Source organism: Rhinatrema bivittatum, chromosome 1, assembly GCF_901001135.1.
Source record: "Rhinatrema bivittatum chromosome 1, aRhiBiv1.1, whole genome shotgun sequence".
Lineage (NCBI taxonomy): Eukaryota > Metazoa > Chordata > Amphibia > Gymnophiona > Rhinatrematidae > Rhinatrema > Rhinatrema bivittatum.
Window position 1 is genome coordinate 521,154,888 of NC_042615.1, and position 576,716 is coordinate 521,731,603.

At 44.0% G+C, this 576,716-nt stretch overlaps 3 protein-coding genes across 7 annotated transcripts in view; 2 read left to right on the forward strand and 1 right to left on the reverse strand.

The window, feature by feature from the left end:
- The first annotated feature begins 23,747 nt into the window (after positions 1 to 23,747).
- Positions 23,748 to 86,034, forward strand: PTAR1 (protein prenyltransferase alpha subunit repeat containing 1). 4 transcript variants are annotated; one of them, XM_029612775.1, is made up of 7 exons: positions 23,748 to 23,918; positions 29,484 to 29,653; positions 44,793 to 44,859; positions 58,829 to 58,933; positions 71,293 to 71,506; positions 81,714 to 82,030; positions 83,480 to 86,034. In XM_029612775.1, the coding sequence occupies exons 1-7, from the start codon at positions 23,833 to 23,835 to the stop codon at positions 83,832 to 83,834; spliced, it is 1,314 nt and encodes a 437-aa protein (XP_029468635.1). In that variant the 5' UTR covers positions 23,748 to 23,832; the 3' UTR covers positions 83,835 to 86,034. The 4 variants fall into 4 exon arrangements, with proteins under 4 accessions (XP_029468635.1, XP_029468645.1, XP_029468617.1 ...); XM_029612785.1 differs by having other exon boundaries at positions 23,750 to 23,918; positions 81,732 to 82,030; XM_029612757.1 differs by lacking the exon at positions 23,748 to 23,918 and adding an exon at positions 25,027 to 25,154.
- An 88,021-nt stretch (positions 86,035 to 174,055) lies between these two features.
- Positions 174,056 to 443,402, forward strand: APBA1 (amyloid beta precursor protein binding family A member 1). Of its 2 annotated transcripts, XM_029612798.1 has the most exons (13): positions 174,056 to 174,193; positions 299,808 to 301,009; positions 353,569 to 353,670; positions 360,767 to 360,806; positions 368,365 to 368,510; positions 377,465 to 377,497; positions 380,124 to 380,210; positions 381,019 to 381,204; positions 390,955 to 391,134; positions 391,585 to 391,797; positions 425,607 to 425,726; positions 433,029 to 433,169; positions 440,420 to 443,402. In XM_029612798.1, exons 2-13 carry the CDS (start codon positions 299,855 to 299,857, stop codon positions 440,489 to 440,491), a joined length of 2,475 nt encoding a protein of 824 aa, XP_029468658.1. In that variant the 5' UTR covers positions 174,056 to 174,193; positions 299,808 to 299,854; the 3' UTR covers positions 440,492 to 443,402. The 2 variants fall into 2 exon arrangements, with proteins under 2 accessions (XP_029468658.1, XP_029468668.1); XM_029612808.1 differs by lacking the exon at positions 377,465 to 377,497.
- Positions 443,403 to 479,063: 35,661 nt separating this feature from the next.
- The window catches only part of FAM189A2 (family with sequence similarity 189 member A2), a 174,656-nt gene continuing 77,003 nt past the window's right edge, over positions 479,064 to 576,716 (reverse strand). The window contains exons 4-12 of the mRNA XM_029615947.1: positions 564,427 to 564,537; positions 554,442 to 554,570; positions 550,739 to 550,846; positions 547,093 to 547,226; positions 522,899 to 523,028; positions 511,500 to 511,578; positions 505,308 to 505,454; positions 494,117 to 494,406; positions 479,064 to 480,672 (exon numbers count right to left, since the gene is read on the reverse strand). Coding sequence (XP_029471807.1) covers positions 480,469 to 480,672; positions 494,117 to 494,406; positions 505,308 to 505,454; positions 511,500 to 511,578; positions 522,899 to 523,028; positions 547,093 to 547,226; positions 550,739 to 550,846; positions 554,442 to 554,570; positions 564,427 to 564,537 — 1,332 coding nt within the window. The 3' untranslated portion in view covers positions 479,064 to 480,468. The remainder of the gene's footprint in view (positions 480,673 to 494,116; positions 494,407 to 505,307; positions 505,455 to 511,499; positions 511,579 to 522,898; positions 523,029 to 547,092; positions 547,227 to 550,738; positions 550,847 to 554,441; positions 554,571 to 564,426; positions 564,538 to 576,716) is intronic.

Below are 576,716 nucleotides of genomic sequence, written 5' to 3' on the forward strand. Positions count from 1 at the left end.
TTAGGCATTCACTCCCGATGCAAAAAACAATGTGTGTCTCTGACGCACATTTAGCGATCAGCTATTAATGCCTGCCTGGAGCGGGCGTTAACATCTAAAACAAGTACAGAAAAGCAGAAAAAACTGCTTTTCTGTACTTCCTCCTACTTAATATCATTGCGATATTAAGTAGGAGGAAAAACAAAGAAAAAAGTTTAAAAACAAAAAAAAATACACTTGACAGTCGGGTGCAGGAAACGGACGCTCAACTGACAAGCATCCGTTTCCTGAACCCCCGGCATCGGTTTTCCTAACCAGCAGACGGCATGGTGCCCCCCTTTGGGGGCACGTTAAGAAAGCGGGCGCTGAACAGTCTACGCACATTTATTGCATCGGCCCCTGTGTCTGGCCCCTGCCTGCCCCTCCCCCCCTCCCCAGACTTTATTCCTTGCCTCTTCCTGCCCTCCTGCCTCAGCACCCGCTCCTCTCTGCAGCTTTCCCTCTCCTTTCCCAGCAGCAGCTCTCCTCTGTCGCTCCACCCTGGTGGTTCACAGGGTCAGGCGTCTGTCCTTTGGCAGCTGCCGGCACTGCAAGCAACTTCAAATTTCATGGGCTGCATTTCCTACCACTGATTGATTTTATTTATTTAGTGACTTTTATATCCCGCTGTTTCCACGGTATATTCAGTGCAGTTAACAATGTAAGCATTCATAATTAAAATACATAAACCAATTTCACACATTACATTAAAACATTCAGCAATACCAAAAGGTTAGATAAGTTAAAATAGTAGTTAAAAGCAATAATAGAAAGATGTGTTTTTACCTTCTAAATGGTTCCTGGTTCACAAGGGCTGGGGAGCGGCCGACTGTGGGCTTGCAGAAAAATCAAACACAAATTTCCTTAGGAATGGAATAAAAAGAGATCTCTTAAATGCCAGCTGATTTATCTCCATATGCCAGTATTACTGCTTTGAAGGAGACCCAATTGTAATACCTTGTAAGAGCTGGTTGCTGTTTTGCCCAAATCCTTTTACAGTGACAGTGAAGAAAGGAAATTTGACTGGCAGAAAATAATGATTGAACTTTAGCTATAAACAAAGAATATCCCCTTCATTCAGTGAAACAAGTAACTAAAATTGATTTACTTCCTATGATTAAATAAAGATTTTTAAATTCATTTTTAAAAGTGCTGTTTAACCTACATGGCTCACATAGTTTAGTTGTCAAATCTCAAATGTACTGAACATGAAAAACATTAATTGTGAAATAACATGTCCATGGCATTAGATATATTTTAAATGATGTACCAGTCAGATCATCAGCTTGTCTTTCTGAAAGCTGTTTTGATGTCTGTTTTTCCCCGTTTAAAATCCCAGCTGTAGCCTGACCTGCAGCTATGCCTCCTCTGGATGTGCTATGAGTAGCCCCCGCCATTGGCACCTGTCTGGTCTACATTACACAGTGGTTCTTCTCGAGCAAGGCATTGATGCAAATATTGATAGCAGAAGGGAAGCATTAAATTATGGTAATAATCTGCTAGCGGCGGCGACCAAAGAACAACCTAAAGGCAGCTGCATCCATTATTTGGAGTCTGCTGATCTAGGCCACATCTGTTGTCTTTTTCTTTTCTTTATGCTGGCTCTGCGGGTCGAGCCTAATGTTAGTGTACCATGGCTTCTGCCAATTTTATTTTAAAGTTCACTTTCTCCTGCTAAACTCAGCCAGGCCTAGATTTGTCAATAGGCACACTAGGCCTATGCCTAGGGCGGCAAAAATCTGTGGGTGGGGGCAGCTGGCTGGCTGAAGATTTATTGCCTTCCAATTCTTCTGAATCTCACTTAGCAGAGAGTAGCCCTCTGCTTCCTGATCCAGCCCCTCCCTTCCCAGGCAGCACGCAGGGAACAAAATGGGAGGCGGGGTGAGCCTGGAGCACAGAGAGCAAAGGGGGATCATTTTGGTAAGATTAAGAGGGGCTGAAAGGGGATCACTGGGGGTGAGAAGAGAGGCTGAGGGATGAGAGTGGATCAGATGGGGGGGGAAGGGGGCAGTGTTTGTGTGAGAGAGAAGGGATTGGTGCTGGTATATGCTGGTGTGTGTGCACCAGATTGAGCAGGATCAGGGCACACTGCAATTCAGGTTCTCTCTTTCTTGATCTCACATTATATCCCCCACATCCTGAAACCCACCCCACGACGTGCTCTATTCCCTTTCCCCAGCTCAGCATCTCCATCCCTCTCCCTCTTTTCCTCCCCATCTCAGATGCCTTTCTCCCTTTCCTCTACCTTCTCCATCTCCCATCCTCCCCATCCCTTTCTACCTCTCCTCTCCTCCCCATCCCTACTCCTCTTTCCTTCTCATATTCATCCTCATCCTTAGTCCTCTTTCCTTCTCATACTCCTCCCTCCTATCCCCAAGTCCTTTCACCTTCTCCTCACCACATTCTCAATCCTCCTTTCCTCTCCCCATCCCTGGTCCTCTCACTCTCTTCTTCTTTTTTCCATCCCCGAGATCTCATTCCTGTATCGATACTTAAGATCCCTTTTCCTTCCCCAATAAAAAAAAAATACATTATACAGGCACAAGCAAGGTTGGAAAGTTACTTAATTTTTATAATATGAAAGATGGAAATGTTGGCCAATGTGCTTCAGATTTTTCCAGCTTTTGCCACAGAATCTGTGCCTGAGCTGCTGCATCAAACTGTGGGACTGTGCCTCACACCTCCTGCTCCCTGTTGTCTGACCTTACCCAGGAGTGGAGGGGGTAGGAGGGTGGAAGAGCGGGCGCAACAGCAGCAACAGTGCCTAGGGGTGGCGAACTCCTAAATCCATCTCCGAACTCAGCATGTTTTATAAACGTCAGAATTATGTCCCCTGTAGGGCCAGTGCAAGGGAACCTTAGAACAACTCAAACCTTACACACCCCTTCTCTCCTCCTGAGACTTGGCTATTGGCGGCAGCTCCAGCACAGTGCTCACTTATTTGGTGACATTGGCCCTGGCACAGCACCCTCCCCGAAATCTCTGCCTTCACCCTCTGCCCAGCATCACTCTTTTTTGTCCCCTGTCCATGGTGCCCAACATCCACTCTCTTCCTGTCCAGCATCTATTCTCTCCCCCCCCCCCCCCCCCATGGTATTCTCCTCTCTCTCCTCCATGACTAACAAACCAGCATCAGCCCAATCTTTTTCCCCTCTTTCCACAATGCCAGCATCCTCTCTATCTCTCTCTACTTTCCCATCCATTGGTGGCCCTAGGCCCCTCTCTCTTTTTCCACCACAGCGGGACAGGCTCTGCAGGTGGCTGGTGGGACTTTGCTGTCCTCCCCTTCCCCCCCCCCCCCCAATCCAAGGTTTGGTGCTCTAGGCAACTGCCTAGTTTGCCTAATGAAAGTTCCAACCCTGGTCCCCTGGTTATGACAATGAGTTCCACAGATTAATATAAAACTTAATAAGGGAAATGTTCAAAGCCATTTTACCTGGGTAAATTGGCAGTCTCAACAATTGCCCTCCCTCCGTTTGGCTAAAAGTACTCAGATCTTCCATAATGCACGCACTTGCAGCTTGATTGTGAGGAGGCATTCCCAGAGGCATGTGGAGGTTGGGGGGAAATTGAAAATAACACACCTAGGCTAGATTTTCAAATCTGCACACATCATCTTTCGCTGACATTTCACCCCCACGAAAAAGCAGATGCACAGTTCACTGGTGCTTTGTATCTGTGGACAGGTTAAAAAAGGAAAGTACATGCATACTACTTTCCCATTGAAAATGAGGCACCCGCAGACTTTGCACCTAAGCAGGGAGTTTGAAAATTGGCCCCAGGATATATATATAGGGAAGGAAGTGACATCACAATCCATGACGACAGCTTACGAGAAGCTCCCTAGCAGTGTAAACAGCACAATATACATGCATCCATGATCGGATGTCAAAGAAAACATTGACAGAATGTACCCAAGCTTTTTGTTCGTTTGTCTGGGGTTGGGGGTTTGTTGTTTTTCTTTTTTACATATTTCTTTATTATTTTTAACCATTCACAAAACAAAACAGATACAGGGAATCCCGACAAGATTCTTAAATTATTGCAGAAGAAAATATTTTGGTTTATTTAGAGACGTAGACCCCTTTGGGGGGTGAGATTATTTCAGACTCAATTTTGTGGAGGGTTAGAGGCTCCTAATGTGAGAAAATACCATGTGGTTGCACAATTACGAGCGATATTTGATTGGCACAGAAAGGCTAAGATTAAACAATGGGTTCAGCTGGAGCAATTGTTTTTGGGCTGCATTCCTTTGAATGTCTATGTGTGGTTGCCTTTGCAAACTCGTAGACCTTATACTATGTGTTGCTCTTTTACTACACATATTTTGCGACCTTGGGACTAGTGGAAGGTTCAATTGATTGGGAAGAAGAGCTACTCTCTTCTAACACCAAATAGCCATAATAAAAACTTTCCTCCAGGGTTTCAATCTAATAGTTTCAAGACTTGGGAAACATTAGGAATTAGTCAGTTTGGTTAGCTGTGGGAACAAGGTACCTGTGGCACTGTGAGCAGTCTTAAGAGTAACCAGAGGACAGATTCAGGCTGGACTCTGGCAGAAACCTTGTATAAACTTCTTTATTTGTAACAAGAATACAAAACAAAAGCAACTCTGCTATTCTTTGCAATTTGACAATACAAAGGTAGTATTACACCTATCAATTCAGTAGCGTTTTCTCTCTAGCTTCCTTTTCTTCCCGGGCCTGGCTTGTTATGAACCTTAACAATATTTGATTGGTTTAACTGGTCTATTCTTTATATCATTTTAAATGGCCATATTCAACATCAAAAAGCTATGAATATATCATTAAATGTAGGACCCACACTCACAGAGTTTGTATATCAATCAAACTCAGAAAATTTTGGTAAAGGGTCACTTTATTTTAAATATCACTTTTTGTGAAAAGTTTTTTTTAATGTTTTAGATTTTCATTAAAATGCTGACAAACTGCAAAATGCAACTTCAACTTCTTATGTCAAAAATCACTGGAGCACACCTTTCATTGGCAAAAATTAAGTGAAAGTTCCGAACAAATCATATTAAGAGAATACTCATCTCAAAATGTCCCGAGTTGAATACAACACGATCGGGACCAGTTAAACCAATCAAATATTGTTTGTGCTGCCACTTGGAGGTTTTCTGGAATACATATTGTTTGGATATGGTCACAATCCAAAAACTATGCTCCAAGGTTCCCACTGTGTGTTGACATTTCAGACAAAATTCAGAAGGCACCAAATGACTTTTGAACGCTTGAGATTGGGAGTGAAAAGCTCTCAGTAGGAATTAAAACTGGGTTTCTTGCAATGTAACATTGATAGTAATATTGCGAGCCTTTGAAAGATAACTAGAGATATAGTGCCCCACTGCTATATGTAACTCTCAGTTCCAATTCAACACCACCCTCTCAAAACCAGGCTCCAGATGTGAATTTTGTAACATTTTATACCAAAAATAAATTGAATGGCAATCAGGGTCATCCAAATCAAACAATTCCAATTGAATTTCCCGCTGGTCACCCTGTAAATCTGTAAGATCCAAAGACCGGAGGTAATGGTATAATTGAAAATAAGAGACCCCTTGACCCGGGGAAATTTTAAAATTAGAACAAAGCTCAGTGTAGGGCAAAACAGAGCTGTTACGGTTGGGCGATAGCCAGGTGTGGTGAACACCACCTGCAGGGGTGACTCAGGACAGGAGAATAGGAGTCACAGCAGAATCTCTGGTAAGGCTGGTTAGAGTCTCTGGTGCCGGGTGCTGGCTGGAAGGAGTCTCTTGTGCTGGGTGCTGGCTGGAAGGAGACTCTGGTGCCGGGTGCGTGGGGTAAGGGTGAACTTCGGGGAAACATTGGAACAGCATGGGGGTACGCATGGATGTGAGTGCAGGTAGCGTGGTCTGTGAGTGCAGGTATGGATGGAATCAGGATAGTGTGCAGGTAAGTGTGAGACTGAATGAAGGTAAGTGTGAGCTGGATGAGAGAACCAGGGAGAGCAGGACAGATAATGACTGGACTATACAAACCAAGACAAGATTTACATTGAACAGGAAACACAAAAACCCAAAGGCAGCGAGGCAAGGAAGCAGGGGGAAGTAGGATAGCATCAGGAAGGGATTCAGAAACAGGGAACAAGGAAGCAGGCCAGGCAGAATGCTTACAGGACCGACTAAACATACATCCAAGGCCACAGAGCAAGACAGGTAAGCGAGAAGCCCGGAGGCACACAAAATAAGAAACAAGGGAGCCCAAGGGAACTCTATGCCAAAACACTGAGGCATGGGCTAGGCGGGGTTAAATAGGGAGTTCGAGACATGGAGCTGATAGGCAGGACTGGGCCAGCCAAGGGAGTGTGCTCACGAGGGGCCTCTGGTGGTGAGGAGGCTGCTCAGCAGCCATAGTCGTAACAAGAGCCTTCTTTAGTAAGAACGTGTGTTATAATTCGTACCCCTCTATGTACCCAATCTTGAAAGGGGAGAGAGTGGGAACCCGGACTAAAATCGGCATTCCCAAGAATAGGCAAAAAATGAGAGACTCAGTAATCAACCTTAGTAAACCTACAATACCAGTGCCATGTTTTTATAATGGGGGATATAAGAACACTACGCTGAAGATGGAGAGGCAAGGCTAAATGTGATCTGGTAAAACATAGCGCAATGCTTGGGAAGCCACCAAACAATTTCTATAGTCAAGGGAGTAAAGAAAGTCATCCCCATCAACCAATCCCTCACATGGTGCAAGTTGCATGCCCCATTAAAATGCCTCATATTTGCTAAACCCAACCCACCATGTTCCCGCCACCGCATTAACCAATTCAAACGCAACCTAGGCAGAGTCCTACACCACAAAATGTGACACATTTGCCTCTCAATCCAGCGAGTTCCCCCTTTGTCAACTAACAAGGCAACATTTGAAAAAAATAAAGCCATTTTGGAAGAATTGACATTTGGTATAAGTTCACACACCCCAACAAGGATAGAGGAAGATCCATCCAAGACTTTGGACATGTGAAGAAGCACTAACTTGAAATCTTCCTTCTACATCTTGGCCAAATCCCTATGCAATATAATCCCCAGGTACTTAAAAGAATCCAGGACCAATTGAAAAGGAAAACAGGTCCCACAAAGAGCCTGCACACCACTTGACATTGGCAAAGCTTCAGTCTTCTCGATATTAATCTTGAACCTTGCTAGAGCTCCATAAGTCAAACTCTTCTAAGAGAGCTGGTAAAGAGGTGTGCACATCCGTGATATGAACCAATATATCATTGGCAAAGGCCAAAAGCTTAAACATACACTCTGCACCCCTTCCCATGGATATGCCTCTAATAGCATCATTATTCTTAATCAATTTCAATAATGATTCTAAGGTAAGAAGAACTAATAGTGGGGAGAGTGGGCAACCTTGCCAGGTACCTCTTTGTAGTTCAAAACTCCCCAATGGGGTCCCATTCACCAATATAGATGCAGTCAGATTGCTGTAAAGCAACTGTCTAAGAAGATGAGAGAATTATAATGTATAGCAGTGAATGATGACAGACTTAATTGGCATCTCAGAGACATGGTGGCAGGAGGATAACCAATGGGACAGTGCTATACCGGGGTACAAATTATATCGCAATGACAGAGAGGAGCACCCGGGAGACGGTGTGGCGCTTTATGTCCGGGACGGCATAGAGTCCAACAGGATAAACATCCTGCATGAGACTAAAGGATCAGCTTTATCAGCCACCTTTTTCAACATATACCTTCTTCCCATTTGCCAACTACTAAAAGAATATGAAATCACACACTTCCTCTACGCTGATGACATTCAGCTCCTCATTCCCATACAAAATTCGATTGAAGACACCTACAAGAAAACCTCAGAACTACTTATTCTCAATCAAACATCTCCTAAATTCCCTGAAACTCATAATCAACTTTGACAAAACTGAAATACTACTCATGGATAAAAAACCCAATCCAACTCCGCCACCCCTGACAATACTTGACAAACAAATGATAACTATACTCCCTACCACCCACACCAGGAACCTCGGAGTTATCATTGATAAAGAACTTTCTTTCAAGAACCACATAGCAAATAAAACTAAAGAAGGATGCCACAGACTCCTAACCCTAAGACACCTGAAACCATTTCTCAACCCCTATGATTTCAGAACTGTACTTCAACTTATCTTCTCCACCTTCGACTATTGCAACTCCTTACTAATTGGAATACCTTTTTCATCCCTCAAACCACTCCAAATACTACAGAACTCAGCTTCCAGAGTCCTAACTGGAACAAAAACAAATGAACACATAACACCAATATTGACCTCACTTCACTGGCTCCCTATTACTGCACGTATTGCTTACAAATCAATGACCATAATCCACAAAATTCTAAACAATGATCATCAAGGTCTTAACTAACACCCTAAACATAATCCCTCAAAATCCTCCAAGAAACCTACGCTCTAATAACTCAGGCTATCTAAACATTCCCCCTATCAAAGATGCACATCTGGCAACCACAAGAGAAAGAGCCTTTTCAATTGCTTCACCTAAACTTTGGAACACCCTACCTAAATTCCTGAGAACCCAACACGACCTAAAAATATTCAAAAAGGACCTAAAAACACTAATGTTCTGCAAATTCTACACTGACCCTCAGATGTCTGATCATTCCAAATCTCAACTGAACTCTCAGTTATAAACCTCTTAATACATTCTCTTCACCCTGAACTGCATATCTCCTCTTCCAACCTAATAATGCTCTCTGGACTTGATTTGCTTATCTCTGATATTGTTCAAATTGTTTTTTATTGTTACACAACTGCTAAGAAAAATGTATATTTTTGTAAACCGTTATGATGGCTCTACCGAATGACAGTATATAAAACTCAACAAACAAATAAATAAATAAATAAATAAATGCACAATCAAATCTTTATGGGTAGAAATCCTTGTGTGTTGGGGAAGACTATAGTGATAGGAGTATACTACCGTCCACCTAGTCAAGATGGTGAGACGGACAGTGAAATGCTAAGAGAAATTAGGGAAGTTAACCAAATTGGTAGTGTGGTAATAATTACCCCAATATTGACTGGGTAAATGTATCATCGGGATGTGCTAGAGAGATAAAGTTCCTGTATGGAATAAATGACAGCTTTATGGCGCAATTGGTTCAGGAACCGATAAGAGAGGGAGCAATTTTAGATCTAATTCTCAGTGCAGCACAGGATTTGGTGAGAGAGGTAACTGGTGGGGCCGCTTGGCAATAGTGATGATAATATGATCAAATTTGAATTAATGACTGGAAGGGGGACAGTAAACAAATCCACGGCTCTCCTGCTATACTTTCAAAAGGGAAACTTTGATAAAATGAGAAAGATAGAAAAAAACTGAAAGGAGCAGCTACAAAGGTAAAAAGTGTGCAAGAGGTGTGGTCATTGTTAAAACATCCTAGAAGCACAGTCCAGATATATTCCACACATTAAGAAAGGTGGAAAGAAGGCAAAACGATCACCGGCATGGTTAAAAGGGGAGGTGAAAGAAGCTATTTTAGCCAAAAGATCTTCATTCAAAAATTGGAAGAAGGATCCAACAGAAGAAAATAGGATAATGCATAAAAGTTGGCAAGTTAAATGTAAGACATTGATAAGACAAGCTAAGAGAGAATTTGAAAAGAAGTTGGCCATAGAGGCAAAAACTCACAATAAAACTTTTTAAAATATATCCGAAGCAGAAAGCCTGTGAGGGAGTCAGTTAGACTGTTAAATGATCAAGGGGTTAAAGGGGCAATTAGAGAAGATAAGGCCATCGGAAAAGGTTAAATGATTTTTTTGCTTTGGTGTTTACTGAAGAGGATGTTGGGGAGATACCCATATCAGAGAAGGTTTTCATGGGTAATGATTCAGATGGACTGAACCAAATCACGGTGAATCTAGAAGATGTGGTAGGCCTGATTTACTGCTCTTCAGTTTGTCAATCACCTGGACCGGATGGTATACCCCCTAGGGTTCTGAAGGAACTAAAAAATGAAATTTCAGACCTATCATTAAAATCATCCATTGTACCTAAAGACTGGAGGGTGGCTAATGTAACCCCAATATTTAAAAATGGCTCCAGGGGCGATCCGGGAAACTACAGACCAGTTAGCCTGACTTCAGTGCCAGGAAAAATAGTGGAAAGTGTTCTAAATATCAAAATCACAGAATATCTAGAAAGACATGGTTTAATGGAACAAAGTCAGCATGGCTTTACCCAAGGCAAGTCTTGCCTCACAACTCTGCTTCACTTTTTTGAAGTAGTTAATAAACATGTGGATAAAGGTGAACCGGTAGATGTAGTATATTTGGATTTTCAGAAGGCGTTTGACAAACTTCCTCATGAGAGGCTTCTAGGAAAAGTAAAAAGTCATGGGATAGGTGGCAATGTCCTTTCGTGGATTACAAACTGGCTAAAAGACAGGAAACAGAGAGTAGGATTAAATGGACAATTTTCTCAGTGGAAGGGAGTGGGCAGTAGAGTGCCTCAGGGGTCTGTATTGGGACCCGTACTTTTCAATATATTTATAAATGATCTGGAAAGAAATAAGACAAGTGAGGTAATCAAATTTGCAGATGATACAAAATTGTTCAGAGTATTAAATCACAAGCAGATTGTGATAAATTGCAGGAAGACCTTGTGAGACTGGAAAATTGGGCATCCAAATTGCAGATGAAATTTAATGTGGAAAAATGCAAGGTGATGCATATAGGGAAAAATAACCCATGCTATAGTTACTCAATGTTAGGTTCCATATTAGGAGCTACCACCCAAGAAAGATCTAGGTGTCTTAGTGGATAACATATTGAAATCATCAGTTCAGTGTGCTGCAGCAGTCAAAAAAGCAAACAGAATGTTGGGAATTATTAGAAAGAGAATGGTGAATAAAACAGAAAAAATGTCATAATGCCTCTGTATCGCTCCATGGGGAGACCGCACCTTGAATACTGTGTACAATTCTGGTCGCCGCATCTCAAAAAAGATATAGTTGCGATGGAGAAGGTACAGAGAAGGGCGACCAAAATGATAGAGAGGATGGAACAGCTCCCCTATGAGGAAAGACTAAAGAGGTTAGGACTTTTCAGCTTCGAGAAGAGACGGCTGAGGGGAGATATGATAGAAAGGTCATGAAAGGTCTAGAACGGGTTCATGTGAATCAGTTATTTACTCTTTCGAATAATAGAAAGACTAGGGGGCACTCCATGAAGTTAGCATGGGGCACATTTAAAACTAATCTGGGAAAGTTCTTTTTCACTCAACACACAATTAAACTCTAGAATTTGTTGCCAGTTTAGATGGTTTAAAAAAGTTTGGATAAGTTATTGGAGGAGAAGTCCATTACCTGCTATTAAGTTGACTTAGAAAATAGCCACTGCTATTACTAGCAACAATAGCGTGGAATAGACTTAATTTTTGGGAACTTGCCAGGTTCTTATGGCCTGGATTGGCCACAGGATGCTGGACTTGATGGACTCTTGGTCTGACCCAGTATGGCATGTTCTTATGTAACACATTACGAAAATAACCATTGACACCCACTGCATTAAGCACCTCCTACATAAACTGACAATTCACTCTATCAAATGCTTTTTCGGCTTCAAAACTAAACAGAAGAGAAGGAAAACCCTCCCATTGACTATATTCCATGGAAGCCACCACTTTTCTTACATTAAACACCAAATTTCTTCCTTTTACAAACCCAACTTGGGCTTCACCAATCAGACACAGCAGAAAGCGAGAAAGCCTATCGGCCATGATTTTTGCCAACAATTTATTCTCAAAATTTAGAAATGAGATAGGTTGGTATGACCCAGGTAGTAGAGGATTGTGGCCCGGCAGTAGAGGATTGCGGCCCGGCAGTAGAGGATTGCGGCTGGCTTAGGTAAGACCACAATATACACCAAATTAGGTGACCAAGGGAAACAACCTTTTGCTATGAGTTCTTCATACTTTTCCCCCAAAGGTAACAATTTCTTATCTTCCATTAACTTAAAAAATTCCCCAGAAAACCTATCTGGTCTAGTGTCTTCAAAAGCGGAGCCTGCTGAATTACCTGTTGTATCTCTTCTAGGTAAATCGGGGCATTCAACTGATCCCTCTGGGAATCCTCCAACTTTGGTAAATTAGCCTTCTCTCAAATACTCTACGATGTCCCAACCCTCTACAGGAGAACTACTATTCAATTTCTCATAGAATAAACGAAGTATAGCACTGATGTCCTTAGTTGAGTTTTTAATCATACCCATATCCCCCTTCAAGGCCCTAATATATCTCTGGCCATCCCAGAGATCAGCTACCGTCTTACCAGTCTTATGGCCATATTGATAAAATCGCACTTTATAATCCAATAATGATTTCTGGGCACGCTTATATAACAGGGTATTTAAAGCAGTCTGGACTTCCAGAAAATGCCTTTTGTAGCAGGCGTCACCTGCGCCTCATAGGCACATTTCACCTTCTGTAGTTGAGTTTCCTGAAGCAGAACCTTCTGAGACAGAGCTTTTCTCTGACCAGCTACATAAGATATTATTTCACCTCGTAAACAGCTTTGGCCATTGCCCAGAAAAAAGCTGGTGTAGCCTTATGAACTTCATTATCCCATTCATACTCATCCCATTTAAATTAATGTATTCTTTAAGTCTAGAGTCCATGTACAGATATCTAGGAAACATCCACAACATAGGCATGGCAGTGGGACAGAACTCCTCTAGATGAAGCCACACCATAGCAGGGTTGGACACCTCTAGGAGCCCAATCTCAGCACACATAACTTTCAAAAAAGTAAGACCCGAAGTAAATAATCAATACATGAGTGGGAGCCATGCACCCTAGACACATGCGTATATTCCCTACCTCTAGGATGTAATGTACGCCATGCATTGAATAAATCTAAAGAAGTACAAACATAGAAAACTCCTTTGGTAGGGCAATCTCCCAGCGTGCCATGTCCTGATGATCTATCAAGCTTAGGGTCCTGCACGCAGTTAAAATCCCTTCTTAGCAAGAGAAACCCTTGAGATTTGTCAGCTAACAGCTTAACCAAGATGGAGAACAAAGAAGAATGCTTGTATGAATTCAGACTACAGACACTGCAGATGGTAACCATTTGACCAAAGAGCATACTGATCAATTTGAAATATCTACCATCAGGATCAGTGATCCTGATGGTAGATATTTCAAATTGATCGATTGGGTCAATTGAAAAGCAACATGTTTCCCCAATTAATATAGCTATTGCAGACTTCCTAGAGGAAGCCTGGGAAGAGTATTCCTCCCCAACCCACCCCTGTTGAAGCTTCTTATGCTCCGTTTCATCCAAGTGAGTTTCTTGTAGCAGTGTTATCTGCACATTTTGCCCACGCAAAGTTTGCAGTACTTTATACCATTTACACACTGACACCAGGCCAGAAACATTCCAAGTGGCCACCCTAATTAAAGACCTTTGCAGTCCATCAATTATCCAATAACTACAACAGAGCTTCCTGAAGCCATGTTTCCAAATTCCCAGCCCGGACCTCCCAGCCTAGGCCCAGGCCAACAATAAGGAGCCACCAAGATAAAATAAATAGGAAAGATAGCCTCCAGAATTAGATTTACCACACATATTGCCTCCAGTATTGTTTTAACTTCAGACCAGTATCTAACGACAGTATACACAGGTATGTCTACCTGCAAATAAAATTATGATTTAAAAGACTACTGTAATATCAATCATGGCATGAATCAAAGATCAGTGTGCCAATAAACATGGCCTCCATTGACTCAGATGTGATAACCATGGCTTTCACCAACTCAGATGGAGACCTAGTGGGAGAGGTGGCCCAATTGAATCTAGAACTCCATTAAACTGAGATAACATGAGCCAGGGGTTGTGACCTTGGGGAAATCACTTCACCCACTATTGCCTCAAATATAAACTGATGAGTGCATTTTCAAAAGAGTTACTTGTGTAAAATTAGCATATAAGCACATAAGTAGCTTGCATGCGTGTACATGCTATTCTATAAACATCAAAAGCAGGCCCGTATTTTTTGTTTCATGCGCACATTTACCTGCGCAAAAAAAGGGGGGGCAATCTGAGGAGGGGCCAAGAGGAATACACAGACGTTGCTATTATATAAGAGATTTACATGAATAAATTAGGCAACATATTTACCCCGTTTATTCCTGTTAATTATTGCAAATAATATTAGACTTGTATGTCTGTTTTTTGGGGTAGGAAGTCTGGGTGAACTGGGGGAGTTAGAGTGAAGTACTAGGAGGGCCTCAGTGGAGACAGAGGTGGGTGAACCGGAGGAGAAATTGGCAAACTGATAATCTCAATTACATATGCATATTTTAAAATAGACCTACTTCTGCATATAAATCTGTATTTTATGCCTGTCATATTTTCTTACGCATAAACTATATGTGCATATGTTTGTTTATTTATTTATTTAACAGTTTTTTATACCGACCTTCATAGTAAATAACCATATCGGATCGGTTTACATTTAACAGGGGGTATAACTGAAGGAAACAATTCGGTTAACAATAGATAACAATAGATATGAATAAGTCAAAGTTACAATCAACTGGAATCGAGAACTTGGAAGCTTATAATAAGCTGGAAGGAAGATAAAGGTAAGTAATAATAATAAATGAATACGATAGTGAAAACGGGTTAAAACTTGAAGGTGCTTTAACCTGGAGAAGCCAGGTTAAAGCACCCACTGCAAAATATTCACGCATAATGAAACTTACATGTGTATGTTGGGGGGGGGGGGGGGCAGATATACATGTGTTTTATAATCTGCGCAGATAGATACGCACCGATTATGAAATAATATAATAGAGCTCCGCATGCCCATGTAAGTGTTAAAATGGGGCCTCAAAGAGTTGTTTGAAAGTTATTCTTCTAGATTGTAAGCCTCTGGCCCTGTGGACAGGGCAAGTGAGATGGCTCTAAAACCTCAAAAAATGCTTTTAAATGGCAAATGTTATAAAATAGCCACGTCCCTAGACTTGGTCCAACATGCGCCTGCGTGCGGTTTGAAAGTTACTGTCCCTATTTGTCTGTTAATATTGAGCAAATTTGACAATTCCAATCAAAACACTTGGCCAGTGTCAGCACACAAGAGAGATCAATACTATTTTGCTTGGACTGAAATAATGAATCAGCTCCCAAAGAGATGTTTCATTTTTTAATTGCAATTTAAAAATACTTTAAAAAAAGGTTTTGACCAATGATTACAATTTGAATTATACGCCAAAGATATGAGTCACAAACACCATGTGCAACCGGTGCATTTTTACGGTGGTCCCACAGATTTAACCTTTGGATCCGGGTCAGTTTCCTTTAAATAGATTATCTTTTGGGATATTTCCCCCCAACATTTTCCTCTCCTTTTTTTATTTTTTCCCTTTTTCCCACTCTTTCTGGGTTTCTTCAATCTTTTCTTAGAGATAATGAAGATGAACAGATGGTTGCCTGGGGAACCAAGATTGCAGATGGAACACATAGATGGTTGCGGATGTGTGAGAAAATTCTACACAAATGGAGGTAACTAGAAACATAATGATAGGTGACAGCTGATTAAGACTATTATTACTTGGAGAGCAGAGAGAGGGTCACTGCCCTACATATATTCTCAGCATAAAAATCACCAGACAAATGTGCTTAGAATAGCAGCAGTAAGCACTAGGGGTTAAAATACCCCACGAAAGAGATGAATGCTGTTCACAGATAGAAGCCTTCAGTGTTAAGAGCAGAAATTTGTATTAATTTAATAAATAATTTAGAAGCAAATATAAAAGGATCTTGAGAGGCAGAAAATATTATTCATAGGTATGTTTAGCCTCAAATAACCAGACCAGAAGAAAATGTGTGTATACTGTGGAGGTACATCTTAACTGATCATCAGGGTGCTATACTTGTAGAAAGGATTAAGAGAAATCTAATGGGATATACATTTGTTATCAATGCCACCACCCTAAAATGGTCATCATATTACTCTTGCCAATGTCTATGCACCAATAAATAAATAACAGGATTTTTCTTTTTAATTCCTTCTGGAAAAAGCTGTCCTTTTACCACTGGGCCCATTTTACAGGGAAGTGATTTGTAATATAGCACTCAAGGAGCTTGTTGAGTTCGTGGACCCTTGAGCCGACTAGAGATGGAAGCGCACTGTGAGAAGGCCCACAGCGGAGGTCGTAGCCGGGAGGCGGAAGGAGTCGGGAGACCTAGCGAATCTTCACCACTGGAAGCCCGAGATCCCCCCGGGAGGAGCCCTTGAAGATCGGAGCCTCTTGGACTTGTGTGTGGTCTCCCGAAATGTTGTCCTGAAGTTGCGAAGCGGAGGAGTGGTAAGAGCCAGGAGACCAACAGGAACTTCACCACTTCAAGCCTGAGGTCCCCCCAGGAGGAGCCCGTGAGGACCCGAGTCGCTTGGACTTAGGTGAGGTCTCCCGGAAGGAAAGACGTGGAGCAGTCCGAAACAAGATAAGCAGCAGACAAGCAGTACGTGAACAAACCAGGGGTCGAGACAGGCAGCAAGCGGGATACGAGAGGACGAGCCGGAGTCAGGAGCCAGGAACAGGAGCAGGCAGGAAGGGCTGGAGCAGGAACCAGGGACACGCAGGAGCAGGAACGAAGAAGCAACTAGCAACCTCTGAGAAACAGAGAGAGAACCTTGTTGCAAGGCAAGATAAGGTTGGACTGCAGGGTTTAAATCCCTCTCCCGCGCTGGTCCCTTTAAATTTGGAGTCCTTGCACGTGCACTCGCTTAGAGGGGTGGGACCCGAAGAACGTTGGCGGCGTCTCCCTCGCCGAGGGAGAGCCGCAAGCAGGAGCCAGCCAGGCCCAAACAGGCCCCAGAGCGTCCCCGAGGTAGGAAGAGAGACTGGGGCACGGCCCGGGACCGCAACAGAGCTTGACTGCCCTCTCCATAAGAGTTGCAACCTAAAATCAAAAAGCACAGGGTGGCTGGAAGTCTGGACAGCAGCCTCACTAATTTTGGTAGCAGGTTTGGATTATTACATAGCTTGGTGGTAAGACACAGAAGGGAGGTCTGTATGTTGGATTAAGTAATGGGACTTGTAAGAACCAAACTGGAAGAAGACACCTGACATGGGCTCCCAGTGGAAGCTGTAGAGGCCAGCGATATAACGGAATTTAATCATGCTTGTGACATGTAAAGATGGAACAGGGTTAAGAGACTGGGTAAAAGACATGCGGGAGTACTGGTGTGGGTTTAAGTATTTAAATATGTATATGCCTATCTAGCCAAAGTGACAGAGATCCAGAAAGGACGACAACTGGGCAGAATGAGTGGGTAAATTGGACCATATCTGCCATCATCTACTGTGCTATATGGCCAAGGTAGACACAGAGCTAAGATGAAACCATTATTGGGAGATTTAGGCCACACAGATTTGGAGATATAATTGCACCCCAGAGATAGCGAGTTTCTTTACATTATTTGCATTCCTCCATGTAATCTATTCCTGTATTGATTATTTATTAACATCAAAATCGGCAGAGAATTGTCCCAATTTGAGATTGAGAATATTACCTCTAAGGATAGAATTAAAATAGAAACAAGGAAAAAAAAAATTGGCTGCTTAATGATGGTCTCCTAAAAAATGAAACCTTGAAGGAAGATATAAGAACATAAGAATATAAGAAATTGCCATGCTGGGTCAGAACAAGGGTCCATCAAGCCAGCATCCTGTTTCCAACAGAGGCCAAACCAGGCCACAAGAACCTGGCAAGTACCCAAACACTAAGAAGATCCCATGCTACTGATGCAATTAATAGCAGTGGCCATTCCCTAAGTCAACTTGATTAATACCAGTTAATGAACTTCTCCAAGAATTTATCCAAACCTTTTTTAAACACAGCTACACTAACGGGCCAATACAGAAAGAAGCGTGGGACAGCCGGCGAACGTCTGCTCTCCCAACGCACGCACAGGCCAGTGTCCTGGGCGCGCGATTCAGTATCAGCCCGCATGCAAATGAGGGCGCGCGGTAAAAGGAGGCACTAGGGACACTAGCGCGTCCCTAGCGTCGCCTTTTTGAGGGAAGCGGCAGCTGTCAAAGGGATTGACAGCCGACGCTCAATTTTACCAGCATCGGTTCTCGAACCCACTGAGCCACGGGTTCGGAAAATGGACGCCAGCAAAATTGAGCGTCCGTCTTCCAACCCGCAGGCAGATTTTTAATTTTTTTTTTTAATTTTTAATTTTCTTTTATTTTTGGGGCCTCCGACATAATATCGCTATATTAAGTCGGAGGGTGTACAGAAAAACAGTTTTTTCTGCTTTTCCAAAGGCAGGCGTTAATTTCTGAAAGTAAAATGTGCGGCTTCGCTGCACAGTTTGCTTTCTGTATCGCACCGAAAACGCACGGCCAACCCCCCCCCGAAACTAATAGCACCCGCAACATGCAAATGTATTTTGATGGACCTTAGTCATTCCCATGCGTTACAGAAAGCAAACTGTGCAGCGAAGCCCCACATTTTTTACTTTCAGAAATTAACGCCTGCCTTTGGAAAAGCAGAAAAAAAAACCTGCTTTTCTGTACACCCTCCGACTTAATATCATAGCGATATTAAGTCGGAGTCCCAAAAATGAAAAAAAATTTTAAAAAATGAAGTTACTGTATAAGAGATAAAAATAGCGCATCGAAAACACACGGGCTAACAGGACGCTCCACTGGAGCGCACTTTACTGTATCGGCCCGCTACTACACTAACCACATAGGGAAGATAATACACCCAATATATGCGTATACATGAGTGTGCAGAAATCCACTCCTGTATTTTATAATCTGTATGTACATGATATGCATAGATTATAAAATATGCACAAATGCACCCAGCAACCTGCACATGTAAAAAAAAACCAAAAAAAACCCATTCAAATACATATTGCACTTATCCAGATAAGTTCCCATTTATCTGCCTAAGTAGAGGTTTTTCCACTGCTTAGCCGGATTTGTCTTAAAAGTGCTCCTTATCCAGCTAAGTTAGACAGGTAAGTCTCAAATAGAGTTCTATTGAAGTCATATCCATCTGTCTTACTTACCCAGATAAGTAGCACTTTTCAGACTTATCCGGTTATGTGACTTATCCAGATAAGTGGTGTGCAACTACAATACCTGTGTATTTTTATTTCCAGCTATAAAAATATACACATAGAAATTTTACCCATGTGATTTACATGCATTTACCTCCTTAAGTTGGATTTTATGTTAAGTCGGGAGATTTTCTAACATGTGCATGGTAATGAAATTACTAGTTTACCAGTTTGCCCACTCCATCTGCAGGTCATCGAGACCAACCTGGCTCTTCAGCCTCAATGCTCCCCATGTCACCCAGACCCCCACCTAGTATTTCACTTTTAAAGATGTTTAGAGTCACTTACTCCTGATAAACAGTAGGGGGTAGATTTTCAAAAAACGCGAATAGGCGTACTTTTGCTAGCGCATCAGGCGCAAGCAAAAGTACGCTGGATTTTAGTAGATACTCGCGGAGCCGCGCATATCCACTAAAATCCTGGATCGGCGCGCGCAAGGCTATCGATTCTGTATAGCCGGTGCGCGCCGAGCCGCACAGCCTACCCCCGTTCCCTCCGAGGCCGCTCCGAAATCGGAGCAGCCTCGGAGGGAACTTCCTTTTGCCCTCCCCTCACCTTCCCCTCCCTAACCCACCCACCCGGCCCTGTCTAAGCCCCCCCCTTACCTTTGTCGGGGGATTTACGCCTCCCAGAGGGAGGCGTAAATCCCCGCGCGCCAGCGGGCCGCTAGCGCGCCGGGACGCGGCCACACCCCCAGGCCGCCCCGGGCCATAACCACGCCCCCGGGCCCGCCCCCGAAACGCTCCCGGCACGCCCCCTAAACGCCGCGACGACCGGGCCCGCCCCCGACACGCCCCCCTCGGAGAACCCCAGGGACTTACGCGAGTCCCGGGGTCTGCGCGCGCCGGTGAGCCTATGTAAAATAGGCTCACCGGCGCGCAGGGCCCTGCTCGCCTAAATCCGCCCGGATTTGGGCGGATTTAGGCGAGCAGGGCTCTTAAAATCCGCCCCTAGGTGTACCAAATCTACGTACTTAAATCTCTTATAGCAACTAACTTTTAAATGTTGACCCCGCCAAGAACGCCCCTTTTTCACATGCATGGATTTACTCGTGCACCCTTACTTACATCTTGTAAGTTTCTGAAATAGCGTACAAGTGTATATGCTATTTACATGCATAGGCTGATTTTTATGCATGTAGCATTTGAAAATTCACCTTTTAGGGATTAATTCAAGAATACTTTGAAATGCACAATAACGGCAAGGAGGGGCAAGCGATGGTATGGAATGATTTTGAAGTTGTGTTATAAAGACAAATGAAAAAGCAGCTAGAATAAAAATGGAAGAAAGTTGTTGAAGATTTGAGAAATAAAATTAGTAAATTAGAAACATGTATAGGCGCAAGATAGGAGCAGGCAGCTAGCAGCTGCTGTGCTTCCCCTGGGTGTCCCAACTGACTTTACTGCTCGCTTTGGCTTGTGCTATTTTCCTTCAGTAAGGGGTAATAGTGCGTCGAAAACGCGCGTCCACCCCCCCCCCCCCCCCCGAAACTAATAGCGCCCGCAACATGCAAATGCATGTTGATGGCCCTATTACGTATTCCCACGCGATTCAGTAAGTAAAATGTGCAGCCAAGCCACACATTTTACTTTCAGAAATTAGCGCCTACCCAAAGGTAGGCATTAATTTCTGCCGGCACTGGGAAAGTGCACAGAAAAGCAGTAAAAACTTTTCTGTACACCCTCCGACTTAATATCATGGTGATATTAAGTCGGAGGTTTCAAAAGTTAAAAATGAATTAAAAATAATTAAAAAAAAAAAAGTAAAAATCGGCCCGCGGATCAAAAACCGGACACTCAATTTTGCCGGCGTCCGGTTTCCAAACCCATGGCTGTCAGCGGGTTTGAGAACAGACGCCGGCAAAATTGAGCTTCGGCTGTCAAACTCGCTGACAGCCACCGCTCCAGTCAAAAAAGAGGCGCTAGGGACGCGCTAGTGTCCCTAACGCCTTTTTACCACGGGCCCTAATTTGAATAATTTGTTTTAGTGAATCGCGCAAACACAGCTGGTCCAGAGTGCAGATACTGAAATGGACAATGGTCTTTAAAATGAAGCATGTGAGGACAAACAAAGATATAAACATGTATTCTCTAGAAGAGGGAAAGGGGAGATGTGATAGAGAAATTTAAATACCTCCAAAAAATAAATTCACAGGAGTCAGGCTTCTTTCAACAGAAAGGAGGGGCAATATCAAGAGAGAGAGACACTATCTACAAGGCCTTCATATTAGTCAAGTATTTATATCTCAATAGGAGGGCCATCTAATAGTTAGAGGTGATGTGTTGGTGGTACTTTAGGGTTTAGGGGCCAGTTTCTCATGTAGAGTAAGATGTACGAACAGCACAGTACACCTTGGTGAAGATTTGATGTCATTTGGAGTGAGGAAAGTCTCACAAAAATGAAATTTTGTACTATGTTATCTCACCCTAGCTTGATGGTACCCTGTTATACAGTCTATCAAGCTAGGGTGAGAGAACATAGTAGAAATGGGGCTTACTAAGGGACTGACTCATAATATAGCACAATAGATGATAGCAGAAGACGACCCAGTGGTCCATCCAGTATGCCCAACACTTTTTTTTTTTTTGAAGGGTTGCAACTGCCACTCCATGCAAGTTACCCCCATGCCTTCTGTTAAGGGTAGTAACTGCTGCTCTGTGCAGGTGCCGCAGCCACAGCCCAATAGTGGCACCTAGTGGCCAGATTCAAGGTCGATGAATACCAGATTATGAAGACAGCGCTGGTCTGCGGCCTCTAGCTGATGACTGTCACTGTAATGGCCTTGGCTAAATAGAGAAAGGTAAAAAAGCCAGGTAATTATGAATGAATGCTCATGCTATTGCAGGCCAGCAGTGTTCAGATTCAATTGTGCTGGAAGCTCAAAAAGGAAGAAACTGCCGGATCAAAAGAAAATTAGGGAAAGCATGGAGAGACATGGCTTCAGGAATGCTTTACAGCATGGCAGAAGTTGATGGAGGGGGTTTTTACATTACATTGCCAGGATGTTTTGGGGTTTTTTTCACTTTTTGTAACATGTTCAAACCTTTATGGTGTGACTACAAAAGAAAAAAAAACCTCTGCTGGAAAAGAGAAGATGACAGGGTTGTTTGAAAATAAAACATTGACCTGACGTAGGTAGAAACAGCAGAATGCTAGTCATGCACCCAGGCACCCATTCTACCACACACACAAAGCTCCCACTCACGCACCCATTCTACCACACACAAAGCTGCCACTCACGCACCCAGGCATCCATTCTACCACACACACAAAGCTGTCACTCACGCACCCAGGCATCCATTCTACCACACACACACACAAAGCTGCCACTCACGCACCCAGGCATCCATTCTACCACACACACAAAGCTGTCACTCACGCACCCAGGCATCCATTCTACCACACACACACAAAGCTGCCACTCACGCACCCAGGCATCCATTCTACCACACACACAAAGCTGCCACTCACGCACCCAGGCACCCATTCTACCACACACACACACACACAAAGCTGCCACTCACGCACCCAGGCACCCATTCTACCACACACACAAAGCTGCCACTCACGCACCCATTCTACCACACACACACAGCTCCCACTCATGCACCCAGGCACCTATTCTACCACACACACAAAGCTCCCACTCATGCACCCAGGCACCCATTCTACCACACAGACACACACACAAAGCTCCCACTCATGCACCCAGGCACCCATTCTACCACACACACACACAGCTGCCACTCATGCACCCAGGCACCCATTCTACCACACACACACACAGCTACTACTCATGCACCCATTCTACCACACACACACACACAGCTGCCACTCATGCACCCAGGCACCCATTCTACCACACACACACACAGCTACTACTCATGCACCCATTCTACCACACACACACACACAGCTGCCACTCATGCACCCAGGCACCCATTCTACCACACACACACACAGCTACTACTCATGCACCCAGGCACCCATTCTACCACACACACACACAGCTACTACTCATGCACCCATTCTACCACACACACACACAGCTGCCACTCATGTACCCAGGCACCCATTCTACCACACACACACAAAGCTGCCACTCATGCACCCAGGCACCCATTCTATCACACACACACAAAGCTGCCACTCATGCACCCAGGCACCCATTCTACCACACACACACAAGCTCACATGGAGCCTCTTTTCATTGTTTGGCCCAATAAGCCTGGCCTCTGCTTCTCAGCCGCCTCTGGCGGCGTGCAACGTCTCTCCAGCCACCTCCCGCGGTGTGCAACGTCTCTCTACTCTTCAGCCGCCGGCAGCAGAGTGCAGCGTTTCTTCGTTCTTCGGCCCCGCCGCTGGCAGCGCGCAGGTCTCTCCATTCTTCAGCCCCTCCCCTCCCTTCCCTAGGGAGAAGGGAAGCACAAGCAGGGGCAGTGGAACAGCGGGAGCCGCGACACACCTGCCGGGGGATCGGGAGGAAGGAGTGGGCGAGGCCGAATCCGCCCTCAGGCTCCGCCTATCTCCCTCCTCCCCGCCCCGCCCCGCCCCGCCCCTCGTTCGAGCTGACCTCCGTCTGCCCCGGAAGTCGTCACGGGCTCGCGCGGCTGGCTGCCCTGCCTTTACGTCGCCTGCTGGGCCGGCTCGGGCCACGCAACGATGGCCGAGTGGAAAGAGGAGGTGGATGTGCTGGTGCAGCGCGTGGTGAGGGACATTAACAGCGCCTTCCAGAGGAACCCCAACATGTAAGCACCGGGCGGGGGACTTCACTGCAGGGCCCTGCAGCGCCCTGCAGCCTCCGAAGGAGCTCCCGGGAAACCCTTTTCTTGGGGGGTGGGGGGAAACTGCGCTGGGAGGGGCAGGGCAGAGAAGGGGAGTTCATTTTGTATATTTAATTAAAAAAAGAAAGAGGAGCGGAATCGGAGAATAGAAAAAGAAAGGTGTTATAATGATGGCAACTTGTAGGTAAACTTCTGGTGCGTGAATGTAAAAGATGGACAATGGACGTGATTTTGCTGTGAACAGGGATTGGGGGCGGGGGAGCCTTTAGACTTTGGGCTAATCCTGCGTGTTGGTCCTAGGGGAGTAAGGGGGTCAAGTGTGGAGTCTTGCCTTGGGCTGCTGAAACCCAGAGGAGGTAATGTGTGATTGGGCGAGGCACAGATGTGCACTAAACAGAAGATGGATCTCAGGACGATCTGATCTGACAGTAGCCTAATTCCGAGGAGCGCTAGAAAGGTATAATTTGTGGTCAGTTCGCCTTAGCTGCTGTCCGGTTTTGCCATGGAATCGGGTACACTGGTCCTGGAGTCACCAAGCACTGCTGATATTTTCATCCATTCTGCCCTAAAGAAACAGTCCCCGTCCCCCCCCCCATACCTGTTAGTGTGCTCCTACTGCTGCCTCCCCCTTGTTAATTTTATTTCCCTGTTTTTTTTCCAAAAGTCTTGAAGCATCCATCATAGTTGTCATTGCTGAAGCCTCCTGTCCTTTGCCTGCCACTGTCAGTTTGGGGGCATGGCCCTTTTCATTTAGTTAACACCACTGCAGAAGCATCCTGTCCACTGACTCCCTCACACTGCCTGGATGATGATAAACTTCCAACAGTGCTGACTGGAGCCCTGAAATGTATGTTGAAAAGACAAAATGTAAATAGTTTCCTTTCATAATATGCAAATTGACTACACCTGCCTCTGCTCACCCAATCTGACCTTTTTCTCTCTCCTCTCTAATCTTGTATCACTTCTTCCTGTACCACACTAGGAGAAACTGATGCAGGTTACAGAAGAGTAAGGAGAGAGTTGTGAGACACCTTGGAAAGGAGAATGAAGATGGAAGGGGAGGGAAAACTACAGGAAGGACTGGATGGTAGGGAGGAATGGAGAATGCAGACTGCAGAAGGGGGGAAATGGACAGACTGCAAGGGAGAAGATGAATAAGGGAAGGAAGGAAGCTAGGAGCAAAAAGGATCAAGTGAAAAGGTATGGCAGGGGATAGAAGAAAAGGAATGCACAGTAAATAGAAAAAATGAACAAGAATTAGGCATAAATGAGTTTGGGAAAGTACATTTATGAAACAAAATATGTACATTTTAACTTTTTAAATAAAAATTTGGATTTTTGTGCATATCACCAGATTACTGCAGAATCACTAAAATTATGCCGCATAATTTTCTAGTTTTGCCATAGGACTTGCTTCTCAATTGCTGCAGGAAACCAGGGACCTTGAGTCTAAATGCAGAATAAATGTCTCTCTGAAGCACAGGTTCTCACTCTTGTCCTCCAGGGCCATGGATGTCAAGTTTTTAGGGTAACCAAGCTATGCAAATTAGCCTTATTCTTAGACTCTATGTATACAGACACATCTGATGAATATTGCGGATGAAATCTAGATCTGTTGCAGCCCCTTAGAATATCTGCCCTGGAGTACTGTATAAAGTAATCTGATTGCCTTATTAGGCAACTTGAATACATGGAAATAAAGGTTAACAAATAAAATAGATATACAGTGTCCCCTTTTTATTGGATTAACTTATTACATGTCTTGACTAGCCTTTGACAGCTAATACTCCTTTTCTTTGCTCAGAACGTAATGAGCAAAAGATGTTCCCAGAAAATATACATGAATCATAAAAGGCATTCCAGCGATAAGAGAAAGGGGGTTGTGGGGGGAGGTTTGAGTGAGCAGAAGGTGAAAGTATAATTTTATGACTCATACAGGCCGATACAGTACAGGCGCGTAAAAAAAAGCGGCAGATCCGGACGCCTGTGCGTTTGCCGCGCACACATTTTAGTTCGCAAGCCGCTTAATTCAGTATTCAAATTAGACGCAAATCCAAGCGGTGGCAAAGGAGCGTCAAAAGCGCGCCTATGAAGCGGTAGGCATTCGCAATCCATTTTACTGTTCAGAGCGGTATACAGCGCCTATACAGTATCCCGGGTGCGCTGGCGCCATACCTGTCATTTCAAATGTCATTCCAGCTGGAAAGTGGATGGTTCTTTTCTACAGACCCCCGCATGGACACCGTGGCCGCTGCCCTGAGCATCCGGACGTCCTTGATCGGAGGCCCCCCCCCCCCCCCAACTTTCCACGTCCGGGCGCTTAAGGACGTGCAAGGACGTCCAGGTGTCTGTGAAGGTCAGGGCCTCCGAGCATGGACGCCCATGATCGGAGGCCCCGCTGCCTTCCAACGTCTACGGCCGCTGCCTTGAGCACCCGGCCAGACGTCCAAGGTTGTGGCTTCCATTCATGGACATTCCCTCTTCTTTCCAGGCGTCCATGATCGGAGGGGAGGCCCCGCTGCCTTCCAATGTTGATGGCCGCTGCCTTGAGCGCCTGGCCGGACGTCCAAGGTCGGGCCTCTGAGCATGGACGCCCGGAAAGAGACGGGGATGTCCATGGACAGAAGCCATGACCTTGGATGTCCATGGCCGCTGCCTTGAGTGCTTGGCCGGACGTCCAAGGTCGGGGCCTCCGAGCATGGACGTGCAAGGATGTCCGGGCGTTTGTGAAGGTCGGGGCCTCCGAGCATGGACGCCCGGAAACAGACGGGAACACTGCCTTCCAATGTCCATGGACGTTCCCACATCTTTCCGGGCGTCCATGATCAGAGGCCCCTCTGCCTTCCAACGTCCATGGCCGCTGCCTTGAGCGCCCGCCCGGGTGTCCAAGGTCGGGGCTTCCATTCATGGACGTTCCCGCCTATTTCCCTGTTGGCCTCTCCAATCTGCCTTGTAGAATTCGGTTGCCGAGCATTTCTGATTCTGCTTCTCAAAAGAATGAAAAAGATCGCCAGAGCCAATATATGCGTGTTGTCCATGACGCTGTCTGGTCCGAAGCTGACTGAACACCACACTAACGTCAGGGTAGGCGGTAAATATAGAGGTTAAAGACGCGGTAAATAAGCTTGTTTAAAAATGCGATAATTTGGGCGCGCATTACTGTATCGAGGGGAATAGCTAATCCGATCATTAACATATCATATACATGTAGCGGGTGGAAATGGATACGCGTCTTTTTCGGCAAGCGCTAAGGACGCGTAAAAGCCGATACTGAATCGCGCGTCCGTCTTACGCGCTCAAAACGTGCGTCCAAAGCGGGTTAAAAACCGCGCAACCACAGCTGCGCTTTACTGTATCGGCCTGATAATGAGATAAGCCTAAGTTTTTGAGCCCTTTCTTGTTGGTTCCAAAAAGTCTCATTTATTTTAAATTCAAAAGCCTTACATTCCTGGATTGTTTAAAATTTTCCTTCAGTATTCCTGATAATGCAAAAAAAAAATATGAAGAAGCTTGCTAAAGTTGTGAAACAGGTCCGATCATTTAAAGCATGAGTCAATTTACACAGACACGAGAGCAGTGAGTGTGAGAAGCACTTTTTGGAAGCAGACCACTGCATCCATGACTTTATGATCAGGATGTATTCTGTAGCATTGTGAAGCAGCACAGAGAAGGCCTAGCAGTTTGCACGCTCTGCACCAAAAATCCTAGGAGATGAAAGTTAAGGGCTTAAATATGCATCCTCTAGAGGGAGGGTTCTCAAGCTTTACCCTGCTGAGGCCCCCCTGTAGCTTTTTTGTGGTTTAAATAAATGCTTAAAGCCAGCAGCTGAGAGAAACTCCTTTTATTAAATGCAAGCGTACAATATAATGGAGAGAACAATAAGTATTAAAATTTTGTCTCTCAGCAGTGATTTTGAGTTTTATGAAAAGTGTTTACATTTTGTCAGTACTATTGTGAGTTTTTTATACTTCTACCAGTAATGGCTATTATACTGTTCTGCTTACAAGTTGGATCTGTTTGGTTAATCTTCTGATCTGAGAAATAAACAGTTTAAAAAAAAAATAAAAAAAAGAGATGGCAGAAACTAACTTACTACCTACCCTTTGTGGGAGAGGTGACTGCGCCACTGCCACCATTGACCAGATGACAGAGGGTGACATAGGTGATGTTGTACTAGAGCGAGTCCCGGGAGGGGAGGTGGAGAAACCACTCCAGTCTCCTAGTGGTTCTCTGAGAAGGTGCTGGTGGATCTGCAGACATAACATAAACCGATTTGATATGTCTATGCATGAATGTCGGTATAGAAAAAAAAGCTCAAATAAATAAATAACACCTCTGGGAGCACATAGCTAGGAGAGTCCAAGTCGAGATGAAAATATAATGCAACCAGACAGCAGTTTGTAAATGATTAAATTGGATGTTAGATATTAGAAATCATTCTTATTTTGTGCTAGTGGCTTTTTATTTAAAAAAATTGTTGTCGTGAGGAGGGCCTCCCCAGTGAAAAGTGTAAGAGGCTGGGGCTGTATGCCCTCAGGGGAGCATCTCAATCCAGCCAGTTTATGAGTAAGCCAGTTTAAATGCTGCTTTCTCTAGAGAGTTTCATACTCGCAGCTCTACATTTATAGCTCAGGAGCAGAGAGAGAGGGAGAGCACAGGTTTACAAGACATCTAAAGTGCTTTGGCTACATTATCTTTTTATCTCTATTCCAGAAGCTTTAGAAAGTACCCCCTATTCCTGCTGCCCCCACTTCCTTTCATTTGCTCCATCTGAATTAGGACATTGAATTGGCATGATCAAGAAATGTCATTGTTTCTCTTGCTCTCTTTTTTTTTTTTTTTTCATTTGAGGGGGTGGGGTTTGTCGAGTTTTCTTTCTGCTTCTTTTGGGGCTCCCGCTCAGTTGGAATAGGCTTTTAATCATTCACAGCTAGCTACCATTGCATTTTCCCCTGGTGGGGTTTTTTGGGGTTTTTTTTGCCATTTAGTTATTACAGTATTACATCAGTCCATAAACCATTAGTTTCCACAATAGTACACTAATGCAACATGGCAACTGTGGAAAAGTTGCAAATGCTAAGTCTAACCACAGATAGTATAGCACATTATTTATTCCTGCTTTAGTGACCAGTGTAGCTCAGCCAGTCTTCTGTCTTGGAGACACATCCATAGTTCCCTGCAGAATCTGACACCTTTGCATTGTTACACAGTGACTGCGACTCTTTGCTTCTCTTTCCCCCCCCCCCCCCCCCCCTCCCCCAGGACGCAATTGTTTGTTCTGCTGTTAGCTTGTTGGTAGGTGCATGGGCTTCAGGTATGCAGGTCACTAGAATAGGATACCCTGAAACATTTTAAGTGAAAGGAAACCATTTGCTTTAATTTGGGTCTTTCTGGCTCTTTGTATTATTGCAAAAAGAATGAAAAGCTCAAAATGCTGTGTAATGCTCATGGAGAAAAATGAAAAGGAATAGAGAAGGTTAAGAGTAGGTATCTTTTTTTTATATTTTAATATTTTTGTTTGCTTTTCAGAGATGAGATTGGACTGATACCATGCCCTGAGGCAAGGTATAACCGGAGCCCCATTGTGCTAGTTGAAAACAAACTGGGCGTAGAAAGTTGGTGCATCAAGTTCCTTTTACCCTATGTCCACAACAGACTCCTCCTCTACAGGCAGAGAAAGCAGTGGCTGAACAGGGACGGTAGGTTTTGCTGCTTCTGGCTGGGTAGACTGGGATATTTGTGATTCACAGTTATGTTCACACATTTATTCATTCTATATATTTATGTGTGTATGTATGTGTATATATATATATATATATATATATATGTACACACACATACCGATGTATTGGGATACAGGCTGACCTGAGAACCAGTAGAGACCTCTAGGAAAACTTTTATGTTTATTAAAATAAAAACCCCAAAACAAAGAGTGAAAATTCACAAAAGTACTGCTACTCAAAAATGTAGCACTCTTGTTAACCCTTCTTTTTTTTTTTTTTTTCTCACTTGCTCAGGTCTAGCTTTCCTTTTAGAGGATAAGGGAAAGAGAGGCCGGGGCTCACCTGGCAGCCTTTTAGTTTTCCCTACAGGATAATGTTCAGTTATTCACAATCTGCCTCATTGCATTGTGGGAAGATGACATGCAGAATCCTAATCACTGAGAGATCATCTCTCTGCCATATTGGGTCACCTCTGCGCCACACACAAGAATCACAGAGGCAAATGGCAAACGAACTTTGCATTGGGGTCTGTTGCAAGCGCTGAGAGTGCGTTTCAGATATGATATGGATTGTGGAGAAGGCAAAAATGAGCTGTTAGAAGTGCCTTGAATTCCTTTTCCCATTTTTGTTTAAAGAAATGGGGAAACCTCATTATCCAGTGAAAGCAGTTCTGAGACATAACTGAGGTACATCTGGTAATGATCTCAGTACCTTTCTTAGCCACTTGGTAAGGACAGCGGAGATCTGTATACCTTATAGGAAAAGACCCAGCTGCTGGACGTGGGATGCAGAAAGTAACTAGGAGCCTCCCAGGCAGAGAGACAGGAGTGTGCTTGGAAAGACTCAGGGAGTGAAGCAGGCAAGTCAGGATTCGATTATATTAACCTGATTGTTTCACGGAAGGTCATGTGATAGGCAGATAGGAGAAGACCGTGTAAAGAAAACAATACTGTCTTGTTATATCAGAAATCTACTGTGCTTTATCTGTTTATCATAGACACTTAGCATGACCACAACTAACTGTCAAACAGCTTGTGCTGATAGTTATAATCGGGCAGTCTGTGTAGGCAAAATGTGTACGCTAGGTTTTGTTTTCTAAATTTTATTTCAAAGATTTCTATGTCTCTTAGTATGACTTTAAAGTTAGTTATAGGGAAATGTATAATTTGCTGAAATTTACTGTATCCATTATCTCTCGTGTTTTGCTGTTTTAGGAGTTGTCTGCTATTCAGACTGCACAGTCATATTTTCAAAAGGACATGGAGGGGAGTCAAAGCAGTTCAGGAAAGAGCTACTAAAATACACAACCCTTTGTCAGGGCTTCCCAAACCTGTCCTGGGGACTCCACAGCCAATCAGGTTTTCAGGATATCTACAATGAATATACATGAGATTAATTTGCATACCATGGGGATTTAGTGTCTGCAAATTTCTCGTGCATATTCATTGTATATATCCTGAAAACCCGACATAAAGAGGTGCAAAAACACTCCAAATGTAGTTGCTGGAGAAAGGAAACGGTCAACTATTTAGCAGGCTTCAATAATGTAGAAGATGGCATTTCCACCCTTCCAGGAATCATGCCATAAAACTGGAGGGCAAGGAGGTTAAAAGGAAATACTTTACTGAGAGAGTGGTGAATTCCTGGAATATCAGACTAACATAGATTTTAGCAACCAAAATGGTGACAGAATTCAAGCATTCATGGAACTGATTCAGAAGGCATTGATGGGGGGAGAGGGATAGGGCAAAAGAAGTTGGGGGGGGCCTGGGTGTTGGTTTAGGAACGGAAACATATGCTTATCTCACTGGAGCAATAGAGGGCCAGAAAGGGAAAACTAGAAATCTAACTTGAAGAAAGTGGCAGCATGGTTGTCTTGAACTCCATGGGAGAGGTGGCAAGGTCAACTAGCATGGATTGCCAGTAGGGCCTTGAAATAATTGGGGCAGTAGGCTGAATTGTCTACATTTCCAAGCCAAGGGCATAAAGGATAAGGAGTAATTTCCTGCAGCTAGTCAAGCTTGTGTGGCTTAAAGCTGGGAGATACTGATTATTTAACTGGAGCAGTGTAGGCAGAGAAAATAGGGTGGACTAAATGGTCCTTATCTGCTACTTCTTTACCATCAAAACTGAAAGTGTCTGAAGCCCCAGCACTTAGGGCTTCAGAAGTGTTAAAGATATATTCCAGCTTCTGCAGGTTTCCACATTTGCATAAAGCCAGAGTGAACATGTCTGCAAAACAAATATCCTTGAATCAATATAAAATCAGATTCTTGGATTTTGTACCCATAGCTGTTCATGGTCTGATCTGGGCCAGAGTTAAATGCGTCAATGGTGTTTTGCGTTGCAGCACTTTTTACAAAAGGCCCTCTTGTAAACTGGAATAAAATAGAAGTATCTTGATAACTGGTATTTGGACTTTGTTTATATTTTATTAAGACAAGAAGAGAAAAAGCGAGTCGGTCGAGCATAACTTCGAGAGCATAGACTCAAGTTACTTGAAGGATGGCGAGCCAAGGTGTAGATGAAGAATGGATATAGAGACCTGAGGTTGGGGTAGGAAGAGCTTAGAAGTTTGGTTATAGTTGTGTGTCTTATCTGGTGAAGCTACATTAAAGAGCTAATTTTAAAAGCCCTACGTGCGGCAAATCCGGGAGATAAGCGTGTGACTGGGTCGCGCAGATTTTAAGAGGCCCGCAGTCACGCGCGTGTCACAAGTACGTGCATTGGAAAGGTTTTTGCAAAAAGGGGCGAGGCATGGGTGGGTCAGGACAGCGCCATTAAGTCAGTGTCGCGCACAAGCACACACTGGGATTCCACAACTGCGTAATTTGCTGCTGCTATGGACTGCAGGTAAGTAGTAAAATAAAATAGGGTAGTCAGAGGGGTTTTAGGGGTCGAGGCTAGTAGGGTAAAAGGGAGGCAGGTTAGGTAGGGGGTTTAAGAAGTCTGCTCCTTTATTGGGGCGAACTGGGAGGGAACAGGGAAATAGGCCCTAATGCGTCGCTGCGGCATGTTATAAAATCGTCACGTCCACGTGCGTGCGCCAGCAAACACACGCACATGTGTGCCTGCACACGGCTTTTAAAACTTACCTTTAAGGGTATAATGAAGCAGTCAGTGATGCAAAGATTACTTGTCAAAAGATGCGAGTTATATCTTGACGCAAAGGTGAGAATTAAAGGCAAAAGGTGTGGTTACGGTATCCTTGGAAAGTGTATAGAGTGAATATAATGAGGGCAAGTCATCGACTGACGGTGAAGGAGACTCCTGAAGGGACTGGTTAGAAAAATGTGAAGAGAATCGAAACAGGTCAAAATGGTAGATTCTTAAAGAATGGAGGGGGGGGGGGGGGGTGAGGTGATCAACAGTGTTGAAGGCTGCAGAGTGGTTAAGGAGGATAGTAATGCAGAGATACAGTGATCAGGGGGTTCATTAGGTGTTGAGGGCAGCCTCACCTTGAGGTTAGAAACCAAATGCTGATTAGGAAGTGATCAAAGAGGAAAGTAAAGCCTGCATCTGTTGATCTTAGAGCTAAGAGCAGCACGATAGAAGTAAGTAGTAAGGAAGTGGGAGAAGAGAAGTGAGCCACCATTTGCCAAATGAGAGTGCTAGGTGGAAGAGATGTGTGAGAAGTAGGTCAACAGTTGAGAGAATCACCAAGGAAAGGATTGAGGGGGACAGGTCCTAGGAGAGATTTCTTGTCATTCAATCCCTTTACGATCATGCTGTTGTCCTGAGATCTATGCACAGCTCATCTTCAAGAAACTGAAGGTGCCTGTGGAAGTGAAAAGTAGTGCTTATCTAACTTCCTTCCCTCTCGTGCAGACCCTTTTGGATTTGGACATGCAGATGTGCATTTGCATAATTAAATTCAAGACTGCAGCCAACATTGTGTCATGGTAGTGTTTCCTCCTCCAAAGAAACGCAGTGAAACCAGCAGAATTAATACATAGAAACATCACCCTGACGGCAGATAAAGACTATACAGCCCATCTACCTCTCCTCTTCAGTTATATAGTCCTTTTCTGTCCCTCAGAGATCCTCTGTGTTTTTCTCATGCTTTCTTGAATTATTATACTGTCTTTGTCTCCATCACCTCCATGGGGTGGCCATTCCAAGCATTCACCATCCTCTGCAACGAAATATTTCCACAGATTACGCATGAGTCTACCCTCTTTCACCCTCATCCCATGACACCCTCATTCCAGAGTCTCTTTTCCATTGAAAATGCCCGCATCCTGTGCATTTTTCCTCTGGAGATATTTGTATCCTTTTCATAACATTGAGATGTTGCACTTATTTTGTTTTTCAAAAAGAATACTTCCCAATTTGTGATCACAGCTTTTCTGAATTTCCATGAATTTCTCTCCGGTTAGCACATCGGGATCCTCATTCCTTGGGTCTTTTCTTGTCGGGCTGAGGAAGTTGGTAATTTCTTGCTGAACTGTCGGTGAGGGTAGAGAAACCGATGGGGAAAACCCACATTTTCCCTTTTCTTTTAGCAGGCACACTTTCGCAGGAAAATGTAAATTGACGGAGCTTCAAGAATCCCTGCTTCCCCCGCCACTCAGCGTGTCGCCATCTTGGGAGTCAGGCCAGGCGAATGTATTTGTATTTACTGTTCCAGGTCTCCAAATGGGTTTATTTTTATACATAGCAGAACCGTGGTCTGTAAGCCAGTAAAATTACCTGCTAACAAATTACTATTTCATAGTGTCTCATATATTCACTTAGCAATGTAAGCAAAGAGACCCTTGCAGCCCTCTTATCTAACACCAGTGTTTTAAGTACATACTCACAACGGTGTCAAAGAAGAACCCAAAAATAAACAAAGTACCCAAGGAAACTTTTTTTTTTTACTTGGAAAATGTTTTTATGAACTGTTATATAAATACATCTTCAATCAGAGATGATAGTCCAAAGAAATGAACCTCACTAGCTGGATCCCTGCTCTTAGAAGAAACAAATATACATGCTATCCTTCTTTATTAAGGGTGGTGTCACAGCTAATATGTACAAAGAAAAAAATATTAAGACAGATAGGAGGTAGATAACCAACGCGAGCTGAAGACAAAATCTATAACTCCCTACTCATAACTTCAGCAGAGGGCTAAATCGGGGACCAGGACCAGTCACTAGAGTTGCTTAAATCTTTCCAAATAAAGAAGATCATGAAAGATGAAAATTCTTTTTTATCTGTGGAAAAAATAAACCCAACAAAAATATGAGAAGATTATTAAAAGGCACTCATAAATGCGGTTTCACAAATCCAGAGTATATAACTTATACCATTAATTTTTAATCATGGCCGCATAGGTTTTCAGATTTTTTTTTTTCTTAACTTTTAGTAAATGTGAGTCCAAATGCTAAAACATTTTTTTTCTTGATTCAGTAATGAAGCAGCAACACAAAAAGCACTATTAGAATTTCATTTCTAAGAGCAGCACCACCACATTACATTATCAAAGTACATATACCTCAGACAGTGAAAAAAATCACTTCTCATATGTAAAAACTCATTTTAAAAGATCCGTAGTAATGTACAGAAAATGAAACGCCTGCTTCCAAGGCTTCCCCGTTACTGCTGCTTCTTCCGAGGGGAGCTTCACCAGAACACATGACACATCAAACACATGATCAGTTGTAACCAATGAAAATAAAGATTCAAAAATGGCACCAGAGTTCAAAAACTGTTCTACCAAACATATTCCTGCAAAATAGTTTCCCACTCCATATCATTATTTAATCTGTGCAGATGCAGTGTCGAGTTCAGAAATCCCACGCAATTCTTTTTCTGCCAAAATTCTGGCAAAATTGCCTCCTCTTTGATAAACGTTTACTTGATCGATGACGAACCAACTAAGGTCCTGGAAAGAGTGATTACATTTAAAAAAAAAAAAAAAGAGCAACTAAAGGAGTTATACCAGTAGTTAAACAGCTTCGATGTTCAATTAAATGAGGTGTTAACATATAAGAACATAAGAAAATGCCATACTGGGTCAGACCAAGGGTCCATCAAGCCCAGCATCCTGTTTCCAACTTGGCCAATCCAGGCCAAAAGAACCTGGCAAGTATCCAAAAACTAAGTCTATTCCATGTAACCATTGCTAATGGCAGTGGCTATTCTCTAAGTGAACTTAATAGCAGGTAATGGACTTCTCCTCCAAGAACTTATCCAATCCTTTTTTAAACACCGCTATACTAACTACACTAACCACATCCTCTGGTTTTTCCCATGTAAAGTAAAAGCAAAGGACATTGGATGACGTAAACAACATTTTGAGACAAACTGAAATATGCCTCAGCACATACTTGTGCTTAGTGTAAGGATCTACAGATGTGGTCCTGTCTTGCACCAAAATTGCACATTGAGCTCTTTCTGCATATTTTGCAGCCCATAGCTTCGTCATTCACAAGTGATTAAAAAGTCAAAGGACATTAAGTCAGTATGTACCACCGTATTTTTAAGTTACATCCACAAATGTAAATAGAATGCAACTGTAAAGTGTGCTTGTGCTGGCAAATAATCCTTTTAACACCAGCTTCATTAGAAGAAGAAGAAGGCTACTCGCCAACCTAGCCTAATCTTGACTAGGAGATTAGGACTCTTCAGCTTAGAGAAGAGAGGGCTGGGGGAAATATAAGAGGTCAATAAAATGAGTGGCATGGAACAAGTTAATCTGTTTAATCTTCCAAAAAGACTAGGGGGGGGGGGGGGGGGGGGGGGGGACACAAGGAAGTTACTAAGTGATACTTTTATAACTAATAAAATAATTTTTTTTACTTAACGAATAATTAAGCTCTGGAATTTGTTGCCAGAGGATGTGGTGTGGCTGCTTTAAAAAAAAAAAAAAAAAAGTTTGGATGAGTTTCTGGAGGAAAAGTCCATAAACAAGGTTGGAGTTGGGGAAATCCACTGCTTATCCCTGGGATAAGCAGCATGGAATCTGTCTACACCTTAGGATCCTGCCTTGGTCACTGGAAACGGACTATTGGGCTTGATGGACCTTTGGTCTGACCCAGTATGTTCTTGCTTCCTTATTGTGCCGTTCTGTATATACAGGCCTTCTGAACTGTGATGAGGTGCTGCTGTTTTTTACTCTGGAGCTGCCCTCTGTCAGGCTGTGCTGGGAGCCTTGGCATGAGGCTCAGGCAGACACAGCGCCCCTCCCATTGTGTTTTGGAATTCCTGGCTGTATCTGGTCTGTGTCTGACTTCATTCTTTTCTTTCTTTTGTGCAGAGATGGGTAGCCCCATCCCTTCCTTTACAGATGAAACTCACTGACCCTATTTGGTTTGCCAGAGGGCAGCAGTTGCAACAAAAAAAACCCCCTGCAGATTCTTCTATGTTGAGTCTCTTGAATGCTCTGCACCCTTATTTCTATATTTCTCTCCCATTTTTGTGTGTGCGGGGGGGGGGGGGGGGTGTTAACAGTGCAGATCTGTCCTTTCGGTTTAGTTAAGCCAAAAAAATGTTTGACTGCAGTCCTTTTGTGATTATATAGAGTCCTGCTATGTGAGGGCTGTGGGCTGTAACTTTGTGACTTTTGCAGCAACCTCTCTGCCTTTGATGGTACTTAAGCATTGTAGGGTATGTTCACCTTGGAGTGCAGCAAGCAAGTGCAAGGCGAACTCTGGAAATAGAGAAGAAAAAGGATGTGCCATCAGGGGTGACTGAAGGCAACCTGCTGCCTGAGGCGAGGAACAAGATGGTGCCCCCCCCCCCCCCCCCCCCCGATAGGCACAGATGATAGCACCCCAACCCCCCCTGCTCCTTAGGGGGGCAAAGGGTAAAGAAGTCAGGTGATTTGGGGAGAATAAGGGCAAATACCCCCTCCCGCAGATTGATATGGCTTAGTGGTGTTGGTTACAATTTCTCTCCCCCTCCACACAGCTGCATCTATAGAATAAAGACTTTTTTTTTTTTTTTAATTTTCTATCAATCATGTATCCCAGGATCACATCACCCACATAATTGAGTCAAAAAGTCTCCCATACAAATTTCAAATGTATCTAAATAACCAAGAAACAGAGCACGCCCCTAGGCTATGCATACCTTGGCCACCCATTAACTGTATCTGGCAACTTGGCTATAAGACAATACAAGAAAAACTCCCAAAGGCCCTATATGCAAATTTATTTTTTTTAATTGCTTGACAGCATTGCATCAACAATTTTAGAAAATGGATGCAAGATCTTACTCAGATGATATACATCACAAAATATACCCACAGGTGTCAGTTAACTACTGGAGACAAATACAAAATAGAGACTATATAGCATAAACAGAAATGTGCAGACAAAAACTGAACTGGAAACCACAACAAGCCAGATGATGTATGCAGTGCAGCATTACTATTCTTCATAAATCAAGCAATAAAAGCAAGAAATATAAATTATTAATCATAATAGTAGAATCATATCAATATATTTCAAAACAGCAGAAACATCAGGTAAAACCAACAATTAAAACTAATGCGGATGAAAAAGAATCTACATCCCTTGGATTTTTTTTACTTCCAGTCACCTGAGATGATTGTGAATAAGGGGAGGGGAAACACCAAACTTTATCCTGTCTGACAGACTTACACAAGTTTATTTTCTCACGCACTCCCTCACACACATTACGTGTGTGTGATGCACAGGCACACGCAAGCGCATACACACACATGTTAATTCTGTCTCACGTGCACACATACAGGTACACAAGCTCTTGCTCTCTCGCTCTCAGTGCCTCCCCATTTATTTGAATGTAAGAAATTGCCATGCTGGGTCAGACCAAGGGTCCATCAAACCCAGCATCCTGTTTCCAACAGTGGCCAATCCAGGCCATAAGAACCTGGCAAGTACCCAAAAACTAAGTCTATTCCATGTTACCATTGCTAGTAATAGCAGTGGCTATTCCCTAAGTAAACTTGATTAATAGCAGTTATTAATGGACTTCTCCTCCAAGAACTTATCCAAACCTTTTTTGAATCCAGCTGCACTAACTGCACTAACCACATCCTCTGGCAACAAATTCCAGAGCTTTATTGTGCGTTGAGTGAAAAAGAATTTTCTCCGATTAGTCTTAAATGTGCTACTTGCTAACTTCATGGAATGCCCCCTAGACCTTCTATTATTCGAAAGTGTAAATAATCGATTCTCATCTACTCGTTCAAGACCTCTCATGAGCTTAAAGGCCTGTATCATATCCCCCCTCAGCCGTCTCTTCTCCAAGCGGAAAACCCTAACCTCTTCAGCCTTTCCTCATAGGGGAGCTGTTCCATCCCCCTTATCATTTTGGTTGCCCTTCTCTGTCCCTTCTCCATCGCAACTATATCTTTTTTGAGATGCGGTGACCAAAATTGTACACAGTATTCAAGGTTCAGTCTCACCATGGAGTGATACAGAGGCATTATGACATTTTCCGTTTTATTAACCATTCCCTTCCTAATAATTCCCAACATTCTGTTTGCTTTTTTTGACTGCTGCAGCACACTGAGCCGACGATTTTAAAGTATTACCCACTATGATACCGAGATCTTTTTCCTGGGTGGTAGCTCCTAATATGAAACCTAACATCATGTAACTACAGCAAGGGTTATTTTTCCCTATATGCAACACCTTGCACTTGTCCACATTAAATTTCATCTGCCATTTGGATGCCCAATCTTCCAGTCTTGCAAGATCCTCCTGTAATGTATCACAATCCGCTTGTGATTTAACTACTCTAAATAATTTTGTATCATCCGCAAATTTGATAACCTCACTTGTCGTATTCCTTTCCAGATCATATATATATATATGTATGTATGTGTGTGTGTGTATGTATATATATATATATATATATATATATATATATATATATATATATATATATATGATCATATATTGAAAAGCACTGGTCCAAGTACAGATCCCTGAGGCACCCCACTGTTTACCCTTTTCCACTGAGAAAATTGACCATTTAATCCTACTCTTTCCTGTCTTTTAACCAGTTTGTAATCCACGAAAGGACATCGCCTCCTATCCTATGACTTTTTAGTTTTCGTAGAAGCCTCTCATGAGGGACTTTGTCAAACGCCTTCTGAAAATCCAAATACACTACATCTACCGGTTCACTTTTATTCACATGTTTATTAACCCAAAAATGAAGCAGATTTGTTAGGCAAGACTTCCCTTGGGTAAATCCATGTAGACTGTGTTCCATTAAACCATGTCTTTCTATATGCTCTACGATTTTGATCTTGAGAATAGTTTCCACTATTTTTCCCGGCATTGAAGTCAGGCTCACTGGTCTATAGTTACCCGGATCGCCCCTGGAACCTTTTTTAAATATTGGTGTTACATTGGGCACCCTCCAGTGTTCAGGTACAATGGATGATTTTAATGATAGGTTACAAATTGTAACTAATAGATCAGAAATTTCATTTGAGTTCCTTCAGTACCCTAGGATGCATACCATCCAGTCCAGGTGATTTGCTACTCTTTAGTTTGTCAATCTGGCATACTACATTTTCCAGGTTCACAGTGATTTCATTCAATTCGTCTGACTCATCACACCTGAAAACCATCTCCGGAACTGGTATCTCCCCAACATCCTCATTGGTAAACACGGAAGCAAAGAATTAATTTAGTCTTTCTGCAATGGCCTTATCTTCCCTAAGAGCCCCTTTAACCCCTCGGTCATCTAATGGTCCAACCGACTCCCTCACAGGTTTCTTGCTTTGGATATATTTTTAAAAGTTTTTTTTTTTTAATTTATACTTTATTAAAGATTTTAAACAATACAGTTGTAAAATCAAAAGAACAAATTTTGTATGCAGGAAAACAATATTTCCACAATCCCTTAACATTCTTATTTGCATCAAAATTCCTAGTCCACAACATGGGAGGAACTTGAAAAGAAAAAATAAACACAAATATTCTGTAACATCAAGTTACATACTGGGAGAATATTTTACTAAACAGCCTATATCTCAATCTTTTTCTTTATCTTCCAGAAAGGTTTCCAGGTGGGTGGGGTCTTGGAAGATAAATTTATTCTTATGAAGGACAACCACACATTTACAGGGAAATTTTAAAAAGAACGTGGCTCCCAGAGTTAATACTCTGGGCTTCATGTTCAGAAATTGTTTTCTCCTTAATTGTGTGTTCCGTGACACATCAGGGAATATCTGGACCCTTTGTCCGCAAAATGGAAGGGGAAGGAATGGACCTTGTCTAGCAGCACTCACCTAATTTAACATCTTTTTTGGAATCATCAGTGGATGATATTCCACAAAGAGCTACACTTTTGGTAACTTTGTGTAGAGAAAATGATAAAAGCTTAATAATGCAAAAATATTTTAAGAATTTTTAAAAGTTTTTATTATGAGTTTTTGCCTCTATGGCTAACTTCATTTCAAATTCTCTCTTCACCTGTCTTATCAATGTTTTACACTTAACTTGACAATGCTTATGTTTTATCCTATTTTCTTCAGATGGATCCTTCTTCCAATTTTTGAAGGATGGTTTTTTTTTGGCTAAAATAGCCTCTTTCACCTCACCTTTTAATCAGGACGGTAATCGTTTTGCCTTCCTTCCACCTTTCTTAATGCGCGGAATACATATGGGCTGCGCCTCTAGGATTGTATTTTTAAACAATGTCCATGCCTGTTGAACACTTTTAACCTCTGCAGCTGCACCTTTCAGTTTTTTCCTAATTATTTTCCTCATTTTATCAAAGTTTCCCTTTTGAAAGTTTAGTATTAGAGCTGCAGATTTACTTATTGTCCCCCTTCCAGTTATTTAGTTTAAATTTGATCATGTTATGATCACTGATGCCAAGTGGCCCCACCACCGTTACCTCTCTCACCAAATCCTGCGTTCCACTAAGAATTAAATCTAAAATAGCTCCCTTTCTTGTTGGTTCCTGAACCAATTGCTCCATGAAACAGTCATTTATTACATCCAGGAACTTTGTCTCTAGCAAGTCCTGATATTACATTTACCCAGTCAATATTGGGGTATTTGAAATCTCCCATTATTAGTGCATTGCCAAATTGGTTAGCTTCCCTGATTTCTCTTAGCATTTCATCATCTGTCTGACCATTTTGTCCAGGTGGACGGTAGTATACTCCTATCACTATACTCTTACCCAACACACATGGGATTTCTATTCATATAGATTCTACTGAACAATTAGTCTCTTGTATGATCTTTATCCTGTTGGACTCTATACCCTCCCGGACATAAAGTGCCACACCCCCACCAAGTTGATCCTCCCTATCATTGCGATATAATTTGTACCCTGATATAGCACTATCCCATTGGTTAACCTCCTTCCACCAAGTCTCTGTGGTGCCAATTATGTTTATCTTATCAGTCACTGCTATACACTAACTCTCCCATCTTACTTCTTAGACTTCTAGCATTGGCATACAGACATTTCAAAGTGTGTTTTTTGTTTGCATTAACAACCTGCTTTTCAGTTGTTTGGGATAATTTGGAAATCATTAGCTTTGGTGATTTTTTACATATAGGCATATGAACTATGTTTGCATTTAATGGAACCTCTCTATTAGTATCCCTGAAGGATACTAATGGAACAGAACTCTTCTGTTCCATTAGTATCCTTCAGGGATACATTTCTCCAAACCATGCCCTGCTGAGTGACTGTCTGCTTTCCCCCTTGTTCTAGTTTAAAAGCTGCTCTATCTCCTTTTTGAAAGTTAGTGCCAGCAGCTTGGTTCCACTCTGGTTAAGGTGGAGCCCATCCTTTCAGAAAAGTCTCCCCCCTTCCCCAAAAGTTTTCCCAGTTCCTTACAAAACTGAATCCCTCTTCCCTGCACCATCGTCTCATCCACACATTGAAACTCTGGAGCTCTGCCTTCCTCTGGGGACCTGCACGTGAAACAGGGAGCATTTCAGAGAATGCCACCCTGGAGGTTCTGGATTTCAGCTTCCTACCTAAAATCCTAAATTTGTCTTCCAGAACCTCTCTCCCACATTTTCCTATGTCGTTGGTGCTCACATGTAACACGACTGCCGGCTCCTCCCCAGCACTGTCTATAATCCTGTCTAGGTGACGCATGAGGTCTGCCACCTTTGCACCAGGCAGGCAAGTTACCAGACAGTCCTCACGTCCACCAGCCACCCTGCTATCGACATTTCTAATAATTGAATCACCAACTATGATGGCCAGCCTAACCCTTCCTTCCTGGGCAGTAGTACTGGGAGACTTGTCCTCAGTGCGAGAGGACAATACATCACCTGGAGAGCAGGTCCTTGCTACAGGATCACTTCCTGCTACACCAGGGTGATGTTCTCCTACTGGGAGACCTTTCTGATCAAAGGCAGCACTGGGGCTGCCAGACTGGATTTGGGACTTGGCTACTATGTCCCTGGAGGTCTCATCAATGTACCTCTCTGTCTGCCTCAGCTCTGCTACTCTAGCCTCCAGAGTTCAGACTCATTCCCTTAGAGCCAGGAGCTCCTTGCACCGAGTGCACACATACAATCTCTCACCGGTGGGTAAAAATTCATACATGTGGCACTCAATGCAAAAGACTGGAAAGCCCCCCTCTTGCTGCTGGACTGCTGCCTTCATCTTAATTCTATTGAGTTCCTAGTTAAGTTTAGGATACTAAGGGAGTTGGAATTAGAGTACTTTAAATTTACAGGTGAATCTACTAATTAATCAGCTAGTGTCCTACAAGGGGATGATTAAACTTTCAATAAGAGCTGGTACAATCCAACACTGCATCAAACTATATGAAACAATGGAGAAAATCAGTCATAAAAATTGAAGGAAGTGTAACGGGCAATGTGTTTTTTTTATGGATATTTGTGGCATCACGATGGCACAATTTCAGTATGCCCTTTTATAGAAGACGTTAACAATCTGAAACTTCCTTGCAAAGCAGCTTTTGTGTGTACATTTATATCTATGTATATATACATAACAGGTTGGTGGTGGACTGGTATCGTCCAGCAAGGCCATTGGAACCTAGAAAGCTCAAATGTTAAGGCAAACGCCTCTAGTTTTAGTAGGTTGGTAGTAAGATAGGGAGGAGAGGCAAGGGGCCTAGAGTTGGATTAAGTGTGGGAGCTTATATGTTCATTTATTTGTTAAACGTTTGACCAACCACAACAAACAAAAATGTTTTAGATGAGGAACAGCATAATATAGAATATAACAATTAAAAACCCATCCATAAAATAGACATCATAACATAAGCAGAGATAGGATGGTAGAAAACCTAAAAAGACAAAAATGGATTTTGTTAAGGAGTGATGTCTTATAAGTGGCCAAGCTTCTATGGCTGGCAGCTAGATTATTACTCCTGGGGGAATTATGTGCACAAAAACTTAAAATTCTGTAAACTTTATGTTGGTCAAAATAACACAATTTACATGACAGTCTAAGTAATTACATTTTAAATTATTACAGAAAAAAGTTATTACTTAGAGATGCAGCATTTTAAATATTTTGAGCAGAATTTCCCTAAAAATTCACTGTAAGAGTCCACTTCTTTTGACAGACCAACAAAAAGATATTCCAGCACGTGAGCTTTTGAGACCACACAGGCCTCTTCTTCCGATGTGCCTGGTACATTAAAGCATGGATATAGCACAGACGGCTGAAGAGTGAGTGTAGGGGAACAAGATTTTTAAGCACAGGGTTTATAGCCATAATAAGGGTACACCTTTTTTAAATATAAAAATGGCAATAAAATATTTTAGGACAAAAATCACTGGAAACCTAGAAATATGTCCCAAATAATATGCAGTAGAACCCAGAACGAGGCAAATTGATGTTTTGGGAAATGTTTTGAGATAATTGGACTTTAAAATGATTATTGTACAGGGTTAAGTCAGGATTCGGATGGGTTAGTTTGAGAGTTAGTGCTGGTTATTTGGGACTGTGAGGGACATGGAAACAGTGCAGTCCATCCCTGAGGAGGGAAGGAGCAGTTGCACTATTCTCCTGCCATGCCTCAGGCAGCCCTGGTTTTGTGGCCCACAGGTGACCTTGGTGTCTGCTCCCGATAGTGTACGGGGCAGCAGGGAAGGGAGTGGAGGCTTTCAGAACAGCTTCCCGCATGGCGACCTTCTTCTAACGTGGTATTTTGTCTTTTTTTTCCAGAGCTGATAGATATCACGTGTACGCTGCTGCTGCTGAACCCAGACTTCACCACAGCATGGAACGTAAGGTAGGTCTCAACCCCGGTGCATGGCACCTCGCTGAGCTCTGCCTATAGTCCTTAACCCTGAGACAGCAGCACACGGACGATATGAAATATTCTCGGTTCTCTTTCCCAGCTGCACACCTTTTCCCCTTTTCACAGTACTGTGTGCATAGCACAAGTGCAATGGTTTCTTTCCCCGGGGCTTCTGAAGCCCAAAGCATGGATGCGTGCATTAAAGATGGCACAGTGGCAGGATTGTACTGCAGACACGGTTGCAGAAGCGTGTAGAAGGCTGCAGCAACTGTTTGTGTGTGAGACCGGAGGTTGCAGATTGTCTGCAGAAAGCTGGATCACCTGAGCCGTTCAGCGCGTATGAAAAAGTGGAAGCTTGTGCGCTGAGAGGCAGCGCACAAGCTTGAGTGAATAGCTCTGTTACATGGGGCCGCTAGGCGAGACTGTGAAAAGGGAGAGAGGAAAACCAATTTCATGAGAATATGTGGGGGAGAAAAATATACCGTATTTTTCGCTCCATAAGACGCACTTTTTTTCCCCCAAAGGTGGGGGGAAAATGTATGTGCGTCTTATGGAGCGAATATAAAAAAAAACCCAAACAAAAATCTAACAAACACCCCCCCCCCCCCCCCGACTCCCCCAAGACCTGCCGACTTAATTTCCTACAACCCCCCCCCTCCTGACCCCCCCCCCCAAGACCTGACAAATTAATTTCCTGCAACCCCCCACCCTCCTGACCCCCCCAAGACCTGCCAAACGTCCCTGGTGGTCCAGCGAGGGTCCGGGAATGATCTCCTGGGCGTGGGCCGTCGGCTGCCAGTAAACAAAATGGCGCCGACGGCCCTATGCCCTCACTATGTCACTGAGACCGACCAATAGCAGCGGTCGGTCTCAGTGACATAGTGAGGGCATAGGGCCGTCGGCGCCATTTTGTTTACTGGCAGCCGACGGCCCACGCCCAGGAGATCATTCCCGGACCCCCGCTGGACCACCAGGGACGTTTGGCAGGTCTTGGGGGGGTCAGGAGGGTGGGGGGTTGCAGGAAATTAATTTGTCAGGTCTTGGGGGGGGGGGTCAAGAGGGGGGGGGGTTGTAGGAAATTAAGTCGGCAGGTCTTGGGGGAGTCGGGGGGGGGGGGGGTGTTTGTTAGATTTTTGTTTGGTTTTTTTTTTTATATTCGCTCCATAAGACGCACATACATTTTCCCCCCACCTTTGGGGGAAAAAAAGTGCGTCTTATGGAGCGAAAAATACGGTATATTTTTCTCCCCCACATATTCTCATGAAATTGGTTTTCCTCTCTCCCTTTTCACAGTCTCGCCTAGCGGCCCCATGTAACAGAGCTATTCACTCAAGCTTGTGCGCTGCCTCTCAGCGCACAAGCTTCCACTTTTTCATACGCGCTGAACGGCTCAGGTGATCCAGGCCAAACGTCCCCACCAGGGACGTTTGGCAGGTCTTGGGGGGGGTCAGGAGGGTGGGGGGTTGCAGGAAATTAATTCGGCAGGTCTTGGGGGGGTCAGGAGGGTGGGGGGTTGCAGGAAATTAATTCGGCAGGTCTTGGGGGGGTCAGGGGGGTGGAGGTTGTTAATTTAAAGGGTTGGGATGGGGGGGGGGGTTCCCACAGAAAGAAAAGTTTTCTGATCTGGGGAGTGGACCGAAATGGCCCTCCCCAGACCCGAAAACAAAATGGGGAGAAAAAAAAAAACTATGCACTCCCCTAATTTGCTCCATAAGACGCCCAGACGCAGAGCCGGTTTAGCACAATTTTTTTTTTTTTTAAATTTTCCCCCTCTGAATCCTAGGTGCGTCTTATGGTCAGGTGCGTCTTATGGAGCGAAAAATACGGTACTTACTTTTTTTTTTGTTTCAGTGAAATACTAGAATTGAGGGCCAGCAAACAAACTGTAGGTGATACCTCTTTATTGGAGTAACTCAGTACACCTATGATCTTTCTAGAGTTACCCTTCCTCCATCAAGTCAGTGAGAAAACAGCGCAGTGACAATGGGTTTCCTCATTTCTCTGGTGAAAGGAGGATAACTCTGGAAAGCTCCTTGCAAATGTACAGAATGTCTAATAAAAAGACATTGCCTGCTGCTTGCCTGTTGTGACCCTCAGTTCTACATATCTAATTGGATATGGCAACCACAGTACTAAAATGAAATTGTGAAATGAGAGGAAACTGGTTTTTATTGATTCGTTTTTCCTTTGGATTGTGCAAAAGCTTATGGATGCACACGTTACAGGTTTTTAAAGTTGTGCAATGGAAGCTGCGTCCTCTGGGAATCTACTTTGGATTAACTTTTTCACAGTTGAAGGCTGCCATTCTAAAGGCCAAAGGAATTTTATGGGGATTTGCAATAAAATTCTTTTTTTCCAGACTTCAACTGTTTTTCTGCTAGTGTGTGCCCAGGCAGACAGCACGCTTTTTTTTTTTTTCTTTTTAAATTCACAATAGCAAAGCTTTTCATTACGAGGAAACACGTTCGCCCATACTCCTTAAACTCTGGAAGTACACCACTTTTCAGTAATACTACTTTGGTTCAGGGAGTGAGGGATTTTTAGATTTATGGAGAATCATATATCTGACATAGATGGGTATTATACATTTCTGTCCTATTTGTCATGAAACATAAACTACAGTAGACTATTTTTTGATAGCCAAAATGCTTATATAGTTAGAGATTCAGGCAAAGAGAGAGGTATGTTATAGCAGTGTGTCTCTGTCCTGAAGATGTTTCGGCCTGCTGATGTCACAATTCCAGCCTCTCCCACTCAGCCAGAGGCCACGTCCATGCCATATGCTGAACTGTTTGAGCTTCCTGGAAGGTTAATTTTCTATGGTAACCCTTCTGCCAGTGAGAGGGAGGGTCAGATCGGCTGGGCCTGGGGGAGAAGTTAGAGCACTAGTTCCCAGATTGTAGTTGGCAGACCCCTTGTAGTCCACAGAAAAGAAAAATAGGGGAATCAGCAGTAGTAGCTGCAATTCACATGGATCAGGATATAAGCAGTGTTAGCAGCAATAAGGCAAGTTTAGAGGGGGAGAGAATGGTTGAGGTAGGTTAGTATGGATGAAACGAGGGAAAGAAAAAGATTGGTGGGATGATTTGAGGGATGGGACAGGCTGGGGTCTGTGAAAAGTTTGTAGGTTGAAAAGGAGTCTGAAAAATCAAGAGCTGGGAATTTCTAGTTTAGAAAGAATTGACTTGGGAGTGAGATGCGGAGAATAAGAGGAGATTGGTGGATGGGGGACAAATGAAAGTGGGAATTGCAAATGTTTTGCAGATCTCTACTAGAAATATTATAGTATCTGATTGTTCTGGAATCTCTTAAGTTGTGAGGCTGTAGGTCTTCTCAATACAATTTGACACTTTTTTAACTAGTATTCAAGACAATCTGCACTTAGCAGATCATTAAAGTAATTGTGAAATATTTTTGTATTTAATGATTCATGTAAGGTCTTTCCTACAATTATATGGGATGATTTTAAAGCAACTGTTTATTTAAGACCTTTATAAGCCATCTACACCACAGCACTAAGAGGCATACAGATTAAAACCATTCATAATAATATTAAAACAAAACAAATAGCAAGTAGAAACAAAATAAACAATCAAAGCTGTGTCAAAAGTGCAACTTGTGGTCTGTTAAACATCAACAGCGAATGCCAATTGGAACAGAAAGGTCTTAAGCATTTTCTTAAAGTTTTTGTACAATTTTTTTGTCTATTTATTTATTTATTTGTTTGTTTTTCTATACCGATCTTCCTACATTAGATGCAAATCAAACCGGTTTACAAAGAACAAAAACATGCCAAACGGCCTTACATGGAACAATGAACATTTAAGCAACTTTAAGTAATAGTCAAAGAGAAGAAAAACTAAATATACAATTTAAATTACATAGTAATCAAGGTAGATAAGAATTGGAATTTATAAGATATTGCTCCTTAACAAAGTCCATTTTTGTTGTCTTCTTTGGTTCTTTACCATCCTTTCTCTGCTTATGTTTTGATGTTTATTTTATGGATGGGCTTTTAATTATGTTTTATGATTTTGTGCTTGCTATGTACTATATTATGCCCTCAGGCAAAGAGTTCCATAGAGAAGGCCTTATCACATATTCTGCACGTATACCTGCACAGTTTGAAAAGTGAAATCAAATGCACAAAGAACTAATACATCACTTTCTTTGTATTTCTGAAGTTAGGATAATATAAAACCATTTGTAGTTAACAAGTGGGCAAATCTGTTTTATTTACAAAGAGCTGGATTTTATTATTCATTGTAATAAGTGATTACTTATCAGGACAAGACTGAACAGAGTGAGAACTCAAGCTGTTCATTTATCATATCTTATAAAGCTAATGAGATTGCCCAACAAATTAATGAATATATTGATGCATTTCTTAATACATTGGATTGGCCTTCATGAAATCTGGAGAAAGAAATTAAATTGGACTATAAAATTAGAGAAAAGGAAATTCAGAAAGCCATTGGGGGTAAGTGTATAACAGCCCACATAGATTTTAAAGTGGTTAACCACAAAAAAAACCCCGTAGTTTTTCTTTTAAAAAAATCTAATTCAATTGAGAAGCTGTCAGGTCTTTGTAAAGCAAATGGAATTTTTGTGTTGGTTTTACTTGTATGTATATGCTTGTGCTTTGTGCACAGAATTCAGAATATGATAGGAAAGGTGATGGAATTTGTATTTGAATATTGTGTGCAAAATGGTACAGTGGATCAGTCCGTGAGATAACTGCATGATCTCCAGGTACGTCCTAGTGTCAGAGAGAGATGGTTGAGATGTGTTGGGTTTTTTTTATGCGAGAAAATCTGTAGTTTTGCAGAAAAATGAGCCCATCTTATGACCCAGACGGGTCACTGTCAGAGACAGAATGCTGGGTTCGATGGATTTTGGTCTGACACAACATGGCATTTTTTTATGTTTTTAATAATATGCTTGCTATGAAAAAAAAGAAATTTAAAAAATGTGTTGTTTGGTGATGGCCAGTGTCACTAGTTTTTCCTGCAGCACTAGAAGCAGAGAGAAAACCAGGCTGGAGGCAGGGATCTCCTCCCTCTGCATTGTAATAGATGACATTCATCAAAGAGGAGGTTAAGTAGTGCTGTCCCAGTGGCAGCGCTACATGCTACCCTGAGGATGACCTGGATTTGATTTCCAGATCTCCTCCTCCTCCTGGGACTGGGGATGCTTGGTTTGGGGGAGGGGGAGGGAACAAGGAGTCCCGGGCATCAAACAGTGACACCTAATGGCTGGATTTAGAGCCCATGACTGCAAGTTTGGGGAAGAAACCCTGGCTGAGGACTCTTGCTGCAGTGACTGGGTGAGGTAAATTGAGAAGGAATATAAAATGGGAACAATCCCTTAGTACTTGCGAATGAAGACTGGATCCCAGACCAGTTTCCAGATGAGCCGTAAGCTCAAAGGACTGGTAAGCGGCGGAGAGTATTGCCACAGGGAGAAGAAGCTGTAACCTTATGCAGAGGAGTGAAGCAGACCCTGATGAAGGAAAGGCAGTGGGAAGGGAAGAGATGGTGTTGACGAGAAACTAAAGGAGGTAAGGAGAAATTTGAGTGTGAGGAAGCAGAGAGGTACTTAGGAGTGGCTGCTTGATGACTTAAGACACATACAGGTAAGGAGCAGATTCTTCCAGGTGGAGGGTGCCTGGAGCCATACAATGATCTGTTGGTTGCTGTTTGAGTCCAATTTCCCTGTTACTTTTGCTGTGAAGCAGAGAGAAATGTTGAAGTTGCATTAAGAGTTACAGGCTTATTGGTTAAGAGTAGTACCTGCTGCATCAGCAACTTAGCCCTATGCTTATTTGTTTTCCCAGACTGCAAAATTCAACATTCTTGTTGGTTGCTGGCTAAATCTAATTATCCTTTTCCTTTTCCCCCTCGGTTGAAGCAGAGAGCAATGATGGAGTTGCATCAACATTATGAAGGCTTATTGGTTAAGGGTAGTAACTGCCACACCAGCAAGCAGGTTACCTCCTTGCACTCATTTCTTCATTTCTATCCTCTAGCCTTTAGGGATCCATAGTGTTAATCCCATGCCCATTTGAAATCTTTCACTATTTTTGTCTCCTCCTCCTCTGGAAGGGCATTTCAGGCATCCAATACCCTCTCTGTGAAGAAATATGTCCTGATTTTGGTTCTGAGTCGTCCTCCCTAGAGTTTCATTTCATGACCCCTAGTTCTACTGATTTCTTTCCAGTGGAAAGGTTTTTGTTGTTGGTGGTTCATCATAAAACCTTTCAGGTATCTGAAGGTCTGGTTCATATCTTTCCTGCACGTCCTTTCCTCCAGGGTATACATATTTAGGTTCTTCAGCCTCTCATAAGTCATTTGATGGAGACCACCCACCATTTTGGTTGCCCTTCTCTGGACTGCCTCCATTCTATCTCTATCCCTTTTGAGATACGGTCTCCAGAACTGAACACAGTACTCCAAGTGAGGCCTCACCAAGGACCTGTACAAAGGGATTATCGCCTCCTTTTTCTTACTAGTTATTCCTCTATGCAGCCCAGCATTCTTCTAGCTTTAGCTATTGCCTTGTCACATTGCTTTGCTGTCTTCAGATCGCTAGACACTATCACCCCAAGGTCCCTCTCTTGTTGTGTGCACAACAGCCCTTCACCCCTTATCACATACAACTCTTTTGGATTACCGCACCCCAGAAGCATGACTACACTTCTTGGTATTGAATCCCAGCTGCCATATCTTCTCTCACTGTTCAATCTTCCTTAAATCACAACTCATTCTCTACTCCTTCCGGTGTGTCCACTCTGTTGCAGATCTTAGTATCATCCGCAAATAGACAAACTTTACCTTCTATCCCTTCCGCAATGTTGCTCACAAAGGTATTGAACAGAACTGGTCCCAGCACCAATCCTTGTGGCAATCCACTTAACATTACTGTCTCTTCAGAGTAGGTTCCATTTACCATCATATGCTGTCTTCTGTCCGTCAACCAGTGTTCAATCCACTCCAACACTTTGGTGCTCATTCCCAAGCTTCTCATTTTATTCAAAAGCCTCCTATGCGGGACTGTATCAAAAGCTTTGCTGAAATTCAAATAGATCATATCGAGCACCCTTGGTTGATCCAATTCTTTGTCACCAATCAAAAAAATCAATCAGATTTGTTTGACAGGACCTTCCCCTAGTGAATCCATGTCGTCTCGGGTCTAATAATCCTCCTGTCTGCAGATGTGAACTATTTGAGTTATTCTATTACATTTCGAGTTCTTTGGTTGTAGGCTTGTAAATATGGGTGAGGTGGGGGTCATTATCAAAACAAAAATATGTACTACTGTACTAGAGCAGAAAGCATATCTGGTTCTCAGTGGCTTGTGTTCCTTTTAGGAACCATCCATAGCTAATGCTAGTGAGATGAGCAGAACTGCAGCTATAATAACATGTCTAAAAGTAGGCAATTGCTAAGAAACACTTTTCTCCAAGGAAAGCAGGATGTAAGCTCTCACACATGGGTGACTACATTGGATGAAGCCTGATCCAGAACTTTGATGTCAAAGAATTATAGAGCTTTCAAACGTGCACTACTGAGCATGTGCAGCTGTAGTTATCATCCTGTCCCCTAGGAAGAGTGCCTTGGTCTCTTGTGCTTCCGTGGAGCCGTGTGATTGTGGGAGCAGTGTGGTCATGGTATTTAGCTTTGCTCTCTCTTCAGTTTTTTTTTTTTTCTAGAACTGCAGCTAATTTTCTATTTCTTTCACCTTACGGTAGTTTGTTTTTTTTGTTTTTTCCTTTATCTCTTCCTTTCAATTCTCTGCCAGCTGCATGGCAGGCCTTAGTTGCTGTGCAACCTGGCAGAGGATAATTCTATTCCTTAGTAAATACCTCACCTGCAGTTTAGTTTGTGTCATCTCCTTGTTTTGTCACCTTTGTGTCTTTTTGTGCCTTTGTCTGGTGCTGGCAGGACTGATGGATCACACACCTAGACTTCTTTCTATGTGGGCCACTGAGTCTGGCGATTTGCCTGAGTTCTGCCTAGGCAGGAGTTCTGTCGTTTCACCAATCAATCAGCATCGATGGAACATAAAATATACCATACTGGGTCAGACCAAAGGTCCATCAAGCCCAGCATCCTGTTTTCAAAAGTGGCCAATCCAAGTCACTAGTACCTGGCAAGTACCCAAACATTAGATAAATCACAAGCTACTATTGCTTATTAATTACCGTAATAGCAGTTTATGGATTTTTCCTCTAGGAACTTATCCAAACCTTTTTTAAACCCAGTAACACTAATTGCTGTAATCACATCCTCTGGCAATGAATTCCAAAGCTTAATTAGGAGTTGAGTGAAAGAATTTTCTTTGATTTGTTTTAAATAAGCTACTTGCTAACTTCGTGGAGTACCCCCTGGTCCTTGTATTATCTGAGAGAGTAAATAACTGATGTACATTAACTTGTTCAAGTCCTTTCATGGTTTTGTAGACTTCTGTCATATCCCCCCTCAGCCGTCTCTTCTCCAAACTAAACAGCCCTAACTTTTTTAGCCTTTCCTCATAGGCCAGCTGTTCCATGCCCTTTATTTTGGTTGCCTTTAAGTGCACTTTCTCGAGTGCAGCTATATCCTTTTTGAGATGCGGTGACCAGAATTGCACACAGTATTCAAGGTGCAGTTTTACCATGGAGCGATACAGAGGCATTATGACATCCTCCATTTTATTTGTCATTCCCTTGTTAATAATTCCTAACATTGTTTGCTTTTTTGATCACCACAGCACACTGAGCCAACGATTTTAATGTATTATCCACTATGAGGCCTAGATCTCTTTCCTGGGTGGTAACTCCTAAGATAGAACCTAACATTGTGTAACTACAGCAAGGGTTATTTTTCCCTATATGCATTACTTTGCACTTTATTTATAGCTTTTTTTTATGCCGGTATTAGTAGATACATCATACCGGTTTACATAACTGCAGGTTGAAATTACACTAAACAGGTGCAGGGTATGGTACTAGAAGGAACAAGAGCGATAGATTGGAGCTAGCAAACAAGAGCAAACAAGTGCAAAAAATAGGTAAACCAATATAAAAATGTAACAAGTGGCAAAGACCTGGTAAACAAAGTAACCAAACTTTATACTTGTCCATTTTACATTTCATCTGCCATTTGGAAGCCCAATCTTCCAGTCACGCAAGGTCCTCTTGCAATTCATCACAATCCGCTTAAGATTTAACTACTCTGCATGATTTTGTGTCATCCGCAAATTTGATAACCTCACTCGTCGAACCCCTTTCTAGGTCAATTATAAATATATTAAAAAGCACCGGTCCAAGTACAGAACCCTGAGGCACTGCATTGTTTACCTGGAGGCTCAAACAGTGTCAGGGATCAAGGACCGCACTGTTCCTGTGGGGAGAGAGCTCATCCTCCCTGCATTCTAAGATTCTAGTCTCCACAGGCAGGAGCCCTGTACAAAGTAGCCTCCCCTCATGCTTGCCAGTGATGGCAGTGCAGTATTCTTGTGAGAGCAGGAACCTGGGTAGGCAGCATTGCTGCTGCATCTTTGCTGCCATGCCCACTATCTGTTGCCGTTCACATCTGTATCAATACACCAATGGTCTGATGTGCTGTCAGGACAATGGCGCCAAGGTCACCTTGACACCATTGAGGTGTGTGGCCACCCTCTGTGCCATAAGGACCATTGACCATGGGTGCCATTGAGCATCCTGGCTGTTGGTGAGAGCCTTTCCACATTGTTGGGTGCAGTTGTGCACCGTAGACTTCATCGAGCGCCATGGGCCCTCGTTGCACCGGAGGAACAGCCATTGACTCAAGCGTCATCAAGTGCCATGGGCTTTGATGCAGCAGAGTAGCGCATAGACCTCGAACATCATCGAGGGCCTTAGATTGCATCAGTCAGGAATGCATTGGGCGCTGGGACTGCCATAGAGTGCTATGATCACCCTCCGCACCATCGAAGCTGCCCTCGATTCCATAGAGGTGTGTGGCCATCCTCTATTTCATCAATCGCCATGGAGGCCATCTGGTGTGTTGCCAGCGATGCCATTCGTGACTGCTCTCAAAGATATTAAGCACCATTGCTGCCAGGGGGGCACCAGGATGGCCATTGAGCACCCTGGTCATCCTCAAAGTTGTTGACTGTCAGGGCACAGGGGTCCTGAGAGCCCTCGAGTGCCACAGAAGTCTTCGGGCCTTGGACAGCCTTGGCACCGTTGAGCATCAGGATCACCATTGACCCAAGAAACACTTGAGCATCAAAGCATCCAGGGTGCACCATGGTCCAGTGCCCTCAAGGCTATTGAATGTTCTGGATGCCAATAAACCTCTTGTGGTATCAGGATGGGGCATCATGGTCTTCCATTGATGGCACACGGCCATTAGGTACCATAAATGCTAATGCTGTTAGGTGCTCCGAGCCGCTGTCCAGCACCAAAGGAGCAATGGGCGTAGGACATAAGGGGGGTGCCACTGGGCTTCGAACACCATTGGTACTGAGTGCTGTCAAGGCTATCTTCAGCCATGGGTGCTGACGATGGATGCCATTGAGTTCACAACATCGACTCCCTCGAGTGCATAGGTGAGTGAAGGCAAACAATTGATGGCACTGGTCGTCATCTGTTTCTTTGAGCACCAATGTGATGTCAATGCTGGGGGGTACCTAGTGGCACATTGATGCCACAGAGCCTCTGCCTTTGAGCACTGTGGGTGTCATTAGTACTGCTGGACCATAAACGCCTTCGGGCACGCTGGTCTCCATCAGTGCTGCCAACCCTCGACATTTTCTGTCCTTTGGTGTTAACAAGTCATTGGTGCCTTCGAGCGCCTCTGAGTTGTTGACATCCACAGGCACCTGGGGCTCCATCAGTGGGGCTATGGCCGGGTATGTTGAGCGCCTGTTGCATAGCCAAGCACCTTTGAAGCCCTGGGTGCGTCATCATTTGGTTCCCATAGATGTGATCTATCACTGGTGAGTGCCAAGAGTGCTATTGGCAACGCAGATGCAGTCTCCACTATGTGCATCAGTGAATGTAGTCTGATGCTGCAGGATTCCACCTCAGAGCACTATCTGTTACCATGGGCTTCCCTGATGCTGTTACACGACGGAAAGGGCAGTGAGTTATACATGACACCATTTCAAGGGCTGTGAACAGTCTCATGGAGCATTATCAGGTACAGAGGCCATAGAACACCACCCACTACCAAGGACCACCATAGTCTGAGCCAAGTGGTACTGGGGATGCCGTTGTCACATTGTACATGCTGACTCTGTTAGGAGTTAATGCAACAGTGGAGCTCATCATGCACGGTTGGGGTTGTCTACTCCAAGTGCCTCAAGCATTGGTAGGTGGCATTCTGTGTCGGAGCTCTATGCCAACCGTACCAGAGATAGTGGGACCACCTTCCTCACGACAAGGTGTCAGCTTCCTCATATGTTTTCCACCTTAGGGTGCTATGGGACATCAATGAGGAGGGCATCATCACACATCCTTCAATTGCTTTTGGCAATATGCAGCCACCAACTCTTAACAAGTGGTGATTAGTCCTTGCTGTGCTATGGGTTCTACCCACGAGTGTGGCGATAGGGTGCATATGTGCACCACTGTTTGCAGGACTGTGTACCACTGCACAAGGACTCGTCATTGTGCTTTTTTTTTTTTTTTTTTTTATTCTTCCAGTTGCCCTCTAGTGTATGGGTCTGCATGTTTCCCTCGTGGCGAGCACAACAGGTTGTGCATCTGAGCCACAAGACCAACCTAGGACTGTGTTCCAGGTCACACCATTATGAGCATTGAAACCAGGAGAGTAATGTCAGGAGTAGGAGGAGTTTGTCTTTTGACCCTTCCCATGTTAGCTTACATTTGAATCCCCTTCCTGGGAAGCCTCTGGGGCACAGTCTGTTGCCAAACTGGCACCTCGATTCTTTTAAATCTGTGCATCTCCTTGCAGGCTAGGACCAGCGGGCAATGGGGGATGGTAGCGGCAGTCATTTGGACTGTTTTTGCCGAGCTCCCTCCATTGGTTATTGTGGTGGCCTTCCCCGTCTGACTGGGTGGCTGCCAGCAGCCACTTTGGTTGCTTATGAATCTTGGCAGTCAGCAACTATGTCCCACTCTCACCTGGACAGTGGGAAAGTTTTTTGGGATCAGGATACCCCAGTTCCTATTGCTTCCTGTCCCTTTGGAAAGGGGAGATATAATTTGGGTTTCCAGAGGCAGTCCTTATGGGTTCTCCCTTGGGCGTCTGGTTGTCCACCCCTACAAGGGGTGGCTCTTGTTCTCCATTTCCCAGGAAAGGGATTTCACTGTTTGTGATTGGCGATCACTGATCGCTCTCTGTTCTCCACGGGATCCGAGAGCAGGTTGTGCGATCATGCTCTTTCCTAGGTCATTCTAAGGTGCAGCAGGTTTATTTCACGAGGGAGCTATTCTGGATTCAATCTCCCCGTTGTATTCATGAAATCCCCCCGCCTTCCCTGAGAGTTAGTTCTCCTTTTCTTAGATATATCATGGACTAAGGGATTCTGCCTAGGGGGCAGAGTGATAACTGCAGCTGCACGTGCTCAGTGGGCATGTTTGAAAGCTCTAGAATCTTTGAGATCAAAGTTCTAGACTTTGCTCCTTCCGATGATTTCACACATGTATGAGGACTGACATCCTGCTGTCCTTGGAGAACACCTGTTACAGGTAAGCAACTCTGCTTTCCTACCATACTGAAAGATGGTGGTGCACATGAACTTCTAAGGCCACACAAGCTTCTTTGGTCCCTCCTCCCATATTCTCTCCTTCTTACTATAGGGCTGAGCTTTCCTTAGAGGCGTATGATAGGGGATAGAACTGTTGCAAGCCGCCTTGGAGTTAGGAGTGAGAGTACTGCTGAGCTGGCTAATACTTCTGGTGTTATCTCGCTGCCACAAACCTATATTCCCATTGCCTTCCTCTCTTGGGGTCAAGGGTTAGTGACTCCCTGTAGCTGAGGGGAATACAGCACAGCTCCTTTCAGCTTGTGTCCAATGGAGCTGGTTGGCAGCTCCCTCTACTCAATGTAGCTCTCTGCAGTACCTCCTGCAACTCTTTTGCACCCCCACCTCCCCCAACACCTATGTTTCTCTTCCAGAAACCACAAGTATTATCACTGCATGGTTTCTAGCATGTTGTCTTAATAATATAGTAAATGATAGCAGACAAAGACCAAAGTAGTCCATCCAGTTTGCCCAGTTGTGATTCTTTTACTATGCGTTAATGAGCATACAAATTCTCACACTCAACTCGATATTAGCTACTATGTCCCAACTCTCTTACCTGACCTTTCAACCCCTTTCCTATTACTGCCTTCCATACCAGTCCTACACATGCTCAGAATCTGTTAAAGTACTGGCCTCTACCATCTCCAGAGGTAGGCTATTAACAGGCTTTATCATCTTTGTCCAGTGTTATTACAAGCCCAAAACTAAATCCAGCACCCAGGTCCCCTTCCATACCGAGCTTCCCAATAATCCATTCAGCCACCACAACCAGTGAAGCCATTGTCCAAAACAACCCAGCTTCCCATGCTTATTGAAGTTTGGTTTTTAACCATGCAGGTTATCCAGTGACTTCCTGGAAGCAGTCATACCACTGCTGTTAGGTTCATAACCACCCGCCGCTCTTTGCGGGTCAGCCCTTGGATATCCTCATGGTCTATGGTGCCACTAAGTCATGCTCTGCTACCACGTCACCTTTTTCAAGTAAGGCTCCTCTGTGTTTATTCCATAACACACTTTTAAGACTATTATTGTTTTAGCCTTCACCACCCATTCCGTGAGGTCAATCCATGCATTCACCATGATGTCTTTGAAAAAAGAATTTCCCAGTGTTAAATCTCTTGCAATGTTCCTTACTTAATTTTATAGAGCATGAAGTGCTAGATTTGTATATGTTTGAAATAAAACTGTTTTAACAGCCATCTTTCTTTCTCTCTAACAGGAAAGAACTAATACAAGCTAGAACTTTAAATCCAGTGAAAGATCTTCACCTGGGAAAACTGGCATTGACTAAGTTTCCCAAGAGCCCAGAGACATGGATTCACAGGTGTGACCATTTTGGGTTTGTTTGTTTATTTATTTTAATTATAGGAGTTAGAGCTATGGGTCTCATATTACATGGTGCACCTCAACAAGGGCATCTTGCCCAGTGCGGCAGGTGTGGTGTGGTAGGTGTACAGCATGGAGCGTCTTGCAGCTGAGGGAGGGAGGTCAGCATAATCAGGGAGCCTTACAAAAAGAGGAGCACAGTTATGGCTGCAGTGCATTGCAGCTGAGAGAGAGTGAAGCAGATGGCATATGTGAACCTCAAGTGTCAGATGGATTTGAAACAGGTCTTCAGGTGCCTGAGAAACAGAAGTAGCAGCACATCCTGAATGAGTTGGGTCAGTTGTTTTGCAGTAGGATGCAAGCAATGCTTTTTTTTTTTTTTTTTTTACTGCCATCACAGTTAAAAATCTGTAAGCATAGCCCAGCTGCATGCGACTTTGATCTATTCGCTTCTAATGATGGGGTTTTATGGCAGACATAGGACGGTGCACTAGCAATAAGTCTTCTCAGCTAAATGATAAAACGTTTGGAAAAAGGAATGACATGGAAAGGGCAATCCAGGCACCAGTCATAGGTGCCAGATGCATTTTTTTTTTTTTTTTTTTTGGGCTTGTGCTGAGCATTAAATGAAGACATGCACCTAATAAGTGACATGTCAGTTACCTGCGCCAGTGCTGCTTCAAATATTAATGTGGCCACGGTGCTGCTTATTTTCAGAATCTTACATTATAACGCCCTCCATAAGCGGACAAGTCCTTGGGGGGGGGGGGGTCATCGGATCAATTTATCCCATGGATGGCTCTTTTAAATACATGATTGCTGAACCGTGAACTTCTCTTTTCCCAGCGCAGCAGCACACGCCATCCTGTGCCGCCTTGCCAGTGGTCAACAGCGCTGCTTTGTGGGCGAGGGGTGAGACCCATACATGGAGCCTCTTGTACATTCAGTGTTTGTCTCTGCCGAGACTGTGAATTAAGATGCCAGCTATAATTGTGTGTTAAATGATGTGGGCTGTTTTGGCTGCCAGTACAGAGCATAGGAAGGAGGAGCAGTCTAGCAATTTGTACCTGGGACATAAGTTCACTTTTTTTTTTTTTTTTCCCTGCCATGGACACCCTTTGGTCCTGGGAGTCTCTTTTTGGATGGATTTTTAAAGGATCTCGCTATGGGGTTAGGTGGTGAGATCCAACATCGTGAAAATCTGGCCCTGCTGACTTGCTAAATCTAACTCCAGAACTGAGTGTGGAGGGAAGCATAATTAATTGGGGGGGGGGGGGGTTAGGAGGCATTAGCTGATTAGTGCTGAATTTTCGGTACTAGCTGACTATCAGGAAATTAATTATAGAGTTAGAGCACAGGAGATAGCTGGCTTAAATCTAGCTAGTTATGTTTTAGCCAGTTAGATTTAAGATAATTTTCAGTCGCTACCTAGCCAGCCACCCTGTGGCTAAAATGCATTTACCTTGGCCATCTAAGCTGGGTGTTTGATATCCTTTTGAATATTTACCCCTTCGCTGCTAATTGGGAATTACTTTCCATCACTGTGGACTTGGGTCAGATGCAAGCCAGCAACCAAGTGTTAAAGGCACTGTTTCTCTGTCTAATATAGATACATGCACTGACCTATCCCATCTGCCCCACTTATGAATATTTATGCCAGCATGTTTGACTTTTTGATAATGGCATTGGATATTTGTACGGTGGTAGAATATCTAAAATACTCGCTAAATAATTAACAGCCCTTACTTTGACTTTCTATGACCTTTCTGAAGAAGAGCATATAAACCTAAAAGATGCTTCTGCGTTCCCTTCTCCCTATGCCCACAACTAACCAGACCCTGGATGGGGTGGAGTTAAGATAGCAACATGAATGCCTGCAACACCGAACCTTTGTTTAGTGATCTGTTTCTTGCTACGGTTTTTTTTACAATGCCGGTGAAAAGAAGAGGGAAAGTGTTTTTTCTCCCCGAAGCTCAGACTTCCTCACCTTTCTAGTAGAGGCTGGATCATTTTGTTGTCTGTGGACCTGTGGCTGAGGGTTCGTTGATCCCTGTTGTTGAGACCAATGGAGGAGCACTGGACTCACCTGTGGAGGAGGCATCTCTGAGCCCTCTCTGAGCCTTCTTGATCAACTGCACCCACTGTTGGAGAGATGCGTGCTGGAGCGGGTGGCTGAAGGCGCACTGACTGATAATGTCACCATTACGGAATCAAGAGGGTGGCAGACTTGAGAATTCTCTGAATGTGAAGGGAGCAGTGACAGGAGATGACCCCAGATTTGTTTGTAGCTGGGGAACAGGCACAGCAGAGTCTACATAAGAAGGGAAGAGCTTTGTCATTGCAGAGCCTGGTGGGGAGACAGAATATGGAGATATCCTGAAGCTTGATGACAGTAGCTTTGAGTGAGTCCCAAGCTTTGTCTGTAAAGCCTCCTGCTGTAATACTGGAGTCTCTGTAGTCCGTGCTGGTTAAACTAGACCCTTTTGATAGTTAAATGTTCTTCTGAAATTAGTTCTTTAGCCTTAAAAGTGGAAACACTGGCTCATGGTCAGGAATAGTTGGGAAGAAATGAAAATTTTGAAAAAGCTGTGAATGCTGCAATAATTAATACAAGGTAGAGGTGATACATCAAAGTTGGTGTATGTTGAGAATTATAATAGTTAAATCTGAGTCTGTTAAATTTTCCTAAAGCCTCAGGACTGACACCCTGGGAGATCTAAAAAAAAAAAAAAAAAAAAAAAAAAAAAAACTTGATTGAAGTATTATATATTTCAGCTGATGTGGTTTCTCTTGCAAACACAATTTTTCTTCCTCGAGCTTCAAGAAGTTAAAGAGGAAGAGAAAAGTTCCCAATTCAGTTCCTGAGTCGGGTCCTCCACTTTCTGGGTCAGCTGGGGCATGGGATACTGCATCACAGCCTCAGTGGAGAGAGAATCACTTTTATTGCTTCAGGGTGACATCTAGTAGTCAGATTTAGGGCCTATGTTTGTGGATTTTCAGAAGGAGCCCCTGATACATGGCACTGACCCCCCCCCCCCCCCCCCCACCACCACCCTGCACCAGCAGGAGCTAGAGCTTTGCTTTAAAAAAAAAAAAAAAAAAGTGAAAATAAAAATTTTCCATCGAAAGCAGGTTGCATTAGCCATGCTTTCTTGGGTAACGTTATCAGACTGTGCACAGTTCGGAATCTTCTCCAAGTAGCATAGCTGTGATACTCTGCTCACGTGCAGCAGTTTCCGCACAATTCTTCCCTATGGTCTCCTTAGTCTTTTTCATCAGCATCAGAGTACAGACGTGAATCTTCTCTGCTCCTCAATTCTCTTCATTTCGCAACTTATGATACCCAAACAGTATTTTTCAGTGCTAATCATGTTGGATAAATGGTCTTCAGGCTTTTTAAGTATTGTCAGTGTGGACATAACTACTGTTATCTGTGCCTTGGCCTGGACCACAATCAATTGGCCTGCTCCCACTGTGGGAAGATGTCACCACAGGCCCAGCAACAGAGGGCCTCCAAAATTGCCAAACTATTAGAAATGGAGGTAAGATCTTCATCGGGTAGCTATGTGCCCTCTCCTTGATGCTCCATGCACTCCTTACCAAGTCTGGAGAAACATCGGCATGATAAACACAAGAGAATGTCGTCTGTTGAACCGGGTACAGTCACATCAAAACAGGCTAAATCCGCCGAGCCAAAAGCCCAGGTGTCAAAGGGCAGTGTTTTGGAGACTAAGCAGAAACATGCCAAGCCAGCTCATGCATCGTTGAGCCCACTTAAGATGGCGCCGCCAGCTACATCATCTCATTCAGCCAAAGTGGTGTCAAAGCTCCAAATGGCTCGACGCATCACAATGCAATGCGCATTGAAACAACGCACTGCAATATGCCGGTCGATCTGACTCGCACGTCTCTACCCGAGATGCCTATCAAGCATCACCACACAAAGCAAGAGTAAAACACTCTAAACAAGTGGGAAAGCCGGCTCCTAAACTGCTTAAACCCACTACTTCTTCCATTCATAGATATCAGGCACCCAGGGAAGCATCTCTATCCCGCGAACTATCAAAGAGACAAACCACTGGAGCCAGCAGACAGAGTGCAAGTAGAACCAATCTTGCAGACATGCTCTCAGGAACCAAGGTTTTTGTCAGGGAGACCTCCATCTTTAATTTCTTCAGGGTCCTCCCAAAGTGACCTGGAAGTCTGCTCAGGTTTATCCCAACTCTCAGCCAGGAAGCATAGGGAGCCATACTCCCAGGAGGAGTTATTTCCATGGAATAGAGCACCAATAGAAGAACCACTTCAATTCCTGCTACTCCACCCTCAGATATCCAGAGGGCAGCCATCCCCTCTCCAAGAGTCCACAGATGTCCCAGGGACTCTCCAGCACACTACAGGGTGCCCCTGCCTAGAGTTCCGTCTGTATCGCTGCATACTAAGTCCAAACAGGTTATGAAATAGATTGCCTCAATAATAACGGGCCTGATTTCTACCTGTTTTGCAACCTCCAGATGTCAATGTCCACACTGACATGGACAGCGAGAAGCCTAGACCCCAGTCTCCTCTGAGTACATAGCCCAGAGCCTTCAGTATTGGACTGAGACTCTCCAGTTCTGGTTGATGAATCAAGCATTCCACCCTCCCGCGCCCAGATTGCTCACCAACCTTGTTGCCATCATCATCTACCAGGCTACCATCTGAACTGCAGGAGCCTCTTGAGCAACTCCTCTCCACTGGAAGACTTAACATATTCCAAGTTTGTTGAGAAAATGGGGAGCACATTAAAAGTAGGCACACAAGATGCCAGAAACACACAAGGAAATGTTTGACATTCCATCTGAACCATCAGTGCTGCCTTCCTATGCAGTTTTGGATAAAGTATTGCTAAAATCCTGGGAGTCCCCACATTCAAACCTGCCAGTATCCAGGAAACTTGATCCAAAGTTTTGACTGAAAAAATCCAAATGCTATGGAAAGTTCTAACTCCCACATGCATTGGTTGTGGTGGAATCAGCCATGAAGAAAGCAAAGAAGACCAAACTTCATGCCAGCACACAACCGGGAAAGGATAACAGGTTCTTAGACAAATTTGTATGAAAAGTTTTCCAAAGCTCAATGCTAACATCTCGTATTGAACAACATCAATTCTACATGGTCCAGTAAATCTGAATGCCTCTAGCAAGTAAAACTCTTTGATTGGAGTTGGCTGATCGGATATCATCGCAACCTCTTCAGGACTTAGAGGATGATATGAAGCACCTGTTGAGATAAGTGTACGAAGCATTCACAAAATCTTCACCCTTCATCACTGCATGTCACACAGCATGGCTAAAAGCAAGCACAGTAAGGGAGGAAATTAATTGAAAAGTTAGCAGACCTTGCTTGTTTAGGAGACGATCTGTTTGGTGACAAGCTAAAAGAAACTGTCGCCCAGTTCAAAGAACAGAATGTGATGGTACAGTCACTGACAATACTGATAGACCAACCATCGGCTTTTGGGAGATATTACTCCCAATATATTAAAAAAAAAAACTTTCTTCTAGAAAAAAGCCTGTAAACAGTGTGGCCAATACCACCCAAGTATGTATAAACAGCTGCGCCCCCAACAACAACAATCTCTGCAAAGAGGGCACCAGCGAGAAGAGGCCACAAAAGCAGTCTACTTTAAAGAACCAACAGGGATTTTGAGTTCAACAGGCCACAGTCACTACTTCCATTTGGGGGCAAAGTTTCAGCACATGACACAGCATGGTCCCACATAACATCGAACTGCTGGGTGTTGAACAGCACCCGGTTCAAATACAACCTACATTTCAGCATTTTCCCAAAGCTCCTTCATCTAGCACCACCTGTTCAGGATCTTTCTCACATTCCGCAATTACATCTGGAAGCAAAGAAGCTGCTGGCACAAAATGCCATTCAACATGTTCCACCAGCATTCATTCGCAAGGGATTCTATTTCCAGTACTTCCTCGTCCCAAAACGATCAGGGGGATCTCCACCCAATCTTAGACCTCTGCCCACTGAACAAGACGTTTCGGAGGGAAAAAATTAAAGATGACAACTCTCAAGTCCATACTACCCCTAATAAAACTGAATGATTGGATGTGCTCACTCGGCCTCAAGGATGCATATTTACACATTCCAATGCACCCTTCATATTGGCAGTACCTGTTCTTCCAGATAGGAGCAAGCACTACCAATACAAGGTACTCCCCTTTGGATTCTCATCTGCTCCGAGAATCTTTATCAAGTGTCTGGCAGTGGCTGTGGCCTACCTTCATCGCAAAGGACTATGTATCTTTCCATATCTCGACGACTGGTTAATAGTGTTTCTGACAATGCAATTGTTTCGGGAGGATATACAAACAATAGCTGCCTAGAAGCTCTAGGCTTCTTAATCAGTTATGAGAATTTGATCCTCCAACTGACTCATTCAGTACAGTTCATTGGGGCAATAATAGACTCCACCTGCATGAGAACTTTTCTGCCCAAAGACAGACAACGATTGCGACTTCTGGCTCTGCAACTAAGACACCGGACCAAAACAAAGGTATGCAATATTCTGGTCCTGCTAAGCCATATATCAGCAGCCATCCATGTAGTGCTGCTAACCAGACTGGAAATTAGAAGACTGCAGTGGGGTCTAAAGACACAGTGGTCACAACGAAGTCAACCAGTGTCGGCCACAGTAACACGAGCTCCATGAAGCAGGACGTCCGCTGATAGCTGATACAGAAGTATTAAAGGGAGTGTGCCCCTGAGACCACTCCCTCACCAACTGATTCTTACCTCCAATGCATGCTGTATAATCAATCTCAAGGACAATGGTCAGCCTGAGAAACCAATTACTTGATCAGCCTATTGGAGCTCTGGGCAATTTGCAATGCACTACTAGTGTTTGCGCGCTTTCTGATAGGGAAAGCAATAATGATCCATACAGTAAATCAAGTCGCCATGTTTTACATAAACAAGCAAGAAGGATCAGATTCCTTAATCCTCTGCAAGGAAGTAACCCTAATATGGGATTGGGCGACTAAACATTCAATCACTCTTCAAGTGACCTACTTACCAGGTATAGCAAATATCCAGATGGACAAACTCAGCATAATATTTCACCCTCACTAATGGGACCTAGACCAAGAGGTAGCAGACGACATCTTTGCCCAATGGGGTCACCCAGCCATAGACCTGTTTGCAACAGAACAAACGCAAAACTACAAAGATTCTGCTCACTTCTACCGAGTCCAAGAAGGGAATTGCAAGACAAGTGTCTCCTGTCGTGGTCCATATGGCTACTGTAGGCCTTTCCACCAGTTCTGCTCATCGTGCAGAGTGTACAAAAATGCATGCAAGACAAAGCAGATGATATTCTCATAGCACCAGCTTTGCCAAGATAACCATGGTATGCTTATCTCGTACAACTCTCAATTTGACAACTTAAGACGGTTGGAAAGTCACCCAAATATACTGACTTAGGAAGAAGGGAGTGCTCCTCCAGTCACTCCATCTAATGGCATGGAGATTGAGCATGAGGTTTTAAAACCATTACTGCTCCCAGGGCACTACAAGTTGTCCTCTTCTCAAAAGTCCTCCATGTGTCGCAACTATGCCTTCAAGTGGAAATGTTACACAAACTGGTGCAGAACACATTCAATAAACCCTCTCGATTGCTCACCAGAGCTCTTACTGGACTACTTATACTATCTATCTCAGACAAGTCTGCAGACCATCAGTTCACTTCAGTGCCATTGCTGCATATTGCCCCAAGATTGGTAATCTTTCCATAGCAACACCCCTGTTGGTGTCTTGCTTCATGAAGGTCTTGCTTCATCTGTGTCCTCCAGTGCAAAAGCCTGCAATTCCTTGGAACTTCAACATAGTATTAACTGCTCTTATGAAAGAACCATTCAAACCCATGTGAACTATTAAAGTATCTCACATGAAAAATTCTATTCTTGGTAGAAGTTACTTCTGCTAGGAGAATTAGTGAGCTGCAAGCTCTGGTGCTCACTTCACCTTACCCTCAATTTTTCCATGACAAAGTGGTACTCTGACCACAACCACAATTCTTACCAAAGTGTTAACCACTTTTCACCTTAAGGAGTCAATCTCCCTACCAATCTTCTTTCCTGAAACACATCAAAATGAGAGGGAAAAAATGTTACACACCTTAGATTGTAAGCGAGCTTTGGTGTACCAGAAGGAAAGGACACAGAGCTACAGACGAGCTCAACAATTGTTTGTCTCCTACGACCCTAATAAGCAAGGAGTAGCAGTAGCCAAGAGGACTCTATCAAATTGGATAACAGATTGCATTCGATACTGTTATAGCAAAAACCCCCTACCTTTCTACAGGATGGTTAAAGCTCATCTGGTACAATCCACAGCATTTTTCTTGGCACATTTGAAGAATGTGCCCATCGCTGATATTTGTAAAGCCATCACCTTCACGGCTCACTGTTGCTTGGACAAACTATCAGACTCTGACAGTGCAGTAGGCAGAGTGGTGCTGAGTTCAGTAGAGACTACCACAGAGGTGGATGGGTTGCAAAAAAAAAAATTAACAAGCAAGGGACATCATGCTACCCGGCATGAAATATAGCAACCCTTAGTTTGGGACTCCCCCCAAGAAAGCATGGCTAATGCAGCCCTGCTTATCAATGGAAAAAAGTGAGTTTGCTTACTATAAACTATGTTTTCCATAGATAGGATGGATTAGCCATGCATACCTGCCTGCCTCAGTGGCAGTCTCTAAGAAATATACAGTCTTTGATATCAACTGAGAAGACCAGAGCAGGAGAATCGCGCGGGAACTGGCACACATAAGTAGAGCATCACAGCTCTGCTACTTGAAGAAGATTCCGAACTGTTCACTGTCAGACGTCACCCAAGAAAGCATAGCTAATCCATCCTGCTAACTATGGAAAACATTGTTTACGGTAAGCAGACTTGCTTTCATTTTGGGACAGAAAAAAGTGTGGCCTAAGCTCGAGATCAGAGAGGACATAATCTAGAAATAGGCAGATTAATATCTTGAAGGCTCTTAGTAGTTCTGCTATAATGAGTATTAAGTCCTGCAATTTACTGAAACAGCAGTCAGCCAAATGTATTTGTTACTATTTTTGCATTTATAAAGAGCTTCTATAGTTAGGAGCATTTATACAACAGATTACATGAAAGAACAGTGATTTTCTGTCTCAGGGAACTTACATTTTAAGTAGGTACCTGAGGCAATGGGATATAAACCGATGCATCCAAGGTCACAATGATTGCCTGTCTGCGCCAAAAACAAGATTTGAACCCTTGACTCCTGGTTCCCATCCCATTACTCTCGCTTCTGTTTAAATGAGCTTGTTCTGAAAGCTTACATCAAGAAAATTAAATGTTGACAGGAAAATATACCAAAAGGGTTAAAGCACAGTAAAATTACTGTAATAACTAAAGGAAAGAGAAGAAAAAAAGAACCTCTCAATGCTTCTAGTATTCAAGTCCAAATAATTATACACCAAGAAACATCACAAATTTTAAACATTGGTTACCACCTGGAATTCACACTAGTATAAAGTAGTACATTCCCCAGTAATATATTTCTAGCAAGCTCATTTGTAACAGAATCACCAACTGCTCTTCCCTCAACCAATTTCTGCAAATGCACAAGGTCAAAAAGAAAAAAATGATCACAAGTGCCATGCTGGGTTAGACCAAGTTCCATTGAACCCAGCATCCTGTCTCAAACAGTGGCCAGTCCGGGTCACACATTCCAGGCAGTTCCCTGGTAGTTGAACTCTGTTTCTTGTATCTCACACCCATCAAGGTCAAATGCTTTTTAGAGGACAAAAGGTTTTTGCCTTTGTCCTGGGTTGACTTACTCAAGTCAAACCCTAACCTTTTGATCGTAAAACAAAGAATCCCTATTACAGAAAAAGGACCACAAGACCCAGTCCCTATCAGGCTCCAAAATAAGAATAATCCTTACGTTCTGTTATTCATGCGGAGTTTCCAGTATCACTGTTAATTCTTTGACTCTGGATAGTCTAGGTTTATCCACAGATCCTTCAGCCAGAATCACACTCCTCTTGAAGGGAGGGAGATGATAGACTTTGGAAACTGGTGGAAAAGCTGCAGCTATTTACTTCAACACTTTTTTTTTTTTTTAATTCTCAACCTAAGTGGGAACACAGAACTGACTTGACAAATTAGTAAACTGCAAGTTCCTTCTTGTGTGATTTTTCCAGTCTCAGTTTTAATCCTAAGTGCAAGGTTGTCCTCAGTAAGAACAACATTAGTTACTTGCACAGTAGAGATTGCACTCACACCTATGCAAACATTTATCATGCTTAAGTCAAATTTTATCTTGAGAATTCATTTTTACAGAGCTCTGTAGTATATGCACACGGTTGTTACACATCCATAAATGGTGAGGTCCACATTCAGAAGCGTTTAACCAGCTACCTCAGAAGTTAAGCTAATAATTGGGGACTTATGCAGCTAAATTCTAGTTGGCTAATAAGATATCTTGCTAAATTTTAGCCAGCTAAGTTAGAGGCATTTCGGGGGCATAACTGGGAGGAGTTGTTAGCTGGCTATCTGTGCCTAACTGAATATTGGATAACTAAGTCTGGTTGGGCCAAAGAGGTGTCCTAAAGATAGCTGGCTATATTCAGTAGTGCATCTCTCTATTGATTATACCTCCAAAGTTAGCCAGATAAGTTTATCCGATTAATTGTGGTATCCAGACTTGTCTGAATATGAATCTTGGTGCCTCTGTATGAAAACATTGCACAGACTTCCTCCAACGACACATTTTGCAGAGGCTTGAATAGAGGAGCAAGATCAAATTTAACGAGCTGATGCTGGCAAAGCGCTTGGACTGTTAATTGCGACCAGCTCTTCGGACTGAGTACCTGAAGTAACTAATTCTCCCTTATCCATGTTTCCCTTATGTTCCATATCTGCTGTTTATCTGGGGTCGAAAAACCGTTCCAGAGGTGCTGCATATCCTTCCCTCAGGCTGAGCAGCTCCCTGCTCCTGAACCTTGCACGGTCTGCATTCCTGCCACTATCGCAGCATTTTTCATCTCTCACTGGCACCCCATCTGCATCCTTGCTGACCATGGCTGTAATTAGCAGAGGAGGAAATTCTTCCACTGGTGCTCAGGGAATCTTTAGGGCTATAATGAAACTGGTCTCTATCCCTTCTAAATACAGCTCTCCTGTCAAAGCACCCAGGGTTCCCAGCTATGCTGGCCATCAAACGAGTCAGTGGGACTAACTGTTGATGATGAAGCATCTGGGAAGGGTGGTTTTTTACCTTCCTCTTAACCATTGTGGTAGGTCGAGTTTCCGTGATCAGGCCTGCTTTTAAGTGGAGCTCCTCAGCATGCTGGCACCAGCTATCAGCCGTCATGGTTCCCATTCTTTGTGATTTCCTTGATGAAACAGTTTAGACTGGCTGTGTTTTTAGCACTTTTTATACTGCTGAGGGTTACAGCAGGGTGCAGGCTCTGCTAAAAGTATGACTAACCTTCTGCCCATCCCCCAGCAGCCTAGGTCTGTCATGCAAGCTTCTTCAGGGACACAGCATTTTGGTGTAACATTCGGTGGTTGCTCAGGAGCAAGTGTATCAAATGTGGTTTTCATACTATAGGCCTAAGGCTTAAATTAAAATCGGCGTATTTTGTTGTTTTTATTTGGACAGTGTTATGTAAGTGGCTATTGAAGAGCTCTTTATAGAGGCTGAGTTCTGAGTAGGTAAGAGGAGTGGAGAAGGTTGCCGGGGGCGGGGGTTGTGCATCATGTGGTGGGCTGCAAGGTGTCATGTAGGTTTCTCACTTCTCTGCCTTCTGGCAGAAGGAGTAAGTGTGTTACATAATGCGCGAGTCTTGCTGTGTGCTTAATCCAGTTTCCTCCTTAATGAGCCTGAGAACTAAAGCGTTTTTTTTTTTTTCCTAGAGAGAAGAAAAATATTTATTAGAAAAATTATTTGCTGTTCACGCTTAAATGAGCACATTACTTAACTTTGGGTCTGGTTGATTTAAATGAATTTCCAGCAGACTCTGGATACTTTTGCAAGGTTCCTCTGATTGCATTGCAGTGATAATCTGTTGCAGAAACTATTCTTTCAATCTGTTTCCTGCTGTAGCTGTTGGACAGCATTAAAAATCACTGGCCTGCCTACAGGAGCACAGTATCAAGGCAGAATGGGACATGTTTAGTTTTGAAAGGTGAATGACTCCTTTTCTTTCAGCATTGCATAGCTTGCTTGTTTTACAGTGTGACACTGTTTCAGAACCGGTGCAAGTAACAAAACTTGTTTCTGTGTTTCTCACGCTGTCACCATGCACCACGAGACAGGCGATGGGTGCTGCAGCAGCTCATGCGGGAACATGCCCTACCTACTTGCCGAAGCAAAGGCCGCGCGGTAACCGTGCCTGGTGAGGGGCTGTCAGGAGTTGTCCAGGAGGAGCTTCAGGTGTGCAGTGATGCCGCAGGCAGGTACCCGAGCAACTACAACGCCTGGTCCCACCGCATCTGGGTACTACAGCACCTGGGAAAGCTGGATGTAAAGGTGAGATATCTGTGTTCAAACACTGGAGCATAAATCTGTAAAACAAAATTAGCAGATGTGACTGTATGTATATGCAGATATATAGACACTCTTAACAGACAAAATATTTGCAGTTAAATTAGTACCATCAACCTCCAAACATTTTAGAGACTTCTACCATTACTTTCTTCACCCCGTAAGCCTGTCCCCATCACACCCACTTCCTCTCCCATCTTTCCTCAGCACTCTGTTGAAGTCTAGTTGCTGTACAGTTTCTCCAGCCTCGTTAAATCTACAACTGCAAAAAATACAGTGCTTTACTATGTTTAAAAGTTTGCCTTCCGCTGCCAGGAGCCTTAACATAGATAGCCATGGGAGGATTAGCTCTTTTCATAGCGAGAGTTACATGTGTATTCTTTTTGCAGGATATCCATAGGGAATGTTAATTGCTGTAATTTAGTTGCTTGCATATATATTTGGTTGGTAAACTGGTTATTCTGACAACCAGACCTGCTTGCTGAACTGAAAAAAAATCAAGTTGCTTGTTCTCTGCCTGCTTTTCTTCCACCCACACCCCTAATGGCAGGGCTAATTGGGATGGCATGAAGTCCAAGTGGCTTCTCGCCTCTTCCAGAACACGTTGGGCATTCTTGGGTTCTTCGCCTCCGTGTGCTCTCCAGCGCTGCCGTCTGTCCTCGTTTCTGTGCTCAGGAGGGACAGGTGAATGGTAGTGGAGGGCGGCAAGCGCTGCCAGTTTCTCCTCGGTGTGCAGTGAAAGGCGCTGCTTTATGTTGCCGTTGATGCAGCTTGCACCCACGTATCTGTTACTGAGCCCTAATGGACTGGTCAAGGCCTGTGAGAGGTGAGTGCAGAGCATGTGTTACATGTGCACCTGCGCCAGAGCAGAACATTGTTGCATACTGCACATGGGTGTTACAGGGCTCGAGCCGGAAGCTTGGACTCCTCTGACACTTTGATCTATTGTTTTCATAACTCAGCAGCTACCTGGGAAAATTTAATTTTCTTTCATTTTGCTCTTTAATTTGAAGGCTCGGCAAACATGTAGCATTTTCATCACTGAATGCTTAAAGCAGCAGTTTTAGCAAAAAAATAAAAAAGATAAATTTGGCAGCTACAACAAAGGCCTCTAGTGCAAAAAGCTATGGACAGGAATAAATTTCCTTGGGACAGAGCCAAATATAACTTGGTAATAGTCCAAAAAGCTTGTTGTTTTTTCTTTGCAGCAGATGGAGTATTTCCAGAGATTGACTGACTATTTCCGTGACTGAGGTGTTTTTGCAAACTAGCAAACTAGGAATTTTATAAGTCCCCATGTCTCATTCCGGTATTTGTCATTTCTTTGGAGAAGTGCTAAGTGGGTCCTGTTCTTACATAATTTCTCCTATCCACTATCAAAAGCAAAGAAAACTTGGGAGCCGTGCTCGATGATGCTGTTGTTGGAACGTGAACGTCTCCATGTTGGCTGCCAACATTAGTTTATTGCTCACTGCCCAACCCATTTTGGGTTTTCGGTCATGATCCACAAGATCAAGATATGGGGGTATTCTGCACGCAGCAGCAGATACCATAAGAAGCTTGCTGGGCAGACTGGATGGGCCATTTGATTCTTTTCTGCCGTCGTCATTATGTTATATTCTGATCGTCACCACACCTACAAACAATTTGGCATCCCCCCCCCCCCCCCACTCCATTTATTTATTTTAAAATTCTTATATTCTGCCCTAATCCAACAATGTTCTGGGCAGATTACAGCAATCACATTCTGTGCTTCTTTCTTTCATGACTTGATATTGGTTTTGGAAAGCTCCTCCTATCGTTTTGAATGTAAGTATATCTGGCTGTTGCGCTGGCTCTCATAAGAGCCTGTGCAGGCATCACATGGACACCTGCCAACCATGAATACAGCATGAGCAACGGAAGAATGGACTGAAGAAAGAATTAATTGTTTTTTTCACTTGGCAGTTTTCCTTCTGCGCCTTTGGGCTTCCAGCTCAGTCAGAACTAGGGCTTATAGCGGGAGACCATAAATCTTCATTCACAGGTAGCCGGGCATTGCCCCTTCTTTTATATCCCCTCCCAACTTAGACCAGTCATTACAGCAACACTCCTCAGCAGGGAGTTATGCACCAGGGCTCCATGGGCCCTGTTGTAGGGGAAGAGGGGCTGTGAGCACTGCCTCGGCTTCACTCCCAAATAACCTGGAGAACAGAAGGACCTAACTTAAGAAACAAATCCAGGTCCTCTGCAAAGGAATGATGACCAGCCTTGCCCTCCTCCACCTCAAACCCACTTCCTCCAGAAAGCTGACACAGTAAGCGGTTTCAGAACTCCTGGGCCATCTGTGCTAAATCTCCTGCACTGTGTGGTAAGTACGGCTGACCCAGGAGTTTTGAAACTGCTTGCAGTACTGTCCTTCAGGAAACAGCAGTGTGCTGACCTGGGGGGCTTTGCTTGCCAAATGGGAGTTGCTGAGCCCGGTCTAAGAACTTGATTAATTTACATGTTTTAGTTGTCCTGCAAAGCCCTGTAAGATGTTTTGCCTACTCCTGGACTAGGAAAAGGAAGAAAATGGAAGAAAAATAGATTTATGTGAAGACAGTGTTTTGGGCCCTGTCAGCAAGGTAGTTTGGTGTCTGATAATTTTAAAACTTCGAGAGAAAGAAAGCACTATTCTAAAGTCCCTTACATTTGTAGCTCAGCAAACCCTGGATTCATCAAAATGCTATAATATTGCATGCATATAACGCCTGTGATAAAAGAAAGGGGCGTGTTTAGGGTAATTTTTAGAATTACCACACTGCGTGGTAACAGAGCTTCGCATTGGTAGTATCGCATGGTGCGGTAAATTTTTCACAACCCGCAATACTTCTGTTTCGCAGCTCTCGAAGTTCCGAGAGAGAGAGCGAGAGCCTATTTATAAGGCCCTCATAATAGTCAACTATTTATATCTCTATAGGAGGGGCATGTAATAGCTCAAGGTGAATTGGTGGTGGTGGTGGTTTAGGGGCCAGTTTTACATGCAGACTGAGACATACGAACTGCACAGTACACCTCTGTAAAGATTTGACGTCATTTAGCACCACCAACACTTCACTTCAGGCTATTAACTGGCCTCTCCTATAGTCAAATAAATAGCTAAATACTATGAAGGCCTCCCCAGAGGCTTTCTACTCCACTCCATTCCTCTCCTCCCTCCCACCCCCCAAGCCCAGAAATGACTGAAATGCAATTTGCAAAATTTATCACAAATTGTGTTATGGCCGTTTTGGGCATATTGCACAGCTTAATGCCAGGAAAAAAAGGTATAGTTATTTCTGGCTTAAAAACCATGCGATAGCACGCCTCGTTTTCATTAATCTCGACCTACGCACCGAAACCTCCACACCTAAATTCAAAAAGAAACTTAAAACCTGGCTCTTCCTCCAAGCTTACCCCCTTTCATCATCAATTACAAACCCTCCCCCTTCAGGATCCATTTCTAACACTTGCCCCTTCTAGCCTTCCTCTCCTCGCTTTACTTTGTATATAAAGAATTTTATATAACCATGTATATAACCTCATTTCCATGGGTGTTGTATACAGGGTTATATAACCATGTATATAACCTGTATTTAACAAATATTTTCGCTAAACCCTATGCATAACCTTTCCCCTGTGTGTCATTGTGTTCCCCTTCCCTGCCCCCTCCTATGTCTCTCCCAGTTGAATCCCCCATTTCTAATTTATCTAGTTGTTGCTCTGTTACTGCTTTTTACTGTTTACTGTTCTTTGTAAAGGCAATGCCTATATATACATTGGTTATAAGTTACATATAAACCGACACGATGTGTAAACGGTTGTCGGTATATAAAACCATTTAAATAAATAAATAAATAAATCCTGCCAAAACCCCTCCTTAATCCCACCCCTTCTAAAAATTTGCATTCGTGCCGAACAATAATACAATTATCACATGTGTTAGCGCGTTATCGTGTGCATTAATGCCATAAAACATTTTAATGAATGACCTTGCAAGTTTGCTTGCCATAAATGGTGTTTTCTGTAGATAGGATGAATTAGTCATTACATGTGAGTGATGTCATCCAGCAGCATTGAATGGACATCTTAGCTATTGTATTCGATGGGGGGGGGGGGGAAGGCTGATGTGCACGGAGCAGGAGAGGGACCTTGGAGTGATAGTGTCTAATGATATGAAGTCTGCGAAACAATGCGACAAGGCGATAGCAAAAGCCAGAAGAATGCTGGGCTGCATAGAGAGAGGAATATCGAGTAAGAAAAGGGAAGTGATTATTCCCTTGTACAGGTCCTTGCTGAGGCCTCACCTGGAGTACTGTGTTCAGTTCTGGAGACCGTATCTACAAAGAGACAAAGACAAGATGGAAGCGGTACAGAGAAGGGCGACCAGGAAGGTGGAGGATCTTCAACGGATGACATACGAGGAGAGATTGAAGAATCTAAATATGTACACCCTGGAGGAAAGGAGGAGCAGGGGTGATATGATTCAGACTTTCAGATACTTAAAAAACTTTAATGATCCAAAGACAACGACAGACCTTTTCCGTCGGGAAAAAAATCAGCAGAACCAGAGGTCACGAGCAGAGGCTCCAGGGAGGAAGACTAAGAACCAATGTCAGGAAGTATTTCTTCACGGAAAGGGTGGTGGATGCCTGGAATGCCCTTCTGGAGGAAGTGGTGAAGTCTAAAACTGTGAAGGACTTCAAAGGGGCGTGGGATATAAACACTGTGGATCCATCAAGTCTAGTGGGCGTAAATAAAGAGGAGGCAGCAAAACACTGCACGGAGCGGCAGTAGCCACAGAGGCATTCACGGAGCGGGATGCCAGTGGCCAGTAGTTGGGGGTTCCACCTTCAGGCAGCAAAACACTGCACGGAGCGGCAGTAGCCACAGAGGCATTCACGGAGCGGGATGCCAGTGGCCAGTAGTTGGGGGTTCCACCTTCAGGCAGCAAAACACTGCACGGAGCGGCAGTAGCCACAGAGGCATTCACGGAGCGGGATGCCAGTGGCCAGTAGTTGGGGGTTCCACCTTCAGGCAGCAAAACACTGCACGGAGCGGCAGTAGCCACAGAGGCATTTACGGAGCGGGATGCCAGTGGCCAGTGGTTGGTGTTCCACCTTCACGGAGGGCTGCCATCTCCAAAAAAAACCAAACAAAAACAAGAAACAAACAAACAAAGCAGGGGTGGGTAAGAGTATGGGGCAGGGGTGTGGCCTGCTTGTTGCGGCGGTTGCTACCCCTGATTGAGCTGGATGTTCACTGGGATGCGGATACGGCGCTGCTCTCTGCATGGTGGAGGGGTGGAAGGGAGTTGGGGCCAGAGGGTGCTGGAAGCCAATAGTGACGGGGGAGGGGGAGAAAAAGGGTGGGAAAAAAAAATAAAATAAATGGATGAACTGCGTGACTTGCTGGGCAGACTGGATGGGCCGTTTGGTCTTCTTCTGCCGTCATTTCTATGTTTCTAGAGCTTTTGCTGTACTGAACATGTGGGAATTCTCGCTCAGGTGTTGCCTCTTGAACCCCTCAGTTATTGTTAGAGCTACTTTTAGCTGATAGTTGACTCTTCAGGGAGGCGGACAGGTATGTGCTATGACTAATTCATCCTGCTATCTATGGAAAGCACAGTTTATGGCAAGCAAACTTGCTTTTTCCGTCAGTAAGCAGGGCTGAATTAGCCATTACATGAGGGGAGTCCCAGGCTGAGGGCGAGAGCGGAGAGTTTACTGAGTAAGCAATCTGGACCACCCTCCCCCCCCCTCCCCCATGTAAAGTGGACTACTGGGTGAACAGTCTTAGCAAAACTGCTTGTCTGAATTTACTGTCACTCTGAAGGATTGTCCAGACAGTAATGGAACACAAAGATGTGTACTGATAACCAAGCTGCAGCTTTGCCAATGTCTTTGAGAGGCATATCTCGCAGCCAAGCAATTAATACAACCATGGCTCCAACCTGATGAACCTTGGTGATGTCTGTGTTTTGTAGGCCTGCTAGTGTATAGCAGTGCACAATGCAATCTTCTAGCTAGTTGGATAATATATGTTTGGCCATTGTCAGGCCTAGTCTCTTCAGGTGGTAAGAGATGAATGACTGAGAAGTCTGATGATGAAGCTGCATTGTTCTCTTGTAGTAAGCCAATGCCCTTTTACAGTATGAAGGGCTTTCTTGTACATGTGGTCTCAGAACATAGGCAACACAATGGCTTGATTAATATGAAAAGCAGATATTTTTGGTAGTAGAGTACCACTCCATTGTAGAATTGTGGATAAGATGGATAACAAACTAAAACCTGAAGCTCTATAACTCTTCGGGCTGACGTTACTGCTACCAGGAATATTACTTTCCAAGTTAGGAACTTGAGAGAAGCCAACTCCAGTGATTCATATGGCGGCTTCATCAGTTGTGCTAGAACTACATTTAGATCCTAGGGGTTTTAAGACTGGAGGTTCAGAATACCATAATCCTTTCATGAACCTGTAAACTTAATTGATAAGTTGAATTAGTCTTGCTCTCAATTTCAGCTTAGAAAGCTGCTATGGCACATGAGATGAACTCACACTGATGAGGTGTTGAATCCTGAATCAGAAAGAATGAGTAAATAGTTCCATGCAAATGGATCCAAGATATTGTGTTTACATCATGTGGAGAACCTTCTTCATTTAAATCTGTAGCTCTTCTAGTTGATGGTTTTCTGGCAGACACTAGAATGTCCTCAACTTCTTTGGGTACCGAGTTGAGTACTCTGCATCCAAGCCATCAAGTTGAGTGAGGGAAGGTTCAGATTAAACAGATTCCCCTCTTTTTGAGGTAACACAAATAGATCTGACTGGAGAGGAATCATAGGACTTCTGGACAGCTGAACTAGATGCTCTAACCAAACTTGATGGGCCATGCTGGAGCTATGAGGATCAAACAGGTCCAGTCTTTGAGCAGTTTGTACCTTTCTGGTTATCTGTGGAATCGGTGGAAAAGCATATATGAGATCTGCATTCCAATCAAGCAGAAAAGCATCCTGAGTTAATGTGAGCTTGCTTGGAAGAATGGAGCAAAACTTAAAAGGTTTTCTGTTTGCTCTGATTCAAACAGGTCGAATTGTTGGGAGACACCATAGATTGAGTTTCGTGTTGGTTGTTGACTAATGTAGATGCAATTCATGTGGTCGAAAAAACTCTGCTAAGGTGATCTGCTACCGTTTTGGAGATCCCTGGAAGGTAGAAATCTTGCAAAACAGCTTGATGTTTGCATGCCCATTCCCATATCTTTATCGCTTTGTGGCAAAGATTCCATGATCCTGTGCCTTCTTGTTTTGTTCACATAGAACATGGCTACTTGGTTGTCGGTTTGAATAAGAATGTTCTTCCCCCGAAAAAGAAGCAAGTGAATGTAGTCAGAGCACACTTGATTGCCCTCCGTCCTAGGAGGTTCATTTTAAACTGTTTTTCCATGAATAACCAAGTTCCTTGAGTTTGCAAATGTCCTGTATGGGCTCCCCAATCTTATGTGGAGGCATCCGTCACCAATGTGATTTTGTGTGGAAGTAGATGGAGTAGAAATCCTTCTTGAATGATGTAGATCTAGCCACCAGCATAAATCCTGTTTCATATGTTGTGAAATTCACTCTGGATAACAAGGGTTAAGTGAGCTAGTGTAGCTGGGTTTAAAAAAGCTTTGGATAAGTTCCTGGAGGAGAGGTATAGAAACTGCTATTAATCTATAAAGAATAGCCACTGCTTCTTGCTGGCATTAGTAGCATAGGATCTATTTAATGTTTGGTACTTGCCAGGTGCTTGTGACTTGGATTGGCCACTTTTAGAAAGGATACTGGGCTTCATGGACCCTTGGTTTTACCCAGTATGTCATATCTTACGTTCTTATGAGCTGTTCCCATTGGAAGGGAAGACCCCATTGCAGCAGCCTTATGTGAAGGTGACTTAGTGAAACTACATGAATTGCTGTTGCCATGTGACCCAAAGTGACTCGAACTTTTCTGTCCGTTGAATGATCTGAGTGTTTACCCACTCTGACAGAAGGAAAGCACTGACTGGCTTAATTCCTCCACAAGCAAAGTTCTTGAACTAGAACCACTATGGTGGCGTATCTAAGAACATAAGAACATGCCATACTGGGTCAGACCAAGGGTCCATCAAGCCCAGCATCCTGTGTCCAACAGTGGCCAATCCAGGCCATAAGAACCTGGCAAGTACCCAAAAACTAAGTCTATCCCATGTTACTGTTGCTAGTAATACCAGTGGCTATTTTCCAAGTCAACCTAATTAATAGCAGGTAATGGACTTCTCCTCCAAGAACTTATCCAATCCTTTTTTAAACACAGCTACACTAACTGCACTAACCACCTCCTCTGGCAACAAATTCCAGAGTTTAATTGTGCGTTGAGTGAAAAAGAACTTTCTCCCATTAGTTTTAAATGTGCCACATGCTAACTTCATGGAGTGCCCCCTAGTCTTTCTATTATCCGAAAGTGTAAATAACAGATTCACATCTACCCGTTCTAGACCTCTCATGATTTTAAACACCTCTAACATATCCCCCCTCAGCTGTCTCTTCTCCAAGCTGAAAAGTCCTAACCTCTTTAGTCTTTCCTCATAGGGGGGCTGTTCCATCCCCTTTATCATTTTGGTAGCCCTTCTCTGTACCTTCATTGTAACTATATCTTTTTTTGAGATGCAGCAACCAGAATTGTACACAGTGGGGAATTCTTGCACTTAGTAGAGCAAAAGCTCTAGTAGGTAAGAGAAAGCGGTCTGTTCGGTGCTGCCAGATGGCATCACCCACAAGTAATGGCCAATTCAGCCCTGCTGATCGACAGAAAAACATAAGCAGCGTTTTGCTAAAATCAGTCCTTTTTCTTGTCAGTTTTGACTAAGATTGAGATCCTATGTAATATTGATTTTGTAGGGGTGGGGGTTTAAAACGCACTGCCTTAAGACATGAACCAACCACCAGGGAAGATTCCTTGTCCTGTCCTAAAGAAACAACAAAATCTGAATCCCAGGTCATATTGTACATATGTATATATTTGTCTTAAGGAGGTAATATTACTTCACAAAGTAATGTACTATGAATTAGTCAAAGAACATGGCAAGTATTGTCAGAAATGTGCATTAATATATGCAGTTTAAATTACATTTAGAATATGATATGCCTTTGTATATTGTACACTGCTATTATGTTAAATCATTGCCCATGTAAGTCCAGTTCTTGCACTGTGGCCGAGCAGGCCAGGTTTGCTGCTGCATACAGGAAGTGGCTGGTTATTTTCTGGGCCAGTGATGGAAATGAGCAAAACATGTCAGGGGATTGGGGGGGAGTAGAATTGGTATTCAATAGTGCTGTCTATTATACCGTCCAAATAACCTACTCTTTTTCAAGATCTTTTCTTTTGCAATTAAAACTGAAGTGTTATCGCCATTTATCTAATGCAGCAAAGGATTCCACAGTCCAAATCCTTACAATGCCCAACACAGCTGCGCTTCGGCATCAGCTTATGCCTGTTTTAGGGGCTTAAATCTCTGCGTTTTGTCCAACCTTTTCATTGCAAGGTGCAGTGCACAATTAAGCTCTGGAATTCATTGCCAGCGGATGTCGTAAAGACAGTTAGAGGTTTGGACAGGTTCCTGGATGAGAAGTCCATAAACTAGTATTAACAAGTAGACTCCGGGAATAGCCACTATGTATCACTGTGTGATAGCAGCATGAGATCTGTATGCTATTTTGGATCTTGCCAGGTTCTTGATACCTGGCTTGGCCACTGTTGGAAACAGGATGCTGAGCTTGATGGCCCTTTGCTCTGACACAGTATGGCATGTTCTTATGTTCTAATATAAAAAAGGCATTTCCTGTTCTCAGTGTACTTTAACCACATATACTGTATGAATACCCATTTCTGACTCTATTTTGCCATGTCCTTTGTTTGACTGATCCTCAGTATGTTGTATTGATTGCGTTTCAGGTGGAGATTGTTCACTTCACAAAATTGGTCATGAATAACAAAGTCTGGTGTTTCATTATATTGTTTTAAGTAAATTATAGTTCACAAACCAATTTCTCAAGAGGCTAGAGGGAGTTGGGATGTGAATTGGAGCATGCTGCCAAAGGCTATTTTGTACTCCTCCTTTCCCTTCCAGCTGCAGCAGTATTTGCTCTCACTGGTAGTGTGTTGATTTCTCACAGCTTGCATATCCTCTGCAGACCCTTCTCAACGAACTGTCTTCCACGAAACACTGGGTGGCCATGCACATCTCTGACCACAGCGGGTTCCACTACCGCCAGTTCTTGCTAAAGTGTTTAATGGACAAAGCGGTTACAGGCGGCAGTACCCCACTAGATGCACTACCTACCAATGAGCAAACACGCTGTCTTCCTAAAAGCGAAGGGACCCACGACGAGCTTCAGAGAGTCAACATCCCTCTTCTGCTAGAGGAGGAAATGGAGCTCAGCATGGATCTCATCGAATCGTACCCTGGCCATGAAACACTGTGGTGTCACAGGTGAGCACAGCCCCGCCGCACACGCACTGCACACTAGCTGGAGAGGCAAATCAGCATTTGTGCTCCTGCCCGCTCTGCATGGTTCTCCCAAATACAAATTGATACAAATGCTACTCCATGTCATTTGTGATATGCAGATTTCCTTTAAACTTTTCAGCGGAGACTATGATTAAACTTGATAATGTGGCCACTCCTAGTGCTATTTAATCCCCTCTTTCTTTTAGTGTGTGGGGGTGGGGGGGGGGGAAGAGAGCAGGTTTTATATCACTTATTGCACTGAAAGAAAAGATCACTTCTGTGTTAGGGTGAGGTGGAGTGAAGGTGCCGCTTTCATGAGCTGGGGGTGACTATTAGTCACAGGTGGCGGAGACGTGGGTGAGGTTTACAGCGTCCTCGGCTTGGCACAAGAACATGGCCTTCATCTCAGACATGGAAAAGTGATCTCACTGTAGTTCTTGTTCTCTCAAACCATAAAGAAAAGCAATTGCCCTAATTATATCTGCATGCAGGGTAGCAATGACTGTAACAGTTTAACTGGGGAAAGAAGCTATGTAGTTAAAACTGGATTTTTGCTAACCAGTCCTCTCTGCTCTTCCCCTTACCATTAAGGGACCATAAAGTGATAACCTTTAGCACAGTGGGGATGTAAATAATAACGTGAGTGATTTTTAATTTGATGTAACCATACTCTGTAATAGGGAACAGAAGTCATTTGCTAATATGTTCTTAGTGATCAGAAAAATTATATGCACAGTCCCCAGTCAGTTTACGACTGTCAGTGGAGGACAGCATGCTCTGTTAGCGATGTGCTCCTGCTGAAAGAATACACGGCAAGGCTCCAGCAAAATGTGACCAGCGTTAGCAAAAATGCTTTTGTTTGTTTGTTTTTTTGCTTTTTTTTTTCTTTAATTGCAACCTGAGAAGTACAATTTTTGTTATTTGCAGTGTTCCCTATTACATTTTCTCTTTCCCTCTATGGACACATGCAATTTTCCTGTAAATTCCTGGGAAATATGAGTCACGGCGATAAATATTTTGGGTATTTCTAATTTATGTATCACAAATACAAACTAGTTTAGGCTCCAGCCTGACACAGATCCAGTTCCCGTTTGGTTCAGCGATCCATTCACCAGTGGAGGAGGTGGGGTGGGGTGGGAGAGGGAGAGAAATGAACCTAAAAAATTCAGACATTACGACTCAATCCACTGCCTAGCAGCCATCTTCCTCTAGCACTGCTTTATAAGTCCAGCGTGGGTTGGTGCCAAGGTGACTATTGGTACTGAAAGATTGGCCCTGACTTGTGGAGGGGTTTTTTTTATGTCTCATTAAGTCCCCTGCTATCTTAGTTATTTAAGTGAAGTAGTAGATGTTTAACCTTCAACCAGACACCTGATGTGACATGTCATCTTTCCCCCCCCCTCCCCCTCTCTCCCCTTCAACTTTGTAAAGGCGACAGGTTTTTTGTCTGCTGCATCAGTTAAGCACCGAGTGTCTTCATGCTGCCTCACGGCCCATCTGCGGGGCTAGCAACGGCAACAGAACTCTGAACGGCTCCTGCATCGGTGCTCCCGCTCTGCTTTGCCACCCCTCTCAGGCCATGGACGTGGACAGCGGGGTGGATGGCAGCAGGCAACACTACACTCAAGAGATCAAACGCCTGAAGCGAGGCCCTGAACAAGACTACCTGGGCGTGGGAGCGGAGCAGAGGTTTGCTGACGATATCCTGTCTGCCTGCAGGAACCCCGAGCAGGCCAGGCTTGCTGCCGCATACAGGAAGTGGCTGGTTACCTTCCTGGGCCAGTGATATGTATGAGTGAAACCTGCCAGCGGATGGGGCGGGGGGGGAGGGGAGTGGAATTGGTATTCAGTAGGGCAGAATTTTCTTGCCGCAGGCTAGAAGAGTGGCTAGATCTGTGCTGCTCTCACCTTTCTTGTTGATGCTGAAATCCAATGGAGAAAAAGGGGTGGTTTGTTTTTTTTTGTTGTTTTTTGTTTTTTATTTATCATTATTTATTTTTATGAAAGAGACAAACAATATTGGCATACTTTTTTGGGGTGTGGAAAATGACTACAGATAGTTATGTGGACTGTTGGAGGGTGGGCATTGTTTTGGGGGATAGGTTTTGCCCTCCCCATTGCTAAAGTTGTAAACTGCCATTTTGTCCTCATGCATTTCTAGTCTGACAACTGAACAACAGTTAAGTATTTGCAAAAGTGCCTGTAAAGAATGTTTTGCAAAAGGCTTTGCTTAGTTGATTTACAGTGAAGGTATATTTGAACACTGGGGCTCATGGACAAGGACATGAAGGGCTTCCCAATGCTGTTTCACTTCTGCTTGTCACTAAATCATGAGCAAAATCCTACGTTTACACTGCCAACAATTAATGGTGTTTAAAAGGAAAGAAAAGATCAGTTAATTATTTTTAACAGAAATGGATGAAATCATGGTCTGATTTAAACCAAAACAATGCAGAGTGATCGGCATATATTTTCAGTCTGGTTTCCTATAGCAAAACTCGCCCTGTGAAATCATCAGGTGTATGTGTGTGTTTGCCCCCCTCCCCCAGTTACCTTTTAAACCATTCATCCAATTTCTTTCAAATTTCTACCACAGATAGAGCACCCTGTGACCAGGGTTCCTTCTCATTTTTTTTAAACTTATATTTCCAGAAAATAGAACATAGATACAGCTCACAGTACCACCGAAAAGATACGCGCAGGATAGAGTTGACAAATAGAACAACAAGGCCTGAACAGCATAACATCAGATGTACATTGTCAATGAAACCAGGGTCTACAAATTGTTCAAAAACATAGATATGGAATTCCTTCTATTTTGTGAAAGGCTACATCTGCAGAAATGTTCTTTCATGTAACTTTTTATAAGCTAAATTCAAATGTGTGCACTACGAGCCACTATAATACTGTAATATCTGGGTTTGTTATGTGCACCATGTTTTGCCATCTGCACATGTGTACAGCTTAGAGGGAACAGTGCCTGTGACCCCACCACCTTTTCCTTTTTCCATAAGGAACCAGGCCAGTTCAGTCAAAGCATCAAGTAGGTTGGTATACATTGTGATGTCATTAAGCATTTTGCAAGCTGCTCTGCCATTGGTTAGAAGTCAAAACCATAGGCAAATTTTAGTACCAAAGAAACCAAGCATCATGAAATTTTCACATCCTCCCCCCCCCCCCCCCCCCCCCAACAAATATACTTTTACTGAGCATTAAATGAAGCCTTTTTTAGGATATCCTCCACAGCAGTTCAGTCAGTGCTTCTGCCTATGAGTGGTGCATTCCAACGAAATAAGTAAGTGCTTTGATGTTTCTTTCTTGCAAATTTTTTTTTTTCTTTTGAGTCTGAAAAAGAACAATCCTACCCTCAAAACTGAAGGACTGCAGTATGTGTGGCAGTGCTTGCACTGTCCGTCTGTGTGCTGAAAGTAAAGACTTGAAACTGAGCAGGTCCAAACGTGGGTCCATCTGAAGAGTGACCGCGAGGATCCAGTGAAACTGAAAAGTGGGTTCTACCCTCCTGTGCCATGGCCGCAGCCCTCCTCCCCCATGCACTTTGCCAAAACAGACACTAGGCAGAGTTGGTAGCACCCACCTTCAGTTTCAAGGGGAAAACATCATCTTGTAGAAATGCTGCTTTTGAAAAGCGAATTGTTTTCCAATCCTGCCCTTATTTGAAGGGACTGTTTCACAACACGGGAATTTATTTGCTTGTAAACTGTTTACTTTTTTTTTTTTTTTCAGCGTCCACTTAACCTTCCTTTCCAGTTGAAGGGATTTCAAGGGCATCTTAAAATACCAAGAAAGGACTGCTGGTTACACCCGCGCCACCTTGTACCATGGCGCTGTGGGAGGGGGTGGGTATGCTGGGCAGCGGCGACCCCCTCCCCACTCCTCCACTGATTCTTTCTCCTGTTAGACTTCCGAGCGAAGAGCATGGCCCCTACTGCTTTTCACTGAGCTGACTTCAGCATTGTCTAAGCCTAGGGGTAGATTTTAAGAGGCGCGCGAACAGCCTACTTTTGCTTGCGCATCAGACTCAAGCAAAAGTACGCTGGATTTTAGTAGATACGCGCGGAGCCGCGCGTATCCACTAAAATCCGGGATCGGCGCGCGCAAGGCTATCGATTTTGTATAGCCTGCGCGCGCCGAGCCGCGCTGCCTCCCCCCGTTCCCTCCAAGGCCGCTCCGAAATCGGAGCGGCCTCGGAGGGAACTTTCCTTTGCCCTCCCCTCACCTTACCCTCCCTTCCCCTACCTAACCCACCCACCCGGCCCTGTCTACACCCCCCCCCTACCTTTGTCGGGGGATTTACGCCTCCCGGAGGGAGACGTAAATCCCCGCGCGCCAGCGGGCCTGCTGCGCGCCGGGCCGCGACCTGGGGGCGGGTACGGAGGGCGCGGCCACGCCCCCGGGCCGTAGCCACGCCCCGTACCCGCCCCCAAAACGCGGCCGCCCCGCCCCCGAAACGCCGCGTCGACCGGGCCCGCCCCCCGACACGCCCCCGACACGCCCCCCTCCGAAAACCCCGGGACGTACGCGAGTCCCGGGGCTCTGCGCGCGCCGGGAGGCCTATGTAAAATAGGCTTCCCGGCGCGCAGGGCTCTGAAAATCTACCCCCTAGTGAAAAGTTAAGGACCTGGGCATTTGCCTCCGAAGAAAAGATGAACGTTGCCCCCGTTCCTTTCTTAGTTTACATGAAATCTTGCTTTTATTCTTGTCAGCAGTTCACTTGCATCCGGTGGCTTACAGAGCATAAAACGTGTTTTATCACATTGTCTCTTTTGTTACTTAGGCTTTTGCTCTATAAAAACATGTTTGTCATTTAATGTGTTTTGGAACCTAGACAATGTATTTTCCCACAAATTAGCAGTAGCATTTCAAAGCAGATCATAATTTATGAAAGTAGGGCTTTTATTGTTTCAGGGTTTTTGGGTTTTGTTTTTTTTTTATGCTGGCATCTCTCAGCCCTTCTTTTGACCTTTTGCAAAAAACAAAAACACAAAAACCCTTTTTCCTGAGGAGGGTCATGTTTGGTAAATTAGGGGAAGAGGGAGATAGATGTTGGTTGTCCTTGTTCTTCCTACATTGATCAAATATGCAATGAAGAAGTGTGTAGTCTAGTTAGTCCTTTAGCTTTAAAAAAAAAAAAAAAAAAGGGGGTAGCTGGTGTGAGCTCTCTTCTTGGACCATGCTAGAGACTGCAGCGTGCTAACCTTCCTCCAGATAAGAGAGTGGTTGACAAAGGTCCCTCTGGTGGCGCCCAAGAGCGCATGCAACAAAAGCTATAAGCTGGCTCTCTAGCTGATATTGTGCACAACCTGTTCATGCAGGTACAATTGTGATGGATTTTGGAAGATGACGGAAAAAGAGGCTGTTTTTCATGCAGATTCTAAAGTAAAGACAAGCCTGGATAAGAACTCTGTGTTGTGTGAATGCTTCTTACATAGAAAAATATTCACCCTGCTATTGTTTTTAAAACCTTTTTTTTTTAATTTTTTATTTAGGTTTTCTATGCATGCCAGGTGCTGTTGCATTCCTCCTAGGAATCACTGGCACTGTAACCATCACCTTTCATTCATGTTTGGTTTTATTACCTTCATGCTGGATTCCTTGCTCAAGAGCTGTACCCATTGTAACAAAGGTTATCCATCATGATGCCTAATTTAATTTGATTTTGCCTTTAAATTCTCAATTTGGAGAAATATTACCATATATATAGTGGCAATTACTTAGCCGTACATCAGGCTAGGGCCTGATAACATGCCCAAACTATTGATGAGTGCGGCCCTGCAGCGTTAAGTTGCACTGTATGGGCCATTTCCTGTGTCAAAGTTCAAAGCATTTCAGCTTAATAAGTAAGCAGTGCTTAGGTGGTGCAACTGACTGCGAGCGGCAGCACTTTGGCACATTCCTTTTTTTTTCCCCCAGTAAACTTTAACATGCAAGCTAAAGCAGGACTTGGTTACTGAGCTGCCCTCTGCATACATGTTGAGGCTCTAGGGGTTCCAAAACAGGCAAACAAATTGCTCCCACGCATCTCAGTGCAGAAAGGAGCCAACTAAGAAAAAAAACATCAAATCAAAGCTAAAACTGTTCCTTGTTTCTTTCCAACTAGATGCTGCAGTCAGATGAAGAGAGGTCTTTGGTTCCTGCTGTCTGACTGGATATAATAAATGTTCTGCAAATGTTTTCTGGATGGCTCCTTTTTTTTGTTTGGTTTTTTTTGTACCGAAGTGAAGGAGAGCAGTTTGGTTTGCTTGTCTTGGTGCTTTTCAGTAGCTCGGCAGCACTAGCTGATCTGCTCTCCTGTTGCAGGTATTTCCCCAATTTTGAAATCTCCAGTAGCTTTGTCTCTGGTGTGCTGCACTTTGCTAGAGCCTCCAGTATTTTCAGGACTTGCGTCTGATTAATCAGCAAATTTAAGCAGTGGTCCTACATGGGTTTTTTGGCTTTTAGCTCTTGCCTTTGTTTCTAAACTTTTTCTGCATAAGTTAGCTTTCCTGCAGTACGGTACTGCTTAACATTTCATTTTTTATTTGGATATTAAAGTCCTTGTTTTCAACCCCCCTGGCTTTGTGTGTAAATGTCTACTGTAAAATAGGGTCTCCATGCACAGAAAAGTATGAACACTCACTACAGAGAAGGGTTCTGGGGTGGGAGAGAGGGTGCAGAGTTGGAACTTAATGTGCATCCAGTTTGATTTTCGAAAGTATGCATATGTAATCCTGCATAAGTTAGGCCCTCCAAACAGGAGCTGGATCTTACGTGAGCTCATCTATGCACATACTACACAAATTACCCCAGCATTTTCCAACTGAACTTATGTGCACAAGTTTGCTTTGAAAATCTTGGCTAAAGTCTGTGTGTACAAATTACATACAAATTTCAGCTCTACCTTAGTGCATAGTTATTAAATTACCCGCTAAAGGCATTTTATTTATTTTTTGCAAGATTTTCTTCTTCACAAAAAACTGCCTCCCAGCAGTTCTGAGCTCTCTTCCCCCCCCCCCCCGGCCATCTTGATTTGTTTTTATTTTGTAGGTCAGTATTATTTTATTGAACAAGCTTCATGCAAACAATAATAGGCATTTTAAAGACTGGGGTTCCTGCAGGAGAACATGGCTAGAGCCTGTAGCCAGGCCTGGAAAATGCATGGATCAATTTTTATGATTTTCTGGCAGTGCTGTTAGCAACATTTCCTATGGGAAAGGAGACCAGCTTTTGTTGACAAGTTTGTTTAGGCCTGCATAAGAACATAGATACATGAATCTGTGTACACATGCTACATTTGTTTCAAGCTGCACCAATCTTAAGCGAGATGGGAGTTGATGTATGAGTGTCATTTTACTTTCAAATTATAACACCGTACAAATCTGTTATCAGTGTGGTTCAGGACAAAAAAATATATGTGCTGTGGTACAGGAGCCTTGTATTTAAGTTTCCTGGCCGAAGGGGCCAGCAGGATTTAGGTATATAATGGAGGTGACATGCTCTGACCTGGCCAGGGAGGAAAGATGACTGCTACTACTACTCTGTCTTTGCTGATGAGAATTAATGGCAGAGTGTGTGTCCCAGGAGGCTTCCCTCTATCCCAGGCATGGGCAAACCATTTGGCGTGAGGACCATATTTGGACATGTTAAGTGCCATGAGAAGTGGGGTTGGGGGCTCTCTGAGGTCCTGTGTGGGAAGGAGACCCTGCCTCTCAGCCCCCCACTTCTCCATTAGTCCTAGGGGAGAGCAACATCTGCCAAAGTATTCCTCAGGCCCAGGGTGTAGTAAATTCTTCATTCCCTGTTGATTGAACACAGAACATGTGAGGAGTGTGCCTGAACAGAAAACCAACATGGAGAATGGTAACTGACCCAGCATCCTCTGCTCTCTTAGCCTATGTGACCTCAAAGTGACTTGCTGAGCATGACTTTCAGAATTCCCAAGGATATCTGGACAGGCAGTCAAGCTGGCTCCATACAGTGACACCTACTCATAGGGTCATACAAAGCAGAAGCCAACGGAGGGAGCTTCCGGCATATTGTCACAATGAAGCACTCCTTTTCAGCGGTTTCTATAAACACAGCCACAGATGGGTTAATTACCCTGACCAGCAAGATTCTAACAGAACAAAGGACTAGCTAGAGAGTGATGGTAAATGGGCCCCACCTTGGAGAAATACTCAGTGTTAGCTAGGGATGATCTTATCATGCTGTTGACATGACAACCTATGTAAATTATTCTCTAGGCAGTCACGCACACTAGAATGTTCCACAATATTGTATGTTATCTATAAAGAAGGATCACTTCTGTATACGAAGAGATGCTGGTGGACAGTTTGAAGAGAAGTGGCATCAGCATCTCCCAAGAATACTTATATTGTTCAATAAAAATTTTTGCTTTCAATAAAAATCTAAGTGTTCTTGGATGCCTGGACATAAGCATCAATAAAAAATGGCATGGAGCTTAACACATGCTGCTTACCATATTATCCAGCACATTGCTAATATCCCCATGCCTCAGTGTTGGCGGCAGCACCTACTTCCACTTCTCAGGGCTTTACACTAGAGTGGCGACAGGGCAGGTGAGATGCTGCAGTATGGTTGTTGACTACAAGCCTTCAGCCATCTTTACCCAGCCAGCTTCTCTCTCTGTATGGAAGTGTAAGAGTGTGTGTGATATGTTGACAAATGGTAATCAACCAAATATTTCAGGGCTTAAGCAGCTCTTCACTCAAACAACCTGAACTTCCTTCTTACTTCCTGCTCAAACCTTTTCTTCCTTTAATACCAGTTTACTTCTATTGCTACAATATATCATGTTGTACAGTATAGCCTCTTTTAGTTACTCAGACTCTACCCAAGCCTATCCTGCTCCTCTTTTCCTTTCCACTGATACTCACACCATCTTCTTCAGCTCAAGGAAAGAATCCCTCTGGTGTAGCAGCAGGATCCTCTTAGCCCAAAGGCAAGTTCCCTCTGGCACAGTTTATCTTCCTAAACATAGAAACCTGATGGCAGCAAAAGACCATATCGCTTAGCGAATTGGCCCAGCCATCCAATTGATTTATCCTAATTCTCATCACTTTCTTAGAGATTTCCTGTATATATCTCATGCTTTTTTTGAATTCAGATACTGTTTTTGTCTCCACCAAGTCCACTAGGAGGCTGTTCCATGCATCCACCAGCCATTCAGGCCAATACATGACAGTGCGCTCAGCCGAGCGCATAGTTTAGCCCCCGTTTGGAAGTGAATTTTTGACGCACTATTATTATCCCTTATACTGTAAGGGGTAATAGTGTGTGGAAAACAAGCAGCCAAACCCCCCCCCCCCCCCCCCCCGAAACTAATAGTGCTCATCACATGCAAATGCACGTTGATGAGCCTATTAGTTAGTCACCCGCAATACAGAAAGTAAAATGTGTGGCTGTTAGCGGGTTAATCGTCGGCTGTCAGACCACTGACAGCTGCTGCTTCCACTAATAAAGAGGCGTGGGCCCTAATTTAAATAAAGAATAGCGTGCCCAGGAAAGGTGCCTGGGCGTGCATCGGGAGAGCGGGCACTCGTCTCGGAGTGCCGGCTCTCCCGTGGACTTTATTGAATGGGCCTGTCAGTAAATATATTTTCCTATGATTACTCCTGAATCTAGCCCCCTTTCACCCTCAGCCCATTGCCTCTTGTTCTAAAGCAGTGGTTCTCAACCAGTGTGTCCCCCAAAGAGTGGAAGGTGTGTCCTCAAAAATTTGACATAGCAAACCTATGCTTTCTATAACAGCCACCATGTGCTTGTTGCTTGAGGAGACTGCAGTGTACAGAGCTGGTACTTAAAATTCCTCATCGCTGCTGCTGCTTTCCCCTCAACTCTGCCAATCTCTGCCACCACCAATCCAAGCCAGAAATGTTGCAGGCATGCTATATCCTGCTGCACCTCTAACTCCTCCCCCCCCCCCCCCCCCTGACTTTCTGGAGTTTGTGTTTCTCTCTGCTTGTTTATAATTCATGGTCTTTTATTCTGTATTAGATAAGGGTCAGTCTGCATTCTGCATGTTTGACAGAGGTGAGGGATTTTGCTAACTAGGATGCAGATTCTGTAGGAATCTAGAGCAGTCTGGCTTTCTTTGTTTTTCCAATAGTAAGTGTACTGTGTTCTAGATTTGCAGTCTTGCTTTTTCATAGGTGAAGTTGTTACTGTTCAAACCCTGGGTATTAGCACTGTTATGGTATGGCTGGTATGCTGTACAAGTTCTAAATGTCTTTTTAGTAGGTTTTCATGTTATTTCACAAAGTGGCTGGCAGGGAAGGGATTTTGAAGTACTATTACTGAGGGGATATCAGAATTTGAATATATTTTTTGTATGGTGGGTTGAAAGGGGAAATTTCCTAACTTTGCTCCGTATAAACTCCAGAAGAGGACAGAAATTTTTGAAGTTGCCAGTAAAATGCAGGAGAGGGTCTGTATCAAAAAAACTGTGCTGCCATATGCATATCAGTCCTAGATTTCTCACTGATGCAATAACAAAAGATTAACATTTTTGTGAAACATTTTTTAAATATTTTATAAGCAGTTATTGAAATTAAAGAATGTTTTTCCTAGTGTGTAGCAGATGGACTCAGGACCAATAGATATAGTGTGCTCCTGATAATAGTTGGAGATGAAGTCAGATTTCAATCTGACGTCAGCACTACATATACCCGTACATGAGGCTCTGTTCCTCGGTTTTTTCCGTCTCCATAGCAGTTCGGGACTTCACACACACTTGCACAGCATTAGAAAACCAAACTCCAAATTCAAAGAAGAAAGAGAGAATCTTACCTACAGACGAGCCCTGCTCTCCTGCAGCGATACCTAAGGGTCCCTCCCCCAGTCTAGAATTCCTGAGGTGATTTCCGAGATCCTTCAGAGGTAAGCGTCTGTCCCGGCATGGACTTAGCCCCCCTGAAAAGGGAGTGGCTGAGAGGCAGCAGGTGCTTAGATCTTCTTAGTGTTTGGGTAGTTGCCAGGTTCTTGTGGGCTGGTTGGGCCTCCTTTGGAAACAGGATGCTGGGCTTGATGGACCCTTGGTCTGACCCAGCATGGCAATTTTTTATATTCTTAAGACTGAGCGTGGCAGTGAAGGTATTCCCCTCTCCCCCCGCAGCTGGAGAACGCCCAGCAAGAGACCGGGAAGCGCCGAGACAAGGTAAGGTAGAAAACTTTTCTCTCAGTCTCTGGTCTCCGAGGCTCGGATAATCACACAGATCGTCCCGGCATCTGTCTAATCGGGTTGAGCAGCCCTGTATGGGCTAGACCCCGATCCGGCTCGAGGGTCCTCCCACGTGGAGACTCTCCAGGGGGGGGGCCGCCATCTTGCTCGCGTGGTCGCTGGCGCCATTTCCCCCCCCCCCCCCCCCTTAGTTGCCGCTTTGTTCACACAACTGGGCCGGTGCGCACAGCCACACGCGCATCTTCCATCCCTAGGCGCACAATGTAGGTGCACCCGGAAGGCATAACCAGGCCTCGCAGTACTTGCATCTGTACAGGATACACGCGCAAATCATGGCACCGCCGACCAAGACAGCTAAAGGCCCAGTCCTCTGCCCGGCATGCCACCTGAGAGCGGCACAGCCTGAGGTGACCGCCACCCTGTGCCTGTTGTGTGAAGAAGCTCGGGGGGAGCTGAGACAAGGTCCCCCTCAGCCTGTAGAGGACTCCAGATCTACCAGCGAGACTACCCCGACCTCTCTATTTCCGACTCTTCCCTTCCACAGTGGGGAAGGGCTGCACCGTCGGACCCAATGCGGTCCCAGGCAACTTCACCTGGGCGGGATTCTTCACGGAACTACAATCCTACATCCATGCACAGACAGGACCACCAGCAGCACAACCACAACCCCCGTCAGTGGCTCAGAACCTCCCAGGGCCCTCCCAGCCTCCACCAGATGAGCTGCCCCTGGACAAATACCTGCCCTTAGGGGACACAGATGATTTGGAGAAGGAACCAGAACCCCTGGAAAAAGGGGAATTCCCTCCAGGAACGGAACCGCATCGTACCATGACGCACTTCTTCCCAAAAGACGAATTATCAGATCTCGTAGCCACAAGTCTGAAGGCATTGGCCATCCCGGACACATGCAACACAGCAGAGTCCAAGGCGAGCCCCTTCCTGGCCGGGTTCCACCAAACCTCACACCATTTCCCTACGCTACAGGCTGTACAACAACTGATCGACCTGGAATGGGACGCCCCAGAGGCCACCTTCAAGGGGGGGGGAGTCGAGCCCTAGAAGCTCTCTACCCCCTGGACCCCGCGATGAAGCAACTCCTGAGGTTTCCTAAAGTTGATGCCTTGGTGCGCACCACCATACCAGTCGAGGGTGGAGCTTCCTTCAAGGATGCCAGTGACAGACAGCAGGAATCCATCCTCAAGCAGTCTTATGATGTATCAGCTATGATCCTACAGATCGCTGCTTGCTGCGCCGTGGGATCACGTGCCTGCCTGGCGATAGCCAGGGACACAACTACGCCAATTGAGGCATTAGACCCGGCAATATCTTTCCTCATAGATGCGACCTCAGACTTGGTGCGCACCTCAGCCAGGAGCCTCTGGTCCATAGTGGCAGCCAGAAGACAGCTCTAGCTCCGAAGCTGTTCAGCCGATGCGTCCTCTAAAACGAGGCTCACGAGAATGCCCTTTAGAGGATCACTCCTCTTTGGAAGCAACCTGGACAAACTAGCCGACAAATGGGGCAGGTCCCCAGTACCCCATCTACCGGAGGACAGGAGCAAGAGGAACCAATGCCCCCCTCCCCGGGCACCCAAGGGTAGAGGATCCCAGCGTTATAGACCATACAAAAATACCAAGCCCCCCACCCCACCGGCAAGGGCCAGTCCTTTTGGAACAGACACAACAAAAGAGGAGCCGGCTCAGGGCCAGGTCCCAGCCGCAGCATGCAATGCGATTCAGCAGACCCATCTACAGGAAGAGATCATAGGGGCAGGCCTGCCCTTTTCTACCAAAGATGGGTCGAGATAACGTCGGACAATTGGGTCCTATCCATCATCCGAGAGGGATACTACCTGGACTTCCACAGCATCCTTATGGACAAATTTGTGATTTCTCCGTGCCACGACCTCTCCAAGAGGAAGGCAGTGGAAACCACACTATCTAAACTACTTGCCCTAAAGGCAATAACACTGGTGCCTCTGCACCAACAAAAGAGCGAGCACTATTCCATCTACTTCATTGTGCCCAAGAAAGAGGGAACATTTTGGCCCATACTGGACCTCAAGACCGTCAATCACTACCTGAAGGTACCCTGCTTCCGCATGGAAACCCTACGTGTGGTCATAAGGGTGGTACCACTGGGAGAATTCCTTACCTCCCTGGATCTGTCAGAAGCTTATTTCCACATACCAATCCATCGCATACCACATACCAATCCATCGCATCCACGTTCAGGGAGCCCTGTGACTGATATTGCTATCTCTTAGCAGCTATTTCTTTCCTCTTCCCCATTCTCTCCTACCCCCTCCCCCCCCCCCCCCCCCCCCCCACACACACACACACACAATTTCCCAATGAAGTAAGATTGTACAAATGCAGAAGTTATCTAAAAATGCAATTGACACCATCTCAAAAATTTATGAATGTTGTCATTTTTTTTATACATTTTTATTCTGGTTCAATAAATGATGTCACAACCTGGAAAGGATGCTGGTTTCTTCAGGACCCCTCCGTCTACCAGGTGTAATATTGAACTTTGGGAGAATAACCATAATTCTCATCACCTTCTTATACATTCTTTTTGACTGACTTTCCAAAGTACATTTAAGGGGGTTGATGTGTGTCTGGAAAGCTTATTGTGCACAGTACAGTGTGGCTAGTATAGCTCCACATTGTCCTGAGATGTTGGCATAACCTCAGTCTTCTTATTGCCAGTCCTCAAGAGCCACAAACAGATCTGATTTTTGGGATATCCACAATGAATATACATGAGATAGTCTGCATGCACTTTGCCTCTAGTGAATGCAAATCTATCTCATGCAGATTCAGTATGGAGATCCTGAAAACTTGACCTGTTTGTGCTTTTTGAGGACCATGGCAACCCCTGTACTTGGTAGGTTATTAACCAGCACAAACATAAGCAGTGTCTGTTAGGTACTGATTCCTCTTCCGCCGTCCTCACAATGCAGTCAGGCACTTGTACAAGACGCATAAGTGTAGAAGGACAGCGTAATTAGAAAACTAGATCTGCACTAAGCTGGACTGCTGTAGGGAGGAGTGGGATTCACTTGCCAAAGAGCATTGGCTAACATTAAGCACCACTTCAACTTAAGCACCCTGGCCACTGGATCTGATGAAATACTGTGAGTAGATAAAGTTTTATAGTGTCATGATATAGCTCTCTGTGTCCAGTAGGAAGTAAATAGAACATATTTAAAGGATACCAACTCACATTTGGATGTCAGTTCCAGAGAAGCGTTGTCAAATGCCCTCCTATAAACCCCTGCTTGCTCCTGATAAGGAGCAGTCTGCTGTACTTAAGACTCCTTTAAAGTGCTTGGCATGAGCTTTGTTCTTTTATTTTGTTTTGGGGGGTTTTAATTGTCTCCTGTTGCATAAAACCACTGGCATTTGAACTTGCCTTAATAAAATAACAAACTTGCATGAAGGTTTTTCTTTAGAGTTTCCTCCCAAGCCAAAAAGGATTTTTCCAACCCTGTAGCCTTGGAACAAATCTTTATTGAATAAGGCCCTGATAAGAATAAGTGCTTAGATCACAGCCCTGGATTTAAAAGTTGCAGGACCAGCCAGGAGAACCATTGCCACTTCTGCTCCTCTTCTCTGTAGGTTTTTCTTTCATGAATCTTTGTTAACTCATCCTTTGCCAGGTGTGCAATGATATTATCCAGTTCACCTTTTTGCATTTCCAGCAGAGGCACCTGGAAGGCAAATAACTTCCCACTCCCCAGGGTTAGTTCCCAGCTCTGTCCCCTCTCCCTATGGAGTTTCCTAGCTGAATTTGTGTATTTCTCCTTTGGGTACTTCTGCCATCTCTTTCAAGGTCCTTGCTACACAGGACCCTCTCATTGATTTAAATCCCTGCTCTGGGTGTTCCCCATGGCCGCCCTTGCACCATGAGTTCACGGTAACATGTTGGCAGAGGAGCAGAGCATGGCAGGTGTCTGTGATCCACAGGCCGAGTCATCCCAGAGAACTGAACACAGATGGGGCAGCAGCAAAGCTTCCACAAAGTTTGACTACTACAGCCCCACAGACATTGCACCGGTCTTAATAAAACCACTCTCTTTTTTTTTTTCACAGTGAAAGCTGCACTGCCCAGCTCTGAACTTTATTTTCATTTCCAAGCATTTCCTGTGTCTTCCACATCTGCAATGAATAAAAATGAGAGCAAATTGGCTGTAGTGTGAAGCGGGTGGAGAGTGAGACTGTTTTGTTTTTTTTAACCTGTAAATATTTTTCTGTACGGGGATTATTGCTGTGAAGTGGGGAAAGCGGAGGAAAGGAACAGTGTGAAACTACAACTGATTGAGACTGTGCTGGTTTCTTTAATTTTCAGGTCATTGAAAGGGCAGGCTCTAAACCGCTAGAAGTGTAGTGCCAGTCTGCCACTGCTGGTGCCGCACACACTTAAGAGTAAATTTTCCATAAGGCACCTAACACACTACACAGATAAGTGTTTTTATTTATTATGCATTTAGATTTAGCTCATTTTAACTAGGGAAGGGGGTGGAGACATCCCAGACAGGCTATAAGGGTAAGTCGCAGGCAGCCACTGCTGCCTCTTACCCGGATAAGGACAGATTTATCCTTCTAACTGGCGGTGAGAAGTGGTTGCTAGATAGACACATAAATCAGTACTTTTATGGCTATCTGTTGCGGTTTGCCATTACTTAGCCAGATAAGTACTTTATTTGGCTAAGTAGCAGCGAAACGCGCTAGATAGCTGTATAAGTACTGACATTCGTGGCTATCTGGTGACGGCTTCCCACTGCCAGATAGACTGATAAATCAGTATTTATCCAGGTAAGTGGTGACGGTGGCTGCCTGCACTTGCCCAGAGAGTTTTAAAACTTTTTAAATCTGTTTTTCATAGCACTGGAAACTTGACCCCAGATAGCAGGGCTTACATTTCCAGTGCTAAAAAGGCGCGCTGGCCAGATGCAGTCTCTCTGCCTGGGGTGGGTGTCAATGCTTATTGCCATCATTTGCATGGGATTTCCGTGTGAGGGCACTAAACAGTACTTCTGTTTGGAAGCCCGCATTTTCTGTGGGCAAAACCACTTGCTGCATTGGCAGTAAGTTTTGCCCACAGAAAATGCACATTGAAGTGCATGCAGAAAGGCGCATTCGGCTGAACCTTTCTGCATCAGCCTGGTAGTTTGTGCCAAAGCTCACCCAAACCAACCTACTCCCCAAACATAAAGTGCCTGCATAGTGTGTGCTTGAAAAGTGAGTTGTGCACTTATTTTAAGTAATTACAAATGAGGGCGTGAAGTATTAGGGGCGTGCATTCATTTGCAATGAAACAGTACATTTTTATTTTCCTGTTTCAGTTTATTTTTAAACGAAATGAAAGAAAAACGAACAAAACTAAAACCATGCCTCACCACCACATTGAAAAAAAAACCAACCTTTCTGGCCCTTCCCCAATCCTCCTCCCCCAGTGCCTCCCCCTTACCCTTTTAGTGAAACCTTTTTCCTCAGGGCAGGAGCAATCCCTAGTAAATGGCACTTGTAAGTGGCGCTGGCAGACCAAAGCTGCTGCCATTATTGACTTTTGCTGCACAAAATGGTGGCAGACGGGACCTGGTCAGTGCCATTTTGTATGGCAAAAGTTGGCTTTGAGGCTCGCCTCAGTCTGCAAGCTCCATTTACAATAGTGGCAGCTGTGGGGGAGAGACTAGGGGGTCATTCCTGCCCTGGGAAGTAAGTTTTGATGTTAGGGATTTTAGAGAGATTTTTGTGATGCAGACCAACATTGTTTTCTTTCATTTTTCCCTTTGTTGTTTTAAATTTTTGTTTCGGTTTTTTTTCATTTCAATAAATGAAAAGAAACAAAATAACAAACTGAAAAAAAATGATAGAAGTTGAGTGGCACCTTATAGACCAGGGGTCGGGAACCCATGGCTCGCGAGCCAGATATGGCTCTTTTGAGGGCTGCATCTGGCTCGCAGACAAGGGTTGCCACACTTTCCCGCTGACCCAGCTGCTCCCCGGTCCTCCTCTGCCCGGGCTTAAAATGCTGTCAGCCCGGGCGGAACGCGGCAGGACAGCTGGAGTCAGCGGCACCGGCGTGCTCTCTTCTTTCCCCCCCCCCCCCCCCGCGGCCCGGAAGAGGAAGTGGAGCATATCGGGTGCCTGCGCGGCAAGAAGAGGCCACGCTAGTGCGCTCGGCATCGGCCTGAAGAAAAGAAGACTGCAGCGCGGCTCAGAGGAAAATGAAGAGCTTCAACCGCGGCTGATGGGACTCCGCCTCCGCGAGGGCTGAAAACGAAGAGGTTAGCGTTGGGAGGAGGCTGCTGCTGCCGCGAATTCCCGGGGGGGTGAGAGAGAGTGAATGAGCGAGCAAGTTGTGTTTGCTCGCTCATTCACTCTCTCTCTCCCCCACCCTGGGAACTCGCGGCAGCAGCAGCAGCCTCCTCCCAACGCTAACCTCTTCGTTTTCAGCCCTCGCGGAGGCGGAGTCCCATCAGCCGCGGTTGAAGCTCTTCATTTTCCTCTGAGCCGCGCTGCAGTCTTCTTTTCTTCAGGCCGATGCCGAGCGCACTAGCGTGGCCTCTTCTTGCCGCGCAGGCACCCGATACGCTCCACTTCCTCTACCGGGCCGCGGGGGGGGGGGGGGGGGGCCTGTGTGTGTGTGTGTGTGTGTGTGTGTGAGTGAGAGATTGCATGTATGTGAATGATTGAGAGCCTGTATATGTGAAAGAGAGTATGTCTGTGATTGAGAGCCTGCCTGTGAGTGAGAGAGCATGAATGTAAGTTTACCATTGGGAACCTGTATGTGTAAGTTTGTGATTGAAAACCTGTTTGTGTGAAAGAGTATGTGTGTATGATTGAGATCCTTTGTGTGTGAGAGAAATGATGTGTATGTATGATTAAGAGCCTGTGTGTATAAGTAAGAGAGAGATCATGTGTGTCTGTGTGTGATTGAGAGCTGGTTTAGGTGAGGGAGTATGTGATTGAGAGCCTGTGTTTAAATGAGAGAGAGAGAGACCATGTGTGTCTGTGTGTGATTGAGAGCTGATTTAGGTGAGGGAGCATGTGAGTATGTGATTGAGAGCCTGTGTTTAAATGAGAGAGAGAGACCATGTGTGTCTGTGTGTGACTGAGAGCTGATTTAGGTGAGGGAGCATGTGAGTATGTGATTGAGAGCCTGTGTGTAAATGAGAGAAAGAGAGGACATGTTTGTAAGCATGTGAATGAGAGTCTGTGTGTGAGAGAAAAAGACAGCATGTATTTATGTGATTGAAAGCCTGTGTGTGTGTGTGTGTAAGCGTGAAAAGATAGATAGCATGTGTGTAATTAAGAGCCTATATAAGTGAGAGAGAAAAAACGTGTATATGTGAGTACTGAGAGCATGTGTGTATAGGTGTGTCATTGAGAGCCAGTGTGAGAGAGAGCGCTGGTATGTGACTGAGAGAGGAGAAATTTCCAAGCAAACCACCCCACCTCCTGCTAATTCAGAACAATCTCAGGACACCTGGATATCAAACGTTCCCAGGTATGCAGAGCAAAAAAATTTTTGTATCCTTATTATTTTTCATTACTGGGTCTTTGTGTCTGCTATTTTGAAATATTTTGTTGGTATCTGGAAATGTTTTATATGAGTTTTTAATTATTGGATATTCCACTCATCAGCAGTTTCGAAATATGTTCTTTTTGTTAGTACAGTTTTACTGCTGATGATTTTATATTTCTTGATTTGTTATATAAGGATGGGTGATGTTTCTTTTTTCCTTTGTTACACTGCATACAGAGACTCTGGCTTATTGCAGTTTCCAATTCAGTTTTGTCTGCATGCTTCTTGTTATGCGTTTTGGTCTCTTTATTCTATGTTAGGTGAGGGACAGCACGTGATTCAGGTGAGGTTTTCTGCTGGCGTGTAGTTTCTGTGTAGGACTCTATAGCAGCCTGACTTGGTCCGTTTTTCTAATAGGAGGTGTATTGGTGTCTTAAGGCCTGGTGTAATATTTTCAGAGACTTTTTGTACTTTAAAAGTGTGATCTTACATAAAATGCACACATTTACTTGTATTTAGTTTTAAACATATTGTATGGCTCTCATGGAATTACATTTTAAAATATGTGGCGTTTATGGCTCTCTCAACCAAAAAGGTTCCTGACCCCTGAGACTAACCAATTTATTAAGCATGAGCTTTGGAAGACAGTCCACTTCGTCACATGTCTGTGCACTTCCCTATAAGGCATGCAGGTAATTTTTTTAAAATTGAACATGTGTGCACATTTTTCTGCTCATAAGAACATAAGAAGTTGCCATATTGGGTCAGACCGAGGGCCCATCAAGCCTAGCATCCTGTTTCCAACAGAGGCCAATCCAGGTTACAAGTACCTGGCAAGTACCCAAACACTAAGAAGATCCCATGCTACTAATGCCAGTAATAGCAGTGGCTATTCCCTAATTCAACTTGATTAATAGCAGTTAATGAACTTCTCCAGGAACTTATCCAAACCTTTTTTAAACCCAGCTACACTAACTGCCCTAACCACATCCTCTGGCAACAAATTCCAGAGCTTAATTGTGCATTTAGTGAAAAATAATTTTCTCTGATTTGTTGCTCACTTCATGGAGTGCCCCCTAGTCCTTCTATTATCTGAAAGAGTAAATAACTGGTTCACATTTACCCATTCTAGACCTCTCATGATTTTGTAGACCTCTATCATATCCCTCCTCAGCCGTCTCTTCTCCAAGCTGAACAGCCCTAACCTCCTTAGCTTTCCCTCATAGGGGAGCTGTTCCATCCCTTTATCATTTTGGTCGCCCTTCTCTGTACCTTCTCCAGTGGAATTACCTTCCAGCTGAATTAAGGCTACAATCTGACCTAAAGTCCTTCAGAAAAGGCCTAAAGACATGACTATTCAATAAGGCTTATCAGGATCTCCTACCATTTCTTATTTATCTTCTTTTTAATTATGTTTTACTGTATTTGATTTTATTGTTACTTGTATGTACTACTAACATAATTAAGTCTGGATTTTACTTAGTTTAACTGCTTGTCTTGATTTTAATTTATTTGTATTTACTAACAATTTATTTAATTTTATGTTTTTTACTTTATTACCTTATATTATTGAAATTATGTGAACTGTTGGGATGGCTCCCCCGAACAACAGTATACAAAATCAATCAATCAATCAATAAATAAATGAATAACTATATCTTTTTTGAGATGCGGCGACCAGAATTGTACACAGTATTCAAGGTGCGGTCTCACCATGGAGCGATACAGAGACATTATGACATTTTCCGTTTTATTAACCATTCCCTTTCTAATAATTCCCAACATTCTGTTTGCTGTTTTGTCTGCCGTAGCACACTGTACCGATGATTTCAATGTGTTATCCACTATGATGCCTAGATCTCTTTCTTGGGTTGTAGCTCCTAATATGGAACCTAACATTGTGTAACTACAGCAAGGGTTATTTTTCCCTATATGCAACACCTTGCACTTGTTCACATTCAATTTCATCTGCCATTTGGACACCCAATCTTCCAGTCTTGCAAACCCCTCCTGCAATTTATCACAATCCACATGTGATTTAATTACTCTGAATAATTTTATATCATCTGCAAATCTGATCACCTCACTCATCATATCCTTTTCCATATCATTTATAAATGTATTGTAAAGCAGTGGTCCAAGTATAGGTCCCTGAGGCACTCCACTCCTCTGATCAAGTTATGCCCCCATGAAACACCTCTTACTCTGGCTAAAAGTACATGTGAAAGTCTATTGCAATTTTAGGGAAGCATTTGGAAGGGGTGCTAGAACAGCCTTCAGAAGGTCACACTAACATCAACCTTGCAAAGGTTTGTATTTGCTCTGATGGTGCAAGAACTTAGCTGGAAATGCTGGAAATCCCTCAATGCTTAGGATGAAATGACCAGCCTGACAAAGGCGATTTCAGAATAGTAATACAGTGCATGCACTTCTGTTTGAAACGAGCCTTACTTTAGGGGGATTCTGGACATGCTGTTGCATTTGGCTGTAAGATATAAGGAACACTTCAGACACCACTACATAATCCACATGTGGTGAGGAGCATTTCAGGGCACACAGGAGGGGCCTGTATGAAGACAAGCCGAAGGAAAATGCTGTTCATTCACATCCCTTGCCTTTTTCTCATAGAATATTGCACTGGGGTTCTGGTGGGACAATGGAGCAGGCTGCTGGGTAAATAAGTTAAGATGCAAGATGACACTGTGCATGGAAAGACAGATAAGGAAAATGGTTTTGAGTTTGTTTGCTAGTTTGAGTTTCTATTTATTATAAAAAGTATTCAAAAACAAAACAAAAAAATTAATACTTTGCATAGGGAAAATATTATCATTGCGCATTACATATAATAAAATGCAAGAAGAAAATGAAATAAATAACAGAGGAACAAATCACAAACCATAGTGTAGAATTCAAATGGGGTGGGAAGGGGGAGGAGGAAGGACCAAGAAGGAAATCAAAATTAGCAAAAGATAACAAAAAGGAGTTATAATATCACAACTCAAAACACCCAGGCTCAGTAAGACTTAGCAATAAGCCACAACTATCATCTTACCTTAATCAACTAAAAATACAGAGCTAGGATGTAGGAAAACCTTCCCCATGAAGAAAAGAATCACCAGGCAGCTTGTCTGTAAGAAATTATTTTAATTGATTCAGTTCAAATCAAGAAAAATCTATTACCCTGATAATTGCAGTATACAGGGTAATGTAAGTATAGCCCCACCCAGAGATGGACTCCCCTGGGTGAATGGGTGCCTGAGGGGAGCTGTCTCGGAAATGAGTATTCTGGTACTGCACCCAAGCCCCTTTACCTATGAGCCAATGAACACAGCAAGGTAAAACAGTGCTGCTTTAGTTATTTCAAGAACCAGGGATGCAGCATAAGAAACACCCAAAAGGGTTAACCATAAACAGATATGAATATAGATACACAATCCAACAGAGTCCAGTGATATTCTGCAAGATGGAGATAAACTATAACCTTAAGTCTACTGGTACCAAGGCCTTATTAACTTTTACGTTATTAGCGAGCTCACTATAGCCTTCGAGGGTATATATTCACACTAATAACGGCCCAGTAAGAGACATGCATAAACATATACATAAGAACATAAGAAATTGCCATACTGGGTCAGACCAAGAGTCCATCAAGCCTCAGAAGGTTAATTGCTGTGCATCATATATCCAGTCCCTAAACCATTAGGGATTAGCAGCTATGTGAAGTGTCTTCAGCCCCTCCAAGAGCAAAAGACAAAAAATGAAGCATGCGAAGAGTCCAATCGAGATGTGCAAACGGTCACCCACTTCACCCCTGTGGTATGGTGGTGTGACCAGGGATGCAAGAGTTAAAATGAGAAGCAATACAGAACTTGGGTTTAGGCTTCCTTTGCTTTTAATGTGGTGATGATAGATGTCACTGGAGTGCAGTTTGATGGCTCCTTGATTAATACATGCCTCAAGTACAGATCTCTTTCCCTGCGGGTGTATGAGAATAGTTTAGATTATTTACTTGATGAATCACTATTTCTTACACTGGTAAAAACAAAGTGATGAATATTTATGCTCCCCAAGTGACTGCGATGAGTCTGTGGGACCTATATCCTCTGTCTGACACTGCAGCAAACAGTGCTCTAGCCTAGCCACAGAGCACAGGGAGCCTGGCAGAAGCTCACATCCACCACAGCAACAGCACAGGGTCAGTAGAAAACTGGCACAGTCCGAAGCCGTCCATTAACCTCCCGCTGCCCAGTCTAACTGGGATACTCACTCTGTAAATCCTTGCAGGGAACAGCAGGCCTAAAGCACAAGGTCACAATCAGCATTTCTGCTATCCAACTCTCTTTCCACCTGCACACCAAAAAAATCAGGGCAGATTTGGAATCTTTCTCCTGTCAGCTTTTTCGTGGGTCAGATCCTCCCCTGTGCTCAGGCCTGGCACCACCGGGTGGGCAAACCGTAGTATTGCATAGGATGGCACACCCGGTGGCGCAGTGTCGGGAGCAGGGAGAGGCCCGTGTAGCTGCTGGTGGACCCAATCCCACCAGCAGCGGAAGAACCGGAGGCCCAGGGTGCCACTGGTGGGATCGGGTCCACTGGCAGAAGAAGAAGCAGGAGGCAGTGGCATATCAGGAGGGAGGGGGAATACCCCCAGGCAGGGGGCTATAGGGGAGCGCTGATGGCTGACAGGGAGGCCCATGCAGCCGCTGGTGGACTTCTTCCCTCTGGCGGCTGAGCAGGAAAGCCTTAAGATAGTTGGGGTCTTGGTGGAGCTCATCCCACCACAGCTCGAGGAAAAAGTCACCTCCAGATGCTCCTCCTCCTTCCTGCCTGCATGTCCACTGAAGAAAAATGATGCTGGAGCCTCACGGGCAGGAAGGAGGAGGAGCATTGGCCGTGTGCAGAACAGGAGCAGCATTTGTGGTAGGGCCACTGAGATCCCACCTCATAGTGGCCCAAGAAGATCAGGGCCGCCATGGAGCCCATCCTGTGGTGACTCATGAAGAAGAGGCCCAGAGGTGAGAGAGAGGCTGAGGCCCTGTAGGGTGTGTGTGTGTGTATGAGAGTGAGTTGAGAGATTGAGTGTGTGTGAGAGAGTGAGTTGAGAGACTGTGAGTGGGAGTGAGAGCCTGTATGGTCAGAGAGACAGCATGTGAAAGCCTCTGTGTGTGTGGGAGACAGCATGTGAGAGTGAGACAGCATGTGAAAGAGACAATGTGTATTTATGTATGAGAGAGAGCATTTGAGAGTGAGAGCTGTGTGTGTGTGTGAGACAGCATGTGAGTGTGAGAGCCTGTGCCTGTGTGTGTGTATGTGAGAGAGAGAGACAGCATGAGAGACTGAGTGTGTGTGTGTGAGTGAGAGACAACGTGTGAGAATGAGAACCTGAGTGTATGTTTGAGGGAGGAAGGGAAGAAGACAGGTGGGTAGAGAAGAAACAGAAAAAAAAGAGACCCTGTAAAAGGAACTGGCAAAAGATCAAGAAAAAGAAGGTGGAGAAAAAAGCCTATAATTAACTGATTAGAAAACTAAGATCAGACAGCAAAGGTAAAAAAAAAATCATTTTTTAATTTTTAGTGATTGGCATATGTAATCTTTGGGAATGTGCAAGAGTAGCACTTTCTCTATACCGGTCTCGCGATGTATGAGGAGGCTGCCTGGGATGGGTGTGGGAATGGAAGCCTGCCTGGGATGGGTGAGAATGTGCATGTGTGTGAGTGAGTGTGCACACATGGGAGCCATTCTGGAATGGGCAGGGAGTGTGTATGTGAGAATGGGAGCCTACCTGGGGTGTGTGGGTGTAAATGGGAGCTTGTCTGGGGTGAGTGGGGTGGTGTGTATGTGTGTGTGAGAGAGAGAGAATGGGAGCCTGCCTGGGTTGTGTGTGTGTGTGTGTGTGTGTGAGAGAGAGAGAGAGACAGAGAGAGAATGGGTGCTGCAGTTGGATTCCAACCTGCCAGCAGCTAAAATGAAGATGAGGTTCTGATGCTGCTGGTAGATCCCAACCAAAGAAGACCTGGAGATACCTGGGGATTTGTCTGAGAGGGAGTGTATGTGTGTATGAGCTTGTGTGTATATATAAGAAAGAGAGGAGAAAGTCTGTGCATCCCTCTCCCACTAATTCATGACAATCTCAGGATGACTGGAAATCAAAGTTCTAGGTATGGAGAGTGTGAATTTTTAAAATCCTTTTTAGTTTTATTTTTCAGGTGTTATTTGATGTGTCTGCTGTTTTGAAATATTTTAATGGTGTTTGGGACATTTAAAAAAATCTTGTGTATGAGTTTTTAATTATTTTATCTTTCATTCATCAGCTTTTTTAAAAATATTATTAGTATGTTTTTAATATTATAATTATGTATTTATTTTATTTCTTGATTTTATTGTTTGATGTTTGAGGAAAGGTGATGGTTCTGTTTTTTCATTGTTGCACTACACAGAGTGTCGGGCTTATTGCAGTTTCCAGTTTAGTTTTTGTCGGCACATTTGTATTTCTACTTCATGCTTGCTCTATTCTGTGTTTGGTGAGGGTGAGTTTATGTTCTGCATGTGTGACTGGGGTGAGGCATTCTTCTTTTGGAAGTGTATTGGTGTTTTAGGGCTTTTGGAGGGTCAAACCCACACCCAACCCACTTCACAACAGACCTAATACCATATGGGTTCCAAGTGTCTTTTTTGCAGGGATTTCTGGTTGGCATCACAGCAGTGCATGTAATTATAATGAAAGACATATTTTTACATCAGAATACAGTACTTTGATATTTTTCATGTAAAATATAAATGCATAACTCTTAATTGTGTGTGTGAAATGGGGCGGGGGAATTGTGCAAGGCTATAAGGTTTGCCTAGGGCACCAAATACCCTTGCACCAGCCATGGGTTCATGGTGGGGAATGGTGTCAGTTTTTAAAGTTTGTATCACTGAAGGGAGCTGGGCATTTTTTTTTTGTGGACCCGGTGTTGCGGTCTCCGCCGCTTCCCCTTCGCCAGGTCTGAACAGTGCCTACCTCCGCTGCTGGAAACGCCGCGTTCCGCGTGGCTGGGACCCCGGCGGCGCCGCCGGCTCCACGTGGCGGCCGCCATTGCTTGCCTGTCTCTCCGCTGCCTCGCGCGCGCGCGAGGACGCCCACTTTGTGCGCACAGCTCCCGGAAGTCTGGCCCCGCCTGCGCTGATGACGTCACGCCCTAAGGCCGATATAACCGGCGCCCGGACTCCTTCTCTTTGCCTTGCAACGAGGTTCACTACTGCCTAGTAGTTCTGAGTTGCGCTTCGTCTGTTCTTCGTTCCTGCCTTGACCTTTGGATTGCCTTTGACTCGCTTCAGCCTGCCGCCTGCCTCTGACCTTGGTTCGTTCCCGACTTCGCTTCTGTCTGCCGCCTGCCTCCGACCCCGGCTTGTTCTCGACCTTGCTTCAGTCCACAGCCTGCTACAGACTCCATTCCAGTCTACAGCCTGCTTCAGTCCACAGCCTGCTACAGACTCCGTTCCAGTCTATCGCCTGCTCCAGTTCCACCTTACTACAGACTCTGCCTCAGTATCCGGTTAGCTACAGTTCCCGCTGCCGCCCGCTGTCCTGTCATCAGCTGGCCCTCGGCCTGTACAGCCGGTCCTCGGACTATCTAATACTTTTGGACTTCCTATACTACAGTTCCCGCCTAGGCCATTCCTGCCTCTGGACTTTGAGCCTACTCCCCAAGTCCCAAGGTTCCAGGACCCTATGGGCTCCTCCTGGGGGGCTCCTGGTTCCCGGGTGAACACCGCCAGCCTGTGGCTCCGCCTCCCGGCCTACCCTGTCATCCTAGGTGGGCCGGCCCAAGGGTCCACTACCTCGCCTGCAGTATCAGACTGCAACACCCGGGACAGAGAATGAATGAATGAATGGCGGCGGAGGTGGGTGGGGGGTGGGAAGCTCAGTAATTGTTTGCACAGGGCAGCAAAAAAGCTAGCACCAGCCCTGCCTGCCCTCCACTGGCTCTTAAAGGCATCTAATCAGGGGCACAGTGCAGTCCCATAAGGAAATGACAGGCTGAGGCAGCCATGTTGTCAGTCATTTAAATCCAGGGATATACAAAGGGACCTTCATTTTCTGTTTTTATTCTTTTAATTTTTCCCAGGAATTTTCCAGGGTTTATTATGACAAGAACAAAAACTGGAGATTTTTGATTTGATATTATGTAAGATCATGCAATCCAGTTGTAATTATCTATTTTTAGTAGGGATGTGCAGAGGGACGCCATAAGTTGCATTCGGAATTCGTATTCGACGGGGGGCAGATACATTGCATTCGGCAAGGGGGGCCCCCGATACGTTCATGTGTTAATTCTTATTCGTTTCCCGGCTAAAATTGAATTAACTACAACCCCCCACCCTCCTGACCCCCCCAAGACTTGCCAAAAGTCCCTGGTGGTCCAGCGGGGGTCCGGGAGCGATCTCCTGCACTCGGGCCGTCGGCTGCCAGTAATCAAAATGGCGCTGATAGCCTTTGCCCTTACTATGTCACAGGGGCTACCGGTGCTATTGGTCAGCCCCTGTCACATGGCAGGAGCACAAGATGGCGCCAGCCATGCATTTAAACCCTTCAAGCCCTGCACTCCTCGCCCCAACAACAGGATCTGGATTTTTAGCTATTCTTGGTTGCTGCCTGGACTTGATTCTTGCCTTGGACCTGATCTTGCTTTGTCTGCCACCTGCCTTGACCTCTGGCTTATTTTCTCGCTTCTGTTGTCTGCTGCCCATCCAGACCTTCGCCTGGCCTTAGGTTCTTGTTCTCCGGATCATCCTAAGGATCCACCTAAGTCCTGCCAGCCGCCAGAACCCAAGGTCTAAACCAGTTGGGAAGACGGCTAGTACAGGCGAAACTCCAGACAGTCCTGCCACAGGTCACATCCACCAGCTGTCAATGTGGGCGCCAACCACACCACAGCAACAAGGGTCCACCGATGCTGATGGCGTAACATGGAGCTGCTCTTTAATCACACTATTTCAGGAGGAATTTTAGGAATTTCTAGTATATATTGCTCTGACATGTTATATGGTGAAATAAATTTAACTTGTGAAAATTATTAAGACATAAATTCTTTAAAGAAAACTTGGAGGTAGAGGGCAATTTCTTTTGATACAGCTAAGAAATGCTTCCGAGCTTGGAAAGGGCATCTCTTCTGCAGATTTGGTTGACCCTTCAATGGTATCACTGATGAAATCTTGATCTCTCGAGGAGTTGACAAAGGCATCCATCGGACCTGCAACTAGAACCAGAGATTCAGAAAGTTAAGACTTCCCTTTACCTTTCTGCAAAGGGCTCATAAAACTGTCCTTTAGTAAAAGGTTTCCCAAACTTTCAAGCTCAAGGGACACCCACATTAACACAAATATTTTGTGGAATATCAACCTCCATAGAGCAGGCAATGCGGACATGGAGAGGACTCATATGGCAAAGGAAAAAATTAGGGAAAACCCCACCAGTCTCTCTTCCAAATTTTAAAACAAAGGGACAGAGAGGGCAGAAATAGATATGAACTCATCATAGTGGGCTAGTTTCCTCTTTATGCAAGTGCAGGAGAAGGGAGAAGTCGGTATGATGTGGGCAGCCAGCTCAGTTCATTTACCTTGGTTGCCACATATGAAGTGGTGTCTGTCATCAGAAGTATGTGAGGTGGAAACAGGGAAATTGGCTGTAAAAGATACATTAAGAATAAGTCCCAAGATCGTTCTGTGCAATTTAAAAAAAAACCTTGCCAGCTCCAACCTCCCAGTAAAACAACCTTTAAAGCTATTTGCTAGCCTCATTCAATCAATTCTTCTATGTGAATATAAGAGTGAAGCCTAAAGGCTTCACTCTTATATTCACATAGACCCCTAGACCGAGGTGGGGTTGACACAACCTGCAGAGAGGGACCCTACAGGTCCCCATCGTCGGCAGGTAGATCCGGATGAGGCAGAGGCCCAACTGGAGCTTCGCTTTTACTAGCCCATGTTCCCCTCAGGTTGAGCCTTTGGGTGCCGGGGCCGGCAGGTGGGGGGCCTCTCCTGAAGGTAGGAAGATCCTTCAAGGTCGATGGGTTGAAAGAAGTGAAGTACAGGCAAATCTGGAAGCAGGCTGGGATCGGTGGTAGGCGGCATCCATGGATATCCAGGAGGCAGGCAGTTGTCAATGGCAGGCGGTGTTCAGGAATGTCCAGGAGGCAGGCTGGGGTCAAATACCAGGTATCCATCCGAAGGGAAAGGTGGGGTGGATAGGTAGGGCAGGAAGGCTCGGAGCAAGACCAGCAGGCAGATGAGGAGACATAGAACTGAAGACTGAAGACCTGATCACAAAGACTGATGAACGAAGACAAGAGCCACTGGAACTGAAGGCAAGGATAAGGACTGCTGGAACTGAAGATGAAGACAAGGACCACTGGAACTGAAGACACAGGAACTGGAGAACAAAAATGCAGGAACGCTGAGGCAACTCACATTACAAGAATGTAGGGAGACCTATTGCTGAGGCAAGGACTGTAGGTAAATGAGGCCTTTTATAGGCCAGAGCCTGTGAGGTCATCAGTGAGTGCCGCAGGCCCTTTAAATCTGGAAAGCTCGGGCTCGCACGCACTTCAGGGAGAATGTTGGTGGCATCCTGCAGTGAATTGCTTTGGAAGCATCGGACCTGATGGAGCATGCCACACAGCTGCATGGGGATCATTGGTGGCTGATGGTAGTGGCTCAAGGCCAGAGGTAAGTGCAGTGGTTCTTAGGGGAGACTTGAGGATCTCCAAATGCAATAAAGAAGGGACAGAATCTCTATATAAATCCTGCACCTTCAGCTGTGTAACTGAATCTGAATCCACATAAAGTACCCCAAGAATAGATCTAAGATATTGACTCTTACAATTACCATACAAAAAAAACCTTTCAAATGCTGTTGTCTCCTTAGTAACAGCAGCACAAACATCTTCCACTGCCAAATACTTTGTGAAATAAAACAAAAATCTAAAAAAAAGAAACTTAGCATCTATATAGCTAAGCTTGGAGTTAGTGCCAAAACAGCACTAACTCCAAGGATTCAAACAGTAACAACATTACCTATGAAGCACTGGAAATATTACACTAGGCCCTAAAACACCAATATGCCTATTAAGAAAACAGAACAAGTCAAGCTGCTATTGATCCCTACACACAACACACTAGTAGAATTCCTCATCTCAGTCACACATGCAGAACACAGATAGACCTTTACCAAATAGAATAAAGAGACCACAAAGTATAAAAATAAATGTGCAGACAAAAAGTGAACTAGAAACTGCAACAAGCCGGATTCTGTATGCAGTGCAACAGTTGAAAAACAGAAACGTCACCATTCCTCGTAAAACAAACAAATTCAAGAAATATAAAACATCAACCATACTAATAAAAAAAAATAAATATTTAAAAACATATGACAAACAGCAATAACATCCAAGAATTAAAAACTAATATTCTAAATTTAAAAAATGTATCAAACGCCAATAAAATATTTCAAAACAGCAGATATATCAAATAACATCCAATAATTAAAACTAAGAGGAACAAAAAAATTCTCTGCTCTCCATACCTGGGACCTTTGATTTCCAGTCACTCTGAGATTGTCCTGGATTGATTCTCTTTCTCTCTCTCTCTCTCTCATACACACTAAGATACATGTTCATTCTCTAATGCACACTCCCTTATACACACATACTTAGTGGCTTTTTCTCCCTCACACACGCATACACACACTCTCACAAACGCAGTAGCTTTTTCACTCTCTTCCGCCCCCACACAGAGTCTCTTTCTCTCTCTTTTACACACGCAGGTTTCCCTCCTACACACACACACACACACACACACTCACACAGGCCTTTTCTCTTTCCCATATACACGCAGGATCTCTCCCATACACACGCAGGCTCTCTCCCATACACACATGCGCCCCGGCTTGCTGTGTCTCTTCCACATGCACCCAGGCTCTCTGTCTCTTTCTTCCACATACATTCGGGCTCTGAATCTCCCCCACACACATGAACACAGGCTCTCTGTGTGTATCTCATACTCACACACAGGCTCTGTCTCTCCAACATGCACTCAGGCTCTCTATTTCCCACCAAACATGTGCACAGGCTCTCTGTCTCTATCTTCCACACACACACACAAAGCTGTCTCTCTTACACACACACACATAGTCTCTGCCTGTCTCTGCCACACGCACATGCACAATGCACACAGGCTTTTTCTCATACATACACACAAATAGGCTCTATCTCTCTTACACACACACACAAACACACACACTCACACACATGTGCAAACTTTCTCCCTAACATAAATAAACACTCTAACACACTCATTCATTCACAGAAACTCAAATCCTCCCCTTCTCTAATTGGCCTCTTCTTCAGCCACCAGCAGGATGAGCTCCACTGGTGGCCGGATCCTTTGCTCCTTCGGTCGCTGTGGGATGGGCTCTGCAGCAGCCTCCATTCTTTACTATTTCATCAGCCGCCAGTGGGAGGGACTCCGCTGGCAGCCACCACGTCCTCTGCTCCTTTGGCCACCGCAGGATGGGCTCTGCGGCAGCCTCAAGCCCTTGCTCTTTCTTCAACTGCCAGTCAGGTGGGCTCCGTTAGTGGCCGTTGGGTCAGAGATCCTTATACCATTTTTTGTGGAGGGAAGATGTGGGAAATGCCATCATCCTTTGCCTATGGTCGTAGCATGGGCAGGTCTATAAGCAGCAGCAGGAGTCATGTTTAAACAACATCATCTCCTGCTGCCATGGGACAAATCTTGCAGTAAGAGCTGCAAGATTATCCCCGCAGAAGCAGTAGGAGATGATGTTCACTTAAATATGATGTTTGCTGCCAGCTGGGAGTGTTGGATTGAAACTGAGGATCATTCAACTGACGTCTGCATCAGATCAGGCAGGGGTTTGGTTTATCCCTGTCTGATCCAATGTATAAAACTGGGGTAGCGATCCATTTTGGGGTGGCAATTGCCACCCCTTGCCACCCCATAGAAGGCCTATGCACATATGGCTTGCCAGTAGGGATGTGCAGAGGGACGCCATACGTTGCATTCGGGATTCGTATTCGTCGGGGGGCAGATATGTTGCATTCGGCAAGGGGGGCCTTGATACGTTTATGCGTTAATTCTTATTCGTTTCCCAGCTAAAATTGAATTATCTACAACCCTCCACCCTCCTGACACCCCCAAGACTTACCAAAACTCCCTGGTGGTCTAGCGGGGAGTCCGGGAGCCATCTCCTGCAATCACACCCTCGGTTGCCGGTATTCAAAATGGCGCCGATAGCCTTTGACCTACTATGTCACAGGGACTACCGGTGCCATTGGTCAGCCCCGTCACATAGTAGGAGCAATGGATGGCCGGCACCATCTTGTGCTGAATAATTCGGCGAAGATTTGTTGTATTCGTGGGGAATCCCGATACGTTTCGCTTCCCCACGAATACAACGAATATGACCCTATACGTTACGGATTTCCAATTCGTAGGGAACGAATGCACACCCCTACTTGCCAGAGCTCCTCCACTGCTACTGCTCCCAACACTCAGAATGAGTCGCATTCAGTGCTCACTGTACACTCTCCTTTTCTCACTCAGCTTGGATAAGAGAGACTGGAAGGACTCAAAGGAAATAGCTCAGGAAGGGGAAGATGAGGAGGTGGTGTGTGCACTGTGTGTGCCAAACAAAATGGGGCTTGGCTATCCATGTCCTGCATGCTGCCCATTAATTAGCACATGCCAGGGCTCATGTTGAAGCTAGGAAGAGCATGCATGCTTACACATGTTCTTAACAAGGAGCTCATGATTGGTGATTTATTGCAGGTGCTGGTTCTGGTCTAGATCTGAGCATCAGGCAGTGGTGATTTTCCCTGACACACCTGATCAGCCTGAAGGTACACTGGCTGGGAAACACTGCCTTATTGGACAGTAGTCCTCAGAGTCTCAACAGACCCTGAGTGTGAGTGTAACCTGCTACTAGACTGTCAAAATCAGCAGGATTTCTCCAAGGGTGTAGGCTTTGTGTGTACCTTCCTTCCCAGTTCCTCAATCCTTCATGCTCTTATGCAGCTTCAAATAAAACCACGGGACTCACTCTCTTTGAATCCAACCATCTTGTTTATTTTCTTGCACATATATGACACAGAAAGTGCAGGTTGCAGTTAACAGAACGTATACCCCAATTAAGCCCTTGTCACCAAGAAAAGGTTGGGGCAGGGCCTACAATTCCTTGTCACCAATTTTTTTTTAACAAACATTTTTTGGAAAAAAACAAACAAACAGGAGCTTCAAAACACATTCAATGGGCAGTCACTGGGTGTCAGGGCTTGACGGAGTTGCAGGTGGTCGCTAGAAGACATTTCCATTTATCCTGCATCCACGAAGCAGCTTCAGGTCTTGGGTCCAGTGGAAGTGGGTGGCTGGGCAGATGCAATGGAGTGATGCAGCCCACCTGCAGGCCAGAAATACTGGGAGTGGAATCAGGGACCAGGCATGGTAGGCCAGGAACCATGGCAAGGCAAGGCGGGTGAGATGTTGCACCAGCAAAGGCCTACCTGTTCCTTCTGATCTTATATCCTGCTCCTCATTAGGAGACCAACTTTAAAAAGGGTCTATGGTACACCATTTGTATATGTAAATGGGGCCAAGGAGATTTACCACACAATTTATAAAATACCACATATTTTTTGCGTCAAACGTACACACGTATATATGTACTGCATACTTTCTCTACCAATTTTATGTAACCCTTTTCTCCTGAGGGGCATCTCCTCTAAGAGCTCACAAAAAATGTAGATTGTTCGGGGCTATTTTCCCTTTGCCACAGGTCCCCTCCACTTGTAATACGCCAGGGGAGAGTTCTTTCTATGGGGGACAGCAGATGCTTGAGGCCCAGACAGTGACGTAACTTCCTTTCTGGTGTGCAGCTGGTTAGTGTAATTCTGAGGCTGTGCAGGACACAGGATTAACTTTACTGATTTGGTGAAAAGGTAATCAACGCCCAGGTGATGTAAAGGTCTGTACAAATGTGTGCCCCTTCCTTTGGGAATTCCTAACTCCCTTTAGCGGTTCCCTGCTCCTGAAGGGTCCCAGGCTGTGACAGATTCCCATTGAATTTTCACAGTCCTACCAGGATGCAGCAGACTTCACACCATGACCCAAACTGCGTCTGTTGAGGATCTTCTCTGATGCTCTTCAAAGCTCTTATTTGTGGGTTTTTCTTCTTCTGAGCCTCTCTGAAGGGAAGGCATGAAATCATTCAACGTGAGAGAAGGGATAAACCCTCTCCTCACCGTAGATAGGGTATCTTACTGGCTGTTTCACTGTCTTCTGAGCCCACTGTCCCTGCAGCCTTTCAACGACTTTGGAAGGTTTCTAACAGGGCTGAGTGACCTGGCCTTTGGATCCAGGGGGGGTAACCTGTTCCTCAGAGCTCCAGACTGTTACTCAGGCAACTATTTGTTGACAAAGTCCAAATCTTTAATAAATTCTCTTGATCTCTCTGTATTTGCACCTGACCTGGAAGGGAGTGCTCAAGCCAAGTGATTTTCCTTAAAGATATCTGTGGTGAAGCTGTAGGCCTCACCCTAAGGAAAGGGACTTACTTCCATAGGGCTCCTCTCCCCTCTTCCTCCTTCCTCTTTCTCTTCGTGAATTTCAATCTATTCCCCTAATTATAGCAGGGTCCACCCATTCAGCTACCTCATAGAAGAGGAACTGTAAGACAGTATTCCCTTTAGTTAGTTGTTTTTTTCTACAGGGACTAGGTGACATCTAGTGGTCAACCCATAGGGGTGCCATATCCATAAAATTATGCACATATTTCACACGCATAATAATTATAACAATGTATGTATACTAACTCACACGGAGGCAGGTATTTTATAAAGTATGTGCGTACTCTGTTTCTGAAAATATTTACTTGTATGTGTACTTGGAGTCGTCAGTTCACCGATGCTTTCGCCAGTTTGTCCAGACCCTCCAGCAGGGTTGCCAACTGGCTCCAGATTTTCAGGACAGGTTGAGACTTATTCTGATTTCTCTATTGAATTCCCTAAGAAAAGCAAGACTGTAAGTACCTGTATGCAGGGAGTAAAACCAGGACTGGATCAACCTGTCCTGAAAATCTGGAGCCAGTTGTCAACCCTACCCTCCAGCACTTCACCTAGACCTCCCACCCAAAAGCTATAGAAAACAAAGAAGTGCAATTAGCAGGTGCAAAAGTGCACAAACAAGTTGAATAGTGCATTTGTGAATACTGCTTACAAAATATTAACTTGTGCACGTACTTCCAACCTTCTCCCTGGAACATCCCTGTACAGCCCCTCTTTTTCGCCCATTCACATTTACGAGTGACACAGCAAGGATGCGCACATGCTCAATGTTTATAAAATAGCATATATACACATATGTGCTAATTTTAGGCCCCCAACCCTCTTATAACTCTCCTCCCTGGAGTTTCATTTCGTGACCCCTAGTTCTACTGATTTCTTTCCAACGAAAAAGGTTTGTTGTTGATTGTGCATCATTAAAACCTTTCAGGTATCTGAAGGTCTGTATCATATATACCCTGGAGGAGAGAGGGGAGATATGGTAAAGATTTAAAAGGGGCATGGGATAAACACTGTGGATCCCTAAAGGTCTTGAGGATGGAAATGAAGAAAAGAGTGCATGGGGGTAACCTGCTGGTGCGGCGGTTACTACCCTTAACCAATAAGCCTTCATATTGTTGATGCAACGCCGTCATTGCTTTCTGCTTCAACGGCAGGGGGAAAAGAGGAACAGGGGAATTAGATTCAGACAGCAACCAATAAGGGCATTGAATTTTAATGTCTAGGAAAACAAATAAGCATGGGGGTAACTTGCTGATGCGGCTGTTGCTACCCTTAACCAATAAGTCTGATACTTTTGATGCAACTCCAACATTGCTCTGTGCTTCAACGGCACGAGGTAACAGGGAATTGGATTCAAACAGCAGCCAATAAGGGCCCTGACTTTGACACAGCAGATACTACCATAAGCTTGCTGGGCAGACTGGATGGACCATTTGGTCCTTTTCTGCCATCATTTCTATGTTTCTTTTAAAATTACCTTCTAAAAGTTTTGCTGCAATCCTTGATCACTGTGGATGAGTCCTAGAGCTCTCATGGCCATAACAATATACATGAGAGTTTGTGTTTTCTTTCTGTTCCTGTGGCTTTGTGCCTCTGATGCTGATATTCACTGGCTCCAGTTCTGGGATTCTTGATACTGGGTGAGCACCATTTATTTGCTTCTAAAATGGTTCTGCATATTTTCATTTTCCCTTGGTTTAGCTGTTCTATATTGGTCATGTCTTTTGAATCCCATTTAGTTTGGAAATTGGCTGATTTTATTTTTGTGAGTGTGTGTCAAATCGTTTTGAACTTGATGCATTGGGCTAGGGTTTGAAGTAATTGTTGATCATGATATGTTCTTCACTTCACCATTCTAGTTTGTAAAGTTCTGATCTAAAATAGAAGCCTTATCATAACACAAATGGAAGGGCTTTCTTTGAGTATATGTGGGGGAGAGAGAAAGTTCGTGACAGCTTTTTTTTTTTTTTTGATCAGTGAATTGCAAATTAGGATTCTGAAACAAAAGTGGATTCTGATCAAGAATGACATCATTAAGATCAGTATTACAGAAGCAGAGGTACAGTGTATGAAAAGTGAAGGCATTTATTGCCAAGGCAGTGATACCCAGTCTTAAAAAAAATACTGTTTTCTCACTTTTAAAGCAATGTCATTTCCATGCATGAATGTGTGATCTTTATTAAATAAATCCAATTTTGAGGTCAAATCCAAGCGTATAATGGTACTAACATTATTCCGAGAGGCACAAAATGGGAAAAACCCTTCAGTACATCTAGCCTATAGTTAATAAAGAGAATAATTTACAAGGTGAGGTAGTAGACAGGTTTTTTATGTTCATGAACCAGGGTGAATGCTTCATTATTTGTAAATATGCGAAAGAAGTAAAATCAAACTTTTGGAACCTTCTTTTTGTATTATTCATGCCATCTACATAAAATCAGAGGACATATCTGAACATGATTTGTTTTTCCACATACTTCTGTTTGTTCTTGAGATGGGCCAGAAAACTGCTCTGATGCACTGTAATGCAAACTCAAAATCATGCATCTGGAATGCAGAAACAAAAGGGCCAATTATCTTTTTGGAGGTGATGAAATAGCAGCCACCAAACAAGAAAGAGGTCTGGGGGCCTTCACCTTTGATGACCTAAAGGTAGCCAGTCATTGTAACAAAGTAGCTGGGAAAACCAGAATTAAACTTGGGTGCGTAAAGAGAGTTATCACCAGTAGAAAGAGGGAGGTAATATTACCTTTCTACAGGTTTCTGGTGAGATGAGCATTGTGAGAACCACAGCCACCAAAGGAGGGCCAGCAGAAGCGTGCATAGCCTGCACTATGAGCCATACACAGAGGGAGTTAAAGTTGTGCTCTCTAGAGAAAAGAAAGGCAAGGGGAAATATGATGGGAAGTATTCAAATATCTAGCAAGCTTCAATAATGCACAAGAAAATGCTGGAAGGGCAGTGGATACGTGGAGCAGATTTCCAGTGGTGGCTGTTATAGGAGCAACAACGTGGCAGAATTCAAACTTGCGTGGCAGGATAGACACAGAGGGATCTCAGCAGCAGAGGGAGAGAGAGAGAAAACCATAGAGCAGGTAAGATGTGGTAGGCAGGTGAGAATGGGCGTGCTGGGTGGAACACATGGGCCTTTTCTGCCAACGGAAAATCCGGTGGTTTCCTCTGTCTTTTGGGCTTCTGGCTCAATCAGAACCAGGGCTGGGATCGGGCAGCAGGAGCCTTCATGCAACAGCTTCCCAGGGATTTGTCCCCTATTTTATATCCCAACTTATTTTAGTCCAACGATTACAGCGACAGTACTCAGTCAAGGGCCACGCTCCAGGGCTCACTCCAGAACCTTGCAACGGCAGTGACTCCTTCCCCCACCGGCTGCGAATGATTCTTCTGCAGCATCCTCGGCCCAAGACTACCCAGGGAGTGGTAGACATTAGCCAAGAATCACCCTTTCTGTCAACATCTTCTATTTCTTGTTCCCTGGTTTGTGGCTAAAACAATCTAATAGTCAGTCAGCTAATCTCTAGCTTGGTTACATTCAGGCCAATACAGTAAAATCACGGGAGAGCGGGCTAGCGCCCGCTCTCCTGTGCACGCAATTCAGTAAATACATTTATTTAAATTAGGCCCGGCGGTAAAAAAAAGCGCTAGGGGCACTAGTGCGTCCCTAGCGCCTTTTTTCGGACAGGAGCAGTGGCTGTCAGCGGGTTTGACAGCCAACGCTCAATTTTGCCGGCACCGGTTCTCGAGCCCGCTGACAGCCACGGGTTCGGAAACCGGACACCGGCAAAATTGGGTGTCCAGTTTTCAACCCACGAGCCGCGGGCCTATTTCAATTTATTTATTTATTTTTTTAATTTTACTTTTTTAAACTAATTTCTGAAAGCAAAATGTGCGGCTTGGCTGCACATTTTGCTTTCTGAATCGCGCGGGAATACCTAATAGGGTCATCAACATGCATTTGCATGTTGTGGGCGCTATTAGGTTCGGGGGGGGGGGTTGGATGCGCATTTTGGACGCACTATTACCCCTTACTCAATAAGGGGTAAAGCTAGCGCGTCCAAAATGCGCATCCAATCGTGGGTTAAAAGTGCGCAAGAGAGATATGAATTGGTCCCTCCCACAACTGTTTCTGTGCAATCAGTAGTAGCCGTTCTAGTCCCAGAGTTTGCCTTGTTGCAACACTCTTCCTCAGTTTCACTTCATCAGGCAGCTACAGTCATCCATTCTAGCAGTTCATGCTGTTCTAGAATTAATTTACTGTGCCAAAATGATTTGTTTCTGTGGTGTTCTCTCTTCACGTGCCTGACATGCAAACACAATGTCCTGCAGCTGATGCCACCATGATTTCATCACTCACCGCACAGCTGCCTTCCAGGCCCAGTTCCACTGTTCTGCACATTCTGAATTTGGGGGGAAACGAGGCACCAGCAAATGACAGAAACATGTGGGAGACATCAGATGGCGAGCAAGGATGATTCTTCTGCTTTGCAGCTTGTAAACACCCCCTTGTTTATTAAAGATAGAACTGTTTTCACTTAAAAATCTGACAGGTCCATAGCTTTTGAGCTGTGTAAGAGCATCGTAGTTGGTTCAGTAACTGCGGTAACCCCCCGCCCCCTCCAGACCACGCCCCTCAGCCCATCCCTTTTGCAGGGTCCGGCCCTTCTGCGCGTAACGGGAGCCCGTTCTAAAATGCAAGCGGTGCGCGCAAGGGCCAGCCACGCGCATAACCCCCCAGTTTTTACGTCCACGTCCCTTTTAAAATCGGAGCTTTAATGAGGAAAAGCAAAAGAATTTAGAGTTCTTCAGTTTAAAGAAGAGACGTCTGAGGGGAACTATGATAGAGGTTTATAAAATAATGAGTGGAGTGGAAAGAGTAAACATTATTCTTTCAAAAAAATAGAAAGACTAGGAAAAATTTAATACAGTTACTAGGTGATATATTTAATCAAATAGGAAAAAATATTCTTTTTACTCAATGCTCTAGAATTTGTTGCCAGAGGATATAGTGAAAGCTGTTAGTGTAGCTGGGGGTTTTTTTTGTTTACTTTGTTACGGCCTCGGTCGCCGCACTGGTGCCCGAGTCCTTACCTCGTCAGCCGGGTCCTGCCGCGAACCGCGGGATTCAGGCTCGGCCTGGCCGCATGGTGACGGCCTCTCCTCGTGGGGGACGCCGCCGAGCTCCGTGGATGACTCCGCCCCCATAGGGGAACGCGCGTGCGTGAGGGTCGGGCTTTTGACGGTCCAGCACCTGGATGTGCTGAACCGCCCCCTAGTTGACGTCAGCGCCGGTGGGGAATTTAAGTCGGCACCAGCCCTTCCTGATTTGCCTTGCAACGAGGTCACTCTTTGAGGATTAGTTGCTGTTCCAGGTGCTCCTGTTCCTACTTGTCGGTTTCAGCGTTCCTGTATCTGATTCCTGCTATCTAGACCTCGGATTGCCTTCTCACCTTTGATTCCTGCTGCCTGCCTAGACCACGGACTGCATACTCGCTTCTGTTTCCTGCGGCCTGCCTAGACCACGGACTGCATACTCGCTTCTGTTTCCTGCGGCCTGCCTAGACCACGGACTGTATACTCGCTTCTGATTCCTGCTGCCAGTCCAGACCCAGTTTGTCCTCACTCCACTTCTGCCTTAACCCTGTTCCTGTTCCGGTCCGGGAATTCTTCCACGCCAGCTTCTCTCCTAAGTCCCAGCGGTCCGGGTCCCTACGGGCTCCTCCTGGGGGAACCTCGGACTTCCAGGGCGAAGTCACCTAAGCCCTAGCGACCCGGGCGTCAACAGCTCCTCTGGGGGCGTCTCGGGTTTCCAGGTGAAGATCTGGCTTTTGCTGGGCGTGTCTGCCTCCCGACCGCCTCCTTCGACGGTCGGCCTAAGGATCCACTTCCCGATCATAACATACTTTATTGTTTTTCAACAGAATTACAAAGCAATTTAATCTTTGTACAGAAATAAATGAGATCTTCACCAGGCAGGACTGACCCGTTCGGAAGGAGGTGAGGAGGTTACCTTGCTGAGGATACTTTCCCTGCAGAAAGTTTTGAAAGAACTGACTTGTTTTTCCCAGGAGGAGGCGGAGGCGTCGTGACGTCACTTCCTCCCGACGCCGGGAACTTGCCCATATAATCTGGACTGCAGCGGCACGAGAATTGGGACTGACCCGCTCGGAAGGAGGTGAGGAGGTTACCTTGCTGAGGATACGTTCCCTGCAGAAAGTTTTGAAAGAAGTGACTTCTTGTTCCCGGGAGGAGGCAGAGGTGTCATGACGTCACTTCCTCCCGACGTCGGGAACTTGCCCATATAATCTGGACTGCAGCGGCTCGTGGTTTTGACTTGAAAAGTTGTCCTGAAAAGATTAAGTTGGAATGTTTGATGTTTTTCTTCAAAGATGATATCCTGATCTTCCTCGGCGTTCAGTCCCCACAAGGGAAGGTAATTTTTTTTAAGTATTAAGTAAAGAGGTATAATTATCTGTAAAATCATTGGTATTACTTCCTGGAATTCCTTGTATTATATATTACTAAGAACATGCCTCATAAAAGGAAGGGAAAAGTGAGGATTTTTCCTTCTGAATCCTCACTTCCTCCAGATCAGCGAGTTATTACAGATTTTGTAGTATCTACCCCAGACCCAGCGAGTGTAAGCCTCATGGGTGGAATAGATAGAGGAGTACCTTTCTCACCCGAGGATCTTTCACTTACTTCGCCTGAACCTAGAACACTTTTAAAATTCCCTGAGGATGATGCTTCATCTGGTGAGACAGCTAATAAATATGGCGTCTCATTGATAGAAAGAGAAGGAGCATCAAACCAGGTTGGATTATCTGAGGGAAATATTCCAACTTTAATATCTTCATTGGATAAAGGAGCAACAGCAAGTATACAGGTCCCGTCCCCTGTGGGAGTTCTTGATCAACTGTCAGGAACTGTAACACCAGCTGTAGCAATGGTCCCAGATATTCCTAAGATTATGATGAGACCATCTGTGGTGACTTTAGAAACGCTCTGGGATATGTCTGCGGATCTTATTAGAGTTGTCAGAGAATTATCACAGCATCTGGAAAAGGTTTCTAATAAACTGGACTGTGTAGCAACTGATCATCAGAAAATTGTAATTGATCATACTCTTACTATGCAAACAATGGGGACTGATATAAAAAATTACAGGATGCAAATGCTTTAATGATAAGAGAAGATAATTCAGAAGAATTGAATCCTTAGAAAATCATTCGCGTTGTTTAAATTTAAGAATGACTAATTTTCCTAAAGTAATAGGTGCACCAATATTAGTAATAGTGAGAAAATATTTTTTGGAAAATTTAAAAATTCCAGCTGAGAAAATTCCTGTCTTAAGGATAAACGTGTTTTTACCAGTTCAGAAGAAACAAACTGTAACTGTGAATCCTATAATTTCAAAAGAATTAGGAGAGTTAACAGCCTTCCTAGAGTCCTCATCAGAAGAGGTCCTAGAGAGAGAGAGCGACTCTTCTGATCACTTTTTCTTCTTTTCAAAATCTCAATATGGAAATGAGGCACTATTTTAAGAACCTAAATACTCCCTTTCATGGTGGACAAGTTCGTATCTATCATGATTTTTCTGAATTTACACAGGATCCCCGTAAATTTCCTAAACTTACAAAAAGAGGTCCTGGATCGTGGAGCATCATTCTTATTGAGATATCCATGTAGATGTCTTATTAAAAAAGGAAATAATACTTATGTGTTCTTTAGTCCAGAGCAATTGAATAGTTTTCGGAAAAGCTCCAAAAGTCCCCAGTCTTAAGATACCCCTTAATAATCTAGGTATTACATAAAATTAGGGTGATATTATATACCGCTTTTCTTATATGTTTCGATTGGAAAATATTTCTGTTTAGAAGCTCCAATATTTGCTTTCCCTTGTTGTTTGTGTAACCAGATTTGAGATGATAGAGCATAGACTCTTGTTAATTATATTGGTTTTGCTTTGTATTTCTTTAGTGTAGCTGGGTTTAAAAAAGGTTTGGACAAGTTCCTGGAAGAAAAGTCCATAAACCATTATTAAGGTGGAGTTGTAGAAATCTATCGACCTTTTGGGATCTTGCCAGGTACTTGTGACCTGGATTGGCCAATACTGGAAACAGGATACTGGGCTTGATGGACCTTTGGTCTGACTCAATATGGCAAATCTTATGTTCTAATGTAAAAGAAACCTAATTAGATTATTACATGATATACACAGAGGCAGTGACCTTGCCCATGGAGCTTGGTAATACTGTATTGTGCTTAACTCACAAACCTTAGATATTCCTGTAAATAAGGTTATACAAATTCTCAAAGAACAGTGATTGGTAGAGGAATTGTTCTTTCACTCAGATTAGTGAATTGATTGAACAAAATATAGTTTTGTATGAGAAGAGTCAGACTAGACTGCCTAATACAGCTCTGGCTTTGTCATTGTGTTATGGTTATTGATGTTTGGGTGGATCCTTGGACACTGTGGCAGCTGACCATGTACATGGGGGGCAGTCCCATGAGGGACCACGGTGTCAGGTTAGACTCTGGACACACAAACACAGATTTGAATCTTTATTTAAACAGTTTTCGAAATCACCAGAGGTGGCAGTAGTGATTAGTAGATGTTGAGCCCGGCTGGGCGAGTATCCCACAGGATGCTGGAACAGCGAATCCTCTGCTTGGCTGTGCTGTAGTGGAAAGAGAATAAGAGTTATGAGTACACAGTGAGAAACATACAGAGTCCCAGGTAGAATAGGAGAAGCTCCGAGACAGGGAGAGCAGGCCCTCGAGGAGCGAGTACTTGATCCCTTAGAGTAGAGAGACTCAGTGGTATTGTATTCACACAGCGGTTCCACTAGACGAGAGGTCTGGCACTGGAACAGAGGGCAGGCCCTCGAGGAGCGAGTACCTGGTTCCAGGGAAGCAGTACTGTGGAATAGATGGTAGTTGTACTCACAGATGGAAACTGTTAGTGAAGTCTTCCAAGTAGAAAGGTTTGAAGATGCAGGCAGTGACTCAGGGAACATGGGCCCTCGAGGAGCGAGTACTGGTTTCCTGATAGCACCTGAAAGAAGCAGAAGAAGCCCCCGAGGAGCGGGTACCCCGTTAGCAATAAGAGTTCCAGATAGCGCTGGAGTGGCAGAGTAGCTTTGGTACGGAGAGTGAATCCCATCTGTAGAATTCCGGTTGCTAACTCGATTAGCTAGCAAAAGTTGTAGGCTTAAATATCCGGGCAGCGTGATGTCATCTCAGGGGGATGCCCCTGAGGTTCGCGCCAACGAGGAAATAAAGATGAGGGCGGCGTGCGCGCACCCTATGGTACCTTGGAGGAGCATGGCGGGAAGCAGCACCAAAGCCGGTCGGGGGACGCCGGTGAGGTCGGCAGACAGACGCCACGGCAACCAGTAGTCTGAGGTGAGCGGGAGGAGCCGCAAGAAGAGTGAGGTAGGCGGGGCGAAGCCGTCGCAGACTGACGGTCGCAACACATTGCTTGTAATACTGTACCTCTCCTGTTCCTGTGGTGAAACTTTGCAGAGCTTATAATATGGGTAGCCAGGATTGACGCTTCTGCCCGCGCCCGACCCTTTACAGCAATGAATACACATGACACCAGGTTGGGGATCAAACAGCCTCAGCTTTTATTAATAACATCCAGGAGCCCGAGCCAGTTCACCATAACAAAAGAATCCCCCTCCCCCACCCATCCGCCACTGATAAGCAAGACGGGCACTCACAGGCTATCCCAGCCAGTTTGTAGTCACATCATTGGAATGACCCCCACGACCCCCGCCACCACCCAGCAAGGAGCCGACCACGTCGACCCCCGCCACCGCCCCAGCAAGGAGTCGTACCAGCAACAACTGCACCCAGTTGTTCTGTTAGGAATCCCTGACCTGAACCCTGTCAAATCAGGCAATTTTAATCAACGCATAATCCCCCAGTCGGCTCAGGCTACCCACCACAGGCGCAGGTAAGAATTACCTGCGACCCCCAAAGATGCGGCCAGGATCCCCACTCAGAATGTATTCCAAGGCCTCTTGCAGCGTGTTCAAAAAGAGGTCCAAGCCTAAAAAGGATAAATGGACCCATCCCCCCTAAACAACCCCGCCTCGAGGTCCCAAGACCAATCATGGCGAATATGAAAACCCCCCCACACCAGCTAGCCAAGAGCCAATCTGCTTGTTTGCCTTGGCATGATAACAGAGCCAAATCTTATTTGTGATCAAAGCAGGCCTTGAAATTATATCGGACCAGCAGAGCACAGTAGCTGGGAACAAACAGGAAACCGTCACCAGATCCCTGCACACCATGCCAATGAACCTGCAGCCCGACATTTTGTCCCAGTCGTGCCCGCCAAGGTGGATGATTAAAACATGCGGCGGGCTAAAACAGCCGAGCCCCCTTTGCAGACAGTGCAGCAACTCCCCCCAACACATTCCCCTCTGCCCAAGCCAACAAACATTCACTCCCCCCCCCCTGACCCTCCAAGTCCAAATGTGGCCCACACGGGTGCCCACGGGCATGGGAATGGGCCCATGCTATGTAGGAATGTCCCACGATCCACACAACCACCCCCGGGCCTGCTGCACCTGCAAAAAAAAAAAAACAATATCTCGGACGACATAGGAATTACTGGGGCGCACATACAAGGTAAAAGCAACTGACTTCCATCTACCAATTCTTTGGATCACTCCACCCGACAGACCGGAGGTTGCTGCAAATGTCGCAGCACTGATCCGGAAGGAGTGAGTTCCGAACCTCAAGGTATCTAACCCCAACGCAGTCAAACACATCCGTAGGACCGCCTCAAATTGATACTTTGTCAGGGGCCGCAAGTTGTGGTGAACCAGAAAGTGAATCCCCCCCTTCCGGGCGAATTCGCCAAAAGCCACTGCGTTTGCCACAGAGCAAGTCTGCAATCCTGGAATCGAATGAAGCACCACCGATGACCCTCTACCCGCCTGATTGGTTTTGGACCTATGAATAACTAAGGTCACTGAATCATCCCGGATGCTCACATTCCTAAATAAGAGGCCAGAAGCCTCAGACCCCTGGGTGGCTCTCTCTATCAACTCGCTAATGCATAAAAGCATCAAAGAAGTCGAACACAAAGGCGAGACGAAACAGACAACACTCGTAGTCATTATTACAAATAGTGAGCAACGACTCCCATAGTTTTCCCAAAATCTCGTGAGTAATAGGAAGACATTTATCTGGTACCACTGTGGACCCGTGGGCCCACCCCAGCATCAATCCATGAACCAGGAATCTCCTTATGGGAAAACCCCAGCCATGAGCCCTCATAAAAAAGGAGAATCTGGACAATTACCTAGCCACCAACGCCCTGGAAGTCCCGCTCGCCCTTGTGCTCTCAATAAATTGTACGATCCGAGATGGGAACCCCATGCCAACCCAAACCTGCCAGGAAAGACACAACCTTGTTTGCTGATGCCACATAACTGCTAATGATGCCCGGAGCAGCTTCCATGCTTCTGGGAACCGAAGTTCCAAAGGAAATGCGGCACTCACGCTCCCGGCTGATCTGCTTCTGGTGTGAGCTCCCGAAACAAGAACCACTTGCAATGAGAAAGAGAATCAGCCATGGTGTTAGAAACCCCGGGAACATGCCTAGCCTACAGTGATATTCAATCCCATATAGCGCAGCACAAACTCGCGCAGCAGATCGGACACCAATATGCACTTCGCAGACTGCCTATTAATGACATCCACCACACTCTGGTTGTCACACCAAAACACTACTCTCCTGTCTTGGAATTGCGAATCCCAAAGGAACACAGATACGACAATGGGGAACAATTCAAGGAACGTAATGTTCTTGGTAACCCCGGCCTCCTTCCAGTCCTCTGGCCAAGGTGCCGCACACCAACTGATCCGGCAGCATCAGTAAATAATTCTAAGTGGTGATTTGAGACAAAATCATCTTGCCACAATAAAGTGGCATTAAAATCTGACAAGAAACAATCCCAAATTCGTAAATCCTCCCGCAGTCACTCCAGTATGCGAATGTGATGACCACTCTTCCGCAAACCCGCCATACGGGAACTCAACCTTCTCAGCAGGCATTTGTCAAAATAGAATGCCTCCTGAAAATGGAAACCCAACAATGGGAATGACTCGGGGTGAATCAGGAGCAACCGGAAGGCAGATTCAATATCCACTTTCGCCATCAGGGCTCCCGCACCACAACAACGAACCATTGACACTGCCAACTCAAAGGAAGCATACCGCACAGTGCAGAGATCCCTGGAATGTAATCATTGACCGAATTACCTTCCGGGAATGACAGAATATGGATCAAATGAAACTTACCCAGTTCCTTTTTGGGCACCACTGACAACGGGGATAAAACCATGCCCTCAAAGGGAAGGACCTGGAAAGGACCCGCAATCCTCCCCAAGTCAGTCTCATGTTGCACCTTAGAGGCGACCGCATGAGCCAATTTTCAAACTGATGGGCAATTCTACCCACCAGACCTGCAAAGGAGATATGAAAACCATATGCAAAACCTTGAAACAAGAGCAACACAGCTTCTGCTTTGTGATACATACCCAACCATAGCTGCTAAATGGATGGGGGTAGGTGCCAACCCCGATACCTCATTTCAGGGTGCTTTTTGCAGCAAACCTGCCACCACTCCCGACACTGGATTGTTTCAGACACTTGGGGGGTGGGGTGACCCATCCTGCATATTTGAACTTGCAGTCAGGGAAGTTACAGGCCGAACGGTTGAACTTCCAATACACATCTGGGAAACTGGCCCCGGCTTGACCACTGCTTGCTGGGGCTGCTCCAGTCCAAAAGGGCCACCCACTAGCTGCACCGGATATTCCGCTAACATCCCCTCCACTGGAAGACCCTACCTTGGCACATATCTGTGTCAACCACAACCCGACATCCCTACTGCCCCAAGTCATAAATTTGCTCTCTTCCATCTGGTCCGTGAAATGCTCATCATAATTGAGCCACAACCAACCCTCGTATACCCGGCTGGCCACCAGAATAGCGTCGGCATACGCCAGCATGGGGCCATACTGAGCCGGGTCACGATGACCCACCACACTAGCCAAACGGAGGAATGAGCAAGTCCAGTTAAGTACATTGCGAGTCACCCTCCGTTGCATACCCTGAAATCTATCCACAGCCCCCCTTTTTCCTCTTCTCCCTAAGCTTCCCCCTGTGACCCTCCAGCAGCTAGAAAATATCGATGTACTTACGCTGCCTGATCTTCTTGCGAAGCGACTTGGGCATATCCTCCCACAGCTAGGACAGGCTAACTAACACAGGCGCACCCCTTGCCTGACCCTTCTCATCTGCCCGGCTTTTCTCACCAGAACCTACTAAGGAAGGGCTAGAAGAGGTAGAAGAGGAGGAAGATGAAGAGAAAGAAGGATCCGAAGAACTGGGCTTGGAATGCTTCTTTTGGCGCTGTGATTTCTCATGCTTCTTGGAAACCAAGGAACCAGGAGCCGGAGGCTCTGAAACCCCTCTCCGAGAAACCACAGTCTGTTCTGTTGAACTAGGAACCCCGGCCTCTGGCAGAACCTGAGCCCCGATCTGTGATGGACCCGAACCTCCAGCAATGGCATCTGACTCAACAGGTTGTCTGTTGTCCAAACTCATCCCGGTGGTGTTTGAAGCTCGGGAACAGCTGGTAGTACCCATCGCTCTGGGGGTTGAAAACTGGGAGCCCTGGCAGGACCCATCTCACTGGGGTTTGGAGCTCGGAGGCTGTTGGTGGGCCCCTTCTCACTGGGGGCAGGGGCCCGGGAGCTGGATGTGTTCACCACCGCCGAGACCGGATCATTTCGCCATTCCTCCTGCTGCGGAGGTCCGGGGCAATCGATCGACTCTCCAGTAGGATAAGCCTGTGAAAAAGAAGGAGCAGCAACAACTGAAGCCCCGGAAGATGCTGCGACTGCCGGACCTCCTAGAGGACCCCCAGAGAAGAAGGACCAATGACGAGGACCCATAGCAAAAGAGGGCATCGCCAGAACCCCGAACCAGGAACACCACCCCAGGAGGACATTGATGCATGCTGCATCCCCCCGAACCTCCCCTGGGGACACCCATACCAAGCGGGAGGAAGTCCCTCACCCCATGGCTGAAGAAAAGGACCCCAGTTGTCCACAGAGCCCCAGAAATATTCTGGTGCCCTCCCCGCGCCCGGCCAGTCACTGCCAAAATCCGGACCTGAAGCGGAACTGGGATCACACATCTCAGAAAAAACCTCCCCCTTTTGGCCAGAAGGGACCCACTGGGGTGGCCCACCAAAACTCACCCGAGCATCGGAATCACTGTGGTCCCTGTGATCCCTCCCCAACACACACCCCGACCGACCCCCCCTCGGCATAGCATTTCCCCCAGCTCCAACCCCCTTTGAATAGTCAAAGGAAAATTCCCCTGTGCTGCACTTCCCTCAGCCTCAGCACTGGACAGCTCCGAGTGTGACGCTGTAGCCGGCACAGCAGCAGGAGAAGGCACAGGAACCTCTCGAGGCCCGAGATCAGTGCAGGAACCCCCAGCAATCGCGCTAGCATGATGGGGGGGGGGGGGGGAGGGCCACAGCTATGCAGCACATTGGGGCTTGGAGGAGCCGCCGGCAACCCCCGACTTCCTCCAGACCGCGGCAGCCTTAACACTGCAGGTCCTGGACCGCGAGGCCTGCCCTGTACCACCCACAGCATCGGGACGCCTCGAGGCCCGCCCCCCGCCCCCCCTCCCTCCCCTCGAGGCAGCCGCGTCAGAACGTGGCGCAGCCAGGCCGGCCCTGACTTCCCCATCGCCGCCCTTCATCTCCCAGCATGGCTGCTTCCTCAGACACCATTCCTCACAGCAGTGGAATCAGGCAGTAAGTTCAGGAGCAGGAGCGGGACTTGCAGCGTCAGGCGCGACAGCAGGCAAGTGGAGCTTGTCTGCTGCTCGCACAGAACGAACCCCCCCTCCCCCCCCACTCCTCACACTCCTGCATACCCTTGGAGGATGGGAACCAATCGGTTCCTCAGAAGCAGGAGGTTTAAATCAAACCTCAGACACCCCCCCCCCTCCCCCCCTCCTCCCCCTGACCTACCCGCTGCACGAGGCCAACGGTCTTTGGCAGCAGCGGCTCCCCTCCCCCACCCACCTGTCCTGTAGGCTTGCCAGGCGTGCCTGGCACCATATTACAGTGGCCAAGCGGGTACGGGACCTGCCTGACCTTATAGACTTTCAATGCCAAATTGTAATTGTTAGGACACACCTAGCGTGGGACTGCATTGACATGGTTATGCTGCCTTTCTGAGGCAGTGGGAAGAGTCAGGTGGATCCAGATATTGCAGACCATATGATGGAATTGCTTGATGTTGGTCTGGATTAGCAATGTATTGAGACCCACTTTAATGAATATGGAATTGCGGGACATTAAGAAAAAGTACTAAATAAATAAAGAAACAAGAAAGAAACAAGTAAACTTGTTTCATGAGATCAGATTGAAAGTTCTGGAACCTTATTCTCTGCCTTGGTGCTGCTAAACTCCCTCTGACTCAGTCTTACTCCTCTATTACTCCAGACCAAGTTGCAAGTCGTCTCCTCAAGGTAACTAAAGGCCTTCCGGGTGGGAAGCAGAAGTGAGTGGTTCATGACAAATGGAGCACGACGCTGTTGCTTCCTGGAGGAATTCACAGTAACAGAGGTTGACGAGATGCTGAGTAACTTGAAGTCGGGAACTACTCCAGGATTTGATTATAGGCCACTGGAGTTCCAAAAACATCTCACACCTCTGGCCCATGGATGGTTTGCTAAGTTATTTTCTAGAGTACTTTGATAAGGCACCTGTCCCCATGCCTGATATTAGTCTAAGATTATTGCCTTGTTAAAGCTAGAAAAAGCCCTCAGTTCAGCAGCAGGTTATAGTCTGGGGCAGTTGGTTTTTCAATGGTTATCTACAGTAGTAGACACTTTTCTCCCTGTTGATCAAACCAATTTTCATCTGGGTCAGAGTGTAAATAATCAAGTTACAGCTCTCACCGCTTTTATAAAAAAAAATGGTTTTCAAAAGAATTTAAAGACTGGAGCAGCTTTCCTTAACCCGACTGCTGCATAAGATATGGTGTGGCGTACAGTTCTGGTGAAGATATGCAGAGTTTTGTCTCACTGGGCAGTTATCTCTGTAGAACATTTCCTCTGAAGTTACTACTTCAGAGTAAGGAATCATGGAAGGAATCAGCTCAGTGCTATTTATCTCCAACACTGTTTAAAATTTACATCAACATTTGCATCAGTGACTGTCAGAGCAAAATGGTGGCCTGCCAGGCTTGGGATCTGTCCAGTCAGAGGCCCATATCTTGCTCGTGAGGCCACTGAGTGGCTTAAACTGAGGCAGCCTCAGACCTGTGTTGGCCCGGGACCCAGCCCTGCCCACAAGGATCCTGGTTCATCTACAGGAGTTCAAAAAGGGTTTTTTTTTCCTGAGCCTTCATGACTGTTTGGCAACCAGCACCGACCCCCATGTTCAACTGGTGTCTGCAAGCCTGCTTGTCCATTATTCAGCCCATCGAAAAGGTTTCTAATGATCCTGGAACATGGGAAGCAAGTTTGCATAATACCACCTGCCTCAGGGATTTCCTTTTCTTACCTGAGCATTGGTGCTACATTGTTTAGCTTTCCATTTCTCAGAATGTGTAAGAATGCAAAATTCGTTTAACATTTGTGTGTGTGCCGGAAAGGCAGAATATGTTATAACAGGTGTGGGGAGCACTCATTAGGAGCCACCTGCATGTCAAAATGCTAAGTAACCTGAGCAGACTCCATGATGAAATTACTATGCAGGCAGTCTGTCCATTCACAATTCATTTCAAATTCCAAACATCCACCCACTTTTATTGTACCACTTTGCTGCTCCTGCACCGAATCTCATGATGTGTTTAGACCGGCAGTCTTAACATGAGCAGCCTCACTGTGCACTGTTCTCTGCAGAAGTAAGATATGAAGACAATGACCCACCGCTCTAGAGTTACAAAGTCCCTCTGTCCGCATGCAGATAGACATCTCGATCGCAAAGCGATGCCACCCCTGAGGATACAGAATGGGCGCACTTTCTGAGGAGGCCCGTTTAGGCCACTGTTCAAAGGAAGATAAGTGCCCGACCTGGTTGCCACAGTTGTAGGATCCTAAAATTAGATGCTTAATCTCAGTTGAAATATCACCTAAGTTTTAGGCTGAGAATTTGTCTAATTTAGGGTCCTAAAACTGAGGCACCTTCTGTAGGGTAGACAGGACCCACCCCTATAACTGCTGAGACTGTTAATATCCCAGCCAAAAAAAACAACCCAAGCTCATTGTAGCAATCAGAATTACGATACACTTTTTTCCTTCTCTTATGGATTTCATTATTAAATAATACATAATGAATGACAGTTACATTAGACATGGCTTGGACTCGTTAGGCAACCTACAAATCATTCTAGATTTAGAAATGCCCACGTCATCCTTGACAAATCACACACTTCTCACATGCAAAGCTGAAATCCCAGCATAAACGGAATAAAGTAGTCCAGGTCTTACGTAGGTGGCAGGAGCATGTGGCATCTCTGTGTCGCAGTTCTGGCAGTCAGACCTAGGGCTCTGCTCTCAGTTCCACTACTCCTATTGCTTAGGCTGGAAACATTTCCACGATGTCCATGTAGTTGGGAATGTCTCTTACCAAGAGATGGCTTTCTAAGAGAAAATCTGAAAGACTGCTGTCAGCAAATTACCAGTAAGTCCTTAGGGAGCTGTTCTGGCTTGTAACCCATGCAGACAGGCCTGGACCACAGGGAGTGTACCATTCAGGAACCTTGCAGCTGGCACAGGCAGGGGCTCAAAGAGAAGTCCAGCAAGGAAAATCCCATCCTCCTCCGATTTCTCTCCTCCTCCTTCCTTCTCCTCTACTGTCATGGCCCCCAGGCCCTCCCATGAATGCCTACCTGATCCCAAAAGTGGGTATTGATTGGATATGCCACAGTCCATTAATACTTGTTTATTTAGTATAGTCTGCCTTTCAGCCACTTCAAAGCAGATTACATTCAGGTACTGGCCCCAGAGAGCTCATAATCTAAGTTTTTTGTATCTGAGGCAATGTGAGGGCAAAGCAACTTGCCCAAGCTCACAAAGCATGGCAGTGGGATTGGATCCCTGGCTTCTGTGATTTGTAGCTCACTGCTCTAATCACTAGGCTGATTTAGAAGCTGCTTTTTCCCCAGCAGCAAAGTCGTGTGATGGTGAGCGTGCTGGAAGACCCAGGCTGTTGATCAAAATGTGCTGATTAGAGGGAGATACAATGTCCGTGAAGGCCGTTGCAGCTCCAACAAGGTCATGTCATGTCAGCTAGTTTCAGACAATGTCCTGTTTATTGAGCAATAGCAGTTATTTGTCTCCATACTGCATCCATCTTGCATGGTTTACTGATATACACACACAGCTCCTTTAAGTGTGCCCTGGGCAAGGCCCTACGTGCCCAGGTTGAATGTTAAACTTACTCCCCTCCCCCACTCAAAGCAGCTTACAATCAAGTTAAAACATAAAATACATAGAAAGTGGTAATGTAAAATCTAAACTAGAAAGTAATCCTAACTATTCATAAATTTATAATAATACAATGTCAAACAACTTTGTATTTTGTATCTAAATGATTTATATTTACAATAATATATAGTAGCAATTTTAACCTTCCTATTTATAAAACCTAACTATGGCCTGCATAGAGTACTATATACTGACTGAACTGTAATGCTCAGATTTTGCTGTAACATGCTTTGAAATTCTTGGCTGGAAAAGCGTGGCTTAAATAAGCAATGATGATGATGATGATGGTGAATAACCCGGGCAGGAGGTAGAGGTGCACAGGCAGCCCTCCTCACGGCGCTGCTGCAATGCATTGCTTAGCAGGGAGTAAGCGAGCAAGGGAAGGAATCACTGAGTGATGAGAGCATTATGGAGGGAAAGAGGAGAAAGAGGGAGAAGAGGGAGGGAATAAGTGAGTGAGGAGGGAGGCAGGGAGGAAAGGAGGGAATTAGGAAGGGAGTTTGTTGAAAGAGGAAGGTGATTCCGACTTGTGGATGGGGGCGCATGAGGATGGAGTGACCAGACGATGTTCCCTGTAGTGCAGCGGAGGGTTCACATCCATTGCAGTGCAATGAGCTTGCTTACTGGTGAGAATATACAGGGACTGCCCATGTTTCCTCTGTGTACGTGTGTTGCCTCCACATGACAGTCACTTCAGATACCATCGATAAAAGCATCAATTCCAAATCATCAAGCTTCTAATGGCTCTCGTACTCTCAGCCCTTGGCTAGGAGTAATCAATGCAATTAATCAACTGTTGATCATAGTTTGAAACCTGGGAGTCATTTTTGATTCAGCTCTCTTTTTGGCCTCAAACTAAATCTGTTGGTAGAAGAGCTTTTTTTCAAATGAATCCTGTTATGCAGACTAAAACCCTATTGCTACTTTAGACAGTTCTTCAGTCACATGTTCTAACGAAACTTGACTACTGTAAATCTGTTTTACTTGGTCTTCCTGTGTCTGTATTAAAAGCATTACAAATAGTCCAAAACTGTGCGGCATGAATTCTACTACTACTATGACTACTACTTAGCACTTCTATAGCACTACTCAATGTATGCAGTGCTGTACAAAAAAACATGAGACAGTCCCTTCTCAGTAGACTTTACAATCTAATCTAGACAAACATAAAGGGCAAAAGAGACTTTGGGAATTTAATTTGTTAAGAAAATGGTTAAAAATTAATGAGGATGTAAGCGGGATAATCAGGGATGAAAAGTAGCCTCCAAAAAAATTGGGTTTTTAGATGGGATTCAAATAAGGCAAAAGAGGAAGCATGATGCACCAACTTAGGAAGTGTATTCCAAGCACAAGGTGCAGCCAGGTGGAAAGCACAGGCAGGCCGATACAGAAAGAAATGTGGGAGAGCGGGTGCTCCGTGTTGAATGCCTGCTCTCCCGACGTGCGCCCAGCCACCTCTCCTGGGCATTCAGTATTTAAATGAGGTGGTACGCTAATAATTAGGCACTAGGGAGAATAGCGTGTCCCTGACCCCTCCTTATTAGTGGTAGAGGTGGCTGTCAGCGGGACCGATGCTCTATTTTACTGGTGTCGGTTTCCTAACCCACTGACAGCCACGGGTTAGGAAAATGGACACCATTAAAACTGAGTGTCCGTTTTTGCTTACCACTGAACGGCGGGCAGATTTTTTAAACTTTTTTTTTTTTCAAGTTTGGTTCCTCCAACTTAATATTGCTAGGATATTAAGTCGGAGGATGTACAGAAAAGCAGTATTTTCTGCTTTTCTGTACGCTTTTCTGTACACTTTTCCGAGAGAAATTAACGCCTGCCCTTGGACAGGCATTAATTTCTGAGCATAAAGGGGCGGATTTTAAAAGAGTTACACTCGTAACCCTTAAAACCCCCCCTGCACGTGCCGAGCCTATTTTGCATAGGCTCGGCGGTGCGCGCAAGCCCCGGGACGCGCATATGTCCCGGGGCCTGCAAAAATAGGCGGGGTGTGGGCGGGGCCGTGGTCCGGGGCGTGTCTGGGGGCATGGTGGCAGTCCAGGGGCATGGCCGAGTGCCCCGACACAGCGGCCTGTGTCGGGGCACTCGGCCATGCCATCAGACCTCCGGCAGGCATAACTCAACAAAATAAGATAGGGGGGGGATTTAGGTAGGGCTGGGGGATGGGTTAGATAGGGGAAGAGAGGGAAAGGTAGGGAGGAACAAAAAAAAGTTCTCCCCAAGGCCGCTCCGATTTCGGAGCGGCCTTGGAGGGAACGGGGAAAGCCATCAGGCCTCCCCTAGGGCTCAGCGCATGCAGGGTGCACATGTGTGCACCCCCTTGCGCATGCTGACTCTGGATTTTATAACATGTGCACGGCAGCGTGCACATGTTATAAAATCGGGTGTACATTTGTACGCGTCAGGTAGCGAGCACAAATGTAACCCCTGCGCGTAATTTTAAAAATCTGCCCCAAAATGTGCAGCTTGGCTGCACATTTTACTTTCAGATCCTGGGAACTAACTAATAGCCTCATCAACATGCATGTGTCGAAAATGCATAGCCAATCACATGCTAAATGGTGCACTTGGCCAAGCACACCGTACTGTATCAACCTGAGAGTCAGGAATTGACAGTAGGTGAGAAGGGCATAGATAGGAGTGACTTGCCTGATGAGCAGAGTGCATGAGGAAGGGTGTAGAGAGAGATAAGAGGTAGTGAGGAGCTGCAGAGTGAAGGCTCTTGTAGGTTAGTATGAGGAGCTTGAACTGATTACAGGAACAGATAGGAATCCAATGTAGTGATCTGAGAAGAGGGATTATATGGATGTAGAAACACTGGTGAAATTGTGCAGCTATATTTTGGATAGATTGTAATTCAAACTGGATCATGTTATTTATTTATTTTCTGCTTTTCAATACTTTCAAGGTGGATTATATTCAGGTTTGTACCTGAGGCAACAGAGGGTAAGGTGACTTGCCTAAGGTTACAAGGAGCAGCAGTGGGATTTGAATCCTGGTTTTGCTGGTTCAGAGTCTGCTGCTCTAACCACTAGGTTACTCCTCTACTCTATGTTATGACAACTATAGCCAAGTAGCCCCACCACCATCATCAAATCCTGAGTTCCACTAAAAATTAGATCTGAAATAGCTCCCTCTCTCATTGGTTCCTGAACCAACTGATCCATGAAGCAGTCATTTATTCCATCCAGGAACTTTATGTCTCTAGCAAGTCCTAATGTTATATTTACCAAGTCAATATTGGGATAATAGAAATCTCCCATTATTACTGCATTGCCAAATTGGTTAGCTTTCCTTATTTCTCTTAGCATTTCATCTTATCATTTTGGCCAGGTGGACAGTAGTATACTCCTATTGCTATACTCTTTCCCAACACACATGGGGTAGGATGACTATGCTATCCACAGAAATAGAGAAGAAGGAAGAGAGGACGTAGGCTTGGGGAGAAAGAGGAGCTTTGTCTTGGTCATCCAAGGAAGCAGTGGGACATCCAGGCAGTAATGTCAGACAAGCAGGCTGAGATCTGGGATTGGATTCCTGATTAAATTTCTGGTGTAGAGAGGAAAATCTAGGAATCATCAACATAAAGATGGCATGAGAGAAAGTCAGAGCACCAAAGGAATAGTATACAGAGAGACAAGAAGAGGGCCCAGGACAAAACCCTGGGGCACACCAATTGATAGTGGGATGGCAGAACTGGGATAATGTGAGCAGTGCATGCGGTTCTAGTGACATTACCCCAGTTTATTTATTTATTTTATTTAGAAGAATTTCTAACCTGCACATTACAAGAAATTCTGCCATCCCTCCCCTGGTTGCCTGTCCAGCGGAAGACAACATTTTAAATTCTGACACTAATACATAAGGCTCTCAACAATGATGTACCATTGTGTATTATTTCACTACTCAAAATTTATAGACCAACTAGTAACATGGCCGGTATACTCTTGACATACTCTTGCATGGTCAGTCTGACTTATGGAGTTCTTTGACAGCATGTTGGCAGTCGTTCTATGGAACTCTTTGCCAAAGCAGCTCTGGCAAGATCATCTAAAAATGCTCTTCTTTAAAGAAGCAATTGAAGTACACTAGCTTGCTGCCTACTGCTACTGTGTGGTCTTAAGTACTGTCATGAGTCTTGCAATGTTCTACATTCTTCCAATATAGCAGTTTGCCAGCAAACATGGTCTTCCCTAAATCAATTAAGTCTTCAGCAGGTTTGTCATTGCATTATGTTTTATTTTTATTGTTACTTTGTATGTTTTATTGTAAACGGCTTAGGACTAGGGATTGTGTGGCCTATAAATATTTTAAATCAATAATTAAGAGACAGAATTTTGTTTCAATTGGTGTGTATTGGAGCACCAAAAGCAAAATAATATTTAAACTAGCCAGCCCAGTGGCTCAGTGACAGTTCTGTGCATATTCAATTGTGGAAATGTGCAATTTGAAATTCCTTTTCTGTTTGTAGAAGGTCTTCAGTTAGATCTTCAAGTCAAGTCTTCCACTCAGTGATAGATTTTGGCTGAGACAGCCCCCCCAGGCACTGTCCATAGGGTGAATTTTCAAGCCCTCACACCCCACCCCACCCCACCCATGAACATCTGCTGCAGTAGTGCAGTCTTCAGAATACAGTGGGCACAGGGACTAAGCCCCCTTATGGAAGCTCAGAGGAGGTGGATTTTGTGAGTACAGGCTTATCCCCTCGGGTTCACTCCATTCTGAGAATTGGGCTGCTGCAATGAAAGAGGTGGCGGCAGCAGTCGGGGTCTTGGTGGTTCTGTGCATAAATCCAGACCTGCTTCTGCTCCCCGGGTCAGCCAGGGCTGCTGTGGAAGCTTCACTCACAGCCCTCGGGGGGTGATAACTGATGACCAGATTCAGGGCCTATGATTGCAAGGTGTCAGAAGGCGCTGTGGTGCATGGATCCCAGCCCAGGACCGTTGTTGCAGTGGGCAGACTAGTGACACAGGAGGCTTGGGGGGGAGAGACAGATAAAATAGGGTAGTTGCAAATGATGGCTTATGGCACCAGGATCCCAGGCCTGGTTTTCACAGAGCTGGAAACCCAGAGCAATAGGAGAAAAACTGCCAGGTCAAAAAAGCATTATACACTATTGTACTAATCTTTATTATGTATGGTGTAACATATGTGTAATTTTTCATTAACCTTCTCACGCATGCAACTGGCAGATCCCACACTGTTAAGTATCACACTGGGAAATGCAGAAATCCCAGCTCCTTTTTATGGAGCTAAATTTATCATCTCATACAGCTGTGGACTGTATTCAAATGAAATTTGAAATTCTTTAAAATGTTTCTCTCTCAGCTTCACTAGCTGGAAAATATGAGTCTTTGGAGACCACTAAACCCACTAATTGTGTGGTGCTTGCAGACTTCTGGAGAGTGCTCCTCTTGTGTCTGTGGTGCTTTCAGTGAAATAGCAAATACCTCCACGCCCTGGGACACCGGCAATAATGTAGCAGAAAGTGTAACACGGGGTCTCAGCAGCAACCTTCTGTGCTATATTGCCGTGACAAACTGTAATAACTCTCAAGCCACCGTAACGTGTGCAGCTTTACATTTTATTCAGAATTCACCACAGTGCAGACTGTTGTCATTCAGCTAGTCAGTGTCTTGCATCCTCTTCAATCCTTTCCAGGTCAAAGTATCAACTTGTCCACACAGAGACTTCAACAAACTCCCCGGACGTAAAACATTAACACTGGTTTTAGGATCCATCTGATAATTCACTCTTCTAGAAACATCTAAGAACTGCTCAGCACCAATAACTAATGTCACTATACAATGCAAGCTTGGAAGAGTGACGCAAGAGCAGTGACAGCTGCGCCTTGTGGGGGGTGCACAAAACTGCACAGCTGCCCCATTTGGCACCATGGGGAAGAGCAGAGGGCGCGCTCACCAGAACACTGCCTCCTCTGACCCAACACTTGATATTTGTGGCAAAGCAAAGTATCAATTAAACTCTGGAATTTGTTGCCAGGGGATGTGGTTAGTGCAGTTAGTGTAGCTGTGTTTAAAAAAGGATTGGAGAAGTTCTTGGAGGAGAAGTCCATATCCTGCTATTAATTAAGTTGACTTAGAAAATGGCCACTGCTATTACTAGCAACGGTAACATGGAATAGACTTAATTTTTGGGCACTTGCCAGGTTCTTATGGCCTGGATTGGCCACTGTTGGAAACAGGATGCTGGGCTTGATGGACCTTTAGTATGGCATGTACTTATGTTCCTATGTAAGGACCGTTTGCCTCACATAAGGCAAAGTCATTCCTGAAAGCAGGGAGTGGTACATTCCAGTGCAAACCCTCAGTTTTTGTGAGCTAAGGCAGATGGGGATCTAAAGAGAGGGACTCTCACGTGAGGGAAGTAAAGGAGCAGCAGTACTGCTCTGAGTGATCTCTGCCAGGAAGGTCTGGAGACTTTTTTTTTTTTTCTTTCTGTCCGATCATCGGGAGCCAGCTCATCAGTATCCTGAGCAATGTGAAATGGGAACTGTGAGTAGATGGCATTTGGGAGATTACACTCCGGATCAATGTTTAACCATGCCTCTGTGGGAGGGCAGTGAAACCTCTCAGGTGTTAAAGTCATGGCCAAGTATGGACCATCTGTTAGACCCCAGCCTCTTGGGCTGAATGTAGATGGCAATTGTTTTGCCCCAGATGAAAAGCCATTCCTAATGGGTTAGAGCCAGAGTTTTTAGGAAGTGAGAAGTCATTGTGGAGAACCTGCCCTCTAAAGCAAAGGAGCACAGGAGAGGAGTAAGAGCACCATTTAATGCAAGTGACCTTAAATGGATGTAAAGGTTCTTTCTTCCGTGAATATTTACCACTTATCTACCTCTGAATAAAGTAAAAGCCCTTGTGAAGAACAAGCACTTTGTGGTGATTCCATTTGTAGAGAAAGGAGATTAAGATGAAGTGTTTCAATCCGCCACCCCCACACCACAATTAGAGGGCTTTGATGATAAATCTTCCCTGATACAGGGGAAAAAAACCCTTGAAGCTATGTTTAGGACTGACAGCAAACACAGGCTAGATATATGTTAAATACAGTTCAACAAGATGATACGACACGGATCACAGCATACAGAGAAGACATTCCCCAAAGTTTTAGTGGCTTCTGGATTACTGAAAGTAGTTAGATTAAACAGTGTCACTGCTTGCAACTGCTTTCCTTCCCAAACATGTATCATCTGGGATACTGTGATCTTGAAAACAGCAAACACACCCCCGCCCCCCTTTTATTCGCCATTGATCATGTTGTCTACTTCTGTGTTTATTCGTTAATCTAAAACAAAGTGATACCTAACATAAAAAAGATCTCTGGGAAGTTATTGATCCTCTGGATCATGCAAGAAAAAACTGGTTTTCTTCTCCTCCTCCTGATGAAGATGCTGGGAGTTAGCTTATAGCACTGCCATGGCACGCCTCATCTCTGTCAGGGCTTCTGTCACGTCTTCTCTGTTCACCTCACAGAGTTCGCCGAGTTTAACGCTTGGGACCTGAGGAAGGGAGTATGGACTCCTGAATGCTAGTCTAGAAATGTATTTAGTTCAATTAAGAGGTCTCACCTTATATTATCTTGTTTTTGTTCGTTAACCTTTATTTTCATGCTTAATAAACACATTTCCTACCCAGTGTGGGTTGTAGATGAGGTCCCAGTATGGGCTGACCCTTTGGCTTTTCTGCACCTCACTGTACAGCAATGACCTTATAGGCCCCCAAACAGGTCTTGGTAGTCAAGATGTCCAGAATGGATGGTCAGGCCATATATTTGTCCTGAGAACCAACTTAATCTGCATTATATTGGTTACCCTGAAAATTAGACTTATTTGGTGAGCTAGAGAACTGGGTTTGAGAATGACTAAACAGAAGACCTGCATCCAGGGATCTAACTGCTGGGAATTTCTGGGGGGAGGGGAAGAAGTGGGGTGAGGAGAAAAAAAAAAAGAGGATTTGCTTCTGGGCGGCTACCTCCAGCCCGCAAAGAGCTCTACTAAAGAGTTAAATCTCAAGAAAGATTTCTCTCCTAGTTCTTGACCCGTAAACTGGGCAATCAGTCTGGGGAGGAGGGAAGGGAGAAAAGGCGGGAAAACTCAAGAGACAAAATACATCCCAGAGTGTTTTATCAGCAATAGCAAAGTCAAGAAAACCAACGTTGCACACTTCCTTTTCTTCATTCTCTAGGGGCCAATTGAAATACGGAAAAGAAAAAACATTGCTTTGATTCTCGAATAACATTATAATTTTGTGGTCCTGACTTCAATGGGTCCAGTTTTAGGCAATCGGCAGCCAAGAATTTACACGAGGAACAAACCTGATATGTGTGCATAACAGGACTGACTTTTAGACAAGAAATCAATTGAAAACTTTTGGGAGGGATGGCGGCGGGGGGGGGGGGATGAAGGGGGAAACAAATCCAGCTGTAGGAATAACCATTCCCATTGTGGGCATTATTAGCCCATAATGGTAAATACTTGAGGACTTCATTTTCTCCTCAATCAAGCATCAATTTTGTATCACAGTACCCTCATCGTGATCAGCCTGCTCAGAAACGTTTAACATGCAGCATTAGGAAATGTGTCTTATCCTCTTGTTGGTACAAGGAAGCCAAATGCAACCCGACCACTCATTCTGCATCTTTCAGTGCCCCTGCATGAAGTAATGTGGTCTCCCTGTGCACAAAACACATAGACTGAAAGGAGAGCTAAAAGTTACAGGTGGTATCTCTTTACTGGGACTAACTTCATATGTTTGTGACTATCTTTCGAAAGCTCTGTCCCCTTCTTCAGGTCAGAGAAACATGAATTAAGAATACCGTCGCCTCACCATGCAAGCAAATTGCTTATTGGGGTACAACAGGTTTGGTTTTGAAAGTCATTCGGAGTGGAGGAGTATCCTAGGGGGGGGGGGGGGGGGGGGTCAGAGCAGCAAGCTTAGAACCAGAGCAGCCTGCGCTCACAGCTTGCTGATGCTCCTTGTGACCTTGAGGAAGTCACTTCATCCTCTGTTGCCTCGGGTAAAAACTCAAGAGCTGATTTACTACTGCGTTCCCCCCCCCCCCCCCCCCCCCATTCTGTGTCCAGAGGGGAAAAGTTTAGTAAATCAGGCTCTTAGATCGTAAGCCCTCCGGGGACAGGGAAATAGCTACGGCACCCGCTCGTAATCCGCTCTGTAGCTGCTGACCAGCCATGAAAGGTGGAATATAAGTAAAACATTAAATAAATAAAAAGATGGTGAAGGGATTTAGGCTGAGGTGCGGTGCACGTGCTTGGGTGTCCTTCCAGCATTGTTAACAATGTATTTGTTTGCTTTGATGTGCGAGGAATTGAGAGGCTTGATGAGGGCCAGGGAAAAGGAAGAATTTGCCGTAGAGATGTTTTTTTTTTCTCCTCATTTTATTTTGCCATTCATGAATAATACAGCCGCCCTTTGCTCGTGGATAAAGACATTCAGACTATGAAAGGCATTTCTTGGGACACATATTACTATAACTAGCATTTTAGTGGGTGCTTTAATCGTTTTTTTTTTATTGTTATGAATGTATGATCCTGCAGTCTCTTTTATTGCACTGCCCCTGTGTGATATAGCGGTTCCTCTAGTGCCATACCTCACCCTCACCCAGATGCAGATGCTGATACTTTTGGCGCGTGCCAGCTATTCCTGCACCCTCCAATGGAAAAGTCTCACCTGGTGATTTGTGATTCCTTGTCTGCTCCCTTCTCAGTTTGTATTTATAAACCTGTACGGTCAGGAGCAGTGTGAAAGGCTCACCATGGAGGTTCAAGCTCTGCAGCCCTGCAATTGGATTTCATGGAGCAGGCAGTGAACAAAGCCACTTTCCCCGGGTAAAACAAATGCGCTCTGTGATTAGTGTCGTCCTCCTCCCGTGACAACGTGGGTAAAAGTATGCAATGCATAGGAGTTCGACAACAAGGTTTGGAGGCGTTCCCCGGGGAGGGAAATGATATGCGTAGTTTCGGATAATCAGAACTATGCGTGTTAAAAGCTATCCTCATAGAAAGGATGCACAAACCTCTGTGGCAAATTGTTTTGTTGGGCAACAATAAAAGCAAAACTACCCACATGGATTTGCTTTTATAACTGAGGCCAACCCTGTGAGTTAAAATAACCCGGGGGGGTTGGCAAGACCGTGCCGAGGCAGATTATTGCTCCCACCAACAGGCAGGTGCAGAAAGGTGTGTTCGGTCGAAAGCACCTTTCTGCCTGCACTTGAGCCCTCATTTTCTGTGAGCAAAACTTGCTGCTCATGCAGCAAGGAGCTCTGCGTGAAGACAACATTGTGCGTACCTAAACGGGGAGTACTGCCTAGCAACGTCATATGGAAACCTCATGCAGATGAGGGCATTAGGTAGGACTCCCCGATACAGAGAGACTGCATCTGGCCAGTGCACCTTTCCTAGTGCTGGACACTTAACTCCTAGGTCTGGATTGAAGTTAAGTTTCCAGCGCTATAATACAAATAGTAAAAAAGGTAAAAAAAAACAAACCAAAAAACAGTTTAAAAAATAGGAACTCAGTGGGTAAGTACCAATTTATACGTTTATCTGGCAGGGGGAAGCAGCCGCCAGACTGCATAGGTCAGTACTTATCTGGCACAGTTCACAGCTACTTGGCTGGATAAAGCACTTATCTGGCTAAGTAGCAGTGACCTGTGCCAGATAGACAGCAGAATCAGTATTTATCCATTCTAGGCAGCTGCAGTGGTAGCCTGTCAGGATGCCTCTTCCTTTCCCGAGATATGGCTTAGGAGCATTTTTAACTCCCGGTGCATTACCTTAGCATTAGCTTACTGCATCGAGAGTTAAAAAGAAAATAACCTGGGCGCTAAAATTGTGCACTGAAAACCAGCACACGGTTTCTTAGCGCTTCCCACACAGGAGGATTCTAGTGGCATTGCTTGGGGAGTAGAGCGGGGGCAGGGAGGCAGACTGTAAAACATTGGACCCAGAGGGGATTCTTAGCTAGTCCTGTGGTGGGTGGAGTTCCCTTTTTATTGGTTGAGGGGAACAGAGAGGGAAGGAAATGGGCTTGGTAATCTTGCTCTAGCTGTCCCTGCATCCATCGTGCTGGCAAGCAGTTTGTGCATACTAGGGAGCCGATGCAATAAATATGCGCAGAAAGCGCCATGCAATATTTAAATTAGGGGGTCAGGTTAGTAAGGAGGCGCTAGGCTTGCTTGCATGCCCCTAGGGCCTCCTTGCTAACGCGAACCCGATCGGCATCGGGGGCATCAAGTGCTGAGCGCACTTGATGCCCCCGATGGCGAGGCGCCGGAACCCTCGCTGAACGACCTCCTGCAGTCGATCTCCTGCCGGCGCCATTTTCCGTACGAAAACGATTCGCGGCGGGAAATCGCTCCCTGACCCCCGCTGGACCTCCAGGAACTTTTGGCCAGCTTGTGGGGGGCCTCCTGACCCCCACGAGACTTGCCAAAAGTCCAGCGGGGGTCCGGAAGGACCTCCTGCCGTCCAATCGTGTTCGTCTATGGCCGCCGCCATTTTTCGGCGCCATTTTGGAAAATGGCGCCGGCTGAAGACAACAAGATTCAGGAGCAGGAGCCCGTTCCGGACCGCTGCCGTTCCGGACCGCCGCTGGACCCGCAGGTTATTTAAGTCATTTGGGGGGGTTCGGGAGGGTGGGGGATTTAATTTAAAGGGTCGGGGGTGGGTTTTAGGGGGTTTTAATGTGCCGGTTTTGCGATTTTTAGATTTTTAGATTTTTCACGATTTTTCACGATTTTTCACGATATTTTACCCCCCCCAAACGGCAACAATACGATTCCCTCCCCCTCCCAGCCGAAATCGATCGTTAAGACGATCGAGGACACGATTCACATCCCTAATTTGCATGTGATTGAGGCTATTAGACTCACTCTGCATCCGATGCGCATTGAATAGGCGCTAATCCCCTTATTGCATGAGGGGATTCATTAGCTTCCTGCTGCCAGATAGACGTATAAATTGGTATTTACCCATTGAGTTCCTGACTATTTTTTAAACTGTTTTTTACCTTTTTTTACTATTATAGCGCTGGAAACTTAACTTCAATCCTGACCTAGGAGTTAAGTGTCCAGCACTAGGAAAGGTGCACTGGCCAGATGCAGTCTCTCTGCATCGGGGAGTCCTACTTAATGCCCTCATCTGCTTGGGGTTTCTCTATGACGTTGCTAAGCAGTACTCCCCGTTTAGGAAGGGACAATGCTCAGCTGAGCGCACTGTATTGCATCGGCCCCTAGATTGGCAAGGTGTTTGCCCTGCAGTAGAGTAGGTACATAGGAAATTATTGAAAGACCTCTATGTGCCGATGGGGGACGTGAGATCCCTTCATAGAGGGAGTTTGAGAAGTGATATAAAAGAGAACAGCTCTATTTTTATAGGGGTAGGGCAGGCAGGGTGTGCTTAGGGTGGAGGAGAAGGAGCTGCCTCCCTCGGTGGCTGTGTGCTAGAGACACAAGCACTGTGTGCCCCGGGTTAGTGCTCCAGATGTGAAAAGCTAAGAAGGGGGCAATCAACCCTATTCTCCTACGACCATGATCCACAGCTTTCCCCTCCATACCCCTCCAAGGCCTTGACCTATCACCGACTCTCATCAGATCTCTCCTCCTCCTCCTCCTCCTCCCTGCTGCAATATTCCTCCATTAGCTGCCTTCTGCTTTGAATGCTCCCTCTTACTAGCTCCACGCAAGGCATCCCACCCCATCATGCCTGCCTCCTCCTGCTTATTCCCTGCCCTGCGGAGGGCAGTGACCAAGGTCCCGATTGCATTATATCTCTCTTCTAGTCAGTGGCAGATTTATCCCCCGCCCCCTCCACTTCTCCTGGCTACCCTTAGGTAGCTCAACAGCCAGCGAGCCCTCTCTACAGCCGACCTGCAGGGAGTAGCCCCCGTCATGGCACAATGTCCGACCGGTAGGTGTTAGGTTGCAGCCGACCCCGGAGGAATTCTCCCTGCAATGATGCGTCGGCAGTTGGTCCTGATTAATGATGCAGCCATGCAGAATTAGCAATCTTCCCTAGGCAGTTTCCTAATCCGATTATTGGGAAATCCCCCCCCCCCCCCCGATTCTAGCAATGTTATCAGCGACTTTTTTTTTTTTCATTTTACTTTTTGGACCTTTTATTCTCTTTCCTTCCTGTGTGCTCTTTTCTTTGTCCTCCCTCCCTAAGTTTCTCTTCTTTCTGCCTTTTCCCCTGGGTGGCCCTGCCCTTCTCTTTCCAGTAGATTTTCTCTCTTATACTCATCTCTCCCCTTCCTCCTTGGTTGGCTCTGCTTTTCTCTTCCTTCCCTCCATGCATCTCTATTCTTCTCTCTCCTGTGTGTCTGCTCTTCTTTGTCCCCTGCCTCCCTGGATGTCTCTGCTCTTCTTTCATCATCCATTTTCATCTCTCTCTTATGTCTTGCTCTATGATCTTCTCTCATTTCTCTCCGTGTGTCTGTGCTCTTCTGCCCTCTTTATCTCTTCCCTGTGTATCTCTGTTCTTCTTTCCCTGACCATCTCTCCCCTGTGTCTCTGCTTTTCTCCCAGGAAGGCCAGACAACACCAATGAAGCCTAGAGTCTGTACATAATGGGAAAGGACCCCAATATAAACCCTGCACCTCCAATTCTGTACATACACTGCATCCGCAGAAACTTCTCTCACAGCGGGTGCAGAGCAGAACTAGGAGGTTCACCATACAACTCACAATACCAAAAACAAAAATTCAATTCTGCTGTTACCTCCTGCAGTAGGCATTTTGGGACAAAAAATTAAACCGTAAGAAAGTCACTCAGAACCTATATAGCAAACCTGCCATACCATAACAGCACAAACTCCCAGGATTTGAACAACAACCCTACCGATGAAAAGGCAACACTACAAACATGTCATGGTTCCCACTGCTCACACAGCCTCCCTACCAGCAGAGGTCATCAGAGAGTTTCACTCACAGCTGCTCTAGCCGCTTCCTCGCTGATCACATGATGTGGCAGTTTCAGCCTTATTTGACCCAGCCTGTCCATTCCCCCTTGCCTCTGCATCATGTCACTTTGGCTCCTTGACCTGATCATCCGTGTCTTGTTTTCCTGCCTTACCTTCTGGCCTTCCAGGCTTCTCTGCCTTGCTCTGCGTCCTTCCAGGCCCACTTGCCATGCTCCATGGCCTCTTGGGCCTTCCTGTCCTGCTTTGTAGCCTTTGGACCTTCTAGGTTTCTCTAGCCCTGCCTTGCATCCTGGTTGGGCCTTCTTATTTATTGTTAGCTGTTCTAGTCTTGTCCTTGTCTAGTCTTGCCCAGTTAAGTCCCTGCCTGCCTCTGTTCCAGTGGCATAGCCATGGGTGAGTCTGGATGGGCCATAGCCCACTCACTTTGGATTCAGACCCACTCGAACAGAGCTGCCTAATATCACATCAGCATGGTGATAACCTGCCTGATGGGATTCCACCCCCCGCAGAGCAGAACTTTAGTGGCGTGATGGTGATGTGTCCGCCGGGATTCCACCCTCTCCCCCTCCCCCCTTGGGCACATGAGCAGAAGCACGGCAGCAGGTTCTAGACCTGCGCGCAAGGGTTCTAGCCCCCCACGGGCTGAAGAAGACCACGATGGCCTGGTGAAGACCAGCCCGCGAGAGTATTACCTCCAGCAGGCTGAAGGCGACCACGATGATGTGACAGGCAACAGGAAGTGAGGGAGGCAGGCTGTGAAAGGGAAGAGAGAAGGAGTAAGAATGTCTCGATCCCTCGCCTCCTCTCCCCATCTCTTACCTTTCCATCTGTCTCACTCGCTCAGCTTCTCTTCCCCTCCCCTTCCTTCCTACTGAGAAGGGATGGAAAGAAAAGGGAACTGAGCTAAATAAGTGGAAGGGAAGGGAGGGGTTGTAAGTGAGGGGAGATGTGAGTGAGAGGGAAGGGAAGAAAAGGGATGGAAGAGGAGTGGCTGAGAGGGAAGACGTGAGAGAGGAGGGAAGGAATTAAAGGAAGGAGGAGTGAGTTAGAGGGAAAGCAATATGAGGGAAGTAAAGGGAGGAGTAGTGAGAGGGAAGAAAAGGGGGTGAAAGAGTGAGAGGGAAGGCCTAGGTAAGTAAGAGAAGGGGGAGGTGAAGGAATGAGTAAGAGAGAAGGAATGGGAAGGAAATGGAGGAGGAATGAAAGAAGGAGGTAAGAGGGGAAGGAAAGTATTGAAAGGTAGGAGTGAGTGAGTGAGAGGGAAGGAAAAGGAGGAGTAGTGAGAGGGAAGAAAAGAGGATGAGTGAGGGAAGGAGGGAGGGAAGTAAATGAGAGGGAAGGGAGAAGGGAAGGGGTGAATGAGAGAGAAAGAGCAAAGGAAAGGGGAGTGAGTGAGAGGGAAGGAGAAAGAACAAAGTTGGCAGTGAGAGACTGGTGGGGATGGGGGATAGTGAGGGGTGAGTATGAGACTAATTTCTCGTGTGTGTGTGTGTGAGACTGAGAGCATAGGGGTGTGTGTGTGAGAGAGAGAGAGAGCATGGGGGACCTGTGTGTGTGTGAGCCTGAAGGCATGGGGTGTGTGTGTGTGAGAGAGAGAGAGAGCATGGGGGGTCTGTATGTGTGTGAGCCTGAGAGCACAGGGGTGTGTGTGTGAGAGGGAGAGAACATGGGGGGGGGGGTCTGTGTGTGTGTGTGTGAGCCTGACAGCATAGGGGTGTGTGTGTGAGAGGGAGAGAACATGGGGGGTCTGTGTGTGTGTGTGTGAGCCTGAGAGCATAGGGGTGTGTGTGTGAGAGAGAGAGAGAGCATGGGGGTCTGTGTGTGTGTGAGCCTGAGAGTGAGGATCTGTGTGTTTGTGTGTAATACCGCAATATATATACTATATCAATCAAAGAAAATAGGAGGGGAGATAAGAAGCAGAAAGTCAAAAAAGACCTTGGAAAAATAATTAGGAAAGACAGTAAAGGGGAAAGTGGGAAAAAGACACCAGGACCAACCAATTAAAAAAATGAAAAGATGAGACAGCAAAGGTAATAAATAGATAGATAGATAGATAGATAGATAAATAAATAAATAAAGGTGGGGTTTTTAGTGATGGGAATCTGCATTTCTTATATTTTTGTATTTTGTTCTTTAGAGTTCCACTGTTCAGCGTCTGGTTTCTCAGGCTATTTCGATTTTGTCTGCATATTTCTATTTCTAATTTGTAGTCCCTTATATCTGTATTGGGTAAGGTTCGATCTGTGTTCTGCCTGGCATTACAGAAGGGCAGTATTTTGGCTAGTGTGTAATTTCTCTGTAGGGATTTGCAGCAGTTCGGCTTGTTCTGTTTGCCCAGTAGGTGGTGTATTAGTATTCTAGGGCCTGGTATAGTATTTGTATTGCTGATTTTTCATAAATAATGGTGCTGTTTGATTCCTGAGAGATAGTGCTGTGATTGTACAGAATGGCAAGGTTCTAGGTGTCTTTTGTTTCTTTTTGTAGGATTTGGTGTTACGTCACAAAAGGTTTAGCAATGGAAGGATTCTGTTTTGCTGAGGTGATACCAGAATTTGAATATTTTTATTTTTGCATGGTGGGTTCTAATGTGAACTGTCCTTGTTCTGTTCTGCACTCATTCTTGTGATTTTTGTTATTTTATTGTAGTTATGATGATCTCTGCCTTTCTAGAAAGAGAATTCATGAAAGAATACATTGATATTTGTATTATTACATGATTGATTGGATCTGATGTTTGTGTTCCTTGCTTTTTACATAATATTCTTCTGTATTTATAAACTACAATAATTATAAAATACAGATTAATAAGGCATTTTTAATGTTAAGTGTTTGAAATAATTAAGTTAAAACATGTAAAGTTTCAGACTACTTAGGAATTCTTTGTCAGGTGCACTCTAAGGCATTATTTATGGATAAGAGTACAACTAGTAGGACTCAGACCTGAATGCCTACTGCCCATCCATGTTAACCTTGGGAACCCCCCCCCCCCCCCAAAAAAAATAAATAAATAAATAAATAAATAAATCAGTTCTAGCTACACCACTGCTCTGTTCCAGTCCAGCCTGCCTTGTGTCTGCTCCCAGTCTGGTATCCAGTCCCTGAGTGCCTCCAGCCCTAGCCTGGTCCCTGACTCCATCTGGTGCCTCCAGGCCTGCCTGGTTCCAGCTCTTGTCTCCACTTGTGTCGCCACTTCCTGTTTTGTGACCATGATGCTCTCCAGAAGGAAAGTCCTACCGGCCCCCAGAACCTGCAGGCTCAACCCAAGGGGGAGAGGACTGGTTAGGCAGAAGACAATCTCCAGTCCTGCCCTGCAGTCGTGTGTCACTTCTGCGGGGGTGATTACAGACTGCCATACCATGACAAAACATTTTTGTCATGGCAAAACATCCTGACTCCCGCTGGACTTTTGGCAAGTCTTGTGGGGGTCAGGAGGGTCCCTCAAGACATGCCAAAAGTCCCTGGTGGTCCAGCGGGGGTCCGGGAGCAATCTCCTGCACTCGGGCCGTCGGCTGCCAGTAATCAAAATGGCGCCGATAGCCTTTGCCCTTACTATGTCACAGGGGCTACTGGTGCCATTGGTCAGCCCCTACCACATGGTAGGAGCACAAGATGGTGCTGATGGCCATGTGACAGGGGCTGACCAATGGCACCGGTAGCCCCTGTGACATAGTAGGTCAAAGGCTATCGGTACCATTTTGAAACCGGCAGGCGAGGGTGTGAGTACAGGGGATGGCTCCCGGATCCCCCGCTGGACCACCAGGGAGTTTTGGAAAGTCTTGGGGGGGGGTGTTGTTTAAATTGGCTCCTAGGCAGCCGAATAATTCAGCGAAGATTCATTGTTTTCGTAGGGAATCGCGATACGTTTCGATTCCCCACGAATACAACGAATAAGGCCCTATACGTTGCAGATTCCCAATTTGTAGAGAACGAATGCACACCCCTATTATCTGGCTCCCTTGTCCTGCCCTCCAATTGCTGCCTCCTTTCTGGTTTTCCCAACACCTCCTACCAATCCCTTGTTGATCTTCTCTTTCCAACCATTTCTTCTCACTCTTACCCCTTCCAAGCTCTCCTATTCTCTTCAGTCACCCCCTCTCCTGATCTCCCATCCCCTATCACATCTCTTTACCCCTCCCTCATCGCTCCCTCATCTCCAGTCTTACTTCCCCATCCCACCTGTTGCTTATATCCATTGCCTTTCCTAGTCTTCAATCTCCCTCATCCCCCTTCTCTCTTTCCCCAGTCTATTTTCCTCATTTTTCATCCATTCTTTCATCTCTTTCCTTCATTTTCTTTTTCTGTCACCCATTCCTCAGCTCCATTTCCATCCTCTCGCCCTTCAGAATCCTCAGTTCCTTTCCACTACCTCTCATCTCCTTCTTTGCCGTCCATATACTCCAGATCATCTCTTAAATTCTTCCAGCTTTAACTCCCTGTCGCTTACTAGGGATGTGTATTCATTTTTAACGAATTAGGCAATGTCAACGATTTTGGCAAAATTCGTATTTTGTGTTAGTGCGCACTAACGGAGTTACTGTGCACTGCATATCTCAGTGCACTGTAACACCGATTAATGTGCAGTTTTTCATAAGTGCATTATGCGCAGTAATGTCCTTTAGTGCGTGCTGATTCAGCCATTACCGCGCACTAACGGGACTTAATGCACAGTATGCCTAGGAAATTATATTGCCTAGGAAATTATACTGCGCACTAACTCTGTGATAGTGCGCACTAAGTATATGGCAGTGCGCACTAATATCTGTTAGTGCACAGTAAGAGAAAATGATATTAAACTGACACTTTTTAGTCAGTTTAGGAATGAATATGTATTCGTATTGGCTGTTTTCTTGTTATTTATTCATGTTACCAAGGTTCCCGCTGAGGTGGTCTTTTTTTTACAGAGTGTGTTTTATATGGGGGGATGGGGAATGGGAATGGGGGATAGCTTGTCAAAAGGTTCTAGTCCTACTGTGAATCTGTGATTATGTCATCAGTCATGTGACTAGAATTTGTTTGTTTATTCTTGTGTTACCAGGCACTGGCAGATGAAATGCTAGTGCATGTTTTGAATTTGCCAATCCCTGTGCATTTTAGAAAGGGGGTCTTGACATTATATATGTGTTATGCACACACTTTTAATTTTCCAATCCTGTTTCATTTTCTATGAGAGGTACATGATAATTGGTTAAGGTATTTTTGAATTGGCCAATTATAGGTTTATTTTCCCTCCTACTTTTACTCACTAGCTATATAATAAGGGGTTCTCTGCTTGTGTGTTGCTTTTGTTTTGTGGGGTTTGAGGAGAAAACATCAGCTCTTTCTTCAATCCATTCATTCGAGTTCTACTTGATTTATTATATCCATCTATTAGATTTATTATTGATTATATCAATCAGTAATTAGCTGCAGCTGTTGATTGATACAATCTTTCTTGTTAAGGGGTAGGTCATAGGTAGCAGGCTTAGCTAGCTGCTACTACTAGCTAGCTAGGCTACTAGCCTACGGTCAGTGGTTAGTGGCTACTAGCCAGTGAGCTACAGCTACTTACTTACAGGCCGATACAGTACAGTGCGCTCTGACGGAGCACACTGTTAACCTGCCCTTGGACGCGCGTTTTCCCTTACCCCTTATTCAGTAAGGGGCGGAAAACGCACGTCCAACCCGCGGCACCTAACAGCACCCTCAACATGCAAATGCAAATGCATGTTGATGGCCCTATTAGGTATGCCCGCGGGATATAGTAAGTAAAATGCGCAGCCAAGCCCCACATTTTACTTTCAGAAATTAGCGCCTACCCAAACGCAGGCGCTAGTTTCTGCCGGCACCAGAAAAGTGCACAGAAAAGCAGTAAAAACTGCTTTTCTGTGCACCCTCCGACTTAATATCATAGCGATATTAAGTCGGAGGTCCCGAAGGGTGTAAAAAGTTAAAAAAGAAAAAAAAATTTAAATTGGGCCGGTGGCTGTCGGGCCGAAAACAGGATGCTCAATTTTGCCGGCATCCGGTTTCCGAGCCCGTGGCTGTCAGCGGGCTCGAGAACCGATGCCGGCAAAATTGAGCGTCGGCTGTCAAACCCACTGACAGCCGCTGCTCTGGGTCAAAAGGAGGCGCTAGGGACGCGCTAGTGTCCCTAGCGCCTCCTTTTGCCCGTTTCTACCGCACCACCTAATTTACATACTGAATCGCGCGTACCGGCGAGTGGACGGTGTGCACGCCGGGAGATCGAGCGTTCGTCCGCTCTCCCGCGTTTTTACTGAATCGGCCCGTTAGCATTTAGCTCTTAGCAGCATTATCCTAACCTAGGCACCAGCAGCAGGGCTTGTAAGGTAGGTGCTTTCTGTGCAGTGCAGCAGTAGTGTTTTAGTAGATTTATTAATTATTATATCAATCTACTAGATTTATTATAGCTAGCTAGGCTACTAGCCTAGTATCACTGGCTAGTGGCTACTAGCCAGTGAGTCACTACTAGTATATCAATCAGATTACTAGTGTCACTATATCCTATATATCTGTCCTGTGGTCTGGGGCTATATATCTAAAAATACCAAACAGTGCAGCAGTAGTGTGATAGATTTATTATATCAATCTACTAGATTTATAGCTTAGCTAGGCTACTAGCCTAGTGTCACTAGCCAGTGAGCCACTAGTATATTAATCAAAGTTTTAAAAATACCAAATTAGTGTCTCACTGCTGTGCCTGCCAGCTTAGTTGTTGCTGGTGGTCTTGCATTTGCAGTTTTGACTGTGCCTGGCTGGCAGTCATTCATCAATCAGATCACACGCAATAGTATATATATTGCAATACTGCAATATATATACTATATCAATCATCAGTGTCACTCACTCATTATATCCTTTGTCCTGTGGTCTGGGGCTATTAGCTCAGTAAAGTTTTAAAAATACCAAACTAATTTAATAACTTGTTCAATCATCATGCCACTCCCCCCTCTGGAAGAAAACGTGATACTATTAGTACTACTAGTATTGGCTGGCAAATGTTTGGTGGTAAGAGCACTGGCGCTAGTACTAGTGTTACCAGAAAGAGCAGTCTGCCAGTCCCTAGAAAAATACTGCGATTTTTTGAGAAGAAAGAGAATGAGGATGTAGAAGCGCAAGGTTATTTGTAGGGGAAGGAAGGAGCTAAATCAGAACAATGTGAGGCAAAGGTCAAATTCTTAGATGAAAGAACAGTGCTAGAGAAAGTCTTGCATGATGATGATGATGAATCAGATACTGATGATGATGATGAGGAGGAGGATGATGTTGATAATCAGAGTTTCTTGGCTAGTAAAAATTCTGAGGAGGAGGAGGACACCACCAATTTCAATGTCAGTCAGATTGCAAAACCAATGACAATGACTAGTCAGATTGCAAAAATGACCACTGCCAGTGCCAGTAGTGATACCCTGACCCCTACATCATTTGAACATCAGCACGTGACTAAAACTACTACTACTACTATTTCTAGTGCTACTAGTATGAAAATGACAACAAGTGTCCAGCCTAGAGTAAGGGACAGTAGAAGGACATCTAAGATTTGGAATCATGTTCATGTTGTGGCTGATCAGAGATTTGCCGAATGTATCCATTGTAAAAAGATGGTGAGCCGTGGAAAAATTATTGGACATCTTACTAACAGCAACATGAAATATCACCTGGAAAAAGAACATAGAACACTGTTGCTTGCAGAAGAAGCTGGTCCCACCGTTGTGCTTGCCCAGGCTTCAAATAAAGCAACAGAGAAGCTACAGAAGGAAAGTAGTACAGAAGATTTACTCCTGGGGGAATTCTGCGCTACTGCGGAATGCAGAAGTTGCCCAGAATTCCCCCTTCCCGCAGATTTCCTCTCTCACCTCGCAGATTTCCTCCCTCGTCGCCCTTCCCGCAGATTTTCACCGTCACCTCGCCGATTTCCTCCCTCCAAAATCGGAAGCGCACAGACAGCGGCCATTGCGAGAATGGGGGCATCTCAGCACGGCAAAAAATAGCAGAGGAGACCCTGGTATGCTGTGAACATAGCGCATCCCGCGGCACATGAAGATGAAGGCCCGGTGCGCCATTTGCGGCAAAAAGGGAAGGCCCACACCCACACACCATTCATTTTGCCTGGCCCGTCACGCTTTCCCCTCCCCCATATACCAGCCAGTGAATGGTGTATGGGTGTGGAGGGGAGGGGAGGATCGTGACGGGTGAGACAGCTCTCTGCATTTGTTGTGTCCATCGGTGCTAGATGGCTTCGCCCCGTTTGCCTCACCTTGTTCTCGGCTCTTCCTGCTTACCTTGGGAAAATGGCTACCTCCGCGTCTGCAAGTCGACCTCTCTGGCGTCCCTGGAATGGCTATGGTGCTGCCTCCCCCCATACTCCTCCCAAGCGCCTTCTAGGGTGCGCGTGCACATGCCACCCCCGTCTTTATTCCAGCATTGGCGCAAATCTAGGGGGCGTTCCCCTCTACTGACATCATGCCATCTGGCTATCCACTAAGCACTTAAGACCGTCGTCTGTATGACACAGTGAGGGAAAAGGTAGCGCCGGCGCCATTTTGAAGATTGGCAATACGGCCCGCGTGCAGGAGGTCGCCCCCGGAGCCCCGCTGGACTTTTGGCAAGTCTTGTGGGGGTCAGGAGGCCCCCCCCCAAGCTCGCCAAAAGTCCCTGGGGGTCCAGCGGGGGTCCGGGGGCGATCTCCTGCACGCGTGACGTTGGGAGCCAGGAACCAAAATGGCACCGGCGCTACCTTTGCCCTGTCACATGATAAGGGCAAAGGGCCACTGGCGCCATTTCTCAACGCAGCCGTGGCCAGAGAGAGAGGGAGATCGCGTCGGGACCCCCCCCACTGGACCCCAGGTAATTTAAAACATTTTGGGGGGGTTCGGGAGGGTGGGGGATTTGTTTTAAAGGTTCGGGGTGGGTTTTAGGGTTTTTTTGGTGTGCCGGTTTTCCCGCCCTCCCCCGATTTTTAACGATTTAAAAAAAAAAAAAAAACCACGACGATAAGATTTCCCTCCCCCCCCAGCCAAAATCGATCGTTAAGACGATCGATCACACGATTCACACCTCTAATAATCTTCAAAAAGGCTTCATAAGACCCTCCAAGTCTCCTGCTGGCGCAGGCTTCTTCTTTGTGGGGAAGAAGGATGGAACATTACGTCCCTGTATAGATTACAGAGGTCTCAATGAGATAACTGTGAAAGATCGTTACCCGCTACCTCTCATCTCAGAGCTATTTGACAGACTACAAGGAGCCAAGATCTTTTCCAAGCTTGATCTTAAAGGAGCCTACAACTTACTTCACATTCACTCAGGCGATGAATGGAAGACTGCATTCAACACCCAGGATGTCACTTTGAATATTTAGTGCTGCCTTTTGGCCTGTGCAACACCCCGGCTGTCTTTCAAAATTTAATGAATGACATTTTCAGGGATCTCCTCTACAAATGTGTCATCATATACTTAGATGACATCTTGATTTTCTCCCAAGACATGACCACTCATCTGGAGGATGTCAAGAGAGTGCTGCAAAGACTCGTGAAAACCATTTATACGCTAAGTTGTCTAAGTGTGAGTTTCACAAGGAATCAGCGCCTTTCCTGGGCTATATTGTTTCCAACCATGGGTTCCAGATGGATCCACAGAAGCTGGAGAGCATAAAGAATTGGGCTCAACCCACGGGTCTGAAGGCTCTCAGACATTTCTTAGCGTTCACCAACTATTACAGGTCTTTCATCAAGAATTACTCCTCGTTCACTGTTCACCTGACAGCTATGACAAAAAAAGGTGCCAATGTTGCTAATTGGTCTACAGAGGCTATATCTGCATTCTAGAGACTAAAAGACGCCTTCTCGAGCAAGCCGTGTCTCTGACACCCGGATCCCACTAAGCCCTTCATCATTGAGGCTGATGCCTTAGACGTTGGCGTAGGGGCCGTGCTAAGCCAAGCCGGTGATTCTAAGACTTTACAACCATGCTCATTCTTCTCTTGTCGCTTCTTTCCTGCAGAGAAGAATTATGGAATAGGAGACAAAGAACTTCTGGCAATAAAGATGGCATTCAAGGAGTGGCGCCCTTGGCTCAAAGGAGCACAACATCAAGTCACATTCTTTACAGACGATAAGAATTTGGAGTACCTCTGCCACGCACAGCGCCTAAACCATAGGCAAGCGAGATGGTCTCTGTTTTTCAACAGATTCGACTTTGTGCTGAAATACCGCCCTGGAGATAAAAACATCAGAGCAGATGCCTTATCTCGCTCATTCCTCTCTGAGGATACCCCAGAGGAACCACAACACATCATTGACCTGAAAAGAGTCATTTTGGCAGCTACTCACTCAGTACCTGCAGGTAAAACCATCGTACCCAAGAACCTCAGAAAAAAGTTGCTAGCATGGACTCACAACTCTAAACTGGCTGGACACCCTGGTCAATGCAGAACTCTGTCTAAACTACAAAAGTTTTACTGGTGGCCCACCATGAAGGAAGACACATTCTCCTAAGTTGCTTCCTACACAAATTATGCCAGACAGAAGATGCCACCCGGTCGTCCTTAGGATCTACTCCAACCCTTACCAGTACCAGATGAGCCATGGACACACATTGCCACTGACATTGTGGTGGACTTACCACTCTCAGGAGGAAAAAACATGATTTGGGTAACTGAAGACCGGTTCTCAAAGATGGCTCACTTTGTGGCTCTCCCTGGTTTACTCACAGCTATGGAACTTGCCAAGCTCTTCATCACGCACATCTTCCGCCTTCACAGCATGCCTAAGCACATAGTCTCCGATCGCGGAGTTCAATTCACAGCTAAATTCTGGAAGGAATTATGCAAGAAGTTTGACATTTCTCTCAACTTCACATCAGCATAGCATCCTCAATCTAACGGGCAAACAGAGAGGATGAATAGGACACTCAAGCAGTTCATTCGTGCCTACGTGAATACTTGCCAGAATGATCGGGCAGAACTGTTGCCCTGGGCTGAATTCACCATCAACTTTCATCCAGCAACATCCCTGGATCAACACCATTCGAAGTGGTTTACGGATGACTACCATTGCCACCACTGCCACTTCCACTGTCCGTGTCGTCCCCGGCAGCTCAATCTACTGCCAAAGATATTCAACAACTTTGGACTCAGACCAAAGAGATGCTTCTCAAAGCAGGACTTCGAGCTAAGAAAGGATACAATGTTCACCACTGCAAGGCTCCAGATTTCCAGCCTGGTGACAAAGTCTGGCTATCCACTAAGCACTTAAGACTTAAAATACCTTCAGCTAGCTTCGCTCCATGCTTCGTTGGACCTGTTCCCATTCTCCGACGATTAGGCAATCTCACCTATAGTCTGAAGCTACCACCTACATTGAAGATTCATAATGCGTTCCGTGTCTCACTATTGAAGCCATTGATCCTTAGTGAGTTCTCTAACAAGACACCTGAACCTACACCAATAGATAAAGAAGAAGGTAGATGCTGTCCTTGACATAAGAAAAAGAGGCAGAGTATGGGAATATCTCCTGTCATGGGAAGGTTATGGACCTGAAGATAACCTTTGGCTAATATATTGGATAAAGAGATGCTACAATAATTCCACAGAATGCATCCTCAGAAACCAAGACCAGGTAGGAAGTCCGGAGGACGCCCTTTGAAGGGGGGTACTGTTGCTTTCGTCGGTCCTAGACGGCTTCGCCCCGTTTGCCTCACCTTGTTCACGGCTCCTCCCGCTTACCTTGGGAAAATGGCTGCCGCCGCATCTGCAAGCCGACCTCTCTGGCGTCCCCGGAACGCCTATGGTGCTGCCTCCCACCATGCTCCTCCCAAGGGCCTACTAGGGTGCACATGCGCAGGCCACCCACATCTTTATTCCAGCATTGGCGCAAACCTCGGGGGCGTTCCCCTCTACTGATGTCACGCCATCCGAGCATATAGCCTGTACTAAGTTGCTAGCTCGTTGAGTTAGCAAAGGATTGGTCTCAGCCGGTCTAAGCTACTCTGCCGCTTCCGTGCTGCTGCTGGAAGCTCTCTCTGCCCTTCGGAGTATTGCAAACCTGGGTACCCGCTCCTCGGGGGCCCTCTGCTTTATTTCAGGTGCCTTACAGGGATCAGGTACTCGCTCCTTGAGGGCCTGCTCTCCCTGCCTCGGTGCCGCTACCAACTTCTTCATCCTGGTGCGATCGCATACCAACAGCAACCATCTAGTGAGTAATCTAACTCTCAGTCTATCTCATCCACAGTGCTACCTGACTGGGAAACCTACACCGGAATTCCCCTATACCAACAGGGTGAGAATGGTCCCCTCTGTTGAGGGTCCTGAGACTGCTACTTACAGACTACCTCACTACTGCCACCTCTGGTGGTACACCTCAGCTGTTTAATAAAATAACTAACTCTGTGTTTGTGCGTCTGCGTTTAGCCCAGTACTGTGGCACCTCACGGGGCTCCTTCCCATGGGTGTGGTCATCTGCCTCAGTACCCAAGAATCCACCCAAACACCGCTTAACCATGACAGCATTAAGGTGTGAGCTTCTGAACAGACAGCTGTCCTTCAGAGATGGGGAACTGCCTGGCCCGTCACCCCGTCCCCTCCCCTATATACCAGCCAGTGAATGGTGTGTGGGGAGGGGGGGAGGGGGGTGAGGATCGTGACGGGTGAGACAGCTCTCTGCATTAAGATGTGAGCTTCTGAACAGAGAGCTGTCCTTCAGAGACAGGGGAACTGCCTGGCCCGTCACACCCTCCCCTCCCCCATATACCAGCCAGTGAATGGTGTGTGGGTGTGGGGGGGAGGATCGTGAAGGGTGAGACAGCTCCATGCATTAAGGTGTGAGCTTCTGAACAGACAGCTGTCCTTCAGAGATGGGGGAATTGCCTGGCCCGTCACTGCCTCCCCTCCCCCATATAATGCAGGGAGCTGTCTCACCCATAACCATCCTCTCTCCCACACCCACACACCATTCACTGGCTGGTATATGGGGGGGGGGGGGGGGGGGGGGAGGGGGTGATGGGCCAGGTAGTTCCCCAGTCTCTGAAGGACACTTGACAAAACTGGTGTGAACTGGCTAGGTTGTCAGTCTCTGTGTTAAACTTTTTTTTCACTAAAGCAGCATAAAATAAAACAAAGTACTTTTTATTTCCCCTAATGTAACTTAACTTAAAATGAAATAAAGTACTTCATTTAATATTATTTTTATATTTTATGTTACTTTAGCGAAAAAAAAACCCCTATATAAATTTAGTGAAAATAAAATTGTGCATTAACTATATAAATAGCTATATACTATAGAAAAACTAAAACAAAACCTTAAATACTTACAGTGGTACAACTTGAGCACACTCAGTCTGCTCTCTCTGCCACTGTCATTGACTGTAGTAGTACTGATGCTGTCCCTGGCTGCGCTTCTGGAAAAGTTACTGTGCATTGAAGAAGCAAAATGGCCCCTGAGGACACCATCAAGCAGGCGTGGATTAGTACGCATTAAGTCAGGTTGGTGTGCACTAATGCTTACATAGTGTGCACTGACTAAGGCTTAGTGCGCACTACCTCCGGATGGGCAGCGCGCACTAATTCAAATCACCGCGCACTAAACCTTGATTAGAGCACACTGACTAAGGAATAGTATGTGCTACCTCTGGATGGGCAGCATGTACTAATTCAAATCACTGCGCACTAAAGCTTGATTAGTGCACCCTGACTAAGGATTAGTGTGTGCTACCTCCAGATGGGCAGCGCGTACTAATTCAAATCACCCTCATAGCGCTGGATGGATAGCGCACACTAAATGAAGTTACCACGCACAAACTGCAGATTAATGCGTCATAACTTCAATGAGTGTGCACTTAACCAAGCAATGTTATTTAGTTATGGCTCTACATTCCTATTGGCTGTCTTCAAGGTGTAGAGAACCATTGGGAACGCAGACCATATCTCTAGCTAATGAACTCCTCATGGAATTGATACTTTTACATTTTTAAGTAGCATTTTTGTAGTGCGCACTAACATTAGTTACAGCGCACTACTACCAACTTAGTGCGCACTATCTAAGTAGGTAGTGCGCACTAACGGGCCTTAATGCGCATTAACATCTAGCTAGCGTGCACGATCTTGGTCGATATACTGCGCACTAATGCGGAGATAGTGCGCAGTAAGGCCCATTAGTGCACACTAACGCACTTCGTAAAAAATTGCCAAAAAAACCCCTGAATCTCGGGAAACTGAAATTTCCCGTGGAGCACCCAATCCAAAATGTTTAAATGAAGCACATCTCTATTGCTTACACCTCAGTCTCTGCTCCAACCCAAGTTCCCACACAGTCCCCACTCAATTTGTCGATCCTAGTTCTTCACTGACCCATTCCCTCTGCTCAATTCCTCAGTAGTCCCAGTCTTCCTTCCAACTATATCTTGAGTCCCCAGCTCCACAGGAGCCAGGCACTTCCTTTAGTTAAAATACACTGCTGCAGCAGAACCACCTTAATAATTATTGCTGGAGCAGAGACTCACTCCTCACCCTTATTTTGCCCTTTCTGTTAGGAAGGGGAACTATATTACCCCTCAAATGGATCCCTCCACAGGGTGAAAGAGAGGAGGGAGCCGGCTTTCTCAGTGGCAGTGTGAGAGAGAGGCAGGCAGGGTGCAGGACAGGAAGGAGCCGGCCACCTCAGTGGCTGACTGTGTGAGGGAGAGGCAGGCAGGGAGTGCATAGGGTGGAGGAGAGGAGGGAGCCCGCTCTTTCAGTGGCTGTGCATGCAGGAGAGGAGGGCAGGGAACTCCTGATGTCACCGCAGGGAGGTGGGGCTCCGTGCACAGTCCAGGCTGGGGGAGGAGGAAGATGGTGGAACCGGAGGTGGGAGCTGCTGGCGTGAAGGCTGAGCTCTTCCTCTTCTGCTGCCACCGTTGCACTTATTAAGCAAGCTCGGCCCTAGTAAGCAGGTAGGTGCAGCTGTGGCCGTCCGCCCCGCAGAGACCTGCGGCGAGCCGAAGGACTTTTGCGAAGCAAATGAATGAATCCGCTTACCGAGAATGGTAGATGCTCAGTCAGGGATCCGACTGGAGGATTCGTTGCCTGTGAAGGAGGAAGGGCCCGGGTAACAGCTGCTGGCAGGTAGCGAAAGAGACGATCGCATGCAGCCAGGGAGGAGGATGTGCGGACTGCGGAGAGCAGCCGCTCGCTGGTGGGAAGTGTGCGCTGCTCATGACAGCTCTGGATGTGGACCAGGCTTACATTGCAGTGAAAGGCACCAAGGTATTAGTGCCAGCCCTATCTCTAGTGTGCCGCCCTTCTTTCTATACAGAGTATTGAGGCTGCACTTATGTACCCTGGGGGAGATAAAGTCAGCCAACTCCACCATTCTCCTTAGGGCTCAAGGACAAGGCTCAGAGGCGTGTGGAGTCCATTTGACAGGGAAGCATTTCTTAGATCCTGCAAGAGGAGGTGGCAGAATGGTTCACTGTACCCCACCCTCTGACAAAGAGCTCATCTATAAGATATTTTTACTCGGCAGGGGAGGGGGAGGTGCTTTGTGTGCCAGAGAGTGGGGATACCCCAGCGGGTGCCCTACAGCTACGTGCCAACAGACTGCCCTGGAATCAGACTCTCCTATAGCTCACTCAGGGTGACCTCTTGTGCCTCGGAGCCCTCCAGGCACGCCCCCATTCGGTGCAGCCTCTAAAGCGTCTGTGTCTCCAGGGAGGAGCCGTGGCCCGCCCTTGTCCCATCCGGACGGGGATCCAAGCCCCTCTGCCCTTGAGACTGATGCTGGAGGTTCTATGGTGGTGGGTGGTACCATCATCCCTGAAGAAACCACAAGCATCTTAGCTGGGGATGAGAAAGGGGGGATTTTCCACCTGCACAACAAACGCAAAGGAAGCAACCAGCCGTCCTCCCTCTTCCTTGCCTGTGGGAGGTCACAGTGTTTGCCGGTGCCAGTGGTTGGAAAGTGTAATGCCTGCTCACAGGCATATAAGCCATGTTCAGGACCTCCAGGAGCGGTGAGGCTGGGGGAGTTTTGGGGCTGAGAATCCAGATGCTTTGGGAAATGGATTGCGTCTTGCGCCTCTTCTGTCGATTGGAGAAGAGGAGGGGGTAACAAGAAGCAGATGACTTATTCGCTGTCTGCAGATAGAACCCCCTTCACAGAACCAGGGAGAGTTTGAGTGAGAGTCGATGACTTTTCCCTAGATTTCTTCTCCCCAGTCCCTGTTGACCCAGAATCCTGCAGGGTTTTGCGGAACAGAATTCCCACCATCAACCAGGGTGACGAGAGACAAGCTAGATGAGTCCCTGAGTCCGGCAGATCTTTCTGCTGCCCCTAACCAGATGCCCTGGGACAAAATGTGGGGCATCGACAGGCTAAGGGTGGGATTTTTCCATCTGCTTTTCAACCTGCTCAGGCCTGAGCTTCCTGCAGGTCCTGGCAGATGCTCTGGAGACCAGAGAACTGCCACTGTCCTGCTGTCACATGGTGGTGACCTTCTTACCTAAGTGGGAAGATGTGCAGAAGAGGTGCCTGGTCTGGTTGCTGGGCACAGGTTACAAAATTCTGACCAAAGGCATTTCTCTGCAGCTAGGGTTTGTGATGGTGGAGGTGAGCCATGCTGACCAATCCTACACCTTCCTGGACTGATCCATCTTTGACAAGATTTATTTGTCAAAGGACCTAATAAATTTTTCTTTGTAGGGCTAATCTGTCGGTAACTTTGCCATTAAATCAGGAGAAGGCTTTCAACAAGGTAGACCACTGGTTTCTCATGAAAATCCTGAAGAAGTTTGACTTTGACCCCCTTTTGGCGGGTCTTTTCCTCTTGTATTCTTCCGCAGAGTGCCTGATGTAGGTCAGCTGGCCTTAACAGCATCTCTGGTGTTTGGTCGAGGTGCCTCCTTTCCGGGCAACTGTATGCACCAGCCATAGAGTCCTTCCTATGTCTGCTGTGCCTCCTGCTCACCGGAACCCGAGCTGTGACTACTATGTTGACTATGTACTTCTTGTGAGCCACGACTCAGTTGATCTGGAGATTGTGCGGATCTGCCAATAGACTTGTTCAGCAGCATCTTCAACAAGGATCAGCTGACCCAAATGCTCTGGGCTTTTGGTAGGGCTGCAGTGGGCAGACAGGGTCCTAAGTGTGTTTAAGTAATTTTTTTTTTTTTTGGGTGCCAGGAGATCCTGAAATATCTGGGTGCCTTGGTTGTAAATGAGCTGGCATCTAGTATGCTGTGACTGCCCTGAGCCCAACTTTGGTGTTCATTGCTCTGACCCAAAGAAGATCGCTGGACTTCTTATGGGTCAGGAAAAGGCACAGGGTCTCATCTGGGATCCTCAGCCTCCTTTTAGGAGAGAGCAGACAGGGTCTCTTGTTTGCCTGAAGTCAGGCACATTCTTGTCTGCAGGCCCTACAGAGATTCTTCTATACAGACACCCTCCCCCCTCCTCCCACAATGGTGCATACTGATGGGGTTTCTTTTTTTCCATCAGCTATGTGGGCTGCGGTATGACTGGCAAATTTTTGCCATTCACGAGAGGGTATGCCTGCGACGTCTTAACGTTGCCAGTCTTCTATCGAGAAGTGTTTGAAGCCTGGGGCCTGGCTCCCGCTCTGGGTGCGGAGCTGTTGGTGTGTGGCTGGTTTACCTCAGCCAGAACTACTAAGGTCGAGATGGCTGACTGAAGAGGGTGGTTGAATCCAGAAATGCTGGCCCAACACTTGGGCATAGCATGTCCTTTGGGCAATTAAAGGTTCTCTGCTGACCTGCCCTTTCTGTTGGAGGGGGGGGGGGTGTTGAAGGCTGGAGATCTGTGCCCCCATTTATACCCCCACTCCTCTGATCTTGTGTTTAGGCCCTAAGGCCAGAGAACCCCCTGTGTCCTCACAGGCCTCCTGGCCCTGTAGCCTCAGCAGGCTTCAGGACTGGCTTCCAGCACGTTTCTGCACCACCCCCGAGGAAGGGCTGTGCTCGTGCTCGTGCTGCATGGTACATTAACTGGTTCTTGTCTCCCACCCTGATACCATGTGGCGAGCAGGGTTGGGGGAGCACGAAATATCCCCGGTGGGAAACCAACTATTCTGAGTTGGTCCTGAAACGCATTGTTGTACCTGTGTTGGAGAGGGTGACATGGTGTGGTTAGTATTGACAGGCCTTTATCCTATTTAATTGACTCTGTTCTCTATTGTCCTTTTTTATGTTTTTGTGAGAAGGCGTATGCGTTTCATGCTTTCTTGTTTTGTGTGCGTCTGGCCTCATTTCTAGCTTTATTGGCGTTAATTCTCCTCTTGACTCTTTATGGGATGCTGCATCCATCCAGGGCCTGCAAGGCATGGAATTAGGACCATCCGGTCAGCTTTCTCCTGGCCCTGGCATATAGAGCTCTAGACGGCAAAGAAACCCGACTGAGAAGGGGCCCTGTCCAGGGCACTGGCGCATTCCTGTCTGTGGGCAGAGTACATGGAGGAGTTCTGTCCGACTCCTGTCCCTCCTGAGTTTCCTTTGTTCTTTTTGTTTGAGCCTGCCTGCTAGGTCTGTATGGGGGGCAGCGAGATACCCTCTGCCTTAGCATGACGAGTCTTGGCCTCACCCTCTGGGGAAATGACAGCAACCTCACCACTAGTCTTGTTTATTTATTATCCCCTCCCTTCTTCCGAAATTGGAAGAAATGGATGAATGAGCTCTATTCCTCTTAACAGGGAGTGTTGTTTTTTTTTTTTTAATTGTTGGGCAAGAACTTGACCGGCCTCTAGTTAAAACTGGTTGTGTAGGATGCAGTGGGATGTGGGGACCACAGGTGGTTCCTGGTGGCAAAGGCCTCCTTTCTCAGCTTTCACCACATGGATCCAAGCTAAAACAAGCCCGCTTTGGGTGTATTCACCCTCGCCAGCCCACACAGGCCATCCCGACCCATCCAATGATGCTTGCCTCCCCCTGCCTATTCCCTGCACTGTGCTGGACAATGACCAGGGACTCAATTTTATTGCATTTTTCTTCTAGCAATTTGTCAACGGAAAAGGGCTTTTTTTTTTTCCCCCATTCTACTTTTTATGATCTTTCTTTGTTTCCCCTGTGCGTGTGCCTGCTCCTGTCTCCGTTCTTCTCTTCCCCATCCCTGTATCTCTCTCTCCCCCCTCCTTCCAAGCATCCCCCTCTCTTTCCTCCCCTCTCCCTGTTTTTCTGCTTTCCCCGTGCCCTCCTTCCTGTACGTGTTTCTGTCCCCCTCTGTGTCTGCTCTTCTCGCTCTCTTCCCTCCCTGTACGTAGGTCCCCTGTGTGTCTCTGCTCCTCTCGGTCTCCTCCCTCCCTGCACAATGCTCCCTGGGATAGTGTATCCAAATGATTTGTTTTGCACAAGCCCTGACAGGAATGCACCTCCCTCTTAAGCCAGGGGGGGGTGCTGGATATGATCTCAGTCTCTCAAATGCACTGCTAGTGCTCTTCTTCTTAAAATGAGCGATGTGCCAAGGAGTGCTTCCTTGTGGAGCTCACAGGGTGTAATATTGTACAGGCGACGTGTGAAGGTGGACTGGGAAGCTCTTTTTAATCAAGCCAGTGGTGCTCTATACAATTCAGACTATTTCTGTATCTTTCTCCCACATTTTCTTGCTCTTTGATAGCATCTCTTAGTTCTTTGGCATCTGCCAGGTTACCCTCCTAGCGATCCGCACCTGGCACTGTACACAGGTACAGGATGCTGGGCTCGAAGGACCTTTAGTCTGACCCAGCATGACAAATCTTATGTTCTTATGTTGTGCTCATACTTCATGCTCTCATGTAGAGTAGAATAGTCGCTTCTGTTAGAAATGCTGTTCTTATGCTTTTTTTTTTTCCTCCTTTACCACAAAATCCATTTTTCTAGCATCAAACCTTTTATCAGTTGGACTGAGAATATCCCAGGTGATCACAACTGCTTCATTCTCTGCAATTGTGTCTCTCCCTGTGTGGTTTCTGCTCATCCTTCCCCTCTGTGAGTCTGTTCTTCTGTCTCCCAATATTCTCTGTATATCCCTCCCCTGTGGGTCTCTGCTCTTCTTTTTCTATCTTCTTTCTCTCTCTCTCTCCTGCAGGCTTTCCACCTGCCTTCTCTCTTTTGTGTGTAGGACCAAGCAGCTTGAAACCTGCTCCGCAAAGGATGCAGCAAACCAGGCTGGCATTCTGGCTCTTAAAATGCAGACATCAAGGCGGAGCAGGGCAGGGAAAGCAAAGTCTCTGGTTCAGATTCAGGAAACTGTACTTGCCTGATGATGTGCATGTATATTGCCAAAGTGATACATAAAGGGCCCAGAATTAAAAGCACATTTAGAGCTAGATAGCCAGATAAGTAGGACTTATCTGTAAAATAAAATTACAGCAGGGACAAGTTCCAGATTTTGGTGCTGGTCCATATTGTCCCTGGTCAGATTACGTTTCTGGCCTGCTGGCAGCTTTGGCTGCCATAGCCCCCTGTTTCTTCCAGGATTATATGGAGTTTTTCTTGCTCATTCTTTTGTGGAAAGCCTATGATTGTCTCTGTTAGTTTTGGGCAATGTGCATCTCTGATATCCTCGCATTTCGCACAGGACTGGAAGAAATGCATTTCTGTTTCTGTTGGTCCGGTGTTGCTTTGCATATAGAGTCTGACTTCTTGGCGTCCCCAGTTCAGTTTTTGTCTGCATGTTTCTGTTTCCTTTATTCTATTTATTCAGTGAGGATACCTCCCCTTAGTCACACATGCAGAAATAGACTGACCCTTACCAAATACAGAATACCTTTGATCGCAGGCTAGAATGCGCAGAGAAAAACCAGTAGTTTGAGGTTTTTTTCTTTTTCTAGATATAAAAGTGCCGGTACTCAGACGCAGGGCAGTCCTTATGGGGAGAAGGCAGGGAGAAATCAGCAGAACTGTCCCCCCTCTCCCACAGCATCTCTGCTCCTTGAAACTGGCTGCAAGATTCAGTCTCTTCCCTGACAGCAGGAAGCATACAAGAGGCACGCATTTACCTGCTGCTGCTGCTGCCGCCTCTGCCACTGTCACGGCACGGGAAAGGACCAATGGGGGAAGGAGTTTGAAAGAGAGAAATGCACCAAAGTTGCTTTTTTCTCTCTCCGTCCCCTGACCTCCTCCCCCCCGCTGGTGCTTTTCTGAGCTTCAGAAAACTTTGTCATGACAGAATCTGTACATGTGTTGCCACGGTAATACAAAAAGTGGTTAAACAGAGAAAAAAAGAAGAAAACAACAGTGACTAAAATCACAGGGTACAGAATGGTTAACAGTAGGGACAGTTGGCAGGCTCTGGTGCCTTCTCGCTTAGGAGGCTGGTACCCCAGTTCTATTGGCCAGGGCCCTGGCAGGAAGCAGCCCTCTGCTTCCCGCTCCATCTCCTCCTGCAGAGAGAAGGAAGGGGAGGCCTGAAACTGGAGACAGAATAATGTGGTGAAGTGCTCCCTAGTCCAGCCCCTCCCCTTCTGTCATTTCCCAGTGGCTGACTGCAGAGGGAATTAAAGGTGCCCATACTAAGCCCCCTCAAGTACCAGCAGGAAAACAAAAAACTGAACTGGGAATCCCAAGAAGCCAGACTCTGTATGCACCAGAGAAACCGAAATGCATGTTCCGAAATGCAAAGATATCAGGGATGCACATTTCCCCAAAACTTATAAAGTCAGAGACTTCCCCACAAATGAATGAGCAGGAAGAGCTCTGTATAATCCTGGAGAAAGAGGTGAAATAGCAGCAAAATAGGTTATATCTTGCCATTGGGCCAGAATTGTAAGCTGACTAGGAACAATATGGAGCAGCACCAAAACCTGCGTATTGTCTTTGTTGTCCTTTGTGTACCCTGTAATTTTATTTTTTTCTGTTGTTACTATTTTGTAAATGTGTTTTCCCTTTTTTTTTTATTATAAATCACTTTTTGTATTACTTTGGGAACACATGTAGACTTGAAATGCCAATAAAGTCATCTGAGCTTGCTGTAGGTCCTGTATAGGGATCTGTAGCAGTCTGTTTGTCCATAAATGGGGGGGGGGGGGGGGCTATTCAGGGCAGGTGCAAGGGTATCAGGTGCCCTAGGTGATCCATATAGCCTTGTACCCCCCTCAACCTCTTAGCCCTGACCCCGACCTCCTCTGCCCCCAGCCTAGCCTAGCCCATGTACAATTAAAAATTATGTATATATAATAGATTTCACAACAGTCAACAGGGAAATGTGCAGAAAAATTCAATGTCCACACTTCTTTGATGCAGCAACTCCACAGTGCATTAATACAGAATTTATAGTACAAGAGGGTCCCCCGACACGGACCTGTGTTTCGCCACCAGGCTGCGTCGGGAGGGACGGGCAAGCAAAATCTTTGTTGTTCTGAATTCAGTTTCAAGCATTGGCGTCACTGGGAGAGCCAGTGCGTGCGTGCAGTAGTGCTCCTATTCTGCAATTTATATAATAGATTTTACATGAAAAAGGACATTCAAAGTACAGTTTTCTGAAGGAAAAATCTCACAGCATGTTTATTTAAAGGAACTACTGTGTGCCAACCAGAAAAACCTGCAAACACTTGGAACTCATATAGGGTTATTGTAAATGCATAGTGGGTGTGGGCTTGGCTCAGAAAGCTATGAATAAACTGAATTACAATATAGTAAACCTCCCATATCATAACAGCACTAACTGCCAGCATTGAAACAGTGACAACCCTGTAAATGAATAAGCAATACTGAAAATATTACACCTGGCTGTAAAACACCAATACAATTCCTATTAGAAAACAGAACAAGCTAAGCTACTGTAGATCCCTACATAGAAACTACACACTAGCAGAATACCTTACCTCTGTCACATATACAGAACACAGTCATATCCTCACCAAATACCAGAATAAAGAAACCATAAAATATCAATAGAAACATGCAGACAAAAACTGAAGTGGAAACCGCAACAAGCCGGACTCTGTATGTAGCACAACAGTGGAAGAACAGAAACATTACAATTTCTCATAAAATATCAAACAAAATCAAGGAATAAAAAAAATCAATAATAATAAAATCATGCTAACAAAAAGAAATATTTACAAAAAGAATAACAGCCAAAAATTAAAAACCCATTAAAAAAAAAAGTTCTGAATACCAAAAAAAATTAAAAAATATCTCATATCAAATAACACCCAATAATTTAAGCTAACAAGGATAAAAAGAATCCCCCACTTTCCATGCCTGGGAACTTTTGATTTCTAGATGCCCCGAGATTGTCAGGATTAGTGAATGGGAAGGAGAGGGGGCGTTGCGCACAAACATCCTCCTCTCTCCCACACATGCATGTGCTTTCTCACATACACACACCCCCAACTCCCTCTCTTTCATACTCCCACATATGCACACATTCCAACTCCCTCTCTCTCTGTCTCCACACACACACACACACACACACCCCAACTCCTTCTCTCTCACTTCCACATATACGGATTCCCTTCTCTTTCTCTATCACTCTCACACACAACCTCACAGATGCCACCCCCCTCTCATATGCAAACACACACACAACCTCACAGATTCTCTCCTCACTCCTCCTCCACACAACTTCTCAGGCTCTCTCTCTTCATCCCTCCCCCCAACTCTCTCTGACTCACATACAAGCACACTGGCTCTCTTACTCATTCTCTTTCACTACCACACACACCCACAACCTTACTGGTTCCCTCTCTCTCACTCTCACAGACATACCAGTTCCCACTTGCTTCCCTCATATGCAAACCTATAGGCTCACTCTCTCACACATACACACAAACAGCCTCCTTTGCTCTCTCAGTCCAAGCCTCTCTCCTGTCTTTGTCTGGGGCTGGGATGGGCTCTTCCCATAGCCCTCCCGGGCCTTTCTCCATCTCCGCCTGCAGTCTTCCTGGGCCTTTCTCTTTCATGTTTTCACCCACAGCCCTCACTTCTTGTTGTCTTCATCTGCTAGTGGGATGAAGTCTGCCCGTGACCATTTCAGGCTTTTCTCCATCTTTGGCTGTGGGCAGGATAAACTCTACCCATAACCCTCCCAAGCCTTTCTCTTCTTCGTCATTGGCCTCTCACTATCTTTGGCCAAGGGCTCACAGGGATGATTTTCCCATCCCCTAAGGGTCGGCGCGTAAGGCAACTGCCTGACTTGTTTATTGGAAGCAGTAGCCCTGGGAATATTGGTCGTCTGGGGTCCGGTGTAATATTTGCACTGCTGCCATTTCATAGTTAGGGTTATTCCTGTGCGAGTCCAGGGATTTAAGAACATAAGTGCTATGCTGAATCAAACCAAGGTCTGTCAAACTCAGCATCCTATCTCCAATAGTGGCCTGTTTGGGTCACAAGCACCTGATAGACCCCAAAGAGCAGATCTATTTATTGTTGCTCTTCTGGTATGGTGGGTTTGCTCCATAGGTGCTGAGGGGTTTTTTTTTGTTTTTTTTTGCAGGGTTTGTGCCTGGTAGAGGAGGGATTTCTTCATTACAGTTCATTTTGTGGTTTTAAGTCAAGAGCATTATTTTGATGGTTCAGAATCAGCTTAACAGGGGCGGACTGACAGTGAACTGGGTCCCCAGGCAATAAGGATCATTGGCCCCTAACCAGACATCTGAGGCTAGTGTGGGCTCTTGGGCACTGCCCTATTGCATGAATGGTCAGTCTGCCCCTGTACCATAATAACAATTGCTGGAGCAGAGGCCACCGTCTTCACCCTCCTTAAGGGGCAGAAATCTTTTTCTTACAGCTAGCAGTGGAAACTATATTCTTCCTCAAATGGAGCCCTGCACAGGAAAGAGCTGGCTGTCTGTGTTCAAGAGAGGTGGGCAGTGGGTGAAGGCCAGCAATGGTCCCTCTAATTTTTTTTTTTTTTGGGGGGGGGGGGGGAGGGCAGTGTGCCCTCCCAACTTATTATGTACAAATGTATGCAGTGTTCTTTGAAACACCAGCCTATTTTCCCTTTCTTGTGGTGCTCTGTTTTCCTGTGTGCCGCCCACACGTGCACAGCTTATAGGGAACATGGGAGGAGAAGAAGAAGCCGCCTCCCTCAGTGGCTGACTGCGTGAGGGAGAGGCAGGCAGGGAGTGCTCAGGATGGAGCCCGCTCTTTCAGTGGCTGTGCATGCAGGAGAGGAGGGCAGGGAACTCCTGATGTCACCGCAGGGAGGTGGGGCTCCGTGCACAGTCCAGGCTGGGGGAGGAGGAAGATGGTGGAACCGGAGGTGGGAGCTGCTGGCGTGAAGGCTGAGCTCTTCCTCTTCTGCTGCCACCGTTGCACTTATTAAGCAAGCTCGGCCCTAGTAAGCAGGTAGGTGCAGCTGTGGCCGTCCGCCCCGCAGTGACCTGCGGCGAGCCGAAGGACTTTGTGAAGCAAATGAATGAATCCGCTTACCGAGAATGGTAGATGCTCAGTCAGGGATCCGACTGGGGGATTCGTTGCCTGTGAAGGAGGAAGGGCCCGGGTAACAGCTGCTGGCAGGTAGCGAAAGAGACGATCGCATGCAGCCAGGGAGGAGGATGTGCGGACTGCGGAGAGCAGCCGCTCGCTGGTGGGAAGTGTGCGCTGCTCATGACAGCTCTGGATGTGGACCAGGCTTACATTGCAGTGAAAGGCAGTGGATATTGGTGCCACCCTAGTCTATCGGGAATAACATTTAAAAATAAATGTAACAAATCAAGGGCATTGCAAAGCTCGAAACCTCCATTCTTTCGAGGTGTGATCGAAGTGCGTTGTTACATCTTTTTTTTTTCTTCTCTGAATTGAGCTGAGCTGTAGAAAAGACAAGGATGGTGGGTGTATGTGTGTGTGTAACGTGCAAGCACATGGCAGCGGGGATTGTTTTTACAGAACGTTCAGCGTCATCCGGCAGCCTTGGGGCCTCTGACCTCACAATCTGCATCCACAATGAACGGGTGGGTGGCCCGTGGGCCGCATCAGCCGCTTCCATAGGGCACCGCAATACCTGCGGCTGCCCAGGAGCAGCGGCCAATACCCCTCAGCGCATGTGCGCGAGACTCGCCTCTTGCTGCCATCCTGCTCCTTTCCCTAATTAATGGAAGCCCGCCTTGATGGTGTTTTGTTTGGTTTTTTTTTTTGCAATCTAATACAATATAAGTGTTTGGCTTTACCGTTCTGTTATGGTGTGTATATATATATATATATATTTTTTTTTTTTATTCGTAGCAAATCCATCTGTTTTCTGTATGCCATTAATAGTGCTTCCCAAGGGGGATTAGACCCGTACCGGGCATATTCCTTGGAGCTTGTTTTGCTGTAATCTGGAGATCTACATTTTACGATGCTTGTGGGTGCCACGCTGAGGGTTCTTTTTGACACCTTGTCATATAAAGGCTTTCCCGAATAGAATAGTTTTTGCTTGAGAAATTTCAGTACTGCCATCTTTTACATTGATCAACCTGGGCATGCCCCTTTGCACTTGTTACTGACCGTCGGGATCAGAACAGGCTGGAAAGCATGACGTTTTTGCCCGCCTGCATGGTAACTATAAAATAATAGACAAAACCGGCATATGGTGGTATTTGCTTTTGTCAAGTGTGCACACTGCTTCATACCCTTCGAATGATAAATAAGAATAAATCACTCAGAGCATTGTTGACATAACTTAAGATGTTTGAGAGGCTTCTAGCTAAACTCTGTTGAAATTGCTTGTTGTCAAAATATTTAAATTCAGCTGCTATGCTGTAGAAAATTTGCTTCCTCAGTGCCTGTTATGCCCTCTAAGTGCTGCACACTACATTCAGATTACTGTGGTGAGAAAAGAAATATTGGCATACAATAATGGAAAGGGAATGGGGGTTTTAAACTTTACATTTTTTAATGCTGATTCTTCAGAGTTAATTCATTGTTCTGTAATAATACAACTACAGTTTTCTAATCATGAGGATATGGATATATTACAGTTTTTTAATGATAGCGTCATATTAATGAAACAGGTTGCATTATTTTGTCTTTTTCTAACTCCTTCTTCCCTTGCATTTCAGAACTTTTGTATAAAATACATTTTTTTTTACTCTGTAAATTTTTGAGGAAAAAAATGATTAGTTTGTCACTGTTACTGTCTGATGGATGTGAGTCCTCAGAAGTCAGAGCAATAAGAAAATTAAATAGTACAAGATGCGCCACGTAATTAGGACAGTGCTTAATGGAGATCCAGTAGGGAACTCCATGCTTGAATTAGGTACCTGACTAGATGATCACTTTTAGACATCAGATGGTGAGCGAGTACCTTACCTTTTTTTTTTCTTAGAGTGGGCTCTACTGCTGCTGGGAACATCTGATTCATGCTTGCAGAAAGAGAGCAATGTTGCTAGTAAGCCCTCCCTGCCGAAGGACATGGAGGAGCTTTGCAACGTCATCTTTGCTCTTTTGGAGCCGGAAAAAAAAAATGGAAGCTTTCAGCAGTAGTAATGAGCCCTCCTTAAGGTAAGCAAGCTCTCCTTCCAGCTGGGCCAGAAACTTCTTTTTCAGCCTTGTGCTTCCGTCGGGCTGGGTAAGGCAAGCTGCATTGACTTCTGAGCCTAGAGTTCCTCTGTAATTTAGTCTGGTTTTGTCTTAAATTGTGTCAGGATTCCTGTACGTCATTACTAAAGGGAAGCTCAGAAATGTGACTTAGAGGTCTGTATAGTTTCCATTACTATTCGATAGACGTTGGATATTGTACACTGTTTATATGATTTATTTTATTTATTTAGGTTTTTTATATACCGGCATTCATGAACAAGTCACATCATGCTGGTTTTACATAGAAACAAGGGGTGCATAGAACAGTAGAACTAAACTGGTGCAAAGGGGGAAGCAGTTACAAAAAACCAGGGGTAGAATAACTGGGAGAGAGAAAAAAGAGGAACAATGGGGAGTAAAAGAATTGTATGGGGATAAGATAAAATAAATAACTTAATGAATATTTACAGAACCAAATGGTAACATTGTTATGGGAGTTGAAGGAGGTTATGATACAAGCATTATTTTGATTTTTGGATATTGTATATTTCCTGAGCACTATTCTATACTTGTTGGAATCCATTGGCCTGTGTAGCCTGCATGTCATCGACTCCTTTACCCAGAAACGAAATTACAATTGGCGTTTTATATTGTTTGATGATCCCGTATTTGTGATGTTTCTCTTGCCAGTACAGTTTTGAGTGTTGTCTAAAGTTATTTTATAAATATAACAATCTTGGATGATATCTGCACGCACAAATTGTTGTTGAATTCGCTGCTCACATATCTTTATTATGACTGCAAAGCTTCATATCCCTGAAGAAGCCTGGTTGGGTGAAATGAGGGTCCCTTGTCAGATTCGGATTCAAGTTGTGAATATAGCTGTAGTGGATTTGCTGTGGACACATTTGTTAATACATCAAGCCAGGAGGTTTTGAGTTCATGAAAGTGAGACCTGTGTTTCCAATTCATGGATTCAGATTCAAGTTGTGAATATAGTTGTAGTGGATTTTGCCGTGGATGCATCTGTTAATACATCAAGTCGGGAGACCTGTGGTTCCAATCCATTGGAACATATACTAATTTGGATAGTTGTGAACATACCGATTGATTTAGTTGTGAATATATTTGTTGTCACATCGAGTGGGAATGTTTTGAATTTATGGAAGTGTGTTTGGCGTCTTCAATTTATTGGATCATTTATCAATCGGGAATTGTGTTTTTGAGAGTATATTTGGTATGAGTGAATATTTTAAGAGTGTTTTATATGATTATATTTGGTATGAGTGTATATATGAGTGTTTTAGAGTGTGTGTAAGAGGGGAAGTTTGTATGAGTGGAATTTTTTTAAGTATTGGTGTAGTATGTGTTATAAAATGGTAAATGGTAAGAACTGTCATGAATGTTTTATGACATTAGTATTTGATAGATGTTGGATATTGTACACTGTTTATATGATGCAAGCATTGTTTTGATTTTGGATATTGTATATTTCCTGAGCACTATTACATACTTGTTGTAATAAACATTTTCGATATTGTTTGTATTATTTTTGTATTGTTTTATTACATTGTGTCTCTCTCATGTAACATATATCTGTAGCCATGAGCCTTCCTTTGCAAGTAGCCAGTGACTTTTTTTTTTTCTTCCCAGTTTTCATATCCTCTGGGCCCAGCTTACTTTCTAATCCAGTCATGGCAACGTCAGTCCTCGGGCTCCTGAGATCATGGGCCCTAAATCCGGTCACTGCACGACAGTGGTGTGTGATGACTTACGCTTCCTCCCATCCAAGGCCAACCTCTTGGGGGGAGCGGGGACCTGACCAGGGGATTGAATCCAGGTCCTTTCATAGGGCAGTACCCAACACTGCCACTGAGCTAGCCCTGGTTTGTCGGTTTCTTATCATTTCCAAGTTAAATGCAGCAGGAAGAATGTGTTTCATCTACCTGAGGAATGCTCCTCTTGTGTTTCTTCACGTCTTGCTGTTTGCATCTCCTCTGCTTAAAAAAAAACCCAACCAAAAAACAAATGTAGGCAGGGAAGGTAAAAGATGGAGTCAGGAAGTGGAAATCATTGGTTATTCATAACATTATCATGGATTTTCTGAGACTGAGAGCCCTGACCCAAAAAAAAAAAAAGTAAATTCCTCCCTCCCCCTCACCTATTTTGACAAAGAAAGAAATGCTGAAAAAAAATCAATATTTTTATTTGAAGGAAATAAAAAAAAAAAAAAAAAAGACTGTCGGTAATGGGCATTCAGGGATGCATTTTCAATGCTTTGATCTGTGGCTTTATGTTTTCTTTTTTTAATTGGAACCCCTGCTGCTTTTACTGCTCAGAAGGGCTCTGGAAAGGTGAATTGCTGTGGAGATTCGTGCTCATTTTTCCTTTCCACTCCTGGAGCATCTTACCTAGGCCAGGGACTAAAGCACCCAGGAGCACTTTTTGCATTTGTGCACACACACAGAGCAGGGTTGGTTTTATGTAGTGCCTGCCGCGTCAGGGATGAGGATCTAGTCCTACATTCCAGCGCACCTCCCACACTGGGTGGTGGGACAGCATGCAACTCCCCCCCCCCCCCCCCCCCCACTCCCGGGCCAGGGCAAGACTGCCACTGCAGTCCAGGGAGGAAGGAGGGAAAGGGCCACAGGCTGGGGCAGCAGGTGGCTTGCACAAGGGTTAGGTAGCCAGGAGGTAGCACAGCGGTGATGGTCGAGCAGCCCATCCGCACTGCCAGTAATGGCTATGGGGAGGACAGAGTCAAGCAGCTAGGCAGTAGCCTTCAACTATTTTTGGGGGGAAGTGGGGTTTTTCCCAAACATATGAGTGATCATTATTGTTTTTAGAAACACAAGAGAGGGAAGAGGATTTGATTTCCCTCATCAGTGTTTGCTACGTTATCCATTTAGAAGGTTTTCAAATAGGATTTTTCTCCACTTTTCAGAGCCATGTGATGCTTTGGAGTTAAACGGGATGCATTGGTTAATACAAATTTCTGGCATCCGTGTGTGTGTGTTTGTTCCCCCCCCCCCAAAAAAAAATTCAGCCATATCAGAAACTCTGAATGACGTTTGATGCTCTCCAAACATTTTCCATTCACTGCTCACTTTTGGGCTAGTAATAAATACAGGATATGCTGACCATGGAGTTTTAAATTAAAATAGCTCGCACGGTTGTTTTTGTACTTTAGATTATTCTGACCGAATAGCCACAGCAGGGTTTGATCTTGTGACCTTTTCACTTTTTCTCAGCCCCTCCCCCCACAAGTCATCCAGAACCCATAGGTTTAGGAGTCCAAGATGTCTGGATTAATTGTTGGGAAGAAAGTTGTAGAAAACATCATCATCTGTCAGTCTCTCAGAAACGTGAAGGCCTTTCTCTCACCAGTGATATTTCTCCCCTGAGCTCCGGCTTGGCCTTGGACCAGTTATCACATTGTAATTGTGTTATTTATTTTGTAGTTCCTTATGAAGAAGGGACGTGCTAAATAATAAGCAGCTCCAGGAAATCTGGTTGATGTGAATAAATGTAGTCTTTTTTTTTGGCTAGTAGTTCCTCGTTACTCCTTCCAGCTCAGCTGGAACCGGTACTGGAATCCCTCCATTCTGAGTCTTTCTTTAGAACCATCTGGCATTTCTTCCCCAGTTTTCAATAAATACCCCTACACACACTGTTTCTCATCTGGTCATGATCTAGTGAATGAGGGCAGATAAAGATCAAAAATGGTTCGTCTAGTCTGCCCAGTTGAGATTTGTGTGCACCACAGGCAATCCCACACCAGCTCCTCCCCACCTCTTCTACTCCTCCTCCACATCCACCCCCAATCATGCCCCAAAATTTGTTAGTGATGGCCTCCACCATCTCCGCTAGCAGGACCATTTCAGGCCATGTCACTCTCAACCCTGACTCTGCTTCCTACAAGCCAACACCCAGGCCCCTTTCCATGTTAAACTCTGACCTCCCTGTGCCCGTTGAAGTTTAGGTTTAACTGTGGTCCCTCCGTGCAGGTGCCCAGGTCCTCCTGGAGGTCCAACGCAATCGTACTAATGCTGTTTAGGATTGCAGCCACCGCTCCTTGCAGGTTACCCCCCACTGCCTTCTAAAAAGCCCAGTGCCAAAGTTTGTGTTCGGTCTGGGATCGCTGTTCTGTGCAGGTTATCCTAGTGCTGTCTTGAAAGCACACTGCAGTTGTGGGTTGCACTTGCTGCTTTGTGCAAGTTACCCAGTTCTTCATTCCCATCATCCTGTCACGGCAGTGGTGTTAAGGGCGGGAGGCATCACCAGGAGCTCTGGATTTTGGGCTCTAAATCCAGCCAACAGGTTGCTTGCCCGCGTTTGGTGATTATGGCTCCCTCTCCTCCCCCTTCAGGGGCTATGAGTGCCACTTCTGCAGCATTCCTCAGCCTTTGGGGGCGTGGATGACCTGATCTGCAGACTGAACGGGGGGGAGGGGGACACACCTTCCACCTGGCAGCCAAGAAATGATTTTGATGATCTTGGAGTACTTTTTTTTCTTAAGTAAGATTATGTACAACACATTATTGTGAATTTATGGGGCAAGGCAGGACAATGGAGGAATACCAAGTAGTGGAATAATACTAAGGAGGGTAATAATGTTGCTGGTAGTTTACCAGTGGGGGAAAGAGTTTTGTTTTTTTCCTTGAGCTAATTTTTAATGTTGTGGCCTGGAGGTTTTCTCATGCTCCTGAAGGAGAAGTTCATAAACTGCTATCAATCAGCAGGAAATGGCCACTGCTTGTTGCTGGCATTAGTAGCATGGGATCTGTTTAATGTTTGGGTACTAACTGATACATGAAGAACAAATGTAAAGAGAGATTTGTAAAAAAAACAAACCTCTACACACTGAACAAAATGTGAAATTTGTTATATTAATTTATTTTCTGTGCTTCACATCTTTTGCTCTAGATCCTTAGTTCAGCCGGTTCTCAACCCTTGCCCAGCTGCTCCCCTTGCCCCAGCGAAATAGGAACTCATCTTCCGCCCGGGCTTAAAATGCCGATAGTCCTGGCAGAACGCGGCAGGAGAGCTGGAGTCAGTGGCACCAGCGTGGTCTCTTCTTCCTGCCCCCCCTCCCCCCCGCCCCGTGGCCTGGAAGAGGACGTGATTAGCAGTGGCCATGCGCGCGGGAAGAAGAGAGAGAGTGAAAGCATATGTGTTTGAGATCCTGTGTTTGTATGTGTGAGACAACATGTGAGTGATTGAGAGCCTGTATGTGTGTGTGATTGGAAACCTGTTTGTGTGAAAGAGAGTATATGTGTGTGTGTGTGTGTGATTGAGAGCCTGTGTGTGAGAGAGATAGCATGAATGTAAGTGTATGGTTGAGAACCTGTATGTGTAAGTGAGAGAGATCATTTGTATGTATGATTAAGAGCCAGTGTGTATAAGTAAGAGAGAGAGCATGTGTGTCTGTATGTGATTGAGAGATGGTATAGGTGAGAGAGCATGTAAATATGTGATTGAAAGCATGGGTGTGAATGAGAGTATGTGTGTTGTAAGTGTGAAAAGACAGACAGCATGTGTGCAAATGTGTGATTAAGAGCCTATGTAAGTGAGAGAGAAAAAGCATGTGTATATGTGTGTGATTGAGAGCCAGTGTGAGAGAGAGAAGAAAGTTGCAAGCAACCATCCCGCCTCCTGCTAATTCAAAACAATCTCAGGGCACCTGGATATCAAATGTTCCCAGGTATGCAGAGCAAAGCATTTTTTTAGCCTTATTATTTTTTCATTATTGGGTCTTTGTGTCTGCTATTTTGAAATATTTTATAGGTATCTAGAAATGTTTTATATAAGTTTTTAATTATTGGATATTCCATTCATCAGCTGTTTTGAAATAATCTGTTCTTTTTGTTAGTATAGTTTTACTGCTATTGATTTTATATTTCTTGATTTGTTTTATGAGGACTGGTGACATTTCTCTTTTTCCTTTGTTACACTGCATACAGTCTCTTTGGACTGTTGTGGTTTCCAGTTCAGTTTTTGTCTGCATGTTTCTATTTATGCTTTATGGTCTCTTTATTATTTGTTAGGTGAGGGTCTGCACATGTGATTGAGGTGAGGTATTCTGCCGGCATGTAGTTTCTGTGTAGGGCTCTATAGCAGCCTGGCTTGGTCCGTTTTCCTAATAGGAGGTGTATTGGTGTTTTAAGGCCTAATATTTTCAGTTTTTCCTTGTAAGGTGGTTACTGTTTGAGTGCCAGAAATTGAATCTGTTTTGGTATGGGATGTTTACTATTTATGCAGTTTCTGTTCAGATAGAGTACTTATCTTTCCCTTGTGTCATTCTTAACAATAAAAATAATACTGGGTCTTTATTTTTTATTTCTGCTGTGAATTGTAATGAGCAGTGTCTCACACAATTGAACATGGTCTGTCAGGTGTTAATATGTAGTGGAACATTTCATTTGATAGATGTTAACATCTGTTGATGAATACTAACCCTGTACCCTGTTGTTACATGCTGATGTATAGCTATGAATGTTATTTTTGTAAACCGTTGTGATCTTTACATGGAACAATGGTATATAAATAAATAAAATACTTGCCAGGTAATTTAGACTTGGATTGCCCACTGTTGGAAACAGGGTACTGGGCTTGATGGACTCCTGGTCTGACCCAGTATGGCATCTCTTATGTTCCTTTGGGCTTCTAGTATGGTCAGACTTGGCCCCTACTGGGTGCTATGGTGCCATGAGTCTAAATTGATTATTACTTAAAGGTTCCCACTCTCTTGGAGATTAAGTACATCTTCTTTTTACATTTAATTAGAGGACAGAGGCAACAATCACGGCCCCTGTCTGGGGAATAATGGGTTGAGAGTAGCAGCCCTTGCTCAACAGCGACTCCTAGTGGCTGGACGCCGATGCTCGTGCACTGGGTTTAAGAGGGTGCTAGCGGAGTATAAGGTATGCAAGACTGAAGGAGGGCATAGGTGTTTCAGCTCGCAGAGGTATAGAGACTTAAAATAACTCTGTTGCGAATTCTTATTTTGCCTTTTGTATAATGTTATAGACAAAAGTGGGAAAAAATATGATAGTCAAGGTATATGGACTATTGGATTATGAAACGTTGTTCCTCCTGGAGCTTTCGCTGAGTCCATTAGTGTGCACAGTTGGGCCACTTTACATTGCTGCAGTGTTTTCAAATCAGATGGAAAAATGGACCTAAAATGTAACATTTTAAGGCAGCAATAAATTACAAAAATTGAGAACCCCAAAATTAAGCATAGATCTCCTTTTTTTGCCTTTCATTTAATGCTTCAGGAGATATACATTTTGATGATTCCTCCTCTTCAGCCGGCACCCGACGTTATGACTTGATGTGAGCTGGTAGATACTAGCCCTGCTCTGCTGATCCTCATCAGGAGTCCAGGCAGGCAGACAGACAGACAGACAGGCATCGTGCTAAGGCAAATCAACAAACACAGCTGGAGGGCGTATGAGGTTGGGGGCATAATGCTGCTTTTTAAAGTTAATAGAAGAGAACATCTGGATGTGGTTCTCAGCTTGCTGACTAGCTTTCATTCTCTGTTTGAGTGACAGATGTTGGCGGCACTGTTTGAACAGAAGAAGTAGTAACGAATCTCAAGTCTGAATAGGGGCTGTGTGAGATCGCTATACCACCAGAAAAGGGTGGAATACGATTCATTTAGCATCCAAAAATTGAGTTAACTTTTATGACCACCTTAAAAATACGTTTATCCTGATTTTCTCTGACTCAGTGGTTGTAAAACTCGGTCTTCTGTACACCCCTCCCCTATCTGACTTTCTGGATATCCACAATTCATATTTATGATGTGTACGTGCATAGGTTTTGTTTCTACATACAATACGGGTTCATTAGCAGATTTTGCTTATCCTGAAAACTGCACCTATTGAGAGAGGGATTGTAGGACATGAGGAGTCGGGGATGTAGACCACGACTGTGTTCCTATCTTCCTGTGTCACTGCTCCGTCATTTTGGCTGCCGCAGTATCTTATATGCACAGTGGGTATTTTATTTGTTTATTCAGATTCTTATATATGGCAGATTCTCAAAGTAATTTGTTCACCGCTGAGCACTGCTACGAGCTTGCCTGTGTAGTACGGCTCCCTCTTCTGCAGCCTGCCTTTACTTTTTTGCCCAGACCCTGACTTGAGTGCTTCTTAAAATTTCAAGAGATGGCAGTGGGGGATCTACGGTGTACACCAGCCAGTACTTATTCAAATGTTATTGTTTTTCTTTTCCCTTGGAGATCCTGCACCGTGCTTATCCTCTCTGGCACTTTTGCTCAAGCCTGGCTTGAAGTGGTTGGATTGATGTTGATTACCGAGTGGCTGTCCTGGTCTTGCATCTGGGGCCTGTGACTGTAGCATCCCGGCTTTCACCAGCCCTGAGTGGGAACAGGTTCTGGATTTGTTTTCAGGCACAGAGATTAAAAAAAAAAATAAATTAGGAACATTTTAAAGAAAAAGCCAAAAAGAAAACCGCCTCTGTTGGGCACAGTGAAACATTTTGGAGACATTCTTGTGCAGGAGGAGACAGCGTCTTTCTGAACAGGAAGTGCTGTGCTCTGCTGGGAGGATCTCAACATCCCTGCTCTCTGTTACTAAAATCAGTATTGACTGTATTTCTGAACAGTTTGTGCATTGTTTTTATTTTAATTATATCAATAATTATTTATATTGCTTTAAGTGGCAGAAAGCTAATGGGTAAAACAATCTCATTTGAGAGAGAGAGAGAGAGAGTGATCTCTGTTGCAGATCTCAGGGACTCCAATCCGTGTACACCAGCTTCTTGTGTACTTGTTTGCACGTGCACACCCTTCTACTCCTGGAGTAGTTGCTCTGGCATCCTGTTCTAGTTCAGATAATCTGGATTCACTCTGTTCTGCTCTTGTTGGTTCAGATTTAATAGTGGAGTTGATGATGGCAAAAGGCCATGCACATGCTTTGCTACTGCAGCTCTCATTGTTTTTATAACTCTGCCAGAAGTACGCAGTGCTGTACAGATACACATAAGACACGCCCCCCCCCCCCCCCCCCTTCTTCATAGAGTTCTTTGCCCACTAGGTGCAGACGGACAAGACAGATTTCCTGCTGCCGCTTCTCCTACTGGACTTGGTTTCTTGATGTACTCTTGGAATAACTAATCAGGAATAAGTAGTTGCGCCAGGATTAAAATGTGGCTCAGGCTTCAGTTTGCTTCACGTCTGAATGTAAGCAGCTGTGTGCATTTGCTGTGGTACCTAGGGCCTGTGCAGACGAGGAGAAGCTGCCACTTGGGATCTTGCAGTGGATTAGGTCTGGAAAAATTCTTAACCCTAATGTTAGCAGTGTGCCTGAGCAATGTATGTGTGTGTGCAGCCATAAAGCTGTATTCCCTGTCCAATACCCACCCCCCCAAAAAAAACAACCCAAAGCACAACAAAAAAAAATGCTGCTTGTAAAAATAGGACCCCCCCCAATCTATTGCTATTATGTTTTAAAACTATGTATTACATTTCTTGGGATTTCTTGGAGGAACGCCAGTAAATCCAAGCAGGGCTTGGCTTTCACTCTTTTGCATAGATATAGCCTTTTGCTTGAAGCATGGTAACAGAGCTGTTTATTTGTTAGTTTTTTTTTTCTTTTTCTAGGCTTTAAGTAATTTCTCCCCTTGTCCTTCTAGCGTGATTCTCACACATGCCAGTTTCAGCACCATTAATCTGTTTCAGGCTCTTGCAGAAGGTGCAAGCTTTAAGGGTGATAATACACAAATGTGAGTGGCGCAGCAGATTTAAATGCAAGTATTGTATTGTTTGGTACGCGTTTGAAAATGTTCAGTTTTACAAAGCAATGCTTTTTCCTTTTTTAACTTTTAATTTTTTGGTATATTTATATATATATATATATATATATATATATATATATATTGTTGCTGTTAGCAGGATTGTCCAGCTGGCAGCCATGCCCTGATAGGTCCTGACTGCTGTTCCTTGTAGAAATACAAGTGGAGGCTGACCCATCTGTGTACTTGGATGTTATAAGGCTGTGCAAGCAGCAGCTTCTCTTTTGCTTGTGACCTGTAACAGTTGATGCCTGTGCAAGGGGTTGGTTGGGGGCGGGGCTGGTAGGATGGGAATGTGTCAGCCAGAAAGACGCTGCGCCTATAATTGGGGTATTTCTCATATCCAGAGTTGGTTTAGTAGTATTGCAGGCAGATGACAGAAAATTAATGTCTAAGACACTGACCCAGTTGCTCAACTCTTTTCTCTAATAAAACTTCCATTTCCGTTCCTTTTAATTGTATGCCCGATACTTAAGAACATAAGAAATGCCTGTTGGGTCAGATCAAGGGTCCATTGAGCCCAGATTTCTGTCTCTAACAGTGGTTAATATGGGCTATTACGAATTACCCCGCAGATTCTGAAGAGAAGATCCAGTTCCTTGTTGTTCAATCCCAGGGATAGTAAGCTTTGGCTTTTCCCAAGTCCACCTGGCTAATAATTATTTATGGACTTTTCCTCCAGCCTCTTTTAAACCCAGCTGTACTTGATGCCTTGGCCACATCCTCTGGCAACAAATTCCACTGCTTAATTATGCATTAAATAAAACAAATTCCTTCTCCTATTTGTTTTAAATTTGCTACCTGCTGGTTTCACGGAGCATCCACTAGTCTTAGTGCTATTTGAAAGGGTACATGCCTGTTCCTTATTTACCTGTTCCACTCCGTTCATCATTTTATAAACCACTTTTCATAGCGCCTCTGTTTATCTCTTCTCCAAGATGAAGGGCCTAACCTGTTTAACCATTCTTCATAAGGAATCAGTTTCCTCCCTTTATTATTTTGGTCACTGTTCTCTATACCTTTTCTAGTTCTGCTATATTTTTTTTGAGATGGGACGACCAGAACGCCACACGATGCTCAAGGTGTGGTCGCATCATAGATCTATACAGAGGCATTATGATATTCACAGTTTTATTCTCCATTCCTTTCCAAACAGTTCCTAACATTCTATTTTGCTTTTTTTGACTGCTGCTGCTGCACACTGAACTGAGGATTTCAATGTATTGCCCACAGTGACTCTAAGATCCTTTTCCTGGGTGCTGACCCCTAATAGAGAACTCAGCATTGTGTACCTGTAGTTATTTTTCCCTCTGTGCATCACTTTGCATTATGTTCACATTGTTTCAGCAGCCACTTAAAACCTCAGTTCAGTGCTAATGTAAGCCTTATTTTTCTTTCATTTCAGGTCTGGTGAATGCTTTTTTTCATGTTTTCTGTCCCTGCCTCCCTCAGTTTGTTGCATAATTAAAATTTGGAAATCCCGCCATGGAGCATCCTAGTGGGTAGAGAATCACACATAGGCTGCAACATGATGTCCTTCCATGTTCAGTAGCTGCGGGTGTGTGTCTTGGGGGGAAACGGGATACAGCATCCAAATCCTCTTATTGGAAACTGTTTCCACAAGGTTAGCCACAGAATGTGAGTGAGTCACTACTACTGGAACGTCTTCAGCTGTGTCAGAGGGGGATTGTTTTGGGCAAGGGAAGAAAGGCAGCAGCATTGGAAGAGTTGAAATAGTTAATAACTGAAATATTGTAGTATTAAGATTATGTATACATATACAGATTATACAGTATATATATGATTTTAATTGTGGTGGGGAGTTGTCCTATGAATTGAAAGAACTAACTTTGGGTAAATCTAAAATGATCAGAAGAAAAGCCAGATGATCACGTTGATGCACAGACATTGGGGAGTGTCTGGCTCTGCTTAAAACAATCAGTCACAAATAGAGAGATCACATTTAAATCAATGTGTAACCATTTATTGAATACACAACAAACTTCCTAACTAGACAGAATAAAACCTAAACTAACACATTCACTCCATACTCACATCCATTTAAAAAAACATACATATTGCACAAATAATTTTAATTAAATATGTCTACAAAATCAATTTCAAATGTGTAAACTTTTTCATTGAATTAACAAATATTTTTTATCTTCATTGTGCATGTCCTCTTTACCCTTCCTTGTCCAACAAAAGATATCTTCGTTTCGCCTATAGCCTAGGCTTCCTCAGGGACTATTATTCATAATTAATGATAATTTCAACAAAATCTTTCTCTATAAGATCCCATATATCATGATCTTTCACATCATCCAAAGCTGTAAGTATAAGGAAAAATGAACACATCACACACATTATATATCTCAAAACGACTTTTGTTCGTGCTTGAATAGTTTCCTTACCTTATACCAATATTCAATTGCTGATAACGATATATTGGGAACCACAAGGAGGTCCATGTCAACAATGCCACAATTCCAACAAACTAGCCGGTGACCCTCATCTACAATAAACCACAGTATCCAACACCTTATAAATTTTCTCCCACTTTCTATATTACCTCCACCTTATATAAACCCTTCTCACAACGTCCAACTTACATTAATCCAGCGTTAGTCAATAAACCTCCAAACTCTCAAAAGTATTTTAAACGGAGGTGAGAAAATTCTTAACTGTTCTCCTCGGTCAACCGGATCTTCACATGTTGTGCTCACCAATTTCTAAAAGAGATTTTTAACACCACTTTATAAGAAAGAATTTTTAAACCACAAATCTTACCTTTCTTTTTTCCACACTCACTACCATCACGGACGCCCAATAACCGTCATACTCACACGTAATCCAACGCGACGTAATGCGTCAGGCAGGCTGATGACATCTTAAACCACACATAGCTTTATATATACTCCTCCAAAACGAGCAACACCCATCTGCATTTAAAGCCCCACACATCAAAAGCGTCAAAAAAATGCATGCCATTCTATCGGGCCATTCAAGCCAGATGGAGAGATAGTCCGCCAATTATAAATAAACCGCTGTTCTACCTTTCGAAGGGCACCAGATAAATCACCTCCAAATCTCAATTTAAGCTGTTTTATAACAAAAAACCGAATATCACTCAGAGAGTGATCAAAACTCACCCAGTGATCTACAAGGGGAGCATGCTCGCGGCAAGATTTAATTCTACTCTGCTTAAAACAAGGCTTCCCAGGCCTGTCCTGTGGCCCCCAGAGCCAGTCAGTTTTTCAGATTATTCGCAATGAATATATAGGGGGTACCCAGCACAGGTTTGGGAAGCCCGGGCCTACACCCCGTGAGGTTGATGCTTTTAAGTGCTTTTTCATTCGGAGGTGGCGGGTGGGAGAAGCTGAAGTAAGGTGCTGCCTGAGTGATTAGTCTGGCAGTATACCCAGGGGCTTGTTGTAAGTTTAAGTCTCGGTAAAAGAGTTTCTGGATATGGGCGCTAGCGGGGAATAAGCTTGGCCACATGATCCATTCACTACCGGTTAATGCATCTGCATGAGGCTTGACAGAGATAGGAACAGACATCAGTAGGTGTATGAGACATAGATTTGCATGTATTTAATTTTTAAAAGACATGCTCATTTATTGGTGGATAATCTTGTGAAATGTTAGGTCACTCAGCACCTCTCGGCTGATTTTGAAGTTGGCAGACTCTGCGGCAGAATGTCAGCATCACCTTGAGTTCCTTGTGCTGATCTGTGGTGCTCAGCATCGCTGTTCTGCTTTGTATTTCTTTGTCAGCCAATTGATCTTAACAGCTGCAGGGCTTCAGTATACCTCTGAAAAAACACTGTGAAAACCTTTCATTACACACCGTGCCTTCTCTTTTATGGTCGGTTGGTGTTGTGACTTTAGCTTTGCGTCAGGTTGAAAAGCAAATGCTCATCACTTCTGTTGTCTTATGAATTCCTGTTACCCTGGTTTGTTATACCGTACAAGTTGTCAAGAAGTACGAAGGCACTGTAAAAACAAAAGCCAGGGGAACTAAAAGACCAAGAAAATGAGGGTTTCAGCAGAGTCAAGTTAAAGGCCATATAGCATATCTGACTGAATTAGATTTAGTCAAACTTGGTCACTGTGGTATTTCTTGTGATGCTGTCTGCCCCTTTAACAGGCAAATCCTGATGATGATGATGATGATTATTATTTACTTTTTTTTTTTTTTTTAGCAGTCCTGAAAACCAACTTTGATGCCCTTTGTACTGACGGACTGCTCGATAGGCTTCTAAATAGCATTACAGTCACCCAAATATATTTTTGTTCAGCGTGTGTCAAGCTTGGCCTGGAGGGACCCATGGAGAGATTGCTGTGACTGTGGGTTAAATGTGTTTGTGTCTTCCCCATAGACTGATGAGGACATTTCCAGCAGTGAGTGAGTGACAGGATCCATCCCTTTCCGTTTTCTCAGAACCTATGTCGGCGTCTCCTCGAGACACCAGACAGTAGCCCTCCTGGAAGAGCGGAAAAAGGTGGGAAGGGTATGGCCGACTCTCTGGAGAGATTTTTTTCCAACTTATCACTTTTCCAGTGGGAAGACCACTTAGCTAGTCCTGTTTTCCATATTTTCTTATATTTTTAGGGGGAGGGGGGTGGGATTCTGGTTTCCCCTTTGTTTCGCCACCAAGGAAGGACAGCTGCCCCCCCCCCCCTCTGTAAATCCTTTTGTGTCCAAGGAATTTTAGTTAAGTGCCTGGAATCCATGATTTTGAGCCGTATTCTATTACAAGTCTTCAGTCCCCGTAACCGCATCGGAAAGCGTTGATTAGCCTGAGCGGCAGCAAGTCTTTTGCCAAGTCTGGTGCAGGTTTGGCCAGAGCTGTAGCTGGCTTATGGCCAATATGGCCTCGTCCATAGGCACCAATCTCCAGGGGTGCACCCTCTTTCTCACAATTTGGCTCAAGAGCCGCCGCCTTGCCACCATATACTTCCTTTGCGCCTCAAGCACTGCGCTATTTGAGGGGGAGAAGAAGAGCTGCTGTGCTTGCTCCTTTGGGGGGGGGTCCCTTCCCCCTCGGGGTCTTTCTTTCAGTGGGGGGACAAAATGGGACAAAAACAACCAATACTGCCACCCAGCTCAAAGGCGGTCTGTGTACCCCCCCCCCCCTGCAGTCAGGAACAGTGGGGCCGCAAGATGACACATCAGCATCCCACCTGCCTATTCTTGGTAGACAGGTGCAGCACAACATGGGGATAGCGAGAAGCAACATTGACTTCTTCCACACCTGGCACCACCAGCAGCAGCAGGGCTGCAAGAGGAAACATTGGCCTTTTCCCAACCCTAGCCCCAGCAGTCAGAAGGTGCATGGCCCATGGGGCCGCAAGTAGAAGCATCAAGAGCAGCATGGACTGCAGGGATGAAAGAAGCAGTATCAGCTTTCCCTCCTCATGGAAACAGAAGCAGTATGTTCCAGAGGCTGGAAGACAGAGGAAGAGGGGGGCTGAAAAAAGACACGGCTGTTGCCCCTTGTACTTCTAGAGGGGAGGAAAAAGTGATAGCGTATGCGTGTGTGAGAGAGAGAGTGATTGTATATATGTGTGTGATTGCATGTGTGTGAGAGTGAACAAGCATGTGTGTGAGTGAGTGAATGAGCGTGTGTGTGTGTGTGTGTGTGATTGTGCTATGTGAGAATGAACGAGCATGTGTGACTGTGCATGTGTGAGAGAGTGAACGAGCATGTGTGTTTGTGTGAGAGTGAACGAGTGTGTGATTGTGCATGTGTGAGAGTGAACCAGAGTGAGCCTCAGGGCATCTCTAAGTCAAACGTTCTCAGGTATTGGAAGTGGAGAGGTTTTTTTTTTAAATCCTTACTACCGTAGTTTTAATTACTGCTTATATTTGATGCAATATATATTCATTGATGAGTATTGATTTGCATTGGGATAACCTGCACGGAGCGGCAGTTACCACCCTTAACAGAAGTCATGGGGTTGCTACCCTTAACGAATAAGCCATGATGCTTTTTACGCAACTGCAACATTGCTCTCCGCTTCATGGTGGGTGGAAGGGGAACTGGATTCAAATGACAGTCAACATGGGCCTTGACTTTTTTACGGTCTGGGGTACTGAAATGCAGAAATAAGGGAAAAAGCACAGGTCTGCTTCTAGGGCAAGTCCATAAGCAAAGCACGTCAAACAACATTGTATGGATTTTCATGAAGCCTCATCACCCATTAAAAATGTTGCTAGCAGAAAGTTTTTATGGGCTATCATAAGACTTGGGGGATAACCTCACGTAACGTGAGTCACCATCCTTAAGAGAAACACGGGGACAACCTGCACGGCAGATGCTGCTACCATAAGAAGCTTGCTGGGCAGACTGGATGGACCATTTGGCCGTCATTACTGTTACTGTGTTTTTCATGTGCATGGAAACTTGCCTACCGGTACATAACTTTCCTGCTATCCGCGTGACCCTTTGGGGATGTGCAGATGAAAAAATAATAGAGATGGACATGGCCAGGCAGGCAAGGAGTTCGAGCCCTGACTGCAGAGGGTGCTTTAAAAATCGCTAGGCCGCCAGAAAAGAACCAGGTCGTCCTTCTCAATGCTTTGGTTGCTGGCAATAGATGGAAATAGTTTGTGTGACACCACCGCATGCTTCCAGTTTAATAACCATTTCCTTTCTCAGCAGCCCGCTGCAAACCTTGGCTTTCTAGGATTTGTGCGCACGTGCGTCACCTCCGGCTCCTTGCGGTGAATCGTCGGAGGGCAATGAAGTGCCTCATGGAAGTCTGAGGGCAGTGAAGGCTGGAAACTGTCCGGCCCCCATTTCATTGATTTGTGGATGTTTATTTGCTTGTAATGAAAAGAGGCCGCAAGAAATTAATCAAAAGCCTGGGAGTCGCTAGCAGGAGACGGGAAAGATTTTTATTTTATGATTTGCAGTTTGTGAAGCTTTTACTTAATTTTTTTCCCTTTCATCGAAAGAAAGCTGGTGCTGGACTATGTCGGATTATGGCGTTGTGTCCACATGTGTGAGCGAGCGCTACTGAAGGGATTTCCTCTTGGTAGGTGCTGCGGATTGCTGCTGTCAATAACACAGTAACATAGTAAATGATGGCATATAAAGACTTAAATGGTTCATCCAGCCTTCCCGGCAAGTTGTTAAAGGTAGTCACTGCCACTCTGTGCAGGTTACTCCCATGCAGAGATGTTACATCTAAAGTTAACCCCTTAGTTCTTCCTTTCCAGCTTCTGTGTCTATCCCATGCCCTGTTCTTGTCTTCTAGGAGCTAACAAACAGGCTGGTGTAATATTGGCGCGTGTTAAACGGGTGCTCATGGTTCAGTGCCTGCTCCCTTAACGCGCACCGATCCACCTCTCCTGGGCGTCCAATTTAATATTTAAATTGGATGCTGAGGTAAAAAAAAAAAAAAAAGGAGGCGCTAGGGGAAATTGTGTGCCCCTAGCGCCTCCTCGGCAGTGGGCACTCAGGAGGGGTGGCTGTCAGCCAGTTAGGAAAATGGATGCTCAGTTTTACGAGCGGCCATTTTCCTAACTTGTGCACAACCACGGGTTAGGAAAACGGACGCTCGTTAATTGAGCATCCCTTTTCCTAACCTGACTGCGGGCATTCTTTTTTTTTTTTTTTTTTAATTCTCCTATTTTGGTTCCTCTGACTTAATATCACAAAGATATTAAGATATCACAAAGATATTAAGTCAGAGGAACAGAAAAAAGGAACAGAAACGCAGTTTTTTCTGTTTTTCTATCATTTTTTTGGGCTCCTTAAGAATTAACACCTTCTCCGGGCAGGCGTTAATTTTTGCAGGTTAAAATTTGTGCATCGAGCACCCTTTATTTTTTGCATCGGAGGGAATAGGTAATAGCCTCATCAACATGAATTTACATGTGATGAGCGCCATTACCTACGTGCTCAATTGGATGCGCGTTTTGGACTCGCTAAGCCCCGATTTGCATCATGGTTATGGATGCTCATCCAAAATACTCGTTGAGCTGTTTGCTGTGGCCAGCGCGCGGTATTGAATGTTTCTGAATCTTGGGTTGCAGTAATTAAAGGATCCCACAAGAAATAGGTCCAAACCATGGTTTGCTATTCTGCGAAGCTGGCACTGTCCTTCCCACTTATATTTCCAGATTCAGATGTATGCCTCGAAACCGGTGAAAGATGTGCTAGAAGGGCTTTCTTTCCCTGCAGGTAATTCATAGTGAAATAGGATATAATGTTTTTCTAGTTTTTAAATGGGCGTGTTTTATATAGTGCAACGTGGACTCGGAAGACAGTCTGATAGCATCTCTGTTACTTTCCTCATCAGCATTAATCACCCCACCACAGAGTGGCCTTCAGAAACCAGTTAGCATTTTGGAGGTGCTCTCTTTTTTGCTGAACTTTTATCTCATTGACCAAAAGTATAAAATGGCACAGCCAGAAATAACATGAAGGTTCATTTGGCTACCTTCCCAAATGAAAAGAAATGTAAGAACTGATTTTAATTCAGTTTTCACTGAAAGTCAAACAGCTCCAAAAGGGCACCACTGAAATTTGCTTTCTTATAAGGAAGGCAAATCTACTGTAGTACAAAAGGTAGGCTGACAGGGATAGGGTGTAGGGGTACAAAGATTAATGCAGTCACGTTACATACAGGATTAAAATAAAAGGAGCCAGGCTGTGAAATACAGTTAAAGACCGAAAAGATCCCAAGACACACCTAAGCTGTAAAGTAAATTATAAACTTGTAAGGATTATGCTTGGACATCTTGTTAAACCTCTTCTATCTTGCCTCAAGTCAGCCAGTTTCTCATGCCTAGAAAGGATATTATGCAATTCCACCCTTAGGATGATCGGTCCTTCACCCTCAATGGTGCATATTTAATGTCTGAGTATTGAAGATCTGAAGCTAGTGTGCTCGCTTTCTTTGTATCTTTTCAGTTGCCATTCTGTTGAGTCGTGCTTGCAAGCCAATGGGTTGGGTAGGAAAGAAGCAAGTTATTAAAACAGAAAAAATATGGTAGTGGTGGTTGAGCAGTGACTGGATGGATGCTGAGTGTGATGTCCGGCCATGCATAAATCCATGTTGTCTGCACGTAAACGGCAAGTTCAGGACCCCCATGGAACCACGAACTCCAGGTTCAACCCCATTGAATAATACCAGCCCCAGAAACTTTACCTCATAAGAACATAAGAAATTGTCATGCTGGGTCAGACCAAGGGTCCATCAAGCCCAGCATCCTGTTTCCAACAGAGGCCAAACCAGGCTACAAGAACCTGGCAATTACCCAAACACTAAGAAGATCCCATGCCACTGATGCAATTAATAGCAGCGGCTATTCCCTATGTAAAGGAATAAGATAATGACGTGTGCCACAAATCCACCAGTTCCTCACATGACATACTAATGTCATTAACATTCGGAACTACGTCTATCCATTTCTGTCTAAACAGTTCTCATTAACTGGGCAATGTTTCATTCTTGTAGCCCAAACATGTTTTTCTTAACATTATTCTGAATATGTAAATAAAATATAATTAAGTTATGGTCGGACCATAAAACCTCCTCTACTCTGGGCTTAGAAACATGCACTTTGAAATCAGAACTGCAAAATATTGCATCTAAAATGGGAAGTTACATTTCCAGCAATCAGAAATCATGGTTTATGCTCTCAAAGCATGTTTTGTGTGCATTAACAATTGTTAGTTGGCCATCTCTTATTTCTGGGTATGAGCAACAGGGAAAAGATCTTTCCATTTAAGATCTGCTGGGTGCTTCTCTGTGACCCAGGCTGACCCCTGTCAGAGACAGGACCCCAGGCTCAATAGGCTGTGGGTCTGACTCAGCGTGGCACTTGTTAGGTTACGTTCTAAATGCTGTCCAGGTACTAAGTGGTGGTTCTGTGCTAGACGTGGGAAGAACTTAAGCAGTAGGACCTGGGATATTTATTACCTTCAGACCCTTCCTTATACATATGCTCTTTTGCAATTCTACTCTGCTGACTGAACTGTGTGTGTATGCAGCTCTTCTGAAAATAAGGTACAAGTTTTCAAAAAAGAAAAAAACGGTCTAGTGCACAGTAAGCAGAGCTTTCTTTTACGGCAGTCCATTTTAAAGACACATTCTGTGTTTTACTGTTCCCTAAGCATTTTCCCATAGACGTAAAGGACCTGATTCTCCTGTTCTGTGTCTGTAAGAAAAGATCTTGAAGACTTGGATGCAAAATAGGCAAAAGGTCGTATAGAGATCCGGAAGGCTGGTTTGCTATAATTGAAGGGACATTGCATGGTGAGATTTTAACAGTGATAAATGTATATGGGCCTAACGATAATTGCAAGCAGTCTTTTCAATCCCTTTTTACAGTGCTCACGAGGTTGAATGCTTCTAATTTAATTATGGGTGGGGACTGGAATATTTGTAGCAGTCTCCAGTTAGATAGGTCTCACTCCCTATGTAGTAATTATACATTACCGGGTAATTTTCAGAATGCAATTCAGACATATAATTTGAAGGATATATAGAGGAAATGGTTCCTGGGCAGTCATGATTATACTTTTTATTCGCCAAGACATCACACCTGCAGTAGGATAGATTTATTTCTTATGTAGTCAAATATTATTGAGCAACGTCAAAGCTTGTGGTATTTTGGCCTGTTTTCTATCTGATCATTATCCCGTTATGATCTCTATTGCATTGACTGATAGCAGTGAGGGGAGGAGTGGATGGCGACTCGCTCTCCATCCTCAATAATTCTGATATTAACGAGATGATCTGGGGTGAAATTAGCAATTTTCAAAGTCAGCTTCTGGTGGAGGAATGGAATCCTCTTATAACAATTGGGCCGATACAGTAAAGTGCAATTGCACTGTTAGCCCGCGTTTGGCTGCGCGTTTTCGACACGCTATTTTTACCCCTTATACAGTAAAGGGTAATAGCGCGTCAAAAACGCGCGGCCAACACCCCCCCCCCCCCCCCCCGAAACTAATAGAGCCTGCAACATGCAAATGCATGTTGATGGCCCTATTAGTCATTCCCGCGCGATCCAGAAAGTAAAATGTGCAGCCAAGCCGCAAATTTTACTTTCAGAAATTAACGCCTGCCCAAAGGTAGGCGTTAATTTCTCCGAGCACCAGGAAAGTATACAGAAAAGCAGAAAAAACTGCTTTTCTGTACACCCTCTGACTTAATATCATAGCGATATTAAGTCGGATGCCCCAAAAGTAAAAAAAAAATTAAAAAAAAAAAATAAATTTAAATCTGCCTGTGGGTTGGAAGACGGATGCTCAATTTAGCCGGCGTCTGTTTTCCGAACCCGTGGCTGTTAGCGGGTTTGAGAACCAACACCGGTAAAATTGAGCGTCAGCTGTCAAACCCGCTGACAGCCGCCGCTTCTGTCAAAAAGGAGGCGCTAGGGACGCGCTAGTGTGCCTAGTGCCTCTTTTTACTGCAGGCCCTAATTAGCATTCCTGGGCTTCCTGAATTGCGCCCCCAGGAGAGTGGCCTGTGTGCGTGTTGGGAGAGCGGGTGCTTGCTGGCTCTCCTGTGCGGTTTTCTGTATCGGCCCAAATGGAAGACATTGAAGGTAGCTCTGAGGGGCCGGATTAAAATAGATAAGGAATCTGGACACCAAACTTACACAATACTACTCAGTGAGGTTGTTAAGGCTTTATTTTTGGCCAGGAATGAGCTTAATACATTAGAGCAGCGGTTCTCAACCTATGGGTCGCGACCCCGGCGGGGGTCGAACGCCCAAAACGCAGGGGTCGCGCGCTCCCGGTCTCTCCCGCTGCCGTTGCCGCCGGGCTGTCAGCACGTTCAAGCCCAGCGGGAACGGCAGCGGCGCTAGAAGAAGCTCTGCACCCGCGGCTGGGCCTTTTCTTCTTCCTGCGCCTGCCCCCCCCTCCCATGACCCGGAACAGGAAGTGAATCGTGGTGTGCGGGAAGGAGAGAGAGCCACGCGAAAAAGTAGCAGCAGCGGCTGCAGCATCGGTCCCCGAGCAATAGAAGCAGCCGGTAATGGAGAAAGGAGACAGCAGCATGAGCCTCCCGCGGCCGATGGGATTCTTCTTTCTTGGCCAGCGGAGGCTGCTGCAGCTCCCATTTGTGCTCGGGGGAGAAGAGGAAGTGAGTGAGAGAAAGAGAGAGAAGCAGCCAGCCTGCCTGTGTGTGACTGACTGGTCAGAGAGCTGTTGTGTGTGTGTATGTGAGAGACAATGAAAGTGATTGCTCAGGGAGATGACTGATGTGTATGTGAGAGTGTGAGACAGTCAGGGAGGTGACTGATGTGTGTGTGTGAGAGAGAGAAAAAGCATGGAAGTGAGAAGTCTGGGTATGTGAGAAAGCATGGGCGTAAGAAGCCTGGTGTTGTGGGGGTGAAAGAAAGCATGGGAGTGAGAAACCAGGGTGAGTGTGCATGCATGAGAGAGAGAGACTGCTTGGTAAGGTGATGGTGTGTGTGAGAGAAAAAGACTGGTGTGTGTGTGTGAATATGAGAGAATGTGATTCAGGGAATGAGAAGCCTGTGCACGTGGAGAGTGAGCATGGAAATGAGAGAGACTGGTGTGTGTGTAACAGAGAGAAAGTGATTATGGGAATGAGAAGCCTGTGCATGTGGAGAGAACAAGCATGGGAGTGAGAGACTGGTGAGTGAGTGAGTGAGTGTGTGTGTGTGAGAGAGAGAGAGACAGAGAAAGTGATTATGAGAGTGAGAAGCCCATATATGTAAGTAGAACACGGGAGTGGGAAGCCTGTGTGTGTGTGTGTATGGCATGAGAGAAACTGTTCAGGAAGGTGACTGGTGTGTGTGTGCCAAAGACTGTTTGGGAGATGATTGGTGTGTGAGAGACAGAAACTGGTCATGGGGGCATGACTGGTATGGTGTGTGTGTGTGAGAGACATGGGCACTAAGGAAGAGGACCATAAGTATAGAGCTTAGCTTCTACTGCTGCTTCTGGTGAGTGCCACGGCCTGCAGGGAAGGGGAGTAGGAGAGCTGCTGGAGGGGGTAAGTAAAGGTGGCTTTTTAAGTTTATTTTTCTTGACTGCCATTTTAATTGTGTGATGTCTGCTTTTTTGAAATATTTTATTGGTGTTTGGAGAATGTTTAATAGTTTTTATGCGTTTTTAATTGTTGGATGTTCATAGCTGTTTTGAAACATTTATTCTGCTTATTAGTATAGTTTTACAATTATTTCTGTGTGGGGATCTATAGCTGCTTGCTAGTTCTGTTTTCCTAATAAGAGGTGTATTGGTTTTTAGGACCTGATTTAATATTTGTAGTGTTGCCTTTTCATAGATAGGGTTGCTCCTGTTTGAGTGTATTCCATAATACAGGTGTAACTGTGTGCGGATTAGTTTATGTGCATTACTACAGATCCTGGGAGTATGTTAGGTCGGTTCTGTGTCTGTTACCGAGATGAGATATTTTGCTAGCATGTAAGCGTTTGTATCGGTCTTATTTGTTGTGTTTTCTCAGAGGACATGCCTTGGTGGTAAACTGCTGTCTTTTCATAAGTAGGGCTATTGAGCCTGGAAATAGAAGGAGTTTGAGTTGCTGTTACTGAGATGTCACTAGAACCAGAATATCTTTTTTGTAGGGTGAGTTGTATGGGGAATGTCATAATTCTGCTTTACATCCATTATTGTGGGTCAGGGGGGGTTCCTGTGGATACAAACTGTACTTTTACATCTAGCCCCGTGACGATCATGGGTCAGTGTGCCATGCATGTGAGAACCTATGGTGAGTTGAGTTACATTCACATTATAAATGTCATAATTAAATGATAAGTGTGCACTAAAATCCAACCCCATCCATAACCCCACCCCCATATGACCAAAGCCCCGCCCTCACCCCACCCTCACGGGGTGAGGGCGGGGCGAGGGGTCACCGCAACATGAGGAACTGTATTGCGGGGTCACGGCATTAGAAAGGTTGAGAACCACTGCATTAGAGTGATTAGGCTGAAACGTCGTCAAGCCTTACTAAGCAGAAAAAGGGAATAAACCTGGCTCTTTGATGGCACACTTGGTCAAAGCTGGCAATTCTATTACTACTGCTAGTGCTCTCAGGCAATCCAGGGGTACACTACAATGCCTACTGTCAAAAGATTGTTGGCATTTCTAGAGAACATTTTGAATTGTTGTCTAAGGAACCTGGGCAGTCTACAATTGAAGAAATTTAGAATTTCCTAGATGATATTCATCAACCACAGGTTCCAGAGGAAGCGAAGTGATTCCTGGCAGCTTCAATTACAGCACTGGAGATTTTTCAAGCGATTAAATCTTTATCCTTTAAAGAAAAGCCCACGGCCTAATGGCTTTTAGTTAGACTATTATTAGGGACCTTCATTTTCAGTTTTTATTTTATTTATTTTTTCCCTGTAAATTTCACTGTTACAACAAAAAAGAAACTGGTGGAAAAATTACTTTTTTTTTTTTTTCCCCACTTACTTATTTTGTTATAACAAAATAACAGCTGAAAACAAAGGTCCCTTACTATTACAAACATTTTCAGGCAGAGTTTGTGCCTCTCTTGTGCAAGCTGTGTAACGTTTTGGATAGGTCTGCCTCAGCTGGGAACCTGTTGGATGCATTAATTACTTAATTTACAAGAAGGGGAAGGAACCCTCGGACTGTGGTGCCTACAGGCCTAAGCCTCTCATTAATGCAGATATTAAGATTTTAGCCAAAATACTTCAATTTAGGATGGAACACATTGTCCCCCTATTAATTAACCGAAATCACATTGGTTTGATTAAAGGGAGATCATTGGCAAACAATGCAAGATATTTAATGTTATTCTCCTGGCAAATAAACTTGGGATTCCTGGCACAGTATCATCGCTGGCTACTGATAAGGCATTCAACAGGATATCGTGGAATCTCTGTTTCTGGTGCTTAAGTGCTTTGACATTCCCCCTTAAGAACTTCTGCTTGGGTTGCAGGCTTTGTACAGGAATCTCAAGGCACAGGTTATAGCTGATGGGTTACGGTCAGGTCCTTTGTCTATTATATGGAATACTAGACAGGGGGTGCCCTCTGTTCCCATTACTTTACAGTTTAGCTCTTGAACTGCTGGCTCAAAAGATAGAGTCTATTGAGATGAAAGGGTTTCAAGTATACAATTTAGTACACAAAATTTTGGTATATTCGGATGTCATTTTGTTGTTTCTTATGGAGGTGGATAAATCGGCTCCAGCCCTACTTGAACTGTTAAGGGTTTATAGTATTTTGTCTGGCTACCAGGTTAATTTCACATAATCTGTTTTGTTAAGAGTAGGCAGGGCTTTTTTTTCAGGGGGTACGAGCCAGTACTGATTACCGGCACCTTTTTCCTCCACTTGCTTGATTTGCCCTGTGGCCCTTCAAAAAAAAAAAAATTGCTATCTTCCAGAAAGATAGCAATGAGAATAGGATCTCTGCGAAGGGTTCCGGAAAGCCTGTTTCTCATTAGTAGAGTCTAGATTCCAGTACCTGCGAATTAATGTTTCTATTAATGTTGCAGATTTATATAAAACTTAATTCTCCCTTGGTGATTAACAAGCTGAAATCTGACTTACAAAGATGGTTTGATTTCCCCTTATTGTTGCTGGGGAGAGCCTGCTTAGTGAAAATGATGGCTGTATCCCGTCTTTTGAATCTTTTCAACACTTGCCTTGCAATGTCCCATAAACAGTATTCAATAATTTATTGATAGTATGCCAGACTTTGAGGATATGTGAAATAACCAGGTTATTCCTATGAAGTTTTGTTGAAGTGACCGAGCCAGGTAAATAACTTAGCATTGCTATCAGGACATGACTACCAGTCTGAACAGTCTCTAGGTCCAGCCATGATTGTGTTGAATCACTTCAAACCGTCCTCTAACTCCATCAGCCATGCTGACAGGTAATACAACTATAAATTTGAAATATCTAACTCCTCACAGGCCTTTAGGAATTGTAAGGTAGTAAGCCAAATTCAGGGCATTCTTCTTTTCCAAATAAAGGAGGAGATTGTGACAAGGAGAGTTGTAATTTGAAATATTTTCACCTATTGTTTCATCTTTGGTTAATAATCTTCAGCTATCATGGGCCATTATGACCTAAGGAAAAAAAATTTCCATACTGGGTCACACCAAAGGTCTATCAAGCCCAGCATCCTGTTATCAACTGTGACCAATCCAGGTTACAAGTACTTCGCAGGATCCCAAAAGGTTGATAGATTCCATACTGCTTATTCCAGGGATAAGCAGTGGATTTCCTTAAGTCCATCTTAATAATTGTTTATTGGCTTTTCTTCCAAGAACTTATCCAAACCTTTCTTAAACCCAGCTACACTAACTGCTTTTACCACATCCTCTGGCAATGAATTCCAGAGTTTTAATTATGCGTTGAGTGGAAAACATTTCTCCTATTTGTTTTAAATGTACTACTTAGTAAGTTCACTGCAAGTCTTTGTACTTTTTCAAAGTATAAACAACCTATTCACATTTACCCATTCCACTCTGCTTATTGTTTTATAGACCTCTATCATATCTCCCCTCAGCCATCTCTTGATGTGCAGAGCTGGTACAACAAAGGTCTTAGGAGGTCATTTTCTATCCCTATTGCATGCGAAAAGGGACTTTTTTGCATGCGAAACGTCCCTTTTCGCGTGCGATAGCTAGATAGGGGCGGCGTCGGGGCAGACATGGCGGAAACTTCACTGGCGGCAATAAGGTAAGACCTGTTATCGCCGCCAATAGTGTGCCCAATAGCACCACATTTCACGGTGGTGCTATTGGGTGCGAAAGCTGGCAGCGATAACACCATGATGGTGCGATTGCTGCCGGATTTCACAGGCCCTTTTGGGCCTCCCCGCCCCTGTTACCGCGGGATTCAGAAAGCCGTATGATTTTAGAAAATCCAGGCCTTTGATTGCTAGGCCAAGTCTGGCAAGGAAGTAACTTCAAGTAGTTTACAGAGCTAGTAGATAAATATGGAATTCCTAACCACTGTCATTTTGTGTGTGTGCTGTTTCGTAGAGATATATTTAGGGAAAGGCAGGATTTAAGTGTGCTGAAAGGAAGGATTGGTTTGAAAAAATAATTACAAGCAAGGACCCAATTCCAAAATTATATTTTGGCTTTATTGTTATCTACAGTATGGGATTCAGGCAGCTGAGATAAATACAAAAAAGAAATTAATCACGTAAAAAAATCTTTGCTCAGAAAATATGTTTTGCCAATGGTAATCCAAATACCTTATTTAACATTGAAATCTCGTACTTCCTCACATTCAGAACCAACAAATCATATCACTAATGATTTCTGTAATAATATCGCCCAATATTTCCAAGATAAAACATCAAACATTTTCTCTGAATTTAATCACTTACCAATTCCACACAGTAATCTTATGTCAAATACCTGCTCTTGGTCCGAATTCATCCCTACTGACCCCTCTACTATTTTGAAAATTTTATCCAAATCAAAAGTATCTAACAGTCCATTCAATCCCTGTCCTGGGCAACTACTAAAGGACATAAAAGAACATATATCACCAATCATATCACAGCTAGTTAACTTATCTCTCAAATCTGGTTCATTCCCATCCACTTTTAAGAAAACATCCATTTTACCTATAGCAAAAAAGAAAACTGACCTTTTAGATATAAATTATTGCTCAATTACTTCTCTCACAACATTAGCAAAAGTCATCAAATCTGTTGCATTTCACCAACTATCAGAATACATTGATGACAATTACCTGCTCCATCCAAACCAACATGGTTTCCGCAAAGGACATAACACCAAATCTCTTCTGCTGTCACTCTTCGACACTACTATATGTGGCTTTGATGCCAACATTGACTATATTATAATCTTTCTTGATATCTCAGCTGCATTTGATACTCTAAATCATGAGATACCACAATCCAACCTCAAACACATTGGCATTACTGGCACAGTTCTAGACTGGTTTACTTCGTTTCTATCTAATCATCCCCAACAAATTAATTTTGATAGTCACCACTCTGCTTGGTACTGCACAAACTCTGGTGTTCCCCCAAGGTTCTTCTCTATCTGCTACTCTTTTTAATATTTATCTCCTCCCTCTGTTACTTACTTATTGGCTGGCTGGCTTAGGGTTAAACTTTAAAATATACGCAGACAATATCCAGTTCATATTACCCTATTTATCTTCCTGGATGCACACTTTTTCATTAATTCATAGAAACATATAGAAACATAGAAATGACGGCAGAAGAAGACCAAACGGCCCATCCAGTCTGCCCAGCAAGCTTCACACATATCCTCTCTCACACTTATCTGTTTCTCCTAGCTCTTGGTTCCATTTCCCTTCCACCCCCACCCCCAATGTAGAGAGCAGCGATGGAGCTGCATCCAAGTGAAACATCCAGCCCGATCCGCCAGGGGTAGCAGCCGCCGCAATAAGCAAGCTGCACCCATGCTCACTTGTTTTACCCAGACTATGTCATCAGCCCTTATTGGTTGTTTTTCTTCTCCCCTGCCGTTGAAGCAGGGAGCCATGCTGGACATGCGTGACGTATAAGTCTTCTCCCATGCCGTTGAAGCAGAGAGCATTGCTGGATGTGCATCGAAAGTGAAGTATCAGGCACATTTGGTTTGGGGTAAAAGCCATTAACACATGGCTAAAAAATGGCTAAAAGCCATTAACACATGGCTATCCCATAATCGTCTAAAATTAAATACCTCCAAAACTGAAATCGTTTATTTATCCTCAACACCCCATTCCTTATGTTCCCCTCCCTCAGAATTCATATACGAAAACTGTTCTATTCTGATTGTTAATTATGCCCGAAACCGAGGAGTAATTATAGATTCCAATCTATCCACGTCAAAAAAAAAAATCTCTGCAGTAGTAAAAAAAAAAAAATCATTCTACTAAATACATTTATTAAGAAAACTAAAACCTTTACTATTCCCTACTGACTTTCGGACTGTTCTTCAAGCCTTGTTTCTAACTGGTATAGATTACTGTAATTCTCTTTATGTCGGCCTTCCTGATATAGCACTTCATCCATTGCAGTTAATTCAGAATACTGCTGCTCGTCTCATTTCTAACACTAAACGCAATGATCATATTACTCCAATTTTTTAAACATTACACTGGCTCCCATCAAACAACGTGTACAATCTAAAGTCCTATCAATTGTTCATAATCTCATTTACAATCCCTCGTCTGTTGGCTCTGTATCATTCTCAGACTTTACCAACCGACTGGACAGCTCCATTCACAAGACAAATGTTTACAAGAAGTTCCTACAGTCAAAGTGACAAGATTAGATCTAACAAGAAAACGTGCTTTTTCAGTTGCAGGGCCCCTTTTATGGAACTCCCTTCCAGACTCATTACGTCTATTGTCAAATATTAGAGTTCAAAAAGGCTCTAAAAACATACTTATGTTCCTCAGTTTTTAACCCAGTCCCTACAAAACCATAACATTTTTACACAGCTGTTTTCATCTAACTTTTATTTTAAACGCTGATGGTTCTGAATTATGTTAATTTCTTTACCACTCTTATTATTTCATGTCATGTATGATTACTTTTACCTTTCTACTGCCCATATATTCCTATGTAAATTTATTTTATTCTTTTGTTCTTTTAATATTTAATGTTGCTATTTATGTTTTTCTCTTATTACCTAAATTATTATATTTTTCGATTATTTTTTTTAAGCCACTTAGATCTTAAACACTATTGTATAGGCAGTATAGAAATAATTTTAAATAAAAATAAGTGCTTCTGTTATACAGAAATAGAATTCAGATTTATCTTTGGAGCTTGTTGAAGAGCACTAGCGTGGTAGATGGTGCTTCATTTCAAAACTTTCCCTGTGTAAAAAAAATATCGAATTAATATATAAGCTTTTGTTTAGGACCAGTTATATTTCTCCAAGTTTAGTAACATAGAAACAAATAGAAACATAGAAATGACGGCAGAAAAAGACCAAACAGCCCATCCAGTCTGCCCAGTAAGCTCCCTCACTTATTTTCCCATACTTATCTGTTTCACCAACCACTAAGTTCAGGGCCCTTGTTGGTAACTGTTTGATTCAAATTTCCTGCCACCCCCTGCCGTTGATGCAGAGAGTAATGTTGGCGATGCATCAAAGGTGAATCGTAAGGCTTAATGGTTAAGGGTAGTAAGCAAATTACCCCGATGCTTGTTTACCCAGACTGCACATATCCATGCCTTGTTGGATGTTGTCTGAATGTAAATCTTCCTTTCCACATTTCCCCCTGCCGTTGAAGCAGAGAGCAACGCTGTATATGCATTCAAAGTGAAGTATCAGGCTTAATTGGTTTAGGGTAGTAACCGCTGCAATAAAAAAGCTACCCCCATGCTTGTTTACCCAGACTGTGTAGTTCAGTCCTTGTTTTCCTCTTTTCCATATTTCCCCTAGCCGTTGATACAGAGAGCAATGTTGGCGTTGCATTAACTGTGTGAAGGCTTATTGAGTAAGGATAGTAATCACCAGGTAGTAGCCATCACCATTTCAGCAAGCCACCCCCTTGGCTCTTCTCTTCATTCCCGTCCTCTAGCCTTTATGGATCCACAGTGTTTATCCCATGTCCCTTTGCATTCCTTCACAGTTTTAGTCTTCACCACTTCCTCCAGAAGGGCATTCCAGGCATCTACCACCCTCTCCATGAAGAAATACTTCCTGACATTGGTTCTAAGTCTTCCTCCCTGGAGTTTCAAATCAAGTCCATTGTGTTGGGGAGACTGTGGTATTCAGGACTCGTTTTTCCACATGTGGTGGGAATGTGCTGTTTGGGCCAAGTACTGAGGGACATTCAATCTTTCATTGGTCATTCACTTGAGCCGTCAGCATCTCTGTGCTTATTGGGGAGATGGGAGCTGCAAGAGATAAGCAAGAAAACTAAGCAAATGGTTTCACGTGTATTGCATGCAACAAGAGTTATAATTGCTTTCTTTTGGAAATGGGCACTGGACTTGGACTACTGGAGGGGTATGATTGCTGAAACTGCTTAAATGGAACAGATTACCTTTGCCCTTAAGAACAATTTGGAGGGTTATGAACAAGCCTAGGAGGGTGTTGTGATGGAATTTATTACTATGACTTTGTTCTATATTGTGCAAGGCAATATTTTTTTATTTCTTTTCTGTGATTCACTTCCTGCTTTGTTTGTTACTGATGTGCATTGTGAATTGAATTGTGTCTTTAAAATAAAGAGCTTAAAAAAAAATAGGCAAAGGGCCTTGGTACATCTGGCCCTATGACTGTTCAGTAAAATTATTCCACAGAAAAAAAGAATGGTGTAACAGTTTAAAGTCCTCCCTGGTATCATATATGGTGCAATTAAGCCGTTAGCACAAACGGCTAAAGCGCTCAAGTTATAAGCATATGCCGGTTTATATTTTATGTAATACAAAACCTGCTATGCAAGGTTTATATTTTATTGCATTGAAAAAACTATTCATATGAATGTCCCAACTGTCATATGCCAATTGATTATCCAAAGAACTGCAATGTGAGCCTTCACTTTACTCGAGTAAGTGGGCTTTTGAAAATTTCTACGATATATGCCATTGAATTGTTCATAGGATTTGCTTGCACAAGTGCACTTTACAGGCGTAAATTGCTATGATAGTAATTATGTTTACATGCGTAAATCCTTTTGAAAATTCACCTGTTAGATTTTCAGCACAATCTGGGTGGCGTGTATTGGATCTAATCAGATGCTGAAAAGGCTCATATAATAGCTGCTATAAACAAAATGCTGGAGAAGGTAGCTGACTGCTTTCTAATAACGGGTATTTGCCCAACATCGCCAGTGTTTCAACATAACATCTTCGGGGACCAGTTGGACAGATCTATGAAAACAAAAAATTATTTTTTATTCATGATTTAACAAAAAAAAAATAACAAAGCTACTAAAAAACCTCTCAAACCTGGAAACACCATGGTCGCTTCACAGTTCAGTATGGCTGCATCGTGCACAGCATCAGACCCACTAAACATTTAGAATACCAGGCACCAATTGGATTACACATTAAAGATGATGTCGTCATGATTGATGAACATAGGTTGTGTAAACAATCTATAAGGATGACAAAATTGCCAAAAAAAGTATAAAACACTTAATATAAAATCATAGCTTTTAATTAAAACACAGACCATTTGTTTTCTTTGTTGAGACCCTTGAGAAGCACAATGCCCCACTTAAAAATACATTTTTGTTCCCGCTGCAAAATAATTTGTTAAAGTTACCACCACGAGTATTCCAATAGGGTTTTTCCAAAACAGCACTTCCAAAAAAAAAGTTACTACAATGGGCAACTAAAAGCGCCTCAATCTTGTGACGAAATCAACTTAATTCTTCTTGGATTCGTACTCATACTGTACATATGGTCCTACTAATGTATAATAAAAGCCCACATAAGTGACTCCCATGGCAGCACATGTGGTATGAGTCCTCAAGATACATAGATGTTGAGATGGAAATGGCAAAACGTTGCCGCTAAGTGATCTAGGGCATATGTTGCACTGTTCACAAGGGAAATGGCTGAGTTTCACCTGTGCTGTAACAGAGCATAAGGTGAATAAAATGCAGAACGAACCAAGTGATCACAAAGATTGCGGGCCCTGTTAAGTGCAAAACAGGTCTTTCTTGAAATATAGAATGTAAACGTAATACTTCCAGTTTTTTAAATACTTTGTTATACTAATCAAGTTTGGGGTGTATAAGCTCCGAGATTTAAGTTATATTAGTCACAAGAAGAGTGAGGTGCCCTTCCTGCTGTATGTTCCACACCTTGTCTGTAGGCAGATGGTTTTGCTGGATTTAGTCTTTGCATTAGTAGAGGAATTGCTGAACAGCTAGACAAGCAAAATACTTTAAACTTAATTCAAGTGCTTCATTGTTAGCTCAAGTGCTCTGCTGCTCTTGGCATTCTGGTATTTTGACTGCATCTGCTTCTAATCCACGGTGGTGAATCTTTTTAAGAATAAAGAGAGTGTTGTTGAGCTAAGGATTCGAGAACCCATGTCTCCTTTCTGTGGTCTTGTACGAGATAAGTTAATTGGTCTTAAACAGTTAGAGAAATACATAGTGGAGAAGATCGTATTTTGTGTTACAGGCCATGTCCTTGCCATAACCAATATGTGGCTCCGTAGCATTGGCAGTATCTCAAGATTGGGAGGAAGCTAGCGTCACGGTTGGGAGCCCTTGTGCTATGGCGTGGTTGACAATAGCTAGTGGACATGCCCTTACTGGAACAGTGATTGGAGCTTCACCTATACCAGCCCCCGCAGGTTGAGTCCTTGGGTTCAAGGGGTGGCAGGGCTTGGTCAAGAGTCCCATAAGGGGCAGTTGGATGATGACAGGATACAGGCAAAGGTCAGGGGTTGGCAGTGAGTAAGCAGGATCCAGGTTCTGGGTGAGGTCAGGGCAGGCTGCGAGAGACAGTGTCTGGGTCTGTAGCAGAAGTCTGTACCAGGCAAGAGGGTAGTCTGGATCCATAGAAGAGGTCAATATTGGGAGTCAGGCGAAGGCCAACAAGACGAGGTAAAGACAGGACACAAAAGGTCAGGACTAGGCAGGGCAGACAGGGTAAGGCAACAAAGGTAGTACAAGAACGAGCAAGGCTAGGGACAACGAGGTAAAGAAACTAACAGCAAGACAAGGTACAAGAGAATAGCAACACACACTGCTAGGCAGGAGGGCCTGTTGCTGAGGCAAGGGGAGGAGCGCAGCGGGGTTTTAAATACCTGGCCACATGACATCATCAGCAGGCACATCTGCCTGCCTTTTCTACCGCAGGGCTTTGAAAGGTCTGTGCGCACCATGCGTGCACACCTAGGGGCAGTGCCTGCAGAGTGGGGGAAGCTGGCGAATGGTGGCATTCCGGCTGCGAAGGCATTTCGGTGAGTGCAGCTGGTCACAGGGCATCCTATGGCCGACCAAACATTACAGCTGGAGATGCGGTTTTTTTTGTGAGTGGGCAAATTCATGTAGGGCAGCTTGCAAAACATCTGCTGTATTCTTCCTGTCTCTGTACTCTTCCTGCTGTCATAGGTACTGAAACATCCCTTGGCAAAATTAAATGTGCTAACTAGAAGTACATTTTAAAAAAAAAAGAACAATGAGGTCAGCATAGCCAAGATTGTAGCAGCAGCAGTAGCTGCTGCCTTGTCTGGTGAGGATGAGCCTATAGAGCAGTGCCTTGCTGTTTTGCTGTGTCTTTTTTTATAGAGATGATGGAAAGCATGCTACAGTGTCAGAAAACCCTGTCAAACTCCTTTCCTGAAATGCTAGTCGCGGTGCTCATGAGAATCTGGGACTACTGGTACATAAACTCCTCTCGACTGTGTTCATGAGGGGCTAACGAAACCTAAAGCAGACAAAATGATGAGGGGAGGCGGGGGCGGATGACTGATCTTGTCAGTGCTTCTTTAGGGTGGGGAGTAGTTCAGAAAAGACTGGAGACGGGTGGATGTGGTTCCTGTAAATAAACGTGGAAGTAAGGAGGAGGCTGGGAACTAGAGGCCAGTTAGTTTGACCTCTGTGGTGAGCAAACTAATGGAATTGCTGCCAAAAGAGAAGAGAGTGCAGTTTCTGGAATCCAATAGCTTGCAAGATCCAAGGCAGCATGGCTTTACTGGCGGTGCGACTTGTCAGAGGACTCTGATCAATTTCTTTGATTGGATGACCAAACAGTTGGATCAGGGGCGAACATTAGATGAAGTGTACTTGGATTTCAGTAAGGCCTTTGAAATGGTTCCACTTGGGTGACTTAAAAATAAATTAAGTGCTTTTGTTATGGGACGTAAAAGGATTTGACCAGGTTAGAGGGTGGCTGATTGGGAGATGACAAAGGGTAGTGGAAATGGAGTTCACTCCTAGGAGAGGGCCGTTGCTAGAGGTGTGTCTCAGGGATTGCCCCTCGGTCTGGTTCTTTTCAAAAATTTTGTGAGCAGCATTGCAGAAGGATTGTCGGGAAAGGTTTGTCTCTTTGCCAATGATTCCACAATCTGCAACAGGGTAGACTGCCAGGAAGGTGTGGAAAATAGGAGGAATCTAGCAAAGCGCAAGGAATGGGTTCTGTCAGCTAAGATTTAATGCTAAAAAATGCAGAGTGATGCATTTAGCCTGAAGAAATCCAAGGGAAGAGGTACTGTTTAGAGGGTAAAATTCTTCTGAGCATGAAAGAAGAGCGAGAGAAGGGGGTGATTGCATCTGATGATCTTGTTCTGATTTTTTAATTTGATTTGATTCTTGAATCTGATTCCCCACTGTTCTGGCAGTCAGTGGAGTGATTGTAAAACACTGGCATAATGTGATCTCTAAGCTTGGCATCTGCTATCTCCCTTGCAGCAGTGGTCTGTGCTGTTTGCACAGCCTTTAATGTAACTGCTGGTAGCTGGATATAGACTGAGTTACAAGCTTTGATAAAATCACAGCCCACACTACATTACGGAAGTCATCAGGGCTGAGATACGGCTTTAATCTCCACATCAAACGTAACTTAAAACGTTGCACCTTGCTTCTTGCTTTATATGATTTCCTTGTAAATGTATTGCAGTAATGGCTCCTGTGAAATATATTTTCTATGATCCTTCTTGGCTAAGATCTTTTCTTGTCTCTAGAAAGCAAGATAAGCGCTAGCTTGAATTGTTTAGCGCTGTTGTTAGATGGCCATAGGATAATCTGTCATTAGTACTCTGATTTGTTGTTTTGTACTCTTATTTTCTTTAGTAAGTCGCTGCCTTAGTGTCATTGCTTTGTATTCTTTTTATCTTGCTGACTCATATGAAATATGTATGAATAACTTTCTGATTTATGATTGTATAAATTTCTGCTTTCTGCTTTAAATTTGTGGCATAGCCAGAACTGATTTTATGGGTGGGCACTAGGCATACAGATCTAAGCCATGGCAGTTATACTTTTATTGATAATTATTTGGAAATCTATTGTGAGGTGTACTCTAAAATGTCTGCTATAGCTGCCATATTTATAAATGTTTTAAACTTAATGATTCATGTCACTTCCTGCCAGGATTGGGTTGAATTCAGCAGCATCAGCGAGTGTGTGTGTGTGTGTGTGTATATTTGGCAGTTAACTGTCATTTGAAAAACAGGTCCAAATATCACAGTGTCATGTAAATACAGAATAGGTCCCTATTCAAAAAGCTGTGTTAAGTGTATGTAATATTTTTGTGCACCTAGGGGTATATAAGATATCTAGAACACTTGAAAGGGGTACAGTAGTCATTTATTTATTTAAAATGATTTATGTACCGCTTTTTTATACTGGAATATAATCAAAACGGTTTACAATAAAACATACTTTATTTTATGTATGATATATTTATGTAAGATGAATCAATATTAATAAAATAGAAAACAAAACATTGCATAAAAACAAGGGGAGAGTTAATTAAATGAAGGGGGAATACTTGGAGGGAAGAATCATGAAAGGTTGAGAACCTCTTCCCTAGAAGAAAATACCCTCCTTTTGGGAAATGCAGTTTGGAAAACAGTCTGGACTGCTACAGATCCCTTCACAGAAACAACATGCTAGCAGATTACCTAATCTTGGTTGTACATGCAAAACACAGATAGCCCCTCACCAAAGCTGAATTGGAAATTCCAAGAAGCCAGCCTTCCTGCAGTGGAACATCAGAGGAAAAAAATGCATTTTCTCCTGTACTGTGCAAGATCCCAAGATATCGACGATGAATGTTTCCTAAATGAAACACTTCCCAGTACGCCTGCGAGAATATAACATTCACTTTCCTATACCACCTTTCTCTAGGGGTTGCCAACCGGCTCCAGATTTTTAGGACAGGTGGATCCAGTCCTGGTTTTACTTCCCTGCATGCAGATACTTATACTCTTGCTTTTCTTAGGGAATGCAACAGGAAAATCAGAATAAATCCCAGCATGCAATGGGGTAAAACCAGGACTGGATCAACCTGTCCTGAAAATCTGGAGCCAGTTGGCAACTGCACCTTCCTCACTCTAAAGGAGACCCAGGGCAGTTTGCAACAAGAATAAAGCACATTAAGCATAAAATATCAAAAAATACATTAGCTGAAAATAATCCATCAAAATGCTATCTTTATTCCAAAATTGCATCCATTCGCTACTACAAAAAAAAAAAATACAGGTGAAACAGAAGTTATCACAACCAAATATACTTAGAGACCTTCGTTTTCAGTTTTATTTTATTTTTCCTGGGAATTTCAGTGCTATAACAAAAAAAAAAAATCAGTGGAAAAATGACAGTTCCACTGATTTTTCTCTTGTTATAAGTCATTTTCCACTTTTTTTTGTTTGTTATAAAATTTTAATTCCCAGGAAAAATAAAATAAAAACTAAAAATGAAGGTCCCTAAAAGTGCTATATCCTGCCGACAGGCCAAAAACATAGTGGGGCAGATTTTAAAACCGCAGCCGCGCACATGTTATAAAATCCAGGGTCGGCGCACGCAAGGGGGTGCACAATTGTGCAACTTGCACGCGCAGAGCCGCGCAGCCTGCCTCCGTTCCCTCCCGCCCCCCCCCCCCCTGCACCTTCCCCCCCTTACCTATGTTGAAGAAGTTACGCCTGCCCCCCGGACCGCCTACGCCCCACCCCGCACAAAATAGGCTCAGCGGGGGGGGGTTTTAAGGGTTACGTGCGTAACTCTTTTAAAATCCGCCCCAATCTGACTAGGAGCAATATGGATCAGAACCTGGAAATTGTTCTTGTGGTTATTCTTTCTTTAACTTGTCATTTTATTATACTGTTATCAATATTATGTAAAAGTTCTTCACAAACATTCCTTTTATTTTAATCATTTTATATGTAACCCCCCCTTTTTTTTTTTTTTTTTTAGGATTGTTGCTCCATAGAGCACATAACTCATTTTATATCTGCTGGGGCTGCTCCGGCTAGCATGTTACATCCCACGCTGACTTTTAATCCCTGGGGGAGATTCTTTCATGGGGAGAGGGGGGAGAGCTCTCGCTTATGGCCCAGAGGATGAGAAAAGGTCGCCAGTGTGTGTCAGAAGTGTAGGTGCTTCTCATGAGGTGAGAGGCAGTAATAACTCAGACAGGACCATAGTTATTCATTAATTAAAGTCCGTTATACAGAAGTGTGAATTTACATCTGACTGATGGTACAGGTATAATTCTGGGTAGGCAGGTGTCCTTTTACCGGACCTCTGGGTAGAGCCAACTCTCCCAGCGGCTGTGCTATGGGAATCCTAGTGGAGGTGTCCCCAGCTTTATTGAAAAAAATCCTGCCTTTAGTCATCTTCTCCCTAGACACCCAGCCCGTCCTGATCCTTTGATGGTAAAGATCCGATTGGGGTCCCCTACTTTTGTTCTTCCTTCCTTAATGATTCTTTCATCCTTATTCTCTGATCTTTCTAGGGAACTTCTCTTGGGGAAAAGTCAGTGGGATCAGGCAAGTTCTCAGCTCTGAAATCCCAGTGGGGAAGGGGGGGATCCAAAAACCTCCCCACTCTTCTTAAGTCCAAAGAATATTTTAAAGCTTAAACTGAATATCACGTCTGCCTTCACTGTCTCTCGCAGCAGGCTCACGGGTCTTTGGTCCCCTGGTGAGAGCCCTTTTGCCCCTAAAGGGTATCGGGCTTAAAAAGTCTGTCTCTCTGTAAATTGTAAGAAGGACCCTCAGGCAGGGACAGCACTGGGAGGTGTCACTTCTAAAGGAAACTCCTTCTGGGTGAAGCTGGGAGGCCTCACCAGAGTGTGGAAAAAATACATCTTTACTCCTTGTCTGCTTCCTCAGGCTGAACCCACGGTGTCTTAAAATGGCTGGGCTAAATAGTCTTCAGGCAACCAATCCCGACTCTCCAGGTGGGAGGGAGTGAAGGGTTACGGATGTCGCTTTGCAAAGTGTGTTCTGATGACGGGGACAGTGACATCTGTTGGCCAGACCACGAGGGTCTGCCACATATATATATTACTTTGGCAGTCCATGTACAAATTGTCATAGCAGACAAGTTTCCTGAATCAAAATCTCTTTCAGGTCTGAACCCCGTCCCTAGCAGTCTCTCTCTCTCTCTCTGCCCCTCCTCCCCATGATGAGAGAAAGACAGCTCGATAGGGTTGACAAATGCTGACTTCTGAAACAGGCAAGGACATGGGGGGGGGGGGGGGTGAGAGTCTCATCCTTTATACACTCTCCCCCTCCATCCCCAGCAGTCTCACTCGCACTCCTCCTCCTCCCCCCCCCCCCCAGACTCCCCTCTGTCCCCAGCAGTCTCACACATTTCCTCCCACATTCCTTCTCTGTCCTCCACGGTCTCACACTCCTCCCCCAGACCTGCCTCCGTTCCCAGCAGACTCACACTCACACTCCTCCCCCCCAAGCCCCTCCCTTTGTCCCCAACAGTCTCTCTCTGAGCAGTCTCACACTCCCCCCCCCCCCCCCAGATCTCCCCCTCAAATAAGCAGTTTCATACTGCTTCATCTCAGTCTTTCCTAACGGGAGTCCTTCCGTCGCTGAACCTTGCGTGTGTCACTGCCTAAATGGTGATGGTCGGGGGTGGGCAGCGGAGGTGGGTTTTTTTTCTTCCTTTATCAAAGCGAAGGGGGAAGGCAGTGTAAAATGGCGGCACCTTGAAGCGTGAGGGATTGGATATGGTGGCAGCAGCGGGTGGGGGTGGGGGAGGAGTGTGTGGTTTCTGGCGCCTCATGCTGGAGTCAGGGCAGGCTGCCGCGGATCCTTTCCCGCCGCAAACTCTGGCAGAGGTTGGAGCTTTCGGGCCCCACCTCCGCGGACTCTTCTTATTCTTCGGGCCGCCACAGAGCTCTCCTCTTCGGCTGTGACGTGTAGGAAGAAGCCAGCAACCACTGTCCTTCCCCTCCCCCTCCCCTCAAGCGACGCCGCATGCTGACTGTGGCCGCTCCTTGGTTCCCTTTCATTTGTCCTGGGTGACTGCTTACTATTGGCCCCAAAGCGAAACTTTTCCGATACCTGGGAAAATAATTGGACGGGCCTGAGTGAAAGGTGAGTAGGCCATGGTCCACCCATGACTATACCACTGTTTCAAAGATAAAGTTAAAAAAAAAAAAAAGCACCCCCTTACCACAGTTCGTATTTGAGGAGTACTGAAAGATCGGACTCGAGCATAATTCTGTGATTCCTTGGCTGCCGAGATCCTGATATTTTCCATTCTTCAGCGTGAAATGAAAATGGGATCTCGTTGGGGCAAATCGGCTCAACGCTATGAACTCTGGTTTTCTGTGCAGAAAAAAAAATTTGTGCATGCGTAAAGCATGTTTCATGTGTAGAAAATATGATTTGTGTGCACAAACTGCATTGTTTAGCGCACAGATTTAATGCACAACTTATTACGTCAGCGTTGAAGGTAGGAAGGTAGTGTTATAATTAGTGAGGTTTGGGTGGACCCTTGGACACTGTGGCAGCTGACCACGCCCACGGGGGGAAGTCCCGTGAGGGGCCACAGGTCAGGCCTAGCTCAGGACACACAAACACAGAGATTGATCTTTTATTAGACAATGTGATGAAGCCATCAGAGGTGGCAGTGGTGAGCAGTAGAAGTAGCCCGGCAGGGCTAGTATCCCTCAGGCGCTGGAACAGCGACTCCTCCGGGAGCAGTGCTGTAGTGGAAAGAACTGAGAATGAGTACAGTGGAATATGCACAAAGCCCCAGTATGGAGAACCCCAGGATAGGGAGAGCAGGCCCTCGAGGAGAGAGTTCCTGATCCCTGAGAGCTGAGAGGCTTGAAGGTAATGTACTCACACAGCGGTTCCACGTAGGAGATGGCACTAGGGCTGGAACGGAGGCAGGCCCTCAAGGAGCGAGTCCCTGGTTCCAGGGAACAGCTCTGAGGTGAAGCTGGTAGTACTCACTGGTGTTGAAGATAGCGAATCCTTCCAGGCAGAAGAGAAGGTAGGAGCAGGCAGCGAGACAGGGAACATGGGCCCTCGATGAGTGAGTACCAGTTTCCTGATAGCGACCTGAAAAGCAAGTGAGGTCCCTGAGGAGCAGGTACCCCGTTAGCGTTAAGAGTCTAATGGAAGATTGGAGAGGCAGAGTATCTGGGTACGGAAAGCGAATCCCATCCGTAAGATTCTCCCTTGCTAACTCAAAGGCTAGCAAACATCGTAGGCTTTAAATATCCGGGCAGCGTGATGTCATCACAGGGGGATGCCCCAGAGGTTCGCGCCAAGTAGGAAATAAGAGTGAGGGCCGTGCGGTGCGCGTGCCCTAAGGTACCAGCGGAGTATGGCGGGAGGCAGCGCCCAAGCTGGTCTGGGACGCTGGAGAGGACGGCAGGCAGACGCCGCAGCAGCCAGGTGTCCATCCATAGCGAGAGGAGGTGCAAAGAAAGAAAGGTAGGCGGAGTGAAGCCGCTGGGAAGGGACGGTTGCAACAGGTAAAGGGCATAGAGAGCAGCTGAGAGGAGGAGAGTTGGAGGACTTGCTGGGAGCAGTGGGGGGTGAGAGAGGGAAGACCGAGAAAGATAAGCAAGTGGCTGAAAGTGAAAGAGAAATGGTGGATGGGCGTCATACTTACCTGTTTTGCCGCTCTGTGTAAACTATCACTGTGCCTTCCCTCTGGTGGCAATGTTGGCTAATGGCGGAAGTTACAGAGCATGGAGTCTGCATACACACAGACTCTGTAAAGGCTCTGCCTCCCTCACGGGTTTCCTTACTGAAGAAGGAAGCCTGTACTTGAGGAAGGGGTGAGACCACTGAGAGACCTCTGAACACGTGGGGTCTCACAGGCCTCTGCGCTCTGTGAATGCTGCCTCCTGTTTTCTGGCCAGTGGAGTGGGGAGAAGGGGTGGAGGGGAGTGTGAGAGAGCAATAGCCTACAGGGGTTTGTGTCTGAGATTCAGGGCTGGCCAACTGTTCCCCTGTGAAAAATTACGAGGCTGTTGTGTTGTTGAGAGAAAATGAATACTTTCCCATGCATACACTTTTTGTTCTTCCACTTCTTTTTAGCCCTCCACTCCTCGCCTCACCTTGTCTCCCTCAATATTCCTGTGTTTTTCTTCTCTTGCTTAAGGGCCTCTACTGCCCCCCACCCCTCTCCTGACCCTGCGCAGGTCATGGCTTTTCTCTCTCAGGCTGGATTGGTCCTTTGCTTTTCTTCCACTCTCAAAAACGTCCTGATCCAATACTGCCCTCTGCCTCCACCACCTATAAAAGCCTTGATCTGCTACTAGCCTTCCTCCCTCATAATTGTCTCTGCCTTCCGTCCCCTCCCATCCCTTCCCTTACTCCGCTAGTTCTGCTGCTTTGAGGCGTGGTGAATAATAGGGGAGTAAGGGAAGTGACAGAGAGGGAAGGAAGGGAAAGCGGTGAGGATGGCGAGTGAGTGAAATGGAAGGGACAAGGGTGAGTGACTGAGAGGGAAGTGGTGAGTGACAGGGAAAGGAATGAGTGAGTTGGGGGGTAGAAGAGAGGGGATAGTGACTGAGTAGGAAGGGGTGAGAATGAGAAACAGAAGTGTGAGTAGAGTGAGGGAGAGTGACAGAGGGAAGGAGACTGAGTGGGAAATAAGTGACAGATGGGAGTAAGAGAGAGACAGGGAAGGGGAAGAATGGGAGGGGAGGGAGGGATTGAGGGGTGCATAGGAATGAGGGGTGAGTGACTGAAAGGGAAGGGTAATGAAGTGAGGGGGTGAGTGACTGAGAGGGAAGGAGGGTGAATGACTGAAGGGGAGAGGGGAGAGAAGTAGAAGAGAGGAGTGAGAAGAAGAGAGGGTAGAAGGGTGCATGAGTGTGTATGTGAATGAATCCTAATAATCCTAGAGTCTCACGGTGACTGGAAATGAAGTATGTAGGTATTGGGGGGGGGGGGATTTTTTAAATCCTTATTCTTTTAATTATTGGGTGTTTGATGTGTCTGCTATTTTGAAATATTTGATTTTTTTTACCCTTATTCTTCTTAATTATTAGGTGTTCTATTTGTCATCTGTTTTGAAATAGGCGTTTTCTTAGGATGGTTTCCTCACTGTTATGACTGATTTAGATTTCTTGACTTTCTTTTATGAGGAATGGTGATATTTCTGTTTTTGCATTATTGCACTGCATATGAGTTTGGCTTTTAGGGTTTCCAGTCCACCTTTTTTTGTCTGCGCCTTACTGTTTATACTTTATGGCTGCGTTTGTGACTGAGGTGAGGTAGTCTGAAAGCTGGGAAAACTCCTTGTACCTGTTGGGTTGAAGGTTTCCCTGATTTTGGTAGAGGCTGGGATCCATGATTGAAGGGGCTCCTTGGGTGCCAAAAATAACAGCGCTCAAGCCTTCTGAATACTGAAATGCCTGCAGCAAGTGGTGGGGATTTGATTGCTTTGCCGAGAACCCGCCTTATCCCACCTTCCAGCTCTCGTTGCGCTCGATGACTTGTAATGTCATGATTAGACATAATGACTGCATTAGGTTTTAAATTGATCACGGACAAACCAACACACAAAGCAGGCCACTCATTAGATCTAACCTTTATTAACAGTAGCCTCCTTGAAAACATAAAAACCGAATACACATAAATCCCATGGTCAGACCACTTCCTCATTAACTCCCGGATAAAGCACAAAGGACCAATAAAAAAACAGAACATGGAACCAGCTGAATTCTCATACCACCCCCCCCCCCCTTATAACACAGAAATTCTTAAAGACAAACTATCCGAAGAAATAACACATATCAACTACATAGATAGCCACAACGCTACAACTGACTGGCTAAACAGAATCACTTCTTTAGCTAACGAACTAAATCCTCTAAAAACGGCCCGTATTAAAGAACCAAAGTCAAACAATCCATGGTATAGTGAACAAATCAAAGAAGTAAAATGGATACTTAGAAAAAAGAAAAAGAATGGAAAAACAACAAATCAACCGAGAATCTAAGTATAGAAAACAACTAGCATACTACAAAAAACCAATCTTAGACACAAAAAAAAAAAAAATACTACAGCTCAAAAATAGAAAAATTTGCAAACAACGCCAGAACCCTATTTAATATAGTAAAAAACCTAACATGCGACAACACAATCACCTAACCCTACAAGAAAATCAATGCAATGATGTAGCCCAATTCTTTAAAGACAAAAGTGAGAATCTAAGGAAAAAAATCCCCGTAACTACAAAACAAGAGATTATGATGCCCACTAGAGACATCAGTATCTGGTCAGAATTTGAGGAGGTATCACATCCTGAAGTAGAAAAAATGATTAAGCAATTAAACCCTGCTACCCACATAAGCGACACAATACCCATTACAGAACTTAAAAAAATAGTCGACACAATAACCCCAACCTTAACTAAAATCATCAACCTCTCACTAGATGAAGGAGTAATGCCGGATACCCTGAAAGGAGCCGTAAGCAAGTCAATTATTAAGAAAAAGAACCTTGACCCCTTAAATCTTAGCAACTACAGACCAGTCTCCAACTTACCCCTAATAGCCAAACTAATCGAAAAATCAGTTCAAAAACAACTATCAAACCACCTTGAAAATAACAACATATTATACCCAGCACAACATGGATTCCGCAAACACTACAGTACAGAAACGTTGCTATTAGCTCTATCAGACAATATCTTAAGAGGATTCGATACAAGAACACACTACATTCTGGTTCTATTAGATCTCTCTGCAGCATTTGACACTGTAAACCACAGAATACTAATCAGTAGACTGAAAGAAATAGGATTCACTAATAAAACAATAAAATGGTTCGAGTCATACTTAAACAATAGATGTTTCCAGGTACAAATCAAAAATGCACTTTCAGACAAAGCCACACTGCTAACTGGTGTCCCACAGGGATCAGCCCTATCTGCAACACTCTTTAACATTTACCTCCTCCCAGTATGTCATTTACTAGCAGGACTGGGAATCATACATTACATTTACGCAGATGATATACAATTACTGTTACCCATTCCAAACACCATCGAAGAAACAATGAAACTAACCAATATGTACCTAGAAATAATCAAACAGCTCCTAAACCAGATGGAACTGGTAATAAACATTGACAAAACTGAATTCTTACACCTTGAATGTAAAAACACACACCATACACAACCAACATTCACAATCAAAAATATTCAAACCGCCGAGTTAGCATTAAAAATTAGGAATCTAGGAGTAATAATTGACCCTGAGCTAAACATGAAACAATACATTTCACAGAAAATAAAAGAAGGTTATGCAAAACTAATGATCCTGAGAAGACTAAAACCTCTACTAACGATTAACAATTTTCGCACAGTTCTACAAGCAATGATATTCGCTAGCACAGATTATTGTAACTCCCTGCTTTTAGGATTACCTCAATCTACAATTCGGCCTCTGCAAATATTGCAAAATTCCGCTGCCAGAGTTTTGACAGGCAAAAAAAAGAGTGACCATATTACAGGACACTTGCTGAACTCCACTGGCTTCTAATTGAACAAAGAATCTACCTTATAAATGGGCTCTGACCGACGGCCCGCAAATGCGCAGTAGAGAGCAGCTCTACCGCGCATGTGCGGGCGAGCACGTCGGTCAGAGCCGTGCGTGCCCGAAAAAAAAAAATGGCGGTGGGGCCACAGGAGTGGCGGCGAAGGTGAAAAGCTGGAGCGGCGGCGGCCGCGAAGCAGGAGTGGGAGGAGCAGTAGCGAAGACGAGCAGGAGCGGGAGGAGAAGTAGCGGCGCCGCGCGCGGGAGGGACACCCCCCCCCCCCCCCCCCGAGATCTGCCGGTTGTGGATGATCAGAGAGGGGAGGGGATTGAGAGAGGGGGAGTGACTGAGGAGAGGGAGGGGAAGGTGAGAGAGAGGGAGGTGTGAGAGAGAGGGGGAGGGAAGTGTGAGAGAGGGAGGTGAGAGAGGGGGAGGGAGGTGTGAGAGAGGGAGGTGTGAGAGGGGGAGGGAGGTGTGAGAGAGGGAGGTGTGAGAGGGGGAGGGAGGTGTGAGAGAGGGGGAGGGAGGTGTGAGAGAGGGAGGTGAGAGAGAGGGGGAGGGAGGGGGTGAGAGAGGGAGGTGAGAGAGAGGGGGAGGGAGGTGTAAGAGAGAGAGGGGGAGGGGGTGAGAGAGGGAGGGAAGGTGAGAGAGAGAGGGAGGGAGGTGTGAGAGAGAGGGGGAGGGAGGTGTGAGAGAGGAGGTGTGAGAGAGGGGGGAGGGAGGTGTGAGAGGGAGGTGAGAGAGGGGAGGGAGGTGTGAGAGAGGGAGGTGTGAGAGAGGGAGGTGAGAGGGAGGGAAGGGGAGAGGGAGGGGGAAGGTGAGAGAGAGGGAGGTGAGAGGGAGGGGGGAGAGAGTGAAGGAGGAGGGAGAATGAGGGGGAGGGAGTGGGAAGGAAACGGACCGAGCCCGTTGTTACGGGCTTAACGGCTAGTACAATATAAAGCACTTTGTATAATCCATAAACTAATCCACGATGAAAAAAACGACTGGCTTAACATGGCACTGCGCGTGCACGTACCACAAAGAAACCTGAGATCTGCAAATAAAGCTCTACTAACTGTCCCCTCTGTCAAATCAGCACATCTCACACAAGTAAGGGAAAGAGCACTGTCACTGGCTGGTCCTGTACTCTGGAACACCATGCCACTCGAAATAAGACTACAGAGAAATCTGAAATTATTCAAAACTAATCTGAAAACCTGGCTTTTTAAACAAGCATTTTATAAAGATAAAGAAAAGGAGAAAAATAGTTGATAGGTAAGGATGCACCAAGCTAGAAGTTATTAGTAACCTACATAAGCATATTAATGTTAAAATCAAACTGCCTAATTTGTTCCTAACAATCGGGTTTAACTTACACACTTAGTTTATTATTTTAAATTGTTACCGTACTACGATGGCACACGAGTAATTTGTAATCTATACCACCCATATTTCTCTTTATCGTGCCCTTCTGTAAACCGTTGTGATGGTTATTTAACTTAACGACGGTATAGAACATTTTTTAAATAAATAAATAAAAATAATGTGGCCCCCAGCACAAAAATGTTTGCCCACCCCTGCCATAGAGTATTATGTACAGGTGACCTCTTACTGCCGCTGTGGCTCCGCACGCCTCGATTGTACCAGCACTGGGGATCAGGAGAAGGGGAGATGGCTGGGCAAGGTTACAGGTTGAGAGGGGAGGTGACAGGATGGGTGAGATGGGGCAAAGTGAAGAATGTTGGAGAGCAGATAGATGTGGAGAAGAACAAAATAAGACAGAGACATGCTGGCAAGCGAGGTGGAAGGAAAGGAAGAGATGGAGAAACACAAGGAAAGGTAAAATGGAAAGAAAACCAGGAAAAAGATTCAGAAGGCAGGAAAGTAAAGACTGCAAACCTTATGATGAAAACATCCCTTCAGAAGGCAAAGCTAGAAAGACATTTTTTTTATTTTTGGTAGCTTCTGGAATGTGTAAGAGTTTAATGCTGCAAGGATTTACATGTTTTCTGTACATTTTCTAATTGTTTAAAATTGTGTGTAAACCGATGTGTCCTGCTCTGCAACTTAAAGTGAGAAGTTTTCGATACCCTGTTTTTGGCTGGCGACTAGAAAATCTTGCTGGCTAGCAAGTACTTTGGCATGTTTGGAGCCCTGGTCTGCAAGTCGTGCAGGCACCTCCCAGGACTTGCAAGATGGAGACTTGTTTTTTTATAAAGGGCTGCAGCCCACAGTCTGCACACAGGGGTGGGGGCTATAAATCTGCAGGAGGGTAAATCCCCCACCCCACTCACCTCTTCTAGCAGCGTCCGTAGCCAAGTGACAAATGATAGATGCTGGCATTATAGATTTGAGCCTTTGTGCATGAACATTCAGGCTTGGTAGAGCTCAAAGGAGCGGGCGCTGTAACGGGAAGAAAAAAAATTTCCTTTCCTATTTTCTAAAGTAAAGAATGGCGGGGTTCAGAGTTGCGCAACTTTTTTGCTTTTTAAACTATAGTGAGAAAACTAATATGCAAGAGCTTTGCACGTTCCTTGACGTGCAGATTGAAAAAAATTGAAGATTTACAAACAATTTGTGAAAATTGCTTGCGGGAAAGGGAATAGGAGGAGCCGTACCAGTGCTTTTTTTTTGTTTGTTTTTTTGCATCTGGGGCAGTTATTCAGAATTACCCACCTCAGGCCGACTTAACCTGGGGTAACTCAAGCACAGCATCCCCCCTCACCTTGTCCAGTAGCATCCCAGCTCACTCTCTCTCTCTGTGTGTCTCTCTCTCTCTCTCTCTCTCTCTCTCTCTCTCTCTCACATCCTTGCTCAGCAACAGTCCACTCTCTCTCCTCCCCCATCTCCCAGCAACTGCCCCCCCCCCGTCTCTTGCTCCCCCACCCAGAAACAGCAGCCTCCCTCTCTCTTTCCCCTTCCCTGAAACAGCCCTCCGTCTCCCGCCCAGCCTTCTCTCCATTTCCCCCTCAACCCTCCACCATTATCTGCCCCCTCATAATCTATCTCTCTCGTCCCCCCTACCTCACCTTCTTTCTGCTTCTACCCGGCCCAACCTTTGACTGATCCGGTATGTCAGAAGCCACGATGGGCAGGCTCTTCACACTGCAGCCTTTATTGTGGTCCAGCAGAAAAAAAAAATCAACACTGGGCCTGTGAGGCAGCCCACACTCGCAGGCCCTGCGGTGGCCCCCACCTCTCCACACACAGGATTTTCTTGTGTGGGCCCCCACCTTGGTTCAGGCTATGAATTGTCCCTATGCTTGGGGTGGGGAGTACCACATGAGAAATTTACATGTACTAATATGGTTTATCTTCAGGTTCTCGTAGCTTGAGTGCGGGATGAGATAGGGTCCCAGTCACCTCAATACACTATTCTGTGCCCTTCCCAAACAGCTTCTCACTTCTGGCACCACAGACCAGATAAAATCATCACACTAGAATAAAATGGTAATTGACCCTTTTACTAGTATTGAGTAAGTAGACAGTAACATTAAATGGGAAAAGGTACAGTACAGAAGTATAATATAAACTTGCAGTTTTTAAATTTTATATCCAGCAATACAAAAATAATAGGCTGTGGCCTGTTAGGCCAGAGCAACCAGCATACTCGTATGGATAGTAAAAAAAAATGAAGGAACATTAATGGAGAAAGGTGTGTGTGGGAGGGTAGTGAAGTACACAACTTTCAAAAATTGTCTTTACCTCTGACTACTCAAAAGGGGAGGGGGGGGGACTGATCCACCCTAATGTCACCAGTTTGTAAAGGATGCACCCTGTCCCAAGCACAAAATTGTGTGGAAAAAAATCAAGAAAATGAAGAAGTCCCTTTTAATGGTAGAACTGGCTAGATGACAAACCAAATAGATTAGCACCACAGTGTGTGAAAAGTCTCTCTCTCCTGGGGAATTTGGTACTATACAGAAAGCTACCCTGGTTTTAGTCTCTTACAGAAAGACCAAGGTCCACCAGTTTGGTTTTTTTTCCCAGCAAGGGTTTATGCTTGACTTTGGCTGAAAAGATTAAGCAATTAAGATGAGATACTGAATTTGGGGACAAAAGGCAAGGAAATAAACCTTCTCCTTCTGCTACGATACTCTCTGTGCAAAGTTTAGATTACTTAACTCAGTCTCTTAGGAGGGTGATTCATTCCATGTACTGCTGGGCCTGGATATCTCCAGAAAGGAAGTCTCTCAGCTCTTGGCTCTAATGTGCCTTGTTGGGATTTTACATGTAGCTCAGCTATGAAGCAAGAACAGCTGTCTGTCTGTTTATTTCCTCAGAGCACAGACTTCTGTCTCTCCCTCTCGATAATTGGCTGTTAAGGAGAAGAACTGATTACACGGCTGCCAAATGCACTCCTCTCTTCCTGGCTGTCCCTGCCCTGCACACACAGACAGAGGCAGCCACATTCTGCCTTTTCTATCTTAAATGGTCCCCCAAAATTCCTTTGGCTTCCTCCTCTGCTGGTTATGTACTGCTGTTCTCTGGGCAGCCTAAACAGTACAGCCCTTTTCCCAACTTTTTAACACTGTGAATGGTGGATGCTGGTTCTTGTAGAACATTTGTCATTCACAGGAGAGCACACAGGGGTTTTTGACATATTTTGATATTCCTTCACCTTGGCTGTGGTGGCTTGAATTCTCTGCAAGGTTGAAAGCCCCTTTTTGACAGGTCCAAAACACATCGCTTTGATCCAGATGCAGCTCGGTCCACATTGTAAAGCTCCGACACATGATAAGCTTGTGGAGGCAAGACCCTGGTTTATAGTAGCTTGCTATGCTACCCACAGGCTTTTCTGGTTACTAAGGAAGCCCATGCTATGGGTGGGTGAGGCTGTATGGTCTGCGAATGCATGCTGGCTCACTAGCTCCATGCTGACTTCTCTTATTTTGTTTTTGACGTGGCCCCTTGGTAAACCAGCTAATGTCCTTTAGGGTATGATTTCTGTGGCAGGCTACTTACCTACCCCCCAGTCCTAGCACTGTGGTGCACAGGGAAAAGAAGTCACTTTTGTATCCTGTGCTTTATCTTGCCTTTTCCCCTGTCTTTAGAAACATTTTTAAGCCTATTTTCTGAAGGAAGATAAGGCTTATAAGCAGGGTGGGACAATTCCCTGGCACGTAAAATTCTGTTGGAAGCCCTAGTTGGGAAGAGCGAATTTCAGCAGGGATTGGGAGAATGGGATGCCCTGGGCTCTGCCAGAGGCTGGTGGCTGCTGCTGCTGTCAGTGGGGTCCTGTAGCTGGGCCTCGGAGGAAGGAGGCTGGAGGCAGGGGGAGAAGGAGCGTACATGGAGGTCAGGGAAGGGGAGAGCAAGGGGAAAATAAAAATAAAGTCAAAGAAGCAAAATACAAAAATAAACAGCAATAAAAAAAAATATATAGCGCATAAGTGAAGGAAAAAATTCCCTGGCTTCTAAATATTTTTGGCTGGCATCTAAGTTCTCTAAATATTTTTCAACCTCTGCTTATGAGATAGCTACATGTTTGTGTCTTTGTTTGGTGTCCTGTCCTCATCAGATTTTTTGGGTGGGGGGGGGGGGCATGAGGACTCTGATAGCGGTGGGTTTTATTTCTTTCCCCCCAGATCTGCACACGCACGTGCTCCAGAAAGCAGCATGCTTTAATTCTGAATAGATTATCTTGTTTTTATTAAACCCAAGTGGAAGAAATGTATTTAGTGTTTTGTTTTATCAAGCTCTGGACTTCTTTACCCACAGAATTAAGACTGCAACCAAATATAAAAATATTTTAAAAAGACCTAAAAAAAACCTGGCTATTTGGCAAAGCTTATCAAGACCATGATTGATACATGATCAAGGAACTTACTTTCTTAACTGTTTTCCTTTTTTAAATCTCCTTTTAATAGAATATTATGTGGTTTTAGTTTGATGTTATATTTTCTTAATATTATATTTATCTATTATTTTATCTGTTTAATTTTATACTGTCTGATTGAATTCTATTATAGATTCAATATTTTTATTGTTACCTTATTGTATTTCTATTAATTATGTAAATCGTTGTGATGGTACATCTGAACAACGGTATATAAAAATCTATAAATAAAAATAAAATATTGTACTCCTTTCTAGGAGTATATACCAAGGACAGAGAAGTTATTTGTGAAGTACCTCAGGAATAAGTCCTGGGACCGGTTCCATTATATATTTTCATAATTGATATTGCAGAGGGATTAGGAGGAAAGATTTATAGAAACATAGAAATGACAGCAGAAGAAGACCAAACAGCCCATCCAGTCTGCCCAGCAAGTTTCACACTTTTTTTTCTCATACTTATCTGTTTCTCTTGGCTCTTAGTAACCTTTTGGTTCTATTACCCTTCCACCCCCACCATTAATGTAGAGAGCAGTGTTGGAGCTGCATCTAAATGAAATATCTAGCTAAGGGGGTCATTTTTCAAGGTGTTATCGCGGGAGATAAATTCGCAAATCGCGCTAACAGCTGTTAACGCGATTTGCGAATGCAAATTCGTAATTTTATATTCAGGGGGCGGAGTTGGGGCGGAGCATATGTAAAACGGGAAACAGGTATCGTGTGCCACAAAACAGCCGCAGTGTTAGCGCGGCTCCTATCGCGGCTAATAGCTACAACACTTTCATTTGTGTTACCTTGTGCGCTACAGGTCAGTAAAGGGTTATCGCGGTCCACGACAATTCCGAACGGCTCATGGGGGGGGGGGGGGGGGGAGAGAGAGAGAGACTTGCTATAGTGCCTATGCCCTAGACAGGTATTTGTATCCCTATGGGAGGGCCACCTAGTAACTCAAGGTGGGGATTAGGTATGAGCGTAGGGGGTTGGGGGCCACGTTCACATTCAACATGAGACGTACGGAAAGAACAGTGGTCTCTAGTGAAGATTTGCTGGCCGTCGGAGTGAGGAATCTCTCGCTCTCTCTCTCTCTCTCTCGCTCGCGCTCGCTCTCTCGCTCTCGCTCTCTCTCTCGCTCTCTCTCTCGCTCTCCGACAAGTGCTTGCAGCACCTAGGAGTGGAAGTAGGCTGTTTGGACACTTTCGTGTACTGCGAAGATTCATTGGTTGTTTTATCGCAGTGCACGATGTTTTCGCGATTTCCGAATCCATTTCCGCAAATGGCGAAAACATCGCGTCATGCGATGTTTCCCTGCTGCACGAAAAATGCCTTATTTGCATGGGACACGCCCCCTCATGCATTATCATGCGTTACCACTGCGATATTGGAAAATGAGGCCCTTAATTAGTTAGGGGTAGTAACCGCCGCAATAAGCAAGCTATGCCCATGCTTATTTGTTTACCCAGACTATGTAATTCAATCCTTGTTGGTTGTCTGTATATAGATCCACTTTTCTTCATTCCCCCTGCTGTTGAAGCAGAGAGTTATGCTGGATATGCATTAAAAGGAAGTTTCAATCTTTCTCCCCTGCCGTTGAAGCAGAGAGCTATGCTGGAAATGCTTGAAGTGTCAGGCTTTCTCCCCTGCCGTTGAAGCAGAGAGCTATGTTTTCTTTTCACGATTTTAAGATCTATAATGGAGTGGATAAAATAAAGAGAAGCTCAAAGGAAGTTTGGCAGCTAAGATTCAGGGTGGAAAAAGTATAGAGTCGTGCATTTGGGGAGCAGAAATTCAAGGCCTTATGTTTCTTACCTGCTGTCATATTGTGTTAGCAAAAGGTAACCGATGGTACAAAAAAAAAAAGCCCAAGAAATAAGTTCTGCAGAGAGGGAAAAAAATTGCTAAACCAAATTAAGCTAACAAGAAACATGAGGCATATGATACGGGGAGGAGAAGAGACAGAAAACTAAAAAGCCAGAACATCAGGGCACGAAGACAGGAACTGACATGTCTACATGCCAAAGACAGTGCTTTTAGACTGTCCTTTTGCCATTTCCCCCATCCATTAGGTATCTTTTGGTGTAGAGGAACTGTAAAATGGAGTCCCTTCTTGTACGGCTGATGGTCCCAAGGCAGCAAAAGGGGGAAGCAGATGCAGAATCTCCCATGCCAGGCCATGCCCATTTCACTGCTGGCTGCTCTCCGAAGTATCGGATTTTGCAATGTGTTTGGTTCCTGTTTGAGAAGTAATGCAGAAACCCGCACTTTGTATTGTTTTTATTAAAATTCTACTGAACTGTTTCAAGCCAAGCCGCAAATAGCATTGCAAGAGATCATAGAGAAGCATTGTGTGAAGCAAATTCATTTCAATAAAAATGAAAGGCAGATCTTTATCAGCAGAAATGAAGAGAGTGAATTCTGGGACGTGCTTGCTGGATTTTCTGTCTGTATTGAATTCCTCAATGGCAGATGTAAAATTATCCTGCAGAATCATTTTTATTTTTGGATAAAGCTGCCTTGTCTTACACTCTGTTCCTCCTCATGCCCTCTCCGCCTTACCCTTTTTTTTTTTTTTTTTTTGTAACATTGGGTTAAAAACAGTCTTAATACTTAGGGCTGTTCCATCCCCTTTATCATTTTGGTTGCCCTTCCTGCTCCATGGAGGTTGGTGTGCCACACAACATTTTGGTTAAAGTTGCTGTGTCTTGGGCTTGAATTGAAAAGGTCGGGAACATATCTGTGAACTTTGTGGATATGGCTCGGAGACGCCAGAATTCTGAACGAATTGCCAGGTCTGTGGGCCAACACCTGAAAACTGTGAGCGCCCTGCTTCAGAAAACCCAGGGAAAATAACACCTGGAAGCAGGATTGGACATTCCAATCCTAAATTGACTGTTTGGGGGTCACAGAGAGCATGCCAGTGCAGAACTTTATTTATTTATAAATGTATGTATCGCTTATCAGTTTTTCTAAGCTGATTTACAAAGTACATTCATAAGTCAGTCAAGGTGCAATTCAGTAAGGAGTCAGTGACCGAATTAGGTTTATGCTGCTCCTAAGTACCGTTGCTACCACTGCTGCGGTTGCTGACTCGGGGGTGGTTCTATAATGAGGGGAAGGTGAGGTGGCCGCTTCAGGCAGCAAGATTTTGAGGCGGCAAAATTGTCCCCTGAAACCTTCCTGCCATAGTTTTTTTTCTGATTGATTCACTGATTTCTTTTTCTGATTCACTGTATTTAAAGTTCAAGGTTCTTATTGAAAATATTGTTTTTTACGTTACGTTATGCTTTACACTCCTTGTTATTTGTAAACCGGGTTGATGTGATGCCTATCATGAAACTCGGTATAACAAAAACAATCAATAAATAAATAAATAAATAAATAAATAGTTGCCTCACCCTTCATTCAGCAAACTCTGGCAGCAAGGAAACCTGCAGTGCTGGTGGCATGGAACACTGACATGCTGGCAGGGCTTCCACTCCCTGCCAGCAAAAGAGAGGTCCTGGCATCCCATGGCGGCACGGAATTGTGAAGTACTGGCAGGGTTCCCGCTCTCTGCCAGCAAAAGAGAGGTCCCGCGGTGGTGCAGAATTGTGACGTGCTGGCAGGGTTCCTGCTCCCTGCCAGCAAAAAGAAGGTCCCAGCAGCACGGAACTGCGATGTGCTGGGGGGGGGGGGATTCCTATTCCCCGCCAGCAAAAGGATGATCCCAGCGGCCAAAGAGGAGTCACTGCAGTGCTGCCAGCATTTTCCCTGCAGCCGGCAACAGGAAAGGGTTTGAGGTGCCACCAGTGTTTTCCCCGCTGCCGGTGGCAGAAGAGGCTTTGCTGTTCAGCCAGAAAAAAGCTCCATAGTTTGTGTGTGAAAGAGACTTGCCCTGTGAGAGTGAGTGCTTGTGTGTGAGTGTGTATGAGAGGATGTGTGGGTGTTTATGAGAGGGAGGGTGGGAGTGTCTGATGAGAGGGTGTGTGGGGGCGTGTGTGTGTGTGTATGAGAGGGTGATGGGGGTGATCTGTTTGTGTATGAAAGGGTGGTGTGTGTGTATATGAGAAGGTGTGTGTGTATGTGTATAAGAGGGTTTTTGTGTGAGTATATGTGTGTGTCTATGAGGGAGAGTGCCTGCGCACGTGAGAGTTCCTGTAAATGTGTGTGAGAGGTTAAAGTTTGTGCACCTTCCTCCAATCTGCGACAGTCTCAGGACTGGAAACCTAAAGTTCCTAAGTATGGAGAGTGGGAGATTTTTTTTTTATCCTTGTTAGTTTTAATTATTGGAAGTGATGTATCTGCTGTTTTGAAATATTATATTAGTGTTTGGTAATATTTTAAACATTTTTATATGTGTTTTTAATTGGCTGAATTTATCAGCCGATTTGATATTCTTTTTATTGGTATGTTTAATGTTTTATATTTCTTGATTGTGTTTGCATTGCTTACAGAGTTTGGCTTCTTGTGATTTCCAATTCAGTTTTTGTCTGCACGTTTCAATTTATATTTTATGATCTCTTTTTTTTCTGTGTTTGGTGAGAATCTATCTGTGTTCTGTATGTGTGACTGAGGCTTTAGTTACTCTGCTAGCATGTAGTTTCTGTGTAGGGATTTACAACAACCTGGCTTTAATCTGTTTTCCTAATAGGAGGTGTATTGGTGTTTAGGGCCTGATGAAATATTTGCAGTATGGCTTTTTCATAGGTTGAGTGCTGGCAGTTATGATATGGAAGGCTTACTATACTGGAATTGTAGTTCAGTTTATTCCTGACTTTCTGTGGGCCAAGTCCTCACCCAATGCAATTTACCATAGGCCTAATACCATATGGGATCCTTGATTACTATGAGAAAGGTAGTTTATTAAGTCTATTAAACTATTATTATTGAAAGTGTGTTTTTGCAGTGTATGCCTATATAATATATATGTTGTTGTCATGATATTTTTACTTCAGAAGATTGTACTTTGAATGTTTATTTTCCCTATACCATCTGTCTTTTTAGGTTGAGGAATTTAATAAATGTTAAAATGGGAAAGAATGCATAAGTTTTAATTATGTGGGAAGAGGAGGGAACGGGGGATGAAAGGCTGTAAGGTTTGTCTAGGGCATCTAATACCCTTGTATCAGCCCTAAGAGAGAGTGTGTCACACACACAGACTCCCACCATTCACCAACCTCTCACATCCCCAGGGGGCAGATCCTGGAGAAGGGTGGGAGGCAGGCAATAGGGAATGGAGGGGTCCTATTTCTAGACCCAGGGGATGGGACAGCCAAAGGCCGTCCTGCCCCATTAAACATTTCTCCAGCGCCCCCTAGTGCAGATGCCGAAAACTGAGAACAAAATAATAACAGGCCCAAAAACTGAGTGGTTAGAGCAGTGGACTGCCAGGGTTCAAATCCTATTGCCATTCTTTGTGACCTTGGGCAAGTCACTTCACCCTCCATTGCCTTCCCCCTGCCCTGGCCCTCGGTGATTTCACCTGTACCCGGCCATGGCTGGGGGTGGGGGGGCGCCATTTCATCCTTCACCTCAGGCAGCAGATTGCCTTGAGCCGCCCCTGTGCCAACCCCCCCCCCCCTCCCCTTTGCCTCCCTTTTTCTCAGAAAGTTGGACAGGGGCAGCAGTCCATGGTGGAATGGTCCTTGTGTCATAGCCTCCGTGGTACAGTGAAAGCTGCAGAGGCGGCAAACAAATTGATTCCACTAAGAACTTCCCTGACCATGCACTGACCACTGGGTACTGTTAATGGGATGCGTAACTCTGTCATCTGTAGGGACCTTCATTTTTAGTGTTTATTTTTCCTGGGAATTTATCAGGACAATTTATTATGACAAGAACAAAAACAGGAGAAAATAAAAGGAAAAAAAAGAATTCATTATTTTCCCCGGTAAATATCTGAGTTTATTTTGGTGGATAGAAGCCAGGATAATAAAACAATATTAAGCAGATTCTCCCACCCACCCACTCAGCAGCACCAGGCAACATGCACTTTGGCTGCTGGGTGGGTGAGGAGGCGGGACCTGATACCAGGGCACAGTGTGGGCCGTGGAGAGTGAGCACTTTCATTGGTGGGGGGAGGAGGGGGGGCGGGACTCGAAACACAGCATGCTCTATGGGCCCACACTAGCTTCCAGCTTGAAACACTGCATCTTTAGCTCTGGAGCAGCTTTTTAATCAGCCTAAAATTAGGGTGAAGATCAGTTTAAACAGATTGTCAGTTTTGGAAAATTCCAGGAATTTATGGGTGAAAATTTGGTTTAAACTGAAAACGAAGGACCCTAATCATCTGGCAGGACATGTAGTGGGATGCTGCATCGCCTGAATTTGCCATAACGTTTTGGAAGCCTTGGCACTTTGCTTGCTCCCAGACGTTTATCACCGTAGGCACAGGCTTAATAAACCTGTGCGGAAATCCAGGCCTGTGTAGGGAGTTTTGTCCTAGATATAGCCAAGGTCAGGTATACTAAACGTTTCCCCCATGGACCTAAAATGGCATGTAGCCCAGTGTATACAAAATACTCTGAATGGATTAGTCGTTTTTGATGGAGAGAGAAGGGGGTAAGAGCGGTTAGGTATGGCTGCTGGCCTACAAAATTGAAAGGAGAGTAGAAATATTTTGACTAGTGGGGTACAAAAGGGACTTGCAGGCCATGGAAACAAACTCTTCTCAGACATCACACAGTTCTTGAAATCTGCATTGTGTGTGTGGGGGGCAGCCACTGGGGGGAAAACATTTGTTTTCTACAAGAGCTTGTTTCATTTAGATAGCTAATTGTACATAAAGCCCTTTGCTTCCACTCCTGCCCACTCCAGCCGTTCTGAATGTTGCTGCTTGGATGTCTGGTCTCCTATTCAGGCCTTTCTCCCCTTGAGCTGTGCTGAACACTGCTGAGCTTTTCATCGCTTTGAGGACGCTGAGGCAAGGGCACTGTTCACTCCGAGGCATTTCTACAGCTTTCTCTAAAGGGAGCAGTTAATGAGGACGTAAACAGAGCATGAAGCTTAATTGGTACCTGGCTAAATATTCTTTCAAGAGCCAGAGATTTCTTTCACAATGTGGTTGCAACTTTTTTGTCTCTGATTTTTTTTTTTTAATATACTGAATGTTAAAAATGTTTGTTTGTTTTCTTAAGTGCATCTAGCTAGGCAAAACAGTACCTTAATAATCCATGGCTGCTGCTATTTAAGGGAGAGACCCAACAAAATTCTGCTTTGTTAAGGGGAAGCAGGTTTGGGGAAATGGTTTGTAAGCCATTGTTATAAATGTTGAGCATTTGTGTTCACAACTGTGGTGAAGCTGTAACAATGCGCAGATGGTCATAACAGATATTTAAGTTGCGTTGGCCAACCTTGTTGCTTCAGTTGGTATCCCTTAGCTGCTGGATAATTGCCAGGTTCTTGTGGCCTGGTTTGGCCTCTGTTGGAAACAGGATGCTGGGCTTGATGGACCCTTGGTCTGACCCAGCATGGCAATTTCTTATGTTCTTAAGGGAAGAGGAAAGTTGAAGGTGATGCACTCAACGGTGTACAATAAAACATGCACAGCAATTTTCAAAGGGACCTCTGCAGGCAAAATGGTGTTTTACATGCAGAAATTGCCTTCTACAAAATTGCCCACCTGATATGTGGGGGGAATCCTATGTCTTGTGCACGCTTACATTTAATCAGACTGAGTGGAGACGCCTCTGGGGGTGGAGTTGGGGAGGGGTTTGGACTTCAATGCCTGCTTTTTGATTTTAAAAGCGTGCACGTAAAGTTGTCAAGGAAAATTTGTGCCAGTGTTTTAGAGGGCGTAACTTATGCTGCTAAATATGGTGGGGTGATTTTTTTTTTTTTTTTTTTTTAACTCTTTAGAATAATTGCTTACAAGCCATTGAACAGACAAAAAGAATCTGCATTGCAATAACAGGCACAAGCAGGAGCGAGTATTAAAATAATCTGTCTGTAATATCTTTAAATAAAATATAAGCTCTGTGTATAAGCTCATCTAGAGTGATTTAAGCCATGAAATTGCAGATACAATTCCCAAATTCTGTCAAACCTGAACTGTTCCCCTTTTGATCTGAATCTCAGTATTTCAAGATTTGCAATATCTCTACTCTGTTTCCTCTAGAAGTTTAAACTGGGATTAAATGTCCCAAAAGTGGCAATAGTAAATCTGGCAGACAAAAGAAGCTGTCACCAATGGCCTGTACTTAGGTCTCAAAGGCCTGAGTAAGTCAAAGAATTCCCCCAGTGTGTTTCTCATCCCACTTTCCTGGTAGACCAAGAAGAGGCATCCTATGTAAAGGAGAATCAATTATATCGAAGATCTCCTGAGTTACTTCCTCCCAGAAATGCTGTAAATCTGGACAGTGCCACCATATACATATCAGAGAACCTCGTTCCCCACAACCCCGCCTACACATGGTATCTGCATGTGGAGATAATTTAAAGAAAAACACTGGGGTAGGATAAGTACAATGCAGTAATTTAACCATCATCTCAACCCGTCTGTTGCAGCTAGAACATGAAATGCATCCTTCTGTATCTTTTTCCATGCCACCATGGCTAGTTGAGTATCCAAATCTTCATTCCTCTTATCTATCAATGATTGTGGTGTGGTCTTACCAGATTTGGCATGGAAATACCCTAATACATTACCAGTATACCTTTAACTGAGGCCTCTGGATCGCTTAAATATTCCTCCAAACCAGTCATGCACCTCAGAGGCCCATGTAAAGCAAAGAATTCCCCCAGTGTGTTTCTTATCTGTAACTATGTTTCATGGGAGTTTTCCTCAGTGTCAAAGTCCTGATGGAGCACAGAGAAAGTTTTAAACCCAGCCTCTTCCCAGAGGTGGGCCACACAGACAAGACCCTTATCTTTCCATTCCTGTAAAACAGGGCGAAACATATAAGAAGCAATTTGTGGGTTTTTATAAAGTTGTTCTAAAGGGGACAAAGGCTCTAGTGCAAGGCCCATGAATCTAATAACCTGCTGCCAAACCCCCAAAGTGTGCGCAATAATGGCAGTGCCTCTACAAATCAAGCGGCTTAAACATGAAGAGGCTGGTGAAAAAGTGAATGTAAATAATTCGAGCATATCAGCCTGCTCCTTTTCTAATGGCAATCAGCTTTTATCTCTATTTTGAAACCAAGCCTACATGCCAACTAGGCGGGCAGCCCAATAATACACATGTAAATTCGGCAATGCCATCTACCCAGAGCCATGTTATTTTAATTCTTACCTGTTTAAGCTGCCATATAAACTTACAATTTCCACTGAAAATCACCTCCTAAGAAATAAATGTAATTACTAATACTTCAATCTCTCAATTAAGTCTCTCCGATGAGTTGACCTATAACTTGATTAATGTATCAAACTTCATCAACACCAATTCTTATCAAAAAAGTTTTTTAAGCTGGAGAGGAAGGCTTCATACCATGTTCTTTTTACCTCCACAATCGGGTAATTTTATTTTGTAATCATGAACGAACCTCCACCAGCCAGAATATTTTTTGTGTATAGCATGAATTTAAAAATCTAAACCAAAATACCGTATCAGTATAGCTGATCTCTAAAGTCCGCGTCAACGAAGCTATGATGTCACTCAACCACTATATTGTTTATACTTCACTGAAACAATTCAAACCAACTTATCTGTATATAGCTGTATCTGCTCCCAACGTGGCCGCGTTTCAGATCCCAACGGATCTTTCCTCAGTTGGTATCTTCATTGTACAGCAAGGTTGTTTATAGGTTGTAAAGCTCCCTAACAGCAAAGATTTCATATACTATTGTCTTCTTCACGGCGGCACAGCCATCTGTTTCCGCTAATTCAGTATTGAAGCCAAATGCTGACGCCATTTTTAAAGTCCCTCAAATTTTCCACTCAGTCCAATAGCAAAACGCGCTGGTAATGCGTCATAACGTCAATTCAAATAAATGAACTTCAATGCAGTTCTACATTAGGTCCGTCTATCTCATCAATTCAAATGAGTGAACCCCAGTCCAGTTCCTCGTTGAGTCTGTTCGGTGCTTGAGTCTCCATTGTAAATATCCAGAACGCTTCTCTCCGATTTAGAATATCCACACGATTGCCGTCTCGTGATGATAGCTGCACATGATCTAATATAGTCCATTGTAAATGTGAAAAACCATGTTTGTATTGAACACAATGAGACACTACTGGTGCAGATAATGTTTCCGTATTTAATTTTGATTTATGTTCATTCAATCTGATTTTGATTTTCTGTGTAGTTCTGCCTATGTATATTTTGGGGCATGGACAGATCAAGGCATAAACCACAAAATCTGAATTGCATGTAGTCTTGGTTTTACGTACTACTTTATATTGAGAAACAGAATCAGTCCATGTTATACCTTCTAAAGTATTCTCACAATGTCTGCACTGACCACATTTAAAGTGACCTTGATCGCATTCCTGAAACTTAGATGACGACTGTGCGTGGATCAATTTGTCCCTGATGTTTACTCCCCTGGATGTTACAAAGGGGGATCCTTGAATATGTCGGGCAGAGCTAAAATGTACCAATGTTGGTGAATCGATGCTGCAAACATGGCAGTGGCTGTTGTTTGTTTGAGAACACATACCAACTGTGGATCCTATTTCTTCGGTTTATATTGAAGAAGTGCAGTCATTGTGAGAATAGTGAATTTAATGTGGCTTGCGTGGTCAGATAGGAAGCCTTTGCTTTATTGATCTCCCTATCCCATTTAAAAATATTCTTATCCAGATTCTTCTTATATTGGTACGTAAAAGAAATTATTTCCCCTTCCCCCCGCATAACTGCCTCTGCCATTTCCCTGAACATGGCCGAATTTGACTTATGGTCAGAATTAAAGTCTTGAAACTCCTTCCACTTTTTCAGTAAAAATTCTTTAAAAAGAGCATTCTCATAAAGCTGAGCTGGGAACTTCCAGGTTTGAACCCCATCCCATTCCTCATTCCAGTACAAATCTACCCACACCATAGCATGATCAGAAATCTCTAAGGGACTGATCACTGCTGAAACTACTTTAGAGAAGCATGTCTGAGAAACCAGGAGATAATAAATCCTAGATTGGATGCTATGGTGCCCATTAGACATGGGTTTAATCCCACTCTTGAGGATGGAGAACCCTCCACACATCTAACAGATTAAGTTGACTTTCAAAAAAAGAAATGCCCTTGGTCCTAGAGATTTGTTCACTCTGTAATCCCCTAGTTGACAAGGATTAAACATGTTAAGTTTATCAAGAAGGGATTGGAAAAAAAGCATGAGCATAAACATTGGGGGGGGGCATATAAATTGTAAAACACCAACGACTTTCCCATTAGTTTACCTTTAACAATCACAAAATGCCCCTCAGGATAAGTAAGAGTAGATTCTGGTACAAAGGGGATCCTCTTTTGAATTAGTATAATCACGCCGGCTCTTTTAGGATGCCCCCTAATGTTTTCCCTACCCACCATCTCCTTAACTTTCCATGCTCTAGCTCCGTGAAATGTGTTTCCTGGAGCATCACAACATCTGCTTTCTGCCGCGCAAGAGCTCTCAGTATTTTATGTCTCTTGACCAGAGAGCCAATGCCCGCGACATTCCAAGAGACAACTCTCAAACAGGTTTTAATTATAGTCACATATTTTACATTTATTCTTCAACGCCGAAGAATCCAAATGAAAGAGAAACCCCCCCGCCCCCCCAGCCTAGGACTCCTCCACTTCGCTTTCTGAGTAGAGACTAGAGACTCCCTTTTAGAAATCCCTCACTATAAAGATATGTGTTCCGCCCCTCCCAAGCTATCTCCTTTAAATCTTCACTGATGTCTACTGTGCTGTTCGTACTTCTGCCTATGCATGTAAAACTGGCGCCAAAACCTTAGACCACCACCAGAACCTCACCTCAGGTTACTAGATGGATCCTCCTGTAGTGATATAAATACATGACTACTATAAAGAGTCTCTTTCCCACTCCCCACCAAGAGCAGCCCAAAACAAGGAAATGAAAATATAATGGGGCGCGATAAATTTAATGCGCGTTACTGTAAAATACCTAAATACCTGTGCGAAGCACTAAAATAGTGTGCGTTGCGGTAACTCAAAACTTACCCTAACCATGTCCCTTTTCCTTGTCGCAGGCGTTATTCATGCAAAATGTATAGCATTTTGATGAATCTAAGGGATTGTTTGAAAAGGTAAATAACTGTTCCCTATTTATCCATTCCACCCCACTCACACACAAAAATATAATTTAGAATTTTGAGTTTGGAACTTTTTAAGTTATTGGATCACTTTTGCTAGCTTCTTTCCTTTTATTTTCCTCTCTTGTGTGGCAGCACAAATGTACACATTAAATCCACAGGTTTGGCCAATTTTGCTGAGCTTCATGAGCACTCAAACTGCATGATTTACAAAACATTTTACTACATTATAAGCCTGTGGGAAAGCTTTTATAACTCAAAGCCTAAAACTGTGAAGAAATGTCATAACAGGGATTGAATTCTAGTTTTATGTAAAAATGGGAAAGTCACAAAAATAAAACATTTAAAGCATTAAAATTGCATTAAAATATCAAGATCCTTTTTTCAAAACTATTTATGTCAGCCCTGGTCGTGTCTTTTAGAAGTCACATGTTGGTATAGGGATAAAGGAATAATGTGAAATTACTGAAAATTGTACTTGTTATCTCTAAAAGAGCTGAATGAAACACAATTAGTATAAGATATACTCATAGTAAGAGAAATGGAAAAATTATTTTAAATGTGAAGTGGGTGCAAGCTGCAGAATGTGGAGTGGCTAAAAGCCAACCCCATGTATAAAAACACTGTGTAACAACAGATGAGGATGGTTTGGCCCAGCTAGTCTGCCTGGTTTCCCTTCCTCTTGCAGTACAATTGAACCATTTGATCTCTTTCTTTACCTCTGTGCTTATCCCAGGCTTTCTTGAATTCTCTTACTGCTTCTGCCTCCTCCACCTCCACCTCCACTAGAAGGTGGTTTCATGAATCTTTCTGGGAAGAAATATTTCCTAATATTATTCCTCAGTCTACCTCTTTTGATCCTCATGTTATGATCTCTTGCTTTAGAATTTCCTCGCCACTGGAAAAGAAATGCTCTCTGCATTATTTATGTTTGAGGTATTTGGGCTACCTCTAGCATATCTTCTTTTTCTTTCCTCTGATGTCCTTTATAGCCAGTACTACCAACAGACCCATGGCACTGCCAGGGGGCAATCATGGCCCAGACATTGCTTGCTTATATGTCTTGGCTTTCAAATCACAATTTCTTTATATGTCCTCTTTTTGGCAGTTTGTATTACCCTGATGTCAGTACATTGATGACGTTTCTAGTTTGGTCTGGTACGAACATTCAGTTTTTTCTATTCTTGGACTGACTGAATTCTTGCAATCCACAATTACGCTTCTCTTACCAATATGATTGTTCCAAGATATTCTTGAATATACTAATCTCCATCAAAGATAATGAGTTTTTAACTTATATCTTCAAGAAAACTACTGACAAAAATACCCTCTTACATTACAATAGCCACCATCCCCGTTACACTAAGACAAGATATTCCAGTCGATCAATTTTTGACTTTGACGGCTCTGCTCTTCTCATGATGATCTTTTAGTCCATGATCAGATCATATCAAACAGTTTTTTGGCCTGTGGCTATCCCATCCATGCTATCAGGAAAACATTCAAATGTTCTTTGTTTATCAGTTGAGATGTTTTATTTTTACTACATCTGTCTCTGATGATGACAGATTAATATGTATTCTCCCCTACTCCACATACACTCGGGATATCTGCAACAACATATACCACCATTGGTCTACTCTTTCTTCCATTTCAGTTTTTCAGAAACCACCCTGTTTTGCCTTTCACCATGGCAACAATTTAACCATGCAATGTAACTTCAGATTCACCATAGTCTCATTCATTGACACCTTCTGTTGTAGACATGGTCCTTGCAGCTCCTGCCTGGCATGCAACTTCTCTCTTACCATTACAACATTTATTCACCCTTCCACAGCCCGTCGGTACCATTTGCAGAATAATACTGACTGTACTTCCTCTGGAGTAATGTATGTTATTCTTTGTCCATGTCCCTGCCTGTACATTGGGTAAATGACCTGAAAGATTAAAACTAGAATCTACGAGTATTGTCGTAACATCCACAGTTCTAGAAGTGAAGCCCTCTTGTAACCCACTGGCTTCAGTTTCATCATACAATTCTGGATTTAAAGTTTTGTCCTAGAATTATGTACACCATGGACTCGTGATGGGAATTTCTCCCTATACTTATTATGCTGGGAACAATGCTGGATTTTCACTCTTACTACCTTGCATCCCTCGGGCCTGAATTTGGCGATCGAGTGGGCTGCTTGCCTATAATACTGTCTGTTCTTTCGCATTGGCCAACTATCTCTGTTTGATGATTGAGCCCCATCTGTCATGTGACCTTTTGGCGCTCTTTCTTGAATGTTTTAAAATGCCTGTTGTACACTGACTTGTCTATACTTCATTGAGAAAACCACTTTAACTGATGTAAATTTTGTCTGTGTAAGTATTTCTTGATATTTCATATTACTAGTTAAATTTTCTGCGATGCCTATATTTTGTCCGTGTGTTTTCTAAACATTGCATGGTTAACTTTTTATTATTTTGCTTTATTGTTAGATGTTAGCCTCCCCTTTAAAAAGCGGGGCTGGGATATATTTTTCCCATGGCAACAGTCAATATTTTGTCAGCATTATTCTAAAATGTTTTCTGCTGTTGGAATAAAGCAATTTGCTTCTACTGTCTTCTGTAGTCATTCTTCCAATAGTTAGATGTATGATTAATTGACGTGCTTGTCGCTCCCTTTATTTGTTATTAGTCCTTTAGGGTATACAAATTTAAGTGCTAAGTGTTATTTCATAGGGCTTACGGTACAGAGTCTGCAGCATTTTGCCAGCTACCCCTATCGTCTATTGTTTTGGTCATAGCAATACCCATGTTTCCAGGGTTCTTCCTGCATAGAGGGTGAAAAATAATCACTTTTACAAGGCCCTTAGGGTTTTCTTTCTTCTCTGGGGCTCTTTTGCACACCAGTCCAGACACCAGTTAGCCAAAAAAAAACAACACAGCACACCAAGGTGGATGTTCAAAAACAAAAATCTTTATTGGTTTTTTAATGGTAGGCAAACAAAACCCAAGCAGCACACTGAATGTCCAACACACCAAAACAGTTCATAATAATAAGTCCAATAGCAATACAAATAAACTCAATCTGAGTAGGTTCATTGCTGCTGTTTGTAAACTGGAAAACTAATAAAAAAAAATAAAATAAAAAAATAAACTCAATCTGTCACAGTAGCAAAATGCTACACACACCCTTATCAGGTATGTTCTCTTGGGGAAGGAACTCTTTTCTCTTAGCTCTTCCCAGGTGCCTGTGTTTGGATGCAGCTTTCTTTCTGTGAATCCTCTCACTTCTCAAACTCGGTTGAGCCTCTGGCTGATTCCTTTTGTCAGTCAGCAGCTCTTACGCCTGAGGGAATTCTGTGCAAATGTGCAGCATTCCCCACCCATGTATAGGCCGATTTTAAAAGCCCTATGCATGCCAAAGCTGGGAGATATGTGCGTGCCGCGCGGGTTTTAAGAAGTGCCCGAGTATATGTGTATCTCCCAGTACATGCACAAATTGAAAAGGCAAAAAAAGGGGTGGGACATGGACAGGACATGGGTGGTCTGGGTCTTTAACACGGTCTATGCGTAAGTATTTACGTGCCAAAGTGTGTGCTGGAGTTCCCTACCATCTAACTTTAGTTTTCTTATGGATGGTGTGTAAGTTTTATAATAAAAAAAAATCCGGCTAGTCAGTGGGGTTTGAAGGGTCAGGGTTATTTGTTGAAAAGGGAGGCTATCTAGCTAGGGGGGTTAGGAAGTCCTATCCTTTAACGGGGCAAACTGAGAACGAACTGGGGAAATGGATATTTGCGTCGGTGCTCATGCCTAGCAAAATCCCCCCCACGTACGCGGTAGAGGCAGCATTTACACGCACATGCGTGCATCCGTATAAAATTGCGTGCGCATGTACGCACATACCGCCCATTTTATAACATACGCGCATAAATGGTGTGAGCCGGCCCATTGGTGTGAGCCGGCATACGCGCATACATGTGCGCCTGCATGGCTGTTTAAAAGTTACCGTCTTAGCACATAGATATTGGTTTGGGAAAGAGAAAGCAGCCGTCACACTTCCTGACCATAACAAGAGGAAGCAAGACCAATTCGATCCTGCGGGGGCTGACGAAAAAGAAGGACATCTTCTTCAAAGTGCAACTGCAGCTGTGTGGGTGTTTTTTATTTATTTATTTATGTATTTATTTGTTTGTTTATTTAAATTTGCTGACTGTGGCTTCTCACTGCGGGTGCCTCTTCCTTCTTTCCCCCTCCAGCAGAAAATGGCTGTTTGAGCTGGCAGCAACCTTCTCATTCACTATCACTTTGCCAGATGTTGCTCCCACTGATCCAGCGCTCTTCTGCACCCCCTCTCCATTCCGTGCAGCTCGACGCATACTTGCTACCGCAAGCCCCATTACTGGCAGTTGTTCCAAGCTGGGTCTGCTCGCAAGTTTGTGTTTCTTTATTTTCTTAACTATCCTGGACCCTGAGGCCATCAGGTAGGAGCAGGGGCGGATTGCAGGCAAATATCAGCCCGGGGGGATTTTTTCCAAAACTGGCCCAGTGGGGTATCTAATTCACTTGTGCATTTTCTGTATGGCACTTAACTTTTAAAGCTTCTAAAAGCACACTCAGGTAATCGTTGAAACCCACATCTTGTGACTTGAGCCTGGCAGAATTTAGAAAAAATCTCCAACATAAATTTCACATTTTTTCCTAAGAAACTAGACCAGTGCTAAACAGAAAACCCTGAAAAAGTGAAAAAAAAAATTGGAAATCATATGGTATTAGGGCTATTGTAATATGCGGCAGGTTTGGACTTAGTCCTCAGAAAGTCATGAGCAAACTAAAATACTTAAATATAGCAGATGAATAGAGTATTCAATAAGTAAAAACTGATAATTTTTAAAAAATTTATTTTGAAAATTGTTTTTGGAGTTTGGGAGACACAAAACACCACACAAGCATGCTGCCTCACACGTGCACACGCACACACACACACACACACACACACAAGCATGCTGCCTCACACGTGCACACGCACACACACACACACACACACACAAGCATGCTGCCTCACACGCACACACACACACATACACACAAGCATGCTGCCTCACACGTGCACACACACACACACACACAAGCATGCCTCCTGACACGTGCACACACATACACACACAAGCATGCTGCCTCACACGTGCACACACATACACACACAAGCATGCTGCCTCACACGTGCACACACACACACAAGCATGCCTCCTGACACGTGCACACACATACACACACAAGCATGCTGCCTCACACGTGCACACACACACACACACACACAAGCATGCTGCCTCACACGTGCACACACACACACACACACAAGCATGCCTCCTGACACGTGCACACACACACAAAATAACACACAAGCAGGCTGCTTCACAAACACACACAATTACCACCCAAGCACACACACATTGTATCTTTTCCCGTTCTTTGGCCGCCATCGGCCTGGGTTCTGGCAGTGGCCCATGGCCTCCTTTCCTTTTCTTTGACTGCCGCCAACCTGGACTCCAGCAGTGTCCCGTAGCCTTTTTTTTTCTTTCTCTGCTATCACTGGCTGAGGCTCTGGCGATGACCCATGGCTTGTCTTCCCTTTGTTCAGCTGCCGCCAACCTGAGCTGCGGCGGTGGTTCATGGCCTCTCTTCTGTTACTTCAGCCCCCGCCAGTCTGAGCTCCAGTAATGACTCGCAGCTTCTTTTCTGTTTCTTCAGCCGCCGCTGCTGGCCTGAGCTCAGGTGGAGATTTGTGGCCCCTCTTCTGTTTCTTCAGCACTGCCGGCCTGGGCTGCAGCTTTTCTTCTCATTTTTCACTTGCCAACAGAATGAGCACCTATGACGCTTCCTCTGGACTTTTCCTACTAGAGCACGGGGAACCCAGTATACATAGGTCCCGTAGGTCATACATACCAGCGCATGCCCAAAGCCCCAATAGGCCAATAATATGCCCCTGGGTAGGAGAGAGAGCTGTGGGATGGGGAAGGCTTGAAACAGGGAAGATGAGAAAGCAAGCTGGAATCATACCTGGAGGAGGAAAGAGAGAGCTGGGGAAAGGAGGAGAAGGCAGAGTGAGAGAGAGCTAGGGGTGGGATCAAATGTCAGAGAAAGAACTATGGAGGGAGGAAAGGGGGAACCTGGAAGGTAATATAGTATATGATGGCCAGTGAGCCCAACTTCAGTGTCGGGAAAAATAGTAAACTGGAAACTATTCTAAAGATCAAAATCAAAGAGCATATAGAAAGACATGGTTTAATGGAACATTGCATGGATTTACCCAAAGCAAGTGTTACCTCACAAATCTGCTTCATTTTTTTGAAGGGGTTAATAAACATGTGGATAAAGGTGAACCAGTTAATTTAGTGTTTTTGGATTTTCAGAAGGTGTTTGACAAAGTCCCTCATGATAGGCTTCTAAGAAAACTAAAAAGTCATGGGATAAGAGGCGATGTCCTTTCATGGATTATAAACTGGTTAAAAGGCAGGAAACAGAGAGTAGGATTAAGTGGTCAATTTTCTCAGTGGAAAAGGGTAAACAGTGGAGTGCCTCAGGGATCTGTACTTGGACCGGTGCTTTTTTGTATATTTTTAAATGATCTGGAAAGGAATACGACAAGTGAGGTAATCAAATTTGCGGATGATACAAAATTATTCAGAGTAGTTAAATCACAAGCGTATTGTGATAAATTGCAGGAGGACCTTGCGAGACTGGAAGATTGGGCATCCAAATGGCAGATGAAACTTAATGTGGACAAGTGCAAGGTGATGCATATAGGGAAAAATAATCCATGCTATAGTTACACAATGTTAGGTTCCATATTAGGAGCTACCACCCAGGAAAAAGATCTAGGCATCATAGTGGATAATACATTGAAATTGTTGGATCAGTGTGCTACGGCAGTCAAAAAAGCAAACAGAATGTTAGGAATTATTAGAAGGGAATGGTAAATAAAATGGAATATGTCATAATGCCTCTGTATTGCACCTTGAGTACTGTGTACAATTTTGGTCACCACATCTCAAAAAAGGTATAGTTGCGATGGAGAAGATACAGAGAGAGGCAACCAAAATGATAAAGGGGATGGAACAGCTCCCTTATCAGGAAAGGCTAAAAAGGTTAGGGCTGTTCAGCTTGGAGAAGAAACGGCTGAGGGGGGATATGATAGAGGTCTTTAAAATCATGAGAGGTCTAGAACGATATGTGAATCGGTTATTTACTCTTTCGGATAATAGAAGGACTAGGGGGCACTCCATGAAGTTAGCAAGTAGCACATTTAAAACTAATCAGAGAAAATTATTTTTCACTCAACGCACAATTATTTTATTTATTTATTTATTTATTTAAAAGCTTTTATATACCGGTATTCGTAGGTACATCATATCGGTTTACAAGGAACTTAACGCAATACATGGATCATAGTGATGGTAACGTGAAAGAAGAGATATCAACGGAACATGATAATAAGCGAATAAAAGATTCAATGTGGAATTATTGAGGAACTTAACGTTATAACAAAGAGCAAAAAAACACTGATAAAGTAAGCTAATGCAGTTTTCATTGAGCCAGTAGTGGCATTACATAATTTAATTGGGTGAAGTGTGGGGCTATAGATTCTTTTCATAGGGGAGTCTTGCATGGTTTAATAACTGAGGAAGGTTTACACTAGGGGGGATGAGGGGTAAGTCATTTGTAGTTAAAAGAGGAAGACCTGAGAGATGGTATCTAATTGCCTGAGTTGAATTGATAAGATGTGAAGTGGTGAGTAGAGCGCTATTCTGGGAATGCCTGTTTAAAGAGCCAGGTCTTTAGTTTTTTTTTTAATTTCTGGGTGCATTGCTCTTGACGGAGGTCAGGGGGCATGGAGTTCCAGATGGTGGGTCCTGCAATCGATAGGGCTCGTTCTCTCATGGAATTGAGGTGTGTGATCTTGGGAGAGGGTGTGTGTGTAGAATTCCTTTGTAGGCTGATCTAGTGGGTCGGTTGGAGGTATGGTGGCGGAGGGAATCGTTTAGCCAATGTATATTACAGTTGTGTAGAGTTTTGTGTATGATTGAGAGATTCTTGTAGAGAATTCTGAAAGATATTGGGAGCCAGTAGAGGTCTTTAAGGATGGGGGTGATATGGTCTTTTTTGCGGATGTTAGAATTCTGGCGGACGTGTTTTGCAGCATTTGGAGTGGTTTGATGGTCGTGGCAGGGAGGCCTAGGAGTAGTGAATTACAGTAGTCAATTTTGGAAAATATGGTGGCCTGAAGAACTGTATGGAAATCATTGAAATGGAGGAGGGGTGTCAGTTTTTTGAGGACATGGAGTTTGAAGTAGCACTCTTTTATGGTAGAGTTGATGAATTTTTTAGGTTTAATTGGTTGTCAAGGTCTTGTACATGTTGCGAGAAAGATATTGAAGAGGGGAAAGGGTTGCTATCTGGGGAGGGTGCTGTGTTGTGGTGGGCAGAAATAATGAGGAGTTCTGTTTTGGATGTGTTTAGGGCTGGGTGAAGGTTTGTGAGGAGGTGGTTTATTGCGGAAAGGCAGTTTTCCCATGTCTTGAGGGATTTGGAGAGGGATTCAGTGATGGGGATGAGGATTTGGACATCATCTGTGTAAATAAAGTGTGTGAGACCTAGGTCAGAGAGGAGTTGGCAAAGGGGCAGCAGGTAGATGTTGAAAAGGGTGGATGATAGTGAGGATCCTTGAGGGATGCCTTGTGTTTGATGGGTGTGGATTCTATGTTTCCTATTCTGACTTTATAGTGTCTGTTCTCAAGATAAGATTTAAACTAGTGCAGGGCTGTTCCTGTGATGCCGATTTCTGTGAGACGGTTAATTAGGATGTTGTGGTTTATGTTGTCAAAGGCGGATGAGATGTCAAGCAAGGCGAGAATGTAGGAGTGGCCATGGTCTAGTCCTTTGAGGAGGGTGTCTGTAAGGGAGATTAGGAGGGTTTCCGTACTGAAGAATTTACGGAAGCCAAATTGGGAAGGGAATAAGATATTGTGATTTTCTAAGTGATCTGTGAGTTGGGTGTTAACAACTTTTTCCATGATTTTTGCTAGGAAAGGCAGGTTTGAGATGGGCCAATAGCTGGATCAGCAGGGTCAAGGTTGGGTTTTTTTTAGGATGGGTTTGAAAATGGCCGGTTTTAAGGAATCCGGGACTTTACCAAGGGAGAGTGAACAGTTGATAATCTCGGCTAAGGGTTTGGCTATTGCGTTCGGGATCATTAAGAGGGATTTGGTGGGGATTGTGTCAGATGGGTATGATGAGGGGTTTATTTTCTTTAGAATTGTTTCAATTTCGGAGGAGAAGGTGGTCTCAAGTGAGTCTAGGATGGTGTTTGGGATTTTTGGGAGAGAGTTTGTATGGTGGAGGATGGGGGGAAGCGTAGCAGGAGTTTTGAAATTTTGTCATTAAAGTAGTGGGCAAGTTCCTTGCATTTGATTTTGGAGACCTCATCAGAGATGGGGGGGGGGGGGGTGAAGTTTTAGTGAGATCGGCTACATAGGAGAAATAGGACTTTGGCATTGTACTGATAGTTATGAATTTTAATTGCGTAATAGTCATGTTTAGTTTTGAGGATGGTGGTTCTATAGGTGTGTAGGGAGGATTTGTATGTGGCCAGCTGGTTAGGAGTGGGGTCTTTGCGCCATTTCTTTTCTTTTATTCTAAGGCTGTGTTTAAGTTTTTTAGCTCAGGAGAAAATCAGGATTTTTGGAGTTGTGCGAGTGATTTATCTCCTTAGTGGTAAGGGGGCAAAGTTTATTAAGTGATTTTATTAGTAAGATTGTTCCAGGTGGAGAGTGCCGATTCTGCGCTTGATAGGTCTAGTTTATCAAGGGAGTTGGTGAGTGAGGTGATTAAGCCTTCTTTGTTGCAGGATTTTCTGAAGTGAATGGTGTTGCTGAGCGTGGGTTGGGGTGTGATTGTTTGCTTTATGGATAGGTTGGCTTTTATGAGTGAGTGGTCTGACCACGGGATAGGTGTGCAGGATGGGGTGTCAGTGGAATGTATGCATGAGTTTACAAAGATTAAATCGAGCGAGTGTCCTGCTTTGTGTGTGGGGGAAGTGATGATTTGTTTGAAGCCCAAGGCATTAAAGGAGTTTAGCAAAGTTTCGCAGGAGGAGGAAGGGGGGATGGAGTCCACATGGAGGTTGAAATCTCCAAGTATGAGAGCTGGGATGTCTATATCTAGGTTGTCAGTTATAAATTTGATGAGGGGGAAGGGGTTGTATTCGAGTAGACCAGGAGGGGTGTAGACTAAGCATACTTGTAGTTCATGTGATTTAAAGAGGCCAATTTCAAATTTAGGTGAGGTGTTAGTGTTTAGAGATCTTAGTTTAAGGTCTTTTTTGGCTGCAAGTAGAAGACATCCGCCTCTTTCTTTTGGGCCTTGGAATGGAAAAGATGATATATGATTGCATGGGAAGTTGGTTTAAGAGAACTGCGTCTGAATGTTTAAGCCAGGTTTCCGTGATGGCACAGATGTCAGGTTTACAGAAGGAGGTCATTGAGGATGGGAGTTTTTTTCACTAGGGATTAGGAGTTGAAGAGGGCAGTGGATAGAGCAGTGAGGCCAAGGACTGTGTGAGTGGAGATATCATGATTGGAATCAGGGATTTGGGGGGGTGAGAGAGGATTGGAGAAGTAGGGTTTTATGTGTCGGTGAGAAAGATGTTTGAGAATGGGGATGGGATACGCTGTCATGGTTGGCTGTGTGGGGAGGGGTATGGGTGGTAGAGGGGTGGTTAGGGGAGAGGGAAGTTGTTTAGAAAGATGGGGTGAGGATGAGAGGAGGGCAAGGCAGGATTGAAGTAGGGGGGATAGTGGATTCAAGGGGAGGAGGGAGGGTAACTGGGAGTTGAGTGAGGGCGGAGGATTCTATAATGGGGGAGAGCTGGGTGAGTTTGGGTGGGAGAGGAGAGGGGAGTGTGGGTGGAGAAGGGGTATGCTCGCAGGGGGCTGCGCTTAAGAGGTTGGCTAGCCTGGTTCAAGGCGAAATAAAGGGGGGGGGGGAGAAAAAGAGAGAGCTGAGGGATTGAACCTTATGTAATTTTATAATACTTCTGGAAGAATTCTGCATACAAATATTAAAATTCTGTATTTCTGAGTAATTTATTTTTGTTCTACATTTGAAAATATTACTCAGAAATGATTATTATATTGCGTTATTTTGACAAATAATATACAGAATATTAATATTTTTGCACAGATTTTCCCCAGGAGTAAATGCTGCAGGACCTTCCTCTGTTAGGCAGTCTTCCCTTCGACTTCCACAAGAGCAATCCTGTTACTTAACCTAGCTGAGCCTCTGGATGATTCTCTTTGAAAGTCACAACTCTTCAGGATGTTCCTGAGCTGAGCAGTTTCTTCTCTGAGCTTCCACCAAGGACAATCCTCCCCCCCCCCACCCCCCATTCCAAATTTCTCCAAGTACTCTTTCTGGACAGATGAGGAATAGTGACTTAAACCTCTCTTCCTTGAGACTGCTACTCAGCTTCTGCAATGTCTCAGGAATTCACTTGCTTGAACCCTAGGACTCCTTCCTTCCATGAAGACCTGGGAATGCCAATCTTGAGTCCAGAGGGCCCGACCCCCAGGTCTTGTCCCTGTGGAGGGAAAGACTCCCACCTCCCTAGTGAGAGAGGCACCTTCCTTTTCAAAAGGCCCTCTCAAATCCTCCTGCACTCACCTGGGCACAGGGATTTTGTTAAACCCTGAGACACTTCCTACAACGCATCTACTCTTCTGTGACATCACTGATAGGGGCGGGGCCTGTTAACACCACTGACTTTACACTATGAAGAGCCACCTACACTAGTAAGCAACAAATTAACAATTCCCCATGCTCCTTTATTTTCTTTTCTAATATAACTTTTTTTTTATTTTAGCTTACTGTTCATCTGTGTCACCAAGATGGTTTTGCCCTGCCAGAGACGCCCTAAAGTTAATCCCCCCATCTTCGACTTGCTACACATGAAGTCCAGGTCCCTGAAGCTTTTGTTTGACCTCTCTCTCTGCCCTTTGTTCTTATATTGAACTGGAGCTCTGGCAACCACCTTATGGACATTAGAAATCCTTCACCTATTTGTAAGAACCAGTTCCAATATTAGCCCCTCCCTTGTGGTTTTTGTTGCCATTTACCTGAGGGGAACCCCCAGGGTCTCTCTACTCTTTCTGTAGATGGGAGGTTGCAATCAACATTTGGCAGATTAAAATCTCCCACCACTACCTATGCTCCCGCACCTCCCCCACCACTTCATTGCAGTCATATGCAATTGATATAAAAAAAAAGGTTGGTCATTTTCAAAACCCGTTGAGGTTTTCTAGAAGTGTCTCCTTGTGGAAAGTGCCTTCTAAACCCCCCCCGCCTTCATATTTCAATTCCTTCGCTGGCGGACATTGTAGGCAGAACTGAGCTGTCTCCAAAGCAAGAAGGGATGATTTTCTGTAAGAAGTTTTACATAAAATCATCCCATAGTGCCCTGAGGCTGGCTGTACTTCGTATATCACTCTGTGTTAGTAAAATGACAGATGGGTGTGGCAAGAGGAGCCCGGAGCACAAAAGCGTATGAAAGATAAATGGAATGCTTTTCAAGAAAACTTAATGCATGTGAGGGTGCTCTTCATTCCTCATGACACCTCCCTCTCATCCCCCCACCGAGGAAATCAGGCCCTCTGAAACAGTGTTATCCATTTTTTTGCATCCGAGTTCCTTCCCTCTTCCATGCCCACAGCAGCCTCTCCTGCACTCCGGGAATATACACCTGGGGTTTACCCCATATTTGTTGCGTTGGCCGGCCACGGAACCCGTGACCGGCTTTCTTACCCTTGTCGCTACCCTGCATGGAACCGGCCTCGGCCTCTCCGCACCGTACAGCCCTCCTCTCTACGCCTTGCTTCCCGCTGGCGGTCTTCGGGCATGGCAGAGACGCTGCCGTCGCCCCTCTGGCATGTTCAGCCCCCTAGGCGTGCATGTGCCTCTTCAGACTATTTAAAGGGCCCAAGATGCTTTAGGCGGCCGGCCCTTTTCCGATGATGTCACTGGGTCCCATTATATAAGGCCGGGCCCAGTCAATGCTTCTTTGCCTTTGCAACAGGTCATTTATTTCATTGCCTCCTGTGATTCTCCTGTGTTCCTTGTTCCTGATCTTTGCGAGTTCCTGTTCTTCTTTGTTCCTGGTTCCCTGTGCTTCTTTGGATTGACTTCTTGGACCTGACCTCTGCTCGTCTGACCACGCCATTGATCTTCTCCTGGAGCTGACCTTCACTTTGTCTGACCACGCCATTGATCTTCTCCCGGACCCGACCTCTGCTTTGCCTGACTACGCTACTGATCTCTTCCTAGCCCAGACCTCTACTTTGCCTGACTATGCTACTGATCTTCTCCTGGCTCAGGCCTCAGCCTTGCCTTTCCACCGCTCCTTGATTGCTGCTGGCCCTGACTCCAGCTTGCTCTATGACACCTCTACCGTCTACGTCCTGGACTTGGCCTATTCAGGCTTCGGCCTGTTCTTGCTCGGGCGCCCTCTGACTTTCATTCTATAGGTGCCTGGGACTCTGCCTCGTCCAGTACAGACTTCCCAGCTTTGCTGTTGCTGCCTCTGGGCTGACCTCTCTATCCTTCCATTGACGACCACATACGGAGGCTCACCTAAGCCCAGCCGGCCCTGGTACCCAAAGGCTCAACCCACGGGGAACGAGGGCTGATATTGGTGAAGCTCCAGCCGGCCTCCGTCCTTCAGCCCACGCCGCCTGCCAACGTTGGGGACCCGTAGGATCCTTCCTACGGGTAGCGTCAACCCCACCTTGGCCCAAGGGTCCACCTTCTGCATAACAATATTGGAGGTGTAGTTGTATGTGCTGCTACCTTCCCTGCTTTGCACCTTCTGTTTTCTGATTTTGTGTGGGAGGTTTCCTGAGCAATCGTCTTTTTTTCTTTCTTTTTTTTTTTTTTTTTTTTTTAATATTTTTTGCTTTAGCTTTTGGTGTCCTTTGCATTTATTTCCTTGGCTTAGTGTGATGTATGCGTTTGAAATGAATGATGAATGTGACTGCATCGCCAAAACTTTGAAGGCAGCAAAATCCCACCAGCAACCCTATCTATGAAAAGGCAACCCTACAAATATTAAATCAGGCCCTAAATTGTGATAAATTGCAGGAAGAGCTTGTGAGACTGGAAAATTGGGCATCAAAATGGCAAATGAAATTTAATGTGGATAAGTGCAAGGTGATGCATATAGGGGAAAATAACCCATGCTATAGTTACACAATGTTAGGTTCTATATTAGGTGCTACAAACCAAGAAAGAGATCTAGGTGTCATAGTGGATAACACATTGAAATCGTCGGTTCAGTGTGCTGCGGCAGTCAAAAAAGCAAACAGAATGTTGGGAATTATTAGAAAAGGAATGGTGAATAAAACGGAAAATGTCATAATGCCTCTGTATCGCTCCATGGTGAGACCGCACCTTGAATACTGTGTATAATTCTGGTCGCCGTATCTCAAAAAAGATATAATTGCGATGGAGAAGGTACAGAGAAGGGCTACCAAAATGATAAGGGGAATGGAACAGCTTCCCTATGAGGAAAGACTAAAGAGGTTAGGACTTTTCAGCTTGGAGAAGAGACGGCTGAGGGGGGATATGATAGAGGTGTTTAAAATCATGAGAGGTCTAGAACGGGTAGATGTGAATCGGTTATTTACTCTTTCGGATAATAGAAAGACTAGGGGGCACTCCATGAAGTTAGCATGTGGCACATTTAAAACTAATCGGAGAAAGTTCTTTTTTACTCAACGCACAATTAAACTCTGGAATTTGTTGCCAGAGGATGTGGTTAGTGCAGTTAGTATAGCTGTGTTTAAAAAAGGATTGGATAAGTTCTTGGAGGAGAAGTCCATTACCTGCTATTAATTAAGTTGACTTAGAAAATAGCCACTGCTATTACTAGCAACGGTAACATGGAATAGATTTAGGTTTTGGGTACTGCCAGGTTCTTATGGCCTGGATTGGCCACTGTTGGAAACAGGATGCTGGGCTTGATGGACCCTTGGTCTGACCCAGTATGGCATGTTCTTATGTTCTTAAAAACCAATACACATCTTATTAGGAAAACAGAACTAGCAAGCAGCTATAGATCCCCACACAGAAATAATTGTAAAACTATACTAATAAGCAGAATAAATGTTTCAAAACTGCTATGAACAGAATAACATCCAACAATTAAAAACTATTAAACATTCTCCAAACACCAATAAAATATTTCAAAAAAAGCAGACATCACATAATATTAAATAATTAAAATGGCAGTCAATCAAGAAAAATAAACTTAAAAAGCCACCTTTACTTCCCCCCTCCAGCAGCTCTCCTACTCCCTTTCCATGCAGGCCGTGGCGCACACCAGAAGCAGCAGTAGAAGCTAAGCTCTATAGTCATGGTCCTCTTCCTTAGTGCCCATGTCTCACACACACACACCATACCAGTCATGCCCCCATGACCAGTTTCTGTCTCTCACACACCAATCTTTGACATACACACACCAGTCACCTTCCTGAACAGTTTCTCTCATGCCTTACACACACACAGGCTTCCCACTCCCGTGTTCTACTTACATATATGGGCTTCTCACTCTCATAATCACTTTCTCTGTCTCTCTCTCACACACACACACACCAGTCTCCTGATCCTCTCTCATGCATACACACACACAGGCTTCTCACTCCCATGTTCTCTTTCAGATATACAGGTTTCTCACTCCCATGCTCACTCTTCACATGCACAGGCTTCTCATTCCCATAATCACTTTCTTTCTTTCTCTCTCTCTCTCTCTCACACACACACAAACACATACCAGTTACCTGATCTCTCTCATGCATACACACACACACAGGCTTCCCACTCCCATGTTCTCTTTCAGATATGCAGGCTTCTCCCTCCCAAGCTGTCTCACACACACACCCAGGTTTCTCAGTCCCATGCTCACTGTCTTCACATGCACAGGCTTCTCATTCCCATAATCACTTTCTCTGTTACACACACACCAGTCTCTCTCTCATTTCCATGCTCGCTGTCCATGTGCACAGGCTTCTCATTCCCTGAATCACATTCTTTCTCTCACATTTACACACATACCAGTCTTTCTCTCACACACCGTCACCTTACCAACCAGTCTCTCTCTCTCATGCATGCACACACACACACACACACAGGCTTCCCACTCCCATGCTCTCTCTCACATAATCAGGCTTCTCACTCTCATGCTTTCTTTCACAACCCCCCCCCCCCCCAACACCAGGCTTCTTACGCCCATGCTTTCTCACATACCCAGATTTCTCACTTCCATGCTTTTTCTCTCTTTCTCACACACACACACACACATACACACACATCAGTCACCTCCCTGACTAATGTCTCACACTCTCATATACACATCAGTCATCTCCCTGAGCAGTCACTTTCATTGTCTCTCACATATACACACACATCAGCTCTCTGACCAGTTTCTCTCAATCACACACAGGCTGGCTGCTTCTCTCTCTTTCTCTCACTCACTTCCTCTCCCCCCCCCCCCCCCCGAGCACAAATGATAGCTGCAGCAGCCTCCTCCTCCAGCCCCCGCAGGCCAAGAAAGAAGAATCCCATCGGCCGCAGGAGACTCATGCTGCTGTCTCCTTTCCCGATTACCGGCTGCTTCGATTGCTGGGGGGCCGATGCTGCTGCCGCCGCCGCTGCTACTTGTCCACGCGGCACGGCTCTTCTCCTTCCCCCGCACCGCATATCACTTCCTGTTCCGGGTCACGGGGGGGGCGCGGGAAGAAGAAAAGGCCAGCCTCTGGTGCCACTGCTTCTTCTACCACCGCTGCCGTTCCCACTGGGCTTCAACGTACTGATAGCCCGGTGGCAATGGCAGCAGGGAAGGAAGAGCAGCGGGAAAGACCGGGAGACACTCCTGCCGGTGCTTGGCGACACACTGGTTGAGAAGCGCTGGTGTATATTAATGTATACCTGCAGAGAAAGATACACCACATTTCCCTATATTTTTGCCAAGTGCTGGCCAATACTGCCTTTAGCTTTTCTCACTTTACTAGGTTGTCCAAAGTGCCTTCCTGGTCACCTGAACTATCCTGTAGACAGGATGGCTAGCCTTGCCTTTGATTGGGTGCAGTGTGGGTGAACATCAGGCCTAACTTATTTCCCTGCTCGGCGGTTTGGGGTAGTGATCCCATTCAGAGATTGCCTTTCATCCCCTGAAACTCTTGATGCTGTCCTGCATGGTCAACTATGTATGGTGCTTTGGTTCATAGGATCTGCACAGACCCTGCTGTTGTTGCTGATTATTCTTCCAAGCATTGCTTGGGTTTTTCTGCTGATTGTGCCTATCAGCCAAACATAGGCACACTTCTGCAGATGCATTCTATCCTTTGGATGCCGGTGGGCTGCAGTTTCTTTCTAGGGAGCTCTCGGGCTCCAGTTGGTTTTTCAGTTCTCTTGCTTTATCTCTAGACTTTTTCCTGTATATAGTAGGTTTTAGACCTACTGTCATGGTCAGGGTTTCCTGATCCGAAACCCTGTTTGTAATGTTTTCCCTGGCACTTGCATCACTCGTCCGCCTTAGGTGCCCCTGCTACACAAGGAGGTTTTGCTTCTCAGTCGTTTCTATGGTTTTCTCTTTGTAGAACCCAACTCGTTTTCCACCTAGACCCCTTTGTGGGTTGGCTGCCTCACAGGCAAAAGGTAGAGAGGTGGTGCTTTCAGCATAGTGCGGTTTCCTGCTTTGTTCTGCTCAGACAACCTACAGCTTGGGAATCACCCATGTGTGAGGACTATCATCCTACTTGTCCTTGGAGAAAGCAGAGTTGCCTTCCTGTAACAGATGTTCTCTGTGGACAGCAGGATGTTAATCCTCATGAAACTCACCCGCCTCCCCTGGGATTTGGTTTCTCCATGTATTAGCTATATCATGGACTGAGGGGGCAAGGTGATGAATATAACTGCACATGCTCAGTAGGGCATGTTTGAAAGTTCTAGAATCTTTGAGATCAAACTTCAGGACCGGGGCTCCATCCGATGATCTCACCTATGTGTAAGGACTAATATCCTGCTGCCTTTGGAGAACACCTGTTACAGAACATAAGAACATAAGAAAATGCATACTGGGTCAGACCAAGGGTCCATCAAGCCCAGCATCCTGTTTCCAACAGTGGCCAATCCAGGCCATAAGAACCTGGCAAGTACCCAAAACTAAGTCTATTCCATGTAACCATTGCTAATGGCAGTGGCTATTCTCTAAGTGAACTTAATAGCAGGTAATCGACTTCTCCTCCAAGAACTTATCCAATCCTTTTTTAAACACAGCTATACTAACTGCACGAACCACATTCTCTGGCAACAAATTCCAGAGTTTAATTGTGCGTTGAGTAAAAAAGAACTTTCTCCGATTAGTTTTAAATGTGCCCCATGCTAACTTCATGGAGTGTCCCCTAGTCCTTCTACTATCCGAAAGAGTAAATAACCGATTCACATCTACCCGTTCTAGACCTCTCATGATTTTAAACACCTCTATCATATCCCCCCTCAGTCGTCTCTTCTCCAAGCTGAAAAGTCCTAACCTCTTTAGTCTTTCCTCATAGGGGAGTTGTTCCATTCCCCTTATCATTTTGGTAGCCCTTCTCTGTACCTTCTCCATCGCAATTATATCTTTTTTGAGATGCGGCGACCAGAATTGTACACAGTATTCAAGGTGCGGTCTCACCATGGAGCGATACAGAGGCATTATGACATTTTCCGTTTTATTCATCATTCCTTTTCTAATAATTCCCAACATTCTGTTTGCTTTTTTGACTGCCGCAGCACACTGAACCGACGATTTCAATGTGTTATCCACTATGACACCTAGATCTCTTTCTTGGGTTGTAGCACCTAATATGGAACCCAACATCGTGTAATTATAGCACGGGTTATTTTTCCCTGTATGCATCACCTTGCACTTATCCACATTAAATTTCATCTGCCATTTGGATGCCCAATTTTCCAGTCTCACAAGGTCTTCCTGCAATTTATCACAATCTGCTTATGATTTAACTACTCTGCACAATTTTGTGTCATCTGCAAATTTGATTATCTCACGCGTCGTATTTCTTTCCAGATCATTTATAAATATATTGAACAGTAAGGGTCCCAATACAGATCCCTGAGGCACTCCACTGTCCACTCCCTTCCACTGAGAAAATTGCCCAGGTAGCAACTCTGTTTTTTCACTGAAGACCAGTTAATAGTAGAGGGGGATTTTAATATAGTCTGTTTTCCGGTATGGATAGGACTGGTCCAGCTTCTAAGTTGCAGAGGAAAAATGCTTCTTTAAGTAATGGGCTTCTCGCTGACTGTGGATTGGTTTATACATGGATTTAGTTACATGCTAGAAACAAAGGATTATACTTTCTTGTCTCTGATATTCAAATCTTATTCTAGGATTGATTACGCATTTGTGAAGAAAAGTTTAATGCCATTGGTTCAGGCGGTAGATATTGGGCCAGTTACCTGGTTAGAGCATGCTTTGATTGTATTGCGGTGCAGTTTGGGGGCAAACTTGGTGTCCAGACATTGGAAATTGGAGGATTACTTATTAAAAGACATAAATATATGCAAGGCCCTTCAGGGTAAAATTGAAAACTTTTTGGAATTGAATGATAACAGAGGGTTCCCTTCTGGGATAGTATGGGATGCTGTAAAAGCTACCATTAGAGGGGATCTTTTAGCACTAGCTGCCTTGAGGAAAATGCCTTTAAATATCCTGGAGTGAGAGAAGAGATTTTCTGAGAATGGAAGGGCTTAAGAGATTTTGCTTGGCATATTTTAGTGATGTAGTAATGCATAAAAGAGCTCAGCTGAAGTCAATAATTGATGATAGGGTGGCTAGCATGATTCAGAGAGCCAAGTAGAAATACTATGAGAAGAGTAACAAGGTGGATAAGCTTTTAGCTTATCAGCTCAAAATGAGGGGGAATAGTAATTCAATTAATGCTATTAGAACTGCAGATGGTGATGTTACTTAGGAAAATAAGCATATTTGTGATGCTTTTGTTCAGTTCTATTCTGCTGCTTTATCTTCTTCAGGTTGTAAAGGCAATCAGGGTGAGAAGGGAATTATTTAAAATATATAGAACTACCTAAGCTATCTAAGGCTCAAATGGACAGATTAGAGTTAGCAGAAAGGGCAATATGTTTTTTGAGATTAGGAAAGAGTCCTGGGAAGGATGGCTTTTTTTCCCTTTTATTTTTTTTAAATAACTTTCTCAGTTATGTTAGCATTTTGGATGGAGAGATACTTGCACATTCCATCCTGAGGTTATTGTGTAAGTTATTCATAAAGTTGGTAAGGATCCCTTTGAATGTAGTTCTTATAGGCACGGCAAGTGATGGAAATGGATGGCCCGACACACAGATGAGAGCAGAGAGAGGCAGGCACACAGAATGATTCTTCCTGGTAGCCATTTATCAGCTGCTTTGAGAGACCATTAGCAAACGCAGCTACCAATTATTCTATATTTTTAATTTTTAAAACATTTTTAAGGTATTGTCAACATAAAATAAATACTAAACAGGCCCAAATGTCCAACATGCAAATGTGAGGAATCCTAGGTACAGTTTAATCATTTAGCATAGCTCGTCTAAACTCAGCAGTTTCTCCTCCTTCATTGTTGCTTTTCCATAGGTAGTACCTAAATAATTAGTAAGGCAAAAACAAAGATCATAATGGTAAAAAAAAAACCTCCTCCATCCCCACTGTTCCCCCAGCCCCCAATTTCAAACCCTCACGAACTAGAATGTTAGACATCATAAGATAATTCCTCTATCCTATAAAGTGAAGCTCATTATTAGAACCAGTTCATTTTATTACGGGTTTGAACTCTGATCTTTACTGTTCTTGCGCTTTGTGGGTTCATTTCTTTCCACCTCCCACTTAATGAGAGGACCCCCAGGTTTCTGTCTATTCGGGTTGCTTTCCTTCACCTCCGAAGTTTAATTTCGAAAATGTGCTTTCTTGAAAAATTAAGTTGCTCCGCGCCTCTGAAGGGAGCTTTGTATCATCATTCCAGGGCTGAGCCACCATTCTTGCCTCTGCCAGAGAACGAGCAGTTGGTGGCGCAATGTGTGAAACGAACGTAAAGAGATTCTACTGTCCCCAGCATCCGAAAGAATGAGGAGCAGATCCAGCGGGAATAGTGTTACTGTGGCCTCATGACTCCAGAAGGTGACCTCTAATCGGGGCTGCTGTAAGCAAGCATATTTGGTGCCCTAGGAAAACCTTTGGTCATTCACCCACTCCTCCCCCAACTTAACTACTGGCGGCAGGCGACTCCAGTACACCGCTCCCTTCTTTGATGGTATTGACTATGGCGCGGCACCCCCCCCAGACATTTTATTTACCAGTTTTTATATTCTGCTACCTCCACATTGGGGCGGATTTTAAGAGCCCTGCTCGCGTAAATCCGCCCGGATTTACGCGAGCAGGGCCTTGCGCGCCGGTGCGCCTATTTTACATAGGCCTGCCGGCGCGCGCAGAGCCCCGGGACTTGCGTAAGTCCCGGGGTTTTCCGAGGGAGGCGTGTCGGGGGCGGGGCCGATCGGCGCGGTGTTTTGGGGGCGGGCCCGGGGGCGTGGTTTCGGCCAGGGGCGGTCCGGGGGCGTGGCCATGCCCTCTGGAACCGCCCCCGGGTTGCGTCTAGGCGCGCCAGTGGCCCGCTGGCGCGCGGGGATTTACTTCTCCCTCCGGGAGGCGTAAATCCCCCAACAAAGGTGGGGGGGGGGGGGGTTAGGTAGAGGAAGGGAGGGGAAGGTGAGGGGAGGGCGATAGCGAATTCCCTCCGAGGCCGCTCCAATTTCGGAGCGGCCTCGGAGGGAACGGAGGTAGGCTGCTCGGCGTGCGCCGGCTACACGAAATTGGTAGCCTTGCGCGCGCCGATCCAGGATTTTAGCAGATAGGCGCGGCTACGTGCGTATCTACTAAAATCCAGCGTACTTTTGTTGGCGCCTGATGCGCCAACAAAAGTACGCGAAGGTGCGCTTTTTGAAAATCTACCCCATTATGCTCGACAAGATTTTGCCGCCCCCCCAAAATCTTGGCCCTTCAGGTGACCACCTAGTTTGCCCAATGGAAGCACCAGCCTTGCCTCTCTGACCAAAAGATCTTTTATCACTGGACAAAGCCATCGAATGTGGGAAAAAGGTACCCTTTCATCAGCAAGTCTCAGGAACTCGTGGGCTTCAGTTCTACTGAGGTGTGCAGTATCTTCTGTATGCAAAACGGGATTCAAATACAGGCGCTTACATGCATGCATAATGTAAATTAAGAGGAAAAGAGAATTACAGCACCTCAATAAGTTCTTATTTCACAAAATAACATTCCAAAACAATCCATTTGTGCATCATCTCAGCCCCTAGTCAGAAAAGGATGGATTTTATTGTGTGCTTTTATTTTTGAAATGCAGTATTACTTCCCAAATTCTCTACGACATTAAAACAGCGGTGCCTCTTGCTTGTGGAAACCCCCCACCCCCCAAAAAACCCCAACATTGTATTTGCCATATGAAAGAGAATTTTCCTATAGTAAGAAAGGTTAAAGAACTGCTGGGTGTCCCTGTTCTGCTTCTATAATCCACCGACCCCCACCACTGGTTCCTATTCAGTTAAACTGGAACATAGAAAATATCTCTGCCTTCTTCTTTGCCTCATGCCTCAGGCTGCTAGTTGAATTCTTTGATCTGACGGTTTGTGGTGAGAAGATGACAAAATGCAGACTGGCAGCTTGTTTCAATTTCTAATTGATAACATTTTATTTTTAAATTTTCGCCTGAAAGTTGCCTCCTGCTCCTTTTGGGCTTCCTACTCAATTGGACCTGACCTTTAATATGCGGTGAGGCCGATTTTAAATATTACGCACATGGGGTACATTTGTGCGCGCTACTCGGCGTGCACAAATGTACACCCGATTTTATAACATGCGTGTGCTGAGCCCGAAGGGAGCCCCGATGGCTTTCCTCGTTCCCTCCAAGGCTGCTCTGAAATCGGAGCAACCTTGGAGGGAACTTTTTTTTCTCCCCCCCCCCCCCCAGCCCTAACTAAATCCCCCCCACCTTTGTTTCAAAAGTTACGCCTGCTGGCCGGCTGCCAACACACAAATCTCTGGCACGGCCGCTGTGCTGGAGGACTCAGGAATGCCCCCGGACCACCACCATGCCCCTGGACCCGCCCCCGGACAGCCCATTTTTGAAAGCCCTGGGACATAACGCGCATCCCGGGACTAGTGCACACCGCCGAGCCTATGCAAAATAGGCTCGGCGCGCGCAGGGGTAGGTTTTCGGGGGTTACGCGCTTTTTCCTATGAAAATCTACCCCATGGCTCCATGAGCCTTCATTTATATGCCTCTTCCGAATTGCTTAGCTCCAGCTATTGCAATGACAATCCTCAGTCAGGGGCCAGAACCCTACGATTGTGAACTCTAAGTCCAGCCACTAGATGTCGCTGTCAAGCGATGCCTGGGACTTCCTCTCACTCAAGGGCTGTGAATTCTACCTCTGCAGTATCCTCAAGCCCAAGGAGCAGAAGCTTGGCCTGGGAGTTAAAACCCAGTCCTCCACTTGACAGCATGCGCAGCACTTGCCCCTGTACCAGCCCAGAAACTGCATTTCTTTCTCAAGCAGGACTGTTCAAAACAAATAGTAATAATAATTTTATTTGTTGTTTAACTGCAGCTTCAGTTTTAGCTCATCATTTCCTTTTGAAGAGATGGATTCAGGGGATATTCTTGTTTTCATTCTCGTGAGGCGGCCTGCTTTAATGTAAAATTTATGGAGTTGGTAGGAGATATTGCTGCTTTAGCGATATTAAGTGATATGTATCTCTGAACCGGCACTTGCAGAAATGGCGGTGCAACTTTATTAAGAAAATTCTGTGTGAAAATAACTACTTTAAATTCATTGCTGCTAGAGATAGGCAGCTTTCAGGAATGCGTGTGTGAGGACGCGTGTGGCTGGGGGTGGGCCGTGCTTTGTAACTGAAATGTTTTTGTTCATAATATCATAAGTTTCTGTAGTTATTGTAAATCAGCTCTGACAATTTTCTGCCATCTGGCAAGGCTGGTCAGCGGCAGAGAGATTCTCTCTAGGTAACCTACTGTGCTCCTTGGTGTTGGGGGGGTTCTCAAACGGTACTTGTGGCTGGGTGATAACCACCAGATCCCTGCTAGCTTGGTCCTCTGTCCCTGCAGAAATGGACAGCATCTTGGCTCTCTGGAAAACATTCCCAACTCTGCCACTTCCTGGGTGCCTTGTGGGAGTAGGGAGTAGCGAAAGTGAGCCTACAACTCAAACCATTAGATCCAGTCAAGGCAGATTTGCCAATTTAAAAAAACCCAAATCTTCCACAGCCCCAAATTTTATGATTATAGTGGTATTTCATTAAAAGCATTTGCAGTGTGCACAAACAGCCAGCAATTGTGGAGCTGGATTTTACAAGAAAAATAAACTAAAAGCTAACTGGTTGACTTTTTATAAGAGTAGCTTTACAAAACAATTACTCAAGATGGTGCCAGGAGAGCTAGGCCATAGGCAAATATAAGGCAGAGTGAAATTCCGTACAGTACTGAAGACATACAGGTCCCCTCTCCAAGCAGTGGTCAGCATGTTTAGAAAAACTTCATGCACATACTGTATAGGCTGTTTGATGTACGTTTAATACCTATTACACAAAATCTTTTATCCCAGAGGAAGTCGGATGTAGAAGAAAAGTGAGATTCCTTTCCCAGGCCACCTGGACCATAAGGAAGAGCGTCATGTTAGACTGAAAAACGTTCTTATTGTGCTTGGTTTTTTTTCCCCCAAGATGGTCCTTTGGCCCAAACACTGACTGCCAACGTCTTCTGAAGTGCAAATACTGGGAGGGAATCTTCTCCCATGTTAACATCTGTTACAGAAGACACCTAGCCTTTTTGAAACATGCCAACCTCTTCCTGCTCAGCTCATAGGAAATGTCTCACAGGGGAAGCACAACTGGAGAGCTCACAACTTTCAGGTAGCTAGGGCCAAGGGAATCATAAGATCTACTAATCTTTAACTGTCACATCATTCTCAGCAGGAAGGAGTTCCTAGAATATTTGAAGCCTGCACTTTCAGAATTACATGGAGAGGGTAATAGTGAAAGCTCGTTCTATACATAGAAACGACGGCAGAAGAAGACCAAACGGCCCATCCAGTCTGCCCAGCAAGCTTTGCACATTTTTTTTCTCGTACTTATCTGTTACTCTTGGCTCTTAGTTACCTTTTGGTTCTGTTTCCCTTCCACCCCCACCATTAATGCAGAGAGCAATGTTGGAGCTGCATCTATGTGAAATATTTAGCTTAATTGGTTAGGGGTAGTAACGCCGCAATAAGCAAGCTACACCCATGCTTATTTGTTTTCCCAGACTATGTATTTCAGTCCTTTTTGGTTGTTGTCTGTATATAGATCCTCTTTTCTTCATTCCCCCTGCTGTTGAAGCAGAGAGTTATGCTGGATGTGTGTCAAGTATCAGCCTTTCTCCCTTGCCGTTGAAGCAGAGAGCTATGCTGGATATGCGTAAAGTATCAGTCTTTCTCCCCTGCTGTTGAAGCTGAGAGCTATGCTGGATGTGTGTCAAGTATCAGCCTTTCTCCCTTGCCATTGAAGCAGAGAGCTATGCTGGATGTGTGTCAAGTATCTGCCTTTCTCCCTTGCCGTTGAAGCAGAGAGCTATGCTGGATATGCATTGAAAGTGAAGTATCAGGTTTATTTGGTTTGGGGTAGCAACCACCGTAACAAGCAAACTACTCCCCGCTTTTTTGTGAATGCAAATCCTTTTTTCCACATTCATTCACTTCCTCTAGACTTTATGGATCCACAGTGTTTATCCCACGCCCCTTTAAAGTCCTTCACAGTTCTGTTTTTCACCACTTCCTCTGGAAGGGCATTCCAAGCATCCACCACCCTCTCCGTGAAGAAATACTTCCTGACATTGGTTCTGAGTCTTCCTCCCTGGAGCTTCAAATCGTGACCCCTGGTTCTGCTGATTTTTTTCCGACGGAAAAGGTTTGTCGTTGTCTTTGGATCATTAAAACCTTTCAAGTATCTGAAAGTCTGTATCATATCACCTCTGTTCCTCCTTTCCTTTAGGGTGCACATATTTAGATTCTTCAATCTCTCCTCATAAGTCATTCGATGAAGACCTTCCACCTTTTTGGTCGCCCTTCTCTGGACCGCCTCCATCTTGTCTCTGTCTCTTCGGAGATACGGTCTCCAGCACTGAACACAGTACTCCAGGTGAAGTCTCACCAAGGACCTGTACAAGGGGATAATCACTTCCCTTTTCCTACTCGATATTCCTCTCTCTATACAGCCCAGCATTCTTCTGGCTTTAGCTATCGCCTTGTCACATTGTTTCGCCGACTTCAGATCATTAGACACTATCACCCCAAGGTCTCTCTCCTGCTCCGTGCACATCAGCCTTTCTCCCCCCATCGAATACAGTTCATTCGGATTTCCACTCCCCATATGCATGACTCTGCACTTCTTGGCATTGAATCCCAGCTGCCATATCTTTGACCACTCTTCCAGCTTCCTTAAATCCCGTCTCATTCTCTCCACTCCTTCCGGCATGTCCACTCTGTTGCAGATCTTAGTGTCGTCCGCAAAAAGACAAATCTTACCTTCTATCCCATCCGCAATGTCGCTCACAAAGATATTGAACAGGACCGGTCCCAATACCGATCCTTGCGGTACCCCACTTAACACCGCTCTCTCTTCAGAGAGAGTTCCATTTACCAACACACATTGTTTTCTGTCCTTCAACCAGTTTGCAATCCAGGCCACCACCTCGACACTCACTCCTAAGCTTCTCATTTTATTCACCAGTCTCCTGTGCGGGACCGTATCAAAAGCTTTGCTGAAATCCAAGTAGATGACATCGAGTTCTGTGGATAAAATAGCATTTTAGCTAATGAGGGCTTTAATTCCCAACATGTTCATGGGTAAAAGAACCCACATTTGTTCAACAATCTGTGTACTTTTACCTGCAGACAGCAGAGTTGGGCCAGGGTATGGGAGAGGGCGCACCAGTGGTGGAAAGGAGAAGGAGGAGGATCACAGTCCCCTCTGGGACCGATCACTACAGACTTCCTAGGCTGGGGGCACTGATTGTCCGCATCCTTTCTAGAGGCAGGAAGAGGAGGAAGTAGCTGCTGGCCGCATAATAACTTAGGGATGCTGTTGAAGACTTTCAGTTTAAAGACAATCTCCAAAAGTCAGGGATGTCTGCTAATCCTACCAGCATGGAAGACCCTCTGCTTGTCCCATTGTTTCTTGAATTCTTTTACTGTTTTGGCCTATATCTCCTCCATTGAGAGGCTCTTCCTTGCATCTACCACCCTTTCGCTGAAGAAATAGCTTACATTTAACTCCCGAGTCTGCCTCCTTTTTGTTTCATACCATGTCCCTTTGTTCTGAGGGTATATGAATGTCTCTGGAATTTGTTGCCAGAGGATGTGGTTAGTGCAGTTAGTGTAGCTGGGTTCAAAAAAGGTTTGGATAAGTTCTTGGAGAAGTCCATTAATGGCTATTAATCAAGTTTACCTAGGGAATAGCCACTGCTATTAATTGCATCAGTAGCTTGGGATCTTCTTAGTGTTTGGGTAATTGCCAGGACCTTGTGGCCCGGATTGGCCTCTGTTGGAAACAGGATGCTGGGCTTGATGGACCCTTGGTCTGACCCAGCTTGGCAATTTCTTATGTTCTTAATGAGAATGTTATTTTTTATTTCAGAATTATAGAGGAAGTTAGTTTCTAGATTATTGTGCTCTACTATTCCATTCTAGTATCCCTGTTCATAAACAGAAGAAGTGGGCCAGCGGGGTGCTCAGTGGCAGTGCCGTACACTGCCAGGCCGAGGTTTCATAGTTTCATCTCAAAGTTGGTTCTTCCACTCCCTGGGTTGCCTGGGGCTGGGGATGCCATGGAAGCTCATGGTGCTGTAGCCCATGGAGGCGAGTTCTGATTGAGTTGGAAGACCAAAATAGCAAGAGGAAACAACTGGGCCAACCCCTACCTCCCCTGCAAAAGGAATTAAAAACTAGAATTATTAATTTTTTTTTTTTGTTTGCTGTAACTGTTAACAAATAGGTTAACAGCCAACAGATTCAGGTAACTGTATTTGAAGGTCCTTGAACTTTAAAAGTAGAAGCATCATCCTCGAGCCGGGCAGTGTTACATTATGTGTGATGAGTTTGAGAGCTCAGTAGGGGGATTCGTTTGGTAAAAGCTGGCCAATGTATGGGCAGAAGATTCTTTATTTGGAATAAAGATCTGCAAGTAATTTGAAGGCAGTGCGAAGCATTGTGACAAGGCGGTAGCTTAAGTCAGAAGAATGCTGGGCCGCATGAAGAGAAGAATAACCAGAAAGAAAAAGGAGATGATAATGGCTTTGTGCCTGTCCTTGGTGAGGCCTCACCTGAAGTTCTGTGTTCAGTTCTGGAGCTTGTATCTCAAAAAGGATAGAGACAGGATAGAGGCGGTCCAGAGAAGGGTGACCAAAACAGTGTGGGGTCAGTATCAGAAGGCTAGTGAGGGGAGGTTGAAGGATCTAAATATGTTCACCCTGAAAGAGAGGAGGTGCAGGGGAGATAGGATACAGACCTTCAGATGCCTCAAAGGTTTTAATGGTGTACGAACTTCAAACCTTTTCCGTTGGAAAAGAAACAGTAAAACTAGGGGTCATGAAATGAAACTCCAGAGGGGAGGACTCAGAACCAACATCAGGAAATATTTCTTCACGGAGAAGGTGGTGGATGCCTGGAATGCCCTTCCGGAAGAGGTGGTGAAGACGAAAACAGTCAAAGAATTCAAACAGGCATGGGAAAAACACTATGGATCCCTAAAAGCTAGAGGATGGAAATAAAAGGGTGTATGGGGGTAATTAGCTAGTGCGGTGGTTACTACCCTAAACTAATAAGCCTTGATGATTTTGATGCAACTGCAACATTGCTCTCTGCTTCAGCAGCAGGGGCAAAAAGGGGAATTAGATTTAGACAACAATCAAGAAGGGCCCCTACTTTAATGGTCTGGGAAACTGATAAGCATGGGAGTAACTTGCATGGAGCAGCAGTTACTACCCTTAACGGAAGGCATGGGTTTACTACTAAGCCTTAATACTTTTGATGCAACTGCAACATCGCTCTCTGCTTTGACGATGGAGGCAGGGGAGAGGAATTGGACAACCAGCATGGGCCCTGACTTTTAAGGTCTGATGTACTGATGTGCAGACATAAGGGAAAAAGCACATGACTGCTTCTACGGCCAAGTCCATAAACAAAGCATAAAGTGGCAGTTACTACCCTTAAGAGAAGCATGGGGGGGGGGGGGGGGAACCTGGATCATTTGCTGTCATTACTATTGTTACTATGTTAAGTGCATTGTGCCCTAAAATAATCCACATTATTAGATGATAAATTGCAAATGTTGAGCAAGTAGCTTGCCTTGAAAGTGTTTAAGAGTAGGAACTGATGCACACATTAATCAACTGCTCTCAGTCAATTTCACATTGATCTGTGATGGGTTACAGGCAATAAAAAGTGCCACTTGTTTTTTGTACTGGTCCTAAATCTGTGGGCTGAGTCTCTGAGATATTTAAAACAAATTTTAACACTGAATTTTATGTAACATTTGATTTTGTGATATTCTGGGGTATAACGCTATGAGTCTCAAATTGTCCCAGGTGGCTCTCAGGCCACATCAATGTTTTAACTGGTTCAGTATAAAATCAAAATTAAGTTTTAGCTGTGGGTGCTCCATGACAAAAATACCCACCAAGGTGCCAAAGGAAAGCATAAAATCACATCTGCAGAAAGATCAGCCGCTCTGATAATCAGGTCATCTAGTTACATTTTCACTTCTCTCAACATTATGGTTTCATAATTGGAAAGCTTCCCCAGAGAGCTGCAGTGATGACAGAAATTCTTTGTTTTTGAAGCGAACAGATTGTGAAACATTGGAGGATTTTTTATCCAGACAAGCATAGTAGGAGGGTAGGCAAGGGTGTCCTTTCTACAGACGGGAAACTGCCCAGGATGCCAAGACTGTGGCATGGAAGGACGGAAACAGAGGGGCAAGCTATCCACTCTATGCCCCCCCCCCCTTCTTTCCCCCTGATGTGCCGCATGCTCTCTGAGCTGGCCAGTAGTGGCCCAGCCTGCCCTAATATTTGGAACGGCTACAAGAGCTACACAGCCAATTTGGAAAAGGCAAAGCTGAAAGTCTTGGCAGACAGAACTACAGCCTGATCATTTGGCAACAGTATGGAACACCATTCTTCCCCCACGCAAAAAGGAAAGTGGCATGGGGGATTGCCAAAAGGAACCTTTGACTGGGGGGCGCTATTATTATCTCATGGCAATCTTGCATAATAGATGACGGCAAATAAAGACTATTCATTCTCTCCAGTCTACCCAGTTATTCCAGCCCGTATTCCAGTTATAGATACACCTTATTAAGATCAGTTTATTTTTGTCTTCCACATTGATTATCTGTCATCTTGTGTAGGTCAAGTTTCCATGCTTAAACCAACTCCAACCCCGCTGCTGCCCCCTCCCCCCCCCTTACTATTGATCTTTGTAGTAATCTAAACAGCTATCAAAACTAGCGAGGCTGCTAGTCAAACATTTTACTTCCTAGATCCACATGGCCTTGCTCGTTGGTAATTGGCCACTGCCAACCTGCTGGTTTGGACCCAGTTGATTTCCGGGCGGTTGCATGTCAACAACTCTGTGCTCTACACCGTTGCTGGGTCATGCTTCCTGAATTCACACCTAGTTTCGCCCTTATCACCTCTTTTCCCTTGCCTCTGCTCCTGAGGGGGTGAAGGGTGGGTTGTTTGCATTTCTGCAACCTCCGAATTCTGTTCCTTTCCCTGCCCTCTACACTTGTCCCAGATCTGCAAGAATTCTGCCACAATGCCAGCTTCTACCACCTCTGCTTTCTTCTGTCTCTGCTTTAACAATGGTCTCAGTTTGCTGTTTAGCGCAAGCTGATGCAAGGTGTGGTTAGCTGAGCACTGCTTTACATGGAAATACCAATACTACACACTGACACGATATCCCGTGCCTTTAAAAACGTTATCTCCCTTCCGCAGGGCAGCCGGCTCTGGGCGCAGTTGCATCAGGTCCTGTCTGTGCTCGCACCTGCGCAAGCCATAAAGAGAGGCTGAGGGAAGCAGTGACAGGAGGAAGAGAAGAGCTGATTCTTACATGGGGCTGTCAGTTGGGGGAGGCGCATATGCCTCGCTATCCTCCGGACCAGTAATGGGGGGTCAGCAGGAACAGGGAGGAAGCAATTTTCAACTGCCGCTGCCTCCCTGCTTTCTGTGGTTGATTGGCTCATTCTGCCCGCGAGAACGAATTAACTGCAGGAGAAGCAGCAGCTCCGAAATTGCTCCTTCCTGGCTGCTGTGGCAATTTTATGGCAAGAAATAATAATAGCAAAGTTGGATTGTAGGGAGAAGACGGGCGTCCTTTTTCTACAGGACAGTTGTGTGTTTTTAAATAAATTCTTATATCTTGCTTAAGCAGGAATAGGATACACAGTGGTCCTGTCTTCCGATCAGGCAATACATGGGGGAAAGTGCAACTGAATTGTATTCATGACATGCTTGAGTTGGATTTGAAAGAGAGCTTTAGATGGTGTGGTTATCAATATTCAGCTGTTCTTTCCTTCTGTAATTTCTCTCCCTCTTTCTTTCTTCCAACTTTCTCTGCTTCCTCCTCCTTCCTCACAGGTTCCTGTCCATCTCCCTCCTCTTTTCTTACTTTCTCTCCCTACCTCCTAGTTCTTTTCCATCTACCCCTCCTTTTCCTCAGTTACCTTTCTATCTCCATTCTCCTGCCCATGGTTCTTATCCATCTCCTCCTCATTCATCACAGGTTCATCTCCATTTCTACCTCACCCCAGCAGGGTCCTCTTCATCTCCTCCTATTCTTGGATTACTCTGTATCTGACTCCTACTTTCCCTTAAGTTCTTCTCCATCCCTAGTGCCTCTTTTTTTGACAGGAGTGGCGGCTGTCAGCGGATTTGACAGCCGATGCTCAATTTTGCCGGCGTGGGTTCTTGAGCCCGCTGACAGCCACGGGTTCGGAAACCGGATGCCGGCAAAATTGAGTGTCCGGTTTTCAACCCGACAGCCGCGGGCTGACTTCAAATTTATTTATTTGTTTTACTTTTGGAAACTTTTGGGACCTCCAACTTAATATCACCACTTTCCCGGTGCCCGAAGAAATTAGTGCCGACCTTTTGGGTAGGTGCTAATTTCTGAAAGCAAAATGTGTGGCTTGGCTGCACATTTTGTTTTCTGAATCGCGCGGGAATACCTAATAGGGCCATCAACATGCATTTGCATGTTGCGGGCGCTATTAGGTTCGGGGGGTTGGAAGCGCGTTTTCTGCCCCTTACTGAGTAAGGGGTAATGCTAATGCGTCAAAAACGCGCGTCCAATAGAGGGTTAACAGTGCGCTCCATCAGAGCGCACTGTACTGTATTGGCCCGAGTGTTAATACAGCAGGAATTAAGCCAGTGCATCTCTCTGTATTGGAGGTTAATAGCCAATGCCTTTATTAGCATGGGATTTCCATGCAAGGGCGTGAAGTGGCACACAGAGTTTTATGCATTCTTTTTTTTTTTTTGTGCGCAAAACCCCTTGCTGCTTTGGGAATACAGTTTGGTAAAACTCTGCCCTCTACTGAGTGAGCATACCTTATTACATCAAGCCATTTGTTTTTCTGCGGCCTTGCCTCCCATGGAAGCCTTGGTCTTTTCAATTAATTGGCTTTTGCCTAGTATGGTGAGTTTTGGGGCAAGGAAGGGAGGTCCTCGGAGGGTACCATTTTTTGGCCTCTTTGGATTGTTGTCTGCCTGAGTGTGCCCTGCATCCTCTGTATGCTCCCCAGGAGATTGCAGGAATGTGTCGGATCTGTGGCGTCTGCGTTGTCCTCCCTCATGATGAGCCTTATTCTGCTTGCACTGCTCCTGTTCAAAGAGAACCTTTCCTTTGGCTCATCTGTCTGAGCAACTCCCAGAAGCCTTTAATATCATGGGGTTTGTTTTTTTTTCCCTTCGTGTTTAGTCCTGTCCTTCACCAAACTGCCTCTTGGCATGAGAGGAACTGCAGTCACTTGCAGATGCCAACATGAGGGTTCCGCGCACCAAGCCTCAGGGCTTAAATCATCTACACATTGTTGCTTTTAAAACTAGCTCCTCCACTACACCGACTGGTGCGTCAGAAGAACCGTGACATTGTACTGGCTGAGGGCTGGAAGCAAACTCCCTTTCCTGCAGCAAATGACTGTCCTAACTCAGTGTCTCTCTCCCCCGAACCTCCCTTACCTTGGCAAAATGCATGCACTAGATCCCTGAAGAATGAAATGCAAATTGGAATAATGAACTTCAATGTTTCTTTAACTAGTTTAGGTTCATTTTACAGAGTAAGCCACACTTTTAATCAATGTTACCTAGAGCAGGGTGGGCCATTTAAGTGCTCTTAATCAGTCCGATGCAATCCGGATGCGCTAAAAATGTGCATCCGTTCTGGGTGCCCGCTGTTCGCACAGCCACCTCTCCCCGGGCACGCGATTAAGTATTCAAATGAAACACAAATGACAACGGCGCCAAAAAAACACGTGGTGGTCAAAATTTCTCAGAATCACATCACTGGGAAAATGGCAAACAATAAGTATTAATAAACAGAGTATTAAAATTATATATATTTAGAGGATGAGCATGGCAAAAATAAAAATAAGAATATTGCATGCTGGCTAGTCATTTTTGTTTTCTATATTCTTATAAATTGCCAGGCACTATTTCAGCTGAAACTGTCACAGGAGGCCAAACTCTTATTGGTGAAGGATTGAAAGGACTCTACCATTTTAGTACCCTAGCTCTCATGCCAGCGTCACATGCCTCTGATGAACCTGTCGTAGTTTTCTGTTGAATGACGATGATGCTGATTCAAACGTGGCTGCTGCTAGGGGCTCGGGCAAGCTGACATGGGACACATGAAACAGTTTTAGTCATAAGTACTTACAGGTAGAATATTTACTTCTGCGATGGGGCTGGGAATGCTACTAGCTGTATGGGATTTGTGAAACTTTGCATAATGCAGTATGGTTGGGTTGCTGTGTTAGCTCTCTTGGATACATAAACATAAAAGTCAACAAACAAGTTATAATGAGATGTTTTTAGTGGATTGGATAATATATATATATATATATATATATAATCTATCTATCTATACATATATATATATATATATATATATATATATATATGACTTTTTCTTATTCAACCTTTAATTCTATGAAACCGTACGTAATAATTGGTGGGTATATACAGAAAGTTTCCTGTGCCCTGTCTTAAAAAAATGAGGCAAACTTTCTGTTAGTGGTGAAGGCTCTGTGCTGCTCAGCTGCATCAAAGTTGTAGGTAGTAAAAGGAGGACAGTAACCAAGAAAATAAGAACTTAAGAATTGCTATACTGGGTCAGACCGAGGGTCCATCAAGCCCATTATCTTGTTTCCAACAATGGCCAATCCAGGTCACAAGTACCTGGCAAAATCCCAAACAGTAAATAGATCCCATGCTGCTGACAACCAATAAGTGGTGGCTATTTCCTAAGTCTATTTGGTTAATAGCAGTTTATGGATTTCTCCTCCAGGAGCTTGTCCAAACCTTTTTTTAAACCCAGCTATGCTAACTGCGTTAACCACATCCTCTGGTAATGAATTCCAGAGTTTAAACTGCGCATTGAGTAAAAAATATTTTCTCAGACTTGTTTTGAATGTGCTACTTACTAACTACATCGAGGTTCCCTTAGTATTTGTATTTTTTGAAAATAACCTATTTAAATTTATTTGTTCTATTCCACTCATGATTTTGTAGACCTCTATCATATCTCCTCTGAGCCGTCCCTTCTCCAAGCTGAATAGCTCTTTTAGCTTTTCCTCATAGGGGAGCTGTTCCATCCCCTTTATTATTTTGGTCACCCTGCTCTGTACCTTTTAAAATGCAACTATATCTTTTTGAGATGCGGTGATCAGAATTGCAACAGTACTCCAGGAGTGGCCTAACCATGGAGCAATATAGAGGCATTATGATATTCTTCATTTTATTCTCCATTCATGTCCTAATAATTCCTAATATTTTGTTTGTTTTTTTGACTGCTGCCACACACTGAACTGAGGATTTAAAAAAATTGTCCACTTTGATGCCCAGATCTTTTTCCTGGGTAGTAACTGCTAATGTGGAGCATAACTTTATGTAACCACAGTGTGGGTTACTTTTCCCCATGTTCATCATTCTGCACTTGTCCATATTAAATTTCATCTCTCATTTGAATGCCCAGTCTTCCAGTCTCAGAAGGTCCTCCTACAATTTTTCACAATCTGCTTGTTGTTTAACAGCTCAGAATAATTTTTTGTCATCTGCAAATTTAATCACCTCACTCATTATTCCCCTTTCCGGATTACCTTTAGCCAGCCAATAATAGCTTCATGATGGAATGTTTTTGATTCAGAATCATCACTAGAGGTACAACAAATTATTTAAAAAAATGAATCCGGCATATTGCCAATTGAATCTGATTCAAGTCAATTTCCTAAAGGCAATTAGTGAAGTAATTTCGCCATATATTAGAAGGTTGGTGAATACTTCATTGACAGCAGGCATTGTCCCTGATCAACTGAAGAGGGCAGTAGTTCACCCTCTGTTAACAAAGGGGAACCTAGATCCAGCAAATTTAATGAATTATTGTCCATATCCTCATTGAACTTCTTGGCAAAGGTTATTGAGAAAGTAGTGTATAGGCAGTTGGATAGGTATCTAGAAGAAAGCTCTCTCTTGAATCCCAATCAGTATGGGTTTAGGAGAGATAACACTGAGTTGCTACTGTTATTTCTGTCAGATACATTTTTGAGGGGTTTTGAGCAGGGTCAAAGATTCCTATTGGTGCTGCTCAATATATCTGTTGCATTTGATATAGTTGATCATACTCTGCTGCTACATTGTCTGTCTGAATTCGGGATATCTAGGGTTGTGAAAGACTGGTTTTCCTCATTTCTTTCAAAAAGAGGCTTTCAGGTAATCTCTGGTATGGGAACTTCTAAATGGTTCAATATTACAATGGAGGTTCCACAAGGATCTTCCCTGTCTGCTACCCTATTTAATATTTATATTGCACTGTTATGGCAGGTACTGGGAAAATTGGGGGTAGAATATCGGATGTTCATAGACGTTATTCAATTTTGGTTTCCAATTAAGGATTCCCTGAAGGAAGCATTTGAGGAGCTGACATATTTATCAACAATAAAAATGTGATTAACTCAAAATCAGTTAGCGCTGAATACCAGTTAGACCAAAAATATATTGTTAGCAAAAATGTGTTTAGATGATGCCAGAATGTCGAAGATCTTGCACTATCATCATTTGTATGTAACTTGGGAGTCCAGTTGGATTATGTATTAGCTATGAGAGATCATGTGTGTAAGCTGGTGAAAATCAGGTACTTCAAGTTGCGTATACTGCATCGATTAAAGCCATATTTGGGGTTTGATGATTTTTGGTTAGTCATGCAAATGATGGTACTATATAATAATGACTATTGTAACTCACTTCTCAGGTTACCAAAAAAGATGATTAAATCAGTACAGTTGTTACAAAATTCTGCGGCCAGAGTACTGTGTGCAGTGGGGAGGTGTGAACATATTATACCTGTACTTAAGGACCTTCATTGGTTGCCAGTATCTTTTAGAATCCGTTTTAAAGTGTTAGTTAAAATACATAAGGTACTCTATAAATTGGAAAATGGATGGTTGAGATCCAGATTACAGTGGTATGTGCTGCAAAGGGAATTATGGTCTGTGAATAAAGGTCTTTTAGTGACCTCCTCAGTGAAGGATACTAGCTTGAACCTGGTGCATGAAAGAGCGATTACAGTGGCAGGACCGGCTGGCCTCTGGAATTCAATGCTGGAGAAGTTACGGCTAATGAGAGAGTATAAGCTACATAGGAAAATGCTAAAATCCTGGCTTTTTAAGTAAGCTTATAATGATATCTAAAGGTAAAGAGACAGAGCTGAAGAGTTAAGCAGTAAGAGGGTTTAGAGGGGAAGATCAAGGTCGCTTATTCATGTTGTATGTTTTATACTATTTTATATTGGTACTGTATTTTATTTATTTTAAAATTTTATGTATGTAAAATTTGTAAACCGTCTAGATCAGTGGTCCCCAACCCTGTCCTGGGGATCCCAGCCAGTTGGGTTTTCAGGATATCCACAATGAGAGAAAATTTGCATGTACTGCCTCCAAAACATGCAAATTTTCTCTTATGCATATTCATTGTGGATATCCTGAAAAACCAGACTGGCTGTTTCCAATCTTTTAACCAGTTAGCAATCCACAATAGGTCATTACCTCCTATACCGTGATTTTTAAAATTTTCATAGGAGTCTCTCATGGAGCACTTTGTCAAATGCCTTCTGAAAATCCAAATACTGTTACGCCCGTCGGTCGCAGACAGCTGCGACTGCTGTTACTCACCTCCTTCTTTGCAGCGTTGACTCTGTGGGGAAGGCTTGCAGCCTCCGCTAGCTATCGCTGGCCTGTCTACCATTCCTGGGCCTCCCTGGATGCTGCGGACGCTGCCGACTGCCATCTTGCCCTCGGAATCCCCTAGGCGCGCGCACGGGCTAGTCTTAAGCATGTCATGGCGGGAACCTCAGGGGCATCCCCTCCGGATGATGTCATCCTTCCAGGACATTTAAGTCGGCTGGCCCTGCCTGCCTACCTACCTATGACTTGGCAACGAGTTCCCTCATTGCTGAATCCGCTTCGCTCACTATGGAATTCCCGTTCCAGTTCCTGCTACTTTGGCGTGAGATGCTCTGGGTACCTGCTCCTTGGGGGCCCTTCCTCGTGTCTGACTATCTGCTCCTCGGAGGGCCTTTTGCCTTGGACTACTGCTTGCCTCGTTCCCCGGGGCTTCTTCTGGAACCCTCGCCACTGTGAGTACCTCCGCTCTACGGACCACTACCGTACCATCTCTAGTGAGGAACCCTCCATTGGTGTACCCCGAGCTGCGGACCACTACCGTATCATCTCTTCTGAGGACCCCTCACTGGTGTGCCCTGCTCTGCGGACCATTGCCGTAGTTTCACTACAGAGGTATTCCCCTTGGGTATACCCTACCGCACAGAGTCTGTGACTTTCTTCTACACTCCCCGCTTCACGGGCAGTGCCTTTCTCATTCTCTAATAAAGACTCTATTCCACAGCTGTGTCTGGTGTCCGCTGAGACCTCGCCTCCCAATGGTGAGGCTCACAGAGCTCCTTCATATGGGCGGTACCATCTCTCACCTCGGCCCAGGGTCCACATACCTACAAATCCTAATAAATACATTTCTTCCACTGGTTCATGATGCTAGAGGAGATAAAAAGACATAGGAGGAAGAGAGAAAACAAAACAAGAGGTAGGAGAAAAGGATGGAGTAGGTGAGGTTAGGAAGAGATATAGATAAGGAAAAATAAAGACAAATTTAAAAGACAAGAAAATGGATAAAGAGGATCAAAACTGAAATGGGAACTCCCCTCCCAGAGTCAGACAGGTTGGATAAATGTTTATTCTACTTAGTTTCTGTTTACATTTTATATGCACTACATCATAAAATTCTTCTTGTCTAGCAGTCATTGCTGTGCATACACTTCAGCCATAAAATATTCTTTGGGTATGTATTTACTTTAAATTCTTGTAACGTCTGAAGTGTTGGGTATTGTGATTAAGTGTAGGTGCTGGGAATGAATCCTGTGGATGCTAATTGCAAGAAAATGACACCACAGAAATGTTCTCACTTGTTCTTCCTGCTGCTAGAAGTAACACTGATCCTTCCCCCATACCTCCAGGAAGAAGGAAAAGCAGTAGAATAATAGTATCGAGCCTTATCACCTTTAGCTTTTTTCCCATCAGTTACTGTGCTCCCAGTGCTGATTATTGCTTGTTTAATTCCTGTTTTATGTGGGGGTGTGGGGGGGTTGTTTATAGCACAGCTCCATCTCAGTAGAGAAATAAGCTACTGATTGGGGATGTAGTGCTCAAGTCTGAACTGAGAAGTTGTAAACTGCTTTTGGTGGTCCTGTATTAAAGCCTGGGAAGGCAGTTTTATAAAAACTTTAACATAAAGTAAAGTTCATTTAATAATGGAACTATCTTGAGCTGTCAATGAACCATAAACAAGGGCCAGGCCCTGTTGATGTTGGTAATTGGCCTCTGCAGTTTCATCGTTGATAAGCAGGCATGAATTGGCCATTTCGTGTGGGGGATGACATCTGATGACACTGACACAGAGCCAGTTCTCAGAGCTCAGTAGAGACTTTACTGTGCATGTGCGGGAGTTTCCACACATGCACCATGCCTTGTGAGCCCCTCAGTCTTTCTTCATTCCAGCTAGCATGCAGATATGTCCCAGTCTCTCTTACATTTTTTAAGCTTTTGGCCTTGTGCCCCCCTTTTACTGCCTCATTCTTTCTCTGAATTTTTGCTGCTGCCTTGACGGTTCCTCAAGCAGAACTTTTAAGTTCTTCCAACAAAACTTTTAAAAAAGAAAGATGGAAAAATGCAAAGCCAAGAAGCTTGTAGTCATTGGCTTAAAGGCCTTGTATCTGTGGGCACTGGATGTCCATCAGGGATACACACTCTGTATGCTTATCACAACCTTGGCCCGGACCATGAGTCTTCCAACTGTTACAGCTGTTGTTGGATGTCCTTCAAAGCATAACAAAACGCCTGGAAGATGGAGGCCCTAAGAAAGGCATCGGCGAGTAAGAGCCTGAAGCTTTGGCGTAATGCAGGGCCACAGAGCCATCCTTTGTCTAGGAACCATGTCTCATCGGACTCACGATATAGGAAGTTAAAGCAGGAATCTGCCACTTGTCAATCCTGCAGGCACGAGAGAGCTCCCTTCCCCCATGGCATCAGTTTGGGTTGAGCATGGCATGTAAGCCTGCAGTACTGAATGAGACACTGAGAAAAGCACCCAAATAATGCAGGGGACTCCTTTTGGGGCTGTCTCCATCAGAGCCAAACAGGTGAAGTGGGCCCTTCATCAACACTAAGGCAGAAGATAACCTCATCAGCGCAGGTCCCATCATCCATCATGGTGTGGAAGATTCCCATGGTGCAGAGCCACATATTTTTCCTGGACCTGGTACTATACAGGGTGCAATCAGTATCTTTGGCATGAGCTTGCATACTAAGGCAAAGTTGACCCATTTGGTGTAGCATGCCAGGGTGCTGTTGGGTGTATTGGAGCAGAGTGCTCCTGTACATAAGCAGAGGAGGTCTTCCTTTGAAGCTAACTCGTGTCAGGAGGTACAACCGTAGCTGTCCATGGTCGAAGCCACAGTTTGATATGAAGTGATATCCATATCTCATCTATCAAGTCATTTGCTGATTCCTTTGGAAACGCCTCCAACTCTTATCACACAGGAGGGAGGCAGGTTCTGTCATCCGAACCTGCCATCACCAGCCTTCAAGGATTGATGCTGAGTGCATATTAGTCTCCTCCTTGCTCCTTCCAAGAGAGTTGGGGATATTCTGATTTCTGCCAGGAAATCTTCAATCAGAAGATCCTATTGGTTCAAATGGAAGAGGTTCTCTTCTTGGTGTAGGTCCAGCCAGCTGAGTCCCTTCTTCCGTGGCCCGAGAAACTTGCTTAAGTACCTGTTCTGCCTCTCGTCCGTGGGCTTTAGAACTGCTCAAGTCAAAGTTCATTGCAATACCATTGTGACATATCACCAGCAAGTGGGAGGAGCTCATCTCTCTACATCCCTTGGTTTCAAAATTCATGAAAGAACTGTGACATTCTAAACTTCAGGTCTATAGACCTCCAGTGCCTTGGGACCTCAGTGTAGTCCTAACTCAATTCATGAAACTTCTTTTTGAACCTCTTGAGTTGGTGGACTTGAAGTTTCTTTCCTAGAAAGTTTTGTTTATCGTATCCATCGCTTCAGCACAAAACATAAATTAACTATAGGCTTTGGTTTCTTATTCATCATATCTGCAATTTTTTCAAAATAGGGTGGATCTACAGACTCACCCCAAGTTTCTTCAGAAAGTGGTGCCTGTGTGTTCCATATTAATCAAGTTGTACTACCTACATTCTTTCCAAGACTTCGTGCGCACAAGGGAGACTGGATTCTTCACTCCTTCTTTTGCAAGAGAGCCTTGGCATATTACCTAAAGAGGATTTGACCTCACTGTCCTTTGATCCCAGTAGATTGGAAGGGTAGTTACCAAACAAACTGTGCTGTTGGTTAGCAGATTCTGGCATGCACTGTTATGTTCTGGCTGGTTTACAGATTGCAGACTGTCAAAGCTCATCAGGTGAGAGCTATGATGACTTCAGTGATTCATTTTGGAGTCACTTCTGTTGAAGACATTTGCAAAGCTGCTACTTGGTTGTCTGTTTTCATCAGCTTTCCACCTGGAAGTGCCAGGTTGTTTTTAAATAAGTGCTTCCGCATTGCAGCCCCTTAGCTCGGGATTCCTCTCGAGTAATGGCTAATTCAAGCCTGCTTGTCAGAAGAGAAAGAAAGCTTGCTTACTTGTAAACTTGGAACATTGGTATATAAAACACCTAAATAAAATTAAATAAATAAACAGTGCTTTCTGTAGACAGCAGAATGAATTAGCCATTCTTAATACCCTGCCTTCTTCCCAGAGAGTCAAATGCCTCGCTAAACCTCAAGCTCTGGAAGAGAGTGAGGGGAGTAAACAGTAGCGTGCATGCAGGTAATCTCCTGTGCATATTCAGAAAAATCTTTATTGAGCTTTGAAATCTGAGTCTTTGTCGGCACCGTTGGATAACATCACCCATGAGTAATGGCTAATTCTTCCTGTTATCTGCAGAGAACCCTGTTTATAGGTAAGCAAACGTGTTTTTCCTGGTCTGGCGGCAGGTTTTGAATGCTCAGCTGCAGAATCCTTAGATTGCACTTTTCCTGTGTGTGGCTAATAATGGAAGCCCAGCTGCTTCTCCTGTAATTAACGCAGGCATGCAGTGCGCCTTTATCTAAACTCAGGCTGGTAGAGTGCTGCCATGGAAGAGCGAGAGAATTATGCAGGCATGCTGGGAAATAACAAAAAACTGTTGCAGTTTGCAAGAGTGATACAAATTAAGCATTAATGCCTGCAACACAGAGGGAAGAGCCTGCATTCCACACTAGCAAAGCTGACTCTACATCATAAATTCAAAGGAGGGAGCTAAATATACAACTCTTAAGTTGTCATGTTGCGCTGAAGTTGATTTTTGATAAATGTATTGAGTTTGCTTTGAGGAGAGGGGGGTTGTGTTTGGGTTTCTTTTTCTTTTTTTTTTTTTATAACCCAAACCCTGGAAAGCAGTTCAGTCCACACCTTGGATTGCTGGCTCCAACATTGCCAAAGTTTATTAATCCAAAATATTAAGTTGTCTTTTGCCAGTTCGGTTCTCCACAGGCTTCCACAGTAAAAAGAGGCAGACAGAAGCAAAACCCAAAATATCCTTAGCAGCATAATGGACTCCCCAGGATAAGAAACTAATTTCTAGCAAAACCAGCACCGTTCTTCAGTAATAAGATAAATCACTTACTCCATTCTTGCACGTGAGATAAATGATGAGACTTCCAAAGGCTGGCATGCTTTTTAGGGATGTCCTCTTGAGTCCTCCCAGGGGCTCTTCCAAAAGAAGCAAGGCTTTTAAGCCTTGCTTCTTTTGGAAGATTTTTGTCTTCCAAAAGAAGCAAGATTTTTGTCTTTACTCCCTACATGGAAGAATGTTTTGCCTCAACTGGTTTCTGCACTAGGGAGCAAAAATACACAGCTGCTTGATTGAAAACTAGAAAAGGCAGACAGTAAGAAGCACGCATTCACCTTTTATACCACTAGATCTCACGATATCACCCAGGCTTAAAAGGTACAAATGCCATATTACATATCTACTATGGAAACCAGCACAGCCCATTACCTTCAGTGGGTAGAGATTAAGCATAGATTAGGTGGAGATTAAGAGGTGAAAATATTAATGGCGTATAGACCAGAAACGGGGGCTGGGCCATGCATGCCTAACACAGCTTCTCAACCACTGTGTTACGACACGAGAATATGCTGGGGCATTCCTCCTGTGCCATGGTGGTCTCCCTTCAACCTCCTTTCCTTACCATGGCCGAAGAGAAGAAGTGGGAGGAACCGCGGTGGTGCTTATCTCACCACCCAAAGAGTAGAGAAGGCTGGCAGGGCCGCAGTTGAGTTCATTTCACTGTGGCCTGGGAGTCGAGGAAGCCAGAGGGGCTGCAGTGGATCCCATCTCTCTGCGGCCCAAAAATTGAGGAGCCCAGCGGGGTTGTGGTGGAGCCCATCTTACTGCGGCCTGAAGAGGAGGGCCTGAATGTGTGTGTGAGACAGAGCCTGTGTGCATGTGTATGTATGTGTGCGTGAGTGTGTGAACCTGTATGCATGTGTATTTATGTGTATGAGAGAGATTGTGCATGTGACAGCCTATGTATATGTGTGAGATAGCTTGTGTATGTGTGTGTGTGTAAGAACTTGTGTGTGTATGTGACATCCTAATTGCATGTGTTTATATGTGTGTGAGAGCCTCTGTGCAGGTGTGTTTATATTCCTGTGGGAGCCTATGTGTCACACATAGGCTCTCTCAGCATGCACGTGTGTGTGAGGGGGAGAGAGAGTGGGAGTATGTGAGATAATGAATGCGTTGGAGAGTGTGTGTGAGAGAGAGAGAAGATAGTTTGTACAGCACTCCTCCTCCAATCAACAACAATATCAGGGTGACTGGAAATCAAAAGATCTCAGGTATAGAGAAGAGGAGGTGTTTTTAATCCTTATTAGTTTTAATTATTGGGTGTTATTTGATGTTTGTGCTCTCTTGAAATATTTTATTGGTGTTTGGGAAATAGAGAATATTTATGCTAGTTTTTAAAATTATTGAATGTTCTTCACCTGTTTTGACATATTTATTCTTTTTATTAGTATCATTTTAATTCTATGAATGTTTTATATTTTTTGATTTTATTGCTGGGGTCCAGCATGGGGAGGGGAGGAGGAAAATACTGACTGCTCTAGCCTTTGGGGGGGGGGGGGGATGAGAGCGAAGGGAGAAAGGGGAGGACTAGTTAGGAGTTTTTTAAGACTGCTGTTAGGAGATTTAAATATCAATGGAGAGTGGAAGCCTGCAGGGGAATGTGGAAGCACATTTGAAAAAATTTAAAAAAATGCAATGCTAGCTTGGGGAAAGAAGCTAAAATCACAAAAATAATATAGGCACATACATTGCCATTGATTCTGCTGTGATTCTCATCCTGTATTTCTAAACTTGTCTAATTACATTTTGGGATATTTAGACTGCTCTATTTAATTAAAAGTACATTTCCTGGCATTTTCACAGTCACATAACCAGTGACAAGTGGATACGAATATATGACATTGTAAAATTTGGTTTGGTGCACCACGAGGATCAAACAAACTTTAAAGTGTGCCCTGATATGTAAAAGGTTGAGAAGCTCTGGCCTAGCGCATGCTCCGTGCACATCTGGCCGCAAAGCAATGAGCTGGGGATTCATAAGACCCCTGTTCAAGCCTCCTCCTCCCTTAATGGTGGACTCAAGGGATTCCTTTATGAGCCCTTGCTTTGAAATATGGGGAATTAGTTCTTTCTCAAGGGAAATCCCATGGCCTCCTTACTGCCCCTGTAGTCAGGTTTCATTGATTTTGCAGTGTTCCTTGCCTAAGCCTGCCCTGGGGGAAGAGAGTGCTTTTGTATATCAAACTTAGTGGCTGTTGGCCTATTATTTAAAAACTGTAATAGCTAGAGGAAACAATTCAGTGGTACAACATGTTGCATAAAATTTTGCGCATTCTTTTTTTTCAGAAATGCATTTTTATCGCCATCTTTGCAATTGTGAGACGCACAGCTATCAAATACAGCATATTGGTAGACAACGTTTTTTTTCCGTCAATAAGCAAGCTGAATTAGTCATGCTCAATGCGTACTGTCATCAGGTAGCACTAGGCAGAGCTGAGTCTCAAAGCTAGTAGAGCTTTCAACTCTTCTGGTCATATGTGACAGTTCCCGTTCAAACTATTGTTCCAGAACTCTCCGCAGTCTCTATTTTGTCTGCACTACGCACGGAAAGTGGAATCTGTCCCTTGCAGGAATCTTCTCTTCTCAACTTTTTTTTTGCCTCTCTAAACCCAACAACAACAACACATTTTAGTGCTATGATGTCTGCCTGGAAGACTTCTGGTTTCAAATATTGTTCATGCGGACATATTATGTCCATTATGTATGGGCATAATTATTGTTATCTATGCCTTGGCTTGGACCATGTCCAGGGCTCCTGCAGGGACTGTGGAAGATTGGCACCCCAAAAACGGAGACAACGGGTGGAGAAAATAGCCTGACTTTGGCTGAAGGAGAAGATAAATCCCCCGTCACAGCCTCCCCAGACTCAGTGTCAGGCGGCTCATCACCTCCACAAAAACCAGAGCAGGAAGGTAGGTGATCAGCCTTCTCCTCTCTGGGTCCAGTTGCACAGACTACAAACCAGGAGCACCGGCCGGCCTCCTTAGGATCAACCCATACACCAAAGACTCCTTCAAAAACCACTTCGAAGCACAGGAAGAGGCATGGCTCAAATACCTTTTTTTCCCAAAGTGGGTTTTTTTGGCAGCTCACCTCAAGGATATGAGACCATTAGTTCTATATAGTACAATATCTCTATGAATGTGTACAAGAATTAAAGCCCCACATAAAATCTGAATCAGTCCAGCAGATCACCCCGCAATCGCTGCATGATTTCGTAGAAGGACTTTGCCACCTGTTGTGATCTGAATATGAAGCTTTTGAAACCATGACCAGAACTTCAACATCTTCCATAGCAGTTCATCGGCTGGCTTGGTTCCAAGCAAGCGCCATTCGAGAGGATGAGCACAAACAGCTGGCAGACCTTTCATGTCTTAGAGGCAACCTCTTCGGAGCAGAATGTGGCTGTTCAGTCGCTTTCCGGGATGGGGGACCAATAAAATCCACCTAAATGCTTCTACCCCCAGTCCAAGTGACTGTTTTACCCACAAAGGTCATATAGACCTTAGCAATCTTATTGTTCGTACCCATATCAACAAACCAAGCAACAGCCCTAACTGATGCAAACTTGGAGACAGCAGAGAGACCGACACAATCAGAAACCACAGCAGCAGCCACCAACCAAATCCCAGTCCATTTTTTAGTCAGACCATCAGTGCAGCAGGAGACACACCGGTCGGAGGCAAAATTCACCACTTCTTCAAAGCCTGGGAGAAGATAACAGATCAGTAAGTGTTAAAAGCAGTGCAACATGGTTATCACCTCAGCTTCCTCACCTGTCTTCAGATGTCCCACTTGAGACTTCCCCTGCTCGATCCATCACAGCATGGCATCTTTGTGCAAGAAGTTTCAAAATTCCTGAATCAGAATGCCATAAGAGAGCTTGCTTTACCCCAGTACTACTCCCAGTACTTCCTCATCCCCAGGAATACTGGGGATCTTCACCCAATACTCAATCTGCGTACTCTCAAAAGGCATATCTGCCAAGAAAAGTTCAAAATGACATCACTCAGAACAATACTGCCGTTCATTCAACCGCACAGCTGGATATGCTCAGTAGACCTCAAGGATGCATATGCACATATCCCCATACACCCATCTTGCTGGCAGTACCTCTGCTTCAAGGTGGATAACAAACACTATCAAAACAAAGTTCTCCCCGTTAGACTCTCGTCTGCCCAACAACCCAACACTTATACAGGTCAGGAATTAGAGGTTTTCCATACCTGGATGACTGGCTGATTGTAGCCCCCAACAAATAGGCTCTCCCAACAGACATGAGGATGAAAATCAGTTGCTTGGAATCTTTGGGATTCCTGAGCAACTACGAAAAGTCAATACTGCAACCAACCCAATCCCTACAATTCATAGGCTCGGATTGACTCCGTACAAGCAAGAGTCTTCCTTGCCAAGGACAGAGCCCAGACCCTATGCAACTTAGTGACTCATTTGTTTCACCAGAGGTTAGCTTTGGCGTGCCACATTCTAGTTATTCTGGAACATATGGTGCTACGTGTAGTCTTTTAACCCACTTACATATGCATTGCATGCAATGGGGCTTCCGCTTTCAGTTGAATCAGTTCTTTCAACCTCTATCAGCTAACAAGTCGCATGAAGATAGACATCTGCTAGTGGCTCCGGCCACATGTACTTCAATAGGGTAAGCCTCTACAGCCAATGCTGCACCAGATTATACTAACCACTAACCATAGGATGGGGAGCGCATCTACATCATTTCAAAACACAGAATCTCTGGTCCCAAAAGGAAAGAGGTCTGTACATAAATATAGTAGAACTCAGAGCGATGCGATATGTGCTGATAGCCTTCCTTCACTTACTCAAGGGGAAGAATATAATAATTCATACAGACAACCAAGTCGCCATGTTTTATGTAAACAAACAAGGGGGAACAGTGTCATGAAACCTCTGTCAGGAAGCCCTGCAGATATGGGAATGGGCAAGCTGCAATTCAGTGATGCTACAACCTGTATACTTCCCAGGAATTGCCAATACAGAGGCAGACAGACTTGACTGATCAAGATCTTCCAGCCCCATGAGTGGGCACTCTCTCAAAGGGTGGCCAACAACCTCTTCAATCAATGGAGACACCCTTGAATAGACTATTTGCCATGGAAGAGAACAGGAAAGTAGAATGCTTCTGCTCCATCCATCTGTCTGCACAGGTAGGCCTCTGACGCTTTTCTAATCTCATGGGCAGAGGGACTTCTCTACACCTTCTCACCAATCCCAATCAGAGAAAAAAGAGTTCAGAAATGTATTCATGATTGAGCCAGGATGATGCTAGTTCCACCGGCATGGCCAAGGCCACCCTGATATACATAACTCATTCAGTATTCAGTAAGTCTTCCTCTGGCTTTAGGGACCAGCCCATCACACCTAACAGAAAAAGGAGCCCTTCTATATTCTCTTCAGCCCTCCTTAAACCTCACAGCATGGATGTTGAACTGACATCCCTCGCCTGTTTAGACTTGCCCGAAGACAATATAAGACATAAGGAAAACTTTGACTTTTCGAAATTATGCTTTAAATTGGAACCGCCATTCCCAGTTGTGTGAAAACAACACGTCACATATCAGTCTCAACAATTGCTTTTGTATCTCCATCATTTATTTATTTATTTATTTATTTATTTATTTATTTATTTATTTATTTAAAATATTTTGTATACCGTCGTTCGTAGTTACACAACGGTTCACATGGTGTTAACATCTAAAAAACATAACACTTTCAATAAATACATAATAAAATGCAATTATTTACAGAGAATGCAATTTTACAGAAAAACAATTAAAACTAATAAAAGCAGAAAATAAGTCGAGAGTTATATATTATACCCAAAGGAGGTAACTCAGGCACTAAATGTATAGGCTTGCTCAAAAAGCCACATCTTTAGACCTTTCTTAAATTTCTTACAATCACTTTCGAGCCGCAGTTCAGTTGGTAGATTGTTCCAGGTGATAGGACCTGCAATAGAGATGACTCTCTCTCTAACAAAATGTAGCTGTGTGGTGTGTAAAGATGGAACTGAAAGGAGACCTTTATTAGCTGATCTTAGAGAATGCTGTCGTGTATACATACGGATCGAGAAATTTAACCATTCTGTTTTGTGACCATAAATTGATTTTTGAATAATGCAGCAAATTTTATATATGATTCTTTGTATGATAGGAAGCCAGTGTAATCTGATCAAAATCGGAGTAATATGTTCACGTCTGTTACAATTTGTCAGAACCCATGCCGCCGCATTTTGCAATACCTGAAGAGGTCGAAGTGTTGTTTGTGGAAGTCCTAACAGGAGAGAGTTACAGTAATCTAGGGATGAAAATATCAAAGCCTGTAGAATGGTTCGGAAATCGTTGGGATCTAATAGCGGTTTAAGCCGTCTCAGAACCAGGAGTTTATAGTAACCATCTCGAATTTTCATAGAGATGTGCTTTTTAAAATTCAGCTCACAATCAAGTATTATTCCTAAATCCCTGACTGAGTCAACTAAATTGATTCTTATGTTGTCTGATAACAACCTCCTTAATTTGAGTACATCTCAATGCCATAGTGGCATATCACCAAAAGAGAACAGAGCCCCGATCTCCATACACCCACTAATCTTATGTTTCATGAGGGAACTTCTTCACCTGAATTCCCCATGCAGAAAACCCCAGTACCATGGGACACTAATATAGTCCTTGTGACACTCATAGACCTCCATTTGAGCCCCTAGACATAGCAGAATTGAAATTCCTGATCTGGAAAGTTGTCTTCGTAGTAGCTGTTACTTCAGCAAGAAGAGTCAGTGAACTTTAAGTCTTGGTACATTTTCCTCCTTATCTATAATTCTGCTATGATAAAGTAGTAGTACATACACATCTAAAGTTTTTGCCAAAAATTGGGTTGGCCTTCCACCTCAACCAAAACATTACCTTACTTTCTGAAACTGCACAAACAGGAATGGGAGAAACATCTGCACACTCTGAACTGCAAATGAGCATTAGCCTATTACAAAAAGAGAAAACAAGGGCCTAGATGTTCCTATCAGCTATTCGACTCCTATGATCCTAACAGACTGGAGACACCAGTAGTAAAGCGAACATTGTCTAACTGGATGACGTCTTGCATCCAATACTACTATCCATCTAAATCACTACCATTGGCTCATCCAATTAAGGCACATCAGGTGTGGGCAATGACAACATCCATATCACACCTGCTTAATGTGCCCATCGACAAAATATGTAAAACTGCGACCTGGTCATCAATTCACACCTTTACATCGCATTATTGTCTTGATGAACTGGCCAATTAAGACAGTTCCATGGGACAAGTGATATTGAGCCATTTTGCATCAACAAAGATTGCTGTCCATGAAGGTGTCCGGGTTGCAATATTATCAACTCTAAGCTTGGGATTTCCTATTAAGCATGGCTAATTCAACCAGTTTATTGACAGAATAAAGCAAGTTTGCTTATCGTTAACGATGTTTTCAATAGATAGCAGAATGAATTAGCCATGTGATCCTACCCTCTTCCCTTGACAGCATTCCTCATCAAGAAGACTTCAAAGCTTTGAAACAGACAGAGGAGAGTTCTGGAACAGTAGATTGCGTGGGAACTGCCATGCATGCTCAGTTGTGCTGCCTGATGACATCACCTATTAATTCATCTTACTATCTACGGAAAACACCATTTATGATAAGCAAACTTGCATTTTTGGTGAGAGCTATAGTTTGTGGCTCTTGGTTGAGGAATGGCACCTCGATGGCTGGGCTAGACAGGAGTAGAGGTTGAGGTTGAAAATGGAGACCTTCACCCAGACTTATTGCAAATGAAGACTTATGGCATTGTAGCCTAGCAGAAGTCTGTTTTTATTGAGCAGGAAACCTAAAGTAGTGTGAGGAAAGTACTAGGCCCCAAAAATGTATAAATATAAAAATAATTAGATTGTATTATAGATAATTGCTGTGTTGCATAACCCAGTGGTTCTTGCATAAAGTTCAAAGGAAGTAGGACGCTGTACTTTATTTTATTTGCTTATAATTTTAAGGTTGCTATGTAAATTTTCTTCACACATGAGATAATAATAGAACCTTCTATCAAGTTGTGATCTGGCCTGTCACTTTGGATATGATGCACAAAGTTATAGTGTGCAAAGGCATCAATGTTTTGCATCCTAAATGCATTACTCCGCAATCTTTAGCATTAAATCTTAGCTTCCAGACCGTAGACCATTCCTTGAGCTTTGCTAGAATCCCTCCTCATGTTTTCCACTCCTTCCTGGCTGCCTACCTTGTTACAGATTTTGGTTTCATTGTCAAAGAGACAAACCTTTCCTGACAATCCTGTTAAAAATGTTGAAAAGAACCGACCCAAGGATTGATCCCTGAAGCACACCACTAGTAAAACCCCTCTCCTCAGAGAAAACTCCATTTACCAGTACCCTTTGTCACCTCCCAGTCAGTCATTCTAGGTTTCATACCTAGGGCACTCAATTTATTTAAAAGTATTCTGGGCCAGATTTTAGTAGGTACGTGCGGGCGTAGATTTGTGAGCGCAACCCGGCGCGCACAAATCTACGCCCGCTTTATAACATGTGCCCGCAGCCGCATGCATGTTATAAAATCCAGGGTCGGCGCGCGCAAGGGGGTGCACTCTTGTCCACCTTGCGTGCACCTAGCCTTAGGGGAAAGCCCCGATGGCTTTCCCCGTTCCCTCCAAGGCCACTCCCCCCACCTTCCCCTCCCTTCCCCTCCCTAAATCCCCCCCCCCCCCCACCACCTTTATTTTCTTATTTATGCCTGCCTCCGGGCAGGCGTAGATTGTGCGCGCCTGCCCGGCCGCTGTGCCGGAGGCCTCAGTCCTGCCCCGCCCCTTTTTTCAAGCCCCAGGATGTATGCGCGTCCCGGGGCTTGCGCGCATTGCCGGGCCTATGCAAAATAGGCTCTGCGCATGCAAGAGCGGGTTTAAAAGGGTTACTCATGTATCCCTTTTAAAACCTGCCCATCTATGCGGAACCATGTTAAAGGCCTTGCTGAAATCCAAGAACACTAGGTCTACTGCTCTCCCTGTTCTTTGGTCACCCAATCAAAGAAATTGATCAGAAGTGTCTGATAAGATTTACCTCTAGTAAAACCATGCTGCCTCGGATCTTGCAATCCATTGGACTCCAAAAATTGCACTATCCTCTGTTTTATCAGCGAGTCCATTAGTTTGCTTACCACAAAGGTCAGACTAACTGGTCTGTGGTTACCAGCTACGTCCTTACTTCCACTTTTATGACTAGGAACCACATCCACCATTTCCAGTCCTCTGGGACTACTCCAGACTCTAAAGAAACATTGAAAAGGTCAGCCAGCAGAACTGTCAGGACATCTCTAATTTCTTTTATTACCCTTGGATGCATCCCATCCGGCTCCCTTGCTTTATTTTGTTTTAGTTAGTTCCTCATGAACGCATGTTTCTGAAAATAGATTGATGTTTACCTCACTTCCTATCTTCTTTGTATTCGCTTTTAGTGGTCCTGCTCCAGGCCCTTCCACAGTGAACACCAAACAGAAATATTTGTTAAGCAATTTTGCTTTTTCCTCATCAGCCTCTATATATTTGTCCCCTTCACCTTTGAGTCTCTCAAAGCCACTTTTGCACTTCCTTCTAACACTAACATATCTAAAAAAAAAAAAAGTCTCACCCCTCCCATTTTACCATATTTGCTATTTTTCTTTATTTTAATTTTTGCATTCCTGACTACTTTCCCATCTTCTCTTAGCTTTTCCAGATATTATTGCCTGTCTTCCTATTTCTGCGATCTCTTGTAGTTTATGAATACTAATCTTTTCTCCCTTACTTTTCTCCCTATGAGGAAAGACTAAAGAGGTTAGGACTTTTCAGCTTGGAGAAGAGCGGCTGAGGGGGGGGGATATGATAGAGGTGTTTAAAATCATGAGAGGTCTAGAACAGGTTTATGTGAATCGGTTATTTACTCTTTCAGATAATAGAAAGACTAGGGGGCACTCCATGAATTAACAAGTAGCACATTTAAAACTAATTGGAGAAAGTTCTTTTTTACTCAACGCACAATTAAACGCTGGAATTTGTTGCCAGAGGATATGGTTAGTGCAGTTAGTATAGCTGTGTTTAAAAAAAGGATTGGACAAGTTCTTGGAGGAGAAGTCCATTACCTGCTATTTATTTATTTTTATTATTTATTTATTTATTTTAAGTTTTTCTATACCGGCATTCGCGATAAATATCGCATCATGCCGGTTTACATTTAACAAGTGGACAGGGAACAAAAAGATAAAAAATAACATTGATCCTAATAATAGTAATAAATAATGATAATAGTAGTGATAAAACATTAACACATTAAACAAGAGAAAGGCTAAGGAATGCAGTTACAATAAAACAAGGGAGTTATACAACTCCCTTGTTTTATTGTTTTTTTGTATTGTTTTTATTTTATTGTATTTATTTATTTTATTTTATTGTATTTATTGTTTTATTGTAAAGGCTATTCTCTAAGTGAACTATTAAGTTCACTTAGAGAATAGCCACTGCCATTAGCAATGGTAACATGGAATAGACTTAGTTTTTGGGTACTTGCCAGGTTCTTATGGCCTGGATTGGCCACTATTGGAAACAGGATGCTGGGCTTGATGGACCCTTGGTCTGACCCAGTATGGCATTTTCTTATGTTCTTACCTTTTCAGCTACTTCTTTAGAAAACCATAATGACCTCTTTTTTCCCTCTTCCCTTTATTTTTTTTTTACTTTTCTGACAAAAAGATTAGTTGCCCTTATATCTCCTTTTAGTTTTGTCCATTGCCATTCTACTTCTCTTAGATTTTCCCATCCAGCTAATGACTCCATAACTATAGAAAATATACAGAGAATATGTTTCTTGCAGCTTGTGGAGTGTTTATGCACTGCAGTGTCTTAGTCAGTGCCCCCAGTTTCTTGTGGAAGATTTTTTCAAGGTTCTGCAACAATTATGTGGCAAATTTGCATAATTTTGAATAAATATATGCATTTTAAATAGAATTGTTTTCTTTATTTAAAAAATAGTCATTTCCTGATATTTCTGTGTCCAGTTTGTTTTTTTATTAGAGGAAATGGGATGTTAGTGATTGGTGCTGGGGAGAGGGTTCTTAGAAGGGAACTGAAGGAATAATAGGCAGGTGCGGTAGAGTGATAAGGGATGGAGAAGGATAGAGGCACAGAGGGAGGAGAAGAAAAGGGGAAGAGGATGGTGAGGAGGAGGGAAGAGAAAGGGGAATCTAGGATCAGGAGAAGAAAGGATGATCCATTCCCCCAACATTAATCCTCTCACTCACATACCACACGCCCCTTAATCCCCTCACTTACATTCCACACCACTCCAATCCTTTCACTCATTGTCTCTCCAGACAAACCTTTCTGATCTCTTCATTCACTCTGCACAGCCCTCCAGTCATCTCACTAGACCCCACAGCTCCTTGATCCCCTCACTCTCATGCCCCTCCCAACTTCCTCACTCACATTCTACAGCATCTCCAATCCTGTTAGTCACTCCCTCCTCCTCACAACCACAGTTGTCCCCTTGCAGCTCTCACTCACTCTAGGAGAAGTGATCTTGGAGGGAGATGAAAAAGGGATCTCAGTGGGAGGGGCAGATAATGGAGTGTATGAGGGGAGGAAAGGAAATGGAGTTCATAGAGGGAAGAAAAGGAGGGACCCTGGTCAGGAGAGGGAGAGAGGATGGATCTACTCTCACGCCCTTCTTCCTGAAGATCCCTTTTCTCCCTCACTCTCATATACTTGCCGCTATGCTCTAAGGAAGACCTTCAGGCTGCAATATCAAACAAGCAGGATGAGATTTAGGACTGGATTCCTGATGACATTTCTGGTGAAGAGACATAAATTTGGGAATCAGCACACAGATTGTATTGAAAGCCATAGGAGGAGATCAGAGTACCAAGGGAATTAGTATAGAAAGAGAAGAGAAGAGGGCCCAGGGCACACCATTTAATTTTGGGATGGTCATAGAGGAGGATCCACAAGAGGACACACTAAAAGTATTATGGGAGAATTAAGAAGAGAATCAGGATAGAACAGAGTCCCGAAATCCAAGTGCAGACAGAATATCAAGGAATAGGCTGTGATCTACAGTGTTAATAGCAACAGATAGAAGGACAAAGATTGAGTAAAGGACTTTTGTTTCAACCATAAACAGGTCATTGGCAACTTTGACAAGGACTGCTTCTGTGGAATATAGAGGCGAAAACCAGACTGGAGTGGATCAAGAATGACCTGAGGCGAAAGAAAGTCAAGACAGTGGAGGCAAACAGCACATTTGAATAGCTTAGATGCAGAAGGGAGATGGGACAATGGTTAGCAGGGCAGATGGAGTCCAGTGAAGGGTTTTTGAGAAAGTGGTAGATTGAGGATGTGACAAATGGAAGGATGATTGCATGGAAAATGGAGCTGGGTGGGAATAGGGTCAGAGGAGTAGCGATTGAGTTTGGAGTAGGTGAGAAGATGGGCAGTTTCGTCCACTGTGATTTCAGAAAAGGCAGAGAGGGTAGCAGGTGCCAGAGGAAGGGGAGAGAAATGAAGTGGGGGAGGGAAAGGTAAGGTGATCTGGTTGAGAACACAACTAATTTTGTGAACCTTGTCATGGAAGTAGTTAGGCATATTCTGCTCAGAGAGTAAAGGGGGTTGGGTGTTTGGATGGAAAACGAAGGCAGTTTGAGGAGGGAGTTGAGTGTGGCAGAGGCAGCAAGGATTAGAGGCAAGAGAGTTTATCAGATGGACATAGTAGTTTTTCTTGACAAGCGCAATAGCAGACTGGAAGGAGGTCAGCATGAATCTGAAATGTATGAAATCAGTATGGAATTTTAACTAGAAATGCTCTACAGAATGGGCACAAGAACATAGAAAATGAATTCTAGGGATGAGCCAAGGCTGGAGCTTGGTACGCCTTACAGAAGGAGTAAGGGGAGGGACAAGAGTGGCTAAAACAAAGGAGAGTATAGTGTTGTAAAAAGAAGTTGCCCCATCAGCTGACTCTGACAATATAGTGAAGGGGAGGAGAGATGAGACAGTAGTGGAGAGGATACAAGGGTCAATAGCTGAAGATCCCTGAAGGTGTTGGTAGTGATTGGATGAGTCTGTGGGGAATGGTGGTTTACTGTGAAAGTGATACATGATGGTTTCAGAGAGGAGAAACGGAAGTGGAGACGTTTGAAAGACAGCAGTTAGAAGAAAGGACTAGGTCAAGGCAGTGGTCATGCTGGTGAGTAGGAAAGTTGAGTAGAGTAGAAGGTCAGATGAGAATGTTAAGGCAAGACGTTTTGAGGTATAAGTGTCAGAGGGATCATTGACATGGAGGTTAAGGTCTCCAAGAATATGGGACAAGGAAGATGTATCAAGGAAATAGGGGGAACCAGGAGTTGAATCAGTGAGAAAGGAGGAGGGGGATTTATCTGAGGGTCGATAAATGACAGCTACCTGGAGAGGTGGTGGGATGAATAGCAGATGAAGTGGGCCTCAAAGGAAGAAAAGGAGTAGGGTTTAAGTGGAAAAAGGGGGACAACAGCAGTCCAAACTCACCAACATGGCCTACTGTGCAAGGTGTATGGAAGAAAAGATAACCTCAATGACAGAGAGCAGCAAGTAAAGCAGAATCCTCAGGTGAAAGCCAAGTCTCAGTTAAGGTGAGAAGATGAAGAGTATGTGAGATAAAGAAGTCATGAATTGTAGGCAAGCTTGTTGGAAATACAGCTGGCATTCCAAAGGGAACATGAGATAGGTAGCGAGAGAAGAGGGAGGAGAGGGCTAGGGATAAGATTGGAAGGGTAATGGTTTGATGGCACAGATGGAGTGAAATTTACCTTGGAGGGCCAGGATTGGGATTAATATCCCCAGCTGAGAGGAAGAGGAGCAGGAGAATATGAAGAAGAGGTGGAGGTACAATGACAGTGATATGGATGGGATGCTGTAAGGGAAAGTGGAGATGCCGGATGAGAGAGAGAAAACTTTGAAATTGAAAGGCAGCAGACAGGGCAGAAGACAGATTGGCTAGGAAGGTAAACAATGTACTGGCCTGGGATAATGATATAGCATGTACCTCCTGGCCAGCTAGTGGAAGCCAAGTGCGTTGGGGAGTCCTCTGGAAAAGGTATGCAGATGACTGGCTGCTTGAGGAGCACGGGGTAGTAGCAGCCCATGCCCAAAGTGGATTATGGTGACTTTTGAAGCTGACCACTGAGGAAGCTGAGGGAAGTATGCAGGTGTGAACTGCAACATCCTCAACATTTAGGGAGGCTACAGTACATCTGAAAAAAGGCCAGGCTTTGCCTCTCTCCTGGTGCCTTGCAATGTTCATGCCATTTTTCCCCACTCATGTTATCTTGCTCCCTCTGCTGCTGATGCCTCCCCGGAAGTTTCATTAAACTTGGATAGAAAATTTTAATGTTAAGAGTCCAAAATAGGATGCAGTGCTTCCCCATTGAGTTTAATGGAAATTAAACAGCATAACTGAATAAATAAATGAACTTGGGAACTAACAAAGTTATGACAAATGGTAATTGAAGTGAAATAACAAACCAAACTGAAGTTTTTTCTGTACACGTCCCTAATATAGTGCAGTTCTGGATATTATATAGCGTACTAACTAACCACTCTCTATTTTTATTTCCTATGTATGTTGTGTGATCTTCCCTTCCACTTGTCATAGGGTGATGGCTCCCAATCTGTGGTTTGTGGACTTCAGGTGGTTCAAGGTGTCATCATAGGGGGGTCCATGGGAAGGAAGAATCATAAGAGCAAGAGGTTTCTGGAGGTTTCCTGGAGAAATTATCAGTGGCAATAGAAGGACCTCATGGGGGTGCAACCTCGGTGAAGGAGGGAGCAGAAGGGCTGTGCAGGAGGGGAAACAGGTCCAGAAGATCAGAAAGGGCATGGCGGCAAGAAACCTGTTTGGGCAGAAGCAACAGCAGGATCTGCATGGGTCAAGACACTGATGGAGGGAGCAGCAGCAATAGGCTGGGGAATTAGCGGTATGTGCATTAGTAAGGTGAGAGGAGGGTGGATCATGGGGGAGAGAGAGAGATTGGTGGGGAGGGGGCTGGGCTGGGAGGAGAGGTTGGGAGGGGCTGGCAGGAGGAGAGAGAGCAAAAGAGACAGAGGGAGAAAAAATGGTGGGGAAGGGCTGGGAGAGAGTGATGGGAGGGACTGGGGAGGAGGAGAGTAATAGAGTGGGAACTGAGGGGAGAGAACGTGGTGAGGATGAGCTTGGGGGAGAGAAAGCATGATGGATGGCGTGGGCCTGGGCAGAATGGGAAAGTAAGAGACGAACGGCGCAGCTGGGTGGTGAGAGAGAGATTTAGTGAGGAGTGGCTAGGGAGAGAATAAGGAGTCTATTGGGGATAGATTGGGTGGGGGGGGGGGGTGTCTTAAAACGTGAATGTTGAAGAGGTGTCTCTCCCCAACCCACACACCTGAGAAGGCTGATGTAGGGTGGCCATATTTCTGATAAACTTTCTGGTGAGTGCAGCTGTCGGCTGGGGTGGAGAGGAACACAATGTTAGTGTGGGGAGGGGAGGGACAACTGGAGCCTTGTTTTGGTAGTGTCCCCTACAAAGCCAGAGTGAGGTGAGAGATGTGTAGACAAGTCTTAATAAATTGATGTTGATAATACAGAAGAAGAGAGCCTTATCATTTGATTGTCTTGTTAACACCTTGTCCTTGTGTCACAGCAAAGGTGAGTGTGTAACAATATGAGACCTGCAACTTGCCTTTTGAGTGTCTGCTCTGGGCCGCCTTCAGCAACTGCTCCATGCAGTAGCTGAAATCACTTTGCAGTGTCTCAGCATGTCGCAGTAAAACTAGATTATAAAGAGAAAGATATATTCTTCTTTCTCTGACTAATGATGCCCTCAGACAATAAGATCATCCTTGTCTTGCTCGTGCGAGCTCACTGTCTGGCGGCATCGGCTTCACACCTAACACATTCTGAGTTGCATAAGTCCGTTTTCTTTCTGACCCAAACCTCTGAAAGCTTTGGTTTTAATGAGTCAAAGGAGAAGCTCTTACCTGTTGGGTGCGGCGCAGGGCGGGCACATACAAACAATAGGCCTTATTTTGGAAAAAGAAAAAAAGCAAGATCTTTATCACTGGCAGGCTGCTCTCATTGGCATAAGAGAAAGGTGCCAGCGTGGCAGCGATAATGTCATTACCCCTGCTCGGGACCGGTTCTAGGCCAAGCAGCGCCCTGTGCGAAAAATGAAATTGGTTGCCTGCTCCACACCTCCCCCTCCCCTTCGGTGAGAAAAGATCAACTTTGCTCGTGAGATTGGGCCTGCAACCTCACGTTTCCATTCCATCTTCCATCCCTGCCGCCCCCAAACACCCCCTTTCCGCCCTCCGTCCTCGATCTTACCTTCCGTCCCCCCCCCCCCCCCCACCTCCAAGCCTTTCTTCCATCCTCCCTTCTTTGTTCTTAGCTTCCATTCCTGCCCCACCAACAGGAGAAGAGCAGTGGGGACCCGGCACTTCTGATTGCTTTTTCCTGCCACCGACACCTCTCTCTGTCCTGTATAGTTAGGGATCTTTGTTTTCTGTTTTGTTTTGTTTTTTTTTTTTTCCTGGTAATTTCTCAGTGTTTATTATAATGAACGGAAATGGGGAAAAAAATCAGTGTGTGGTGTGTTGGAGGAATCAATCTTTTTCCCACTGATTTTTTTTTCTCTTTTTTTTTTGTTATAATAAACACTAAGAAATTTATAAGGAAAAATAAAATAAAAACTGAAAACAAAGGTCCCCCCTTACTTATGGTTCAAACAGGGTAGCGCACGGGATAAAGAGGCCCCGGTGGCAGGAAGTTCAGAAGTGCTGGGAAATGGCAGGAGCAGCATTAATAGCACTTCATCCTCATAGGCTGCGGAGAAGGGGACAGCACTCGGCGGCAGCTTTTCTTCACTCCACGTTCACCTGTTGGGGCCATGGCTCTTCTTCGGCCCTGCAGCTGCACTGGGTGAGGGTGTTGGTGCCCACTCGCTCTTAGCACGCTGTGCACACCCAAAAGCCGTCCCTGCTCCTCATGTACTTTCTTCAAGCACTTAATATGTTGTACTTATTTGTGACAGACCTTTGCTCTTCAGTACTGTGTCGATTCTAGGAAATGGAGTTCTGAAATGGCCAGGAAAGGAAGATACTGGTTGGGATTCTTACCCGTTTTTGAACGTTTTCCCACTGAACCAGTCACGCAGTTCAGAATATTGTGCTCAGTGTCCAGAGTGTCTAACATACTTTGCAGCTAAATTTATTGCTCAGTTTCCCATCACGTATTTCATAAACAGAATTTTGGAACTTGTAGTAGAACAAGTTTATTGACGTGAAAGCAGGAAGGCAGCTTGTTTGTTTACCAATTCTAGTTGCATTTTCGATGACGTCTGTGTGCACCACTACTTAAAACTGTTATCTTATTTTATTTGTGTCTTGACTGCAGCCAACAAGATGTCACCAGACTAAAGGTCTCGCATTTCAGAACCGGCCATGAACCAACCGGAGGGATCAGTGGGGGCAGAGGTGAGTGAAGAGCCGTTACATGGAGAGGCGAATGAGTCGGTGGAGGCCGACCTGGAGCACTCTGAGGCAGAGGAGGAGCAGCAGCAGTACGCGTCGCCTTATCTACCGCACGCTGCCGAGGAACGGGAAGACCAGGGTGCCCGGGAGGAAGATGGGAGGTTGGCCAGGTCTGCCAGCACCGAGAGCGGCTTCCACAATCACACCGACACAGCGGAGGGCGATGTCATAGCCACCGCTGAGAATGGCTATGATGCGGACAGGGTCCAGGAAAATGAGGACGAGAGCACCTATGCGGTACAGTATAGGCCCGAGTCTGAGGAATACACGGAGAATGCAGAGGCCGAGCATGCCGAAGCCATTCATAACCGAACTCTGCCTAACCACTTACACTTTCATGGCATTGAGCAGGAGGAAGCCATAAGCGCGGCCTACTCGGGCTATGTTTATACACACCACCTCTTCCATCGAGGAGAGGACGAACAGTATGCAGAGCCTTACGCTGACTACGGACTGCAGGAGCATGTCTACGAGGAGATAGGGGACACATCTGAGCTGGACATCAGTGAGGGCCTCCGGCTCTATGTGCAGGAAAGAGAAGAGGCTGACCACTATCGCAAAGAGGCCCTCGGAGCCCGCCTACACCATTATGACGAGCGCTCAGATGGAGAATCAGACAGCCCAGAGAAAGAGGCGGAATTCGCACCCTACCCAAGGATGGACAGTTATGAGCAAGAGGAGGACATTGATCAGATTGTGGCCGAGGTCAAGCAGAGCATGAGCTCCCAGAGTCTGGACAAAGCTGCAGAGGACATGCCAGAAGCAGAGCAAAATTTGGATCCTGCTGAAGCCACTGGAGAAGGGGGGCATGAGGGCAACGGTAGACTCCCTGCTGGTGCCAAACCCACAGGAAACGCGGTGGAGATTGTGCAGAGGTACAGCAAGGAGAAAAGGGATGCCATCTCACTGGCCATCAAAGACATTAAAGAGGCTATTGAGGAAGTGAAGACACGGACCATCCGTTCTCCTTACACACCTGACGAGCCAAAAGAGCCAATCTGGGTGATGAGACAGGACATCAGCCCAACAAGGGACTGTGAAGACCAAAGGCCACTAGATGGAGATGTAAGTATGTTTAATGCCACTGTTTTACTTTCTGTGCATGCCACAAACAGAACCACGTGTAACAAATTTTATGAAGAATGCAGATGTGGGGGAAAAGTTTGAGTGTGACATCTTATACAGTAGTCTTGGCTTCCTGTTGATTTTCAGGATATGACAGGTTTGAAAAGGTAATAAAAAAAAAGTTTCTGATAGATGTGGTGTTCATGCATACATTATTAAGGGTGCGTTAGAATCAGAATTAAAGTTAGACCATTGTTCCCCCGACCTCTGAGATGAACAAGCTGTGCTGTATTTTTACATGTTGGTACAGAACGGTCATGCAGCTATTTAATTTTGGTAATGTATGTCTGTACCCTCAGGGATTACATTTAGTTTAGTGTCCTCATTTCAGTTCCTCTTCCAATGTACTGAACTTGGAGCTAACTTGATTGTCATTTGCTGGGGGGGGGGGGGGAGGGGGAAATAGTAAATTATCCCATGAAGCTCTTTTCTTTTACTAATTTGTTGTTCAGTCGTGTTATATTTGTTGTTTTTTTTTTCTTGCTTTTGCCGTGTATTTAATTTCTGTCTGCGTGAAACAAAAGAGAGAAAAATGTTACTGTGTGAAGGAACAGAGCGGGTGAGTCATCTGAAATGGAAGTGTGTATACCTGCAACCTGAAGAGATTTTCTGTCTGCTTGTAATGTATTTTTATTCGTGCCCGATGGCTCTAATTACAGCCTTGGCGTTTGGCCAGCCCTCTGGTTTATACCAGGGCACTCGGTAGTAAAAGTGATTCACACGCTGGGCGTCGGGAACCTAAGTACCAGCCTCTCTGTTACTCCCGTTTCCATCATCTGAAGCACTTTTACAGCGTGGCACAGAGAGGGCCTGCCTTGAAGCACATGCTCAGTGACAGGTCTTTAATCCACGGCACATAATGTTACAGCCTGCCTGCCCCACTAGTTCTCTCAGCAGGCTTGATGTTCAGGATGCCCCAGTGAATGTTCATCGGATGTATCTGCATACACTGGGGTCCAAGGTAATTTGCAGATTTTGGATAATTTGAAGATTTTGGTTATTCTAAAATCCAGGCCTGTTTGCAACCCTGGAGGAACGGCGTTCAGAACAGTCTGGCGTAGGCAATCACTGCAGGCAGTTAAAAGCAGTAGCGATGATGCTACCATGCAGTTGGATTCTAGGAGCTGTTTCACTTCCCCTCCCCCCCCCTCCCCCCTTTACTAAGGATAGCACCGATGGCATACCCTTAATTTTAGGCACATTAAACCCAGAAACACACTTCTTTTCATTTGTGCTCTTGGTGCTTCCTTGGAATTGTAAATTTGCAGCCATTGTGCATCATAGCAAAATGTAAGTAAAATGTTGCTGCTTTGCAGGACTTGGGCAGAAATGATTAGAAGCCAAGAAATGTCCGATTAGAACATTTTTATTTATGGAGACGATTTCTTTTTAAGGCGAGCCCCTCACGGCTTTTTTAGACAGCCTTCCATCCCTGCTTTCTTGGGCAGAAAAGAGACATCTATCTTGTTAATGGAAAAACAGAATGATGCTCTTCCGCTGGTAGATTTATGTTAAAGGCTAAGATAACGTCTTGGAAAAAAAACTTTCACGTGATTGCATAGTTATGTTGCTGTTGCCTTCTGAAATGTACGTGATTACATCCTGAGTAGAATTCTTCCTCCATTTTTTTTCCCACAGACCATAACCTGAAATCAAAGTTAACTACACGATGTAGATAGAGAAAGTACAGTGGTGGGTGCCTAACACTCGAATGGTCCCAAACATTGAAACTCAAAAAATTGATGTAGAAAAAACCCTCAAGCCTCATCTAGTCTGCCTATTTTTCCTAACTGCCGCAGGATTGCAGACCTTTACTTGTTCTTCAGATTTGTCCTTGCTTCCATGCAAGTAATGGTCTTCTCTCCTTCTGTTCTCCTTTCTGAAATGCTTAGTTTTTCACTACTGCCACTTTCCCTGAGGGTGTCCTGTTTTTCTATCACCTTTTCTGCGTAAAAATATTTTCTTATGTTACTTTCAAGTCTGCTCCCTTCAAGCTGTATATATCATGAGTCCTTGTTCTAGAACTTTCTCTTTAATGTAAAATATGTGACTCTTCTGTATTAGTTATACTTTTAATTTAATGTTTTTTAATATAGTGCTAATTTGGACCTCAAAGACCTGTTGAAAGCAGTGTACAGTTTATACAAAATGTTGCATACACAGTAAACAATATAATAATGACATCAACAACACATAAATCACAGGCACAAAACCAAATAAACATAATATACAAATAAAGAAAATACATTAAATCATAATAAAAATAAAATTATTTTGCATGTTCATGCTATGTTGAAATATACGACCACAGGGAATGCCACATGTACCTGAGCCATTTATTAAATGGGAGTTTATTTGCACGTTTGCAAAGGGGGCAGAGGGATACTAGAGAGCATGCTCCAATGGCACGACAAAGTAAGGGCATGAAATAAGAATGGCTTCCCATCAATGTAATGAAATAAAGGGATTTTTCAAAATGTCTGGCAACAGTTCAGGGCGATAAATCACAAAAGCAGCACTGATCTTATGGACTCTAGGGTAGAGAGAGAGGAGGGAGAGGATATAATTTTAAGGAAGTATAGTGGCATAACAGACATTTGTTATAGGGAAGGGCACAAGAAAAGCAATGTAGAAGGGCAAAACACCAAGTGTTAGAAGGTCATGAAACTGTAAGTGGGAAGCAGATGTGGAGAGTATTGAGGGTACTGAAACCAGACCATATGGGACTTGAGGGGAACAAAGAGTTCAAGTCATAAGAGGAGGACAGATTGTGCATAGGGGATGTGGAAGGGAAATGGAGGAGCCAAGTTTGTGGGGTGATGTAAAAGAAGACGGAAAGCAGGAGCTGGGGGAATGGGGGAACAGGTAGGAAGGAGATGGTGGCACCAGAGACCAGCCAGGGTGAAGTCACCTGAAATGAGAGGAGGGAAATATAGAGGATAGAGGGGGAGAAGAGTCTAAAGTGAGGAGAAGAGGAGAAATAATTGGAAACTGGAAGAAGGGTTACCATTGACTTCATGAGAAAAGCGTGGCTTCCACTAGTAATAAAGGATAAAGGATGTTATTCACTGAGAGGAAGTGATACGATATTATATATATATGAGGCCCCCAAGCATTCTGCAGAATGACTCCAAAATTCCAGGCCCTGGGGGTAGAGGTAGAAGGTGGGGAGGAGCATAATGAACGTAAGAAATGTTATCAAGGCCATTCCCACTACACCGCAGGAACTCCTTTACTCAGTGCCTATTTTGTAATCCACTTGGATACATTTGTGACAGGCAGTATATGAAGTTTAATAAATAATAATAAAAGCAATAGCAGAAACCTACTGTGCTTTGGGCTGCATAAGAATAAAACAATCAATAGTGGGTGATATGCACCCACTTATTAAGGAGAATAAAATAAATAATCAATACTGGGAGATAGTCACCCACTTACATATTTCACAGATTTGGCAAAATCAAGCTCCACAAGTATATCACTTTTAGAAGTGGTAATTCCAGATCAGTGCACAAGCGACGGAGGAAATAATTCACAGAGATACATCTCCGGACACATAAACATTGGCTGAATGCCTTCCCTGATGCAGGAGCAAGTTATTTTTACACAATTTATTTTTAGATGTGAGCACTTCGGAGGTCAAATTGGTGCCATCCGTGCATGCCAGACTTTGCACTTCAACGAAGGGCATGCAGCTGCTCTCTCTAGGACAAATCTCAGCATCTGAGCTTTCACACAGCGGAAGAGAATTGAAATGTAGAATAATAAAATATTTTCAGGCTGGAAAAAAAAAAACCCCAAGAAACATTTACATGCACACTTAAATACTTCAAATGTATTAGTTGAAGACAGGTAGAATTAAGAGAATGGAATATTTTTATTTATTTTCTTGTCCAGAAAAACAATCCGTGTTCAGTCTAAAAAAAACAAAACTGAATAATATGATACAAACATTGTCATTGCAATAAAATGATAAATCCAACATCAGACATTATAGATTATTTTGCATATAATTAAAGGCTTTACTTAAATTATGGTAGAGGTCTAATTTTGTGAGATCTGTAATCTTGAAGGACTTTAGTGACTGGCTGCTTCCCACAGTTTTATCTGCAACTTAGCCACAATTATTTGAAGTTCATTCCACAATTTAGGAAGTAACTGGATCCAGTATATAAATCCTTCCATCCTTCCCATTCCAGAATGCAACTTTTAAGGTTTGACACACAATTCAGCCGCAAGCCATCAGGATCGAGCTGAGCTTAGTGTGAATACATTTGCTGTTTGCCCTGAATATCCTCAAGCTTTGCTTTCTGCACATGGCTGAATTTTGCAGAGTCGAGCCCATAGAGGGTACACAAGCTGCTCCAGAGGTGACTGTGCATACGTTTCTAAAGAACAGAAGTGTCGGCGGGGTCAGGGGATTATTGTTTCAAGTGGTTTGAGTGCTAGTGAAAGTGCCAGATGGATAGCACTGGAGAATGAAGTCTTCAACACAGGCCTGCCCTGTGCAGTGCAGTCTTCCTCATGCTGCTCTTGTCAGTGTGTCTGAACCCTGCTCTGGAGGTCCCACCTCTAAGAGTAAGAGGGTACTTTGGTCTCTGGCCTCCCTGGTGAGACCTCCAGCGATGGTGCCCAGCTGTGCCAATGGGAATTTTTCACCGAGGAACAGCCCCCACTAATTTTCACTTAAGACACCATCAAATGGTAATGTCTTTTGGTCAGTATCAAACTTTGTGATCCTATTTGAGTGGAAAGTGCCAAATAAACCTAAATTATTGTTGCCAGTAGTGGTAGTGTCATTGTTAGTGGTAGTTTTAATCACACAAAACAGTGGGAACAGAACGACGCATGCGTTCTGTAAACTGGAATTGTTTCTTTCGCAGAGCGAGAGCAGATTGCCTCTGAGCTTCCGGTGTGCAGAGCACTCGCCCTACCTTGGCTGTGCGCGGGGGCAAGGATTGTTACACATCATAGACGTCATCTTTAACAGGGGAACGCTTGTGCCACTGACTGTAGAGAAGGGGCTAAGTTGGGGGCGGGCAAGGGTCGTTCTTGGAAGCTTTTGTCCCCACAAAAGGGAAGCTGGTAGTGCAGGCTGGGACGTGGAGGTGCACTAGAGGAGGAACACAAGCAGAGGTAACAAATAAGCAGTATGTTGGCTAACAAGTAGGTAAATGATCTGGATTATGTATAATAGATGAATTAAAAGGTTGGAAGAGATGGTACCTTTATGAAGTTAAGTAATATTAAAGGCGCAAACCATGGGGCATAGTGAAGTCCCTTAGGCAATGTCAAGGATGTTCCAGAAGACATTTGCCAGTAGTAAAATTATTTAAAAGAAAAACCCAGCAAAATAGTTGGACATTCTCTCACTCACTCTCTCCAGATAGGCTCAGTTTAACTTGTCACATCTTCATCATAAATCAAAGTGGTAGGAGTTATGGGAGAACCTACCTGGAGGATTGAGGGTACATGGGGAGAAAAGGGAGGCTGGACAATAGAAGCGCTATACTTCTATTGCCCAGCCTCCCTCTTTTTCCCCTGTTCCCTCGTCCTGCGGGTGTAGCTTTTAAAAAAAAAAAAAAAATGGCACCAACTGATCTATCCAGGAAGACACTGGAGCACAAGTGCACTCTGCACAAGTAATTATTAACACCAAAAGCGCACACGAAATTTTGCTTGGTCAAAGTTTTATCACGCAGTCCCCTGCTGTTGAATACTGTGTTTCAATGAAAGGAGTCACCATGTTGAAATAAAAAAATTCTGAGTGATAAAACTTTGACCAAGCAAAGTTTCGTGTGCGCTTTTGGTGTTAACAACAGCCAACTGATCTATCGCAATATTTTGCCTGTAGTCAGCAAGGCAGAACTTTCATCCCTATGGAATTGTTTTCCATGTCACTCTGAGCCAGCCAGCCAGCAAGTGTTGGCAATAGCGTTACTATTCATTCATCTCCCCTCCCTCCCAAGCCCCATGAGCTTCGACTGTTACCAGCTCTGGCCCAATCAATAGCATAAACAAGATCAGAAATAAGGCTCAAATGTCCCACGGGGTGGTGTGCCTCTACTGCTGAACATTTCCATATGTACTGTGCAGAGACATACAAGAGACAGGTCCTGTTACATGGAGCTTACAATTTAATTGAGGGACAGAGGCAAGACACACTTTTTTAACTTTTATTTTATTAGTTTTTCTAATAAAATAAAAGGCACAATGATGGCATCTTGCATATGAAGAAGTATACATGCACATACATAAAGAAACAACCCATACCAAGGGATATAACATTTGGCAAGAACTCAAAAACAATTCTGCTGACCATGGGGAAATCTACCTCATATGGAAATCTCAGGTAAAATTAATCAATAGGCCTCCACCAAGCCCAACAAAGTCTGATTGTAATATGCATTATTCTCTTTCAAAAGAGATGTGATTCATTCTATGGATTCCGATGTCTTTTTCCAGTGATCTAGTAGTAGGCTATGTTAAGGCGGGCGGCTTGCGGTACATGACAAACCAAAATACGCATTTTGGCCGTAATTCTATCCTGCCCCATCTGTTCAGCAAACATAACTCTACTGAAATCTGTAAAGACTGATTAGTGATATGTTGAGTACAATCATGGACCTCAGATCAGAGCTCTACTACAACTCCACAACGTATGGAGGTATGAAGCCTCTCTGACAAATGCATTTCTAGTAATCATTTAACTATAATTTTGTGATGGCAGCAATAGAGGGGGTGTTGTGGATACCATCTCTGGGAGTGGCACAGGACAGCAAGGCTGGAAGTAGGTGTGAGCAGTCCGGAGAGACTGGAGCAAGGAACCCATGCAGGCTGGGCTGGAGCTCAGGAATGAAGTGCCAGCTAGGTTGGAGTTCTGGAGCGAAGGGAAGCCTGGGCTGGAGTGAAGTGAAGGCTGGGCTGGAGCTCAGGAATAAAATGAATCTGCGTGGAGGTAAGGGTGAACTCAGGAACATAGGAATAGAGTGCAAGTAAGCGTAGAACTGGAACACTGGAAAAGAGTGCAGATAAGGATAGAACTGGAACCAGGAACAGGGTGCAGGTAAGCGTGGAACTGGAACTGAGAGCAGGTAAGGGTAAAACTGGAACACTGGAACTGGGAGCAGGTATGCATGGAACTGGAACACTGGAACTGAGAGCAGGTAAGCATGGAACTGGAACACTGGAAGTGAATGCAGGTAAGGGTAAAACTGGAACACAGGAACAGGGTGCAGGTAAGCGTGGAACTGAGAGCAGGTAAGGGTAAAACGAACACAGGAACAGGGAGCAGGTAAGCATGGAACTGGAACACTGGAACTGGGAGCAGGTATGCATGGAACTGGAACACTGGAACTGAGAGCAGGTAAGCATGGAACTGGAACACTGGAAGTGAATGCAGGTAAGGGTAAAACTGGAACACAGGAACAGGGTGCAGGTAAGCGTGGAACTGAGAGCAGGTAAGGGTAAAACGAACACAGGAACAGGGAGCAGGTAAGCATGGAACTGGAACACTGGAACTGGGAGCAGGTATGCATGGAACTGGAACACTGGAACTGAGAGCAGGTAAGCATGGAACTGGAACACTGGAAGTGAATGCAGGTAAGGGTAAAACTGGAACACAGGAACAGGGTGCAGGTAAGCGTGGAACTGGAACACTGGAGGTGAATGCAGGTAAGGGTGAAACTGGAACACAGGAACAGGGTGCAGGTAAGCATGGAACTGGAACACTGGAACTGAGAGCAGGTAAGCATGGAACTGGAACACTGGAGGTGAATGCAGGTAAGGGTGAAACTGGAACACAGAAACAGGGTGCAGGTAAGCATGGAACTGGAACACTGGAACTGGGAGCAGGTAAGGGTAAAACTGGAACACAGAAACAGGGTGCATGTAAGCATGGAACTGGAACACTGGAACTGGGAGCAGGTAAGGGTAAAACTGGAACAATGGAACTGAGAGCAGGTAAGGGTGAAACTGGAACACAGGAACAGGGTGCAGGTAAGCGTGGAACTGGAATACTGGAACTGAGAGCAGATAAGGGTAAAACTGGAACACAGGAACCAGGGTGCAGGTAAGCATGGAACTGGAACACTGGAACTGGGAGCAGGTAAGGGTAAAACTGGAACACAGAAACAGGGTGCAGGTAAGCATGGAACTGGAACACTGGAACTGGGAGCAGGTAAGGGTAAAACTGGAACAATGGAACTGAGAGCAGGTAAGGGTGAAACTGGAACACAGGAACAGGGTGCAGGTAAGCGTGGAACTGGAATACTGGAACTGAGAGCAGATAAGGGTAAAACTGGAACACAGGAACCAGGGTGCAGGTAAGCATGGAACTGGAACACTGGAAGTGAATGCAGGTAAGGGTGAAACTGGAACACAGAAACAGGGTGCAGGTAAGCATGGAACTGGAACACTGGAACTGGGAGCAGGTAAGGGTAAAACTGGAACAATGGAACAGAGAGCAGGTAAGGGTGAAACTGGAACACAGGAACCAGGGTGCAGGTAAGCATGGAACTAGAACACTGGAACTGAGAGCAGGTAAGGATAAAACTGGAACACAGGCACAGGGTGCCAGTAAGCGTGGAACTGGAACTGAGAGCAGGTAAGTGTAAAACTGGAACACAGGAACAGGGTGCAGGTAAGCGTGAAACTGGAACAATGGAAGTAAGTGCAAGTAACGGTGAACCTGGAACTTAGGACTAGGAGTGACAGAATAGGACAAGACAGGACAAACCAGGACAAGGACTACACAGAACATGAAACATAAAAGCCCAAAGGCTACAATAGGAAGGCCTTGAAATAAGGCAGAGAGAGAGGCCTAGAAACAAGGAGGAGACCTAGGAAGTCTCAGGCTAAGTCAGAGGTCAGGTAATAGAAAGCGGCCTAGAATCAGAAGAGACCTAGGGAGATCTCAGGCCAGGCCAGAGTTCAGGCTGAGCTGAAGGCAGAGAGGCCACAGTACAGAAACAGGACCAGAAGGCTTGCAGGCCACAGAGCAAAATAGGGAACAACTGGGAACAGAAGGCCCAAGGGCCACAGGAGCAAACAAGGCAGAATAGAGATCAGAAGGCTCGGAGGCCACAGGTCAGAATAAGCAAAGGCCTGGGGAGGCCGCAAGGCATGGCTAGCTAGAGCAGGGAATGTCTCATTGCTAAAGCGTAAAGGCGTGGGAGAGACAGGGCTAAATAGGGCTGGAGTCTGGGCGTGGTGCAAGCAAAAGAAAGGGGCTTGGCCTGCCAGGGTTGTGAGCTTGTAGAGGTCCCCTAGTGTCACAGAGGCTAAAGAACTGGCTGAGGTGAGCAAACAGAGACATGCTGGAGAGAGTAATTCAGAGCCGGGCTCACCGCAGTCCTTTGCTGAAGGGGAGGCTGCACAGCGGCTGGAAACCCGACATATAACAGTAAGCGAAGGCTACAATCAGGAAGAGTCAGGGATTGTGAATTTAAAAGTAATCTCAAAGAAGTGGGCTTTTAAATTCAAACTTGAATATGGCCAGAGAGGGAATAAAATGCACCAACTCAGGAAGGCCTTTATGGGTATATTGTCCTGCAAGACAGAAATGGAAGGCAGGGATGGAAGGGAAATAGAATAAAAAAGGTTACTAAGAGCCAAGAGTAACAGATAAGTATGAGGAAAAAAAAAGTGTGAAGCTTGCTGGGCAGACTGGATGGGCCGTTTGGTCTTCTTCTGCCATCATTTCTATGTTTCTATGTAAGAGTTTGGCGTTTGCAGTGGAGGGGCAGACACCGATAGGAACTGCTCGATGAACAGAGGTCATGAGGAGGGACATAGGAAAGATAAGACAGGAGAGGTCCCTGATCTTGAGCTTGCTGAAGCATTGAAGCTCCATGTCGAGTTGCCTCCCCAGTCAGGCCTGGTTTTACCAACCTTGGCTCAATCTTCATCCGCTCATCCAGCCACTTTAGGTGCCCCTCTTCCTAATGTACTATTTGCTAGTGACCGGGCGTATCCTGACAGGAATGGACTTTGATCTTTCTGAAAACTTGCCTTTCTTAATTATTTATTAGCATAAAAAAAGGTATCATCTGCCTAACCATTTGGTTGTTTTTTTTGTTTGTTTTTTTTTTTTAAGCTAATTTATTTTTGGTGAGTTCACACTTTTCTTCTTTTTATGTTTTTCAACAATTTTATTGGGAAATCTCTGCATTCAGTGTGTAAATATAAATGTGTTCATAATTTGAAAACATTGAAATAATCTACAGTTCTCCAATACCTGCCTCGGGGAGTGTTAAGATTATTGACATTACTTCTCAGATGTGTCAAGAAAATGCTACTGAAAGTGAAGTGCAGCAATAGTTACCAAAAATAACAGATAAGGACTTGATTATATTTTGTAATACTGGAGCCAACAAAAACTCCTACCCTCATACCTTTTACTTTCTTTAATCCCAGTCTCTGGTTCAGGTTGTAAATTCTTCAGTCTTTGGGTATCACATGCATTATTATTTGTTCATCCCTAGAGTAGGTTTACAAAAAAAACAGTGCTTTGCACCTTTTAGATTTTTTCCACAGTCTGCTCAATGTATTATTAATTGGGAAAAAGAGTAGTCTATTTTAAATAATTGAGCAGGTTTCAGGTACAAAGGAACTTGCCTGAAATTCTAGCAGCAGGGTGCTTGGCATTTGCTTAGCTCAGACTTGTGGCTACCTGGGCAAAGGGTGGTTAGCTTTAGAATTCATGGAAAGCTCTTAAGACTTAATGGGATCCAGTGAATACATTCAGCCCTAAAATTATGCAGTTCACACTGTGCATTTTAATTACATTAACAGATGGTTTTGTGCAACTTCATTGCCTTAACTAGACAGAAGACGAGAAGTGTTTGTCTAGTGATGCTACAAAAGCCCTAGGAATTTGTAAAAATTATAGAGAATGTTTTATTCCATTTATATATTTTTCCTTTATGTGGGATTGGTTAAGGCTTGGTGGTGAAGAACAGCAAAAAGTTCTGGAACATTATTGTTTCAGCATAGAAAATGAGAATTTTCTGAAAAAATGCTTTACTCCCACCATCCAGTTTTACAAAGCATCTCTTCCATCACTTCACCCCCAGGGAAAAATCCTGATTTTACTTTGAAAATATAGAGCACTTGCGCCACCACAAGGATCCACAGACAGAAGAAGGTATAGCCAATAATTTTGTATGGGTGTGAGAGCCTTCACACCCAGTTTTGATGAGGTTTGTCACACATCTCACACACAGCCAAATCAAATAAAGGAATTCATAGGCCTGTATTCTGCAAAACTCCTGAGCTGAAGAAATGGATGAAAATCTGAGCATTTTCAACCTGCACCATTTTTTTTGTCATACTGCCAAAATGCCATTCGTGCTTGCTTGGGGAATAGCTCTGCTCTGTTCTGCAGAGATTTAAGGTGCTGGTTGGTTTTCAGGTTCACTACCATGAGTTACCCCCTAGCCATTCTGTTTCTTCAGGATATCTGCAATAAATATACACAAAGTAGATTTGCTTGCACGCCTTCCATTATATACAAATCTATCTTGTGCATATTCATGGTGGATGTCCTGAAGCAACAGGCTGGCACTCACTGTCCTACGGCACATAAACTCTGGTCAACGAGCTGCTTTAACTAGGAACCAAGCCTTGGAGCACCACATTCTCCTGCTGTTTTTTTCTAAATCTTATTTTATTTAGATTTTTATATTCTGCTTTTCGCACTTTTTTTTTTCAGCACTTCAAAGTGGATTACATTCAGGTACTCTAGGTATTTCCCTATCCCCAGAGGGCTCACAATCTAACACCATCATTCATCAAAAAGTGTTAATAACGCATTGATAACGCCCGCGATAAGAAAAGGGGCATGTTTATGAAAAATTTTGAGTTACCACATAGTGCAGTAACTTACTGCTTCCCATCACTGCACAGTGCAGTAAACTTAGCACACCATATGATAATCCCTTTTTTTATATCCTGCACTAAGGAGAGAGTGTGAGTGAGAGAGTATGTACAAGGCCTTCACAGTAGGGAAGTATTTATTTCTTTTAAGGAGGGCCACCTAATAGGTCAAGGTGAAGTGTTGTGGTGGTTTAGGGGCCAGTTTCGCATGTAGAGTGAGACGTACAAACAGCACAGTACACCTTGGTGAAGATTTGACGTCATTTGGAGTGAGGAAAGTCTCAAAACTTTCCTCACTCCAAATGGAGCTCAGTAATACTCCGCACTACCGTCTAGTCCTTAACAAGAACCACCCCTGATTATACTTTTGGTTATACTCCTTGTTTACTGCGTTCCTAGGCCTTTTGTTTCTCCAGCATTCTATGCCTCCAAGTTTTATTATCCTTGTTTTATGTAACTTTTTACTCTTCATGTTTAAATATTGTTATTATTACAGTTCCCTAGTTCAATGTAAACCGATCCGATATGGTCCTCAACCATGAAGGTCGGTATAGAAAAGTATTAAATAAATAAATTAAAAAAAAGATGAAATTTCTACTATGTTCTCTCACCCTAGCTTGATGGACTCTATAACAGGGTACCATCAAGCTAGACCAGGGCCTGGTCTGGTTATTCCTACCTGGATCCCAGCTCTTATTCCCCAGTCTCTGGTTACGTCCTCTGAGCTCCACCTGCCCTGCAGGATCCCGCCCATAGAACATACTCTCCTTAAGGCATTTAAGGTGGACCAGGCATCTAGCCTGGTCCTGCACAGGAAAATAGGGGAACACTAGGGGCACTGCCTCACACCATGCTGTTAAGATATGACTGGCACCCGATCACCTGGAGGTTTGGTGTAGATTCAGGATGTACAGTTATAGCTTATATTTGTTACTAATATTGAAAATATACATTTAGTCATTGCAAATGGGGAGCATGAAGTCCTAAAATGTCTCTGCTATTCCTAGCTTTTTATACCCTTGTAAAAAAAAATTATATATGAATGATAGTGTGTCTGTTTCAAGGGTACAAAATGCTAGAAAAAGATGCATATACCATACACACACACACCCAAACCCACACGCAAATATCTGTATTCTAACCAAACACAAAATAAAACAAAGTGTTTCAAAATATCTCAATAATCTGCTCAATGTCTATCAAACACAACAGCTCAGTCATCATAATAATGAGTTGTTATTCTCACATAGCTAATTTGACATTCACAAAACCTTTCCAAACAAACAGATTTTAAAGCATGCAGCATTCTGTGAAAGCTTCCTTCAGATCCAAAGCTCTGTAAAATAGTCCAAACCACAAAGACTTAGAATACCTCAAAAAAGGCTACATTTTGACCACAAACACTGGGTCTGTATCGAGAGGAAATACTGTGACGTCTTCAAAGAACATAAATAAAATAACTAGACCTTGGGAGTCTTCATTCTTGATGTTATTCACATTAATTGATTAATTAGGAAAAATGTTACTGACATGCCTGTGGTTCGATGAATTTGTTGATCAATTCACAATTTGTGCATATCATTATGGATGTCTCCCTTATTCCAAATAGAAATAGGCCATCATTGCTTAATTAGGATCTAAAAAAATACCATCCTAAACATTTCATTTACTGAAATATTAGTAATGGATCATTTTGGTATCTCTCTGCAACACCATAATTCTGTCAATGAAATATTCCATATTTGTATCTGTGCAAACATATGATCTCACTCAGCCAATTCAGTGAATGTCTTACACAAGCTGTCCTAGCTGTATGCATATTCGTAGTCATGGGATACTGTTAACCCACTCAGATGAACGAATCAGACACAAAATAATATTCAGTATACATTTCTTGAACACATCTGATCAGTGAACCTTTGGGGGATTCCATAACCTTACTTACATTATCATATAATTTCACTTGACTATTCCAGTAAGAGTTACATACACCATTTCCATTTTATTCCATTCACACATAATAGTAAAACATCTGCCAGACTTAAAATCCAAAATCATAATATTAGTAGAATATCATATAACAAATTAAGTTCCCCTAGTTATCTGTTCCATCAAACAATCCATCTCCGCATGTATAATACATCCCTTTCATATGGAAAATATACGCTTGATAGACTCCCATTATTGATTCAAAATACCAAAGATGCATTTGCTATTTTCATGTTTGAATGGAGTTACATAGTTGTAATCAATGATGCACAATAATTACATTGAATTATTATTCCATTAATGTGCTTAAGAGAGCTATAGATATTATTGCATCCTCCTGCTGCTGCAGTGGATTACACCTAATATACTCCCTTTTATCTTTTGACATAGACTGCTCCATTTCTGAAATTGGCCAGACTGAAGTGGCAGAGAGAGTTCTAGCAGACCAATACTACAGCAGCAGGGAAGAGTATTTTCAGCTCTCGTGTTCCTGTCTTTTTCTTTTTAGCATCCTTCAGGTTAATATTTTCTCCTGGACAGAGACACTGTGGCCTCACACTCGACATGGCAGACACTGCTCTAAAGAGGATTCTCCTTAAGAGAAATACCTTTCATAAGAAGAACCGGCAAGCCAGGGGATAAAATTCTGGTTTTGCCTATGTCTGAATAGCTACAAAGATCCTATTGAGTTAAGCTGGGAGCCACCTAAGCTTTTTTTGATGTCTCTATGGGCTGCAGCTGTACCTGGAATGATTTCTCTTAACTTAATGAAATAATTTACTCTGGAAGAAAAGAGTATTAGTTTCTGTGAGTGCACACAGTTTTTGTATCATGCCAGGAAGTGTCTGCTTTGATGAGAGAAACTGCTAGCAGTTAGCAGTTTGAGAGTGAAACAAAGGGTAAACTGCTGACAACTATCAGTTATTAATACCAGAGACTTTGCTTGTGTGGAGATGAGCTTACTGGTTTTTTGCCGCTAAAAATAAACACCCTGGCTATCCACTAGTGACCTGTGATGGGTTTGAAGAGTTTCTTCATACGTTTTAACTTTATTGCATGACTCGTCTATAATGGAATGTGACAGTGCTTGGGAATATGGTCAAACACTCTCCTGAACTGCCAACTTCTTGTGTCAAACTTGGATTCTTAAGGCTAGGACTACAGTTGAAACCCTGCTGTTTTACATCCTGTGACATAGCCTCTTTCATAGTCACCCTACGTGCAATCCAGTTCACCATCTGTCTAACCCATAGTTTTCCAACCCTCTCCTGGAGGTACATTTGAACAGTCAGGTTTTCAGGATTTCCACAGTGAATATGCATGAGATACATTTTCATACATTGGAGACTCAGGGAATGCAAATCTATCTCATTTGTATTCATTGTGGAAATCCTGATAACCCGAATGGATGGGTGTGCCTCCAGGAGAGGGTTGGAAAACAGTGATCCAACCTTACAAGGATCCACTATGCTTTACTGACTCCCCCAGTAATTGTTCCAGAAGAACATGCTATATTAGAAAGATAATATTACACAATTTCAGAGCAGTCATCATCCCCATGTAAATCAGTTGCTGCTGTACCTAGTTCAAAATTCAGACTTGCACTCATTAGCAAATTTGTATCCCTACCACACACACACATGAGTACAAAGAATAGCAAACACTCTCTGTAGAAAAACAGGCATGAATTGGCCATAACATGTGGCGACATCTTCTGATGATGCCGACACAGACCCAACTCTCAGAGCCCAGTAAAGACATTATTGAGCATGCATGGGCATTTCCACATGTGCACACTGCCTCGTGAGTCCCTCAGTCGTTCCTCATCTGAACTACCGCATGGATGTGTCCTTTGTACTTTGGTCTATGTTTTCTGCGTTGTTGCTTCTTTCTTTTTTTGTTGTTGGTTCGGCATCCCCTCAACAGAAATTTTCAGTTCTACCAAAAAGAAAAGAGTTTTTTTTAATTTGAGAAGCCCAAGACTAAGGAACCCGTGGTCAGTGGTTTCAAGGTCTGCATTTGTGGGGGCTCCAGAAGTCCATCATAGACACATATCACTGCCTGGGCTCGGGTCTCAGTTCTGTTATCGCTGTGATAAAATGTCTCTTAAGGGGCTCAGCAATACCATGCCTTAAAGATGAAAGCACTGAGGTAGGTGTTGGCAGTTAGGTAGTATGAAGGCTGAGCAGCGGAGCCATCCTTTGTCCAGGAGTGAGGCGTTGTTGAGCCCTCATCAGAAGAAATCCAGGCAGGAGCGCCACCTCCCTTCCCCACAGGATGGGAATGCTCCCCCATTGTAATGCCGGTTCCTGGATCCATTACCGATTAAGGTGTGAGCATGGTGTGGAAGCCTGAGGTGATGAAGAAGACCGCCTAAGCAGCACGAGGGATCCCCTCCAGGGTTATCGATCCTCTACCAGTGAGCCTGTACCATATACCAAAAACAATGAGGACCCTAGAGTGATTTTTGTACCCTACTCGCTGAAATGTCTTCCCCCCCCCCCCCCCCCCCGCTTTTATTCTTTAATCAATTTGCTTGTTTGTTTTTTATTTTTTGTAAATCTGTCCTTTGATGGCTCCCGACCAATCTTTAACACGTCTATAAGCTAATCTTTGAGCTCTTCTATGTTGTGACTCTCGCACTAGTAGAGTGAATGCAGTACATTTTTCTTTAATCAGTCATAGTTTGTTTTTTCCTAATTGAACCTGCGTTCCTCTGATGTCAGTGTCGGGCAGTGTAAACATTTTACACATGTCAAAGGCTTGGTCATGAGCAACTAAGGGACAGATTTACAAAGAATAAAAAACAAACAAAAAGCAAATTGATTAAAGAATAAAAGTGGGGGGGGGGGAGACATTTCAGCGAGTAGGTACAAAAATCACTCTCGTTGGGTACTTCCCACCGAACAAATCCAAGCCAACTGGACCTTTAGGGTCCTCATTGTTTTTGGATAATCTTTCTCAGTGCCAAAGAAAAAGTGCCACTGGCTCAAGGCTGTGCCAAAACAAATAATAGCCTTGTTGGTGCTGGTGCCTGTTATTATTTGTAAGGGTTTTGGGTGGATCCCTGGACCTGTGGCAGGTGACCATGCCCATGGGGGAAGTCCTGTGAGGGGCCACAGGACAGGCTCAGCGTAGGAGACACACACACACACTAGTTCTTTTATTATACTGGAATGGTGAACCACCAGAGGTGGCAGTAGTGAGCTGGAAAGTAGCCCGGTTGGGCTTGTATCCCTCAGGCTCTGGGACAGCAATCCCATGATGGCTGTGCTGTAATGGAGAGAACTGAGCTCGTGAGTAGTAGCAGGATATGCAGAGTTCAGGAATAGAGCCTCGTTGGTAATGTACTCATGCAGCGGTCTCTCAGTGAGGAGCATAGGAGCTGGAGTAAAGGCAGGCTCTCGAGGAGCGAGTACCTGGTTCCAGGGAATAGCTCTGAGAGATAGAGATGGTAACTCACAGATGTTATAGGCAGCGGTGTCTTCCTGGCAGAAATAGAGTCCAAGTAGCGAGTCCAGGAACATGGGCCCTCGAGGAGCGAGTACCGGCTCCAGACTGTGACCTGAAAGATAAGAGAGAGAGAGAGGCCCCCGAGGAGTGGGTACCCCAAATAGAGTAGGTCCGAAGGAGGCAGAGTTGCAAGGTATGGAAAGCGAATCCCATCCGATTGGAAACCTTTGCTAACTCGATTAGCTAGCAATCGCGTAGGCCTATTATATCCTGGATGCATGATGTCATCACAGGGGGACGCCTTTGAGGTTCGCGCCACTGAAGGTACTTGAGGGAGGGCCATGCAGCACGTGTGCCCTAAGGCAGCTGAACAGCATGGCGGCAGGCAGCGCCCAAGCCGGTCCGGGGATGCCGGAGAGGATGGCAGGCAGATGCCGCGGCAGCCAAACGTCCGTCAACCGCAGGAGGAGTCGCCAGAGAGGTAAGGAGGGCGGAGTGGAGACGTCGGGCAGCAACAGTCGTAACAGTGCCATCATCCTTCATGGCATGGAAGACACCCCGACACTAAATCACTTGTCATCAGAGCGAAGCATGCACTTTGTGGTGCATTTTTCTCTCTCAGTGTATCAGCCCAAGGCGATTCATCACAGTGGAGAACTATGGCATGGAAACTCATGAATCTCGCCCCTGAGATGGTATGGAAGGAGCATCCAAGGCTAAAGCCCAAGAAGCATGATGTGATGCAGCTGGTGCAGAGCATCTCAGAGCTGCCTGTAGCCCTGGTGGAGGTGGTTGTCACGACACTGAGTATCTCATTGGCCCTTCCAGTGGCTCTTGGTGAAAATGAGCCCATCTGGGTTTCAGAAGAGGATGTCTTTTCTTCAACTCCAGAGCAAAGAGTTCCATAGCCAGTGGAAATCCAGGTGTCAGAGCTGGTGAAGACTTTTGTTGTCTCCTTGGGTCCTGCAGACAGAACATGGAGGTTGGAGCCTTTCCTTTACAAGATGGAGGAAATTTTTCCACAGAGTGGGGCTGCTTAAAGTCCCCTGCAGAAGGTTGTGTCTCCTCAAGGGCTTCTACATGGTGAGGATTCCAATGAATCCTCATCATGTAGATTCTCCTCACTATGCAGATTCTCCTCCTCCAGGGGAGGCTTTTCATGAGTCAGAGGGTGAAGAAGGAGGTTTGGCTCACCCAGAGTTTACTTTCTACCAGACTTTTCCCCCTTGCACCTGCAGAGGTCCCCTCCTTGGTTGCTTTCCTCCTTGCTGAGTTCCTGGCTCACCGTTCCCCTGTGGTCAGGGGAGAAGGAGAAAGGCTCTATGGAGATTCCTTTGCACCTTCTTCTAGACTTGTCTAAGCATACTTCTCCTCTGGAAGATCCTTGTTATTCATGATTTCTGGATAAACTGGCAAAGATGCTGGCTATCAACAATCAGGAAAAAAAAGCCCCAAGAATGGAGGTCTTTGGGTTTCTTCAATTTCTCTAGCTTCCAGCAGACTCTGTGGCCATTCCAATGTTAAGCTTCTCCAGGACCTGCAAATGAGGATGTGGCAAACTTTGTGCCTTCCCTCTGCGCACAAGTTAGATGTAAATACAAGATCTAGGCCTTTCCAGGATTTGGGGTAGGCCAGCTGCTCCTGTGGTGATAGTGTTGAAGTGGGCTAAGCACCCTTGAGATCAATCTAATATGCCTCCTGGAAAAGATCCAAAGGCATTGGGTGTACGGTAACTTGGGCAATAGTGGCTTGGATACAGCCAGAGAAATAAGGAGGCAGATTCTGGCTCTTCCTTAGGTGCAGTTTATTTACAGTGGAAAAACAAAAATCAAAACAATCAGGGCAGCTCACCTTAACCTCATGTAACACACAGTCCTTAAACAGAACAGGTCTTGGCATACTGTGGGACTCTGCCTGCTTCCCGGAGCCTGTATAACCCTTGCAGGCCCTGAGTTCTTAAACTCTGGTGAGGGCCTCCTCCCTTCATCCACAATTCCTTAAAATCCAGATCCACAGGGAGGACTGGGCAAGACAGCTGTGCCCAATCCTTTAAGGTATTTTGAGGGAGTTTTCTATATACTCCCTCATATACCTCCCTCTCAGCTCAGCCTTGTTGGGATGAGTGCCTGCCTGTACAAGGGACACCTCTCTGAACAGTAAATCTGCTTTGGCATTTTCCTTTCCTGCCCTATCTCATATTTGATAGTTGAAGAGTTGTAAGGCCAGGAACCACCTCACCCCCCTTACATTGGACTCATCATTTCTATTTATCCATATGAGCGGTTGGTGTTCCATTATGAGTGTGAACTGCTGTCCCAGCAGATAGTAGTGCAAGGCCTCTAAGGCCCACTTGACTGCTAAGGCTTTTCTTGTGGCATCAACTTCCAGCTAATGTAAGCCACCAGATGTATTTGACTAACCTTCTCTTGGACTAAGACTGCTTCCAAGCCTACTTCTGAGGCATTGGTCTGCATCGTGAAGGGTTCGGTGAATTACAGGCTTATCAGGACTGGTTCAGAGCATATGCCCTTGGAGAGTGAGCTGGTTCTCTCTCTCCCATTCTTGGCGCACAAAATCACCATAGCCCACTGGAAATGACTGCAAACATATGGGCCGATACAGTAAAAGTCACAGGAGAGCGGGTGAATGCCCACTAGGGATGTGAATCGTTTTAGGACGATTAAAATTATCGTCCGATAATTTTAATATCGTCTTAAACCGTTATGGAACACAATACAATACAGATTCTAACGATTTATCGTTATAAATCGTTAGAATCGTGAGCCGGCACATTAAAACCCCCTAAAACCCACCCCCGACCCTTTAAATTAAATCCCCCACCCTCCCGAACCCCCCCCCAAATAACTTAAATAACCTGCGGGTCCAGCGGCGGTCCGGAACGGCAGCGGTCCGGAACGGGCTCCTGCTCTGAATCTTGTCGTCTTCAGCCGGCGCCATTTTCCAAAATGGCGCCGAAAAATGGCGGCGGCCATAGACGAAAAAGATTGGACGGCAGGAGGTCCTTCCGGACCCCCGCTGGACTTTTGGCAAGTCTCGTGGGGGTCAGGAGGCCCCCCACAAGCTGGCCAAAAGTTCCTGGAGGTCCAGCGGGGGTCAGGGAGCGATTTCCCGCCGCGAATCGTTTTCGTACGGAAAATGGCGCCGGCAGGAGATCGACTGCAGGAGGTCGTTCAGCGAGGCGCCGGAACCCTCGCTGAACGACCTCCTGCAGTCGATCTCCTGCCGGCGCCATTTTCCGTACGAAAACGATTCGCGGCGGGAAATCGCTCCCTGACCCCCGCTGGACCTCCAGGAACTTTTGGCCAGCTTGTGGGGGGCCTCCTGACCCCCACGAGACTTGCCAAAAGTCCAGCGGGGGTCCGGAAGGACCTCCTGCCGTCCAATCTTTTTCGTCTATGGCCGCCGCCATTTTTCGGCGCCATTTTGGAAAATGGCGCCGGCTGAAGACGACAAGATTCAGAGCAGGAGCCCGTTCCGGACCGCTGCCGTTCCGGACCACCGCTGGACCCGCAGGTTATTTAAGTTATTTGGGGGGGGGTTCGGGAGGGTGGGGGATTTAATTTAAAGGGTCGGGGGTGGGTTTTAGGGGGTTTTAATGTGCCGGTTTTTCGATTTTTCGATTTTTCACGATTTTTCACGATATTTTACCCCCCCAAACGGCAACAATACGATTCCCTCCCCCTCCCAGCCGAAATCGATCGTTAAGACGATCGAGGACACGATTCACATCCCTAATGCCCACTCTCCCGGCGTGTGCACAGGCCACTCTCCTGTGCATGCAATACAGTAAATACATTTATTTAAACTAGACCCGGCGGTAAAAAGAGGCGCTAGGGACACTAGCGCGTCCCTAGCGCCTCTTTTCGGACAGGAGCAGCGGATGTCAGCGGGTTTGACAGCCGACGCTCAATTTTGCTGGCGTCAGTTCTCTGGCCCGCTGATGGCCATGGGTTCGGAAACCAGACGCTGGCAAAATTGAGCGTCCGGTTTTCAAGCCGCGGGCCTATTTCAAAATTATTTATTTTTTTTTTACTTTTTTAAACTTTCGGGACCTCCGACTTAATATCGCCATGATATTAAGTCAGAGGGTGCACAGAAAAGCAGTTTTTACTGTTTTTCTGTGCACTTTCCTGGTGCCCGGAGAAATTAGCGCCTACCTTTTGGGTTGGCGCTAATTTCTGAAAGTAAAATGTGCGGCTTGGCTGCACATTTTACTTACTGAATCGCATGGGAATACCTAATAGGGCCATCAACATGCATTTACATGTTGCGGGCACTATTAGGTTCGGGTTGGTTGGACACACGTTTTGGACATGCTATTACCCCTTACTGAATAAGGGGTAAAGCTAGCTCGTCGAAAACACGTGTCCAAATGCCGGCTAACAGTGCCCTCCGTTGTGGTGTTTAATTGCTGTTCAGCACTGTGGTTTGGACAGCTCCTGTGACAAACCTATAGATGGCCACATCAACAAGAGTAGAATTCTTCAGATTTTTGAAATGTGCTAAAAATTTATATTAAAGTTTAAAAGCATCAGAATTTTTTTTTAGCCTAGTAGCTACTTCTTTCTCCTTTTTCTTTCTGCTGAATTTGAACCAAATGTTGGGATGTATTATGGATTCTGGCACCATAAGAATTCATTTGTGCATAGATGTTTCCCCCATTTTGATAAATCCTACCCTCCTGTTATTAGTCTGATCATTAGAGCAGTGGTTCTGAGGCCAGGAACCATACACCAGGACTCCTTCCAAAACCATGTATCATGGACTCTAATTTCAGGTACCAGATGTTACCCATAATTATGACCATGACTCCCAACTCCCTGTGTTCTGCCCCCCCCCCCCAAAAGGGACTGTGAACACTGCCTCACCCAACCAACGTGGGGTGAGGAAGACCCGATCTGAGACTTGAATTAGGGACTTTCCACATGGCAGTGCACAACATTGCCACCGGGCCTGCCCTAAAAGAAAAGATTTAGATTCATAAAAGCCGAGCCTTGTTACGTTCTGTTTATTTACAAAGTCCTTACCACTGGTCCCTAGTTCAAGTCTCAGATCGGGTCTTCCTCACCCCAGGTTGGTTGGGGCTGGGGATACCATAGAGGGCAGTGTTCACAGTCCCTTTTGGGGGAGGGGGAGGAACACAGGGAGTTGGGAGTCATGGTCATAATTATGGGTAACATCTGGTACCTGAAATCAGAGTCCATGATACATGGTTTTGGAAGGAGTCCTGGTGTATGGTTCCTGGCCTCAGAACCACTGCTGTAATGATCAGACTAATAACAGGAGGGTAGGATTTATCAAAATAGGCATCCACTGACTGGAACTCTGGATTTAGATGTGTCCTTTAAGGTGTTAATATTCTTTATCCTTCCACCTTGAAAGTAGTTCCTACCACCAGTTTGTCGGTAAACTTGAAAGAAACTAGAACAAGAAGAAGCTTTCAGATGCTCCAGCTTAGCTCAAATGTTAAACTGAAGGACCCTTCTTGTGCAATGCCCTAGCAAAACCTCATGATTTACAATTTTTATTAATGTGCTCTGCAGTAGGAACCAGCCCCTGAAGCCAGCTGGGTGTGAATAAGATGTGTTTAGTGTTTCGAGCTGCTGTAACTCCTCAAGAAAAATGGTGTTTGTCAAATGGCATCGATTACTGCAGCTTGCTAAGTCTGGGGCAGGAGGGCTGCCTCACATGTATAACATATAGCTATTTCTGTGTGGCTTATGTAGGAAACCACTTTATACTCAAATGCTAGCTTTTTTTTTTTTTTCACTAGATGCTTGTGTTTATGATATGCCAGAATTCAAAACAATACTGAATTGAGAGTTCATATCAGCATGACGTTGCTATAAGCTGATTGCTGTGTCCCTAGATGAAATAACCCTGCAAGAAATTCAGTGGCATAGCAGTTCTGTAAAATGACCTCGGTTTGCTCATCCATAAGTAGCTGCATGACACCTTACATATTGGTTTCACAGGAAATTGAATAACAAAGGAGGTGAACCTAGATGAGTGAGACCTAGGAGGGTGTCTCATATCTTATTACGTTACCGAATCGAAGCACACAACAGTGCCGTGAAGGATTAAGGTGCTGTATTCTCTGCTTGCTGCACTGGAGCTAGGGCCCCCATTAGCTAAGTCTGCATTATATACGATACCCTAAAAAGCTTCACCAAATGGAAAATTTTTGGATGTACCAAATTGATTATCGACAGCAAAAGGTAGGTGGAACTTTTGACTTTCCAGCAATACAGCTGCTTCTGTCCTTACCTTTTATGACCAACTGTTTTGCAAATAACCCTATTGTAATATAGTAAGGGATCGGAGAAAATACATTAATAATCACTTGAGAGCGCAGATTTACTTATTGTGCCAGTGGGTTTGCATGTCTGTCTGCGAACTCATCATTTAATGTTTTGCAACAAAGAAATACAAGTATGGTGATAATGGGGGGGGTTTTTTTGGGGGGGGAGGGGGCAAGGGTGAGAGGTGCATGGCTTTGGTTGATGTTTGCTGTCCTTGAATTACATCATATTATTGAGTGCAGAGATCTTGCAGCTGTATTGCTGCTGGAAAACACTGGCAGGACCTTTCGTTTTCCCTTCGAGGACCTTTGTGGTCCCAGGAGCTCATGTACTACCTATTTTGTTGGTCCTTTTAAAGGTATTACAAAGTCTTCAGCCCTGCTTGAGTGTGCCTATCACAGGTGTATATGTCACCAGTATTTGCCGTATGAGTTTGCACACTAATCTTTTGTTTTTGTTATTAAACTTTTTTCACATTTTTTTGTTTTTCTGTTTCTCACTTGTGGACATACACTGCGCTCTCATGGCCTTTCAGCTGCATTCGTGCACGTTCATTTTGTTCCAAATTGTATGTGAATAAAACCATATTCAGTTGAAATGTAAAACTTCAGTTCCACGTGCATCTATAAAAAATGGAAAAGCTGAAGCCTCGATTATCAAACCTTTTTTTGTTGTGCTAATTAGTTATATTTTTTTTAATTGCTGCTGTCTCCTTCGAACTTATTTATCTCCTCCAGTATCCCAGTATAAGTTCCATTACAGGCTGCAGTCCTTTTTGCCAGTGGAGGTAGTGCATGCAAATCTATCTCATGCCTATTCATTGCAGATAACCAGAGCTGTTTATGGCACTCCAGGGACCGGTGATGCCTACCTCTGGGCTAATGGGCGTGCATACTTTTTTTTACAAGGGAAATACCTACATACTTTTGAAAATGCAGAAGTATGTGCATTAGTGCAAACCTCTCTCTAACCAGCACCCCTAAGAACACCTTTGCTCACTGCAGGTAAAAGTAGGCACTTGCAGTCCCTCCGCACATAATTGCATTTGCATATGGAATAGGCAACTTTGCAAAAGTGCACTTCTGCAAAGAGCTGTTTTACGCACAGAAATGGCTTTGAAAATTACCTTCCCTGGCGTAATTACTATGATCACGGATGTTTGTACCCATATACAATTTTTGAATAACTTAAATTGTGTTAATACTGTGTGATGAAATGCAGAATATAAGGAAAAGCAATTAAGCACCCCAAGTCACCGATAAAAGGTTTTGCTTATGATGTAGTAAAAGATTAATAGCTTGATTTACCCAAGTTGAGGACTTTGCGGCCGAAAAATATTTTGCCAAATAAAACAGTGTTCTATTTTATATTTAAAAAACAAATGGCTGACTTTAGGAAGGATTGACCATTCCCCTCTTTCAGGTCAATACAGTAAAGTGTGGCCACGGTTACCCTGCTCCTAACCCGCTTTCTACTTTTTCGGCCGCGTTAGTCCAACCCGCGATACACTATCTCCTTTAACCCATTCTTACCGCCTCTTTAAATCACCGGGTAACCCCTTCCGCCCGCGGCATGTATATGAGATGTAAACGATTGAATTAGCTATTCCCTCCCATACAGTAACACGCGCCCCGACTATCGCTTTTTTAACCTGCTAACTTACCGCCTACCCTTACCCCTGCGTTAGAGGCAGGGGTAAGGGTAGGCGGCAAACTTTCCCCCAGCCCCCGCTCACCTGCCCTGGCCGCGTCCATGGGTGCTGGTCTCCGGGGCAGCCCCAGTCCTCGCCCCTCCTCCCGAAGCAACGAAAGCGGAAAAAAAGCGAAAAAGCGAAAAAAAAAAAGTAGCAACGAAGTGGACGGTTCTCCTACGCTCGGGATTGCCAGTCCTCTCTCCCCTCCTCCTGAAGCAAGGCAAACGTCGTGACGTCACGCCTTGAGCAGCCCAATTGCACGCACAGGGGCCGCTTTCGCCCATGCAGGCATCCATCTTCGCCGGCAGCTGGAGGCAGGGGAGCCGCGGTCCGTCTCCGCCGATGTCAGTCTCCGGAGGGGGGCTGCAAGAAGAGTAAGTCGCTTCGTTGCTTTACACTGCCAGTCCTCTCTCCCCTCCTCCCGAAGCAAGGCTGCTTTACGCGCCTTGCTTCTGGAGGAGGGGAGAGAGGACTGGCAATCCCGAGCGTAGGAGAACCGTCCACTTCCTGGTACCTGTCATTTCAAATGTCATTTGAAATGACATTTGAAATGACAGATACCAGCGTGTCCATGAAGCGTTAGGCCAGCGCACCCAGGATACTGTATAGCGCTCTATACAGTAAAATGGGTTGCGCGGGCCTAACGCGTCACGGACGCTTCTTGGACGCAGCTTGCATTTGCAAGCTATTTACATACAGTATCAAGCGGTAGGTGAGCCGGACTGTGCGTGCGGCAACCGCGGGTGCGCCCGGCACTAACACAGCTCTTCCTACCGCTCCTTACTGTATCAGCCTGTTAGTCATGTGATACTGTCAATCATGGTCTGGTATACCACTTGGGAATTCTGGGAGAACATCGCCACAAAATGGTATGGTACAGCTCTTGCCTTTCTCCTTAGCCTATACTGTTTACACTCTGTTGTCTTAAGAGCTGTACAGAATGTTTTCCAGGATGCCTTTTCATGGAGGTCTGTTTTCTAGATTTAATCACCTCTTAGTTTGGCTGCTTTCCCACAGAAAATGGAAGAATGGCCACATAGCAGACTTTTAACATGATGATGAAAAGAACAGTCAGTGGTTAGCAATCATTGACATCTTTCAGGAAGCTTTTGTGTTTAAAGTGCAGCACTTGGGAGAAAAGGATATGCAAATACAATGATAATAATAATAACTGCTTCCATATCTGAAGACAGCTCTTTTCACTGATTCAGAAGAGAAGAGCAAGTTTGCCCTCATGTTTTTCCTTCCTAGTTCCCCGCCCCCCCCCCCAGTTCATCCAGCCAATAATATACAATAAACAAGTCTGATATCAATTACGCAAGATAATTAGGTGTAGAATTACATGCATAAGCTGCCAAATGTAAACGCGTGCCATTTAAAATAGCAACTTGCATGTGGAACTGCGGGCCCCACTCTGGAATGCCCCTAGACTGCCCCTTTTTTACGTGCAAGTATATGCGCATGAAACACAAATTACATGCGTACTTTTGACTTTTATATATTAGCAATTGCATGAGTACAAGCTACTTAAGAACATTTATTCTAATGTTTACGTGCATAACTCTTTGAAAATTGCCACCAAAGTTATGTATATGATGGAGCAAAGCAAGACTTCTCAATGGAATGTTCATACAGGAGTTTGCTGAAAAAGAATCCATGGTTACTAATATTAGAGGTCTAAAACTTCATGGTCAGACGGTTATAACTAGAATGTCTCAATCTGGTCAACTGTATGGTCCTAGCGCAATAAGCATTAACGACCAGGAAACATTTCCATTCCTAGACAGTATGGAAACTTTCTGTAAGAAGAAGATTGCAGATTGATTTTTTTAAACAAATTAATTGTATTACCATGATGTCTGGACTGCATGACATATTTTCCATATATTAATGCCCTCATGAGTTAAGGGGTAGATTTTAAAAGAAGTGCGCGCATCCATGTGCACACACTTCCCAGCGCACACACACAGACGGATGTGCCTTCCGGTGCGCACATGTTATAAAATATGTGGGCTGCGCACTGGATTTTGTAATCTGCGGGCGGCGCACACAAGGGGGGGGGGGGAGGATTTCTGCAAACTTTGCACGGCGACGCATTTCGGGCCTTCCCCAACCCCTTTCCCCTTCCTCTCTCCTCCCCACCCCCTAAGCCCTACCTATCTCACCTTGTTTTTTTTGTTTTTATTCTTACTTCAGGGCCCAACCTGAAGGAAGTTGCGTGCACTGGCAGCCGGGACAGTGATCAATGGCGCTGTCCCGGCCTGGCCCGCCCCTTGCAGGAAGGTCGGCAGTTATATGTGCGTACCGGCCTTTTAGAAAATAGGCTCGGCGCGCGCAAGGCCCAGTCACGCGTGTAAAGGCTTGATTTTACGTGCGCGGCCTATTTAAAATTTTCTCGTAAAATGTTATGTGAACCTTCACTCCACCTGCTTGAAAACGACCTCCCCATTAGCTGATAATTGGTAATGGCAGGCAATTTCAACACTTAGAATACTAACATTTGGGGCTGATGTGGTGGCTCAGTGGCAGTGCTGTGTGTTGCCATGCCATGCCAAGTTGAATTCCCGAATCTATCTCAGTGGAGGCCAGCCATCACACCATCAAGGCATCTCATGGCTTGTCTCATGGTGCCTAGAGACCAGGAGAAGCTGCGATGGCTATGGTACCTGACTAAGGACTTGAAGCTACGACAGCTGGGATTGTTTTGTGGGGGATTCAGTATTTGCAAATTTGTTTCATTCATACCCATTGTGGATATTTTGAAAGAGCTGCTCTTGTCCACACTCTATCAAGTCTTGCTGCAGTGACCTTTGCCCCTAAATCTCTTTGGGATCAGTGCGGCGTTTCTTCATCTAAGCCATTTCATCTTAACTTACCTTACTCTACACGTTCCCATGACTATATTGAGATCTGGTCTGTCCTGACACAGTCAATTGAAACACGGTCCATGTTGGGGGGTTGTGAGGTCAGTAGGGCAGGTTTAGTAACCACTGATTTAAGGAGACCATGTATGTGCTGGCTAGGCACAGTTGAGAGGCATTCTGTGCCCTTTGGAGATTATGAAAGAAGATGAAGCAGTGGGTGAGAAGAAGACATGTCAAGAAGCGCCGTCTGGGCTATACAAGTGGCCACTAATTATTACATGGTTTTGTTGCCTCCTTGACCAGTGGCTTGCAGTCCTTTAGAGAGGAGAAAAACTGAGGTGGCATGGGCTGGATGGCACTTGGTTTGCCATTGTGTATGTTGGCTGTGTTTACAGGAGTGGTATGGATTAAGGCAACCTTCCCTGTATGCTGGCATGAGTGTTGGAGATGCAGTGATGAAAGAATGTAAAAGAAACATAGAAACACAATTTGTGATGGCAGATAAAGTTTTCAAAGTCCATCTAGACTGCCTAATTTCATTTCTGTTCCAGTGCCATAGACCCTGGTTGATCTTTCACTTTCCCTTTACTTCTTCCTATCCAGGATTGCTCTGTAATTATCCCAGGCTACCTTGAATTCTGTCACAATATCCTTCACCATCTTCACGTGGCCATTCTATGCACTCACCGAGACTGTGTGGATGTAAAGGAGTTTTAAATTTATGAACATTTTTACATATACTGACCTTGCCTATCAGCAATTCCTTGCACCCTGCTGCTTTCTACAGTATTTGCTTGGTGATGGTAATAAATGTTCTTAGAAGTCTGTATAAATGTGCAGGGACTTCCAGTGATGATGACCTTGGAGGAGGAGTGCTGATGGGTGTTGATGCTCACAAGTGAGCTCCTCTAGAGTCAACCCATTAAGAGTCTTAAAATTGGTCAAGAGTTTAAAATAATCTTGCATTGCTACTCAAGCAATAATATTTATGGCAAATTTAGTTGACAGAGGCACAGATGGTGGGCAAAACAAAAGACAAGAGTGGTAGAGAAACTGCAAGGATAGAAAATGGTACTGGAGCTAGAGCATGGTACCCAATAGAAGAAACTGTGACAAGAATAACAGAAGGTGACTTACTAGTACTTGAAGACAAATGATAGAAGTTGCAGTCATCTTTAGCTGAATTAAAGGACAAAATGGAATCGAGCAACACGAGGCGTAACAGAAGTGGAACAGTGTGTCCATGCAAGAAGATTTGTCTGGCAATGTGAACAGTTGGGTAGTTGCACTGAAAAATAAAAACTGCATTTGAGAGGAAAAGGCCTTGTTAACAGAGGTAGAAAGAATAGTATAAGGATAGTGGGGCTAATAGAAGAGGTCAAGGACTGGAATGTGCTGGATTTTTGTGAAAAAATGGCTGCCATAACAACTGCGACTTTCAGACAAGGAAGAAAAAAAATCTTGGTTGAAAGCATCCTCAGACCAGGAACGCTGAGGAACAAAAACAAAAGATGAAGGCAAGTAATTGCTAGAGCATTAAACTATATGGCTACAACTTTGTTATTGTTGGTGTACAAGAGGAGCAAAGTCTTCAACGTTGAGGGTCAAAGGCTCCTGCTGTTCTCTGCTGAAGTTCTAGCTGGTTGAAAAGAAATTGTACCTCACTGCCTGCTGTATTACGAGAGAAAAAGAAAATTTACGCTGCAGTTTCCAGCCTGGCTGAAAGTTTTCCTTGGGGAGGAAAGTGGACGTTAGAAAACAAAAGATAAACAAATCTTTGTGGAGAAAATTTGCTAATTTTAATGGGGAGAGTTAAAATTTATTCATGTAAGCAAGGACATAATCTTGCTAAGTAAGAAAACACAAAGAAAATAATCAGGAATATTTGTTTATGGAGATGCATTTTTTTTTTTGTAAATCAAAGTGTCTACAGTGCAGAGAATTGTTTGTACGTATAGTTTGCTGCATTTTCTTCCAGTGTCATTGAATATATACTGCCTTTTGATAAATAAGTTATTCATACTGTAATTATAGGACAGTGGTCCCATATTTGCTGATTTGAGAAATGTTTGTTTATGGGGACGCTTGGATAATACTCTGATGTCTGGAACAACAAACGAGCCACAAAAAGGGCACAGACTGACATAAGGCAATCTAGTGCAAGGAGAAGTGTGAGAGGAATAAAGTATGCAAGAAGGATGTCTTATAATGGATTGTTAACATTTTATGTTTAATTATGGTTCTTGTTTAATCCATTGGAAAGCAAACTGAAAACTAAATTCAAGATGGCGCATGCTTAGAATGGAGGTCAAGGGAACCACCTGAGAATGATGAGTACAGAAATATGTGACACCTTCAGTATCTGGATGGCAGGGTCTATGCTTAGAGAAGAAGCAATAGGAGTGACTGGTGTTATAAAGTGTGACCAAATGTTGCGGCTCACAACCCAAGCATTTTGAAGACCAAGGAAAGGAAATGCATGGTGTGCCAAAGATGAGAATGAGCAGTTGAGCTTCTAGAAACCAAAGCAGTGTGTGATGGTGTGCAGGTTCATGAAATATAGAACATGGCAGACAAGGACCATATGGCACATCCAGTCTGCCAATCCACATCTTTTGGTCAGCTTTATGGTTCCTTCCTCTCCCTCACTCTTTGTCCCTTGTTTTGTTAAACTCTGATACTGTCCTTGCTCCACGATCTCCACAGAGAAGCATTTTATGCATTGTCTTCCTTTTCTGTAAAATAAATAAATAAATATAATTCTTTAGGTTACTCCTGAACCTACCCCCTTTCACCCTTATCCCATGACTCCTTCTTGCAGAGCTTCCTTTCCATTGAACAAGGTCCATCTTCTGTAAATGTAGTCCTTGGAATACATTAATATCTATCATATCTCCCATTTCCTCCAGGGTATACATGTTTAGATCTTTAAGTTTGTCCCCATATGCTTTATGACGAAGGCAATTGACCATTTTAGCAGCTGCCCTCTGGACCGACTCTTTTTCGTTAATATCCTCTTGAAGGTGCGGTCTCCAGAATTGTACATAGTTTTCCAAATGAGGTCTTACCAGAGACTAATACAGAGGCAATACCATCTCCTTTTTGCCATTGGCTACTCCTTTCTCTATGCTCCCAAGCATCATTCTGGCGTTGCCTTGTCTACCTCTTTGGCCACCTTAAGATCATTAAATATGATCACACCCAGATCCTCCTTTTGTGAACAGAAGAACCTCATCCTCTCTACCTGTACTGCTACCTTACGAGGTAACTTTTAAAGGACTTGTGCATGTAAAATGAGCATGTAAGCATGTAAGTAGCTTGTACTGGCGTACATGCGATTTTATAAATATCAAAAGTTCGTGCACATTTACCTGCACATAAAAGGGGTGGTCTGGGGTGTTCCAGGGCCAAGAGGTACCTGTGCAAATTGCTATTTTGTAAGAGATTTACGTGAATACATTAGGCAAATTAGTTGTGCAATTTTATACCTGCTAAATTACTAGTGCAATTGGTCAGACTCGTCTGTGATCTGCTGCTGTTGGGTGGGAAGTCTGGGTGAACTGGAGGGGGTTCAGATTGCAGTATTAGGAGGGTCTCAATGAACTGGAGACAGACCTGGTAAACTAGTGAAGGTATCGGCAAACCATTTATTTCATGCATATTAAAATATTTCTGACTTCCATGTATAAATCAGGGTTTTAGGTGAGCAAGTTCTTTTTTTTTTCACATGTAAAATACACATTCATATATTTAGAAAATAGGAAGTAAAAGTATGCACCTTCAATACATTGCAGGTATTCGCATGTACTGAAAAACACACATGCATTTGTTGGGAAACAGGCATATGCGTATTTTATATTCTGCACAGACTAGATATCATGCGGCTTATAAAATACTATAGTAGATCTCTGCGTGCCCATATACGCGGATATATGGAGCTGTGCAGAGATCTTTTAAAGTTATCTCTTAGGGTTTTGCAACCCAAATGCATGAGTCTGCATTTTTTAGCATTAAATCTTATCTGCCAGACTCAAGATCATTCCTCAAGAGTTGCTGCACAGTTTACAAAATTACTAGGATAACTCTCCGTATGTCCATTTATGCAAACAAGTCCAGTATCCATGAATGAGTTTGAAAATTAAGCTCCCTGGGAGCAGTACAGTATAATGGGTGAAGTCCTCCTATGTACAGAACAAGAGCAAGATCTAGGGGTGATCATATCTGCTGATCTTAAGGTGAGCAGTGGAAATTGCTTAAGGACTTTGGGAATAACACTGCAGAATAAAAATGAGGCGATGCCGAAACAGCTTAAGTTAAACTGAGAGAGAGTAATGCATGCTGTTGTGCAGCCAGAGCATCTGTCAAAATAAGACTTCATAATGCAGAGAGCAGCTGAAACTTGCCGGTCTCTGTTGGACACTGGAGGTTAATCGAGAGGGAACTGCAGAGGAAGTAATCTATATTGAACAGATTGTTTTATCTTTACCACCTAAATGCCAATTACTGACACATTCTTGTGTCGATAGGAGAAAGGGGTAAGAGGGAAATTTCTAAAGTATTGCCTTAAATTTGGGTACCTTAAGTTGTAATGATAGATATTGTGTGATAGTGGGAAATCCAATGTGGTGGTGATAATTTTTTATTTATTTAAAATTTTTATATACCGACATTCATCCAGGATATCACATCGGTTTACAGTGTAACACAAACAAACGCCAGGCATGGCGCTTTACATTGAACAAATAAAACAAGTTAACAAATGAATAAATGAGGGTGTGAATAACAAGGGGAAATTTGCATTAAATAATCAACGAGGTTTGTAAATATATACATATGTACAAAAGGAAGACACTAAGAGATAAGCAATTTAGGAGTGCTAGGAGGAGAGGGGGGGAGTGGCGAGCAGAGGGAAGGGAACGAGGTGAGGGGGGGAGAAAAAGTGTATGAGGTGAGGGGGGGAGAAAAAGGTAGGAGAAGGGCGAAGTGAGGGGATAGAGGGCCAGAAGAGGGGGGCAGAGGAGAGGAAGGGTGGGCAGTGGAGAGGAAGGGAGAAATTAGGTGTATGCCTTGGCGAAGAACCAGGTCTTGAGCTTCCGCTTGAACGATTTGAGGCATTCCTCTTGCCGTAGTTCAACTGGCATTGTGTTCCAAAGGGTCGGCCCGGCTATCGATATTGCACGGGCTCTGGTAGATGTTAGTTTGTAGAGTTTAGGGGAAGGGATGGGCATAGTTGCGAGATGTGCGTGTCTAGTAGGCTTATTAGACTGGTGTAAGCGGAAGGATTCATTAAACCAGTTCATTTCAGGATTGTATAAAGCCTTGTGGATGAGAGAGAGAGTCTTATATTGTATACGGGAAGCTATTGGGAGCCAATGTAGATCTTTTAGAACAGGTGTAATATGGTCGTGTCTGCGTAAGTTGGTCAAGATTCGGGCTGTTGTGTTTTGTAAAATTTGAATGGGGTGAATGGCGTTGTTAGGAAGGCCGAAGAGAAGGGAGTTGCAGTAGTCGGTTTTGGCGAAGATGGTGGTTTGCAGCACTGTTTGGAAATCGGGGGGGTGTAGTAAGGGTTTTAGTTTTTTTAGTGTATGAAGTTTAAAGAAGCCATCTTTTAGTATGTTGTTGATAAATTTCTTCAGTGTGAAGTGCCCATCGAGAATGATACCCAGATCACGGACTTGTTGTGCAAATTGAAACTGTGAAAGAGGGGGAAGGATCGAGTGGTTAAGGGGTGAGATGAGCATGATTTCAGTTTTAGTAGTGTTGAGAGCTAGGTGGATGGAAGAAAGGAGATTGTTTATGGATTGGAGAGTATCGTTCCAGAAATCCATGGTTTTAGAAATAGAGTCAGTGATGGGTATGAGGAGCTGAACATCGTCAGCATATATGTAGTGTGGGAGATTTAGGCTGGATAGGAAGTGACAGAGGGGTAGGATGTAAATATTGAAGAGGGTTGAAGAGAGGGATGAACCTTGAGGGACACCTTGATTAAGGGGGATAGCCTTGGAAACATGATTGCCTAGCTGAATTTTGTAATCTCTATTGCTGAGATGTGTAAGATGTGTAAGATGTGTTAGAATATTGCTTTTGTACAGCAGTGGATGGAGCAGTTCTTCATTGGTCCAAGAAGAACAGGGTCAAGGAAAGGAAAACAGTACTGGGCAGTAACCAATTTTGTTGTTGTAGGGAATGTGTGCGTTATAAGGAACGCAAGGTGTGGGCGGTGTTTGAGTGACCATCAGGGCATATGATCTATGATTGTTGGAAGAGGTAGGGATAGGGTGAGTTTTAGTGACAGTGTGAGACGAGGCAAGGGTCAAATTCCTTGCAATGCATTTAAATGAGTTGAAGGGAGGAAGGAAAATGAGCCTTGGATATTGTTCTTGGAGACATCTGCTGCCTCTTTTGTGTACTACAAAGAGGAGTTTTATATTAAGAAAAGAACGACTTCTCTACAAGTGATCTAAAGGCATACAAACTAAATACTGATAGTATTCACTCATCAGTTAAAGGGAAAAAGATATTAAATTATATATATACTTTTTTTTACTTTTTTTTTTTTTTTTAAGAAACCCACTTAGAAGATTATAAACATCTAGGTGAGGCAATTTGGATCCTGTTCAATAGGAGGCCTAAAGGTTTAGTCATTTTAACAGACAAGATTAAGCCATTTCAATTTCAGAAACAAATAATTGATCCTAATGGTAGATATATTTACATGTATTAAAATTTGATTCCCTGTCTTTTGTTAATTAACACCAAGGTGGCTTACAATAAAAAACATATACTACAAAAAGAACATAATCTCTAATTCCAAATTAATAATTTAAAAATCCAGTTAAATTAAAAAAAAAAAAAGATCCAGTACAATGTAGAGAATAAAATTAAAAATAAAAGATGAATTTACAGCAATGAATGAATGGTCTTTTTAATCAGCAGTATGCATTCTGCAACATTTGTTCACTCAGTCAGTATGATCATAAATTCTTTTTCATAAACATTTCCAAACTAGCATTGATGACTGATCATCACCCGAAAGTAGAGGAGCAGGAGAGTGAGTGTAATATTAGGAAAGACCCTCTCTGAAAGATGGAATAAGAACTGAATGCCAGTGAGATCATGTGATGTGGTGGGCCTGAGCAGTCGCACAGCTTAGAGCTCCAGGGACCACCTCCCATTCTTCCTTCACATATTGTTATTACCTGCATTCTGGTGGCGGTTTGCAGGTCCGACTTGGTCCGTGAGCAAGAAAGGAGTGACTCAGTGTTTTGAAAGCTCTGTGTTAGAGCTGGGAGTTAGCAATCTGTTGAGGTTTTGCTAGGGGGATAGCAATCTGTTGAGGGTTAGACTGCGGAGTTAGCAATCTGTTAGAAATCTGATGCTTGATGGGAGGAGCAGTCAGATAGGAGGAGCAATCTGTAGAGAAAGCTCTGTATAGCGGGCTCCTGGAGAGGGAAGAGTCAGCAATCTTGTAGTGTCTCAGATATCGTCTTGGTAAGGAGTAGCAATCTGTAATGAATCTGATATAGTTGTGGGTGGATCCCTGGGCCGATGGCAGATGACTATGCCCTCAGGAGGATACCCCGAGAGGGACCACCGGCTAGGCTTGAGTATGGAGACAGACACACATTAGTTCTTTTATTAAACAGGTTATTAGAAACCACCAGAGGTGGCAGTAGTGAGCTGATATGCCTGGCAGGGCTGTAGTCCCTCAGGTACTGGAACAACGATCCCAGGATGGCTGAGCTGTTGAGAAACTGTAGAAAGTGAGTAGGCAGAGTAGGCAGAGTTCATGAACAGAACTAGATGACAAAACTCACGAAAGGTCTCAAGTAAGCTTAGGAGCTGGAAAGGATTAGGCCCTCGAGGAGCGAGTACCTGGTTCCAGGGAAAGCTCTGAGAGAGCGATGGTAACTCACAATTGTATGTAGCAGTGATAGCTTCCAGGCAGTAGAGAATCTTCAGAGTGTCCAGGAATATGGGCCCTTGAGGAGCGAGTACTGGTTCCTATCTGTAATCTGAAAATAAAGAAAAGAGCGAGGCCCCCGAGGAGCGGGTACCTCTGGTAACTCCGAGGAGGCAGAGTAGCTTGGATAGCCGAAGCGAGTACAAATCTGTATTCAAATCCATATCCTTATCCTTGCTAACTCAGGGGTGGATTTATCAAAATGCGGTACGTACCGCATGCGATAGCAAAAGGGGCGTGATGTATGCTAACGGACCCCATCGCAAATGGCGAAGGTACTCACCGCATGGTCCCGGCTGCTATCGCAGAGCCTAACGCATCTGAAAGAGGTGTTGTTAAAATTGGCGTTATGGCTCTGCGATACCTCTTCGCAGGCAGGCTAACCCAGCCCACTTTCCGCCCAGGTTTTGAATTTGCATCCCCTCTCCGCCCCTACTCCTCCCAGTTTTTGCATTTGCATCGCACCATACGATATGGTGCGATCGCATGCGGTAAACACGTTTTCGCATGCGTTAAAGGCCTATCGCATGCGAAAACGGGGCTTTTTCGCATGCGATAAGCCCTTAACGCATGCGAAAACGCCTTACTGCATTTTGATAAATGACCCCCTCAGTTTGTTAGCATTTTCAAAGACCTTTAAATATTGGAAGCAGATGACATCATCTCAGGGGGACGCCCCGGAGGTTCGCACCCTTGCTGGTACAAGAGTCGGGACGCGCGCCCTAGGCATCAGGACAAGATGGCGGAGTTGCAGCGTCGAGCCGGTCCGGGGATGCCGGAGGGAGGCGGCATGGAGACGCTGCGGCAGCCAGCCATCCATCAGACCCGGAGGGAGTCACCACAGACGGTAAAGGAGTGAGGGCGTCGAGCAGCGACGGTCGCAACACTCAGCAATGTGAGTTGCAACATTGAGACACGGTATGTTTGTCCATGTGCTGGCAAAAGCAAAGGACAGAACTAAGTCAGTATCTCCTAAAATGGCAGAGGATCCTACATCGGAGACAGCGGAAGATTTAGACTCAACATTGGTGCTAAAGCTCAAAGATGTGGTTGTAAAGGCTCTGGCTGCTCAATTTACTCACATCTCGGTGCAAATTGAGGAAGTTAAATCCCCTCTATCTGAACTTAGCCCACGCTTAGATCATGTGGAAGGGCGGATATTGCAAGTGGAGGATGATATCCTAAAACTGGAAGACCGCATACACGCACTTGAAAAATCTTTGGCAGCACAGGAAGCTAAAGTTGATGATCTCAAAAATTGGGCTCGTCACTCGAATCTTCATTTTGTGGGGATCACTGAGAAGCCAACCTAGACCTCTCTAAGCTCTTGGAGGAGTGGTTACTACCTGAATTAGGTCTTTCTCATCTCCAGGGCAAAATGATCTGTGAGTGTGTGCATGGGCTTGGGCCCAAGGTAGCAGAGCGTTCACAGTCCAGGACTATCATCGCTAAGCTGTCCAATTTTATATATAAAGGATTGATACTGCAACCCTTCTACAAGAAAAAAACTCTGCATTATCGGAACCAGAAGGTTCTTAATTTTCAAGATTTCTCTAACCGTGTCATGTTGCTGCGGCGTGCATTTTCCCCAGTCTGCACTAGTATGGTGCAGAACGACATTTGATTTGCATTGAACTACCCGGCGCTTTTGCGGGTGTGGCATCAAGAGAAGCCTATGGATTTCACTGATGTCGAGGATGCAAAGAAATTCTTAGCTACCTTGCCAACTGCCTTATCCCGAGGTGTCTATTTTTTCATTGCCTTCTCTCTCCCTTTTTTGTGGAGCGGATTCCCTGACCGCCCTTTGTTTGTTATTAACTGTCATTTGGGACCTTCAGTGTTTACACGGCTACCCTTTTGAGTTGCTTTGAGGACATGTTCATCCCTTACTATGGCGTGCTTACAGAACAGAACAGCTCATTTTTTTCTTTGGATCCCTTTGGCTCTTCTCTGTGCCCTTACTCGCACTAACTGTTACGTTTCATTTCTGGTGATATTAGAATTGGGTGTTTGTTTTTCTTCTATTGCCTTTTTGCTTTTTCCATTGTAGTGGAATAACATTCCTTATTTTATCCTTCTCTGAGCAAGCCACTTTCACTTGCGATTCCTGGCTGAAGATCTGCCCTGCTATTTACTCTGCGGGAGGAAGCTCGATGGATCTGCCTTCATGGACGACGCTGCAGTTTCTCACTGGACTGTGAGACTTTTGTTTTTCTTTTTAAGTTATGGAAGATGGGTGACGCTGCCTATAATGTACCTTGCTGAATATCTTCCTGGGTGGAGATGAAACGAACCTGTTTTTATTTTTCTCTTTTTATACTATTATGGGTTTTAGGGGGTTTTTTGTTTGTTCTGGTTCATGTAGCCACGAATTGTGGGGTGCTCGTATCCATTTGTAAATCCTGTCCATTTGTATTTGTTTATTTGTTGGTAGCAGAGGCTTCTACCTGCTTTGATGGGGAGGTGGTCCCTCATACATGTCCTTTCGACCTCTAACCTACATTGCGGGTGATAGAGTGGGTAGGTGATTTCTGGGAAGGGGGAAGTGGGATAGCGGAGGATGAATCCATTTCATTGTGGGTAGGGGTTTTTGTGGTGGGCCTTTTTAAAGTTTTTCTATTTTTTTCCCCTTTCATAGCTATCCAATGGTTTCAGACCACATCTGTTTCTTTTACTGGGCTGCGGTCGCTGTTCCGGTGGAGCAGTTCTCCCTTTAGATTCTTTGAATAGATTAGGTATGGGAAGCAAAACGAACATTTTCACATGGAACGTTGCTGGATTGGGAACCCATGTTAAACGGGAGAAAGTTATGTCCCATCTGAACAGATTAAAATACCAAATTGCTTTCCTACAAGAGACATATAAAAGACACTGAGCAATCTAAGCTTAAGTGGCGGTGGGTTTCTCAGGTACTTGTAGCTCCTGGTACGTCTATGAAATGTGGGGTGGTGGTCTTGTTTCATAGGAATATGGCATTTTAACTCTCTGTTATGACACTCAAGGCCGATACGTTGCTCTCTCTGGCCTTCTATTTGGCAGACCTATTCTTTTGCCTTCCATCTATGCTCCCAACAGATATGACCACACTTTCTTTACAAAAATAGTTATTGTTCTTGAATCCCTGGGAAATGTGCCATCATTTTGGGGTGGGGGGTGAGGAATTTCAACTGTATAGTTGATGTTCATCTAGATAGACAGTCCGTATCATCTCAAACCAGGCCACGTCCAGGCAAGGGAATACCTTTTTTATGCGAACACCTACAACTGCTGGATGCCTGGTTTATATTGCATAGCTAGGGCACATGATTCCCAGTCCAGGATAGATTTTCTTCTCTTTTCTTCTAGCTATTATTCACATCGTTGCTCTTCAGATATAGAAACGCTGGTCATTTTGGATCATTGCCCGATGTCCTGTGTCCTTGAATGCCTTTCAGCCTCTCCCGGGTTGTCGGAATGGAGGATGCTGGCTGGTCGCAGACCCCGCTTTCAAGGTTTTTCTTAATGAGAAATGGGAGGAGTTTGCACATAATAATAGCCAACATATGACAACTCGTTCTTTTTTAGGAAACTGCTAAAGTAGTTCTCCAGGGGGAAATTATTAGTTATACTATTCAGAAAAAGAAGGACTTGAAAAGGGATATTTTGTCTCTTTCTCGATTGACCTATTCTCTCCAGCAGTGGTTATTTTCTGATAAGTCCCCAGGTCTTAAGAAAGAATACTGGGCTGCTCGAAAATTACTTAATGATAAATTGCATCATACAGCACTCTCCTCTATTTCTCATTTAAAGCATCAGTTGTTTTCTTTATGGGAACAAACCCGGTAAAATGATGGCTAACCTAGTTAAGGTTAAATTTGTGTCTTCATTTATCCCAAATATTCGTGGCTCAGGGGGAGCGATGTGTACTCACCCACCCAGGCAATTAGTAATGCTTTTTGGCGATATTATCAAAGTTTATACACAGCTGAGGAGACAAACTGCGATAATATGCAGGCATTCTTACTGAAGGTTAAGTTACCCACTTTAACTTCTGGGCAGTTAGAATCGCTAAACAAGGCTTTTCATGTATCGGAAATCCAGCAAGCTATTCAGGAATTGAACTCACTGAAATCGCCTGGTACAGATGGCTTGATGGCTCATTTCTATAAGGCTTTGAGTGGTAATATTGTGGTGAGCCTTGAGCTCTTGTTTGATGATATGGTACAGGAGCACCAGATGCCTGAGGGGTCCTTGAAAAGCGCTAACATTATAGTTTTGGCCAAACCTGGGAAAGATGTTACTATGGTTACTTCTTATCACCCAATCTCATTGCTGAATTTAGATATTAAGCTGAATACTAAGGTTCTTGCTAACCACCTAAAGTGTATTCTTCCAGGTCTTATTTCACTTGGGCAATCAGGGTTTGTGCATGAGAGGCAGGGGGTGTTAAATGTTTGTAGCGTTCTGGCCCTGTTAGAAAATTGGCAACACTTGGGAATGGTGGACCCAATTCTAATTGGATTTGACACCGAAAAGGTTCTCGTGGTCTTATTTGCATCGACTTCTCCCCTCTTTTCGGTTTCAGGGGTTTATATGTGAAGCCATTTCTGTTCTATACTCTAACCCTGAAGCCTGTGTTTGGGTCAATAGTTGTTTCTCGGCTCCTTTCACCTTACAGTGGGGTACGCAACAGGAGTGTCCCTTGTCCCTGCTGCTTTTTGTTTTGTCTTTGGAACCCCTTGACTTGATGTTGAATGCAGCTGAGGTGAACAACTCCCCTTTTCTTAAGGTACTTCTTTTTGCAGATGATATTTTGTTGTTTTTACCCTGTGCAAGGGCCTCGTTTTTGGTTTTTTTTTACTTTAGGTTTTTATATTCTGCTTTTTTGCACATTTTTCAGCACTTCAAAGCAGATTACATTCAGGTACTGTAGGTATTGTCCATTATTTTAAACATCTTCAGTGACTTTGGTAGTTTTTCTGGACTAAAGCTGAACCTAGATAAATCAGAGGCTCTGGATCTAACTGGGCATTTGCAGTCTATGTGGACGGATTTCCCTTTACGATGGGCTCGAGATAGGCTTAAATATTTGGAATTGGATTTATATGCGAATCCTAAAATGTGGCACTCTTTGAATATCCATCCGCTTCTGGTGGATTTTCAGAGGAACACATTTCTCTCTTTCCTTTATGAGGCATATTGCGCTTATAAAGATGGTACGCCTCCTGAAGTTACTTCGTTTTTCAGATGATTCCTCTTCACCTCACTAGTAAACCTGTTTTGGCTTTTCTGAAGATCTGATCTAAATTTATATGGAGGGATAAACATGCCAGGATGTTCATGAAGGGTTTAATGGTCCGTAGGGGGGATGGGAGGGGAGGATTTCCTAACCTTTCAGTACTATGTCATTACCTGTAATAGGCGTAGTGTTGGTGATTGGATCGGAGGCGTAAGCTTATACTCTGATATTACTTTGGAGTCTGCCTTGGTGACTCCTTTATCTTTACTATATTATCTTCTCCACTCACCTAGCTCCTGCCTACTATCCCATCTGTCTGGTTCTATGTGGGTTACAGCTGCATGTATGACTTGGAAACATTCATAACACGTTTAAATTTCTCATGGGACCGGTCTTTTATCTCATCCCCTTTAGAGGTAAGCCGGATTTTATTCCTGGCCAATATGCACACAAGTAAAGGGCCCTCAATCATCAACATAAAGCATTGATACTGCCTTTTGTTGATCTACATTTAAAACAAGTGCACCCTTTTGCCTACTGTGTTAACAACATAAGCCTCTGTCAAATAGATTATCTGGTTTACCTACAGATTAAAAATGTTATTCTTTCTTCTTTTCCTCTTCAGTCGCAACAATATATGTCTGGGGCCTTCCAATGGTTTTATTTGGTTTGTACTCGGTGAAAACATACTCTGTCTGGACTGAATACCTTTTTACATTCTGTTACCGAGTATGATACCTTTACATTTTTAGCTGCTGTGTGGAGTGTAGATCTTGGCCTGGATTTAGTGGATGATGATATCTTTGTTTGCTCCTATATTCTCTGTCTGAGGCTAGATTGTATTACCCTTCAGGAATTGCAATTTAGAATTTTACATCGGATAATTTTTTCCCCCCAAGATGCGTTCCGGTCTGGCATTGCTGAGCATGGGAATTGCTTAAAATGTGGGCATCGGATAGCCACCCTGATCCGCGGGTTGTGGGAATGTCCTGAGGTGAGGCAATTTTGGGATACTGTTTGCAAACTGATAGGGGATTGGTGGCAAAAATCACTGGATAGCTCAGGTGCTATGTATATCTTAGGTGTTGATTCAGATATTGAGGGACTGAGTAATGAGGGGAAAGTGTTTCTTTATAAAGGTTTTATGGTGGGTAAGCAATGTATCTTGCTGAAATGCTTAGATGGGGACTCTCCATGGGAAATTATGTGGCATAAAAAACTATTGGAGCTTTTGTGTTTGGAATCGCAATCCATTAAATTGAAACCTCCTTCTTATCTCCGTAATTTCTGCAAGATTTGGTAGCCTTTTGTACATACCTTGCCTGGGAAGGTTTGTCTTCTAATTGATCGGAGATGTACCCTATGTTGATTAGCAATTCTTTGTTTATAAGTCTCTAACCTCTTTGTTTACATTGTGTTCTGTTGAACCTTATTAGGTCCACACTTTCCTCTTCCCACATGGTGGGTTATCTTTGGTATTCTTTCCTACCTTGGGTGGTTGGGGGTGGGAGGGAGAGAGGGAGGGGGGGTTTGATGATGTTAGTACCATATGATTGGCTGTGGTTGACGGGTTACTATCTGAACAATATTTATTATTACTTGCACATGCAATGTTGGTAGTGTAAAACAAAAAAGTTAATAAAAATGTTATGCAAAAAAAAAAAAAAAAAAGAACTGAATGCCATGCTGAGTCAGTCCAATGAATCATCACACACAGCATCCTGTCTCTGACAGTGGCCAGTCTAGGCCACTGTCAGAGACTGAAAGCACCTGGACTTGCTAAAATGCTTAAAAGAAATTATTTGGATTCAGGAGTTAATTTTCTGCTGAAACAACTCAATCTGGTTGAGGTCTGGAGAGTTCTTCATCCAGATGATGATGATTTTGCATAGTCTTCTGGAGTGTGTAACGTGTATACAAGAACAAGAGGGCCTGTTAGTCTAAGAGTCTCGCATACTAAGTTAGAGGATTCAGAATTGAAGTCACAACCCACTCTGACCACTCACTTCTATCTGTGCAGTTGGAATTAGTGAATAGGGGAAGTTTCACTAATTCTAGCTGCATAGATAGCAGTCCCAGCTTGTTTCAAGCCCACAGCTTAGTCAGCTTTCTTAGATGAGTTTGGCAGGATTGTAGGGCTGAAAGTGGGGGAGGAGAAATCGTCCATCTTTTGGACTGCTCTTAATGCGCTTGAGAGGTCAAATAATTTCCTCTAAAGCAAGAGTGAATGAGGGTGATGGAGGGAAGAAATGCAGACATTCTTAAATGGGCTAAGATACTTCAGGTGGCCAAAAGAAATATATTTCAGAAAGACTTTAGGTAACAAAGATTAAACTCTCTCTCTCTCTCTCTTTCTTGATCACTGATCACGAAATACAATTAAAATGACTTTCTTCCTATTTTTACTGCCGCCTGTAAATATGGCTAAAAGTACACATGTACTTTTACCCATATGGAGGAAGACCAGCTTTTTAGAGAGCCAATGTACCTGCGAACATTTACTTAAATTGTCTTAAAAGTAGCAAACGAGAATCAAGAAAGAATTAATGATAAATGAATGCAGACAGCATGGCAAGACTAAGAGAAAACGAAACAAATGAGCAAAAAAAATGATGTAGAAGAGATTTAATAAAAAGGCAAAGGCTTTGGAGAAAATGAAAGAACGGACAATAATATAATAATGATTTCTTAATTTATAAAGTGCCTTTCCCAATGACATTGTATCAAACATAAAAGAAGATAACACTTTCTATAGTAGAGACAATCATTATAATGCAAATGACTGTATACATGCCAACTAAAATACAATGGGAACCATAATGCATAAACAATAATAATTGACAACAAGAAAAAATAACCTAAACAAAGAACGAAACAACAAACGCAACCAACAGCTTCAGTGAAGATGACACTGGGGACCAGAGCTGTGGATTGATGAATGTGTTGTGACAAGTTTTTGTAAAACATTCAAATTCATTTATTTACACACAGGGACAGTAACTTTGAAACAGGCGCACATGTGCACGTGTTTGCCGGCTCGCATCCAGAGACGCAGCTATTTTATAACATACGCGCATACATGCGCACATGTTATAAAACAGGCTGTACGCACGCACATGTTGCACAATTTTAAATGGATGCGTGCAAATCAGGGCCAGAGCAAGGTTATTAGGCGTCCTAGGCAAACCTTCTGCCTTGTGCCCCCCCCGTCTCGCCCCTCCCCCCTGGTCTTGGCCCCGACTCCTACCTTATTCGTACCCGGCATGTGTGTGCTTCTCTGGGCCTCGAGCAGGATGGGCACTGCTCGCGGCCCGCCGAATCTCTACTCCTTTTTGTCGCGACCGCCTAGTTTGCCTAATAGGACGCGCTGGCCCTGGTGTAAATACCACTTCTACTGCATAAGAGGGAGGATTTTATAAGGGATGCGCGCTAATGTCATAGGTAGTTTTCCCAGTTCATTCCCAGTTCGTCCAGTTAAGAGAGAGGAGTTCCCAATCCCCTAGTTTAATAGGCTCTCTTTCTCCCTGTTAGCCCCGATCCTCAAAACCCCGCTGACTAGCCTAGATTTTTTTATTTTATTACTCACACGCCACCCATAGCAGTAGTAAAGTTACGCAGCAGGGGACCCTGGTGTGTGCCTGTGCGCGTAATATCTATGCACCATCTCTTGGTCTTCCCCTGCCATGCCCCTCCCCTTTTAAAAATCTTTTGACTTGTGCGCACAGCGGGAGATATGCGCGTTCACGGGTGGCTTATAAAATCCGCTCGGCGTGTACCAGCCCACCTTGTGCACATATCTCCTGCTTTGACGGGCGCAGGGCTTTTAAAATTCACCTTCTATTGCTTAAATGGCTTATTTCTTCCTGACATTTTTGATGGGCACAGGCACTAGTTACATAAAAAGGCAGCTGCTAGTTTGTAATTTTATAGCTGTAATCTACATAAATGAGGTTATAGGCAAAATTCATGAAAATCTAATTAAAATAAGTCTCAAAGAAAAGTTGTTAAGAATATGAAATCTAGAACAGGGAACATAACTACTACTTTAATTAAAATCACAGATACTTTTGTGAGTTAATATGAAAAATTATACTTAGAGGATCCATACTATAAAGAGTCCAGAAACACATTTTTTAAAGATTTAAAAATTTCAGGGTTGTGAGGAACAACATGTCAAGTTACGTTAAATCTGTAACTGAAATGGAAATTAAAAATGTCATTTCTCTAAATTAAAATTTGCTAAATTACTGCGGCCAGAGGGGGATGAGTTCTACAAAATATTTAGCGACTTTTGGTGCCATAATCTCTTTGCCATTGATACGAACATGCAGAGCAGTTTGAGAAGTTTTTGCCTGAACGAAATACAGCAGTAATGTAATCAGAGGCATTTGACTCTGGTGAAGTTATACCATCCCATCTCACTTTTAAACTAAGATTTTTCTCCCTTCTTAATCAGGATGTTAAGATCTATGCTAAAATACTGGCCAATAGATTAAAGTTAGTTCTACCAGACATTATTTCTCCGGAACAAACAAGATTTGTTCATGGTCGACATCCAGTATCTAATATCCGACGGTTACTGGTGGCTTTGGAGAGCTGTAGGCGGGCAGGAATAACAGATCCCCTGTTGGTTAGCTTCGACGCTGAAAAAGTGTTCGACAGGGTGGCATGGCAATATCTATTTGATGCTCTAAGTAGCTTTGGGTTTTCTGGGTCCTTTTTTATCAGCTGTCCAAATATTATATCGAGATCCCAAAGCTTTCATATGCATTAACGGCTCTACTTCCCCTTTATTTACTTTGGGTAGGGGAACTAGACAGGGTTGCCCCCTCTCTCCCCTCCTTTATATTTTATCCCTAGAACCCCTGACCCAAAAAATTAAGCAGTCCTCCCTCATCCCTGGAATTAGAACGGGGACTATAGAGCAAAAAATGATGTTATTTGCTGATGACATGCTGATGTTGATCTCTCATGCCCGCAAGGCTTTACTGGAGTTATTAACTGTCATTCAGACATTTGGTACCTTCTCTGGTTTGAAACTAAATTTAACTAAGTCGGAGGCACTGGATATTACGGGTTCTCTTCAGTCAACCTGGATGAATTTCCCGTTAATGTGGGCAACTGATACAATTAAGTACCTAGGGATTAGAATACACAAGGATCCCCAACAATGGTACTCTTATAATGTTACACCCCTGCTGAAAACCTTTCAGATGAAAACTGACAGTTGGAGTTCATTACCTTTATCAATATCGGGGAGAATCGCTTTGGTAAATATGATATTACTGCCAAAACTATTATATATTTTACAAATGACTCCATTCTATTTGAAGTCCAAAGACGTGAGAACATTCAACAGGATACTTGGTAAATTCTATTGGAGTCCCAAAAGGGCAAGATTGTCTTTCGCCAAATTGATGGTACCCAAAGCAGACGGTTTAGGAGTCGCTAACTTGAGATTTTATAACATTGCTTGTTTATTACCCACTTTACGGGAATGGCTGGGATATGGGAATGACTCAGATGCCTTGCAGAGGGAAGCATATTTACCTAATCATTTGGCATTTTGGTTACATGCCCCTCAGGGGCATGTAACCAAAATGTGGCTGGTGGAATGCACAAGTCTAGTGGAATGCACAAGTCTAGTGGCTGGTGGAATGCACAAGTGTTGGAAATATCTCCGACAAGTTTTACATTTAGAATGGAAAGTATCATATTGTTTACCCTTATTGAAAAATCCTGATCTCCCTGCAGGAATTCCTGTAAAGACTCTGGGGCGATTTCAAGCAAAAGGCATAGTAGACTTACTTCCTTTCGTGGAGTTACAGACCAACTCCGTGCGCTCTTTTGATTACTGCTGTCAGCATTTTGAATTACTTCCCACGAATTAATTTACTTATTTGCAAATTCGTAGTTATATACAGGCAAGCCAGTTATGCTGTAAAAGAAATCAGTAATGGTCCATTCCAAAGATTTTTGCATATTAGCTCATTTAAACTTGTAAAGTTATCTATGTACTATAGATTATTGCATGATAATTCAAAATATAATGTATACCAGTCCTGTTCTTCCCGCTGGTCTGTGGACTTAGAGCAGGATATTTCGGTGAAGGCATTACGAGTGAGTAGTCAACTGATTTAGAAGGTGGCGATCAGTACATCTATGAGAGAACTGCATTTTAAGGTTATGCATAAGCTCATTATTTGGCCCCAGAGAGCTTTTTTAGCTGGAATTACAACCTCTGGAGCATGCCTTAAATGCTCTCATCCAAATGCATCTCTGACACATTGTCTGTGGAAATGTACGCCAATTCAATCCTTTTGGATGCAAATTCTTAAACACTATTCTGCTCAATCCGTACAAGCTGAACTCTGGAATGGGACCTTTTGTTTGTTGGGGGTATCTTCTCAGCTTATTTCTACGTCCACACCATACTCCTCTTTATTACATAAGAGTCGACTAGTGGCACTTAGGATTATCTTACGTCATTGGATATCTTCGACACCTCCATCACTTCAGGAGTGGAACAGAAATCGATGTTTACAGCATCCAAGAAAAAACAGACGTTCTTTAAAATGAATTGGTCTCCATTTCTTCACTCACTTCCCTCTTCAGGGGATTTTACTGGTATTCGATCTTCTAGTTCCATTAGTATTTGTAATTCCTAATTTCTTCCTGCTATGGTATTTGTTGTTGTTGTTAAATACACTGGATGCTCCACGTAATTGAGGCTATACATATTCACTGATAACAATATGTGTATTTTTCAGCAGAATGTGTCTAGGGGGGGATGGGAGGGAGGGAGGGAGGGAGAGCTGGGGCTGGGATACTACTACTTTTAAAAATAGGTTATGACCTAACACAGGAGTATATGATCTTTTCGTTGTACTTTTATCATCAAGAATGTATATTATCTGTGCAAAAAACGTGTCTTTATCGATGTTACTGGAAACGTTATCTTTAGTTGTGTACTGTTGTGTTACTCACTTATGAAAATCAATAAAAAAAGGATTACAAACAAAAAAACCCCTAAGATTTTGAAATACTAGCTTCTGTGTTGACCTACAGATTAAGCAATTTCACCCCATATTTATTCACTACAGACCAAACAGGCTTTGTAAAGGAAAGAGACACCACCAATTTAATGAACATGATGTTGATACTTCAGACCTATTAGGACAACAAGACCAGTGTGATATGGGCAGGCCTTGATGGGCTTCATGAAGGGCCTTCCATAGGATCACATGGAGATATCTGTTTTGGACCCTGAATAAATTTGGTCTTGGGAAAGAATTCTTGGGATTGGTAAAATTATTATTTGCATCTCCTAAAGCAGGAATTTAGTTAATGGACAACTAACCAAATGATTTTCATTGTTTCATTGTCTTTTATCTCTGCTTTTCTTCCTGCTCACATGTGATCCACTGGAACTGTTACACTCTATAAAATGAATGTGCAAAATTTCTCTCCACTCCTTCCTGAAGAGAAATGAGATGAGTTTCTCTCCTTTGGCTAGAGGAGGGAGGAGATTGATGTATCTGCTCTGTTCAACTTATGCCATATTTGAGATGGCAGAGAGAGCCTGCTGACCAGCATAACTGAGATCTTGCTTTTGAGAAGCTATGAAGGCACACTGATAGGCTGTACTCTGCAGATCATCTCCTCAGAGTGAAGGTGAAAGAGTCTGTGGATCTCATAAAAGACCATCAGGCTGCTCTTCAGGCCCTCTCTACTCCAACCTGCCTTCTGCGCTTCAGAAGATTCAGAATCTGTGCCACTCAGAGGCACTTCCATAGATTCTCTTGATCCAGAGGACAGAACTCAAAAGGCAAAGAATAAGTAGAGAGGATCCTTAGTCCTTAGACAGAGATCAGCTGTGACCTATAGCTTTGTAATAGCAATAAAATTAGGCTGACTAGATAGGCGTTAGGCTCCTTATCTGCCATCACAATCTATGTTTCTGTGTTTCACATGGCCAATAGAGTTATTTCTTTTCTCAAATGCCCCCATGCAAGATAATCAATTAAAACTCATGGGCTTAAACTGCTGCGTCATGGCCCATGTAGCAGTGATATCTCTTATGATAAAGTCAGCACATTTTCCATTAGGGCCATCACAGATACGTGGCTCATGACGCACATCAAGTGCAGGATTATTAATCGTTCAACTTGATCCGGCACCTAGGTGGTGATAAGCTTTCTGAAAGACTTTTGTTTAAAAGCTTTGCAGTACGAAATCAGATTAGGCTCTTACAATAGGGGAGGGCAAGTTTGGAACATGGTGGGTAGCCTAATTGGGCAAAATAAAGGCATAAGTTACATGAAATTTCAAAGGGAACCTGCCCATTGTAGGTTCACTTTGAAAACGATCCCACCGAAAACATGAACTGCCTGAACTACGCCTGCTCTCAGAACCGCGTACGTTTCTCTGGTAAACTTATGTGCATACTTCTTAAAACTGAAAAGTGTGCCCCAGTGCTGCTGCAAGGAAACCCTCCGCACAGGCGGGGTAAGCTTCTGCACGTACGTAAGTTTAGCAGCACATCGGGTTTTTATAAAACCCCCATTTCTGCGCATTTTACGCGAGGCAATACGTTTGAAAATTACCCCTCCCCCCAAAAAAACCCCAGTATGTTTGTGTAGTGTAAAATATATCTATTCAGTTCCTCCAAACAGACTGGATATTATGTAACCTGTAGCGCAGTTTTTCTCATCCCTGTCCAGAAGGTGAACCTGACTGGTCAGGTTTTCAAGATATTCGTAATGAGTATGCATGAGCTAAGTAGGCATACAGTGGGCATGCAGATCTATCTCATGCATATTCATGGTGGCTATGAACGTAAACTAGACTGGTTAAGTGTGTCTCCAGGAATCGCTCTGCTCTAGGCCAGTTTCAGAATAAGTTATTAAACTTTTTTTTTTTTTCTTTTTTGGCCCTGCAGTTTCCTCCTGCTTCTTTGGGTTTCCAGCTCAGGTGGAACTGGTCTCCATTGGGGTAATGGTGCCACGAGCCTTCATTCACAGCTACCTGGTGATTTTGCCCCCTCTTTCTCCCCCCCCCCCTCCCACCTTAGCTCAGCCGTCACCGTGACAGTCGGCTGGAGGCTACAGAGCAGAGCGCCCTCTGGAACCCAACCAACACAGATGCTGAATCTGGCCACTAGGGGTCACTGTTGTGCAATGGAAGAGAATCCCTCCTTCCATCCCACCCTCACCAAGGGGCTGTGAGTACATGCTTTGCAGCATCCCTAGGCTTGGCTGGCCCAGGAGGCAGAGGCTGAGCCCGGGAAGTGAATCCAGGGCCTTCCACACGGCAATGCACAGCACTGCCATTGGCCCAGCCTCTAAACTTTTCATGTAACCTTTGAAAGCTAAGTACAGTTAAAGGAGGCAAGGGAGACTTTAAAGATTTGTGTTTAATTTTTATTGCAATACATACATACTTGTGTTATCTCAGTCCTCGGGTAGATTTTGTAAAGCTAAAGGTTTCTCATATTGTGGAAAGAAAGTGTTTTAAGGAGCTGTAACTGTAACTAAGGGTTCCTATTGCATAACTGGGTACTGGATTCTTGGCTGCAAGCTGATCATGCATCTCAGCTGGATGCTTGCAGAGAGAGACACCTGAACGGGCCGTTTGAATTCCATTTCATCTTTGTCACTAGATCTCTGTGCTAAAACTGTATACATTCAAAATGCTGGGTGTAGCATAGGCTGTTTGGTTTTTCTTCCTCATTATACTTTTTGCTTCTCTCTTTGAGTTTTCTTCTGTCCTCTCATTCTCCTTTACTCAGTATTGTGCCTGTGTTTCTAACTACATTGAAATCTATTTTAATACTGATGGATTATAAATTTATAATCTTCCTTCCCCTGATGTTATTGACTTTTATAGATCAACCCTTAATAACATTTTAAAGCAAGACGTTAAAAAAAAAAAAAGAAGTGTGGATTGCTAAAGGAAAGCGTTTAATGCAAAGTTGGTTGGCTCAGCGCAGTAAATTTTGCGTTAGTGTGTCTGCCTTTCTGGAAAGAAAAAAAAAAAGAGTGTTTGCACATCAGTAGTTCAGTGTGGGCCTCGTTTACATCCAGCCCCCGTATTAATGTGGATTTCCTGATCCTTTCACATTTTATAAAACCCATAAGCTGAAAATTCTGAAGAGTCTATACCTCTTGATTATCAGTTACTGATTCCCAAGCCATTGATGTGGGTAAATAGGGATTTACAGGTGTAAATCGGCCATCTGAAAGCTGCCATCCCTCAATCCAGGTAAAAGTATCCATGGTCTTCCACGGTGCATGCAGGCTTTTGGCTGAGATGTTCCCAGAGTTATGTTTAGGGTCATAAGAGGAACACTATGCATGTAGATTGGATTTTTCATTGAACGTTCTTCAGTGTCGAAAGCAGAGTTTGTGAGTCCTCTGTCCCCCTTGGCCAGTATTCAAAGGGAGAGGACACGCAATGCTTTCCCTTTGGCAAATGAGGTGCAAGGTTTGTGGGCACAAAATATCTGCAGACTTTGCACCTAGACAGGAAGTTTGAAAATGGTCCTCGCCTCGCCTTGTGCAGGGGCAGAGCATTTCTGCTTTGTTCAGTTACCTATAAAGTGAAAGAAACCTAGGCAGACGTTTGGAAAAGTTATAATCTGTTGAGTAAAAAATGCAGGAAAAGGCCTTGAGCTCTGAACATTTTCACTTGTTTTTCTCGCATTTCTTCTCATTGGCAGAGTTGTGTTGATATTTGATTCACACACTGCTGTTTTATTCCTCTGTGGTCAGAACGTTGCAGAACGTGAGGAGGCTCTTGGAACGTTTCCTTTCACAAAGGGTTTTGTGCATGGGCCTGGGAGAGGTGAGGGGTGGGAGCTGAGAGCGACTGTCTGCCTGCCAGCATTAGAGTGGCTCTCTGAGTGATTCAGTCCTGAAGGAGACTTTTCCTACCAGCATGTAACCTCCAGGGAGGGCCGGTTCACCTGGGAGCCATCACAGGAAAAGGGGAGGAAAAAAGCCAGAAATGTGGGCATCCAATTCCGAGCCAGATGTGAATTTTGATTGCTGTTATCATCAGGTTTTCATTGAATTCAAGTAATTTACTTAAAATCTTGTTTCTGTGTCTTGTCTAGTCACCATCTCCTGATTCTTCCTCTCCCCGGGGAGCAGAGTCGTCAAGCAGGCAGCAGCATGAGGATGGCTGTGACCCTGCGGAATCATTATCCAACAAAGAGGTACGGTGCCTCCTTTTCCACAGCTCTCGCCCTGAATCGAGCCATAATGTTTCCTTTCATACATCTAGGCACATGGCCAGGCAAAGTTTTTCTCCTGATGTTATCTCTGTTCTCTCTCTATCTATAGTGTGTAGAGCTGATCACATCCCTACGTAACATTATTTTTTTCTGCTATTCCTGTATTTGCACCATTTTTGATTTAGGATTTGCATATTAACCTTTATGTTCACAGTGCTGTTCGATATACTAACAAGCCCCCCCCCCCCCCCCAAAAAAAAACTTCCACTCCGAACAGTTGTTTTTACCCAAGTTTATTTCGATTTCTGTTTTTACCAATAGTCCAAAGCAGGTACAAAACATTCAACACAGAAGTAAAAATAGGCAAAACCAACAATTTTATCAAGACTACAATCTAAACATAACAAAACATATTATAAACAAGACAACTATACATCCTGTACCCCAGTTTTTTGTAACCTCTGTTCTTTGTAATGCTCTCATGCGCAATCAGTTTCATTGTAAACCAGTGAAATTTGTATTTTTTACACGAGCGTCGGTATATAAAAGTTCAAAATAAATAAATAAAAATAAATCCATTTTGATAAAAAATTAAAAGTATATCGTGCATCAAGCAGTAAACACATAAGGCAGCGATAAAAGACATGTCCATTGTTTTCCATAATAAACAAGAAAATAAGAGCAAAATAAGAATACAAACGCTTGCCCTAAGAAAAGAGGACAATTCAGATAGATTATACTCTGCAGGGTACAGCACAATAAATCCAACTGCTTATTTTCCAAAATCTGTGCAGAAAAGAATCCCCTTTGACTTGCTTTCTGTCTTCTGAGCTTAGATGGGAGAGAATCCCACAGTTTCGGTACAGTTGCCCTCCAGCTCATCCCTGCCAATCTCATCTCCCTTGGAGTTGGAACCTGAAGTAACTTTCCAGCTGGAGGACCTTCAAGACCTCATTGGGAAGCACCAATCTAGGAGTCACCTCAAATACAGTGGGCTCTTTACAAAGAGCTCTTAAAGGGGGCTCATTTTCGCAAGGTTTTATGAATGTAAATGGCCTTTTAAAAATTACCGGTGGGGGGGGAGGGGGGATTCTATGTATAAAAGTACACCCAAAAGCAATATTGTGCTTTTATACGCACTACAAGGAAGTGTTCCAGGGGGTGGGGTTGGGATGGGGGGAATGATTTATGCGCTTGTTTTCAGTTTCAAAAGCAGATTTATGCGAATAAATTTGCTATGAAAATTCAGGTGTGCTTTGGTCCCATGGACAGATTTAACAATAAGCAAGTTGTGGACTTTTGGATTTTCTACAGGGCATTAATATTTGGACCATGACAGCCCCATTAGCAGGAAACTACAATAATTTAGCCTACCAGTTACTGGAGCAGGGAGGCTAGATCTTTTTTGCTTGAAAAAGGCCATAGCTGGCATAATTGGTGCAGCTCGAAATTGCAGGACCTCATAACTTTTTAATGTTTATTTTAACCTTCACCTCACTACTACTAGTCTTACCACCTATCCCCACAGATCCATGTTGGTCCTACTGGACGGAGGGACACTATCTGTCAATGTTAAACGAACTAATAGATACAGGTTTCCATCCCAATCCTCCCACTTAACGATTTCCACTACTTCTGGATAGCTTGCTCTCTCTCCCCTCTCTCTCTCATTGCTTACTTTCTATTGCCCCCTTCAGTTTGTTTGCAAACCGCTCAGTATAACCAAAAGTACAAGTTATGCTTTCTCTCACCTATATTTACTATTTATTAAATAGAAATCTTTGCCCTAAGTTCTGAAAGTCACAAAGCATCACATGTTACTGAATCAAGGAATATAATCTCCATCAGCATTAAGGCTTGGGAAATAATGGCTGAATATAGAGTTTTGCCAAATATCAGTTGTCATCAAAGGGTTTTTGAGACTGATTCAGTGCTATTTTGGTATCAACTGTTAATGATTTAGCTTGGACAGAAAAAAAAGAAATTCAGGATGTTTGGAAGGCAGAGCTACCAAAAGCTTCACTAGCACCCTCTGTGCCAGCCCCAACCCACCCACCAGGGTTTTAATTGTTTCACAAAGGCTTTTATTAGAATGGAATGAGTCTTAGAAGTTTCCATTTTGGAGCCATTTTTCACCACTTTTAAAGAAACAGTACCTCTATTTTCTCTGCACATCATAGCTCCCCCCCCTGTTAAAAACACATTTAAACTAGCTTCCATTTTAATTCTCACAAAATATAAATTGTGGCATGATTTCTCAGTAAGCCTGGTGCTACAGCACATTGAACAATAGCTCTTGGAGTGTGACACTTCATTTAGACTAGTTGGACTAGTAGACATGTCCTGCATCCTATAATTATGCCCTTATGTCTGCCAGGGTCTTTTCTGAATTCTTCCTGCCAGGGTCACATCACATCAGCAACTTGCTCCTTCTACATCACAGCATGGCATTATGGTGAAGTAGAATGAATCTATCAGTTGAAAAGCACAATGTACCTATTTCACATACAAAGTGCTCATTCAGAGGTTGCCCACACACAAGGTCAGTCTGTCTTTCTATACCACAGTAACCACATTAACCTATCCAGCATGCTTCGTTGAACACAGCTTTGAAGATAAATCATCCTACTGATGACATGATGGGCAATCAGACACAACCTTGTTTGCAGCAAACAGAAACGAGCTTAGCATCCAGATTTTGGGGAAATCACAACAACATCTTACTAGATCAAGCTTTTCAAGGCACTCATGATTTCTTGTATGAGACTTGGCTACTGGTAAGGATGCAGAAAAAAAAACTATATATATAGGGGGCACTGTAAGATGGATAACAACATCCTCCACCCTCTAAGCAGAAAAAGGGAGAATGAAAATGAGATGAAGGGGTGTATACATGAGAAAAGTCAAGGCTCATGCTGTTGGTTCTGTGCAAAGTCTGTAGGAAGGCAGTGTGGTGCTGTTCTTTGCAAGTCAGATGTTGCTTAAATATCTGGTATATAGATACAGTATTAGCCTCAGGCAGCTAATACATGGCACAAATCTCAGCTGCAGGTTAAACCTGCTGATTTTCTTGGGCAGTCACAAAAGCATGTATTGGGTCAGTCTGCTCTAGATGAGCTAAATTATGCCTGACTTACTCACAGAAACCTCTCTGGGCTGATGCCTTACTCTTTGAACTAGCTCAGGAGATGCAGGGAAGTGAGGAAGGAGATCTGGGCAAAGAGGAAGCCATTCAGTCATAAGAGGCCTTTCGAAGCTCCAGTTGATTTGTCTTTGCAGTGTCTGTGATGAAAGTGTGAACTACCTTGGATAATATCTGTAACCTACCATCATCCATTACCTGGGGAGTGAAGGGAGGTGAGGGCTATGAGGCAGATTAGGGGATAGTGATCGGAAAATAGGAAAAATCTCTTTATCAACCATACAAATGTTGGAGGGGAATTATCCGACTGAGGAACTGCAGTCTCCTGTTCAGGTAATTGAACATCAATGTGATCTACAAATTTTGTCACTTTGTGTATATATGCTCTTCTTTTGTTGCCGAATTATTACAGAATATGATGTATCATATTCCACTTTGGCCTTGAAACTGTTAAGCATCTGTTAACTACAGCACACTATTTTTATATGTCCTGTGCCTACCCGATACTTTATTTTGCTCAGTTGCCAAATTTTATATAGGGCTTCTGTCCTAGGTGTTTATAGAATGTAAATTTGGGCTAATTATGGGTTCTTTAACTGTACTAAAAAAAAATCAATGTTTAGCATGGTTTTCTTGGCGCAGATATTATTGCTGGGTATTTTTCCTGGTTGAATGAAATACATTCATTTGTGCAGTTGAGGAGTCGTCGGCACGGAAAAGGCACAAAAGCAGAGTAGAGGATCCATGGCAGGCAAGAAGAGAGTTGAGAGAGTACTACCCTGTTTCCCCGAAAATAAGACATCCCCCGAAAGTAAGACCTAGCAAAGTGTTTATTTGGGAGCATGCCCGTCGCACAGAACACCAGAGCATGCAGCTGTGATTTTTTTACCCTGCAGGATTCACAGTTAGTTGTCATCACAAACCAGCATAACCAGACAACTATTCAGAATATAGTAAATGTTCATTTTTTTGTTCGACAATATGTGAATTCTTCTTCATGGAAAAATAAGACATCCCCTGAAAATAAGGCCTAGTGCATCTTTGGTAGCAAAAATTAATATAAGACACTGTCTTATTTTCAGGGAAACACGGTAGGAGAAGTGGTTTTCTGGTGTTTATCCAATAAACCCCTAGTGTTTTGTTTTGTTTTTTTAATCTGGTTTTTTTGGTGTTTATCAGTTAAAACCTAAAATCAGAAGGCCTAATTATATACAGAAGAATGCTTACGTCCGGGACTCCTTTCAGGTGGTGTGAGTCTTCCAGTGTTGGGTCATGTAAGATAAAAAGTGGAAAGCTGGCTGACTCTTCTGTGGTTCCTCTAGTACGGGAATGGTGGTCTTATAAGTGCATGGCCTGGAAAAAGAGGACACTTGCGTTCTTCTTCGTTGTCTGAAGTATATGTAAAGTATTACTTCTGTTTTGCTGGTTCGCGGAGGGTTTTCGGTACCACTTGGCTGTAAGTCCTGCATCTCATTCGTGCACCTTTCCCCTTGTACACATGCCTGTCAGTGTGTATACAGGTACTCTTGCAGCTTTTGCAGTTGATATCCCCTGTGCCAAGCATGTGATATTTATGCTTCTGTTTTAGAATGGTATAGCAAGATATGTCACTTACCAGGTTGAGGTTGCATGGTTCCTTCCAGGCCCTTGTTGACCACCTCAAGAATGGTAAGAATGGTAAGATGCAGTGAGAAGGGCTATCCTTCCTGGTTGCTTGTGGAATGTCTCGTGATCTTGCCACCCTTATGGGACTGTACCTGTACCCTTGCATCTCTTCAGCGTGTTTGAATTCTTCGGCTCACTGGGTGCCACTCTAATGCTGTTACTATCATAGAGAATTTGACTCCATACCTGCTGTTTTGTAGCAATATCAGTAGCCCTAGAGTGCTCCCTATAAAGCTATGATAAATGTGAGACCACTTCTTCCATCAAGATCCCTATGAGATTTCCTGTTTTTTCTGTACTTTAATTGAATACTGGTAGTCTCTGGACCCTCAATTCCCCTCTAGTTCATAGAGCCTGAGGGCATATTGAGGTTCTGGGTACTGCAAGCAGTGGTCCTTTCTTGAATGATCAAGGTCCTGCAGGCTGCTCTTGTGCCCCTGAAAGTGGGGTCATTGGTTATCGGCTTTCATCTCTCTCAGTGCTTGCTTAGCAAATCAGGAAAAGGAGTGGGTTGTATGGAGGCCACATTTTTATAAGCTGGGTATATCCTGTTAAGTCTGAGAGATGCTAATTCTTTCATGAGATGCATGTGCTATGATGAAGACCTGTGTAGTCAGCGTTAGAGCTTAAGTAAAGTATATAAGGTTTTAGACCTTCCCACTAATTCTTGTAAGTGCCTTATACTTCAGAGGTCCCTAATTCATTTCCCACTGCAAGATGGCAATTTGCAAACATGAGTGTTGATTTTTTTCCTTCCATTATAAATCTAATAATTCTATTGATAAAATGGAGGTCATATGTGTGATATGTTACTTTGATACTGTTGTTCAGCTTACCTGAGACTGAAGTTTCCCCAGTATGTCCTATGGAACTGGGTCAAATAAGGGTTTGAGAAAGTATGCAAATGAGACAGGCTTGTGATTGAAGTGTGTACGAAGTTCTGTGGCTTCTTGCCTTTTGTACTGATATCAAAGCTCGGGCATGCCCGATGTACTTCCTCCACCGTTTTCCCCAAGGTATTGATGTCATTGAATTGACTGCCTGTCCAGAAAGTATAATGAGACTGATAATGACTTCCTCGGCTCAGGAAGGGTTCAGTCTCTACAGATCTGATTAAATGCTTATTGTTGACCTAATTCATGTGTGGCCAACTTTGGTCCTTAAGAGCCACACAAAGGTCTGATTTTTCAGGATATCCATAATGAATATGCATAAGATTGATTTGCATACAATGGAGGCAGTGCCATGCACATCTTTGTCATGAATATTCATTGTGGATATCCTGAAAATCTGTCCTGTTTGTGATTGTTGAGGATCAGAGCTGGCCATCCCACACCTATTCACTGCAATTTGGCCTCCAGAGGCCAACATCTTTGATTTCAGAATAGCATTTGAATATCTATGCCACTTTCCTGAATAGCTGGTCACTACGATTTCTTTTCTGACCTCTGAATGAGCGAATTGAGCCCCCATGTCTTTAACTCATCATCTTCTCTAGACACAAACAGACCCACCCAGGATTGAGTTTCAGCACATATACATGTCTGTGATAATCAGACACTGCCATTAAACCAGGTTATTCATGAAAACGTTACCAAAATATCTGTGCTGGGTTTGATTTCATTGATCAGATCCACCGACTTCTCCTCCCCTCCCACCAAGTTTCAATGAAGCTCCTTGGAATTCACCATTCAATAATGACTTTTTTTAGTTAATCTGCAATAATTTTAATTTGAAATGATTTGTTTAACAGGGTGCACATTTTGTAGCCACTTTGATACAATAACTTTAAAAGACACACAAGCATGAGGAGGGACAGAATAGTTAAACAAAATGACATTGATGGTTCAATTTAATACACACGTACCATGGCGGATTAGTAGTTCTTATTATAATTAATAAAGCAGTTAGTGCTCCAGCATTTGAGGATTTTTATTTGCTTTGTCCAAACCCTCAATTGTTTTGAAGAAATCCATTTTGCTTCTCTCCAAATTTGCTGCTGCTGCTGTAATCCATAGCGTGAAGAGGAAGCACAATGCAGCCTTTGGAACCAGAGCAGCAGCTAGAGAAGTGCTAACGAGCCAATTGGCCAATTGGCTTTAAGGACAGCTGATATTTGGCAAACTGCTCTTCCTGTTACCTAGCAAAAAGGCTGCCACTTGTTTATAACTCACTGTGTGATTTTTTTTTTTTTTTTTTTTTGCATGGAAGGGTTTATTGCATTTTGAGCATGCTTTGTTTTGTTTGAAACACTGTTTGTCTTAATTACAGTCAAGGAAAAGTTTGGCTTCATTCCCTACCTATGTTGAAGGTAAGATTTAATTTCTAATTGGGGAAAATGCTACTTTAATTAAATGCCAAAGATAGAATGAATACAAATTTGATAGTGTTAATTCAGACTGCAAAATATCTCATTACATTAATGCATGAGCATGCAGTCACTCATTGCAGATGTGTGTGTTCTATCGCCTACTCTGTGGGAGTGGCATAGATATTTAGTAGAAAGTTTTGTATTCTTCATGTATTGACATTAGGGGTGTAATATGTTATGTGCATTTATGTTCATACACTAGAAGGGGCATCATTCTTACAGAAGGCACTCCAGGCTCCACATACCCCAAAGTAGAAACGAATACTTTTTATTTTAACCCCTCTCTGGGACCTTATTGTTTCTAAGGTAACTATCACCTTTCCAGCACAAGTGCTGTCCATCTCAGCAGCCTCACAAAAGGGACCTGTTGACTTGCTTAACCCTCATCCTGTATTGCAATTTTACAGTTTATTATTCATATTGAAGGGAAACTTTGTACCTGAAAAAGCCACATTACTTGTATCATGGGGCAGTCACTATATACGCCCCAATCACATGCACTATCAGTATCTAGTAATAATAATGTTGACTCAATTTTTAAATGTTCAAGTCTTTATTAACAATGTATAACATTAATAAATTAACTATAAATTAAGGATAGGAACCAAAACTTGAGAACTAAGGAAAAGTAAAGTAATAGTAAAGATTTTATTTTTAATGTCAAAACTTGAAAAATGTAAACATCTGATGACATCTAAATCTTTGGACAGTCCTCATGATTTTTACTTTTCAAAGTCAAGTGCATAGCATGAGGGTCGTTCCAGGCTGCATGCATACAAAATACTGGCACTCTATAGCATCTCTGTATTTTTCTGGCTGTTGAGCTGTCTGGTGGGTTTCTGGGGGGGACATGCAATCTTATAATTTAGTGTCAGCATTGCAGTTTTGATGGTCTTATTCAGTTTCTGAAAGGTTTGTATATGCCCAGTGATTTTCTGCCCAGGTCACCAACCTGGAACCTTTTAGAACTTGCTTTCTTTTCTTCATTGAGGAAAAAGTGAAAGTTGGACCAAACCCAGTACCTTTATATTTAGAGAATTATCACCTAATATGAGCATCATCAGTTGCTTTCCCTGTTCTTTCAGGAACAACTGACATCTTTTCAGTCAACTTCTCTTCTTCCATTTGGAGTAGTATCCTAGCCAAATGATCAGACTTGCAATGCCAGCCATTTTGAAGAACAGTGTCATTGGCTACCCTTTGATTTTTCTCTGGATGGTACTCATCCTTATCAAGTAGTCTAAGTTGAGCACACCACTTATTTTTTTTTTTTGTTATATTCCGGGATGACATCATATTTTCTTTGCTCTTCACTTCCAGGTCATGGTACATGATGAAGAGCAGTAGCCCAGACTTTCTTCTAAGTCACAGTTGACATCAGTTGGAGCTCGACATGGAAATTTGACTTGAAAGCTTCTAGAAGCTTGGACTGTACCACAATGGGCTTGTGCAGCCCTGACCATACCCCCATATTTTATGTGAGGCCACACAGTCTCATCTTTTCCATGAAACCTGCAGGTCATGGTTCATCTCTCTCTTGGCTGCTACACTTGGCTGGGACACTTTCTTTAGAGCCCCAGGGGCTGTCTTCATAAGACCCTATGGGTTGTTCATTTTTCACTCTCTAGTCCTTTTAGTTAAGTTTTTATTTACTCATTCTGAGTATTTTCTATTTTTTTGTCAGCCACTTAGTATACCAATTCCAGTACCCCAGAGCAGTATCAGTCGAGTTTTGTACTGTCATCAAGTCGTTTGATTTTGCCTCACTTGTTGCCTCAGGTAGAGATGACCAGTGGCTTCGATAAGTGCTCCCTGTATGAGTGCATCAGGACTAATATGATAGATGTGTGCTTTGTATGCGGGTTGACTATGACATCTTGGACTGTTCTTGTGTGAGATTATGACCACTGGAGGATGCCTTTTTCTTCTGGGAGCTCCTGGAGAGACTCTTTGGGAGACTTAAGCCTGGCCAATTGGCACTGATGATATAGACTTCAGGGAACCCACATGCTACACTGGCTGATGGTGGTGCATCAATATTTGGGAGACATCAGTTCCGCTGAATATTGTGTACCAGGAATGGAGAGAGACTTTTGTCTGCCTCCTCCCCTCTGAAAGAAGTGCATCAACTTCTTCGTTACTGGCAAGTTCTAATGATATGCATTGGGTGATTAAGAAGAATCAACATCAATCTTTCTCAATGCATAATGTTAGGGACATGAACATTCTGGAAGCAGCCATGAATCCCCGGAAGTGTTCCCGTGGGGAAGAGAGCTCACCTTCACCACAGCCCCGGAAATCACATCAGTCTCCAAAAGCCCAGATGTTTGCCACTGATTCACCTCTGATGCCCCAGGAAGATGTGGGCTTCCTTCCTTTTTCCCAGTCTCTGCTGGCATCAGCAATTTTCAAGGAGGAAATGGACAGATAATTCCAGAAGGAAATATATGATGGATAACATATATTATATTGATGCAGACTGCCATCCAGCCCTTGCTGACAGAAGGGTGTCTCCATTCCCAGAGGGGAATCAGCTTTGAGTATCGCTGCACTAATGCTGATTTCCAGTGCATTGGTAGGGAGAGCTTCATCAGGGTCTAGGTCCCAACAGGCAAGTGTAGTCCTCTCCAAGATCTTCGTTGCTAGCTGAGTGAGATTCCATTTTACGCCTCCATCATACCCATCGGGCTCAGAATAATCCTGAGTGTACTGCTATGTATCTGAGGATTTCTGTGATCAGGAGGGGTCAATTGGTCTCTCCTCTGACCCCTCTCCTCCACAGGAAACACTATCTCCTCCATAGAACCTCTCCTTTGCTAACTTTGTGAGGATGACAGATAACATTCCATTTGAATTACAGAAAGAAGAGTCCAAGATGAAGATGAACTCCTCTCTCCTCTCCCCCCCCCCCCATTGATATTGTGGCAATGCCCATCTATGAACTCCTTCAGGAAACCCACATGATAATGCGGGAGACTCCCTTCTGTGTGGCTCCTGTTCACAAGAAGGTGGATGGAAATGGTCATGTCCAAGAGGCTCCCAGATTCAGAAAGCAACAGCTACCACACCAGTCTGTGGTGGTTGAATCTTCCCTCAAGTTAGACCCAAGAGGTCTAGGACCCACTCCTTGCTACCCCCAGGAAGGGATTCTTATACCCTTGACATGAGGGGTTTTTATGTGTAGCCCTCTATCAGCTCTACATTAAAAATATTCTGAAAGATGTCAAGGAGTTCTCAAAGCAAAAACAGCATAACTTGGAGTCACTAGTGGACAAATAGCTGGAGTGTGGAAAACACATGCTCCATTCTAATTTTGTGTTGAGTTGGCATTGAGAGACTCTACAATGGGTATCAGCATTCACAGACTTGCCTGGCTGTAGACCTCAGACCTTCCACATGTTTCTCATGCAGGAACAGCTGGAATCTCCTGTGGCACCCACTCTTCCTCATCAGAAGTGGAGAATGGCCTTCATCCTCAGATGATGTGTCTCCTGATTCCTCACTGTCCGTGGTAGTGAGAGGACGCTTTCTTGTCTCTCGGAACTGCAGACAAAAAAACCCAATGGTTAGAACTGAATGCATTCAAGTAAAAAGTTTTTAAAAAACCATCGGTCTGCCTCTTCTGTCACAGGAACCAGCTTATAGCATTTACTTTCATAGGCAATAAAGATAGCTAAGCTGAGCAACAATCTCTGCCCTTACTGCTGCAGGCCAGGCAGCATAATTGTCCCCAACAGAGGTGCTGAACAAAAAAAAAACCAAAACTCTGTGCAGCACGAAAAACTCAAATTTAGTAGGTTTAGTGAGAATAAGTAAAGGGATTGTCATACCTTAGAAACAACAGCTTCTGAACTCTCTCCTCCTTTGGGCTCTTCCACAATCTTTTCATTTTCTCTTTCTCTCTCCCTCTGTAGCAAAAAATGTATGCTGGTGTGTGCTCGTCTTCTCCTGGCTCTATCCTCAGTAAAAAGGTTTTCTCAAAAAGCACAAAGGGACCGATGCAATTAAAACACGCAGAAAGCAGGCACTGAGTATTCAGCGCCCACTTTCCTAATGCGCCCCCAGGCACCTCTCCTGGGGGAACCTTGCTATATTCTAATTAGGGGTCACACTGTCAAGGAGGCGCTAGGGTCGACTGCATGCCCCTAGCGCCTCCTTGACAGCAGGCGCCTGGGAGAGGCCGGCTGTCCATGGCCATCTGCCAGTTAAGAAAACGGACGCTGAATTTATCAGCATCTGTTTTCCTAACCGGCGCACAGCCACGGGTTCGGGAAAACGGACGCTGGTTAACTGAGCGTCCATTTCCCGAACCTGACTGCTGGCACTTTTTTTTAAACTTTTTTTTATTTTTGAATCTCTCATTCTTCAAACTTAATATTGCTACAATATTAAGTTGGTGGATGTACAAAAAAGTAGTATTTTACTTTTGGGAGTGCTCAGAAATGTGCATATTGGACGCACATTTTTTTTTTTTCGGGTGCATAACTAATAGCCTCATCAACATGCATTTGCATGTGATGAGTGCTATTAGTTTCACCACGCATTGAACGCGGGTTGTCGAGGCGCTAATCTTGTGGTTGCATAAGGGGATGTGGACGCGCCCACTCAACCCGCATCCAACTGCAGGTTAAACAGTGCGTTCGACTGAGCGCACTGTATTGCATGGGCAAGGGCGTGCGAGAGAGATGCCTTGAGATCCTGCAGATAATAGAGCTAACCTGCATTTCTCTGGTAAAGGCTATCTGAGTTCTAGGCCACCAAAGGTGTTTCACCTGTGACCCGCAAAGGTATGACGTGGTGTGGAATTTAACTTGAAGGCTCTCCCCCCTTGACAAGAAGCCTCTTGCAAACAACAGCAAGTGCCAGTGACAATGTGCTAAAATCTACAGTCCTAGGTATTTAGTTATCCCTGCTTTGACTGATTTTTCCTACTGGGGCATCTGAGTCCAGTGCCCCTGCACTTATTCTTCCACACAGAAGAAATCGCTGTCCTTTATAAATATTGTGTACTGGAGTGCCAGTGACAATGCCCTAAAATTACATAAACTTAAAAAAACCAAACAAACCATACTTTGGGGTATAGGCTGTATTCAAGGGTGCCACAATACCACTGTATACAGGATGAGGGTTAAGAAGAGGTCTGAGGTTGTTTGGCATCGTTAGTGGACCAAGGATATTTCCTGCCTCCTTTTAGGAAATTCTCCCAGCTGCCCTACTTCTAGTAGTAAATCATCTTCACTCCGTCCATTTGATTAAAGTGACAAGTGTCCTTCAATACTACAATGTTTATAAAGGAGATGGCTCCCAAAACATTGTTTTCCTATTGTACTTTGGGTAAAATTTAAGAGAGATGTGTTGTTTTTTTTGTATGGTATTTCCTGCACTGTGCCACTCTGTTTGATAATCTTCTAATCATGCTTACCTCCATTTCAGGTAGAGTTCTTAGTATCTCCCAGAATATTAATGATTGGCTGTCTTGGTAGAAGTCATGGTGTATTTCAGGGCAGCTAGAAGAAGTTATTTTTGGCACCAGCAGCAGCAGAGAAAAATCTTTTTGACAATACAATAATAATTTCCAACTTGTAAGCTGTTTTCTTTCCCAACTGGCAGTGGCAGTCATCCATTCCCGACCTTTTCACATTAATGATTTCCTCAAAAGAATAGCGGCTGCAGCGTCACCTCTTCTATGCCTGACTCTCACACATGCCTTCATTGTGCTAAAAGCGCTGCAGGACCAGGGAATTTATTTTACTACACTATACTGGTTTCACCTTTCTGTGTCTGGAGTTTTTCCTTTCTGTCTCTGTCCAGGCTCCAGTTTGCGTGGTTTGTTTTTTTTTAATTTTTTTGTCCTTTCCTTCATTCCTGCGAATCATGAAAGTTCTTGGGGCTGATATGCGGGTGCTATCTAAGATGTCCAGTGGCATTTATACTCAGCTGTCTTATAATTAGCTAGATAAATTAATCTGGCCAGCTGTAGGACAGCCGTGTAGCAGTCCTAGACACATCCGACTAACTAACCCCTAGATTCATCAGTAACGCAGGGATAACGCCTGCAACTAAGAAAAAGGGGCCTGTTTAAGGAAATCTGGGAGTTACCGCTTCACATCAGTATTATCACTCTGCACGGTAAGTTTACCAGAAGTGGTAACCCCACCACCACCACCACCTCTCTCTCTCACACCCCCCCCCCCCCCCCCCCCCCCCACATCACAGACCCTTCCCCAGCCTAAAAATGCCCAAAACAGAATTTGCGAAAAAATCGCAAATTGTGTTATGGGCATAACGCATGATATCGCACAGCTTAACACTATTGAAAAAGGTGTAATTATTTTCGCCGTTAAAACTGCGATATCATGCGTTATGGCTTCACACTTTGCCAGCCCACTTTTGTGGAAATCCCACCCCCCCCAACTCCTCCCCAATCCTTCCCCTTTAAAAAAAATTTTCATCGCGCCATGCATTATGGTGCTTATTGCATGTGTTAAGGCCATAACACATTTTGAAGAATGATGCAGTTAGTTGGATAATGCTGAGTATCAGAGTTTATCTGGCTCAGTTATCCGGACAGATGTCCCTGCCCTAGAATGCCCTCATCCCGCCCTTTAGCCAGTTAACTTTTTAGCCGGATTAGAAATTATCCACCTGAGTGACAGCCGCTGACCATGCCCAGGTACTCAAATGGTACCACTTAGGTGGTTAAAATCTGAACTTAACCAGCGAAGTGGTGCTGAATATCTTGTTTTTCCAGTCTCCTTTTTCTCTCCCCTTCCCCAAGCAGGCCCTCCATTATTCTTCTGTCCAACTTCACAATCCCTCTTCCATCCCAAACTGTCCTCTTTCCCTCTTCCTGCCTCCCAAAACTACTTTTCCTCTTTCCCTTCATCACTTCCTCAACAACATTCTCATTCCCACTCCACTACCTTCTATCCTGACCCCTCCCCCCCAAAACCTTTTTTGTTATCTCTTCCCTCCGCATCTTTTTTTTTTCCCTGTAGTCTTTCTCGTTTCTCTCCATCTCTTCCTCCACAGCTCTCCTCCTTATCCTCCATCTTTCCCCACCCCCCACAGAAATTATATCATTGGGCAAAACGGGCATCATTTCAAAACCAGATAAGAAAACTAATTTGCAGGCTTTTTGCACAATGTTTTGGTATATTCTTGCTAAAATTTAAATCGAGCCTTTACGTGAGAAGAGAAAGATATCCGTAACTAATTCGAGGCTTTGGCAATTGTGAGTTATGGAAACCTCTCCTCATGCATGAGCCATGAAAATAAAAGCTTTAGCCACAAGCATTATATCTCTGCCTGTAATTACAACTCTGCTAGTATATTCTGCCCCCATATTGTGAAAGTGCAGTTCTGTTGAATTTCTTCGTTCTGTAATGACGTCATGTGGATGGCATGGTTTGCTAGGCATTAGCACCTTCAAGCGGCCTTTGATGTTCTTGTTCTCTGGTAATTGGATCTGCCCAGTAACTCTGACTCTGTTTCATAGTTCCCGGACCCTGTGACCCAGAAGACTTAATTGATGGAATCATTTTTGCCGCCAATTACCTCGGCTCCACCCAGCTTCTGTCGGACAAAACTCCATCGAAGAACGTGCGGATGATGCAGGCACAGGAGGCTGTGAGCAGGATCAAGGTCAGTCAGCATTCTTATGGGGCTTTATGTTTTGATTTCTGTTCAACTAGTCCAGATAGAAAAAGATGGGGTAGCTGGGCTTATGAAAGGCCCAAAACCGTGAGCTGTATGCTGTTGGCTAAGGATCATGCTACAGACTGTTGACTGTACAAAAGATTTCTCAAGCTTATCTCAAACGTTCATTCACAGAAACTACAACATTGCTGTACTTTTATATGATTCCCGGGATTTGAAGACATTACTTAAGTATTTACCCGATGGAGGTCATCCACTTTCTTGTATAATTGAAAAGAGTACGAATTTCAATCTTTGCCTATATGTCACACAGGCTAGCAGAGATAAATTGACAGAATGACACAATTAGTGATCAGCCCATCATACAGGCACAATAGGAAAGGAGATCCTTCGCCCAAAGAGCTTACAGTCTTAAGCGAAAAGAACAAGAGACATGAGAATGGCAGGGTAGAAGGAATGGTTTAATAACAGAATTGACCGAGACTCCCAGTAATCTCCCTGAAGAGGTGCGTCTTTAGGCAGAACTAGAAAGGCAGAGAGAGAAGAGGCCTGCTGTACTGCAGTATTAGTTCAAAGGGAATGGACAGCACAGGTAAAAGTCTTGAGGGTCCATGCACTTAAGTACGGAAGACCCAGATCCAGTTTGCAGACCCTGGCTTCTTGCAGGACAGGCTGAAGATGTGGCGGAGGCAGTGTTCATGGCTCCTGGGTGAGGAAGGAGTTTTGGTTTTGAATCATAGCAACACCTGCTGGCCTGACAGGGTGCATGTGTACTGGGTTCTTGAGGGAGCTGTTGTCTGTGACCCCTGTCCAAGGACTGTCACTGCAGTGGTTGGGGCTTGTTGGGTTATAGAACCAGGGGAAAGCCCCAGGTGATTGTGAATGAAGGCTCATGACACATAGCTCAGTAGGAGCTGGCTCCAATTTCAATGGATGCCCAAAGGAGCTGGCCAGAAAAGTAAAAACATGGGGGGTGAGCATGGGGAGAGGAGAAACAGATGGCTGAGAGGAGAGAGGGCTAGTTCTGAGCACAAGATGTGGGAAGGGGGGGGGGGGGCTGAGATGTAGGGAGGGACAATGGAGAGCAGGGCCTGGAGAGATGAAGAAATGTGTGGAAGCAGATGGTGAGCTGGTAGAGATACTCAAGGAGGGGAGAGGCTGAAACAGATTTAGGGAGGGGAAAGTGATTCTTGCCATTTTGCAATGAATGACTGGTGTTGCGGAGGAAGGAAGGCACATAAAATCTACTGCTTTTCTAATTGGTGATGAGTTTAATTTCCAGCCGTGTTGGGAAATATAGTACCAGAGCAATCGAGCTCCCTGAATAAGTCATCACGGTGGGAGGGGGGGGCTCAGGCTTTAAAACAGCAGCAGCACCTGCTAGCCATTGTTTTTTAGAGGAGACACAGCAACATGGGGTATCTGACGATGACGCTCCTTGACTTTGGACACCCCCCCCCCTTCACATGCTCGTTTTTCACAGCACTACATCCATGTTATTAATATAGAGGCCAATATTCAGTAGGCCATTTAGTAGACAAGTTATCCTGCTAACATAAGCCAGATAACTTGTCCTGTATATTCAGTGGGGTAAATGTCCCACTGAATATACTCGCTTCAAGTTATCCAGCTATATATATACAGGACAGGATATAGCTGGATAATTTGAAAACCTATCCAGCTCAATTGGAATGTAGCTGGTTAGCTTTTCAAGTTATCCAGCCTTGTGTGTCAGTATCACCTAAAAAAAAACCCAACATAAATTTCAAGGGCCTGTGGCCCGATTGTGAACCTTTCCCTCCATTCCCCCCTTATACATAAATGGCCCTCTCGGGCCCAGCAGCCCCAAAACAAGTACGATCCCTTCCCTCCTGCCTCTGCTGCCACCACCACTACAGTCTTCCATCTTACTCAGAAGCCACACTGGAGCCATTGGGAGTGGGCGAGTGAGACCCTTGCTCCCGGCAGGGGATCTGTTTTGGCCATCAGGGGTGGGAAGGGGGAGGATAGGGGAGTCCAGGGTGGGAGAGGGGTGAGACAGTTTCTGATGTGACCAAGGAAGGGGGTGAATGAAGTCTGGGGGTACCGATGGCAACTTTTTGAATGAAACTAGGAAAGGTTGCGGTGGGGGGTGAGAGGAAGGGATCATTCTTGTTCTGAGACTGCTGGGCCTGGGGAGGGAAAGGCTTATGATCAGACCGCAGGCCCTTAGAATTTATTCTTTCTTTGGGTGACACTGACAGCTATTTAATCGGATATTTTTTAAGATATCTGGTTAGGTAGAAAGTTATCCGGCCACACTAGGCTGGATAACTTTAGACCTTCTCCAAAGAAGGTCTAAATTTATCTGGCTCACTTAGGGCCTCATTTTCTAAAGTATCGCAGGCCTGCGATACTTTAGAAGATGAGATGAAGACCCTGGAGAAGGACCATCTCTACACAACAAGAAACTGGAGGGAAGTGGAACAGATGAAAATCCATTTACAGTAGATAATGTATGGGAAGAGCTAAAGAATCTGAAAGTGGACAAAGCCATGGGGCCTGATGGGATTCATCCAAGGATACTGAGGGAGCTCAGAGATGTGCTGGCGGGATCGCTGTGCGACCTGTTCAATAGATCCCTAGAAACAGGAGTGGTGCCGAGTGATTGGAGAAGAGCGGTGGTGGTCCCGCTCCACAAGAGTGGGAACAGAGAGGAGGCTGGTAACTACAGACCGGTTAGCCTCACTTCGGTGGTGGGAAAAGTAATGGAGTCACTGTTGAAAGAGAGAATAGTGAACTATCTACAGTCCGGAGAATTGATGGACCAGAGGCAGCATGGATTCACCAGAGGAAGATCCTGTCAGACAAATCTGATTGACTTTTTTGACTGGGTAACCAAGGAATTGGATCAAGGAAGAGCGCTCAATGTCATCTACTTGGATTTCAGCAAAGCTTTTGATACGGTTCCGCACAGGAGACTGGTGAATAAAACGAGAAGCTTAGGAGTGAGTGCTGAGGTGGTGACCTGGATTGAAAACTGGTTGACGGACAGAAAACAATGCGTGATGGTAAATGGAACTTTCTCTGAAGAGAGAGAGGTTTTAAGTGGTGTACCGCAAGGATCGGTGTTGGGACCGGTCCTGTTCAATATCTTTGTGAGCGACATTGCGGACGGGATAGAAGGTGAGGTTTGTCTTTTTGCGGATGACACTAAGATCTGCAACAGAGTGGACACGCCGGAAGGAGTGGAGAGAATGAGACGGGATTTAAGGAAACTGGAAGAGTGGTCGAAGATATGGCAGCTGAGATTCAATGCCAAGAAGTGCAAAGTCATGCATATGGGGAGTGGAAATCCGAATGAACTATATTCGATGGGGGGGGAAAGGCTGATGTGCACGGAGCAGGAGAGAGACCTTGGAGTGATAGTGTCTAATGATATGAAGTCTGCGAAACAATGCGACAAGGCGATAGCAAAAGCCAGAAGAATGCTGGTATGCATAGAGAGAGGAATATCGAGTAAGAAAAGGGAAGTGATTATCCTCTTGTACAGATCCTTGGTGAGGCCACACCTGGAGTACTGTGTTCAGTTCTGGAGACCGTATCTACAAAGAGACAAGGACAAGATGGAAGTGGTACAGAGAAGGGCGACCAGGAAGGTGGAGGGTCTTCATAGGATGACATACGAGGAGAGATTGAAGAATCTAAATATGTACTCCCTGGAGGAAAGGAGGAGCAGGGGTGATATGATTCAGACTTTCAGATACTTGAAAAACTTTAATGATCCAAAGACAACGACAAACCTTTTCCGTCGGAAAAAAATCAGCAGAACCAGAGGTCACGAGCTGAGGCTCCAGGGAGGAAGACTAAGAACCAATGTCAGGAAGTATTTCTTCACGAAAAGGGTGGTGGATGCCTGGAATGCCCTTCCGGAGGAAGTGATGAAGTCTAAAACTGTGAACTACTTCAAAGGGGCGTGGGATAAACACTGTGGATCCATCAAGTCTAGAGGGCGTGAATAAAGAGAAGGCATTCAAACACTGCACGGAGCGGCAGTAGCCACAGCGGCATTCAAACACTGCACGGAGCGGCAGTAGCCACAGAGGCATTCAAACACTGCACGGAGTGGCAGTAGCCACAGAGGCATTCACGGAGCGGGATGCCAGTGGCCAGTAGTTGGTGTTCCACCTTCACGGAGCGGAAGGATGGAGGGCTGCTATTTCCAAAAAAAAAATAAAATAAAACAAAACAAAAAAATAAAAACAGGGGTGGGTAAGAGTATGGGGCAAGGGGGTGCCTGCTTGTTACAGCGGTTGCTACCCCTAATTGAGCTGGATGTCACTTCGATGCAGATACAGAGCTGCTCTCTAAATTGGGTGGAGGGGAATTAGGGCTGGAGGGTACTGGAAGCCAATAGTAACAGGTGGGAGAGAGAAAAAGGGAAAAAAAATGGATAAAGTGCGTAGTTTGCTGGGCAGACTTGATGGGCCGTTTGGTCTTCTTCTGCCGTCATTTCTATGTTTCTATGATCGCACCGTCGCGGTGCGATCGCTGCCGGTTTCGCACCCAATAGCGCCACCATAGGAGGTGTAGCTATTGGGAGCGAAATAGGCAGCGAAAAGGCACCTACCTTTTCGCTGTCCGCGGCGTCGGCGCAGAGTCGGCCCCGGTGACGCCCCAACTCCTCCTCTTCCGGGACCGACTCCGCCCCATCCTGGTATCGCACGCGATAAGGGACTTTTCGCATGCAAAAGGTCCCTTATCACGTGCGAGCAGCTTGGAAAATGAAGCCCTTAGTCTGATATACCCAATATTTGGCTAGGTTATCCGGATATTTTAGCCCCTCCCTGTAATGGTCCTGAAGTGCCACTTTATTATCCGGCTAAATTAGAGCCAGATAAGTAGTTGAATTTGCCATTTAGCTGGATAAATTTTGAGTTATCTGTCTAAATGGCTTTTGGATATTTACCTCGTAAGTTTTGTTTTGTGCCATTAAATTAGTATTTTATTACTTGTTCCATTATGGCGTTAAGTTAAAGAGGAAGTTTCCTCCTGTCAGAGAACTTAGTTACAACAGTACTTTAACACTTTTGCTGCTCTTGAAAATAATAGATGCGTGACATCAATTTTCAGCCAGGCAGGAAGCAGATAAACTTATCCGACTAACTTATACCGGATATTCAGTTGCAGAAATGCCCTGCTGAATATATCTGGCTATCAGCAGACCTGTATTTGCCAATAGGCACACTAGGCCTGTGCCTAGGGTGGCAAAAGGTCTGGGGAGCAGCAGGGCCAGCTGAAGATTTGCTGCCACCCAACTGTGCTGAATCTCACTCAGCAAAGAGGAGCCTCCCGCCCAGCCCCTTCCTTCTCTCCCCTCCTGGTGCAGAGAACAGGAGGGACAGGGTGAAGCTGGAAGAGACAGAGTAAAGAAAATGCTCTACTCTCTATTCCAGTTTCTCCCATTCCGTTCAGTGCACGGAACAGGGGGAGAAAGGTAAGGCCAGAGCCCACAGCAGGGAGCAGGGGAAAGGCGCTCTGCTCCCTAATGCGGCCCTTCTCCTGTTGGTTCAAGGACGTGGAGAGAGGAAATGATCCCGGAGCAGATAGAGCAGAGCAAAGAAAGCGGCACCTTAAAGACCTTCTGCTCTGTTCTCCCTTCTCCGGGAGGTGGAGGGGGGCAACAGCACCAACAGTGCCTAGGGGAGGCAAAAATCCTACATCCGTCACTGGCTATCAGGAAGTTAGCCGGATACGGTTGTAACTTTAGGACTGCTTTCATGTAGTCCCAAAAGCATAGCCGGATTGCTCAACCTCACCCCGGAGCACCCCCTGACACACTGCCAAGTTATCCAGATAAAATCCAACTGGAAGATTTGCATAGAATTCATGTTAAATTACTTTATTATATGTAACATTCTTCAAAATTCCAAATTAGAGATGAACCAAACAGGGCATACTTGCCAAAGCCTCCAAAATAGTCTGAAGGAAAAGCATCAAAGTATTCTAAAAACTTAGAAGCTCAGAGGTGGATTGGAGTGCGTGACATACCACGGTCAATATTCAAAGACATTTCTCAGGTAGGTATTCAGAACTTGGCATTCCTCAGCATAGCTCAGAGGTTATCCTGAGAAATGTCTTTGAATATTGACCGTGGTATGTCACACACTCCAATCTACCTCTGAGCTTCTACGTTTTTAGAATACTTTGATGCTTTTCCTTCAGACTATTTTGGAGGCCTTGGCAAGTACGCCCTGTTTGGTTCATTACTAATTTGAAATTTTGAAGAATGTTACATATAATAAAGTAATTTAATATGAATTCTATGCAAATTAGCAGCACTGTATTCATAGGTAGAGAATTGGGTCACTGTTGGGAAGTTTCCACTATGTTGTTAAAAAAAAAACATTGTTTAGGGAGGCCTTTGCCTCCTATGTTTGTCTTGACTTAACTTAGCCTATCGGATTTTATTATTGTATTTTAGGATTTGGATATTTGTTTTATGTTGTTTGTATTATATATTGTTGATGTATTATTGGAACCCACCTAGAACAGATTCTGGTAATTGGCGGGATATAAATGATTGAAAATTAAATAAATAAATGTAATTAATAGATTGTGCAATAGAAACATGAGCCTGGTGTTTTGGAAGTGTGCTGGCTGACCGCAGTAAATGTGAGAAATTGAGATTTTACCCAACATGGCTGACTGAGGTTCATTCCTGTCATGGTATACGCAAAATAAACCCTTTTGGAGACACCACCCCATGGATAAAATAAACCATATGCAAAGTCTTCCAGTTTGTCAAACGTTTCAAATTACCAAATCAAATAAATAAATCTCAAATCGCTTTGTAGCAGGTTTCAGGAAAAGATAAGACCTTTTTCATAAAGGTATTCCTCTCATTGCATGCCTGTGGGGAAAGCCCTTTTACGTTGTATACCAGGCCCTCTGTGCTCCCGAGAAAGGGTGGAGGCTCTGGACTCCACGTTGACCCATTTGACTCCTTCCAGATGCTCAGGAAATGCCTACCAGGCGTCTTTCCCACTAAGTTGAGTATGTCTCCATTTAGCCAACGAGTTCACTGGAGTCTCTGTCTCCAAGTCCCCATTTTTACTGAACCCGGATTCTTTTTATAAGGATTGTTTTGTTTTGTTTTTTTTTACTTGAGCAGTTTTAGTGTATGTCTCTGGATGTTACAACTGAAGAAGGGGCCATTGAGGCCTTGAAAACCTGTGTGCAGTGCTGGCCCAATCAAAGATGCCATAACTTGCAAAGACTCAAGTCCCCACTATATATTACAAGCATTATTTCATCCTTCAGTAAGCTCTGGATTATCTGGAGCCATCGCACGTTTCCATCAGATGAAATACAGGTAGACAGCAAATCCAGTTAAATGCTTTTGGGTTTTTGTTTTTTTTTAGAGTGGCCATGCTGCAAAAGAACAGGGTTTGATTTCCTGGGCCAGAACTCTGCTCTCTGGTTCTGCTCAGAGCCGGGGTTGCTGCGGAAGCAGCACTCACAGACCTTGGGTTGGAGGATACGGTCCTCTCTCAACAGGGACATCCAGCGGCCAGACTGTTTCCACGTTACTGCATTAGAAATGGAGCTGTAGGTCTGTAGCCCCTGTGCCAAGGACGCTCGCTCTGATAGCAGCGCTGAAAGTTGGGGAAATCAGAGATGGAAATAATTGCCAGGTGGTTGTGAAGGAACATTCCTGGTGCCAAATTCTAACAGAGCTGGTTCTGATTGAGCTGGAAACTCAAAGGAGCAGGAGGGTTGTTTTTTGTTTTTTTAAAGAGAAGGTTTCTCTCTTTCTCTGCAAGAATAATTAAGGTTTTCATTCTGTGAACGGCTGCTGACAATGAATGGTGCATAGAAACTCATATCATGGCTGCAATAAAATATTTATCCACAATATATACAAGTGTGATATTAGGGAAGGGACTAAACAATAGCAATAATAGTTTTATGGTGGCTGCCAGTAAAAAAAAATATCCTGGCAGTTTTTTCCGTGATTGCTTTAATAGATTTATCTCTTAAAGAGTTCTACATATAAACTATGTTTCGGCTGCCAACTGTGTTTTGTTTTTTTTTTCTAATTGAGTGTAAAGGAACGACACTCCAGTAACGCAAAATTACTTTACCTTTATTTTTCATTTTCATCTGATTTAATATGGTTTCCTTATTTTATATAATTGTATTTTTAGTTTGAAAGTCCATATTTTTTTTTTTTTTTTTTTTTTTTTAGAACAAAACCAGATGCAGGCATTTACAATATGGACTGCTTTAAAGAGGAAGTTTATCAGTTCAGTGTCAGTGTTTCTGAGATCTCTGAGGAGATACAGGGGGGGGAGAGTTTGTTCCCCCTCACCAAGGCTAGAAGTAGAAACTTTTATTTTTTGCAAATCTTTCTGGGGTTTGTTTTTTTTCCAGGCCTTAACATCTCGATGGATGTATCCTATCTTATTTAATTCCTGGTCAATGCACAGATATCCCACCTTCAGTGAATCCCGTGTCCCCCTGCCCCCTTGCCTTTTCCTACAGCCCGGCCCTGTGAATGTGCCTCGTAGTGCATTCGGCGTAATTGTACCAGCTTTTCTATCATTGCTGGTACCTGTGGGTTCATAATAAAAACCTAAACAGTTCTTAAGCTCTGTGGACCGTTATTTTTCAATCCTGGACCCTGTGAGAAACAGGCAGCCTGGTTTGCAGTTTAGCTGCGCCACTGTTTCTGCCCTGCAGTTTTTACAGCAAAGCTGCGAACTCGCCACACCCCAGCGATGGTCTCCGATTGTGGTTTTCCAGTTGTTCATTGTCTGACTTTGAGCTAGCAAAAAAGCGCTTTGCGGGGCTGGGAATCGTCGAGTGGAGCATGCAGCTAGAGCTGTCCCTGCGTGCTGGGCTCCGAAGCTCTTCTCTAACCATTCTCCTATCTCTGTTTATTCCATGCTAAGCAGACGGCCCAGAAATTAGCCAAAAGCAGGAAGAAGGTGCAGTACCACCTCGTTAGTCTGATGTTATGGCTGCTCCTTTTCTTTTCGTTGTCGCTTCTCTTTAATTTTGCGTTTTCATTTTCTGCATCCAGCAAGCTCCGTTCAGATTTGTTTCCACCACCAAAGCTGACATTGCTTGAAGCATCGCTCATATTTCTGCCAGCTTGCCCATTTTCGTTTCTGTTCGGTTGCTTTTGCCATGAAACCATTTCATTTTTCTCCGTGTGTCATTTAAATAATGGGGTACAGATTGGATTTGTCAAAAAAAAAAAGGGAAATAGGCAGTAGACCCCTCACTAAAAATTCTCCCCTCCCACCGTTTTCTCAGTAAGCAGGCAACGTGCGTTGGGTATTCAATTCTATGTAGTAACTGAGCAAAAAGTTATTATGTCAAATGGATCTTGTAGATGTATCAAATTGCTGGATGCAAAAAACTACCCTCCCCAAAGAACCCCACTGTGCATATTGTATATGTCCAGATAAAGCGCGCACACTGATATAATGTAAATAGCACATTTGTCTCCCTCTGATGAAGTTTCCTTTTTGCATGTCAGCTAATTCTGAACGTGGATGAATGAGCATTTACGCACCTCTAGCCTCTAACTCTGCTTTCTGCAGTGGTTCTTACTTTCCTGGATCAGATAAGCCCTGTGACACCAGACATATAAGCAAAATATACATATTGGAACCTTTCAGTGCTCTCTGACCCTGCCCGGGGCGTTCACTGTATTCTAGTTTGTATGGGCTGGTACCTTCCGAGCAGAAGCCCCATCTCAGGATTAGGTGAATATCCTGCGATAGAGATGCATTTCCCTCTGAAAGAGGAAGACCTTGTTGTAAAAGGAAAGCCACAATTCTATCTCAGATGCTATACATTTTGAAGGTTTTAAAAAAAATAAAACATTTAGGAATGGGTGCAATATGGAAATAAGTTTTAGTGAGCAACATTATAGACAAGTCTTACTATCATTCTTGTGTGTGTATATACATTATATATATATATCTATCTTTCTGGTAATGTAATATTGTACAGTAACAGTGGTGTGCTGGTGATTGTGCAGTAATAATGGGCAATAACATGCTGGTAATTGTGTTGTAATATATATATGTATATATATAGTACTGTACAATAAACAGTGATGTGCTGGTGATTATGCGGTGGTGCAATACTGCGCAATAACGGGGTCATGTTGGAGACTGTACAATGCTCTGGCGTGACCGTGTGTTGTACTGGTGATTGGTAATGTCGTATTTTACAGTTACATTGCTGTGCTGGTAACTGTGCAGTAATATAAACAAGTCCGCTGGTTTTCTGCAGCTCTGCGAACACCGAATTTACAGCAACAGAATGTTCTCTGTGCTGCTGAATCGCTACTTTTTCAAATACTTTTTTTTAACTTGAATAATTGAATGCAAAGAGAGAAAATGACAGAAAATGCTCAAGGTCTAAAGGACTTTTCTGAAAAAAACGGTTCAGCATTGTTAAGAGGCGGTTGGCGTGGGGGGGGGCGAGTGTGAGGAAGAAGGGGTAATGTAAAGATTTTGTTAGTGAGGAGGGAGGCCCGGGCCGGCAGCGATCCTCTTCTGGACCTTTAAATGCTTTTTTTTGTTTGTTTTTTTTAATGTTGAGGCAAGGTTCTGGGTCAGCGGGGGGAGGGGAGGGCATTGGACTGAGAGGCCTGTAACTTGGTTTTTGATTTTTTTCAGATGTGCTACTTACCCGGATATCTCTAAAGATATCCGGGTAAGTAGCTAGTTATTCAGCCACACGAGCCCACAAAACCTAGCCGGACATACCTGATATTTGGCTACGTTAGCTGGATAACCGAACCCCTCCCCAGAATGTCCCTGGAATGTGCCTTTTAAATCCGGCTAAACTATAGTCAGATAAGTAGTTGTCCAGCTATAATTTAGCAGAACAAGTGTCTGAAATTGCCAGATTAGCCATTTAAACGGATAACTTTTCAATTATCCATTTTAAATGGCTTTTGAATATCTCCCCCCAGATGTAGCTTGACCAGAACATGGACAGGACAGAGGCCATGTTCTCCTTTTAGTGGATTTGCACTTAAACAATGTTAAGCAGCTTTCTCCCTCCCAAGGTATTTAGAGAAATCAAAAAATTACCGAAAATAGCAAAGTAGCTTTAATGTCATAAACAAACAGTTAAAAATCCCCCCAAATTATCTTTCTCCCGCGTGCAGCAATTGTTCACTGTTTAAATGGAATCAAACAGACTTGATTTGCATTTCAAGAATTCTCTGCATCTCTCCCTGAATCTGCTGCAGAAAACTAGGGGCCCTTTGAATATAATTCTGTACAGTAACACTGCTGCTTGTTCTCTGACACCATGCCCTCGCTTTTCTGGAGTGGTGAATGTGTGGTGGTGGTGGTGGTGGTATCCTGTGCAGTAATGTTTAAGTGCATGCAGTCTCGTAACCCTGCCCATCACTGCTCCTCTGGTGACTGTGTAGTAGTATTGCCGTAACATGTGCTGCCCCGGTGATCGTGGCTTGGTGCCAGTGTTTGTGGTCTGCTGTCAGTGCTACAGATTTCCTCTGAGAGGGGGCGGGGGAGGGGGGCGGGGATGCCCTGTTTTGATTCTTACCCATTTGATTTGCAGGCCGTGGAAGGGGAGGCCCAGCCCATGACAGAAGTGGACCTCTTCATCTCCACGCAGAGAATAAAAGTGCTCAACGCTGATACGCAGGTACGCGGGTGCACGGCCGTTAGACACAGGGGAGGTGGGACTGCTTTTCCTGATCCGCAGCTCCCCTGTGAGTGTGTAACATCTGTCTGTCCGGTGTTGCACTTTGTGCCATGTTTTTTGGATGTTGGGCATGCCCATGCGAAGAATAACTAAAGGAGTTCACACACAGGAGGCGGCCACAGCAGCACGTGGCATGGATACAATGAGTTGTTTGCACGGTCAATATAGGTGGCTGCAGGGCCCAAGTATCTGCAACCGATAAACAGGTAACCAAGTTGAATACTGAAGTTGTGGCTGCTCTAATCTCCTTTCTGTGTTACCCCTGCCACCCTTCAGAGAAGTCTTTTTCTGACTGGTCCGCAGTTCCAGAGAAAGCAGCTGCCGGATATCGTCCAGCACCCGCCCTGATGCCCTAGGAGAATCAGACTTCATCCATAACCCCTTTCCGGGGGGGCATTTGGTATTCTGCCACCTCTTTTACACAGAAAACTGAGATGGAGCCCATCCGTCCTCCCCCTCACCCCAGCCTGGCAGAGGCTGAAATGCTATTGGCCAGATTAGCGCCGTCTCTTATGTCCTGTGTGGTTTGCCGATACAAAAATGATTGGCAGTTTTGTTATGAATGCAAAGATAAAAAAAGACAAAAATAAAAGGAGAGGATATCAGTCATGCAGTCTGTTTGAGAGTGAGCAGTGCTTGGTCTCCCAGCCACGTCTCACACTGGAAGGCCGATGCTGTGTGATCTTGGGTGCTTTTTTTTTTTTGCCTGCTTAGCTGACCACTGACCTCCGGGTTTCTTTGCACGCAGGAGACGATGATGGATCACCCTCTGAGGACCATTTCCTACATTGCTGACATTGGGAATATCGTGGTGCTGATGGCCCGCCGCCGCATACCGCGGTCCAATTCCCAGGACAGTGTGGAGGCATCTCACCCTTCCCAGGACGGGAAGAGGCAGTACAAGATGATCTGCCATGTCTTCGAGTCGGAGGACGTGAGTAATGACCTGGGGGGGAGGGAGGAACGAGGGGACGCTCCCCTTGCTGTCAAGGGAGATAAATGGGCTCAGAGATGTGTGCAATGTGATAACCCGGTGGTTCACGTTACCGGCATGGAAGGAAGTGAGCAGTTTCCGATGTAGTTCAAGCTTTGTTTAGTCTTATCATTATGAGGCACTTGGTCAATGTTGCCCCCAGCCCCCCGGAAAAAACCTCTCCGCCAGAAGAGCCTGTCACGTGTAGAATATTCCTTTCTAAACTCTCATCCGATGACGCAAATTCTCTATAATAGTGGACATTTTGTGCAGTGGGTTGTGTCACGTGGCACATTGCCTCCCTTGGTTTTGGCTCTTTTTTTTTACTGAGTTGTCGCCGACTTTCATAGCTTCTTAAAGGGGTGCTGCCCACTTGACACAAAACGTGTCCTCTAAAGTGCAGCGCTGTGCAACCTCAGAAGGAAAAAGGAGCTTTTAAAGGTGCGATTGAGTAGGTAACTGGAAAACCTTTTTTTTTTCCCCATATTGATAGCATTAGAAACCCATATAGTGGCTGTGATGGGCCCCACCGTGCACCGCACACACGCACACTGCAAAGGACTAGAGAGAAATGCAGCATACGATACCTGGAAGAAAGCAGAGAAACCACAGAAAAAATTGCTTTAAAAAAATATCTTGTTTTATCCCCGATGTTTTCCCTCTTTTTAGAGATCCTAAACCTCAGATGGCGTGCCTGGGCAACACATGTGCCCTTGCTGGGCTGGCGGGAAGTCTCCTCTGAGGTCTACCCTGAGCTGCATTTGGTCTTTGGCAGGGCTCTCCTCAGTAGAGGCAGCTGTCATCCTCTTTCCCCCCCCCCCCCGGGATGGCATGCGCTGCCTCTGAGGTGCTCTCTTGCCCATTGGACCGGAGGCTGGAACTAGCGTCTTCTCCCCTGCCATGCGCGATCCCGTGGCGTGAGCCAGGTGCCAGGCCTCGGTGTTTATCTGGCTGTGGAAAGGGTCAATAATTGCCCCAGCACCTTCCCCACGGCTGATGAGTTTCCCTTTTGCTGGTGAGAACCCAGAGTCTGGGAATTCGTCGTGGCAGAGAGGCAAAAGTTGCAGAAGGCCGTGGAAGCCTGCCTTCCCCAGCCATGCCATCCAGCACACACCTTGCCTGAACGTTGCTGCTTATCATAATCTGCTCTGAAGCGGCGCCTTCCCCCCCACATTTGAGATGCTGTCTTGGAGTAATGAGCTGTGGCAAGTTATTGAATTCTCCTCGCTGACTGTGTGTGTGTGTGTGTGTGTGTGTGTGTGTGTGTGTGTGTGTGCCTGCCGGCATTTGAAAGCCCTGACGAGGGCAGATTTGCTGAGAGAACACGACTATTTGAATTTCCATTGAAATGTGGCAGAGTAAGGGAATTTCTTAGGGGAAGGGGAGGAGGGAGACTGTCTGTAAATTACATTTTTTTTTTTTTTTTTGCCCACTCTCCCCACCCCTCAGAAACCAGAGGTCTAGCACAGTGTTTCCCAACCTGTGTGCCTTTTTTTTTTTGGTGTGATCCAGGCGTGCCACGAAAAAGCCGTCGCTATCCGCATTGTTTGCCTCATGGAGACTGGGGTGCCACGCAGCATTGTTTGTTAATGTAGTTGTGCCTTGGGCTTGATAAGGTTGGGAAATAACTGGTCTAGCAGTTAAAGCAGCAGCACTACCTAATCAGCTGGCATTTCTTTTTTTTTTTTTTTTTTTACTCTTCTGCTCCCTTTATTGTGTTTATTTCTAGTTTCCTTTATTTCTTAAATTCTTTTTATTTCTTGTATTTTTGCACTTTTTTAAATTATAAGCTAACCTTCTATATATGATGGTCAGGAAATATATTTTTTTTTTGTAATCTCTTTTTCTGAACCACTTCTGTTGTCAGGGCTCAGTATCTAAACATGAACCGGATAGGACTTAGCCAGTTAAATTCCAAGTCCCATAAAGGTCACTAGTTAGCTGGATAGGTCTTTTACCTGCTATTAATTAAGTTGACTTAGAAAATAGCCACTGCTATTACTAGCAACAGTAACATGGGATAGACTTAGTTTTTGGGTACTTGCCAGGTTCTTATGGCCTGGATTGGCCACTATTGGAAACAGGATGCTGGGCTTGATGGACCCTTGGTCTGACCCAGTATGGCATGTTCTTATGTTTCTTATTTAAAACTGTAGTGGCTTCAAAGTTCGTTTATGAGGAGAGCAATTTTTTTAAAAACCTTTATTTATAACTTTTCACAATTATGTAACAGACAACACCATTCTGTATAACTCTATCAGCAGCAACAAGCCCCCCATGTGGATGGGCATGGAAAACACAGTATCATATCCAAGGTTCATGATAGCACATATGATAAATCAAACAACTTTGCGAATGTATGCGGATGTATGCTGATGATATGCCACTGCCCACCCTTCCCACCTTCCCCTTGTCTCCTCCCCCCCACCCCCCTCCCTACTTCCCCTTAGCGCTATCTAGTGTGAACAAGAAAGTCATATATCACATCAGTCTTTGTAGGCTTTGATCCTGGGTGATGCTGAGGTGAAAAAATTTGTCAGTACCAAAGAAGGTGCTCCTAGGCCAAGACTGTAGTCCATGCTGTTGGCTTGAAAGAATGTGTACCAAGGCACACCGATGGCGTGGCACTGTTACACTGTCGAGTCCATGATTTTGCTGTGAGCCCGAGGGTTAAGAGATAGCAAGTACGGATTCCAAATGGCCAGATACTGGTCATATCTTTTTGTAGATGGCGAGGTCTTTGCCGATAGGTGCTCATAAATGGCTAATCGGTGTATTTTTAGGCACCATTGGGTCAGCGACGGGGGTTCCTTAGCTACCCATTGGGTAAGAATTGTCTGCGTCGCCAATAACAAGGCTTTACTCAGGAAACTACATTGAGAGTGTCTGTGTAGATATAGCACCACTTCTCTGATAAGATGCAGCAAACAATGTTTCGGATCTATAGGCAAAGTCAACACTAAGAGGCCACTGAGGTAGCGGAGAACCTGGGTCCAGAATTGTCAAATAGGTGCACAGTCCCAGAAATTGTGAAGCAGTGTGGCTCTAGCCATGGCGCATTTAAGGCAGGCCGGTGACGTTATCAACTTCCATTTATAAGCCAGAAGAGGTGGAACATACGTTCCATGTAGTAGTTTGTATTGAGTTTCTCTCAATTGCACATTCTCTACACATGTAGCTATGGCTTTGAAACATCGTGTAATATGAGAGGAGATGAGATCTGGCTGTTCAGATCCTGAGTCATATGTCCGCCAGTATTTCTGTCCTATTTGAGGTGCCCAAGAAAAAGGAGTTTCTTCACCATAGTAGCACATGTTCTGCGTTGCGAAGTTGGGGTAAGAAATCTGTGCAAACCCGGAATGGTGACAATGGTAAACTGTCTGTCCCAGGTCTGTAAAAAATGCCAGATTTGTAAATATGCAAAGAAACAAGCAGAGGAAAATCCATATTTCGTTTGTAACTCCGTAAAAGATTGAAGGTGGCTGCCCATGGAGTCTACTAGCTGGCGAAAGTGTGTAAGGCCCGCCAATTTCCATTGAAGAAAAACAGACCTCTCCCAACTGGGGGTAAATGCAACAACAGTTGCGAATGTCAATGTCCGCCAAGAAACTTGGAACTGTGAGCACAACCATTTCCACGCAGCGTGGCATGCCCGAAAGTACGGGAATTCTCGGACATGGGGTAGTAGTGTCGACTGTGGGACTACAAGGAGGTTGCATAATTCAAAAGGTTGGCACCAGGCCCGAAATAGATCCTTGGGTATCAAAACATCAGTGGCACTGATCCAATCTTGAAGGTGGCATAGCAGGTTGGCGATATAGTACAGGTGGATATTAGGGCACATCAAACCCCTCTCAGATAATGAACGCATTAACAATGTCAAGCCTATTCGTGTTTTTTTATTTCTCCAAAGAAATCCTCGAAGCACCTTGTTTAGCTCTGTGATATGCTGACGCTGTATCCATATCGGTAGCATTTGCATGACATACAGCCACTTGGGCAGTTCGATCATTTTAAAGAGCTGTATGTATTCTGCCAGATAAAGATAATGGTATGTCGATCCAGTCTTTCAACTTCTGTTTGATCTTGGTAAGCAAAGGAGCAATATTAACAGTATATATATATTACTAATATCTATCAGAATATGTGTCCCCAAATACTTCATTGTGGCAGTAACCAATCGCAAAGGAAAGACTCCTGGCCAGATCCCATGTACCTGGCCAGTAACGTCTATGGCTTCCAATTTGTCCACATTAATCTTTAGCCCGAAAATTGGCCAAATAGGACCTGCAGCTCTAAGACTCTGCGTAATGAAGTAGTTGGGTTCTTTACAAATATGAGCACATCGTCAGCAAATGCAGCCACTTTAAAACATGTTTTCCCCACTGTTAGACCCTCAATACCCATATCTGCATTAATAGCCTTAAGAGAGGGTCAAGCGTGAGGATGTATAACAATGGGGAAAGGGGGCAACCTTGCCGGACTCCTCTCTGTATAGCAAAGGAGGAGGACATTAGGCCATTGGCTACGGTAATGGATTGTGGTTGTTGGTTTGGGGAGAGCAATTTTTAAAGCCATTGGCACAGGTAAACGGCGATTATTGTATGTAACTTGGCCCCCTGGAGAGTGCATTCCCTCAATATGGCTAAAACTACATTTGCAGGGTCCCACAGCACGCCTGCTTTTGGCAGCATTTTAGAGGAGGCATGGGAGGGGGCGTGTCTAGATTGGGGAGGGAAATAACGCAAGCAGATTGCATCTTCAAGTCAGCACTTGTTATTTTTCATGAGAAAGGTACCTGCAGAAAGCGCAAGTGCATAAGCCTGAAGGTACGATGCCTGCAGCAGGTTTTAAAACAAAAGTACATGTGTAGTTTCTCTGGTAGTATGACCACAGGTGAAGCTTTATCCCAGTTCAGGCAGATAGTTTGGAAACTGCCCCCATAATTATTAATACGCAGTTATATGTGCAGGCAAATAGTTATTTAGAAATGCATAAAGAATGTTTTAAACAATTGTTACAGAATTTCTTTTACTATATGTTGGATTTAATTAAAAGGCGAGAAGGCCGTTGATGCCTGAAGTACACAAGGAAGGGTAACAGCTCAGCCTAATTTTTCTCTTCACGGACCATCCTTTTTAATCGATGCTTCAATTTTGTGTGCTTGTTCTGTCAGTACATCCCTAAGGTAGTCGACTGATGGTTGACTCCTACTTGGAAGTCTGAAATCTCTAATACAGTGTTTCCCAACCTTTTTAAGACTAAGGCACACCTAGATTAACAAAAATGTTGTGTGACACACCACCCTCCATGAAGCAGACAAAGCAGATATGGAGGGGACTTGTGTGGTCAAAAGCAGAGCTAGGGAAGCACTGAAAGCTCCACCAGTTTCTTCCAAATTTTATAACAAAGGGATAGAGAAGACAGAGACACACATGAACATATCGCAATAGGCCAGTTCCCTCTATAAGTCATTATGAAATGGGCAACTGGCTTGGTTAGTTACCTAGGTTGCCACAAGTGGCTGTCACAACTCCTCCACTGCTTGCTACTCCTAGTACTCATAATGAGTCATGTCCACTTCCTGGTGCATGCTTGCCCTGTGTCACTTAGCCTGGCGATAAGACGGCGGCAGGAAGCGCAGGAGGGGGGAAGATGAAGGGGTTGTTGTGACACACTGCATGCCAAACAAAGCAGGGCCTGGTTATCTGTGCCCTAAATTGTATAGGCTCTAGTTAGCATGTAGCGTAGTCTGTGATGACCGCAGTGTCTTGAAATCCTTTTGCTGACTTCTCCAAAGTTCTTACCAGGTCCATGGCATTTCCCTCAAATGGAGTCTCTGCTAGTGGAAAAAGTACTAGTACAACCTCTTGAATTCTGGGAAAGAAGTGCAGGAATTTTTCGTAGACCCCTGGACAGATAAAGTGTTACATGCAGTCTTGGGTTTTCTATATATCCAGATGACCACCAAAGAGAGGCTACAGGCCAAAGCAAGTACCTTTTTGCAATGTACAAAACACGTCTATATTTTACAATACCATAATAATCCCATGACATTATGTCTGTGACTTGATAGACTGAAATTAAGCCTTGTGACATGTTTTCTGATAGATCTGTTGACTTAATGAATAATCAACCTGCAAGGGTTGATTGTAGACGCTGGTAGTTTGTTCAGGTGGTGGGTCTTGTTGATAGGTAGCTCGAGTCATTGTAGAAGGTGAGGTGCCACCAGTTACATTCCTATGAGAAAAAAATGCCAAAGGTTAATGAAACGGATAGTAAGAATGTGTGTTTTTCTAAACATGTTTTACATAGCAACTAAGAGATTGTCCCTGGTATTAGTCTGTTATTTCACTCTAAAAATTGTTAACTGAAATATAGAACATGGAATAATATATTTCTTTATGGGTATTTTGCATAGTTGTGGTTTCCAGACTTCAGTCAAAAGCTTGGATCCAGCATGTCTTAATCCCTCCCATTGTATATGATTGCACAGTCCTTTCTTTTTTTCTGAAAACAATAGCTGTCCTCTGCATACAAGTCCTTGATGCTGGCGAACATTCCTGTCATCCTATAATAGAAAAAGTTGCATGAATGGTTGGTGATCCTCACTAGTGGTTGACTACAAGGGCATCCTATCTGCCCTTGTAGTTAACCACCGTGCCCTTCACAGCAACTCAGAGGGGAACAAGGACACTAAATGAATACAAATGAGTAATGTAGGATAGCTGCAGCTTTATATAACAAAAAAAATAGGAAAAGCAAAGAGAACCAACCGACTTTAGCTTTATGTTGGCTGGTAAAGGGACTCAGCTGGTGTGAGGGATTACCCAAGAGGTGGTAAGGGCTATGTCTCCAGTGAGGTTTATTGTAATGCTTGTTTCTGTGATTGTTATTCTTAGCCCTGTTTTCTGTGCAAAAAGCAAAGAGCCTTGAATAATCAAACTAGCAAGACCGAGGAGAAATGACTGTCCGTGGAGGGGAAGGAGTTGGGTGGTTGGTCGGAGACTGGTGTACATTTGCAAGTGCATCAGGAAATTTAAATGAGGATCAAACTAGTGCAGATTTTAAATTCCTGCTCTCCCCTTTTCCTTCTTTATAAAGAATTATCTTAAAAAAATAAAGGGGTGACCTCCTTCTCCCCCAGCTGAGCATCAAAGTCTAAATTCAAACAAATGGTAATGGAGCCCACGAGGGAGGGAGTTATACTTGACCTAGTGTTCACTAACGGGGATAATGTCTCAAATGTCCGGATAGGTGTCCACCTCAGCACCAGTGATCGTCAAACAGTATAGTTTGACATTGCAAACAGGATACGGAGAAGACCCGAGTTTTGACTTTCAAAAATACAGACTTTGTTGAAATGGGGACATACCTGGATGTAGAACTAGAAGACTGGGAGAAAATGGGAGAGGTGGAACAAAAGTGGACCAAACTAAAAGGAGCAATCACAAAAGCAGCAAATCTATACATTAAACTTAGGGAAACGAAAAAAGTAATCAAGAAAGCCTGATGAGGTTCATCCCAGGATATTGAGGGAGCTCAAGAGATATGCTGGCAGGTCCGCTATGTGACCTGTTCAATAGATCCTTGAAAACGGGAGATGTGCCGAGTGATTGGAGAAGAATGATGGTGGTCCTGCTTCACAAGAGTGGGAGCAGAGAGGAGGCTGGAAACTACAGGCTGGTTAGCCTCACCTTGGTGGTGGGAAAATTAATGGAGACTCTCCATAGTGAACTATCTACAATCCAGTGGATTGCTCGATCCAAGACAGCATGGATTCACCAGGGGAAGGTCCTGTCAGACGAATATGATTGATTTTTTTGATTGGGTGAGTAGAGAATTGGATCAGGGAAGAGCACTCGATGTGAATACTTGGATTGTAGTAAAGCTTTTGATACGGTCCTTTATAGAAGACTCATGAATACAATAAGCTTGGGAATGAGCGCCAAGGTGGTGGCTTGGATTACAAATTGGTTGACGGATAGAAGACAGTGTGTGATGGTAAATGGATGGAACCTGCTCTGAAGAGAAAACAGTGTTAAGTGGAGTGCCACAGGGATTGGTTTTGGGACCGGTTATGTTCAATATCTTTGTGAGCAACATTGCGGAAGAGATAGAAGGTAAGGTTTGTCTATTTGCGGATGATACTAAGACCTGCAATAGAGTGGACATGCCAGAATGAGTAGATAGAATGAGACGTGATTTAAGAAAGCTTGAACGGTGGGCGAAGATATGGCAGCTGGGATTCAAATCCAAGAAGTGCAGAGTCATGCATCTGGGGTATGGTAATCCAAAAAAGTTGTATGTGTTGGTGGGTGAAGGACTGTTGTGCATGGAACAAGAGAGAGACCGTGGGGTGATAGTGTCTTTCGAACTGAAGACAGCGAAGGAATGTGACAAGGCAATAGCAAAAGCCAGAAGAATGCTGGGCTGCATTGAGAGAGGAATAACCAGTAAGAAAAAGGAGGTGATAAACCCCTTGTACAGGTCCTTGGTGAGGCCTCCCCGGAGTACTGTGTTCAGTTCTGGAGAACGTATCTCAAAAGGGACAGAGACAGGTACAGAGAAAGGTGACCAAAATGGTGGTGGGTCTCCATCAAATGACTTACGAGGACAGGTTGAAGGTCCTAAATATGTATACCCTGGAGGAGAGGAGGTGCAGGGGAAATATGATACAAACCTTCAGATACCTGAAAGGTTTTAATGATGCACAATCAATGACAAACCTTTTCCATTGGAAAGAAATCAGTAGAGCTAGGGGTCATGAAATGAAACTCTAGGGAGGATGACCCAGAACCAATGTCAGGAAATATTTCTTCACAGAAAGGGTAGTGGATGCCTGGAATGCCCTTCCAGAGGAGGTGGTGAAGACAAAAACAGGAAAAGATTTCAAAAGGGGCATGGGATAAATATTGTGGATCCCTTAAGGCTAGAGGATATGAATGAAGAAAAGAGTACATGGGGGTAACTTGCTGGTGTGGCGGTTACTTAACCAATAAGCCTTCATACTGTTGATGCAACTCCATCATTGCTCTCTGCTTCAACGGCAAGAGATAATAGGGAATTGGACTCAAACAGCAACCAACAAGGGCCCTAAGTTTTATAGTCTGGGAAACTGATAATTATAAAGATGGCTTGTATGGCCAGTAGTTACTACCATACGTTTGCTGGGCAGACTGGATGGACCATTTGGTCCTTTTCTGCTGTCATTTCTCTGTTTCTATTAAAATAGAAAGTGTCTCGTCTGCTCAGCAGCTAAATGGCAAGGTGCACATCATTCAAGTGATAAATTCTGCTGGATCAGAAAAGGCAAAAATCAAGAGCTCAGGAGCAGATCCAGTAGAGAAGCTTGTACACATTCAAGCTATATAGCCTCTCAGATCCTGAGCACTGTAGCTTGTAAGGTGTGCACAAGAAAATAAACTAGAATAGTGTTTCAGAAAACACTACAAATCTGTACACTACGGTGTACAAGAAAACTTTTTTTGTGCACACAGCCCACAAAAAATCAGAGAAAACCTCGCCCCTGAGCTCTTTAGAAACTCTTATTCTACAGAGAATCCAGTGATCCAAGAGTCATAGCTGAGTATTTAGCTGCAGGTGCCACTGGACTAATGTGACAAAGCAGGATCTGAAATAAGCCTCTCAAATAATTTAACCCATTTTACTTTTTTTTCTCTCTGTTTTTCTTTTGGGTAACTTCTGCAGGCCCAGTTGATTGCACAGTCCATTGGCCAAGCCTTTAGTGTGGCTTACCAGGAATTCCTGAGAGCCAATGGAATCAATCCAGAAGACCTGAGCCAGAAGGAATACAGTGACCTGCTAAACACCCAGGACATGTACAACGATGACCTCATCCACTTCTCCAAGTCTGAAAACTGTAAAGACGTACGTCTCTTACCTGGCTGCAGTTGTGTGCTGGCACTGATGACATTTTACTACCAGATAAAGTGACCTCATCGTGTCATCTACCTGGATAGATTAAAAAAAGAAAAACCTGTCTCTAAATGTTCCCACTATTAACAATTGGTTTTAAACACTCTTCATACTTGATAATTTCTAAAACTCTACTTCCCTGGATTTCTCTGCAGATGTTTGATATTGTAGAATGAACAACCTGGTAGAATTTAATGACAGCTCTGGATGAGAGGAAGTTCAGTGCAGCAAGAAGCAGATTTTTAAACTTCCTTAGACAAAGCTGCCTTCATTTCTAGTAGAATTCAATGTATTGGGGTGGTGGGGAGGGATAATGTTATGGGCTGGTGCTAAAAAAAACCCTCCTATGTTCTTTCTGTGGGTTGTTGACATTTTCTAATATGTGTTCCTCCCCAAATCCAGGTTTTCATAGAAAAGCAAAAAGGAGATATTCTGGGTGTGGTGATTGTAGAATCTGGCTGGGGATCCATCCTGCCCACTGTTATCATTGCAAACATGATGCACGGAGGACCAGCAGAGAAATCAGGAAGGCTCAACATCGGGGACCAGATCATGTCAATCAATGGCACCAGTTTGGTGGGCCTGCCTCTCTCAACCTGCCAGAGCATCATAAAGGTATGCCGCAGCACAGCGGATGGCTTTTTGAAAAAATCTTTAGGTGGTATACGTGTATCTACCCAATTTATTTATTTAGCCATTTTATATACTGTTGTTCCAAGTGAAGATCACAGCGGTTTACATCATGACATAAAAATCATAGGTTGACAGTGCTGTGTTCATAAATCATACATTTTAGCAAGAGACACATACATTGACTAAGGAGGTCAGGGGAGGAGGTGAGGTAGCAGGGAAATATGCAGTAATTTTAACAAAGGTGCTGGAGGGATAAAAAGTAAGGGGTAGAGAGAGGAAGTCCCAAATGTATGTATTTATGCTGAGTTGGAAAGTAATGAGGTATTGAGTTCTTTAGTTGGGTTCATGATGAGTTTGACCATCAAGGGCCAAGTACTGATTTCAGAAAAGGTTGTAGGCATTTTGAAATAACCATGTTTTAAGGTCACGTTTGAATTTCTTTGTTTCGGTGGTCAGTCATAGAGTCTCGGGTAGAGAGTTCCAAAGTATAGGGCCTGCTATGGAGAACATATGATCTCTAATTTTTGTCTGATGAGTGTTCTGTAATGATGGCACAGTTAGTAATCCTTTATTGTGAGATCTTAGTGATCTCTGTGGCTTGTATGGTTGTATCGCTACCCCTACCATGCTAGTTTTGTCAGAATAAAGTGAGGAATGTATTAGTGTTAAAACTTTGTTCTGGATTCGGGATTGTATAGGTAGCCAATGCAGAGCTATCAGTGATTGTGAGATGTGATCAAATTTCCTGGATCCAGTTAAAAGTTTGGCAGTGGCATTTTGTAGTAGTTGTAGTTTTTTTATAAGACCTTTAGATGCCCCGAGTAGAAGGGAGTTTCACTCAACGCACAATTAAACTCTGGAATTTGTTGCTAGAGGATATGGTTAGTGCAGTTAGTGTAGCTGTGTTTAAAAAAGGATTGGATAAGTTCTTGGAGGAGAAGTCCATTTCCTGCTATTAATTAAGTTGACTAAGAAAATAGCCATTCTATTACTAGCAACAGTAATCTGGAATAGTTTTTGGGTACTTGCCAGGTTCTTATGGCCTGGATTGACCACTGTTGGAAAAAGGATGCTGGGCTTGATGGACCCTTGGTCTGACCCAGTATGGCATGTTCTTATGTTCTTAGTCTAAGTTTGAAAAAATGAGGGTTTGCAGCACTGTGCAGAAGTCTGCATACGTCAGCAGAGGTTTAAGTCTATGTTGTAATCGCAGGTTAGCATAGCCTGATTTGATTAGTTTATTTACATGTTTTTCCATTGTTAGGTTCTCATCAATCTGTATTCCTAAGTCCCTCACATGGTCTGATGGTGTAATATAGAAGTTACTCAGGTCAAGTATCAGAGGAGACATTATTAGGAGATTTCTTCTTAACAGAATAATTTCCATTTTTTTGGTGTTTAGAGAGTTTGAGATTGAAAAGTTCATGTTGAATAGCCTTTATATGTGATGCCAATGTCTGTACTGTATTCTCAATGGAGATGGTGCATGGAATGTAGAACTGAATGTCATCAGCATATAAGTAGAATGTGATTCCTAGGTCAGATGGAATGGAAGCATGTAGATGTTGAATAGAGTTGAGGATAGTGCTGAACCCTGGGGGACACCAGCGTCGGTCAGGTTACCCAGTTTGACTTGGTTACCCAGTTTGACTTGGAATATTCGTTTTGATAGGAAGGAGGTGAACCACTTCATTACATCTCCGTCAATTCCAATTTTTCTTAGCTGATGGCATAGAAGGGTGTGGTCAACACTGTCAAAGGCTGCCATGAGGTCAATTAGCACCAGGAAATAAGATTCGTCATTGTTAAATCCCTGTAATATGGAGTCTGAAAAGTCTCAGTAGAATGATTTTTTCTGAATCCGAATTGGTTTGGATGTAAAATGTGGTTGTCATCTAGTTAGTCTTCAATTTGTGATAATACAGCTTTTTCAAGAATTTTGGATAGAAAGGGCAGGTTGGATATAGGTCGATAATTTTCCCAATTGTAAGTGCTGCTGGATTTACTTTTTAGGATGGGTTTTATCATTGCTTGCTTTCTCTGCCTGGGACAAGACCTTCCATGAGAGATTGATTGATTAGGGATGTGAGTGTAGGAGTAATTGTGCTTAGTATTAGTTTTAAGGAGCTGGCTGGAATGAGGTCAAGGGGGTGATTTGTGGGTTATAATTTAGAAATTATTTACATGATTTGTAATACAGATGTTCTGTCAAAAGTGGTCCATTTAGCAGGTTCATGATTGTCTTCTTGTACACTGGTTATTGGGTATGCAGCAAATTGATTTTTTAGTCTGGTTATTTTTTCTAGCAAATGCAGGCATTCATAGGGAAGCAGTTGTTGCTAGAGATAGAGGACAACGGGTCCTTGATTAGGTGTTTAACGACATCAGAGAATAATTTGGAGTTAAATATCACTCCATGAATCTCTTTAACATAGTGTTCTTTCTTCACTTTGTTGATAGAAGCCCGGTATTGAAAAATAAGTGATCTATATTTCCCAAGTGATTCTAATGTCTGGCTTTTCCACCAAAGTTTCTCGGATTTTCTCAATAGTTGTTTTGCATGTTGTAATTCTTCATTGTACCAAGGTTTCTTTTATTTCGAGGGTTGGATTGATTTTGTTTGGAGTGGGCTAAGGTTGGCCACTATTTCCTTAACCATGATATCCCATGCGTCAAATGATGCAGAGGCATTAGGGAAGTTGAGATCGATTAGTTTATCTTTTATAATGTCAGCAAGTAAATCTGGCTTTATCTTTTTCCTGAAGGTGAATGTCTGTTTAATGTTTGACTTAAGTATTGATGTGTTGAGGATGGTTATGTCAACTTTTAGTAATTGGTGATCGGACCAAGGCAGAATTTTGTGAGAGATATTTATCATGCAATTGTTATGGTTGGCAAATATAAGATCAAGGGTATGTCCTGCTTTGTGTGTGGGTTCAATTACAAATTGCAACCATCCCATTGCTTTCATACGGGCCGATGCAGGGCCGCACGTTTTCAACGCGCTATTTTTACCCCTTATACAGTAAAGGGTAATAGCGCATGGAAAACGCGCGGCCAACCCCCCCAAAACTAGTAGCGCCCGCAACATTCAAATGAATGTTGATGAGCCTATTAGTCCCACGCAATCCAGAAAGTAAAATGTGCAGCCAAGCTGCACATTTTACTCTCAGAAATTAACTCCTGCCAAACCCGTGGCTGTCAGCGGGTTCGACAACCGATGCCGGTAAAATTAAGCGTCGGCTGTCAAACCCGCTGACAGCCGCCTCTTCTGCCAATAAGGAGTCGCTAGGGACGCTCTAGTGTCCCTAGCGCCTCCTTATTAGCGCGGGCCCTCATTTGCATAGTGAATCGCGTGCCCTGGAGAGTGGCCTGGGCACACATCGGGAGAGCGGGCGCTCGCCTCGGAGCGCCAGCTCTCCAACACACTTTACTGCATCGGTCCGATAGTTCCTAGGAAGGTTTCACATCCAGAGGATTCGATAGTTTTGTTAACATGTAAATTAAAGTCACCTAGTATGAGAGTGGATTCAGATGAAGGGAATGCTTTGGTGAATACTTCAATAAGAGGTGAACATTCTCTTTGAAGTATTCCAGGGGGACAATAGATCATACTGATGTTTAATTGCGGCAACTTAAGTATTGCCTCTTCGTAAGGAGGGTTAATATTTAACGTGTAAAGCAGACAGTTGTTAACAGTGGAGGATTTATTGAAAAGGAGGGTCATCCAGTGTGCCTTCTGATTTGCTATGGTGCTCGTTTTCTGCAACCAACCTTTTTTTATTGGATGAATCAAATCAAAGTGATTGTCCTTAGCCATATTAAATTTGTATTGCTCTCACAGTCCTGTGGCTCAGGCAGTGGGAGGGGGTTCTGGGGTTGGATCCACATGGCTGCCCAGTGCTGAGCATGCTGCAGAGTTAGCCTGCTATGGCCCAGGGAAAGAGGCAGCTGCTTCTACTGGTTAACCAGCAGTGTTGCGGGCGCACCTCCAGAGAAAGATGATACTTCAGCCCAGGGACTGGCAAAGGTGTTCCTGGTGGCCCAGACAGGCCTGTTTGGGAAAGGGTGTAAGTGGCAAAAAAAAAAAATATTCCTTTCTACTGCTGTCGCTTTATGTGTATCTGGTCAGCGCTGCATATGCCTACCAGACTTGTAGAAATAAGTAGTCGCAGTGTCTCTCAGGCTTAGCTAAATCCTGTCTGATAATTTGTACTGGTCTAAAACAAAAAAGACAGTACAAGGTGAAACAAAAAGTGAAATTGAGATCTGTTTTTCCCTATCTCCCCTTCTGATTTTTATTTCTTGTGGAGTTTTTAAGATGTTATTCCTCCTCATTCTATGTCCCCCCACCTCTTTTTAATCAATCAGGGTTTTGCTGTGCCGCTGCTGTCCAACCTGCCTGCAGACATTTCACCGATGCATGTAAAGCAGGAATACAGCGTGAACAGTAGAAAAATTGGCTCTGAGCATTCAAGAACTCAGTGCATGGCTTTAAGAGAAAAGGGTACATAGTTTATTCCCCAAACTATGAAACATAAGCAATAAAATTATGGCAGGATAAAAAAAAAAAGCAAATTCTAAAGATGGTCCTCGAATCATTGGAGCAAGAATCATGCAGATTCATGGTTTGAAGATTTTAATGCTGCTGCTTTACATTTGACTATTCTCTTTTCCTGAATCCTGACCATCACAGTGCAGCAAAACAGACAATGTTTCTGGCAGGGAGGGAGGGCGAACACCCGGAGCAAGAGGAAGGACAGAAAATTCCTCTCCGTTGCTTCCTGAGGAGGGGAAGGTCACTGGAGTCATGGGGTATTAGTAACTACAGCAAGTGGCGGTGAATGCGCACCCGTGAGCAGTGACTGAAGAGAAATGGAGAGGAAGAAAGCTGCTCTTTTGGCTGATGTTAGTGACGGGAGTGCACGTAACACAATTTGCTCTGGATTTTTGGTTGTCCACTGACAACGATTTCATGACAGCAAGGATGCCGAGTGGAGCATGCGAAGGGCCTTAAAAATAATAGATATCTTTACAGCAGAGCAGAAAGCGCCTGTGTCGCAGTTTCTTACAGTGAAAAAGAGAAGATTGCTAAACAGAGATTGAGTGAAAATTCTACTTGACTTTTATAACTGTAAAAATGGTTTTGAAGTAAGAATGCCTGGGATGAATGCAGGTGAAAGACCCTACTAGTTTATTGTCAGTGGATTGCTGTAGTGCTGAAATTCAAGCAAATAGTCATGAAGTATGTGCGCAGCGGACGAGATAGAATAAACTAGATAGACTTTAATCCTTTATTCCAGCGATGATCATGATGGCTTCACTGAAGAACAGCCCATGCTTGCTGTCATCACCAGTACTAGCTGTCTCTCGTGCTCTCTGGACTCAGGGAATGAGGAAAGTTCTGGCATTCAACCTTCCTTCCTCTCGGATAGAGTATGACCCCGCTCTTCGTTTTTGCTTAGAGAAGATCTACCCCACATGTGTTACCCCACCAGGCCTGTGAAGGAAGAATATAGAGATGCTCTCTCCTTTTGGATGGCCTCTGAGCCCTGGACCCATGTGTGGGTTTGGTCTTTTGGAAGTCCATATTCAAAAGCCATTTAGGCGGATAACGTAATAGTTATCCATCTAAATGGCTTACCTGGCTATATTTTTTTAATGTAATGCTCACCCGCGACTGTTCGGTTGTACTGTAACCCGGTGTGATCTGTATTTCATACAGGAATGTCGGTAATAAGAATTAAAAATAAATAAATATTCAGCCCTTATCCAGCTAAATTCTAGCCGGCTAATAAGTTAAGAGGCTAGACGTTAGCTGGATAAGTTAGGGGCAGTCCGGGGGCATAACTGAGTTGAGTTAGCAGGCTAAGTTAACCAGCTAACTCCGATATTCAGAGATAGCCAGATGACTTAGCCAGCTAATAGGGTCATTCTCAAAATGCGTTATGGCGGGGGAAGCTGAAGGACGAGGAGAGGAGGACCATCCAGTCTCCCTAGAGACAGCACAACTAGCAAAAACAACAGCGGAACCTGCTTACCCAGCTAGAGCTGATTGGGAAGTGAGCCGGGTGATGTCACAGAAGGGCGACAGACTGCCGGTTTAAAACTTGCAGCAGTGCAGTGCACCTGCCGCCGCCGGCGCACCGAAGGGGCGCACGGCTTTGTCTGGCTTAGTCCAGCGAGACTGGTAGACTGGGCAGTATTGTGGTAATAATTTCTTGGCATACTTATTTCTCCCCAGAGTAGATGTGGAGAAAGAGGAAAGCAAAGATAATTGCATCCTCACCAGTTACTTATAGGGGCCCAATGGACAATCATGTATTACGTCTGGTGGAATCGCCTAATGAGGACGGTATGGAGGCATCTCTGGTAGCCTCCCTGAGTCCCGGCAAAGGGCCATTGTCTCCTCCACAACCCTTGACTACATCTGTATTTGAAGGTAATCAGATATTAGATACTGTACCAGTAAGTAGTGGCGCTATTGTGAAAGATAGCTGTAACTCCTTGGTTGGTCAGTCAACAACTAATCAGTTGTCTTTTGTGGGGAATGAATTGGAAAGAGGGAATATGGATAGGCAAAATGTTATACCTACCAACCCCCCTAACAATGTTACCCTTATAGATTTATGGAAGATGTTATCAAAGTTAGATCAAAATGTTTCACAAATGAATACATCTCTAACATCTACTGTTAATAAGAACAGAATATTGATAGATGATCAAGTAAAGACATTTTCTAGTATAGAGCAGGATTTAGGTATATTAACATTGAAAGTGCAGTTGATACAGAATACAGAAGCAACTCATATTAAGGATAGTTTCATAATTCATAAGGAAATAGAAAATATTGAAAATATGATTTGAATAAAAAACTTACAGGTGGTAAATTTCCCACAAACCCGACTACTATCAGCTTTAGAAATGTTTAAAAAATACTTGAAGGAAATCCTTTCATATAATGAAAGGGATTTACTGGTAATTTCAAAAAATTTCTATTTCCCAAAAGGAATGGAGAAAAGAGCTGATAATCAAAGTGGAAATGTAGATGAGATATCAAGTTTGGCAGTAACCACATTTCTTGAAGAATCTATTAATGTAATTGAAAATAGAAATACAGTATTCGTTTCTTTTCAACTTGAATCTGACAAAGAAAATATTTTTAAAAGTTATTTTCAGTACAGAGATGTAACATTTTGTGGACAGAAGGTACAGATGTTTCCAGATGTCTCCAGAGCCATCCAGGCTAGAAGGAGACATTTCCTATCTCTGAAAGGTAGATTAGTAGCCCTTGGGGCAAATTTCTTTCTTAAGTATCCTTGTTTATGTTATATAACCATCCAGGGTAAAAGATAAAGCTTTTCTGACCCGCTTCATTTGGAAACATTTATGGCAGATAAGAGCACAGGAGGAGAAAGGCATGACGACCAATAAAGAAGTAAAAAACTCTCCTGTTGTTCTCAGTAATAGAATTCCTGTGATCATATTTGTTTATAGAATAAATGTTATATGAACTTCCCCCAAATATGGATTTTGAAAGCGGTTATTGTGGATTATGTGTTACTATTATGAAAGTGATGTAAACTGTTCTTTTTCAATTGCCTGTAATTTTTGTTAAAAACTTTTAAATGAAAATTAAAAAAGAATACATTTTTTTTTTAAATGTGTTATGGCGTTAATGCCTGCGTTATTGCCATAACACACACAATAGTCGCAGCACTGCGTGGCATAAATGTAAATTTTTCAAAGGGGCAGGATCGGGGAGGGGTTTAGGCAGGATTAATGAAAATGAGGGACAATAGCGCACTGTAGTACATTTTTAACGCCAGAAATAACTACACCTTTTTTCCTGGCCTTAACTACACCTTTTTTCCTGGCCTTAAGCTGTGCGATATGCCTGAAACGGGCATAACGTCTTGGAGGGAGGGAGAGGGAGAGTGCGCCTCTAGGGAGGCCTTCACAGTATTCAACTATTTATATCACTATAGGAGGGCCAGCTAATAACTCGAGGTAAGGTTTTGGTGGTGGTGTAGGGTTTGGAGACCAGTTTGACATGCAGAGTAAGACATATGAACAGCACACTACACCTAACTGAAGATTTGACGTCATTTGAAGTGAGGAAAGTCTCACAAAGATGAGATTTCTACAATGTTTTCTCACCCTGTTATACACTACCTATGCAAAGTGCTAACATAGCGCGTGGTACTGTAATTCTAAAATTATCATAAACATGCTGCATTTTTTTATCGCGGGTATTATCCATGCGAAATTATAGCATTTTGATGAATCTAGGGGTAAGTCAGGTTGAGTCAAAGAGCTGACATAAAGTTAGCCAGCTATAGTTTAGAGATGTGAATCGGATGCCGGAATCAGTTCCAATTTTGGGATCGTGGACCCGTGGGAAATTCCATTTCCTGCGGTCCAGACGTTTTTTTTTTTCAGCTGTCCTGAGCCGAAAAAAAAAACCACCCCGACCTTTTAAATCAAATTATTTACAATCCCCCACCCTCCTGACCTCCCCCCCCAAAAAACGTTCCTAAAGTACCTGGTGGTCCAGCGGGGGTCCCGGGAGCGATCGCCCGCTCTTGGGCTGTCGGCTGCCAGTAAACAAAATGACGCCGGTGGCCTTTTGCCCTTACCAAGTGACAGAGGCTATCGGTGCCATTAGCCAGCCCCTGTCACATGGTAGGAGCAAAGGACGGCCGGCGCCATGTGATAGCAAAGGATGCCCTTACCATGTGATAGTCCCTGTCACATGGTAAGGGCAATGGGCCATCGGCGCCATTTTGATTAGTGGCAGCCAACGGCCCGAGAGTGGGAGATTGCTCCCGGGACTCGCTGGACCACCTAGAACTTTAGGAAAGTTTTGGGGGGGTCAGGAGGGTGGGGGATTGTAAATAATTAGATCTAAAGGGTTGTGTGGGTTTGGGGTTTTTTTTCTGTGTGCCCCCCCCCCCCCAAATGATAAGAAAACCGCATGGATATTTCGTGGGGTTTATTATCATTTTCGGGGACCCCTGATACATGACGGATTAGAAAATATCGTACGATATTTTCATCCGTCAAAAAAAAACGATGCACATCCCTACTATAGTTAGCCAGCTAACTAATTAAGATAGCTGGCTATATTCAGTGGTGTGGTTGCATTATTGAATATTCCGCAAATGTTGTTGGATAAGTTTATCGGAGCGGCCTCGGAGGGAACAGGCAGCACGCGCTGGGCTCGGCGCATGCAAGATGCACAAATGTGCACCCCCTTGCGCGCGCCGACCCCGGATTTTATAAGATATGCGCGGCTACGCGCGTATCTTATAAAATCCAGCGGACTTTTGTCGCACCTGGTGCGCGAACAAAAGTACGCCCTCGCGCAAATTTATAAAATCTACCCCTGTGAGTGCAATATTATTAAAGGATGTTGTTGAAGGAGGTCTGGTCCCTGGCATCACGCAGCCTCAGCACAAGGTGTGACAATCTACGTTATAGGTTGGGAAGATCTGCATAGCATGGGAAAGTAGGGGATCTATGAAGCATGCCTTTTGTAGATATAAGAGCATCTTTCAGAAAGTAGAACCACAGGATAGAACAAACACCTGCATTAGAGAGTGCTTGTTGTCTGGGGCATCCTGTCATAAATGTCATGACTGTTTTATGCAACTGAATACTTTAAAAAAAAAAAAAATTGTGGCAGATTACCTAGCCCAGGCAGCAGGGCAACTTGGGTTGGCTACAATCCTCAGCTATTGGCTGAAGGCGGTCAGATGTGTATGGCTGACATCAGAGAGATCTCCTTCATGCAGAAGGGTGGTGGTAAGGGCGAGAAAGAATGATAGCCAAATCTAGAAAAGAGCTGCTGGGCAGACTAGTTGGAACTAATGGACTTTCTTTTGCCCACATCGCCTATGTTTCTGTGGAAAAAGTCACTCTGAACTGCCAGCTTTACATGGCTTGCCTGCAGACTCCCAAATATCCATTCCACAAAGTCGGTGGATAGGCAGAAGACCTCAGATGCCACTAGAGTTTGTGCAAAAAGATCCTTTATATAAGGACATATAGGGCAGCACTATCAGGTGCATAGCATGTAGCATGCTCCACCCTACACAAATTTCACATGTACCTCTTCAGTCCTCATTTATATATACGGCAGTAGTAGTCATGATCTCTCTCACTTTATTCCAGCACTTAGCATGTGGTACTCTGCATCGTTTCCTACATATTTAACTACTGCCCGTGCCTCTTGATCTGCAGTGTGCTAAATTCATTCTGTCAGTAGGTCCCAGAGGAGAAAATATAAAGAACTTTATTTTAGCTGAGTTTCTGATCAGCCACCAGTAGCTAATTTAAGTATTTACAAGTATCCCGTGGGGAATCAGGGCAGATTTGAATAGGGAAAGGAATATATGTGCTGCTTTTCAGCAGAGCACTATGCAAGGGACTCAAGTGAGGCTGAATTTGCAAGCTACAGTCTTAACTCATGTTAAGAGTGGAAACGCACTTCTCTGTCTTACTTCCAGATGGTGCATGGATTTTTTAGGCATCAGTTCCTTTTGCACCAACACACTAACAAGCCGATGCAATACAGTGTGCTCAGCTTAGCTCGCAGCTTGCCGCACGGTTGGACGCACGATTTGGACGTACTAGAATAACTCCTGATGCAATAATGGGATTAGAGCGTCCACGCGCACGTCCAAACCACATGTAGCTAATAGCGCTCACCACATGTAAATGTCATGTAGATGAGGCTATTAGCTATTACCCATGATGTAAAAAATCACCATACACCCGACGTGCACTTTCTATATGCAAAACTTAACGCCAGCCCCGTAGCTGATGTTAAGATTTTACACATTCTAAACCACCACCAAAAAAGCCCAAAATACTACTTTTCTGTGGTTCTTCCTACTTAGTTTAGTCCCGATAGTAAGTAGGGGAACCACAGGAAGCAGCATGAAAAACAAAATCTGGATAGCGGTCAGGTTAGGAAAACGGACCGCTATGTTAATTGAGCGTCCGTTTTCCTAACCGGTGCACAGCCACATCTCCTGAGCGCCCGATGCCACGGACGCACTTAGGGATACACAATTTATCCCTAGCGCGTCCTTTTTAGCGTGGAGGCTCATTTGCGTACTGCATCGGGCGCTCAGGAGAGGGGTGTGTGCGCGTGTTGAAAAAACATGTGCCCATTTTGGACGCATGTTTTTTCACGCTTGATATTGCATCGGCCCCCTAATTGTAGTAGAGGAAAGGAAAATCAAATTGAGCACCATTAGTAATTTAGACAAGATAATAAAGCGACGTAGAAGTGGTCACCAGATAATGACCTCTTAGGCCATGCTGTCTGCCCTGGTGCCTCTGCCTCCTGTGTCATGGTAGGACCCCTGCTTGATTTCTGGTAATCTCCGTCCTTTGTCCATATCCCTGCTCTCAGTATTTGTCCCAAGTGAGTTTGGATTCAGTCACTGATTTGGCTGCTTCCCCTTCTAGTGGTTGTGTGATTCCAGGCATTGACCACCCTCTTGATACGGAAACATTTCCTCAAGCCTTCCTCCTTTTAACTTCATTTTGTGACCCCTTTTCTTTAACCTTCTTATAGCATGGGCAATGCTACATTTTGTATCTTCTGGAAGCCTGCTAAATATTTGGATGTTTTTGTTTGATATCCCTCCTTTACCTTATCTCTTTGGAGAATATTTTGAGTCCCTTAAGTCTCTCTGTTTAGGGCGTGTGATATTAGGCCTTGTGCCCTGCTTCCATTCTGTTAAAGTCCTTTCAAAGTGACAGGCTGAACGCAGTACTCAAGGTGGGGGTCTCACTAATAACCGTTACCAAATAAAATATGACCTCCTTTTTCCTCCTGTTAACTTTCCCTCGCCTTATTATTATTATTTGTATAGCACTACCCAGATACACTAAGTGGTTTACAGAGACATATAAAAGAGAGCTGCAATCCTGCCATCACTGTTTACTTGCTGTTCTCGCTGCCAGGATTATTAGATTTGATGAGACAAATGAGAGGATCCGAGTTAAAACAGTGAGGCCATGACTGGGAAAAACTAAACCACAAGTGATATACATTTGATTAATGAAAGGGACAACTTTAATTGAGTAAAGTTACAAGGAATAATGGCTCTTAGGAATCTGTATAAGGACTCGTAAGACCTTCCCACCTAAAATTAATATATAATCTTCATAAAAACAAACAAAAAGTAAACAATACAATCCCTAGCATTGCTAAATCCCAAGGCTGACCCTGGCACCATGAACATCCACCATATGAATGCTAGAGCTTATCAAGTTCACAAAAAAAATCAATATTTCGCAGCCATGATGGGAGGGTTCCTAATCATCCGAAAGCTTCATTAAATAAGTACGTGTTCAAATTTTTCTTGAAGGACTTCATTGTTGCCTCTCTTTACATAGGCTTGGTCCTGCCACTGCAGATATTTTCTCATGATTATCATCGTCTAATAATCCTGGCAGAGGGAATAGCAAGGAACCAGCGATGGCAGGATCACAGCTCTCTTGTTGGATTGTACATTTTTCTAAATGGCAAAAATGCAAGGCCTACTCTAAGCTTTAAAAATGATAAAGGTGAATTTTAAAAGCCCTGCGTGAGCCAAAACTGGGAGATATGCACACACGTTGGGCCAGTGCATGCTGAGCAGATGTTAAAAGCAGCCCGTATACGTGCAAATCTCCCGCTGCGCACACTAATGAAAAGTTCCGAAAAAGGGGCGCGGACATGGTCTAGGCGGGGTGTGGGCATGTCAGGGCCCGGGCAAGAAATGTGCGCGTAAACACTTATGTGTCTTTGCGCGTGCCGGGGTTTCCTGCTGCGTAAATTTCCTTCTGCTATGGATGGCGTTGTAGGTATTAAAACCAATCTAGGCTAGTCAGTGGGATTTTAAGGGTCGGGGCTAACAGAGGGGAAGGGAGACTATTAAATTGGGGGGGGGGGGTTGCAAGTCCTGTCCCTAAACTGGGAAAACTACCTATGGCATCAGCGCGCGTCCCTTGAAAAATCTCCCCACTTACGCAGTAGACGTGAGATTTGCACGCACATGCGCACATCCATTTATAACTGTGCGCACGTGTACGTGCATCCAGGCTATAACATGCGCATACACACACGTATGTTATAAAATGCAAGCATCCATGGGTGCAGACTAACGCATGCGCGTACGTGTGCCCTTATGGGCGTCCATCTTGATGAGCGTCCTGCATTTTATTTGCCAGTGAACTGGTCACCAGTGGAGTGATTTTAATAGTGGAGTGATGTGATCAGATCGAAATGTCCCACTGAGTATACGGACTGCAGAGTTCTATATCGTTTGGAGTGATTTAATATAAGAAGCCCGGAGCCACAGTACACAGACAATGCAATTTATAGAATATGCTATGTATTAGCTGTATAATTTGAGCATGAAAAGATAAACCTGACCCTGAGATTCCTCATGTGGCTGACCACAGAAATTTTATAGTCTTCAAATTAAACACTAGAGGGCAATGATGGAATTGCAGAGCGAGATAGTACATTGACCTCTGACTTTGACATATTTAAAGTCAATTTATGAGCAGTTAACCACTGTTTGATAATAGAGAGATAAATTGATACAGATAAAAGTGCATTTTGATATGTGGATGTGATAAGAAATAAACAACTGAAAATCAATGCATAAAACCATTAATAGAGACCAAGATCTGACATAAGTTTGAAATGTAAATATTGGAAAGTGCTGCCAACAGAGCGAAGGCTTGGACTCCCCCTGTGATCAATGGATACCAAATCAAAAGCTGGGTGCCACGTTGCACCCACTGAACTCAGTTAGTCAGAAAGGACTAAAACCATTTTAGAACTGACTCCAAGTATGGACAATCAAGCAAGCAAGATGTCATGGTTAAGCATATCGAAAGCTGATGTTATATAATATATGCTAGCATCAAATTGACATATCAGTACTTGAAATCATAAGGAGCTTGGTACTGAACCAAATGTGAAAGCCAAATTGTCGAGAATTTCATTGTTATCCAGAAAATTTTGTAATTGAGTCAGAAGAGCCAATTCAACTACTTTTACCACAAGTGATATGGAGATTGGGCTGAATAGAACTGTCAAGCCTGTGCGGGGTCTGTGCCCACCACAACGGGAACTCTTAGTAGTCCCATCTCTGTCGGTAGCACTCTTAAAGACTACGCAGTAATCTGCTTTCAGTTGTGCGGTGCTGGTTTTTTAGAACAAGCTCTCCTATGAGATCCGAGTGGAGAATGACTGCCTCTGTTACTGGAAAAGGGTCAAGACATGGCTTTCTGATCAGGCTTTTGGCTTGTAACTAAATTAGTCAGTGGTGCTAAACTGTGCAGGGCTGAGGCTTGAGGGCACTGAGAAATAGGTAGGAAGAAAGTTGGGTGATGAGGGATGATGGTGGGATGGGAAATATTGTGTTAATGAAATGTGTGATTTATTATATATTTTAATTGAAATATAATCTGCCTGGAGGGCTAAGGCAAGGCAGAATATGAAATATTAATAATACATAAATATACTCTAACGCTTTAAACTGACACCCTGACTGATCAGCATTTCAAGCTGACTTAATATACACTTCTTTGTAATTCTATATATAGTAATTCACTAGAAGCAAAATACCTTTTGTAAATTGACAGATCACATATAGTAGAAAATGGTATCAAGCAATGACAAGAAGACTGCAATTTTATGATCCAAAAGCCCACAATTTGTCTGTGAGCAAGGGCTTCTGTAGACATCCCAGCCATCACAGTTCTAAAGGAGCTGATGTAATAAGGTGCGCTAAACGTAGCCAAGTTTTACTCATGGTTTAATAAGGTTTTTAGTAGAGAACAAGGTGAACTAAAGTGGGAGTAAAAATGTGTGCAAAAAATAGAGCATCTCCATGCTCATCCCATTTAAATAAAGGGATTAGCTATTGACCCCAATGTAGGGAGATGCATTAAAGCCCAGAATGTTTAGCACACATTTTTTATCACTCAAAATGTAGTTCCTGGGTCAGAGATGGAGTAAAATTAACTTACATGTCTAGTTGCTAGCATTAAGTCTGTGTGATCCAGTACCTGAGGTCTTTGAGGTCCAGGACCCCCTGTACTTGGAAATACCAAGTCTGGGACCATACTGGCCAAGTAATGGAGACTAACAATAACCAACAGAAATGTGAATTAACTTTATTCCACCTCAGGCCCAGGAGTTAAATTTCTGGCATAAAAAAAACAAACAGTGCTAAGCACTGGAATTCCTGGGAGCCCCAGGTCAGAAACCTCTGCACTTGAGGTACCCACTTCTGGGACCCTCCCATTCCACCTATCCCCCTCCACATCTTTCTACCCTTCTGCCCTCCCTCCCTCCCTATACCTATATCCCTTTTTAAGCCCCACTATACTTACTTTTCCTGGCTCTTCCTGCCTTCAGTATGGCCAATTTTAAACGTGGCAGCAGGTCAGCTGAAGTCAGTGACCTTAGCTGAACTCACCCCATTTTATAAAATGGCTGCAAGAAAAACCAGGAAAGGTAAATATATTGGGGCTGGCTCCAAAGTGGAGTGGGACTGCTCAAGGAACACCTGCTCAACTCTGCACCCAGGGAGCTAGAAGAGGCTCAGCTCCTGCGCAGCTCCATCTTCCAGGGTCTGGATCTCTGGGTCTGTGCTGACATCTGGCCACATTGACAACAGTTAGGTACATTGTGGTTAGGCCTAAGATACCAATAACAGATGTCATCCTTGAATCTGGACATTCCTTTTTACTTTCTAAAGCTTTTTTCTTTTGGGGGGGGGGAGGCGCTGATGGCAACAGGTGCACTTTTGTGAAGCTCTATCTACCCTGCCTGGTATAAGCCTCTTTACCCCCTAATGTAGGATATAATCATAGGTGGGGGTTTTTATGATTTAAGCATTAGTAATTGTTCATCTGGCAATGAGCAGTCACTTAACCCGAAGTATGGCAGAGAGACTGATTACTGATTACTACCGTGAGTTAGAGGCAGGAGAGGAGAGAAGTACCGAGAGAGGAGATCCTGTGAGTAGGCCTGCAGCCCTGGAGACGCGTTATTCCACAGAGATGATTTTGGCAGAATTAAGAGAACTGAGAAATGAGTTCACTAAAGAACGGGTGACGGTGAGCAGTTCTCTGATGGCACTTAATGAGAAATTTGATAATGTGGTGCCAAGAGTGGATGAGTTGGAGAGACAGGTGTCCAATATTAAGGACTGGGAAATCACCACTGCAAATTCTCTTGCCCCTCTGTAGAAACAGGTCACAGCCCTGCTGGGGAAGGTTACTGACTTGGAAGATTGGTCGCATAGATCAAATATTAAGATTGTGGGGCTCCCCAAAAAAGCAGAAGGAAAGAACGTCTTAGTGTTTTTGGAGAAGTTCCTAGCAGAGTTATTTGCTCCTAAGAACTCTGATCCAAAGTTGCCGATTGACAGAGGACACAGGACCCCTGGAGCAATGCAGGACATTAACTCTAATCCACGTCCTTTTCTGGTTAAATTGCATAATTTTGGGGCGAAAGAATGGGTACTAAGGAAGACGTGAGAATTGGGTCTCTTTCATATCAGGGAAAGCGTGTGGCCATTTGTCTGGATTTTAGCGTAGAGACCCAGAAGAAATGAGCAGCTTTTGCCAGAGTGAAACATAGATTGTATAAACTAAAATTACAATTTTGTCTGGTGTATCTGGCAAAGCTGATTATATCTGTTGATGGGCGTTGGAAAACGTTAGCCACTCCTGATGAGGCCTCTGCTTTTCTGGCGCACCGAAAGAAGCCCGGAGAGCGGTTCTTTCCACATTCATGGTAACATGGCAGGTCACCACGTGGCTGCGGGTTGCAGGAGAGTGATGAAGGCACGCCATGCAGCAATGGAGTCTCGCAGGAGGGATCGGCAGGGGATTCCAGAAAAGATGCAGAATAGCCAGGTTTATTGGTGTGTGTAAATTCAATGAAGGCGCATCTTTGAGCTGAAAGCAGATCGGGAGCTGTGTGGTCTGCGCTGGCCAGTCAGTGAAGCAGCGATGATAGTGGAGTGGGTTGAGGCTCCCCGTTCTGAGGGACATGGTCTAGAGACTGAAAGATATTGCATTTTTCTTGTTTATTTTCACATTTCACTCAATGGAATATTGAGTGCTTGTGTGTTTTGTCTAGTAAGAACTGATTCTGTTTCTCCCCCCTCTTTTTTTTGTAATTATATCCTTATTTTGATACTGATTAGGTACTGTGGTACTGGATGGTGGTAATGGAGGGTGGGGGTGGACTCCCAGGAGGGGCAAAGTAAGCAGAGGGTACATTGTTTGGGGGGGTGGGGGGGAGGAAGAGAGAGATGGGAGGGGTTGGGGAGGAAAAAGGGAAGGCTAGGGTGAGGACGGGAGAGGTTTTTGCATGTGGGTTGAATGGCATTGCATGGGGAGATTTCACTTTTTTGCTTCTGCTGGGATGTATTCTAGCAGAATCCGGTTTTGGGTTCGGATATTGAGTCTCTGGTTTAAGGGAAAGGAAGAGATATGATTTGCACTTGTACATGGAATGTTAAGGGGTTGAACAACGCTATTAAAATTCAGATGATATTACAGGTATTCTCTAAAAAGAAGGCAGATCTTTATTTTTTGTGAGAGACACATCTTTCCCAACAATTTAAACATAATTGGCTCCTTAAATGGGTGGGTGATTGTTATATGTTAAGCTGGCCAGGGGGGAAAACAAGAGGTATAATGATTTTGGTGGAGAAATACACTGGGGTAGATTTTAAAAGGAGCGCCCGTGGCGTAGATGTACGCGCGCTACTCAGCGTGCACACATGTACGCCTGATTTTATAACATGCACACACAAGTTATAAAATCAGGGGTCGGCGCACTCAAGGGGGTGCACAATTGTGCACCTTGCGCATGCCGAGCCGCGCTGCTTCCCCCATTCCCTCCCCCTAACCTAATCTTTCCACCCCTTCCCCTAACCTTTCCCCCCCCAGCCCTACTCTAACCCCTCCCCAAAATTATTATCTTATCTTTTGCGCCTGCCTCTGGGCAGGCGCAAGTTGTGCGTGCCAGCAGCCTGCCGGCACGTAATCCTTCAACACAGCGGCAATGGCCCCGCCCCCGGAATACCCCTTTAGTAAAGCCCCGGGACTTACATGTGTCCCGGAGCTTTAAACATGTCACCGGGCCTTTTTAAAATAGGCCCAGCGCACGTGTAAGGCCTCCGTATTTACGTGCGTAACCTTTTGAAAATCCGGCCCACTGTTTTTACTTGTAGGATCAGCAAGGACACTTTGTGTTGCTACAAGGGTCTTTGGAAGGGAAAGAGGTGACCCTATTGAATGTTTATGGATGTAATGAATTTTCCAAACCCTTTTATCAGAAAATCTTTGACCTTCTCTGTTGTGAAGGGAAAGGTATTCTTTTAGGTTGGGGGAGATTTTAATTTCATTTTAGACCATGAGCTGGATAGGAGGGAGGTCTCTCCGCAACATGTCAGAGAAAAGGCACCAACTCTATTTCTTAAGGAGAGGATGCGAGACTTAGGTTTGGTTGATGTGTGGGGGAAAGGATTTTACTTTTTATTCTAACCCACACGACTCCTATTCTAGACTGGATATGTGGTGGTTGAGCTATGAAGATGTTTGGCAAGTTGGAACCTGTGATATTTATTATTTATTTATTTATTTTTCTATACCAACGTTCGTGGTAGCTTCACACTGGTGTACAATAGATAATAGCAAAAGAATAAAATATGTCCATAATCCATATCTTAAAACTACTAAATAATACTAAAAAAATTCATAATACATATACAATAGAACAATTTTTCAATCAGTAACAAATAAAATTAAAACAAAATACAATGAGATAAAATGAAATAAGAGCTTGGAACCTTCTTTAAGACATCAAGTAAAAGCCTGTAAAAATAACCATGTTTTAAGGTTCTTTTTAAAAGATTGCATATTTTTTTCCAGCCGCAACTCACATGGTAATTCATTTATACACCAGGGCCTGCCAAGGATAACGCTCTATCTTTCACTAATTTCAGATGTGCAGTTCTCAGTGACGGTATTGTTAATAGACCTTTTCCTGCAGAACGTAAATTATGCTGAGGAGTATGTAGGCGTAGAGCTGCATTGAACCATTCAATATTCTCATTATAGATTGTCTTGTGAATTAACATTAAAACCTTTTATTTTATCCTAAATGAAACGGGCAACCAATGCAAATCTTTCAAAATTGGTGTTATGTAGTCATATCTTTTAGCATTTGTTAATAGCCTAGCCACAGAATTTTGAAGTAACTGTAATGGACGAGTGGAAGATGCTGGAAGAACCAAAAACACAGCATTGCAATAATCCAATTTAGATCAAATCAAGGCCTGTAAAACTACTCTAAAATCATTAGCGTGAAGTAATGGCTTCAATTTTTTAAAAATATGTAACAAAAAAATCAGGGCAGCTGGCCTTGTTCAAAGATTTATAATAATAAGAGAGAGTGGGGGTTTTGACCTGAGACAGTTGCACGGAGCCGTATTCTCAATACCTGAAGTCGCAGCACATCCGGACCTGACGGATATTCCAGGACATTGATTATTTTCACAGTACGGGACGCAAAAGAACTTTGTGTTGGTTCAGACACTATAACTAGTGTACAATAGAAGCTAGGGACTGACGAAGATTGGGGGGGGGGGTAGGGTGGGGAGGGGAGGGGGGTGCTGACTCTGCTCTGTTATTGTTGTGGTTGTTTTCAGTACTGCTGGGGGTGGCGGAAGAACAAACTGCTCCCAGACAAACTGTTTATGTGTACTTTGATAAACTTTAATAAAATTGTTTAAACATAAAAATATGTAACTTAAAAAATCCTTCTTTTAAAATAGTATTAATAAAATGTGTCCAGCTTACTTCACCATCTAAAATGACTCCAAGATCTCTTACTTGATATAGAATATTATATCTAGGCTTAGCAGATTCAATTTCCCAGGAAAAGCTGTCATTTAATTTATTGCAAACTAGTAAAATCTCTGTTTTTGAATTGTTTAATGATAAACTTATATGAGAGAAAAGTTGTACTATGGATCCTAAATATATTTCCCAAAGCTTAAGTGTATTTTCAATCGAATCAGTAATGGGAAGCAAGATCTAGACATTGTCCACGTGTATATATAATGCGTTATTCCCAATCCAGCCAAAAAATAACATAGTGGCAACATGTAGATATTAAAAAGTGACGCCGATAAAGACGATCCCTGAGGGGACTCCATTAGTTAACTCAACTTGATCTGATTCACAGGTTCTGATTTTAACTTTGAATGAGCGATTGCTTAAATATGATTTAAACCACTGAATAGTGAGATTAGAAAGCCCTGTTTCCTGAAGTCGATTAACCAAAATGTTGTGATTAACTGTGTCAAAAGCCACCGTAATATCTAGCATGATAAGCAAATATGGCTGACCAATATCCAAACCTCTTAAAATGGTATCAGATAAAGAGACCAGAAGGGTCTCAGTATTAAAAAAAATTTACGAAATCTGAACTGAGCCGGAAATAAAATATTATTGGTATCCAAATATTCAGTTAGTTGGTGATTGACTTCCTTTTCAATTAGTTTGGATATGAATGAGAGATTTATTTTTATTTAACATTTTTCTATACCGACCTTCAAGGTTGAATACCATATCAGGTCGGTTTACATCGAACAGGGGTAGATCAGTATAACGTAACATAACATAAGGAGCAAATTTTGTGGTAAGAGACAAGAGCAGAGAAGCAAAAAGTTACATAATAACAATGACCTTGAACTTGGAAGCTGGTTCAGCTGGAAAAAGAGAAGCCTTAAGAAGGTATTAAATTAAGTACATTGTGATATGTCCAAACTAGTAAATGAGGTGAATATTGGCGGGGTGAATATTGGTCTAAAACTATTAAAATCAGCACTATCTAAATTAGGTTTTTTCATTAGCGGTTTTACTACAGCACATTTCAGGCTTTCAGGGTAAATTCCCTGATTTAAAGACAGATTAATGATATCCGCCAAAGGTTTGGCAATGATGTCTGGAATAAGTTTAAACAATTTTGTGGTAATAGTGTCGAAGGAATGGAAGGCAGGATTTATTTTTGGTATCAATGTTGCACTTTGTCCAGCTGGCTAGCAGACTGTATTGTTATATTCTGGCTGGCCTCCAGATCACAGATTCTGTTAAGACTTATCAGGTGAGAGCTATGTCTACACCAATGGCTCATATATGAGCTATGCCTATCGAGGACATCTAAAAAGCTGCAACTTGGCCTCTATGCACACCTTCATGTCCCATTACTGTCTGGACAATCTTTCAAAGAGTGGCAGTAAATTTGGAAAAGCAGTTTTGCACAGCCTGTTTATCGAGTAGTCCACTCTCCATGGTGAGGTCCATGTTGCTTTTAAATAAGTGCTCCATTACAGCCCTCAAGCTTGCAACTCCCCATGTGTCATGGCTAATTCAGCCCTGTTTGTGGATGGAGAAAGCAAGTTTGCTTACTGTAAGGATGAATTAGCTATGTTTAATACCCACCTGCCTCCTTGGAGAATCGACTTACCTAACTAAAGCTTAGCTCTAAAATTGACTGAGGGGCCCCCGAGACAGCACCCATGCAGGAACTCCTGCACATTCTCAGTAAAGCAAAATATCTATGAGCTAAGAGAGAAGGGGCCATTTGGTGCCACGTGTCGTGGCTAGTTCATACTGCTGTCTACAGAGAGCAATGTTTACGTAAAGCATACTTGTTTTACATTGGGTTCTTAATGAGTGAGTAGGTGGGGTTTACTTGTGGATAGGAACTACATAATGTAATTAGATAAAACTGCAAGAAATCAAGGCTGTGCCCAATAAAAACACCATTCTATTAATTTCCTAGGCGCCACAAACCATTCTCAAGAAACTGAGGCACAGAAATATATATTATTCCAGCACTGACAACAAATGTACACAAACCCCCAAAACAATTACTGATAGATACAGCAGTCTGTCAGCAAACAAGGAGTCAACCAAGTATGTTATTCCACTGATTGACAACCTTCAGATCATCTGAGATGATTTTGCCTAGCTCCTTTTCCTTTTTGGTAGTTGCCATGTCTCATCTGTCTAAATTGATAAATGGCTAATTTATTTTTGTGTGTTCCAAGTACAAGAGTTTACACTTTTTTTTTTTTACACTGAAGTATATCTTCCGAGTGTTTGGTTATTCCTGCAGTTTTTTACCTTTCATTTTTTTCTATCCCTCCCGGGGTCTCCTTTATCACAGATTTTTGTGTCATCGGCAGACAAACATATTTTTCCTTCAAGCCCTTGTGCAGTGTCACTAATGAAGGTTGCACAATAAGTCTCCAGATTTGTCAGCTCTGTTCCAGCACTCAGATCCCATTTCCAGCCTTGACCTCCTTTTGAATTGAAAGAAGATGGAGTGGTCTGTCTTTAGCTGGACACTTGCCTGCTCAGCAGTCCTACTGATTGCATTCTATCATATCTTCTGCTTCTTACTCTTACCTTCTACTTATTGGAGAAGAGCCTGAAGAAGCCTGCATTCCAAGTGGTTTTTATCTTTTGGAGTTCTCTTGCAGGTTTAAACTATATATTTTTCTTTTTTTTAAATTTTACTAGTGTGTAGATGCCTTGCTGGTTTAAGTTATATATATATTGTATATTTTTTTTTCTCGTTTTGTTCATCTAACCGCATAGAATCTACCACTGGCAATTTGAAGTTTAGTCTTTATTACCACTTACCTTACTGCCTTTTTTCATATATACATTTCCTAAATATTGTGGTTGGTGGGCTTTCATTGATATAAAGTATATCACTGCCTAATGTATCCTTGCCATCTTAAAGGTTTCTAGAACTCTTGTGTTTGCTGGGTTTAGATAGAATTACAATATTGTAAGCAAGTTTAGGAATGCAGGGACTTGTCTACTACAGGACACTTCCAGTAGCCCTCTCACCTTCACGATCCTAAGCCAGGAAAAAGATGTGTTCTCCTCAGAAATAGACTTTTATTTATCAGGTTTGGCAGGATTTAACATTTAGAAAATAGCAACAATTCCTGTCTCTAACATCCTGGCCACTAAGCACCAGTTTACCCTAAAGAAAGTTCTGTACCATGGGGTTTACAAACATGCCATAAACCTTAGCCTGCTTAACATATTAATGCTTATGGCTAACTTACTTACCCCCAGTCCCAACTTCAGGCAATATCCTTTTGTTTACCTCTGAAGCAGACACTGGCTGGAGGTCTGGAGAATGTGTGCAGGGAAGGAAACTGGCTTCTGGGTTTGGTACTGGCAGAACTGGCAGGCAGTTCAGGAAGGAGAATGGCTTCTGGCTCTGGTACTTGCCAAGCTGTCTGGGCCTTGCTCTCACCCCTCACTGTCTCAGACTCCGTGTCCCTCTCCGAACCTGAGCAGGGTATCTCTTCTCTCCAGTCTCCTGGCCACACCTAGTCTTCTCCCGCCTTGATAGCAGAAGGTGCTGCTCTGGTTTCAGGGTCGCTCTCAGGGTTTGCATCCTTCAAGGTTTTGCTCTCTTTCTCTTATTTTACCCCATCTTATACTTTCCAGCTGATAAATATGCATAAGTTCATGCATAATCACGTGGTGGGTGGAGGGTCTTTGCCGCATTGTAGGTCTTTTTCCCTCTCCCCATTTCTTCATGGGGGGTCCTGCCACATTACAGGTCCTTTTCCCCCCTCCCCATTTCTTCGGGGGGGGGGGGGGAGTACTACCACATCTGTATGCCAAGCTGTATGCCAGAGTGTTTTTCTCCTCAGACATCCCCCCTCTCTTCCAAGGGTGGGGGTCTTTCTGGCCTCTGGACTTGCTTGGCTGGTCCATGACTCCTGCTTATGAGCTTAAGTTTGCATTGTCTCTCTGCCTTGGTTATTTACACATTCACTTACAAACAAGCAGATCTAGATATAGTATCCTTCAGTGTAAAGTTCTCATTAGGGCAAGGTCTCTTCTTTTTCCACTGAGACAGTCTTGGCCTGTCAGTATATTTCTGCATACTTTTTTGCTATTATGATTCATATTTGGTGCTTTCAGTGGTAAAACATGAGATATCTCCCTACAATATAACTTTATTTTAATTGCTTTGAAATTTGCAGTCTCTTACAAAAATAAGAAATATGCAGACTGCAGTCCAGCAGCAGCTGGGGGCTAACAGTCTTTGCACTGAATGCCAGTGCCATATGAATAATTACCTTCCTGCCAGTACCCAAGAAGAGGAGCAGGCTTGGAAGGCTACCAGCAGACCCCATCCTACCAGCGGCCAAGAAGAAGAGCAGGCCCAGGATGCCACCAGTGGATCCCCATCTTGCCAGTGGCTGAGAACAGGAGTAGGCCTGGGAGACTGCCAGTGGACCCCATCCCACCAGCAGTCAAAGAAAACGAAAAACATCTTACTGAGAAGAAGACCATTCTCTCATTCCTCTAAGTGTGCCCACCCTGTGGCATTCAAATCACATACAACCAGTTGATGCTCTGTGCTGATCTTTTGCATTGCAAGATCAGCATAGAGGGAGTACTAGCCCTGTGAGATTTGAACTGCAGGGCAGGCACATGAGTAGCATCAACTGGCTTCCACTTCTGCTCCCAGTGGGGAACCTGCCTATGTTTTGTGTTTGTATGTGTGAGTGAATGGGTGCCTGCCTGGGTATGAGTGTATGTGTAAATGGGAACCTGCCTGGATGTATGTGTTTGTGAATGGGATCCTGCCCGAGTGTGTGTGTGAGTGGGAGCCTACCTGGGAGTATGTGTGATTAGAAGTGTGTGTGTGTGTGTGTGTGTGAATAAGAGCCTGCCTGGGAGTGACTCTGTGAGTGAATGGGAGACTTCCTGTGTATGTGTGAATGGGAGCCTGCCTGGGTAGATTTCTGTGTGTGTGTGTGTAAATGGGAGCCTGCCTCTGTGTGTGTGTGTGTGTGTGTGTGTGTGTGTGTGTGTGTGTGTGTGTGTGTGAATGGGAGCCTGACTGTGTGTGTGTGTGTGTGTATGTGTGAATGGGAGCCTGCATTGGAGTGGGTGTATGTGTGTGTGTGTGAATGAGAACCTGCCTGGGTGGGTGTGTGTGCGTGTTTATGAATGAATGGGAGCCTGCCTGTATGTGTGTGTATGAATGGGAGCCAGCGTGGAAGTGTGTGTGTTTGCAAATGGGAGCTGGCGTGGGAGTGTGTATGTGTGTGTGTGTATGAATGGGAGCCTGCCTGTATGTGTGTGTGTGAATGGAAGCCTGCATGGGTGTGTGAATGGGAGCCTACTTGGGGGTGGGAAAGTGTGTGTGTGAATGGGTGCCTGCCTGGGATGGGTGGGTATATGTGTGAAAAGGAGTTTGCCGGGGTGTGGGGGTGTGAATGAGAGCCTGCCTGCAGGTGGGTGAGAGTGTGTGTGTGAATGGGAGCATGCCTAGGGGTGGGTGAGTGTGTGTGTGAATGGGAGCTTGCCTATGGGTGGGGGTGGGGGGGGGTGAGAATGAGAACCTGCCTGGAGGGGTATGTGTGTGTGAATGGGAGCCTGCCTGGGGTTGGGGTGAGTATGTTGAATGGGTATCTGCCTGGATGTGTGTATGCATATGAATGGGAGCTTACCTGAGTGTGTGTGTGTGTGAGAGAGAGAGAGAGCATGTGGATGTCAGATCCTATATGTGTGGATAGAGAGACAGAGAGCATGTTGGAATGAGAGCCTTTTTGTATGTGAGGGAATATATGGGGGAGTGGGAGCCTGTGTGTGAGAGATAGCACATGAGAGTGAGAGCCTATGTATGTATGTATGAGAGTGGGAGCCTGCATGTAAGAGCTTGTGTGTGAGAGTATGTAAGAGCGAGAGCCTTTGTGTGTCTGGTTGTGAATGGAAGCCTGTGTGTGAGAGAGCATGTAAACCTGTTTATGTGTGTTGTTTGTGGGAATTGGAGCATATGTGTAAGAGCATGTGAGCATAAGAGTGAGAGCCTGTGTGGGAGTGGGAGCCTGTGTATGAAAGAGAGCATATAAGAGTGAGAGCCTGCATATGTGTGTGTGTGTGTATGGGAATGGGAGCCTGTATGTGAGAGAGAGCCTGTGTGTGTGTGTGTGTGTATTTGTGATAATGGGAGCCTGCGTGTAAGAGCATGTGAGAGTGAGAGTCTGAATTGAGAGAGAGCATATGAGAATAGGAGCCTGTGTGAGAGAAAGCCTTTGTGTGAGAGAGCGTGTGTGGGTGTATGAAGGAGGAAAGAAAGAAGACAGGAGAGAGAATAAGAGACCCTGAAAAAGGAATAAGGAAAAGACAGACAAGAAGAAAAATGAGACCGGGACTAACCGATTAGAAAAATAAGATCAGACAACGAAGGTAAAAATAAATTATTTTGCCTTTCAGCGATTGGAATATTCCGTCTTTGGGAATGTGCATTTCTTATATATTTGTATTTTGCTTTTTCTTCATTATTCCAGAATTCATAAGAGTCTGGTTTTCCTGGATTTCCATTTCAGTTTTATCTGCATGTTTCTGTTTCTAATTTGTAGTCCCTTATTCTGTAGTAGGTATGGGTCTATCTGTGTTGCGCATGTGTTACAGAACATAAGAACATGCCATACTGGGTCAGACCAAGGGTCCATCAAGCCCAGCATCCTGTTTCCAACAGTGGCCAATCCAGGCCATAAGAACCTGGCAAGTACCCAAAAACTAAGTCTATTCCACACTACTGTTGCTAGTAATAGCAGTGGCTAATTTCTAAGTCAACTTAATTAATAGCAGGTAACTTATCCAATCCTTTTTTAAACACAGCTATACTAACTGCACTAACCACATCCTCTGGCAACAAATTCCAGAGTTTAATTGTGCGTTGAGTGAAAAAGAACTTTCTCCGATTAGTTTTAAATGTGCCACATGATAACTTCATGGAGTGCCCCCTAGTCTTTCTATTATCCGAAAGAGTAAATAACTGATTCACATTAACTCATTCTAGACCTTTCATGATTTTAAACATCTCTATCATATCCCCCCTTAGCCGTCTCTTCTCCAAGCTGAAAAGTCCTAACCTCTTTAGTCTTTCCTCATAGGGGAGCTGTTCCATTCCCTTTATCATTTTGGTCACCCTTCTCTGTACCTTTCCATCGCAACTATATCTTTTTTGAGATGTGGAGACCAGAGTTATTCACAATATTCAAGGTGCGATCTTACCATGGAGTGATACAGAGGCATTATGACATTTTACGTTTTATTCACCAATCCATTCCCTTTCTAATAATTCCCAACATTCTTTTTGCTTTTTTGACTGCCGCAGCACACTGAACCGATGATTTCAATGTGTGATCCACTATGACGCCTAGATCTCTTTCTTGGGTGGTAGCTCCTAATATGGAACCTAATTTGTGTAAATATAGCATGGGTTATATTTCCCTATATGCATCACCTTGCACTTATCCACACTAACCACATTAATTATTCAGTCTCACAAAGTCTTCCTGCAATTTATCACAATCTGCTTGTGATTTTACTACTCTGAACAATTTTGTATCGTCTGCAAATTTGATTACCTCACTTGTCGTATTTCTTTCCAGATCATTTATAAATATATTGAAAAGTATGGGTCCCAATACAGATCCCTGAGGCACTCCACTGCCCACTCCCTTCCACTGAGAAAATTGTGCATTTAATCCTACTTTCTGTTTCCTGTCTTTTAGCCAGTTTGTAATCCACGAAAGGACATCGCCACCAATCCCATGACTTTTTACTTTTCCTAGAAACCTCTCATGAGGAACTTTGTCAAAAGCCTTCTGAAAATCTAAATATAATACATCTACCGGTTCACCTTTATCTACATGTTTATTAACTCCTTCAAAAATGTGAAGCAGATTTGTGAGGCAAGACTTGCCTTGGGTAAAGTCATGCTGACTTTGTTCCATTAAACCATGTCTTTCTATATGTTCTGTGATTTTGATATTTAGAACACTTTCCACTATTTTTCTTGGCAGGCTAATTGGTCTGTAGTTTCTCGAATCGCCCCTGGAGCCCTTTGTAAATATTGGGGTTACATTAGCTACCCTCCAGTCTTCAGGTACAATGGATGATTTTAATGATAGGTTACAAATTTTTACTAATAGGTCTGAATTTTCATTTTTTAGTTCCTTCAGAACCCTGGGGTGTATACCATCCGGTCCAGGTGATTTACTACTCTTCAGTTTGTCAATCAGGCCTACCACTGTGATTTGGTTCAATCCATCTGAATCATTACCCATGAAAACCTTCTCTGATACGGGTATCTCCCCAACATCCTCTTCATTAAACACTGAAGCAAAAAAATAATTTAATCTTTCCGTGATGGCCTTATCTTCTCTAATTGCCCCTTTAACCCCTCGATCATCTAACGGTCCAACTGACTTCCTCAAAGGCTTTCTGCTTCGGATATATTTTAAAAAGTTTTTTCTGTGAGTTTTTGCCTCTATGGCCAACTTCTTTTTAAATTCTCTCTTAGCCTGTCTTATGAATGTCTTACATTTAATGTCTTATCAATGCCAACGTTTATGCATTATCCTATTTTCTTCTGTTGGATCCTTCTTCCAAGTTTTGAATGAAGATCTTTTGGCTAAAATAGCTTCTTTCACCTCCCCTTTTAACCATGCCTGTGATCATTTTGCCTTCTTTCCACCTTTCTTAATGTGTGGAATACATCTGGATTGTGCTTCTAGGATGGTATTTTTTAACGATGACATGCCTCTTGCACACTTTTTACATTTGTAGCTGCTCCTTTCAGTTTTTTCCTAACTATTTTTCTCATTTTATCAAATATTCCCTTTTGAAAGTTTAGCACGAGAGCCATGGATTTGCTTACTGTCCCCCTTCCAGTCATTAATTCAAATTTGATCATATTATGATCAGTATTGCCAAGCGGCCCCACCACCATTACCTCTCTCACCAAATCTTGTGCTCCACTGAGAATTAGATCTAAAATTGCTCCCTCTCTCATCGGTTCCTGAACCAATTGCTCCATAACACTGTCATTTATTCCATCCAGGAACTTTATCTCTCTAGCATGCCCTGATGTTTCACTTACCCAGTCAGTATTGGGGTAATTGAAATCTCCCGTTATTACCTCACTATCAATTTGGTTAGCTTCCCTAATTTCTCTTAGCATTTCACTGTCCATCTCACCATCTTGCCCAGGTGGACGGTAGTATACTCCTATCACTGTAGTCTTCCCCAACACACAAGGGATTTCTACCCATAAAGATTCAATTGTGCATTTAGTCTCATGCAGGATGTTTATCCTGTTGGACTCTATGCCATCCCGGACATAAAGCGCCACACAGCCTCCCGGGTGCTCCTCTCTGTCATTGCGATATAATGTGTACCCCGGTATTGCACTGTCCCATTGGTTGTCCTCTTTCCACCATGTCTCTGAGATGCCAATTAAGTCTGTCATTTACTGCTATACATTCTAATTCTCCCATCTTACTTCTTAGACTTCTGGCATTAGCATACAAACATTTCAAAGTTTGTTTTTTGTTTGTATTTTCATTCTGCTTTTTAATTGATAGGGATAAGTTAGAATTTTTTAGCTCAGGTGAGTTTTTAGTTACAGGCACTTGGACTACTTTTCTAATTATTGGAACCTCACTGTCGGGATGCCCTAATTCTAATGCAGCGCTTCTCCTCTTCGTCCTTCTGCAGCATGGGTACACACTGCCCCATATTTCATTATGGGGCAGTGTGTACCCATGCTGACACGGGCTCAAAACTTCTGTTCTTCCTGAGTCTGCTCAGAGGAGCTGATGTTGCCTGTTTCTTGTTCCCCAGAAGGCAGGCTGACACTGCTGCTCTTCCTCCTCTTGCTGTGTGAGGGCAGAGTATGTTCCTTGTCCTTTTTCTCTGCACACCCCCAACGCTCCTCTTCCTTTTCACTCACACTGCTCCAGCCAATCTTCTTTCTGTTCCTTCTTTTACAAGCAGGGCACCTGGAGATTTTGGGTGTTGGCCTGGAGACCCTGCAATTCATCTAGAATTCTGGAGTCTCTAGGCCATATCTGGAGAGTTCCCAGGTATAGTGAGAAGGGTTGAATGTTGGGAGAAGTGAATGTTTGGAGGAGATGGTGATGTGAGAGAGGGTTAATGTTTGGGAGAGGTGAAGTGTGGGTGACATAAAAGGGAGCAAATATTGGAGAGCTTAGGCGGGGCTTGAATGCTGGGGGGGAGCACAAATAGGGAAAGTGAATGTGGTTTCCTCTCTGAAATCAGCAGTGCAACCTTGGATGGCCCAAAGTGATGAGAGTCAGAGCATATGAGAATCATGTGGGAGGGAGGGGTTGTGTGTGGAGTGTAGGGGCACAAAACCCAGGGTAGGTTTGCAAAAGAGCTGGTGAAAATGGGCTGGAGGGAGGAAGGTCTGTGTGAAAGAAAGCCCAAGATGATGATAAGAGAAGAGAATCAGTGTGGGGGTGGTGATGGCAAGTGTGAGAGAGACAGAGGTTGTGAAGGGGGAGGAAGGAGGTTGGAACCAAAGGTGGTAAAATATATGAGAGTGAGAGAGAGCCAGACATGTGATAGGGGAAGAGCAGATGAGAGAGAGAGCCAGAGATAGTGATTGAGAGGAGGAAGAGTTTAAGAGAGAGAGAGAGGTAATGAGGATTAGTGTATGAGAGCCAGAAATGGTGAAAGGGAGTTGTGTGATAGAAAGCTAGGAAGAATATGCAAGGGAATAATTGGGGGTGAGCATGAATCATAGAGAATGTGATGGAGAAAAATATGAGTGGGGAGAAGAACTCAGAGAGGGGATGATGGGATGAGGGAGTCTGACTGCAGGGGATGGGAGAATGTGAAAGGAAGTGAAATGCATGGGATGAAAGAGGGTTAGAAAGCCAATGTGGGGATGATGGGGAGGGGTGGCTGTTGGAGATTGATGGGGGGAACAACCCAATGAGGGGGAGATGTAGAGCTGAAAGAGGCAATGGAGAGGAGAGTTGGGGATGTGAAGCATTGGGACAGGTAGAACTGGAAGATAGTGAGGGAGGGATGAGATACAGGTATGAATGTATAGAGGGAGTGAAGCAATGATGTAAGGGAGGGAGAGTTAGAGAAGAGAGAAATGAAGGAAAATGAAAGTATATTTTATTTTCTTATATAACACCTTTCAGCACTTCATAGAAACATAGAAATGATGGCAGAAGAAGACCAGTAGTTGATTATATTCAGATTCTGTAGGTATTTTCCTTTCACCAGAGGGCTTATAATCTAAGTTTGAATCTGAGGCAATGGAGGGTTAAAGTGACTTGCCCAAGGTCTCAAGGAGTGACAGTGGGATCTGAACCGTGGTATCCTTGATTTGCAGCTCACTGCTTTAATCATTAGGCAATTCCTCCAGGGCAGGGGGAGAAAGTGTTGAAGACTGGCGAGAGAAGAAAACTAAAGTGGAAAGGCGAGCCTGGAAAAGGAGTTAAGAAAAGACAGACAAGAGGAAATCATACAAAAGAGATGAAGACCAATGGAGAAAAAAAAATCCTTCCCAGATGATAAAAATAGTAAAAATCAATTTATTGTAGGTTTAATTACAGGAATATGTAACACAGTGATCTAGTAGCCTTATGGCTCCTGGAGTAAATTGGATTCTCTGCATACCATAATGGATCTTATTGGATCAAGGTAAGTATTATCTAAAAATATTGTGCATGAGCTATTAAGAACACATAGGTCCCCTTTTCAGATGTGAATAATGCATCTGATGTGACATCTGAAAAATGGTCCTGTATGGTTTCAAAAGCTCACATACAATAGTTAAAAATAATTTATATGCTGATCCAGTAAAAGTTTTCAGAATCTGCCAGGCATCCCATGATTGTAATTTTCATTGTTAAATTATTGTATGTTCTATGCACTGTACAATTTATTTTTTGTTACATGGAGAGAGGTGTTGGAGGGATAAACAATTTTGTAAGAATAAGGAGTGCCCAGCCCAGTAGAAGGGCCCCTTGATAAGAAATAGGCAGCATGTCACGGACTGCGTAAGAATGAACTACTATGCTGTATCCTTTGGCTGTTCCCGTGTGGTTGGGGCTGATATTTTAAATTGGTCCCCATAAAGCCAGCAGGATCTCAGGAATTATAATCCCCTTTGTTTTTATAGGATCGTTTTCAGGGTGGGGAGTGGGGAAAGGAGATGCAGATCATGAGTCAGGAGTGATCTAATGAAATATTTCTTCACAGAAGGGATAGTGGGTGCATGGAACAGCCACCCTGAGTAGACGACGTAGAAATGGACAGTATCAGAATTCAAGAAAACATGGGACAAGATCAGAGGATCTTTGAAGGAGAGGAAGGGACTATAACACTGAATAAAAGATGTGGGTGGGCAGAGTAGCAGGGCAGTATGGTTTTTATCTTGAGGCACATCTTATTTTGTGATTTTGCTGCTATTCAAAATTGTTTACACCTTTATAATGTGACCTGTTTGTAAGCTAATATTCTAGTATGCTATAACCTGCTTTGAGTGAATTCCATATTCAAAAAGGCAGATAATAAATCCAAGTAATAAATTATCTGCCATCTTGTTGTTTGTTTCTGAGGTAAAATCGAGAGGGAGAGACCGTATGGGCCCAAGCCCTGAATCTAAGTACCTAACAACTCCTCCGGTGACACTTAGTTTGAGAGCTAATTCTCATCTTCCTTCACTATGGCAGCCGTGTCTGTACTGCACTGTGTTTCAGTATTTTACAAGAGGAATTTGTGTCCATCTGTATAAAAAAAAAAAAAAAGAAAAAGGATAAATTGGTAGCATGAGGCCAGGGATGGGCAAAATAAGTAGTGACAGAGAGGTGTGTAGCCAATCCTTTCCCTGTCCTTAGATACTACAGTTGTGTGTGCAGCTGTCAAGTGATCAACCAGCACCCCTGTTCCGCGGAAGATCAGTTTGAAGATTGAGATCAACTGTTCCCTGATCCCATCCTTGAGAATTCATAATTGATCTGGTTTCAGGATAACCTCTGTATCGTTCCATGGTGCAACTGCACCTTGAGTATTATGTGCGATTCTGGTCGCTGCATCTCAAAAAGGTTTATAGCAGAATTGGAGAAGGTACAGAGAAGGGCGACCAAAATGATAAATGAGATGGAACAGTTCCCCTATGAGGAAAGACTAAAGAGGTTAGGACTTTTCAGCTTGGAGAAGAGACGGCTGAGGGGGGATATGATAAAGGTCTATAAAATCATGAGTGGAGTGAAATGGGTAAACATAAATTGGTTCATTACTTATTCAAAAAATAGACTAGGGACATTACATGAAGTTGCTAAGTAGCACATGTAAAACAAATTGGAGAAATTATTTTTTCATTCAACGCACAATTAAGCTCTGGAATACATTGCTAGAGGATGTGGTACAAGCAGTTGGCGTAGTTGGGTTTACAAAAGGGTTGGGCAAGTTCCTGGAAGAAAAAGTCCATAAACTGTTATTAACCAGGTAGACTTGGGGAAAGCCAATGCTTATCTCTGGGTGTAAGCACTATTTGGGATCCTTCCAGGTACTTGTGTCCTGGATTGGCCGCTATTGGAAATAGGATACTTGGCTTAATGGATCCTTGATGTAACCCAGTTCTTATATAACATGATTCTTAGACTAAATATAGGCAGAATTAATGAATATTTATTATCAAGAAGCTGAAAACTAGACCTAATTGGGGGTTCTTGAGGGCTACATTTAAGAACCCCACTGATCTAGATAATCTAGAAACAATTGTTCATAGATTTTGCAATGGGTGAATAGCAGACATTGCACACTAATTAATGTTTCTGGTGTTTTTAAAGGGTTTGAAAAACCAGTCCAGGGTTAAATTGAACATTGTGCGATGCCCTCCAGTGACCACTGTCTTAATTAGGAGACCTGACCTTCGGTATCAGCTGGGCTTCAGTGTACAGAATGGAATTGTGAGTATCTCTAAATAACTTTATTCAAGTTGTGGCACTTCTAGCACTGAGCAGAGAGCGAGTAACTAAGGCAGTCAGAAGGATAACAGATGTTTAGTATGTGACATGAGGCTGAGATTCTGAACTTTGTTCCACTGCCAGGGTCGATGAAGCCTTTCCTTCTTCGAGGTCAGAGGCAGGATGATGGTAGCTCCATTGCAGAGAATTCTGCTTGGGACTCGCTTGGATATGTGAAGATAGAGATAAAAGAGCATACCGCTTCAGTCAAGCTTCTAGAAACCATTTGCCTTTGAGTGAAAAGGTGTATGTAGGTCAGGATAAACTCGCACAGGCCGATTTTAAAACGAGCACACATGTGCCCATGGCGTGCGATGGAGATGTGCTGGAATTTTAAATCATGTGCGCACTTCTGCTACTATTTCATGTATCTTCCGTAGGACTTTGCTTGCCTTACTGTGCACATGTAAGTGGATTTTAAAACATGCTCATGCGAAGGGCATCCCCAGTTTTTCAAATTAGTCCAGTTTGCCCAGTCAATATCAAGGTCTTCCAGACCCCTCTGGTTCTTCATTCTGCATGCCCCTGGACCCCTCACCCTGTCATGTAAGTCCTAGAACGCAAGATCTATAGACTTTTTCCCTCATCGGGAGCAGCAGTAAAGTTATGCAGCTAACAAGGTACTGTGTGCTTTGGCCTCTGGTTTTCAAATTCGGAGTTACGCATATAAGTGATTGCTCCGCCCTTGAACCCCCATGCCCCTCCCCTTTTCTACCCCCTTATGTTTGGCGCACGGACAGGTACTAACATAGGGATGCAATACTCACGCTTCTTACTTTCCTCCCCCCCTCCCCCCCCATTACAAAAAACATGACAACTTCTTGGCTTTACAAAAGGCCGCATTTATTGTGTAATAACTGAACCCGAGCCCGGACAACTTTAACAAAGAATCAAGTCCGTCAGTGCCCCCCCCCCTCCCCCCAGCCTCCCACCCGTTTGCATACCACCGCGCACCAGTGGTAGGCTGAACTGAATCAGCCCTCGTATCTTTTACCCCGCCCCATCCCAGCGAGGGTAAGTGCACAGCCTGAGCAGGAAACCCCCCACCCCTGCTCATTAGCTGCCTCATGTAGCAGTTCCCCCCCCCCCAACTATACGAGTTCCCCCCCCCCCCCTCCAAGTGCCCATTTTAACCACACAATTATGGCAATTAACAATTTTGGCTCGGGTTTCTGCCACAAACAAGAACAACCATGGTTGCCCTTGTTCCCCCCACTTTGGCCTAACACTCTCCAATCAAAGCTTCCAATCCCTCCTCAAGATATTATTAAAAAGGTCTACACCTGCGTCAGACAAATGCACCCAGTCTATCCTAAATAAACCCTCACAGGCATCCCATGCCCGTTTCATGTCTAACGTGGAAACCACCCTGCCCCATAACTCAGCGCCCTATTTGCCTATTTACTTTCTTGACTCCCCGCTTCCATAAAGGCTCGCTTTTGAATTTAAGCCTAACAATTGTGTCGGACCATCCTACCCCCATGTATTGGGCATTTTATTCATAATAGATACAAAATCCTTTCGTACCATGGACACAAACTCCTTACTCGAACAAGCCCCTACATCATTACCCCCAAGATGAACCAGAATAATTTGCGGCATGCCCCACACCAAAACAAGCCCCTGGATGAAAGACAACAATTCAGCTCACTTCATTCCTCTGTTACCCAAGCCATCAAATCCTCCACTTTTTTCTTTCCAACATCAGATGCTCCCCATAAAGTCTCTGCAAGGCCCTGTGCTGAGTCCAATGAACAAAGGAATGGCCCACAATCCAGGCATAGCCCCATTCACCAGGACTCTGCAACTCTGTAAGAAAAGACATGTGCAATTAACAGAAAATTGTATAACTTCCACCCCATCAGAATGTGAACCTTCTCATGTAAGACGCAAAGGCCCTGGATTGCCACCTCCCTATAGACCAGATTAAGTTCTCCGAAAACCCCAGTTCCACAGCTGTAGTAGCTGCCCCTATACAGAAGGAACGCGAACTATAAAGGTCCGCATCCCAGCCTAAACTCAACACCATCATTCTCAACACTTTTGTGAATTGAAACCTGGATAAGGGGGAACCGTCCGCATGTTCAAAAAGGAGCCGTGCACCCTTGGTTGCACATTCACAAAAGCCTGCATGCAACGGACTGGACAAGATAATGCTTCCCCTGGAGGGACTAAAGTCACAAAATGACCCTTTCCCCTTTGATCCACTTTTGATTTATGAATGCAAAAACGCACAGAATTGCTGTATACCCAAACATGACTAACCAGTAGCCCTGCTCTAAATGGATTCTCCCTCGAATCTGCTACCAACTCACTTATTCTCATAGCGCCGAAGAAGGCAAGTGTAAAAGCTTCTCTAAACAGCAATACCTCGTATCTGAACCAGCAGACTTCACTCAGGTGCCCCGAGATAATGACTAGATCTGAATACCTAATTCGCTGTCTTTTATCTGCCACTCAACCCCTGCCCTTGGCCCAACCGCCCAAAACTCTTTTAACAAGAAAACACGTGGCTGGGTTACCCCCCAACCCTCAAGTTTCTGGAAAAAAGAAAAACCCACAATGTGGGATCGTACCGATGCTAAAGAATACCCACTCTGCTGCGCCCACAACATAAATTGAACTATTCGCTAACAGCCCGCCCCCGCACCATCCCGCAGACTATAGAAAATGCGCTACCACACCTCTGCCAACAATGTATGATGTCGCTGGTGCCGTAGATTTCTGGATCAATCTCCGTGCTTCAATTCCCTTAACAAAGCAGACAGCAGGTTATATTTGGCCAACTGCCTGTTAATAACTTGGACAACTACCAAATTATCACAGCACAATACCACTTATTTATCCTTAAGTCTAACCCCCCAAATAGACAAGGCGACTACAATGGGAAGCAATTCTAAAAAAGTGATGTTTCTGGTAATGCCTGCCTCCACCCATTCCACCACCCAAGGCTCCACACATCACTGTCATTGGAAATAAACACCAAAAACCTAATGCCCCAGCTGAATCTGAGTAAAGCTCGATGTCTTGGTTGGATACCTCCTCCTCCTGCATTATACAAACACCATTACATGATTCAAGAAATGCTTCCCAAACACCCAGCTCATCCTTGATTCTCCGGGTCACTCTGACAAAATGATGCCCCGCCTTGATCCCCACTGTAGCTGCCGACAGCCTCTTAATGAAAGCCCGTCCCATTGGTATTACACGACAAGCAAAATTCAGCGAACCTATCAAGGACTGCATGTGACGCAAAGTCACTTTCTTAGACCCTCACACTGTCTGTACCAACTGTCTTAACTTCTGCACATTGTCCACTGGTAAGCGGGACACCATGCATATCAACCGGTCCCTCCATCTTATCATGTGCAATAGGTACCTCTAACAAATCCACCACTCTCAAAAATCCATCTAACAAAGACTGGCACAAACCGGAGTGACTAAGCCTTACAAACAAAACGTCATCTAAGTAATGTAACATGCTGTCACTTTCTGTTTTCTGCATGTAACCCACTGAACAAACATACTGAAATCCTCGAAAAAGGCACATGACACCAGGCAATCCATGGACAAGCTTCGATTAACAAAATATTGCCCTTCCAAAAAGAAATCCAGCAAATGAAAACTGTCTGGGTGGACAGGCAACAGCCGGAATGCTGCCTCGATATCTGCCTCTGCTATCAAAGCACCTCTGCTCGCCCTCTCAAATTAGACACAACTGCATCAAAAGACACGTACTTCACCGAACACTTGCTCCGTGGAATGAAATCATTCACCGAAGCACCTGGTGGATAAGAAAGGTTAAGGATCAGCTAAAATTTACCAGGAGCTTTCTTGGGTATGACCGCTAAAGGAGAAAGATGCATCCTCTTAAATGGCAGACCTGCAAAAGGCCCCGCGACACACCCCAAATTCAATGTATCTTTGAAGGATACTAATGAAACAGGAGAGTTAGGGCATCTCAACAGAGAGGGGTAGATTTTGAAAAACTGCGCGATCGCGTACTTTTGTTTGCGCAGCAGGCGCAAACAAAAGTACGCTGGATTTTATAAGATACGCGCGTAGCCGCGCATATCTTCTAAAATCCTGGATCGGCGCGCGCAAGGCTGCCGTTTTTGGGCAGCTGGCGCACGCCGAGCCGCGCAGCCTGCCTCCATTCCCTCCAAGGCCGCTCCGAAAACGGAGCGGCCTCGGAGGGAACGCTCTTTCGCCCTCCCCTCACCTTCTCCTCCCTTCCTCTACCTATGGTAGAGGAAGGGAGGCCTATGGAAAATAGGCACGCCGGCGCGCAAGGCCCTGCTCGCATAAATCCGGGCGGATTTACGCGAGCAGGGCTTTGAAAATCCACCCGAGAGAATCCAGTAAAAGCAAAATTAATCCATGTGCCTATAAGAAAAGAATCACCTGAGCTAAAGGATTCCAAATTATCCCTGACAACTGAAAAGCAGGTTGTTAATACAACCAAAAAACACACTTTGAAATGTATGATTGCCAATGCCAGAAGTCTAAGAAGTAAGATTGGGAGAGTTAGAGTGAATAGCAGTGAATGATGAGATAGACATAACTGGCTTCTCAGAGACCTGGTGGAAGGAGGATAACCAATGGGACAGTGCTATATCAGGATACAAATTATATTACAATGATAGGGAGGATCAACTTGGTGAGGGTGTGGCACTTTATGTCCAGGAGGGTATAGAGTCCAACAGGATAAAGATCATACAAGAGACTAAATGCTCAGTAGAATCTATATGGGTAGAAATCCCATGTGTGTTGGGTAAGAGTATAGTGATAGGAGTATACTACCATCCACCTGGACAAAATGGTCAGACAGATGATAAAATGCAAAGAGAAATCAGGGAAGCTAACCAGTTTGGCAGTGCAGTAATAATGGGAGATTTCAATTTCCCCAAAATTGACTGGGTAAATATAACATCAGGACATGCTATAGACATAAAAATCCTGGATAGAATAAATGACTGCTTCATGGAAAAACTGGTTCAGGAACCAACAAGAGAGGGAGCTATTTTAGATTTAATCTTAGTAGAATGCAGGATTTGGTGAGAGAGGTAACGGTGGTGGGGCCACTTGGCAATAGTGATCATAACATGATCTAATTTGAACTAATGACTGGAAGGAGGACAATATGTAAATCTACAGCTCTAACACTAAATTTTCAAAAGGGATATTTTGATAAATGAGGAAAATAGAAAAAAAAGTGAAAGGTGCAACTGCAAAGGTTAAAACTGTACAAAAGGCGAGGACATTGTTTAAAAATACAATCTTAGAATCGCAGTCCAGATGTATTCCATGCATTAAGAAATGTGAAAGAAAGGCAAAACGATTACCAGCATGGTTAAAAGGTGAGGTGAAAGAGGCTATTTTAGCCAAAAAAAATCCTTCAAAAATTGGAAGGAGGATCATATAGAAGGAGCATATAGGAGCATATAGAAGAAGCATATAGAAAGACAAGGTTTAATGGAACACAGTTAACATGGATTTACCAAAGGGAAGTCTTGCCTCACAAATCTGCTTCATTTTTTTGAAGGGATTAATAAACATGTGGATAAAGGTGAACCAGTAGGTACAATGTATTCAGATTTTCAGAAGGCGTTTGACAAAGTCCCTCATTAGAGGCTTCTAAGAAAACTAAAAAGTTATGGGATAGGAGGCGATTACATGGATTACAAACTGGTTAAAAGACAGGAAACAGAGACTAGGATTAAATGGTCAATTTTCTTAGTGGAAAAGGGTAAACACCTCAGGGATCTGTACTGGGACTGGTGCTTTTCAATATATTTATAAATGATCTGGAAAGGAATACGACAAGTGAGGTAATCAAATTCCTCAAAGTTTTTTCCTTACTAGATTATCCTGATTTTATCTTGATTAATCCCTTGTTCTATGTAACTTTCACAGGTTTGGTTTGATGGTTTGATGTAAAACGGTGTGATAAGACTTTGTCTTGAAGATCGGTATAGTAAAAAGAAGTAAATTAAATAAATAAATAATGATGATACAAAATTATTCAGAGTAGTTAAACCACATGTGGATTGTGATAAATTGCAGGAGGACCTTGCTAGACTGGAAGATTGGGCATCCAAATGGCAGATGAAATTTAATGTGGACCAATTGCAAGGTGATGCATATAGGGAAAAATAACCCTTACTGTAGTTACACGATTTTAGGTTCCATATTAGTTGCTACCACCCAGGAAAAAGATCTAGGCGTCATAGCTCGAGGTGGGGATTAGGTATGAGTGTAGGGGGTTGGGGGCCGCTTTCACATTCAACATGAGACGTACGAACAGAACAGTGGTCTCTTGTGAAGATTTGATGGCCTTCGGAGTAAGGAAACTCACTCCAAGATGAGATTTGGGCAATGTTCTCTCAAACTAGCTTGATGGACACTCTACCTGGGCAACAACAAGCTAGTTTGAGAGAACATTGCCCAAATCTCATCTTGGAGTGAGTTTCCTTACTCCGAAGGCCATCAAATCTTCACAAGAGACCACTGTTCTGTTCGTACGTCTCATGTTGAATGTGAAAGCGGCCCCCAACCCCCTACACTCATACCTAATCCCCACCTCGAGTTACTAGGTGGGCCTCTCATAGGGGATACAAATAGCTGTCTAGGGCGTAGACATTATAGTTTCCCCGCTGCACGAAAAAAGCCTCATTTGCATGGGAAACACCCCTTAATGCATTACCAATGCGATATTGGAAAATGAGGCCCAATGTTAGGAATTATTAGGAAGGGAATGGTTAATAAAACGGAAAATATCATAATGCCTCTGTATCGCTCCATGGTGAGACCAGACCTTGAATACTGTGTACAGTTCTGGTCTCCACATCTCAAAAAAGATATAATTGAGATGGAGAAGGTACAGAGAAGGGCTACCAAAATAATAAAGGGATGGAACAGCTCTCGTCTTTTAGACTTTTTTTGTGTTTGCTGAATACTGGGAAGATATCCTTAACCCTCTCAGGCACTGTTCAGCATTTTATTGTAAAACATGGATGGCTTGTTACAGGTAAATGGATTTTCTCCTTATCTGACATACTACATTTTATTTTAGGGTGTTTTTATTGCTTTGCTGCACACATCTTTTGGGGGAAGTTCAACTGAAGTCTGTGTGTTCTTTCTTAAACAAAAACATCTGTAGTACTTACTGTAAGGGGTAATTTTGAAATCTGTAGACTATTTTTGTTGTTGTTTTGGGTCGTGATTCTTGTACTCTCCCATCAGATCTGCAGTCTTATGCGAGGGGGCATTGCCGAGCGAGGAGGCGTCCGGGTTGGCCATCGAATTATTGAAATCAACGGACAGAGCGTTGTAGCTACACCGCATGAGAAGATTGTCCACATCCTCTCTAATGCTGTCGGCGAGGTGAGTGCCGTGGTACCTTCTGTTCCCTCACACTCTGCATTCGCACTTGCAAATCTGTAGCTTCTTTGATGCCTTCTGTACAGCAGCCCTCCCAAACTTTGGATAAAGTCAAATGAAGACTGTCCAATTTTTAATGAGCTGGTGCTCTACTAACCATTGGACTCCTAATTCTGTTGTTCTACACTTGAATTAGCAGCACCACATAGATTGTCTTCCCTTTGCCTAGAATTTTTTTTTTATTTTGTATTTGTGATACAGATACAATATCTAGCGGTCATAAATTCCAGTACATAAACCAGAATCTCCAAATCACAACATTTTAACCAATAATCAATAGGAACATGAACATTCATATAAAGACAAGACACATTCATCCTTCATCAAACATCCTTCATTAAACAAGAACATAATTAACATAAATAAACAAAAAGCCTAAGCATAGCAGTGCAAATATAAGAATCTCAGATCCATTGAGCAACAAAGCCCAACATTTGTAAATGTGATTTGATAGAATCAGATAAGAGGTTATAAAAAGATATCCAGGCCTGCTTATAATCTTTGGGCAAAGAATGATACATAAATAGCACATCCAATCGCTCAATATGCATCTAATCAGCCATAATATGCATCCATAAGGAAATCAGAGGAGGTTCTGGTTGAATCCAAAATGTTAAGATACAAAGAAAACCACCGACCACAAAGATACATTTCATAACTTCCTTGGAGACTGGCAATATAAATACAGGTGAACCCAAAAAAAGAAAACAACCATGAAAAGAAGGCCTTGCCCCAGTGATTTTATGAAGTACAGAAAAAAATACCATCCCAAAAGAAAAAGACCTTATGGCATAAAAAAAAAATATGAAGTAGGGAACCTCTCTCAATTTTACAATGAGGGCAAAGATCTGAGGGAGAGAGTCCAAATTTAAAGGCCTTAACATTGTCTATATAGTTATGATGTAGCAATTTAAAAAACAACTCTTGATATTTAGTGTTCAAAGATAGAGTAACGCACACACACAGTAAGGCAGGTTTTAACACCAGAAAGAACTACACCTTTTTTTCTGTGCGTTGTGCCTGTGGTAGCTGTGGTTTACCAGGAAAAGGTTTTTGTGAGTGAGAGAGAAAGAGCGCGCCTCTGTAGAGAACAGTATGCACTCTACTGTTTATTCTACTGTAAGAGGGGGCACTTTTATTTCGGAGTGGGCTTTGGGGGGCGGGGTACAAATCAACTCCGCTTGTACCGTTCATCAATTGAAATGACAGAAAATCTTCAGTGATGTGTACTTTGCTGTTTGCACCTCCTACTGTGTATGTAAAACCACCCCTCAAAACCTACCCACCCCCCAGAGCCCACTCCATGTTAAAAGTGCCCCTCTCTTACAGTGGTATAAATAGTAGAGTGATATACTGTTCTCTACAGAGGCGCGCTCTCTCTCCCTCTGTTAAAAAACATTTCCTGGTAACACGCTCGCAGTGTGTTTATCAGTGCATGAAGCAAAAAAATAGCGCAAGTGCGATAAATGTATCATGCCTTGCGGAAATTACCTATGCAATGCGGGAACAGGGAAATTAGCCTAACCACACCCCCTTTTATTTTTTTTTATCACAGGCACTATTTCCGCTATATTTATAGCATTTTGATAAATCTAGGGGTTAGTGAGATATTGAAAACATTGCTCCATATCCTTATTCAATATTGTCAATCCAGTGACTTGTGACCACCAAGATGAAATATCATCCAACAAAGAAGATGTCATCTTGGTCATATGAAGCTTATACCACCAAGATAGTTTATTTACACTTTTGCCCATAGAATGCATAGATTCAACCAAGGAAATCCTTTTGTGACTGCTGTATATAATGTCTTGCTTGTAAATATGCATAAAAATGTGTATGAGACAGATATTTGCCAGAAAGCTGTTCAAAAGAATAAAGGCATTGATCTTTAAAACTATGAAGAGACAATATATCAACTATACCTTTGAAATATCATTTTTTAACTATTTCTTCAATGATACCTCGAGAGAACTGGGAGTTCCCAAATAACAGTATAAAGTCTGATATTACAACTGGCTTCCTCCAATATTTGCATAAATATCTCCAAGCCAGTTGAACCGGCTTAAAGAAACAGCAGCTTTGCAAATGTATCTGTACTTTTTCATCAGACATATGAAGCCATACCAAGAGAGAGAAAGGAGCCACTTCAGCAGCTACTAAGTCAGGCATACAGAAATTGTATTTCAGTGTAACCCATTCCCACAGAAATCGAAGCTGACAGGCAGCATTATAAAATCTTACATCTGGAATATTAAGACCCCCAAATGTTTAGGATGTAGCATTTTACATAGCTAACCCAAACTCGTTCCTTTCCATAAAAATTGGATTATCAGTGATTTCAAAGATGCAAGGTCTTTATTCGATACCCAACAGGGCACCATTGTAGTCTATAAAGCAATTTAGGGAACCAAACCAATTTAATCAATGCACATCTACCCAACAATGAAAGAGGTAAATCAGTCCATGCTTGTAGCTGTGAAAGTATTTCTGCAAGTAAGGACTTAATATTAATCTGGTAAAGTAAAGCTGGATCCCGTGGAACCCTAATTCCCAAATATTTGATTTGATCTGGAACCCAACTCAAAGGAAAATCTCTTTGCCATGTGACCTTAATAGAATCATGGATCGCCATAGCCTTGGACTTAGTAAAATTAATCCGCAAGCTCACAAACTCACCAAAAAGCTTAAATAATTAAAGGACTTGACTTAGAGATAATTGAGGATTGCCTAGAAACAATAACATATCCTCTGCAAATAAGCAGATACGGAACTCAGGAAAGCCCAGCTTTAGCCCACTAAACAAAGGAAAAGGTTATGAAATCATACCATTTACTGATAATCTGGCTTGTGGTATAGTATATAGTAATCGTACCCAGTTAAGAAAAGATCCTGCAATTCCAAATTTGTCCATTACCCAAAGCGTGTAACACCATTGGACTTTATCAAACGCTTTCTCAGTATCAAGAGTTACTACCATCCCTTCTTGATTCTCAGGATGCATTCCATAAAGGGCCTTTAATAATTTACACATATTGCCCACTTCATGTCTTCCCTTAACAAAGTCAGTTTGATCTTTAGCCACTAAGAGGGGCAGGACTATACTCAACCTCTTAGCTAATATTGGTGCTAAAATCTTTATGTGAACATTAATGAGAGAATTTTGTCTGTATGAACCAAGAGAAGTAGAGGATCCTTTCCAGGTTTCAAAAAAAATGGAGTGATTAGCACCTAAAGAAAATTCACCCTTCTCCAAACAAATGACATACATATCTAGCAAAGATTTTGAAATAGAGGAGGAAAGCAATTTATAATATTCTGAGCCTAGACCATCTAGTCCTGGGGCGTTAGCTAATTTCAGAGACTTAATAGTATCTTCAGTTTCCAAAAGAGTACTAGAACTATTCAACCTCTGAAACTGTACATCAGTGAGAGATGATAATGAAAGGCCCTTAAAAAAAAGCCGAGCATACTGCTTCCGAGTCAGGGCTTGCTGAATATAAATCTTTATAAAATGCCATGAAATTCTCTGTCTGCTGTGCCGTAGTTGTTACCCTATCTCCTTTTTCATCCTTTAAGGCATAAATAAGCTGGCTAGATTTAGGTCCATTTATTAAGCATGCTAACAATTTACTAGATTTATTTCCATGCCTAAATAGTTTACTCCTAAACTAATAATAATTCCTAACCATCCTTTGGTGTATTAATTGGTTTAAAGTGCATCTTTTTTCCATTATTTGAGTTTTTACTCCATATGTAAAGAAGCCTTATGTGTACACTTATGTAAAGCAAGTTCCTTCGTTAAGCACAAAATTTCCCCATCAGAGGCCTAAACAATTATTTCTCCCTTCATTACTACCTTACCAGTCTCCCATAAAAGTGCAGGGGAAATAACAGGAGTATTATATTCTCAAGGTATTCCTGCCATTTACTAGTCAAAAATGATTTAACCTCTGCATCATAAAATAAAGCAGAATTCAGCCTCCATTTAAAGGCTTTAGATGGAGGTGATCCTAATTTCATTTGAAAAGATATTGGAGCATGATCTGATAAAGTAAATAATCCAGTATCTGCACGATTTACCAGTGGAAATTGAAAGTAAGATATCAGCAAATAATCTATACATGAATAACAATTTTGAACATCCAAAAAAAAGAAAAATCCTGCTCATCAGAATGAAGGACTCTCTATATGTCCAATAAATGTAATTCTCGCATCAAAAATGGTATCCCACTCATATGTGGAAACTGTTTAGCCAATCTGAGAGGCTTGGTATCATCAAGAGGATCAGCTACCGCATTAAAATCTCCCCATAAGACAACCTCATGTTCAGAGAATTGGCTCAACATAGCCACCAGATCTGAGAAAAAGACATAAGTATAAACATTAGGGGCATATACATTACAAAATACCAACTTCTTGTGGTAGAGACAACCGCTAATCAAAATAAACCTGCCTTCCGGGTCCACAATCTGTTTTTGCATCCGAAAAGGAAAATCCTTATGAATAAGAATGGCTGCTCCCCTCTGTCATCTGTTATATGAGGAAAAGAAAACCTGTCCTACCCAGTGAGATTTTAGCTTCCTATGCGCATATGGAAAAAGGTCAATAATTTCTTCCTCTTAATTGGAGAATGGATGCCATCCACATTTAAAGAAAAAACATTGTCACCCATTAGAAAGAAAACAAAAAATATAAAAGACAAAATACTGCAATCTCAATTACCCATCCATCCCCCAGCATAGATGTCCTGGCAAATGATTAACCCAATAGAAAAAAAATCACACCAAATTGAAGGCCACAATAACACATATCATATATTTAAACATTGTATAAATTCACAAACATTCCAGGCATACCACAAACAAGTCATAGACAAACAAAACTGTACATCCCACGACTCCAAGGAACCGCATCCTCTGCTTCACATCAGCATTGAAGCTGCGTCCTAGAGGGTCCACCATTTTTGAAACATAAACTAACATAGCATATACCTTCATCTCTTGTGCCTACAAAACAATATCACGAATTGGAGCTTATATACAGAAAATTTAGGTCATAGCTTGGAGCCCATAAAACACAGCTTGTCAACTAAAAATTATTCCCTCCCCCCCCCCCCCAATTATATTGACCATCAAGCTTCAATAGGACATCCAGGTAAATTTAAAAATAAAACTAAAATATAACTAAGCATAGAATATGTATAGTAAAAAAACAAAACGCAAAGATATTGCCATTATCTCACAGTTCGGTAAAAATGATGACTTTTCCGTACAATAGTCGCCAAAAAGAAAGTGCAGTGCTCAACAGTACTTCTTTCTATTATAAATAGACTGATTGATCAGTGCCGCACCAGCGGTTCAAACGTCAAGAAACCATCAAAATATAGGTGAAAGCTTCCAAGAAATAATCTTATAAACAACCACACCATCAATGAAACATAACATGTATACAAAAGTCGGGAATCTCCCAAAGAAAATGTGTGCAGACAGCTGTAAATCGCAAAGTTACATAGCCAGAGCAGAAAAAAATAAATACAAAAATAAAAACATGAATACTCCAGTCAACAACAAAATCGACTACCAAGCTGGTGTTATCGTCATGCAACTGAGGCCTTTCATATGTCACATGGACAATATAGACGAGCTGTTGAAATTCATATGGAGTCTAGATAGCGCTGTGCTGTTCCTTGTTATGGAGTTTGATATACTTACCATCAGCAAACACCAGTATTTTTGCAGGAAACTGAAAGAAAATTTCACTCCCTTGCGAAACAGAGCTGTGCAAATTGGTGTCATTTTGCAATGATCTTCTGAAACTTTTTCTGAAAAATCACAAAAAGAAGCAGATTAGCGCCTTCATGCTCCAATAAATTATTGCTTTTTATGATAGGCTGTCATGATTTTTCTCGTCGACATAATTAAAAATCCGTGCGATAACAGGTCTAGGTCTCGAATCACCTTCCCTACATATCCCAATATGATGAACCCACTCGACCACACAGACTCAGTTTGAAGGGATAGACCTAGAGCTTCAGGCAACCACACCTGGAAAAACTGCAATAGCTCCAGTTCTTTAATTGATTCAGAAAGGGCAATGACATGGATATTATTCTGTCGCGCTCTGTTCTCTTGGTCCTCAATTCTTTCCTGTAAGAGCGCATATTCTTTTTTTTTGAGATCAGCCAACTGCATAGAAAGTTGTTCTGCAGTAATTTCTTGTGTGGCCACCCTATTATCCAAATCCGAAATTTTTATTGCCTGGACACTCACTTTCTCAGTCATTTCTTCCATCGCCAAATGTAACTTGTTCAACTGATCGGTTATAGCAGCAGTGACATTTTTTGAAATATCCCGAATAATATTGTCTTTGAATTCTGCCAAAGAGGATTCAGGCACAATCGCCATTTTGATATCAGCCAACGCAGTTTTCTCACCGTCTTTCCCTTTATCCCTGATAGTTCAGGAGGCTCATGTCGACATTCCAAACTGAACAATGCACAGCACAGCTATCCATGTAGGAGCTATATCAGATTCCACCCCATTCAAGACACCTAGGGCTGGATTTTAATAGCTACGCGCGGGCGTAGATTTGTGTGCGTACCCCGGCGCGCACAAATCTATGCCCGATTTTATAACATGCGCGCACGTTATAAAATCTGGGGTTGGCGCGTGCAAGGGGGTGCACACTTGTGCACCTTGCACGCTCCAAGCCCTAGGAGAGCCCTGATGGCTTTCCCCGTTCCCTCCGCACCCCCCCCCCCCCACCTTTCCCTCCCTTCCCCTATCTAACCTGCCCCCAGCCCTACCTAAATCCTCCCCACCTTTATTTTGTTATTTAGGCAGGCATAACTTGCACGCACCTGCCAGCTGCTGGCACGCAATGTGCCGGAGGCCTCGGTCCCACCCCAGGACCGGCGCCCCACCCACCCCACGCCCCCTTCCCACCCCTTTTTCAAAGCCCCGGGACATACAATCCCGGGGCTTTTAAAATCTTCCCCCTAAAGCACAGTTGAGGTAAAAAAGATGTGGACTCTCACAGAGCTCCTCTCAACTGAGACCACTCAGTTTGATAGCATAACCGGAAGTCTCCTTTGCCTTGTTTTAAATATCATGTAGTTCCCGTTTTTCTTTGAGCCCTTCCTTGTGTGTATGCATAGAAAGGGTAACTTGCTCATGTTGTTGCTTCCCCAGATTCACATGAAGACCATGCCAGCGGCCATGTACAGATTATTGACTGCGCAGGAGCAACCGGTTTATATCTAGTGGTACCAACAGCACCTCACCTTCACGACATGCATGGAGGACATTTCTCCTCGTTTGTGGTTGTGTTCATAGTGCTGCATCTGCGTGTCTGCAGGAAAGACTCTCTTGCACTTTCACTCTTGTTTTCTCTCTGTCTCTCTCTTTCTCTCTTTCTTGATCCTTCAAACTGCAGCGGAGAGGAAGAAATTGCCCGTGGGTCCTTGACATCGTTCACAAGTAAAGCTTTGTATCAGCTCAACAAACAGAATCGAAATCAGGCAACCAATATTCAGAGGAAACCTCACAAAAATGAGGAAAATGATGATTGTGCTTTTTCAAGACACACCATTGATAGCGTTTATTTTACTGTATTTGATAATATACATGTGTTGAATACAACACACAGAGAACGACCCTGCTACCAAACAGTACAATCCCTAATAAAGAGTGGTACATGAGGGAGTGCTCAGTATGTGAAAGACTGCATGATGCTGTTGTGATAATAGCTCCACAATTTTCCTTTATTTTTTTCCATATTCCATTTTTAGTGAAGTGGAATGGAACCTGAATGGTGTTTAAGTGCAGAGTTTTGGCTGACACTTGAATTCCCACATTCTGTATTCCTCGGCCCATCCTGTACTGCTTTCCATTTTTATTTTTTAATTTGCCACAATACTTAGGGTGGTTTTTTTTTTATGACAGTATTCTACTTTTTTTTAATGATATGCTGAAGAGAGGAGATTTGAAAACGCCCTAGAGGTCTGAAGTGAGTTTCAGGCTAACTGGCATCGTGTACTACAGTTGGCCATCAGGAGCTTCCAGATGAATGATGGGGAAACTTAGCACAACCAAGCCTGAAGTGGCAATTCCATGCTGAGTTTACTGGAATTCCAGATGCCACCAAACCCACCAGTTAAGCCATACAGAGTCTCACAGAGGAGCCTGGAACATCAAGATGTTCTTTCATTTAAAGTATTTAGGTGTAAGTAAAGAAAAGCTTGCCATCTTTCTTCTAGCCCTTTTGTGAAAACAGACTTAACTGTCCTCAGGACCATGGAGGACTACAGCCTGTAGTTTTGAATCTGAGACGCTTTTAACTTATCCTTAGTCCAGAAATCATTCCATAATGTTGTTAATTCCTGTTTCTCTGCACGCTGGAAATGCAGGAAATGTATGTATCTGTTCTGTACATGTTTCAATAAGGAACTATAGTGAATCGGCAAAAGGTGTTGCAAGCAACAATCGGGTTGGCTTAGGTATTTATTTATTTATTTTTATTGATTCTATTTATTTATTTATTTGTGTTCTTTGGGGGGGGGCTGGATGGAGTAAGAAATGAAATTGCAGGAAGAAGGGCTGTTTAATGACAACCGGGGTAAACACATGGTTTGTTGATTTGCTGCTCAGTCCTGGCTGGTGTTGCCAACACAGGAATAGAGAGGTGACATGGACTGGTGGTAATGCCTTGTACCAAAAGAAGCACTGCGTACATGAGGCGATAAGAATATAAAGCAACTAGCTTAAGGACAAAAAAAAGAAAAGAGAGAGGCCTTTGCGAGCTTTTTCTTGCCATCATCCATTGTAGGGTGGATTGAATGAAGTGAGTAGAGCAGTGCATATCGCAGATTGAAAGATTGAGTTGGAGACCTCACCAGCACCTGCATCAATTTCAGCATTTCTGAAACCGAAGTCGCTGCCACCATCTAAAACCATTGAGCCTGGTGTTCAAAACTGGTTTTCCCGTAGGTAGAAAACTGGAGAACCTTTTTTGGAAATAGGATCTCATTGTTCCTGTCTCTGATGATCAACAGAAATGTTTTCAGATATAGATAGAAAACAAGAAAGGTAACTCTAGATGAGCAATAAATGGTGGGATTGTTCAAATGAGATTTTGAAATGGAATGCAAACTGGCAGAAAGTGTTCCTATAACAGCATAGTTACTTGATTTGTACTATCCTGTGGGATACATTTAGTACACACAGTTCACTGTTTGGTTTTTTTCTGCCATTCTTCTGGTGTAAACGAGTTGTGTATGATGTTCTTTTATAGCAGCTTTTTTTTAATTTCAAGATTGTTTTATGAACAGTAAGATTGCAAAAGGTAATAAGGAAAATTATAAATAATTCAACCAAGTTTGCTTTATCAGTGATCCTGGATGGACCACTATCCTAAAATAATGCATCTACTCTAGAAAGCATGTTCGCTATTAGGTAAGCACACGGGGTCTGGAAAGCCAGGTTCTTGTGCATCGATGACTTTCTGCTCTTCCTTCAGGATCCTCTTGCATTGATGTACACTCTACTTGGAACAAGTAATTCCTCTGGAGAGATACAGGTACACAAAATAAAGTGATCAGAAAGTGGAACTTGTCAAACCTCAGTGCTTAATAATAAGATTTGTGCCTCTCTCTCACCACATAAAGCTCAGCTTGCCCTTAGGAAAATTAGAGATGCAGGGTGGGACAGTACGACAGAATGGGTGAGTGTGCCACAAAGGATGCCACAGGCTTGGCTGAACTTTTTTTTTTCATGTATTCCACTTAAAATCCCACAAGTTTGTAGTTTTTAATTAGCAAGGCAAGTTTGTAGTTTCATTTCATTAGCAGCCATAACCAACACTGGCTGAAAGAGTAACTGCTGCGTGTCCAAAAGTAAAAACGGGGGTGAATGTACTATGTCCCAAGCATTGCACCTGGACTTTCAGGATAGCCCAGCGTGCCCATTTTGATGTTTCAGGGGCCAGCTTTCTGGGTTGAGCTAGGAGAGGTTGAATTATAAATACCTTTGCAAACACTCCATATTCCGATACAGGAAAAAGAAAATCCTATTCTGCTGCTTTCCTGGTTGATGTGGATTAGAGCCCCCCCCCCCCCAGTATAGATCATATTTACTACAGGTCTAGCATTAGATGCACCAGTCTAAAGGAACCAAACATAGGCAAAGGGTCTGGAAGCTTCATAGGGGCGCACATTGTGAGCACATTCGTCATCCCGTACCCAGAGACGCGGCTATTTTATAACATGCGCGCATGTTATAAAATAGCCTGGCCGCGCGCACATGTACGCTGAATTTGCACACAAATCCCACTTCCACTGTGTAAGTGGGGGAATTTTAAAAGGGACGCGTGCTGAAGCCATTGCCAGTTTTACCCAGTTTGTTCCCAGTTTGCCCAGCTAAGGAATAAGTCTTTCAAACCCCCTTGGTTTAATAGCCTTGTTCCCCCCCCCCCCCCCCCCCCCATTAGCTTGACCCTTTAAACCCCACTGATCTGCCTAGATGTTTTTGGTTTTTCACTTACACGTCATCCATAGCAGAAGTAAAGTTAACGCGACAGGGGACCCCGGAACGTGCCAGTGCCCATAAGTATTTACGTGCAAACTTCAGGTTAAAATCCCAGATTGCCCATGCCCCACCCAGGCCACGCCTACATCCCACCCCTTTTTCAGAAGTTCCGAGATGTGCGAGTAGTGTCTTTAACAGACTGAGGGCAGTGCAGTACTCCTAGGCTCATGGGATTATTCTTTTATAAGGCAGGCAAATCCCCCAAAATTTAAGAATTTCAAGCAAACCCCAAGCAAAAGTGTTGGAAAGACATTTTCTGGAATAAAAATGAGGTTTAACAAGTTAGAATTCAGTTTATACGAGAGATAGTTATGTATGAAACATCAAAGATACTTACAAGCTTGGTATATTAGAATCAGAAAATTGGAGGAAAGGATTCCGTCAGATTGCATGATAATTGCCTGTGCCATGGGAGGGTTCTAGAGTTAAGCAAGGAAGAGGTTTTCAGATTCTTAGAAAGAATAATGCATTGTTGGTGTATTTTATTTCTTTGCTTAAGCATTATTTGGGCTAGAAGTGTAAAAAGAGATCCATTGGAAAAATGGTATGAAACGCTGGACGGCTGCCTTAGTATTAACCCAAAGAATAATCACTACAAATTGAACAGAAATGCAAGGTAATGTTTTGGGTTTTGTAGCCCTTGCGGCTTTTTAGAAGATCTTTCCACAGTAGGAAAGACAAATATTTATGGCCCTAGGAACCTGTGTCTTGATATACCGGATATAACCATGCGGCTGCACATGAACTTTTGAGACTGTAGAGAGGTTGAGATGGTTTCAGCTCCTGGGGATGGGAAGAAATGTGTTTAAATGGTTCTCATGAGGTCTTATTTTACAATTGATCAATTCTGTATGAAAATGTGATTTTAGGATTTTGTTCCCTAAATACTTGATTGATTGAAGAAATAGTTTCAAATGTATAAGAATGTTTTATGAAAAATCTTATGGACAGCAATTTACTCTATGTACAGTGATATATGTAAATAGAATATTTACTGAATAAGGATTACCTGTTGTAAGAATGCAAGATTTCCATAAATTGCTTAGCTTTGAAGCTGCATAACACCCAGGCTGCCAGCTACATTAACTTTTTAACAATGTGTTCAGGATAGGCATGATTCACATCCTTTGGATGTATTTGGCAAGTCAGCTAGCGTGCTTTTTATAACAAACCCTGCCAGAACATACTTTGATTAAAACACCCTCAAGTCATGCTACCCAAAAATAATACTGGCCCAGTATTTGTTGAGAAAGTTACATTGTTCTTTAGCAAGCCTTCATTATTACGGCCTTGTTGGCTCCTTGTTTCTTTGATACACTTCAGCAGATGCATTAGGATTTTTAAACAAAGATATGGCAATGCCTGTATATTACAGGTGAGTTTAAATGTTTCACCTTGTTATCTCAGCTACATGGGTATTGCCTTTCCCACTAAACATCTATACCAAGGGCGGCCAACTCTGGTCCTTGAGAGCCACAAACAGACCAAGGGGTACATTTTAAAAGAGAGCGCGCGTGCGTACTTTTGTTGGCACATCAGGCGCGAACAAAAGTACGCTGGATTTTATTAGATACGCGCGTAGCCACGTGTATCTTATAAAATCCGGGGTCGGCGTGCACACAGGGGTGCACATTTGTGCAACTTGCGCACGCCGAGCCCTGCGTTTGCTGCCCGTTCCCTCCAACCCCCCGCACCTTCCCCTACCTAACCCACCCTCCCGGCCCTATCTAACCCTTCCCCCTACCTTTATCAGAAAAGTTACTACAGCTTCGGGCAGTAGTAACTTACGTGCGCTGGCACGGCAGGCCCCGAAACAGGCCGCTGTGTCGGGGAACACACCCCCGATCGAAAACTGCGCCCCCTGGCCACGCCCCCGACCGCCCCTTTTTGCAAGCCCTGGGACTTATGCGCATCCCGGGGCTTGCGAGCGCCGCCGAGCCTATGCAAAATAGGCTCGGCGCGCGCAGGGGTCTTTAAAAGGGTTACGCGCGTACCTTATGCGCGTAACCCTTTTAAAATCCGGCCCCAAGTTTTCCAGATATCCAGAATGAATATGCATGAGAGATGTTTGCATGCAATGCGTCCATTGTATGTAAATCTATCTCGTGCATATTCATTCTGGATATTCTGAAACCCTGGCCTGTTTGTGGTTCTCGAGGACCAGAGTTGGCCACTCCTGATCTGTACCCTTCAGCGTATATTGCTTACCTCTACAATGGTGTTCTCCCCCCTACCTCCATAAAAAATAAAAGGAGCTGCTGTTGCTGTTGGAATATATAATGATTGCTCCATAGCACCTGCCTGGCAAGACGATGCTTTCTGAACAAAAATAATACAAATTGTAAATGTGGTATTTCATCTTCAGAGGGGAGAACTGTGCTGTACTCCAAAGGGACAGTGTGAGAGTTTTACCTGTTTTCTTTTTTGTCTCATTGCCATATAAAGAGCCTGGAGCAGCGGTTATGTTGTAGCTTTGAATATGTTCCATTTCAGGGACTCACCCCTCCCCATTCCCCTTCTTCCCTCCATCCTCAGAAAAGCTCTCCATGCACTGGGGCTGTTCCTAGAGTGTTTCCATTCCAAGCATTACATCACCTTTCGTGTCTTCTAGCACAGTTTCCATGATCATCATTCCTTAGGATCTCCATTGTCCATGAAGGTTTGGTGCTTAGTCTGATTTTTTCTAAGTGCAAGTTCTCTTTATTTTGTTCACTGGTTTTATTCTTTCTTTTTTTTCTCAGTTTGTTATACAAAACAACTGTATGGATGAGATCTCATGTACATATATAGCACAGTAACCGTAGAACACAATGTTCTATTACCATTCTATAAAAGTTGATGAAATAGAAGTTAATTGTAAAGCACTGGGATAGAAAGTATATTATTCTCCTCGTACCGATATTGTTCTTTGTAAACACTGAGAACTCTAATTATGATGTGTGAGCCTGGAATGTTAATACTGCTCATCTACTGAATGTAATTCCTCTGAGGTTTTGTGCCACTGCTCCATGACTCTCTATCTGTGATGCAGCTGCAGTGGTATGATTGATTTTCGCCAGCTATTTTGTTGTGGTGTATGTACTGTGCTACCTTCCTTTAACTGAGCGCTGATATCTGTAATATTTGCAACAATAAAAAATAACGACAGAAAAAAATATCAATCAAATTGTGGTAGAATATTTGTTGATTTTTTAGTTTGGCAATAGATCATTTTTAACGAATAAAGATTATGTTGGTAAGGTTGTCAGTATTGGCTGCTGCTAAAGTGAGATGCAGGGAATTCCTGGCTTTCTGGTAACTTCTCAATTATGTCTCTGATCTCTGCCCTTTGAAACACTAACAAGACTTCACCAGTTTTCCAAGGTTATAAAGTGATAGATTATCAGATTTCAGATGTTTCCTGTACTTGACCAGCTTAAACTATCAGCCAGCCATTAAGAAATAGTATAATGCAGAGTCCTAGTATTATATTGATCCTGGAGTTAGCTAATAAAAAAAGAATGATCAAATTAGCTCTATATAGCTTATCTTTGTATCCTTCATAAAATATAAAGACCTTCCATCATATATATACTATCAAAATCTGAAACCTGAACCACTTAACTGCACAAGTTCTTATTCTTGTCCTGCCCAAAGAATTAAGTTTTACCTTTAGGACTAATACAGCTATGAAACTACACTAGTCTGTGACCTAAAAGTCCATATATAGCAACTGTCAGATGGAGACATGTCAGCAGATGGAACATCACCTAAGGTTCCCAAGTAGAATTTCAACAATAGACAAGAAGAAGCAACTAATACTGCTTCAGATGTCTCTACTGGCTTTTCTGTTGTCCTCTGCTTCAGATTTATTCAGGCTGCTTTTTTGACTTGGGGTCAGTTTATCCTTAGAGGTTTGGGTGTCCACTAGGTGAATAATGGCTGAATTTTGGGTTTTCCAAAATATATATTATTGCAAAATGAACTATTTGAATGCTATTCAATATGTGTTGAAACACTCCAAAACTTATTATAAAGGGCCTGAAAAAATATATTCAGAGCATACACGAGGTGGAACCAGCCAATACTTTCCACTGTTGGGTTCCTCTCTTCATCTGGCCCTACCCACAAAGGACTGTTCACCCACTAGGGATGTGAAGAGGCAAAAATATTTTAATTTGCTTATTTGTATGGTAGATCACAATTATTTGGTTTATAACACAAAAATATTTGTAAAGTAGTTTTATTCATTCGTTTCCCATTAAAGTCAATGGGGGAAATAATGCAGCCTATTTTGGGATCCCAAATTTTCTAATCATTTTTAATGAAACTTGTGGGTAGACATCAGAAGAGTGAAGGAATCCAATGCATCAAGACTATGTCAACATGGCAGCAAAAGTGGCATGAATAACCCAATGACCTTCAGTGAGATAAAATGCTACCAAAAGTGGAAAAGGTTCTCCAAAGCATCATCAGAGGACTAAAGCAAGAGTAACCAGACCATCTCAAGGCTCCAAAAGAGGAGCCAAAGGGCAATACTAACCATGGTATGAACACCCCAAGGCTGCATGAGAGGGGCAAACTTACATCAAGTGTGGCATGAGCAGCTCAATGCAACATGAAAAGGAAGAGAAAGTACCAAAAGAGGCAGAAAACACCATAAGCCATAAATATAGGGTTGGAGCAGCAGAAAGAGTGGCATGAAGGCCGGAAAGATATCATGAGAAGTGCAAAGCAGCCAACCACAGTGGCAAGAACACCTCAAGGCTCCAAATGAGGGGCAAATTGGTACAAATCCCTAGTCAGGGAGCAGCCAGAGGAAATCCCTGGAGGAGAACTCATATTGTATCCATATGGTATCATTAGGGAAAGGGGCTGGCTGTTCAGGCTTCAAGTTGGGTAATACATTTAAAAAAATAGTCTTCCTCTTTGCTGTATATAATCTTAGTCTGACAGTATCATTTGCCTCCCCCACTTTCATACTGAATGCTAAAATGCTATTGCGTAGAGGCCCCAAATTCTCTTCAGTCACTAGTTATTCAATATCCTGTGATTCAAGGAATCCGTGACACAGTTCTTCAGAATCAGTTTTTGCAAATACTGTCTCCATTACCTGAGAAGCAGTAACAGTATAGGAGCAAAATCCTGTTTGTGGGTGCTACACTTGTTTCCCCTGTCTTTTGCTGTGGCATAAGCCATTCAAAGCTAAATGCCAGATTAGAGCAATTATCTTAAGAATTGTAAGGGAAGGGATTTTGAAGAACAATTCCAAAAGGGCATGAAACCAATAAAGATAACTAAGAGATATATAATGCATCAGATTGCCAAGCCAAGATAAAAAAATGGGCACTCTGTGTCTTGTGGATGTTGCGATACCCCTTCTGCACTCTACGCCTTGGGATTTTGATGCCTCTGTGCTGTTTGTGATTCCCTGCCCAAGATGGCTCAGCAAATTTGGAAAGAACCTTGAGGAGGAGCCACTTAGGTGTACCAAGAGAGGTTGGGAGCAGCAGTGGCACTGGAGATTAAAAGCACAAATAGCAGGTGCAGAGCAATGAAGCAAGACTCCAAAATATACAGCAAGGACTGGCAGGAAGAACAATGGCATCAAAAGCTTAAAGCTCCAAAAGAGACAAAGTGGTACCAGGAGTGACATGAAGAGCCCAAGTGTCCATTAATGGTGTAGAAAATGTGCAAAGCATCAGATTGCCAGCGCAAAACTAAGAATCAGAAACTACCATAAAGGAAGGGAATTTGAAAATAACTTCAAGGACAGCTGGAGAAGGGTCAGAACCATCCAAGAGTGGCTTGGAGAAGCAGTAGAATCTGAGAATAAAATAAAAAATGGTGGGTACAGAGCAAGGCAGCAATAAGAGTGTCACTGATTAGCAAGCAGAACTAGAATGTATAGTAGTGGCACGCATTGTCTACAGTTGTACAGTTTAATACTACATTCAGCAACTATCTTAGTGTGTGCAAAAATGTCTCTAACACACTGTGTATCTGAACTGACTCTTTGAGAGCATACACAAATTATGAGAAGATATAGACAAGGCTCAGGCTGGTAGTCACTACAACCTGCCTCTAAAATTAATAGTAAGTACAGATTAGAAGACAAGACAACTGTATATAGGGTGAGACAGAAAGACAGAGTGGAATTAAAAGATATAAAGCCATATAATGCAGGTAATCAAACAGGAAAGAGGCATCAAAATCCCAAAGGCATGCACTGAAAGCTATTGCAAACAGCGCAAAGGCATCCAAACCTTCAAAGCATAGATTATAGGCAAGGAATCACAAATAGCATAGAGCCAACAAACCCTCCATGATGCAGAATGTGATGAGTAACTACAAGCAGCACGGATGTGGGTAAATATTTAATACTTGGTCCATCCAGTAACTCATTGTGTCTGCTTAGCATGCTATCACAAGTCTGATTTGGTCTTTCACATTGTCCTCCCCACTGCAACTAAGGGTCCTTTCTGTATGTAAATAGATGGCTCTTGTTTACCACTATGGTATTGGAAACAGTATTAATACACCTGGAAAACTAATTCAACTAAATAATGGCAGAGAAAAAAATAAACTCATTCTATTTTTCTTTTGATAGCTCTAATTGGTTTCATTTCAAATTAACAGAGAAAATAACATATGACTGTATTTCACATGTTCTCTATTATCAGATATTGGAAGGTTTCAGACACTAATTAGCTAATTTTAAAAAGAACGCCCATAAATGCACGTATCGGCACGCAAGCAGAGATACGCTCCGATTTTATATCGTGCATGCAAGTACGCGTGTTCATTTAAAATTCCCCTGCTGAGCATATGTGTGCACGTAATCTTAAGAGGCGGCTCGAGTAAATGTCCCACGCATATTTCCACTAAGGCTTTACTGGCTTTTATGCATGTATGCAGGCTGATTCTAAAACATACTCGCATGAGGGAAAAAACAGTTTTTCCAATTAGTCCACCAGTTTGTCCAGTTGATATTGATGTCTTCAAGACCCCTCTGGTTTTTCATCCTGTAAGCCCCCACTTGACACCAAACCTTCACGCTTTGCTGAAAGCCCTAAAACTCGAGACTGTAGACTTGATTTTCATCAGGACCTGCAGCAAAGTTACGCATCTAACACACAGATGCACACCATGGTCAGCTTTTTTAAAATTCAGAGTTGTGCGCGTAATTCTTAGCCCCACCCTAGAACGCCCATGCCCTGCCCCTTTCCCCAACCCCTTATTCTTGACGCATGCATGAGTATGTATGTGCATACTTCACAGATTCTTAAAATTTGCATTGCCCACATACGTGTGTATCTGGCTGTTTTTGCGTGAGCAACACTTTTAAAATCTACCTCTAAGTCTCTATTAAGATAATCCATGATGTAAGTTTAGAAAGAGACTGCAAATGCTTTCCATGAACTATGTAGTTAATAAATCAACGATCATATTCAAAACAGTTGACAACAAGTAATTAGTACATAAAAAGGCTGCAAGGGAATATCAGATCTTTGTTTGAAGTATGTGGCCAAGACCCAAGAAATCAATTGGAATACAGAAACATTTCCTTCTACTCTACAGTGCTAAAGAGAGATTTCTGGATGCCAAAATGCTCTATTTCTTGCTGGAGCCTCTCCTGGTCTTGCCCTTGAGCTCCTACGGAGAAGCTAATCATCAGCAGAATAGAGCCCCAGCAGCTACTCTACCTGTCAGATGTACCCAGACGAATTATCTGGCAACCAGAAGCAGCCTCTTGCAGCCCTTTGTCCCATATGGTCTAGCAGTTATGATTCCTGGCTGTTCTGAGAGCTTTGCTGCCTAGAAAATGACTGATGTCAAAAGGCCATGTGCAGGAAGACTAAAGGTTCAAATCAACGGTGTCAAAAACAGAAGATAGGTCTTTTAGATGTTTCCATAGAAGGATTTTTGAGGAGTAGTGCATCACAGCATGTGTCTAACCTACTGTTAACAACATCTGCATGGGGCAATCATCATGGATTTTAATAAATCAAACTTGCCAGTACGTCTGTCTTCATAGAAGCTTAGAAGATGCAGGTAAATATTAACCACTTGGCCCAGTCTAACCAATAGTGTCTGCCAGTGTGCTGTCACAAGTCTGAATTGGTCTGCAACTAAGGGTCCTTTGCATATGACATTTAAAACAAGACAAATAAGAGGTTCCAGGAAATTTGCTACCTGGAAAATGGCTGATGCCAAGAAGACCATGTACAGGCCCGGCACGACCAGGTGTGCATACTGTGCAATTGCACGGAGCAGCACACCCGGGGAGGCAGTGGGCTGGCGTCAGCAGGAGAGGCCACGGACCACTGATGAAGCCTAACCAGCTGGTGGCCGAAGAAGGAGAGTGCACGGGCCTCCTGCTGTCTTTGGGCCATATGGCCCACTGACCTTCCTGCTTGGAGGAGGGAGCGGAAGTTATTCATGGTCGTGCACGCACATATGCACATACCCTGAGGTTGGGCCTCTCGTATGTGTGTGTGTGTGTCTGTGTGAGAACCCGTGTGTGTCTTGTGTGAGAGCTTCTGTGTCTATCTGTGTGAGAACCCATGTGCCTGTAAATGTGTCTGTGTGAGAGCTTGTTTGTGTGCCTGTGAGAGCCTATAGACTCTCACAGGCACACACACACATAAAGGGGTAGATTTTAAAAGGGTGCACAAGGGTGTACATGTGCGCTTGCTACCCGGCTCGCGCACATGTACACCCGATTTCATAACTTGCGCGGACAAATTATAAAATCCAGGATCAGAGCATACAAGGGTGTGCACAATTGTGCACCTTGCGCACGCTGAGCTGCACAGACTTCCCCCGTTGCCTACCCCTCCACCCCACCTTCCCTTACCTTCATCTACCTCCCCCGCCCTTTACCCCCTACCTTTTCTTTTTAATGTCTTTTATTACAAAACTTACTTCAGCCCTGGGGCTGAAGTAAGTTGCGTGCGCCGGCCAACTGCCGGTGTGTGATCCCAGGCACAGCGGCAAATGGCCGCTGTGCCTGGAGCCTCTGACCCCGCCCCCTTCCCGCCCCTTTAGTAAAGCCCCAGGACTTACATGCGCCCCGGGGCTTTACGCACATCACCGAGCCTTTTGAAAGTAGGCCCAGTGTGTGTAAATCCAGAGGGTGAGAGAGAGGCAGCCTGTGTATGTTAGAGGGAGTGTGTGAGAGAATGAATGTGTTATTCTGCAATTGTGTGTGAGAAAGAAGATAAAATTTGTGTGGCCGTACCTCCCCCAAACCATGACAATCTCAGGGTGACTGGAAATCAGATCCCAGGTATGGAGAGCAGATTTTTAAATCTTTTTTAGTTTTAACTGTTGGCTGTAATTTGATGATTCTGCTCTTTTTAAATTTTTTTTTGGGGGAGGAAATAGAACATTTTTTAATTGGATTTTTTATTCATCAGATTTTTTTTTTTTTTTTTTTTGGTGTTTGGGAAATGTTTAATATTCTATTCTTTAACTGGTTTGAAATATTTTTATGAGTTTGACTTTACTATTATGATTAATGTTTTATATTTCTTGATTTTATTTAATGTTTTATGAAGAATGGTAATGTTTCTATTTTTCCATTGTTGCTCTGCATATAGAGGGTGGCTTGTTGAGGGTTTCAGTTCAGTTCTTCTCAGCAGGTTTCTGTTTATACTTTCTTTATCTCTTTATTCTGTACTTGGTCAGGGTCTCTGTGTTCTGCTTATGTGACCGAGGTGAGGTATTTTGCTAGCATGTAATTTCTGTGTAGGGATCTATAGCAGCCTGGATTCTTAATAAGAGCTTTTATTGGTGTTCTAGGCCTGGTGTAATATGTGCAGTGTTGCCTTTTCATAGATAAGGTAGTTAGGGTAGTTTTGGTATGGGAGGTTTACTATATCGTAATGGTAATTCTGTTTGTCATGGCTTTCTGAGGGCCAAGCTCACATGTAATATGCATTACAAAAAATCTAATGCCATAGGAGCTCCAACTGGTTTTTTTGCAGAGTTTTCTAGTTGGCACCACAGGAGTGCATGTAAATATAATAAGCATGTTGTAAGTGATATTTTTGCCTCAGAAGATTGTACTCTTGAATGTTCTTCTTCATGTAAAATGTGTTATAAATGCATAATTTAATTGTGTGTGTATGAAAAGGGTGTGGGGGCAGTGTGCGTGCAAGGCTGTAAGGTTTGCCTAGGGTACCATGGGTTCTGGGCAGGGGGGGCTTGTCAGTTTTTTTAAATATAGATTTCAGGAAGGAGCTGGGCTTTATTTGATAGGCCCGGGACAGGCACTGAATGAATCAGGGAGTGGGGTGCAGCACATTAATTTTTCGCACAGGGCAGCAAAAAAAAAAAACCCTGGCCATGTACAGGAAGAATAAAGGTTCACGTCAACAGTGTCAAAAGCAGCAGATTGATCAATCCTTCTTTAGATGTTTCCAAAGGAGGACTTTTGAGGAGCATTGCATGCATCACACCAATTCTAACCCACTGCTAAACTCGTGTCTGCGTTGAGTATACACCAGTTATTTTAATAAATCAAACTTGCTGGAACTTCTGTCTTCATAGAAACTTAGAAGTTGTAAGTAAATATTGACCACCTGTCCCATTCAGTCTAACTGATAGGGTCTGCCCAGTGTGCTGTCACAAATTTGAATTGATCTGCAACCAAGGGTCCTTTGTGTATGTAAATAAAAGGTTGCATGCTTGTATATGTTGCATGTAAATAATAATGTAAAGGTGTATACATATGCCTGATTTTATGTCTCAGTACACAACCCACAGGAATCCCAATTTAACACATTACTTCTGTTCTAAACATGAATAGAAAGCATTTTATTTATTTTTGTAAATACAATACATTAAAAGCATGTTCTTACAGGTTTTAATAATACATTTAAGACATGTGCTTACACATTTTCAATATAACAATACAATAACGTATCAATAAATGATTCTAAAAATATGTACATCTACAAAATTGTATAAACCATATCCTGTTGTATTCAATAATACACATATATAATAAACAGTATTCTGTTATCCAAACGTGTCCCCTGATCATCTATCACACTAATATGTCCTCAACAAATAACAGGGCCCCCCTTGTTTCGCCAAACCTGGCTTCTTCAGGGAGAGATCATGCCTTCTTAAACAATAATCCAAAATTGGAACATTTTTAGGTACTACACCTTCCAACATTTACAGGGAGAATCAAAACTTCATGAAGAATGCTCTAAAGAATTCATCAATACATGACTGAGATTCAAAAGGACATCTCTCTGCCAACTCTGGACAACAGGAATTCATGCCCATGATATTATGACTCCCATGCTCCTAAAAATATATACTCACAATTACTCATGTTACATATATTCACAATGCACAAACCACCCATACTTAAGCTTCCCAAAACATCTCATGCTACCCCTCTATGGGATGATGTCGAATTTACGGTCTAAATAGCGCTGTCAGAGGACCCTGGATTTATTCCTTATCTCAGTATTCCTCAGATTCCCACCCCTCTGGAAGTTTATAACTTCCGTTAGCAAAGAGCAGAATAGTATTTTCACATACAGGTGGTCTTTTTCATGAACATAATCAGGTCCTTGTCCTACAGGGAGGGTTTGAAAACACCATTCAGCTTGAAGTTGGCCTGTGTGCAAAATTGATCAATGTCATAGATGCAGGTGGAGTTACTGCATTTGGTCCTTGTGTTCCTTATTTACACCCCCGTGTGAGATTTGCTGGCACTGCCTGAAACATAGAAGTGGCCATAAAAAGAGAGCAGAAGGTGGTATATAAGAGCACATAGCCATTATCTTCTGGAATCATCAGTGGGCCGGCTACTATCCTGGGTAGGAGAGCCAACACAAACAGGTAGAACATCCACATTTTCCCTTCCCATTGAAACAGCCATGGACACAGACCTTACTTAACTTCAGATAAATTCAAATCTGGAAGATACTTCCCTCTTCTGAGGTTCCAACGAAACAGCACCTGACTCCAGGGGACACTTGGCTGTGTCAGGGTACAAGTGAGGACTAGGCAACTTGTTTAAATCTCAGCAGAGCCGGAAGTGCCTCATTGAGAACATTATCAAGTGATAATGTTCTCAATGACTCTGCTGGTCTGCAAACAATACACAGATCTTACTTGCTTTACAAAAGAGTTGTTTAGGACAAGCACTGTCCTCAAAGGTGCAATCTCACATGGAGGGCTCTGCACTCACATGGCTGTGTGAGTTAGGCTGTTCACTGGTTTTGTCAACAGTCTCGGTGAACTGCCGCCAGGTCTCACGTTGATCAAAATAAATCACTGAGGAAGGTTAGTAGCTTTCCTATAATGGCTAATGTGTACCCAATGGTCAAAGCCTTGTAATTTTAATGCAGAGTGACTCACCAACAGTACTTGATAAAGTCCCTTCTATCTTGGCCGTAAGCAGTAGAGGTGTGCATTTGTTTTTAACGAAATTAAACCTGACAACTAAATTGTCTATTTCATTTTTTTTCGGGAAACCCAAAAAATGAAAAAAATAAACCCCCCCAAAATTTTATAATTGGTATTTTGCGTTACTGCGCACTAATGGGACTTACTGCACAGTAAGGGGCGGATTTTCAGAGCCCTGCTCGCGTAAATCCGCCCAAAACCGGGCGGATTTACGCGAGCAGGGCCCTGCGCGCCGGGAAGCCTATTTTACATAGGCCTCCCGGCGCGCGCAGAGCCCCGGGACTCGCGTACGTCCCGGGGTTCTCGGAGGGGGGCGTGTCGGGGGGCGGGGCCGGAGCGCGCGGCGTTGCGGGGGCGTGTCGGCAGCGTTTTGGGGGCGGGTACGGGGCGTGGCCACGGCCCGGGGGCGTGGCCGCGCCCTCCGTACCCGCCCCCAGGTCGCGGCCCGGCGCGCAGCAGGCCCGCTGGCGCGCGGGGATTTACGTCTCCCTCCGGGAGGCGTAAATCCCCCGACAAAGGTAAGGGGGGGGCGTAGACAGGGCCGGGTGGGTGGGTTAGGTAGGGGAAGGGAGGGTAAGGTGAGGGGAGGGCAAAGGAAAGTTCCCTCCGAGGCCGCTCCGATTTCGGAGCGGCCTTGGAGGGAACGGGGGGAGGCAGCGCGGCTCGGCGCGCGCAGGCTATACAAAATCGATAGCCTTGCGCGCGCCGATCCAGGATTTTAGTGGATACGCGCGCCTCCGCGCGTATCTACTAAAATCCAGCGTACTTTTGCTTGAGTCTGATGCGCAAGCAAAAGTAGGCTGTTCGCGCGCCTCTTAAAATCTACCCCTAACTGTATTATTGCGCAGTAGTTAGTAGTAGTAACTTGTATTACTGCATAGTAACAACTGTTAAGGGTAGATTTTCAAAGAAGTGCACGGGTGTATATGTGCGCGTGCTACCCAGCGCACACATGGATGCCCAATTTTATAACATGCGAGCGCAAGTGCACGCATGTTATAAAATTGGGGATCAGCACACGCAAGCCTTCACCCGTTCCCTTCCCCCTAATCTAACCTTCACACTCCTTCCCCCAACCTATCCCCCCCCCCCCCAGCCCTATCCTAAACCCCCCCCCCCCACCGACTTTTATTTTACCTTCTGCACCTGCCGGCATGCGATCCCCAGCACAGCGGCAAATGGCTGCTGTGCCGGAGGTCTCTGGTCCCGCCCCCACCCCACCTAGCCCCTTATTTGAAGCCCTGGGACTTAGACACGTCCCGGAGCTTTATGCGCCTTTAGTGCGTGGTTACAGAAAATGTTACAAAATTGACACTTTTTGTCATTCAAGGGAGCAGTTCGTTGGCAGCAGGTATGAATCTGTATTCTCATTGGCTGTCTCCTTGTTAGTTGTTTCTTTTGCCAAGGTTGCCACTGAGGTGGTATTCATTGAGGGATGGGGTAGAGACACTAGAAAGAAATCTAAGATTTGGAATCATTTTAATGTTCTGGCTGATCAGAGATTTTGCTGAATGTATCCAGTGTGAAAAGATGGTGAGCCAGGGAAGGATAATTGGACATCTTTCTAACAGCAGCATGAGATATCACCTAGAAAAACAACATAGAGCAATGTTGCTTGCAGAAGAAGCTGGTCCCACCATTATGGCTGCCCAGGTTTCAACTAAAAACATCAACAACCAACCATCAAGGAAACTCCCTGATACATGGAATAGAATAAAGCAGGTAACTATTGAAAGAGGGTATCACAAAGGGTTCCCTCACATATAGTGACCGCACATTACCATGTATCAGGGAGTTTCCTTGATGGTTGGTTGTTGATGTTGTTAATAGAAGGAAACAGAGGTTGGGTTGGTGACAGGTTTCAACTAAAGCAACAGGGAAGCCACAGGAGGAAAGTACAGATTGTGGTCATTCTTCTAGTGTTACCCCACAGTCCTCTTCCTCAGGTACTAGTAGTGTGCATGTGCAGCAGTCTCTTCCCCAGCAGCAGCAGTAAGCTACCATTGAGCAGATGGCGTGATGTCCTACTGCACTGACTGAGAGCAGGAAGCAGGCAGTATCCAAAATGGCTACACAACATATTGCTGAAATGATTGCTTTGGATGATCAGCCACCACAGATCATAGAGAATGTTGGATTTAAGTAGCTGATCTATTTTTTTGCCTCTTACTACAAAGTTCCTTCAAGAAATACATTTAGCCATCGGGTGATTCCTTCCCTATACAGACAATATCATGCTCAAATGCAGACTGTGCTGCTATGGGCAAAGGGGAGGAGCATCCATCTCACCACTGACATTTGGACTAGTATGAATGCAATGCATGCATATGTATCCCTAACAGCACATTGGTGGCAGCTAGATGAGGCATTAGATGTAAGTAGCAGCAACTCAAAAAAGGGTTCACCATCATCAGGATACCGGTGGGCTTTACTGCACACTCAGGTGGTAGACAGGAGCCACGCATCAGAAAATATCTTACAGGAAATTCAGGGGATAATGGAAGGATAGAATGGGCTACTTAGAAGCAGTGAAGTGGAATATTTAAATGGATATTTCATCACTGACAATGGTGCCAATATTATTAAGGCTCTGGCTGATGGTGGATTCAAGATCATCCGATGCTTTGCCCATACGTTGCACCTAGTAGTGAGGAATGGTTTGGTGGCAAGGAAGGTGATAGCCAAGTTCTGAAGCGGTTACTTAATAAATGTGGCAAAATAGCTGGACATTTCAATTGCAGTGTGAAAAGGAAGCACCTCAGAGAGAGGCAAGTAGCAGCTGGGTCACCATTGCACAACCTTGTCCAGGATGTAGCTACAAGATAGAATTCCACTTACCTTATGTTGCAGAGGTTTTCTGAAAAGGAGACACCTCTTCATGAACCCTTAAAAGCAGCACCCGTGAGTTTCTCTCCCCCTTTTTACCCAATTCACCGTTTCTACCGCCGACCTGGGGGGCCATCTCTTCGCTGACCCTCCCACACGGCCACTTTCAGGACCCTGACCAGCCACCGCATCGAGGCCTTCCTGCGTCGCCTACCGCTCCGACCTGCCCAAACTAAGAACCGCCGGCCCCTATGCCCTCACAAGGCCACGAATCTCATCCCCCTGCCGCCTGCATACCTTGCTGGGCATCTGCCTCGCAGCACAGCACGATCGAGTTAGGGAGGTCCGCCGACTACACCAACGGGCCTAGGAGCGGACCCGCCGAGCCATCCCATCGTTGTTCTTTCCTTAGACTCCGCCCAACTATGCTCTCAAGGCGGCGACGTGGGACCGTGACATCATGGACTGGAACCCTTAAAAGCAGCCCCAGTGAGCCTTTGGCGCCGCACGCCGATGGAGCGCAACAAAGGGGCCTATCCCTTAGTGCACCCCTTTGTGCTTCCCCTTCAGCTACCTCCTTCCCTCCCTCTCCCCCTCACCATATTCACTGCCCCCCACCTACACCATCTCGGTCATATTTCCTCCATCCCCCCATTCCATGCATGCCACACAGTCCTGTTTAATCCATCCCTCACCCACCCAGCAACTCACAACGCCCTCTGCCTCCTCCTACCCCCCCCCCCCCCCCCCTGCACTCTCAACAAACACACCGGTATAAAAATACTATCCACCTCTTGCACGTGTAATCTTACCCCCTGCTCCCACCAGCTCCACTGTTTTACTGATTATCCCCCTTTCTTCCCTCTTCCTAGACTCCCTCCACTCCTCGTAATGCACCATACTCACCCCCACAGCAGTCAACATGCTGACACACCCCATCCCTATCCTCAATTACCAGTCCCACAACCTTGCATTTTTGTTGCAGGCTCCTTCTGATGTCCATCAGTGTGCAGTCTATCCTGCACCACACCACACCACTCTAATAAGGAGGTCGGTGCTCTGTATATAACTATCTTTGATATATGCTGACTCACTCTGTATGTGTCCTCTTCCTCTGCTCTCAAGGATGGTTCCAGGTTTTATTACTGAACTTATGGTTTATCCCTGCCACACGCTACTTCAGTTCTGCAGTGCTCCTCTTTATTTGCAGGAGTTAGGTCCTCGAGTACTGGGAGTAATCTCCAATGAAAGTTGTGGTAGATGTAAAGTTAGAATTGATCCAGTATTGGTTCTCACTGTGCTGGTCATTGAACCCACCCCCTTGCTCATCAGACCTCTTTTTCACCTGTGAGTAGGCAGGGCTGCAGGCCTAGTACAGACTTCTGTGTCTGCACATTGTTCTTCCCATCATAGAAATGCATTTAAATTTTCCCATCTATGAGGTCCAATTTACATTTGCACCGTGGTCACAGTCTGCTAGGTTCACTTTATCTTCGCACTACAATCAATGTCAGTATAATACAACAGCCTCCCGCATGACTTCCCCAAGCAATCTCTAGCTATTGGCTAACTCTGTATTCACAGCTAATATCTGCTTTGAGCTGGGCAGTATCATTTGCTCCATTTTCAGTTGATGAAAATCTTTCTCTTTCTTGTAGAAGCATGGCAACCTAAGGTGTGTATGTAGTTTGGCACTAAAGCTGTGTTTATCAGTTTGGTTTCCTCATGTGGGCATCATGCTGTATTGTTCTTGTGTGCCTGAGAAAAAGCAATGTAACATCTTGCATGGTAACCCATGGCCGTTGCACGACAAGAAGCTTTCACTTCCATCACCATGTAAGAAAATGACCTCCTATTGAACATGCTAGAGAGGTTTTCCCCTGTAGAGGGGGGCAGTGGCCCAGATGAGAGCTGTGGCCAGATTGTAGGTGACATTTTGTTTAGGCAACAGAATTTATTACAAAGTCTGAAGTATGGGCCCTTTACATTTACAGCAATATACAGTATTGCGAAGTTTAAGATAGGTGACAAGATGCTTTTGTGGGTCAAGAAATCATACTAATAACTGGTCCCCTTCAGATCACAGGCATGCAGTACATCCAGTCTGATAATCCTAGGCAGTGCCAACCAAGGAAGGCCTCTCCTCTCCCTCCACCTAAGGAAGCACCTTCACATATTTCTGCCAATATACAGTAGGAGAATTATTTGTTCTCCTCTCCATACATGTAAGGGAGCACCTTACATTAAATACATTGAAGAGGTGACAGTGGCAGTTGCTGTTTTGATCTTGATATGTTTGTGGCAGCAAGAGGGGGGCTTTCCAGTCTTTTGCATTGTCACATGTATGATTTTTTACCCACCGGTGAGAAGTTGTACATGTGCATGCGATGCAAAGAGCTCCTGGCTCTCAGAGAACGAGTCCGATCTCTGAGGGCTAGAGTGGCAGACCTGGAGGAGCTGAGGCAGACAGAGAAGTATATAGATGAGACCTTCAGAGACATAGTAGCCAAGTCCCAACTTCAGACTGGCAGCCCTGGTGCTGCCTTGGAGGAAGAAGGTCTCATGATGGGAGAGCACCAACCAGGTGCAGGAAAGGATCCTGTAGCAAGGACCTGCGCTCCAGGTGATGCATTGTCCTTTCGCACCGAGGATATCTCCCCAAGGCCTACTGCCCAGGAGGGAAGGGTTATATCTGCCGTTATAGTTACTGATTCGATTATTAGGAATGTAGATAGCTGGGTGGCTGTTGGGCGTGAGGATTGCCTGGTAATATGCCTACCTGGTATGAAGGTGGCGGACCACTCGCATCACCTAGATAGGATTTTAGACAGTGCTGGGGAGGAGCCGGCTGTTGAGGTACATGTGGGCACCAACGACATAGGAAAATGTGGGAGGGAGATTCTGGAAGCCAAATTTAGGCTCTTAGGTAGAAAGCTTAAATCCAGAACCTCCAGGGTAGCATTCTCTGAAATGCTCCCTGTTCCACGCGCAGGTCACCAGAAGCAGGCAGAGCTCTGGAGTCTCAATACATGGATGAGATGATGGTGCAAGGAAGAGGGATTCAGTTTTGTTAGGAATTGGGGAACCTTTCGGGGAAGGAGGAGTCTCTTCCGAAGGGATGGGCTCCACCTTAACCAGGGTGGAACCAGACTGCTGGCGCTAACCTTTAAAAAAGAGATAGAGCAGCTTTTAAACTAGAACAAAAGGGGAAAGCCGACAGTCGCTCAGCAGCGCATGGTTCGGAGAGAGGTATCTTCAAAGGATACTAATGATGCATTAGAATTAGGGCATTCTGACAATGAGGTTCCAATAATAAGAAAAGTAGTCCAAGTGCCTGTAACTAAAAACTCACCTGAGCTAAAAAATTCTAACTTATCCCTATCAATTAAAAAGCAGAATGAAAATACAAACAAAAAACAAACTTTGAAATGTTTGTATGCTAATGCCAGAAGTCTAAGAAGTAAGATGGGAAAATTAGAATGTATAACAGTGAATGATGACATAGATTTAATTGGCATCTCAGAGACATGGTGGAAGAAAGACAACCAATGGGACACTGCTATACCGGGGTACAAATTATATCGCAATGACAGAGAGGAGCACCCAGGAGGCGGTGTGGCGCTTTATGTCCGGGATGGCATAGAGTCCAACAGGATAAACATCCTGCATGAGATAAATGCACAATTGAATCTTTATGGGTAGAAATCCCATGTGTGTCGGGGAAGACTATAGTGATAGGAGTATACTACCATCCACCTGGTCAAGATGGTGAGACTGACAGTGAAATGCTAAGAGAAATTAGGGAAGCTAACCAAATTGGTAGTGTGGTAATAATGGGAGACTTCAATTACCACAAAAACACTGGTGCGGGATAAAGTTATTGCTTCCACACAAATAAGTATAAGTCAATGAATATTTATTCGATAACAGAAGTTCATTTATGGCAACTCCATCAGTTGTACCAAAATACTCTTGAAGTCCCCCGACACGGTCCCGTGTTTCGCACTCGCTGCATCGGGAGGGACCAGTATATAGTGACAAATCTAGAATATGAACAATACAAACTAAATCAATGGTGGAAGCAGAGAAACTACGGTACATTTTACTACGCAAGCTAACACATACCTTGTACATTGGAATCTGGAGCGCAAGCGCCCTCAAGCGTTTGACAGCCATTTAAACATTAAAAAAACACAGAAAAGGCGCGAAAGCTAACTTCTCGCAGGAGGAGGTGGAGCTCTACTCTCAATAGAACAGGTGCCATTCTATGTCCCTATTTAGACCTTTCGGAGCAACAGTGTCGAGGGTGAAGATCCATCGCTGCTCCCTCCGTCCCAAAATGCTAGAGTAGTCCCCACCCCGGGTGGGGCGGGGAACCACATCCAGCACTAGAAAGGAGAGAGCAGAGATAGAATGGCCAAGTGATGTCCAGTGGGTAACTAAGGGTTCATCCATTCTGAGAGACCGAATATTTGAACAATGTTCGATCATTCGGGTCTTAAGCATCCGGGAGGTTTTTCCTACATAGAGAAGATCACAGGGGCATCTGATAACATAAATGACCCCTCTTGTGGTACAGTCAGACGAGGAAAAAAGTTTAAACACACGTCCAGTAGTTGGTGTATGAATTCTGACGCAGTCTCAGTGTGGCTGCACATTGTACAGCGTCTGCAGGGTCTATGTGTCCCGCGTGCATGGTGGCTATCAGCTGAGCTACAGACAGTCGTATGGACAAGACAGTCTCGCAGATTTTTACCCCTTTTAAAGGTGAAACGCAATGGCCCTTGAAGTAGATCTGATAAGGAGAGGGCAGACCAATGGCGCCTGATCATTTTTATAAGTGTACTACCTGCCACCGAAAATGGGAGGATACAATTGTTCACTGCCTCATCTGAAACAGAGGGAGCAGTGAACAACCAGTCACGGTGTGAATACAGGGCGCGTTTAAAGGCTTTTTTGATAACACGAGCCGGATATCCCCGGTCTAGAAAGCGAACAGACATAGTCTGTGCTTGTAGAATAAAATCAGCTCGGGAAGAACAGAGCCGGCGCAGTCTAAAAAACTGTCCGATGGGAATGTTGTCTCTTAGGGTACGGGGTGGCAGCTACTATAGGCTAACAATGTGTTGCGGTCAGTAGCCTTGCGGTACAAAGTGGTCTCAAAATGATCACCCACCCACAGAACTAGAACATCTAAAAAGGCTATTTGTGTAGGATGAATATTATGATTAAACTGAATGTTTACATTAAGGGAGTTAACCCAATCCAAAAACATAAAAAACTGGACGTTTGAACCAGTCCAAATAATGAATACATCGTCGATGTAACGCAGCCAAAGGTGGATATGCTGTGACCAGGCAGACGGATAAATATATGTAGTCTCAAAACTGTCCATATACAAACAGGCCAAGCTGGGAGCCATGGTCGCCCCCATAGCTGTGCCCTTAATCTGCTGATATATTGTATCATGGAATTGAAAAAAACTTTTTGTTAATGCCAATTCAGATAACTGCAAAAGAAATGTAGTGGAGATGTGTTGAGGGGGTGGGCGCTGATTAAGTACATTTTCAATGACCATGAGGGCCTCACTTTGTGGGATATTGGTGTAAAGTGAAACAACATCCAAAGTGATTAGTGAGATGTCGGGGGTGGGAACCTCTAATTGGGATAACATTGATATAAAGTGGGACGAATCCCTAACGTAGGACCGAATGTTGGGTACCAGTGGTTTCAGGAAGATGTCAACAAATTGTGACAAAGGTTCAAGCACGGAGCCTATGCCCGACACAATAGGACGACCGGGGGGGTTATCCAAAGTCTTGTGAATCTTGGGCAGTGTATAAAATTGGGGCATGATGGGATAATGTGTGATCAAAAATTTTGCCTCCTTATTGGTAATAATGTGTGAGTCCAGAGCAGTTTGAACAATTTGTTTGATATCTCCTAGTATCGTATCAGTGGGATCTTGAGGGAGAGGAGTGTAACAGGAGGAATCCCTCAACTGTCTCAGAACCTCAGCCTCATAATGTATTTTATCTTGAATAACAATCCCACCCCCCTTGTCCGCTGGTTTGATAACAATGGACTTATCTCTAATAAGATCATCCAGGGCTGCTATCTCTGCTTGAGTGAGATTGTAACGTATGTATTGCTTACGTGACATAATGGACGAGGCTTCCCTGGTAACTAAACGTTCAAAAGCACCCAAACTAACGTCCCCAACACCCGGAGGGGTCCACTTAGATTTAACATGTACCACCGACATGTCAGAGGTAGGAAAATCAGTAAAAAATAATTTTAATTTTAAACGTCGGAAGAACCGGTGTAGATGTATATGTAGATCAAAACAGTCCCCTTTATTCGTAGGGACAAATGACAAGCCTTTATGCAGCACATTTAGTTCACACTGTGACAAGGGTCGGGAAGACAAGTTAAACACAGTTTCTGTAATGTTCATGGTAGTGGCTGGGGTAGCTGTGATATCTGAAGTTACTGCCACAGCTCCGCCTGAGAGCGTGGTGCGCGCGGTGTACAAGTTAAATTCTGTGGCGGATTGACTCCACGAGGCCGTAAAGTCCGATTGTGCCGTTGCGGGTGGCCCGAATCCAAAAAAGTCGCGGCTATAGAGGAATAGCGAGAAGAGGCATGTCCAGAAGACGATGTTGTTGATTCGTCCTGTACAGGAGGCGGGCGTGATCGCTGAGGTCCCACTGAATGTGTAGAATCCAAGGCATTTAAAGCACCGCGGGCGCGGCGTGCCTGACCGCGGGTCCGTTGATTGTGAGTATCCTCGCTTGGCTCCTCTCCCGAGGAAGAGGAGCTGTCCGCAAACGTGACCTTCTTTGCTGGTTTTTGGGCCATCCATTTGTAGACGTATCCGGTCTTATAATCCGCCTCGTCACGCTGGAACTTACTGTACTTAACAGCTTTTAAATCAGATCGAAATTTTTGAAGATTCTCCTGGAATTCACTTAACTGTTGCTCAAATGACTCAACAGTAGAAGAATGTTTAATAGTTTCTAACTTCTGGGACACCTCCTCCTGCAAATTACCATGTAACTCTCTGTTAGTCTCAATGATCAAGACCATCAAGTCCAGAGAGCACTTGTTCAGGATCTGGTTCCAACGGTGAAGAAAAGCAGTATTATCGGTATGCAGCCTAGGCTCTTTTTGGATTCTGAGCCCTCTGGGTATCCTGCGCACTCGGCAATACTCAATAAGGGTAGAGGAGTGCAGTTCCGCCCTGGTCAGCCGTTTCTGAGTATTAATCAGATCAGTCCACGACACTGTGGGGATGGACTCAGATGGTTGTTCAGAGAAGAAGAAGAATAAAGTGTCCATGAGCACTGCATTCACGGCGTCTTCTGTGTAACTGAAAGTATAATCATCCGTAGTGGCCATGAAAGCTTCAGTCACACGGCAGTCACCCTCGACACTGTTGCTCCGAAAGGTCTAAATAGGGATATAGAATGGCACCTGTTCTATTGAGAGTAGAGCTCCACCTCCTCCCGCGAGAAGTTAGCTTTCGCGCCTTTTCTGTGTTTTTTAATGTTTAAATGGCTGTCAAACGCTTGAGGGTGCTTGCGCTCCAGATTCCAATGTACAAGGTATGTGTTAGCTTGCGTAGTAAAATGTACCATAGTTTCTCTGCTTCCACCATTGATTTAGTTTGTATTGTTCATATTCTAGATTTGTCACTACATACTGGTCCCTCCCGATGCAGCGAGTGCGAAACACGGGACCGTGTCGGGGGACTTCAAGAGTATTTTGGTACAACTGATGGAGTTGCCATAAATGAACTTCTGTTATCGAATAAATATTCATTGACTTATACTTATTTGTGTGGAAGCAATAACTTTATCCCGCACCATTGTTTTTGTGGATTGTTATATGTGCAGGGTTTGTGCTTCTCTGGACTTTTAGACTTCAATTACCCCAATATTGACTGGGTAAATGTATCATCGGGACACGCTAGAGAGATAAAGTTCCTGGATGGAATAAATGATAGCTTTATGGAGCAATTGATTCAGGAATCGACGAGAGAGGGAGCAATTTTAGATCTAATTCTCAGTGGAGCACAGGATTTGGTGAGAGAGGTAACGGTGGTGGGGCCGCTTGGCAATGGTGATCATAATATGATCAAATTTGAATTAATGACTGGAAAGGGGACAGTAAGCAAATCCACGGCTCTTGTGCTAAACTTTCAAAAGGGAAACTTTGATAAAATGAGAAAAATTATTAGAAAAAAAACTGAAAGGAGCAGCTGCAAAAGTAAAAAGTGTGCAAGAAGTGTTGTCATTGTTAAAAAATACCATTCTAGAAGCACAGACCAGATGTATTCCCAACATTAAGAAAGGAGGAAAGAAGGCAAAAAGATTACTGGCATGGTTAAAAGGGGAGGTGAAAGAAGCTATTTTAGCCAAAAGATATTCATTCAAAAATTGGAAGAAGGATCCAACAGAAGAAAATAGGATAATACATAAATGGTGGCAAGTTAAATGTAAGACATTGAAAAGACAGGCTAAGAGAGAATTTGAAAAGAAGTTGGCCGTAGAGGCAAAAACTCACAGTAAAAACTTTAAAAAATATATCTGAAGCAGAAAGCCTGTGAGGGAGTCGGTTGGATTGTTAGATGATCGAGGAGTTAAAGGGGCACTTAGAGAAGATAAGGCCATCGCGGAAAAATTAAATGATTTCTTTACTTCGGTGTTTACTGAAGAGGATGTTGGGGAGGTACCCATACTGGAGAAGGTTTTCATGGGTAATGATTCAGATGGACTGAACCAAATCACTGTGAACCTAGAAGATGTGGTAGACCTGATTGACAAACTGAACAGTAGTAAATCACCTGGACCGGATGGTATATACCCCAGAGTTCTGAAGGAACTAAAAAAATGAAATTTCAGACCTATTAGTAAAAATTTGTAACCTATCATTAAAATCATCCATTGTACCTGAAGACTGGAGGATAGCTAACGTAATCCCAATATATAAAAAGGGGTCCAGGGGCAATCCAGGAAACTACAGACCGGTTAGCCTGCCTTCAGTGCCAGGAAAAATAGTGGAAAGTGTTCTAAACATCAAAATCACAGAACATATAGAAAGACATGGTTTAATGGAATAAAGTCAGCATGGCTTTACCCAAGGCAAGTCTTGCCTCACAAATCTGCTTCACTTTTTTGAAGGAGTTAATAAACATGTGGATAAAGGTGAACTGGTAGATGTAGTGTACTTGGATTTTCAGAAGGCGTTTGACAAAGTTCCTCATGAGAGGCTTCTAGGAAAAGTAAAAAGTCATGGGATAGGTGGCGATGTCCTTTCGTGGATTACAAACTGGCTAAAAGACAGGAAATAGAGTAGGATTAAATGGACAATTTTCTCAGTGGAAGGGAGTGCGCAGTGGAGTGCCTCAGGGATCTGTATTGGGACCCTTACTTTTCAATATATTTATAAATGATCTGGAAAGAAATACAACAAGTGAGATAATCAAATTTGCAGATGTTACAAAATTGTTCAGAGTAGTTAAATCACAAGCAGATTGTGATAAATTGCAGGAAGACCTTATGATACTGGAAAATTGGGCATCTAAATGGCAGATGAAATTTAATGTGGATAAGTGCAAGGTGATGCATATAGGGAAAAATAACCCATGCTATAGTTACACAGTTAGGTTCCATATTAGGTGCTACAACCCAAGAAAGAGATCTAGGCGTCATAGTGGATAACACATTGAAATCGTCGGTTCAGTGTGCTGCGCAGTCAAAAAAGCAAACGGAATGTTGGGAATTATTAGAAAGGGAATGGTGAATAAAACGGAAAATGTCATAATGCCTCTGTATCGCTCCATGGTGAGACTGCACCTTGAACACTGTGTACAATTTTGGTTGCCGAATCTCAAAAAAGATATAATTGCGATGGAGAAGGTACAGAGAAGGGCTACCAAAATGATAAGGGGAATGGAACAGCTCCCCTATGAGGAAAGACTAAAGAGGTTTGGACTTTTCAGCTTGGAGAAGAAACGGCTGAGGGGGGATATGATAGAGGTATTTAAAATCGTGAGAGGTCTAGAACGGGTAGATGTGAATCGGTTATTTACTCTTTGGGATAATAGAAAGACTAGGGGGCACTCCATGAAGTTAGTGTGTGGCACATTTAAAACTAATTGGAGAAAGTTCTTTTTCACTCAACGCACAATTAAACTCTGGAATTTGTTGCCAGAGGATGTGGTTAGTGCAGTTAGTATAGCTGTGTTTAAAAAAGGATTGGATAAGTTATTGGAGGAGAAGTCCATTACCTGCCATTTCTAGCAACAGTAACATGGAATAGACTTAGTTTTTTGGTACTTGCCAGGTTCTTATGGCCTGGATTGGCCACTGTTGGAAACAGGATGCTGGGCTTGATGGACCCTTGGTCTGACCCAGTATGGCATGTTCTTACTTTACAGTATGCATTACCATGTTGTCAGATGTGAACCTTGATATCTTTGTAGTAATATACAGTAGTGTCTCCAGCAATATATTGCTTTACCAAGTTTTGAACATGGGCCTCGATGTGTTTACAGCTTTATGCAGTATTACTTAGTGAGTTTGTGATTATGGCCACAGCTAGACTGATGGGGGAACCTCGGCTAGCAAGGTTTTGCTGCTGTGGGCTATGGCAGGGTTCACCACATCCAAGGACACACAGCAAGTAGTATGATTAAAGCTGGTTGGGTAGGGAATATCAAGTAACCTGTCTTCCTGTCTCTATGTTGCATGAGTGGAGGGAGCGGAGATATGTTGCCTGTCAAGTCTTTGGCTTTGAAGGCCAGGACTGGTCTGCTAACCACCCAAAATTAATTTGCATATTCATAAGCAAGGCCTGCTTTTTTATGGACCAGGATGTTGTCGCAATGCAGAGAGAATTTTATCCGGTAATCAAAGACTGAATTGCAGAATAACTTGAGGGGAAAGGCTAACATCATGGACAGCGAAATGTGTAAAAGGGTTTGGCTTCTACTGCCAATTGCCCCTCTGTGGCAGCATGATGCTTAATGAATGTTCGTGAAATTTTAATTTAGCAGGCAAAGGTGTTGTCACCCTATGGGCATTTGAAAAGTCAAATGGCATATTTTGTTTATATTCAACGGTTGAATTGTTGTATGCAATTGACCTATGCTGCGGCCATGTACACCTACTATAGATCTTCTCTCTCAAATAGTGGCATGATATGAGTTTTTTCAGGTCTGGTCGAAGAAATGGGAGGGTGGATGGATGGCTGGAGCAGATTGGCATTTAGGCTGAGGGGAAGAGGTAAGCTGCACCTGTCACAGTTGAGGGTGATACTCGGTGGCAAAATTGTTGGCAAGAGTTTCACATAATCTTTTTTTTAAAACAAAATCCTTTAAGATATTCAAAATCTTATAAGACATAATACACTTTTAATCGCAATACAAACATGAAAATAATATTTAAATCATACAAATCATCTAAACAAAACAATATACACCAGAAACAAAATGATAGAAACATCATAAATCCTGAAAGAAACAACATAATGAACAAAACAAAATTTTGTTTCCACGCACATTTTTAATGAATCTGAAGCCCTGAAGTTGTTGACAGGATGGACTCCAGCATCTTTCTGGAAAGGAAACTTCCAGGCCTCTGGCCTCACAGATTGAGCATAACCTTGCTCTCTCTTTCTCTCCCCCTCTTAAGAGATCAGTTGATTCTCCAAGTAAAATGAAACTCAAATGGAAGAAATTTTGAATTCTATGGGACAACCTTCGTTTGTTGGTTTATTAAGTCATAGATCAACTAAGAACATAAGAAGTGCCATGCTGGGTCAGACCAAGGGCCACTGAGTCTGTCTCTGACAGTGGTCAATTCAGGTCGCAAGTAAAAGTAGATTTATTTCTTGTTACTCACTCTCAAGGATAGCAATAGCTTTCTTTAGTCTACCTGACTAATAATGTGTAATGGAGTTTTCCTCCAGGAACTTGTCCAAATCTCTTTTAAACCCAGCTATGCTTGTCGCCTTGACCACATTCTCTTGCAACAGATTCCACAGTTTGATAGTGTGTTCAGTGAAAAAGGACTTTTCCATGATTTGTTTTGAATCTGCTGGTTGTTATTTCATGGAGTTTCCCCTTCTTTTAGTATTTTTTGAATGGATGGATGACCATGCTATATTTACCCATTCCACTCCACTCATGACTTTTTAAACGTCTATCAAGTCCCATCTCAGCCATCTCTTTTCCAAACTGAAGAGCCCTAGTCTGCAGAGCCTCACATCATAGGAAAGTTGTTCCATCCCCTTTATCATTTTTGTCGCCCTCCTTTGCACCTTTTCTAGTTCCGCTACGACTTTTTTGAGATGGGATGACTAGAACAGCACACAATATTCAACGTGCAGCTGCAATATATTTTACATTTTATTGTCCATTCCTGTTTGGATGATTCCTACATTCTATTTTGCACTTGACTACTGCCATACACTGAGCCGAGGATTTCAATGTATGAAGTTCACAAGGACTTAAAGGTTCTTTTCCTTGGTGATGACTCCTAATACAGAACCTACATATACAGAACTCATATTTATTTCTATCTACATAGGGGCGGATTTTAAAAGGCCCGCGCGCGCCGGCGCGCCTATTTTGCATAGGCCGCCGGCGCACGTAAATCCCCGGGACGCGCGTAAGTCCTGGGGCTTTCGAAAAGGGGTGGGAGGGGGCGTGTCCGGGGGGCGTGCCCCGGCATTTCGGGGGCGTGCCCGGGGGTGTGGCGCCGGTCTGGGGGCGTGGTCGAGGCCTCCGGACCAGCCCCCGGGACCGAAGGACGGAGCGGGGCTGCCAGCGACGTGCGCAAAGGTAAGGGGGGGGTTTAGATAGGGCCGGGGGGTGGGTTAGGTAGGGGAAGGGAGGGGAAGGTGGGGGGAGGGCAAAGAAAAGTTCCCTCCGAGGCCGCTCCGAAATCGGAGCGGCCTCGGAGGGAACATGCAGCTCACGCTGGGCTCGGCCCACGCAGGTTGCACAAATGTGCACCCCCTTGCGCACGCCGACCCCGGATTTTATAAGATACGTGCGGCTACGCGCGTATCTTATAAAATCCAGCGTACTTTTGTTCGTGCCTGGTGCACGAACAAAAGTACGCGCTCGCGTATTTTTTTAAAATCTGCCCCATAATGTCTAAATGGGCAGAAGAAAATATGTTAATAATTCAGGTTTTGGTATTTCAGAAAGTATAGAACATGCACCAGGATTTTGCCTCTCTGATCTGCTCTGCCTTCTCCTCTGCATGCAATACCCCTTTTTTTTTGCTGTGAGATCCTGAAAATGGTGGTTGCAAACTTCCCCAATTGATGTCCTGTTGATAGAAAATATTATGGCCAAGATTCTCAGTTTTCTGTGTTGCGAATTTTGCAGCAATGGTTAGGAAATTCTGTGGCATAGTTTCTGATGATTTGCAGCACTTTTGCCCAAACTTGCAAATAGTTAAACATCTCTTAATGGGCACCAAAAATCCAATTTTTATTGAAAAAAATTTAAGGTGTAAATATTTTTTACCTTTTTGGATTCTCAATTTTCAGTTTCTTTTCTCCATTTCTGTTTTCTTTCACTTTTTCTTTCTTTTGCCTACTTTTTCTCTTATTTTATTCTTCCTCACTACTGTCTGCCTCCTCCTTTCTCAAAGGTTCTGTTATTCTCACTTTCCTCTACTCCCCTCCCATCCTGTCTCTTCTTTCCCTCCAGTCTCTCACTCCTCTCTTCTTCAATCCTTACATTTTCTTTACTTCCCTCCCTGCATTCTCCCATCCCCATCCTCCAGTCTCTTAGGGGGGTGCGTAATGGATGTGATTTATGAAGAAGCAGAGCAGCAGGGAGGCTGCTGAGGCAGCATTCACAAGCCCAGAGCAGAGGGAGTCTCAGCCATTATTCAACAAGCCACTCTTAGGCTCCGTGTTAGCCAAATTCTAGAAGGAACGATGGCTTATGGCTCTCTTTCCTAGTCAAGATCCGTCACTTCAATTACTGGACTGAGTTGGGGAAAACAAAAATTGGGAGGGGAGAGGGGAGGAACCCTCAAATAACTGCAAATGAGGGCTTGAGACACCATAGTTCAACAGAGACCAGTTTCAATTAAGCTGGAAGCGTAAAGGAGCAAGAGGAAACTACCAGAACTCAAGAAAAAGTAGAGCTTGATATACCAATAGCTGACTGTGCTGTGTATGTGTGTTGGGAGGGGGGAGGTAGGGTATTAGTGGATCTCAGAAAATACAATCCAGGCTACCTCTCTCTTCACATACAGGCTGATTCAGTACGGTGCGCTCAGGCTGAGCGCACCATACTTCCCCGTCTAGGCGCACATTTTCTACTCGCTAATATTACCCCTTATACAGTAAGGGGTAATAGCGCGAGGAAAACGCGTGTCCGACCCCCCCAAAAACTAATAGTGCCCGCAACATGCAAATGCATGTTGATGGGCCTCTTAGTTATTCCCGCGCCATACAGAAAGTAAAATTTGCAGCCAAGCCGCACATTTTACTTTCAGAAATTAACGCTTGCCCGAAGGCAGAAGTTAATTTCGCCCAGCACCAGGAAAGTGTACAGAAAAGCAGAAAAAAACTGCTTTTCTGTACATCCTCCGACTTAATATAGCGATATTAAGTCAGAGGCCCCAAAAATAAAAAAAAAAATTTAAATTCTAAAAAAAAAATAAAAATTTAAAATCTGCCTGCAGCCCGCAGGTTGGAAGATGGACGCTCAATTTTGCCGGCATCCGTTTTCTGAACCCGTGGCTGTCATCGGGTTCGACAACCGAAGCCGGTAAAATTAAGCGTCAGCTGTCAAACCCGCTGACAGCTGCCGCTTCTATCAATAAAGAGGCGCTAGGGACGCGCTAGTGTCCCTAGCGCCTCCTTATTACTGCAGGCCCTCATTTAAATACAGAATTGCGTGCCCAGGAGAGTGGCCTGGAAGCGCGTCGGGAGAGGGGGAGCTCGCCTCGGAGTGCCGGCTCTCCCGCGAATTTTACTGAATCGGCCCGATTATGTGCAGGGCTCTGTGCTGCTTCCTGCCAGTTTGTCAAGAGCATACTGCTTGCAGGCTTGGAAAGTGAAGGTGGGACAGTATTGAACCAGCACAGGGAAACAATCAGTATGCGGACGTGTAAAGGGCAGAGCTGCAGGTATCTTCCTTTTAAACAGGCAGAGTGAATGGTGGTAGAAATGGTGTCTTAAAAGAGGGTGGGGGCCTCAAGCAAGGTAATGCTTACAACTCTATGTCCAGACCATAGAAGATACGATTTACTGCATATAAATTACAACCCTTTTAAACAAATATAATCAAACATAGCATGTCTGCTGCGTATTGTGCACAAGTTCTTAAAGTCGTCTTGAAAAGTAATGAAAGACAAACTGCCAGGATCTGTGCTCTCTCTCTCTCTGTCTGCAGTATTCTTCCCGGTTTTACGCTTGGCAGTAGCACAACCTCCTTGCATGACAGAATGTGCGCTCTGTGCTCTGATGGCCGTGGAAATCAATAAATGCCCGTTAGCTGCCTCAGCCACAGCTGAATAGCTAGCAGCTCATTGTTACCACACAGTGAAAATACCAGAGGTTGGACAAAGACCATCTGTGACTTAGCCTTGTGAAGCTGTTTCTTTTGTTTTTTTTTTCCTATTGTAGTCTCTTCTCCTGCAGCCCTTTCTTTTGCTCACTTTCCTAGAACTAGATACAGAGAGCCTGGAGGATCTCTAGCAGCAGTATGATCCATTTAGTAGAGATGTGAATCGGAACCGGAATCTGTTCTGATTCCGGTTCCGATTCACATCGTGTTTTTTTTTGTCCGGACCAATCGCTGCGCCAACCCTTTAAAACTAATCCCTTAGCTTCCCCCTCCCTCCCGACCCCCCCAAAACCTTTTTACAGGTACCTGGTGGTCCAGTGGGGGTCCCGGGAGCGATCTCCCGCTCTCGGGCCGTCAGCTGCCACTAATAAAAATGGCGCCGATGGCCTTTGCCCTTACCATGTGACACAGTATCCGTGCCATTGGCCGGCCCCTGTCACATGGTAGGAGCACTGGATGGCCCGCGCCATTTTTAAAGATGGCGCTGGCCATCCAGTGCTCCCTCCATGTGACAGGGGCCGGCTCATATGGAACTGGTAGGCAGCAATGCAGGCAATAAGCATGGCATCTTGAAACACCTTCCTCCCAAGAGCATCCACTGATCTGTGGTCCTTCTCTGGGGGCAGTGGGGAAAGAGTCCGAGAATGCTTGGCCTGCTTGAGAGCGGATTCGACCACCACCGACTGGTGAGGCAGCTGATGCTTATCAAATCCAAAACCCTTCTGGACAAGATAAACCCCATTTGCCTACTTATTAAGGGGAGGTACAGTGAGGGGGTATTCCCATATCCTCAGTAGCAGTGCCTTAAGGATCTTGTGCATTGGATCAACAAGATCTCCTTAGGAGGTTCTACGAACTGGAGGATCTCAAGCTTTTTGTGCCTGGCATCCTCCTCCGTTAACTGAATCAGGATGGCTTCTGTCAACACCCTCACAAACCCTGTAAAGGTCAAGCCCTCAGGTGTAGACTTCCTTTGCTCCTCTGGAGAAGGGACTGATGGGAGACCCTCAGAGCACTCTGAAGCATTTATTCCCCTAGGGGTCCTCATTCTCACTGTAAGCTACAGGGGATCGAGTCCTAGCGCTTAGCCTTCATTCAGAGGTGCAGGCACCAGTAAAACTGGACAGGGGACTGCAAGCCTCAGCATCTCTGCCAGCTCGGGTGGAGCTTCCTCCTCCTCGGAACTGGCAACGACCACCGTTTCAGTAGGGGGGAGGCATTGGTGCCCCGCCAGGTACTGATGCTGGCCCAGGAACCTACACCAGCTGGCTCAGTAATGAACTGATGAGCACATTGAGCTTCTCCAGCAGTGATACGAGGACAGACGGCACCTGCTCCAGTGCCACAGGACCAAAGCCCTGCAGCACCTGATCCACTGCCAGCTGGACTCTGTGTTTCAGCTCCTCTTCAAATGTTGCTGATACTAACACCGACTGGGAGGAAGGAGGGGGTGGCCAGATCTTCTCCGGACCTGTGAGGCGGATCAGCGACTAGCATCAGGACCAGTGGAGACCATCGCGGACCCCCAGCACCGCTGGAGGACTAGCACGCCTCGCCTCAGGGTTGCTTTGGGGGACATGCAGCATGAGCCGGTGCATCCCCATGCCTGGCATTAGGCATCCATGGGACCGGTGCTAATGCTTCTTCAGCTTCTCTTGATGCTTGGCCCAGTCCTTCCTTGGTGCCGAGGATGACGACAAGGAGCCCGATGTCCTCAGCCTGGAGGAGATTGACGGCAGTCAGTCCCCAACACCCCTATCTGCCGATGGCACCGACGAAACCAATGGTCCCCACTAATGTCGATGATGCAGTGTTCATCAGTGTGGCTCCCAGGTACATCAATGCTGATGCCACCACCTTGGACCTCATCATCTTCAAGGGCTGTTCCGTCTTGTCAAGTCAAAACAGACATCCCTTCGGGTTCATTTGGGCACCTAAGCGGCACCCTGGATGTCATGCAATGTCACCAGGCAGAGGAAGCTTATCTCATGAGGATCAGTGATGGACATGGTCCTTGGGTACCGGGAGCACTGCCAAAAACCAGACATGGCCGTGTCGGGACAAAACAAAAGGGCTGCAATATTGAAATTGATGGCAGCTGGCGTTGATGGCTGGTGGGCCCTGAGGCACCGCTGGGGGGGGGGGAAATTACTGTGAAAGGAAACTTACCAGAAAACGCTGACTAGGAATGCTACAGGGATGCACCGAGAAGGGCCCGGTGACAGAACTAGAAAAACCTGCAAAAAGTGCAAGAAAAGAGGAAATTTTCCACAGGGCCAAAAAACAGCCAAAATGAGCTCACTCACACTGTGAGGCTTACAGCTCCATGGAAAAAGAGGGTCCCCAGGTATAGGGCAGGCTGCGCAAGCTCAGTGTGCCTAGTCAAAGTTCTAGAAACTTTGACATAAGTTTTCTGCATTGGGGCTCCATCTGTTGATGTCACCCATGTGTGAGGACTACCATCCTGCTTGTCCTCTGAGAATAATTGTGTACCTTTGGTATGGATCCTAGAGTGACTGACTGGGTTAGAAACTAGCTGAATGGGAGGACACAAAGGGTAGGAGTAAATGGAGTTTTCTCTGAGGAGGGGGATGTTACTAGTGGTGTGCCTCAGGGATTGGTCCTTGGACCAGTTCTTTTCAACATTTTTATGAGCGACATAATGGAGGGGGTGTTAGGATAGGTTTTTGTTTTGGTTTTTTTTTGCCTATGATACCAAAATCTGTAACAGGGTGGATATCCAGGATGGAGTAGAAAACATGCGGAGGAATCTAGTGAAGCTTGAGGAATGGTCTAAGTCTGGCAGCTAAGATTTAATGCTAAAAAATGCAGAGTATAGCATTTAGGGTGCAAAAACCCAAGGAAAACATACAGTATTGGAGGTGAAATTCTTCTAAGCACAAAGGAAGAGTGAGATTTGGGGGTAATTGTATCTGATAATCTTAAGGTGGCCAAAATGTGGATAAAGTGACAGTAAAAACCAGAAAGATGCTTGGCAGCCTAGGGAGTGGAATAGTCAGCAGAAAAAGAGAGGTGATACTGCCCCCTGTATAGGTACCTGGTGAGACCTCACTTGGAATACTGTGTACGGTTCTGGAGAACTCAATACTTAAAAGATCTCAACATGTATACCCCTAGAGGAAAGGCAAGAGGGGAGATATAATAGTGACATTCAAATATCTCAAAGATTTCCATGCATAGAAGATGAGCCTTTTTCAATGGAATGGTAGAACGAGGGTTCATGAGATGAGGGTGAAAGGGGGAAGATTCAGGAGTAATCTTAAGAAATAATTCTTTACAGAGAGGGTGGTGGATGCATAGAACAGCGTCTCAGTGGAGGTGGTAGAGACAAAAAAAACCCCTATCCGAATTCAAGAAAACATGGGGTAAATATAGGGGATCTCTAAGAAAGCGATGAGAATTATAATGCTAAATTGATTGGACGGATGGTCAGACTGGATAGACCATATGGTCTTTTACTGCCATCATGTTTCTATATTAGTAGGTGTCAGGTACTGCAGCAGCCTTAGACAAGAAAGACATTCCAGCCACATAGGTTTCCTGGCAAGTGAGGTACAGTGTTGATATCTTCTGGGTCCCCAGAATGGGGGGGAGGGGAGAAGAGAACAAAATAGAATGGAAATTTTGCCTTGCCTCCTTTAAACCATAGGTATAAGATATATTACTCTTATTAATGTGGTTTACATTTTCCATGTGGGTTGGATAATGTTATTTTGTTTGTGTGTCTTCTCATTTTAGTTTTGAAGAACTATGTAATTTCTCAACTGGGGGGGGAGGGGACAGCCCAGCTAGAACCCACTCATGTGACACAGATGACACCATGCCCTATTCCTAGTTTCCAGGATTGGTCTCATCCTGCACTGACAGGAAATATGCTTGTGCTGAGGAATTGATTACAGTAAGCCAAAATTCACATTTAATGCTTTTCTTGAACATCACTGTGAAAGAAAATATTTTCTGTAATACAAAAGTTCATTATGTACATGTTCACAGCATACAATTTAAAGCACTGTTACTGACACATTTAATCATATTATTGAAGGGCCAAATAATTGTAACTGTTGCACTCAATCTTAAATCCCATCTCTAATCCAGATATTTGCCTATAAAGCAAAACAGATTTGATTATGATTACCAATCTTAATTATACAAACCCAATAAAATCAGGGTGAAAAAGTTCTCAAAACTAGCAGTGACCTTGTCATTTTCAACTCAACTTACTGGGTATGGATTATCAGTTAGCAACTGTGCTCCTTCCCATCGATCTCACTAGTAGATAAATATCTAGATTAGAGGCAAGTTTTAGGAAGGCAATCACTGATCACAATTACTTAACCTGTTTCTAATTATTTTGTTTCCACTAACCAAGGTGCTTTTTTATTTTAGCTGGGAGATATCCATGCAGCCGTTTCACTCTACAAAGCTCACTACCAGACCAAATGGACAACAAAAAAAGGGAAACAGTTCTTATTTCATTTCTTTCAAACACATGCTCCTCAAAATACAAATTTCACCCAACTGTACAAAATTGTTCCTACCAGCAAAAAAAATGTATCTGGAGGTTTTTATTTTCCTATAGCAAATCCAAAAAAGCTCTAAATCATAGGATTTTCCAAGATACATGCAGCCAATGTCTGGGCTAGAAGGTGTAACCACCAGCAGTTTTCTTAGTGCAATAGCACAGAGCCCAAACAACTTTCAAAACTTCATAAGCATTTGAAGAGTTAACAAAGAACTACTGAGCTTCACCATTACTAATGGCTTGGGACCTTGAATTTTAATTCTGTGTCAAGCATAAATTCTTGTGCTGTGTCTTCTGCACTGATGTGCTTTCACTAGTTTGTTTTAACGTGGGGCAATTTTACAGTGTCTGCTGTTCTTATATTTTCCAAATGTCTATTTGACCACCCAAAATAAATCAGTTTATGCTACTGCAATCCAACATCTAAAGTCAAACATCATCAAAGCCCATAAGGGACTCTGATTTTAGACTCAGAATATCATACATTTGAATGTTTGAGGCAGTATAGATATGGTGACCACACCTCCTCCATTTCAAGTTTGCATAGGCATAGCAAGTACACATTCTGTGTACATCTCCAGTGTAACTGGTTTGAATTTGTCTGTGGTGTAAACCAATTCTTTACCTCTTTTTTGGCTACTAGAGTGCTATTACAAAAGATATGAATCAACACCACCCTCCCACACCCAACCCAAGTGTTTTAAAGCTTTTAGTTTTCTGAGGAAAACAAATCAACCCTGAATAAAGCTCTTAATGTTTGAAAGACAGCAAAATTCCTCAGTTATTCTGCAGGCCTGAAGGCATTTTCTTATAGCTCTGCAGGCTGCCATATCTGTTCTACAGCCGATCTATTTCTGCCCTAAAGATGAACTCCTCAGTAAAAATAGAACTTAGAGAATAGCCAGGCTCTAGAACCACCACAAAGGCTGGTAACACTTATCCACCGTATAACGTGAATGAGAAAGAGTAAAGTGATTCGTGGAACTGGAAAACTACAGCAATTTCAAGGCATGCATCCAATCCAGGAATATCCTTTTTGCACCTCTCTCAGGGATATTAAAGGCCAGCAGGTGAACACGAGAAACACATATTTTGGCTGCAACGTTAATTTACAGAGACTTCTGGGTGGCACACTGGCCAACATTTCAAGACTAACTTTTTTTTTTTTTTTTAACTGAAATTCCCTTTGAAACTTTTTCCATAAACGCCTTTGAATGAATTCTTGACCATCTCCACTCCAGCTGCTGGGCAGACAGATCCACATCAGAGGACAGTTTCCCGCACAACTCCGATAAGACTGTGAGGCCTTTCCTGCTCCACCCTTTGGCTTCTCCTCCCTTTTCTTTGTCTTTCGGCGGTAGTGAAAGTACTTAGATCCCCACAGCTGTCTAAGTGAAGCAGGCCGGGATATCTTCGAAATGGCAACGTCTGTGCTCTTGCTTTGGCTTGCTGAGGAGGTGTCATCACCTTCATGAAAAAGGAAAGCGAGACATTAAAAAAAAGTGCAGTGGGGTCTTTCTTTCTACCTTTTCTAGTTCCGCAATATATTTTTTGAGATGAAACAACCAGAATGGCAGACAGTATTCAAGGTGTGCTCATGCGATGGGTCTATACAGAGGCATTATGATACGTTTTACTCTGTTTCTTCCTGATTCACCCCTATTCATTCCATTTGCTTTTCTGACCACTACTGCACATAAGCTGAGGTTTGCAATGTATTGTCCTTAATGATTCCAAAGTTCTTTTCAATTTCGCTTCAATTTCATTTTCAAAATTTAATTTATAGCTTGCCTTTTCTGTAATAGTTTGAGGCAACAGGTAAAACACATAAGCAACAAAACAAATTACCATAAAATCTAACACAAACTACTAGCATCACGTACTTAAAAGAGAGCAATAATTGAAGTGCGCACTGGTGAAAACACCACAAGTAGTTTTTTCCTGCGGGGTCTGAAACAATAATCAAAGCAAAAACTACATGCGTAGGAAAATGTACCTATAGAGATTTACATATGCTTTTTTTTTTTGTGGGTACTTTTTCCAGGCAAAACAATGTACATAGATTCGAAAATCTAGGATGTTGCATGTTTGCCTCCTTTGCTGATTTAACCCCACTCAAAGGGGCACCTCTGCCATATGTGGGTAAAAGTATACACTGGTTCACAACACTATTACTTTTACCCTTCAGAGGGTAGGAAATTCTCAATAAAGCCATTCCAGGGGTAAAAAACACTGCTTTACCCATAGAAATGGATTTGAAAATTGCCCTGTTAGCATTACATTTCCCTATGTTCATCACTTAGTATTAGGAAATTACAAATGCATGGGATAAGAGGCAATGCCTTATTGTGGACTGGTAACTGGTTAAAAGAGAGGAAACAGTGAGCAGAACTAATGAAAAAGGATCTCCTGAAAGTGCCCCAGGGATCTGTTTAACTTATTCATTAATGATTTTAAAAAAGGGAGCAATGAATGAGAATCATGAGGGACTTTGTCAAATGTACTTTATCAAAAAGTCCAGCCTTATCCTCATGTTTACTTTTACTTTCAAAGAATTCTAGTAAATTGGTAAGGCACAACTTCCCTTTCCTAAATCCATGCTGGCTCTTCCCCCTTAACTTCCATCTATTCATATAACCAGTAATTGTGTTCTTAATGGTCTCTCTCACTCTTACCACCTGTCATGAAAAGAAAACTATTAGTCTGGGGAACTTTCAGATCCCATAAATCAACACTGATTCAATTCTGGGGTCCTTTTGAGCCCCAAACCAAACACCGAATAAATAGTACAAAGGAACTCTGGAAAAATTATTTTAACATATTTATGGTTAGAAAAAGGCAATATCCAGTCTGCCCATCTGCCCAACTAATTTAGCTTTACAATTCTCATCACTCTCTCAGAGATCTCCCCTCTGTTTATCCTATGTTTTCTTGAATTCAGACACTATTTTTGTTTCCACCACCTCCATAGGGAGATTGCTCCATGCATACACTACTCCTTCTGTGAAGAAGTATTTCCTAAGATTACACCTGATTACCCCTCATCCCATGACCCCTCAGTTCTAGAGCCTCCTTTCTGTTGAAAGAGGCTTGCCTCCTGCGCATGAAAAAACCTATCTAACCTTTCCTCTAGGGTATGCATGTTTAGATCTTTGTTTTAAAGCATATGGGGATAAACTTAGAGACCAGTGACCATTTTAGAAGCAATCCTCTGAACGGACTCCAGCTGGTTTATATCCTTTTGAAGGTGTGGCCTTCAAAAGTGTGCACAGTATTCCAAATGAGGTATCACTAGGGACCTGCACAGGGGCAATATCAGCTCCCTTTTTCTTCTGCTGACCATTCCTCTCCCCTCTGAAGCCAATGCATCTTTCTGGCTTTTGCTGTTGCCTTACCACCTTATGATTTTCATATATAATTACTCTCAGATCCCGTTCTTCTTTTGTGCTTAGAAGAATTTCACTCCCAATCTGTTCCTCTTTGGGCTTTTGCAGCATTACATCTTAGCTGCCTAGACCATTCCTCAAGCTTTGCTAGATCCTTCCTCATGTTTTCCTCATTTTCCTATCTAACCTATTGATGATTTTGTTAACAGCAGCAAAAAAACAAATCTTTCCCAACAATCTTTGTGCCATATCACTCACGAAATGTTGAAAAGAGCAGGTCCAAGGACTGTTCCCCTAAGGTTCACCGCTATTAACACCTCCCTCTCTTTTTTCCTACTTTCCTTTACTGCCTTATACTCTATCAATTTTTAATGCAGTCAGTCATTCTACATCCCATACCAAGGGCACTCAATTTATTTATAAGTCACCTATGTGGAACCATGTCAAAGGCCTTACTGAAATCCAAGTACATTATATCTAGCACTCTCCCCCCTTGATTCAACTCTCTGGTTACCCAATCAGATTTGTCTGACAAGATCTACCTCTGATCTAGCAAACTGCTGGATTCTAGAAACTGCACTATCCTCTGCTTTAGCAGTGATTCCATTAATTTACTTAACACAGACATCAGACTAACTGGCCTGTAGTTCCCAACCTTTTCCTTACTTCCACCTTAATGAATAGGAACCACATCCACCTGTTTTCAGTTCTCTGGAATTATTCATGACTCTAAAAAAAAAGCATTAAAAGATCATCCCCTTAGTACCTTTGGCTGTAATCCATCTGGCCCCATCACCTTATCTACTTTACGTTAGTTAGCTCCTCACAAACACACTTTTCTGAAAATCAATTGAGATTTACTTTACTTCTAATAAGAACATAAGAAGTAGCCATACTGGGTCAGACTGAGGGTCCATCAAGCCCAGAATCCTCTCTCTAATAGTGGCCAATCCAGGTTACAATATTTGGTGGTGCTGTGATGCAGCAACATTGTACCCCATGAATCGGGATATCTTCTTGGACAAACAAGCTGAAAATTAACAGCACAAACAGGTAGCCATATTGTACAAAAACTTATATAAATCAGGAAGAATATTTTATGTGGTCCTGCTCCTTCCATAGTGAATACTGAACAGAAATATATATTTAGCAATTTTGCTTTTTTCCTCATCATCTCATACATATTCCTCCTCTTCACCTCAGAGTCTCACAATGCCACTTTTTGTACTTCCTTCTATGACTAATATATCTAAAAGAGGTCTTGTCTCCCATTTTATGGGATTTTTAAGATTTTAAGATATGGCAGCTGAGATTCAATGCCAAGAAGTACAGAGTCATGCATATGGGGTGTGGAAATCCGGAAGAGCTGTATTTGATGGGGGGTGAAGGGCTGATGTGCACAGAGCAGGAGAGAGACCTTGGGGTGATAGTGTCTAACGATCTGAAGTCGGCGAAACAATGTGACAAGCGATAGCTAAAGCCAGAAGAATGCTGGGCTGCATAGAGAGAGAAATATCGAGTAAGAAAAGGGAAGTGATGATCTCCTTGTACAGGTCCTTGGTGAGGCCGCACCTGGAGTACTGCGCTCAGTTCTGGAGACCGTATCTCCGAAGAGACAGAGACAGGATGGAGGCGGTCCAGAGAAGCGCGACCAAAAAGGTGGATGGTCTTCATCGAATGACTTATGAGGAGAGATTGAAGAATCTAAATATGTTCACCCTAGAGGAAAGGAGGAGCAGAGGTGATATGATACAGACTTTCAGATACTTGAAAGGTTTTAATGATCCAAAGATAATGACAAACATTTTCCGCTGGAAAAAAAATCAGCAGAACCAGGGGTCACGATTTAAAACTTCAGGAAGAAGACTCAGAACCAATGTTAGGAAGTATTTCTTCATGGAGAGGGTGGTGGATGCTTGGAATGACCTTCCGGAGGAAGTGGTGAAGACTTCAAAGGGGCGTGGGATAAACACTGTGGATCCATAAAGTCTAGAGGATGTGAATGAAGAGTGGGTGGCTCACGGGAATGACGGCTACTACCTGGTGATAATACCCTTATTCAATAAACATACATACGGTTAATGCGACTCCAACATTGCTCTAAGCTTCAGCGGCAATGAGGAAATGTGGAAAAAAGGATTTGCATTCACAAAAAAGCGGGGAGTAGCTTGCTTGTTACGGCGGTTACTTCCCCAAACCAAATAAGCCTGATACTTCACTTTCAATGCATAGCCAGCATGGCTCTCTGCTTCAACGGCAGGGGGAATGAAGAAAGGTGGATCTATATTCAGGCAACAACCAACAAGGACTGAATTACATAGTTGGATAAACAGATAAGCATGGGTGTAGCTTGCTTATTGCGGTGGTTAATACCCCTAACTAATTAAGCTATTTCACTTAGATGCAGTTCCAACACTGCTCTCTACATTAATGGCGGGGGTGGAAGAGAAATAGAATAAAAAAAGGTTATTAAGAGCCAAGAGAAACAGATAAGTATGTGAGAGAAAAGAAAAAGTGCGAAAGCTTGCTGGGCAGACTGGATGGGCCATTTAGTCTTCTTCTGCCGTCATTTCTATATGTTTCTATGTTTACCTTATTTGCTATTTTTTCTTCCATTTGAATTTTAGCATTCCTTGCTAATTTCCCAGTTTCTCTTAGCTTTTCTAGATATTGTTGCCTGAATTCCCTCCTTTCATGTTATAACGCACTGTTGATAGCAACATTACTGGTTTAGATTTCCTGGGCACAAGTAAGGTGAAATCCTAAAGATGGATGGGAAATTCTCTCTTTTGGGATCAGGCTACTTTTCTATTGGAATGTGAGCCTTTGTCCTCCTAATGATGCCGAGGTAAGTCAGGTTTTAACTTTTTCAACAGCACAGCACAATTGCTAAGAAATCACCCGCAACATTCTTCCTGATTTTTATAAGTTTTTCTATAACATGGCTACCTGTTTGTGTTGTTATTTTTCAGCTTATTTGTCCAATCTCGATTCAGTAGGTACAATGTTACTGGCATCACAGCACCATCAATTCTTGATGCCATATTCTGAGGGTTTTCTGGGCATATAAAGAGTAATTTTGTAACTCTGCAGGTAGGGGTAAAGTCTGTGTTTAACTGTCACATACAGACTTTATCTCACATTTTCATTAACAACTTATGTATATTAGTTCACCTGGAAAATGCTCAGGTAAGCTTCCTTTGAAAACGCTTGAGTAAGCTCCTTTTACTGCACACAAATTAACCCACACAAAGTTATCCCTGCTCTCCACAGGGGACAAATTGTTTAACTTGTGAGCATATTATTGTAAACAAGTCCGTGCACAAGTCCCAGCTCTTTTTCACCTTCACCCCCTGGAATATCAATTGTCAGTGCACATAAAAGTATGAGTGAAATCGGGTAATGTGCCTGCTTTCATGTGCACTGAGCCCTGGGCTATTTTATAATGAGAAATTAGTACTTAGCTGATAATTTCCTTTTCTTTAGACCAGATAGATTAATTCAGAACTAGTGGGTTATGCACCTCTACCAGCAGATGGAGACAGAGCAAAGTTGACATCACAGTATATATAACTTCTGCACTGACGTCCGCCCGCCAGTATTCTCTTCAAAAGCCAACTTTGGATAGACTAGCAAGGCAGCACTCAAAACTGATAATGTCGTCCCAAAACTGCGAATCACAAAAAACGTTGGTGCTCTAATCAGATAGGAATATGCAGATATGCCTCAGACAGATCCAAGGAGGTCAGAAATTCCCCCCGAATGATGGCCATTATCACTGAGTGCAATGTTTCCATGCAAAAATGAGTCACCCGCAAATAATAGTCGATTCCTTTGAGGTCCAGGTGGGACGGAAGGAAGTCTCCTTTTTGGGCACAACGAAATAAATGAAATATCGACCCACATTTTCTTGAGACATGGGCACTAGAACCACAGCAGGGGAGATATGATACAGACCTTCAGATACCTGAAAGTTTTTAATTATGCATAAACCTTTTCCGTTGGAAAGAAATAAGTAGAACTAGAGGTTACAAAAAGAAACTCCAGGGAGATGACTCAGAATCAATGTCAGGAAAGCGCAGTTGCTTACCTGTAATAGGTGTTCTCTTAGGAGAGCAGGATGTTAGTCCTCACATGTGAGTGACATCATCCGATGGAGCCCGGAACGGAAAACTTTTGTCAAAGTTTCTAGTAACTTTGTCCAGCAGACTGAGCATGGCCAGCATCCACGTGAGGTCCCCCTTCAGTCTCGTAACAGCAAAATACGAGTGAAAAAGCAAAAAACAAGAAATCAAAGGTGAACCCAACAGCGTGGGGAGGCGGGTGGGATTCCTGAGGACTAATATCCTGCCGTCTTAGGAGACACCTGTTATAGGTAAGCAACTGCACTTTCTCTTAGGACAAGCAGGATGGTAATCCTTACATGTGGATGAGTCCAGAGCTTTAGACTGCCCCATTCAATCAGAGAGACCAACAGTGGCCAAACAAGATGCCAACAGGCACAACACAACTGCGGCACTGTGGGGAAAAAGTCGGCAGTCTGGTCCCACTAGGAGCACAAGTAGAGACAGTTGGCTTCAGGTCTGGCACAGGATGCCCAGGACGGACTGACCAAAGGCACTGTCCTGATAGCTATCCCTGTCAAGGCAATAGTAAGCTGCATGTGTGTGGAGAGAACTCCAGGTTGCAGCTCAGCAAATTTCTGCGATGAGGACTGCACGCAAACGGGCCACCGATGCTGCCATGGCCCGCACAGAATGAGCCTTCATTTTGCTGGCTAGCTGAAGGCCTGTCTGCGCATAGCAGAAGGTGATGCAATCCACCAGCCAGTTCGATAGGGTTTGCTTACCCACTGCTGCACCCAGCCTGTTGGGGGTCAAATGACACGAAGAGTTGGGTAGGACTGTCTGTGGTTCGCTGTTCGATCTAAGTAGAAGGCTAGTGCCCATTTACAGTCCAGGGTGTGGAGAAGATGTTCCCCAGGATGGGAATGTGGCCTCAGAAAGTAGGTGGAAATCAGTCACCACCTTGGGCAGGAACTTAGGATATATACGCAGGACCACACAGTTGTGGAAGAACTTCGTGTATGGTGCATACGTGACCAGGGCCTGAAGCTCACTGACCCTATGAGCGGAAGTGATCGCCACCAGGAGCATGACTTTCCAAGTGAGGAACGTCAGGTCACAGGATTGCAGAGGCTCAAAGGAAGGTTGCATCAGTCTCATCAAGACAACGCTGAGGTCCCAGGATTCTGCCGGAGGCCGAAAAGGGGGCTTCAGTTGGAGGAGACCCCACACAAAATGGCCAACGAGGGGTTGGACCGAAACGGGCATACCAATGACACCTCAGTGGTATGCGCTGACAGTATTGGAGGTGCACTCTGACAGAACCTGTCTGTAGCCCTGACTCGGACAAGTGCCACAGATAGTCCAGCGGCCGGGGAAGAGGGCACGAGAAAGGGTCCAACCCGTGAGAATGTCTCACGCCAGGAAGAACTGGAACCAGGAAGGAACTCATTGCCAAGTCGATTAGGGCCAGGCCCCAATGGAGCTTAAGAGCCCAGGGTTGGTGATGTCATCACAGGGAGCCGCCTGAGATTCCCGCCTTGGTGTCCATATCATGGACCATGTGGCGCGCGCGTGCCTAGGGAGGCCCAGAGGAGACATGGCGGTTGGCAGCATCCTCGCCGCTCCGGGGAGTCCAGGGCCAGAGCAATGAGCGACAGAAGCGGCTGGCCACAGCCACGAGCCTCCTCAAGGGAGAGAGGCAGAACACGCAGGGAGTAATAATTTATCAGAATCATCTGAGTTTTCATAGTCAGAAATTATTGGAGACTTTTATTTTTAAGATGATTTAGGTATTAATAAAGAAGGGGAGTATCTTTAGAATTAGCTTTTGAATGCAATTCTTTCAGCTCCACTGAAGATGGCACAGATGACTTCCACGCCAATGTTGGTACTGAAGAGGAAGTGCCCAGAAGCCTCTGTGCTATGTTGGTGCTGATAACTTCCAGCTGTTGATGGGGACCTTTAGTCTGATGAGGATTTTGCTAGAAATTATTTTCCATGGGCATTTAAATATTTATACAACATCCATATAAATATATAATTAAATTTTGTGGAAATAGATATGTTTTCTATGAGCCCAAGCAGCTTAAAGCCTATACAGATAATAGGACTTCCTCTAGTGTGGTTGTGGTGGACACAAAGGCTTGACTCTGGATTTGTAGCATGGCACCATATCTTAAGTACACCTCCTATTGGACATATCTGTGTTTCAGTTAGTTTCCACTTGTTTTTAAATTACACTCCTTAGATTTTCTATATTAGCTTCTTTTTCTTTAAATTGTGGACTTAGGAGTATTAATTTCTATTTAATTTTCTTATTTTCGCTCTCATGTATACTTTAGTTCTTGATTCACGTGTTCTTGAATGTGTTTGTTAGTAAACTGCATAAATAAAATGAAAAAACAAAAAAAAAAGAAACAAACATTTGTTCCTGTTTACTCTCTCCAGGGTGTCCACTCTTGTTTAAGATCTTAAATGTCATCTGCAAGAGAGTTTTCAAGATGGCGGCTTGAACGGTCGTATTGTTCCTGCTCTCCTTGAGATTCCTGAAATACCTGGTTTGGGAATCGGGAGTTTCCTTATTCTTCAACATGCCGCATAAACTCAAAGGGAAGGTTCGGGTGTACCCAGCAGAGCCTGCTACCATCCCAGAGCAGAGATTAATTTCACAATACGCCATGCCAATACAGATGACGCCGGGGTTAAGCCCCATTGACGGAGTACGGAGAGGAGACTTACTTTCATCTGGGGATGTCATGCTGTCCCCGCCGGACCCTAGACCACCTCCACTGGCTTCTTCACCGGGAGCGTCGGCAGATGCAGAGGCAGTAGATGGGGTTCACGTCGGACGCCTCGAGTCGGCTGGGATCTCCGAGACTGAACCGGAAGTAAATGCTGCCCTGGGGGATTCGGCACACCGAGACCCCGAGAGTGGAGGGGCAGTTGGAGACCCTGAACCCACTGTGAGGGAAGAAGGAGTGCAAGGAGTCTTTCCTGGAACATCGAGACAGCAGTACGAAGATTAACTAAACCGGAGGTGGTGACAATGGACTCCCTTTGGGAGTTCATGGCAGGTATGTCGAAACTGCTACGGGAACAGACACTTCGGGTAGGAAATGTTGAGAAAAAATTGGACTTAATGATAAAAGAAGATGGTCCAGCTTTACAACAGCAGACACAAACTGTGGAAGCAATAAAACAAGATGTGAAGGATATACAGGAGACTACTGGGGGTCTAGCCCGCAAAAATGCTATCTTATCGCGTAGACTGGAAGCGGTCAAAAACTATTTAAGGCATTTGAATATCAGAATTCTGAATTTTCCTAATATAATGGGAGAATTACCTGTGATTACAGTGAAAAGATACCTTAAAGAGGTTTTAAAAATTCAAGATGACAAGATTCCATCATTCAAGAAGATAAGCTTTCTGACCCAGGGAGCTGTTACTATTCAAGAAAGGAGAGAGATAAAACCAGAATTTCTTAATCTGACCCAATATCTAGAAAATTCAGACTTGGAAGTAGTGGACAGAGCAGTATTGTTTGTGTCATGTTATTCAGAACAGGATTTTGCTTTTATTATGAAAGCTTATTTCAAAAATTTGAGTGCTCTGTTCCATGGTCAGACATATCGACTGTTTCCGGATTTGGCCAGACCCACTCAAATAAGGCGAAAAGAGTTTTTGCTAATAAAACCCGAAGTAACAGCGATTGGGGCGAAGTTTTTACTTCGCTACCCATGTCGCTGTATTATAAAAATGTCTAATAATACCTTTGTATTCTTTAAGCCAGAACATCTGAAGCAGTTCCTTGAAAGCAGAAGGCAGAACAGTGCCGTAGAATAGAACTAGGGCAAGTAAGATATATGTACCAGACCGTCATCCGTGATATTTTTCTTTAAATATTGTTGCAAATATGTTCCTCTTATGAATAGAAAATACTCTCTCCCCTTTTTCTTTTCTTAGGTTAAATAGTAAAGGTAAGAGGTCTAATATGTATCTCAAAATGTGATATTTAGAGTTTTGTTACTTTAAAAATTATTTTCTTGTTACTATTGTAATCACATTTGATACAAAGTGTATTCTTTGTTTAATTATTGTACAAATTTTCAGAAATAAAAAAAAAAAAAGTCATCTGCAGAAAGGCAAACTTTTTGTTTTGATCCCTCCGCAATATTGCTCACAAAGATGTTGGCTGCAGGACATCTCCTTGAGGAACTCCACTAAGTAACCTCTCTTTCCTCTGAGTGAATTCCATTTACCACTTTGCTATGCTGTCTGCCTTTCAACCAGCTTCTAATCCAGTCCACCACCTTGGGGCTCACCCCCAGGCTGCCGAGTTTATGAGTCTCTTATATGGGACAGTATCAAAAGCTTGGTTAAATGTATGTAAACTACATCCAGCACATGCCCTTGGATCTAATTCTCTTGTCACCCAAAGAAACTTGATTCAATCAGCTTGACATGAACTCCCCTCTGGCAAAAAAAAAACCATGCTGCCCAGCATCCTGCAGTCCACCAGATTCAAAATACTTCATTATCCTTTTCCATTAACTTTACAAACGCCGCAGTAAAATTAATCATCCTCTGGTTTCTAACTAAAGAACTCTAGCAGCAAAAGGTACATGAAAACACTGGTGAGATGATCTGCATTTAACTATTAAATATATATTACAACTTTTGAGACGTTATGTTGTTTAGTGGCAAAAAAACTCCAAAACCACCATAAAAACAGCAGCTGTCTTTTCTTTAAAAGACTGTTGACTCCAGCACTAAAGTCACCATAATACTCACTAATCTCCAAAAAATAATCTCCAAAAATTTGACTAATTTAGTTTTAAGTTTAATGCTGTTGTCATTACAGTCTACAATATATTACAACAATCCTACATTATAAACTTTAGGACAGACAGCTCTTCTACTTATGATAACCTGGCTCTTATCTGTTTGACTCTTATTAATCATTTATACTATTGTGGCAGGACTTGCAGACCCTGCATAGATGAGGTAAAAGAGGTAGCCCCAGGGACAATGTCAAAAAGTAAAAAAGCATTGGAAGGAACCAAATAAGAGTCTGATTGGGTCCTCTGAGAATGTAAATCTGGGCATGAGGGTAGGGTTCAATGTCCTTCCTAGCCACATCTAGAAAGGAGTTATATAGTAGGTGGCACCTCACGATTTTGCGACTTCAGGAAAGGTCTGCAAATTTCAGCAGAATTTCACAATTCCAGGGAGAGGGAGTAAGTGGGAAGTGCAGGGAAGCCAAGAAGGAGTGAGGAGATCAGAGGGAATGTGGGGGGATGGGTGTTAGTGACTGAGGACATTGGAGGCCTTTGGAATGTGAGGGAGGGAAATGAGATGCTGTGGAGTGTGAGTGAGGTGATCAGAGGGATGTGTGTGAGAGGATTGGAGGGGTATGGGGTGTAAGTGAGGAGATTGAAGGGCTTGTGAGTGAAAGAATCAGTGTGGGGGAGGAGAGTGGTATATCATCATCCTTTCCTCTCTTGATCCCAGATCCCCCCCCCCCCCATTCTCTCTCTTATCTAACTTTTCTCCCATCCTCACTTGCTTTCCTTGCCCTCCCCTGATTCAGCTAACCTTTCTTTCCTTTGTGCCTCAATCCTCCTCATCACTTATCCTTCTGCCCCTCCTGCCTGAGATCCTTTCATTTCCCTCCTTGCCCCATCCACAGATCCCTTCCCCTCCTTCCTTCTCAGCACCAATCATTAAGATCTTTTTTCCTCTAATAAAGATCAAAATAAACTGGGCACAGAAATATAATAAAGTGACTTTTTATAAACGGTTTTTAAAATTACATTTTAATATGCAAATATATGCAAAATTATGTACATTTGCCACATAATTCCTGCAGAGCTTTGAAAAGTTTGCCACAGAATCTTGAAAAATCTGCCACAGGAAACCAGGGCACTAGATATAGCTAGACAAGAAGTTTAAACCTTAGCTGGCAGACTGCCAGGGAGGGAAACTGCACGTGATCAAAAAGAGAGCTAGTTATGTGCAGGCAAGCCGAAACCTGTATTCCTGTAAACCTAATGAAAAAAATTAGCAGAACACTGCCTGGGTGTGGGCACCATGAGTATTGCAGAGAAGCTGAGGACCAAAAGAAACCACAAAAGGGTGGATACCAGAAAATGATGAGCCTGAAGGCTGGAAAAGTGATGGCAAAGGTACGTAACCCCCTGGGACAACAGTGGGGTTAGAATTTCTTTTAAACTCCAGGCCCGATGTTCTTGTATACCCAGGCATTAACAAGAGAGCTCGGAGATTTGCCTGTCTGCCACCAAACCCAGGGAAACAATCTACCAGCAAGTCCAAGACTAAGCTGCATGAGAATTTGAACTGAATAGCATGCAATTATCAAGCATATCGCTTACAAGCATCAGTTTAGTCATGGGATGATAACTGCTGAAATGCCTGAAAGAGCATGAGTATGTGATTGAGAGAGTGTGTGTGAGTCAAGTGAGAGAGATCTTGTGCGTGTGAGTGAGAAAGAGTGCATGTGTTATACCTGAATAATCTTCCTGGGCCAGAGACTAACCTGAATCAGTTACACATGTATACATGTTTTATACCTGCATATTCATATTCATTCTCTCTCTCTCTCTCTCTATATATATATATACACACATAAATTAAGATTTCAAGTTAGTCAACATGCAATTTAATCCATTCAGTTGTATTAACATGGATTTGTCTCATTTACATCCACCTTGGGTATCATGAAAACTTACACAATTTCTAGCATTAGCAGAGTGGAATTGTCAACCACTGTAGTAAAAGAAAAGGAAACAACAGAACAGGGAGCAATAAATGTCTTTTTCCCAACAAGCGTACAAAATGAGGGAATATATGGTTAAATACCAAGTGGCAGCATAGTGCGAATTTCCATCACCTTCTGAACTACATCCAAAATACAGCAGTCAATATACTCATACAATAAGATCAACCCAGAGATAAAGGAGCTTATGTTCCAGCACATGTAATGCACAGTCAGCACACATACATGAATCCAAAAAAAGGAAAAAAAAACCCCATCTCTATCAGAATCCTCATGTCCTCCCCTGACATGTCCTGAAAATCTGGTGTGGATAAAATACCAAACACAAAAGTTATTTGGGTCACACACACAAAGTGATCTCATAAGCCTTCTTATCCTTCATAAAATAAGCTAATAACCCAGTGTGTCCTAGTGGACAATAATTATCCAGCACCTTCAAACCTTTTTCCACTGGATTTATCATTGCATCATTTTGCTGAAATGAATGTACTTCTGAATTAATGTATGACCCAGATAGGAGTATTTTTCAGAATCTCACAGCTTTATCCCCTTCTCCTATTCAGAGGAACCTAGAGAATCCTTTCACAGCATGACGGTGTGCATTTCCACTACAGTCAAGAAATGTTTCCATATTATCATCACAACAGTAAAAGTAAGCTACCTGCTCCAGGAAGCTGGCACTCATAATAGCTTCATCCATATGTTCTTCGTCTGATTTCAGAACAGACTTTATATTCTCCACAAGCTCCTGTACATCAGGGGTCATACTGCAAGAGGACTGCTCTAGGAACCTTGCCACTAGCAATTTAGTGTCTATGTATGACTTATAATCCACCAAAGAACGAGGTCTCGCTCTGGCAGCTCTGGTTCTCAAGGCCTTCCTCAAGGTGACAGCAGCCAACTGAGGCCTTAGCTCAGTCTGAGTTGCAGCTTCACAGCTCACTACTGCTCCTGTGAGGAAAAATTAGAAATAATTAATAAAACTCATTAACGATTAAACAAATAACATCTGAAATAAATTCTTCCCTGCACAACACAGAGAAGTAACTAACAATGATATGTATAAGGAGGTCGTCAAAGTGTCCTTTACTAGTTGTATCAGTATCCTCATATATGCTGAATGTGTGATGCTAGAGAGATATTGTATGATGTCAGAGTGAGTATGAGTGTATGGTTTTCTTGACACTCCCCAGTGGGAGGTGTCTTGCAGGAAGCATAGTCTTACAACATATAAGAGCCTGCTATGGCTGGTGTTTTTTCGTTCAGTCTTCCATCCTGACAAGATGGCTGAAGCTCGAGGTCAGAGCCCCCAGGAGAAGGAAGATTTCTTGGGATCCAAGAAGGATCCTGACAGAACCAAAAAAAAGGTGAATAATAGTGAAAGGGAGTTAGCAGGGTCACCTAAAGCACCATCTTCTGGGGGAGGTGGCCATGGCATTTCTTCCTTCCCACCCGTGTGGGCCCAGCTATATTTATTTTATTTTATTTATTTAACATTTTTTCTATACCGACGTTCTGGTAACAATGTTACCAATCACTTCGGTTTACATGGAACTTAGAAATGACTTAACACGAATGTCTTACAGAGAACAGGGAAACTATGGAACTTGGACAACATTGAATTGAATAAATAATAACTTATACAATATATAATATATACAATTTTAACTAGCAGAATTTCTACAAATTAGGTTAATCATGTAACAAGTGGTTGAAGATTGGCAGGAGGGAAATTCAGATTAATTCAAGGATTATTAAGCAATGTAGGATAACGAGATCATTAACCAGGAAGGAAAAGTGATATAAAAGATCATTTCAGGTGTGGCTATAGCTATACCATGTCCTCTTCTGGGCCTGTACAAGCTGAAATAATGAAATGCTATTGTCGTCCTGCTCCCTACCTCCCCCCCAAGTCAGAAGCATGAGCACTCTGCAGCATGGGCTCATGTGATCAGGCTGTCAGGAATGAGGTGCAGGAAGAGCAGCAACAGGCTCTCAGAAGCAGAAGAAACAGCAGCCAGGAGCAACGGGGCCCGCGTGTGCTCATGAGTGGAAGAAAAAACGAGCAGCCGGAAGCACACGCCGAGGAGGAGCAGGAGGAAGAGCAGTGGGGCTTGCACATGGTAAGGAGCAAGAGGCAGGACAGTGATGCGGCCTCCATGGCCAGAAGAAAGAGGAAGCGTCCTGTGGGCATGGGGGTTGTTGGCTTCTAATTTTGCTTGTGCCTCCACGGGGGTGGGGGGGTGGGAGAGAGTGCTGAAACATCTGAAAAAACATGCGTGTGAGGAAGAGTGCATGTGAGGGAGAATACTTGTGTGTGAGTGAGAGAGATAGGAGAAAGTTTGCATGCAACAACCCCACTTCTCCCCCTCCTAGTCCAAGACGATCTCAGGGTACCTGGAAATCAAAATTTCCCAGGTATAGAGAGCAGAGGATTTTTAAAATCCTTATTAGTTTTGATTATTTGTGTTATGCTGATGGACCCTTGGACTGAGGGGGAGTTTGTGCTACATTTGTGGAGGGTCCCCACCGTCGGTAGGTGAGGTCAATGGAAAGCAGAGGCCCAGATGGAGCTTCACCACTACCAACCCATGTTCCCCCTAGGTTGAGCCCTCAGTTACCAGGGCTGGTTGGACTTAGGCGAGGCCTCTGCAGCGATGGAAGACCTGATGTAGAAATGAAGCCAGTGCTCAGGCAGAGGTCCGGAACAAAGAGCAAGCTCAAGATTGGGGGTCAGGCAAGGGTCGAGGCAGGCAGAGTAGCTCATGGTCGAGGTCCAGGCAAGGGTCGAGGCAGGTGGCGTGAAACAAGGTCGCAGTCCAGTCCGAAGTCAAAGCCAAGATCAGTCCGAGGAAAGAAGTAAGGCGAGGAACACAGGAGGCAGGAAGGAACTCAGGAACAGAAATCTACTACTCAGACGCGAAGAGACCTATTACCAAGGCAAAGGCTGGAGGTAGGATCCAGCCTTATGTATTCCTGAGTAGATGTCATCAGCAAGGGCTCTGGGCTTCTCCTGCCACAGGCCCTTTACATTTAGAAGAGAGGCATGCACCCCTAGGAGATCAGGTGCTGGAGCAGGACGTCAGCAGCGTTCCCAGCTGTGAAGAAGGCAGCAGTGGCGTTGGCGGCACCCCGAGCAACATGGGAGCAACAGCGGCACTCAGGGCCGCGAAGAAGACGGGTCATGTCAGTAGCGGCTCCCTGCCACTACCAGGGAAGCCTGGGCCTGTATACGCTGCAGTGGTGGGTAAGCGAAACCAGCTGCGGGCTCCATGGCCAGCAAATGTTAACAGTACCCCCTCCTCTAAGCCCCCATCCTGAGGATTTCAGTTTCCTGGGATGGGAGGCATGGAACTGCTTGATCAGATTTTTATCTAATATATTCCGATCAGGCTCCCAGGTGTTCTACTCCCATCTCCGGCTACGTCTTCTCATGTCCAGAACTTCCTGTACCTGGTACGTGGTATCACTCTCCGAGGCAATCTTCTGGGGCTGTGGTGTCCTCCGAGAGTGCCACGAGAGTACCTGGGGTTTCAAGAGAGAGACGTGGAAGGAATTATGTATCTTCAAGGATGCGGGTAAGCGGAGTTGTTATGTTATTGGCCTTAGTTGTCATAACACCGTAAATGGCCCAATGTACCAAGGAGCGAGCCGCATTGATGGAACCCCGAGTTGAATATGACGGGTGCTGAGCCATATCTTCTCTCCTTGCTTGAACTGAAGCACAGGTCTTCGCTGGAGGTCAGCAAATTTTTTGGCCTTTAGGCCCGCTTTCTACAGCCTCTGCTGTGTATGGTTCCAGAGTTTTTCAGCTCTTCTGCCGTCATCTGAGCTGCTGATGAGGAAGTGGTAGAGGAAGATGAGGCTGCTTGCTATAAATGACTTGAAACGGTGAAACACCCATGGCAGTGCAAGGGTGAGAGTTATGGGAAAACTCTGCCCAAGGAATCTTGATGGGTAGTAACATAAGCCCGGAGGAAACTTTTTAGCGTCCAATTTGTCCATTCGGATTGACCATTAGCCTGCGGGTGATATGCTATGGTGAAATCAAGTGTAATGTTGAATTTTTTACATAGGGATTACCAATATCTTACAGTAAACTGAATTCCACGATCAGAGATAATATGTTTGGGGAGGCCATGGAGATGGAACATGTGCTGAATGAAAAGTTGAGCTAACTGTAGAGCCGAAGCGAGAGCAGGCAATGGTGTGAAGGGTGCTATTTTTGAGAAACAGTCAACTACCACCCAGATGACTGTATTGCTCTTAGAGAGCGGTAACTCCATGACAAAGTCGGTGGAAATGAGAATCCAAGGTTCCTTGGGGGGGCTGGCAATGACTGTAACAGCCCCCAAGGTCATCCCACCAATGTTTTCTGCTGCACACAGACGGGACAAAAATCCACATAAGCCCGAATGTCCTTCTGCATGTCAGACTACCAGTAGAATTGCTGGAGCAATGCGAGAGCCCGGGCTTATCCAGGGTGGACTGCAACATGGGAATCATGGGATTAGCTTAACACTTTTTCACGGTGCTTAAAAGGAATAATCATCTTCCCTGGAGGGATGGCATGGTGGAGAAGAGGAGGACCTGAGCAGGGTCTATGATATGCTGGAGTGGTTCAGTGGTATCCTCTGTCACAAAGGAGTGAGAAAGAGCATTTGCTCAGATGTTTTTGGCTGCTGGTCTGTATTTGAGTTTGAAGTCAAAGTGGGTGAAGAAAAGTGCCCAACGGGCTTGCCGCAGGTTTAGACACTGAGCTTGGTGGAGGTGCTGCAGGTTTTTATGGTCAGTATAGATGGTAATACGGCGCTGAGCTCCCTCCAATCACTGTCACATTCTTCCAATGTGAGCTTGATAGCCAGTAACTCCTTGTCGCCAATTCCATAATTACTCTTGGCTGGAGAAAATTTCTTAGAGAAAAAGAAGCAAGGATATAAGGTTCCAGAGGATGAGTACTGGCTCAAGGGGGCCCCTACTCCTTCAGAAGAGGCATCCACTTCCACAATAAAAGTACACTGTGGGTCTGGGTGACGGAGACAGGGTTCCTGGAAAAAGGCAGCCTTTAACTCTTGGTAGGCTGTCACAGCCTCAGGCAGCCAAAGTTTGGCATTGGCCCCCTTGCTGGTCAGGGCCGTGAGCGGAGCTGCCGGTTTAGAGTAATTGTTAATAAAGCTGCGGTAGTAATTGTTGAAGCCCAGGAACCTCTGTAGGGCTCGCAATCTGCTAGGCTGAGGCCATTCTTGTATGCACTTGAGCTTCTCAGGGTCCATTTGAAATCCTCGTTTGAAGACTATGTACCACAGAAATGGGAGGCTTTCTCTTTCAAATAGGCACTTCTCAAGTTTGGCATAAAGCTGATTATCATGGAGACGTTGGAGTACTCGAGAGACATCTTAGCGATAAGTAAGCAGTTCCTTCGAGAAACCTAAGATGTCGTCTGAATATCTTGTTCATCACATTTTGGAATACAATTGGTGCATTGCATAATCCGAACGGCATAACCAAATATTCATATTGGCCATCTCTGCTGTTAAAAGCTGTTTTCCATTTGTCTCCATGTTGAATTCAGATTAAATTGTACACCCCCCCCCCCCCCCACTCATTGGGGATCCAAGATGGCGGTGGAGTACTGACATCGTGAGCGTGGAGCTTTTACCTTTGGATTATTTTTTGGATAAACGCTGTTTGTAATGCCTCATTCGACCAGGAAAAGGCGTGCCCGGGAAAAAGCTATCCCTGAAGCCACTCTCGGGACCCCCAGAACTGGTCCGATGGATGCCCACGTTCTTCGAGGAGCTGCAGCGTCGGGAGTTGAGTCGCTAGGGCAGGGAACTGAAGGAGAGGAGTTAAGTTCCCTACCGGACTCTGAAACAACTTTGTCCCCGATGCAAAGGCAAGCGCCAAGGAATCCAGCGACGCTGAGAGACCCGGATGGGAACCCAGAAGCGCTGCAGGCTGAAAGTGCTAGCGGCGAGTACCGGTCAGGGAGTTCACCAACGGGAGAAAACAGCTAGGAAGAACAGCCTAGAGGGCTTGAAGCTGACCTTGGCAGCCCAGACAGAGGCGGATTAGAGCTGACTCAACCTGGGAGCACATCTACGCCGCAGCAGTTAAGTTTAAAAATGTTTCCTTATAATCCACAAAGACCGGGACAGATAACGTTAGAATCTTTGTGGGAAACTATGGTTGAGTTAGGGAATTTGATGATAAAACAGACTGAGCCATTTAGAATTAAGATTGAAGATAATGAAAATCGAATAAAATCTTTAGAAAATACGATGAAAGCTATTAATAGTTCTGAAACTGAGAAGAAAGTGCTATTGGAATCCGTGAAAATTAAACAAGAATATATAATTAAAGATAATTTGGTTTTGTTAGATAAAATTGAGAACATGGAGAACTTGTTAAAAAATAAGAATCTTCGTATAATTAACTTTCCGAGAATCTCTCATATAATACCAAGAGATATGTTCAAGAAATATATACAAGAAATTTTAAAAGTTCCTCCAGATCAAATTCCACCAATTACACGAGCTTTCTATGTACCTGTGAGAGGGGTTTTAAGAAAGGTTTCCAGTGAGACTTCTGACCCTATGAAGGTATCAGAAGGAAAAGAAAATGGAGCTGCAGATTTAAATCTAACGGCCTTTTTGGAAACATCAGACCAGACTCTAGCTGAGCCAGCCACATTGATTGTAAATTTTGCAATGGAAATGGATAAAGAATGGATTTTAAAGTTTGCAAGTAAGGATGTTTCCTGATGTATCTAAATCTACGCAGAAGAGGAGGAAGCAGTTTTTACTGCTGAGGCCTCAGGTATTACAGATGGGAGCAACCTTCATATTGAGATTTCCTTGTAAATGTTTAATTAAGTTTAAGGATAAATCATTTCTCTTTTTTGTACCATCTCAATTAACACAGTTTTTGTGTGATAACTCTGGAAGTCGGAGTATGTGAGCACCCGTGATTCAGTTTCTTAGCCTCGATAATGTTTGAGTTAGTCTTACCTTATTACTGAATTTAAGCTTCTGCCGATGTTAAAAAGATTAAGGTTATTTTATGAAGTCTGGAATGTGATGACCTCTTGGATCTAATATTGTGGACTTGTAATGCTTACATAAATTAAGAAATTTCTTTAATTTATCTGATATAGTAAGTTATGTATGTAAGCATATGATTTATTGTCAAGAGAATTATCTTGATATGCTGTTAAAAAATTAATAAAGATTAAATTAAAAAAAAAAAATTGTACACCCCCCCGATGTCCAATTTGGAGAAAATCTTGGCCCCTTGCAGGCAGTCAAATAACTCTGAGATCAGAGGCAAAGGGTAACGGTCCTTCCGGGTAATGGTGTTCAGACCTCAATAATCTATACATCGGCGGAGGTCCCATCCTTCTTCACCACAAAGAAAAACCCGGTGCCTGCTGAAGAAGTAGAGCGACGGATGAATCCTTTATTCAAGTTTTCCTTTATATATTCAGACATGGCCTTTGTCTCTAGTAGGGACAAGAGGTAAACCCTTCCTCGAGGTTTGGTACCGGGAAGCAGATCAATGGCACAAACGAACTCCCTGTGAGGAGGTAAGATATCAGCTTTCTTTTTTGAGAACACATCAGCGAATTGAGCATACTGCGGGGGAAGACCAGGTGGAACCTCAGTAGTTATAAGACATGGCCGAGTTGCAGGTCATCTGGCAATCTGGACCCCACAGGGAGAGTTGAAGAGAAGTCCAATCGAACTGCGGAGAATGTTGCTGGAGCCAGGGTAATCCCGGAACCACGGGATGTATAGATTTATCGAGAACATAGAATGCCAGGTGCTCCACATGAAAAGATCCAGTGCAAAGCTTCAAAGGGTCAGTAATATGGGTAACTTTCCCCGGGAGAGGATCTCCGTGGATGGAGGAGAGAATCAGAGGAACCGGGCAGATATCCATGAGAATCTGGAGGTGTTCCCACAAGGGCCTTCTTGAGGAAATTTCCACCTGCCCCAGAATCTATTAGGGCTAGCGTGTTGAATTCCTGGGTGCCCACATACGACGACACTGGGAGCGTTAGTGGGGGAACTGGAGAGTTGAGGCCTATGCCCTGGAGTTTACCAGCCTTACTGGACATTGAGATATTACGTGGCTGGCTTTGCACAGTATAGACAAAGTCCGGCCTGGCAGCACTGAAGGCATTCTTCCGGAGTCAGTTGGCCTCTGCCCAGTTGCAAAGACTCCTCCATCAGGGTTCCGGAGGCAGGAGAAGTTTCTGGAGGAGGAGAGGGATGCAGAGGGTGGTTGGTGATGCTGTACGCCTCTTAGAGAGTTGTAATTCTTGAGTCCACTTCTGAAGGAGACGATCAATCCTACTGGCCAATTTTATAAAGGAGTCTAAAGAGGCAGGGAGCTCCCGAGTCACCAGGTCATCCTTGATTCGGGATGACAAACTGTCCAGGAAGATGGAGTAAAGGCAATCCTCTCCCCAATGGAGTTCTATGGCAGGGTCCGGAATTCAATATAGTCGGAGAGAAAACGGCTGCCCTGGTGGATATGGAGGAGCTCAGAGCCGGAAGCAGACTGACGAGCCGGGTCATCAAACACGGTCGTGAAAAGTTCCAAAAACCAGGGAAGGTCCCAAAGGTTGGGTTAGAGCACTCCCACAAAGGAGAAGCCCAGGCGAGGGCCTTACTGTCCAATAGGGACAGAATGTAAGTCGTCTTAGTGGCGTCACCTGGAAACAGTGCAGCTTGGAGACAGAAATGCATGTTGCACGACAGAGCTAAGGCTCCCCAGAATAGCAGGAAGGAACTGGAAATGGTATGAGCATTGGGAAGGTGCCTATATGGTAGGCACCGGTGTAGATGAAGTCGACATGCCTACTGGAACAGAGGAGTCTAGGGAGGCACTGAAACACTCCAGAGAGGCCACTAGAGCTTCATGAAACTGTTGCTGTTCCTGAATTTTCTGTGCCAGGCCCAGAATGGCTTGCAGAACGGAAGCCTCCACTGGGTCCACAGCCTTGGCAATCTGTTATGCTGGTGGACTCTTGGACCGAAGGGGAGCTGGTGCTACCTGTGGGGAGGAGACCCACAGGACCCCACCATTGGTAGGCGAGGCTGATGGAAAGCAGAGGCCCAGCTGGAGCTTCACCACTATCAGCCCATGTTCCCCTTAGGTTGAGCCCTTGGGTGTTGGGACCAGGTGGACTTAGGTAGGGCCTCTGCAGCGATGGAAGTCCTGGTGTAGAAATGAAGCTAATGCTCAGGCCAAGGTCTGGAACGAAGTGCAAGCTCAAGGTCGGGGGTCAGGCAACAGTTGAGGCAGGCGGCGTAGTTCATGGTCAAAATCCAAGCAAGGGTTGAGGCAGGTGGCGTAGCTCGTGGTCAAGGTCCAGGCAAGGGTTGAGGCAGGCGGCGTAGCTCGCAGTCAAGTTCAGGCAAGGGTCGAGGCAGGCGGCGTTCAAGGTCAAAATCCAGGCAAGGGTCGAGGCAGGTGGTGTGAAGCAAGGTCGAGATCCAGTCCCAAGTCAAAGCCAAGATCAGTCTAAGGAAAGAAGGAAGGTGAGGAACGGCAATCCACTACTCAGAGGAGACCTATTGCCAAGGCAAAGACTGGAGGCAGGATCCAGCCTTATATAGCCCTGGGTAGATGATGTCATCAGGAAGGGCAGGCGGGCTTTTCCCGCTGTGGGCCCCTTTAAATTTAGAAGAGAGGTGCACACATGCGCCCAAGAGATCTGGGGCTGGAGCAGGACGTTGGCAGCGTTCCCAGCCGCGAAGAAGGCAGTAGTGGCGTCAGCGACACCCTGAGCTGCATGGGAGCATCCGCAGCTCTCAGGGCCGTGAAGAAGACAGGGAGCCTGGGCGTGTTTCTGCCGTGGCGGTGCAGCGTTGGGTAAAAAAAGCTGGCCGTGGGGCTCCCTGGCCGGCAAGTGTAAAAATTAGGTGTTATTTGATGGATTTGCTGTTTTGAAATATTTTATTATTGTTTGCAAAATTTTTATATAAGTCTAATTAATAGATGTTAGTGCCGGATTTAAGATGGCATCACCTATAGGCAAGGGCAAGGGCCTCCCTCCTTCCCCTACTCCTGGAAAGCAGAGTTCAGCAGAGGAAGCCCCAGTTTGGGCTATTTTCAGAGTTTGACACCCAAGGCTTGTGCCTATGTTGACTATGCCTAAACCCTACCCTGGATGTTATTCTGTTTTTCAGCTGTTTTGAAATATGTTTTCTTTTTATTAGTATTATTTTTTAATTTCATTATTTGATTTATTCTGAGGAATTGTGGCGATTCTGGTTTTTCCATTGTGGCACTACATACAGACTGGTTTGTTGCAATTTCCAGTTCAGTTTTTGTCTGCATGTTTCTGTTTATACTTCTTTTTATTCTGGATTTGGTGAGGTTCAGTCTGTGTTCTGGATGTGTGACCAAGGGAGGTATTCTGCTAGCATGCTGTGTGTGTAGGGATCTACAGCAGCTTTTCTTGTTCTGTTTTCCTAATAGGAGCTTTATTGGTGTTTTAGGGACTGGTGTAATAATTGAGGTGTTGCCTTTTCACAGGTAGGGTTGTTACTGTTTGAGTGCTGTCAGTTAATGCTGTTTTGCTATAGGACGTTTACTATATTGAAATTTTAATTCAATTTATTCATAGCTTTCTGAGGCCCAAGCCCACACCCAACACACGTTACAATCAGCTTAATACCATATGGGTTCCATGTGTCTTTTTTGCAGGATTTTCTGGTTGGCACCACAGCAGTGCATGTAAATGTAAAATACATGTTATAAGTGATATTGTTTTACCTTATAAGAGTGTACTTTGAATGCCTTTTTCATGTAAAATCTATTATAAATGCATAATTTGTATTGTGTGTGGGGAGGGCATGACAAGGGGGAGAGGGGGCCCAAGGTTGTAAAGGTCACTTAGGGTGCCTAATACCCTTGCATCAGTCCAGAGATTCAGTCCCATACTCTTTGCATTTCACTTTAGATTTGCCGTAAGGTTTGCAGAGTGGATTTCTGGTTGCAGTCAGAGTAAAAACTGCCAGACTGGGAGATCTGCTGTCAGAGTTGCTACTTGGAAGGAGTCAGCAGAAGCTCATTTGTTCAGCAGAGTGTTCCAGATCATGTTACTGGACTACAGGGATCTGCACATCAGAGAGCAGGCACCAATAAGGGGAAAGCCCAGAGCGGGTCCCATCTCCAAAGCATACCTTAAAACTAGTGGGTAGTAGAGGAAGAAAACCCCTGTGTGTACAGATTGTATAGTAACTGGAGCTTTGCATGGATTTATTTTTGCTTCTCCATTCTGCACTCTACTGATTTAAATTATCTGCATCAGTTATTCCATTATATGATGTATTTATTTATTTTACGTACAAAATGTATAAATCACCTGTCCGAAGCGGCTGCAAAAAATGAACAGAAACATAAAACAGACAATCATATTAAAACAAATACAAGCAAACAAAATATTATAATTAAGCCATAGAAAATAGCCATGCTTTACAATATTTTGACCACCACCAGACTGCTTGGCAGTGTGTTACTTCTACTGGGAATTTGTCAAGAGACCTCCAACTTGAAGACTTTCTGCCTCCCCGCCCTCCCCTTCTCCCTCCTCTCATCCCCCATCAAGATAGATCCCTGAGAACAAGAATCACAATTTCGCCCCTGCATTCCCAAGTGAGCCCTACTAACCAGTGAAACAGGAATTACAGATAAATTTAACAGGTTAGAAAACTGCAAGCTTGAAGTGTGGAATAATGGCACATTTCCATCTCCTCTAATTTCCTAAGTGGACTCTAGTCCTTTCCCCTGAGAGTCTAAAATGTAATTATGGTAGTTGATCTGGAAATAAAAATCACCTCTGGCTGGCAAATCGCAAATTACTGGATCGCTATTTGATCTTTTCCTTGGTGGCTTGCAGGTTGTTTTGTGTCCTACCACAGAACCTGATGCAGGACTGGGAGGAGAGATGTTGTCTCTGTCAGAGGAAGTTGCAGCATTTCCATCTAAGAGAAAAATGATAATGAATCAGGGTATCACTGAATCAAGCCGATATGAATCCATGACAAACACCACAGATCACAACTAGTTACAGTCTACTTCCACAGCCCCTTGTAAGAATCACAACTAAAACATTAGGGATGTGCAGAGGGACGCCATACGTTGCATTCGGGATTCGTATTCTTTGGGGCGCAGATACGTTGCATTCGGCAAGGGGGCCCCCCCCGATACTTTTATATGTTAATTCCTATTCGTTTCCCCGCTACAATTAAATTAACTACAACCCCCCACCCTCCTGACCCCCCCAAGACTTACCAAAACTCCCTGGTGGTCCGGGGTGGGGGTGGGGTCCGGGAGCCATCTCTTGCACTCACACCCTCAGCTGCTGTATTCAAAATGGCGCCGATAGCCTTTGACCTACTATGTCACAGGGGCTACCGGTGCCATTGGTCAGCCCTGTCACATGGCCATCGGCGCCATCTTGTGCTCCCACCATGTGACAGGGGCTGACCAATGGCACCGGTAGCCCCTGTGACATAGTAGGGCAAAGGCTATTGGCGCCATTTTGAATACGGCAGCCGAGGGTGTGAGTGCAGTGGATGGCTCCCGGACCCCCTGCTGGACCACCAGGGAGTTATGGTAAGTCTTGGGGGGGGGTCAGGAGGGTAGGGGGGGGGGGTTTGTTTAAATTGGCTCCTTTAGGCGGCCAAATAATTCAGTGAAGATTCGTTGTATTCGTGGGGAATCGAGATACGTTTTGCTTCCCCCCGAATATGGCCCTATATGTTGCGGATTCCCAATTCGTAGGGAACGAATGCACACACCTATAAAACATCTCCACTGCACACCACTAAATAAAAAGGAAGCTTTCTTCCCTGAGATGTCATATATCAAAATGGATATTAGATTTTTCTCTCATCTAGCAATCTCTTCTTTGCTTGATCAAATGCTTTCAAACTATAATCAATAAAAAAAAAGGTATGAATTTTACATTAATACATTAAATCTTGGCTTCTAGTGAGTGGAAAAGGAGTTTTTTGGCAAAATGTACTGATTCAGGCAGGCATGGAAAGGGGCTACTTTTGCAATCCTGCTTCTCCTTCCTGATCTACCATCTGGGCTGATTGTCTGCCATCAACCAGACTGTGCTGTGCTGCTTTGCCTCTGCTCCATAAATGGGGACGTTTGGATTTTACTCGCCCCAAGATTATGGTTTGGGAGGGAGTTCTCTCAGCATTTTCTGCTACAGATGGTAGTACCACAAATTGTCATGTAGGTACTAATGCAGGGGTGGCCAAGTCTGGTCCTTGGGAGATACAAACAGGCCAGGTACTCTGGATATCCACAATGAATATGCACAAAATAGATCTGCATACAATGGAGGCAGTGTAACAACTTCTGGCACTATCACAGGTACCAGAAAACATTATCTTCCCACTTCTCTCACCGAGATTTTCCTTCCTCTCTCCTATCACAGCTCTGCTCAAACTGAAGAGGTAAAGGAGAAGAATGTTAGAGCAGCAGCAGTAGCAGCACATGAGACAGAAGGGCTTCATCTATCCAGATAATGAAGTGCTGCCATGCTTTTGGTTGCTGTAATTGTTGGTAAAGTACTCAAATTCGGAAAACTTGGGACGTTTGGCCTGTATGAGGGAAGAGATTTCCAATCTGAGCAGGTTCTGGAGTTGAGCGAGTCAATTTGGAGAGATTCTCAACAGGTGTAATCTGTAGCCTCTTTATAATCCGAAGGAGCTAGTTCTCCAAGATTAGAAAAGGTAACAATTTATGAAAAAATTCAGCCTCTGGAAAGATGGCAGACAGAGGATGCTGGTGCCACGTGAAGTGAACCTATGGCCTGGTAGATCTTTTCTTGCTGATTAAACAGCATGGGCAAGAGAAAGACAAAAGTGAAAGCCTAACCCAGTGAAACTTCCATATTGCCAGCTGGCCCAATGGATTCATTTGTTCAATGCATGGTGGCTTTTGGAACCTCTGCAACTGAAGCAAAATGGATGACCGTTACTCTGGTTTGTCTGCAATGGAGGCATCCCTGAGCTCTGATAGAAGATTCCTTCCTTTCTCCAAGCAGTTTTCAGAATGTCTTGGAGTGAGCAATGGAGAATTACACTTCTGAGTAGAACGGAATCCGTCATCAATCCCATTGAGAAGTGAATCAAGGGTCTGGACCAGTATGGAGCATGGGGATGGTTGGGGGTGGGGAGGAAGCTGCAGACAACACAAGGAGAAACCTCATTGCTAGCTGGTGGCATATCAATGTTGCTAGGGTCAACACAAGTAATTCAGTGTTTATTAATAAATTCCACATCATAACAGTGTGTCTCTATCAAATACAATTAAAGATCCCAACAGAATCAGCACTATAAAACCACACAATGAAGTTAAAATAAACAGTAGAGTAATAATTATGATTACAACCATAAGCCCCCCTCCCTCTACCCTCTTTTTTATGAAAAAAAGGTTATGATGGGATTAGTTACTGGTTTCTCTGGTTCTCAGTCCATTGATGAGGCCACAAGACCACACCCTCTCCTTTCCCCTCTGCCTGCCCAAGCTCAGATTACAGTATAGGCAACTATCTCCAATGCCAAATTTTTATGTACCGGAGCATTGCTGCTGCTGCTGCCATGCCGAAATACGCCGCAGCGCCGGCTCCGTGTCAAAGAAGAAGCTGAAGATCAAGAAAAATCAGGAACAGGTCTTCAGAAGCTGAAGCCCTGCTCCTCCCACAGGTTTCCATGGTAACAGGAAGCCTGTTCGAGAGAAGGAAGTGGGGTGCTACAGGGTCCATCAACATGCGAGGACTGATCAAGATCCTGAGCTGGCTTTTCTTGATCCTCAGTTGCAGCTGTGGTGGGGGAGAGGAATGCCCTGGAGAGGAGAATTTGGGCAGGAGAGATCAATTTCCTCCTCCCAGGAACAACTCCCCCCCCCCCCCCACTTGTCTATGGGTTCTCGCTTCCTAAATCCAGCCGTGTGCCTGCCCAGCCATTTGATAAAATCTATTGCATGAATATTTATCACTTTTCTACTGATCCCACTTCTTCCTGGAAGATGAGCCCAGGATTCAGAACTGAGAACCCTCCTTCACATACAAGCCTGAGAGAGAAAGAGAATCAGACAGTGAGGAAAACTGACTAGATGGAATGAAAAAAGAAATTTCTTCTTAGAAGACAACAGTCCGAAAAAAATGCATCCAGGTGGCCTACTGGTGTTGGCCAAAATGCAGACAATACATGGGGCCAGCACAGCAGGAATGACAAACTAAAAAAAAAATACAACTTCCTGTTCCTAAAAACATAACCAGGGAAATTGAAGGTGGGGGTTATGAATTATAAACATATGCAGCTGCACTATTTTAGATTGAAAAGTGCATAAAGCCCGTGCAAGGTGGTAATTTTTTCTCGTTGGTGTAAAACCAGCTGACAGGAAGGATAATTGCTGAGGAGGAGATGGAACGGGGGCCATGTACCCTACTGGCTTGAACGCCCCAAGGAATAGTAACTCAGAGGTCATGACTGCGGCAAGAGGGTAACAGAATGCCTATACTGGATTCTCATCTACAGGAGTAAGCAAAAAGGCTGTGAAAGCTTTACATTTATATATATTTTAGTCCAAGGACCACCATGGTTTCAGTCTTAGAACCTTTAGATGGAGAAAAATGGAACGAGTAAGAAAAAAAATGACTACCAGATTCAAAGCATACGTAATCGACATCTCCCAGGTGGTAGAATATTGGCTACCTCTAATATGAAGGTCAATCAGAGGGAACAATCTTTCAATCACAGTACATACATCTAATCCAGCCACTACACAATCATTGCAAATGTAAAGTTCTGGAGGTTTTATGGTAAGTAAATTAACACATTAAATGAAATGCCAGTATTTGATTTGCTCTAAAAGAGTAAACCGTACAAATGCAGAAGGTAAAAAAAAATAAATAAAAAACAACAAGAACAGCCACCAGCTCTTCAAAATTAACAAAGGAAACTCCAGTGCCCATAAAGAGGATAATCTTTCAACAGAACAGCCCCTAACGGGCTTTCAGAGCACTTCTGGGACATGATCGCCAGCTGCCTCATGGATGGAATAGACTTGCAAGAGCTTTCAGTGTGTAAACATTGCAATCCTAGCCAAAGGGAGAAGAAGCAACTTTATCTTTGGAGAACAATTACAGTTGGGTAAATTATACACCGAGGTTATGCTTGATTTGATTTTTGCAGTGTTTGCATTTCATTATCCAGGTCAAAGAGTTTACGTGACTTTTTTTTTTCTAGCTGGATAGTTGAGAATCAGATACTCCGTCTCATGGGATCATAAAAGCTATTTTCTTTCTATTTTGACCGCCTGCCAGTTTCATCCTGCTGCTTTGGGCTTTCAGTTCGATTGGAACCGGGGCTGGAATCCAGGCCATGAGCTTTCATTTGCCACAATCCAAAGATTTCCCTGCTACTATATATCTCCCCCTGTTCCCCCTAAAATTTAATTGAGTTGAATCGCAAAATCTGATCAGTAGGTGTCGCTGTTGCACAATGACAGACTCCCTCCCTCCCCCCTCCGGGATCTGAATACTTCCTTCACAATATCCCCAGCCCAGCTGACTCAGCGAGCAAAATATCTGAGCTGGGACTCGAACACAGGTGGCACCACTGCCATTGAGCTGCTTGGCTGGCCTATCATAAGCCATTGTAACACAAGTTGTCTCAATCTGACATGCTTGGGTACGTCAGCTCTCGTTGCAGGGACTTTGAAAGTTTGATGCTTTCCACATGAGCTGTGTATACAGCAATTTCTCCCTGTAAGTTGACAGTAAAGATAAACAATACTGTGTGACAGATGAGCTGAAGGCATATCTCTTACGTCAAACCTTGTGCTTTCATACTACCAAAAGAAGGAAATAAATGCTGGGATTCAAACACCATAGCACAACGGAGACTGAAGACTACAAAGTAAAACAGACTGCAACTACACTGCAAAGTAAAATGGATGTCGAGCTTACATAAAATGGTTACAATAAGGGGTCCAATCTCAAAACTATCTTGCAAACATACCTGAAAATGGGCAAGCAAAAAAAAAAAAAAAAGAATAGAAAAGGACTCCACTGCTCCCAGACTGATGCTCTGGTGATTTGCAAAGCATAGCACAAGGCTCGCGTGTTATTCCCATATTTGGCTTCTGCCCCTCAGGCCAGCCAAGTCTGGGAGTTCTGCTGAAGGAGCATCCACAGCCTCAGAGAAGAGGACCAAGCAAGAACGTCAGCTACTACTGTGATTTCAAATGGCCTGACAAAGAACTGCGCTTGAACTAGATTCTAAAAGGCTCGTTTCCCACTCTCAGGCACCATCCATGCAGGAAACTGGGAAGCACTGAGGCAGACCACGATACCTCTGTGACAGGAGTCATCTAGGAGGGAGGCGATAAAATAGGCAGCATATGAAACAGGAGTAGAAGACCCAGCTAAATGCTGCAACATCTGTTCCTTGTTACTAATTCTGGTCCAGTGAACAACGCCCTCCTGGTTTTCCTATTTCATGTGCCTTTTTTCCCCCAAAACTGGGTAGGGAGACGTGCCAGTCTACCGCATGTACACAGTCAAGGAAAGAATGGGAAAGTACTATAAATGCTGAGATCTATCAAGCTATATTTCCCCAAGAGAAAAGGATGTAAAACTGCAGCACCCAGGCCATGTTTAGCTGACCACAGGTCAACCTTTTCAGCCCATCGCACATCATCCTCTTGATCATGTGGCGTCAATTGTGCTGCAGCTGAGTGTTTTCTCAACAGCCTGACAGCATTTTCATTCTCCATCACTTATTTTGTGTCTTAACGATGTGTTTTACATTTTTTTATTCAGCACACAAATTCTATACCTTATTTTACTGGTATCTATTGTGCCTACTCTTCCTTTTTTTATGTAACTAAACTGTATAACCTGAGCAAAGCACTTAGATCTTCCCCAAACTACTCTGTTAATGTTCTTCCAGATTATTAAAAAGCATAAAATAATTTTCTGCTAAGTCATTGCTGGTTACCTTGAGGTACCTGCATGTCATTTGGTTCTGCTCTGTCGACTTCTGCCTCTGTGCTGGCTGTTGACTGAAGGATAGGTTCCTGTTGTACAAAATTAGGAATACATAACAAAGCAAGTCAGGGGTATATAATTACAACTAGTAATGTGATGCATTTCTATCAAATATACTCAATGCTCATTCAAAAAAAAAATTCTAAAATTCTTCTCTATTGTTTGCTGTTTGGATGATTTCTGGGCTAGTTATGTTATTTCATCGATGCTCAGCATTACTCAAACTAGATTACTATCATTAATAGTATGACAGTGTGCTTAGCTTTGCTAAAACAAAATTTTAACACTGAAAAACAGGAGAAATGGATTGCAATCTATGTGGAAGGAGAGTGAGAGTGAGAGTGAGGAGTGACTGCAAGAAGGCAGACTACATATGGTGACACAAACACTGGAGAGGCTGGCATTAGTTTTCATGGAGACCAGTGCAATGCCTCCCTCATGGAATGTGTTTTCAGGAAAGATCTAGGGGTGGTGTATATATGTGTGGGGATGTCTTCAGGAGAAGGGGATGATATTTAATAACGAGGAGCTCCTGATGCAGAGCTGTAAAATAGACACAGCCAGAAGAAAATAGGGAGTCACTGGATGAACCCAAGGAGAGGAAGAGATTTCTGAGAGGAACATGGTTTTGAATGAAATGCAAGGAGGAAAGGTGGAATATGGGGAGTTTGGAAAGACCAAGAGGCCAATTTTAAAAGGAAACTGGTTGCCTAAGTTTCGCTGAAATTTCGCCGTCCTTAGATGCCTGTTTTAGGCAGAAAATCTTTCAAATTTAGAGGCTTAAAATTGAGGCCCCTAAATCTAAACCTACTATTTCCTTTCCTAAATGTAGGTGCTTAGCACTGGAAATCCACAGGGAATTCCTAAATTATTTTCTTTCCTCTAGCCCCACCTGCTTTTTAGGGATCTAAATTTAGGTAACTTGTAAACATAGTTGCCTAAATATAGGCACTCTGCAGGGGGGAATTTTCATTTAAGTAGATCTATCCACCTAGATCTTAAATTAGATGCTTAGATTTTTTGAGTATCGACCCCCTAGGTTAAAATACTCAGGATGATCAAGGTGTAAATTAGGACAGATGTAGTGGATGAAGAAAAGGAAGTCATCAAGGATGTCTGCATAGTAATGGCAGGGAGGGACTGTGGTGCACTGCAATATCCCAAAAATTGTGTGAGAGAAAATGGCGGTGCATACAGAACTTGGGGAGCAGAGCGCAAAGTGGGATGGTACATTCTCAAATTCTGTATCATCATTTCTATGAACCCTACGTCAGCCCCAAGCCAGGTCTTCCTTCTCCAGGTCAGCAAGAGATCAGCACTCCCTAAGAGAGTAGATTCTCTTATTCTACACAGCTCAATTTACTGAATTTAAGCCAGGAGATGCCAGAATCCTATAGCTCAAACTCAGTGAATTGAGCCAACAGCAACTCATTTCTACAGAGCATCGGCTACTCTCCTTATGGCAGGTAGGAAGCGAGGCAAGCAGACAGATGTACTAGTGGAAGGCTGGGAGAGAGGACTGGAGAAAAATATTTGATGGCAGAAAAGATGGAGCACAGAAGAGAGAATCAGAGATAAGGGGAAAAAAGACAGAGAAGAGAAAAACCCATCATTTCCCCCCCAAAATCGGAAATGAGATATGGAATTCATTTTTATCAAGTTGAATTAATGGAGGTCATCCACAATAAAATATCAAGACATTATGAGGTCCATATTCAAAAGCATTCAGCTGGCTAACACAGAGGTTAGCTAGCTAAATTAATATTTGAGCACATATTTGGCTATATTCTAGCCGGTTAATAAGTTAGGCGGCTAGAATTTAGCCGGATAAGTTAGAGGCTTACCAAGGTCATAACTGGGAGGAACTGAGTTAGCCAGATGACTTAGCCAGCTAAATAGGGTCAGGCCAAAGAGTTGTCCTAAAGATAGCTGCACTATTGAATATGCCTCTAAAGTTAGCCAGATAAACTTATTTGGCTAGGAGTCACGTGATGTGGTGGGCTTAGCCGGTCGCATCGAGCTGAGCTCTGGGTGCTGTCACCTCTTTAAGTAATTATTCTCACCTCTTTACTCCTGGGGGAATTCTGCGCACAAAAACTGAAAATTCTGCGAACAAAAACTGAAAATTCTGCAAAATTCTGCAAACTTCATATTGGTCAAAATAACACAATTTACATGACAGTCTGTAAGTAATTACATTTTAAATTATTACAGAAAAAAGTTGTTACTTAAAGTTGCAGAATTTTAAATATTTTGAGCAGAATAGCCCTAGAAATTCACTGTAAGAGTGTCCCTTCCACTCGCTCTCCCTACTCCCCTGGCCAGTTTGCCCTCTCAGGCCCCAACTCTTCTACCTGCCAGTATCTCTCCCCTTCACCTCTAGGCTCAACCCCTTCCACTCTATTGCCAGTCCCAGACTTTGACCCTGTTCTCAGTACTGCCCCTCACACAGGCTCCCTCTGTCCCTCCCTCCCTCACACACATGCTCCCTCTCTCTAGTACACAGACACACCCTCATACAGGCTCCCTCACATACACAATCCCTTCACACAGGCTAGCACCCTCACATACACACAATCCCTTTTTCATACATACAAGCTCCCAATCTCTCACACACATACACACTCCTTCACAATCTCCTCATATAGGCTCCCTCTCTCTGAAACCCACACTCAAGCATCCCCCCCAGCCCCCTCTCTTACCTCCCATGCTCTCTCTCTCACCCTCCCCTCATATAGGCTCCCTCTCTGAAACCCACAAGGGAAACCCCACTCCCCCTCTTACCAACCAAGCTGTCTTTCACCCTCCCCCATACCCCCTCTCCTCTCTCATACACACATTCTATCTCACCGGCATCCCATTCCCCTCATATAGGCTCCCTCTCTCTGAAATCCACACTCAAGCTTCCCCCCATCCACCCTCTCTTACCTCCCATGCTCTCTCTCACTCTCCCCACCCCCTCTTACCAATCATGCTCTCTGTCACCCTCCTTTCTCTCACACACACACATTCTCTCTCACCAGCATGCCGCGGGACGCGCTCCATTCTCCGCATGCCAGGGTCTCCTCTGCTATTTTCTGCTGTGCTGATGGCCGGAAATTGGCGAGGTGATGGTCGAAATCTGCGGGAAGGGCGACTAGGGAGGAAATCTGCGAGGTGAGGGAGGAAATTTGCGGGAAGGGGAAATTCTGCGCAAATTCTGCATTTCGCAGTAGCGCAGAATTCCCCCAGGAGTACCTCTTGAAGGAAAATAAACCCCCAGACTCTGATTCAGAAGGCGATAGTAAGGAAAGCACATCTTGGAACGAGTTACAAGCAATCCCCGCAGCTATGGCGCTTCGAATGAGAAAGAGAAAGTAAAGCCGGCCTCTCCCAATATGGCCGACGGCACGGGAACAGGACCCATGGAGGACTCTGAGGCATCGCTGATTATCCGCCTCACCGATGCGGTGGTGTCCACTCTAGACGATCACTTTTCACACATTTCCATGCAGATAGAAGAGCTGAAATCTTCTTTGGCCGAATTATCGCCTTGTCTTGACCAGGCGGAAGGCCATTTGTTGACTGCAGAGGATGATATTCTGCAATTGGAAAAGCATGTGCATGCACTGGAAAAAGAAATGCAGGAGAAAACCACCAAACTAGATGATTTGGAAAATCATGCAAGGTGATTAAACTTGAGATTTGTAGGCTTGGTGGAAGATGAATCCACAACTAACATGAGTAAATTCCTGGACAGATAGTTATTGGAGGAGTTGGGCCTTCAGGAGCTACAATGGAAATTGATTTTTGAGAGGGCCCACCAGATGGGACCTAAGACGTAGGAGCGGACTCGACTCAGAACAGTAATCGCCACAAAAAGAAAAATTTGTTGTACAAGGAGAACAAAATACTGATATTTCAAGATTACTCAAATCGTGTGATGGCACAACGGAGACTGTTCTCTCCTATTTGCTTGAAGCTGGCTCAATATGATATTAGATTTGCTTTGCAGTTCCTCACACAACTGCGTGTCTGGCACCAGGGCACTAGACACGACTTCTCAGAGGCTGAGGAAGCCAAAAAATACTTACAACTGGCACTTACGGAATGAAAGGGGCCTTGACTAGCCATGGATACGACAATATTCCTAAAGAGGTACGAAATATTTGCCCCAGGGCTTACACAGCGCTGGGAACCGCGATTGGCGGCTCTGATTTTCTTTAAGTACTGAGTTATGTTGTGTTTTGGATTACTCCAGAGTACTTCCCGTAGTACTGTATACACAGTGGCTATTTCAAACTAACAAGAAGGGGAGAAAATTCCCCCTCGGACAAATATTGTGATATTACCAAGATAGTCACAGAGGCGAAACTGATCCCCGTGAAGCGATCTTAAAATAGCTCGGATTGCTGGCCTGCAAGATATGTTGATTTAAATAATGCGGGCCTAGTTTGTTATATTGCGTGGTGTACTCTCTGGTGTTTCACACATGGGGAACACTAACACACTGAAGCTGCTACATGGACTGATCACCGAAGTTGGAGATTCATGGACTGTGGGAATATCCAAATGGTTTCCTGACTCTGGGTAATGAGGTCTCGAACAAGTGGAAGACACTCTACAAGGCCAGGAATTGTGTATGTAAAGGGGCCATGGCATCATAAAGTGATGTCGCAGATAGAGTGTGTGGATCACATCGATAATAATTTGCTTAAATACTCCATGAAGCATTACTATCAGCAACGTGGAGAAGATGCCATGGTATAGTATCCTATTAGGCCCTGTACACACGATGTTAAGGATAAGACCATGTCTTTCTGCCGGGAAATTGGAAGTCCCCGGGATTTCAAGCGACTTTGATTGTACTTATAATTTCATTTGGACTGAAGATATGTATCCTTCAGTTGGTATGTATTATTATAGCAACATAATCAAGGTTTCATATGGGGGGATAGAGTAGAGTAGAGGTGGCGGCACCCGAACACATCTGATTGACTCCCAGCCTAACAATAGGCAATGGGTTTGTACTTAGTAGAAGTGGTGGAGGAGGGGAGTAGGGAGGTAGGGAGTGGGAGGATAAGAGGGGTTTGGGGATGGGGGGGCTCCAAGTCTCATGTACTAAGGTGGATACGTAGATGACAGCATATTCTGGATCGGGATTAATCGACTTGCTGCAATGTGTAAATGGCAGAGAGGGTATTTACTGGCTGTAAATAGGGAGGAAAGGGGAGATACAAAGATTGGCATGCCTCTATTACATTATTTCCTTCTTTCTGCATGGGGGGGGGGAACACACAAAATAATAACTTGGAATGTAGCTGGGATGGGCTCACCATTAAAAGAGAAAAGGTGCTCTCCCCCTTGAACCAGGTGAGATGCCAAGTAGCTTTTTTACAAGAAACGCATGTCAGAGTGAGAACATGGAAAACTTCACAGACACTGGGTTTCTCAAGTATTTTCGGCACAGGGAACATCTAAAACATGCAGGGTGGCTATACTTTTCCATAAATCGGTCTCCTTTCAGGTAACGCACACATGCATAGATCCCCAAGGACGATACATAGCTATAAGCGAAATCTTTTTTGGAAAACCAGTGAGATTACCTTGGTGAAGAACCCATGGTCGTATTTATTTGGTGCATAGATTGAGGCTAGTCTCTGTCTTGTCATCATTGGGGTCTGACTTGTTGATAATGAGGAGGTGATCTTAATTGCATAGTGGATGGGAGACTGGACAGACAGTCTGTCTCTCCTGCTCCTGTGCTGGGGTCACACAAAGGAGCCCCTTTTCTCAATAAACAATTGCAGACAATAGATGTATGGCGTATGCTGCATCCTGGGAGATTGGATTCTCTCATATTGCCAGGGCTCACGACACTCGAACAAGGATTGATTATATTCTTATTTCCAAGTCTATGTTCCCTAAATTAATATGGGCGGGCATTAATCCAATAGTGATCTCAGATCACGGGATGATGACATGTGAGGTGTCCAATTACACCAGTGTGAGGGAAAGGCTAGAATGGCAAATGCCTAAATGGTTGTCCTAAGATAAATGCTTTGAACTTATTTGTTGGGGAAATGGACAGGCTATGAAGCTAACAATAGGGAATATATGGAGAACCCCATTTTGTTTTGGGAGACTGCGAAAGTTGTTTTGAGAGGGGAGATAATTAGTTACACACCTCGCAGAAAGAAAGAGCTGGATAATGACATTCTCCATCTAACAGATTCCTTACAGAATTTGCACAATCGTATGATTGGGAATCGCTCTCCTAAACTAAGGAAAGAGTATTGGACAATTTCCAAATTACTGAATGATAAATTGCACCAAAGAGCCCTCTCTTCACTATCTCATCTGCAACATAAGTTTTTTCTCTATGAAAATAAATAGGGTAGAGAGTGTTGGTGAATTTGGTAAAAGCAAACCAGCAAGCGGTTTGTGTCACCCATATTAAAGATAATAATGGAAAGATGCTTACATCGTCCACAGAAATTTGCAGGGCACTTCGAGATTTCTATCAGAGTCTATACCCTGCAGAAGACTGTGATAGTGAGGATATGGCCCACTGCCTGAGGAATGTTGCGCTTCCCTCTTTAACTCCTCAATAGGTAGAAGCACTAAACAGCCCTTTTCACATAAAAGAAATTAAATTAGCAATAGATAAACTTCCCTTATTAAAATCTCCAGGCCTGGACAGGCTGACGGCTCAGTTTTACAAGGCCCTTAATTCAAAAGTGCCCCTGGCTCCTAAGGGTTTATTAGACGCCATGATAAAGGCAGTATGCCTGATTCCCTTAAAAGTGCAAACATAATAGTATTGCCCAAACCTGGGAAGGATCCATCGTTAGTGACCTCATATTGTCCAATCTCATTACTTAACTTAGATATCAAACTCTATGCCAAAGTGCTCGCCAATAGGTTAAAAATGATCCTCCCCTTCCTTGTCTCTAAAGAACAAGTGGGCTTTGTTCACGGGAGATGAGCAGGCTTAAATGTTAGGTGGGTCTTTAATGATATTAGAAAATTGAAGGCACTTGGGGTACTTGGGGTAAGTTTTGAAGGCGAAAAGGCATTCGACAGAAATCTCTTGTGAATTTTTACATAGCCTCTTACCCCTTTTTCAGGCTGAAGGGATTCATCTTCGATGCTATCCATGTCTTGTATTCTAATCCTGAGGGAACGAGTAAACAGTTGCTTTTCAATGTCCTTTTCCTCTCAAGAGAGACAAGGCAAGGATGCGCGTTGTCCCCCATGTTATTTATTCTGACCCTAGAACACTAAGTTACCATGTTGACTAAACTACTGGTGGAAGTTTCCTTTCACGCATGTGCTTCTTTTCGTAGATGACATTTTCCTTTTTCTTCCCAGGGCGCGGGAGTTTTTACCAAAAATGCTGGAGTTATTTAAATGATACGGCAGTTTTTCAGGGTTAAAGTTAAACCTAGATAAATCAGAGGTTCTGGATCTAGCTTGCACATTACAACCGTCATGTGCTGACTTTCCTCTCAGATGGGCGATAGACAAACTGAAATATCTTGGTATATATATCCAAAAGGACCCTAAGCAGTGGTACATAGTTAATGTCCCCCCTTTGACTGCGGGATTTCAAAGGGCGTGCGAGAAATGGATGTATTTTTCTATTTCCCTCATGAAGCGCATAGCTGCTTCCAAAATTATTGTTTATGCTGCAGATGATCACAATACTGCTATCTCGTAAAGATATTTTGGCTATATCTCACGCTTGGTTGCCATTTATTTGGAGACAGCAAAATCCTAGACTATCCCAAGCAAAGATTATGATCCCAAAAGAGGATTGGGGGGGGGGGAGGTGTAACTTCCCCAATATTAGGTCTTACAACTATGCCTGTAATTTACGCCAGGTGGGGGACTGGTTGGGGAATAGGGGAGTTTACTCAGACTTGGAATTAGAATGCACATCGGTGGACCCACTTTCTTTAGCTTATATTCTCCATATGCCTCACAGCTCCCTCCCAAATCCTTTAGCCTCTTCCTTATGGATTACAGTAGCCCGGGCGGCATGGAAATTTATGAGAAGTAAATTACAGTTACCGTGGGGATCCTCAGTCATACTGCCTCTAGTAGGCAATCTGGACTTCCCTCCGGGGGATAAGGTCAAATTTTATAAAAAAAAATGGGCCATGACGCATCAGGCAGTGGTATCAACTTTTATTGATTTTCAGACCAAATCGATACATTCATTTCAGTACTGCATATCTCATTTAGGGTTTCAAGTACAAGTTTTAGTTTATTCTCGGATAAGAAGTTATATTAGAGCTACCTTTCACCTCAACACTGTTAAATACACCTCAGGCCCTTTTCAGAGATTTTTTGTGTTATGTAAGGGAGGTAAACATACACGTTCATCTTTATATAAATTTTACATTCCATTACCTTATACATACTCTTGGAATCTATGGCTCGGACTTGGGGTAAGGAGTTGTATTTGAATGAAGATGATGTGTTCAGGACATATATGGGTTAGCTGAGGGAGTTAGTTACAGAGAACTACAATTTAAAATTTTAAATAGAATGTATTACTCCCCCCAACAAGCTTTTCAAGCTGGGATTTCCAGACATGGCAACTGTCCTAAATGCGCATATAGGAAGGCGTTCCTAAGTCATTCTTTCTGGGACAGCCCTATGATTCAAAAATTCTGGCAAGCTATATTTTAATCGATGAGTCAATGATGGTCCGTACCTATAGAAGGCTTAGCAGAAGTGTGCATTTTAGGGAAATCTGTAGACATAACACCTTTGGGCAAAGAGGGAGCCATTCTCATATACAAGAGTTGCCTGGTAGGGGAAGCAATGCATTTTATCACATTGGTTGGATGAAGCTATGCCTACTTTAACCAAATGGCATAAAAATATGGTAGCACTACTTTATCTGGAATCCCAGTCTATTAAAGCAAAACCTCCTGCTCGAGCAAAAGGATTTTATCACTGTTTGGAAACCATTTTTTTAGTTCTCTGCCAGCCGACTTGCAGCAAGTGGTTGTATGCAATGTGAAATATTTTATTCTGTAAATCAGAAATGATGTTCATATTAGAGAGATCTCATTCTGCATATAATTTCACTGTGTTCCCAATTCCCGCTGCAATTCTGCATAGAGGAAGTTACTATTGTAAGCCCTCTGCTATTTACGGTGACTGTGTAATACCCTTTATGCCTTGTTATGTTGATATCATGCTGATCTACATTGGTTATAGGGATTATTTTGGAGCCTGGTGCTAGGAGACTGGAGGGAGGTGGGTGGGGGAAGGGGAATGGGATGAGGTTTCGTTATTATACCATTCTGTTGCATCTCTTGCACTCAAGTGTTGGTTGTTTGTTAATAAGCATTTATTTTATGTGAAAACTCAATAAAAAAAAACTATATGGGAAAACTTATCTGGCTAATTTTGCTATCTGGACTGTCTCTGAATATAGACCCCACAGAGACCGGAAGGGCAGGGAAAGGTTAACAGCACAGAGAAATAGACCTGTATGTTAGAAGTATAAATCTGATATTTAAAGCTGAACAAAATGGGGGGATATTACAAATAGACAGGCCAGATTAAAGAACATAGAGAAGGGCCCAGAACAGAGCCTATAGATTCACAACACACAAGGCCGATGCAACATGGACGCGCTAAAAACATGCGTCCAAATGCGTGCACAATCATCTATGAGTTGCCACGCTAAAAAGGATGCGCTAGGGATAAATTGTGTGTCCCTAATGCGTCCATGGCATCCAGCGCCCAGGAGATGTGGCTGTGTGTGGATCAGAAAAACGGATGCTCAATTTACGAGAGTCTGTTTTATCCAGCGGCAGCTAATTTACTGGCAAAATGAATACACACAATATACATGGCCTGGAGCGTGTATATTGTGTGCCCTGAAATTTTTTTTTTTTTTTTGTCAAGACTTTTTTGCATGGTGCTGCTTTCTGTGGTTCTTCCTAATTAGTATTGTAATGATATTAAATAGGGGGAACCACAGAAAAGCAGGTTTTTTTGTTTTTAAGTTGAGCCCTTGATGCGTGGGAAGACTTTACACCTGCTCCGGGGCAGGTGTAAAATTTACAGGTTAAAAAGTGCAACTCGGACGACAGGGATTTTTTGCATCGTGGGGTAATAGCTAATAGCCTCATCTACGTGGAATTTACATGTGATGAGTGCTATTAGCTATGCATGACATTTTGGACACGCTGATCCCTTTATGGACGCATGTCCAAAACATGAATTTAAATGCTCGTTAACCTATGCACTGGGCTGGGCACATTTTATTGCATTGACCCCAAGGAAAGTAGGAAAAAGAGAACTCAAGAAGGGAGACCCTGAAGAAACTGTTGGAGGGGTATGAGGAGAAACAGAGAGTTTGACTCATCCAAGACAGAGACAAATCATGTACTCCATCAAATTCAACTAAAACCGATAGGCAAAATATGGTAGTATGAAAGTTTGTTTTAAAATTTCTTTCATGGGTTTTCTATAGTTTTGATCATGAAGTCAGAATGGCCAGCATTTTCACAGTAAGAGAAATACTGTATGTTAAAAATAGAAATAAATAGATTGCTTTGTTGAACGATTAATTTTGGGTTTGAAAAAGCCATCCAATGTGATCCCAAATAGCAGTCCTGCTGGACTACATTCTGAACTGCTAGTACGAGTCTGCTACAAAAATATTTTTAAAAGTTACAATATTTAATTATATATGAGTATAAGGTTTTAAGAACACAAATTAAAAAAAACCTCTCATATTGTCTCTGTAATTTTTCCCTATCAGAATGATCCTACAAACAGAAATATATACATACTCCAGTTCTAAATTCACATCTGAAGAGGAAGCCTATGAGGCCTCAGAAGCTGATGTTCGATACCACCTTTTGTTAGTCCTTTTAAAGTTCTCAGTCTATTGATTCTTCAATTTTCTCTAGATCTCCTATAGCTCCTAGTCATCTATAATACATATTTAATAAAACTAAATGTTTTCTCAACAAGCTCAATGCAAATGAAGCTGCTAGGTACTGTTATTTAACAGGATTTCTATACCGTCATTCAGTTATACCATCAGAACAGTTTACATAATTAAGAAAATAAATACATAGTTATAGTAAAATATAGGATAATTAAGATTAAGAAATTAAGATACAAAACTTTTCAGTAAGATATCATGTAAAATAATGAAAATAAAGGTCATAATAAAATATAAAATAAGTAAAATAGAGATAAACAACATAAAACCAGATAAAAGAAATAATAGTTTACAGACAGACAGCTCAATTATAAGCTCTGCTAAACAGCCAGGTTTTCAAGTTTCTTTTAAAAACCTTAAAATCAGATTGCATTCTTAATTCCTACCTGCTCATGACTACTTTGGCCCACCACGGCTTCATATGGAGGTGGTGGCTCCAGGGGACAAAACACTTCAACCCCTTTAATTCTAGCTCCATAGATGTGAGGTAGTGGGATCACATCAGTACCCAGCATCCTGAAAGAAAAGAAAATATTGATATTTTTCCCAACTTCATGCAAGCGGCCATCTTCCTCACAATGATAAAGTCAACTGCTCTATTTAAAGGTGCTAAAATGGCAGGATTCTTGTAATCACTTACTAGATCTTTTCTAGCATATTTTGTAATGTCAGAAACACCCAAAGTCATATTTTACAAGAGGTGGAAAGAAGCCATGCTTGGGATAGGTAGTTAAGTATTGGAGAAATTACTTACCCGATAATTTCGTTTTCCTTATTGTAGATAGACAAGACTCCGGACCAGTGGGTTTATGCTTCCCTGCCAGCAGCTGGAGACTGAGTAAACTGATGTCACAATATATATATAGTCCTGCAGTGACCCCAGACTGCCAGTATTCTCTTCAAAAGCAACTGTGGACAGACTAGCAAAAAACTTGATTAAAACCAGGTAGCCAGAACTGTACTCAACCAACAAAAAATACTGAACTCACGTAAAATTCTAGGTACCCCAAGCTAGGGCCTAGATAAACACTTACCAGTAATCTCTGGGAACAGAAAGCCCCACAGGAGGATATCCAAGGAGCTCAGGAGGTGATACTCCTCTGCATTCCTGACCTTATCCAGGGACGGCAAGGAGATGGACTGATTCAAATTAAAGTCAGAGACTACCTTGGGCAAGAAGGATGGAATGGTATGCAGCTGTAACACCCCCGGAGTCACCCGAAGGAATGGCTCCCGGCAAGACAAGGCCTGCAGTTTAGAAATTTGACGTGCTAAACATATAGCCATCAGGAACACATCTTCAAAGTCAACAACTGCAAGGAAAGGCTACAAAGTGGTCAGAACGTAGGACCCACCAAAAAAATCCAGCACCAAGTTAAGACTCCACAAGGGAACTGGTTACCTCAAGGGAGGCCTAAGATGCTTCACTCCCTTAAAAAAATGGATCACATCAGGGTGAGACGATAATGAATCACCATTTACTTGGCCCCTGAAACAGGTAAGAGCCACCACCTGCACCTTCAAGGAATTAAGGGCCAATCCTTTATTCAACCATTCCTGCAAAAAGTCCAGAATGAGTGGGATCTTAACTGAAAGAGGAAGAACACCACTCTCCTCAGACCAGGCCTCAAAAACTCTCCAAACCAGCACATAAGCCAAGGAAGTGGAGAACTTGCAAGCACGAAGTTAAGTGGCAATCACCGCAGAGGAATAACCACGCTTCAACAGGCGAGCCCTCTCAAGGGCCAAACTGTAAGACAGAACAGAGTCGGATCCTCATGAAGAACCAGTCCCTGCTATAACAGATCCATGTGTGGCGGAAGGCAAAGAGGGGTCTCCAACAGGAGTCTGCGCAAATCCGCATACCACAGATGCCTGGGCCAGTCCGATGTCACAGGCCTTCGATCTTGCGAATTATCCTGCCCAGCAAGGGTCACGGAGGAAAGGCATAAAGCAATCTGTCTTCTGGCCAGACCTGTACAAGAGCGTCTATTCCCAGCATGCACCCCAAATCCTTCAACCAAGTTTCTTCCTGGCTCTGGGTTCAAATTCCACCCCAGAAGAACTTTTTGAACTGGCTGTGGTGCCTCCATCATTGATTCATCCAGTATCCTCTCAACGCACTTTGGTCACTTGCCCATACCGGTCACTGGTTCCTCCGCAGCCTCATTTGCTAGGGTCTCCGTAGCACCACCCTCTGGGCATTCCATGGTTCTTTCCTCTGGGGTCTCCATAGTGACACTCTCTCGCTGGCCTTTTCATGCCCTCTTTCTTTGGACTTCTCAGAGGAGCTGTGTTTGGACTCCCGGAAGTGTTTGAGCACCCCACAGGGTCTTCCTCAGTACCACCTATAGTGTCAATCTCAGACTGTTGCCATGACTCAGTCAGCTTGCTGGACCCCTCTGCCAGTCACTCATCCAGTTCTTTCATGAGCTGTTGGTACTCCTTGTCCAGCTAAGTCTAGATATTTCCTCCCTTGTCTGGCCTGGACTCTTGGGAATGGGCTCCCTTGCTCCATTATCCTGGCTGCCCTTTCCAGCCACCAAACCTCGAACTTCAAATTCTCCCTCTGAAGTGGCTCTTGGGACTGGGGAACTCTCACTACAGTGAAATACATGGCTGTTCCTTTCTTCCAGCCCTCTGGCTGTTTTTACTTCACCTGTTGCTGCAGTATCCTGACTGCTCCACTCCATGTTTTCTCATGGCTGCACACCTCAAACTGCAGAGTAGTTTGCTTGCTAGAAGAGGGTCCCACCCTATTTCCATTCACCGCATTCATAGCTCACTCTGGCAGCTCTTCCTGGGCCACACCCTGCTCAGCATAGTCCTGCTGCACCAGTGTTCCTTCCTCTTTTCTTTTTCAAGGCCAAGAAAAACATGTAAAACCCCCCCCCCCCCCCCCCCCCAATAACCAGCATTAACTTGCTACTGCTAAATCCCTATCTACCACCAGCAGAGTTTCTTTCCTTAGCAGGTTCAAGCCTACCACTTTCTGGCTGTCCCTGCAAAGCCCACTCACAGTCTCCTCTCTACCCGAAACTTTTTTTCCCTTCAGTGCAGCTTCTAAGCCATATCCTTTCACAAGCCACCGTGCTCTGTGCACACCTGCGCTTTGTACTTTGTTTTAGAGACACAGGACTCCTGTGTTCTGAACTTCGTTTAGAATCACAAGTCCTCTTCAGAACTTTCTGTATTCCAAACAGATACTTTGCTTCTTCTCTGCTGCAAACGTTTGACCTCCAAACTGCTTCTGGCAGGCCACACATACACCAAAATTTCTTTGGAGGCTGGGTTTTCCTGTGTACTAGGTTTAAACAAAAAATTCCCATGCATGACACCATATATTTTATTTATTTATTTTATTTAACACTTTTTTATACCGACCTTCATAGTAATAACCATATCGGATCGGTTTACATAGAACAAGGGTATAACTGAAGCAATAAATAAAATAGTAATTAACAAGAGAGGAGAATAAGGCAAAAGTTACATTTAACAAGGAGTAAAAACTTGGGAAGCTTAAAGCTGGAAGAAAGAAAGGCAGGAGGAATTATAACATAATACAAAAGGAATTTAGGTTAGAGCATAATGTGCTTTAACCTGTGATTGTCCTTCGTTCAAAAGGATAGTGGACCTCTATCCTCTATGTCCATGAGAGATAAAATATGATTAGTGATTGTCTGGAGGGTCATCGAATGCTTGGTGAAATAGCCACGTCTTGAGTTTTTTTCTGAATGTAGTTAGACAAGGTTCTAATCGGAGGCCTGAAGGAATATATGGGAACGAATGGTGTTTCCCTGATACAAACCTGGACTGACTCTAGCCTTTTTTAAAGCACTATCTTTATTTGACACTTTAACACAGACACATTAGTAGACTGCCTTTACCTTCAAAACAGTGTACCCCAATTACTCACAGCTAGTGCCGCTTCCCTCAGTACTCATACAACTTCTTTACAGCTCAGTATTTGGACAGCAACATTCTACAAGAGCTGCCTGCCTTCTGGACACCCGGGCCTGGTCTAACTACTGGGTCCCAGCTCTTATTCTTCCCCTGTTGGGCCCTGCCCACAGAGCTCTCTCTCACAAGGGGAATTAAAAGGGACCGGGCACCTAGCCTGGTCCTGCACCGGTTTAAAGAGGAACATAGAGGCATGTAGTCTAGCCTGCAATAAGGTGGAAATAACCACTTTGGAATATCCCCTCTATCTCAGTCATCTCCTCTCATAAGCGAAGTGAGCAACCTGACCCAAAAATATTGGGCCCCTGGTGGAAAATAGTCGACCAATGTCCGAACCTCAGGGGCCCATCTATGGCCATGTTGAATAGATCTGGGAAGTAGGGTCAATGTGGCCACTTTGGAGCTACCAGGATCATGTTGCCTGGATGTTTCTCTATCTGCCGTAATCCCTTGTCTACCAGAGGCCACGGAGGGAAGACAAAGAAGAATCCCTGGAGTTCACAGCAGCTCCAGAGCTCTGATTCCTTCCATACTGTGATCTGTTCAGTGGCTGTAAAATCACAATGCCTTGGTGTTCTCTTTGGTTGGGATACTCCCATCTTTCGTTTCGTTTATTGTATTTCTATACCATCACATCAGATGTGCCTTCACAACGGTTTACAGGGTTTAAAACATATAATAAGTACAATACATTTATAAAATAGTAATAACTAACTGTTAAAAAGTATGAAATAAGTTAGTTATTAAAAGCAGTAAAAGTGAAATATGACACACATCGCTGCCTCCGACAGCTCCGATTCCCTAGGGATCTTTCTCCGACTGAAAAAAATCTGCCTAAACGTTGTTCACTCAGGCGATATGAGATGCTGCCAGCAGCTCCAAGTGCTGCTGTGCCAAGAGAATCAACTCCTGGTCCTCTCGAGTCACTGCTTGTTTCTTGGTTCAGCCTTGACGGATGATGTAGGCCACCGTCGTCACATTGTCTGATAGGTTCTGTACTAGATGGCTACGTAATATTGGCAGACAGGCAAGCAACGCAAAATGCACCGCTCTCGTCTCTAACCAATTGATAGATCAAGAGGCCTCCTTTTTTACCTCTGGTCTTGCGCAGTCTGATCTTGCCACACTGCACTTCATCCGGAGAGGCTTGCATCAGTGTTGACCATTATCCAATTCGGAACCTCCAATTCCACACCATGCTCTAGATTGGTGTGAGTAAGCTACTATGAAAAACTGTCCCTAGCTTCCCTCTCTAACAGAGGAGGAGGAAGATGAAACTCTTTCAATAACAGATTCGAGCAGGAGAGAAGAGTCCCCCTGCAGAGGTTGCATGTGCGCAAGTGCCCAATTTATTAATTCCAATGTCGATGCCATAGAACCCAGGACCTGTAAATAGTCCCAGACTTTGGGCACCGAAAGCTCTAGCAGAAGCCTAATCTGAGTCTCCAATTTCAGCAGTCTCTCTCCATGAGAAACACTCTCTCCATCATCATGTCGAATTGAGATCCCAGATACTCCAGAATTTTAAAGAGGATTAAATGGCTCGGTGCTAGGTTCACTACCCATCCTAGAGACTTCAAGCATATCGGTACCTTCTATACCGATTGTTCACAGAGGTCCTCTGATTTTGTACGAATGAGCCAATCATCCAGATACGGTTCCACCAACATACCCTCCTTTTGCAATACATCTGCCCCCACCACCATCACCTTGGTGAAGGTACGTGCAGCTGTCACCAGGTGAAGGAAAGGGCTTGAAACCGAAAATGTTCCCTTAAGACCAAGAACCTTTAGTCTTTGGCCTGATGGCTATATGAGAATTCTCTGTCTTCTAGAGGTGAGAAAGCCAGTTCCCCATTGGAATCCTCCGATGTCTCATGATCCAGCACCCGAGCGCATGAATCACTGATGTCCTGCCCACATGTTATGGGCAAACAGGTTCACCTGTTATATACATCTGGGGGAGGGGGGAAGGGCCAGAAACAGAGGCTGAGAGGTATAAAGTAGGGGTACAATCTCTAGGAGGGCCCGAGGTCCAGGCTGGGAGACCTTTGGGCTGGTCATGGCAGGGAGACATGGATCGATATGCTACCGATCTGATTACAGGATGAATACTCTACGATATATATCTTGGAATGTGGGGGGTATAGGAACACCGATTAAACGCCAAAAGATATTGAGTGCACTGCAGCGCCAGAAAGTGGGCATAGTGGGCTTGCCGGAGACGCATTTGTCCGCTGGGGAAAGCGTTAAACTGAAAAAACAGTGAATAGGTCACTGCTATTATGCCCCGGCAGCAGGCCGTAAATCCATAAGACTTTAAAATTTGATCTTTTACAACAGCTAGCTGATGAAGGGGGGGAGATATCTTATCTTAGTGGGCAAGGTCCAAGGCCAAGATGTAACACACTGTAATATCTATGCACTGAATTCCTATGCCCATGCCTTTTTACCAAGGCTTAGTTCAAAGGCTTATCCCGCTTATAAGAGGCCAATAAATCTTGATGGGGGACTTCAACTGTGTGCATGACCCGAGTCTAGACAAATCTCAGCCTTCTCGATCTCTATCAGACCTCACTGGAAAGGGGGTTGCTTACCTATGTGCAGAGCTACAACTACTGGATACATGGCGCGTACTAAATCCCACCAAAAGATATTACACCCACATTTCGAGGGCCCACTCTACAATGTCAAGAATAGATTATGTCTTGGTCTCGGCCACCCTATTTTCTAAGGTACGACATGTGAAAATAGGCCCGATAGAGATATCGGATCATGCACTGATCTGGATTGACATAGATGGTGGGAGAGGGGGCACCCAGACTCTATTATGGCGGTTTCCTAGCCATATGATGGGAGATAGGAAATGCCAAGACTTTCTGCACGAGAAGTGGAGAGAGTATGCACAACATAATGACGCACATAAAAGTGATCCCTGGTTATATTGGGAAACCAGTAAAGCTGTAATGAGAGGGGAGATCACATCCTTTATGATTGCGAAATCTAAGGCAATGACCAAACGAATACTTAGTCTAGAACTTAGGTTACAAGGGGCTAAAACCCGCCTGGCACGGCAGAATACTACGTTGGCCCACATAGGATATAATGATACTTTACATACTTTGAACTCCCTTCTTCATGAGACAGCTAAGCAGATGTTGAGAAAAGGTGCACACAACTTATTCCGATTTGGAAATAAATCAAGGTGCTTACTGGCAAACATGGTACGGATGGCTAGGGGGAAGACAATTATAGATAACCTGAAGGATAGAGCGGGTAAGCCCTTACAATCTGGAGAGGAGATTTGTGCTGAGTTTCGCAATTCTATGAGAAGCTCTATACCGAAGATAGGAGGGTCTGAGCAGGAGGAGGAGTTTTTTTTAAAGGGCTCCAACTTCCGCGTATTACAGAGGCTCAATAAGCCCATAGAGATAGGGAAATTAATTAAAGTTATTAAAGATATTAAACCCAATAAGACCCCGGGCCCAGATGGGCTAAGTGCAGAATACTATAAGAGTCTGGTCAACCAGGCGACAGGGGACCTACTTGCTTATTTTCATGAGGCTCAGTGGAAGAGGTCATTTCCTGTGGGAGCCACAAAGGCATATATTACTGTGTTGGAAAAGCCTGGGAAGGACTTGTCCTCCCCGGCCTCCTATCGGCCGATCTCTTTGCTTAACTTTGAAGCTAAACTGTTCGCAAAAAATTTGGCCGATTGAATGAAGTATTTCCTACCATTATAACTCAAAATCAGGTGGGATTTGTTAAGGGGCGCTCTGTTAGTACAAACCTGTCCAAATTATTGATAGCTATGAAGGAATGTCAAAAGCAGGAGTCAGCAGCGATGATCGTTGGCTTTGACTCGGAGAAAGCTTTTGACAGGGTGTCATGGGAATACCTCTTCTCCATATTACGCCGATATGGCTTCTGGGGGAACATCATAAATAACTTATCTTTATTGTATCAACAGCCCAAATCGGCGATCATAGCTAATGGACACGTATCGGAGGATTTTTGCTTACATAGGGGCACTAGACAGGGATGTCCGCTATCCCCCCTCTTGTACATTTTATCCATAGATCTGCTTCTTCGGAAGATAGAGGCAGATCCCCTGATTACAGGTTTCACTTGGGGGTACCAGGAATTCAAGGTCTCTGCTTTCGCGGATGATGTACTGGTCTTTCTCACCTCTCCTCAAAGTTCGCTAGAGTCGGTTCTCAAACATCAGGATCTATTTGGGTCTTTTGCTGGTTTGAAAATTAATACAGACAAATCGGAGGCTATGGAGTTAGGTAAAACAGTCAAGGAGAGATGGGTGGGGAAGTTCCTGTTGAGGTGGGTGCATATGGAAATGAGGTACTTGGGAATCCAACTAGTCAGAGATGTGGATAGGAAACATGAGGTGAACACAACTCCTCTGCTTAAAAACATGGAGAATACATTGAAGATTTGGGCTACTCTGCCGGTGTCTGACGGGAAAAATCTTTTTGCTGAAGATGTTGGAGTTGCCCCGGTGGCTCTATGTTATGCAACACATTCCATTGTGGCTAACTAAGGGGGAGATATCCAAGATTAATCGGGTTATGCGGAGGTTTCTGTGGGGGGGATGGCCCGCCCGGTTGCCCCTACATACCTTACAATTGAGTAGGAACCAAGGGGGCTTGGGGTGTCCCAATTGGAGGAATTATAACCTGGCCTGTATACTGCGTCATGTACAACATTGGTTAGATGGGACAGGGAAATTCACACCACTAGAATTTTTAAAAGCAGGGATTTACCCCTATAGGCCGGAAAATATTGTGCAGATTCCCAGCTCACAACTCCCAGCCTCCTGCAAACAGCATCTACTACTTACCTCCGGCAGAAGGACATGGAGCTTTTTATGCCGCAATAAGCTAAAACTGGGAAAGTGTGTCACTCCATTTCTCACTCTGGGCGGGAACCTGCAATTTGAGGTAGGCCTTGATAGCTTGGTAATACGGAGATGGAGCATTCAGAGTTTAAACTGTGTACATCAATTCTACGACTGGTACATGGGGGTGCTTCGAAGTTTCAGAGATCTGCAGGCCATGATTTTGCTCGACTCCTGTGATTTCTTCGCCTACTTACAAGTGAGGCATTACACTACTCACAACTGCTTGGAAAGGGCTACGAGATTATTTTACACCTAGGAGCCCTAGGGGCAACTCCTGTTCAGGTTTTTCTAAAGTTTTGAAAGAGAGCATACATCCTACTGCTCTTAGGGCAATACAAAATAAGTGGGTTCTACAGGCTGACCTGTACTGAGCGTTGGAGGATATTGTCAAAGTTTTAGACAATTGTTATAGTCTGTCCGAAAATATGGGGATCCAGGATGTAAGGTATTGCACTGTATGTACATGTCTAGAACTAGGATGTATGCTGCTAAATTGTGCGATTCTGATATTTGTTTGAAATGTCAGAAGTGCAAAGGGTCCTACTTCCACAGCTTATGGGAATGTGAACAGCTGATTCTCTTCTGGGAGGAAGTGATGAACAGTCTTAGCCGGAATCTATCATTGCGCATATCCCGTGGCCCTAAACTATGCCTCCTGCGACTCTTCAACAACCCGGTACTGAAATTGATGGCACATGATCAAGTGTTCTTAGGAAAAGCGTTACTCATTGCTCTACAGATGATTACCACCAAGAGACCACGAGGAGGGCACTGGCACTCTAGATTGGTGACATTGTTGCAGCATGAATTTATGACAGGCAGTAGCCAATCTTTGGTGCCTCGATCTACCTGCTATTCCATATGGGACCTTATTTCTCGATACATGGATTATGACTATACAGCCTCTGCAAGGGATACCTCATAGCTCTAGGATGGACTGAAGTTTGGCTCCTGAGGGGTAGGGTGGGGATTGGGGGGGGGGGAATGGGGGGGAATTGGAACAGTTCCCCTATGAGGAAAGGCTGAAGAGGTTAGGGCTGTTCAGCTTGGAGAAGAGATGGCTGAGGAGGGATATGAAAGAGGTCTTTAAGATCATGAGAGATCTTGAACGAGTAGATGTGACTCGGTTATTTACACTTTCGAATAATAGAAGAACTAGGGGGGGCATTCCATGAAGTTAGCAAGTAGCACATTTAAGATTAATCGAAGCTCTGGAATTTGTTGCCAGAGGATGTAGTTAATGCAGTTAATGTAGCTGGGTTCAAAAAAGGTTTGGATAAGTTCTTGGAGGAGAAGTCCATTAACGGCTATTAATCAAGTTTACTTAGGGAATAGCCACTGCTATTAATTGCATCAGTAGCATGGGGTTTCTTTGTGTTTGGGTAATTGCCAGGTTCTTGTGGCCTGGTTTGGCCTCTGTTGGAAACAGGATGCTGGGCTTGATGGACCCTTGGTCTGACCCAGCATGGCAATTTCTTATGTTCTTATTATTGTATTAGTGTCATACCACACGTTTGCGTTGTTGTTAGTAAAGTAAAAATTGTTCAATAAAGAAAAGATTAAAAAAAAATTGGTAGGATAGATATGGATAGAAATATTCACTTTCAATGCATTGCATGAATTCATGTGTAAGCATACATACGCATGTATGTTTCAGTGTAAACATACACGGGTTAATGTGAATCAGTTATTTACTCTTTCAGATAATAGAAAAACTAGGGGGCACTCCAAAAAGTTAGCATGTGGCACATTTAAAACTAATCGGAGAAAGTTCTTTTTCACTCAATGCACAATTACTCTGGAATTTGTTGCCAGATGATGTGGTTAGTGCAGTTAGTGTAGCTGTGTTTAAAAAAGGATTAGATAAGTTCTTGGAGGAGAAGTCCATTACCTGCTATTAATTAAGTAGACTTAGAAAATAGCTACTGCTATTACTAGCAACAGTAGCATGGAATAGACTTAGTTGTTGGGTACTTGCCAGGTACTTATGGCCTGGATTGGCCACTGTTGGAAACAGGATGCTGGGCTTGATGGACCCTTGGTCTGACCCAGTATAGGCATGTTCTTATGTTCTTATTTTATAATATGTGCTTATATAAAAAATATAGGTCATCCTAGTCACCATCTTCATCAGCTGAGTTAAAGCAAGTTTCCCTTTCCCACCAGGCAGATCACAACTTGTTGAACATTAAGAACCTCAACATAGTCTCAAAATTAAAGTGTGATCTAGTTCCCCCTTCTCTGCAAATAACCCCCTTCTTATCTGAGAGCTTGACAGAGTGAAAACAGTGATGTTACATGAATGAGGTTTTTCTGTATATTTAGTATTTATATATTTTCTTTTCCCCTGTGTTTCTCTATTTTCTGTACAATTTTGTTCAAATAAACAAGATAGCCTCGTTTCTAAGACCAAAAATTTTATAATTTCCATTTCAAGAAAAACCAGGCAATGACATCAGACTAAGATAAAAATAGTTGATGAACAAACAAGTCTTGTTTTTTTTTTTACAAAATGAAAGATAACTGGTTTTGGATCTCAATTCTAAGGCAACAGGTTCCACAACTGTGGCAGTTTACTGGAAAGTTATTTTTCTTGTGTTTAAGTCAGACTAGAACGCAGAGGTTGAGCTGGTAACCTACCAATTAGTGTGGCAGGATCTAATTCTCTCAGCACCCTTGAGGCAGACGTAATAAGTTGTGCCAGGCTGAATGCACATGTTCACTCCTGCTTGTGCACACATTTTTGTGTGTGTAAATCCAAGTTTGCTTACCTGTGAACAGGGCTCTCCATGGACAGGATGAATTAGCCACAGTATGTGGATGACATCATCCAACAGCACTGACACAGACCCATCTCTCAGAGCTCAGTAAAGACTTTACTAAGCACAGTATATACGATAGGTCATGCTGACCTATTGACTAATCATGACCTAAGACATTTTGCTGAAATAAAATGCTATTTGTGAAATATATTGCTGATATAAAATGCAGAGATAAGGCTGTGATTGGTCAAGCTGGATCATGCTGACTCTGTATGTAAAAACCTATATATATATATATATATATATATGTCTTGTTGTATGTAATCGACTTTGGAAAACCACTGCCTGTTTGAAGTGTGGCCTTCTCCATATAATATTGTAATATTACATGTAAAATAAAATGGAAGCATTGTACTGGAACAGATTCATCCTTGTCTATTTTTGTGCAGCGACTAAGAGGGAAAAGATAAAAATCTCCACAATGTTAGCAGGTCCAATATCTAATGTAGATACCCGAGGAAGAATCTCACCCTCTCCCACCAAAAGAACCTCAGTTTTCTGCCCATTCATAACCAACAGATTCTCCAATAGCCAATTAGCTATAGACTGAATGAGCTATTCAAAATGTAATAATGAGCCAGAAATATCATAACTAGTAACCCCAAATCACTTCCCAGAGGCTGCATACAGATGTTAAAAAGGGTAACAATGATGACCCCTGAGGTACACCACCACTCACCATTTACGACTCAGATCAGATCTAATTTATATAAACTTAGACCCCTCCGCTGTACCAAAATTAAGAGGAGCCATTTCAAAGCCATATCCTATATCCTAAGGGATTGACTGATTGATAGACAATGTTTCTGTATTAAGGAATCCTGAAACTGCTAAAATTAGCTTTTTCCACTTCTTACAAGGTAAATGGGAGTGGCCTAGTAGCTCAGCAACAGATGATCTGGGTTTCATTTTCCAGCCTAGTTTCTGTCTCCACTCCAAGACCGATCAAGTAGGGAATGGTGCTGGGGAAGGGAATGAAGGGCTCTTACAATGGTGACAAATAGTGGCCAGACTCGGGGTACACACATACCATATTTCAGGAGCTGCCAGAGTTTGTGATCCGTGGCTGAGGACTATCATTGTGATGGCTGGCTGAGATTTGGGTGTTTTATAAAATCGGGGAAAAAAAACTTGGATAGTTATGAAGGCAGGCTCGTGGCACTATCGCCCAATAAAATGTTCCAATTTGGCTGGAAGCCGAATGGCACAGAAGGAAACTGCCAGGCCAGAAAAACAAACAAAATTGCTGGCTAAGATGTATAGCCTTTGAGAGGCAGGTAATACATATTTATCATCAATTTCGACAAAAGAAACGTTTTTTGAGGGAAAAGTGAATAAATATGTAAACACGGTAAAAATGACATGTATAATACATTATATCTTTGGCTGCCTATCGCATACGATGACTGTGGAAGAGGGAAATCTAACACCTGTTAGCTTGGCAATGAGAAGCAAGTCCAGTATTTGAAATAAAACCTCTGTGACAATTTCAAGCATCCTCCTCCCCACCTTGCACAATGAGTAAAAACAATTACCGTATTTTTCGTTCCATAAGATGCACCTGACCATAAGACGCACCTAGGATTCAGAGGGGGGAAATAAAAAAAAAAAAAAATTTGTGCTCTGTCCCCGGGCTCCTGTGCGTCTTATGGAGCAACTTAGGGGAGTGCATAACATTTTTTTTTTCTCCCCATTTTGTTTTCGGGTCTGGGGAGGGCCATTTCGGTCCATTCCCCAGATCAGAAAACTTTTGTCTTTCTAATTCTGTGAGAAACCCCCCCCCCCCCAAAAAAAAACCAAACATCCCAACACTGTAAATTAATTAACAACCCCCCACCCTCCTGACCCCCCCAAGACCTGCCAAATTAATTTACTACAGCCCCACCCTCCTGACCCCCCAAGACCTGCCAAAAGTCCCTGGTGGTCCAGCGGGGGTCCAGGAGCGGTCCGGGAGCGATCTCCTGGACTTGAGCCTTCGGCTGCCAGCAATCAAAATGGCGCCGACGGCCCTTTGCCCTTACTGTGTCCCTGGGGTCGACCAATGGCAGAGGTAGCCCCTGTGACATAGTAAGGGTAAAGGGCCGTCGGCACCATTTTGATTACTGGCAGCCGACGGCCCTTTGCCCTTACTATGTCACAGGGGCTACCGCTGCCATTGGTCGACCCCAGGGACACAGTAAGGGCAAAGGGCCGTCGGCGCCATTTTGATTGCTGGCAGCCGACGGCCCAAGTCCAGGAGATCGCTCCCGGACCGCTCCTGGACCCCCGCTGGACCACCAGGGACTTATGGCAGGTCTTGGGGGGTTCATGAGGGTGGGGGGTTGTAGTAAATTAATTTGGAAGGTCTGGGGGGGGGTTTGTTAGATTTTTAATTTTTTTGTATATTCGCTCCATAAGACGCACAAACATTTTCCCCCCACTTTTGGGAGAAAAAAAAAGTGCTTCTTATGGAACGAAAAATACGGTACTGTTTTGCTGCCAGCTGATGATCTCTCTGGGCTTCTGAAATCCCGGTCTTTGTGGCACACCTCACTGTGATGGCTGGGGAAGGCAAAGACTGCCTCCAGTAGTTGCTAACTGGCCTTTTTGTTTTTGCTCTGGGAGTTCATCCACTAGCCAGCGTGAGATCCCCACTATTGTCGGAAGTTAGATCATCTGCCAAAGAGCTCTGTGATCAATGGCCAACATTTTCTTTGTAACCCTAGAAGGGAGCCCTTGCCACCTGAGAGATAATGGAAAGAAGAGATGTCTTAACACCTTTTCACAGTCATCCAAGATTATTTACAGAGAAGACAGCAAGAAATAATGTAATAATTCAGTGCCTGAATGGCAGAATATAAATTAAATAAATAGAACAAATAGAGAAGATGCACAAATGGAAAAGACAGAGTACAGGCATTAATGGTTTAGAGTTAATCCAAGGGACACCTGAAACATGGGGGAGGGGGCTCAGGATTAGCCAGGTCTGTTTCACAGTGACTTGGGCTACATCACCGCCATCTTGGCCTTGGCTGACCAAAACCCGAGTCAATCCCTACTCTGTTACAGAGTCTATGTAAGAGTAAATCTTAACCCAAGTTCATTCTATCTGCTGCATGAATGCAGTCAGAAGTTGCTAGAAAGGAAAGAGAGCTGGTTAGGTCACATGGCATCTTCCTGCCCGCAGCTGGTGTGCCGGTACAGACTATTCACATTTCATGCAGAATAAGCTAGAGCCAATTGCGAAAAAACAGATAAAATTCAATGAAGCCCAATCAAATCCTAACTGTGTTGCAGCTGGTTTACTCATCCCTAACAGACATATTCCAAGCTATTCTACTACCATTTGCTTTCTTTTTATTACTTTGGCAAACATCAGCTTTGGGCACTTCATTCCCTCATTCCACTTTGCTGCACAGATGGCTTTTATGTCACATGGAAGCAATCCCAGATGCACTTCCTGTATACAAAAGTCTGAACTAATCTGGCTGGGAGAGAAGAGGAGGGGGGAGAAGGATGAATTCAGCAGAGGTTGACTGGAAGCCAGAAAGATTAGGCTGCAACAGATCTAAATATCACACCATGGGTCAGATCTGTGACGAGTCACTTTTCCCAACTGGAAATAAAATATGTATTCACTATAGCATCATACAAGAAAAAATAAGAAGGGAATACATTCTCTAATGCTCCATTAAAACCCCCAACATTCTCTTGTGATAGTTCCATTTAAGAAGCCATGAAATAAAAGCTTCATTGCATTCCATCCACCTACTAAATTCAGCTCTCCACACACTGAACGCCTTCTACGTCTTCCGTACCCAATGGCTGCAAAAACAAATTTGCATTATTGTTCCTTGTGTTCATCTCACCCTGCGAGACCTTCTTTCCACCCTACTTTCACCAGGGAGCCATTATACAGCCTGGAGTCAAGTACAGCTGGGATCTGCAGGCGACTACATAACACAGCATCCTGTAGCGACATTTCTGGGAGAGACGGGATGCCTCAGAGGACTGTCACAAGCTTACAGAACCTTTTCACCTCTAAATCACCACTTCAGATTCAAAAATCATTGCCCTCTGAAAGTCATTTGATGGTCTTGAGCCCACCAACTTATTTTACAATCTAGTTTTCTGCGACAGGTGTTCACGTAGCAAACAAAAAGAAAAACCCACAACAAAATACCAACACAATTTGGAATTGATTGGCACCCTGGTTGGCAGAATCAATAGAGATGCCCAAGGCTGCACAAGCATAGAAGACAAATTATCCTGTAACTCAGGGAGGATGACCCTCAATAACAGAATTGCAGCACATGAGCATGACAACACGGGGAACCTTGCAGAGCCACTGGTCCTGGCACCCTCTTCTGCAACTTATTTGGATTCATCTAGGTAGCAACAACTTTGCAGTATGCTAGGAAGATGAGTTCATAGTGGGAAAGTCTTAGTCAATGGCTTTATTTCCTGAGCTAGGATAGTCTGACAGGATATCTACCTACATGATCTGAAACCAATGTAATGGCCTTCCATTTCAGAGAAGATCTTAGCCAGCCAATTTTAAGTTGTCTTATTTTGTTCTGCTTACTTTGTATTGTTGTTTTGTGTAGCACTACTCCCCCCACTGCACCTTTCTTGGCAACGGGAGTCACACTTCAGAGACAGTGAAGCACTGCACCACTTGGGAGCACAGGATTTGCCTGCTTAGCTGAAGGGATCACAAAAAACAATAACAAAAAAACAAAACAAAACATGGTCCACACAAAAAGTGGTGCTCCAAACAAGAAAAAAAATTTATTCTGAATTTCAATTCCAGAGTCCACTAAAAAGCCAGAAAAAAACATCTGTACACAGTCCACAGATCCAAAATAAAACTATAGCTTCTTCGACAGTTCACAATAGTTTCAGAGGCAGTTTGCTCTCTTCTAATGTTGCTTAAGATTCTTCATATATGGATTCACCCTCTCAGGTTTCCATCAAAACCAGTTTCTCTTCAAGTCTTAGTGAAAAATAGGAAAAGCTCTTCACCTTCACACACAACTCTGACTGCCGGCTTCCCCTAGGAAGATTGCAACTCTATTGGACACAGCGTTCTTATTCTCCCAGACAGCTCTTAGCACTTACTGGTGTGAGCTTCCTTTGCTCACTCTAGCAGATCAATAACCATTTATAGAACATGGAACTCCTTTCAACAAAAATCCGTCTGGTCTCTTGAAAGCTTGTTAGAGATGTATTAAATTAGGACTGACATGGAGGAAAGAATAACACTCAAAAGCTTGTCACAGATGTGTTGTTAAGACTAATAAAAGGTATCATCTACAACTTGTTTGTTGACCCTCCACAAGTCTAGACTCCAAACCTCTTCTTGTGACCCATGGAGCCAATTTTTGAATTGCCTCTTAAACCATTGTCCTCTGAGGGAAGGACTCTCCTTCTTAATATATTTCCCTGAATTTCCCATTGCTGGAAAGTTCCCAATGATAAAACATAACACACAAAAGGAAAAAAAGTGACAGGGGTCACAACTGTTTTATCATGGTTTTTAATTTTGTCAAATTTTAAAACAATAGTTTTTTGTATATTTTTATTTTATTTATCCATCTTGGTGTAATTGTATTGGTGTTTACTCTGTAGTAGGGATGGGCATTCGGGAGAAACAAAATAGGAAATGAGATGAAATTTTCTATTTCATTTCAGGTCATTTTCAAAACGGAACAAGTTAAATTCCAAAGAAATTTCATCATAATCTCATTTCCTTTGGAAAACCGAAAAGGGTTAGGTCTAGGCCCAAAGCCAGAGCCTTGTCTAGGGAATAGGCAGAGACCCAAAGCAGGGCCAAGATCCAAGGAAAGGCCCAGGCCCCAAAAACATGTTCATTTACCTGATCCAACATCCCGGCTCACTCTGGCGGCTGAGTCCTTATGCCTGTGACTCGGCCCAGATCCAGGCCTTAGGCCGGGTCCTGACACCTGGGCCTAGGCCAGGGATAGAGCCTTGTCCAGAGACCGGGTCCCGACTCTTGGGCCTAATGCCAGGTCCCAATGCCGGGGCCTCAACCCAGAGTCAGCCCCAGGCCTGGAGCCCAGGCATCTGAAATCCTCTTCTCACATCTTCTGTCTTTTCTTCTTCTTGAAATGAAGCTTCCACTGGGGACATGCAGAAGTCAATTAGGCTTCCTCCCCAGTGGAGGGCATCATTTTGATGTACAGCAGTTCAATTAGGCTGCACCCTGGCAATGGGCCTGGGCCTTGTGTAGGGCCTAGGCTGAGGTTGCAGCAACCTACTGCGGCCAAGGCCTATGCAAAGTCGAGGCTTCAGCCTGGGCCTAGGTTGCGGATACCCCTTGGACTGGTTAATTGAAGGCCAAGGAGGATCCTAGCCCAGCATTTTTTCAGGTGGGAGGGATGAGTGGTGGTGACGGGAGGCCTTGGGAGGCCCCATTTTCCATGTTTTTTTTCCTAATGTTTATTTTGCTTTTTTAAACAAAAGGAGAAATTACTACTTACCTGATAATTTCCTTTTCTTTAGTGAGGACAGATTAATCCACACCAGTGGGTTATGCATTTCTACCAGCAGATGGAGATGGAGCAAAGCTCACGTCACAGTATATATACCCCTGCACTGACATCAGCCAAAAGCCAACTGTGGACAACTAAACAATATATGACCATAACTATTAACAGACAACCAATCAAGTACTCATTTAACAGGAACACACTGAGTTCAGACAAGGAGTGCAATTTCACTAACCTAGGGACTGGATCTGACACTCATCAGTAATCTCCAGAAAACAGCCACTCAGAAGGACCCTATCATCATCATCTGGCAGCCAAGGGCAGGAAGGTGGATTAACCTGCCCTCACCAAAGAAAAGGAAATTATCAGGTAAGTAGTAATTTCTCTTCTCTTAGCATTTGGACAGGTTAATCCACACCAAAGCTACTCCTGAACATGGCAGGAGGCTGCCCGCTGTCCGATCAACACCACACATGTGAAGGCTGTGTCCTCCTGGGCCTACATATTCAGACGGTAATGCCTGGAAAAGGTGTGTAAGGAGGACCACATTGAAGCACGGCAAATCTCAACAGGAGTCACAATCTAATCTCTGCCCATGACACTGCCTGAGTCCTAGTGGAATGAGCCCTAACCTGACTAGGCAATGGGTGCTCAGCATCCACATACACAGCTATGATTACCTCCTTAATACAGCGGGTTATTGTAGCCCGGGACACCGACTCACCCTGTTTACTCTCACCGTGAAGTATAAACAGCCAGCCCGTTTTCCTGAGAGGTTTAGAAACCTTCAAATACCTCCAGATATACCTCTTGACATCCAAGGTCCGAAACACGTGATATTCATTCGCATCCCTCTCTTTGTCCAGAGATGGCAGGGAAATTGATTGATTCAAGTGAAAATCCAAGATCACCTTTGACAAAAAAAGACTGAACAGTACGCAGTTGTATCAGCCCATGGAGTCACTCGCAGAAACAGTTCCTGGCAAAACAAGGCCTGTAGTTCAAAGAATCTATGTGCAGAATAAATTGCCACAAGAAACAGTCTTCAGGTAAGTAACCTCAAGGAGAGGCTATGCGATGGTTGAAAGGTAGGACCTGTCAAAAAATCCAAAACCAGATTAAGATTCCACAAGGCACCGGCAACTACAAGGGAGGACGAAGATGCTTCACCCCTTTTAAGAACCGGGCCACATCCGGATGGGCCGACAAGGGTCCACCATCCACCTGACCTCAGAAACCAGCAAGAGCTATCACCTGAACCTTCAATGAATTAAGGGCTAACCTCTTAATCAAACCATTCTGCAAAAAATACAAAATGAGTGGGATCTTAACAGAACGAGGATGAACCCCTCAATCCTCACACCAAGCCTCAAATACCTGCTAAACCCGAACATAGGCAAAGGAATTGGAGAAATTTCTTGCTTGCAGCAAGTTGGCAATCACAGCAGTGGAATATCTATGCTTCAGCAATCGAGACCTCTCAAGGGCCACACCGAAAGACAAAATAGAGCTGGACCAGTAATCAGACAGGATATTCCACCAGAAGCCTTCGCAGATCTCCATACCATAGCCTTCTGGGCCAATCTGGTGCCACCAGAAGCACCATCCCATGTGACTCAATTCTCTGAATCATTCTGCACAACATGGGCTACAGAGGAAAGGCACATAGAAGTTTGCCTTCCGGCCACTCCTGCACGAGGACATCGATACCCAAGGACTTTAGATCTCTCCTGTGACTGAAGAAGCATTGTGATATGTCGCTAGCAAGTCTAGTAGTCCACTATGAGCTGGAACACTTTGCTTGACAATTCCCACTCTCCTGGAACCAGACTCTGTCAGCTGAGAAAATCTGCTCTTACATTGTTCTTTCCTGCAATGTGTGAGGCTGAGATCTCTTGAAGATGTACTTCTGCCCATTCCATGAGTTGGGCTATTTCCTGTAACAGTTGCTGGCTCTTGGTTCCTCCCTGGCGATTGATGTAAGCCCCCATCTTCGCATTGTCTCACATAATTCGGACCGCTCGACCCTGCAAGCAATCGACTAATTGCAAGCATGCCAACCGAACGGCACGGGTTTCCAGCCAACTGATGCTCCAGAAAGACTCTTTTGTATTGCAGCACCTTTGTGCTGTCAACTCCTACAGTGAGCTCTCCAATCCTGAAGGCTCTCATCCGTTGGGGGTACCAGCTAGTCCAATGTTCGCAGGGAAACGCCCTTCCTTAGATGATCCGCTTGCAACCACCACTGCAACTGAATGGTGATCTCCACTAGTACGTGAAGCTGTATCGAGTGGTCCAGAGATTGTGGATTCCAATGAGCAAGCAGAGTGTGCTGAAGAGGATGCATATGCACCCTTGCCCACGGAACCACCTCTAGGGTAGCTGCCATCAATCCGAGCACCTGTAGATAAGACCACACTGTCAGGCGTACTGTTTCTGTCAATAGTTGCTCTTGCTCCATCAGCTTCTGAATGTGGAACTCTGGCAAGAACACCCTGACTTGCTTCATGTCAAAACAAACCCCAAGATATTCTGTTGTCTGGGATGGCTGTAGATTGCTCTTAGCCAAGTCCACCACCCAACCTAGTTCCTGTAACAAGGAGATCACCTTGCGTGAGACCTGAAGGCTCTCTTTCATATTCTTGGCCTGAATCAGCCAATCGTTGCTGCTACCACCACTATTGACCTTGGAAAAGATTTTGGGTGCAGTGGCCAAAAAAACCGATAAGGTCGCCTCAAAACAGTGAAACTCAGAAACTGTTGATGCTCTAGCCGGATCGGAATATATAGGTACGCCTCTGACAAATTCAGATGTAAGAAACTCTCCCGACTGTACTGCCATTATCACTGAGTGTAAGGTTTCCATGCGGAAACAAGTCACCCACAAATGACTGTTGACTCCTTTGAGATCTAGGATGGGGCGAAAGGAACCCTCCCCCCTTCTTGGGCACATTGAAATAAATGGAATATCGGCCCATATTTTCTTGCGACATGGGCACTGGAACTACAGCCCGCAGATTGAGGAGTCTTGACAATGTACACTCTACCGCCTGCCTCTTCTGCGGAGAGCTGCAGGGAGACACCATGAAAATGTCCCGAGGAACACTGGGAAAATCCAGAGCATAGGCATCTCTTATCACCTCCAAAACCCACTGGTCTGACGTGATCTCGAACCATCTCCGATTAAAAAAAAAAAAAAAAAAGAGAGAGCCAACCTCCTTACCTTCTGTTCCCGAGAGTGGGTCGGCACACCTTCATTGAGAAGGTGTGCCTGGGACAAAAGGACTGAGACCTACCCAAAGGTCGAGCCCTCTGAGAAGCCGCTCCTAGCACGACCTCTTGTGCTGAAGGAGCGTGGCATCTGCTTCTTATCCTTTGGTAACCGAAGAACCTGGGACTCACCTCACTTATTGACCATTTTTTCCAGCTCGCTCCAAACAAGGGTGATCCTTTAAAGGGCAATTTCATAAGATTAGACTCTGAATTGTATCGGCCGACCAAGTCCTAAGCCGTAGCTGATGTCTGGCTGCTATTACTGAAGCCACTCCTCTGACAGAAGCGCAGACCAGGTCGCAGCCCGCATCTGCCAAAAAGGCAGCTGCCGGTTTCATCACTGTCCTGGAATTCACACCAGACTTGTCGGCTTCCTGAGAGAGAAGTAACCAAGTGCAAGTTACCAGGGAGCAACAAGAGGCTATCTACAAATTCATTGCCATCGCCTCAAAGGCTGCTTAAGGATAGCCTCAATTCTCCTATCTTGTGCATCCTTCATTGCCGCTCCCCCTTCTACAGGGATAGTCAGCTTGGTGATGGTATACAAAGGTGCATCCCACTTTCAAAAAGCGCAATTGCTCTCTTGCAGCTGGATCCAGGGGATACAGCCCTTCCAAGGCTCGTCCCCCTTTAAAATTAACTTTCCATTCAAGATCAATCAATTTTTGAATAGCCTCCATAATGGGGAAGAAACATGAAGCTTACACAAAAATTAAAATGGGATTTTTCTTTAGCTCAGATATGGAATCAACACTTGGCACCCCCAGCATCTTCAATGTCTGGGAAATCAGAGCCAGCAACTCATTTCTATGAAAAAAACGCAACAATATTCTATATGGCTCCAATTCAGGAGGAATTTCCCCATCCTCCAGGGAGTAAAGATTGGTTTCATCATTCGTGCTATCCAGGTCCTTATCAGCATGACCTGCAGCAGGTGCAGACATACTCTGATGCTTACCCGCAGTACCAGGAGTGTGGGAATCAGCAGTCTGCGATCCTGAACTGTTAGGTTTGGCCAGGGCTGCAGACTACACCTGAAGAAAGGCTGCAGCCCTTGAAAAATTCCACCCAAGAAAAAGCAGAGCAATCCATACCCAAACTAAGGGGTATCGATCCTGCTCCCACTGAACTACCTTCCCCCCGATGTATCAGGGAAGCCCCAAACCAGGTGAAACTTCTGTAAGTTCCCTCTCCTTTTCCATTCCCGTTTCATTCTGGAAGGACTGGGCTTAGCAAAATCTGTCTGAGACCATTTTCCCTGAGCCTCCAAGCAGCGCCGACACAAGTTAGAGGGGCACCAGGCTGTGATGCTCGAATATGGCAAGCAGCACAAAGGGTAAAGTGCTTAGACTTCTTTGTTACAAACACTTGCTTTCAGTACACTCCAAAACACGTCTGATTACTGTGTGCCTGGCTGCACTTGTAATAAGTGCTTACCAGGGACACCCAAAATGTAGGCGCCCAATATGTAGTTCAGGTAGGCAACCACCCGAGAGTCCATCTGTGCACTCACCTAAGTGTTAAACGCACACCTGAACGCCCACCTAGGCGCACACCCGAGCATGCGAGCGCAAACCTACGTCAGACACTGTTTCGCGGACGCCTTGTGCACAGAAAAGCGTATGAACGCTGCTGCGGCCTACCACATGGCGATTAAGCAAAGCCTGAGATTGAGGCTTAGCCAAAAAGGCAGCTCTACCTGCCAAGCTGCTACAACTCTCCACACTCCCCCAGAAATGGGAACGGATGTCAGATAGACACACCAAGCTCGGAGACCAGCAGGGGGATTGAATCCCTAAAATTAACTCCCCTATTTTCTTTTTATCTCACTCTTTACCTGAGCTCAGCTCATCCAATCCGAGTACAGAGTCTGTCTCAAGCTGCGTGGAGAAGAGGGCAAAGGCCTTCACCGCTGTGCTCTGCATCCTGTACCCTCTAGCCTCTCACTATTTGTCTCTCCACAGCTAAGTCCAGGCCAGAAAAAAAACCAGCTACTGGTCCCAGGCACTCATCTAAGGGATGGATCCACAAATATCACCTCAGGAAAACTCAACTGAGGGAGGGACCATAAGATATCAACATAGGAGAGCGGGGTCAATTAACTTCCTTCGTTTCTCCTTCTACAAATTATTTTTTTTTTAAGCAATCCCCAGTAAGGAGATGCACATTCATCATCTGCTAGAAACGAAGAATACAGGCGGGCTGTTGTCAGTGCATAGGTATATATATACCGTGACATCAGCTTTGTTCCGATTCCATCTACTGGTAGAGGTGCTTAATCCACTGGTGTGGATTAATCTGTCTGAATACTAAGAAATAAACAAAATAAACATTAAATGAAATGAAATCTGTTGGAAACCTCCAAAAGCTAAATAAAATGTTTACTTCTTCCCCCCCCCTACTCTGTAGTATTTGTGGGGGGCAATATTCAGCCACTGAATATACCCAGCTATCTTAAAAATTATCCTAATATGTTTATCTGGCTAACTTTAGGATAGCTCAGCAGCATGACCAGAGTTAGCCGGATAAATTATCTGGCTAACTGAATATCAGATTTAGCAAGATAATTTACCTGGCTAACTCTGCTCCTCCCCAAAATGCTTCCTGCCTGCACCAGAATGTCCCCAACTTATCCAGCTAAATAGCTTTTGAATATTGACCTATATATTTTTGTTATTCACCGCTTAAACATTTCATTTTCAGAATGATGGCTTACAAGCATATATAAATAGATACACAAATACAAACATACATCCGTATCATCCTATGGAGAATATAGAGAAACAAAATGGCATAAAAGTGATGGTATCAAGTAAAAATGTGGGTAAATTGTTTAGGGAGACAAGGACACAAATGTAGGTGGTGATTACAGATACAGGATAGTAATCTATAATCCCTACTCTTGCCTTGCACGTTAAAGAATAAGAGTATTTTCTTTATCACTTCCCTAAAAGACTCCCATACCTTTTCAATGCCATAATGAGACCTCTTACACGATACGTGATGACTCCATCGTGTAAACTGACAAGCAAGGCAAATCCAGAATTCCATCAAAAGCAGCTTCTAGGTGCACTTAAACCAGAATGCCAAAAACACTACAAAAGGCATAAACTGCCTTACCTGTGATTTGTTCTAGGGGTGCAGGAATAAAATGTTGAGAAGTATGAAGGTGGCGGTACAGGTGGGATAAAGTCTTCAGGATCTGGAACATTCCCTTGCTCTTCAGCTTCCTCTACAGAAATCTGCGACTCTTCCTAGATGACAAACAGAAGTGGCCTTATGTGTATAGCATTTATCAATACTTACAACTTATCTAATGGGCATGTTTTGCGCGCACCTATGTTTTTATACTTGTTAATGGCTTCTCCATCTCTTCCGGAGTAAAGCAAAGCCCATGAATGTGTGTGGTAGTAACCACTGAGCCTGAATAAAATATGTACATTGCATTAGTTATACTCAGGGACCCAATTTTATCAAGGGCTCCCTGCCGGTTAATTCACTGGAGGAGGAAGTAATTTTTAAAATATTTTTTGTGTGTTGACTTCTTTCCCCCTTCCCTCGCACCCCACAGCTGTCTCTCTCCCTCCCCCACTTTTCCAGACGCACAATAAATTCAGGACGCCACAGAGCCCCCAAGTTGAGCCTCAGGTCTCCTTTCCACTACCGCCTAGTCAGCTGGAGAAGGCATTTGCCTGCAGCTGCCTCTCTGCTTCTAACACTTTGAACCACATGGTGCTCGCATGTCTCAGGAGACTACTGACCACCCCGTGGCTCAGAGCACTAAACTGAGGCCAGCTGATGGAAGAGATAGCCATAGGTAAGCACCACCCTCTTCCAGTCAGCTGGGCAGCGTAGGGGTGGGAAGATGGGAGAAGATGGGGTTGGTGAAGGAGAAGTGGAAGCCAGAGGCCTGAAGGTCATTCGAGAGATGATGATGATGAGGCCTAAGGCACAAAGATTGATCAAGCGATGCAGTTTCTGGGGTGTTCTGGTTCCCTTTTCTTCAGGTTTGCCACGGCAAGAAGATGTTGCCACTGCTGCAGCGTGGCTCTGTCTCATTCCATTGCTATCTTCTTGGGGCCCGTGTCAGATGTTTTATTTATTGTCAAGACAGCATTATTTTTCTGGTATATCATCAACAACCCTAAGTTTCTTCCCCCCCCCCCCCCCCCACAATTTTTAGATCAGGGAAAATGGTGGATGCAGTCAACCTACATTTCAGTAAAATCTTTCAGAGTCCCAACCTGAAAACTCATACACAAGCTAGGTAGTCTAGGGGTGGGTCCTAAGGTGGTTCGCTGAGTTAGACAGACAACAGAAGGTGATGCCTAGGAGAAAAGTGTGATTAGAATTGACGCCTGGACCAATTGTTGCTAATCAGTGGTTTTAAAAATATTACAAAAGGGTCTAGAAACAAAGATATGTTTATTGGCAGATAACATGAAGATCTGTAATAGTGACATTCTAGAAGAAATAGGTGAGCAGTATATGAGAAGCAAGGTATGTACACCAAACAGGAAAGGTATCTAGGAGTGATCAGATTTGCTAACCTCAGGGTTGTCAAATAGGAAAAGAAAGGGGGGAGTTTCAGTGGTATAATATGATGCATAGGGAGAGGTATAACCTGCAGACAAAAGGAGATGCTAAAACCTCTCTACAAATCAACAATGAGACTTCACTGTTGAATATCATGACCAACTTTGGAGGCCATGCCTCCAAAATGATATAGACATAGCACTGTCAGTCCAGAGGAGGGCTACCAGAATGGTGTGCAGTCTGCACTATGAACCTTATGAAATAAGGATGGAGGACTCAAAAGTGTATACCCTGCAGGACAGCAGAATAGACACATTTCATCAGGAATCCAGTCCCAGATCTCAGCCTGCTTGTCTGACATTGTTGTCTGGATGTCCCATTGCCACCTTAAATTCAACATAGCTAAGACAAAACTCCTCACAAGCTTACTTTCCCTCTTCCTCATTTCTCTATTTCTGTGGATAACAGTCATCCTCTCGGTCCCCTCAGCCCGTAACCTAGGAGTCATCCACACATATAAAAAAAACTCTGTTAAAATGTGCAGTTTCTTTCTATAACATCACCAAATCTGTCCCTTCCTTTCTGAACATATTACCAGAACCCTTATCCACTCTTTCATCGCTTCCTGTTTAGAATATTGCAACCTGTTCCTCACAGATCTCCCAGTGAGCCATCTCTTTCCACTACAATCTATCCTAAATTCAACTGTGTGACTTATCTTTCACCAAAATCATAATACACATATAACCCCTCTTCTCAAGTCACTATATTGGCTCCCTATCTGTTTCTACATATAGTTCAAGCTCCTCTTACTCACCTAAAAGAGCCTTCACTCAGAAACTCCTCACTACCTTTCCTCTTTTATATCTCTCTATACCCTTCTTCGTGTACTCCGCTCATCAGGCAAGTCACTCCTCTATGCCCCTCTATTGCCAGTTCCCAGCTCCGCACTTTCCACCTGGCTGCACTATGTGCTTTGAATAAACTTCCTGAGCTGGTGCATCATGCTCCCTCTCTTGCCTTATTTAAATCCCATCTAAAAACCCACCTTCATGCAGCTGCTTTTCAATCTTTACCCTTGTCCCGCTTACAGTATCAATTTTTAATAGTCTTAAAATTCCCAGTCTCTTTTCCCTTTTATGTTTGTCATAATTAGACAGTAAGTTCTGCTGAGCAGGGACTGTCCATCATATGTTTTCTGTACAGTGCTGTGTATGTCAAGTAGCACAAGAAAAGTGTTAAGTAGTAGTAGTAGTAGTAGTAGTAGAAGAAGAAGAAGTAGTAGTAGTAGTAGTAGAAGAAGAAGTAGTAGTAGAAGTAGTAGTAAAGGTATTGAAGGGAGAAATGACAAATTCAAATATCTCAAAAGGTATAAATAATGCAGAAAAGGCAGTTCCAGAAGGAATCGATGCACAAACTCAGGTGTTAGAAAGAAATATTTCTTCACAGAAAGGGTAGTAAAAACATGGCACATCTTCTCAGAAGTAATGATGAGGGCAAAAATAGTAATGGAATTCAAGGAATGGGAGAAGCATGGAAGAGCCCTAGTGCTGGGGAAGCAAGGACAGAGCAAGGTCCACAGAATCACAGTAGGTAAGAAAATAGCCAGACTAGAAGGGTCTTGCCAACTTTATGTGCCATCACATTCTGTGCTTCTGGAAATACATATTTCACTTTTTATTACATATTGAACATTTTGTGTAGGTGACTAGGCACTCACATCCAGAATGAGCATTTGCTTGTGAGGGAGATGAATGTACATATCCTATCCCTACCTTTAATCCTTGCCTCTGTCTCCATGTGCTGCTTTCTGTCACTCAAAAGCACTTAACCATTCTTGATTAGCACAACATAAAAGGCAGTTAACAAGCATACTCAACATTATTTATGGCTGCAGGAATAAACTGGTCTGACTGCAGTTCATAATGAATTACGGAAGATTAAAATGACTTACTAAACTTAGGAAGGTAAACCTATAGTATTCTAGAATGTCAGTTTTCTCTCAGCTGTTGTACAGTGCTATGTAACACTAATGGAAGTCTATAAATGATAACAGCTGTACTAAATAAAGCATGATTAATGACATTTTCAGCTTTGTCCCTCCAACCCTGGATCACATGTACCTGATCTCAGGATGTGTGCTGTTTTTGGATCAGAAAGGAATCATAATTTACGAAATCTGGACACCAGTATCGTGATGGGATTTGCACATATGCGTACACTCACTTACTATGCAGGGTCTTCTGGTAGCAAATAGCTGGAGGTAGCGAAGGGCAGCCGCCAGCAAGCATACTGTGGTGGTAAGAGCGTTCAGGGCACAGAGGGCGAAAAGAACTTTCTGAGAAAAAAAAGCAGGAGTCGTCATGAATGTAAATCAGAGAAAAATACGCTACATAAAAACATCGCTCATTAAAAGCAGTGCAGTGTGCAGTCACAAAATCTACTCAGGTCTAATATATTATGTATTTTATAATGCAACTAAAATTGTGTATGTGTGCATATATTTATATATACATATATTCAAAAAATAACTAAAATTAGCTCAGTATTTAAAAATCAGCTTTCCAGCTTGTCCAAAACTGTTTTTCTGGATTCTGAGGATATCCCCTTCCACAGTCAGTCACTGGGCTTGATTCACTACAGGGGTACAGTGCTAACAGGATGGCACTGCAAGTGCTCCACAGCCTACACTGTATCTCTAGAGCAGTGATTCTCAACCAGTGTTTCGCGACACACTATTGTGTCGCAAGCACAAGCTGGTGTGTCGCCACCTCCACAGCCAGAATGCCATGCTCCCTGGTCTCCTGTCGATGTGGCTAACCTTCCTTCCCCCTTCTCTGTTCTAGCGGAATACAGAGATCTCCTCCTCTGCCCAGACTGCCAGCATTTTCAAGCTTGGGCGGGATGCTAACAGCAGAGCCGATTGCAGTACTAAGTGGCTATCTAAAAAGAACATGTGGGGTTGGGGAGGGGGGCGGGCACGTGGGCGATAAGGCCTCCTTATCAGCTTGGCCCGGAAGAGGAAGTGAGGTGGACCTGTGCAGGAACACGAGAAGGAGCAGTGCGAGCCAAATTTGAAGAGAGACAGCATCAGCCCTCATGGTCCCAAGAAAGAGAACAAGTCCTGTCGGTCACATGGGCTGGAGGAGGACAGACTGAAGCTTCAAGCAGCTGCTGCTGGTTTTTGTGCTTCCAGGAGGAGAGAAACAGCATGTGTGTGTGTGTGTGTGTGTGTGTGTGCCTGTGTGAGACTGAGCATGTGAGAATGAGAGACAGCCTGTGTGTTGGAATGCCTATGTGAAAGTGAGAGTGTCTGTGTGAGACTGAGCTTGTGAGAGTAAGACTCCCTATACATTTATTTGCCTGTGCGAGACTGAGCACATGACAGTGAGACAGCCTGTGTGTGACTGAGACTGACCATGTGAGAGTAAGAGACTGCCTATGTGTGTATGCCTGTGTGAGACTGAGCACATGAGTGAGAGACAACCTGTATGAGACTGAGAGTGCTTGTGGGTGTGTTTGCCTGTGTGAGGTTGAGCACATGATATAGAGAAAGCCTGTATGTGTTTGCCTGTGTGAGACTAAGCACATGAGAGTGAGAGATAGCCTGTGTGTGCGTACCAGTGTAAGGCTGAGCATGTAAAAGTGAGACAGCCTGCTTGTGTGTGTGTGAGAAGACTGACCAAAAACGAGTGAGACAGCCTGTGTGCTGGTGTAAGTGGGACTAAGCATGTGAGAATGAAGGAAACAGTATATGCATATATGAGAGAGAGGAGAAAGTTTGAGTAACCACCCCCCTCTTCTCCTCTTGCTAATCCAAGACAATCTCAGGGCACTGTGAAATCAAACATTCCCAGATATGGAGAGTAGGGGATTTTTTTTAAACCTTAGTTTAATTATTGTATGTTTATGTCTGCTGTTTTGAAATGTTTTATTGACGTTTGGAACATTTTAATGAGGTTTTTAAATATTGGATGTTATTCTATTCTTCAGTTATTATGAAATATTTTTTTAAGTAGCAAGATTTTATTGCTATAAATTTTATAATTTCTGATTATTTTATGAGAATGGTGATTCTGTTTTTCTACTGTTGTGCTGTTGTGATTTCTAGTTCAGTTTGTCTGTACATTTCTATTCATACTTACAGTATGCTCTTCGTATTCTGTATTTCATGATAGTCTGTCTGTATTCTGCATGTATGACTGAGGTGAAGTATTCTGCCAGTGTGTAGTTTCTGTGCAGGGATCTATAGCAGCATAGCTTGTTCAATTTTCCTAATATGAGGTATATTGGTATTTTAGGGCCTGGTGTAATATTAGCACTTATACCTTTTCATAAGTAAGGGTTCTTACTGTTTGCAAGCTGGCAGTTAGTGTTGTTTTAGTATGGAGGTTTTACTATATTGTTGTTACAGTTTTTACTCGTGTCTTTCTGAGTGCTAAGCCCACACTGAACATGTTACAACAGGCTTTGGTTCCATGTATATATATTTTTTTTTTAACTTTTTTGCAAGTTTTCTGATTGGCACCACAACAGCTCATGTAAATATAATATACATGTTGTAAGTGATATATATTTTTTTTACCTGAGACTGTACTTTTGATATCATTTTGCAGATTCTATTATAAATGCATAATCTTTAATTGTGTGGGGAGGGGAGGGTGCACAAGGCTGTATGGTTCACAAGACAGACTTCTTAACCAACAGAGTCCAGTAGGACTCCGCTCTTGTCCTCCGTTCCTGCAGAGCCCAAAAGAAATGGCAACTCTCTTTCTCTTCCCCTGCTGGGCCCGAAAGTGACAGCAGAAGAAAATAGATTGGTGGCCCCACGGGGGACAGATATTGCAGCTTGTACAAACATTTATGTTATTTATGTTCAGAGAGAGTACTCTTATCTTTCTCTCGTGTCATTCTGAACAATAACAGTAATACTGAGGCGTTTTTCCAGTTTAGCTGTGGATTGTTGTGAGCGGTGTGCCACACAAGTGAGCACTGTCCATCAGGTTTGTCATGACGGGAAAAAGGTTGAGAACCACTGCTCTAAAGGGATGCTTCTTCCCTTTGGAACACATGCCATAGTGATAGGTGGGCTCCACAACAGCCTGTGTCATGAATGTATTCACAAAGCCCAGATGTTCCTCTAGAGAGCATAAGGTGTGTATGTGTGGGAACGTGGGGGTGGGTAAGAGTATAGATATCGCCAGGGCAGAGGCTGATCACAACCGACAGCCTAGGCTTGAGAGTCATAAGTTGCAATGTGCTCTTATTTATATGCTGCTTGTGATTTAATCTGAATTCAGCTGATTTTGCATGGGGCAGGGCAGGATATGTCTGCAAGCACACAGAGGAAATGTCCCATTTAAGCTTGCAGTATGAGTATTTATTTATTTATTTAGACTTTTTTTTTTTTATACCGAGGTATAGCATGATGCCTTCACTCCGGTTTACATTCTAAACAAATCATTACATATAACACATTCGAATGAAAATTAACATGTTTACAAGCAACTAGACATTTCGGACTGTAACCAGCAACTATATTCATTTCGAGTACTCTCTCGAAAGAGGATACTGTGACCGGCACATCATTTTGCAATGCTTATTTGTACTCTGAGAGAGCTAAGCTGTGTTCGGCATCTAATTTATAAGGTTTTAGCAGTGAAGCTCATGAGATCTAGTACCACAGAATATCATCCTACTGGTAACAGCTCCACTGTGGCTTGAGTTACTAAAGGAGGAACAGTTTCCAACTGACCCTCACCACTCCTTGTCCCACTGCTTCAGGTTACTATACACACAAAACTTACTGCAGATAAACAGTCCAGTAAATAGTTATTGCCTACAACTAGACTGCAAATACATAGCCAGAGATGTGAAATAATAAAGGGATCTGAAAGTAGGATTACTTTGGGCCTTAATCTCCTCTGAAGTACCTTGAGCAGAAGGTGAACAGCGCTGCAGGACTGGACCGGATACAATTTCAACACATTCTCTTTCTCAGAGCACTTTGCAGCCTGCGATTCTTCACAGCATTGGCAAATTTTGCCTTCTGTTAATTCCACCTTTGGTAACAAGAACAGCAGTGCGAGTTACAACATTGGAGGGTACAGTGGGTCAGCATATAGACAATTATACAAAACAGGCCACACACCCCACCCCCATGGCCTAACATTTACCATCCTCCTGCCATGTCACATTCTCATAATGTGATGATACGCTCGGTCTGTATAAGCAAAGCAAGCATAGGACTGCAACTTACACCAGTATAAGACAACAAGAGAAATACCATGAACGAAAAATATGCCCTCCCAAGGTGCATAACACTGCAGAACAATGTATATGCCCTGGAAAATTATAAATAAACTATTTAAGATCCCAGTCAGCTCCTGGTTTTCGTCTGTATGTGTTAATCTGAATTAAGACACTAGTTTTTAAAATGTGCTACTAAATCTCTCTCCCTCTTCTATAATACTGGTGTGGTATTAACCAGATGCTTCTAGATAATCCGGAATTCCTGCCTTGCGAGTAGATCTTTGTTTCTTTAAACCTCCGTAAACAAAATTATTGTGGAAACCTTGGAGGTGGTGGCCTGAACTGTGTGTGTGTATGTGTGTGAGTGTGTGTGTGTGTGTGAGTGTGTGTGTGTCTCTAACTTCCTGCAGGAACTGATAGGTAGAAGGTCAAGAATTAACATCTCTCTTTGGGAGCTCCTGTTCCACCACGGAAGATTCCTGTTGTTCCAGCTGTCTCATAGGCCTGCCCGTGCTGTGGCCCCTAAAAGGAAGATGCTGAACAACCTTTAAGAATATCTTTTCCTCTGGAGTTCTTTCTGCCTTCGTGCATCTGGCAACTGGGTAATTTATTTTTCCAGTCCAGGATTCTGAAGGAATCGGACCTTGATAGTAGGAATTTCCTGGCAATTTATTGGATTTCTGTCTATTTTTTTGAGCTTCCAGTTACCTCATGTAAGCAGAGACTCATCAGCTAGCTGAAGTGACCCAAGAAGCACTTCTGAGTCTATAAGAGGTTTGGCCAGCCCTTCTAGAAGATTACGTCCCCTTGTGGTGCATAACAATCATATGTTGGACTGTGACTTTTAAGAACTCTAAGAGCAGCTGCAATAGGGAATTTCCACAAACATGGGTTGCATAGATATAATTGCAAAAAAAAAGGAGAACTCGAAAATTGTGGAAAGAACATTAATTCAATTGCATTCTAAAAAAAATTTGCAAAATTTAGATTCCACACATTCAGGCAGATCATGGCAGATCACAATGGTACATACATGACGACACAGTTAATAGGAACAAATTTCAACCAAATAAAATTAAAACAATCAAAAATAAAACAAAAAATGGTTTTAGAAAATGGGAGAAAATATTTTCTCATCTTAAGTAAATGATTTCCCTAGGAATGTAGGGATGAATCCCCAAAATAAATCAGAGCTGCCTGATTATTAGGAGGGCCACAAGACAGCTAATAACCCATTTTTACTGCTACATTTGTGTCACGTGCTTTTATGTAAGCTAACAGCATAGATGATCTTCGGCTACTCCTCTGCTGCAGTTCTAGCAGCCAGATTAAAGGACCAACGAAAAAAGTGCGTGAGCTTTCCAGATCCCATAAACTTCTTCTTTAGACGTCCATACCAGTAGAAGGGGGGACCCGTGGGTGCTCAAGAGCTTGGGCATTACAAAACTCACGCACCATTTCACGAACCGCTGCTGAAAAATTCATCTGAAATCCAAGATATGTATTTCCTCATACCTTCAATCGTTTCTTAAGACCCAGATGGATAATCTGCAGCATGCTAGCTGGGTATACCACTAGTAACATAAAGCTTAAGGGGAAATTTTGAACAACCTGAGTCATTTACGAAATATGTGGGGCACTTTTAGCCCGTGTACCTTGCTGCCAATTTTCCAAGGGACGCCCCTCATGTTGTTTTCGTTTGAAAAATTAGCAGCCGTGAGGCGCGCACACACTAAAAAAAATGCCCTTGTACTCTGTACCTGCTGTTTGTGGTAGTGGCCAGAGTAGAAGCGAACTAGCAGATGCACATCTGAAAACAGATTGCATGCACGGTTTCCCTTCCCTCAATCTAAATGAATCCATGGAAATGCCTCTTTTTAACCCGGCTACAGGGATATGCGCTATGGAAGCCTGTTGAGCCAAACTGAGAAGGGCAGTTTTCAGATGGCTAATTTACCCCAGTAAATGACTTTGAACAATTATTCTCAAAATGCCCAAATGTTGAGATTTGTGTTTGAATCCCTCGTCTGTCAGGGATGGTCAGGCCCGGGCGCACCGCAGACGTAGCACAGTCAGGCCCAAGAAGAGAGGGAGAACTCCTCCCAGTACTGCAACAGTCAACAAATGGCACCAAAGGTGTGCCCCTCGCAGGAGGGATGTGCCCCCACCTCCAACCCCGGGGCTAGCGAGTGTTCTCCAAAGCCACTGGGGGCGGGGGAAGGATTCTAAGACAGAAGGCAGAAAAGGAGAACTGAAGAAAAAAAAAATGCCCAAATAGCACTGTAATGGTATTTACATCCCCTTCCAGTGTGAAACCCCTGGAAAAGGAAAACAACAAAAAACAAAACAAAAAAAACAACCCACAGAGAGGCAGCAAAAGGAATCTTGCTCCCATCCCTCCAAGGTGCTGGTAGGAGCCAGACCACGGAGCAGGCAGAGGGAAGAGACTTAAGGTGGAGTTCATTAAGAGGGTAGGGGGGCTTCCAGCAAAGTCTTCAGAGAAAAGTCCAGCTGAGTGAACAGGGGGAACAGCGATTGAAAGGGCTTGCCTGAGGTAGGCAAGGGATTGTTGTTGTTGTTTGCCCCACCAAACTGAAGTAAATGAAGGGCTCAAAAAAAGTGTGGCCAGGGTCTCAGCTTGAGTACACAAAACTTGTGGAGGAGAAACAGGTTGGGACAATTGTGTTTTATTTCTTCTCTCCCCTTTGAGCCCTCAACAACCAGCAGGCCCAAAACTATCAAGTCAAGGCTTCCACATTTGTCTGATTGGGGCTGTCCAAGGAGTGGTACCATAAAAAAAAATTTAGAAGCCTAACTTTTACCCCAGGGGAGAGGCCATGGATTTTGGATCAAAAATCAAAGGATGGGTGCTAGCGGTGGCTAAAACCTGATAGTAAATCAGAGCCTGAAGTGGTGGAGATGGTTGTAGTAGAGCAGTTTGTATCAGTTCTTCCACTGCTATTACTGGCATCAGTAGCGAAGGATATACTTAGTGTTTGGGTACTTGCCAGGTACTTGTGGCCTGGTTTTGGCCTCTGTTGGAAACAGGATGCTGGGCTTGATGGATTCTTGGTCTGACCCAGTATGGCATGTTTTTATGTTCAAGAATGGAAGCAAAGATTGTGATTTTAGTGCTGTTTTTATTTTATTTATGTGGATATTTATGGGTGTTTTATTTGTATGGCATCTTGGACTTCTGTATTTACTTTAGAGGAGTCAATGCGGTCTCTAAATTTGACGCATATTTCATGACCTGCATCGATGAATTGTTAGACTATTTGGGGGAGCCCAAAACATGACAACTTTAGACTTAACTAAGGGGTACTGGCAGATACCCCAGAGTCAGCCGTCCCAAGAGAAAACACTCTTTCCAACCGCTACTGGTATGTACCAATTTAAGATACTCCTTTTTGGAGTTAATGGACACTGATTCCTCTAAGCTGTGTGTGTGTATGCACATGGGTCACGATCCCTGCACATATGGCAAAACATAGCACGCACAACAAATCCCAGCATTTTCATTATACTGGTTTGTAGTGCACAAATTTCAAAGCAGCTTATAAAATGGTATACAAAAGAAAATTTTTGCACATGTAGCCTTTCAAAAATTAGAGGGAACATTGTTCATGAAGCTGCTGCATCCTTCCAAAAACTCATGACCCTAGTACTACGCTCTCATCAGGCCTATGTTGTGGCTTATGTGATGATCTTCAGTTGAGACTGGAGGCACCACAGATAATGCAGGAGCTATATTGCCTTCAGCTGATGAGGCAGGGCTGACGGCGAACCCCTCAAAATGTTCAGTGGGGGAAAGGGAGACCCAATACCTAGGGTATATAACAGGGAGGGGACAAGTACATACAGCAATAGCAAAGGTGCAGGGCATTGAACAGAGTCCTAGGCCAGAAAAAGAAGCAGGTGCAATCCTTTTTAGGCTTAATCGGGTATTACCAAAAATTTCTACCGGACTTTCCCATGACAACTGATCCCCAATTAACAAAGGAAGCAGCCCCGATCAGGGTGGATGGGGGGGGGGGAGCAAACCATGAGGAAACTTTCCTGGCACTAAATCAAGTACAGTGGCAAGAGCCCATTTTGCTCGGTGTGGATTTTAATAAGGAATTTATACCTCAAACCAATGCTCCAAGATAGGATTGTGAACCGCTTTGTCCTAGAAAGCATCAAGGGAAGAACATCCAGTCTTGTACCTGAGCCATAAACTATTCCCAAGGGAAAAGAATTGCAGAGAAAGAATGTTTAACAGTACGCTGGGCCAAAGAATCCCCAAAATGTTACTTAACTGGGAGGCAGTTTGCCTTGGTTACAGATCATGCCCCCTCTCAGGTGGCTAAACGTAATGAAGGATACCAGTACGGCATAGGCGCCAACTTTTGAAAACGATTGGGGGTACTGAACTCAACACAAATTATAGTACCACCAGCAAAAAATTAAAAACAAAACACAGTGAGTTATGAATATGACTGACCAGCCTGTGTTTAAACGTCCAGAGAGGACTAGGTAATGTGAACATGGGAAAGATTCATGTGGCCAAAACAAAAGCCAGAGAAGCACTCTTGAGTCCCACGATTAATTTTTCTCCCCAATCCCAGCTCATCCTCATCAGTCTCCTCCCTCCTGCTCCATTCCCCCACCCCACCAAAAATCCATCCACATCAGTTCCTTTTCTCTCATTCTCCTAATCTACCTTCCCTCTCCCCTCCTTAACTCGCTACTCTCTTAACTCTCACCCTCCTGTATGAGAATATTCTACATTTTATATTTGGGGGGAGGGGGTTTAATTCTCCTCTTACAGCTTCAACTCTTACGTCACCTCAGAATGCTCTTCTCATTTCCCACTGACCTGTCGGCCTCTGTTCCCCTCCCAGTTCCTCTTCCCATCCCTGCACTCCCCAGCAGGCTCCGCCTCACTCTCCTTAGCCAGCTGTCCCCCCTCCCCCCCGCAGGCTTGGTTCACCCATCCCTTCGCTGATTCCCACCCCTCATCAGCAAGTTAGGCTTCCCTTCCTTGGCAGGCTCTGCACATCTTTCAATCTGTGATTCGTTTCCTCTCCAAGCTTTGACCACTTCCCTGCTCTGCACTCCCTGAGCCTAAGTACTATTTTTTTTTCCTGGAACTATTCCTGCTTCCCTCTTGGCAATCAGATTACAGTCCCATGCCTGCAGAGTCCACATAAAACACTCCACTTCTTGCATGTCCTGAGTTTACCTCAATTCAAGCTGTTCTGTCCCCAGCAGTGGGTACATGTTTGTATCTGTACATATTGTAGCTTAACTGTGTTTAGTGCAGTCCTCCCTTCTGAGGATTCTTAATATTGAAACACTTTTTGTAACCCATGATAAAAGTATGTGAGTCTTTGCCTTTAAGAGGAGCCTTTGCCCTTATTAGAAGCTCCCTCCCCCCTCCACTTTCTCTCACTATCGGAAGAGCTTGAATGCCCCTCAATCTAATGTGAGTCTTCCTAGGTGTCTTATAGGCTCAAGGGACTGCCCTTCATGCTCCCCCTGTGTCACATGGTTCTTAGGCTCGCTGCCATTGGACCTTGCCCCCCTGCCCCCAGCTTATGGAGGCATTTCCTTTAGCAGCTCTCAACGAGAGTTCAGTCTTGCCCTTGCTTGCTTCTGAGCCAGCAGCGCTCTGTAAAACCCTGTGAAACGATCGGGTTTTTTACCTTTTCTCTTACTGCCTTCATCTGAAGACTAAATCAGCCTCATATCCCTCAAGCTTCCTACCTCTACTATAAACTAACTCCTGCAACACAAGAGACCTCCTTCTCCCTCCTGCTACCCTGTCTGCAGTTACCAAAGATCTTTGCCTAGGAGCTCACGTTCGAAATGCAACAATTGTAAGTAATGAAAAATTTACCTGAGCAATAAATAATTTCAAACTTAAAGAATCTTTGTCTTGAGGACTGATTGGAGAAAAAGTTTAGCTGCCTGAATAGGAAAAAGCACGGATGTTTACCTGATTCAGAGCACAAGCCCTAACCACAGACCCTCTCTCAACGCTGGGGCTGCCAATTTTTTAAAGAGAGATTTTGAGCCTATAATATCTCACATCCCCACAGTCTCCTTCTCTCTTCCCCATACTTCCAATAAAATGTCTTATTTACCCTGGTGACTCCAAAGCTGGAAGAAAAGGGCAGACATCATCTGCTCCACCCCCCCCTCACTCTTGACCCTCCCTGCCCAGCAAGCACAGAAATCTTCACCAAACTTCAAATAAACAATTTCCCAACCTTTGTGTCTAATTTGAATCTATCCGGTCTCTGCTAGCTCTTGACTTCTTCTTAGACCTCCCTTTTTCTTTTAAAGTGTATTTTCTGGTCTTCCTCTCATTTCTTTATCATTTGTTATTTTTCCTCCACGTGTGTAACTTTCTATCCTCCAGCTGTCACTCCACGACTCATTATCTACTCTCACCACCTCCTGCCATTTCCATCTCTCTTCACCTTTCTTCTTCCCTCCACCATATTCCCTCTTCTCCCAACCCTTTTCTTGGTTTACCTCCCCTATCAGCTCCATACCCCATCCACATAGCTCCTTTCCCAGCACTCGTCACCCCTCTCTTCCTTTTCTTTCTCCTAATCACTCACCCCACTCCTTATCTTTCAGCCCTCTCCACTACTCTCCCAACCTGCATTTACTCCTCTCCCCTAACTGTTCTCCCAATCCCCTTTCGCACAACCTCTGCTCCTCCTCCTCCCCCCCAGCCAGTATTGCCTTTTACAAACAACCACCCCAGCAGTTCTCTCAGCCCCTCTCTCACCCTACTTATAAAACTCTTTTGTCCCTCTTTTCCTTTCTAGCCCTTCTATCAATGGCTCTTCCCCATCTCCGCTGCAACTCAGGAAGCCTGTCTGTCCTAGACTAGGGCTGCAGGGGGAAGTGGGAGCAGACGCTAGGAGGCAGAAGCACTTCCCTTACTTCCTTCCCCCTCCCCAAGCCCTGTAGTATGGGAGCTCTCAACTCCTGATCCACAGGAGTACAGGAGACAATATTTGGGGTGCTCAAGTACCCACAGAGCTGGCGCCTATGCGGCACGGGGCTTACTAGATGGTATCTCTTACCTCCAAACATTTGACTCATCAGTACATTATGCTAGGAAAAACTATCAAAATGCTGATTACCTTTCCGAGGGGGTCAGGAGATCCACCGGAGAACATAAGAACATGCCATACTGTGTCAGACCAAGGGTCCATCAAGCCCAGCATCCTGTTTCCAACAGTGGCCAATGCAGACCATAAGAACAGAGGACAGATGTTTACTGGCATCTAAAAGGTGAGGGGGCATGCAGGCTGGAGATATGTAATAGGATTTACACCCCCTTCTAGTTTGAAACCCCTGAAAAAGGTAAATGACACAGAGAGGAAGCAAAAGGAATCTTGATCCCATCCCCCAAAGGTGCAGGCAGGAGCTGGGGCCAAGGAGCAGGTTGAAAGAGTGAAAACAATTAGGATGGAGTTCAAGCCCCCAGCGAATTCTTTAGAGGAAATCCCAGCTGAGAGAACGGCAATCATTGAAAGGGGAGGTCTGAGGTAGGCAAGAGTGTTTTGTTTACACCATCGAACTGAAGTGAGCGAAGCGCTGAAAGGACTCAGCTTCAGTACATGAGCCTGTTCAGGAGAAACAGGCTGGGATAATTGTGATATTTTTTTTCTTTTTCTCTTCTCTCTCTTTTGTTTCCCTGATACATGAACTGAGCATTTTGAGGGCAAGGCACTAAATGTCAAGCATGTGAGAGACTGCATGGGCGGGCAGGGGATGGGGGGTGATCTGGGGAAGGTAACCTCTAAGGACATAGTCCAAGACACCAGGAAATCGTGAGTGCGGTTTCCCTTCCCATATGCTGTCCTTCTAAGGCTATGCTTGTGGCTAACCAGGGTCCCTAACTCAAGAAAGGAAGGCTCGACATGTGACTGCCAATCCCCAAGACGACCATTTGGATTTTGAACACTCCAGGGGACTAAGAGAGAATAACTCCCCTTAAAGCATATTTTTCTGTGGAACTCAGACAACACTTCCAGAGTGGGGAAAAGCAAGTTGACCCTACTGAATTTAGACTTCTGCCCGAACCCAGAAAAGCTATTGTCCTACAATCACCTAATATATTGTTCTTATATTCGCATTTACAGCTATGGTGTAGGTGAGAGGCAGAATTGAAGTGGTGAGAAATAGCAGAGACGAAAGAAAAAAAAAAAAGAGAGAGACACGAAAAGGGAGCCAGACAACCAGAAGAGACCATAGACAAGGAGAGTAAAGGACACCAAAATACAGAGAGAGAAGAAACAGAGAAATAGATAAGTGAGGAAAAGAGATAAAGAATCATTGAAAGGAGTGCTGAAAATATCAGCAACTCAAAGGACACACACAACAGAGAAAGACGACGAGTGAGACAGGAGAAAGAATGAACAGAAAACAAACAAAAAAGGGAAAAGCTAAAATCTAAAAAAAAAAAAAAAAAAGAACACTGTACAGCTTAGCTCGCAGCAGGTAATGAAGACTGATAAACACTTTAGTTTTGAAAGGAAAAATTCAAATCAGGTTAACTCAGCTGCCAAGACAGATACCTAATGCAGCCTGCTGTGCTGCATGCAAGACTGAAAGATAGACACGTATGGCCAATGAAGCAGCGTGCAAGTGGAGGAAAATAAATAGGAGAAAACAAAAAAGGCCTACTTTCTCTAAAGTGGCCCACAAAAAAAAAAAAATATATCAAACTTAAGTAAGAAAATGACCAACAGGAGATCCTTTTCCCCTGCTTTCTACTCATCATGCCTTGACCAGAATTTGGGTCCTTTTGACAGGACATCCAAGTGGTGCTGGGAGCATCATGAAATGAAGAGACTGCGCTTACGAGCCATTACCTAGGCTCCCAGTTAATTACATTTCAACTACTGAGAAATACATTTCAAGAAAATCATAACCAGGGCTGTGGCTGCCCTTTCCTGGTCTCACCAGTTACCTTCAGAAGGACAACTTGCTGCTTTAGAGAAAGAAGTGTGTGCACACAAGCATCCTATAATTCAGGAATAATCTGTGGATAATAATCTAAAGCACCCCAACCCTCCAAACACCCCCCCCCCCCAACACATACACATTGTGTAACTGAATATTACCTTTAAATTGCAATACCTTTTATTTTAAAATCACGATTTCCTTTTTCCATTAACCTCCCCCCCCCCAAAAAAAAAACCAAACAAAACAAAACTGCCCCATATGTTTTTCAAGGACTGCATCTGAGAATAAACAGGATACAGGGAAGGAGGAGTATCAGCGGGGAGAGAAGTGTGTGTTTGATGATGACGGTCTTTATTTAAATCTGAAGAAGAGTAGCAGTCACCTTCCAACATTTGAAAAGTTATGGCAAATATGAAGTGGAATCATGTTTGATCTCCCCCCCTCAAAACACATGGGCTTGAATTAACACTCTGGAAAGTAAGAATGGAAGACAAATTGGTCATTCCATATATTCAAAATACAGGGCTAGCCCTTCTAAAGCAGATCACTGCTCATAAAGAAGTCTGCATGCTGCTACTTTAACCCCTGGCTTAGTATTAGCATGGCAGCGAGGCCACCGATGGCAGACATAGCATGTACGATGCGGCCACGAGAAAAACACAAAATCCTGGGGGCACCTCCGCTCACCAAATGACAGCTGGGCACACTGGACACGAACTGGGCACCCTGACAACCTAGGATAAACCCAGCCAGGTTCAGAAGCACGCAGACCACAGAGAGCAAAATAAACAGGTTTACCTGAAACAGAAAAAATAAAAACAGGTTGCAACAAGTGAAAAGACAATGCATAATAGCTTCCAATGTACAATGGGCAGCAGCAAAAAAAAAAAAAAAAAAGAAAATAGTCCACATGTGGAGAAGAGGGATCTGCCCTCTCATCAGCAAAGAAATAATATAGGCAAGCAGTTAAATGGTCAAATAAGAATCTATGTGCAAATAAATATATCAAAAGAAGCTGGAAACTTGCTTCTTGGCAACAAGCATTCAGAAATTGTTCTTTCTAAATAAGTTGTACAGGATGGAGAAACAGTACCATACGAGACAAAAAGGAGATGAGGACAATGGAGGGGAGATGAGCAATGGTGCACTGAGAAGAACTGTTTTAGGATTATAAATATGAAACATTACTTTATGCATTTGGGAATCTGTCCTATTTTAGGAACAGAAACCACTGATCTGTAAAACTCAAAACTCTAAATGAATAACTCAGATGTGTAATTTTGCCACCAAAAGGACAGACCTGAGCTTAGATCCAGATTAAGGAAGGTTCCAAAAACTACATACCTGTCACATATGACCAAAATCTTTTCAATTCAATATCTCCATCTCTACAGAGCAAGTGATGGGGCAGGCTACCCCTTCTTTCCGGACTGTGGCAGTGCTGATAACTGTTGTCAATAGATAAAGGACCACGTGATCTATCTAGTCTACTTAATGAGCACAATTGCTACTACCAGTAATACAGAGCACAGCTAACAGCAATGCCTCCCAGAGCTGACCCCTGGCTCTGCACTGTCATCGGTGCTGTCTAACTCTAAACTCAGCCATACGAAAGAAGTGATGAGGCCACACTGCACAGGGCAAACACCCAAACCAGCTCTGAAGAGATGGCGATCCAATGCTCCGGTGATCATACTATACATGTATAAAGGTCCCTGCGAACACAGGAGTGCCTGAGCACGTACAGATGCATAAGACTGCTTGAGAGAGAAAGTGTAAGAGTACGCAAATGCTTAAGTGATAGGGACCTTAATTTTCAGTTTTTATTTTTTTTTACGGCGAATTTATTAGGGTTTATTTTGACAAGAAAAAAAACAGGAGAAAATCAGTAGAAAAAAAAGTTTTCATCATTTTTTTCGGAAGAATATCAGAATTTTATTTTGGTGGTCAGAAACCTCCCACTGTCTCATTCCCTCCCAACTAGCTTATAGAACCTCCCCCTCAAATGACTCTTCAGGTGATCCTAATCCCTTTACCCCTCTCCCCAGTATTTCCTCTCTATCTCCCATTCTCCTCCTATTTGTTTCCCTGCTTTTCAAAAACTCCTCTCCAAGAATCCCCACAAAAAAATCCTCCCCCCCCCAAAAAAAAATAACCCCTTCCTTCCCTCAAACATTATTCATTCTTACTGACTGTGGTGACTCCAGGCTCTTTCTCCATTCATTTTCAGCAGGGTGCTCATGTTCCCATGCTCTGCAGTACAGCCCTACACTGCACTTCTGAGCTTGCGCTGAGCCCAAGAGGCAAGGATCCTGCTAAAAACCTCTAGTGGGGAGGGGGCTGCTGTTGATCTGTGCTTGGATGGGTGACTATAAAGCTATGCTCTGGCCAACGCGTTGGTTCCAGCCCTTTCCTGGAGCTAAACCAGCAGCCCACTACTTGTCCCAATGACAGCCACGCTCTCCTATAGGAGTCAAAAGGAACTGTGCAGCCTAAGTACTGTGTGACCCCCACCTCTGTGTGCCGGGATAGCTTTCACCTAAGCAGTGGCTCCTCAGGCTTCTCAGCCCACCCCTTGTCCCAATGACAGCCACGCTCTCCTATAGGAGTCAAGAGGAACTGTGCAGCCTAAGTACTGTGTGACCCCCATCTCTGTGTGCCGGGATAGCTTTCACCTAAGCAGTGGCTTCTCAGGCGCCTGGAGCCAATGTCATCAGAACTGATCCTACAAGGCTCCTCTCAGCTCCTGTAGGAAAGCGTGGCTGCCTTCGGGAAGAGGTCTGAGGCATGTTTTCACTGCTGGGGGGAGGGAGAGGAGCAGGAGGTAGAGATTTGAATATAGCAGGCTCTTCTGCTTGTACTGGCTTCGCAGAGTTTTGGAAATGCTGCATCCACAGCTTTTCAAGCCACATAAAGTTAGGATGAAAATCAGGTTAATCCAAGGTTCACCTTTGGAAAAAATTCAGGAGCTTAAACTGAAAATGAAGATCCCTATTACTTGAGAATGATACAACCATGTGTTCTGTCCCCAGCAGTGGGTACATGTTGTATCTGTCTATATTGTAGTTTAACTGTGTTTAGTTCAGTCCTCCCTTCTGAGGATTCTTAATACTGAAGCATGTTTGTAACCTATGATAAAAATCTGTGAGCCTTTGCCTTTAAGATGCCCCCTCCCCCCTCCACTTTCTCTCACCATCGGGAGAGCTTGAATCCCACTCAATCTAACTTAAGTTTTCCAAGGTGCCTTATAGGCTCAAGGGACTACCCTTCATGTTCACCCTGTGTTACATGGTTCTTAGGCTCGCTGCTATTGGACCCTGCTCCCTGCCTCCAGCTTGTGGAGGTGTTTCCTTTAGCAGCTCTCGACGCGAGTTCAGTTTGCTCCATGAAACGGATTGGGTTTCACCTTCCCTTTATCGCCTTCTTCTAAGGACTAAATCAGCCTCATATTCCTCATCCTTCCTACCTCTACCATAAACCAACTCCTGCAACACAAGAGACTCCCTTCTCCCACCTTGTCTCCAGTTACCAAAGATTCTTGCCTAGGGCTCGCAGTTGAAATATATCAATTGTATGTAGAATTTACCTGTACAATAAATAATTTCAGACTTACAGAATATTTGTCTTGAGGACTGATTGGAGGGAAAGTTTAGCTGCCTGGATAATAAAACACGGATGTTTTACCTGATCCAGAACACCATGAATGCTACTTTTATTTAGGAAGCAGTTTTTGACAATGTAGGTTACAATGAGAAGCACCCAGCACACATCAGCCTGGTATGATAATGTTTTGGGCATGTGACCTGAAAAAGCTACAGGACTTATCAGATCTACAGAGAGCCAGAGCTGTGCATGTATACGTATCTTCATTTAAGCCAGCTAGTTTTTGAGTTAGCTATACAAAACAAAGGAGAGCTTGCCCCAGCACCACTCATCACTGTGCAGATAAGCAGCTCAACCTCTACATTCTCCCTAATTTTTCTTTCCTCAAGCAGACTATGCTTAGGGAGGGAAATTTTTAAAGCCATTACAGTGTTTTGCCGGTGGAAATGGGAGGGCTTTTAAAAACCTTTTTGCTCTATATGCAGGTGAACGTACAGCCGTAGGGCCTCGATACACAAACTTTTACCTGAGGGTGGAGTTCACACTTTTCAGTTACCGAAAGTATGCACATATTCTAAAAAAAAGAAAAAAAAAAAACCTGGCACGGATTAGCACCTGTAAATGCATGCAAGTAGGTTTTTTCTGAGATAATTTTCAAAGGGAAAGCACGCGCATACCCTTTGAAAACTGCTGTAAAGTCCATGGGTAACTGACATATGTGAACAGTTACAAAAATACCCTTTAATGCAGAGACCAATCATCTTTCATCCGCCAAGAGAGTCCAACGCCAGTGCTTTACCAATTGCAAGCAACAAGAGAGCCCCTTAACAAATCATATTTCAGTTGCTTGGGCCCAAGTGGTTAACCACAAATATATTTTGTTAAACCCCAAACAATTCTGAGATGAAAACCCAATTACTCACACAAACCGTTCTAACTGTAGCTTTAAAAAGTCTACCCTATACTTCTTGGCAAATTCAGGGTAATTCTGCCATGGATTTAAAGGAAAGAAAATAACTCCCCAACTAACGATAACACCTTTTGTGTACAGGAACACTTTTGGCTTGCCTTCCTTGGTCTAGAAGCTAACACAATCTCCCTGTACACATTTCACCTAAGTACTGTATACACAATCTGCTGCAACTACAAAGCCTGAAATGCTTTTATATTACAAAGCTACTCAAGTCTTTAAAAGTATAGCAAAAACTGACAAGATAAAAGGCTTTTCAGACTATTTCAGTTGCTTTTAGTGTTATTTTGTATTGCACAGTTTTAATAGCTGATCTTGCAAGAAACCGGAATTGCTGCAGGTTGTGAACCTTGTATTGAACCAAGAGAAAGCATGTCTCATATAAGCTTTGGAGACCATGTGGGTCTGGCCTCAGAGGTTGTGTGCAAGGATGTTTTGCAATGTGAAGCTCCTCAGGTTCAAGTGTCTACATGAAAGCCAAGATGTACAGACTTTGAATTTCTCAGAAATCAAAAGTTCAAGCTGTCCAACCTGAAAATCAGCAACTTTTTCTTCCTCTAGTGATTATGTATAAATATTATGCTTGATAGCAAGCACTTCATGGTGAAAGAAGCATAGCTTGGAAGTGGATCTGAAGAAGGACCAGCCAAACTGAAAACAAACAGTTGTGGCCGATAAGCATGAAAAATTGAGGTGTTGAGATTTAGGAAATAAACAAGTATAGGCTGGAGACAGATAAGCTAGGGAGGCAAGACATACGCTTGGCTCTATGTTTCCTCACTCTCAATAAAACAACACACACTTTGTGGCATTATAAAAGGCTGCAGTTTATTCTTCATAACCTGAGCCCATACAACAATATTTCTGATCATAACACATCAATTATAACCAAGCCCCCCACCCATTTTCTCCTCCCTCCTTGGCGCCTCTACCACCATGTCCCTGTGGTAAAGCATACACTCCCTCCCCTTCCTTTCTTACCCCACCTCATCCCAGCAAGGGTAATTTGTGGCCTTGAGCTTCAGCCTCCTGCTCGCTGGCCATCTAGTGTAGCACCCCCCCTCCTCCCCCAAGCCGTTTTAACAATGCATTATTGACAAATACAACTTGGGCTCGGGTTTCCGCCACAAACAAGGATGGCCAAGGTCGTCCTTGTTCCCCCCTCTGCGGCCCTTTAGCGTCCTACAATCACTTTTTCCAATCCTTCCTGCAAGGCATTGTTGAACAAATCCGTGTCCACCTCAGACAGGTGCACCCAGTCTCTCCTAAACAGCCCCTCATCTACATCCCATACCCACTCATGCCTGACCCAAAAACCCTTTTGCAACAGCACCCACATGCCTATTTTTCTGTTAATTTTTTTATACCCCTCTTCCACAAGGGCTCTTTCCTGAATTTCAATTGAACAATTATGTCCGACCATCCTACCCTAATGCTAGGCCACGTGATCATGACCCTTGCTAGGTCCTTCCTCATACGTGCTACCAATTCTCTACATGATCCCCTCCCTATATTGTTGCCCCCCAAATGTATTAATATGATTTTTGGCACCCCCAAACATCCACCCGCTCATGCAGGAAGGATACCAACTCCGCCCATCTCATTCCCCGTTTGCCAAACCATGAAATCCTCCAATTCCACCGCTCCAGGTCCAGATGCTCCCCGTAAGGTCTTCGCAATGCCTGTCGCTGTACCCAGTGGATAAAGGAGTGACCCATGACCCAGGTACACCCCTGCACTCTAAGAACCCCCTTTAACTCTGCAAAAGAAGAGAATCCAATTAATAACCAGAATGGCCCGCACATCCCCTTCACCCCAGGTTGCTTATTTTCTCACATAGTACATGAAGGCTTTAGATTTCCATTTCCCAATCGCTTTGATCCCAGCTTCTGACATGCCACTTTCAGTCGCTGTAATCTCTGCCCCAATACGAAAGGAATGAGAGCTGTAACATCCGACCTCCCACCCAAGTCTGCCCACTACCATTTTCAAAACTTTTGTAAATTGAAAACTGGTTAGTGGCGCACTATCTTCGTGCACTAGGAAAGAGCCAGACACTTTTGGGCGCACCCTTGCATACTCTTGTGTGGTCCGCACCGGGCACACCAATGCATTCTCAGCCAGGATTAGCATGATGACTTGACCCTTCCCCTTTTGATCAGTTTTTTATTTTTGCACATAAACCATAACCATGCCACCCTGCACTTGCACTTGATGGACCATGAGCCCGGTACCCGCTATGTTGGCCTTGGAACTCGCCACCAACTCACTAATCCTTGTTGCCCCAAAGGAGGCCAATGAAAAGGCTGCCCTGAATAACAGAATATCGTAACTTGACCAACACACCGATGCCAGCTGTTCTGACAGGCAAATCAAGTCTGGATACCGAATGGGCCGCCTTTTGTCACCTTCACTTCCACGATCCCTCTGCCATCCCCCTAGTACCCTTTACACAATGAAGCTTACCGCCGGGTTCCCCCAACCTCTTAACCTCTGGAAAAACGAAAACCCCGCGACCTGTGATTTGTCCGAACACAAGGAATAATCGTTGTCCTTTGCCCACAGTATAAACTGCACCACCAGCTCCTCCTTAACTGGCCCCTCCTCTCCATCTACCGACTGTAGAAAATGAGCCACCACTCCTCTTCCCGCAACATAGGCCACCGACTTCCTTATCAGTCTCCATTCTTCTTCCGACCTAGCCTCCAAAGGTACTCCGGAAAATGCTCTGCCTTCCGTTTCGCCTGCAGGGTCAACGCTCAGAAGACCTTCCATTTAAAACGAGAGAGGACATCAGCGATCGTATTCTGAACTCCTGGGACATGCTTAGCTTTAATGCTAACATTCCTCTGCAAGCACATACCTATTAACTCCCGTAACAGTGCCAAAACCTTCAAGCATTTTGCTGACAAGTGGTTAATCACTTGCACCACCCCCAGATTATCGCACCAGAATACCATTCGCTTGTTGCTTAGCTTTCCCCCCAAATTGCTAAGGCTGCTACAATGGGGAATAACTCCAAAAAGGTAATGTTTTTGGTAATGCCCTCCAACAGCCAATCCTCCGGCCATTGCTCCGCACGCCACTGTCCCTGAAAATAGACTCTGAAACCGGTGGACCCCGCTGCATCGGAGAATAGCTCAATGTCCTGATTCGGTATCTCGCTATCCAGTATCATATAAACACCATTGAAAGATTCCAAGAAAACCTCCCAGACCCCTAATTCTTCCTTGATCCTGCGCGTCACCCTTATAAAATGATGCCCCACACAAATTCCCACTGTAGCTGCAGATAACCTCCGAATGAAAGCCCTCCCCATCAGAATGACACGGCAGGCAAAATTTAATGACCCGATCAAAGACTGCATTCTTCGCAAGGAGACCTTGGTCAACTTCCTCACCTCTTGTACTCTCGCAACTTTAGCACTTTATCCGCTGGTAACCGCAACACCATTGCGCTAGAGTCCAACTCGATGCCTAAGAAGGTCAACTGCGTGGAAGGCCTTTCCGTTTTATCTGGCGCGACTGGCACACCTAACCGTCTTGCCACCTTCATGAAGCCGTCTAACTGTTCCCGACACTGATTGGACTGACTGGCCCCACAAACAAAAAATTGTCCAGATAATGCAGCATGCTGTCGCAATGCATGTGCTACTCAGTGACCCATTGCAAAAAAGAGCTGAAGGCTTCAAAGTAAGCACACGAAACCGCACAGCCCATCGGTAAACAACGATCTAAGAAATACTGCCCTTCAAAGGAAAACCCCAATAAGGGCACGCTCGCCGAATGTATGGGCAACAGCCAGAATGCAGACTCAATGTCCGCCTTCGCCATCCATGCTCCCCGAACTGCCGTCCGTACCAAGTCTAATGCAGCATCGAATGAGACGTACCGCACCAAACATTCGCTCTTGGGAATTAAATCATTCACCAACGCACCTCGCTAAGGCTGCTACAATGGGGAACTTGCAATCTGGGAACAAACAAGTCGCCTTGTTAAATCTCCAACATACATCCGACCCTCCGATCGCCGCTTTGACCCCCCCGTCCCTGCCTTAATACTATTCCCTACGGCCCGAAAGGAGCTTGTCCCTCCTCCCCCGACTACCTGCACTTGTTGTCCCGATGAACCCTGTACCACCACCCCCTGCCCCTTTCGCGTATTTACCCGGTGTCTTCTTTGGAATGACAGCCAACAGAGATAGGTGCATCCTACGAAATGGCGGCTCCTCGAAAGGCCCCGCTATCCGACCTAAACTCAGCTCCGCCTGTAATTTTGCCCTTGCTACATCTGCTAACTTCACCACTGACCTTGCGTTTTGTACCCTCCCCCCCGCTCCCTGTATAAGGGATCTTGAAACCCTCCTGAAAACTAATACAATAAAATCACCGCCCTTTGATCTGGATAATGCCTTAACCAAACTCGCAACTCCTCTACCACCACTAGGGACTCCGCCTTTATCAACTGGACCTCACTGCTTGCCCCCCCCTACGCAGGGCTGCACTCTGACTTTGTGAGCACTTGGATGTTGGATGGGCTCCGCAATATGTGGCACATGCATGTCTGAACTTGCAATCTGGGAACAAACAAGTCGCCTTGTTAAATCTCCAGCATACATCCGACCTCCATTCGCTGCTTTGACCCCTGTCCCTGCCTTAATACTATTCCCCGTGGCCCGAAAGGAGCTTGTCCTTCCTCCCCCGATTACCTGCACTTGTTGTCCCGATGAACCGTGAACCACCACCCCCTGCCCCTTTCGCACCCCCCTACGCTCTTGTTGGTCATCTGCGTCAGCCACAGATGAATGTCCTACGTACCCCCGGACATATGCAGATTCCCCGCCATCTTATCCCTGAACTTCCCATCGTAGTTGAGCCAGGCCCAACCTTCATAGTCCTTAAAAACTCCCAGTATACTATCCCCGTACACCAATAAAGCCCATACTGTGCTGGCTCGAAGTGCCCCACTACGCTAGCCAAACGCAAGAACCCCCGACCTAATTTAAAATATTCTTCAAAACCTTGGGACCCATTGTTCCCTCTTTCCCTACTCTTCTTTTTGTCCTTCCTACCTCCCCGTCTGCCCTCCAATAACTTGAAAATATTAACATACTTCCTCTTACGAATACATCTCTGCAACTTCCTAGGTACTTCCTCCCATAGTTCCGTCAACGACGCTAAGACAGGATGACCCATGTCCTGCCTAGGGCCCTCTCCCAGCCCCGCTTGCCTGTCCACCCCTGACTTGCTGGAGGTAGATGCTGAAGATGAAGCGGAGCTGGTATCCAACCCAGAACTAGGCTGACGTGCCCTTTTTCTCTTTTTGCCCTTACGCGCCATAGTCGGCTCCTCTGTAGGCTCCAACTCACCTGCTCCTGCTCCCAACAAACCGCCGCCCGCCGCCTTGGGTGCTCTGTCCAAAGCCGAACTTCAATGCTCCCATCCTTCCATGGGCCGTGAGAACGCCCTCTCTCTCCAGGCCTCCTGCTGGGACGTGCGGGATAATCTGGACCCACCAAATCTGTAGGAACAGACATACAGCCCGCAAAACTGCCCCTGGACCTGTAATCCGGGTGTCCTCACACCCCCAAACGCCTGCCACCAACCGCTGAAACCCCATCTGGGGCTTCCTCACCCTTGCCATCCCACCAGCCCTGGCCAGGAGCGCTTGCTCTAGTGCCGCTCCCATAAAACCCAACCCCATACCACATAGGCCAGCCACCAAAACCTCCCCATCCCCAGTAACCCCTGCCCGCCGACAGGAAGGGAGGGCTCCCTACTTGGACAACCGAAAGAATCCCCCGTCGGTAGAGGAGGGAAACCGCTGAACCCCTTCTGGGACGCCCTGCTGCGTGCAGTGCTATGTCCTTCCACACTGCCCCTTGCGAAGTCTCTAGGCCCGCTGCCCATTGCCCCTGATACTCACCGTTTGCTGTTTTTGAGAGGTGCTGCTGCCTCCCGCACTGCAGTGCGGAGTGTTACTGCGAGGGGGGGTTGCCTGCCGGTATACCGCCCTGGGCCTGCCCCTCCCCTGCGGATACTACCTGCCCCCTGCTGCTTTTCCTGGGAAATGGGGCTTTTCCCTTGCTTCTACCGCAACTGGAGGCCCTACTGGCGGAGCCCGCCGCTGCCTCACGGGTGAAAGGTGGAGGGCCGGGAGGGGAGATGGAGTGAGAGGAGGATGAAAGGTGATAGGAAAATTCTGCACCAGAAACATCCAGGGAAAAGGTCTGGGTATTATTCATCCCCAGGGCACGGAGGGGGGGGCCAACTTCGGGGCCGCTCTCACCCGAGCTGGAAAGGGGGGAAATGGGGCATGTAGTACTTGCCTTATCGACGGGGAGAACAGCGGAGACAGGAGTCGTCAGGGTCCTGCCTTGAGAACCGGGTCTGCGGCTTCCAGCGGGACGTAGAGCCAGGAGGTCTGGGCCGGATGGGGCCCCACGATTGCAACCTTGCCTCTGCATGCTCAACCGAGCGTGCCATCTCCTGCTCCTCGGTCTTTGGGTTTTTTTTGCAAAGCCTGCATGCGATTTTTTTTTTGGTAAACCCACGATCAGCAGAAGTACACACAGCCTCACAGAAAACACACACGCAGCCTGCCTTCGCAGCTAGCCGGGTCCGTCTGGAAGGGAACCTGCCACGTCACCGGCAAGCTGCCTGCTACGGCCAATAGCGGTACAGCGATTTGAATCGCTGCACTCGCCCGCCGTTGTGCGCCCCCCTCCACGCTCACATGCTCCGCCCCCTCCCCCAACCCTGCTTCTGCTGTCGCGCGCTTTTCCCTGGTTAGACTCAGCGGCGCAAGACTAGCCTGCACCGCCAATCATATACGACATTCCGCTCAAGGCTTTAAGATGACCATGAAGTTAAGAAATTATTCAGCATGTGCCCTTAGGCTTTTACACGCTGATTTTCTAATGGTCCACGCTACATGTAAGTTAGCTTTGAGAACCCTCAAGTAACTGGCTGCATATGCATGCAAATTAACCTCGCACAAAATTATTTGCTACAAGCAGGGCAAAACGTATGTGGAATAACTTGCTTTTTTAAATCAAAAACTGTGTGTGTATAAGTCAACACCACCCCCTCCCAAAGGCACTCTTCTCTCCAGTGCACAGAAAAGTACAGGTAAAACCAGGTTACATGTGTACTTTTTATACATGTAAAAAGTGAATTCTAGAAACTGCTATTCACATGCGTAAACCACGATTTTGTGTGTGTGTATGGCTTTGAAGCTCCATCTCCCTCCCTGCAAACATGTTCACCATGTTCATGGTCAGAAACCCCATAATCGATTATAAAATAAGACTTCTGTGTATATCATTAAATAGTGCCCCTTTCTCAATAATAAATGCTTCTATTTTTATTTTCTCTCAGTCACAGCAGGATTTTGTAAAATTCTTTCTACTGTATTTTGCAGTATTCAGACATTTAAATTTAAAAGTGCATGCTCATTTCATAAAAGATAAAGATCACTTTGATCAAGGATATACAAAGATGGTTTTTCTTTCTTAAGGCCGTAGTGGTGTACCCTATATGCAATTATTTTTAACAAGTATTAAGTCCCTTGTGAAAGAGTCATTATTCTCATGCAAACTGCCCATAGAAAGCACTAATGATGATGCACTTGCTGTAGTCTGTCAGGGCTCTTCTCTCCTGATAAAACTGCTTGTAGTTCTGTGACCCACTTTTGAGGTTTCAGTGAGGCATTTCTTCGCAACCACCAAGTCTGTTTCACACAAAGTTCTTATCTTTACACATCATTCTCTTTTTGGTGTAATTAATAGCATTCCATGAAGAACTAAAGTTGTAGCTTTAAAACTCTTGATAAGCATATTTACTGCCAAGAACAAGAATTTTTTGATGCAACTGCATTCCCAAGTCATACTTTCACATAAGTTCCACCCAGAGTGTTACAGTTTTGTCAAATATTTGTTTTTAATTTGTCCATCTTAAACAGTTTCCCTGGGGTAACAAGTAAATCGTATGTTCTCTTTATTAGAAATAGCTCCACCAGATATAGGCAAAAGCATGTTAACAGGTTTAAACATTTATATATGTAGGAGATCGTCACATCAGGTTCCCAGTGGAACATAGGTTTAATTTGTTGCCCATTAAATCCAGAAGAAGCCAAACACTACTGGGAAATAAAATGATTTGCCAAGGTCTCACACAAAGGGCCAGATTTTGTAACCTACGCGCGGGAGTAGATTTGTACGCGCAACCCGATGCGCACAAATCTACGCCCGATTTTATAACATGCTATGCATGTTATAAAATCCGGGGTGCACACTTGTGCACTTTGCGAGTGCCGAGCCCTAGGGGAGCCCTGATGGCTTTCCCTGTTCCCTCTGAGACTGCTCCGAAATTGGAACGGCCTTTGTTTTATTATTTACGCCTGCC

Bases quoted from the DNA above. Each gene is read 5' to 3' on its own strand.
- PTAR1 (XM_029612757.1), top strand. From the start codon at position 25,039: ATGGTAGGGAGGAATGGAGAATGCAGACTGCAGAAGGGGGGAAATGGA. The intron at 29,654-44,792 runs GTAGGTTTTGCT...TTTTTTTTCCAG, and splicing joins GCAGTGGCTGAACAGGGACG to AGCTGATAGATATCACGTGT. The intron at 71,507-81,713 runs GTGAGATATCTG...GATTTCTCACAG, and splicing joins TGGGAAAGCTGGATGTAAAG to CTTGCATATCCTCTGCAGAC.
- APBA1 (XM_029612798.1), top strand. From the start codon at position 299,855: ATGAACCAACCGGAGGGATCAGTGGGGGCAGAGGTGAGTGAAGAGCCG. The intron at 391,798-425,606 runs GTATGCCGCAGC...GTGTTTTTAAAG, and splicing joins CCTGCCAGAGCATCATAAAG to GGTTTGAAAAACCAGTCCAG. The intron at 433,170-440,419 runs GTGAGTGCCGTG...TTGCTTCCCCAG, and splicing joins TCTCTAATGCTGTCGGCGAG to ATTCACATGAAGACCATGCC.